The following is a 464,787-nucleotide window of genomic DNA, read 5'->3' on the forward strand; positions in this document are numbered from 1 at the left end:
GCAGTAAATCCTGCAGCAAAGTAGTCTAAAGTACATCAGTGATTAATTTGAAAATTAATTTCGTTTGAAAATTAATCCCTTGGAAGTTTAATCGTGCTGGGATAATCAGTTTTTTAGTTAGACATGAACCCTGTAGTGACGTATAATAGCATGTTTGATCCCCATAAGCTAAACCAATCGACAATTATTTCTGCCTAATCTGAAAATATTTCATAATGATTAACTGGAAATCAGAATTATGAGTTACTTCACTAACTGAACAAAGATAAGTACCCTCACCAAAACGACCTCCCTCTCTCTAATTTCTCAATTCTTTGACTGCCTCTTATTCAATTGATTCTTGAATTCAACGTTGCCTTCTTCAAACATGTTGAAGGTGGCCTTTTTATACGCGATAACTGTCCTGTCATACGCCCGGAGTGCGATAAATATTCGTGTATACGCAATTCCGTAAACAAGGGTGTTTTCAGGGTTACCTACGTAATCCATAAATGTCAGTAACATGCGTAAGTGGCAAGTTTACGAAACCTCAAAAAAAATTTATATTAAACATATATTTTTTAGTAAAAAAAAGACGCCTAAGAACAAGTTTTCCACCAACTTCATTTAATGGATTTTGACATTTTGTTTTTCAAATGTTTTGTCCATGTTGCGTGATCCGATTTTGTTCATTCCCAGCATCATGACATCCCCCAACCTCTCTACGTCATCTCGTGACCAACAATCAGATTATCTCCGTCATGACGGCATCAGTGGGTGAGGGGAATAAGAGGATCTTTCATTCTATGATGGGATATCCTTAAGTTTTTTGTTTCGGAGGCGCATCATTGAACTCCCTTATTGCAACCCTTGAAGCACTGAGAATATCTACATATTACTATATCATATTACCATGGCATAGTCAATAACAAATTAGCCTGAATTAATTGTCGTAGGGGAAGTAAGTTTTGCGATACGAATAGGATGGTTTGCTAAATTTATGAAGTAATAATTTAACTGCTAGGTGTTTTTACTGTTGATCAACGCACTATAACCATTGAAACAAGAAATAATTTTTGTTCTCTTTGTTGTGTTAAGAACAAATCCAGTATATGCTCTTTTATATAGTGTTAAAACCTCGTGTTAATGTGGTCTGAAAATACAGACAAGGGAACGAGCACATGCATCATGGAGGCTGGGGAGAATCAAGTAAACAGTGAGTAATTTACGATGCAATCTTTTCCGGTTTGGATTATCCTAGAGCATGACAGGATATTCGCGAACCCGGAGCCACGAACCCGGAGCTGAATATCCTGTTATATCCCGGAGCCTTTGTTTCGCCAGAGGAGTCGCGGGCTCGGGGAACGAGATTGTCTACGATGCATTTTAGTCTTGTCCCCAGGGCCACGTTGCGAGCGTCTGCGATCAGCTAACCGTAATAATTCTGGTATCGAATGGTATTGATTACTTCAATTAATAGCCTGGTATCGAATGGTATCGATTACTCAGTAAAGACAGTAATCGGTAATCGCCCATCAATAGTTTGAATTGTTCTTGTCTTTCTTTATCAAGACCATAAAAAGTCAGGCAAAAATAATCTTATTAATTTATTTATGAACTTCAAGCGAGAAGAATACAATAACTACAAGTAATTACTTAGTAACTACAGCAATATTTTTTCTACATCAAGGTAATATCTATAAGTGAATACAGTAAATAGTTGTAAAGCAAATAAATACAGCGAAATGCTCTGTAAAACGTATAGTTCATTGATGCTATACGCGAGTCCCGAAGTCTGGTTCCATTCGTGGTATTTTTCAACAACTCTAGAAAAAAATAAACCAGAAAACAAGTTCAGTTGGGTATTTAAATGCTAGGGATTTATGTATGTATTTAAATGTCCAGGATATCTCATTTTTCAATCTTTAAGGTCAGGAGCAAAACGGTTTGAAAACTTTGAAGTGACAAAGAGTTGACTTTGAGTGGAAGTTAGTATAGATGTCGAGACCTTAAAAAACTGGTCCTTTAAACCGGGAAGACATTTTTGTGGCGGAATATCCATGCATTTCCTCGAAACTCTTGGGTACGAGGTTGGCGTTTCCTCAGCTCTTAGAGTTACACATATTTTTATCATCTTCACTTACTAATTCGTCGATAACCGCCTGAACTTCGGCCACAGAGAGGTTGAGAAAAAATGCAATTTTAGCAGCTGAAAGTCCGAAGTCGCAGACAAACGTTTTAATTTTCCCCCTCGTTATCTCGTCAATCCCTGGGCATTTTGGTAGAATGGTGTTGCAATTAGAGATGACGTCATTGACTGCTTGCACTGGAAACGAGATGCCAGCGGCAATGGTGCTCGCTGCTATATTTTTGCATTTATTGTCCTCACAAATCTTCTTTTTCACACCCTGGTCCTCGATGATGCATTTTGACGAGCAACTGTTTGCAATTACGTAGCGTACAGTCTTCAGTGGCTTTTCAACATCGTCCATGATATCCTGGATTTTCGCTGATTTACAATAATGCAGGTGACAAATCTTCTTCACATTTTTGCTGGAAACTTCGCAAATCCCACATTCTGCCACTGTTTCTGCCACCTGAAAAAGATGTTATGAGGGTTATGAAAAAAGTGTTCTACGCCTATTTTGACGACTGGTTTGCATCCTGAAAGCAAACCTAGCAATAACACATGCCTCGCTTAACTCGCTTTTATGACAACTTTTCAATCAATGTCTCTCTCAGTGCCTCTCGAGTCACAATGCCATGATTTCACAGAATTCCTCGAAATACAACGCTTAAAATGATACTCAAATATAGGCCTGAATAATAATGATTTCAGCAGAATTTCTGGAAAGTACAGTTTTCAAAACCGTACTCAAATAGGCCTGCAGGGGTAACCAAGATTCCTCGGAGATACAACGCTCAAAACAGTACTCAAATAGGCCTGAATAAATGAAGGTAATTTCAACATGATTCCTCGGAAATACCGTGCTGAAAAAGTGTCAAATATTCAAATGATAAGTTAATTACTCGACTTTCTTTCAAGGTAACCCTCTCTGCGATTTTAGCGTTCGTGTTGTAGACGCAGTGAAGGAAACAAATGAGGTTTTTCGTCTTAGGACTGAGAGGGGGACAGGTGGGGAGAATGGTGCGGCAATTCGGTATTACGTCATCAACAGCTTGTTTTGGGTACTTCACTTTCTCAGCGATGGCACTCGAAGTTAATCCTTTGCATTCACTCTCTTCACAAATCTTCTCTTTCACGTCCACGTCGTAAATGATGCATTTTGACGAACAGTTGTTCGCAATGACAAACTGCACCGTAGGTAGTGGTATCTCAACATCGTTTACTATTTTTGTTATGTTCGTAGATTTACAGTAGTGTTGATGACAAATCTTTCTCACGTCTTTGGCCCTGACATCGCATATCGGACAATGAGCCTGGATTACCATTTCTACCTGAAGAAATATAATAAATCAACGATTATTGCTTTACAGTTTACTGACCCATGTTTAATACTTTTAACTGAGCAAATGAGAAATGGATTTTTGCTCATAGCCCATGCGGACAACCCAAGAATGATTGTTTTCTAGTCATGTTTTCTAAAGGTGGACAAATCAAGAATTATTGTTTTCTAATCATGTTTCCTAAAGGTGGGCAAATCAAGTATGATTGTTTTCTAGTCATGTTTCCTGAAGGGGGACAAACCAGGAAACATTGTTTCCTAGTTAAGCATGTACATCAATGTATTTAGTTACCTGGCTTTCCTTCAAGATGGCATGTGGGGCAATTTCTGGAATAGTTTCAAAGGAACAGTACAGAGTACACGACGTTCTTATGGACTTGGGAGTGATCTTTGGATCAGGACATCTTGTCAGGAAGTCGGCGACCATAGCAGTTGTAAGTTCCTGTGTATAATTTAGGAGTTGCGAAACGATGGTATTATGGTCCGTGTAACCTTGATAAAACTCATTACAAACACGATACAAAAGGTCAGGACTGTTTAAGAGACAGTTTTCGTTCCATCCCTCGTGTTCTGCAAACTTTGTGAGGATTTTCCTGAATTCTTTCATGGACGTGTAGGGTACTTGTTGATCGTTCACACAATCCCTTCGGTTCAGCTCGTTCTTCTTCACCGCCACCTCGTAGAACAAGCGTTCAAACTTGTCTCTACCCGTTTGGCAGTCTTTTAATACAATGTTTATAGCGTGGAGTTTGTCTCCCAGACAGTCATATTTATATCCAACACTTTTCAAAGCGTATACGAGCGATTTTTCAAGCTGCAATGTCTTTTTCACGCCAGCCGCGGCAATGTTGTCGATGAAATGCTGGATAGTATTCGCCGTCGCGGTGTTCGCATTTTCAGCATTAAGAGTGAGATTCTTGATTTCTTTCAACCAATCTGTAGTATTTTCACTCGCGAGAATCTCTTTTACTTTATCCCAAACCTATGGTGAATATTAGTATTAGCATTCACCATGCAGATTTACTGAAGCTACTATAGCTCAGACATAAATTTAAAACCGAACTAATACAGTATATTTAAAGAGATATTGAATTATACCTCCTTAGAATGAAACCACATAACTAATGATAGATTAATCATTGTCTTTAGCCTGAAGCCTTAAATCTTTAATGGTATAGGTTTATCAATTACCTCAACTTTAACTTGTCTTGCAATTGGTACAATTTCAGTAACTCTTGTTTTCTCGATTTTGTCACTCTGTAGCGCTAGTTTGTACGCTTTATCCTGCATTCCGTTTGCTAGTGATTTACAGGCGTCTATTTGCTTCCATGAACTGTATATGCTCAGTGCTACATAAGATAAGTCATAAGGAAGTAACGGGTAAGATTTGGAGGACATTTTTAAAGATTGATCATGTGGAAGCATTGTCATGAATAGTTGTCATTATGGTAACGATGGTGATTGAGCCTGACCACGTGGTGATGAACCTGGTGATGAGCCTGACCAGATGGTGAATGGTGATGAACCTGGGGATGAATAGGTGATGAACCTGGTGCCGAATAGGTGATGAACCTTGCGATGTTAACGATGATAGTAACCATAGCAAGGTTAATGTGGTGGAGGACTGGGGGTGATTAATAAAGTGAGGATATGCATGTTGACAGCGATATTGAGCAATTCCACATTTGCACACTTATAAATTCCGCTAAGCATCACTAACCTGTTATCGCACCGTTAACAATTCCGTTTATGGCAACTCCCCATTTGCTAGGTTTCTTTTGTGCAAGCTGAGCCTTGTACTCCATCTTTGCGCTTTGTCGAATTTGTTTATCGACCAGTGGGTTTTGAATACTGCTCACAAACGCGTCCAGTTTCATAGCTCTCGTGTTAGTACTGCCCTTAAAAGACTGTTTTGCTTTATTTATGACATCAGCCCGCATGTGCTTGTACATCTAAAAGTTGATAACACATTGCAATAATCAAACTTTCATCAAGATTTCATTGTGCATAATAGCTAATATAATTATGTCCAAGCTCAAAGCAACCCAGGCAGCTTTAAAGGCAGGAAAGAGGGTCAATTTCTGGCTAATATAATTATGTCCAAACTCAAAGCAACCCTGAATAAAGGCAGGGAAGAGGGTGAATTTTTAGATTTGTCCAGTCTTTCAACGCAGACTCAATATGAAGAACACTCATAAGTATTCTATCATGCAGAAAGATTATTTGCATTCTTCAGTGAAGCTAACTTTTGCACCGTAAGATCTTTTTGTAACTCACCTTGTTGATAGCGATTCGTTCCTTCATCATTTTTATCATTTGTGTTCCCAATGGCAATGCAATGCTCAACGCTAGCAGACCATCGTCTTCCCATGTCCATTTATCGAACATGCCTTCCACTGCCCCTCTTCCAATTACATCATTAAGAGTGAATCGATAATTTCGCAAGAGAGACTGCAATAAAAAAAGAACACCGATAATTTTGCTGATTTTAAAACCTGCTTTTCAAACTAATTTTTATTCTAATCTTTCTTTTATTGTTTATCAGATCTGATAATGATAAAATGATAAAAAACTCATTACCCAGCAAGGGACGCACATATTATGATTAGACCTATGATTAGATGTTTGTTAACGCAGAAATTAAGGCCACACCACATATTTACCTGGATTTCATTAGTTTTGCTTAAGAATTTATTGGTAAGGTTTCTATCCCTCTCAATCATTTGAAACATAAAACGCTCAACCTTCCCATTGATATTTTCAATAGCTGTAAATATTCTCTTGAGATCAATATTTGCGCTGATTCCATCTGTCGCCAGTTGGTACGCTAAAAAACGACAAACACTTTTCATTTTTGTATCATGAAACTTTACTTTTTCATTTTTGTGTCATTAATAAACTTTCACTTTTTCATTTTTGTGTCAAAGCCCCCCTGGGCTTCACTCAGTATGTGAGACGTTTATCCCACCACGAACCCCTTTATCCTGAACCTTCCACCCTCATCCCCCTTTAACCCACTGTAACAATGGCTTCGTTTACGTACTATCAGATGCTAATTGATCCATGGTATCCAACTTTGCCCTCATATTTTCTTTCTCTGTTTGCATATAGTTATCATTTACATCGGGTGTGGTACAGACATTTGGGCAGGTCACATAGCGGCAATGTAGTGTTTTGCAACTACTTGGTTCATAAGTGTTGCATTTTGTGATTTCTGTATGGATGGTGACGCCTGTGCTTCCTAGGAAGGATCCCACCGCTGCATATTTTAGGGCGTTACCCCAGGCACCTGCGAAAAAGAAAACAATATTCATTAAGGTAACTTGCTCTTGGTTTTATAACTTTCACGAGTGGTGATTGGATTTTTTTAGTCCCATTCCTTTCCCCCCATTTTAGATCACCTGAATTGCATAAATGATAAAAGTATTACGCCACTGACTTACGCTTTTCTCTGGAATGAGCCTCTACTGATTTGGGGATTTCGGGAGCTAAATCAGGTGAAAAAAGATTGTGTCACAAGATGCTTGCAACCTGTGGACATCAGTTTGAGAAATATGAAGGTTTGTAGTGGGGAGAAGGGAGGCACATCCATAAATGCAATTATTTAACTTTTACCAAACTGATTTCGTTTGGAAGCGATTGTTTTGTCAATATGTGAAGCCAAATAATGAATAAACATTCCCCCAATAAGTATCTAGGTAATTGGCCTGGCCCAATGGATGAATCTCAAATTATGATAGTCACTGCACTCAACTGGGATTGGCAGAAACAAATTTCACAGTTTCATGCCTACCTTCACGTTTCTCCCTCTCTTTCTCTTCGTCTCTCACTTCGACACTTCGAGTTTCCGAAAAGTTGAATTTATTCAGCACTAGGAATATTGCTAACAACGTCAGCGCGATTCGAGCCATCTCAGTTTTGTAAATGAAACTTTTCTCGATTTTCTCTCTTATCCTATATCAAAAGATCAAAAGAAGTCAGACAACTGAGCGATCCACTAATATTGGTAACCCACCCGCGCGCGCTGGTAACTGACCTCTCTTCAAGCCAACAACTAACTAGCAAACTCCCAGTCGTAATGGACAATTAGGTTTAATATCGTAAGTATATGTCAAGTGATGGGAACTAACTGTCAAGACATATTATATTGTGTTCGAATCAAATCGCATTTCCCTTGGGCTTGGGTTTAGTAAATTATTATGGGTTGTTTTAAACTTCGCCTCCTCGAGGATAGAAAATGATGCCGTCCTGCAGCAAGGTAGTCTAAAGTTGATCAGTGATTAATTTGAAAATTAATTTCGTTTGAAAATTAATCCCTTTAGGGAGTTCTAATCGTGCGGGGATAATCACTTTTTTAGCTAGACATGCACCCTGTAGTGACGTATAATAGCATGTTTGATCCCCATAAGCTAAACCAATCGACAATTATTTCTGCCTAATCTGAATACATTTCATAATGATTAACTGGAAATCAGAATTATGAGTTACTTCACTAACTGAACAAAGATATCTGCCCTTACCAGAACCACCTTCCTCTCTCTTAATTTCTCAATCCTTTGACTGCCTCTTGATTCTTGAATTCAACGTTGCTTTCTTCAAACATGTTGAAGGTGGCCTTTTTATACGCGATAACTGTCCTGTCATACTCCCGGAGTGCGATAAATATTCTTGTATCCGTAAACAAGGGTGTTTTTAGGGTTACCTACGTAATTCATAAATGTTGTTAACATCATTACCGTCACGGCAACCATTTCCGTGGCAGTTCACGAAGCCTAAAAAATTTTATGCATTCAGTTTAAAACATTTTTAGTTAAAAAAGACGCCTAAGAACAAGTTTTCCACCAGCTTCATTTGATGGATTTTGACATTTTGTTTTTCAAATGTTTTGTCCATGTTGCGTGATCCGATTTTGTTCATTCCCAGCATGACATCCCCCATACAACCTCTCTACGTCATCTCATGACCAACCATCAGATTATTTTCGTCATGACGGCAGTCCAGTGGGCGAGGGGAATAAGGGGACCTTTGATTCTCTGATGGGATATCCTTAAGTTGTTTGTTTCGGAGGCGCTTCATTGAACTCCCTTATTGCAGCTCTTGAAACACTGAGAATATCTACATATTACTATATCATATTACCATTGCAGGGTCAATATCAAATTAGCCTGAATTAATTGTCGTAGGGGAAGTAAGTTTTGCGATGCGAATAGGATGGTTTGCTAAATTTATGAACTAATAATTTAACTGCTAGGTGTTTTTACTGACTAAACTAGGCTAAATTAAGTCAAACTTCTTTCCATAGGAAACAGATTTACCTTAACTTAACTAATTAATTTCAAAAAACTGAGAGAACTTCATGTAGTCCGTGTTTCTTCATTTTACGTGTAGTACATGTTTGCAATAGATGCTTGAGGTTTTCAGAGAGTAATTTATATTTCTTTTTGAAACGAAAACCATACGCATTCCTCTTTTGAACACTCTTGCACGTGGCATTGATTTCATGGTACAAAACACGCTGAACGTATACATAACAATATTTAGGAATGAGGTTCCTCTCCCTCGCATTGCGTGACTAATTTCCCCTAGTCTAATATAACATTTTAATCAATTGCTCCTTCAGGCTCACTCACACAAATAATTTAGGCATATTTTAGGTGTATTTCCTTCCTGGGAGGAAAACAGCTCAAGTGATCATCGTATATTTGCTGTCAAAACATACACCGCTTTATAGATAAAAATTACCAATATATAGCTTTATATACATCACCATTACGTGGTTGCAAATTTCCATCTCCCTGATGTTCATTTTTCCCTCTTCGAACTAGCTAGGGGCGTGTTCTCATAGTGTAAAGACACTCTTATTTGACAAATTTTAGACCTGGCGCTTCATTTTTGTCAACTCACTATAACCATTGAAACAAGAAAGAATTTTTGTTCTCTTTGTTGTGTTAAGAACAAATGCAGTATATGCTCTTTATAACGCTTATAACAATAAACACTGCGCGTAATTGATTGAAATGGGCAACAAAACCTCTTTTTTACGTGCCACTTACGAGGGGAAATCTCTACTTATATGAAGTATCCTCGCTGGAAAAATTTCAGTATGACCGAACTAACCAAAGTTACAAAACTAACTAACCATTAACTAACTAACCAACCGAACTAACCATTTTAACTTAAAATTAACTTTAAAATTAACCTTGACTCAACCACAAAATGCTAAGCCTAAATGGGGAATATTGTGGGGCAGATTTGACCGGTGATAAGTCTATTAGTGAACCAATACATTGTAATAAAATTATAGAAACAACCCATTTTAACTTTGTCCACGCAAATTTCACACGTAAAAGCTAAAATCTAATTTGTTGTACAATCGCATGCTACAGATTGAACAACGTTATGCTTGAAGCAATTTTTATCTATCTTGCAAAATATAGTGTTGAAACTTGAAACCTCGTGTTAATGTGGTCTGAAAATACAGACAAGAGAACGAGCACATGCATCATGGAGGTTGGGGAGAATCAAGTAAACAGTGAGTAATTTACGATGCATTTTAGTCTTGTCCCCAGGGCCACGCTGCATGCGAGCGTCTGCGATCAGCTAATCCGTAATTATTCCTTGTTTAGTAAATCCTAAACATGAACTTCCTAATCCTAATCTAATCTCAAAGATTTGGTGTATTTAGGATTAACTGAGCATGGTGTTTTTAAGACGTCTTTAGCATTCCTGCTTTCTACGGCGAAGAATTGACAGAAGGCATTCGTAATATGAATTTAAAATATCACAATGACTTTTAATCAGGGTTTTTTCATAAATTTATTAACAAACAATTACGCTAACAAAATTACTTCATTCATGCAATGGGCATGTGCAAGCAAGACTTGAAAACTAAAAAACTACTACAGACTAAACCGGCTGTCCTACACAACTATGTTCGTGTAGATAATTTGTACAATCAGACCAGTCAGTAAAGACGCATACACGCAGATGACGATTCATCGTAGTTAACAGTTCTGAAAAATAGAAAACACAATTCGGTTAGTTAGGTGAATGTGAACATGAAAATACTCGCTTATTTATTTGCTTAAGGCCCTGTTACACGGTGCAATTTTTCTTGCAACTTGGAATGCAATTCTACTTTTGAGACTGATGTAAATTTAGCAACTACCAAACGTTTGTCTTTATACACTCCATGGCGTTTCTTACACTTACATTTTGAAGTCTCTTCACTCATTTACAACTCTCAAAAGTAGAATTGCATTGCAAGTTGCAAGAAAAATTGCACCATGTAACATGGCCTTTATGCGTTAACATACTCACCTCGTCGAGAATGGCTTGTACTTCCTCCACTGTAAGACTAAACGATGCTGCAATCGCACTTGCTGGAACACCAAAAGAACAACCTAACTGTATGATGCTAGCTTTCGTTGCATCGTCGATCCCAGGACAATCCGGAAGAATCGTGTCGCAATTAGGAATGACGTCATTCACGGCTTGCTCTGGATAGCTGATGTCAGCGGCTATGGTAGCAGCGGATTTATCGTTGCACTTGTATTCCTCGCAGATTTGCTTTTTCAAGTCATCGTCATCAATGACGCATTTTCCCCCGCATTCGTTGGCGATCACGTACTCCACCGTTGGAAGCGGCAGTTCAACATCGCTCACAATGCTCGTGGTGTTTGCCGATTCACAATAATACTTGTGACAGATTTCTTCTGCTTCGCTCCCGGAGTAATGGCATATGGGACAATCCTCTATCACCTCTTCAACCTGAAGAAATATTGGGAGGAAAGCTTTATTACACTTGGGAAAATATTTCCATTCAGCCTCAGTTTTCAACATTGCTTATTCGGGTCCAAATCGGGTTACCCCACCTATTCAAATCCCCTTGAGCCTGAACTATATTTCTATCTTCCTCCACCGACCTTTTTCCCTATATTGCTATATATTTTTTAAATTATATTCCAATAGATAATATGGAAACTTACTCGAGTGTCTTTCACGGTGACAGTCTCTGCAATAGTTTGGGTAGGAACTAGGAGACAATATAAGAGGCAAATTTGGCCTTTTGTAGTATCGTCAATCGGGGGACAGGTCGGCAAGATGGTATCACAATTGGATATGACGTCATTGACTGCCGTCTCTGGATAGCTGACGTCATCAGCAATGGTACTCGAAGTTATTCCTTTGCATTCGCTGTCTTCACAAATTTCCTCTTGCACGTCTTCGTCATAGATGATGCATTTTGAAGAGCAATTGTTTGCGATAACGTATTCCACAGTTGGACGCGGTAGTTCAACCTCGTCCATGATGACGGTGGTATTCACAGAATCGCAGTAGTGCTGTTTGCAAATCTCCGTCACATCTTTATATTCAAAGTCACAAATTGGACAATCCTCGATCACACTTTCTACCTAAAAGAAAAAAAAGTTGCGGTCACGCTTTTTTGCCATCATCATGCATCATGGAAATTCAGGTCGATTCGGATTTAATGAATATAACGAAAAGCTGGTTTTCTTGGCCATGTTTTCCAGGCCGTTCTTCGTGAAGATATAAAAATACCTCATTGAACGTTCGTCTTTACTATCTTACCTGGTACTCTTTCAATAGTGCTTGAGGTGCGATTTCTGCGACAGTGCTGTACAAGCAGTACAGAGTGCATGTCGTCGAAATGGAAGTGGGGGTGATATCAGGGTCGGGACATTGTGTTAGGATCGTTTCCACTACTTCAAGTGTGACATCCGTGTTATTCACATTCTCGACGATGGCATTGTTGTCGAAACCTTGCAGATTTTCATTGCAAACCTGGTAACTAAGACTAGGACTGTTCAATAAACAAGTGCTGGACCAGTCCCCCTCGTGCTCTGCAAATGCATCAACTATCGTTCGAAACTGTTCAATGGACGTGTACGGCACCATATCATCGTCCACACAGTCATCTCTGTTCAGCTCGTTTCTGATAACAGCCACTTCATTGTAAAGGTTTTCAAGGGTGTCGTCGCCAGCTTTGCAGTCGATTATAACAGTATTTATAGCGTGGATTTTATCTCCTAAGCAATCGTACTTGTAACCGATGCTATCCAAGGCTTCAATGAGGTTGTTTTGCATTGTCATTGTTTCATCAACACCAGCCGCTTCAATGTTTTCAATAAAACGATCGATTGTGTCCGCTGTCGTGATGTTCGGATCTGCAGCATTAAGTGTGAGATTCTTTATTTCTTCCAACCATACTGTCATGTTTTCACCCGCGAGCATCTCCTTAACTCCTCCCCAGGACTAGAATGAGAGGATAAAAATTAATTTCGCTCAAGATGCAGAGCTTCATATGCGGCTGATTCATGCCAATTTCATTCTACATGAAAAGGCTGTTAATACTTCACACACGATTAAATTGCCCGATCCAGTTGACTTCTGACCATTGAAAAATATATGTGGAGTATATACCATACTTATCAATTACCTCAGTTTGAACATCTTCCCAAAGCGGAAGAAGCTCGTTCTGATTGATTCCCTCGATTTCGTCCCGTTGTTCAGCTATTTTAAGGGCCTCATCTCGCAGGTTGTTTGCAACATCAATACAACTCCATACTGCTTCCCATATGCTCCAAATACTTAATGCTGTGGTACATAGAAGAAAGAAAAGTATTAGCTTTTGTTAACTCTATCAGATAGTAATCAAGATTCTGACAACAATAATTAAAATCATGATAATGAAAATTATGTCGGTGATGATGATGACAATGATCATAATCAATATGATGATGATATTATAAGAATAATGATAATTATATTTGTGATGATGATAATTATATTGGTGATTATGATAATCATTATATTGGTGATGATGGTAATCATAGTAATGACGATGTTGATGATGATGAAGATTTACCTGCAACTGCTGCGTTCATTGCTAAATTTAATCGTGTTGCCCATTTGTTTGGTGTTTGACGCGCTACCTGGGCCTTGTATTCTAGTTTGGCACATTGTTTAAGGTGAGCTTTAACATGGGGGTTTCGAAGACTTTTCACCCACATATCATGTCGGAATGACTTATAAAGACTGCCTCCTTTTTGCGCGTCAACTTTTGCTATAAAATCAGCTTTCATCGTTGAATACATCTGAAAATGGTTAAATAAAATATTGTTTGAATCGAATGGTGAAGGTATATAAGGTTACAAGATAGTATTTTCATAGTTCAAGCCAAGTTTTATGCTCTCATGCTGTTATCCCGCTAACTATCAAACTATATTGCCACACTTCCTGTGTGTCAATGATCTGTCAATCCAGCGTATGTTAAACAGTGATTAAGGTTAGATTTAGGATTAAGGTTAACGTTAGTCAACCATAAGCTTAATCTAAGACCTAATCCTAACCCTAAGTTAATCTCAAGGATTAAATTCGTGTATTTAGGATTTATTTACAAAACATAGTAGCATTATTATCATCAATTCATCAAAGACCTCAGCCTGCAGAAGAATTGTTTAAGAATGATACGTTTCTCGGTTACCTTATTGACGGCGTATCTTTGTCTAACCATTTCTGTCATTTTGGCTCCAATCGGCAAAGCTAAAGACAGCGTTAACAGCCCATCTCCCTCCCAAGTCCATCGATCAAACATTCCTTCAACTTCACCTCTTCCAACTATTTCGTCAATGCTGAATCGCGCATCTCTTAATAAAGCCTGAGTTAAGGAGAAGCATTTATTTAGTGGACTTTTGATACTAAAAACATTAGTGACCCCCCCCCCCCTACCCGGAGTATACTGCAGTGGAGTTAGGTTATGTGGGGTATATAGGGTTACTACGTTATCACATTGTAATTGTAGAGGGAAGCTTGCTTAATTTTTTACCAGGGCTCCCTCAGATTCCGTTTTCTCACTGTCTTTATTCTCAAAGTTTGAATGCAAGGGTAACTCATGGATGGCTATAGCTACGGATAGTAAAGAACCAAACCAAAACAGAATTTCGTGTTTTAAAGGAACGCTCCCTGTATGGCATTTTGAAACTTTAAAATCAAGCTTATACCTGGATTTCTACTGATCTCGCTGCATATTCTGCGCTGACGTTACGATCGGCTTGTGCTAAGGCGTACATGAATCGATCAACCTTGCCATTAATGTTATCTATTTTATTATAAATCTGTTCCGTTGCAAGACTCACACTTTGCGAATCTAATGCCAGTTGCTGGGCTAGAATATAAAAAAACAGCCGTTTACTTTCGTTAAGCGTCGATTTCCTGTTTGGCGGTCAAATAAGGACAGAACAGATAAAGCATAAACACTACTAATATTCATATCACAATATCTAAACTACAACTATCCACTCCGCCCCTCCCAACGAAACGGTATTCCGAACGAAAATGTTTTGAAACTCAAACTGAGTGGTTGAAATTGTATAACAGTTTATGTGACAGTGTAGTAACACATATACCTGTCCTTCAAAATGGCGATTTTCGAGGACCCAGAGGAATTTAAATTTTCTCACTTGGCGCCTCGTGGGCGGCCCCCTCCCCCCTCCCCGCCCCCAATTCCCCCCCATTCCTCAACATCATTCTACGCCCCTGCTTTCCACAACCCACCCCTGCTGTATATGATGTGCATCGTGTTCATACCATTCAATGTTGTAATGTCCATTGCATCAAGCAATTCATTAATTTCGACTTTCTGTTCTCGCAAGTATTCATCATTGTCATCAGGTGTTTTACAAACATCTGGACAATCGTAAGTTTCACATGATGGCTGCCTCTCGCATGGCACCGGATAGAAGTCGTTGCACTTTGTTATCTGTGTGTATATGGTGACACCAGTGCTGGCTGCAAAGCTTCCTTCCGCGGCAATTTTAAAAGCAGCCCCCCATCCTCCTTTAATGGTAAAAAGGTGAATATTAGTTAATGGATCAACCTGCCTCTTATAGCCAACCATGCAGTACAAATAACATTTTATTAAGCGTGCAGTTCGACTTTTCAAAATGACGTTTTGGATGAGTTTTCGAGCGTTTTAATCCTCTTTGATTATACGTGCTTGTTTGTATATATGCAAGAAGATCATGGCATATGAGTAAAATTTGGTTCAGTCGACCGCCATGAAAAGACTTGGTGGTCTCGGTGGTGATATTGTTAGGAGTTTTCTTTATACGGTTATTACGGTATATTGAGACGGCAAACAGTTCACGCTTTTGTATAAACACTTACGTTTTTGTCGGGAGTGTGCCACTGATGAACCTGTCTGGTTTCTTGCAGCTGCAGCTGTCTCTAAAACGTAAGAAAGATCAAAACGGCAATTATAGAGGCATCGTGTGGTGCAGAATACCAGCGGCCTGAACTGAATACCAAAGCGTACCATGCATAGCGGCCTATATGTCCTCATGCTTTGCATGGTTGCTATCGCTCGCATTACCTTCATGATCGCGTTTTTCTTCTTTCACTTGCTTTTTGGCCCCTTCAATGCTCCGAGATGCTGCAGGATTGTTATGATTTAACAGCAGAAATATTGTTATCAATGCTCGCGTAAAACAAAACATCTTTCACGCGAAGTAAAACTTCAGTCTTGCGATTTCTTTATCACCCTAGAAAACACAAGCGTTAATGATTCGTCTCTTCTAGATGAAAAAGATTTTTACTAAATTTTAGCCACATATCACATGCACATACCTAATCAGGCGCGACTTTCAAATTAGGAAGCACAGACGGCTGGTCTCCCTCTTTGTGTAAGTGAATATTGTTGTGACCATCTGAATGATGGACGTGTATTTATTGAGTAAGGCAGGGGAAATGACTGTCAGCAGAATGTTGTGTCATGCATTGCCATTTTTATCCCAAGTGCAGAGGAAATGGCGCTGAATTGTTATTTCCAATAAAGCGCGCTCACCGGCGTTAATTAAACCCTTTCCTTAAATTGACCAATATTCCTCATTCATTCCCTCAATCCCTCTTCTTGTTTAATTTCTATTAAAATTTTTTAACATGAGACACCTAACAGCGACAATATTTTTAAAGGAGAAAATATTCTCAAATTAATTATATTTTGCAAATACGGAAAGTGGGTTTTGGAATTCGTCTTTTCACATTGTTTCGTTTGTTTGAATCCATGTGTGGGATAATTGAAAGTACGCAAAAATGGCGGAAGTTCGTCATTGCGAGAAAGGCGAGTCGCGGGCTCGCGGCGCATTTGCGTGTTGTTGGTAATAAAGGCGTTTGTACGTCCACGAGATTTCAAATTAAAAACTGTATATTAAATAACTCTAAATGGTTCAATTTTTCTTCTGAATACGCATTCTGCGATCTTTTAACAGCTCATCATACACGTCTGACAGCTGCCTAGAGCTGTTTGCGATAAAGATTATTTCAATCGCCCAACTGATGGTTGGATTTCAGTGAACCTCCTTAGATATTACCATTGAAGGCCGTCACTGAGGCCACACTTAGCTTACGCCAAATGCGAACGAGATTTTAGAAATAGCGCATAAGACTCAGGTGCATGTATATATGATATGAATATTGTTATGAGATTTTAGAAATTAGCCTGCGAGCATGCTTATGCATAAATATACCACACACGGGGGGGAACTAAAGCAAATGCAGTACTGTTTTATCAATTACACAGTGCGTATCATACGTCAAAAGTGAATTAGATTTAACAAAATTGGATCTTGCATGTTAGCTGGATCACATGCACGCATGTTTAACTTTAGTTCTATCATGCATGCTTCATTCGACATATTAAGAGATTTTGTACCAAATAGTGTCAATCCATCTTTTCAATTCAGTTGAGACGTCACAGGATTAGCACGGCTCAAGATTAGATCTCACTCAAGTCCCAAGAGAAGAGTCCTCGAGTTTTAGTTGTCATAACGCTAAACTATGAACCAATGAAGTGAAGATTCACATGCATGCAGCGATCAGAACTCGATCAAAAATCATATTCACTTATCAAAATTCATCCCATTTTTAAAAAATAACTCATCCTTTTTAAATTGAACAACATTTTCTTTCAAAAAACCTGGTATTATATCTCAAGGCCTCGTTCTCGAAATCCTACTCTGCAAAATCCACTCAATTCATCTACATCATAGCGACATGCAGGGGAGGAAATTTGATAGGCCAGGAAATCAAAGTAGTTATTTGTTTTGCATCATAACTATTGCTGGGCAGTGCATAACTAACATCTTTGTCTTACGTAGACATGCATTCTAAATTAATTTTGTTCGCCTTCAAGCCCACCCACGCGAATAATTTATGGCATATTTTTCCCGTACGTTTCCCCTGTTTCAAAGAGGAATTGCTGCTTGCAGATGGCTGCCAAATTGTTATCGCATAGCTTAGTATATTTGTTCTCGAAAACAATGATTTTGTGAAACTCATATAGCAACATAGCAAGGCAAAATCACGTTGACTGACGAAATATTTTCAAAAACGTTGCATACTCCAGTAAACATTCATCCTCCTCCTCTTTTAATTATATTTCATTACAACATCAACGGAAGGATGCTGAATCTCAATAATGATGTGTAATTCTTCGAGTGTTTTCGTGACAAGAAAATAAAATTAATTTTTACTTGTCTTCAAGATCAATCAAGATGGATGCTTTTATAGTCCATTGACATGCATGTAATGTGTGCATCACTCAAGGCACATACAGCACTGTTTTTATCAATACACTGCCTACACATTTTATACGGTCAGAAGTGAATTGGGTATATATACTACAAAACTACGGCGTGCATTTGAACAGATCATTAGCCTACACGCCTTAATTAACAGATCATTAGCCTGGTTTTTACAACGTACTTTTCATCAGCCCAACCTACATGGCCTGCTTTCAACCGTCGCGTTTTTTGTGCGTACATTAACACACGTAAAAGTTTAAATCATTTAAATGATACGCAGTATGAAATCAACGATTGAATAGATGCATAGGGATGGATTCTGTTGGTGATTTGGTGTATTTTCTCTGGCATAAAAATATTTATACAACAACTTAGAGGGTTGTAAGCTTTTCCGTGCATGTACGTACAAAAAACGCGACAGTGGAAGCAGCCCCAACAGAACTGGCTAATAAAGTGGGCCTAACTCTCCTGGCAAAAAAGAATTCGTCACCGTTTAAGCGGTGTGTGAGGGCATTCAGTTTCATATTTTGTAATATTTCAATATGACCAAACTCTTAACCAAACTAGTTAACCAACTAACTGACCGAACTTACCATTTTAACTTAGAATTAACTTTAAAATTAACCTTGATTCAACCGCAAAATGCTAAGCCTATAAGGGGAATATTGTGGGGCAGATTTGGCCGGTGATAAGTCCATTAATGAACCAATACATTGTAATAAAATTATAGAAACAACCCATTTTAACTTTGTCCACGCAAATTTCACACGTAAAAGCTAAAATCTAATTTGTTGTACAATCGCATGCTACAGATTGAACAACGTTATGCTTTAAGCAATTTTTATTTATCTTGCAAAATATAGTGTTAAAACCTCGTGTTAATGTGGCCTGAAAATACAGACAAGGGAACGAGCACATGCATCATGGAGGCTGGGGAGAATCAAGTAAACAGTGAGTAATTTACGATGCATTTTAGTCTTGTCCCCAGGGCCACGCTGCATGCGAGCCTCTGCGATCAGCTAATCCGTAATTATTCCTTGTTTAGTAAATCCTAAACACGAATTTAATCCTTAAAATTTGATTTAGAATTAAGGTTAACCATGGATAGTTAAAAGACAAGCTTTCAGCTATTTTAAAAACATGAAAAACGCGTTTCGACCAATCAAAATGTCCCTAAGCACCCCACGTGACTATAGTTTCCTATCCAGTGATTTTATTATCCCCTGGGTTAACCATAGTCAACCATAACCCGAATCTATGACATAATCCTAATCTAATCTCAAAGATTTTTGTGTATTTAGGATTAACTGAGCATGGAATTTTTAAGACCTCTTTACCGCATTACTGCTTTCTACGGTGAAGAATTGACAGAAGACATTCGTAATATGAATAAAATATTACAATGATTTCCAAACAGGGTTTTTTTCATAAATTTATTAAAAGACAATTACGCTGACAAAATTACTTCATTCATGCAATGGGCATGTGCAAGCAAGACTAAAAAACTACTACAGACCGACTAAGCCGGCAATACTACACACAACTATGTTCGCGTAGATAATTTGTACAATCAGACCAGTCAGTAAAGACGCAGGTGACGTTTCATCGTAGTTAACAGTTCTGAAAAATAGAAAACACAATTCGGTTAGTTAGATGAATGTGAACATGAAAATACTAGCTTATTTATTTGCTTAAGGCCAAGTTACATGGTGCAATTTTTCTTGTAACTTGCAATGCAATTCTACCTTTGGGACTGATGTAAATTTAGCAACTACCAAACTTTTGTCTTTATACACTCCATTGCATTTCCACTTACATTTTGAGAACTCTTCACTCATTTGCAACTCTCAAAAGTAGAATTGCATTGCAAGTTGCAAGAAAAATTGCACCATGTAACATGGCCTTTATGAGTTAACATACTCACCTCGTCGAGAATGGCTTGTACTTCTGCCACTGTAAGACTAAACGATGCTGCAATCACACTTGCTGGAATACCAAAAGAACAACCTAACTGTATGATGCTAGCTTTCGTTGCATCGTCGATCCCAGGACAATCCGGAAGAATGGTGTCGCAATTAGGAATGACGTCATTCACGGCTTGCTCTGGATAGCTGATGTCAGCGGCTATGGTAGCAGCTGATTTATCGTTGCACTTGTATTCCTCGCAGATTTGCTTTTTCAAGTCATCGTCATCAATGACGCATTTTCCCCCGCATTCGTTGGCGATCACGTACTCCACCGTTGGAAGCGGCAGTTCAACATCGCTCACAATGCTCGTGGTGTTTACCGATTCACAATAATACTTGTGACAGATTTCTTCCGCTTCGCTCCCGGAGTAATGGCATATGGGACAATCCTCTATCACCTCTTCAACCTGAAGAAAATATTGGAAGGAAAGCTTTATTGCACTTGCGAAAATATTTCCATTCAGCCTCAGTTTTCAACATTGCTTATTCGGGTCCAAATCGGGTTACCCTACCTATTCAAATCCCCTTTGAGCCTGAACTATATTTCTATCTTCCTCCACCGACCTTTTTCTCTATATTGCTATATATTTTTTAAACTATATTCCTATAGATGATATGGGACTTACCCGGGTGTCTTTCACGGTGACAGTTTCTGCAATAGTTTGGGTAGGAACTAGGAGACAATATAAGAGGCAAATTTGGCCTATTGTAGTGCTGTCAATCGGGGGACAGGTCGGCAAGATGGTATCACAATTGGATATGACGTCATTGACTGCCGTCTCTGGATAGCTGACGTCATCAGCAATGGTACTCGAAGTTATTCCTTTGCATTCGCTGTCTTCACAAATTTCCTCTTTCACGTCTTCGTCATAGATGATGCATTTTGAAGAGCAGTTGTTTGCGATAACGTATTCCACAGTTGGACGCGGTAGTTCAACCTCGTCCATGATGACGGTGGTATTCACAGAGTCGCAGTAGTGCTGTTTGCAAATCTCCGTCACATCTTTATATTCAAAGCTACAAATTGGACAATCCTCGATCACACTTTCTACCTAAGAGAAAAGGAAGTTGTGGTCACGCTTTTTTGCCATCATCATTCATCATGGAAATTCAGGTCGATTCGCATTTAATGAATATCACAATATTTCATTTCTTGGCCATGTTTTCCAGGCCGTTCTTCGTAAAGATATAAAAATACCTCATTGAACGTTCGTCTTTATCATCTTACCTGGTACTCTTTCAATAGTGCTTGAGGTGCGATTTCTGCGACAGTGCTGTATAAGCAGTACAGAGTGCATGTCGTCGAAATGGAAGTGGGGGTGATATCAGGGTCGGGACATTGTGCTAGGATCGTTTCCACTACTTCAAGTGTGACATCCGTGATATTCACATTCTCGACGATGGCATTGTTGTCGAAACCTTGCAGATTTTCATTGCAAATCTGGTAGCTAAGACTAGGACTGTTCAATAAACAAGTGCTGGACCAGTCCCCCTCGTGCTCTGCAAATGCATCAACTATCGTTCGAAACTGTTCAAGAGACGTGTACGGCACCATATCATCGTCCACACAGTCATCTCTGTTCAGCTCGTTTTTGACAACAGCCACTTCATTGTAAAGGTTTTCAAGGGTGTTGTCGCCAGCTTTGCAATCGGTTATGACAGTATTTATAGCGTGGATTTTATCTCCTAAGCAATCGTACTTGTAACCGATGCTATCCAAGGCTTCAATGAGGTCGTTTTGCATTGTCATTGTTTCATCAACACCAGCCGCTTCAATGTTATCAATAAAACGATCGATTGTGTCTGCTGTCGTGATGTTCGGATCTGCAGCATTAAGAGTGAGATTCTTTATTTCGTCCAACCATACTGTCATGTTTTCACCCGCGAGCATCTCCTTAACTCCTCCCCAGGACTAGAATGGAGGATAAAAATTAGATGCAGAGCTTCATATGCGGCTGATTCATGCCAATTTCATTCTACATGAAAAGGCTGTTAATACTGCACACACGATTAAACTTGCCCGATCCAGTTGACTTCTGACCATTGAAAAATATATGTGGAGTATATACCATACTTATCAATTACCTCAGTTTGAACTTCTTCCCAAAGTGGAAGAAGCTCGTTCTGATTGATTCCCTCGATTTCGTCCCGTTGTTCAGCTATTTTAAGGGCATCATCTCGCAGGTTGTTTGCAACATCAATACAACTCCATACTGCTTCCCATATGCTCCAAATACTTAATGCTGTGGTACATAGAAGAAAGAAAAGTATTAGCTTTTGTTAACTCTATCAGATAGTAATCAAGATCCTGACAACAATAATTAAAATCATGATGATGATTAAAATTATATTGGTGATGATGATGATAATGATCGTAATCAATATGATGATGATATTATAACAATAATGATGATTATATTGTTGATGATGATATTGGTGATTATGATAATCATTATATTGGTGATGATGGTAATCATAGTAATGACGATGTTGATGATAATGAAGATTACCTGTAACTATTGCGTTTACTGCTAAATTTACTCTTGTTGCCCATTTGTTTGGTGTTTGTTGTGCTACCTGGGCCTTGTATTCTAGTTTGGCACATTGTTTAAGGTGAGCTTTAACATGGGGGTTTCGAAGACTTTTCACCCACATATCATGTCGGAATGACTTATAAAGACTGCCTCCTTTTTTTTTTTGTTTTGCGCGTCAACTTTTGCTATAAAATCAGCTTTCATCGTTGAATACATCTGAAAATGGTTAAATAAAATATTGTTTGAATCGAATTAGAATTGAATCGAATCTCAAAGATTAAATTGTGTGTTTAGGATTTATTTACAAAACATAGCATTATTATCATCAATTCATGAAAGACCTGAGGCCTGCAGAAGAATTGTTTAAGAATGATACGTTTCTCGGTTACCTTATTGACGGCGTATCTTTGTCTAACCATTTGTGTCATTTTGGCTCCAATCGGCAAAGCTAAAGACAGCGTTAACAGCCCATCTCCCTCCCAAGTCCATCGATCAAACATTCCTTCAACCTCACCTCTACCAACTATATCGTCAATGCTGAATCGCGCATCTCTTAATAAAGCCTGAGTTAAGGAGAAGCATTAGTGGACTTTTGATACCGAAAACATTAGTTCCCCCCTCCCCCTAGAGTATACTGCAATGGAGTTAGGTTATGTGGGGTATATAGGGTTACTACGTTATCACATTGTAATTGAAGAGGGAAGCTTGCTTAATTTTTTACCAGGGCTCCGTCAGATTCCGTTTTCTTACTGTTTTTATTCCCCTGAGTTTGAATGTAAGAGTAACTCATGGATGGCTATAGCTACGGATAGTAAGGAACCGAACCGAAACAGAATTTCGTGTTTTTTGAAACTTTAAAATCAATCTTATACCTGGATTTCTACTGATCTCGCTGCATATTCTGCGCTCACGTTACGATCTGCTTGTGCTAAGGCGTACATGAATCGATCAACCTTGCCATTAATGTTGTCTATTTTATTATAAATCTGTTCCGTGGCAAGACTCACACTTTGCGAATCTAATGCCAGTTGCTGGGCTAAATATAAAAAAAACAGCAATTTACTTTCGTTAAGCGTCGATTTCCTGTTTGGTCAAATAACGACAGAACAAATAAACCATAAACACTACTAATAATCATACCACAATAAACTAGCACTATCCACCCTAAACTACAACTATCCATCCTAAACTACAACTATCCATCCTAAACTACAACTATCCATCCTAAACTACAACTATCCATCCTAAACTACAACTATGTCAGTATCACAGTTCTACCATAATCACAATTATTGATGATGTCATTGTCATGATTGTCATTATCATTGTCATCATTTTGCATCATGATCACTCCGTACCAATATTGTCATTATAATCATGATGACATGCATGATCAGTGTCATCGCCAGTATTATTATAACCACCAGCAACCACAAAGGGACCCTTGTCCTCTTCACCAAACTTTCTTTCTCCTTCCACTCAAGTACATCATTGGCGTTGGAAGTATGTGGGGGGCGAATAAATATATATGGAGGAGGCCGAATATCCCCCCCCCTCCCAATGACACAGTTTTCCGAACGAAAGTGCCTTGCAACTCAAACTGAGTAGCCGAAATTGTATAACAGTTTATGTGTAGTGACACACACGTGTCCTTCGAAGTGGCTATTTTCGAGGACCCGGATCAATTAAATTTTCTCGCTTGGCGGTTCATGAGCACCCCCCCCCCACATTTCTGTCCCCATTCCTCAACATCATTCTACGCCCCTGTTTCCACAACCCACCCCTGCTGTATATGATGTGTATCGTGTTCATACCATTCAATGTTGTAACATCCATTTCATCAAGTAATTCATTAATTTCGACTTTCTGATCTCGCAAGTATTGATCATTGACATCTGGTGTTTTACAAACATCTGGACAATCGTAAATTTCACATGATGGCTGCTTATCGCATGGCACCGGATAGAAGTCGTTGCACTTTGTTATCTGTGTGTATATGGTGACACCAGTGCTGGCTGCAAAGCTTCCTGCCGCGGCAATTTTAAAAGCAGTCCCCCATCCTCCTTTAATGGTACAAAGGTGAATATTAGTTGATGGATCAACCTGCCTCTTGTAGCCAACCATGCAGTACAAATAACATTTTAATAAGCATGCAGTTCGACTTTTCAAAATGACGTTTTGGATGAGTTTTCGAGCGTTTTAATCCTCTTTGATTATACGTGCTTGTTTGTGTGCACGCACGAAGATCATGGCATATGAGTAAAATTTGATTCAGTTGACCGCCAGGAAAAGACTTGAACACTCAGTCTCGGTGGTGATATTGTTAGGAGTTTTCTTTATACGCGGTTATTACGGTATAACACTTCACGCTTTTGTATAAACACTTACGTTTTTGGCGGGAGTGTGCCACTGATGAACCTGTCTGGTTTCTTGCAGCTGTAGCTGTCTCTAAAACGTAAGAAAGATCAAAACGGCAATTATAGAGGCATTGTGTGGTGCAGAATACCAGCGGCCTGAACTGAATACCAAAGCGTACCATAGCGGCCTATATGTACTCATGCTTTGCATGGTTGCTATCGCTCGCGTTACCTTCATGATCGCGTTTTTCTTCCTTCACTTGCTTTTTGGCCCCTTCGATGCTCCGAGATGCTGCAGGATTGTTATGATTTAACAGCAGAAATATTGTTATCAATGTTCGCGTAAAACAAAACATCTTTCACGCGAAGTAAATTTTCAGTCTTGCGATTTCTTTATCACCCTAGAAAACACAAGCGTTAATGATTCGTCTCTTCTAGATGAAAAGGATTTTTACTAAATTTTAGCCACATATCACATGCACATACCTAATCAGGCGCGACTTTCAAATTAGGCAGCGCAGACGACTAGCCTCTTTGTGTAAGTGAATATTGTTGTGACCATCTGAATGATGGACGTGTATTTATTGAGTAAGTCAGGGGAAATGACTGTCAGCAGAATAATGTGTCATGCATTGCCATTTTTATTCCAAGTTCAGAGGAAATAGCGCTGATATTGTTTTTCCAATAAAGCATGCTCACCGCGCGCGCTGATCATACCCTTTCCTATTATGACCAATATTCCCTCATTTTATTTTTGTTTAATTTTCACTAAAATTTCTTAGCATGAGACACCTAACAGCGACAATAATTTTTAAGGAGAAAATTTATATTCTGCAAATACGGAAAGTGGGTTTGAGTCTTTTCACATTGTTTCGTTTGTTTGAATGCATGTGTGGGATAATTGAAAGTACGCAAAAATGGCGGAAGTTCGTCATTGCGAGAAAGGCGAGTCGCGGCGCATTTGCGTCTTGTTGGTAATAAAGGCGTTTGTAACGTCCACGACATTTCAAAGAGAAAACTGCATATCTTTATCATGCATCTTTTAACAGCTCATCATACACATCTGACAGCTGAGAAAAATCCTGCCTAGAGCTGTTTGCGATAAAGATTATTTCAATCGCCAAACTGAGTCAACTGACGGTTGGATTTCAGTGAACCATATCTCCTTAGATATTACCATTGAAGACCGTCACTGAGGCCACACTTATGCCAAATGCGAACCAGATTTTAGAAATAGTGCATAAGACTCAAGTGCATGTATATATGAAACGAATATTGCGATGAGATTTTAGAAATTAGCCTGCGAGCATGCTCATAAATATACCACTCACATTCAGGCGTATAGGTTGTTGTTTTGAATCGATATTGAAGGGGGAACTAAAGCAAATGCACGCAGTACTGTTTTATCAATTACACAGTACATTTCATACGTCAAAAGGGAATTAGATTTAACAAAATTGGATCCTGCATGTTACGATGACATGCATGTTTAACTTTAGTTCTGTCATGCGTGCTTTATTCGACATATTTAAGAGATTTTGTACCAAATAGTGTCAATCCATCTTTTCAATTCAGTTGAGACGTCACAGGATTAGCACGGCTCAAGATTAGATCTCACTCAAGTCCCAAGAGAAGAGTCCTCGAGTTTTAGTTGTCATAACGCTAAACTATGAACCAATGAAGTGAAGATTCACATGCATGCAGCGATCAGAACTCGATCAAAAATCATATTCACTTATCAAAATTCATCCCATTTTTAAAAAATAACTCATCCTTTTTAAATTGAACAACATTTTCTTTCAAAAAACCTGGTATTATATCTCAAGGCCTCGTTCTCGAAATCCTACTCTGCAAAATCCACTCAATTCATCTACATCATAGCGACATGCAGGGGAGGAAATTTGATAGGCCAGGAAATCAAAGTAGTTATTTGTTTTGCATCATAACTATTGCTGGGCAGTGCATAACTAACATCTTTGTCTTACGTAGACATGCATTCTAAATTAATTTTGTTCGCCTTCAAGCCCACCCACGCGAATAATTTATGGCATATTTTTCCCGTACGTTTCCCCTGCTTCAAAGAGGAACTGCTCCTTGCAGATGGCTGCCAAATTGTTAGCGCATAGCTTGGTATATTTGATTATTTGTTGTCGAAAACAACGATTTTGTGAAACTCATATAGCAACATAGCAGGGCAAAATCACGTTGACTGACGAAATATTTTCAAAAACGTTGCATACTCCAGTAAACATTCATCCTCCTCCTCTTTTAATTATATTTCATTACAGTCAACGGAAGGATGCTGAATCTCAATAATGATGTGTAATTCTTCGAGTGTTTTCGTGACAATAAAACAAAATTAATTTTTACTTGTCTTCAAGATCAATCAAGATGAATGCTTTATAGTCCATTGACATGCATGTCCAGTGACATCACTCAAGGCACATACAGCACTGTTTTTATCAATACACTGCCTACATTCTATACGTCAGAAGTGAATTGAGTATATATAATACAAAACTACGGCGTGCATTTGAACAGATCATTAGCCTACACGCCTTAATTAACAGATCATTAGCCTGGTTTTTACACCGTACTCTTTTTATGAGCCCAACCTAAGGGCTGTTCTCCAATGTCGCGTTTTTTGTGCGTACGTAAAAGTTTTAAATCATTTAAATGATACGCAGTATGAAATCAACGATCGAATAGATGCATGGGGTTGGATCAACAACTTGGAAGGTTCTAACCTTGCTCATCTTACATCAAGGTTACAATTTGAATATCATAAATTAGAGGGCTAAGCACATTTTCCTTGGAAGCGACGCCCAAAACAAAACTCGGCAACGCAATTGGTTGGCGAGAAAAATCGTCGCATAAAGAATAGCCAATCACATTGCCGAATTTCTTATTCGCGCGAACAAATTTCCTTAGTAGGGGAAACAGCAGAATTGCAAAAAGCTCTTTTTATTTTAAGCTCATCAGCATTCGGCAAAACATATTTCTTTGTTTCCTGTGTAATCAGATATAACTAATGACTTTAAAACAAAGGGAAATTGTGTGTTTAGCTGATTGATTACTTGACGGCCCTGTTATAAATCGCGCTGGCAGAGTTAACTTTCACATTTGGGATCAGCTTTGGGAAAGAGGTTTTTAAAAAGAAGACCTAGGAAGGAAAGTGAAATTTGGGTAAGTGTTTTATTAACTGTGATTAGCTGTAATGTACGTCGCCGTTCATTTATACACTAGTAAGATCAGTTTAGAAAAATGTTTTATAAAAGTTTAAAAAGTTTGTTTAAAAAGTTTGGGTGACTTGCTGATGTTACACGGTGCAATTTTTCTTGCAACTTGCAATGCAATTCTACTTTTAAGAGGCGTAAATTAGTGAAGAGTCTTCAAAATGTAAGTGCAAGAAACGCCATGGAGTGTAATAAAGACAAAAGTTCGGTAGTTGCCAAATTTACATCTCTCAAAAGAAGAATTGCATTGCAAGTTGAAAGAGAAATTGCACCAGTGTAACAGGGCCTTTATTTATCGTAGAGAAAATCTACCAAACATTTCACATTTTGACCAAAGTTCAATAAGATTTAAGTAAATATATTTACAGCGAAGTATAAATCCTGGCATAGCGATCGAACCATCCGTAGAGTTGATTGAAAATCAAAGCCATCGTGTCTATATAAGTATACAATCTACTGTAGGGGAAATAACTTAATTTTAGAATATTCAAAATAACATGCAGAAGAGGAAATGCATGTATAATAATAACAGGAAATAACCCTAAGAGTACACAAAGTCAAATATACATGCAGAGAGGAAACTAACGCACCATGAAATGTTAAATAAATATATCAATATCAACTGATTGACTAATTCAGACTGTCCTTAGCTACATAGTACATCCATGAGTAGTGAAAGGCTCTCGCCGTCATACTCCATGCCTTACCCACAGAATAACATATATATAAATAATATATATATATATACATATATATATATAAAATATATATATAATATATATATATATATAATATATATATATATAATTATATACAATCACTAATAAAACCGAAAATATGCTCCTAACTGCACATAAATGTTCTTTAATTAAAGTCTTTACTTTTTTTTTATTAAAATTGTGACTGCATAAATTTGACTATATTGGCATAGCTTTTAGCTGGTGTGCGTGGTTTTAGTATAGTATTTTATCTGCAGTGTCAAACGTTTATTTCCTGTTATTCACATTTCAAAGATCGCGATGTTTCGCCATACCGTGACATTCGTGTTGATTTTTTTGGTTGTAAATCACGACTTCGCTGCTGCTCGAAGCGCTGCATTTGTTCCGCAAACACCTTTGAAAACGGTGCAGAAGAGATGGATTAAAGTCGACGAAAATACAGAAGGTAGCCTATATTGTCTATATAGGTCGGCATTTGCCGTTTTTTTTACTGCATAAAGGCAAAATTGAAGCCTGAAATTCTCGCTCAGATTTGGTTTGCTTTGCCGAGATTGCATAAAGTATCACTTGTCTCAGCATTCTTTGCATGCTTTTAGCTACTGAAGGAACAGGTTCCTTGAAGGAAACTGGTGTTGTTGAGGGACATTCCAGGGTGAAACGCGGTTAGTTGGTAATTTTATACTATTTGAAATTTTTGAAACTTTAGGAGCCGGTTGTTCGAAAGGCGTTTAGCTCACACGATGGATAAGTTCAAAATGAAAAAATTACCTATTTATTGTACAACTGCATGAGCTGACATATTTCGATGTAAATAGTTCAGTTTTTAATGGAAGAACATATTTAATGCATAAGATGTATGAGAGTCATTTTTAAACTTTGGCCTTATCCACCGTTTAAGATAAACGCCTTTCGAACAACCGACTTCTGTAATCTGTATAATGGTTGAAATCTAGCTATATCCTAATATATTCTAAATTTATCATCCATTTTCAGGACGAATTGGAAGCGCTATTAAAGCGGGTTTATCTCTTGGTGCTGGAGGCTCGTTTCTTTTCAGTACCGTTTCTACGGTGAGCAAAATGCTGCGTTTCTACCTATTATATATACCGCGGAGCATATTATGCGCCCTATGAACTATCAGTCTATCTTTATCCATCAGTCTATCTTGTTATGGCAGTTGAAACGATGGGTTACACCGCTATATTGATATACAATGAAGGATTTATCGGTTTCAGTAGGAAAAGAGTATTTGGCTAATATACTTTAATATACTGTCGAGATCAAATTTTGGCAACCCAGTTACAAAACGCTTCTCCCGGCAATTTTTAGGTATACCACGCCATACGCAAGTGCAAAGATTACCAACCGCGAAAATGTGTAACTGCCACATGTCGTTATCTTACTGATTGTCCTACCAGTTGTCATGGTCCAGAAACTAACAGATTGTATGTAAAATATGAAAAGGAGGAGGTGAAAAGGAAATTAGACAAAATGGATGCAATTCAACGCGATGGTAAAGCTGTAATAAAACAATTTGTTATCCACTGGCATCATTGCTATCCATTGGCATAATTTGTGATCCATTGACATCATTTGTGATCCATTGACATTATTTGTTATCCACAGGCATCATTGTTATCCATTGGCATCATTTGTTATCCATTGGCATAATTTGTTATTCACAGGCATCATTTGTTATCCACAGGCACCATTTGTTATCCACTGGCATCATTTGTTATCCACAGGCATAATTTGTTATCCATTGGCATCATTTGTTGTCCACAGGCATAATTTGTTATCCATAGGCATAATTTGTTATCCATTGGCATAATTTGTTATCCACTGACATCATTCGTTAACCACTCGTGCCATTGGCATCATTGTTATCTACTGACATATAATTATTAAACTTATAATTATATATACTTCGTGTTTAGCCTTCAATCTGGCGACACAGGCAATCTCTGCAGGTTTGAACAACCAACGCATCTTTGCGGAGGTTGACAGAATCAATCAGAAAGTTGACGAATTAATCTTCAGTATCGCACGAATGGATGTTAGACTTGCGTCGAAATTCAGAAACAGCAGCGTGGCCATTTCGGTAATATATACACTGCGTCATCAGAATGGCAGCTCTTAAATTTAGCAGATAAACAAATAATATTGGGAATTCGTATTTTTTCAGGGGTTGATTAGAAATCAACGTCTCTCGTTGGATGAAATCGTCTCAAGCACCGAAGTCGCGGGAATCTTTGATAAGTGGACTTGGGATGGAACAGGCGTTTTTGTACTTTCTGCTGCACTGCCACTCGGTCTACACGCATTCACTTATTTCAAAGAACGACACGCAATCAACCAGGTATGTTTCCATGGTAATCTCGTTCCCAGGTTCATCAGTTTTCTGTGTGCTGTGCGCCCGAGAAGTCCGGCCAGAGCTCGACAAGAACATTAGTGCCTGTATTCAAAATAGTGATAGTGCATGATAGAGATGGAAATTTTGTTATTACTGATCAACGAGAAAGTTCTTTCTTGATCAATGGAAAGATATTTAAAATAAAACGCTGAAAATCAAGCTCTTATGTGCGACTAAAAATACATGTCATGGAAACCGTTATGAGAAGAAAAGGTCATGGAGACAGTTATGAAAAGCTTGAAATCTCCCACTTAATGAGTTTGAGTGAGCTTTTAGAATACAGAGGCCGGTTGTTCGAAAGGCGTTTAGCTTAAACGGTGGATAAGACAAAGTTTAAAAATATTCCTATACATCTTGTAAATGACTACTGAACCTGCATCTTATGCATCAAATGTTTTCTTCCAGTGAAAATTGAACTATTTACATCGAAATAGATCATCGTATATTCTCAGGTTTATTCTTGTTGGCTATGGTGGTAGATCTACTAAATGAGGTATTTTTTTTATTCGATAGATCGCCAAAAATCTTAAATCAGATTTCGAAGCTCGTTTTGTGAACCAGAGAACGAGCAGACTCAACCCGAACGCCAAACTTCATAACAAATTTGCAAATGTGCAAGGCTACACAACGAAAGATATCAACAGACAGCTCAAACAAACAGCCAAGGCCATTCATTTATCTGACAAGGCGAACAGACGGGTCTCTAAAGTCGAGAAGATCACCAATAATGTTATAACACCACTTGTCAATGCCATCGTCATAGGTGAGTATGTGATCGCTCATGCCCACACTAGCACAGTCTGAATTTTGGCCATTACCGTGAATGAAACTGATGCTGCATCTTTTACTGGTAAATATATTTTTCTTATATTTGTAGCACTTTCCGTGTGGTCAGCCTACACTCAGATTAATAACTGTTATGCGATTGCTGACGATATGCAGGATACTGCCAAAAAAATGGCAGAGAAAGCCGATGAAATCGAGGGCTTAAAACAGACACAAGTAGACCCATTGTTGAAAAATGTTACGACACAGGTAAAATAATCTTTAATTACATTTAAATATCAAGTTTTCGTTCTACACCACTCAGTAATACATACAGAGTGTCCCAAAAACCCCGAAAACTATTGAAATCACCTATAAAAATGTGGGCCCAAGAGTGTATAAATGTTTGACATAAGCATTTTTGTGCATGATGACAGTAGAATTTTTTGTACTTACAAATGAATTTTATCAATAATATTATAAATGGCGATATTTGAATTTACAACTCAAGCACCATGACTTTCGACACGACCCTCTCTTCTAGAAAAGTCGTGTTAATCCACACCGGCAAAAATTCGCTGATCAATTCAATCTATGTCTATGATAATGTTTTAGGCGTGGCCCAAGGTTCGAGCTATGATGAAAAGCAAGCAAAGTACTCAGTGGTTCGAAGAAATTCGAAACCTTACGATCAATGCCAACACAAAAAACGCTACCGTCGCAGCTGTCATAGTAGATTTCATTAACAGGGTCCCAACTGCTGGCTATAACTTGCTTCTTAATTTACAAAGAGAACTCATCATCGCTTTGAAGTCCATTGACTACGAGTATTCTTGTCTGGCAGACAAGCAACACGCCATATCGACGGTTCTAACCGACTGTAGAATTGGTCGTCGACCCTTCCCGGCGCTCTACCAGTATGCTACTGGCAAACACAAGTTGAACCGGGATGGTTGTATTGCTAGAGGTATATTCCCATATACCAGTCAAGATCAATTCTTTACGATTTTGAATGCCACAGCGACTCATCAAGGCTGGTACAGCAACTGTCTCTTAAACAGTGAAGATTTACTTTATCGTGTTTGCGCTGAGAAAATTAAAGGTAATGTCTTCGGCAACCCATATGGATATTTCTAGGAGAAGTGACGGTGATAAATGTTAAAACATGCACTATTATTCTATGTCTGTATGTAGTATGAAAAGTTAGATCAAATTTGGAAATTTTTTAGTATTTTCTTGCAGGATATACAACGCCGAAAGAAATCGTAAAGCAAGCGAACAAAACTGGTTTAACGGAAGATATGGTCCCACACTTCCTGGGGAGATGCCCACCCCCAAGAATCACACCAAAAAGCATAAAGGACACCTGCACCCTGTATTGCGCATACCAACCAGTTGCTAGCATTGCCAAAACAGCTGTCTTACTTGAAAGCCAAGTTCTTGAGATCATGAAAACGTGTCCTCTGTGCGAGGTTTCGGGCAGAGATTTGAAGAAAATCTGTACTTTGTTCAAATGCACTGGAGAAAACGCGACGACCATTGAAAAGGACGTCGAAATGCCTCTTCCAACCGTGAAATTTGTAATGGCAAACAATTGTACAAAATGTAACCTGGACGACCCCATAACACAGAAAAGGATTTGCGTAAACTACAAATGTAGAGGGTACTCCTCGGCAGCAAATGCAAAAGATGTTGGATTGATTGAGTCGGCTGTAAATGATATCCTCCCGAAGTGTGATTCTGTTGTACCTGATTGTATCAATGAAGTCAGCGAAAAAGACAAGGGAAATATGCAATTTCTACATTGCTCGTATGGTATTTCTGCTGCACGTTTGGTCGGTTTTTTCAACTACAAGGAGGAGCTCATCGCGCGAATACTCGCTTTGAAGGTAGGTTGTTAAACGTTTTTAACTGCATCTACAGCCGGTAAACATTTTCAATCATTTTGTTTTACTTCGTTGTTTATGTAATATCTGCGAGAAATGTCACACTCCATGTTGCAAAATGCAAAGGATCTTCCTAGCAATTGGCTATAAATGTTTGAACAAATCTCCACACAGAGAGCTCAATATGCTGAACAATAACTGTACATATTCAGCGATGAATCGTGACAATTGACCAACAAATTCATCATTAACAGTGTATATACGATCATTTTCCCACTGATTTTAATATTCCAGCTATTTATTTATCACTAAAATAACACCACAAGTTCAGACAACTGAGCGTTAAATATATTATGTTAATCTGTTTCAGCCATGCCCGACCTCAAATGGATTTGGTGGATTCAACTTCGGAAGATAATTTCATTAAAAGAAGCCTGACTTCATTATCTTTTTTTCTGTTTATTAATTTCCTAGCTAATGTAGTCTTTTTGGGTCAGCCTCAGCCCGCCATCTGCGACTATGGTCGGGGAAAAGAAAAGTTATAGCTGCTTGACCTGCATTATCAATTCTTATAAAATAACATGTATATATGTTATTGTCAAAAAATTTACAGTTGTTTTTGTTTGTCATTTTGTATAATTTTTTTCAGTAAAATTTGTTAGAATTATCAGAGAGAGTCCATTTGTTGTTTTTGTCCCAAAAATCTTCATTGCCAGCTCAGAACCTCAGAATATCATCGCGTAGAATACACGCAAATAGGCATTTCATATATCTGGTCGTTTCCCGCGTGGGCTTGCGTGTTGGTTATGTTACAGGTTTCCATAGAAACTATCCGTATTCGTTATATCCCGCGAGGAACCGTCCATATTCGTTATATCCCACGCGGGCTTGCGTGTTGGTTATCACGCCCTTATGTTATTGGTTTCCATAGGAACCATACGTATTCGTGTGGTGTTTACTGTAGTGATTGCCCGTAAATTTGTTAGGAAAAGCTTTACGGCTAATAATGGATTTAGCGATTAAAACGGTACAAACACAAGCGTTTTTACTCTGAAAACAAAATTTGGATGACCTTTTTACTTGGAAAATGACAAAGAACAAGAGTTTTGAAGCATCGAACTGGTTCTTAATTGATTGACGCACGCATTAGAACACCAGTAATTGCAACTAGTTATAACACCAACAATGGACGATTTTGACAACGAAGGTTGGTCTCATGTTCATCATGCCGCGTTTAGTGGCTATCAAAAAAGCATAACACGCTTTGTCAGATCAAATCGTGACCAACTTGATCTTTTGACCAAGGACGGGGAACGTAAAACCCCGCTGTTGCTAGCTTGCAGCAATGGACAGGTAGAGGTTGTTCGTTTTCTTGTGGAATTGGGTGCAAATATTGTCGCTTTTAATGCCTCTGGCTTTGGGGTAATCGAATTAAGCGCCTGTTCGGGCCATCTTCATGTGTTAGAGTATTTCTTAGAGCTTAATTCACCAGAGATCAACGTTTATATGTCTTTGGTTCGCGCTCTTGATAATGTCAAGGGAACACCTTTGCAAATCTCTGCATTGCGGTCTCTCACTGAACTCTCAACACCAGAACGTTTGGAAAGTGTTTTGAATTCAGGATCCATCGACGCTGTTGTTAAAATCCTGGCCATGCCGGCTAGCGAAGATGATGTAGTTATCAACAGTTTGCTTTTTTTTGACAAAATTATAAATGTCAATGTTGAAGTGTATGATTGTTTGAGACAAGAACATGCTGTTAAAGCCCTTGTTGGTCAACTTAATTCAGAGAACAAACAAATTTATTCATTGGGAGTGAAAATACTTGCACAACTAGCACTGGGTCATGCCCTGACTGTGGAAAAGGTAACAAACAATAATGGCATTGATGCTCTTGTTAAAATCCTTGAGAAGAATATGTCTGACAGTTCTGTTCTACTCGATGTTCTCAAAACTTTGTCATCCTTTTGCGAAGCCAGACCCAAAACGCAAGATGTTTTTGCTGCAGTGGAGAACAGTTTTGGTGTATTAGTCTGTTTGTTGAGAGAGTGTAAGAGAAGAAAAGTTCTATCATGTGTTGCAAGAACCATAGCATTGTTGGTGAAAGGGAACGAACGTAACCAGGACTTGTTTGTTGACCAGGATGGTATACCTAGCCTGAGGCAAATTTTGGTGAAAACAAGATCCCATGATGCCAAAATGGCTGCTGTTTTGGCAATTAAGGCAATTGCGAATAATGGGACCATTGCAAACCAAGAGTTGCTACGACGCCATGGTTGCGTCAAGGTTTTGATAACAATGTTACGTGAAGGCCCACGACATGATGAGGTCCGACAACTGCTTGGTGAAGCATTGTGGGCCATTGCTGGGATCGAAATATCCCAAAAGTACTACATTGCCAAGAATATTGGAATAAACATTCTTATAGAATTTCTAAAAACTTCAAACCATTCCTTGAATTTCATTGGCTCGGCAGCTTTGGTCGTCCTTGCTGAGGATATACACACAAAACAGGATGAAATTGTTGCTGCATCTGCCACTCAATTCATGATTCGTTTGATTGCCAAAGATAAAACCCCAGAACAAACTGTTTTGAGCATCTTTAGAACTTTACGTGCAATCTGTATTCAGACAGGATTTCGTCCACATGTCAAGGGACAAGGGGTGATTGTTGCGGATGGTGGGATTAAGTTTCTTGTCCGATTTCTGGTGCATTCTAGGAAACCCGTTGCCCAAGCAGAAGCAGCATACACCCTGGCATGTATTGCCCTTGGCAACCATGATACAAATGCTGCAGTTGTGGACATGCTGGATTTTTCACGCTTGACTGATTTGATGTTGCATGGGAATAACGACACACAGTTGATTGTCGCACATGCACTAGCTCTGTTTGCCTTTAACAACACACACAATCAAAAGTGCATAGCTTCATCAGGTGAAATTTTGTTCTCAATGTTCAAACAACCCTTGGACTCAGGTGACTCTAAGACTCAGGCGAAGACAGCATTTCAAGTGGTGGTCTTGTCGAGAATTTTCCCAGACGAAGATCAAGCTACCACATCAGCTGCTGGCATTCATAAGCTGGTCACTTTGCTCCAACAAGATGATGAGGACCTCCAAGATATGTGCAGCAATTTCATTGCAGGGTTATCCCACACACGCCCAGGTATCCCAGCAGCCTTTGTGTCCATTAATGCTGTTCAAATTCTGGCAGGACTTTTACCTTCGCAATCAGAGAGGGTCAGATGTTGTTCAGCAATTGCACTGGGTTACTTGAGGCTAGACAAAAGTGGCCAAAGACAGTTGCTGAATGTCTGCAGAAGCCAACCACATTTGTACAAAATTCTGTGCAGTTATGCAAAGAATGTGAAGCTTTCGCAAGAGTTCATTGAAAGATGGAAGCACTACTACAGGCTGTCTTGTTTGCCACCAATGTGAGTCTAAATATTTCAGAATTCAGGATTTTTTTATGGGATTGCAATTCCTAGAAGGCTTGGACAAGGCAGTGTATATGCGATTATTTATTATAATAAGTGATAATTTTTTTTATTTCAGCAAAAACTCTGTTTTTTTGGTCAATCAATCAGACAAGGATGAAAGGAACACAGTTCAAAGTTATTCTAATGAAGTATTCAGTGAGGCAAGTGAGGACAGTTTGTCTGAAGCATCTGAAGGGAATATGCCATTTTCATTGTTGTCGTGAGAGTTAGGGGCCCCAGTCATCAGTAGCAATTTTAAGATATATTATGAATACAAATTATTTATCCAGTGTTGACACATCAGCAAGTGAAATCGGAAATATCTATCAGAACAAAAAAAAAGAAATATTTCATAGTTTCAACACTTCATTGCACCAAAAACTGGGAAAGAAAATCTACGTTCATATTGTTTGATCAGACTTTGCTAGTTGGTTACAGTGCATGTAGTATATTATTTTTATCTACCATTATAGTCAGACTGACTTGGTCATTGCATTATAACACTAAATTCTCAATAAATAGTCAATGCTATTTTGTTAAATTTCTTTGTAACTCTCTTCTACATCATTTTGTGGTGTTTTTTCGCTTCCTTCATTTTCTTGCCCAATTCCAACCTCATCTTGCACTGGATCATTTTGTAGAAAATCATTGAGTTGTTGCTCAAGGTCAGTGTCTTCATCTAGTGTTATATCCTCCAAGGATTGTGACGGTGGAGTGCCAGCAATTGGCTCTATAAGAGAACAAACATTAAACTCAAAATTTTCTGTAGATTTGCTGATTGCAAGCAATATAGATCAAGGAATCAGTTCTCTCAAAAACAACAGTTTATATTCTCACTTTCTGTAGCACCGTATTGTATATAATGTTGCATTTCTTCCAGGAATACATCTTCGTAAACTTTTTGTCTTTCGGCAGAAGCTTGACGCTCAAGTTTTTTGGTTTGGGCATCTTCAATTGACTTCTTCATTTTGAATTCCTCTATGTGACAAGAAGACAGGTTTATGACACAATATTTTAGGATAATTTATTTTAGAGGACCACTTACCTTCTAACGTATTGTATTCGTACCTAGAAAGTAACAAAAACATTAATAGTTGATAAGTCCATTGAAAGAATAATTGCATTATTACTGTTGCCTGCACTTCGTTTCATTTGTTTCAACATGAAAAACACATTTAGTTTAGACTCAGAAAACATTGAACCTGCTTAATAGACACAAAACCATCAGAAACTCATATCTAATAACAACTTCCAAGTTGAGCAAGTAAAACTTACTCCAAATGTTCCACATATCGATCTAGAATCTTTGTTTCTTTCGCCTTCCTTCGTTCCAAGATATTTCTAACCGATGCTTCTTCAAATTCTTCAACAAGTTGTTCAAACACGTCAATTTGGCTGTGAATGTTTTCTATATTGTATAGATCAACAAACATGAATCAGTAAGTACAAATAGATTTGAAGATCTCTAAAACTTTGATTGTATTTTCCTTGATAACCAAATTGTACTGACAAGTAGAACCTTTTCAGCATGTTGAGAATCCAAAATAAGACAGGCTTCATAACGCACCTATTTGTTCAGTTGCAGCATCAATTTTTTCTAGAACTTCTGGCAAAAAGGAGAGCTCCTGATGAAAGGACGTTATTGCCCTGTCCAAGGCTGCACATCTTTTCAAACTATCTAAAATAACCTTGTCTGTTTCCTGTGGAAGGAAAGAAGATGTCCTTTCAAAGGTAATGTATGAGCATGTCCAAATCCCTCAAAAACAGGCATGCATATGCATACATGTATGGGAAAGTAAGTGCAAGTGAAAACAGTTATTACTTCTGCTTTTTCAGCAATATCTTTTCCTTTCCAATGTATTTCAGCCCAATTCTTATAAAACCTTCAAAAACGTACAAAAATGTAATATTAAAAATCAGATGTAATTGTAATACAATATTTTTTCCACTAATTATGACATACCTGGCAATTATTTCTGAGCCTGCTTCCAGGTTGCAATCAAAGCACTGATCATTGCTAAATAAGAAGCACATCGATTACAACAAGAAAATATCAAGTGAAAGCGTGATCTAAAATTTAATCACCTGTTTACATTTACATCCTCTGCAATTGTAAACGCCGCCTTTCTAGAAATATACACGGATTTAATGTGAGAATCATCAAAGAACTTATCAAATATATAGCAATCAATTTATGCTGCAATAGTGCAAACCTCACGAGGCGCTGATTCGCTGTCTTTGCCTTTGTGGAAATCGATCGTAAACTAGTAAAATATTGGAGCAAAAATGAAATAGTGAACTATATGAACAGTCAAATAGTGAGTACAATGGCAAAACAATGAAAACATTATATGTTACAGGGTGGAATATGTTAATACGAAAACTGACCCTTGGGTAAGATCATGCTGTACATCATAGAGCCTATCTTTCAGATTTCCAAACATTTCATTTCACATAAATTGACATAATACGAAAGTGAAGTTTGTTTACAAACAAATCTACCTTTAATTTTGAAATGACATTCGAACCGTGTTTCCAATTTTCGTTTCCAATGAAAATATTTTGATAGTTGTGGAAACATGCAAAATTTCCTATGCTTTAAAGATACACTGATCTATAAATATAAAACTGTGACACTTCTGACTTCTTTCAATATGGGTTCCCAAACAGAAGCCCAAGTTCAACAAGGGAAAAACTCGTTTTCGACTGGATTAATGCATGTTCTTCAGCCATCTATCGAAGCTCTTGATAATAAAGTGAATTGTGTGAGGTAGGAAATCTGTCGTAGTATTTTTACTTGTATTTTATATGTGGTACAACATATAGCTCTGTATATAAAATATAGCTAATAGCTAGTTAACAGACTACATTATTAAAGTAAGGTAGCTGTTTTTAGTGTCTTACAAAAAAACATCTTAGAGAACCTTAGCTATGACCACAGTTAATGGCCTCTGACTATGCCAGTATGTGATATTTCGTTGAGAGGTGTTGCCAATGGGCTTGGGGTTGGACCACCATTTGACCATCCTGCAGCTTATAAACTGGTAATTCTTTTGTTTTTAGGCAAAGCCAAGTTGCTCTAAGAGAACAAATTGATCACCTAAGTGAAGGTTTATGGAAGATACTTCATATTTTTTTAGCTGGTGGTTGATACCAGAGGTGTTTCTTTTAAGAGATGTCCTTTCATATCATATATCTGTTGTTTCCTTTAGATCTTCTACAACTAAGTGATTGCCAAGACTTACCAATTGATCTTGAACCATATGTGAAAAAACTTATTGGTTCAAGGCGAAGAATTATGCTTGTAAATAGCATACTGCAGAATGCACAGGTAAACCTTTTGTGTAAACCTCCCAACCCAGGCAAACTTGTTGGATAGAACTGAGATTTTCATCTTCGTATTTCCAACAGGAAAGGCTGAAAAGACTTAATCAAAATATTACAAAAGAAACAACCAAGAAAAAGGCAGAATTTAGTCCACCACCTCAAACTTAAAAAGTGAATGTGTATATAAATAGCATAGTTTACAGGGCCATCTCTTTTCAGGGAAGGAATAGAGCCTGCATAATGGACTAACTACAGGTTTTCTTCCACTGAGTTTTGCCCCTTGCTTACAAATAGATTAAATTGAAAATTTGGGGATGTCAACCCCTCCCCTCCCCCCCCACACACACACCTGCCCCCTTTGTTCTTGATCTTGTTGTAAAAAACAGATAGAAACACTATATTTCTAGCCAGCCACAGTCACAGACGCACAGTATTAAATTAAAAATATTCGTTAGCCTCCCAAGCAGGTGGAAAAAATTAATTGTTGTAATAATAAATATTTTTGAGGATAGTATTAAATTAAAAATATTCCTTTTCCTCCTTTTCTGTCATCATTGGATGAGTCAATCAACAACTGGTTGAAACCATATCCAGGCTTAATACTCCTTGACCTTGATCTTCCGACTTTCCTGAGGCAAACAGTGAATCTCTCTGTTAGCCAAGGAACTAACAACGCGCGCGCATTCCGTAAAGTTTTACTTCATAGAAAGCTCAGTAATGCGCCAGAGTACTAACGCGCGATATTTACTGGTATGCGCGCTGATACATGCCGCGCAAATTATGCAAATATTGAGCGACAGGGATGCCAACATGATGAAGAATTACGAGATTTTACCAATTGATAAATATACTTCGGTGGCAAAGAAACGACAATTTCCAAACGGAAAAGGTGAGTGGAATGTGTCTGGAAGTAATCTCACAACAGTAGTGATAATTGTTCAGTATTGTATGCAATATACGCCACATAATATAAGTCAAACTATTTGAACGTTTCGCAGCTGGTCACAGATACCGGTTGTAATTAGAGTTGATAACTTGTAGCTCGCTTTTTATAACGTTAAGCATACGGCAGAAATCGTAATGCAAATTGCAAAAGATGATTGTTGTGAATTGCGAACTAGTTCGAAATATTTACATGATATAACCAAACAAATATCGCTTTGTTGTGGTCTGATTTTATATCTGCCTTCGTGTCAATTCATATCTCTTTAATTCCGTCTGTGTCAAGGTAATTCATTCAACAAGGCCACCTTGAGATGTTCTAGCACTTAGAGATACAGATTACGATCTATCAAGACTTATCAAAGCCAAGACAAAACTGGGACGACCTACAGCCATATTGTACGGTCAAAAATCAACACATGTCACCCTTGATAATATATTTCAAGTTCCTTGAAGTTTCTATGCGATTTCGCTCTGTGCTAGCATTGTGCTTCAAATCAAAGGCTTTTTGTTCTTGTTTTTTTTTTACTGCTACAGTCGACGTAAACCTCGAAAGATTAAAAGGAAAACTATTTCGCCATTGAGGATCACTCATTACTCTCTTCAGCCGGCGTCTTGTATTTGACGCAAATCATGCAAAGGAGATAATATCACGTCTGTTGGAAAGCGTCCAAAAAGATACTGCGAAATTAAACCCTATTATTGGTCCAAAAATTTCTTGAATTAATATAATCGGATAATCTTCAAATAGCAAATGTTCTTCGGAGAACACGGGTAGCTTTTTGAAATAGCTAAATAGTCGAGTTGTTTTCACGAGCTTGATAAAAAGAAAACCTCTTCTTCAATCATATAAATTCAGGAAAGTTACAATCTTCCTGAATGAAAACAAGCCTTGGATATTATTTAAATATTTTGATATATTTGTTTTAGTCGTAGTTAACTGTGACTTTGAGACTGATTGGTGTGGTTTTCGAAACCAAAAACATTACGATCAGTTTGACTGGACAAAAACAAGCAGAAATACGCCAAGTTCAGGGACTGGCCCAGAACATGATTTGTCTGGAAAAGGTGTGTAGCAATTTATGGAATTATGCATTTCAGTTCAAACAAAAAGCCAATTTTCTTTGCCCAGAACAGGCCTATTTCACCACAGTATTCGTCTCTTCTATCGACGCTTGAGCCATTCAATAATCATTTTTAGGCTCGTTTATTTACATCGAGACTTCATCGCCACGACGCATTAACGACACTGCAAGATTACTCAGCCCAAATATTCCACCCATGATATATTGTTTACGTTTTGGATTCCACGCAAGAGGAGAGACTATTGGTGCGCTTGTGGTATCTAAAAGAGATCTCGATGGCAGCCAAATAAGGATACTGACAATTAATCGACAATATGGAGAAAGTTGGCAGTTCGTTACCGCACAAGTTTTGCATCATTCTCGTTTTAAGGTAAGCTCCAATGATCGCCGTCATTCAAATGATTTCTGCGTCATTCTCTGTATATGTTTTTAGTTATCGTTTGAAGGAATTCGTGGAACATCATACAGCGGAGATATCGGTCTGGATAACATCACATTGACCGAGGGAAGATGTGAAAATATCAGCCGAAACAATGAAGGTATACGCTCTTTAATGTCCTTTATTTCATCTTTAATTTATATAACTTACAAGTTAACTAAATCCATAACATTTCATCACCTCAACTTTCGTCTTTCTTCCATTAATTTATTGATTCGTCTTCCTCAGATGAATGTGGTATTGGCTATCCAGGATTAGGTGAAAATGCAAATCCTGTGCATACCTGGCCTTGGCTAGTGTGGTTGTCCCACAGCAGCGAGTTACAACCATCGTGTCCCGGCGTTCAACTCGGCCGTCACTGGATACTCACAACTCGGGAATGTGAGAGAATTTACAATGGCCATAAAGGTATTTCAACGCTGTGTATGTTACTACGACCTGCAAGGTTCCAGTTCAGATTCAAAAACATCGCAAATTCAAATTATCCACCAACTATTTCTTAACACAGTTAACAAGAGTAAAAGGAGACGTTTTGCCGAAACATTACAGACTGCTGGTAAGATTTTCTGCCTAAAATTTTAGGTGAACTATTATTTTGGAGAATTCATGCAAGATTCGGCTTGATTTGGCCGACTGAGTTGTCTCTAAATTCGCTTTTTAGTTCTTTTAAACATAAGCACTTCAGCCTCATCAAGAGTGAAAGACAACGTCTGCCTTCCTGCATCAATTCCGTTGCAAAATCGTGTAACAAGCTGCTACCTATTGGGTAAGCGAACTTAGGTGACTTCATTCCGAGCGTATTGGTATAGATAACCACGCATGTGGGTTCTATACTCACTTGGTTACTGCTGTTCCACGTTAACAGGGATCCCAAGCATTAGCTATGAAAAACGTTTGGTGGAATTCCCTGCAATTATTCTGTCTACAAGAAAGTGCCAATATAGAACAGCCTCTGCAACAAACAATGATCTTACACGGTCGGTTAGTACCCAAATCGAAATTATTCGTAAATGCATGTGTTTATCTTGATTCTTGACTTGCATTACTTTTCATTCATTTCACCCTGCACTTTCACAACAAACTACAAGAATAGATGGAAGGATTAAAATTCTCACCGATCTATTTATATTTTCGTAGCTTTGTATTAACTCAACCGTTCCGGCTCCAGTTTTAACGACAGTCAACCGCACTACGGGTATCTCGTATGCAAAAACAAGATCATAAATCGTTGGGTACTGCAAGCCATGGGCCCGTTTTCCAAGTCGGATTTCACCGAAGATGTATTAGTTTTAGAAAGAGCTTCGTTCCACGTTGATTGGATTGAAAATACGACAAAGCCCTTCATCAGAGCTCCCATGAATATTACACGCCGTACTGTTCCCGCTCCACCAAAAGGTATACACTAACGTTTACAATTGTAAATGCTGAGTGATTTATCAGAGGAGTGACTGCATTTTTATTAAGTAAAAAGTGAAAGTATACCCCCAGTATACCTATACAATCCGTAATGTACATCGAGACACTGATTTGCATTGTTACTGGATGTACTTACAGACGTTGCTTAAACCAGCAATAGCTATTCTTTGTGTATATATCCTTTCTTAAGGTAATGTACCACATTATTTTCATTTCATTTGCCATCCAGAGCCATTAACTGAAGGTTTCCAGATCATGGACAAAGCAAGCGAGGAATGCCTCACATTCTTACCAGATCATCGAAGATTAACCTATACACCTTGCAATGATTTGAACATCTCTCAGCGCTTTAGATGGACGCGAGAATATCAGTTGGCCTCGATCCACGCAGACTTCTGCGTGGAAAGTGTTGGAAATCGTGCGCATTTCCTGCGCGGTTTTCGTTGCTTGAGTACAGCGGTCAGACGACGCCAAAAATGGGTTTGCAAAGGCAACGATATATACAATGCTTACTATAGAGGTTATATCACCACGAAATCTAGCGAGAATTCTGGGCTTGTGCGCTTAAGTCGAAAACACGAAGAGATCGCCCATTTTGTGATTGCTGGAACAAACGATAATTTGTGCTCTCTCCGGCCAGTTGGTGAGTGAATTGACTGTAATACGACAGTATTAAACCCTTGGGCTACACTTGAAGAAGAGGTTGTTTTAAGTCACAGTGTCTGTTGATGGTAGAGATCACATTTCTAAGTACCAATCTGATTTATCCTTTCGTTTCTAGTGAATGGTGTCTTCGAATGTGATTTCGACCGCCATCGTATGTGTGGTTTTGAAGGCATGGATAGTACGGCCCAGTTCATGTGGCGAGTTCCTAGAAGAGGCTCTAACGATTACAAACAATTTCCATCGCTAACCTCCAAAGGTAGCATTGCTTATTTCCCTCATCAATATTTAGCATTAGGTTGCTTGCAGTCTGAAAACTAGCTAAGAATATTCAGTAACAGCTCATAAACGACCATAATTCTTCTTCATAGACGAATATTTTAGAGTGGTTCGACGCACCAATGTAGGCACTCCGACGGCAGATTTACGGAGTCCATCATTCCGTGGACAACACTGTGTGCGGTTTCAGTCATTCGTACATGGCTCCGATTCCAATAAGCTGAACGTTCTCGTCGATGGAGGCGGAAAAAGAAAACAAATTTTCCAAAGAAGCGCCAACAGTGATACAATTTGGCGAACTTACAGCGTCACCATTGCACCTGAGGCCTGTGAAGTTTTCCAGGTAAGTTCCCTGCGTGAAGGCTGACTGACTTTGCTCAAGGTTTTCCAGACAATCAGACCAAAGGAATCTTAGTCTTTTAGTCTTTGTGATTTGATTAAATGCCAGCTATCTCTAAATGTTCCTATTGATCCTCACTTCTCGCCCACTCCCCCCTCAATTCAACAATTTATCCCACGATTCCTGTAGGTAACTATTGTTGTTTCAGATTGTTTTTGAAGCTGTGTTCTCGGAATACAGAAACTCAAAAGTTGCCATACGTGATATTGTCATTTCTCCTGGTGTGTGTCGCTCGCGATGGCAAAGTGAAGGCAAGTACTCGTACACTATCGGAAACTCTCGTAACATCCCCGTGCGGGTTCGTGGCTACTTTTCCACCGTTGTGAATTTCAGACTTCACTCTTACTAACACTACCATTCATGTTACTGCTAGTATCACATCTAATTGTACTTTTCTTAGACAGCGATTGTCCCAATGGTTGGTCGTTCATCGACGGGAAATGCTGGTATTTTCACGACACCAAACTCACGTGGCACGATGCATCCGCTGTCTGCAACATCGTGGACGCAGAATTAGCTACACCCTCCGGCGTAGCAAACCAGGTCGTCCCACGCGGAAGGCTCTTGTGGTTCGGAGCAAGAAGTTGCCCTACAGGTAGAATATACACAGTCAAGGGAGCGCCATATAATAACACATTCATGTACACTACCCCCGTTTGTCTTATGTACAATATTCCTCGTAATGGTGCAGAGCTGTTTCAACATGGCCCATGTGATCTAAAACTACCATTCGCTTGTCAGAAAGGTAACGATATTTTTATTTGGAACTTGTCCTGTTCTTTAAGACCTGCATTATCTAATAGTAGACTGACGGCGAAGTATTTCTATTTCAATGTATTGGTTTGTATTTAATAAGGACTTGAACAAGACATCTTCTAATGGCCTCGTTTTTAGATCCAATTAGGAAAACAGAGGTTACTTGTGGTTGGAGGAATACTTCAGCTGTTACTGATCGTCAATGGCCGTGGCATGTTATGATAGTTGAGTATAATGGTTGTGCATGCGGAGGGACAGTGATAGCTCCTGGATTTGTCGTTACCAGTTCTTTATGCTTACCGCGCGCCTGGCTACGGAATGTGCAGGTAGGTCGATGGGATGAATACTTGATGGTGTTGTGTGGTTGGATGTGATGTGGTATAATGTGGTGTGGTATGGTTTGGTGTGGTTTGCATGTGGTATGGTGTGGTGTAGTGTTGTATGGTGTGGTGTGGTATAGTTTGGTGTGGTATGCATATGGTGTGGCGTGGTGTAGTGCTGTATGGTGTGGTGTGGTATGGTGTAGTGTGGTAAGCATATGGTGTGGTGTGGTTAGTATGGTGTGGTGTGGCATGGCATCGCATAGCATTGTATGGTGGTATTAAATGGTGTCATATGACATGATATATAGCAAGGTATGCTTTTGTAAAGAATGGTATGGCCTAATGTGGTACGTATGGCATAGCAAGGTGTAATAAGATATGATATGATGTAGTATCTTTCATTTCTTAGTTATTTTGGCCAAGTTCTCGCAAACTCATACGTAAAGTCAAGAAGATTGTAAACCATCCTCTCTCCGGAGTCAAGTCGGGCGACAACGACATCTCAATCGTAGTTTTTGAAGATGATGGTTTTCTACTCGGACCTTCAGTTAACTTCGCTTGTGTCAGCCGAATCCCAACCGCGCGTTGGACTGGTGGCGATTATAACTTCTTGAAAGGTTTGTTTGAGGATTCAGCCCACCTGCTGGGGCTTCGCATGCCAGCATTGGTCATACATTGGCATTGGCTATCCAGGATTAGGCGAACCTAACACAACGAACTAACCTGCCATACAACTCAGCCATTTCTTGTGTTTTTTCCAGAAAGGAAATGTGCTGTGCTTGGATGGGGAACTTTCAAAGCACCGTATAATTCATGCAATTCAGAGAAATACAAAGTACATGAAGTAGAGGTGGTCAGTCGAGAGGAATGTGGCGCATATTATGGGCACCATATGATTACAAAAAGAATTATTTGTGCCAAGGCAAAGGACGACACGTCTTGGGAATGTCTGGGAGATACTGGAGGTAATGCTTGCGGCATTCATGGCAAAAAGATTGTCTTTCTATAATCAGTTTAAAACAAGCACACATTGGATAGTTGAGCAACGTTTTAACCATGGATGAACTAGGCTAGTCTATCTGCTTTCAATCCAGAGTCTATGGCATGCAGCGAAGAGAATACTTCTTCCTCTGACCAATGACCTTACCAAGATAGATAAAATTGTTCTCAGAGATCTGAAACAAACATTGTACATCTTTCCTAGGTCCACTCGTCTGTGAAATCTCGGGGAGCTGGACTTTAGTTGGTATAACCAGTTGGGGCGTTGGTTGCACCCCAACTAGAAAATATGGCATCTACACAGACGTAGCGGCAATGAAACCATGGATAGATATCGTAACGAGAGAAAATCAATAATTTTTAAACAAAAATGCCGTGCGAAAACTTAATGTTTAACATTCACCCTAAAATCATGCCCAATGTGCCAAAAACAAGGTGCAAAAATTCTGGATTTAGTGCTCAGGGGCAGAGGGGGGTGTTAGCACATAATATATAGGAGGTCTAGATAAGTTTAAGAATGCTTAAAAAGGTCTAAGAAAACCTACCGCTGGTTGAGAAGGATCAGAGATATCCACCTGAAAGTACGTATCTGCCCGGCCCTCAATCCAGTCAACGTATTTTTATATATATAGTCAACATGAAATAGGGGCTCCGTAAGGATTTCGCGTAATAACAGGGGACCGGTGTGATCATCTAGGGATTTTATCGCAATATAAACATGTTAACATAACCGAAGGGCCGAAGCATTCTTCATGGACAAAACAAAAGTTCAGAAGTTAGAAAAATGTTAAAGATATACCCGAGTTTTCCAAAAATATCCGTTTATTTTACCTAGAAATTATCTTTATCATATCTAACATATAATGTGCTCATGCTGGGTTAATCCTCATTTGCTCTGTGTTATTTTTTCAAAGTAATTTGCGTTAATGTGATATTTGCAAATATGGTTGACACTTCAAGTTTATATTTTCAAACCGTTCCTGGTTGAAACCTTTGAAAGGAAAAGCAAGCTCATTTTTTGACGATGATGGACAGCTTTAATCCTGTGCTTGCTTTGGAAAACGCTCGTAGTGCTGAGAACGAAGTTAAAATACTCGAAAAATGGTGTCGATTTCTAAGTCCCAACAACGAACAAGTTGTAAATTCGGACGATGGTGATGCTGATGCAGACTCAGATTGGTTAAGGAATTCTAATGATGGAGACGTTATAAACCCTTTTCCTGATAAAACACCTCAAGATGTACTCAAAGAACAAGAGTGTTTAAACAAATTCACTTTTTATTTATTCGAAAGACGATACGGCTGGTCTGAACATTTAATTCATCTAGACTCGGCCATAGCAAAAGAAGGATCTGGCCATTCTTGTTCGGGACGTTCATCCTCTTTGGGGATTGAAAGCAAATCCAAAGGACGGATTAATGAATTATTAGATGATCTTTTAAAATGGCAAGTATTTCGTGGTTTTGTAGGTGAAACAGATCTTTTTCAAATAAGGAGTTATGTTTATATTTTATTGAAATCCATATTTGTTTGCTTGTCCATCACGCAGCTAGACTAAGACAATGTTTTCATATTAACACCTCATAATGTATGCACAAGTTGCAGATTAAGCGATGTAAAAATTTTGGCTGGCAATTGAATCTTTAGAGGTTTCCAACGAACTGAAATTGTCTTGGAAATGTATGAGCACTCAAGATTGCTAATGGCCCATAGTGCTATCAAGCACTCTTGCTAGTGGCCCCATAGTGCTATCAAGCATCCAATAATAGGCCCCCTGTAGTGACCCAAGACCCTATTTATTTCCACCGGTTTGTGGGTCCACTTCTCTTTGGAGTGGTTTGGTCATTAGAGGAATATGTTTTGCAGTTTCCATAGTCCAATACATAGATTTTAACAGAACTAATTTATAGGGGCTTGTGAATTGCTGTGATCAACAAATGCAATGGTTATTGCACCAACATATTAATTTTAATTCACTATTATTTGTTTACATTTAGGTATATCTGTCAAAAAGGTCTTTCAGTAAATTTACTTAAAAGCTTAACACACACTCTCTCAAAAGGTGGGCTGAGATATTTCACCATCAATTTCATAAAGATTAATAATGCATTTTGAATTGCTACAATTACATATAAAATTTTTTATTTTTCCATTTTAACACACAGCATCCAACTTTCCGGTTGTCCGAAATCAAACTCTCATTCATATTCTTGACTGGTTAAAAGTTGCTGCGAAAGAAGGCTTTGAGCCAACAACATTTTCACTTGTTAAGGTATGGTAAAACACTGATATAAAAACCAGATATTACCATCACAATTTTAACTATTATGCATGACCTGTCACTGCATGCATATCATACTAATGTAGCAACATTTATTATTATATAGGATCTCATAGTGACCGGTTTGACGGATGTTTGGTCAGCAATACGAAATGCATGTGCAGCCAGATTGTCACGAATCATCGATAGTTTCACAATCCCACAATTAGAGCATTTGTTTCTTGAATTAGAACAGGTTGGTGATGCTGAATATTCTCACCATTACTTGACTATACATATGGCAGCCTGAGCCAGTCAGTGCTGTATGTATATTCAAGCATAATCATTTTGTATTTGCAGATTTGTAAATGCAAGACTTCCTCTTGGCAAGCTAAGGAAGGGGCAGTTATGGGTGAGTTGTTGAGATGCCTACAGGGGCTAAATCAGTCCAACATGAAAATCCATCATAAACTTTCTTACAGGTATGACAACCATCATAAGAAGTTTTCATGCTAGTAATCTGCCAGCAACGAAGTCTGATTCATCATCTTCGCCAAAGTTTCAAATGACGGTTAAGGTAAGATTGCAGAGAATGGTTAATTAAATAAGGCCACTGATCTATATATACTAGTTGGAATATATAGATCAGTGGGCAAGATCATTACATCAGTCATTACATATAATGAAAGGTATACCCACTGAGCTCTATAGTTCAGTGGTCTGTACCAGCATAGTTTATAAGATTGCATTTCAATCATTTCTGGGGTTTTTTAGTTTGGTAAAGAGCATTTAATGAAGCTACCAGAATTCATCACAGATTCACTTTACACTGTTGTATTTTCACTGCTTGCTCATCCCCAAGTGAGCATAAGAGAGCATGCTTCTAAAGCGTTCACCTCAATTTTGTCACGATCAGAATCTCAGGTAATATTTCAGGACAGTCTAGGAATTTAAGTAAATTGTATGCATGTCTAAATATTGCAAAACTTTCAATCACATCCTTCCTCTGTCTAGTACATTGAAAAGTCATTTCGACAAGTCATCATCCATCTCTGTAAAGGAACTGGTATTGACATAAGCAGTCAAAAATACGAAGTAAATCTCAATCTTTTTAGCTTTATAATTCTTAGTTCTGTCTTATCCTACAACTAGATATTTTTGGTCAGATTACAGTCCTTCTGTTCTGCTATCTTGAAAAGCTCATGAATTTAAATTTGCTGCTGAAGAGTTGTTTAAATCTATTTGCAGTTTTATTCTGTTAATGTTTCTTCTATTCCGCATTTTCTCCGTTCTTGTTATAGAAATTACCGCATCACGCTGTTCTCCGTGAAGACTTCACATTTCTTGACGCATACGAGGCCCAGGGTCTTCTGGAAGTCAGCATTTTTCTCATCAAGGTAGACAACACAACAAAACGCAACACAACACAATACAACGTTATTCTGCATTATTTATTTTACAATCTATTTTACTTCCAGCGCATTCCCGTCAATCTTCTAATGGACCGTTGGCCATTGTATTTCTCTACATACAATTTATACCTGATGCATCCTGCGTCGACGGTGAGACAAGCCAGTAGTGTCGTCTTCAAATATCTCGGTAAATATCTTAACCTCATGCATCTTTGTTGATTTTCCAGCGCAAACTTTCTGTTTGCTTAAAATGTATGCTCTACAAACAAACTGCCTCCGTTTTTCTAAAACAATTCCTCTTTAATAATTGTTGGATATCCTTATCCTTTAGTGACCAAGGATTATAGTTCACCAAAAATCTTGAAACTTGTTCTACAGTGTCTTTGTGATCATTGGAAGGTTTCCACAGCATCAGATCAAGTGGCTGGGATAAACAAGGTTTTGTACAGCGAAACATATTGAACTGTAAAAAGTTGAACCGATTTTTGTGACGTTTTATTTGGGTGGATATTCGTAACACCATGCCACGAGATGATTTACGTTAGTTTTTGTGTTTCAAATAGAGTGCTCGTTGTAAACAAAAGATGCCAGCTCATGGTGGTAGCTCGTGTTGCGATTGCCAAGAATATTGTTCGGAGACGTGCCAAGCCACTTGGAAATGTAAACGACCAAGCATTAAAACCATAAACAAAATAATAAGAGGTTAGTGTCCAATATTCTTAAAGGATGAAACGTGTAAATAAGTTTGATGAACTGAAATATGACGTTCTTGACCTCCTTTCATAGGTCTCGATGAAGAATCACTGGAGAGTTCACTATCGTCGACTTGGGAATGGAGAGAGGGGCGTTTATTCGCATACGAACTTATATTAAAGTATCTTATCACTAACCACATACACTACGTCTTTCCTTCGTACGCATTTTCGTATTCACCTCGGAACGCTTCGTGTTCCGTCGACGAGGCCCTCCTGAAAAGGTGAGAACAGCTTAAAAACCGATTGACGCGCTACGTACATTTCGTCCTAACTGGACTGTTCTTATTGAGGATTATAAAAGTTTTCCCGCCAAAAAATTGGTTGATTCCCCGGTCATTCTCATGGCTTCGTTGCTTTTTCAGAAATCGGTGTTTGTACAGCCAGCATTCCGTCCCGACATATACCGGGAGAGACTCGACCTGTTCCCTTCCGGCTTCGATGGAAGTACCGGTAAAGACTCTTTATAATCTCTCATGGTAGCGAGGCTTTATGGATGCAATGATATTAATTGTGAAGTGTTTACTATTACAGGAGGAAGGCTCAAACATTCCTGGACGATGTAGCGCTCCTGGCACCAGAAAGGAAGAGGTTTAGTTCATGATAACCAGAATATCTTTGCCATGCATAATATAAAAGCGCATTTTTACACATAAAACGTCTAATACTTCAACAATTTTCTTAAGGTCGAAACTTTAACTTCAAACAACCTCGACTTGGATAAGTATGTTATACAGACATTCTGTATTGTAGAATTATTATATATCTTAGTAGTTTGATATTTTACCTTTCAAAATCTTACCATAGGTGCATACAGCACACACACATACACGTCAGGGGCTTGCCTATTTCAAACTTCATGTCTGAATTTCAAAATAAATATCTCTTTTCAGGCCACGCAAGCGAACCTCTTCGTTCAGCAAACCCGAGATTTCACCGCCTCGTCTTGTTCGACAAACTACGGTTGCTGTTTTACCTCCAAGACCAATCCACACCCCCTCTTACAGAAAACAAAACGACCTATACTTCGTACGTCTACTGTCTTATTCATCTTATTCGATTTGAAGCATTTCAGGTAAAAATGACACCGGTTAAACTCGTAAAATTGATTTTTCTAGGCTGACTCGATGATAAACAAAGCAAAACTATCGGATCAAACAGAGGTAATCTGACTTTATCGGTTGTGTTTCCTCTATGAACATACAGTAGACATATTTCCAAAATAATTTGGTGGGTTTTACCTCAAGAAAGGAGAATACAAACATATAGCGGAAAACGACATAAAAATTAAAGGCTATATATAGTTGCAAAAGGGATAAACAATATTTGTTAATTCATGCTTCGTTTTCATTTTTTTCTTTCGATTTTTTGTTTAGACAAAAAGAACAAAAAAGAAAAGTCTAGCTTCCACTCATGAGAAGTGAGTTTTCCTTGGTTACGTCACGAAAATGTTTTTGGTTTGGGAGGCTGGTTTCCATGCTCTCAATAGTCAAAGGCGATTGGCTCAGGAGAATGAGGCTACCCCGCCAAATGACGTAATTATCATCAGGATGTGTTAAAACGCTCTCCACCAACAACCTATTTTAACTTTTGATTCAGGTCAAAAACTGAAAAAGATGGGAAACGGATCTCATGCAAACGTTTTGATTCGTTTTATAACATTTTAACCCAGGTTTGATATCTAAATCTAATAATGTGTATTGTACCTTGTCTGTCTTGTCTGTCTTGTCTGTGAGTTCCCAATCTTTACAATCTATCGCTTTGCGCTGATTCTTGCAGATTCTTTTTCAAACAATTGAATGTTTGGAGGACAGCAGATGGGAGTTACGAAGAATGAGTCAACAGGTGCAGTCATAATGCTTTGTATTTCCCTGTTTCGCAGCTGAAATTTTTGTACGAACGCTACCGTAACCTTCATTTTGATTTTCTTAGATTTTGCCATTAATAACGGAAACTTTGCGCTGGTTCGATATCTCCATTCTTGAAGACTTTTGGTCCAAATACTTGTCACGTGATAATGCATTGCTCTGCTATTCTGCTTGTATCGCTCTACAATATTCCATTTCACACGCGGGAAAACTGCGTCAGTTCATCGATCAACCTCCTGCGACGTGGAAGGTTAGGATCCACTGACCGCCATAATTATTATATACTGTGTCTGTATATAATAGCCTGCGAGCAGGCTCCCTTCTCCCGCCCCGAAAGCCTGTTCGTAGGTGAATGAGACTATGGAATACAGTATGTCGTTATCTCGTATCGTTTGCAAAGAGAACTGTCATATTTTACAATGTTTTTCTTTTACGTACATCTTGTTATAATTTCGTTATGATCGTTATATTTTTAGGACATCGAAAGTTGTTGCAGTTCAGCAATGAGTGTGTTCTGTTCCGTCAACAATGGACTTCAAGCTTGGCTGCCCAAGGTTGCTATGATAAGTTGATATAATTGAAAATATTTCTGCTGTGGACCTATTTATTGAAAATCCCCCCCTTATGTATTCCCATTCTGCTCCCCCCCCCCTTACAATGAAATATAATCTGTGATAATGGCATATATAATTCAGTCTGTTTCTCAATTCTTCAGGTCACCAGTTTGCTGCAAGATGTTTCAACTTACGATAGAATTACAGTTAGCGCGATGGAGGTCGTTCTAACAAGACAGGCGTTTCTACCTTTAGATTCGCATTCTAAAGAGGTTTGTTGTACCCGAGGCCTGGAGCAGAGCTAGGACCTCGTATACGTCACGCCATTTTTATGGCTCCTGGGGCCAGTTGTATCAAGCCCGTTTAGCTTAAACGGTGGATAAGTCAAAATGAAATAACACTCTTTCATCTCTCTTGAATTCTTTCATCTCTCTTGCTTTCTATTTTGAACTTAACCACCGTTTAAGCTAAACGGGCTTGATACAACCGGCCCCTGCAGTTTATTCAATTTTACTGTTGCATTCAGCTTTGCTTGTGATATTTGCAAGGCATATAGGAGTAGGCGAGGAGTTGTCTTCTGAAAAGTTTATTTTTTGTATAGAAAAATTTTACAGACTCTACGGTGTGTGACGTTATTACTTCACTCTTCCTCAAAGCTCATCCCGACAGTCCTTGTGGTGAGTTTAAGTGTGGCGAATTTTAGGTTTTTCTGACACTGATTAGTTCAGTTTTCAACTGTTCTTCATCCAATACTGATCCAGGATAGTGCTCGTTTAGGCCTAAACGATTTGCACTTGTCACTCCATAAGTTTCAAACCGCATTTCCTAGAGGTCCTGGAAAGATCCAGATTATTCTCACTACAGGAGGAAAACTCAACTCAACAAACTTTGTTTGCACTTAATAGTGTCAAGCTCTCTCAGTTCTAAACTTTCACTTTTGATGTCCAACATGATTTATCCCATGTTACTACAGGAGAGGGAATGTGGGGTCAAGATAGTCAATTGTACCCAAGATACACAATAAATCTTTCTATCTCTGACACCAAACCTTATTTTCACAATCATTTCTATTTTAGCGCCGTCCATGAAGAATTCCCTGTCACTCCAATCGAAATGGGATAGAAAACTTCATTTCCCAGCTGACGAATTTTCATGGTACTGTTACAAAACAAATGTTCACAAATTACTTTGTAAGATCACTGATGTAATTCCTGATGATGCTTCGTTTTTTTATAGCCTCTCTTCCAAAGGACTCTCATTACCTGAACAGGCAAGACAGGTATACATGAATTAGTGACGATAAAAATAATCATAGTATTTACGTTGCAAAACTCTATTTCCTGCGGAAAGTATAAACATTGTTCTTTGTATAGACTGAACGTTTCCTGTTCCTTGAACTGCATAGCTTGTTTGGTCAGTTTCTTGGAAGTTGTAGACTAGACGTACAGGTAATGAAAACGAGAAAAAGGTCCCTTTTCTGGGAATTACTAAAATGACCGTTGTCATGTATCTAAATGTATGGAATTTTGGGAAGGAATCTAAACTTGTGTTCATGCATTTCATAGGTTGTTATGTTGCCAATTTTGGTGCATTCTGTTCACTCATTTTGTGATGACACTGCAATATCACATTCTCTTGTTCTCAGGTGTGTTGATATAGTCCCAGTACTTTGCCGAACGACTTGTATCCCCATTTATCACCAATCCTCTTTGTCCCCCCTAAGAATCCCTGAAAGACAAGAACTACACCGTATTCATAACTACTCATTCTCAAGAAGCCATATCTCCGTTTTAAAATTTTTATTTTGTATTTTTCCAAGTATCACCAAAGTCACAGACAGCCTTCGGGATAAACCAAGTGCCAAACACAACAAACATACGTTAGTAATGCTCCGTATTTCTGTTGTCCATCTTAGGAATAGCCATGACTAGTATTGATTAATGTTTTTATAAACCAGGAATACAAACAATCTTCTTCTTTTTCTGGATTTGGCGATATGGGAGTTTAGTTTTCTCATAACGCAAAGGGTAAGTCTATGATTGTTATACTTCGTGAGATATGGCCAGATGTGGGACTCGCCAGTTTTAATACATATGATTATTTCTTTCAGAGCATTGATCTAGCCGTGTTGAGGCAGTTACAGGAATTATTTTTGACTGTTTTTGAACACATCGATCAACCAAGTCATCTGAAAGATCTCTTCCATGCTGTCAGTACAAGACTGAATTATGTAGGTGTTTATGTTTATCAGGTGTAAAAACTGTTTTCCTCTAGAGATTTTTGAAGGCTATCCCCATTTTGTCATGTAATATATAGTTAACTAGTCATCCCAGATAAGAAAGAAATGATACAGTATGCTCACTCCAGTGGATCAGCTGTATGTTCCGTATACTGAGCTCAGTCTGCTCAGAGCATTATCCTTGGAAGTGATTTTATTGCAAATGATTTTGAACATAGGAACCCGACATGGTGCGTTTAATGAACTCGGATGAGGATGAGGATGATGATGTACCTTGGTCGGAACTACAACTGTTATCCAATGATATCCCAACAAGTCCCGTTACTGAATCCCCATTGCTTCAGAATGATAGTGACGACGATGATTTGCAAGGTAATGATTCGATGATCTTCATATTTGACCATGGTAAAAGCGTTTTTGACAAGAACTGTTCCTCCTCCTCCCCCCGTATAGACGAGTCCGTGGATCGCGTCATTCAAGAATCTGTTGCCTTAAATCGTTCCAATGATTCATTGGTGAACGGAGGGACGGATGGTTATGGCCGTGAGGAGAGTGGTGCGGAGTCCGATGAGGCATTCTCTGACTGGGACAGCTGCGAAGAATTGATCCTGGTAGGCGCTATTCTTCACTTCAAACGTATCGTAACTCCCCGTTACGATACGGCACGATACGATGATCAAGCGATGTTCTGACATTAAGATTTGATTTCGCGGGCACTGTTAAATAGTAATATAGTTAGTTTTGATCTAGTGTCCTTTTGCTGCGATTTTCTTCTTTTGAAATATGTGAACGAGTAATTAGTTACGAACTCCCTGATGTATAAGAGCTCTTAATTGAACATCAGTAACTGATTCATTCGTTCACATCTATCAAACTGCATGAGAAGAAAATCGGGCCTTAAAATGCTATTTTCATCAGCCGCCTCGCTATTTACAAAAATTTAATTTTCGTACCGTTGTTGTGTTAGGACAACGCTAGAGAAGCTATTGGTGATTTTATCAATCATCTCTGGATGGTGTTCAAGAAAAAAGAATACGGTATGGAAATATTTGCTTGTTTCGTTGCATCAGTTCGCCGGTAAATCGTGCATTTTCTTTTAAACCAGGAACTGCATACTTCATGCAAGAATTAAAAAAATGCGGAGAGGCTGTAGAAATGGTCATACGAAGGTATGTAAAGTGCGCATAAATCGGGTTATTTTTACTGAAATCATTTGCCTGTCTCCCTGGCTACCCTTGAAATTTCTAGTCCCGTGAACTTAATCTATGACCTATTCCTTAACCTATTTTAACCGTCAAAAGTTGCTGCTAGATTAAAATTAACTAGCAAAAAGTGGTACCATGGTGTAGTGTTTAATTTAACTCTCCTGCGGTTATTTTTCTCTAGTATATTGGATCCTGATTCCCTCAAGAATGTTGGGTGTTGAGTGTACTGTTGACAACTCTTTGTGAGGTTATACCAGTACAACATTATTAGTTAGGCATGGCAATGTTTTCCGATAAATGAATGAATTTAATATTGTTTTTAAATATATAGAAAACATGAAATATTTATGAAATTAATATATATATATATTTCATTTGTACAGCTATTTACAAAAAAATAATAAATGTCGCAAATTAATGTCGAAGACCGTACGTAGCCACCTTAAATTAAATTCACAGGTATCGGCCGGGGCTTCCCAGTTCATCCCCCCCGGAAATATCACATTCATTTAAACCCGAGAACTACTTGAGAAGAAGCATTTACACCGGAGCTAAGAGAATATGGATGTCTAGTATTGTGCAATATATATTGAAATGAATGCCACTTCTTGGTCAGCAATTGTGGTTACCTGCCAGTCGATAAATCACTCTCATGCCGTCCAAAGTGGTAGGTTGTGGAAGTATTTTTTCGTCTTTATGTAATATAAACATGTGCAGGCTTATATTTTGTTTATAAACTTTGGGGACACCGTAGGTCCGTAGCTGCATTGAATGCCTCAAGCTTTCAAGTGTTAGTACTAGAATCGACACGAGTTTACAACCTCCCATATTTTTATTCATATGCACTCTATTTTTAGTAATTCAAATTGAGGGCTACTTTATATCTTTCACGATTGCTAATTGATCTGCCAATGCTTCAACTTAGCCTGAAACATCTCTTTGTAAACATTTCTGATCCGAATCCATAGGTAATGCTGTTCACTTTTTATGCACTCATACGGCGGTAGTAAAATAAAGAATCGAGCAGTCAAGCCGACGGTTATTTTAAGTTTTTAACTTTTATATGTTGCCACGTCGCGGACATTGTCAAAAAATTTTACAAGCTTGAATAGCGAATCTTAAACAATACTAGCTGTCAATACTTATATATTCAAATTATTGTGCATTCATCAACAATGCATTTGATGCATCGATTAATAATATTTTTAACATAATAACGGTGTTCTTGTGCGACCAGTTAAGACAGTTCAAAACATTCAGCCTTTTGCAATGAAATACAACAAAATTAGGGAAAAGATTTTTAAATCCATGTTTGCCAGGTGGTCCTATGTAGTCATGTACATGTATTCATGCCAACAAAAGTTACAAAAGTAATCTGCAAAATGTAGCAGAGAAATACTATACGTATGTTTCCTCCAATTTGGATCAATATGATTTATTTAAAAGTTACCTATATTCATTACATACATATATAGTTTTGAACTTAAGCTATTACAAATGCATTTTATCTCGTTGTTGCAACCTGTCAAAATATAAGTTGGGCTCAATCATGCTGTTCAAAAAGATAAGTTAACATTCATATAAACATATATCCTGAAAATTCCTTAAAATGTGCCATTTTTAATTCATAAACAAATTATCTGCCTTGTGAGAGTGTTTTATTATTAGTGTTATAAAGTTTCCTCAGTATACTGGGCGTTTCCGTACTGGGTGGACAGATGTTGATCAGCCAAGTAGTCAATGTTTTTTTTTATGAATTTTCATTACTAGAGCTTGATCTTTATCTGGCCAAAGGAAGAATACCAAAAGATGTTTTAGTTCTTGCAATTGATGACCCCAAACCACGAATTGGTAGCGGCAGTGCCACGCTGAATGCATTGCTTGTTGTTACAGAGCATTTAAGTGCCAGAGCTGGTTACACAGTATGTGTTTAAGATCATGGATATTGTTTAACCTCCACCTGTCTCAGTAAACTTTCACATATATTTTGTGTAGTTTTTAATAGATTACTTCAAATGTGTCATTAGCATGAATCTATGGTATTCTATAGGTTGTAGAAGCACAAGTCTTAAAAAATGCAAGAATTCTTATACTACACATGGTAAGCATTGTTGTTATTAAACAAATTCCAGTAAGATTCTCCACAAGGCTCAGTTTCCTACATTTGAATTTATCATCATATCTTACAGGGCAGGTATTTCCCTTTTTCATCAGTTGGACGAGCATTCACAGCGCTACCTTGCATGCGTTTTGATCCAAGTTACTCTGCTGTACCAGAGGATTTTGCCTCAAACTTTGAGAGCCTTTTAGTCACCTTAAGCTCAATTGTAAGTATTTGTAAGCATGTATTGTAAGTATATATATGCTAGCAATTCAATCAATTCTCTATACATTCTTGAGCAGCCTTAAAAATTCCATCAAGATTTTTGCCCATTATTCCTTCTTATTTCAGCTTGCGGTCGACTCCCCGCCTGGTGTTTGGGTCTGCAGTACCGACATGATGTTGGGCATACCTCCAGAGATTGGTAATGTGATTAAAACTAGGGGCACAGTTAAGGGGAGTGGGGGTTGCACCCACACCAGTTATATATTCAATGCTTTTGGTAAAAAGAGATAGGGTAAACTCCTGAAGCTGATAATTGACAATGACCAATATATATAGAATAAAGCACACCCATTTAGTCAGCTACCCTAAAGGCCTAAACCAGCGCCCCCCCCCCAGTATGATGTGCTTTCTACGGCTCTGGCTAAAACGGTTCAGAATTAATAGCTTCCCAATCATGTACATTTTTTAATTCAGTGTTAATTTTTTAATTTGCCATTTTAGTCATTGACTGGTCGGATGCGAAAGGTGTGCGTATTTTTTCAATACCATCAGAAGTTGATTATGCACGTGACCACGGTGTGATCCAAATGGGAGAAAATGTATGTGGCTTTGTCTTGTGAAATAGTCTAGAGCTTCAAGTATGACTGAGATCTTGGAGTTATCATGCAGTATCTCTGAACTGCAGTACCTCTGAACAAATAATTAATATCAAATATGGTGTTTATTATGCCATTATGTGACTTTATTTGATTTCAGAATGATGTTGAAAATATATTTTACTTGGCGTCAGATGAAGAAATGAAAAAATGTAAACTCAGCACTGGCTGTGTACCAATTGTATGTTATCTTTCTAAATATTTGTATTTTTACTGGTGGCTATATTGTCTTTAGACCTCATGCAAGTTTTTTATCTCTTTTAGCCAGATGATCTAAGTTGTATTACCCAGGGGCTGGTTGTATCAAGCCCGTTTAGCTTAAACGGTAGATAAGTCAAAATTAAATAACACGCTTACATCTCTCTTAGCTAAATGAGTCAACTTGAATATCATATTGCATTGAATATGTAGTTGTAAACAGTATCTTTGTATTAAGGTTAAAAACATTTAGTTTGCTTCTTGAATAAAACGATAGACGTGCTTTCTATTTTGAACTTAACCACCGTTTAAGCTAAACGGGCTTGATACAAACAGCCCCAGAATGCTCCCAGTATAATAAATATTCTGATCCTTCTTGCCCTTCTAACCTCCCTTCCTAGGCGCCAGTCTTGGTGTACGTTAGTACGGAAACAGCTATGAAGTTCTTGCTTATCATAAATATTTCACCGTTGGACAGCTGTACCTATCTTGGCTTGGACCAGGGCGGACAGCCATGTCAGGTACATGTAATTCCCTTGTGAGTTCACAAGACTAAGCACTTATGGTCAGTTTATCATTCACCCACCAAACAGTGGCAAATCCCATCTGGCAGCCACGTGGTCACCACCACTAATCAAGGGCCTGGTTTGTTAAACTTCTAACTACATTTTGCATCGTAAAATCGTGGTTAACTCCAATATACAGGAATCTGTTTGGCCAATCCTGGGGCGGTGGGGCTAGTTGTATACTACATTTTGCATAACTATAGCATCAAATGTGGTATAACAACTGCCTAAATGAGACAAAACACTTCTCGACGTTTCGACCTGAGGGCCTTCGTCAGGAGGGTTAGTACATTTTGCAACCGTACAGAAATACACGACTCTGATTGGCCAATTCTGTCCTTAACTGCAGTAAAAAGTTAACTAGTCTTATAAAACTGCCCCCTGTCCACTTACTATAGATGCGTTTTTTTTAAGCTTGCATTCGTATGGGATATTTTACTACTCATGGCAAAGAATGTGAGCGAATCAGATTTCGTCAGCGGCGATCGGAGCATGTCGTATGGTCGGAAGACTCTCGCGGATGGCTCGATTGCGGAAACGCGCCGGAACATGAGCACTAAAGATACGTCTCAAGAGTCCAGATTCTTCATGAAACAAGCAAGGAAAATTTTATGGCGGGAACTTCGCGGGACCCCACTTAAGACAGGTGAACTTTTGAGTAAACATTCTCGTTCTATCTGCTTATCATTGTTAGACGCATGTCATTATTTCCCTCGCTATTTATAAAGGTCACAAGGTCTCTCTAACCAAGGACACGCGGCCAGATACGTAATGAAAAACACTTTTTTAATATTTCTTTCGTAGTATTGCTTGATGGAGCTTGTTTTGACTATATGTCGGCATTCGGAGCTAACCACAGACGACAGATTTTGGACTGTCCTTTACAGCATGTTGATATGAACAACAACTTGCCGTTTCAATACAACAGGACGGTCCATAGCTACTTTGAGGTGAGCTAAAAGTTAGCCATCAAGTAGGGCTGGCCTGTAAGGGCCTGTTCATCGGACTGACTCGCTTTTGCTGGCTCGGAGATCTCGCTTTGTTCAGACGGGATCTCGCCAGAGCCGAGCTGGCCCGGTTCCATATGAATGCAATTTTACAAACATTGTGGAATAATTAATACAATGTGAAGCGAGATCCTGGCATTGCCGAGTTAGCCCGGCTAAAACGGCTGTCCCATCCCATATGAACAGGTCGGTTATTTGACTTGTTAACTGCTATAAACAGGCCCTAAGTTGGAAAAAAGGTTCGAATATATTAAAAAGTTAATCATAGTGTTGTTTGTTTTGTTTTCCATTGAGTTTTTTTTAAAGAATTGGCCTAGTATTCCAGCTTCTTCACATCGTATATAGGCTTCCTCTGATATCAAAATCGCGCTGTTTTTATAGACAAATTGCAAACCAGACGAGAACTGTGTTATCATAAACAGTTTATTGGCGGACCAGGTTGAAATAAAAAAAGATTGCGTTTTATCGCATTGTCGTATCGACGTAAGTTGTATGTTTTGCTGTTTTTCAAATTTAGTATTTGATTCTAAAACGTCGACTTGACAATGTTCAAAAACTTAGGTGATAAAAGGTATTGACATTTTTTAGGGGCCTATAACTGTTCATGAAGGATGCATTTTGGCAGCTATTTCATCCGATGTGATCACAGTGAGTATGTGAACTTATCGAGGTGTTTCGTTATAGACCAATCAACAAATTTCTTTACATCCACTAACCTAATTAGAATGCATAAATTTGTACTGCTTGCCGATATAAAAAGGCACATTATTTACCATTTTATATATGAACGATTTAAAATTTGGGCATTCTGGTTAACTCTGCCTGAAAAATGTGAACAAATTTGCCGATTAAAGTGAAGTGATTCCCTCTTGTTATGTGGATGAAAAATCGCAGAGTCGAAAGATAAGAGTTTCTGCTTGTGTCAACGAGAGTTGAGCTTTATTATCATAAAGCGCATGTTTAAAATCCATATTCTAGGCCACTCTGACGCGTCATTTTTCCTATAGGAGTCTTCAGTACAGTACGAAATACCAGAAGATACAGTTCTACAAACATTCCAGCTCTCCATGGCCAAAATAATCCCACAAAACTTGCAGAAATCACATGCCATTCGCATCATGGTCGTGTTTGGTGTCCACGACTTCTTAAAAGTACGGTTGATAATTTACCATTTAATTTATCATCAATTTTCAATGCAATTACCACAAACTCCCATTGTCTTAAAATTTCCTCTCATTTAACCAATGCCCAACTAGTATGGAAGTGCGAAACTAAACATTTTATAATTTGTTTCAAGGTTCCCGTATCGGATTCTCGTAGCACTTACTGCAATAAATCCTGGAACGAATTTTTCGCCAGAACCGGAATCCGAGCTAATGAGCTGTGGGGACCGGATCTAGTGAGTCTTTGAAACCTTACATCTTTTCTCGTGCAAAGAAACTGCATGTCCTAAAAATATCTACACTTTTCCATGACATCATTCAACGTCTTTATTTTTCTTTCACGCCTGTAGTTAGTCAAATCTAATACATTCGTTAACAACAAGACTACTGTATTGAGAAAGAAATAATTTCCTTGCTCTTGCTTAGAGACTTTCATCTCAAAAAGCCTTTTTTATTGTTTAGTCTGAGCATGAACAGTCGTTCTTTAACGCCAAGTTATTTCCCTTATTTTACCCTGGAACTAATATTGGTTTACGTGATATGTTGTGGCTGAGAGGAGCGCCATGTGCCCATTCGACTGATGCTGTGAAGAAGTAAGCGATATACTTCGTTTTGAGCGCAACTTTTTTGCCTTTGAGGGCGATTTTTTTTTTGGCTCTTACGGCACGTCACCCCCACGACTTTCCAAGTTTTTCGTGGCTTAAACCTACCCCCCTTCCCCCCACCCGTTATTTGCCAAATTCTCTTTTTCTATGAGAGGATTTTCGTATCAATGAATATGAGTTATCTATTATAGTTGGCGTTCATCTTGGCGACTGTCTCTCAAAGAAATTCTTGATGCGATCGACATTTCAGCCGAATTTGAATGGCAACGGTAAAGCTGCATTTTGTCGCTTTGATGTTTGCTTTTGACGTGTTTTCGTTTTCTTCCTAAGCGCATGAAAGCAACGTGTATTTTTCCGTTCAAGGCGTTTGTATTACGAAGTCGGGCGAAGGAGGATGAAAGAGACGCTGGAGGGAGCCAAAAACAATTGTCTTCTGCCATTTTTCAAGAATTCTGTCGTGGAAAACTATGGTCTAGAACTTCTAAAGGAATTAGACAATGGTGAGACTTCAACTTTCTAGTTCAACTCTTCTGCAAATCATGTCAGTTTCCAGAACTCGCCTTTAACCAGGCGATCTAAAATGGCGAGAAAGCGCAATACTAGTTTTGAATTACTCTCGGTTGAGACAACTTAATATCTTTTGAAATGTTCTTTATTTCGGCTTTAAATTTATATCAGAGCTATAGTTCGTATAACTGAACATAATCACAAAATTTTGACTGGTTTCAAAAAGAATAACAAAAGATATAATCGATTAAATACTGCAGAATGAATTTCTATTTCGACAACTCTCCTTCAACAAGGAGTCTGCACCGAATTTGATTGGTCATACTCGGCTACCTTTTAGTTGCCTGCAATTCTGGTTCAGCGGACTGTGTTGCGAGAACGCTCTCGTGTATTGCTGACGTGCTAAGTGAAATGGCCGGCGATAAATCGCGGAGTGGCCCTGCCGCAAACGAAAGTTGGATGTATGCGTACCGTTTACTGGAGGTAAGGTCTTGAAACGAGAAAACATCGACGGGGTTTTGAATATGCACGGTACTCGTAATTTACCCTCCTGTAAATTGACTCAAATTTGTTTTAGAAAAGGGATATAAATGCTGGTATAACGGAACTGGCCAATCAGAGGGACAAATGGTTAGGAAGGTGGGTCATACTATGAAATATTTCTCCTTTTATAAATGACTCTAATCCATCCGTGTGGCTGACTGTAATCTCACATGATCGTTCTTCATCCCTCATTTTTTGCTCATAGATCTGACCTGCTCATTCGTGCAGCCCGCCACTATGAAGGAGCTATGCAAATATTGATACGACACGCTGTAATGACAGCAAGACAGGTATACGAAACCTTATTTTCACTGTGTACCATCGATTTAAACATTTTTCAATTAAATTCTACAGTTTCACTCATGTTGATGCACGAGATGCTCTTTCAAGCTGTGGTGTTAGGTTTAATTTAATGCAACTCAATTCAATTGAGTCTATAGTTTCAATTTTCAACTTTCTAGTTTGTCCAATTTTCGCCAAAATCCCAGCCGCCCATTGGTCAGTGGTTCATCGCTGAAACCCCAGCACGCATCGACCTCTCAGGAGCCTGGAGCGACACCCCACCTGTGACGTATGAACACGGGGGAGCGGTGACTAACATCGCTATTAAAATCAGAGGAAAGGTGAAATACAATTCTGTTCATAATATTAATTGGCACCTTAAGATATATATATATATATATATATATATATATATATATATATATATATATATATATATATATATATATGACGAAAAATGCTGAAATTGCAGCTAGGATTCATATTTAATTGTTAACTGACGAAGATCGGAGGTTTCTGATCGAAACGTCTTTTAGAACTTTTTATAAACGTGATTACGTTTTCATATAGCTAGTGACAAGAATTTTTAATCATATATATATATGTATATATATATATATATATATATATATATATATATATGTATATATATATATATATATATATATATATATATATATATATAGACTTCAATTATAAACGAGTAATTAATTTTTTTTATTTCTCCTTTGTAGAAACCTATCGGTGCCAAAGTTAGAAAAATCCACGAGTAAGTCAAATATAAATTTCTAGCAAACCGCGTAGTATGCTTGAGAAACGTTTGCAAAACTGATCAGTCTTCCATTCCAGGTTACAACTACTGCTAGTGATTGGCAATGGTAAAGACGCAATCAGGCTAACAGTTAACAAAATATCGGATCTTCAAAATTATTCAAAACCTAATGCTCCAGGTTAGTACGAAGATCTGTTTCGCCATGGTTGTTTGAGATTGAATCCTGATTGAATTGAGAACCCGATGACTCCATATCTCGCCTGAATCGCACACTGGACTTGATCTATTTTAGTGATCTTCACTTTCCTAAAAATTACAAAGAATCACGCCATCAAAATCATAACACTGGGTTCTATATGATTATTGATCACTGGACCACTAGGGAAAAGTGTAGAACTACACAGAGTAGATATATAGATCCGTTTTAGCGTCCTATGTCATATCCACTTTTCTGTATTGTAGGTGCTCTACTTAAGGCGGCTGTGTGCTGTGCAAACATCATCGATCTTACCTCGTCCAAGACTTTACAACAGCAACTTAAAGAAAAATATGGCGCTGGATTTGAAGTCCAGTCTTGGTCAAACCTTCCACAAGGATCGGGTCTTGGTGCAAGTAGTATCCTCTCTGGTGCCTTGATGGCTGCATTGCTAAGCGCCGCTGGAATCAACTATGATACGGACTCCCTAATTCACGCGGTCTTACATCTAGAGCAAATGCTAACGACGGGGGGTGGGTGGCAGGATCAGGTCGGGGGGTTGTTGCCCGGAATCAAGCTCGGACAGTCTGAAGGAAAACTCCCGTTGAAAGTGGAGTCAGAAGTGTTGAAAATCGATGATCAGAAAATGAAACGTATTGTGGATCATTCCTTGCTCGTTTTCACTGGAAAACCAAGGCTGGCGAAGAATATGCTGCAGGTGAGTTTCCTTCTCTTAAACCTTCAAGAATTGCGCTCAGCGTTGCTTACAATCGCCTTATTAAAGTGTATTTTTCATACGCCATGTTTGTTTAGGGTGTTATCAGAAATTGGTACACGCGCAAACCTGAAGTGATAAAGACTGCTGACTGGATTGAAAGCAATGCCAGGGATTGCGCTCAGGCTTGTGTCGAAGGTAACGGAAATAAGTTTTTCTACCTTGAAAACCTTTTATCACAAAACTTGTGTGACATTGTGTTCGACCACTTCTGGGTATCCCACTCCTAATTCTATGTTGTTTTTGTTATTTTTATAGGTGACGTCAAGAAAATTGGAAAATGTCTAAGTAACTCTTGGGAACAGAAAAAAATCATCGCTCCCGGTACTTCATGTTATCTCAGTGAAATAGGTTGAAGAGTGAGCTCAGCTATTGTGCTTATTTAAATATTTCTGTGTCGTTAGGCTGTGAACCTCCCCAAGTAAAAGAGCTGATCGACGTTTTGAAGCCTCATATACACGGTACGTGATTGGCTAATAGTGCCACTGCTTCCTTGTTGTAGAGTAATAATTGTTTTAATTCTTTTTATTGCTTATTTTGTTTCTTCGTCTACAGGATTCTTGCTGACGGGTGCTGGGGGCGGTGGATTTCTATACGCCATCACTAAGGAAGCGAAATTTAGCGAAAAGGTTCCGGAACTTATAAAAGGACTGGGGGTAAGTTATCCCAATCTCCCATCGCCGTTACAAACTCCGATACACAGAGCTTCATACCCGCAATACAATGCTCTTATAGCCACAATTCACTGCTCTTATACCCACAATTCAGTGCACCCCATACCCACAATCCAGTGCTCCTCATATTTTAGACCTAGCGTAAGCCAGGCCCCGTAGGATGAGCCACTGGATTGAATATTTGAAATGACTAGCTCGGGAGCCCAACAAGAAGTTACATTTCATTGCAGTAATATAATAATCGATTCCGTTTTCCACCAGGGTCAAAGAAGTGAAGAACATTACAAACTAGAGTTAGACGAGGAAGGATTAACAGTTCGGACCGAATAATACATCTGGAGTGATTGAAACTTATTAGGAATTTGCGTGTATTGATTTTAGAATTATATGTTTTTATCCGTTATCCACCCATACATACTTGGATTGGGCCAAGAAGGGATATTTATGAATCAAATTCATCATACACAATAAGAGTCTAGTTAGGGAAACTAGAGATTTACTGTATTCAGGAAGATAACATTAGATACATACGTATAGTGTATCATTATCTAAAACCTTCTCAGTAATTCCTAAAACTCATAGAAATGATGAGATACGTGTTCTTCTCATTGTTCTTGACAACACGTGCGTCTTCAACCTTAGAGTTGCTTTCTACTGTCGCGTTTCTCATACGCACATAAACCTTATACCATAGGCGGCCCAAAATTGCGCGATATTTTTTCGCGCGAGAAATTTTTCAGGTATTTGTCAATATAATGTAGTAATAATTATTATACCTTATTACATCATATTGACAAATTACCGAAAAATTTCTCGCGCAATTTTGGGCCGCCTATAAGCGCTTATACATGTCATATTTGAAAAAGCTAGGCGAATAAATCGAAAAAACTATATACGCATTTGTGGCTGATCAATTTAATTTAACATATGAACTAGTTCAAAGACGTTATCTGGTTGAAGTTATGAATTATTCTGCTCAGCATTTCACGACATTTGTCTTCATTTGCTCGGTACTACATTTATGCTGACAACACCGTCAAACGAAGCATCGATCACTAATAATCTTATCTTTAATCAACTTCTCACTTTCTGTCAAATCTTATCTTGATTTGATCACGTGTGTATTAAAAATCAATAAGACTAGCAAATACGGATGCGTCATTTTGAAACGAAATCAACGGCTGTAACTTATTATTATGCAACCAGTACCGAGGAACGACATGTTTTTAACTGTTAATTTCTATATTTTCTTTTAATGATTTCATTCATTTTGTTGTAAATTTAATTGTTCTGTTATCCATTGTAATTGTTACATTCCACGAACAGAACGGTTTCAAAATGGTCCGTGTTTCGATTTCACTGATGAAGGTAAGAATTTGGTAGCTAAACTTCCGTTCCTAGATTCTGAATTGTTTTTATTAAACATTGTTTTCAACTAACGCGTACACCACACAATCGTTTGTTTGGTTCTTCCTCCTGTATATTCGAGTTACATAAAAATTAGTGTTGGTGAGAAATACCTTCCTATACGTCTATGCCTTCTTTTCAATCTATGTTTGGTCATATTTTTTTATCTTCCTTCTATAGGTCCTTATTTTCTCGAATTTTGTGATCCTTTGTTGTAGTGGTAAGTTGGAAGGACATATACTTATGTCTGCCACCAAGAACTGCAAGGTTTAGAAACCGTAACTACATCTGCATGACTACACGTAACTACAATTTTTTGAAACCATTGAATCTTAATGTACGTGATGTGAGATAAATTTGGACATGCCAACAGAATTTCATCACTTTTAAACACTTGACATATCGATCAACACTTTCGAAAAAGCTACGTCGAATTGTGTAGCTTATGAGTTCGTTTGCATCGTCAAACGTTTTCTCTGCTGGGAGCGGGTGCATGCATGCGGCGGGCTTTCCTAACAGCAAACACCAGGGGAACGATAACATGCAATGGCGTTTAAAGGCTCTTACAACGAGAAACAAACGTATTCTGCCAAGTGCGTTATACAGTGGCTATGTCTAAGTAAACAAGGAAGAACGAAGGTCTGTTGTGTTCAAGTGCAAAAAAACAGCCCGACACAACAAAGCCTAAAGCTAAAATTTATAAAAATTACAGTTTTAGGTTGATTAAACTGTTGCAAAAGCGAGGTAGTTAGCTTTGCCTTTGGTTTTAGCACTGCCTTTCATAAATTATACATGCGGTACAATAACGCTTTATAACTTTTAGGCGATTGTTTGTTTTTCCATTGTGTGTATAAGAGTTTGAAAGCAGCAGTTGATATTTTATCTGTTTATTTTGGGCAAAGACGTTTACACAATTTTCGTGCGTACATCCTTATTTCCGAGTTTCAACTTTCATCTTTCTCAACTATAATCTCTGCACGGTTGTGTCATCCAAATAAACACGGGTGTGATTTAATAAAATACAATTAGAAATCTAAACGAAAGTCTTTTCAACATTAAGAATACAATTTCTGCGATCTTAGCATATGCACGGCAGGTGAAAAATGCCTGTTCAAAAATATTAAACATTGTCAGCTAATTGAGTCCTGAATACATGATTAAACCTTTATTAATATAAAATATGCATGTTTTTTACACGAGATACGGTCGAAGTTGTCAATCTTGCTGATTTTCAACTAAATTAAAATAAAATGAGCCCCTGCAATCTGTGTTTGTTTATCAAACACCCCAGCGTCAAACGCTGGGTTTATCCAATTCTAGAAATAAAAAATAAAAAATTTACCATTGATCTTTTCTGCTTCGATAGAGGTTTTAGATAAAAAATCCCAACACTTGATATACCTGCTTGCTCAAGCAGAGCTGCGTATTTCTGACTGAGTCAACTATAAGATTTAACTATGCAAAATGTAGTTAAAACGTTTTATACAACCGGCCCCTGAATCTACAAAGAGGACTTAAAAGTCAAAACAAACGTGCTATCATGTGTGCATCACCAGAGTACCTGACGAAAACATTTAATACTTGACCTTACTGGAGCTGAGCTGCAGTTGTAAATCTTAGACCCAGGACCCTCGCCTGTACTATGACATATATGCATTTTATCTGTAGCTAAAAATGACACAATAAAGAAGGTAAAACACCGGATCAACACCACTGAATGTTCGTGGAAAATTCGTGGTCAACGTTATTTCTATGGCAACGTAACCATGCACGAGTTTCCAGATTCTTCGTACAACAATGGTCCTCACAAGTATGGGGTTTGTACGTTCAAACTTGGTGAAGTTCTCAACGTCACTGCACAAGTTGATATTTGCGGAAGACATTCCTTAGCCATCGAAAGCAACTCAAGTATCTTCATTTCTGCCGCGTTGATTCTCGATTGGTCGCCAGAGCGAAATCGAAGTGACACGTGGCTTGGTGGTTTCTGTTCACGTGATTATGACTTAAACGAAACATACGGTATGGTCATTGTATAATGTTGGTACATGGTACTAAGTGGCTGCTTTCCCTTCTGGGCAGTTTATTGCATATTTCTGCATAAAGAAACAGCACACTTTGGTGTCCCTTTTAGTTTTCTCATCATTCTATTCAAACGCACGTTTGTAAACAGTAAAGAGTGCAGTAAAGTCAGTGAAAGTGCTTCGTTACTTTAATGTATTCTTTCGTTTGTGATTTGGTCATAGGCAATGGTCCTGGTGGGGGAAGTTGTTATGGAAGCGCAGGGCATGGTGGGATGGGATTTGATTTTAAAAGAGGAGTTAATGATATGAAACACGGCTGGCGTTACGCTTTTAATAATTCAAACATGCTGTTGATTGGTGGAAGTTCAGGTCAGTCATGTTTTAGAGAAAGTTGTGCAGAAATTATATATACTTGATGTGTGGAGTGTCCCACACCAGAATTAACGAGGTGAATTCGGTATTGAACATGTTGGTATTAATAATAGGTGGAGTCGAGAAGAAGGGGTCAGGTTTTTCCTGTGGTGGAGGAGCTATTATGATCTCCAGTGCGGAGTCCGTTACTATAGGTAAGTTATGTGACTGTGGAGTATTATCTATCACCTGAATGGTTGCGATTTCTTCCCTGTTTAGTAGAAAGAATAAACTGTCTTCTTGAATTTCAGATTCCAATATCTCTACAAGCGCTTTCAATTTAAACACGAATGATAGTTGTATCTATGGCGGAAGTGGTGGAACTATTATAATCAAGGCTAAAACTGTATGTTAGACTGTTTTTTTTTGCATACTCATATACTCATGTTAACAGACCTGTAAAGACAATGGATTTGAAAAGAAATTAATCTTGCACAACATGAATATATGAATATGTGCCCCCCCCCATGGTACATGATCGTCTCTCGGACGCCACTGGTTTTGCAATGACTATTGTAAAATGTATTTTCAATGTATTTTCAAATTGATTGCTCTTTAACTTCGTTGCCCCCTGAAGGATTTCCAATAAGATTGTAGCTAATAAGATAGTGTTATCGGACGAATTGGGAGTCCTGAGTACGAGCAAAGTGTTGTAAAGAAATGTAGTTTAATTTAACGAAATACAATTACGCTTATACAGTCTCTTACCAGATTCATCTCCTACCAGATTCTTCTCACCCCTAACGCCAAACTAGTAGCGAGAGGATCCGAAGCTCGATCAGCAGGGAACCTTTCCTGCTTTACCGAAAGTGGATCAGGAGGGGTAATCGTGATCAATGGGACATTCATTGACGGTACCACTCCTGTTCCTAGTGAACACACCAATCCTCTTCCAAGAGGTCGTAGAATTAGTTACGGAGTTGTCATAGTTAATGGTAAGCCTGCTAGATTATCTCGTTTTCGATTAATTCTCTAAGCAGAAACTGAACTTGTTGTTATAATTGAATATAATGTACAGAGGAATTTGCACATCGATTCTGCTCAGAACAACACGGGGCCCGCGAATAGAAAAACTGCCTAAATTTTGAATGTTTTGTATTTTTCTGGACACAGACTTGCAGACAGCTCGTCGTATTTCAAAAAATATAACAAAATGTAAACAAAGTGTTACATTGCGACTGGACATAACCTTAGGGGCCGTTCACATGAGCCTCGTTACCGAAATTTAACGAAGCATAAAATGAACTTAGAAGTATTGAAATAAGTCTTTTTGAAACATAACAATCACATGATATTGTTAGGATGATCACACGACCACCATAATCGTGTTATTTACTCATTTCAATACCTCAAAGTCCATTTTACACTTTGTTAAATCTCGGTAAACGGGCTCATGTGAACAGCCCCTTAAACGACTCGTTATTATCAGTACTGCATGGTTCCTATCAGTCATTCTGATGATTTTCTAAATTATCTCTGCACAGTGAACAACGTTTGGCAATAACATTCGCCAAATAACCTTTGATGTTCGACTAGTTTATTTGAATATTTAAGCCTTATTTGACACTTTTCTTTTTTTCCATAGGAACAAGTAAAAACAGACTACCTCTACCATATAAGAAAAATCGAGGTTTGTGACCATTCTATGTACAACATATCTCCTAGAAATTACAAAACCAAATAGTAGTCAAATACAAATTACAAATACATTACCAGTTCTGTCGAATTGTTGATAATTCTAAAGTGTTGACGATTTCTGGAACAATATTTTGTTTTGTTTTCAGTAATAGATTGGGAATGTTACAGGGGAGAAAAAGTATTCAACTACAGCGTTCTACCCGATTACAGCGTACAACAAACTACGTGCAATAGTAGATGCAAGGATTGTGGTTACCGTTATGCCGTGCTTCACGTGAAACTTTGCGCATGCGTAAACGACCTGGGTGATATGATTAAAGTTAATCGATCAAATTGCTCGCTTAGGTGTTTTGGACGCGAGCAGATGATATGTGGAGGTGGCACCAGATATTATGTAGTACGTAGTACTAGTAAGTATATGTTTAGTTGTGAATTGTTTAGGTATGTCCCAGTATAGGCATTACATTACATAAACATTTATAAACGCCTTTATAAACGTAGGGCGTACACAGAGGACTGGGTATTAGTCCAAGCTGATCCTGGTCATCTTCAGTAAAAACCTAATTTGGTAAAAATTTCATGTTCAGAATCTACGAATATAATCCTTGATTCTAATATTTTAGTATAAGTAGGAATAGGGTCAGGTTTAGGATTAAAAGTTAGGATTCTGAAACTTTGATATTTGATTCAAGGTTCCAAATAGGACACTGAAAACAAGACATGTATAATAATGAATGATTCGTTTATTGAATTTGATAAATGCGTCCTTTCCCTGTCTTTTAGATATCTATCCGAATGCGACCTTAAATTCGTCGAATATCTCCACCCCAGATTCTTGTCCACGAAAAACGCCTGCTACAAACTGCAAGTACCAAAACATGATTACTTTGCTACCCTCTGTCGCCTCTGCGGGACTAGCAACATCCACGAATCCTGGAAATTCTCGTTCGTCTTCAAAACCAACAACATCCACGAATCCTGGCAATCATCATTCGTCTTCAAAACCAGCAACATTCCCAAGTGCTAATACTTCTCCTTCACCTTCAAAATCGTCAACAGCTTCGATCAACAACGTCAATCAATCGTCAACAACTTCGTCATTTACTAAACCGTCTGCTTCTGCCACAACTAAAAAGGTGAGAAAATGTTTATCAGAAAAGGTAAAAGAAAGAGAAAGCTTCACTACTGTTCTTCGCATCTGGGAAGAGTACTTCCATTTGTACTCAACTATACTACTAAAGAGACACATATTCCTGCTTTGTTTCATATGCTGCATGCTAACGTTTAATCTAATCTAATTTTTCACACAGCTTCAAGATTTATCACAAGTCAAAGTGACTGCAAATAATTCAATGAAAGTCCTTAAAGAACTTTTAAACTTAACGGCAGAAATCTTTGCCCCCGACGAGCTCAATATATCGCTGACAATTTTTGAGGAAGTTGTGAAAAATGATGCCATTTCTCCTGGAAGTAAAGCGGAAAGCAAACGTATTGGGAAGGTAAGGGCTTCGTTTTTAGATAGATTGTTTTTCTATAAAGTGAATTGGGAGAAAATAGTAAAGCATAGCAACAGAGAAATAAACTCGTAGAAATAACAGCGACCGAAAAGGCAAAAAAAAGACTGTTGATAACAACAGAAGTCAGCTGTGTCAGGACAAGTGAACAAATTTGAAGCAACTACAAGTAGTGATTCAATCGATATTTAAATCTTCTGTTGTTATCTAGATTATTCTTAACATCGCTGAAAATCTTCTAAACAATTCCATCTCATCATGGGGTGCTTTGAAAGCGGTAAGAAGACATGCATTCTATATTGTGTTCATATCGGCATGTATATTTCTCTCATGCAACTTTTCTTTTCATCCCAGAGAGGAAAAACAAGTTCCGAAATAGTGCTGAAAGTTGTGGAAGAAGCTGCTGGGAGTCTAGGGAAGAGCCTGGCTGTAAACGATACGATTAGTTTTAATACTTCTCATTTTGGTGAGTCGTATCACTCGCATGTTTATTGCATTGTCGTCTAGCTTGGTCGACGGACTGCAATTTTCTTCATTTCAAATCTTCATTTAGGATTACGAATAGACAATGTGGATCCTGTTCATTTTATCAACCAAACTATTGTTTTCGTTGGTCTTAAAATCGAGGATAAAAAAAGTGATCAATATTTTGGAAATGACGAGGAAGCTTTCATACCCGCCGTTTTACCAGAGGCAATTCAAGGTGAATGCAGTCATTCTTGATTTGAGAATTTTACCAAAAGACATTTTAACAAAGTACGTTTTTGTTAAGGTGCTGGCCCATTCACACTTCACTTTTTAAAGTATCGCCCCCACTCCGTATTGATGAACGCTAGTTTAAAAAACAGGTAAAACCGATGATAATTTGTAATTCTCGTAGAAAACTTACAATTACCTGCTGAAAATGAATGCCCTGTCCATGTCTTTGTGCTGTTTTAAAGCATAATCTTTTCGGTGATCAAATTACAACAGTTAGTCGGTGCTATCCACTATAAATAATATTATATTGCAGTTCCACAGAGTCAGTCTTACTTTCCAACATCATCTCACTATCCATCAGTCGTCCTTTAAAGAAAAGGTTGAATGACAACGTTGTAATCAACTTTCCCATTAACAAGGTTGGGTTCATCGTACAATTTTATATGTCCAAAAGAAGTGGTTTTGTTACTTTTGTACAATGAATTGTTCCTGTATTTTTCCGTTACTTTTAGATTCCCACAAGCAACGCAAAAGCTTCGTGTCGTTTCTTGGATTTTGGGAAAGAGTACGGACTCCATTTGTATTAGTGAGATTTTCATAGAAATCTCGTTATATTTCCATGAATTTCTTACTCTACTTTTAGATCTGATATATCTTGGTCGTCTGAAGGCTGTGTCGTTGGCGAGGAAAAAGATGGGAGAACAGCATGTTTATGCAATCATTTCACAAATTTCGCTGTTCTTACGAACATTGAAGAAGTTCCTGTGAGTGAAATCAACTTCACAGTCTTCACTCCTATTGTCACGATTATTTCTTTCCTGTTTGCGAAACAGCATTTTGATATTTATACGATCAATTTTTCAAACATCTTTCAGCTTGATGAAGGTCATCGAGAAGCTCTGAGTTGGTTGACATACGTTGGCTGTGCTATTTCTTTAATCTGTTTACTTGCAACGTTATTTATATTTGCTGTGATAAAGTAAGTACACGCTTTATACAGGTTCATCTTTCAAGTCTCATGCTGAAATGAAGCTGATTCTTACACAAATACGAACCGTTGTTAATCGAACAACCACACAAGCGTTGCTGTCATCAATCCTGGGACAATATCGGACAGTACATACGGTTGTTTAATTTTCCTTTGTTGCAGGACGCTAGTGGTTTCTGATCATATCTGGATTCATTGCAACTTAATCGCGAGCCTAGTTTTGGCGCAAATTGTCTTTGTGTTTGGTATCAAGGCTACTGAAATCAAGGTAACAGTTAACTGGTCATATCACCCAACTGGCTGACCTGCTTCAGGTGACCTACTTTTGGAAGAAATATTACTTGAAAATTGAAATCGAGATCTCTGCCATAGTCAAATACAATGATGTCAGTGAGCTTAGATCGAAGTAACGATAGGTTCGGATTATTGTGTAGTTCATAAAGGGAGCCATATTTAACTGATTTCCTCAGGTTGTATGCAAAGGTGTCGCAATCGCTCTTCAGTACTTATACACGACTGCAATATTTTGGATGTTCGTTGAAGGAATTCATTTATATCGCAAAGTTGTCAAAGTTTTCGTGAAGTCAAGCGTCAAGAAATATTATTATATTTTCGGATGGGGTTAGTATATAAATTCAACTATCAAACCAAACCGTCCCTTTACATATTTTAGGTGCCCTTTTTACTAAGCCAAAGTGCCCCTGGAAGCTGGTGCCCCTCCCAATCTCTGGTGCCCCCCAATCTCCGGTGCCCCCCTCCCCAATCTCTGGTGCCCCCCCCAATCTCCGGTGCCCCTCTCCCCAATCTTTGGTGCCCCCCCCCCCAATCTCCGGTGCCCCTCCAATCTCTGGTGCCTCCCCAAACTCTGGTGCCCCCCCAATCTCTGGATGCTTCCTACGCCTCTGTTGCGCGAGATTAATTCGTCATTTATTTGAAGCTATCATTGTTCATTGGCAGGTGGTCCAGTTATCATTGTTTTCATTTCCGCTCTTTCGAGATTTGATGGCTTCGGGAACGAAAAGACGTAAGCTTTGCATTGCTAAAAATAAATTGTTTTAACTTGATTCCGTTGAGAACTACGTTTACGAATGGTCTGCGTGTATGCACTATGCCATTACAGTTTTATCATAGAGTGTTTTATATTACTTTCAGATGTTGGCTATCAATAGAAAAAGGATTGATCTGGGCTTTTGTTGTACCTGTTCTTCTTGTTGTTCTGGTGTGTATACACAGGGGGGGTGGGACTGTGAGGCTGTGATGACGGATTAGGGGGAGGTCTTTTAAAGGTGTACCTCCCGGGCCCTCAAAACTGTCCAGAAGGTTTCTCAACTTGCTTGGTTTTACCCTAACGTGTACCCATAAAAAAAACTGATGTTCTTTCACAATTCCGATCTACGTACTCCAAAATACTCGAATGGAGTGTGTCACAATCTTTATGAATTTTAACTTTTGTAAACAATTTTATTTTTGTTAAGTTGAATGTAATAATTATTGTGGCTGTTATTCGTATCATGCTTGTTGCAGTGGACACAATGCCACAGTCAAACGGTCAGAATTCAAGTATCAGGTAGCGACATAGAAAACTATACTCTTATTGCATACGAACCGCAGTTCAACTCAATCTTTGCCATAAACTGCCATTCAAACCTGACCCTAAGCCCTAATGTATCAATCTCTCTTTTGTTCTTGTCCTATTTTGCATGGTCTATAGTTTGTTTTCTCTTTGTTTGAAGAAATGGAGTGAAGGGTGTCATCTTTCTCTTGCCAATCCTCGGTTTAACTTGGATATTTGGTGTCGCGGCGGTAAATGATGCTGCGATTGTGTTTCAATATATTTTTACAGCACTCAATTCCTTTCAGGTCAGCTATTTTACAGCAAGGATGATTCCCAAGAAATGTCTAAAGTATATACGTTTAAACCTTTATATTTTTTTCAGGGTTTCTTCATATTCTTGTTTCATTGTGTTCTAAACAAAGACGTAAGTACGGATATGCGGCTGTTGCCTGTCGGCTCTATGAAAAATACAGCCACATGACCATATGCCGGGTTATTTCTCGGAAATTCATCTTAACAAAGTTATTCCAACTTGTCTGTCCAGGTCAGAGCTGCGATTAAAAAACGTCGACTGAAGAAAACGACTGTCCAACGATGGTCATACGAGTCTAGTTGGAAATCAAAGGTTTGTTTTTGCACTCGAACTTTCCATGTGCCGAATTGAATGCAAATGAACTTAGACAAACACTTTAGCTCATTAACCGTTAGGTTGGACACATGAGAAGTTCGACGTCTGAAACAGACCTAAAGCCTGTTTTCCACTAGCGATATTTTTCGCGCGAATCGACATTTTACTTTTGTTCCAGAGCTCTCAACTGCAACCATCCGGAACAAATTGCTCAAATACAAAGGAATAAAGTCGCTTCGCGCGAAAAATATCGCTAGTGGAAAACCGGCTTTAATAGCATGCATATATCAGCTATCATTCAGTAGAGGGGCCGATCTGCATTCATAGATTCGGTATCGTTTTAACATTTTTGTTTTTCTTTAAGGAGCAAAAATACAGCACACAAATGAGCAGAAGTTCTAATCCTTGTGTCAGGAAAATTAAAGTAAAGGCTTCACCAATGACATCCGGGTAAAACGAAAAGTCTTGTGTTCCTAATTGGCTTTCTGTTTCAGTTTACTGATTTTTTCAACATTTTTTGATATTTTGTTTTAGACGCACCACCTCCTCTGAGAAGTAAGAAGGGAAATACAGGTTTAATTATTATATGTTGTAGATAAAACTCTCATTGGATATTATTCGTAATTTATACGCCTGTGTAGGGCAAGGTAAAAATGTCACTGACATGGGGATCTGAACATATTTAAGACTTTAGTATATTATAACATATTACATATACCATATCGAGTAAATAGGAAATCGATGATGCGATACATCCTAATTTATCCTAACGTGAATTTTTTAAATTCGCGCAAATTGAAAAGCGAATTTGCAGTAGAGGGCTGGGAATCAAGAATAGATGGGAATAGGAAGCTTTGCAGTGCATCATGGGTCTCTTTTAGGTAAGAGCTTTTTGCAGTGACCTTTGACTCTAGTTCACGTCCTTAAAACAGGCCCATAATGCACCAACCATTTGCCATCATTCAATTCAGACTTGCAAAATAAAGGTCGCGTCTTGTAGAAGTGCTTAAACGAGTGTTTTTGCGTCTATTTTTTCTCCCGTATAAATGGCACTTATGTGATCTCAAAAGTTACCTGATCCCCTGGAGTTCCCCCTGGATCCCACACAAACCCACCTTATTTGGTAGTCGGTAAGTGCCGGTGGGCGTTCGGACGAAGCTCGGACAAAGGTTTCGATTGCAGTTGAAATGAAAAAGTTGACTTGGCAAGAAGGTTTGTAGTCGATGGCGAATTCAGAAGCAAATTTATCAAGTGACTTTGATATAGATGAGGTCATAAATTGGGATGAACAAAATTATTCATCCAAGGTTATTATTCATGTATTATTTGATGAGGAAAACACAAAATATGTACTGGGATACAAGCAACGTAGGGACTAACCCGACTCGATAAGTAGAAACGGACGCCAAGGGTCTTCTTAAAACATTCTAACACGGATCTTTTCTCGTTTTAAATTCACTAGCAAATAGGCTAAAAGCCGAGGTTATGGTCCGATAAATTCTTCGGAATGATAAGGACCTACTATTTTGGAAAATTGATAGCCAAAATGCTAAACACATAAAGGCGTTTTGCCAACATGAGTTGTGCACGCTATCAACAATGGTGCATCGATTTTAAAGGTAGATTTTTGTCTTTAGTCCCAAACGTTTTTCGTCATTAGTTGATGCTAATTTGAAGATTTGAATACTATTTAACAGGACTTAACTTGGCTCGAGACAGTTTGAAAGCATTAGGCTTATGGGGTTGAAGAAGGAGGTTGCTTTAGTATAGAATCAGCACCGGAAAGGTAGCCATATTTTTGAACACAATTTTTTAAAATTACAAATCTTCGATGTCACGCAGATCCGATAGAAAATGTTTTTCAATCCTTCGACTAAACGTAAAAAGAAAGCAACACCATTCGGCTTTTCCGATAAAAAGGTTAGTATTTTAAAGGATTAGGGCAAAAGAAACGGCAATGTTCAAATGTCTTCAAGCACGAGGGGCGACTTTCATCTTCATGTGTTCAATAATTCACAAGCAACAATTCGACAAACATCGCTAATTCGTACAGCAATATAATTTCTTAAAGGCTGATATGTGCGTATTTTTGAAGGCAGCGTTTAGGGTTTATTTATGGGCTTAGAAAGCATTTTGAAAACAACCGAATACGGAGTACATTATTCTATTCCATTGCTAGGACACGTCTAAGAAGCGCTTGGCGTCCACGTAATTTTTTGTATTTTAACATGTATTTTAGATTTTTAGTCATAACCTGTTCAATATATTGTACTTTAGATAATGAGCAACTAATCTTTTGGTTTATCGCTGTTTTTCAGCTATAATTGAGGCAGAAATGAGCAAATTCCAGAAAGAAATTTGGGTCGTAAAAATTTCGCAAAAAATTCTTTGTTGTCGACCATAATTCCTGTGTCCCACCCTTGATTTCCATATTTGGGCATCTTCCTGTTGAATGAATATTTTATATTGCGTGGGATATAACAACCGGGCGTGAGCCAATCAGATTGTAGCGTGGTAACACAGTGTTTACTAACAATATACCCACCTGTCGGAGGAATTTAACAGTATATTAGAATATTGAATTTTAACATTGACTTTGTCAAGCAATTTTCTGCCCAAATTACTTGAATTCAATCAAAAGTTTGGTTTTATGAATGGTGTGCTACTAATAGGTTTTTATTTGATAAAAAGTATTTCCCTGCAAGTCTTTCTCTTTTAGCCATTGATAGTAATTTGCAAAAAACTTTCACTTTTGTTTGTTCCTATGTTCTGGCTGATAGCAGTAGATTTCTCTTAAAGCATTGTGTACAATTTAGATATTTTCTTATTTTAGAGCATTGAGTATCAACTGCCCCAACTGGGCTTGCCTAATGATGCCAAAACATCACAAAATACAACCCTAACCAACCTGGCAACTAGCCAAAAGGCTGCACTTCAAGGGGCACAGGTATACTGAATTTACATATTTAAATTATTATTCCATCCATCCTGGTCCAAACCAAAACACATTTTAACCACAACAATGTTTATTTAGAACACTGGTTCATTTTATTCATCATTCTTTGCGGCTGGAAACAACCCTTCTGTTGTCCAAAACTCAAAGAACCATGGATTTTCATCACGTCAACCAATGGTGTCCCCAAACGCGCTCTCGTTTCCCTCAGAGAACATTAACATCCCCTCCCTTGCTACATCAAATGCATCATTGTTACAGTTCACGCCGAACATGGTTGGACAGAACACATCCTTAACCAATCAGTTGTGTGTACCATCAATGCAAAACTCCAGTAACATAATAAATGATGATGTTTCACCATTTGATGATAGCGCTGATCTGATCGAAGGTCCATTAGATAAAATTGTTGATCAGATCATGGACCGTCAGATTAGCGAACGAGAGTCAAGTTCATTTGATGATGACACTCCAGTCATAACATACAGTAATCGGCAAGCAAAAGCACCACAGCTTGCCAGTACCATGTCATCATCAAATGTACCATCAAGAAGTGTTCTGTCACCAAATGCACCATCAAGGAATGTCACTTCACCTAATGTCCCATCCCCGAACATCCCCATGCATAGTATCCCATCACCTAATGCTCCCACTCATCAAGTGCCATCCCCTAGTAATCATGCGCAAAACATTTTATCACCGAACCCACAATCAAGGAATATACTGGTACAGAACATTACCACCACCAAAATTATACCCCCCAGTATCTCACCACCAAATATACCATCCCAGAATACAGTATCACAAAGTGGCCTACAGCCTAATACTGCCCATGTCTTCTCAACCATCCAAGGCTTGAGCTCTCAGGCATCTGAAAAAAACATCTCATCCCAGTCGCATCCTAAGTTCAGACAATCATCTGTGGCTGTACCATCAAGTATGGTCAATACTTTAGGACACAATACCACGAAAGATCCTTCACCATCTGGTTTGAGTTTTGGACAGGGTGATTTAACCACAAATAATTTATTCCAATCAAGTCCTGGTCAAAGAAATAGCCAGTCGTATCCAAACTTTTTATTGCAAAATTCCAACCAAACTTTAATCCAGCAACCTTCTGTAACCTTCTCACAAAGTAACCAACAGTCAAAACCTTACTGGCCGCAAAACGGCAACAATCTTGATGATTTACTACGAATGCAGGAGTCAATACGAACATCGTCGCCAAATGTGGAACAAGCGGAGTTTGGGAACCAACTTGCGAGATCTTCACCTAACTTCACGTCTGTTTTAACCAATAAAATCGTCACTGAACAATCACAGAATAATGTGCCATCGTTTATCACCACAAATATTCCAACTGTGAGACCAGCAACCCTCTTTCAAGACGTGAATGACATAACAAATGACTCACACCTAAAAATAAGTGCTGTGTCGTCTACTGCTAACTCTACTAACTTGAACGTTGCAGGTGCACAAAATATGAGCCAAGACATTTTGCAATTTTCCAACCGAACGACGGAATCCAATCCCAAAAGCGTTTCAAATCAAGTGCAAACAACTTATCCCGTTCATAATTTCCCGTCAAATATTGTTTTATCTTCGTTACCCGGTAGTCAAAATGAAAATCCATCACTTAGGCAGCGGGAAGTGCTTGTGGCAACACAACCATTAACCAGCCCACGGCAACAGACGTCCACAAACGGGAACCAATTCTTCGTTCAAAATTCTTCAGACTTAAACCAGGCTTCGGAATTGAACAGGGGCGATGGTTTGTTTTCCAGTGTTTCACAGCCGCTAAATGTCGTGTCTAACAGTTCGAGCACGCAAGGAAAGCTGGGTGTAACGGTGGAAACACCATCGCAATCTGAACAAAACAAACCTGTCTTCACTTTGGTTTCGTCTGCAAATACATCTCAAGTCATCTCAACGCCGCAGGCAACGTTTTTTCAAAGTCAAGCAAACTCCATTTCAAAACCGGCTGGAATAACCACAATTAAGATCACATCTCCCGGAACCAATACGGCCGGTTTCAAATACCCCACAATCGGGTTTAGTCCCAACCCTGCACAACCCAAGGCTGTCTCAATGCAGCCGCCTCGGGCGTTAGCAGTCCGACTCAGAAATATCGCAAACCCCACGACTTCGGCCTTTCCAACTTTCCGATTGAGGCAAGCTAATATGGCTACCAGTACGAACTCTCCAAACACGAAACCTGTGGTGTTCACGCTTGCCCCAGGCTCCCAGTCTGCTCTGAAAGCACTCCCAAATAACCTCAAGGATAAACTAGCTGGAAGGCAGGTTATATTCTTGCAACAACCGAGCGGGCAGCCCATCAATACGCCTAAACCGCAGCCGATGAAGATTGTGTTTGTGAACGATGGATCTATTGGTCAGTTGGTCTCTGGTCCTGTGAAATCCAAAGCACCAATCTCCAGTGTGCCAACAGTAGTCAGTGCTTCTCAAACACCAGGGTTGACTGTTTCTTCAAATATGATACAATCGCCGACAGACGGTGAGTGAATGGTAAAGTTGTCATAAAAGGCCGCAAGTAGTATAAATTTCAGTGTAATCTCAACAGGGAAAGAATTTTTTAGCCCTGAAGGGCCTGGGTTAACCCGGAAAAACTGTTGTAGAAACGTCATCACCGAGTAACTGTGTAAACTTATTCTTTCCACCTTAGGCAAACGCTCTCCACCTACTTTGGCTGATCATGTCCAAGATGCGGGTTCTCCATCAAGCGTAAACAGTGCCGATAGCGATGTAATCCCGATTGCATCTCTCAAACACGACGAATCGTTCAACAAACAACTGAATGAAACAAACGATGTAGCCGAACACAGGCGTCGAGGGAAAAAACGCAGAAAAGACCCAAACAGACCAGTCAAGTATGTAACTTATTTAGATCAAGAAATCTCCTCCTGTCCTCCGAAATTATAGCTCAACGGTTTCTATTTCTTCTAGACCATTGTCATCTTTCCAAAGGTTTTTTCAAGCTACACAACCGACACTTCGTCAACAAAACCCTCAAGTACGCAAGCATTCCTACGATAATAAATTGACTTTATTGACCTTTAGTTTGATAAAAACATTTTAATAAAATACACAGCAATACTAACTCTGAACATAAACGTTTTCATAATACTTGTCAATTTCAAGAAATTAACATGAAAATGTTTACGTTGGGGGCTATTTTATTTAAATACTCAAAGATCTCGCGATTTTTAACAACGTTTTGAATTGCCCCTTCAGGCAACGTTTGCAGAAGTTTCAAAAAGTATTAAAGCAATGTGGGAAAATTTATCTTCGAAGGACAAAAAGGTGGGTTTTTTAATCTTCTAAACTTCACTTAAAACATTTCGAGTTTTTTCAAAAAGTTTCGTGTATTTTAATTTTAGGTTTATCAAGATGCGTGGAGGCTGGAGAGGGTACAGTATAAGAAGGCAATGGAGGAATATAACGCCAGTTTCAATGAAATTGACTTAGTAGACGCTCCTTCACCGAAGTTGATGAAAAGTGAAACAAAAGATGATCTTGCAACAGGTACGTGAAATGATAAAAAGTGATTGGCGCGAAAGTTCCCGCCTGTTTTTGAAGCGGCATTTAACCTGATTGGCTAATTGATCTCACGTCAACCAACAAAGATTACGAATTTCAATTTGCTTCGATTTTTATTGGCTTTGCATCTTAAATAACAGTCTGTTTTGCAGTTCCGCCAGTTGATATACATCTAAAAACAGAAAATATCTCGATAAAAAAGGAAAATATATCAAGTCCCACCCTGAGCAGCTCTACGACGTCGTCGGCGACGAGCGGTACGATGCCTGCTCCCAGGAGCACTGGAAAACCGTTAGCGATGATGGCAGAGATGGCAAACAAAACGAAAATGGCGTCAGCACAAGCGGCTGCTGCTACAAAGGCAATGGGAATGACAAAATCACTTCACTCTGGAAAGAATAAACCCAGTAACGGTGTTGACGACAGCTTAGTTCACGTGGCCAAGGTGAGCCGAGGTTCTGCCGGTGGGGTTTTATTGAAAGCGGTGGGTTGTGCCCGGGAGTGGGTGGGAGTGAACACACACTGGTTCGTGGGTTATATCTAGCTTGTTCTTTGATAACACTCTATGACAAATTTCCAGTAAACGACTACATCAATAATAGTTTTTTTAGTTAATACTAGCAGTAACTGTGGATGGATACATATCGGCGTCAATCGAACGTTAATTGAGGGGGACCATATTCATGTACTCTGCTATGCCTGGCTAATTTCTTTTGAGAACAATTTCACTTTCAATGGAAATAAGCCTGGTATAACAGAATATATGATTACATTCGATTGACGCCCATGGTGGATGTGAATGGTATGATTGAACACTATGTTCTCTCTCTCTCTCTCAACGCATACCAACTTTGTTTTTGTGTAGAAAAAGGCAAAAATTAATCCCATACCAAAGAAATTGTGCATAAGATCGCACTGTAGCAAACCAGCTAAAACAACGAAGGAACGAGGAACGATGTTTTGCAGTGATGATTGTATCATGAAGTATTGTAGGTGAGTAAAACAATAGTTATTCACGACGCCGGGGAAAAAACCTAGGACAAGAAAACCCGGGACAAAAACCCACGCATTTCAATACCCAAATGCCAAAGAATACGTATTATAATTACGTATTATTAATACATATCCATCTTTTATTTATGCCCTATAGCTTGCTTTTTGCTGTGGTCTTCACAAAATTCTACAAAACACTTACAAAACTGTAATTCCCTTCAATTCTTGATTTCAGGGGTGTATTCAAATCTTGGGTGGAAACCAGGCGACAGACGTTAAAAGGAGCCACGTGAAAGTTTTCCGTGTTCCATAGCATAGCTTCAAATTTTTCCCAGTAAATATATATATTTCTATTTTGTTGTGCACGAGAGAGTTTGTTAAAAAGTATTTGTGTATTTATTTTCCCGTATTGAGAATCAGATTCCGCCCCTTGAATTTTGTATAAAAAATATTAAATTATCATAAAATATCTGTCGTAAAATATGTTATGCATGGTTTTGACATGGAGATTTAGGGAAAAAATCTTAAACGCGATTGTATTTGAAATGTTAACGAAAACTACAAGAATTGTAAAAAAGTTTATAGAACGAAATGGTTGAAACTTGTTAAACAAGATCTAAACAAGTCAATATCAAGAAATAAAGAACAATTCGAGACATAATTTAAAAAAATATTTAGCTAGTTTATATCAATTGGGAAGACCAAAGAAACGGTGCTTTTTCGGAGCATATCGTCCTAAGTCGTCGTTATAGTTCGTCGTGGCTTTTCGCCTGCTGGGGAAAGGAAAAAATGCGATCAATGAGAGCAAAAATGCGAGAAGGCCAAATCAGAAAATATTTGTCGTTTTAAATTATTTTTACCTTTTTCTTTTTCCTTTTACATTCACAACTACTTTTATCGTCGGTTGGTTGGGCAATGAACTCCATATCGTCATATTCCTTCGGTTTCGTTTTCTGAAGTTTGGCAAATTTCTATAAAAAAACAATCCAGTATATGGATGAGAAACTACCAGAGCGCATTCGCTGAAGACACCGCACGACACCGCACATCAATCCTTATCCACGATCAACCCTAATGATCCACCTTCATACATAATCATCCTCCTTGTCATCGCTAGTCATCACCCTCACACAACCACTATCACCAATGCTTGGTCTTCGTAACCATCCCAATTTACGAACCTTTAGTAGCACATAGTAATAGCAATATATATGTTCTGGAGTGAGCCTCTCGCGGACGTATTCCCGTGCTTGCAAAGCGATTTTCTCTGCCTGAAAAGAGGTAAATAATCCAGAATAACTGCGGGGAAACCTTACCATTACCACAGTCATCTTCACGAATGGTGAAGTAAGTAAATACCGCACCTTTTTATCATTGGCCATTGCCCAGTTCAGATTCGGCTCAAGATCGCTCAAATCTCTTTTGAAAGGAATGTAATGTACCCAAGGTTCGAGTTCTTTGTAAAAATGTTCATAATACTCCGAATCCTGTTTGAAAACTACCGAGTCTCCTGCCAACAGATACGGGAGCCTGTACGCAGCCACTGTCCCATCGATGGTTATCTGGTACTTGTACTATGAAGGAAGATTTTTCAAGAAATTGAAACCTAATGGCAGTACGGTAAAGAAGATACCCCCCGTATCCTATCTTTGGGATAGTTTGAAATAAGCTTGCGGAAAATTTTTACGAGCAAGATAAACTGCAATCACTTAGATATTGCATAAGTAACATTTTTTGTTCAAAGTGTTCCGTTCAGAAAATGTTATCACACTGGAGTAAGGCGCTCCCTAAAACAGTCTAGATTTGCCCCGAAATCATCCGTGTACCTTGAAGAAATCATAGAAAGAGACATGCTGTCCTTTAGGGCCATATTTCGCCTCATCGTAAGGGAAAAAGAAGAAGTTTGTCAAGGCTGCATCGTAAAGTTCAGGCTTTTTTCTGGCCATGACAACGAAATCTAATCGTTCCTGTCGACTGTCTCGCCCGCGCCAAAATGCTTTGGGTATCTTGTCCTGCCATTTTGGGCCAGTGTTAGCTTGCACGGATTGCATACTCAACGAGATTCTGAAACAGAAAACGAAGGAAAGGGTTCCATGGATCATCTCTAATATGATCTTGCTTGGATGCAATCTTTGATGTCCAAGAAAAAACCACCTAAAATTGTCTAGGTGATGTGTATGTTTAAACTATTTTTTACAGTTTTACCTTCCCAAAGTTTCAGTAACAGATTGTGTTATATCATAGGTTGGCATGACAATATCTTCTGAATCTTCGGATCCACACCAGGAGAAAATGGGCAGCGGACTAGAGCGTCTTTTCTCTAAGGGCCAGTCACCAAGGTTGACAAAAAATTCAACATTTGGTAGTTTTACCTATAATACGATTGTCAGAATTTGTTTGAATGACAACTGCATGACAACATACAATGGATAATGATTTAAAATTCATTTTCACCTTGCGCATTAAAGAATACAACCAGGAATCCATGAATTGAGCAAACCCAACATGTTTTCCAAATGTTTTGCGATATATCTTAAAAATGAAACAATTTTAAATCAATTCAGGTGACAAATTTTTGTACAGGTTCCTCTAGGAGGTCACCTATAGCGCCTGGTAAAGGTAAGTTTTACATACGAAAGATATTATTACATCAGCATACTTTATTTTTAATAATTCGATAGTGAACAAGAGCATGATGCTGTCCAAATCTCTCTATGGCTTCTTTAGCCACTTTTCCACGATCAATTTTTTTGAACTTGGCAAGATCCTTGTCAATCTGTTTGTACGTTGCTGGACATCCCATAGCTTCGCTCCAAACGCTGCTGTTTTTTTGAGGGCAATCACAGTTCTCATGGTAAAATTCTAGGACAGAAATCATCTGGATGAGAAGGAATCACCTCCTTTATTACCATGCAACAAATTGCTGTATTCAGCCTTATTTTAACTGCTAGACTTCCTTGAAGTCCTTGAAGGGTTACCTTGCAATACATAAGGTGACTCTGCTACATCCTTTCCATTGTATTTAACATTAATGAAGAGCTCGTCAACACTCTCGTATGCTCGGTACAAAACAAGAAATGAGCCATCGTGACGATCAAGCACTTGCCTCCAGGCTCTTACTCTATCTCCACCTCTCCTACTTAATTCAACCTGGAACGTGTTATCTCCTGGGGACTCTTTTAAACTTTAAAAAGATGAGAAAAGTTAGAATATTGTTCAATACAATGAACATTTTAATTAACATAATTCTCAGAACCTTTAGGTTGAAGGATTTAGAGCTGATATTTATATACCTATTTTTTACATACTACTATAATATATTATCAATTAATGATTTGATCAGATAATTGACCTTCACCCCAACTTAGTAACAAATTAACAACAAGTCCAATTATCATAAATATAAATGAAGCTTTAAAGAAAACAAACCAATCAACACCTTCCATGTGTGAAGAGATCATTACGCCAAAATATAACATACAAAAATATAATATTTCAAAGATATTTTCGTTCCACCACAACTTACAGCAACCGTTTTCACAACGTACAGCATACGGTTTGCATTTTGAGGCATTGCAAAGGAAAGATTAAACAACTAAATGCCACTTACAGCTTTCCGTTTTTATCGGCAGCATGAATAAAGAAGTATCTTGCAGGTAGTACGATATCTGTCCTTAAACCTGGACCCCAAACTTTGGTCTTTTTTGCATTAGGTATGCTGGCAGACAAAGCGCAGGACGCGACAAGGTAACATGATATCACCACAACAGCCCGTATATTCCTATAAAATACGATCATAGTTTCAATTCTTTGCTTACGTTGAAACTCAGTGAACGACTACATGCCTGGCGCATACATTTGAATATATTGCACAGCAGGTCCGTAGCTGAAAGTGAGTTAATATCCCATTGGTTAATATCATTGGTTAATATCAAGTAGGCATATAGACATCAAAGGTACCGACAGACAACACCTGCACGGTATTAGGATAGTATTGGATAAAAAAGGACATCATCCTTGAATACATGATTGTGAGGGAAGGGAATGGATAATTTTGGGCCTCTGACCGAATGACGAAATTCAGCAATGGAGGATACAGCAGAGGAAGGTTTGAAAAATCGCTTTTATTTTACGTTTCTTTTCCGTTTTCTTTTGTACTTTACTCTTTTATGTACACTAAGCATCGTATTATCACGGTTTTTTTTTTTTTTTTATTTCTCGCTCGTAAAACTCTGCATTTTGAAACCTAATTAGTATGCGATGTTTCTTTATTAAATGATAAAAAGACTGTTGTTTATGTTCAAATGATGGATTTCGTTCTTTATTTATTAACTCTGTAGACATTTGTCGTGTTTGTCGAGCTGAAGGAACGAAGGAGAAGCCGCTGTATCATCCGTGCATCTGTACTGGAAGCATAAAATACATACACCAAGAATGGTTTGTTAATATTCAATGCTTTTAATACAATTGACTTAATATTTACGAGAAGTTTCTTTCATATATTTATCTTAGTCGGTTAGATTTGATATCATACATCAAATTAGCCTGCAACACAGACTATATATTGGGGAAGAAAATTTAAAATGGACTGAGATTTAGTTTCAATTTGGTCTTTAACTTTTAATATTCTGTTTTAATCATATGAAGTTTTAGTATAATGCAGCCATCTGTTTCATCCATTGTCATGTTTTTTTCACAGACAAGCAGCTTGCTTTTTAAAATCACTTTAAAATATGTAAGCACAGGGTGTATGTACCTCATGTAAACTCTACCCTGGGGATATGTCAATGTTTACAAACTATATAGTCCAATATTTAAAGATCTTCCCAGCCGGTAGCACAGGAAGTTCCTTTCAGAGTACAAAGAGTGAATGCTGGAGGCTAAGGTTTTCTAATTTAAGAGCTTCACTGATATGGCCTAAAAGGAAATCCTATATCACTTTGCTAAGAGGAATCTAACTTTCCCCTGAAGTTTTAAGGTTTAGGGAGTTTCACCCTGATTGTTAGCAATTGTATACATTAGTTATTTTTCATTATTTTTAATTTCCAGCTTGGTCCAATGGTTAAAACATAGCAAAAAAGAGTAAGATTTCTTGTATTGTATTGTATTGTATTGTATTGTATCATCAGGGCCGTAGCTAGAAGCTTAATTGGGGGGGGGGGTGTATATTCATATATTCATCTCATGCCCAACTGATTTCTTTTGTACGTTATTGTTCCTACAGTATATAAACATGAATATATGAATATACTCCCCCCCAATTAAGCGGTCTAGCTTCAGCCCTGATTATTATCAACGTATTATTGTATTGTATTATTATTATCAAATTCATGTCGTTTTATAAAGAGGGTATAACTCAATATTCTGTTATGTATTCCAGATATTGTGAACTATGTACTCATCGGTTTACATTCAAACCAAGTATGTGCAATTGTTTGTTTTGTGTGTTTTTACTATATCTGTATCTTAATTAACAGTTATACTCTAACCCACATAAATGAATGTTACCTCCATTTCATTAAATGTAACTTTAACCATTAGCCAGAGCATACACCTGTCATGTAGCCCCTACACATTCACATATGTTCTTTATACATCCACATATACCTCCTATACATCCACATATACCCCTATATATCCCTATATACCCACACATGCCCCCTATACATCAACATATTCACCAATGTACCCCCTGCCTGGTGCTGGACATATATGTAATCATCATATCACACAGTGCTGGAAAGAGTATCTTATTTTTGTTCTTCAAACATTTTTATTCATCAATCATGCTGTGTTTTTGTAGTTTATTCCCCGGACATGCCAACCAGACTCCCTGTCACAGACTTTGTGAGTGGTTTGATACGAACCATACTTCGGGCGATACGTTTTTGGTTTCATTATATCCTAGTGGCTTTTGCATGGCTTGGTATTGTGCCACTCACAGCTTGTAAGTGCAAGATACCCAGGCACGGATCTAGAAGCTTAACTGGCGGGGTGCATATTCATATTTTCAAGTTTAAATAAGGGTAACAACAATCGCTATCAAAAGAAATCAATCGGGCATAAGAAGAATATATGAATATGCACCCCCCCCCCAATTAAGCTTCTAGATCCGGCCCTGAAGATACCATTAGTAGTATCATAGCAATTGAGTCAATGAAAGTGTGTTTATGAAATGTTTGTCTGTTTCAGATCGAATCTACAGATGCTTGTTTGCCGGCACTCTGAGCTCTTTACTGACGTTGCCACTGGACATGCTATCAACGTATGTGTAAACAATCTTCAATCTTAGTCATTCAAAGTATCCCTAAGTGGTACTAACAAAGACTTTTCAGAGAGATTGCTTGCATATGGAGGCTTCTTAATGAAAATGAATTATCATGCATACTACATTTAATGTTTTATTTAGTGAAAATTTAATACCAGACTGTATCAAAGGAAGTTTCGTCGTCGCATGTACACTGTGTGCTTTCATAAGTCTTGTCTGGCTGCGCGAGCAGATTGTTATGAATGGTGGACCAGCTTGGCTTGAGCCAAGAGAAGATAACGCTGCTGCGGCTGCTCATGAACATGGTGTGGAAAATCCACCCAATGAGGGTGATAACCAGGTAAGAAGGACTCATTGATGTAGCTATCTCTCCCTGGAGCAGCCTTCATGCCCTCTTCTCTACTGGAAATTGCATTGTCACACCCCAAAGTCAGATCCCAGATAATGAAGTTCGCCCAAAATGGACCCAGATTCACTCCTAGTTGAAGGATATGTTGTTGTATTCTAGGATGCAGGCGAACATGGGCCTGCAGATGGTGGAGAAGATGGACCAGCAGGCAATGATGGAGCTGCTCCAGTCAATGCACCAGAAGGTAAGATCAGAGTTACTGTAGGTAGATGATAAATTCAGGCGATTCCTTCAATGTTTCCTGGTTGGACCTTTGGTCCAAGAATATTCCATTACTACCATTTTCTTAACGAACTATCCACCTTTGAAGCATGAAATGCTACATGATAGTGAGATCTAAAGGTAATGTAATGTAATATGCATTTTCTCAAGATGAGAACAACTGGAATCCTGTGGAATGGGACAGAGCTGCAGAGGAGTTGACCTGGGAGAGGGTGAGAAATGAAATGGAATACTTGACTTCTTGTGTCTTCTTGTATAAGGAGGAATTACGTTTTGAAATAAGCTGAAAATTTGTTTACAATTTTCAAACTAAGCTAATGGGAAGGCATGAAAATGTAAACAAATTTGCTGATTGGTCTGAAATGAAATTCCTGCAGCTTGTTGAAACTTCGAAAACCATTGATACCTATAACTTATGATCATGTTATTCTTTCAGATGCTTGGGTTAGATGGATCCTTACTTTTTCTGGTAAGATATGAAGTTTAGAATATAAACTATATCCTATAAATTACATCACACATGAACCATGCTATATTTTGTCAGCCTGAAGAATGTCTTACGCTGTGTGATTTTTTCAGGAACACGTGTTCTGGGTCGTGTCTTTGAATACATCTTTCATATTAGTTTTTGGTAAGCATCATGTAGCGAAGAAACTAACTATTTAGAATACCTGCTCAAATTACCTTCATTTGATTGGCCTTCGTATACGATGAGTATCTCAGCCAATCAGATTGCCTAACAGCTCGTATACGATGAGTATTTTAGCCAATCAGATTGCCTAACAGCTCGTATACGATGAGTATCTCAGCCAATCAGATTGCCTATTATAACATACATTATGCATGTGGTGGTAAATGAGAAGTAATCGCACTCGTCAGCTTCACAAAGTTATACATAATTTCTTCAACAGCGTTTTGTCCCTTCCACGTTGGCCGTTTTGCCACCGTCTTATTGTCTCTGGAAGATATGGTAAAGACAGTGAATTGCTAGCTATCGCCTGGGGCATCTATAAGATCTTCTCTTCGAGCAAATCTGCCTTGCGAATTAACCTATTGAAAATCTATTTTAGGTGAAGTCATCTCACCTGGACAAGCTCCTAACTACAGTTCTAGGATATATAATACTCGCAGCAACCTTAGTTTGGTGTCATGTATCCTTTTACTTTAAAAAAGTCTTTATAAACAAGTCTCCATATTTTGTTCAAATTGTTTTCTGAAGGCGAAATCTTTGATAACTCGCAGTGTGTGTAGTCTGTATTTATTTTGTTTTCTTCTTAACGGTTCTCAGAGCATGGCCTCTCTTTTTAAAATGAGAAAGTAAGACCTTGTGTTCTGCTCTTTCAAATTTGTTATATAGGTGATATTAACGCTTTTCTTGGTATTTTCACAGAGCAAAGCGAATCCTGGGTTTGTGTTACATCATCGTAAAGGTGCGTTGTAAAACTTCCCAAACTTTTTACCCAGGGTCTTTATCTTTACATTAACCCTCGCATCCTGGGCCGTAGAGACGAGGTCGACCCTGAGCACAAGGTTGAACCTTCTTCAGGATAGGGTCGCAGCTCCTTGCAAAAATGATTTTCATTGGCTGAACTTTACAATACATTTCTGTTTCAACCAATAGCATAGCATAGAAAAGCATTATCCAATTTGACAAAAGCTTCCGAGCACTGCGACATGTCCCCTTCTTCAGGTGTAAACGCGAAATATTTAATTCTGTTATCGGCGTCATTTAGGTTTCTCTTCTAATGGTCGTTGAAATTGGTGTCTTTCCTTTGGTTTGTGGCTGGTGGCTTGACATATGTTCTTTGGTACGGTCGAATAAGTCTTTATAGTTTATAAAACAGTGCATGATGCAAACAAATTTTATCAATACTGTAGACGTAAGGCATTATAATTCGAATTTTGGCAGTGTGTTTAACTCTACGGCTTGATTTATTTGTCTATCGTGTTTTATTCTAGCCATTGTTTGGATCAACGTTGAAGAGCCGTCAGGAAGGATTCCATTCGGCACCTGGTAGGTCAAATACAACTGGCTTTACCTCTCCATAGGCCTCTGCTCATATCGGTTTAGAGATCAAGATATTTTGACCAATATCTCACGATCAGGGGCCGGTTGTATCAAGCTGATTTAGCTTAAACGGTGGATAAGTTCAAAATAGAAAGCGAACTAAATAATTTTTACCTTAATACAAAGATACAGTTTACAACTACATATTCAGTACATAATATTCAAGTTGACTCATTCAAGAGAGATGTAAGAGTGTTATTTAATTTTGACTTATCCACCGTTTAAGCTAAACAGGTTTAATACAACCGGCCCCAGGTTAATAAAAACCTTGATATTCTATAGGAACCTCGCTGTTTCTTCATTGGCTGGTCGGAATGGTATTTGTTTTCTATTTCGCCTCATTCGTGCTTTTGCTACGAGAGGTAAGGCAAAATCCTCCTGTCCAAAAATCTGGGAACTCCTCAAGTTTCAAGATATCAAAAAATTACATTCAACATTCAGGTGATCCGACCAGGCGTGTTATGGTTTCTGAGAAATCTAAATGATCCAGATTTTCATCCAGTTCAAGAGGTCAGTTCGATGCATTTTATTTGCTCGAGCGAAATTTTGTGTTTGTGAGTGAAACCAATTCTTTTCTAACCAATAATTTTAGATGGTTCATTTGCCGTTGTACAGACATGCTCGACGCTTTCTCCTATCAATGGTGAGTAGCACCTAGATTACCTACCATTTACCATGAGGTAAATGAAAAATCGTGAAACTGTGTTCACACTAAACCATGCTATTCTCCCTAGGTGGTGTTTGGCACGACAGTGATGCTCATGGTTTATCTTCCAGTTCAGTCCATCAAGCAAGTGATGCCCGTGTTTCTTCCGTACAACATTCGCCTCTCCAGGTACGAGATTGAAAGATTCGATGGACCAAAAGGAACGTTAAACAGCAATTTTAGATTGATTTAGGCTCCTGCAACCACTTAGTTGGGAATTGAAAAAAAGCTATAAAGAATTTTGTGCATGCAGATTTTACAAATGTAGAGTTTCCAACGCAGGTAGATTTATCAAAATAGTAGTTTGTTTATCAAAATAGCATTTTGAGAGGGAGTATTTAATAGTGGCTTCTCTCAAAATATCCTCCAACAAGCTCTGGTTAGAACATTCAGGTAGTGTGTCTTACCACGCTGCACTGTTCTTCAAATGGTTCGCTTCATCATGTATTTATTTCATATCAACAGCGAGGTGCCAATGAGCGAGTTATCTCTTGAACTACTCCTGCTTCAAGTAATCTTACCGGCGTTACTAGAGCAGGGTCATACGCGGCAATGGTTGAAAGGCCTGGTGCGAGGATGGGTTGTAGCCACGGCCTATTTATTGTAAGTCATGTATTCGGTAATCGATTACCCTGCTCATATTCCAATACTGATAAATCAGATGCTATTATTAGTTTTTGATGCTTAAACATGGGTAAAACTACATTTTCCCTTCAGAGATCTTCGTTCCTATCTTCTTGGTGACGTGTCTTTGGATGGCGTGGAAAATGTCGTAAGTAGAGTGAACGAGCTTTTGAATTGAACCAGGATTTCACATCCAGTGAAGCGCGATATTAGAAGCAATACAAGTAATGGCAGATATTAATGTTTTTGTACACGCCAACTGCCAGGGCAACCTCGTACCCAGGGTCTTTCTTTCTCGTGGGGAGAAAAGACTCTGGGTACGAGGTTGCTGCCAGAGCCGGTTGTATGAAATCTGGATGGCGCTATCCAAAGGATAGTGATTATTTTCCGTCGTAGCAAATGATAAGGATGAATCAATTTTGTTTTGTCTTAGGTGCATTTCAACAATGACTATCGGATTGTAGCAAATCCGCCCGCATTGCCCGGTAATGCTCCTGCACAACCAAACGCAAATCAGGCTCCACCACCTCCCGCGCCTGGGGAATTCCGTGAAGGTGGACGGGTGGTCATTCAACCTTATATCCGACCCGACCGTTTCACCATCAGGGTAGGTTTACCCGGTATACCCGTTCGTTGTTTGTTTGTTTACTTGTTTGTTTATTTGCTGCAGATTATATAATGTTTTTATTTTGATTGTTTTAGATAACTTTTCTTATTGTGTTTATGTGCCTATCTCTGGCTGTGTCAAGTTTTCTTTTCATGACTCTCCCAGGTCTGTTTATGGTGCATTACTAACAAATATTATTAATAATATTATAGAGCTATCCATAATAAATAAAGATAGTTTAGCTTAGGTTTCCAGTCCTGTAGTAACACTGGATCAATAAGAGTTGGTCCTTACTTGACCTCTAGGAAGAACAGTTTAGGACTGATAGAGCTACCCAGTGAAAATTAAATTTGTTTAGTTTAGGTTTTCTCCTGTAGAAACACTGGATCAATAACGGGACCTCTATAGGAAGAACAGTTTAGGACTTATCTCTATCAGTTATAAGAGCTATCCAGTATAAGTAAAGTTAGTTTAGTTTAGGTTTCATTCCGTAGTGCCACTGGATCAACCTCAGTAGAGCTATCCAGTGTCAATGAAGCCGGTTTAGATCAACTTTAGTCTCTCTCATAATCGTAGTTGCTGTTGGTCGTTTCGTAATGCACCTGGTAGTTTCTGGCATCACAGTTCATGAGCTGTATACAGCTGCATTTGGTCTGTACATTATTTGGCTGCTGTGTCGAACTGCTAGTATTCTCATATCCTGGTTACCACTGGGGGTGAACGGCATCGTTGATAAGATGAAGAACTGGACACTACTGGTATGTAGACAACGAGGGTGCTTCTTTTTAATGTGTTTGAACATTACCTGAGGAGCTTCATGCTAATCCTAATGAAATGATTATACTACAATACCAGGACCCGAATTTTATCTTAGTTTTTAATCCAAGATCTTACACTTAATCCTAATCCTAACACTTTGTCCTAATCCCACTTAATCCAATCCTAACACCTAATCTTAACACCTAATCCTAACCCTTAATCGCACCACTTATTCTTAATCCATGATCATCGTCTCCGGGAAATTGATGTGACGTATCAAACGATGTATTGTGTATTTTTTCATTCCAGTTCTTGAAATGTGCCGTGATTGCTGTGTTCGTAATCGGAGTCATTCCATTCTTGCTTGGTCTTATTTTTGAACTGGTTGTTGTCTCGCCTCTACGAGTAGGCATGGACCAATCTCCGCTCTATTTTCCAGCCCAGGTAAGGGCTACAACTGGAAATGGTGGGGGCCGGAGGGCTTGGAGAAGGGGCAAGGGGGAGCTTGGGAGGAGAGGAAGGGGGGGCACTTGGGAGGAGGGGCAAGGGAAGGGGACTAGGGAGGAGGGGGCGTGGAGGAGGGCTTGAGAGGAGGGGGTGTGAGGGAGGACTTGGGAGGAGGGGCAAGGGGAGGGGACTAGGGAGGAGGGGGCGTGGAGGAGGGCTTGAGAGGAGGGGGTGTGAGAGAGGAGGGAGTGAAGGGGTTAGGAACAGAAAGGGTGGAGGGGCGGCGAAGGTCTCACTAGCCTATTGGCATAGAAAACGCTCGGCACCACACACATTTCATTGTGTACTTCTACCATTCGTTTTTCTCTGAATGCAGGACTGGGCGCTAGGTGTTCTTCACACGAAGATCATATGTGCCATGGCCATGATGGGTCCTGAATGGTGGCTTAAAAGAGTCTTAGATCAGGTCGGTATTGCCTTCACATTACTTCATTGACGCGCTTGTAAGATCTTTATAACATCGTTTACATCTCTGTGCTGCTTTCCAGATTTACCAGAACGGTCTTCGTGAATTGGACATGACGTTTATCCTCCGAAAACTCATCTTCCCTGTGACGATATGCCTCATGTTGATGATAACAGCGCCGTATGTTGCTGCAAATCTATTCATACCACTGCTAGGTATGTGGAAACATAGAATACTCGGGATCTGTAGGAACCAGGTCAACCAACTACCTGAAAAACAAATTTCCCAAGTTTCCAAAATATCCCTCCCCTTTCAACTCCCAGACGCCATGCAGAAAACATGTTTTGTTAACTGGATGTAGCGTTTTTTCTATGAGCGAATCGCTATCCAGTTAATAGTATATATATCAGTGGGTGTAAGTCTCAGCTAGTCTATAGCTCCATCCAGACGATTTCATTCCTCCTGCTAACTCTTTTCAATCAATCAAATGTCTCTTCATTACAGTTCCATCTCGCGAGATCCAGCTTCTCTTCATACGTCAAGTGTATCCATTTCTTCTTGCTGTTGTCTTGCTTCTTGGAGGTCTGGTCTTTCAAGGAAAGCAATTTCAAAGATTATATGAACACATCAAAAATGACAAGTAAGTCTCGGGGAATAATTCTTGGAAATCAAGAGTGTTTCTGTCTTTCCACTTGAAATTTTTATTTTCAGACCTAAGGCCAGTTTATACGCTTGAATTTTACTGCGATTTTGGGTGTGAATTATTCCTTTTGACCGATGGAAATAAGTGAATAGTTATGCATGCTTTGATGTATAGGCGCCTTTATTTGAACATCCTTAACTTATTCACTCGATCACATCTATCAAAAGAACAAAATTTGCATTCAGGGTGATTAGAATAGAACAAGAATCCGTTGTAGCCTAAAGACCCGTTTACACTTGCAATTTTTCATGCGATTTTCGTCTTTTGATAGATGTGAACGAGTGAATTAGTTACGAATGTTCAAATAAGAGTTCTTATACATCAGAGCATTCGTAACTAATTACTCTTTCACATCTATCAAAAGAAGAAAATCGCATATAAAATTGCAGCAAAAATCATAAGTGTAAACGAGCCCTAATTAAAACAGGTTCTCCTAAAAAGGGGGCAGAATTAGCCTGCGTGGAAGGCTCATTTCCCCGCAAACAAGGTCAAAATAATAAAGGTTTTGCAATAGCTTATGCAGGCGAAAAACAAAACTACTGCCAAGAGGATATTACGCAAACGCTTAAAGCTTCTCAACGGTTCACCCAAAGTCTTCCCAGAGTATTTTTATCTTCATCCTATTTTGAAACGGGTCTAAATTTGTTACACCACGTGTTATAGCACGTTGCAACATGTTACAGACTTACAGCCACGCCAACTTGAGCAAGTAATTGACCAGGCTCATGTTTTACGTCAATAACCTTGGCCCTGTCAGCGATAGTAAACAGGAAAGGGTTGTCCCTCAAAATAACATCCCATTTTCTTTTTTAAAATTTTCGTCGGTCTTATCCGAGAAATTGCATGCACGCCTTCTCGAAAGGTTTTGTTGGAATTATATATGTGTTTTGTTTTGAAAACATTTTATATGTTTTCGTCAGTGTTGAAAGGAGAAGTTGTGTAACCGCTTCTATGATATTCTTAATAGGCAAAAGTAAACAGACACACCCAGTGCGCTGGGTGTAGTATTAGATAATGCAAGTTAATCTAATTAGAAATGCTTAGCTTTTACTAAAAGGTGGTTCTCGTCGATTATCTTTACTATAAAAATACAAGATGAGGGACAGACGAAATCCAGTGATTCACTTTTCACGCGAATTAATCGGTGACCGCCATCACACGCGCGTACCCTTTCTCTTTCCCAGCCTGGCTAAATATCTTGCATAACACTCGTAAAAAAAAACTAAACTAATTGCCAAATTTTCACTATTGATAAAATATGTATATTTTGGGGGGATAATTTTAACTATACGGCAAGGTCATGTGCTTCTTCCGGTTTGACCTTCAAATGCTTACTGAGGTCTTTGTGTGATTTCGTATAGCGATAAACGAATAATTATTTTCAATATCGATAAAGAGCAACGAATATCAACTCTACCTAAAGATACCCCGTTCCTTTAGCCTCCACGTGTTACCTACACACAGACTGACACAGTCAATGGATTATGGGTCGTATATGAAAAAGGGGTGAAATCTAATGCAGATGTGCACTGTATATGGTATTTTCGAAATGGTTTTTTTAATAACGATTCGATACGCATAAAGAGGGATATGTGAAGCCATTTTGCGAAATAGATCGCTACATATTAGCGGTGAAGCTGATTTTCAAATATGTAGATATGGCGCGTTTGAGGAAAATTTTCGAAATATATCTGTATATACGCGTACGGTTTTAAGCCTTTGGCGAAATATATAGGTTTTCGTATGGGTGTTTTAAATGCGATTTTCGAAAACTCCGTCAGTTCCTTGGCGGGTTATAATTTGTTAAAATGTCGATTTTACAGTATTTTTCTTCGTTTACTTCGATCGCATGGAAACAATTGCAAATATTTTGAAGAATTTTGAAAATTTGGATAAAAAGATAATCTATTTTCAATTTCGCACAACACTATAAATAGAGGACAATCAAAACATTTTAGGATTAATCACTTTCCAATTATCTATTAATTACTTGACAATTCCGCGCCGTTCACAATGAGACAGACGTACCAATTTCGTACAATTCCCTCGGGGGATGATCGTCTTTGTATATGATGCTGACTAAGGCCTCCCGCATGCAAGGTTCGCGTCATCAATAAATAAGCGAGGTATTGCATTCACGGTTGTACAAGTAGAACCAGTCGTCGCCTTACTTCATGTAGTCAAGAAGTATAAGATAAGATTCATTGACTCAAAACTCATATCGCTTTGAATGGATAAGATTTTTACATATAGAGATATATCTCCATGGTTATAATGCCCCAAAGAATTTTTTTCGCCAATTGTCATGCTAATTTTCCAAAAATGTTTTATTAAATGAGATGCTTTTAATAACTTTTTTTGGGCTCCCACACGCTATATGTATATAGACGCTCGTGAATAGTTATGAAGTGCGCAAATGTTTGTTTTTAAGCAATATATATAAAATATAAATATATATATAGTATTTTATTTGAGATTTCATTATTTCATGATATCTGCATTATGTATTTCAAGTGTTGTCTCGATAACAACATTTTAATTAGATGACGAATATCCGCCATTTTTGGGGTACTTTCAATTTTCTTAAATGCGTTTAAACAATAACAGCAATGTAAGAAGCATTTTTCAAGAGTCCATAGACCATTTGAACAATAAATTAAGCCTAAAATTAAAGACAGCCGGGTCTTGCGCTCTGACAACTTAAAAAAAAAGTACCCCAATAATGGCGGCACATTCGGCATCGTGAGAAAGGATAATTACCCCCGGTAATCATATAAAAAACTCTGAAATTATTAACATGCGTGAAAAGGTGCCGTTTGTCGCGGTTTTCGAACGACTGGCAAACGGTCAAGGTTAGCACGATATTGGAACCTCAGGGATATTATATGTATATCTCTGTCGTAGACGATCCCGCGTGAAACGTTTTTTCTTTATATTATGAAAAAAACCTGATTAGTCGTTAATCTTTGGTACACTACATGAGTTGTTTATTCCGGCCTTTTGCTAAATACTGACCAAAAATATATTGATAGATATTTTTTTTAATATATTGGGATATCTCTTACTGCATATATTATATATTCGCACGATATATTCGCTCAGTAATGATATATGTGCATTTTCATTTAGTAATAGTACCAATCTTCGTAATTCAGTCGTCTATATAAGATGACCATGCATGCATACATTTTACTGGTAGAAATCCCCTCAAATTTTTCTCAATAATTATAACATGTTTCTCTTAGTACCAATATGCATTTTTATTGAAGGATCCTCGGTGCATGATGCAGTCGTCGAAATGACCACAAATTTTCAGACCAATATCATACTGACCATGCAACATTGCTTGTGGTTTCCGTGCTCGCTGCAAACATGCGAAAATCGTACATTCTTTTGAGGTCTCCTTTCATTTCGTGACGATGCGACTGAAAATACCAGCCAAAATACTAAAATAACAAGTACCAATTAGTGGGCGTGAGAGACCATTATTTTGCTGGCTTTTAATCTGGATGTGCCGAAGTCAGAACGCATGACTTGGTTCGTGCACGCGTCCTCCCTATAAAGCATGTGATTTGTATTGACGTTTCGTAGCGTGTCTCCGGTAAAGACGATAAAAAAAAATACCAGCACAAAAGATTGCAAAACACAACGACCAAGGTCACTTGTACATAAATAATTCAGTCGAAAATTGTTTGGAATGTGTACAACAGCCATTGTTATTCTTTCGATAGAGGAATGAAAAAAGTGCTAGGATTGGGATTCTGATTCACAACATCCTCTGGAAGCTTCCCTGCGATCACAGTCTTAATATGCATGCATTAATTTCCCAAAAGCGCAATTCCTGGAGAAATTTTGCATGGTCATGCATGGATGTCATTATGGTGCGAGCGATATGCCTGATATTAGTTAGTGTTTGTTTTCTAAGTCCCATGCATGCAACTTCAGTCTTCACTTTATCAAATAACCTCACGCAGATAGAAGACTGAAACGGAAATAGTTGTAGGTTTGCTAACGAGGTTACCGGCTCTTAAAAATGGTGTATACTTAAATGCTATTTGGCTAAATACATAAACATCGTGATTTCAATGAACTTTGCCATTTTACAATTAACCTCACGAAATCTGATCAAACCTGGCTCAAAGGACAAACAAAGCACTTCTTCGTCACATTTCCCCAGTTAATTTTAGCTGTCAGTTTATCGTATAGGGGGCCGGTCGGAAGCTCAAGTGCTTCTCGCATTTAGATATAATGTTCACTGCGAACAAACACTAAAGTAGAAATTTCCGGAAACATACTTTGTTTTTGTGACCATGATTTGTAATGCGTGCGCGAAAGTTCTCGCACGCCATTCCTTCGACGTCATCCATCATTCCTGAGCGCTTTCCAGAAGTTGGGTGTTACAGTAAGAACCAGCATGATGTATATATCGTCACGTGAATGACGCGACAGCTGCTTGTGCAAACTTGCTTGATAAAGGGCAGTTTATTACAAAGTCTGAAGTACACCCAACTCGCATATTTTTTTCGAAAGAAAATATATAATCATTTGTGTCAATTATCGAGTAATTGGGGTACTATAATATGGTCACTGAACAGTCAGTAGAACGAGAAACGAGGATTTTAGGACTATCATTCCGCTGTCTTCATTCTGAGTCTTTGTCGCTTTTTTTTGCCTGGCTTATCCTTGTATGTGCATGTGCTTCATTTCTGAAATTTCTAAAGATAGCTTGATATTCATTCGCCATCACATGATATTTGCATGCGATGACTATATATACAGATTTAACGATGACTTTGAATTTAGCCTTCAAAATATATCAAGTAAAAGTATATTGAATCAGATCCATGCTATAGTATATACAATGAGTCTACTACCTAAGCTATACACTATCATAGGTCTGAACTCTATCTTATATTACACGATAGGTTAATCCTTAGACTCTGATTATGTTATATATTGGGAGGAAACTCCCAATATAAATTTTATATACTCATGCAAAGCTTCTCGCGTGTCCTGAAAACGATTAAGGCTGTGATATGTTTAATTGTTTCTTTAATCTTAATTAAACAAATAAGAAGATTACGGTTATAGATTTGCACCATGCAGCAAAGCTGTTTTAAAGACTTATTCACAGCGACATAAGGGGCTAAGCAAATGTTCCCATGGCTAAATCCTGTCTTAACTATAAACCACAAAGTCTTTCCCCTCGAAATATCCCAACAAACGCGTGCAACTATGATTAAGAACCTCCAAAACCAAATGTAAACTAAAACAACACATTCATTTTGCAGGTATTTAATTGGAAGACGTTTGGTAAATTACGAACATCATTCTGTGAATACACAGACACAGTCAACGAACAACACTTAGAGCCGAGTCAGTCTTACAGAGTCAATGAACATAAAGACTTTAAATATATAAATATATAGTGAAAACGAGAGAAGAACAATAAGGCGGTCCTTTGTGGATAACAGCTAGTGTATAGCTCAAATTTTACATGTTCTCTTTTGAAGAAAGGTTGTAAATATCTAGCATGCAGACCGCAGACGCGATGTCTCGATGCTATTCCACTTGGCTGGCATGCGAATCCCAACTCTCTTCGACTTCATTCAGCGTGAACTGATTACGTTGTCGTTGGGATATCAGGATTACCAACGTGCCTATAAAATTGTAAAGTTAAAAAAAACTTGTGTGAGAAAGAACAGCACATTCTGATTCTATACGATGTAATATAAATGAAATATCCTTGCATGCAAATTTGTGAAAATTGTAACTTGAAACGGATGCATGAATTGAATGTGAATACTGCGAAATGGTTGCAAAACCATCGCAGGGTAAACAAATTGGTTTATTTTATACATTATATAATTATTTCGTGAATTAAAGAGACCGATAGTAAGACGCTAAACGGGCAGTTCCCACAGAAGATTTTCACATTCGGATGTGAAGCTTGTTACTATAAACATGCAAGCATGCTTGTTGGTCGCAAGATATTTCTGTTAAATCTATAGGATTTGCCATTCGTGCACCAAGACGAAAAAATGTCATTTTGATGTTAAACAGGCATCGTCTTGTTGTGAAACAATATGTTTATGATTTCAAGTCAAGTCCCCTTTTCCCATGACTATTTCAGTGTTGCGAATAAGAATAGAATATGATTATGAATTTGAAAACTGATAATTGACTATCATTAAATACCAATGTATGTATTGCAATCAGTTGAAACGTATATAATGAAATGTTTCTGTATATAGGTCACAAGTAATTGTACATTTCATTTGTATACACATAAGTATAGACTTGTGTCAATGTCATGTGCTTGTAGTTCTCTTGTGCACTTCTTCGTGAGATTAACCATTCATTAACAGTCATCAACCAAGCCCTCCACTATAGTTCCGTCTATCCTCCCCTTATTTGTCTTAGTACCCTAAGAGCAAACGCCTCTACAAACTCTCAAAGAAATTTCTATACCATGACAAAGCTATATACCATATTTGTCCTCCTCTTATCCAACACATTTAACAATGCATGCAAGTAAAACCTTCGTAATACAAATATATACTTTATTAGTTCATATATAAATCATATATGTTTATATAGCCATAAAAGTACTGGTCTATATTGTTTTGTTGCTTTTCATGAAAGTTTTCTTTCTGTCCTAATATTTATTGTACATTTGTAAATCTTGATTCATGCAGGAAGGGTTCTATATTTCCTCGACATATTTAGCTTTCGGAGTCAGTTTTATCTTCGTAATCTATTTATCAAGCCGTCTGAAGCGTTCAGTATTTCGAAATTTAATCGGAAAGTGCACTCAAGATTTCTTAATTTTTAAGTTGGAAAATCCTCGATTTCATCCATGTGAATATAAGCCTCGCTGTAATGAATTTAACTTGAACAACGTACTAAGGCGTGTCGTTTGTCTGTCGATGGCTATATTAATAGGAATTGTTGAAAAGCTGTGCATATCTTAAAAACCGCAGAAATTCACATGTAATTTTTGCTGAAAAGAAAAACACCCTCACACGATTCATGAACACAAAAATATAAATTCAGTTGTATATATTATAGTTATGAGATTTCGAAGAAAATTGAAAAATATAAATTGTCCCATGTGTATCTTGAAAAGCTGTTTGTTCAAAAATATATTTATGTCCATACAAATGTTATATATTATAGCAGAATTATATAGCAGTATACCCTGTGTGTGTTTACCCGCGCAGGCTTTTTAAATTTCGAAGAACTTTCGATTGCCTCCTTAATCTTCTCTATATATTAAGATCTATTTTCGTTCTCTAAATAATCGATGTATATGTATTCTCTCTCATGGAACCATAAGGGTTTCTGACCAGAGCCCGAAGGGCAATCGATTAAAAAAGAAGAAATAAATGCCATTGGTGTTGCCAGCAATGCATGGCAATACAATTAAGTAATAACTTATTTCGCCTAAAACCCATCGTGTGTACAAGGAAAAAAGGTAGTTCATACATTAATGTGGGCAATTCAATGCAAGGTCTAAAGTATATAGGTTCAACCCCAAGTTTTCGATAAATTCTCATCTCCTAAAGTTTTATACCTGCATGATATTCTGTGTCATATAATCTGAGTTTATAACGATTTGTGGCCCAGCACCGTTAACCTTAATTCAACAATTATAAAATGTGTTGTGCTCGAGATGGAATAGTCAAGCAATAGATCTTGTATTTAACTGCAGACTGCACACGAAAGAACAACTATATCCCATCTTAAAGTTAACAGGAAGCGAAGATTATTGGGCACTCAAGACCTAAAAGACACAAGTCATACAAAATCCTGACATAATCTAGATATATTTTATAGTTTTATACTTGGCATGTTCTGTATAAACTTTTCTACTTCGTCTTCGGTTTGGAGCTCAACTTTCATGGGTATACACACAGGGTGAACAAGGACACTTGCACTGCTTCAAACCATGAACGATGTGATGTAGAGTATTCTAATACGTCAATCGTCATGCCGGAATACGGCACAAGTGTCCTTTTCAAAGTAGTTCAACTTCGAGATGTATAGCAGACATGAGACATAAAGACAGCAATACATATCAATGGTAAATGTTATATTTTAAACTGATTCAAACTCCTGAATAGTTTGCACAATTGAAAAGTTATCTCAATTCCTATCGCGAAGAATTGTAAATGAAAAACATATACGATTCAGTGCTGCTATCCAAACAAATCACATTGATAGTTTTGTTGCGGCTTACAAGAAGGCAACGAAATCACTCACATCAAGGAATTCATGTTGTGGCTATACTGATATAATGAAAACTAAGGAATGTACAATCGATGATTACAGGCAACAAAGTAATGTGTAATCCAAGTCGAAACAAGTCCTGATGCAATGATGAGTGTTGTACTGCATTGAGCCATGAAAAAACTAAGTGATTCCCTTGTAACAGAGGAAATATCTCCATGCGTTTTATGTCGTAAATCTAAACGTTCAACGACACATTTGAAATGCATTCTTGCAAGTATTTAGAAAAGCTGGTATACAAAGATGTACTTATCTTCTTTTAAAATCAAGTCTACAGGGCATGCAGTCTATATGTGAGTTTATACCAGATGATTTTGCGAATTGTTTATCATGCAGAGATGTAGAAACGATAAGATATAATATATATATTTCAAGAATGTATACAATAATGAAAAAGAAAAAAGAAAAGTATAAACTTGCTGTCATGGCATGCATGATTGTAAGTGTAACCCAATCATGAAAGTATATATTTCATATAATATGTATATATAAAGTTTTGATAGTGCATGCTTTCAATGATTGTAATGAATAGATTTTTGCACAAATTGTTCGTCTATGAAGGCTCAGACATATAACTTTTGCTTTGAAAAAAAATCGTAAATTTATATTCTTGTCCCTACAGTCAAACCCCATGCATATGGACTCCACACGATAACGAAACGAGTGGCCATAAATTTTAATATATACTGAGAGTTTCTCATGAAGTGAAACGTTTTAAAGTTTGAAGAGGAATTAGGTCCAGAGAGTGTGGAAAATGGAGGAAACTTTGTATTCATGAATCGATAAGAAGAAGAATTTAAGTTCCATGCCTTGAAGGTCGAGTGTGAGTGAAAATATTATGAAATTTGAAGCTTGTTGATTGGAAGACAATCGAACGTTGTTTTCATGGAAATTTTAACCGAATAAACAACAAAATGAGTACTGTACCTCTTTCCATCTACCTCTCTCCATCCTGAACCGGGCTGGTAATGATAGTAATTCGAAGCAAGCATGACACAATCTAGACCTCCACTTCAATGATAAGCTGAGAATGTGCATGTGTCTATTGTGTGACTTAAGTACGTTACAATGTTCGGGAAGTGCTTGAAATGTGCAAATATGACAAGAAAATATGATATGCAAAGAACGACAGTAGAAAGTAGGGTGGGTTTAAACGATTCTCAAAAATGAAGCTTCGAGAAAGTCTATCTTGGGAGGTTCTCACTAGATAAAGAGCTTTCGATCATTCTGGCGTGCCGGCGAATATTCTAGTTCGCCAATTGGCATCCGGAAATACGCACAGTCTTAATGGAATATTCTCGAAGCCACTCTCATAATTTATTCATGACGTATTTTGTCCGGAAAAATGATCGCGAAAAGTCGTCCGGTCTCGTAATTCTTCCAGACCATTCGTTTGTTACTTTCGATCACAAATATGTACATTAGTTGCCATGGGTTTCACTTCTAAAGCATTTCACAATCAACAAAAAAAAACAGTTTTAGAACTTCATTGAGTCGCTCCCTAAAATAAACTGCAAGACAAAAGCCTGTATACTTTATTCACACACACAATCAGCTGTAATTTCGTGAGATAAATAACTTAGTGGTGACTAAAAAACTCCTTAGTGGTGACTGTCTTTATATATGAATATACAGTAGTTCGTCAGTACTGTTTGCTCAAAGGAGAACCCGTCGTTGGGTTGTCTCAAGTTGCCCTTTCTAATTTTGCAATAGTCTATTTAGTAGAACATGGTTCAGTCGATTTTCTTGGGATCTGGTTTTTATAAAGTGTTTGACCCTATTCTCAAGTTCTGGGGCAAGTTAGTAGGGAAACCCAGTATATTACTGAATACCGCAAATTGATGTTTCAAGGACAGCATTTTTTTTTTTTTTACTTTCTGACGAAATCGATTGGGGTTTCAAGGTGTTGAGCGACGCGCTATTTCGGCAGACGTTCGTGGCATGTTCGAGGCGCTTCGGTGGCGAGATAAAAATGGCTTCTAATCAAAACACTTGTAAATATAGTTAACTACCCTTTGCATGCATGATCAGCTGCCATTGCCTATTTTTAGAAGGCCATTATTCGGATATAATCTAGGCTTTGTGATGATGGCAACTTCTTTGCTTATTAATGCCTGCGCGATGCATGCTGGGAATTTGCGGTTAGTCACGACCCCGACGCATCGCGGGATACTTGGTATATAAACTGATAGAAAAATGGATGAGGATATTTGTGATATGAGTGTGTTGCGAGGCGTTTATACAGACATGGACAATCGTACTTTAACGATCTCATCTGGTGTCCCCGCGTTCCTTGCGAAGCTGTGGAAGCTCGTCGAGGACCAGCAGTCGAACCATTTGATATCATGGAGTCCCGTAAGTGTGCGATTTCGGGCGATGCATTTGGGAACAACATGGCTTCCGAAATTTGTGTCCTTGTAACTTCGCGTCACGCACCGCAAATCTGTGGCTAATCCTGTGCGTTTTCCGCGTTTATTTGTAGGACGAAACGAGCTTCATTGTCCACGACCAAGTCACTTTCTCACGCGACATATTACCCAAGTATTTCAAGCACAACAACTTTGCCAGCTTCGTACGACAACTGAATATGTGTAAGTTTACATCAGCATGATATCTAGTACGCTTTATTTTGAAATATCGAGTGTTGATATGTCGAGTTTTTTTTCCTGAACGATAGAAATATATTATTTCAATGATCGACTATATTTAATAAACTCAATCCTTCACCTAGTGGGTAGTCTTTAAAACCAAATGATTAATGGAGGCCCTGCAGTTAAACACTTTCGGAGTGGGTGCGTTCTACATGAATTGCTCTCAATGTCGTTTATGAATGCTTACGGTCTTAACAATGAAGAACGCGTTGCGAAACATTGCAAAGTGTATTTATTAAAAGTGCTGCTCTTCGGTTGCATTCTTTAAATTGATTTGCTATTCAAGTACAATTGTACTTCTGTTAAATTATTTTACAAATTATGGTGTTCGTGCGAACTGTGATATTGATTTAATGTTCAGCGTAAATCCTGTGTCACTGTTTCGATATTTTGTTTTGGGTAATTGAATAGTTCATGTTTTAATATTGCTCAATAATCGTTTCGATCGGCTTCACTAGCTTGCTGTTTAACACAATGAGCTATTATAAAGTTAATATTGTAAATTTCTGTGTATATATTTTTGCTACTTGAAAGGAAGTGTAAAAATGGAAACTTCTGTGGACAGTTTTCACAGAGGAAATGGTGTTTCTAAAAATATTCGATACCAAAGACCAAGATGAATTATTCCATGGTTCATTTTGTATAAATGCATTATATTAACAATAGTGAATCATTACTTTCGTCACAAATTTTTTACCTTACCGCAACTGGCGGTCATCCTGAAATTGCAACTTGCCGTAACTCTGGGCAACAAAGTTTTATATTGTGCTGTTTACTGCCCTCATGGTAGGTTAATCTAACCTTCGCAAGAAATTTTGTTCATCTTTTGAAATTTGGCTGATTCTCGCAAATGAGTTTGTGGACATTTCCTTCAACTGAAAGTGATCGATAGTTTGAAAATCAATATCGAACATTGTAATTCATAAAACAATTGCAAATTATATTGAAATTAAAAAAAACTTCTATAATGAAATATCTTATATAGATCTTAAGAGTTGCTGTGTTTTTCATGCATGCACATTTGCCATTGTCAAAAGTGCATAAAATTTGAAGTGGACACTAATTGAAGCTAAGATAATCATTCATAGCTGTACACACCTTGCTACCTTATATAGACCAACTATATTGGGTCTATATTCTGTCATTGTCATGGCAAATTAAACTAATTTATTTATTAGGACTAGTTTTATGAATAATTGTATTCAACAGTTTGTATTTGTAACTACACTATATGTGCATAATATAAATGGCAATTTACATCCATGTAATTGATGTAGTGGGATGCTGTTTTCTCTTAATTGTTGCATCAGAATGGCAATAGGCAAGAGTATTTCACTGCTCTTTTATACCGATCAAATTAGTTTTTATTTATTTCTTATTTTCCTAAGAGTGTAATGTTAATGTAACATTATTCTGCCACACATTTTGTCAATTTCAAGTCCAATCACTTATATTAACATTCCTTGTCTGCATTGAATTATTAAATTATTGCTTTGTAATGAGATCAAAGTGCTTGCATCACATGTTTTCCCTGCATGTTTTTTCCCAAATACTTCCACTTTCTGTTTTAAATTGATCGTTCCCTTTCCTCCAGATGGCTTTCGCAAAGTGGTTGGTGCCGAACAGGGTGGTTTAAAAGCTGAGAAAGATGACTGGCAATTTCAGAATGCCAACTTCATCAGAAGCCAGCCACGACTGCTTGAACATGTGAAACGAAAGGTACTGTACCCCTGGAGATGCAAATTGTTTGTTATCTTGTACACGTGACAAGTCTGTTAATAGTATCATATATTTAAATCATTAATTTCATTTCAGTCAACACCTGACGACAAGAAAGTCAAGGGCGAGGAATACAATCGTGTTCTGACAGACATTCATCACATCAAAGGAAAACAAGTGGATATGTCTTCGAAATTGGACCAAGTAAAAATGTAGGATGATATTTTGACTCATGAGAGGGGAAAGATGGGAACATTGGTGATTTAAGGTAGTCCTATTTGATAACAAATGTTTTATTATTTAACAGGGAAAATCAAACATTGTACCAGGAATTAGTTGACTTGAGACAAAAGCACGAAGAACAGGAACAAGTTGTCAACAAGGTAGGTTTTTAGTTCATTTAAAACAACTTGGTTGAAAGTAAGCTCAGGGTTAAATGTCATTTTTTTTCTTTATTGCACAACAGCTGATTCGATTCCTGATGAAACTCTTGTACTCAAATAATGGACTCACCAACAAAAGGTAATGTTACATTTGATCATCTGGGTTTAGTTAAATCCTAGTCCACTCAGTGATTGGCCAATTCTGTCCTTATTAACTACAGTTAAAAGTTAACTATTCTTTTGTATAACTGGCCCCTGTAATATTACAATATCTTCCTATAACCTCTCATTTTGTTCCAATAGACCATTGATGTTGCAAGGACCAGAACATATCAACCCTAAAAGGCCATGTCCTTCAGGGGTGAATATGGACAATGCTGGGACGTCACAGCAACAACAACAGCAGCAGCAACAACAACAACCACAAGATTCTTACAACATGAGGGTAAATGTTAGTTCTTTTGTTTCAAAAAGCATGAAAAGAAATGAAAGATCAAATTTATAGTTCCCATATAATTTGTAATCAACAGTTTGTTGCTTTTTTTATTAGTCGCCACCCAGACCAAGTGCTATGCCTATACCAGCTAATAATTACCCAGGTGAGTAAAATACTCAGAGTTGAGGGATCCATTGCTATTTGACTTGCTCCATTCTTTGGCTAGACAACTTGATAAACATGTTTCTCTTTGCAATTGGCATGGAATGTGTCGTCGCCCTAACATAATACTTAGCAAAATACCTCACATTTTTACCATTTTTACCAGAAACATCAGGCCCGGTAATCACTGCAGTGGACGACCCAGAGGAGTATGTTGGCATCTCAATATCTGCTGTTCGGCCGATTGTAAACGAGCCAGAAAATCCAACCAGCAGCAGCACCGAAGAACCATATCAACCCCTACGCCATCTGCCAATCCAGAACCAAAACACAAGTCATTACCCAGAAGACTACAATAACATACCATCACAGCCAAGAATAGTGCAACCCTCAGTGCAAACATACAACCCTAACCCGGCTTCAACAATGTGTATCATGCCAAGCCGGAATACACCAACCACTGTGACATCCTCCCAAGCCTCCAGTATCAACAAGTATGTGACTCTATCTGACATCAAAATTAATCTAGATAATGCCCCCTCCCCCTTAGATGGTACCTTCAAATGGTACCCAAAAAATGCCTGGCATCAAATGGTACCCAAAAAATGCACCCGTTTGAACTGAGGGTTATCCATCCACTTACCCACCCACCCAAGCTTCCCTTGTAAACCTGTCCCTGGTCTAATTTGCGCGTTTGTTTTAGGGAGCAATTACAAAATCATGTCCAGTACATCGAAGACAATCTGTACTCGTTTCAAAACATCCTTGCTGGTGGAAATTACAGTGATACGGGCATGCTTGATGTAAGTCCGCACGCATGCAAAGCCTCTTCAAGCACTCAAAATCAGCTCAAATCTCGCATTTCGCATGTGCTAAATGCATTAAAAACATTAGATGGAAAGGCATATCGGTCGTCGTTTATGAACACACTTTCAAATGCATTTGTATTGTATTTCGAAATTTTCACAGAGGACTAAACATTTCAGTAATTTACTGTTATCAATATGTTTGAAAGTGTCCATAAACGACAACTGATATGCCTTGCCATCTTCTGTTTTTAATGCATTTAGCACATGCAATATGACATCACTTTGTCACGTTAACTACGCACGTGCATTTCCCGGATTGGACAGTTGTACAAATTAGTTAGTTCCTGTTATGCTAATTGCCCTCACGTCTGACTACATTTAGGACCTGTTAGATTCCATCGTGGACGGACGTAATTCCCCGCCAAGCCATCCCGACAGAGGTACGTTTGTTTTGTTTAGCAAACATAAAATTAACATGATATTATTGCTGCGTAAAGTAGTGAATTTTCTTCTTTATTTCCCGGGTTTGTGCCATGTTCAATCGATATTATTGCCGTTGTTTTATGTCATATACAATCGATATTATTGCCGTTGTTTTATGTCATATACAATCGATATTATTGCCGTTGTTTTATGTCATATGCAATCAATATTATTGCCGTTGTTTTATGTCATATACAATCGATATTATTGCCGTTGTTTTATGTCATATACAATCGATATTATTGCCATTGCTTAGGTCGTGATCCGTACCAGGCCTCCCAACAAGCAAGCGAGGTATCATCACCACCATCGTCCTCGGCACAAGGGGGGCCCCGTTTCAACCAGCAGCAGATTCCTGGAAAACACATCAACTGGTCAGTCACGTCTATGTTGCCAGATCAAGACAGATCTTCTTCAAGAAGATATTGATGTCCCGTCAGTCCAAAATTGTGTAGAATAAATTTTATATATGAGTGTATATATGAAAATATATACAGGATGGCCCCATTTTTACCAAAGATGGTTTTGAATTCCCACGAATTTGGTTGATTTTTCCAAACCATGTGCTCAGATAACATTTTTCAACTTCTTCTGTATTTTCGTACCCATAAAAAAGACGATATGAATGATAACCAGTCGCCAAGAAAACAAAGGAAAGTAAACTCAGTTTGTTTACTTGGAAAGCATATTGTAAACTAGTACAATCAACAAAAATGGCGACTGGTTACAGATTATGCCGTATGCCTTTTAAGACAGATAAATACATGTGCATTCAGGCATATTTTTCACCTTATTTCCATTTCGTTTGTGAGCACGTCGTGCAAAGACCTATGTCTATGTTAATCATCTGTCTCTGGTATAAATCGGGCCGACTTTGTATATATTGTATATATAGAGAAAGATTAATTCATATATAAAACTATCCGCGCTCTTAGCAAGAGTATAGAATATTAAGAACGTCGTGATTCATCGCCGATGAACACCCCTGGGTTTGCTGACGAACACACCGGGGCAGCATTAAATCGAGGCGGACGATGGTAAGGAGGTGTTGTAGATCATCAGACTGGCGTGGAATGATAGTCCAGGGAATTACTCAGGGGCCGTAGAAGCGATGTGTGGATGTCTTAGATGTGTCAAGTTGATCCCAAACTCGATTTCTCGTTTCTGTAGTGGTTGTGCTCGAAAGTGATATAGTTTTTCTTCGTTTTTTAATGGGCTTAAAACGAAGCTTGTATCGAGGCTTGTATTTTACAAGGAATCAATATGCAGTCACAGGTGCAGGCTACTTGTGAATTATTATTATAGAACACACATTCTTCAAACAATTGTAGCTCGTAGATCAGTTAGATAAAGACTATATAAAGATCATTGGAAAATAAAATGAATGTAAAATACAATATTCGTGACGTTTTATTCATGACGGTACCATTAACTGTTTTCACGGGTATTGATAATATCGATTGACCGGTCGGGTAAACGGACTCTAGTATATTTGACCACGGTTCACCCGAGGTTTGACCCCGACAAATTTTTGCTGGCGTTCTTTAAAATGTCGCGTTTACAGAACCGTCCTGGTCACAGATGGTATGGCTATGACAGGCAAGGAGATAGGTATTCTCGACACACAAATGTTCGTCCGCACGGCACTGACTACAGCTACGAGAAACCGCGGAGAATGCTAGTTGCTGTTAAAGAAGGAATGCTGCATCCTAAACCACCATCATATCGTAGACTAGATATGGATGAATCGTTGCACAAGCTCCCCATAGAACACTGTAGGACGTCCACGTCGAGATCAGTCGGTAATATTGAGAAAGAGAATCTTATATTTATAGTTTTTCGATACTTTACAGGAGAGGTTGTTGGGAAACTGTCAATGATTACCATCAGTGTTCAGACTTCAGTCTTCTTCATTTTCAATTCAGCCTAAACTACATGCCTTACGAATTATTAAGCCACAACCACAAGCGTTCACAAATCAATTCTATGCATCAAAACGTTTTTATCTAAATATATTTCATAATTCATAAAATATAACTGCTGGTAAAACTCACGGTTGCTTTGACAACCGTGAAGTAACAACATCGAAGCCAGCAGGTCATAGACATAGTGGTTTAGTCCTCCTGACTTATTAAATTAAAACATTTGTAGGTTCAGCAACGGGAACACTTGAGCATTTTTCAAAACTCTGTTCCCTTCAGAATATTTGTATAATCATGCAGAAATGTTGAACTGCGACTTGAAGTATCGTCGTAAAATATGTATACAAAACATTTCAATCATCTTGCGTCAATAATTGCCTTTATCTCCATTGAAACGCGCGCGCTAATTGGTCCAAAACCTCGTTCAGTGGATTATTTTACACGGTCATATTTGTTTTGGAAATAGCGGAGTCTTGAGGCCAAACATTGCGAGAGCTTGAACCAGCTGATAAAATCAGTTTTTGTCGAGCGATAAAATGTATTACAGTTCGCAAACACAGTTCCCTTCGTTGGAAGGACCTAAATTTAATCGTGGAACGGTAATGCTCGCCTCTGCAAAAGAGGGACTTTATCATCCACACTTGCCGACCTTTCGACGTATGGACATGGACACTGTCTCTGAGAAACTACCTTATGAACATTGTAGAACGACTACAAACCTTACCAGAGGTATCCTATTTTAATTATCCCAACTGTTCATCGATTAAAATCAGCCTTGGAACATGAGTAGTTAAATGATAATTTAACTGTATCTAACTTATTTTATCGTAGGTTTTATCATGTCCTGTTTGTTTATAATTTTTGGGGTTTTTTCTGTCTACAAACAGACGATTTTCGACATGCTGCTGTGACTTTATTCAGGAAGACGAAAGAGCCTCTTCGAGAGGAGGTGAGAAAACTATTTTTGTAAATACATTATGCCTAAAGATGCTATAATTGCAAGCGGATAACTTGTGAGAATCGGGACTGGTTCATTCTACAATGAGTGTTGCTAAGGAAGCATTCTCGTTACTAACGTCTGGAAATTAAGCTGGAAAGAGCATCGACGTTTTTAATATTCTTTCGTTGCAAATTTCTTTTTAGTTTAACGTAGAAAACGAGAGCAAACAACGTCCAGCTACGGATTATGGTCGACCTGAAACAAGGTCTTTGCATGAAGCGTCTCGCACCAGGTAAATATTAAGATGTATACGAAAAAGGTCTTCAGATAGCGATATGAATAATCAGTTTGATGATATTGTTTCTTGATGCAGTCAAAGTCAAAGACCATACACTAACTCTGGTTTTGGAAGTGATCTGCGAAGGATGCATCCTGATAAGTTAGGAGAACTCTTCCCGGCTTTTCGCAGAGGTATCAAATTACTCCTTTCTACGATTTTCCGTTCTCCAAAGAATCGTTTATCTTTCCAAAACATTTCGAAGGAATAATAAAGCTCTTGTTCCTTCATAATCGGCAGCATCTTATTTTCTTTTTCCCCGGTGTTTAGAACCAGATGAAAGCTCTTTTTCCAAGAGATACAAGTTTCAATACATTCCACCTCACGTGCGTCCGGAGCAGGTGAATATATATTACGTTAAAAAAGTCGAGCTTCATCAACCTCGCAAGCCAGATTCTTTTACCTACGCTCCACGGCCCACGCTAGAGCCTGGCTTGCGAGGATGGAGCTTCATTTAAACAAGGTAAATTGTGAATTTCCTCAAGTCATGAGTGTTGACATTTCGTCTCCTCACCTCCTTATAGTATTCGAGATTTCATTTTGTTGACTGGACTGGAATCAGACCGATTCCTGCCAATACATAGTAAGCTGATATTTCATTTCAATCTTCTGACGAGATTCAATAATATTTTTAACAATACTAACTTCTTATTTTCACTTCTAAAGCTCTCGATACAGGGACGCCCACCCAATGTACAGGTATATTGCCTCATCCGTTTTCATATACAATAAAAAAGTTTCGCTTTCATATGCTGAATTTTCACATTTTGCCTTTGTTTCTTTTTGCAGTGAAAATATCGCTTCCAGATCGTGGAAACCTTAATATATCAATCTGAATCCAAAGGAAGACTTTTGAAAATAAACATTTAATTCGTTTGCTGTTTTTGTAATATAGATTAATCATTAATCTTTATCACGTTCACTTTTGAACCTAAATAACTTCGTGTTTGTTTTGGGTCTTCAATTTATCTGGGGATCAGTCTACAATCCTAAACAATACTATTCAGTCAAACTACTGCTTTCCAATAAAGCGCCTGGGTACGAGGCTGGTAACACCATATAATCCAGTTCAAGACTGGTTTACGGATGTTGTAACCGGGATAAATTAGCATAAATAGCAAACCTAAGGTTGAAGGTCAGGTTGTGGTTGAACATTGAAGAATCATTATTCGAAACCATCGACCGTTGTACATTTGAACATGCAGAATGCAAGCAAATTTCTTACAAATTTCACGAGTAAATACTCGTATTTGGGACGATGGAAGCTCCAGCCAAGAACATATCGCTTCGACAAACTTTTAGCAAGGTAAACTTTAAGTATTTTGCATAATTTTCCGAGGCATTTTATAAGAGTGCACTCGAGATAATGTACTATTAAATTACAGTGATAAAATGCTCTTCTACAAATGTTTCTACTATACAAATCTTCTATTCAAGACCCTTTAAACTAATAAAAGTATCATAGTCATGAGATAATGTTGGTGGTCTTGTTACTAATCTTGTGCTTTGGTGGGCTACATCCAGCAGGATGACCAGATTTTGTCATTTTTATGCCAGATTCGGTCGGATGCACGTAAACAGCCCCACCTGATTTTATTAATTACAAAATTTATTCCAGGAGGGGGAAATCTAACAAGATTTCAGCGGCTTAGCGAATATTGACCAGCGTCTCACCACCACCACCCCTGTCTTTGTACATCAGTGCATAGCCACAATCAATACTTAAGGAAATTTAATGTTGTTTATTTAAGGAAAATATCAAATGAAACCCCAGTTGTGGAAAAGGAGGCAGACCTTCCTTCATCCAGTCAAATTGTTGTCTGTGGTGGAGGGATTGTTGGCTGTGCTGTGGCATATCATTTGGCAAAACTTGGTTTGACCAATGTTGTCCTTTTGGAACAAGGAAGGTAAGCAATTGAGAAGAGAGTTCTTTCTTAGTATGAAAGGAAATGGGAGGGGGGGCTTCTTGTTTCAATGTTTTGTAGAATCTGTATACATAATTTAGTAATGCCATTGGTAGTTTAAATTCACTATATTAAAATACCTACAAAATGGAGAATTATATCAGTACTCTTTGAGACAAAAATTCATTTTCAATCAAGATTCAAGAACATGCATATCTTTAAGAGTTGGGCTCCCTGATTTGGGAGCACCATAAACTTAGGCCCTGATAAGTGTAGATTAGGTTGTAAAACAAGGTTTTAGCAATTCATTGCTGGTTAAAAAATAACTTCCTCTTGATTAGTTTAGCATGTGGGACAACATGGCATGCTGCATCACTTCTTGGTATAATGAAAAACACCTCAGTTGAGACTCTTTTGGCAAATTATGGTGTTGAATTATACAGGGATTTGGAGAAGGAAACTGGACTGGGAACAAGTATGTAATACTTGGGTTAGCCAAATAAACCAAGGACAGCGGAAGATTGTTAAGTGGGAGGGGGCAGAGCTAATTTTACATGTATTCATGTTAGCAGACCGTAAAGGTAATGTTACACGAAATATATATGTATATATAATTTCAACTTTCAAGGCTGGAAACAATGTGGAAGTCTTTCATTGGCTCGAACACAGGATAGATTGACTTTCTTAAAACGTCAACATGGAAAGGCTAGGTATGCTCAAATGCATTGTTTTCAGGTGTTAGAATGAGCATTATTGTCTTACTATCTTACTATTGTTGTATCATAAATTCTAAATATCACCATAGGGCCTTTGGTGTTAGAAGTGAATTTATTTCCCCAACAGAGGCTGGGAAGAAATGGCCTAACATGAGGACTGATGATCTTACGGTTAGACATTCTGCATTCAAACTTTGTGCCTCTGAAATGTTAATAATAGCTAGCAGAATCAGGTAATTTCTATTAATTGCAGGGTGTTTTGTGGTTTCCTGATGATGGTGTTGGGATGGGAATGGACATAACTCAATCATTAGCAAAGGGTGCTAAGATGCTTGGTAATTAAAATATAAATTAATCTTGAATTAAACAGTTATTATAGTAATTATTGTTTACTATGAGTCCAATTGGTAAGGAGGGGGGGGGTTGGTGGGAGTGCAATTGGTAAGGAGGGGGGGGTTAGTGGGGGTTGTTAAGTGATTAACCTCCACAAACTGTTGATCCACAAATTGTTACTCTTTCCTGACAAATGGGGGGACTATAAAGATTTTTTTATGATAATTTTTAAAGTAATTTTTTGTGTGTTATGCTTAGGTGTTGAGATTCGTGAAGGTGTTACAGTAGAAAGTATTCAGACTAAAAACAATACCATCTCAAGCATCACCACAAATAAAGGCAAAATAGACTGTGAAATCTTTGTCAACTGTGCAGGGCAGGTACTTCATATAATATCAACCCCAAGTTTTTAATAATAAGTATGTTGATAATGTACTAAAATTGGCTTCATTTTTATCTATGTACAGTGGGCCAGAGAACTTGGTTTGGTAAGTTGGCAGTTGCACATATTTTATTCAAAGGCTTTCATCCAAGAAAATTGATGATTATAAAATTTTTCGCAGAAAAGTGAGCCCGTTGTACACGTGCCACTTCATTCGGCGGAACATTTCTACATAGTAACAAAACCATTACCGGAAATTGATCCTATGTTGCCAGTACTACGAGATGCTGATGGCTGGACGTACTTCCGAGAATGGAACGGAGGCATTCTTGCCGGGGGCTTTGAGCCGAAAGCTAAACCCATCTTTTATGATGATAAGATTCCAGAAAAATTTGAGTTTCAACTGTTTTCCGAAGACTGGGACCACTTTGGTGAGTTAAATCATTGCACTGTGTCTGACGCTGGACGATTTTGCTTTCCAGTGGATAACAAACAGCCAGGGATGACTTCGCACTGTAACGTCTTGTGGTCTTCTTGAGGGAAATCATTTCTTATCAGCATGAACTGTATCGTTTAGAGGTTCTCTTGAAAGAAATCATACATCGCTTTCCGCCGATTGAGAATGCAGAAATACGTCAGATGGTGAATGGACCTGAGAGTTTCACCCCTGACGGTAAAATTCTTATCGGTGAAGTTCCAGAGGTATGCAAAAATAATGGGGGGGGGTGTGTCTTGGAGGCAGGATGTCTTGGGGGTAGGGTGTCTTGGGGAGAGGGTGTCTTGGGGGTGTCTTGTGTTTTAGGACCGACTTTTGTAAAGGGTGTATCAAAAAAATTCGAATCGAAATTTTTCGTGTAATAATGCAAAATATATTTGACAAATTTGGTTGATTTTTATACCATTGTGAAGTTCATTTATTTCTCTTTCAAATGACACGTTGTACGTGTAATTTAGTTGAAAAGTGAAGGAGTACTGGTTCGACAAAAAAAGTTCATAAAAATCACAATTTTCCGCAGATGGGAATTGGACGTTTGTTTTCTTGATAGTTAGTCCCAAAGGGCTTTAAAATCTAATTATTACTGAAAACGAAAATGCAAATTTATCGCAAAAATTCTGCTTATTCAATGTTCAACGACAGCTTTGAGGAAGACAATGCCTCAATTAAGCACGGAACAACGAACATTTATTGTTTAAATTTGCATTTTCTTTTGTCTGGAGGTCTCACTTCGAATTCCCAATTGGAACAATTTTTAAAAGACGATAACTCGGCCAATTTTGGTCGTGTCGATATAAGAACGGTATAATCGCAAACTAAATAAGCTAATCTTTGTCGCCATATAAAAATTATATCGTTTACTTTAGAATTTATTACACAGCAGCCTGTCAAAGTTGGATTCGAATTTTTTTGATACACACTGTATAGCGTCCGTGCTCGATCAAATTTATAGTTCCAGAGTAGGGTCAGAGTCATACTAACTCTCCTGACGAAGGCCCTCAGGTCGAAACGTCGCGAAGTGTTTTGTCTATTTTAGGCAGTTGTAATAATATACCACATTTGATGCTAAGTTGTTTGAAGACGCTGCCACGCTGCTCCCTGGTTATATTGAGACTTATGATTTTGCCTTTTTTTCATTACAGATTGATAATTACTATATTGCTTGCGCAATGAACTCGCGTGGTGTGGTCAGTGCTGCAGGGATTGGCCGCGCTCTAGCGGAGTGGATTAAGAACAAGAGTTCGACCATGGACCTCTCGTCCATCGACATCAAACGATTTTCTCCTTACCATAACAACAAGACGTACCTCCGAGACTCAGTCTCGAAAACTGTTGGGTACCAATATGCTCTCCCGTATCCAGCCAGTGTGCCTCCTGCCCCACGCAACATGAAGTCTTCACCACTTTACGATGCACTGCAGACTCAAGGTGCTTCGTGGACTTGCGTCATGGGATGGGAATGTCCCGCGTGGTTCTCACGCGATGGCATCGGTGAGTGTTTAGAGAGCAATCTCTTGTACCGCCAGTTCCGCCAGGAATTCGTATAGTTTCCAGGGGCGTATATAGACTGCATATCACATTCACATATTCATGTTTGCATACCGTATAGGAATAATATTTCGCATTTCTAGACCCACAGGGCAACTTTGCAACATTCGGCAAGCCAAAATGGTTTAATAATGTGAAAACTGAAGTGGAAGCATGTACCTCTGGCGTCGGAGTTGCTGATATCTCTGCTACGCTGAAAATTGAAATAACCGTAAGTTTGACTTCACTTCCACTTTAAAGTTTTTTGTTTTCATCGTGCCCATTCTAGTTTCCCATTCCCATTTTCACCTCATCTATTTTATCTCACAGGGCAGTTCAGCGGTAAACTTGCTCCAGTTTTTATGTTCCAACAATGTCGACGTCCCACCCGGCATGGTGGTTCAAACTTTGCTTCTAAACCCCAAGGGGGGGATTGAAGGTTTTTCTACGTTGTACAGACTGACGAATGACAGGTAGGTTTGATCTGTCATGCGAAAGATACTCAAAATTCAATGGCTGAAATGCCTCAATAAGAGGCTGCACATCAACTTTTAATTTAATTTATTTTAGATTTTATTTGATCGATTCCATAAAACAGGCAACGAGACTCCTTTCTTGGATTTCTGACTATTCTAAGAATTATGACGATATAACAGTGGCTGATGTGACGTCACATTATTCAGGCTTGTTTCTGATTGGTCCAGCATCCACGGAACTTCTACAATCGCTTACACAAACGTCATTGGACTCTGAAGATTTCCCGCTTAATTCCATAAAGGTACAAATGAGAACATGACTAACTTCACTAATGTTTCCCCTAAACTGTTGCTCCTATAGATCCACCGATACCCAGAGATAACCTTCTACATACAGCACAATATATCTATGAAAATAACGAATCTTTTTTTCTTCCTTGTCAGAGAATCGACGTAGGTTATGCTTCTGATGTTCTTGTTGCTCGGGGTAGCGACGAGTGGAAATTGTTCCTGTCTCCTGAGGTATGTAAATATAATGTTACCAATCATTGCTCTCGAAAAGCTAATGTATTTTCAATACTAACTCTTCTCAATAGTTAACAAGCTTGTTTTTCAACTGTTGCATAGTTTCTGCGAAATCTGTACAACCAGTTTGCAGAGTCAGGCAGGAAACACAATATTACCAACGTTGGACTTTATGCTTTGAATTCTATCCACATTGAAGATGGTATTCCGGCCGTTGGTGCTGAACTAACCCAATTTGTTTTACCTCAAAATGCTGGTTTGAATTCACTGGTTGATCTTTCAAAGGTATGTTTATTATTCTTTAAAAATTAAAAGAAACCAAACCAGGAAACATTTTTACTAAGCCATGTTTTCTGAAGGTGGAAAAAGTAGGGAATAATGCTTACCCATGTTTCCTGAATATGGTCAAACCAGGAAACATAGTTTCCCAGCCATGTTTCCTTACGGTTGACAAACAGGAAACATTGTTTCCAACATATTTACTCTACCAACGTTCCAACGATGATTTCGGATTTGTCAATTTAGAAAACGGAGTTTATTTCCGACCTGGACATTTTATCACATGCTTCCTCAAACAAACGTCTCGTACACGTCAGCATGCGTTGTCATGACGATGATAATTTTCCCTGGGGAGGCGAACCATTGCTGCATGACGACGCGATTGTTGGTATGACAACTTCAGCCGCCTGTGGTTTTAAAGGTAACAACCCTGTTGCCATGGCTACGATCGAGCTTCCCGAAGGTCGTGATGACGTTGCGGGCATGGAGTTCGAGATAGAAATAGCCAATCAGCGTTACCCAGTCGATGTTCGCGTTCTGAGAAGCGAGTGACTGAGGGCGATTGGCTTTTGTGGATGTGGGAATTAGGAGTTAGGCTGTCTAATTTTTTAATTATGACTGAATACATTAGGGAAATGCGATTTATTGGAAACAAACGAAGCTTGGATAGCGTCAGGAATTTGAATGATCTCAAAACTAAATCAAGATTACGGGAGGGGTCAAGATTAGCGGGGGGAGGGGGGTTAGTGATTGGTCAAGTTTCTTCTAATGTTAAGTCATATATTAGCGTTGAGGAAACAGTTCTTTTTAACTAAATTATTAAAATGATCTCAATTATTCTTTATCTTGCCCATCGTGTTAACATTACCAGTTCATCTTCTTCAATCGTTTGACCGGCATTTTCATTAAAACGGTGAACTGATCAAAACTTTAATTCTTTTCTTTTTCTTTTCCTCGTATTTTTTTCGCATTTCAATTGTCTTTAATTTCGCTTCTTCCAGCATTTCTCGCTCTTTTTCTAAATCCAGTGTCTCCTTTTCCATCAACCACTTTTCGTATCGTCTTTTAGCAATCAACTGCCTTTCTTCTTTGCTCATTCCCTCGTTTTTAAAACTCGAACCGGCGTCTTTCACGACCGCCATGTTGTTTTTATCATCAAGCCATTCCTCATACGTCTTCCCTTTTCGTTGTTCCTTCCTCTTGGCTTCTTCCTCGGTCGCTCGCTGCTTCTCCAGCGTCAACATTTGAAGTTTTCTGATGGTTTCTTGTTCCTTGCCTGTCAGCCAAACTTCGAACGACTTTCGCCTGTCTTTTCGAGGAGGGTTCTGTGGTCGTTCTATTAAGTTTTGCAAAACATTCTTTCTCGCTTGTGTGCAAGAATCATCCAATGACCGGCTACGCAAGCGGGGACGAAAGTCTTGAAACTCTTCTTCAGAGTCTGTTTTCATTTCTCTCGGTTCGCTGTCAAAACCATGGTTATCTGTTGAAATTTGAAAAACAATGACTTCATTTATAATATATTTATAATTACCAGCTGTTAAAAGGCCGAGCGGTTGCCCAAATGGTTTGTCTTTATGTACAATAATTCTTAACAACATACCTTCACTTTGTGTCGTGTTTCCAACCTGCAAGTCCAATCGTTCATCGCACGAGTTGTCTAGTTCTTCCGCTGACTTACTCAAGTTCATCGAAACTTTGGGTGTTGTTAACTCTGATACATCAGGGGATACCAGTGGTTTCCTTCTGAGGAAACACGGGCTACTCTCGCCAGGCACGTGAGGCAGAGGAAGCACAAGAGATCTTCGCCTCGTTGATGATGGACTACGTGGGCTGAACTCCGTTTTGTTCGGATCCCGATACATTCTTAGGCTCCATGCAGGCGTCCTGAGTACGCCAAGGGATCTACGCCGATTGTTGGGGGACACAGGAGGTGTTGTGGAGCACGAGGGGATACGGAGTGATTTAGATCCCTCACCCATCCATCCATTGGTCAGGACTTTTTGTTGCCGTGACTCGATGACCTAAAATATAATAGGATTTTCAGTTTAATAAACGAGGCGATTAATAGAGAAAAATTTCATGACGAATTACCTCTGATTGGTCGATAGAAACTGTATGCATATCGTCTGGTAGTTCATTCTGAGCTATTGCAGGAAAGCTTGTCAATTCTGGTAAAACTGTTACACGTTCCCTAACGAATTGCTGCCTTCCCGTTTCGATGCAAATTTCTTCAACTTCAATTATATCATCTTTCTCATCACTTGGTCGAACATCAAACATGGATATTGGTCTCTTTCTTTGTCGAAGCTTTGGCGATGTTAAAGGTTTATAAATGCACGAGTTCCCTTTGTTTAGGAAAGCGCTTTGCTCAAAAACTGATGCTTTCGGACGCGATATTTCCTCTAGTGCAGGAGAGCTGTCTTCAGTCGCTGTCGGGTTCTGTTCGTTCTTGATAGTGACATGCTCCATATTCCTAAATGGAAGATGTTTTAGCGAGTTTTGATCGTGCTGCCAAAAGTCTCCGTCGTCTTGTGTGTTTCTTGTCATTTGTTACAAGGTTGTCAACCTTACCTTGACGTGTCAGTTGAGACCATTTTAAATATCAACTTTACAGATTTGTATCGTCGCTTGTTTCCTGTGTTTATTAGCAGAAATTAGACTTTTTGAGCTGGTATCTTCCTTAATTTTCTATTAATCACCGACGATGAAGATTGTAGCAATATTGGAGTGGCTGAATGAACTTAAAAGGCTTTAGTCTCCTGTTCAAGCGAGCGAGTGTTGCAAGCCGAACTATTTAAGTGTTTACACAACGAAATATATAATTCGTTTTGTATAACCGGTTTAATCGATTCCGGTGAGGTTCAGTATTGAGTTAGCATGTCGTAATGACGTTTACTAATCACCTGGACAATTGGTCACTAATAGGTCGGCGCCATTAAAGATTAAGTTAGCTTTAAGTAAATTGTTAAGAGTCGTGAAGATTTGACAAATTAAGGCAATAAATAATCCTGAGGTTTGTTGAACTTCGCACGAAAACTAGTGTTGTATGTTTTTGAAAAAGATTTTGTACATTTTTGTCAAAAGAATACACTGGCGAAGAAACCTTTGGACTCTGATGTCTTGTTTGTAATGTTTTTCTGATTATGAAATTGATCTTTGGTAAATATTGACAGAGGCACTGCTTGATATTACCGAGAAATATTCGTAATTTGTTTAAGGCCTTGTAAATTAACCGTTAAAAGAAATCGGGATTAAATTTGGCTTCCGAGCAGGCGTCCTAATGACAGCCAAAACGGTCGTTGCTGGAATGATTGGTGACTCCAGGAAGGAAAAGGCTGTCTAATGATGCTGAAGGTGTTGGAAGGAAGGATTTGAAAGGTGAACGGGAAGAAAAAACTGAGGTAGTAGTCCCAAAGGTAAAAAACTGTCCAGTATATAGCTGGCCTTGAGACTTCAATGACAGTGAATGGTAGTTCATTCACGTCAAGTTTCTGTGACTGCCAATGTTAGGGTTGTGAATCAAGGAAGTAAAGTAAGTATACCCAAGGACGATCCAGTCAGATTGGCAAGAAAAAGAACATCCACTAAAAGGTAGTTCTAGGTATTTGCGTGTTGAATAAAATCTGGTCAAAGTGTGAATAGATGCCGGTCTTCATCTGTGACTAAGACAGGGGGAAAAGCACCTGTTCTTGATATGCTTCAGTAAACCTCTTCACAACAGACTTTTGTTGGTAAATATCAAGCTTGTGTCACAAGACGACTGAAATACAGAAATGTAACGACACATATTAAACGTCGAAGCAGGATTGCATAACTTATAAGAATTTGTTTTATATACAAGAAGTGATAAAATGATTCAAAGAACAAGTTGCTCATTTTCCATGAAGTATGTACGAATATTTGAACTGACATGAATACAGTTTGTATTTCGTATCGTGCATAGCTATATTCAGTAGTTATTTGCGTCAGTTTGTGGCATTTTTACTATATTTTAACTTTGTAGAACGTACTTATACATATTACATAGAAATATATTATTTATCGTTTTTGTAAGATGTGTGATACAATTTTTTCTTTCGTCTTTGTAGATTTTTAAACCGAGGGAAGCGCTACACATTTCTTGTTTTTTTGGCGACAAGTTTTCTTAGTGTTAAAATAACGGTAAGCTGTCAACTTGTGTTTCATGGATAAGGTCGTATTCGCTAATTTAAAAAAGGAAACCAGAAAACATTGAAACCAGACTCTTGATGCAATCAAAAGTCATTACAAGTATTTGAAAGCTGTTGTTAAACTTACGACAGCATTATAATATTACCACCTGTTGAACCGATGAAAAAATGCAGGTTAATTAAATGCCATTGGCATTGCTAAGATGGCAGTAAAAATACATCTGTGTGTAACTTCACGTGGTTGTGATAAAATACTGTAATTTCTTATGTTATTTTTACAGGACAAACAATATACTTGGCATAACTTATACTTCTTAATTAATGAGTATAAATGCAATTGTACCCATTTCATATTTAGCCTACGTTTGGGTCTTCAACTTTTGACACACTTCGCCTGGGCGACCAAATAACCAGTGACGTGCTGGAGGAACTCAGAGCGTTTCAAGCAATCCTCACGCAACCCATCGCCATCGGCCTGCTTGTCCGAGGAGGGGTGGGTCCCCCTGGACCGCCCGGTGCCTCGGGTGACAGGGGTGAGAAAGGTACAGTTGGGGACAAAGGCTCGGAGAGTCTAGAGCCGGGAACTCCGGGCTATGAAAAAATTTATGATAGCGACGTTAAATATGCTAATGAAGAGAAAACTGATCGCAGATATAATGGTAATGTGGAGGCAGATGACCAAAGGGGCGTACAGCGGAAATACGTATCAGATCACGCTTCACCTGAGGTAAGATCTTTCAGGAAAAATCTTTAGGAAAATCTAAGAGTTTAGGCGTTGTTTAACTTGTTTTGGATATATTTTGTCTTTAGAAAACAAAAATATTTTGCGAAGGCGAAGAATCATGGTTAGGTTGTGATCATGACGAGAGAATAAACATTACGAATGCATTCTGGGGCCGAGACGATTTCATCACGTGTTCCCAGAATGTCCCTAGCAACCACAGTACACGTCAATATAGCCTTGACTACGATCGCGTTTTAATGAAAGTGCGGGAAACATGCAACTGGCGATCACGTTGTGAATTTTTTGCCACCCGATTATTCCTCAATGATGTCACTAAACCCCAGGTGTACAAATACTTGCGGGTTGTATACGAGTGCGTTCCGGAGACTTACGATGACTTCGGTGCTCAACGGGGGAGAATGTCGAGTAGAGACCGCGTTGTAGGACTGTGGGGTCGAGACAAAAGCAACTAGCAAAACGTTTAATCCATTTCCATTTTTTTCGTTTTTAGAAAACGTGCATTTTAACGGTTTTAAGTCTGGTAACTGAGATAAGTTTAGTCCCAAAAATACACTTAGTTATACCGTTGTTGGCGGCGATTATGGTGCATGTATACTAAATACTGACTTTAAACCATGTCTTCCAAGTAAACTTGTGCACGTGACAATTACTGAGTATAATACAGTTACATTACAACAATTCATTTTATCAATTGTCATAACTATGAACAAAATAAACGTACACCTATTTTTCTCTGAAGGTAAAATGACCAGTTATAGAGACTTTATTGTGGGAGAAACGTGAATATCGTAGTTTGCATTCTCCAAACGAAACACAACAAGATGAACCGTAAGCAAATCTTCAAAACTTAACAGGAGTGCTGTATGTGTTGTCGGACGACGGTTTGTAAATTTTTAAATTTTAGTGTAAGTTTAGAACTAAGAACGATCTTAGGTACAAATATTTTGAATGATTACAGAAGGTTATGGCCGATTCAACTCCGCCTCTAACATGGCAGCCATATCGTTTCCCTCATCATCCCCGCTATTTGATCCACTGCTATCCCCATCTGAACTAAACTCTCCCATACTACCCTCCTCGTCTCCATTATCTTCCACGAAATCCAGCTTGCGACGTTTCGACGGGCTTCCTTCATCCTCGTTACGATTCTGTTTGATTGTCGAGAAATTTCCTGCGTTGTCGGTCGTGCAATCCCCTTGAAAACTTCCATCAGTAAGATCCTCGCCCAAAGAATGCTCACTCTTCAACATATCATTGCCATTCTCTGTAGAATTACTAGAACTGGAGACACTTCCTAGAATTTGTTTATTACTGTCTTCTTTATCATCTTCATCCTCTTCGTCGCTGGATCTCATCAAATCTTCCACTTCTTTGTCCATCGCTTCCATTTCGCCTCTTGAGAAACCCAAAAACGGATTCAAGACAATTTTCAAATTATCATCAGAGATGTGATCGACTGTTTCATCCGATTCATCTTCCTCTGTTATCTTACTGTTTTTAGAACCCGTCTCATCACCAAGCTGGCGTCTTGGTGTACTTCGCCTGGACGATGTCGGAGTGTCGTTCCTTTGAGCTTTGTATTCGTGATAGTCCTCAACCGGGAACAACCGTTCGTCCACCCAATCCCACCGCTCTGCGCATGTCCACAGCCAGTTCGGATTGACCAATCGAACCGCGGGAGATCTTAACGCCTGACAAGCTTTCTCGGTGCCTGGTCTAGCAGCGATAACATGTGTCGTGCGTTTACTTCGTTCAGAGGTGTTTTTTTGAGTCAACAAATCCTTGCTGACATTTGCTCCAAATTGCTGTGCAATTTTCCACGCCTGGCTTTCCTCGTGGGCCGTGTTCGTCGGTATAACGCCGGTGAAAACGATGTTCGTTCCTCTTAAAACATTTCGTCGCAACTCGGGTACGATACACCTCAGATCTGGTGCAACAGAAGCCGCGGCATCACCTTTCTCCTCTGCTTGCTTATTCCAAGCAACCACTTCGTAGAAACTGTTGTGAATTCTACGAAGTATATCTTCCAAGTACAAGAGGTAATCGTCGTGATCCTCGATATGGTTCCCATCTATAGTATCCCCCACGTGAGATTTATCGGAAACCTGTGTGCTAACATTGTCGTTCTCTTTCTCGGAATTATGACCATCGTCTGTTTCTTCAACATCCTCACCATTTGACTTAGATTGTTTATTCTCTCCAGCGACAACTTCACCATCCTTATTTTCTTTCTCTTCGATAGGGTTTGACTCCAGTTGGTTCACTTCATCAACTACATTCCTTTCACTTCCACCACCTTCCAACTTATCTTCCTCTGTTGAGGTATTCTCAGAAACATCAGATACATTTTTCTCAGAATTATCCATCGAAGTTTCTGTGCTTTTCCCGATAACCTCTTCACTCTCCTTATCCATCTCATCAGCATCCTTTCCATCTTTGGAATCTTCGACGCCAACCTCAGTGGCATTCTCGTGCAATGGTATTGCAGAGGGGTGTGTGAATGCTTGTTCCGATCCAGGAGGGGCATTGATATCCCCAGTTCCTGTGAAATATCGATATGGCTTGACCGTGACTAGGTTTGGAGCACAATCCCAGATATCTTCACGATCATCTATGATACATACCATTGAATCATCACAGGGAAACAGAGCTCTGAAGAAAATATTTCAAAACATCAGAAATCTTTGCAAATCCTCGATTTTATCTACCGCACATATCATAAGATTAGTTTTATTAAGCTGGTATACCAACCATTTCACCCTCTAACAAACCTGAGATCCCGATATTTTGAAAACATATCAAAACTTTCATCGCGTGAACGGATTCTCTCAGAGAACAAGACACCGGATGGGTCCAGCATGCGTGCTATTGTGTGGGCGTACATCCTTGAACCCATTGTAAATATGTGCAACTCATAGCACTTCGACATATTCTCTAAGAATTTTTTCCAACCAGGTCTGAACTTTGTGTGGTACCAATTGCTTTGGCCATACAGTTGAAAATGATAAACATCCTATAAAGAGAAATTCTAATGATGGTCACAACCTCTGCAAATCTGGGAAACTAGAATAAGTTTGTTTGTACACGAAAATGGGTTTCAATGACCCATGCCCTTGTACATTATGTTATCAAAGTCATTCAGATTTTTAGACTTTATTATAATCCTCCAAATTCTATCCATTCCAACCTTCATATCTGGGTGAACATTTTCAGTTGTTGTGTGAATCAATGTTTGATCCAAATCTACAAGAAGCACTAGTTTGCCATTTTTCAACAAAATCTCCTTGTCCTTTCTTGCCAAGATCTCTGCTTCCTGAAAGTGGAGACAAAATGTCAGTTGTACAATCTCACATTGGTGTGGGTGAAATAGAAAGAAATCTGACCTTTTGGCTAACTCTGAGCTCGGGAATATTATGTACCAAAGCAACTGATGCACTGACCGGCTCCTTCAGCTGCCCTGGGATTCCAGGTTCCCTGAAAATACCAATATTTAATTGTGAAATCAATCACATGCTGTGAAGACGTAAAATCCATAACACCTACTGTCGCAAATCTTGACCACATTCCGCACACATTTCTTTCATAACAATTTTGTGTTCACAAACATCAAGCAATATCACAGGTTGTCTGAAATGCATAAACGATACAGTTTAGGGGGAATTGAACCTATTGCTAACTGGAAACAACCCCAGTATTGAACCTATTGCTAACTGGAAACAACCCCAGTATTTTAATTTTACTTTAGTTGAAGGTGCATTTACACATAGCAATCTGTTTTGGTGCTGGCCTGACATATCACTTGGTGTAAACATACCTCTGTTGCTAATGATTTAGCAAACTGTGCTGATTCGTTTTGGGACACCTGTATTTCCCGCCCAAACTCGCCCAGCTCAGTGTGATAAATACGAGATAAATACGCAAAATATTTTATATCATTTTCGCTATCAAACCTGCTGCAAGTGCGCAAAAGCATATACAAACATACAAAATCCTCTAAATGAAATCATGAGACTACAAGCTGGGAACAAAACATTGCGTCGATATATTTACAGACCCCGGTTTAACACGCTCTCCTTCGTTGACCAGCAAGCGTTTCACCGAACCGCCAAATTCAGACTTCAATTTTGGAAGTACAACTATCTGCGATTCTTTGGGATTTTCTACAGCTATTTTCTTGTACACGGCAAGAATTGAACCTTTCGAGATCTTCTGGTTTGCAGATATTTTCCATTTCAAAAGCTGGCAAGGAGAGGAACGAGAGAGTACAAGTTCGTTTTGCGCATAGTCTTGAAAGTTTTCCGCCATTTTGAGAACGGATGTCATGCAGTGACTAGTGAGTTGACCCGGGTGTATTTGACCAACGGGCCCGTTTCCCCGGGGTGGTACTTCAAAAAAAGTCTTTTTTCTAAACTTTTGCTCTTAGTTTCTATTTTTTTTCTCTCAAGATATATCTTCTTATATGTTCTGAGAAGAATTGCTATCATTTAAACTCGGGGTATATAAAACAAAGGACTTTTCCATCCAACACGGATAAAAAGTCCAACCCAGGAAGTATGCCCTGTCGCATTTTGACGTATGTTTTTATAATTTCTTCCAAGAAGCGCATGGTTCTTCCCCAAGTCGTTTTCCCAATAAATGGCATAGTTTTCCAACTTTTGCCGACTTTCTGATTAATAACGTTTACGTATGGGGCGGAAATAGTCGCGATCTGTTTAGACGATAAAATGGACTCTGCAAATGAAGACGCCGCAAGGGTTTTAAAAGGAATACTAAACATCGGTGGAATGCTTGGCTCAGGTAATGTATTTATTCAATATTTCAATTACTTTCACTTTAAAATATTATGATTAGAACTAATGGATAGTGTGATGTGTTAAGTTCAGGACATGCGAATTGTGTATAAGTGTTATATTAAATGTTTTAGTATTAATAATGGAGCTGCGTTTAATAATACTGATGACACATTCCAATGCGTTCTTTTGTTTTATTAAATTATATGTAGCTAGTTTAATAGATAGCCACCCTGGCTGGATTATTGGCAAGGTCCTTCTTGCAATGTTAACTCCATTGAGTATTAATATGATTGTCCCCTCTGCCATCTTTTCATCCAGGAGCTTGCCAAAGTTAGATAAAAATGACCTTGTTGAAACCCTCCATCCTGCCTTGTCAGTTGTCAGAATAAAGACATTTCAAACAATTCATCCCAGCCAACTAACCTTGTGCTATTGTACAATGTTCTAACATCTTAAAATTTCAGATAATGGACAAGCTTCATCAACACATGATATTGAGAGTGACAGCAATAGGTACGTAAGTTAGGTCTTTTGTTTTGGCCTAATAGTGCAATGGTTGTTTGTAACACAACTTGTTGTTTTGCAAATTATATTTTCTTCATATTTTTTGATAGGAAAAATGGACATAAATTTGTTGTAAGTTATAAGATAGTTTCTTTGTGCACAATACTTTCCTATTTTATTCTTGCACTTCTCAATGACCTTGCAGTGTTTTTTTGGCATTGTATTCTAATATTTATAATGTTCATTAAATTTCAGGAAGAAAATATAACAGAATCAATTGATTCCTACAGTGACAGAGAATCTGATACATTTCCTTTGGACCCTGTCCGTCAATTTGTGTAAGTTCAGAAAATTATGTTGTTAATAATAATATAAAAATATAGCATTTTTGTACAGTATATACATAATGAAACATGATGTTTAATACAATTAATCCTTTTCATTCAAGTCAATCTGTTAATTTTGCAATGTTAACTTAACTGATAAAAATGTCAACTTTGATTTCAATTAGAAATTTTTCTGGGGATGAGCAACAAGGCAGTGTTGCAATATACGGCAATGAAGTGCATGTCACAGCCGATGAGGTTGATGCTAATGTTACTGGAAGCAGCAGGGTATGTATTTTTTATTACATCCTGTTTGACTCACTGATCTATAAGTACACTGGATGTAGCAACTCTTTCAGAGAACCAGAATATGGAGAAATATTACCTTGATATCAGACATTGATATCAGCTCATCGCTCTTAATGGCCATTGTTGCTGTGTCAAATCTATTGTGAGATCAGGAGTTGTCTGGTGTAGGCTCTACACCTACCGAGTGTAAGTCTTTTTCAAAAGTTGTGTCTATCTGTAAATTGTAGATAAGGATCAACCCAGTTGTGAATTTTGACTGGGAATCAAAATACTACAATGGGAACTTACTTGGTGTTTCATCAAAATATATGGCCTATGTTATAAGAGGTATGTTCTGTCATTCAATGCTACCGATGTATGTAAAAGATCTCTTAATTTCATTAATGAACCCTTTTTTAGCAAAGTCAGGTTACGTATTGCGAATCCTGAATCGTAAAACTGTTGTGAAAGCCCTTATCAAAGGATTCACAGGCAGCATTGAAGATGTGTCATTTTCTCATGATAATTCTGACCAGCTTGCTTGCATTGATGCTGCTGGTGATGTGTTTGTGTGGACAATATCAGAAGATGACAATCAAATAGAGTATCCTTTTGGTAACTGATGAATACGAGGCAGTTGATTTGGGCATTTGAAAGTCCTAAAATTTCAATAAACAAATTATTTTCCCTGAGCCTGTCCAGCTATGATTTGAAACTGCATGTAAAGAGGGAAAACAACAAACTGCCTGAGCCCTCGTCAGGAAACCGTATTGTGTGGTGTCCGTATATTGTTGATGAGGAGGAAAACGTCTCAGAAAAAGTGCTGTCAGTAATTGTTGGACAGGTTGCGGAGGTGTTGCATGTGGATATGATTACCAAGAAATATGGGAATGTAGTTGATGTGGAGGACATTAAAAGTGGAATCTTAAGGATACAGAATGGTCATACTAAGGTAAGATACCCCTATCCATCCACCTTATCTATCCTAATCCATCCTTATTCATCCACCCTTAGAACATTGTAGTTTAACTGACAGCTTCTATCTCTGGCTTTACCAGCTCTACAACAAGCTGAGGCTGGGAATTTTCAATACATTCAAATGTTCTACTTTGTGTATATTTCATGAACATCACCGACATCACCCTCGAATTTTTTGAATAGTTTATCACGGACATTTCCCTCGCCCCAGACGGGAGTGTTTTGGCCACAGCTAGTGATGATGGTGGAGTGAAATTTTGGCAGTTAAATTTTGAATCGGCTGACGCACCATTGTGTCTACATGAATGGCAGCCTCACGAAGGACAATCCGTGTCAAGATTGATGTTCTGCGATAATCATTTAGCAGAAGATAACAAGTATGTAACATGATGAGTCATGTTTAGGCCCATCTACAACTTGCAATTTTTGCTGCAATTTTAAATGCGGTTTTCTTTCTTTGGTAGATGCGAATGAGTGGGTAAGTTAGAAATGTTCAAATTAGGGCACCAATAAATTAGAGCATTCGTAACTACCAGCTCGTTTGCATCCATCAAAAGGCAGCGTCTATCTGAGTTGCGGGGATCCACGTTTTCCATCCAAGGTTTTGTTGTTTTTTATCATAGAAGTCCTTTTTGGAGGTTTTTGATCACTGGGGCAAAACGCAACAGCGAACTGAAAATATGGTGTACTGTCACGTGGTCCTGTTTACAGACGATAAAGTAGGAGACATTAAGAGATATATCATTATTAAAATCGCCAAATTTCTAACAAATTCTTAGGCTAATCTTACATGACTTTACATATTTTAACACTGTTCATCATCTCTTGATTTCAGATTTAAACCACCAGCATCAAGCCTTCCGTGAGTTGTTAAATCTTCAATCGATTGAATCTAAGTCACATTTAATAAACCTGCTGAATTTGTTGTCCAAATTGGCAGTGTTCAAATTCTGCTGTTATTAGAGAAAAATGTCTTGTCAATTTGTCTTGTCAATTTGTCTTGTTAATCCATCAACTCGCAGTGTGCTTGAACACTTCATGAATTTATATGTTCCTTCGTCTTATACTAGACAATTTTACTGCTCATGGTCATCGATGTACATCCGCATAGCTAATCATTTGCATTCTCCCTCCTCTAGTTCTGTTAACCCCCCTCCTCTGAAACTCAAAGCAAGTTTGGATTTGTCATCGCAGTTCCTCGTGTTGTCTGATATTGACCGAAAGGTATTACTTCTTTCTGAGTGAACTGTTATTATTTCTCAGTATCGCAGTCGCTCACCTCTGACGTCACTCGTTCCCAGGTTTTGTTCGTGTTTCTCCTGCACCAAAATCTCGACGAGGGCAAAGCTCACGTGACCTCTGTAGCGCATTTTATTCTAACTCAACCGCTGCTTAGTTTTGTCATATCTGAGGCAAAGACGTTCAAGGCGTCGATGAGGGATAGCATGGATCAGAATGGTGATAGAGAGGATCATGAGCAGGATGAAGAGGGACAGGAAGACAGTGAAGAGAAACCCATTCCCACAATTAGGATCAAGCTTCATTGTATCAACCCAAAGTAAGACTAAGTGTTTGGTCCAGTGTAGGTATTTATGTACAATGTTCCCTCTTATGTCGTTTTTGTCAGAAAAAAACAGCATCTTAAAGTTAAACATGTCGGTCCAGTTGTAGGTTTAATATTCAACTAAATCTAACTGTAACCTAAACACAGTCAATAGATCTTTCTCATACTGACGTCAAGCGCGGAAAGCCTGATGTTACACGAAGTTTGATTAGCTCGTTAGTTTTGTCATTTTGTGGAGCCAATCAAACCTCGTGTTACATCTGGCTCTCCGCGTTTGACGTCATTATGAGAAAGATATAATAAGAATTCCTTATATTCTGTTCTCAGAGCGATGCAGGAGATGATCGTCCAGTATTATCCGTACACTTCAATACGTCCCGTAACACCAACCAGTCTTGCTGCCTCTTCAATAACAAATACTGAAACAGGTGAGTGGAATTTCCTTAATTCAAGAACTGCACCCCGAGTTCAACACAATACTTCTATGAATTTTGCACTGTACTGTATTTTCCAGGTATTCAAGATGGCTTATCTGATGTGAGTGGACTGGACACCAGCCTGACCGAGCTGGAAGACACGGGGACTAGGTCTGACAATTCAACTCCCAGACTCATCGCTCCAGATGCGTTTGTGACCATGGTTCCTAAACCTGTTAAACCGATTTCCAAAGGTGCAAAAGATATCGCAGTGACTCAAGCGGCCCCTGCTAGTGTGACGAGCAGCATAACATCAGTAACTTCCATGAGTAACTCGTTGCTATCCGAGGATGTTAATCAACCTCGGGGGGAAAAATCACAAATCGCGGAGAGCGAGTGTAGTTTTAAGACATGTGATGATGTCACCCTTCAGGATCACTCCAGTGGTGCGAATTCGTGGCTACTAGGGGAAACGTCCCCCCTCGGACCTCCCCTCCCGGTATCTCCTGATCCTGCAAAAGTACCTTTTCCCGCTTTTAATACCGAGATACGGGGGGTGAATGAAGCTCCCAAAGATGATATATCCGCTATTGCTCACAGCACACCGATGAGGCCACTTCGTACTCTTGATGGTGATGAAGACAACGATAAAACACCGACAGGTGATGACGAGATTACCGTCAAAAAAGACGACATTTTGTCCAGTTCTCCACGAGACTCGCCGTTGTTACCTCAAGGCCACAGCCCCCCGGGTGAAAAAGGTGAGGACGAGAAATTAATGTTCGCTGAAGGTCACGGTCAAGCGGGCTTTGATTCAATCGGAAGCGAACGGTTTTTCACGAAGATGAAAGATTTCACGAAGGTGAGCTCTTTGCAAACACCTGTAACTGGACAGCGAAATGAGACCGATGAAGGCTTGAGCAGATCACGTAAGCGAAATACAAAGTAAGTAATGTGGGCTGCTTGTTTCACCATAATATATCACGGAAAATATAGTGTCAAAATATTTTGCCGTCTGTCAGCGGCAAGCTGGAGAGGTGGACTATATTGGGTGTCTTTGAGGTACAATAGGGGACCTTAGTTGTGTTTTTAGTCTTACAGTTACTCCTCGCAAGCAAATCGACATCCCGCCGGACGCCAGAGAGCAGGTGAGTTATCTGGAATGATTTTAACTCTCCACTTGTCTCGACGATTACTTTAACCAACTATCTTTCCCTGCCAGGCGCCACCAACGAACAGCGCTGCGCTAGATGATATTCGAGATGACATCAGACAGCTGAGAGAATTACTGCAGGCTCAGCAACGGGAACAAAATGTAAAAATATCGGACGTTCTGAGGGAAGAAGTAGCGTCGTTGGAAGGCGCCGTGTCCTCGAGCCTTGGTAGCATCCTTGCCGAACATAACGCTGAACAGGGTGAGTGTGGGCTCGGAATTCGAAGAATCCACTAATAATGGCTATTTGTTACTCAGATTAGGTAAGGCATAGCCGGTGTTCCACTCGGCGAGGCTTGCTGACAAAACCATTACTTTACTAGATCAAATGTTTGAGAAATTCACCCGCGACAAGAATGTCAACGAGAAACAACGTTATGAGAAGATGACAACTTCCATAACCACCGCTGTGTTGAACAAGGTTGAAAAAATTGTCAAAAATGAAATCAGAAATTCCGTTGGCTCAGGTGAGGTCTACAAGATCATAAATACTGTGTTTCCCCAGTGAATCAATCCATCCACTCGACTCACCAAGTACTTAATATGCCATGCAAGTGCTAAGAATCTTCACTTCATTCTTACATGACTTTTTACAAGGTTTTCAAAAAATTGCGCCCTCGCTCCAGGATGAGCTTAACACTGTGATGACACAGGTATGATTAGTTATGTATTATAGCAATTGCAATCTGGCGTGATTGCATACTCCAATTTTTTTTCTTACAGTCCAGGATTTTTCCTTGTAGAAACTTAGGGTTGCGGACGAAGTTATGAGGGAAAGCATAGCAAGAATGGTCAAGGAAAAGGTATACAATTCAATAAAATGAAAACATGAATTGATCGTATCCTAAATAACAATGTTTTTATCTGGTTATGACGGCCAATAGTGGAAGAATTGGTTTTCCTACGAAGCCGAGTTCCCGCTAAAAACATTGTAGTTTTAGCAGATGAATAAATTGTGAAGTTACTTTATTTTGTAGAGTGTACTTGATGCGATAGGTAAAGCGGTCGGTGAAGCAATTCAAGTGTCATTTTCGGCAACTATGAATGATTTCCTGAACAAATCCATGCTGCCTGGTTTCGAGAAAGCGTGTAGAGCTATGTACGCGCAGATTAACACCGCATTTGAGAATGGAACTAAGCAATGTAAGAGCAAAGTTTGTTTCTCGTTTGTGACAGGAAATTCGTAAATGAAGTCTCTGAATTTGATCGGTATTTCCTGCAGACATTCAGAACTTCGAGAGCTACGCTGAAAGTCGTAAGGAGATCGAGAAACAACAGAAGGACACCATCGTCGATCAACTTCAGATTCTTGTACAAAACTTTCAAGTTGCTTCCGAGAAACTCTCGACCAGCATGTCGGGAAGTTTATTGGAAATGATGCAAACACAGTTAACGACATCGATGAAAAAGTAAAATAATTTTTTCTACGTTTTTCGCAAGAGCAAGTGTAATCTAAGAGTGGATGTATAAAATCAAGAACTAAAATCTACTGTTCTCAACTCTAGGCTGCAAAGTTCATTGCTCGAGCAACTGCAAGAAGATTTGAACAAAAGTCTTCAAGAAACAATACAGAAGGAGGTCACGAATGTTTTGATAGAGCAAAGTGCTTTTAGTGGTGAATCTAAGGATCAAACAAAACATAGGAATACACAGGTAAGTTGTGGCTTCTATACCTCCCTTTACCCCTCTCTATCCTTTCCTCTCTCTGCCTGCACTTCTCTCTCCCCCATTTACCCAATCATTTTCTTTTTAGCTTCGTATTAAGCAACTTATTGACGAGAGAAACTTTAGCGGAGCATTCTTAGAAGCATTAACAGCAGGAGACTTGGAACTTGTTACTTTGGTTTGCCAAGCATGCGATCCGTCAGAACTGTTTGGCCAAGATCCATGTCCTTTCAATCAGCCTACATTGCTCTCGTTAATACAGCAATTGTCAGTTGAATTGTCTTCGAATACTGAACTAAAATACAGGTATAGGCCGTCAATTACATGCAGTTGTAACTGAAGCTGGTTGTATAGAATGGTAGTTAACGTTTAACTAGAGTTAGTGAAAGATTTGGTATGTTAACTGCGATTTCACCACGCAAAATGGAAATAACAGGTTTATTCAACTGTGCCTTGGAGCAAATGTTTGCCCTAGTAAGGCAAGGATTGCGGTTTTATATCAGCCATTGCAGCTATTGACGTCATTACCTGATTTGACATTCGAGGCTAAGTGACTGTTACGAAAACTTTCCTTGACTTCTTATAATTCCTGAAATATTTTCCCTCTAATGGTAACTATATCTCTTTTGAATCGATTCATAGATATATAGAAGAAGCAATCCTGGCACTGGACACTGAAGATCCAGTCACAAAAGAACACGTTGATGCTATCCTTCGAGGACTTTGCGAGCAAATTAAGGCTACAAATCATTTGCTAGCTCAAGATGACTCGACTAAGCCGCTGCAACGTTCTCTAAAACGACTCTACATGGCTGCCATGTCGTTGATCAAATAGAACTAACTTTAAAATATTTCATTTTTTGCTTTTCGTGACAATTGTAAGAGTTGTTTACGTTGAACATATTAATGGCCTTTACGGTTTGTAAGTAACCCGGATACAGATAACAGCCCTGCACTCAGGCATGGAGACAGAATTGTAATATTGATTGATTAATTACAAGTCCTGCTACACACACCTCCACATCTTCAAGAGACTCGCCTACTAGTTTAGTGTTTTTTTTGAGTGCAGTTTTCAAACTTATATGAATAAAAGTGTAAAGTTTAAAGTGTAAAGAACATTCTTCTGAGAGATTTCATAAGCAACCAGAACCAAGTTTTTTATAAATCTGTACCAATTACAAATACTGTTGTTCAACATACTAGTTTATAAGCGGTGCGCAAAACTCGTTAAATTAAATTATTGTTCACGTGAACCACCGCGTGTGCTGCAACGCGAGACACGTGATAGGCACATGGATAGACCACCCAAACAGCGAAAGATCAAAACAATATACCATTAACTTTCGCAAAAAGAATGGCATATATATACGACATGTATATGTTCATAGACAGGTAAATGGCGTCATTCGACCATCAAAAGTTTCTCGGAATTAACTGTCTTGTTTTGGTTTTTAAAGCGAGCGCCGTCTCTGATTGGTCAGTTTGATCACAACAAACCGCATCGGGAAATTATAATCACTCATTCGCAAATCAGTCATTCAAAGTACTCGAGTATTTTGTACAACTGTGGACGGTGAATCGGCACTTTTTCTTTTGCATTGATTTTTTAAATCTTCTCAAATCATGGCTTGTATACAATGGGCACAGCCCGAACAAGACAGTCAATCGCATCGGACGTGGAGTAATGTAGTCGAAAACCCAACAAAACAGCATTGTAGTGACAATAAAGTTGTGTTCAATAACTTCAATTCGCGAGCCGCCGAAGAATTCATTCCTTTAGAAACGGGTGGAAACGCAGCTGATGTATTAAACCAAAGTACTGGGAAAGATAACAAACTGCTTAAAAGAAAGCTATCAAATTCACAACAGAATAACAACAGTCATGTCTCATCTACAGAGTCCGCATACTGCACGCCTTGGAAGTCTAAAAATTACGTTCAAGATCCAACCGGGTTTGTATATTATTCCCTAGATTCCTCCGTCATTTTAGCTTCTTTCAATGCTAAATCAACCCATTTGCCTTTCAGTTTAAACGAAGAGATACACGATTTTCTAAATTACATAAAACCACGGCCAGAAGAGGACGCAATTAGGCGAGATGTAGTCGAAAGAGTCAAAGCAGTTATAAAACAGCTATGGTCACAAGCGAAGGTATGCAATACAAAATTTGTGCACTGATTTGTACTCTGATAAAATTGAAGTTTTTAAAACGTTGTTTATTGTAGAATTTGTCTTGAATCAAAAGCAATTGTGTTTATCCCGCAATGACTCAAAAATATTTTTAGGTGGAACTCTTCGGAAGTTGCCAGACAGGGCTTTATTTACCAACGAGGTAAAATTTTTCAGGAAATTGATCTTTGTCCTAATTCTACTTTAATATACCTTAATAAAGTATACCCGACACTTCAGAAAAACGCGAGCTTTTAAAGGTTTTACTTGGCTATAATGAATACTTTGATGCCATTTGTACTGTAATTGTTTTCTTCAAAATATTTTGATAGCATCAAAGAGATTTTGTTATTAATGAAAATGACCTTTTGATCCCCGATATTTTGCAAAATGATGTTGAAAATTGTCTGTTTATAAATGTTCGTTTTCAATGCAGTTCAACAGCGTGTTGTTTTGGTTGATATGTAACTAATTTCTAATGGCATTTGCTCTGAATATATTTAGTGATATTGATCTCGTTGTTCATGGTAAATGGGAAAGCCTACCATTACGTACCCTTGAAAATGAGCTTATTGCAGAGGAGATTGCAGATCCAAATTCTATCCGTGTATTGGACAAGGCTGCTGTATGTAGTTACTATCAGAAATTCCAATCTTATTGCCTTTTACAAGTGAAATACAGTGATCTGGGAGTGTGTATTAATTGTTAACAATTAACTTCACTGGCATTGTTCCAATTTGCAGCAGTTTTATGGCAACCTAGTGTTCACTCAGGAATTTTTTGTTTTTTACATTATTTCATTTACTCAGCTGAGTAATGTGGTTCTCAGTTAAGGAGGCTTGGATCAAATTGCATCTTAAAAATTAAAAGCCCTTTCTTACAACTCTGACCCATGTATACTTGAAGTGACTGCATGGCATGCCCTTCAAATGCAAGCTGCCGTGGAAGTGCTTTATTTCCCCTAACCAATATTTGAATGAGTGTTTGTCACAGTTGGTTGCATGCTGTATTCAAATCAGGTTACTTCAAACCCTTAATGAAGGCTTTCTATGCAACATCTACAGGTTCCAATTATCAAAGTTACAGACAAAAAAACGCAAGTTAAAATCGACATCAGTTTCAACATGGACACCGGAGTTCAGAGTGCTGAAATGATTAAGGTAAATTGCAGATTTTTAGGCCATGGTGATTGATGTTTATGCATGAAAAATCACTGTATTATTCATGCTGTACATACAGTGTTTACAATGTCAGGAATCAGTTACCGGGTACTAGAGAGTTACTGACAGTTGATGTGTCAGTATAAGAGAACAACTCCATTTTATCTTTCCCAATCTAGAGTTACATGGATAAATATCCTGCGTTGCCTTATCTAACGTTTGTCCTGAAGCAGTTTCTGGTGAACCGAGATCTTAATGAGGTTTTCAGTGGTGGCATTAGTTCATATACGGTTGTGTTGATGATTGTCAGTTTCTTTCAGGTATGTCATCCATTCAGGATGTTCGTGTCATAATGCAATGACATATCACATTCTCTTTACTTAACTAATGAGGTCTTTGCAATATTCAAAATCTCTGGTCTAATAATATCTGGTTCCAAGGGAAGGGGGTTAGCAGCAAGGGGGTGGGATGCAGGCCAGTTGCCTGGCCTTTGTTGGCATACAACCAGGAATGTTGGAATGTATGCATGTTTGAAAACTTTTGAAAAATGAGAGGATAAGGTGTTACCTAGATAGTAAGGACCTCTCAGTAAAGAAACTTCCATATAAACCAAACATGATTTAAGCACTGCTTTTTCATTTTTGTACATAATTCCCTCAAAAAAATCCATCCCTGTTCTGATAAGAATGTGGTACTACTTCCAGTTTGAACAACCTGAAATGTCCTCCAAATCTTTATCTACCTGGCATATAAATAACACTACTGTTCACTTTCTTGAAAAATCAGCATTCAGGACATTTTCGAAGCACCAACAAGGACGTGAACCTGGGTGTCCTCCTCATCGAATTTTTTGAACTCTATGGCAAGAAATTTAACTACAATAATGTTGGCATACGAGTAGTTGGGAATGGATCGTATTTCAACAAGGAATTGGTAAGTAAAATTCAATCATAGCAGTTCAGAAACCATTTCTTATATTTCATTAAGCATGCATGACTTCTGAGTGGTATATTTTTACAATAGGTGTTGGGAAAATCGCTTGCAAACACAACTCATTTGTGCATTGAGGATCCCTTAACAAAAGGTATCATCTCGAGATCATTTGAATGTCTTGAATCCGTATATGTACTGCAGTATACCTCATTATCAACCCTTGTACCACACAGGAAACTACATTGGTAAAGGATCTTTTCGTATCAACGAAGTTATGAGGGCATTTGAATGGGCCTCAAGCATACTGACCCATGGCGTTCTACACAGTATGTCAGGATATGAATCCTGGTAAGTTTCTGTAAATGACTTTATTAATTGCATTGCACCATGCATATTTTGTGTCTGAGATCTCAACTATTTCTCTCCCCAAACTTTGGTAATGCAACTCACTTTGACTGAGATTGTATTTTATGTTAACTCTCATGTGCAAATAACAAAAGCATATCCTTCCATCAAATGCATTTCATTGGCAGCGATCGAATTTTACGTATAAAATGAAATGCTCGTTACTTCAAGTTTGGCCAACTCTCACAGGGTGGGCACTTCAGATCTTTAAAATCATTTAAAACCAGGGCCGGTTGTATGAAAGCTGGATAGCGCTATCCACCGAATAGTCTTTTCAATCGCTTTAAAATAACCTGTTGTTCGGTATAACTTTGATTAAACCTTTTATACTCCTGAATTTGGGACTCTTTAATCGTCGTTAGGTTTAAAAGCTGTTTTTTTAATGCTTTTCCAACATATTTACAACGGATATTTACACTGCAATATGGCAAAGAAACTGCCATTTACATTACAACAAAAAGACTGCGTGATATCTTGTCTGCAATTGATGCTTTTTGAGAGCTTTTTATGGTTAATAATTGCATTCGTTTTTTTTTGTGTACGGTGGTACATTTTTTCCTCGTGTACATGAAGTCTTAAAGTCGCGTAAACTCCAAAGTCTCCATGTTGAAATTAGGTGGGAAAACGCCTGTACTCAACGACGTCATTTTGTACCGTTTTACAGTAGTATCTTAGGCCGGATAACACGGGTTAGAAGAGAAGCGGTGGAACAGCGAGAGAGAATGCTTCATCTCTCCCCGTGCATTTCTCCAAACATACCAAGTTACGCGAGCGTCGCCACACGAAACACGACGCGAACCACGACGATACGATCGATACAGCACGACGCGAAAACGACGGACTCGCCGTCGAAGTCCGACGGCGCGTGTGGAAATTCTCAGTTCCTAAAAGCACGGCAAAACGCCACGCGAGATGGCGACGAACATAGAAACGGTGCAACGGCGAATCGCCGGATTCACAGAAACTTTAGGAGTATTGTGAGCCGCGTGAGTGACTCGCAAAACGGCGAATGGCGGAAATCCAGGCCGACAAGGGATTCAGAAAATGACAGAGGGAAAGAACAGCACTTCTCCAGAGAGACGCCGCCTCGAAACAGAAATATGAACAGCTCGAGCTCTATTGAGAAAGGACGGATACTCCAGGCTGCAAATTCTAAGCAATCGTCCCCAAAACGAAGCGCTTCGACAGAATCCTGTGGTATGAGAAGTAGCAAGGGAGTCAAGTCGATAAAGTATGTGTATATATTCTGCAATTTTATTTGCGATTTTCTTCTTTTGATTGATGTGAACGAGTAATTAGTTACGAATGCTTTGATATAAAAAAGGTATTACTTAGGCATCAGTAACTAAATTACTCGTTTACATCTATCAAAAGCAGAAAATCTGACATAAAAAAATCGCAGCAAAATTGCAAGTGCATCGTAAACGGGCCAAGGAATAAGAATTGCTTAGCAAGCGTGACTGTTAAACGCTTGAAAGATTTTTGGCCTTCGTTGTGTGTTTATGAGCTAATGTGTTGTGTGTCTTAATTAATCACTTCCATTGTCAGACATAAAAATTCGTTCGTTCACACCAGTCTTTCAAGGATTACACCTATTTGATTACTATACGAATAACATTGTTGAAGCAACCAAAACATAGCAAAAAATGGCCGTTGACTACTGATAAAGGCTATTTTCAGCGCTGAAGCACTCCAGACGGCGGGTGATAGAACCTCATTAGTTGTATCCAATCCTTTATATAACTTGTGCAGTGAAAATATATATATTTTGAAAACAAATCCTGCCGTTCGTACCGAGTTAATGATACCTATTCTTCGATCAGTTACTTCGTGAAGTTGATCAGCTTCGATGTTGCTAACTCGTTAAAAACGGTTTGGGTTATCCCGGGGTAAAAAATTGAATGAGTGTTTAATGATGTTCCCTCACGTTGACCAATGTTATTTACGATTATTTCTGTTTTATTTTAGGGAAAGTCATCCACAACGTGAAAGGTTACTCTGCTAACACACAGTAATCGTGTTCGTTACTTGATCAAGGGGGATAACTAGACAAAAATTATTTTTAGCCAAAACTTTTTAAACAATTATGCCACGTTCATATCGCACCATTGCAATTTTATCCAAGTGATCAAAGTGAATGATGACAGTGTTGGTACGTGACTCAAAAAGTGCCACGGAGGATGGTTCGGGTTTAATGGTGTGATCGAGGACTCATTCCTACATATAGGGTAAACTAGAAAGACGTGAAGGGTACGCAGTGGTATGCAAAAAGTAAATTCTTTATGAAAAGGGGGAAGTAAAAAGATGGTTCAAATTATGTAGATATCTTGGGCGGTTTGTATGGATTCATTGGATTCTCTTGTTGAGTTTTATTTTTTATTAGAAAGCCGCTTTCCACTTCATTCGTGGTGAAGTTCAACACATTTCTTTGTTTCTTGATTGAGCAGACAAGGTAGTAGAAGGGGTGACTTTGAAACAAAGGAATACTCAAGTGGAAACAAAGGAATGCCCAACGGTTCTTTTCCGTAGGCTTGAATTGGAAACCAGGCTTAGGCATGCGTCGGTTTGTGTGTGAACTGCCTGATAAAAGGGTTATATCGTTACATTTCGGGAATGCGGGCTAGGGAAGGGTGGTTGGATTTGGGACATCTTGAACAGTTCACATGCAAAACGGAAATGCAGCTTTGTATAAATGATTAGTTTTGTCGTTCGAAATCAACAATAGATAAAAAATGGGAGTATTTATTTTTAATGTATCATAGTATATATACCTGTAATAACAATATAATGGCAATATAGCTTTTAATATGCAAATAAACATCTTAATAAAACTGTAAAAAGAAACTGTCCATTTGTGTAATTTTGCTCGAAAGGAAAGCAGGTGTAATAAAAAACCACTTAGCTCTTTCTCTTACACCTTTCTTGGAATGCGAAGAATCCTGGGAACTAGTTTAGACATTTGCTCGTCGGGGGAAAAGCCTGGGTCGGTTGGACAAGACGTAAAATAGCGTTCAGCGGTTTATTTTTTAGTCGTATATAATACAAGGCTATAATCATATATATGTAACACAATCCAGTCTGGAAAAACCTCACCTGCTGAAGACGCAAATATAAAAGGATGTCCTAGCCACCATCTTTCAATCATTGTCTTTAAAATTATTGATACAACCTTTTTATAATATACTACAATTAATCTTACGATTTACAAATAACGCCAGCGTTTTAAGTCTAATATTCTTCTATATACACTGTTATAAACTAACCGTAGTTGGATATATCCGGAGAACTCTATATATAGACTGGAACCATAACTCTGGGAGAGAATTGGAGCCACCATTTAGAATTTAGTTCTGACGCGAAATATTTCATATATAACCCAAACTTTGGGCTATATATAAAACTGAAGCGGTTGAAAACGGCTGTGGTGAGGTGTAAACATTTAGAACAACTAGCCTATTCTCTGCAGTTATCGCTCCAGTCTTCGTAGAGCTCAATGGATTTACCATGTTGATTTATACAAATTTGCTACAAAAAAGCTTTGTTGTAGGGTGAAATTTGGCAGGTGCAATTTGCAGTAAATAATATCCTTAATTTTCATGCCATAAATGTTGCTTTAAATATCAAATTCATTATGAATTGACTGTTAATTTTTCGCTCTCAATCTCAATTCATTGTGAACTGGTCACTATTATAATAATGGTATTGTTCTACTTTTGCCATCCCTCAGGATTTCTCCATAATGGTATTGTTCTACTTTTGCCATCCCTCAGGATTTCTCCTCGGCAAAGCACGTCGCTTCGACGTGTTTCGTAAGATACGACTTGAGCGCGAACGACCGATGACATCTCTCGCACTGATACTGCTTCAGAGGAGAGTGCGTTTGTTCATGAGCCCGCAGATTAGAGCGGTCAGCGAACGACTTATCACACTGCTGACATCGGAAGGGTCGTTCTCCAGTGTGCGATCGGATGTGACCTTGAAGTAGCCAAGGTCGACTGAAACGTTTTCCGCACACATTGCATTCGTGAGAACGTTTATGCGTTAGCACGTGCATAGATAACGCGGGCATCGACACGTAACGCTTGCCGCAATACGGACACGCTTTTGCTTGCTTGCTGTCCAAACTTCGATGGGTTTGTTTATGGCGGGAAAGATTTGAAGAAGTCGCGTAGCATCTTCCACACAGGGAACAGCTAAATGCATTGCTTCCTGTTTCATTTTCATTGGAAAATTCATCCGATCTTTCATCTTCAATCCTATTTGTATCTTGCGTTGTGTTATCAAATTGTAATTCCGACTTGATCGTTGTTGACGATTGATTTCGACTTGATTTCGACTCATCGTTTGAATTATTTTCCCCGCTGTTGCTTTTTTTATGGTGCGATTTGTTTCGAAGAATTTTCAACGAGCTCCGATTTCTCGGATTTTTACCAGTCTTCGATCTGAGCGTTCGTCTCTCGAAGGTCTGGCTCTCCACTGGACTCCTCTTGTGGTTTTTGCGGCCTTGTCGACGCTTTGTTTTTCCTGAGGCGGGGTCTGGTCGGCTTTCGGAACAATTGACACTATTAGAGCTTTCTCCGGCGTGGATAATAACATCAGAAGATGACTCTGTAGAAGGAACCAAACATGTTTTGGAAGCATCCACAGACTTGTTTTCATCGACGCCACTGAAAAATGCTGATCGTTCAGAGGTTGACACCGCCACATCATTGTAGCTAGCAACGGCATCACTCTCTGCACCTAGTTTCAAGTGTTCTTCTTTGTTGTGCTTGGATCCATTGGCTAGGAATGAAGCAAAAATGGTTGTTGATCAAAATTCACTATACAGTAAAACTTATCAGGACATTCTGCAAACCTTCCTATAGCTTTGGGGTCAGTGTTTGGTCTACTCAGTGCCTTAAAAGCTCATGCATAAAATTAAACAGGTGTCGGTTGATGTGGAAAATTATTAACAAATGGTCTGGCCTGTTTGCAACTCAGTTCAATGAACCCTCTTGGCCTTTGTAGATGAAGGCCTGATGAAGAAATTGACGGAATACGTCCTAAAATGAGAAATATTGCGCTAACGGGCATGACTGGCTAAAACTCTGACAGTTTATGTCGAAAATGTTTAACTCTGTTATAGATGTGATATATATTGATGTACCTTGTTGCCTTTTCTTGCTCTGAACTGAAGACGAGTTTGGAGTTTTGCCGTTAGTTTTCTTTATCAAAAACGACTTGGGCATAGCGTTCGGTTAACCGTTCATGATTCTGGTCAGTTTCTTCCCGAGAATACTTCCCGCGTCGCTGTGAACGTCTGCAGCGCGTATGCCTTATCTTCAATGGATATTGTAGTTATCGTATCCTAGAGCGGTTGTATAAGAGTCTGTTCTCCCTTCATTTAAACCCGAGTTTGCGACCGAACGATCTATATATTTCTGTCAGCGCGGCAAATATAAAGTTCCCTGTATGTTGAACAGTCCTATCCTGTAAACAATTCAGACCCGGCGATTACTTATCCAAACCAAACTGCCTTCTAAATACTGCATTTAAGGAACTGCCAACATCAACTTCACGGCACAATTTGAAGTTCTTCCATCACGCTTAAAGCTCTCTTCTCTGCCATAATTCCGTGTTGTTTTTATTCCGTTGTGTGTTTTTTTGGTTTTCAATATCCAAGGCAAAGCAGTAACTATTTTGCTGTGTGTGTTGTGGGCATAGTTGTTATTAGTTATGCAGGCCTGTGATACGCTGCCTTCTGATCTACGGAAATCCATTAGCAGAATGCTATTTCAAACTATTTATACATTCGACACGATAACGGATGTTTTTTTGCCTAGCAGGGGTGGGGATGGGGCGTAGCGACGCTGGACAATATCACACAGTTACCATGGTTTAGTTAAAGTATGTTTACCGTCTCTCGGCTCGTCCTGCGTGTGATGTGAGTTTTTGTTTTTTTAATCAACTGAAGAATATTCGATAGAACAGGATATAACACCGGTCATTCTCTCGATGTTAAAATTTACTCGCGGTAGAATTGTAGGCATTTGTTATCAAAGTTTGTGCACCTAGGCTCAAATGCAAAAAGAAAACGTGGACATTTTGGGCCGAATCGCTTTGAGTAGAAATGCTGTCCGTTTGGCGTTTCATCAAAAATGAAAATTAATTAATACACGCACCGTGGTCGACTGTATTCCATGGACAAACATGTCCGCTTTAATGCAATGTTATTTTTGCGTGAAAAAAAACTCTAACATCGTCATAAAGGCATCTTGAATTTTTCATAACTCGTTATTTGCTCATAGGCAATGATGAGGGCATTCAGTATCATGCATTCACTCATTCGCACTGATCACGGTTATGCGTGAACAATATATATACTACTTTTCACTACAACAAGCTGTACACTTAATTCTGAGTAGTGCAGACGCACAGCTAAAAAAATGCCGTCTGTCTTTACAAGCCTTTTTACACAGATGCGATTTAAGTGCTTTCCTGAACACATTTCTGTTATTTGAGTTGAAATATTGCTCTGAATAAATCCAATAAATCGTTCGAATGCCCCTGGGGCGAAGCGCCCTAATCTCAAACCTTAAAGCTTGTAGAGTTTTATTTTGAATACATCATGCAACATGTGGTCTCCGGGAAACGACCGCAGTGAAGAACTTCGCTAACACGACGTTCTATATTTTCGCATTTTTGAAAGCCGCATCAAGAAGAATGAATTTACGAGTCAGGATGGCGAACATCCTTGTTGCATGGGTTTCAAACCAATTCAAGAAAAAGCGCTAACAAAAAAAGTCACGGACCTGTCTACTTAAACGCGAAATTCCTGCCAAAATTCAGCGCGTCCCTTCAGTATGAATTAATAATGAGAAACTTAAATTAAAATTACATATCCTCTCGAAACGGTGCGACTAAAGTGTACAGAAAATATTGAATACATATAGTGTTGTTTTTTGACACCAAAGATGTATAAGACGCCAAAATGATTCGCTATACCAGATCATTTTGCCTTTACATATTTTTTGGCATTAAGAGGATGTCCAAGTGACAAACAATGACTTTGGGACCCCTCCCTGGCGCAGCTTGTGGCTCATATTGGCACAGACACCTGTTGGTAACATACGCAACGCGATTTTTGGTTATAATTTATTCAAAAAAAAATTTTCATGTTTTTAAAAGATTTCGGAGCTATGAGAGTTCGTACGCTTTCCTCTGCGCTATGAAATTCGCAAAGACTTAGAAATTCTCTGTATACATGACCGCGAAATAAACATCGGGTAGATTGTACAAAAGCATCCGAGATATGATTTAAAATTTAATGAAAAAACAACAAACTAAAGCACGTCTACACCCACGTTCTGTAGTCTGGAAGACGAAACCGTCTCATTATCTGTATGCGGTACGAAATGGGTACAAATCCAATCGTGCTGGATAAATTGTTGTCATGTATGCAAACCACAAATGGCACTTGCCAAAACGCTGAGTTTAAGGAGGTTAACGATCTACGAAATATAAATATGTTGCCTTTGATTGTTATTGCAATCTGATAATCGTGAGCAATTCTTCCTAAACGAGGTGAATTTGCGTCAGTTTTTCGCAAGAGTCGTACTCCACTGTACAAGGAATGACTGATTTTTGTAACAGACCTCAAAACAAGCGGCAGGCAATATTGATTCAGTGAACATGCACTTAATACTAAGTAGCGTTTTTCTCCAAAATGAAACAGTAGAAACTCAAAAGACATTAAGCTTTAGAAATGACTAGTACAAATCTTCCGGCTGGTCTGAGCCCTTACAAAAATCGCCTCCATGCAATCCAACGAATACTGTTGTTTGAGAAACGGTGCTTTTTCGAAAGAACCCAGCATAATCGTTGAATAAAATCATTACAGTCGACTATTGTCTCCACGGCAACATAGTTAACGCGGTATTTCGTATAAAAAAACGTGTCAAAATGCATCCTATTCACGGTCTAATTTTGCTTTGTGATTGTATCCATGCAACAGTCTTGATTGGCCGAGAGGTTCTCTCTGTCGTTCTGACGTCTTGATAGTTGGATAAGGGTCACGTTTAGGATGAAAAATAAGATTATATTCGTGCATTATGGACATGATATGGGTACCCAGCTGCGCATGTAGTTTGATCTGTTATATCCCAACAAACGTTGATGATCCTCGCTTATTACACGTGACTCACACTCGGGCTCCGAGGATTCAGTGATCATTACAATGCACGCGGTAATGCTTCTTCAATTCATCGTTGGTAATTTGACGTAATTAGTAATGATATTGCATGAAATATATCAGGGACTATTAGGTATAGTTTTTCATCCCAGATGTTTACTGTCCCAGGAGTTAATAAACAGTGTCAGGGGATGAAAATATTTAATTGAATTTTAATTGTACAAAGAAACGGAATGACAGCGCATCAAGAAGAAGAGGAAATACAGCTTCTTGTATGACTCGATTTTGACTTATTATATTTACAGAACATAAAGTTTTTCACAATCGTAAGCGATAGTCCTAGCTTAAATTTAGCTTTCACGAAGCCAGTCACGAAGCTCTTGTTTCTGAATTTTCATCAAATTCTTTCTGGCAATCTCGACTCTTGAGGTAGACACATATTTGTTGAGTCGCAAACACGATCTACAGTGTCTTTGCAGAATGTTCAAAATCAAAATCGATCCACCAACGACAGAATCCTTCTTTTTTCTAATTCTTCGCGATCTTTGCCTTTCTCGTCGCCAAAACTCGCCGCATATTCTGGCGAGAAAATAAAAACGTGGAAAAATAGCTCAGTTCCAAGCGTCACAAACAAAGTAACTATAGTCTAACCGTTGTAATACCTCGTAAAACGGAACGAATGTCCTTCACACTTCCACCTTGTTGGTTCAGAAGAGTTTGAACACGGGTTTTAATCTGAAAGAAAATACAAAAATCTTCAAAAGAATTCGTTCATTTTGGCGGCAAATTTGAGATGAGCTGATTCGATGATTACCGAAGCAGTTCCCGAGCTGCAACACTCGACCACAGCACAATCGATTAGTTGAAGAGAGAAAAGGCCTGCGTCCAATCTTCGTAGGTAAAAATCTTCCTCCGTTGCTTCGTCTAACTCTTCACCCTCCCTGATCATCGCCTAGAAACCCGAGACGATAATCACAGACAAGTTACGAAGGCACTAAATCACAGGTTTCTCAAGGTATAAATGGGTTATGGTTTACGAGTGTGAGATACTGTATAAGACTCTTACATTCTTTTGTTTCTCGATCTGATTATCGCATTCCTGAACTCTCTCGAAATATTTAAAATGCAACTCGATGAGACGGTCCACCTTAAAATGATAAAAAACCTGTATGCACCACTGCACTTACAAAATAACCTGGATGGCGTGATATGTCTATATACTAAACTAATATACAGAGGTTAATGAGGACTGACAAAACATTCACATTTTCCTCACTTTAATATGATCGTTTTCAACGAATTTTTGAACCAATCTTGATCGTTGGTTTCCAGTCAAGTTTCGAAACAGCGACGCCAAAATGGAGAGCACGTGTTCTGCCGAAACAAAAAGACGGTTAAGAGCGTCCCACCAAAATCTAAGTCTGGCAATTTTAAGCGGGAAATCTTTCGACGCTTTCAAAAACGAAAGATATAAAACACACCTTCGTATTCGCCCTCTTTTGAGCTGATTTTTTTGTTGCTTTTTGGCGGCTATGGTGAACACAGAGAAGATACGGATAAGCAAGGTTGTTGATAAGAAAAAAAACAGGATAACTTTTGTGATTCTTCAAATAACCTTCATAAATAAAGAGAACAAGCTTCTCAGACCGAGGACATCGATAAATTTCGTGCAGTTGTCTGCTCCTTCAACGCCCTGCATCGCATAGTCCAGAACCTTCAGCGCACTGCGGCGAGATAATTTCTTCTCTCTATAAGATTAGAAATGGAAATACGTTTTATGTTTTAACCATTCATTTGTAAACACGAAGTTTCAGCCGCTTATGAAAATAGATTTCGTCACTGGTGTTTGAAAGCCTTTATAATGAGTATAAACCCGTGTTTGGGGACTCGAAAAACTTGTGGTATTCAGAAAGATGGAATTAAATTGAATCAAGAAATGTCAGTCAATCTGTTTTCCGCGAGAAAATTTTCCGGTAACTTCCAAAGCCAAGTCAACCGAAATGACTTCATTTCTGAGAAAAACACATTTTCCTGGCGCCAACCTCAACATCAGTATCATAAGTTGCAATCCTTGTCCTTTCAAGAATCGTTCTCGGTTGGGAACGGCCATCAATGAACTACACAAGCAGTTGAACAAGTTCTCCATATATTCAATTTCATTGGCCGTTTCCGGATCACGTGGCTTGTATGCCTGGGAAGACAAAAGTCAGGTTAACATCCTGGAAGATGGAAAAGAGGAGTTGTTCTTATATTGGTCCAATGTATTGGTCAGACTACCCACCGAGAGACATTGTAATAGTACGTCAATCCCATTCACAGCACCAAGAAGCTGACGGTTTTCTAAAAGAAACCACGAGTTTTAACACATCGCAAAGCTATGTCTATCAAAGAGGCGGATTTGTTCATGAAAATTTATGTTTATCGGACATATGTACCTTGTGTATTTTGCAATAATATCGACAAAATCTCACTGCAATATAACTTGTTTGCATCATACACTGGTGTTTTCTGCAATTATATCAGGAAATATACAAAATTATAAGACTCGTTTTCAGTCGATTTCGATTTCATATTTTCAGCTGTACCCTGAGTCTTTTCAGTAACCATGCGATGAGGCCCTGCTCCCCAGCAGCGATACAGATCTCCGGTTTCAGCTCGGTAATATTTTCCACGGTTCCTAAAGTAGGAAAATTCAACTTTGTTTAAAAACGCAATTGCAGTGTACTCGAGGAACCAGAATCTATGAAGGATTCTCGTGTGTTTTGTGGAAACAGTGTACTCAGGAAAACAGAGTCTATGAGGATTCTCGTGTGTCGTGTGGAAACAGTGTACTCAGGAAAACAGAATCTATAACGAATCCTCGTGTGTCGAGGGAACTCAAATCAAACAGTAGTTTGCAGTGAAGTATTTTCGTATTTCTACCTAGCGTATTGTGAACGCCATCTGCTTCTTCTTTGACGTTTTCATCCAAGCGTTCCAAGTTTTGGACTAACTGAGCCATAATCTGACACTCAAGCTGTAAATAAAACAACAACAATTTCACTTCGTCTGGCAAGCTGGGAGGCAAAAGCCACGAGATTTTCAAACATACCAACGCATCCAGTAGAACCTCAGTTCCATCTTCACTCTCGTTGAGGATATCTACATCTGTTAGTTCCATTAACAACTCCACTATGCTGATTGAAATATCTGACATTTGGTCAAGTTTTTATGTTTCCTCCATCTGGTTTCAAAACACATTTCTGCCTATCTTAAACTTTTCTTAATCGAAGTTTACTTGGCTATCTCAAGGAATATATTTTACGAAGATAAATGTTTGCAAGGATACCAGAGTTTTCATGACTTAAAAGCCCAACTATTGTCGGTATTGCATTTTGCTGAACAAGTATGCTGTAGAGCTCAGGGGCTGTTGCAATGACATGAAGTTTTTGAATTTCATCATGGACATCCAACTCGGATTCTAGGAACCTGAGACAAGGCAATTGTACAGACAAAGGTATACATATCAAACATGACTGTACATATATATAAGGGTACAGATCTCTGATTTTAAAAAAAAATTCTAAATTCAAAGAAAGCTTGATGGATGGATCATGCATACTTCTCAGGATTATCTGAATATTTGATTCTCATTTCCTGATTCTTCTTCACTTTTTTATCAAAAGAGACCAACATCTTTTTCAAAGTGCTGGAGTCTAAAGCTTCAACCTAAGTATCATACAGGGACAAATATCTTATTAAATAAAATGTTGAGCATCACACATACAGTGGGTGGAAAATTTAGACTTATTTTCCCAACGATAACTGTACCTCGGGTTCAGTTTCAGCTACCATCTTTAAAATCTGTTCCCGCTCTTCTTCGGTGATTTCAGGAGCTTCTTTTAGAGACACGGCAGGCCTTTTCACTGCTGAGCTTTCTCCAGGAATGCTCATCACATCCCTCTGTCGCTTACGACTTCTACCGCCACTCTGTTCATGCAGCAAATTAAATTTTCTAGCAAAGACTCATGGAAGCAAAGACTCATGGAAATGTCTCATAGAAAGGTTGTATTGTATCCAATTTCATGTGGTTTATAATTTCATAGTATAATACTAAAGTCTAAATGTTGAAAATATCATGAAGGTAGGTCAAAAGTAGTGAGTCTGAGTATTTGTAATCACTTAGACACTTAGTCCGTGCTTTAACTACTCACAAACAATGACGATTTCAATGTAATATAGTTGATCGCAAATTACATGTTGTGTTTATAAATAACTATACTGTTCAGTATACATTTGACGGGAAATTCACCTCGTATCCAGGACGGTTGTCTCTTTCTCTCCTATATTCCATCATTTGTGATCAATATCCTTAAAATATCGTTTATATAACCGATCTCTATTCACGAAAAACCTTTATTTTACTTCCAAAAATCCGTCCACTCCTTGGCAAAGATTGATTTCAAAGATTCGCGAAGTCAAAATACCGTGGAATACTTCAAATAACACAAAACATAAAGGTTCGTAGTGCCCACGCTCCGCCGTCAACGATGTAAACAATATTTTCAAACAAAAATATTTTTGAAAGATGTAGTCAAAAGTTCCGTTTGTTTTTGTTGTTTTTAAATTGATCTCATTAAAATATGTCTCATTTTGGCAAGCCAGCTTCCTTTGAGAATCATAGGAGAAGTAAGTGATGTTTTTGTGATTTTATTTGGTTGAAAATAGCTGAGAGAAAGTCGTTTCGAGTAACTAAAGCGTCTGTTGCTTTGCAACAAAGTGGTTTAGTACTTGAGAACTCACACATGTGTGTCTGTGTTTTTGTCCTCTTTTAGCTGCGGCGTTTACGTTTAAAAAGAGATCTGAAAGGGTGGATTGGCGAAAGCTAGGTAGGAAAAGTACGAATTCATTGTACATTCGTACGACACTCGAATGTGACTGATTTTAAGAGCTGAATTCCTTTAGAGAGAGACTCCCCTCTAATCTTACTAAGGAATGCTTGAAATTCGTGGCCGTGAAAGTGCTTAAATTCCAACTCTCTGAGATCTACGAACCCTGTTAATACCAATTTGATCTGATATATGAATTTCGTGCTGAACGTTCAATTATTGACCCTCTTTGTCTTCAACTCAATATTACACGTAACCAGTTGACAAAGTTCTAATAAGTTTTAAATGCACAGGGTAGTTCACGTCACGTTAAGTGATTATTTATCGTAGTATAATTTTGAGAATGAAATGCGAGACCTAGCTATGAAACATAGATCTTGCTGGTCTTTTAGCTGCAGTTGATGTTAACAGAATCGCAAGGGAACTTGATTTCAAAAGTTTGCAGGAGAACATCATGAATATTACTTTTTGCAACATTGAGGCTGAAATGGTAATTGCAATTGCAATAAATGTACACATATATACAATTATTTATGTGGGTATAACTGATTTGTTCACCATATTTATGAAGTATTTATTAACATGTGGTTTCATATCATTTCCAACAGGACTCGCACCTTGTTGATCCAAATTTTGTAAAGTTATTTCAACTGTCACAGCTCATTATAGAGTATTTGATGGTGAGAAACAATTAAATAAATCAACAGAGGAATTCTTCCTTCAAAAGCTAGTCTATGCGGCCATGTATGAACTTCTCTTTTTCTACCACAGCATTCACAGCAGTTTCTTCAGTTCAAGATCAATGAGATGGAAGCCACTTTGAAGGATAATGAACAGGTCTGCTAGGATAGATTCTTCCGAGCTGTTTCACACTAAGAATTAAAACAAATTTCAAATTTGCATTTCTAAGGGTCTTGAGAAGAAATCAAAAGAGTTGGAAGAGAAACAAAACTCTGTGAATCATCTGAAGAAGGAAAATCGTAAGGCTCGTAAAATGCTTGCAGAATATCAGCTGATGATGAGAACAGGAGCTAGTGGGATGCACAAGGTTTGCATGGGATGTTGAAGGATCATTGGTGATTCAACCTAATTAACCCTAAGAAGTCTCTCTTAGCATTCTTCAATGGATAGCTAGGCCAACTGCAGTCTTCTCTTTAGGTCTGCTCGTACAATCCAATTTTCTCAACTAAAATTCACTTCTGATGTATGAATTAATGTAGTCTGTTATTAATAAAACAGTACTGCATTGGCTGAAGTTGATTTGCTGCCCATATACATTGCAAGTCAACAGACTATAACGCATCCATCAGAAGTGAATTGTATCTGACAAAATTGGATCATGTGAACAGACCTTTAGGATCACTTTGTAAAGTATTTCATCAGAGATCTTGTATGAAAACTGTTGTCTATTTTTCCTAGTGTCCTTTTTGTCCAAAAGTGTTTGTGAGCAACGATTATTTACTGGCTCATCTCCAACGTCGTCATCCTGAACAGAACTCTCAAATGACGAATGGTTTTGCAAGACAAACCACGAAGGAATCACGTCCTTTACAAGACAGCAACACGGCTATCAATGGAGAGTTATTACAAGAGTTGAGCGAGATAAAGGAGAGATTAGCTTCGACTGAACGACAGCTCAAACAAGAGAGAAATGAACAACAACGCATCGAGGTTCACCTTTTTGTATTATCTCTCTTGCGTGTGATGAAAATCAATCTATTTCTTAAGAAATCACGATTCTCACGCGAGTATTACTTCATCGCAGTTATTTTTGTTGTATCTAGAAAGAGGACAAAGAAATGCACAAAATAAAAGAACTTGAAGACAGATACACGCAGTGGAAGGAAGATGAACAACAGCGACAAACGGTAGAGGAATTTTGCCCAATTTTCGCCTCAGGTCTTTCAGTATTTTGGCGCAATTAAATGCCTGAATGTGCTCCTAAAATAATCAAATCCCACCTCTGTTGTTTTTAGCATGAAATGAGAGAGTTCAAAGATTCCGTTATGCTCGAATTGAGACAAGTTCATGATGAAAAAAACGCTTTGGAACAGGTTTGAAAACTCTAAGTTTCACCCATGTTAATTGCACTTCAAAAGCCCGATGTAAGTGGTAGAGTGTTTGATAGATTATACAAGTTGTGTCGAGTAATTGATCAAAGTGTATCCTTGTTTCAGAAAATTGTTGATCTTCAGCAAAGATCAGGTATAGTAGCTTTCTGTTTGAACACCTCATCGACCATTTTATTGATAAGTTTTAACCAACGATCGCTATTTCTTTAGAGAGGAAATCTTTAATACGTGGAATTCAGGTTCGTCCTTCATCATGACTTTATGGCGCCCTATTACTGTTGTGTATAGCTCATGTCTTGAGTTTACAGGATGTCATTTTTCGGAGTATGCTTTTTCTTGTATTTCATCATTCTTTCTTCTTTGTACTTTCAGGACGAAGACGAGACCGATGCTCCTTCAAGCAAACAACAAAGGCAGGATATGGAAGTCATTCGAAGGGAACTTCATCAAGAGGTACAGTACTCGCTGGCATATAAGGCTAGAAATAAATATATATTTAATAGAATTCAATAATTTTAAGAGAACTGTAACTGATGAGTTTCATCTTGGCACATTCGAAATTGCCTTTTTACATCTGATTACTGCAAAATCAATCAAACTTTGATCAAAGTATTTTGCTTCGTTGATTGTTCTAAGATATTTCGATTGTTATTTGATATCGGTCCAATGAAGGACCAAAAAAAATTGCACAGCCGGCCATATTTCAGGCCGTCTGGCGGGGTATTGGTATAAGTTTTCAATCAGCAATAATCGCGCCTCAGATGAACTTCATCAGCTACGATAATGCCACTGCGCAAAGCTAACAAAACTAACGTGAAATCGGTACTTAAACGACAAGCGTCATCGCAACGCGTGTGGGACACACGTGGGCGCTAATTACCATGCATGCGCGCGCATGCATATCAAATTTCGAATCCATTTATCGTCAATGAAGGCCAATCCTGGTGATTTGTCGTGATTTTTCGATTGTACGCTTCAGGTAAACAGCATCCAAACGCACGCTGAGGAAGAAATGAAAAAAATGTCGGAGAAATGGAGAAAAAAAGAAAATAAGATGAAGAAGGAAAACGATGCGGAAAAGCAAAAAGTAAAACCCGGTTTTCACCTTTTTGAAGTCTCTCAGATCACAGTTGAAATTTACCGCTGGTTATTGCTAGATACTAAAGAATATTTTAACAAATACTAAGAGGGATAACTCTGCGTTAATCTCTGTTCTATTTCCCTCAAATAGCCCCAGTGATTTCTGCAAAACATACCAGTTAAAACAAGCGAAAATTTCAGCACAAATGCAGAGATTTTTACAGCGTAATAGGGCTGGTTTTCAGTTAGCCGTAATTGTCGTGAACACTTGCCATCTTCACCGATGTGAAATAGTCCGATGGCAAATTTGTCTTTATGTTCTCTGTATGTTAATTGCCATCGTTGACTGCATACACATAGCTATATTCTAATACATCAACCACCTTCACATGCATGGTGTGAGACAATCACGACTAAATGAGAACCAGGCTGAAATCAGATCTACGAATAGCTTAAAATTATCGAGCCGTGCGGTCGCCGTGCGGTCGCCGTGCGGTCGCCGTGCGGTCGCCGTGCAATCGCCGTGCAGTCGCCGTGCGATCGCCGTGCGGTCGCCGTGCGATCGCCGTGAGGCCGCCGTGCGGTGTGTGCAAAACTTGTTCACCTCTCAACGAGAACTTTGCTGTTCTTTAACAGTACGAGTCTATGTACCGACAGTTTAACGAGGCTCTTGAAGCAGAGAGGATTGAAAAACAGAAAATGATCGTTGGTTTTGAGGAACAAATGAATGAAATGAACAAGGTGCAGTATTGACTGCATGATGTCAAAAATACTGCCATTATTCTACGGTTTTAACACATTGTTCTCGTATTGTAGAAAATTGCCGAGCGTGAAAGATTGTCCGAAGTACCGAAAGTAAGTGTCTTTGAAACCTTTTCAAATACTCAGATTGTATGACTTATGTCAATTTCTTGTGTGTATTTTAAGGGCAGACCGCCACTGGCTCCAAATACCGCAGATCAAGTTGGTAAGTGAACTGTCGTATGTCTTGGAATATCTATAAGAAAATCTATACGAACCAAGTAACGGTGCACCCAAATAACATAAGTGGAATGTTTCAACAACGGAATTATGATACTTTTTTAGGTACAATCAATCGAGAGTCTCAGAGACCAACGTCGCGTCAAGAGGAACCTCAAGAAAGTTAGTTTTGTTCTATGATGTGATATGGCGGTGTTTTAATAAGGAGGGTGGATGATTAGTCGACGGGGGGGGGGGACAAAATCTAGCAATGGAAAGCATAGAAATCCTTCATATTTTGAACATTTTGTGCTGCGTTTTAGAATTAAGAGTATGAATCATTATTCATCCGCTATATTTCTTTCTAGATGACACCATTACACTGTATGTTGCTTTCAATGGCACCAACTATCAGCTTCGTAGAAATTCGTCATCTTCGTCTCGCGATTGGTCAGATCAGTTTTCATTCGACGCCTATTTGCAGGCAAACGAATCCTTCGAGTATCCCATCTACGTCTTCTCGGCAGGCGGGTCGCCGTATTGGCGGCAGTACATTTCGACCAACCCCTCCCCTCCTAGTTCCGAGTATCGTACCGACTACATGTTCTATGTCTCGTCCGCACCGCTGGCAAGAACGATTGCGTGCTACGTCCAGGAGAGCGGCAGCATTCCAGTCATCAAGTCGTGCATATCTAAGAGCGCAAAGCTAACTGGATGGAGGAGCACAGGAATCATTTTTTATGCTTGGAAATCTACAAGACCTGGCAGCCCAACAAAACGTGAGCAAAATCCTTTGAATCACGTGTATGTTCAACCGGATTTTCACTGGCGCATAAACAGTTTATCTTAAATCAAGTTCATCTCTTGTATTTTAGCTCTAAACAGATCAGGAACATTCATGTCTGACACAGGAACCGAAGGAGATGATGGCTCAGAATCAGGTGACTCTTAGAGGCTGTTTTGATTCATCGTATCCTTCTTTTGATGTATGTGGTTTACTGGATTTGTAAGCACAAATACTGTAATCGGCCCACGACATGTATAGTCGTTGCCGTACTGTGTGACATCACATACATCAAAAGGAGAATCGGTGATGTCGATCGATGACTCATGAACGAACTTTTTCTCGCGATATATTTCAGACGATGTTTCTGTGTCCAGTTTAAACACTGCAACAGAGAGCGCAAAGAAGAATTTGGCGGAGGCGATACAAATGTAAGAATCTAATCGTTTTGTCTTGCTCTTTTGTTGAAAATGACCTTTTTATTGACGAAACATCTTTCAATGTAGAAATCGTTCAAAAGTCGAGGAACTCCAGCAGCAGCGAGCACTTCCTCCGCCACCAGCTCCGGCGGAAGATTCGCGAGATTCTGAGTACGTGATTCTGGTTTGAGTGTCTCCGCAAAACAAACATGGAGGGAGGAGAGGGAGAGGCGGATTGAGGGAGGGTGGGATGGGGATTTTGAAGGAATGGAATGAACGGGGATGGAGTTAGAAAGATAGGGACTTATTTTCTTGTGTCGGAAGTAGGGAAGGTATGATGAAGGAAGGTCAAGGAGAGAATTGGGATCAAAGGAAGTAATGATGGGGGAAAAGGAGGTAGAAAAGGAATGAATAGGGATCAGGATGAAGTGAATCCTGAAGAAAGGATGAAGTAAATCCTTTTGTGATCAATTTTTCTTCTTTACCCAACATTTTATATTTGTTTCCATAGGAGCGAGGAAAACGAATCAGAAGAAGATTTGGTAAGCACGAGCATCCATGATACCAGAATATGCAACTAGACATCTGCATAATTATCCTACCTTGTCATGTTACTATAGGGAACAACACTAGAAACTGGCACCTTTAGGCCGTTTGAGAAATTCCCTGAAGTTACAAGTGAGTAGTTTGTGGTTCATTCACTGCTTGAAAAGATTCACCATCAGTTACGATATTCGAGTTTGATGCAAGGCCAAACTGAGTGATAATTTGTATTTTGGAACTTCATCTATTTCTGTGGTAGCGCGATACAACCACAGACAAGACACGTTAGAAGAATGCAAAGAAGAAGTGCGAGAAATTTTTGAACAAAGCTTGGCTAAGCGAGGAATTCAGCCGGTAATACATCCATAAGACGATTGAAATTCTTCTTTGCTCGTCCCAAGAAATTGAAGAATGTATACATTCAGATACAATAATTCAATTTCGTGTGCTTTCAAGGAAAGTAAACGTCTTTCAAGCAAACAGCTGGAGTCGAGGATGGAGTCGTTGAGATCTGAACAAGAAGGACGAGCTAAGGTATCTTCGCCAGCGTTTAACGAATCTCTTCTGTACCCGAGAAGATATGAAATAAGGAGAGCGTATTTTGTTTGAATATGGTTTATTTTGGTGAATTTGAACGAGTTGTGATTTATTTTTTGTGCAAGATTTGGTTCTTATGATTTTGTGCTCATCTACAAAAATTCATTAGAATTTCTGTGCGAGGACAAGGTCATAAGAGCCAATTTTTTGTGAGTATGGATAAATGACATGTCAAGTTGCCCTGTTCCCGCTTCGATTGACATCGTTTGAGATCACCTTTCTTGAAAAGAAAGTCCACATCAGAGGCCAGAAACATCATCTGTTTTCTTTCAGAAATTCAAGAATTTCAAGGAAATAAGAAAACGAAAAGCGGAAGAGGTCGACGTCATGGCAAGAGGAATGTTAAATTCAAAGAGACCGGCGAGGCTTGGGGACGAGCCGCGAGGTATTACTAGGTCCTGGGACTGGCAGTCACGTGAGCATATTTTAAAATGATCAACTGTTCGTTATAGTGAGTTCTTCTCAGCGTACAATCCCGTTAAAGCCGTCATTGAAGTCAGCGGCAAGTGCGATCACCGCAGCCAGAGGCTTTGCATCACGGGATGCAAGTTCAAGGAGTAGGCCTGCAGAGCCTGCCTCAGCGAGGTATTTCATTCCTTAATATCTAACGGTGGGACTTTGGATGACTTTTGCAATAAAGCCTGATGATCTTTTTGAATAGTCAGACAACATGCAGATCTCAAAATGACCCATTTCTCCCTTTATGTGCTAGTGACTGTGTGTTGTATGAAATAAATCGAGCCACTCTTCTTTTCTTGAAAATATCCCGTCATATAATTTATATTTAGGCCACCAAGTGATGGCAACCGCAGTCCAGTGAAACCCGGAGGCTCGTTCAGTGCAACGTCAGAGAGTTTCTCAGAGGAAAGCAAACTGGGAGCTAGTAATGAGAGGAGAGAACTGACTGATGAAGGTTCAGATGAGGATACTGATTGGGATTCAGCGTTGAGGTGAGATGTTCATCCACAAAATAGATTTACTCGGGCATATTTTAAGGTTATATTAAACCATGTCTTGAGAGCTTCGAGTTGTTTTTTTTGGGGGGGGGGGTTAGAATTGATCTATACAAATCATCCAAACATAGCTCTTCTTGCACTAACCAAACAGCTTGAACTTTACAATATGTTGTTGCGTTTATCGAGAATGAGTTACAATGCAAAGAGTTCCAGCGCCGCCTGCTTAATCAAATACTTTTCTTTTTAATATTTCTAGTGGAGATGAATCTCCAAGCAGACAAATGGTTCCTAAAGTTTCTGTCCATGTTCCTACGCAAAGATCCCAGGTTTCCCGGGTAAGCTTGGTGAAGCCCCCTGAAACGTGCCACGTCGTCTGAATGTTTGTTTGTGAATGAAAGATGCTGAAATTTTATGTTCTATAACAAACAGGTGCAAGAGCTCGCGTCTAGTTTGGAGGAAAGTTTAGAAAGAACAGCAGAGAACAAGAAACCAGCTGGTGCTGTGGCTTTGATTCACTCAACTCCGAATACTGGAGCTAAAACACAATCGAAAATTGAAGTATGTTTTTAACATCGTAAATACACCTCCTGTGTATGTTTCAGGAATTGAAGCTCAGCTGTGATATTCGCCCGTCACATCCTTGCACCGTTGAACCGTTTATGTTTTGTTCTTCATCACAGGACTTTGATGACGACAGTGATTTCCTGTCCAGCTCCCCTGAACCAGACAGCAACATTCAAAAACAAACGCAAGGGTATGAATGATGATGATGTTTTCATGATGACCAATTTTGTTTATACCAGATAGTTTTCGTGAACTTTGTGCCTTTGTGAAACATAAAGCAGTATCTGAGATCAAGTACGCCAATTGCTTTGTAAATCAGAAGCTAAAATGTTCTCGTTCTTGTAGAAACTTAAAGAAACAATCACATTTGCCAGGTTAGTGGATATTATGACTCGAATATGTAACCACGAATAACTCTTAAGATGAGCTTGACCCTGAGCTTTAAACGTAGAAAGTATTAAAATTGTATTTTGCACTTATATTCCTCCACAGACAATATTAACCTGATTGCAGTTCACCATTAGGCGCTCAGTTTGACCTGCCATTTAAAGGCAATCTTGCCGTTCTTATTTTCTAAAACTTGAGTGTCTTCTTTCCAGGAACTGGCACTAGTGCGGGCAAACCTGCTGTTGAGCCGTCACCCAAGAAAGGCGTCAAGTTCAAAATGGACAACTTCAGTGACTTCGACGAGAGTGACTTGGACATTGAAAATTTATCGTAGAGAACAGGGATCGTATGTTTTTAGCAATGTACATACTGTGTTATATGTTGTAGGTAATGTGAGAAATTCGTTCTGGATCTGTTCGTAAATGTGTAAATTCCTAAGCTTACGGCTTTAAAACAGGTTAGCTAACTTCATGCGGGCAAGTGTAACATGTTTTTGCCTAATGCCACACAAAAATGGCGGAAAAATACCGCGAGAAAATAATTTTATTTTGCGGATCATTACAACTGACCAGTCCATCCATAGTTGTCGACTCACAACCGAAATTACATGACGTTGTAAGCAAGTGTGATGACGCAATGCGATAGGCGCGCGATATGTTAATGAGATGACGTAACAGTGGAAAGACGACCGTTGCAATTAGCACAATGGCAGCCGAGAAAGGCATGAATAGATCTTGTTATGGCGTACAAGAATATAGTCCTGAAGCGATTAAGGAACAATGGCGAGAGTTTATGAGGGTACTGTACACTTTTACAACATACTTTCAATGATTCAAGTAGAAATATAAGCAGCAGATTGTGGTCTGTCATTGTAGTTTGTGGTCCTTCATCAATCGTAAATTATGGTGATTGATCGATGATGGTAATTCTGACTAATTCATTATTGATCATGGTGCATGGTGATTGTTATTGGTCATTGATTGTAACCAAAATCAAGAATGCTGAAAGTGATTTTATAGCCAAGATCTCTCAAAAAACTCATTACATTTATGACTTTTCAACAGAGAGAATGTGTTAAGAAGTGTAATCTTGCGTATTACAAACTGGACGTTCAAAAGAAACGCACCAATGCCGAGGACTCCTCAAAAAGCTTAACTTATTTCAACAACAACAAAAAGGTCAGTTCCTTGTTTCCTGTCATAGTGAGTTAAGATTCACCAAATCTACGACGCGGGCGTGACATGAAAACAGCCGCAGTGTTAGAAAACCAGTATTAATTTGTTTTACACACGGCTCTGACTTTGTCTAAAAAGGAGTGTTTATAATTTCTATCCCTGTTGGGAAACTGTGAAAATTAGAGCAGTATTACCTCATCACGTCCGCGTCGTAGATTTAGTGCATCTTAAACTCGCTAATATCCTCATTGAACGACTTTCCAACTGAGGTTCGTTTATTTTCGGTCTCTTTAGAACGACACAAAGTCAACATACGACAGAACGTTTCACATCCAGCATGGGTACTGTAGCAGGATACACAGGGATGACAGGGAACACACGCAGGGCCTTGACGTACACGCCGAGGAACAAAGTAAGGCAGTCCCAATTCTTTCATCCTCCGTTTACGGCCATCGACCTCCCCTGGAAGTTCCATCACGTCAGCATGTTCGAGTAGGACAGGTGAAGAGAGATTTCTACCGACATTGTGGAGCGACGATCCCGAACGAAGAATCGGTACTTAAAGTACAAGCCAGAAAATAAGTTGCTTCAATAAATTTTTCAGCAAATTGAATACCATAGTTTTTATTGGCGAAATCTTCTAGTTTTAGTCGGATTTAGTGCAGTTAAATCCAATCCAACTATAAACTATGAAATATAGGGCGATTTCGGTTTAACAGATGGTTTGCAAATATGTGTAACTTGTCCTTTTGCGTCTGGTTTCATTGCAGTAATCATATCCAACGATCTTCATTGTCAGTGGTCCTTGAAGCATAAAATGCTTTGTCTTCATTGTCCTTTTAGACAATAGATTACAGAGCATCGGAATTATGATGCTGCAAACTACGTTCAAATTAAGCCAGTTTGTCGGTTCAACTGTTTGGGTAAAGATTTAGTTTGATCGCGAAACGAAAGAGCAGCGATTTTCTGCCGGTTAATTCACACTTTGTTTGGAAGAAACGTTTTCAAAAGTGGAGTATATTTGTTGGAAACCGTTTTGGAGGAATAACAGGGATGTTTTAGTAGAGAATTTGCCGAGTGTAATGGTGGACATGAGGACACATGTTGGTAAGACAAACTTATTCATTTCATGTATCTTGCTTTTGATCTATGACTCACGGCTGTCTAAATTGTACATTCTGTCAAAAAACTTGTTCCAGTGTCAGTAAGATGTGATATACCATGTTTGAGTCTAAAATTATACCAAGATTTCAAAATATAAGATTTTGAAATAGTGCATGAAGGCTTGCCCCACTGAGCTATATATATAGCGAAGTTGTGTCTAACCAGGCCAGGGAACTGTGATGAGCCCGCTAGTGGAAATGACCGGAGGCCGGCGGTGGTACCTGGTGGATAATTTTATCCATCATTCGAACAACCTGTCTAGTTCATGATATACAAACATAGGCACGTCATAAAGAGAATAATTCGATAATTTATTACGTTATTAAATAATTACATTTTTGTGTATTAGTATATATTTTTTACCAAAAATTATACTTGAATCTTATGATTTCCTTTCATTCATAATTTAACAAAACACACTCCTCGGATTTCGGCGTAAAGCGTCGTGAAAAATGCACCCGAAGTCCGTAAATCACTATTCTTGTTCTTCGGCTACTTTCTTCCTTCGTTGACACTTTGGACAGTCGTCTGGTTTGAAACAAACCCTGGATAGAAAATATATTGAAATACAAACTTTGAACCATATCACAGTTTGAAAATGTACCTGTTAATAACATACGTTGAAGCCTGACTATTCGTGCTGACATTCCTGGAGGGTTGTGGGGGGGAGGCTGGGGGCTGGTTCATGCTATGTTATACTTACTTGTGAAACACCGCTGAACAATTGGTGCACTTGACTGCGTGTGGATCAAAAGCGAAAATGATATCGCTAGAGTCTTGACACATTTCACAAATAAATCCTCTAGCACGACACAACTATAGGTGGGAAAATAGACATCATTATAGACATTTCTCCGAGATGATATATTTAGAAATGGATCTCTCATTCCGCAATTATGTCGGTTATTCGACTTACCTCGCAGTCCGCTTTTATATGAGCCAGAAACAGCGAATGCACCTTGCTGACCTCTGGTAACAGTACGTCGTTATTGAGGTCGAGTAGATCTTGAAATGAATACGTATGTGCGCTGTCCACGAAATGCTGTCGTTTTTGAAGCTGCAAGGAATAAAGGGAATGTACGTTTGTCGCATCTTCTTAAGTACAGATCTTTCTCACAAATGAGTCATAATGACATCAAAGGCGGAAAGCCTGACGTCACACGAAGTGTGATTGGCTCCACAGAACTAACGAGCCAATCAAACTTGGTGTAACCCAGGCTTTCCGCGTTGGATCTCATCATCTACTGAAGGTGATTTTGTGTTTCTTCAAGACATTCTCGTATATTTTTAGGAAGATGAAGAGGTTACACTAGAATGAAGAAGAGCAGAGCGGAACACGAAAAGGTCAACAGTGTTTCTCTATAAAAGGTAAGCAAGAAATCAACACTACACCTGTATTAATAGTTTACTCTCAAGAGCTTCGCGACATGTCAGGAAATATTTCTTCATAATAAGAATGTCTTCTCGAAGTTTCTAAAAAGCAGTGATCATTTTCTTTCATTAAACGGCGTGCAGAGTGGCACGCTTGAGAGCAGTAATGAAAACCTGTTAACAGGCTATACACTGGTAGATATCTCCAGATATCCCCAGATATCTCCAGATATCCCTTACCCCAACTTCTCGTAACTCCTCCACATATCTGTACAACATTGGATTGATTTCCTGTATGTTTAATATCGGCCTGGCTTTCATCAATTCCAGTAACTGTTTAGTTTTCCGACACACCTGTGTATCATCAGAATAAAGCAATCCATAATTTAATTTATAACGCCTCACGTCTGCTGCTTGTGATGTAGCCTAGCAGCCGAGCTGGTGACCTCCGACAGCACTTACCTTGCGTTGTGAAAAGTCCCAGTTGCGTAAGACGCGAGCCGGGATCGTAACTTGGTCATTCCAATGACAGTTATCACAAAAATACTGGCCAGTATAATCGCATATTCTTCCCTCGGCTACCAATTTTTCTAAGCGCAAAATCCGAAATCAACATAGCTTCGCAATAATGGCTTAAAATCATGCCCCCTAAAGGATCGATTTCCAGGACTTACTTGAAAACGCAATCTCCTTCCTGCACTCGGCACAGCGGTACTGCTGGGCATCTAAACCAGTATCCGGACATATCTCCATGATATACGACACCGTTGATAACTAAAAATTCAAAATACTTTACAGCCTGTACGCTTCTTTGATAAGTGCAAGACAAGACAATGAACAACGATAAACTTAAAATTTGTCAAATCAAGATTGAATATTTCTATAGACTCGTAGTCCATGCTTTTTTATATAGTCTTGAACTGGTGAGATTTTTCATGCGAATATACAATTAATCCAAAAAGCGATTCTTACGTTCCTTTTGGGACAAGGTCTTTGAATATGTTCTAGACATTTTCTGTGGGAATAATAACCACAATCTGCATGGGGAATAAAAAATTAAAAAATAATAAAAATACTCATATAACGTGTCATTTATCTTTATATTAGACCATCCACATGAGAGCAAAAGGTTTCTTTGTTGAAGTATTATAATACCAACCATTACAAGTGTATAATGTTTGCCAAATGGTCCAGATGTTTTTCCCGCATTGGTCACAGAAGTACTTGGTACCTTCTTTCTTGCCTTCCTTCTTGCTAAACTGATGACTCAAGATCTTACGACACTGTGGATTCTCTTCTGGTGGACCTTCCTAAGGTAATTTATAGTGAAAAACCTATCAATTAGACTTGCTTCGCTAGAATTAAGCCACCCTCTCCATTTCAAAGTGTGCAGCGCAAAAGAAACGCGCTTTCCGTGACTGTGGTCTTTGCTAAACCTTAGTTAAAACTGCGAAACAAGGAATTTGTAGATTGGTCGAAATTTTTGGGATTACTAATGCCAACACACGTACGTTTTCTTGCTGTAGTCGTAAACGAAGTTTGACAAGTTTTTTAACCAAATCGTCGCGCTGCTGAGATTTATTTCTCCTCGTTTTAATCAACTTCTTGTAATGTTCGATGGCAATTTCTAGTTCTTCAGTCGTTGTTAAACCAGCAAAATTCTACAAGATAGTTTAGTAATCACATTTAAAATTTAGCCAACAAGTACATATTCTATCTACCTAATACACATACTTCTGGGCCACCTAGGATTTGGCTGATATTATACACGTTAACATATAAGCAGGGAGCAACGTGGCAGCGTCTTCAAATAGTTAGTACTAACTCTCCTGACGAAGGCCCTCAGGTCGAAACGTCGGGAAGTGTTTTAGACAGTTGTTATACCACATTTGACGCTAAGTCACACCTTAACATCGTTTCTAAATTCTTGAAGGAGGGACCTTAACTTACATCAGGCTTTGAGAAGTGTTCCTCTTCCACATTCAACAAATCTTCAAAGAGGTCCCATTCGTTGGAGAGATCGCTGAAAGATCTGCTGTTATCATCCGTGCTTGAATGCTGTGATGTCAGCGAGTCAGTGTAGTGAGATGATTCAAACAATGGGAAACCATTCTCGTCGAACGAGACGGAGCTGTCTGCTGCGCTCTTCTTCTCGAAAGATGAGGTGAACGATTTCGAAGACATTCTATGAATTCCCGGAATGAAATTGAGGTCCCTGTCGTCGTCTGTGAGATCGCTGAGAGCTGAAGATGATCCGTAAGAGGAAGAAACGAAATCAACATTTTCGATCCTTCTTACGCGATAGTCATAAGAATAGCTCCGGCTCAGAACTTCCGAGAATTCATCGTTTGATACATTCTCCTCTTTCGTACTTCCTATGCTCTCCTGTGATTTAAATCTCTGAGAATTTGATGAACGTTCCGTCTTGGTCAGAGCTTCAGATAATCTCTCACCATCTTTATTATTAATAGAACTTTCTGATGGAGAACCTGAGTGTTTGTTCTCAGAAATCGAAGAAATGTTTGTGAATTTTTTGTTTGTAACTGTAAGTTCCGCTTCAATCTCTAAGCTCTCAGATAAATTCTCAGATTTTTTTCGATTTGCACCTGAATCCCCTTTCGTGGCATTTTCAGGCTCGTTTGAACAATCAGTGGTATTCGAGGCACCCCCTAATAATACCTCTTTATTGTCATTTAAAGTGCTTTGTGGTTCAGTTTCATCCAAGAGGAAATCGTTTGCACTAAACTCTTGTATCGGACTGGCTCTTTCTATTTGTCTTCCTAAAGTGTCTCGTTCCTTATTCTTCCTTCGATCATCATCACGATTTTCCCGACTGTTGAAAGTTAAATACTGATCAAGCTGGGCGCTAACAAAATCTGTTCTTTCACTTGTTGAATCTTGCAATCCGTCATCCGCGTCACGAACCACGCTATCACTAGCTGCTTCAATCACATGACCGTTAACCGAACAAGTGAGCCTGTTAGTTCTTACGTCACTAGTTTCACTGTTGTCTGATTGGTCAGTTGTAGTCGATGACGTTTCCGTCGAAAACTGCATATCATTCCCCCCATTTTTAAAAGTTATTTTATCTTTCCTCCCATCAACCTTACTCTCTTCCAAATTTTCCTCCTCAACTTCCACTTTTTCTTTTGTCTCTTCAAAATCATCACGATCGTCCTGGTCTTCAATAACAACAGTCTTAACCTTCTTCTTTCGTCTCCTCTTCGACAATGTGTCGGCCGTTGTCGCTATCTCAGTTTCAATGTTTGACGGCTCGAGCCCATTCTCCTTTGGCGCTGTTTGTTCAACAGCGTCGTAGTCGCAAGGCTGGTCTAGACGACACGAACAAAGATGTGTCAGTCAATTGTGAAATACATTTGAATATGGCTTGAGCATTTTTACTTGTGGCTATCCAAGAATACGTGTATGTTTTAGGACCAGTGTATATTCTACAAAATTCATTCTTACCTTGCTTTGACCTGGCATCAAATTTACTGGATGGTTGATTGTAACTGATTGAACTAAGAAAATATGTGACAGATGCAACTATCAATGAAATTTGCTCTTGATATATTATTAATGCATGTTGAAACATTTCTAAAGCAATTTATGATAGATAGAATGGGATATGATATAATGGTTCTGATACATACATCTCAAAATCAAAATTTGCTATTCCATAGTTGAGAATTGACTTCACAGTGTCGGTCATGACTGGATCACGCAGGAATGCATATTCATAATAGTGATGGCTAATAATTGAATGCATAAGTTTCCATTTTAATAATGATTCCTGTTTCCCTGTGAATTACTGTACCAGTATCATAAAAATAAGAACTGTTGAGTCAGAACTGTTGACCTACATTAACAACGAATGATCCTGATTTATTGCAGCAATATAACTACCAAGAAGGTTCTCATTCACAGCCATTTTGATCCATGCTTGACATTTGTCTCGGGTGGTTTTTAGGCGCAACCTATTAAAAGTTAAGTTTCCCTTTAGAAGCAGATTAGCAGCTTCAAATTATATACATCATATATATTAATAGAAGGCTTGATAGTACATTTTAATTTCTTCAATATCTTCACTGCAAGTGATTTTCTCTAACAGTGGCCAAACTGTTGACTCCATTGCCCAGGATATAAGCCTATAAAATCAATCTCAGATAAACACTCTAATAATCATTAGGTGAAAATGGAATATCTGCTCATCAAAAGGTAAAAACAACAAGATACATCACCCTTCTTTAAGCCCATGATGTAAAATATTATCCACACATTGACAGAGGAAAAATGTTTCCTGACAATCTTTAATAACATTGCCTCCTTGTACAAATTGCTTTTGTATCTAGTGAAAGTAATATATCAGCAATTCAGGTGATGGACCTCGAAATATTTGCATAGAATTGTTGGGTGCACTTGGAATGTGACATCAGATCACCCCTGATGAAGACACTAGACTGGAGTGTCGAAACATTGGGTTGTGAATGGTAATCTTTGGGGAATCGATAGTCGTGATAGATAGTAATTATACTAGATATCCAAATTATACCTGTTCTACTGCCAAAGAAATTTGCTCCAGTAGCTCGTCTTTGGTTTGCACCTCCATGGAAATGCTCAATCTGCCATGTCTGTATACCTAGACTAGAGGGATTTCAATTGTAGAGGGGAATACATCAAATATGATATAAGCATATACAGCCAATATATGGTTCGGCATGCGTGTAAATGGGATCATTGCTCATTTATTCACCTTATGAATGTGGACTACTATGATACTATCAGAATGAGCTTCAGTTAGCTATGACCATAGTATAATGTTGTGGTTATAATACACCTCATAATACATCCAGTATACACCCCTAATACATCCAGTATAATACACCTCACATAACACTCATAATTAATGTATATTGCTTATGTGAATTAATGTGATGTATTCAAATCCAACCATAGTTTTTTGCTATCCATGCATGGCAAACAAAACAAATGTAAAATGCCTTGTCGGTTTGAATGCGATCATAAATCATCGAATGTTTACATGCATCATTTATCAATAATATCTTGACGAAGATATACAGTATTATTACATTTCCAACCCTATATAAACACTGGATTGGTAAGTGTTTGGATCTGTATCAACCTTAAATGAGCTTTAAATTAGCTTTAATATAAGCTAAATTTTCGTGTACAGCTCAAATTATATTGTGATACTGCCTCTGGCGAGTAAAATATTTTATATACTAAAGACCAATTTTATAGGTGTTTATAAATCAAAATTATCGCAGCACGATAAAGTAATTTAAATACCTTGGTGAAAGAACAGCGTACCTCTTTTTGTGGTGATGCTATTTGCTAGAACCAAACGTATTTCAATCCGCTTGAATAAAGGTTTTAAAATTATAATATTTGCATGCTTCGAGGCTAAAACTCGTCATTCCAATGTTTTGACTTTTTGTTGTCAAATTTTTTTGACGAGAACGTGTGAAGGGCCTGGGTCGGAGGCTCTCACTTCCCACTGCCTGGAATTCCTTGAAATGTAGGTCTAAAATTCCTTAGAATTCATTACGAGGATGGTATATTCGCCGAAAATACACTTATTTTTTACTATTAAGGTAGAGTATAGCATATTTTGGTATAATCAACTTCACCAACTTTTTATTACTAAGGTCGAGTGTGCCATTATATTCAGTATATTCGACCCTCACTATTTTTTTCACTAACAAGGTAGAGTATACCATATTTCGGTATATTCGACCCTCACTATTTTCTGCACTAACAAGGTAGAGTATACCATATTTCGGTATATTCGACCCTCCCTATTTTTTTATTACGGAATTTTTATTTGTTATTTTTTTTTTAAATTACAAAATTATTGACTCGTTTCTATGCCTCCAGCGCACGACCTCGGTCAAATTCAAGATGGCGGACAAATTGCAATTTCAGATCCAGGATTCAGCTTTTAGTTTGGAATTTCTAAAGGAGACGTTTGAGTTTTCAAACAATACTGCACAGGTTATAAAGGATTCTTTCGGTCCAAATGGATTAGACATTTTATTATCCACATCTTCAGGTACGCTACTCCTGACAAACGATGGATTTCAAGTAATAAAATCGTTGTCTGCAAGTAGACCTGTTGGAAAATTGATTTTCCAAGGATTAACTTTGTTTTATAAAAACGCTGGGGACTTTTCAAAGAAGTTTATCTTGCTCCTCAGAGAGTTTCTTTGGGAAGTTTTAGATATTGTGTCTTCAGTAGATAAAAGTTCATCCAGTGAGCAAATTTTGTGTATTTCACAAGGTTTGGATGAATTATTGCATAAATATATACTTCAAGAAGTTTTTAATCAACTACAAGCTATGGGAGTAATTCACGAATTCACTGAAAAAATTGAAGATCTGCCAAATTTTTTTACTTCGGTCATGAAGAGCAGTGTGATTGGGAAATTTAGTCCAAAAACATGCGAGATTTTTATCAGTCTTTTACAACAACTTTTTGACGTGGAAGAGACCTCAAATGATGTTGAACATTTAAAACAGAGGACAGAAAAACTATTGGATGACTTTTCTAATACAGTATGGGAAGTTCCGGGAAAGGCACTGGCCTTCTCAACTGTTATACCAGGAATTATAATTCCCCGAGAGTTTTCAACCATAATAAAAAAACTGCCAAAATCTTTCGAAAGCAATTCCTTCAAGTTTGTTATCCTGGCTTCCTGTCATGGCTACGATCTTCCACGAAGTGCCGCAGTCCTGTCTCTAAAACATTCACAGCATGTCGACCATGTGCTCAGGTGGAGAAAACAGCATATTGAAAATCTAGTGAAAACATTGGCTCAGAATAAAGTGGAGTTGATAATTACATCAACGAAATTGCATGAAACCTTTGTTCATATTTGCAACCAGTACCACATGGCTGCAATACATCTAGTATCCCATGAAGATATTCTGAGAATTTCTGATGCAGTTGGTATACACCCTTTAACTGAGTTGAGCTGCAATCTCACTCAGTTTATTGGTGTGGCTACTTCATGTAAACCAATCCAAGTTGGACAACATGTGTATACACATTTACAACTTACTAAGATGTTCGTGAAGAGCATGGTCCTTTATGCACCAACAGGTGAACTTTGCCACCAATATTCAGTTGGTTTGCAAAACATGTTAAAAATACTTAGAAGTTCTTTCAAACAATGCCCAGACAAGTCATGGGTTGTGTCCTATGTCCCTGGTGGTGGGACATTTGAGCTTGCTCTTGCAAATAAACTTGAGGAATACAGGAATCTTTGTAAGCTCAACCCAAACACGATGCTTGCTTGCGAGATATTAGAAAAAGCTTTGCTCAGCGTGCCTAGAAAATTAGCGGAGAATTCAAACAGTAATTTATCCACCTTTGATTTGAGAGCCAAAACGAGGCATGCATTAGCTGCTGGAGAACCTGTGTGTGGCTTAGAAAGAAATGGAAAGTTGGGTTTTCTGATAAACAAAGGTGTCATAGAACCAACAATGGCAAACTACCATCTGGTTTCATCTGTAATACAACTAGTTATTCAAATACTTAGAACTGATAAAGTTATCCATGTCAAAACTCTGCCAAAAAAGAGTGTTGAAGTTGATAGTGAAGGGTCTGATACTGATGAAAATATGTAAAACTTGCATCAGACGTAACGTTACTATAATATTTTCAAGATGAGAAATTTAGATTTTTGTTATGATTTTAATAACTAAAGATGTTCACAGTGACTTTATCTCTACTTTTTAGTAATGATGATAGCATTTTTCGAATTTTAAACGTGGTTTTTTTACTCATCCATATATTCAACTTTCTGATTTTGAAAAGCGCATATAACCCAGGTGGATGGCTTCCGTGGTTGGCAGGTATGCTTGCATTCCAACTGGTAACGCTATAATCAAAACATTCATAAAACATCCCGTAGAAACACACAAGTTCCGCTTGTGAATGAAATTATGAAAACCCGCAGTCCATGCACGCGTTGTTGCTAGGATTAAGTAAATTTTTTGAAGTTGCGAATCAGCTTCACTGTGTCACTTTTGCTCCATTCGGATCTCTTCCTGTCAACCGCCCAAGACCGGTATTTTCTGAAGAGTTAACGAAACGTTTTTTGTTTACAAGTTGGTGAAATTCGAGTGTGCCGAATTTATGCAAACGAAAACAATTTCTTGCGCTCGAAGACAATACATAAACGTTCATGAATATATCTTTTGCAAGTTGCAACATGAATCATACGTCGTACAATAAAGATTTCGAAAAGGCCAAAAAGGATTTGGACCAACGACTGGCAAGCAAGCATATCAACACTTTGAATTGTCTACAACAGAAAAGCTTTGAAAACGATAAATTAAGACACCGTGTCTCCGAATTGGACGGATATAAAATGAAAGCCGATTATTACGCTGCATTGGAACAGCAAGTTCAGTCACTTCAGGTAAGCAGAAAAGAAACGACTGTCGTTTTTTTTAAACGATTTTATTTTGTTGAGATTTGAGAAGACATCTGTGTAAATTGACTTTGGCAAGTAGTCAACTAGTCTTTCACATTTGACACATAATTTTTAGAATATTTTTGTAAACATCTGATAAACATCTATGATGTTTATCTCTCATCTAGGATGAGCTATCAAAATGCGAAAGGCTCCATGCGTTCGGAAGAGATACGGAAGAGAAAATAAACGATGTTAAAGAGGAATATAGAGCGATGTTTTACGAGTATCAACAAGTTATGGAGAAAAAATACAGTCAAGAGGTATACAGTGCGAGACCACTTTCAATTTTCTTTTCTGGATGTCATTTGGACCGCTCACGGAAGTTTCGGTGTTTCAGGTTAAGAAGTTTGTCGAAGAACGAGAGCAACTGAAGGAACTTTGGGAGCGGGAGCGAGTTAAAATGAAAGAGACTGAAGAGGAACTTCAAACAAGCAATGAAACTCTTCAAAAGAAACTCGAGGCTTCTGTTCTAATGGAGAAAGACATGAATGTAAGCTTTGTGAATTCAAGTAGTTGTGATATACGTTTCTAGAACATTTTGTTTTGATTTCTTTTTCCGACAAGAACTTGGTTGACGAGTTAGACAGGACGGTGGCGTCGTTTGATGAAATAAAAGCAAGAAATGAAGAGCTAAAAGAATCCGAAGACAGTTTGAAAGAACTTTGTAAGAATTTTGAAGAAGAAAATATCAATCTTCAAGAAGAACTAGACGAAAGTTCATACAGGTGAGCAAGATATGGAGCGCTGTCTGTAGTGTCCCAGAAAATCTTGTCGTCTTTTTGAATCGCCTAAAATTCTTACTAGACGATTGTTGGAAAAGTTGCATGTTTCAAAATTGATCTGATCCTTTCAGGAAAAAAAAGCTTAAGAAAGATATGAACAAAATGATTATGAAGATCACAAAATACGTGAAACAGATAAAGGAACTTGAGAAAGTCAAAAACTCCGCATCAAAACTCGAGTTTGAGAACGGTTGGCTAAAGCATCTTCATGCAAAAGTCACAGCGGAACAAAAGAGTTTAAAAATGAAACATAAGGACGCTTTAAACGAACTACAAGTCATAACACAGGAAAGAAACTTTTTAAAAAACGAGCTCTCTTCCGCTCAACATGAAATCTCAAATCTTAAAGAGGAATTGGAAGGTTCAAAGTGTTCTTTCGCGGATTTTTTGGAATTGAAAAGGCAGGTTGGACGTTTGGAAGAAGAAAACAAGAGCTTGGTGAAGAAGTCGAAAACGTACAAGATGAAAATGCTGAAATCTGCAGAAGAGGACCCTGCAACTAACCAGAAACAGTTGGTACCGATTAAGTTGAAATAGCCATCCGCGGTCGTTTTCTATGGTGTTAGTAACTTGCCCGTGGGTAAGAAGAGTGCTTCCATTACAACTTCTCAAGCTTCTCTCCTTTTCCCACTCAAGTAGTGCTGTATGCACAGATAACAATTGCTATAGTCCTAGAGGACCTCCAGAGTACACTAATAAACATGTCAGGATATGAAAAAATTACCACCAAAATTTGATATAATTCTAACTCTAAAATTACAATACTATTTCTCCATATTTGACATATCTACAGCCTTGGTCGTAATACAAATACCACATCACTTAGGACATAAAAATCTCTATACATATCTCCTTCGCATAAGTAAGGAAGTTTTGAGAAAGATTCCACAAGGAATCCAGCTGGAATGAAAACATCTTTTATAAAACTCTCTGCTTGTTCTTCCCAATGCTTGCCTCTCAATGGAATTTTTTCAGTAGGCTTCAGAATTCTTGATCCTAGGGTATAAAAAGTAAACATATTTATAACCAAAATTACAAGGTATTCATAGTTTATTTCTCCGGCATTTTTCCCCAACATACATCGAAACATATTGACAACAACTACCTGATTCTACACAAGGACTGAAGGGCAACACAACAGCCACAATCAATCTTCCTCCATTAGGGTTCAAGGATTTGCGAATGTTTTGTAGTAAACTCAAAGGTTTGTCGCATCTGTCTAACAAGTTTAAACAACTGATGACATCATAACTTCTTGCTGTCCAATCACCGATCTCCAAAACTTCATAATTCATTTGCTGTAATCTCCACCTCATGCTAGGCGATTGTTCAGTAACATATATTTTGTTAAAGTGGCTTTCCATCATCTTTGTGACCTTACCATCACCTGCTCCCAAGTCAAGCAGGGAGTCTACCTTCCAAGTCTCATCAATGTTCATTAATTGTTGGAACTGAGATTGTGAGAACACAAACATTGAACCCCTGTTTAAAATCCTAAAAAAAGTTGGTTTTTTAGTTCTCAATTGATTTCCTTTTTGACTTCCAAAACTCTAGATTTGTCACCAAACTAAAATGACATTACTTTCACTTTCACCGAATAGTCTCACTAGCTGACTAGCTCTGAAACTGGAGGAAAACAAGAACCTCTGGTTGGTCAAATCATAATCAAACCTCACCCATTAACTGTTGTCAAGGACATGAAATATCCCAGGAAACCTTTCATGAAGGTTTGCAGCATTTGTGTGAAAACATAATTTGATTTCTCATCACAGTTTTTCAGGAATTTTTGAGTCTCTTCATCAAGATCAAATTGTATGAATTTTCTGGCCATTTCTTCATCAAACTTTGACACATCACACAGGTACCACTGGAAGTAGTATGATCAGAAAACAAATAGATGTCATATTGTTTCCTTGGTGGTTTCCTAAATAGTCTTAATTAACTCACCTGAGTGAGGTCAATGGGTTGGTCTTTTGCCTCCAACTGTTCCAGTAGCATTTTCCCCATCATTGTCCGACTGTACCTGGTTGCAAGCATATCAGCTGAACGGATTGCACCTTAGTATGAAGAGTGTAGAATTATAGGTGTACAAATGAGATATATGAATGGATAAGTAAATGAAAAAAATGGATTACATGTTCTGTCTAATAAATGGCTCACAAATGCGCTCATTTCAGCCCTGATGCGGTAAAACAAGTATCAGAAGGGCAGAAGCTTTGAGGTTTGTCACATGACAGTGATGACACAAGTTTATATACAATATTTTTGCGTGGCACTGTAGTCATTTAATACTGGGAGAAAGAGGTGTTGTAAAAGGAATCTAGTGTGTATGCGTTTGTACTTTGTAAGTGAAATACATATTCCCTAGCACACAAACGTAGAACAGGACATATTGGCAAAGCATTTTAGATATTTACCATCGATAGAAACTACAAAAAGAGACCAAATCAAATGGTGTACATTCATTCCAACATTGCATTCATGTAAACAAAGATCGAAAAATGTCTAGTAAAAAATGTCTGGAAATTTCTACCGCCTTTTGTTTTTACTCGCTTTTTTATTCACGAATAATCTTTTGGACACTACAGGGGCCTTTTTTCATTAAAATGCTTTGAATTTGAATAAGGAAATGTTTGTACTTATATATATTGTATTTGCGGTATTTCGTATAGCAATATTTAAAAATCTGATTCAATATCGAGGCGTGTTCGTGAAAAAACGCGAAGAATTTAATATATTTTCGAAAACCGATATTCACCCTCCGGAAACTTAACAAATCTGTGGAGTACTTTTGCATTTTCCAGGGGGAGAAAGAGAAATCTTCGTGATTTCCGACTACGTAAATATACACAAGGGATTGTCAAAGTCCAACAACCTACAAGACCTCTGGCGGGCAACGAGAAATCGCACATTTCTCGGCATTTTAAACATTTATTTGTTTTTGTTTTAACCTATTATATAATGCAATATTTTCCGCGGTGTGTTTGTTTTTGAGAAGGAGGCGTTGTTTGGCGTAAAGACACACAAAATGCCGATGAAACTCGGGTCGAAATGTACCGAGCACATTCAGTCCCAAGCGAAGAAGTGTTTGGGAGAAACTACAAAATTTGACCAAGTTATCGGCGGTGTGAAGCGATGTGCTTGTCTCCAAGAACACAAGTGTATGCACGTCTCGGGATCAGTACTGCTTCTTTTGGTTTTGACAGCAGTTCTAGTTATATTTTTCCGAGATCATTTAAAAGACATCATTGAATGGGTGCAGAACTTACAGGAGTGGCAAGGCGCTCTGCTATTTATTGTTATGTTCACTTTAGTATCATTCCCAATGGCCTGGGGTTATATAATTCTCAATGTTGCTGCTGGTTACCTTTATGGCTTCTGCATTGGCCTACTTGTCGTCGTTATTTCAGTGTTTATAGGGATTTTTGTGTCGTTTGAAATATGTCGTCTTTGTTTGAGAGACTTTGTACAGAAAAGATTAGAGTCTGAAAATTTGTTAGCTGTAGTACGAGTTGTGGAGGGAAGAAAAGGATTCCGAGTGATCGCTTTGTCAAGACTAACTCCTTTACCTTTTGGCTTGCAAAATGGACTTTTTGCAGTAAGTATAAGTTAGGATTTTACAATATCTTACGATAAAACAATTGTGATTTTAATAGTTCGCAGATGTTATTGCATTGTGTTGCTTCAATAAAACATTTAATATTAATAACACGATAGTTGAGTTGGCAAGAATTGCCAAATAGTGTGGATTTGTCAAGCACTCGCAGGTTATATGTTCAATTGATGCACTTAGACAATACTACAGATTATTATGCAGTTTTTATGTGGACTACTTGAAAATATTTGCACAACAATTTGAGAAATATTTGGGTCAAGTATGCAAGTCTTGGGTAACTTATGAAGGTGCCTCAACTTGTCCGATGAACAATATTACTCAAATTATATTGTTATCATGGCTAATGTTAAAGTGAAGTGTGATATTCTCATCACAGCATGTGCCAACAGTAATGACCTCTTATTATCCAAGCAGAAACAATCATTGTGCAATACAAAAAGTGGCAAATTTATTGTATCAGTTTACAGCTTAACTAATTTGTAATCAAAAGGCAATACAAGTACCACTGTATTCTAATTTCTAACCATCAGTTGTTAGTACACTTCAAATGGTTGTGAGTTGATCTGTTTTAAAAAAGACCTTCATTGACCAACTAACCAAGGTCACTGATAAAAGGTTATCCTATTTCAATTCTTTGCTAAACAGCATTTTCTAATTAATAGCATGAAGTATAAGGTTTCATTCAAGTCCTATGGTGATAGAGGAATACAAACAAGGATTGTTTGCCAATTAAACAAACCTTGCAAAGACAGCTAACAAGGAAACTTGCAATGTAGAACTTTTTTAAATTTCTCAGTGCAAACCAGCCTTTTTATTGCTATTTAATAGGCTCTTGTAGTGTAGATGTATGTAAATGTATCACAAATCTAGCCTGCCATCCTGAGTGGCATGAATTCTCAATAAACCTCTGTGTTTAATCTAATTTCATTGGCATTTTATGTTTGTTTCTTACAGTCGGTTTCAGCAGTTTAGAAGCTTTGTTCATGAATTGGATTGAAATGCAATTAAGAATATTTAAACGCAACATACTTCCAAATTGTAGGAAAGGAGTTGTGCAAGACATTTGCTGAAAGCCTGACACCAGCGGTGACTAACAATATTTTAATTGGCTACCCAAAATGGTGGAAGGCAAAATCAATAAACCATGACATCACTAGCAGCAGCTTCATACCGTAGATACTAAATTAAAAAGTTACATTGTGTGTTTCAACTTGTACTTAATCATGTATCTCATCTATTTTCAGATAACAAACATAAGTGTCACAAAGTGTTTAGCAGCATCTGTAATAGGCCTGCTTCCAACACAGGCAATGAACACTTACATGGGAACAACATTGCGGTCGGTTGAAGATGTGATAAGTGAACACTCTGGAAACTACGTCATACTGGTGATACAAGTAGTGATAACCATAGGATTATCTGTTTACGTGATTAGAAAGGCTAGGAAAGAACTGAACAAAGCTGTCCGGGAAAGCGAAGTGGAAATGATGTTGGATCGACGGGAAATTGTTACGAGTATTCCAAAGTACTTAGACTTGCCTTTACAGACAGATTTTAAAGCAAACGGCATTGCAAATGGACATGTGGCAAAGCCTGGCCACAGACGTGCGCAGTCTGCATCTGCTATCATAGCAATCAGGGAACTTAAAGAAAGCGAGGAAATAGATATAGCTTGAAAAAATCAGCATTGGTAAAAAAAAAATATGCCACATTCACTGAAAGCAACTTTGGAACTTTTGAAGAAATGGTATGTGAAGGCAGCACCTGTGATGTTTTTTACAGTGGGCAAAACACCAGCCTACTAGTCCACACTTACTACCAGCTCTTGGCCACTAAACTCTGACCTAAGAACAACTCATTCACAATCAACCATTAATCCAACCACACACAATCCACAACGGGAACAAATTGATTAGGGTCTCTATAAATATTCTAAGGGATAACATACATATTTATGAAACTGATCTAAAAGAAAATATCATTTCTAAGAAAAAATTATATTACACAATACACATTATGGAGAAAACTTTTCAAGTTTTTGTTTTGGGAGAATGTGCTCACCTTTGTCTTTGGTGTTCAAACACAGTTGCATAGCCAGCCTGACAATTTGTCTCACTAAGCTAATATTTTGGTGTTCATTGACTGTGAGGACAATAAATTTCAAAAGACATTGATAATTATAATAACTAGAAATTTACATAGGGGGACAAAATCTTCAGGCTGGCTACGCCACTGTTCAAACATGCATTGTGTAGATAGCGGTGCATCTGGAGACACTCTGTTTAGTGGCTCTCATAACAGAGTATGCTTGAAAGTTGAAGCAGTGCCTCACCTGTGGTTATCAAGTTAACGATGCAGCGGGTGGGGTGTAGACTACCTAAGAAACTTCAGCAAGTTGATTGGCAGGTGTGTAACACGTGACCAAACCAATAATACCTTATTAGGAGCCAGTAATTTATTAAGAGCCAACACAGATTTTTTTTTGTCAAATTTTGCCAGTGTGCTTACCATCAGACCCTATACACAGAGTATTTTTAAAGTTTCACCATAATGAAACAGCGGTGCACGTAAATGTTCAAAACTATTCGCGACGTTCATCGTTAAAAATCGACGTTTGATTGTCGTCTAACGCTGCCAGATCTCCGCCGATCTTTGCTGCTTGACGGAGTTGAATGCGTCCGGCGATGATGATGATGACCACTCCCTCTTCCGTAAGATCTTCCGTCTTCAAAGTCGTACAAATCCCCCCTATGGGTCGTTCGTCCCCTCGCCTCGAATGTGCTAAACCGTTTCGCCTTCAAGTGCTCCATTTTGCTTCTCTCTCTTTCGTATTCGTTCTGTTTTTCGCTTATGTCGTTCACGAGTTCGATCAGTTTCTTCGTTTGGTTTTCGTGTCTGATAAGGACGTCCTTGTGGTTGACTCGAGAGTTTTGAAGGTTTTGCAAATGAACACGTATCTCGCCAACCAGTTTCTTTTGGTCTTTCATGTTTTCCTCGATTTCCGCGAGTCTTCTTTCCTGTAGTGTGACGATGTTTTCCGAGAATTCTTGAACCTCTTCCAGTCTCGTTTTACCTGACGGAAGAAAACCGTAGATGCTGAACGACACAGTATTTGTTTATTTACAGTGTTTCACATTGGGTAAACTATACGGAAGTTTGGAAACAATCGAGCTTTAAAAACTCCGCGGAGAGTCGCAGATGTTTCACACGATGCCTGCATGACCAGGAAAAAATCCGAAAAAAACAGACCAGAAAAACTAAAGTTTTTTGCGTTTTTCTACATGTTGTCTTCAGGGACGTATCTCCGAAAGCGACTGTTTCTCCGAGGAGCAAAAAAGAGAAAACTCTTAAAGAAACCGATCACACTACTAAACAAGATCTTTTAGAACTTAATAATCATAGTTTCCGAGTAATCTCACCTTGTTCATGAGAGCTGCTCAGTTTCGTGACTTTAGCTTCAAGTGAAGTGAGTCGTTCGTTAATACTGGAGACAAGCTCACTGAGATCGCCCTCGACGACTGCGGGCGGCGAGTTTTCCATTCCTAAACACGTCGTATTATCTCATTTTCTACACCTCGTTCGACAAACTGTTCGCACGCACGCGCGTCACACAAACAGCCGAAGAACACTTGTGACGTCATAATATTTGTGATACTACGTCACGACGTCGTAATTGAAAATTGAAGATTGCGGCTGGAAGTACGCGCACACGAATTGTGTATATTTATTTTCACAAATGTTTAATTTGGTTAAAATGTACAAGTCAATACTCAGACGGTATGAATACGTTTCCTTAACACCCTTTAAAACTTTGACAAGAAATTCACTTGTACACTTTTGTGACCATTTGAACTTCTATATGTAGGTAAACATCTGAGGAAATGTTCGACAGGGACATCAGCTTATTCCCAGCATGGCTTCCAGTCTTCTCTCTACGGAGATCACCTGTATTCTTCATTTTCAATCTTCCTTGGGCTTCCTAAATCGTGCTTTTTGTTTTTTTGAAGGTCTGGCATTATGAAAGTCTAAACTCTCTACATCGGCGTGATGACGACGTTTGCGTTTTTTAGCAAATTTCTTGTCAACTGTGTCGATCAGCGAATCATATCTAAAAATAACAGAAAATTCTCGCACAAATTATCTTGAGTAGATATTTATTTGGAGCTGTTTTGCTGTAGACAAACCTTTCTGCCATTTGTTCAGCTGTGACTGTGTCCTCTCTTTCCCTTGCTTCACATTCCGCTAATTCTTTCTGAGAAGTCAGTTCTTGAAATAGTTTCTATGGATTAAAGCACTTGCATAAATATTTGACTCTTTTCATATGTAAAATTTGAAGCATTTTAGCATCACTGGCACTTGTGCTGTAGCCAAACTCACTTCTATGGCAGGGTTGAACCTTTTGAAAGACATTCTTCCTGTGGGAACCAGATCTTCGCAAACAACATAGCTTGGTTCATATTCAATTACATTTCTACGAAAAGAAAAACTGCTGTTTATTGTTAAACAAAGACGGGGAGAGTGTTTCTCAACAGCAGGGGGGGTTCATTGGAAACCTAACTAGACTCCCCCCCTAAATATTTACAGGCAACCTATTCTTGAAAGCAGCTTCCTCGAAGGTATACGACCACACATACTCGTCTTTAGCACCTTCAACGTTGTCTAGGACCCAGTGTGCTTCATCTATTTCGCGTTTCTCTTCATCTTCTAACTGCTGACGTAATTTCGCTTCCTCCGTTCTTTGCATAAACTAAAATAGACACGAAATAACTAAGGGAAAGAAGAAGACTATCTTCTTGAATCGGTAACGCAATCACCTTCATTTTCAAAAGGTTTTTTGAAAGACTTCTTCGCTCCCTGCTTTCGTCCATCTTGGAAAATTTCTCGTTTACGAGCCCGCAAACTGACCACTATATTTGGAATTACATGAATTTCCCAACTGGCATTCAAGAATCAAGATGGTGCCAGATATTTTACCTTCAAGACTTTCGGATTTTAGAAAGTCATGCTTTGTTGCTCTAGTTTTGAGACTATTATTTCTGATTTATGGCCAATGGCAGGACTCAACGATGGTGGTGAAATACACAGACATTGACTACGAGGTTTTCACAGACGCTGCAAGGCATGTTTCGAAAGGTGGGTCACCATACGATCGTGCAACCTACCGCTACACACCTCTCCTAGCGTGGATCATCGTCCCAAACGTGACACTCCACAAAGCCTTCGGAAAGCTCCTTTTTGTGTTTTGTGATATCGTCGCAGGATATTTAATTCATTTAATATTAAAAGCTCGGGGAATACCAGAATTCACGGCTGTCAAATACTCTTGGTTCTGGCTGCTGAATCCCATGATCATCACTGTGTCCACTCGTGGGAATGCTGAATCTATTCTAGCAGTCCTTGTCCTGTCTTCAATTTATTTCATGCTCAAGAGACGCTTCACCCTTTCCGCAGTCATGTTGGCGTTGTCTGTTCATTTTAAAATTTACCCAATAATCTATGCATTACCATTGTTCCTAAATGTTGGTTTACTGGTGAAAAGACAAGAGAGAACAAGTGAAATAGGAAAGCATGAGGGAATGCTGTGGGCAATATTTTCCAATATAAATCATCCAAATCAGTTCCTGTATGCTTTCATAGCTTCATCAATATTTCTCGGGATCAATGCTACAATGTATTACATGTAAGTTGTGAAATATTGGACTAAAATGGACCATATTGGACTGACTCTTTTTTGGCAAAGAAAATCCTTGTGTGGCGGCCACCAGCTGTGCTCCATTGAAAATGAATTGTACATTCATTCTTTGTTTTCTAGATATGGACTTGAGTTTCTTGAACACACATATTTCTACCATGTGACAAGAAAAGATGTCAAGCATAACTTTTCTGTATATTTCTACTTGTTGTACCTCACAATGGACACTTCATTTTCTTGGGTGATAAGTCTGCTTGCATTTCTACCGCAACTTGTTCTTGTCTTAGTGTTTGCAGTGAAATACTACAAAGATTTGCCATTTTGCTGTTTTGTTCAAACATTTGCATTTGTCATTTTTAACAAAGTCTGCACCTCACAGGTAATACAACGTTTTTTCTTTTTTTTTTCATCGAAAAGAATGTGCATGGGATTTACTGAAAATTATTTACTGAAACATTTCATTCAACTTTCAGTATTTTCTTTGGTACTTATCTCTATTGCCACTTATCCTGCCCCAAGTCCAGATTGACTTAACAAAAGGTTTTAAAATGCTTTTTGCGTGGTTTGCAAGCCAGGTATGTCTGAATTGAACATAATTCAATGTGTATGAATCAATATGACAGTAGTGATGGTAGTTATGTGAATATCTCCTTCTATTTAGGCATTATGGTTATTTTCAGCCTATCTGTTAGAATTCAAAGGCTACAATACAATGCTTCTTGTCTGGACTGCAAGCATCTTATTCTTTATTGTCAACATCTGGATTTTATACTCTATCATTGTAAATTGCACTTCTGTACAGAGCAAGAAAGCTGATTGAAATCTTTTTGAATCCAGACATCTGCACTGTATATAAAACGCGTTACAAAACCTCTTTACATCGTAAAAAAATAAGAAAATCTTTTCTAACGTACATATAAAAAGTGGTTATGACACTTTGTTTAGTTTAACCGTTTGGCAATGACGCAAAAAACTTCTCTAAAAGTTTTGGATATTTTTGTGGTTGTTCACTAGAGTCAGGAAGTTTGTTTCTAGGCGGGAGAAATCTTTTGTACTTTTGCTTCGGTGTAGCTGTTCGTAGTTCCAGCTTCAATCTGTCTTCTTTTGCAGTTACTAGGAGGAAACCAGGAAGATTGCCGACAAAATATCTAAAACAAAAAGAATTTCCTCTAGTAAGCATGAAAACTAAGCTTTTTCTTAACAAGTTAAAACTTTCTCTTTGGTAAGGATGAAACTAAGCGATAATTCTAGACTACTCTCCCTTCCTTACCAATGCGCTTTCACTAATGCACTTATGCTAGAAAGACAAACTCTAGAAAAAACTCTTGAATTTCTATAGTTCAACTACATAAAGGTCTCAGACTCAGTCATGGCTGTTGACGTACTTTAAACTATTAGGTTCTAGGCCAGGTTTTGACTTAATCCAATTAAAGAAGTTGGCTGCTCCACATATAAAATATTCCAGCGATGAGTTCGGTGGCACGATATGCTAGGAATTCGGAAAGTACAACACATAAATGCAGAGTCCACATGCATGTGGTTGCGAAGTTGAGGGCAGCAACTCTCATTCAACGTTTAAGGCTTGCAGATAACCGACCTGTAGATTGTGGTCATGACCGCTGATATAAGCGTTAACTTTGTGTTGTTTGAACAAATCCAGCAGCTTATCCTGAAGGCACTTGCTACTGCCATGCCTCCCTGATGAATAAATGGGATGATGTCCAATAACAATCAAGAAATGGGCTCTAAAAAAAGCAATAACAAAACAAAACAAAGCTAAAATATTCTATCTGTATCAAGCTGGTTTACCAGCCCAGAGATTTACAATAAGTCTTGCAGAAAAAGTAGTAGAGAGAGCTTCATTTCAACTTCATCAAAACAAAGTCGTAAGAAATATTCTATCTGTATCAAGCTGGTTTCAAATCACTCATAATAATGAATCAAGCATTTACTCACTTCGACTCATTTAGAGTATTTCTGATCCATGTCATTTGCTCTTCGACAGAAGGTGTATTTTTGTACTTCTTTTTTCCACTATGAGAAACATGACGAATGAAGATTTGGTGACATACTACTGATGTGAAATTTCTATTTACAACATATTTCATAAAACATCCGTTGTACCTTCTGAAACATAATATCGTTGTGTCGATCATAACTATCTGTAAACTTTTATTCGTTTCGGGTATAAAAAACTCTAAAAGTATTATGAACTTTTATGAAGAATTGCTGTAATAAACGGCCAATGTTTCTGCAAAATACCTGCAGCTTTATTGCAACTCTTGGTGATCTTACTTTTAGTGTGATAAAAATGTGGAAACATCCACCGTTTCGACTTCTGCGTGTACAATATTTGCGCAGAGACGTTGCCATCGTAGTCGTGATTGCCCGCAATCACGTACCAATTCTTCTGAAACGATGGTTCGTTGTAGACTCGCTCGTAGGTCGCATAAAATCTAAAATCGTTCACATCTTTCACCCCGTTGTAGTAGAAGTTGTCTCCAGCACTGACGAAAAAGTCCAGATTTGGAATCTACGAAAAAGAATGTTGTGACTTGTGTGCAGAGAGAGTGAGTGACTGGTTTATAAGAACCAGAAGTCGGTTGTTCAAAAGCCGGTTAACTTAGGTTCGCAATTCTGTATTAAAGAAAATCTTAACATTACTGTTTAATCGCACTTTTTTAATCGCATAAATATTTTCTGGACCGATATAGAAGTCATACTGATTTTCCAGAAAATTCAGGTCCAGAAAATATCTACGAAAAGGTGTATTCAACTTTGTAATAAAGAAAAATAAAAAGATTATTAAATGTAAAGATTTGCTTTAACCCAGGGTTAAGCTAACCGGCTTTTGAACAACAACCGGCCTCAGTTAGGCGTGTTTGTTGCTGTTCATTTTGGCAAACATATTTACGATCTGTCAGACCACAGTTGTCAGACTGTCTGTATACGTGCAACATTCATTGAAAAAATGACAATACACACCTTGGCAACATGCTTTGCTATTCGCCACTGTGCCGACGTATAATAGGGTCTCGTTGGCATACCTCCAAAATCACCGAGAACTACGAATCTCAGCTGACCTTTTTTTGTTTGAACACTCCCGAGGAAAATTAGGGCCAATAGTGTCGCAATAAAAAAATACCCCACCGACATCGTTAATCGTTCATACTTCTCGCTTGTGTAGAAAAGCCAGAAGTTTAAGACAAATAAGGACAAATCGGACATTGAAAGTTAAAAGTCAAACTAGACAAGTCGATATAAGTTAATATTGCCACTTATACGACATTCGTTTAGTTTCCATTTTGTCGTATAAAGGTATCGTATTGTTCAAAATAATTACCTGTGCTAATTCGTGGACGAAATCACGAAGACAATATAACACCGGCATGATAGCATACAAATGAAAACTTTTCATGTACCGAATCGAATGCAAATAAACTTTAACAGACTTTAGCTTATTAACATTAGGTTCGATACATGAAAAGTTTGACGTCTGAAACAGTCTGAAGACTTGTTTCATCATGGCAGACATTAATTCTACCGTTTCTACACGAATTCTGTAGTATGCGGGTGGCATCACAGTATCGCAAGAGACGAATATCCTTTTTACGGCATTTCATTGCAAATTTACTTTTATTTTAAGACGTCCTCTTGTAAAAATGTTTATAAGATAAAATTTATAAGTTATAACAAACAACTTTGACCTTTTACAACTTTTTACGAGTTCAGTGAGTTCACTGAGTGAGTTTACTTGTCTCCAGTCCTCTCGCGGCTCCCCACGTGTTTGTTGTTTATTTTTAAATTTTAGTAATATTTTATATTTTACCATAAGCAATATCTTTTCAGCTTGTGACCAACGTTATTTTATTTCTTCTGTCCAATTATGGCTCGTGCTAAAAGGTAAGCTTTTGCTTCAATCTGTAGCAGGTCTAAAAGTTCGTGAAACTCATTTCGTATTTTATGCCAGTGTGTGCCAAATTATGATGGTTCACTGTGGAGTGTGGAGAAACGGGGGTTATTTTTGTGACTTGTGTTTCCCAGCATGTTCAGTCAAAGCCAAAGAGGTCTGTAAAGTTTTCATAGAGCAGTGATGTTGTAAAATGTCATTCTCAACTGGTCGTCTCCATGAGCCCCTCATAGTTATTGTACTCTCTAATGTGCCCATGCACCCACAACTGATTACCCTTTTCATTTAGGTTCTTTGGTAGGGATGGTCCTAGCCCCCTTGGTTATAATCTCCTTCATTATTTGTTAGATGTTTTAATATGGATGTCTCTATATAATAAAATGGATGTCTCTAATATACCTAATATAGCTAGATCAAGCTAGATATGTCTCTAGTATAGCTAAATGTGTCTAATATAGAGACATCTTGTCATAATAACCTTTAAGTTGTATATCAAACTCACAACCTTTTTGTCACATTGATAGCATAGTTTAGACATAGTAGAAATGGCTTTCATAAAGAAATTTCTTTCAATCTTCATTTTAGAAAACCAAAGAAGAAAACCAAGCTTGTCCAGAAGGATGACATTGAGGGCGATAGTCCAGATCCGGTTTGTGACCATATACTGTTAAGATATTTGCATTGTTTTTCAAATGAAGTCAATTTCTGATAACCTTTACTAGTGAATGAAAGTAATCACCATTGTTGCTTATAGGAGTCTGAAGAATTCTTCAATGATGATGTAGATAAATTTCACAGCAATCGAGAAAAGGTTTGATTGGGAATTGGAATATTTTGTGTTACAGGTGCTTATGAAAGCATGCAGTATGAAATATTATTGTATGCTTATTCCAGGTATTGTTAGATAAATCATCTCAGTCATCAGATGAGGAAATGGAAGGATTTGAGCAACTAGAGGAAGTTCTTGGATTAGATCTTGAGTCTGACAATGAAGATGAAGATGACATAGAAAACCTTGAGGTTATTGTAAAATCTGTAAAAATTAAGCAATTGAAGCTGTGGATTTTCCAGTTTCCAGTAAAATTTTCAGATACCAATATGTGGAGTGGTCTGGAACCTAAACTTCATTTGAAACTTATCTTTCTAAATGTGTGTTTAATACATAATCAAATTGACTTAATTATAGGGTGGTTCCAGTAGTGATGAAGACATTGAAAAAGGTACAATATTACATCCAATCATGATATAAAGTCTTTCTCTGGCAACATGGCCATGACCTCACAGCAAGACCTCACTATGTTTTCAGGTATTCCCAGTGAGAAAGCTTGGGGTAAAAAGAAAAAGGTTTATTATGATGCTGATCAATCCAGGGAAAAAGATCTTGGTATGTGGTAATGAGTACAGAACGATTGGTGTACTTTATATATTTTTACTTATTCAAGGATTACCATTTACTATAACTTATATTGGATGTTAGACAGTTTGTAAAAGAGTCAAAATTAAATTGAAATATTATATGTGGATAATTTTCATTCAGATTCTGAAGAAGAGGAAGCTTTGGATAAAGAGGAGGAAGAAGAAGCGCTGATGTTGCAACAAAATATGGCAGCACGTTTGGATGAAAATGACTTTGATATTGATTCATTTGAGGTGCGTTGACTTCTGATAACATTTTGCAAGAACCATTCATGTGCATTTTATTTTAATCCTTTTTTCATTCACACACAGTTACTAACTGGTGACGTGGGAGAAACAGCAAAATCTAAAGAAGTTGAAAAGGTCAAAATCATTGTTAACGTCTCTTATTAACTTACAGTAAAATACACCCTTAAAGCTGCTAAATCGACTAGTAATCTATTATAAAATATTTCTTTTATTAACAGGCAAAACAAGAGAAAATAATCATGGACCTATCGAAATTATCCAAAGAAGAAAAAATAAAGGTTTGTTTCTTATCATCTCACAGATACTCAAAGGTATATTTAAATGTTAACATTTTTTCAAAATTCTTTTCCATTCTACTTCACCTACAGCTGTTAGCTAAAGACTCTCCTGAACTTTTTGAGCTTCTGGAAGATCTAAAAGAAAAGGTATCTTATCTACTATCTAAACTTCTCAATATTATTCCAATGGTACACAAATTAATTTCAATTACAAAACCATTTTCAGCTTGCTGATGTAACCGGTTGTTTGTTTCCACTTGTTCAAATGGCAAGGTCTGGAAAAATCACAAACCCACAGGTAGGATGCTTTTTTCTTAAACTGGATAGGTACGTGCAGTCTATATTGGACTCTGTACTGAACTACTACTACAGCATCCATCCAGAATTGTACTATCATATCTTGAATCTTGATTTAGGGAGTGGAATATCTGGAGATGAAGCACCAGTTAATCATGAAGTAGGTTGAGAAATCATAAAATCTTCATTGAAGACATTTTTCTTAATTTTGTGTTTTACATACAATTTTGTGATTATTGCTCAATTTTTGAACCAATTTTCCTCTGTCCAGTTATCTAGTCAATGTTTCCTTCTATCTGCTCTTAAGAGCACATCAAACTCCAGTGAAGAACCATCCAGTTATAGAACGACTTGTACAGTACAGAGAGGTACATAATATGATAGCAATAGCTCATGGTTCATCTTTAACAGAGTTGATAAACTTCTTCAGAGTTCATTTCTTCATTTTTCTATTAAAAACCCATTAAATTCCTTTTTTACAATTCTTTAGCTTATAAAACAGCTAGAACCACTTGATGATAAGCTTCGCAGTGATATGGAATATTTTCTTTCCAGATATAAGAATAGCCTTCAAGGTATGTTTCAACTGTAGAAGGATTACCCGTGTAGAACTCTTACCATTTCAATTAAGTGTTAAAATGTTTTCGGAGTTAAAACTATTCGCATAGATTTGTTGATACACTGAAAGATTCACATTGAAAACTTTCATTATTCACAGAAGAGCGCCAAAACGATAGCTCAGAACCAAAGGAAAACGAAAGTAATAACGTGGATAAGGTCCGTTCTATGCTACTTGTGCATTTAGATTACAACAGATTCTGGTTAAATGTGATCTTCCATTTGACAAATGACTTTAAATTTGCAGAAGAAGATTTCCAAAAAGAGAGTGAAGTTTGAGAAAGCTGAGACTGCATCCGAAGTACTGAACGATGCTGTTGTCTTGAACGTAAGGGTTTGGGCTAATGACTCTCATTCAATTAACCCAATCAATCGAGTCTTTATAATTGTATTGAGGTAGGAATAATTTGATTATTTTTAAAGGGTTTGGTCAGCAAGAAACGAAAGAAACTTGAGGATCTTGATCCACTGAGTTATTACGAGGCCATTCGTGATATGAAAAGGAAAAGAAAGGAGGAACGTCGTAAAGCGCACGAGTGAGTTTTCTTGAGTTAAGTTGAAGACCATTTCATCAAAAAGAAAATCAAAATCACCCTGAATCCTAGCAAACCTTTTCGTTTAAGTGATGAGTTAGTAGCCTATAGTCGTGTAGAGTCAATCATGATCTATTGGCTTTATACCAAAGTTGCGTTTAAAGACAGTTGCAGTGAAAAAATTGCCCCGTCAACTTGTCCTTTCAGAATGTCAATGAGAGAAGACGTGGACAATATTGATATCGAGGACGAAGGGGATGCTGAGGGAAAGCGGGGTATAACATACCAGGTAACGTCTTGATGACGTCATACTCGTGATGATGCAATGGTTTGTATACATGTCGGATACTTCATGACTCTGGCATATTTTGTAGATCTCAAAGAATAAGGGCCTCACTCCCAAACGCAAGAAAGAAGTCCGCAATCCTCGACTTAAACACAGAAAGAAATTTGTCAAGGCTAAAATCAAACGAAAGAGCAAGGTGAGACAAACAATGCGAAGGTTTTTTTATGCAAGGAGTATTTAGTTTGTTTTCCAGGGACTATAATCAATGTTATTCTGTGAATCATTTCATTTTGTGATAAACTTTATTCTAGGTCAATCCTGTGGTTAAAGAGATCACTCGGTATGGAGGAGAGAGCACTGGAATCAAGACTCATCTCACACGCGGCATTAAGATTAAATAAGGTGTTCCAGGTACCCGTGAATAGCCTGCGCACAGGCGAGCTAGCAGGAAGATTAGAGATATGGATCAAGGCCACTGATAGTGATCAAGGCTATATAGATAACCCACATTATTTATATAGAAACTCTTTGGGCAAAGCTTAGCTAATTTCTTAGGAAAAGTTTGCGGCCTTTCGTTGGCTGAAACCTGGGCTTAATATAGCTACCCTTTACTTTATTAATTATGCCAAAAATAGTGCTATTAGTGGAAAGAATTTCACCATGGAAACGGTAAATGTGGATAAAATATTTCAGGAATTAAACATTTTAAGTATCATGCATCCTGTTGAGTGGTTTTGCATGATTATGTTGACCCGTTATAGCCCAGTAAACTGACACGGGCGCGTTCAAATTAGACTAGACATTCAGTAATTTAACGATATTTACTAGAATTGGGGAAATGTTTAAAAAGCCTAATATATTTGCTATTTTATATACTCGAAGTTCATCGTTGCGTTGTATTAATACTTGCTGGTGTATATCACAACAAATTGCCAACAATAATATCTACTTCAGCCGCCGAAATAATTAAAATCTTTGTCGCGCCAATAAATCTTGCTATTTTACCAGCTGTTTAACAGTATTGGCTTTCTATTAGTTTTTGGTCGTGATAATGACCTGAAGTCGCAAAGAGCTTTGTATTCAGCCTCTTCCGCCTTCCGCAATTGAGCTCATTGTATATACATAAAGATTTGCAGCAGAGCATGTCAGCGATATAAACATCCTCCTGCTGATACGAAACATGGCCGACAAAGAAACGAACATCAAATTGGCAACAGAAGCATTCAAACGCTTACAAAAGCGGGCGAAGCAACTCGAAATAGATAGGAAGAATTTGAGGAAGATCAAATCGCTGAACGCACTCAAAACTTCAAGTTACCGACGGCTAATTGCTGCATTGATATGCGTGGTTACACTGGTGTTATTACCTCCTCTGACATACAAAGGTTTTACTTCCCTTCACGAAGAAACCCAGAAGAATTTCATGCAATTCATAGCCGACAATGTTTTGTATTTTGACTTGGAGAAAGATGTGTGTTTATTACAAGCTGTTGAGCCCTATCTGGATCTATTTAGGCCACCTGTGAACTGCTCAATATGTGAGAATGTCGACACTGTTGATGTCGTCACTGATTTGAGCAAAGATGAATTCTTGCAGAAATATGCTTACACCGGGCGTCCCGTGTTGATAAGGAACGGCAGCAAGGGTTGGAGTGCATTATCCCATTTTAACTTCGAGTTTTTTAAGAATATCTACCCGAAAGGTAGTCCAGTACTGCAATCTGAAGATAAGGATTGTCAGTTCTTCCCATATCGTACGAGTTTCGAAAGTCTAGGAGAGGTTTTTAATATGTCCAAGAGCATGGCAAGAATGGAAGGAAAGCCTTGGTACATTGGCTGGTGAGTGGGTGAGATTTGGGCAATAAACTTTTGTTTACATTTGATTTGTACTTGTTTACAATGGCACTGCATTATTATGATAGCCGCAGGTGTTGCACGTATTGCGTGTCGTCATTTTAATTCATTGTAATAATATACCCTCGTATAACAACACTACGGATCTAACGATACAGATCTAATCATAATAGTAATCTTGTAATCCTTGTAATCTAGTTAACCCCAGTAAATTTGTAATCCAGTAAAACCGCTTTGTGTGTGGCGTCAGCATTTCCTCGTCAATTCTCACATTTTGCGGTTAGATCACAGTGCATGGTTAGATCAAAATGCCCATTTCTGAACAGGATATGACTCGGGTACTTATGAAAATCTCCCTTAGCCTTTGACCATAAAGGTTTTTATTCCGAATTCCTGCTACTTCAAACTCATACGGTCTGTTCAAGCCACGTAGCTTGTGTGTGCATACATTAGTGATACATAAATGAAGTTTGCTCGCTTTCATTTTGAAATCTTTAGCCCCGTAATATTTTTTTTGTCGTTTCTTGAATATAGGAGTAACTGCGACTCCAATGCAGCCAATGTCCTGCGGAAATACTACGAAAAGCCTTATTTTCTACCAGAGGAATCCGAGTCTAGCAGAACGGATTGGATATTCATGGGATGTCCAGGATACGGCGCTCATCTTCACGTGAGTTTTTCATCACATTTCAGCTGCTCCGAGGTCTTCATTTACAAAGCTCAGTCCTTCTTCGATGCCGGAAACATGCACTGCGGCATGTGCAAAGACTAAGTGTCTCATCCCATTCTGTATCGCAGGGACTGCACATTATCCCTTCCTATGCCTATGGGACGTATTTTGGTAATATTCCACTTATCAGAAAAACCATGCAAGATTTGAAGTTTAAAACAAGACAACATATATTCACTGATATATCGACTCTAATCTTTTTCAAACATTTCTTGTTTGACAATGACTTCGAAATAGAGTTGAAATATGACCATGCTGGTTGTACAATATGATGCTCTTCGGAGTATGTTTTTTCAGTCTTTCATGAGTAACCAATCTTGAAATTACCGTAATTCTAGATCGACGCGGTTGGCAAGCCATCGTGGCAAGCCCAAATCAAAGGAACGAAGCAATGGATATTGGAACCGCCTCCAGAGTGCTACTTCAAGTGTCAAACTTCTAAGCATGTTGTCGTCGTGCAACCTGGTGATATTAGTAAGGGCCTTTTTTCATGAAGCGAGTTATCCCAGCTAGGCGAGGTGAACTGAAACTGCATATAATGAAAGACTAATCAGGTTAAGCCTTTGATGTGATGCGCTTTTTACCTCGCCTAGCCCCGGGATAACTCGCTCCATGTAAACTGTCCTATTATTGAAGTTCTCTTTCGCAAACTTTCCGTGCAATCTGGTAACCATCGTCTCACATTTAACCCTATTTGGGCCGCACATTTGACGTGATACTAATAGTCTTTATAGTGCTTTTCCGCAAGTTGTATATACGTTTGATCTGTTGAGATCCACCCAAAAGCTCTAAACTTTCTTCTTTGATTTTTAGTTGTTTTGGACACAAATAGATGGTTTCATCAAACTGACATTATCGGTAGTGACATGAGCATTACTATCGGCTCGGAGTACGATTGAGGCTGAGAGATGTTATCAGAAAGAGTAAAAAGTAGTATTTGACTATGAATAGAAAACAGCCTGTTGAAATCCACGTATATTTGGCCTGCCGTCCAACCATACGATATGTGAGTCTGACTACACTTTCGATGGCAGCAAGTATTTTAGATCCTTCAAAGAACTTTTGTTATTTCCAGTAAGAATTAGACAAAACTGAGAAGATTTTAGAAGTTTTTAGAGGCATCCTGTTTTGTGCCTGAATGCCAATGCCTAAGAATCGAATCGTGAAACATACTTCAAAGTTTTGAGCCCAGTTTGTACCAGTATTGTATAATTCAAGCGAAACACACACATAATCATTATTTATAGAGTTAAATAAAGTATATTTCTTGATGATAGAAGAATACACGGTTTTTAATTTGTCGACGTTTCGCGTTATTGAGGGGCAAAAAAAGTCTCATCCCTTCTTATCCGAAATAGAGGTATTTACTACTAAAAAGTTTTATAGATTTCCTGCAAACTGCAATATCTATCAATAGACCTTTTCAGCTTCAAATCACATGGTCTGAAATGGTAAAGTTTTATTGGCTATTTGATGGTCACAACATGTAAGCTGAAAAGTTTACATGTGATCATTTGCATGCAAGCTGAAACGGTCAATTGTAGGCGCACGTTTCAAATGAACATTTTATTGTTGATAGAGTTTGTCTACATCTAGAGTTTGTCTATCTGTAGATGGATGTTCATAAACTATTTTTCTGTCTATAGTTCTAAGGTATTTCTTCAACATCTCCTCTACTTTGGTCTTGCTGTATTCCTGTCTCGTCTTGTTGCGTTATCCAGCCTGGTCATCACCAGACCCTGCTGTAGTGGTGCGATGCTCCATAAAATAGAATGCTGCATCGGTAATAAATAGAGCAGCTGCTAAGAAACCAAATACCTTGAAGAGGAAAAATTTAGTTAAAATAGAATGAATACAAAACATCTTAATCTTGTCCATAGGTAGACTTATATCACAATCTTGTGTACATACCACTGCAGCTTCAACATTCCTACAAGGGACACCTTTCTTGTCATATACATCGCAGGTATCCACAAATATACTATCAACTTTTCTTACACTGCGGCGAAACTTTCGAGCTTTTTCCGCTACAAGCGAGGTTGATATTACCAGCAGAAACACCACAGTGGCAGAATATATGGTCATCTAAAATGGTCACAAGATGCAGTTGGAAATAATTCCTGAATATCACATACTTTGTTCATTTTAGGGAATTGCTCAAACTATTTGACAAGGTGATTTAGAAATGATACAGTTGTGGATGCTGTGAACCATAAGTTATGTTATAGAATCAGCACATCCACAATGAACCTTGAGGTAATTTCTAACGCTATATGCATATGGGTAATTACAGCAGGATGTGAAAAGAATATTACGTAACTGCAAAGGTCCAGTTAATTGATACTCTGTCTTGAACACCAGATGCAAATATGCAAAACAAAAACATGGTGATCAACCATGCTGTTATTGTGACAAAAAGAAAAAACTTAAATGAACCATTGTTTTCCGACTTGTTGCTAAAATCCGCCAAACACGAGAATGCGATCAAGAGAGTGAACTAAAAAATAGACCAAGGAAAATTGTAACAATGGAGGTTTAAATCAGCTTAAATTTGCAATGAGACTATGCAGCACCATTCATACTTACAAACTCAGCAATTTTCAGTAAACCAGCCCAACTCTTTACATAATCAAATCCAGACACTTGAGGCATTTTTTTATCTTAGAAAAATACTGCAAGAGAAAGTCAATTACTCAATTTATCATGAATCGAAACTGCATTGAAAAAATCAAAAGTGGATATGTGCTGAACTATCCTTGCCAGGTTAAGACCTGTTGCATTAAGAGATAATCTAAGGAAATGCCTAAAAGTCTGTATAATAGGCGCCTTATCAGTTTATATTATAAATAAACAAGTTGCTGCCTTGCTGGTAGAAATATCTTTGTAATGGAAACAGTTGCAGACTGCATTACCTTACATTTTGAGTATTGGGCATTTAAATACACAATATCTATCAGTGACACGATACTGCACGTTAGTACCTTCTCAAAAAATATTTGTTGCCGAACGTTTATACATTGATATATTATGTATATTTTTATATATAATTGTGCCCAAAGAATTGTACAAATGCAAAATGTACAAGATAACTTACCCCGAACTGGTTAAAAAACGTGTTACTACTGCAAGAGGAGGAAGTTATGAATACAAACTTATAAGAGTTGTAAAGAAAAACAAAGAAGAACTATATAATTACAGAAATTTCCGAAATGCCAACAAGGCATTTGTTGTTTAGTTTTGCACATTTGTCTTCTTCTCTTGTATCCTCGTAAGACCCACATCATCCCATCTTACTCCCTACGTCTTATCCATAGATTATACCTTTTTTCCCATTGCGTTCGTTATTACTCCTCATTTGATCCTTCCTAATCCGTTCCTATCCCTTAAATTCTTTCGACCAATCAGAAAGTCGCACTTTCGAAACAAATTGACGGGAAATTAATTTTAAATATGGCGGCAAAACATGAGCGAAGGAAAATAGCAGAAAACTTTATCAATGAGCAATGAGCGACCTAACCAGCGAAAAAAGTAACTTTTCTATGTTCTCATTTATTTAATATTTGTAGGACTAGCTCATAAACTGGTCTGTTAGCTGTAAGCTGTTTTTTAATGTATTTTAAGGTATTGATCTACCGGTTCTTGTGAGGGACTCCGACTTGGAAAAGTATCCGGAATTTAAAAAGCTGTTGAAAACTTTGACGAGATACGTCGCAGAGGACGGTACCACAAAAGAAATAAAGCAAGATTACACCAAGGTATGAATAAACAAAAGTTCGATTATGTATTTTATATTTGTGTTGTAAATGAAGATATTTTCATTCAGTTCATAGCGTGACTTTTCAGTTATTATATTCGTCAACACACTCTATTCACTTTCTATCATAATTCACCCCTTTCAGACAGCACAATCTATGTTCAATCTTCGGTATGCCCTAGCCTATCATTGCTATTAAAGCTAGATCTATACAACCAATATTCTCAAGGTGAAAGATGCTTTACGACAAGAAAAACTGCAATATTTCCAAGCTAAAGTTGTTTATGAAGAACTAAAGGAAATCGTGTTTGATTATGAAACAAATAAACTTGCCCAAGAATCTGAATTTTCCACTCAGGTAAATTTGCTGAATGATCCCACAATGGGGTATAAAATCCTGTTGATTTTGATAATTTTATCTTAAAGCATTGTGTGTTGTTGTTTCAAGACTTATAAGGCAATGAAAGAAGCTTTAATATCAGCTGAAGCTGTGGACTACCTGGATTTTAATCCGGAAATCAGTGGCACGGATGTGACGCTTCTTGGTTTGAAAGCTGACAGACTGCATCAGAGTGATCCAAACAAAATGGTAAACATCTTTATGGATTCTACCATGTTTGCTCAGTCGTTAGAAAAGGTTTGAACAAGTAATTTGTTTCTTTCTCAAAGTTGCTTCAGCAGGGGATTATACCTGAGCTGGAAAATCGTCTTAAATCAAAATGTGAAGAAATTGCCCAGTACCACGAACCATCAAAATCTAAAGGTACATTGATATTTAATTAAACCAAAATCGTGAGGCCAGATTTCTGCTGTAGTGGCATGTGGGTTTATCGCAATTTCAACCACTGGGTATGACTCAATTTTCCTTGCATAGAAACAGACTCAAAGTTTGCTTTTGCCAAGGCAACACAATTTCCTGCCTTGCTCGCGGAGGAAAAGTCTCATTTGCAGGAGGACAAAAAACAGAGACAAGCTGACAGAATGTTGATGAGTGCACAACACGTCCAGTATTATCAGGTCAGAAGGGATTGGTCCAACTAGATTTGAATAGTTTGGGATGTTTAGGCCAGATAAGTCATTGAAATAAGGAGGATATATGTGACTAATGTGAGGTTCAAGTTTTCATTTTGTTTTTCATAACCAAGACATTGGTGCGTTCTTTGGAGGTGACAGAGAAACTCATCACCCAATACAAGCTTGAGTGGCAGACGAAATATGATGAGATAACCAGTGATTGGTTGGCTGCAAAATGTCAGGCAATGTGCCTCAAGATAAGGTAGCAAACCCTAATCCAAACCCTAATCCTTAGCCCTAATGTTAATTCAGTAGTAGCTCAGCCCTATAATGCTAATCCTCAAACAGTAATCCTAACTCTGAAACTAATCCTATAAATCTTGTTTAGGTGTTAATAAATTCTGCTAGGAATTTAAATCAGGCGTAAATCCTGACATATTATTTCATCATTTCAGGGTCTTGCAAAACCAGTTGCTTTGTGACACATACTCGCCAGAATCAGTCACAGCCTTGAAACAAATCAGGTAAGTGAATAGAACCCTTTGGTCTGCTAGCCTGCATGGCAGGCGGTCTCTGCCATGCAGGCTATTGGTCTGCTGGAATGACCCTTGGTCTGCTAGACTAGCAAATCAGAGGTCATGGGCTCTCACTATGATCAAGCTAATTTTTTCAGTCTGCCCTATCAGTAACTCCAAGTAGCACCACCCCAGTACTTCATGTTGCCTTTTCTTTTCAAATTGCAAACAGGCAAAGTCTTCAAGCCAAGGAAAATGAGACAAAGAAAGAACTACATCATGTAATGAAGACATTGAAGGCATACAAATCCATTGGGATGGGATTCGATGACCTGGTTGAACTGTATGGTGATATCATAGCAGAGATCGACAACAAGAAATGGGCTCTGACTGAACTACGCCATGGCGAGAACAATGAGTTGAATGACTTATGGAAATAATACAGTCGAATGGAAGAATCATTTAAATAGAAAAATAGTATACTTGGAAAGTGCACCAAACTTAAAACTATGCTTAGGACTGCTGCTTCTTACCCAGGCCTTTCGTTGGACACAGTTCAGTGTCATTATATAGATCAGTATCCTTGATAAATCGTTAGGCAAAGGTCTGTTAACACCTGCAATTTTTGCTCCTGATAGATGTGAGCGAGTGGGACGGATCACGGATGTTCAAACGAGGGCGCCAACCTCGTACCCAGGGTCTTTACGAGTTTGCTTGGGCACTTGTACTCTTGTACATCCGAGAATTGATATACTATTCGCTCGTTTGCATCCTTCAAAGGATGAAAATTTGTAGTGACATTAAAGTTATGCTCCTTGAATTCAATTGGGAGTCATAATTTCAAGGAAACTAAACTCTTGGCTTTGAGAGGAAATTGGGTTACATGGAAAGTATACACCCTGCATAGCAAGAGGCTATTTTGCCTGCAAGCCTCTCAATTCGAAAAAATTACAACTGCATTTTAAGATTAATGCCTGTTTACATGGAGCGAACCCGGGCTAGGCGAGGTGAAATGACTGAAATCGCATCACATCAATGTCTTAACCAGATAAGTCTTTCATTATATGCAGTTTTCACCCAACCTCGTACCGTTTTTACCTCGCCTAGCCTGGATAACTCGCTTCATGTAAACAGGCCCCTTAGATAACCAGGATGAACTAAATAAACAATGCTCTAACGCATTAATTGCATGACTGATTTCCCTCAAAGCTCAAAGCACGCTTTGTAACCTTGTATGTTAATTCAGGCAAATGACCGTGTTTTGAAGTTTATCAGAATCATGGTCTATCTCTACCAGGGTTGTTTTGTGTTTAGGACTACATGTAAATCGTTATCTTAGAAATCCTGTGTGCTACTCGATTGTATTTATAAAGCGGGAATAAAGTTTTATCGCACCAAATGTGGCACTTTAAGGTACTTTTATTTGTGGTCTTGGCATCACCGAGCGAGGTTGGTTATGCATTCGATGGATTTATGCCGGAAAAAAATCTGTATTTTTCAAACCCCGAGTCCTTATCAAATTTGCTGTTCCACGGAGTTAATCAAAAGTGCAACGAGACTTTGAGAGGATTAGACACGGACACAAGATGGCGATGTAAGGAATGAGTTGCTTCTATAGTTCTACGGCCATGATTTATAATACTATGGGGTTGAGTCAAGGAAATACTTCCTGGTATACCAAGGGAATTTTTGTAGCTACTGATCTGGTTTGCTAATCAGACTATGTGCACACGGTAACGTTTCACTTTCACACGAAAACGGTTTCAAACACGATCAATTTTAATACAATAGAAGTTGAAGCTAATTTAACATATTGAGCATATTTTCCCTTGGATTGTGTAGACAAATGCGATAAACTAGACAAAGAAGGTATTTAAAACGCTCGTAGACGATGCTCGTGTGCACATAGCTTCAGAGGCAGAGCCTGTTTATTTAAACCTTGTTTATTTAACTAGTCAAGACACAAAGTCATTCAACCGGGCTAATATATTGTTATGTTTGATTAAATTTTGAATATGCAAAGTTAATTAAGTTCAGCCCCTCACTGAATGTGTGGAATTGTCACTGACATTTCTTTGACTCAGTCTAGATTTAGAACAGCCTGTCGGTACGTCTTCCAGCGTAAGGAATAGTTTAGAATTGGTACATCTTAAGCTGTCAAGCTGTCACCAAGAACGCCCCCGTATATTAAAATGTACATACACCAGACACAATTTCCCTGTTTCATTCGCCTTTGGGTGGTTTCCATCGTCTCCCAAGACAGATCGCCTTCCCGCCCAAGACAGCCCCACCACCGAGCGTCAGGCAAAACAAAAGTCGTAGAGACATGAAATATGTTTAGGACGACATAAATATGTTTACCAAATTTCATCCGTATCAATTTTCCGTACCAAACCGCAGCTCGTAATTGCATTTATCTTCGCGTAATCCTTATTTTCATTTGTAGATTTTGACAGTTGGGGTAAACCAGGCAGTGGAATCTTGAGCGGAAATGTCAAATGGTTTGGTGCATTCGACCAGTGCATTGAAATTCCTGATGCTAAATATTGCCTTGTTACCGTGCTGGGAAAATTCCATACCAATAAGGTAAAGTCTGGTTTTAATAAAAGGGACATTCTTTGCTTTAGTAAAAGAAGAGAAAATAAAGAAAAGGATGGTAATTTGAAAAATAGACTTTGAATGGGTCTGTGGGGGAATTTTAAACTACAGCTTTTATCTATGTACTAATAGCTTTTATCCATGTGAGAGGGCAAGTGTTGAACTTTATTTTGCGACCTAAACTTAGGTGTGTTGTAGTAGTAGACGGCCAACTTAATCCTATACATTTTAGACTCTTCCAATCTGGTACGGTATTTGTGTTCCAAATGCCTGTGACGACGCAGATATTTCTATTGGCATTGAAAATTTTTTCCACAACGGTTGGTGACTTCATAAGAATTACCTTCAACTTTTCATTCGAATATTTTTCGTTATTATATATCTTAGAGATACATTAAATATATTAGATATTATCATTGTCTCTCGATCTCTATAGTGAGCAATCGTTTCTTCCCAAGTATTCGCAAGCTTGCTCTCAGCTGTTACAAAGAGCAATCGTATACGACCGCCGTAGTTTTCACTATGTAAGTATTCGCGTCGCTTCACAACTGCCATGATGAGCCACTAGCAGGTTTGCCAATTTTCCTTAACACTTGACGAGCAGATTCGTCTGTTTTTTATTCATTCTGTTCACACGATCCAGTTTTGTCGCACCCAATTCACTTCTGATGTATGGGATATAGTGCATGCATGTATTATCGATAAAGCAATACTGAATTGGCTTCAGCGTATTTGCTGCCCATGCATATTCATTGCAAGTCAACAGACTATTAGACATCTATCAGAGGTGAATTGGATCCAATAAAATTGGATCATGCATGAACTGACCTTAATACTAGAAGATTTTTCTCATTTTGGATCGAGGCTGAAGGTCTGTGCATCTTCCTTTTTTAGAATACTTTGCGCTGTTGTTTTGTTGTTCTGTGTTATTGGTACTGCCATCGAAATTTCGTTGGAATCGTTCGTAGATAATGGCAACGAACTGGATTATTACGTTAAACAGAATGATATCCTGAATCGGGACAACAAACCAGAGGAGTGTTCACTTGGGCCTAAATTGATCGATGTTAACGAAACGACGCCATTGATCCGACCGAACAAGAAGCAAAATGGTTAGAAAATTTGCATTTGCCAGTTCTGCTAGTTGACGGGGGGCGTATCTTTAAGGGTTAACGATAGTGACGGTCTGACGGATTGGTTATTTTAGAATGGATAGGAAGGCTAATTTTATAGTTCTTAATCCATATACGTATATCAAACATATGTTTTTTCAGGTTTTATCGACAGTGTAAAACTTAAAACCCCGCTCGAAAATGACACAGCGTCGTTCAAGGAAGACACAGTTGATAGTCGACATAAAACAAAACCTAATGGTAGGTACACCTGTTAAAATCTTACGAATCGAGCATTTCATTTTCGGTGCTTACACAATACATCTGCATGGTTGCCATTTGTGCTGGTTAGCGATGTTTTTCGCCTTATTTATATTTGACTCTGTGCATCTGATATCAATTCATTTCAGGTATCTTCGTCCAAGTCTTTCTGTGTTTTTCCCTGCTCCGCAATACTCGGGCCGTTTTAAAGACCGATGTTACACCTGGTACAATGACCTCGTTGAACGGACTACGAGTAATCTCTATGTTCTGGATCATACTATGTCACCTGTATGTTTTCGCCAAGCCCATAGACGGAATCGTTGGTGAGTATGTAATCGCATTATTCGCATATGCATATGCCATCAACGATGGCTGTCTGTCTAGACCAAACCTGTCCGTCCAGACCAAACACAGCTGTCTGTTTGTCAACAGTTCGCCAAACTTCATACAAAAGGTAAATTTTACCCGATTCAACTTACGAAGTATTTCCATGCACCATGAAATTCTGTATAGATTTTAGGATCGCTAGGGAGTGCAGCTCTTGATATTAACTAATACTGCAAAGCAGGGGACAACGTGATTTGAAATCCTGTTGATTTTGGGTGGCTGTGAATCAAGCTAACGTAACATATTTTGTTCGTTAGAAAATTATCAAGAGCTCAATAAACAAGTGGAGAACTTTTCTATGATGGTTATAGCAAACGGCTATCCTGCTGTAGACACATTCTTCTTTCTGGGGTAAGGGCCATTAGATGGCAGGCAAATGAATATTCCTTACTGCGAGACAGGGCCACTATAACGTCAGATTATTTTTATCTTTAGTGGTTTGCTTTTGATGTATACCGTCATGAAGAGTTTGAAAAACAACGACGGTGCGATACATTGGGGAAAATTTTATTTACATCGTTTCCTAAGGTAATCCAAATGAATTCTTTTTAATGCAAACATTAGCGGGAGCTTTAGCAGTGACTACGAGTACGAGATTCGTCATTCTCGTGCGCGGTTAGCTTACGCCATCAACCAAAACTCGTAGTCGCCGAGCTTTTAGCCCCGTTTACACTACACTCGATTTATTGGCACGGCACGGCTAAAATGGGTACCCGTGCCCATTTCATCCGTGCTCGGCCTTTGTTTTGGTAGCCTGAACACTAATAAAATTGGGTACGGGTACCAATTTTAGCCGTGCCGTGCCAATGAATTGGCTGTAGTGTAAACGGGGCTTTTGAGTCACAGCTAATTTAAAAATTTTTTATCACTGCACATATGATTACAATAGTATAGTACCGGGTATAGTAGATTATACAATTGGTACTAATTGGAAATTGGTAATTTAAAGATGGATGCATGAGATGTAGGGGGTCTGCAGTACCTGCCACAGAAAATTTTCTGTATTTTGAAGTCCCTATGACTTGATTTCCAGCATTTTGGGGGACAATTACTGACGAATCCGTGAGTGAGGTCTGTTGAAAAAATACCATTTGACCATATGACCATGGTCGTATATTTGCCATTTTAGTCCGGCGAATATATGACCATGGTCGTATATTTGCAATTTTCCGGCGAATATATGACCATGGTCGTATATTTGCAATTTTCCGGCGAATATATGACCATGGTCGTAAATTTGCAATTTTCCGGCCAATATATGACCATGGTCGTATATATTTGCCATTTTCTGGCGGGCCAATATCCATGGTCGTATATTTGCAATTTTCCGGCCAATATATGACCATGGTCGTATATTTGCCATTTTCCAATATATGACCATATCCGGCGAATATATGACCATGGTCGTATATTTGCCATTTTCCGGCGAATATATGACCATGGTCGTGTATTTGCCATTTTCCGGCATTTTCCGAGTGCAAGTTTGTGGTGGGATGGGGCAGGGAAAGTGGTCATTCTACCTACCCCAAAGTTTTTTGATAGCAACCCTGGTAACTGATTTCACAAAATGTAATTTCAGGCTCACGCCAGCGATGATGTTCGTGATCTTGTTCGTCGTTCAGTTGGAGCCATTTGTTGACAAAGGTCCCCTATGGCAGCAACATCTCAACAAGCAGACGTGTGACGAATATTGGTGGACAAACCTGCTGTACATTAATAATTTTTATCCGACAAATCCTGCGACAGATTCGGTGAGAAAGCATCTGACTCTAAGCTAGTTTCCACATTCCACTTGGGCTGTATTTCACCTCAATCGTGTCGTAGCGTACAATAGCGTACCTCCTTGTTAGCCGTATCTCCTTGTTCAACTAGTCGCTTTAAAAGAATGAGATACGCTGCGTTTCGCTACGATATAGTTGAAGTTGAAAACAGCATTAAGACGTACGACTGTGTGTTAAATATTCTCAAATCTTAATTTAGTGCCTGAGCTGGTTATGGTATCTTGCGGTGGACATGCAATTCTTCATTCTCACCCCTATCATAATTTATATTTTTTACAGGTATGTATGTGACGCATGACGTAAAATACAGCTATATGTCTATGGTCATACCAGTTGTACGGCGGCCATGATTTCGTTTCCATTAATACAATTTTCGTTGTAGATATGAGTATCGTGGTGTGATTGGTTCATCGCTGTTTTTTGTCATTTCATCGATCATTTGCATTGCTGTCATTACAAAGAACTGCGACATACATCCTATGTCAGCCTCAATGGAAAAAGCTTCAGGGTAAGTATGAACATAGGCGGGGCCTTGCACGGAGGAGGAGACTGGGAGCAACAGGGTACTTTCACTGCCATAAATAAGGTTATTGATGTCAAAAGGTTACTGACTGTGGCCTCATCTACGTCGGTGATACCGGAATATGGTATATTCCAGCTTGGTAATGAAAAAAACCTTGGTAATGTATCCGGGTTATAACTTATAAAGAAATAGTTAATTGAACAAATATTTTTTTATATAGAACTTCCGCAGCGGATATGTTTAACTATCTCTACACCAAACCCTACTGTCGAGTTCATCCCTACATAATAGGCCTTGCATTTGGATACCTCGTGCATAGGGGAGTATTCCGAGCCAAGCAGTTGAACTGGGTATCTATCACCTATGCATTCTATACCATTCAGTGTGTAAAGCGTGTCTTACAATAAACCCCATATATCCCCCATGGACACACCTTACCACTCCTTCAGGAGGAACCACACAGCACTAGCAGAACATGCTACTCTTGGACAATTTTGAGCCTCAGAAAAAAATCATGTTACTTAACAAATATGGCAGAGTGCCATAAATCTAGTGTAGTGTAGTTTTGGTTCTTGAGGGTTAGAGTGTGTTCCTTACGGGGCTCTTACGCAACACGGAATAGAACCCTGTAATATTTTTTCAAGTGAAATTGATTTCTTTCCATTTCTTAGCTTTTTGTTGTTGTTTTGTGGTTCATTGCGGTTGCTGCAGGATTGTCTATCATCTACGGACCGTTCACTGCATTACGCGAAGATCCAAGACCTTGGACAATGACTGAAAAGATATTCTATAATTCCACACAACATCTTGTCTGGGGGCTTCTTCTCGCCTGGGTTACCTACGCTTGTGAATTCGGCTATGGAGGTGGGTGTGGTCAATTAGAGAATAATATAAGTTCGACATCGCAAAGAATTCAGCCGCCTCATGTGCAACGAGATTATGGTGGCCAGAATACCCCAGTTAGGGGGTTGTGGGGCAACTTTCCCCCTTGCCCCCACCTTGCCCCGCCTTGCCCCCGCCTACTATTTTCGACACAATGTTTACCCCGTCACTTTTTATTGTAGGCTATGTTCATGAATTTCTCTCCTCGAAATTTTGGATACCGTTAGGTCGACTTACATACTGTACTTACTTGGTACATTGCGAGCTGATAAAGGTCATGTACGCTGGATACAGATCCGGATTGTTTTTCTCCACGCACTGGTGGGTAAGTTCACACGGAGACCCATTTTGCTATATCTCGCTAAGTATACGCGGATATACCCACATGCAGGCCAAAACATGGCCGTCAACAAATTTGTCACGACCTGTTGACTGTTGTGACAGCTGGTGCAGTGCCGTGCAATGACGCTAGTTCATCTAACACCACCAGTGAATAATAATATAAATAATATAAAGAGGCAGTTGGTGTTGCTTGTAAAAACATTAATTTGCGCTTACACGCCACCACTTTAGCTGGCCTATTTTGATTTTAGACGAAAATATCTGTGGGTATCTTACTATAGTATCCCTCCGTCCCGTGACGTAAATATAACTTCTAATTTTTCTAAGAGCTTCAATCGCTTTACTTTAACTCCTTTTCCCGAATCATTCTAGGCATATCTCTACTGTGCAGTGTTGTTGATGTCTCACGGAATCGCGTTCATCCTTGTGATAACGATCGAATATCCCTGCGCAAATCTGGAAAAACTTCTGCTCGGAAAGAAACGAAGAAAAGATCAGAAATAGATGAGATCCATTCTTGAACTTATCAAGTGCATTTAATTTTGGTAGGCGATAGCAATATAGGTAGGCATATTTGTAGTTGGATATTCTACGAAAATAATGGAACGAAAGTCCGCTTAAAACGTCTATAGAATTTACCAATTGAGTGAAATGGTATAAAAAATTTAGCTTAATTCCTGTATCATTGAATGCTTAGCATTCATTTAATTTATATTGTATCTGATTGTGGTAGTAAAACGTTAACAAACTATATATTTTTTCGTACATTTCTGGTAGTCTTTGACTAGTAATAGTGACATGGGCAGTGTATTGTTAGGCTTTTAGCTCACGGCCACCAGCCCTAAACCGACTCAGAGCGATCAGTTGGCAATAACCATCATTTATAACCACTGAGCTATATACTAACTCCTGGAGGACTTGCGAAAGCATTAGCGAATAGCGAAACCAAAATTGCGAAGCCGAAGATGAAGTTTGAAATCATATTTCATGAAAACGGACAATTGTTTAGGATCGGGTATGCTTTGTTGCTTTAAATAGTATTACAGTCACTCTTTGACTATGAGTAAAATCTAAGTTGGAGTTGGTCACACGGCTCTTTGTGACTGTAGTGTAGCCCTTTGTGACTTTGTCTTTGACAATGATTAAAATCCATGCTATATCTGTACAAAAATGACAGCATGAGTGCCATTCAATAAAAAGGCAGCTGATTCTGAATAATCTATTCTCATTTCTCATTTGAAGAAATAACACAAATGTGAACTTAAGATTGCCTGGTTGAAAAACACGAGTATGTAGCACCGTGATTGTCGTTTTTATCTATTTTGGCCTTTTGCCAGTGCTAGACCATCGCATCATTTGTCGAAAGCTTTTGTTCTTTATTTGAACTAATCCTTTTCGAAGAATTTTAAATTAAATAGTAAATTCGTTGGGAAAAATAGCACCGTGCGCTTACAACTTTTATTGAGCACCATTGCGCAATATCAATATTTGATAATGACGTCACTTCCTCCCAGGAGTCAGACGAATGTCAAAATTTGTCATCAATGTAAACCTTTGTAACCTTTACGAAATATTTTTACACAATTTTGCAATGACGTTTTTAAAATATCTTTTTTTTACTTGCACGTCGTTCGTTTTGTGTATTGGCTATGGGAATGGACAAAGATACAGCTATGAGGCGCCAAATATAGCAAGCAATACTCGGAAGGAGCTGGAAGTGGCTGGACCTATCATTGAAAACGCCGTTCACCTTGCCTTAAATCACGTCCATAGTTCGTATAAGAATACTTCAGGACATCATGGCATATTGAAAAACTTGACGAGGTTTTTCGAAATTATATATCCTTGTAAGTATTCGTTAATCGTTTTGTATCAAAATAAATAATTGCTTGTCAATTCGACGAGATATATTGGTGAGATACTTGAGATGCTTGTGGAGGATTTTAAGGGCACGTATGACGTATCGATAGAAAGTTAGCAGAAATTTCAAATGTTTCAGGCTGAGAAGGCTCAGCCCCTGTTTAGTCAGGAAAACTTGGTGTACTTAGGTATAGAAAGTAGTTGAAGCTCCACCAAAGAGTGTGTGCTTCTTCCTCAAAGTTTGTTCCACTGTAATGCAATGTTCAGAAAAGTCTAGCTTATTCAGGTTAAGTAAACAGTGCAGCATTTTCCAAGAAATTCCTCCATTTTAAGTATGGGCCCTGAAATAGGTGTATCTGTTTACACTTGGTAAACATTACAATGAATATCTGAGACAGGTTTTTGTTTGCTTTCCTTAAACAACTCGTTTTATTTCCAGATTTTGATGCATCTGGAAAGCTTCCAGCTGGTCTCTCTCGTGGCAATGTGAATTGGCTGGGTTCGTTTGACATCTGCGAGGATATACCAGCTCGTTACTGTTTGTTCAGTTTTAACATTTCATCACAAAATCAGGTAAACTTATATGCCTAATGATGGATCATGCTTTGAAGCTCTCCCTGATGACTTACTAGAATCATCACAAAATTTCTAATCTTTTCTCATAGACACTTACGATAAGGTTGGCTGCATGCTTACCACCTTCATCACCTCACAATGGAACCAATAAAACAGTTGATCTCCATGAAGTGTTTGGAAATATGATAGCAGAAAGTGAGTTGATGTATTGTATGTTATTAGCTGTTGAAGGACAATATGGTAATTTCTGTTGACTTTCACAAAGAGTCTACTGTATGGCATAGCATCCAAATAATGCTTCTCATCCCAACCAGGAACTGACTTTTCTACAAAAGTTATTTAATAGAGCATTGAACCCAGGTGCTTTCCTGGAAGGGTAGGGTCACAGCTCCTTGCAAGAATAATTTTCATTGGCTGAACTTTACAATACATTTCTGTTTTCTGTTTGAAATTGAAATTGAAAATTGAAAAATTGAAATAGTTTCAACCAGTAGCATAGCTTCGTTCTTTAGAAAGCATAGAAAAGCATTATCCAATTTGATGAAAGCTTCTGAGCACTGTGACATGTCCCTACTGGAAAACAAAAGGTTGACATTTTGTGACTATATAGAGATCAGAAGCTAAGTAGAGCTCGCCCCAGTGTCCCTGAATTATAGTATACCTCAGTGGCTGCGCTCGTTCCAGTTAACATCTGATCTCTATATAGTATCTGAATGTTGTGCCTTATATCTTCCAATAACGGACGGACAGTCTACTACGCCACATTTTAAGGATTATATATACAGTGTTCCCGAGACAATTTCCTGCACGTTATAAATGAAAGTTCTTTGTTATCAAAACATCGGAAAGCCAATAAGAGGCGATGATCTAATTTGATAAACATCTATGATCATCTGGTAATAAGACAAACCTCTAGATATTTCAATTTTGAAGTGATATTTGGGCAAATAGATTTTTGTATCGATTTATTAACAAATAATATCAGAAGACGAGGGAAAATGTAGACCAAACCTTGGCTATCATATTTACCTTGGCCCAAGCGACTACGAAGAGGCACAGACCACTAGCTTAAAAAATGCTATGCCATCACTTTTTTGGAATAAAATTATGGGCTTTTCTAGTACGAACTCGTGCAACGTAGCTATAGGGCATTGAAGAGTTTATCATCCTAGGTGAAATGGTTTAAGAATCGTAAAGAACCTCTCCTATATTCAAAACATCTTCCTTTATAACATCTTTGCAATCTTATCGCTTTCATATCGATTTACCACAAAGCACCACCAGCCTACCATCAGTTGTTCATCTCGGCTCCAGGCAGATAACGCTCGCTTCTTTCAACAAAGAATCATTGCTCGTTAGTAAATGTCTTTCCAGATTTAGTGTGCCCCTCAGATTTAAACTTTAAGTAAAGGAATAGGATTTAAAAAACGAGATAAAATGATCCTGGTAGAAGAGAAGAAGAAGAAAAAGTGATCCTTCCGACAAAATGTACAATCTTGATTTGCATTGCTTGTGCAGGTTGAAAAATGTTTCTCAATGTTCCACCGGTGTATGTATGGTCTGATAACATCTGTATTGGCATAACAAGAAAAAGATAACAATCTGAGCCAGAATTCATCTTCACAAAATTTACAATCCTATCTGGTCGTTTTTCAACCATCAATGCGCCACGCGCAGATGAGATCACAAAATGCTGTACTTAAGACTAAAGATCTGCGGAATAACAAACCATTGTATTCAGGCCAAGGTTTCTTCAACAACGTCTGGCCGAGTCGTATTCTTGAATGAGCGATTAATCAATCTGCAGTTTCAGCTTTAAAATATTCAAATTCACCAGTCGTTTCCACAGCCAGGATTGTTCAGTCAATATGAGAATCACGCTGTTGTCAATCCTGGTGTGTTTATTCGTTCTTTTCATGATTGGAATAGATTCTATGACACCAAGGAACATTGTTCCAAACGGCTACAGGCTTATGAAGGCATCCACGAACGAACGTGTCCAAGAACCTGATCCAGGCATCATTTCAGTGTCTCGAAGACATCAGTTTCCAATAGAATATTGGCGCGTACGTGGATCGACTAGAACCCAAGGGAAAGAACGTGATCTGGCTGTCAGTCACACACAACGAAGACATCAATTAACACGCCACCACGAGCATCTCAAGACATCATCGAAACATCCACATGAGCTGAAGACATTTTCCTCATCGCGAAGGCATCAATTCCCACAACACCACAAACATCTCAAGATGTCCACAGATATCCAATATCATGTCCCAGGGCACGAACCGGGAACGAGTTCCTCATCTCGGAGGCATCATTTCCCACATGACCACAAACATCACAAGATATCCACATATACCCTAGCCCCAGAGGAGGAACGTGGCACGATTTCCACATCCAGAAGACATCAATTCCTACGACAACACAAGCGCCACAAGTCATCCGCTTACACTCGTGAGTACGAACTAAGAACAATTTCCACATCTCGAAAGCACCAATTTCCACGAGACCACGAACCTTCCACGAATACTCGAGAGCTCGACCCGGAAACCAACTCAACACCCCGTAGAGACCATTTTCCCGCGCGGGTAAACTCCTCCACCGGAACATCTGTTCAACGGCCTGTTCCCGGAACGAATTCAACAACTCAAAACAACACGTTTCCACTCCATCACGGACAACTTAACGCGTCCATTGCGGCACCAGGAAGAGACCCCAGGCTGGGATCAAATTCGACAGTTCCGGCGCACGCACCTTCAAGATACATTGTACATATTAACTCAACCACAAAAGGACTGAGAGGGAGCGCTGGAAACGGATCTAATTCCACTATCCCAGTGCACAAACTTTCCAGATACCTTGCACGTACGAATTCATCCACAAAGGCGCTAGGAGACAACTCAAATTCGACTATTCCGATGCGCGCGTTTTCGAGGTACCGTGGTCGGGCGAATTCCAGCACAAAGGAAGTAGAGCAAGGTATTGGTCAAGAATCCAACTCAAGCGTTTCAGTTCACACTCTTTCGAAATACCGAGGACGCGGGAGTTCAACTATGAAGGTACTGACCGGTGAAGCGGCACTGGATGGCAAATCCGCTGATGCGAAGCGATACCACAGACATGTGAACACGTCGACAGTTTTTCAAGAGCCCTACCAGCAGACAAACTTCTCAGCCGGAAACTACACGTATGCAAGAGCTCGCAGAGATCTTGGCTACTCCAATGAGACAGCAACTGAAGATCAGCGCACGAATACCACAATATCTCGAAGGCAACAATTTCCCGCGGAATACAAGCCGTTGAACATGTCAAACGAGGCAGTTGTTCTTGCTCCTAATCTTGAAACAAACTTCACAACTCGGAGGAGCCAAGTTTCAAGTCTCGGAGCATCAAATACCTCGCTTGTCGGAATGTCATAACTCTATGCAATAGACTCATTGCACTGACATCATAATATACTTATGATCTGTTCGCCAGATTCTTCTTTGCATTACTAAAAAGCATAGTTCAGCGAGTGATAAAGGCTCATATGACTGACAGATAACGAACCAAGTGCATTCGGGCTTCGTTAGTTTATGTTTAGGTACTTCATGAAAAATCTACATTATATGTGCAACATTTATGCAACGTCAAATGACATTTTGTGCAAACGGTCTATTAGGTGTGTTCATAATATTGTAAACATTACTAATCTAAATATATGTATTAAAAAAGTATTAAAAAATAAAACTAGTGTATTCACCATTCTATATCGTTTGTATAAAATTTATATTTGCACGTTTGTAAAATGCTCACTTTATCGAGGAATTGACCATGTATTAGATCTTTCGACCCGGTCGTAAACCTGGAAAGATGGCTCAATTCAAAGGCTGTGAAAGTTTAGTAAATTCAAGAGCTGATATATCCCTCGACTTTCTCTCTGCAGATGCAAACAGGAATCAGAGAGGAGTCAATATTACCTTCACCGGTTCTGCATGCCCCGTAAGACCAAAATACACTACAGACGTTATCGTTACGATGTAAGTAAAGTCTATCAGCAGATAAAGTTATTCAATACCTGTGCGAGGCTTATCATGTGTACGTATATGGCACGCAGAAGACAACAGGTCTGGAAATCACTCTCTCCAATCCCTTCGCATCATTTCACTTGGCTATTAGCCAATCAACGGCTATAAAACCTTTTAAGCCCAGTTTACACATGCTGCGATTTTATGTGCAATTTCTTCTTTTGATAGATGTAAACAAGTGAATTAGTTACTGATGTTCAAATAAAAGCTTTTATACATCAGAGCATTCGTAACTAACTACTCTTTCACATCTATCAGAAGAAGAAAATCGCAAGTGTAAATGAGTCTTAGACATGATTATCATTTTCGTAGAGCTTTTTGCGGTTTTCTGTTATTTCTCTGCGTCCTTGGCACGATCGTAGATGTGTTTGAATGGAATTCATTCGGTACTAGTCCAAAATCAGAGCATTACATCAGAGCATTCGTAACTAACTACTCTTTCACATCTATCAGAAGAAGAAAATCGCAAGTGTAAATGAGTCTTAGACATGATTATCATTTTCGCAGAGCTTTTTGCGGTTTTCTGTTATTTCTCTGCGTCCTTGGCACGATCGTAGATGTGTTTGAATGGAATTCATTCGGTCCTAGTCCAAAATCCTTGGATGAGTCAAATTCCATCAACAACCATCAGAAGGTAAACAGTGTTCAGGACGAGGAGATACCATTTCAAGCGTCGCTTCAGCCTTACCAGAAGAGTACGGAGGATATGAACACACCGCTTGTATCAGGACGCACGATTATTCATGATACCACGGCAAGCAAAGGTCGCGGAGGTAAGAGCCATTGACAGTTGATTTATAGTTTGGTGTTGAGCTCAGTGCAGACAGAGGGCAAGGGCCGGTTGTATTAAAGCTGGATAGCGCTATCCACCGGATAATGGTTTTTTCAATCGTTCTAAAACCACCCGTTGTTTGCTATAACTTTGATTAAACTTTAGTATTCCTAAATTGAGGATCCTCCTTTATAATTGTCAGCTTCAAAGCTGCAATTTTATTGCTTTTCCAACATTTTTCCAACGGTTGGAAAACCACTCACTATCTAGCAGATAGCGCCATCCAGCCTCTGCCTTCGTACAACCGACCCCCAAACCATAACCACACTTAACTAGCCAGATAGAGCAAGCCATATTCAAGCAGAATATTTTACCAATATTTTAACCATGATGGTAATTTTACCAATATTTTATGTTTTAGGAGTATTTTTGGATTTCCTTCGCTGTTTCTCTCTGGTTCGTAATACGACAAAAATCTTCAGCACCAACGTACCACCAAAGGTGATCACATCAATCAATGGTCTGCGTGTCATCAGCATGTTCTGGGTCATCCTGGGTCACACGTTTTTATTCATGTTGACCAGCTATATAATGGGTGAGTCGGCCACATTTTCAGGAAAGCTATGAAAATCATCTTTGTTTTCGAACCATTTCTGTTTAATAATTTCAGCAAATCCAGTCGATTTGGTAGAAGATACGAGCAAATTTTCCATGATGGTTATAATGAATGGCTATTTTTGTGTTGATACCTTTTTCTTTCTGAGGTAAGAACCAATCATCATCAATAAATAATCATCAAATAATTATCATCACAGATAATTGTGATGAAGAATCAACATAATTGATAAGAAATAATCATCATCAATAAATAATCATCAAATAATTATCATCACAGATAACTGTGATGAAGCATCAACATAATTGATACAGCGTCTGATTTAATAAAAGTGTGGTTTCCCTGAATTTTCGGTTTCTGTTTCATAGTGGTCTGCTTGTGTCCTACACGTGCTTTAGAAAATTAGAGAAGTCCGAAGGAAAGTTCAACTGGTTTCTTTTCTATTTTCATCGTTATGTAAGGTAAGGTTTTGTGTATTGAACTGTAAAATACACATGGTTGTACATGGTTGTACATGGTTATACATGGTTGTACATGGTTGTATATGGTTGTAGATAATTGTACATGGTTGTACGCATACTTTGTCACAGTTCCAAGGGTATAAAGGCTCGTTTACACATGCAATTTTTGGTGCGATTTCTTCTTTTGATAGATGTGTACGAGTATTTAGTTACGAATGCTCGGATGTATATAAGAACTCTCATCGGAACATCAGTAGCTAATTCACTCGTTCACATCTATCAAAAGAAGAACATTGCAGCTAAACTTGCAAATGTAAACGGGTCTTAATACTTCATTGCCAAATGGTGACCTCAGGTAATGTCCGTTATCCTGAGAAAGTAAAATTTTTCTGTTTCATTTTTCCTCAAGATTGACACCTTCGATGATGTTCGTAATCTTGTTTTATGTGAAGCTCACCCCATTTCTCGCGTACTCGCCAACATGGACGTTGCGTAAGAACGAACACTGTCAAAAATACTGGTGGACCAACTTGATCTACATCAATAATTTTTACCCGACCAAGTTTGATGATGAGGTAATGGACTGTCATTCAACAAACTTGCGCAAGAAAACAGGGAAAGATTTGTTGCAAGCTTAGATACTTGTACTAATGTACCCTGTCTAAAAAAGCGATGTTTGGAATGCCTACAGGGATGTCAGAAAACAACGTTCTCAGAAATCATTAAGCAATTGTTTGTTTCTTTCCTAGTGTGTTGGCTGGACTTGGTATTTAGCAAATGATATGCAGTTTTATATCATCTCGCCGTTTGTGCTGATATTGGCTCACAGGTTTGTAAACTTGTTTTTAAAAGAGGATAACTTTTCGTAGAGAAGCATCACAATTCATCGTCTTTGCTTTTAGCGATTGAAGTGAATTGGCAAAGTAGAAATCCCGTTTTTTTAATTCTCTTTCAGATTTGGTCGGGTTGGCTTGTTAGCATCCGCAGGCTCACTTTTCATGGTCAGCACCATTGCTCTCGCATCCATCTATGGTCATTATAATATTGATCCTTTGGCTCTGTCCAAATGGGGCCAGTCGGATCTTTTCAAGTATGGACGCATTACATTGTTTTTCTTAAACTCGTATACGATGGTAGATTTTCCTATATGCAGGTAGACTTGTAGTCCGATCAGGGCATTCTGATCCGGCTAGATGATTGGTGATCCAGCTATGTCATTCCTGATCCAGCTAGGTCCTTGTTGATCCAGCTAGGTCATTGTTCATCCAGCTAGCTAGGTCATTCCTGATCCAGCTAGGTCCTTGTTGATCCAGCTAGGTCATTGCTCATCCAGCTAGCTAGGACATTGATGATCCAGCTAGGTCATTCATGATCCAGCATGGTCATTACCAAGGTTACATCAACTCTCTCTTGCTCTTCTAGTCCGGCGAAAGCTGACTTTACTAAAATGGTATATGACAAGCCATACTGCAGGATACAGCCTTATTTAATCGGGATGATGCTTGGATACTTCATACACAAAAGTTATAGTGGAACAAGAAAACCAAACTGGGTGAGTTTTTGTCAGTGATGTGAACAAGTCATTTTCACCTATGAAAAAATCTCTCATCTCTCATCAGTCTCTCATTACTGAAAATGCCGTGTTCACGTTAATTACGACTAAATGGCAACCAGGCATAATATTGCTGTATTTCACTTTCTCTATAGTTTTTTGCGTTGATTGCCTGGTTGGCAGCCATTGCCATTGGCATCACCTTGGTATACGCACCCCATGACGCCACTCTGAAAGATGGCCGAGCTTGGAAGACAGCAGAGAACGTGATTTACGGGATGTTCTCGAAAGCTGCTTGGGGCGTGGCACTTGCGTGGGTCGTGTACGCTTGTCACTACGGCTTCGGTGGTATGTCTAGATCTAGTGCCCGCTGTATGTCTGACCAGAGAGTTGTCGACCCCGAGTTTCATTGCATTACTTCATTTTAGGTTTGATTCAAAGGTTCCTGTCAGCGCGGTTCTGGATACCGCTCAGCCGTTTGACTTATTCAACATACTTGGTACATCCTATTGTATTGACGTACATATATTCTAGTTCAAAGACAACCCTATACTATGACACGACAACCGTGGTAAGTAGACTCTCTTGAATGTATAACTACCGACATGCATATTTCATGGCAATTCACTTTAACATCACTTCATAACACTTCAAACTTTCTCTTGCGTTTTTCTAGACGTTTTACTTCATAACAGCCGTGGTATTATCGTACGCGTGTGCCTTCATCCTGTCCGTTGTAACCGAATTTCCTTGCGACAACCTGGAGAATTTTGCCGTCAAATTATTTGGGAGAAAGAAACGATTAAACTAAGTCTTAATTTACTCAGTTCCTTTTTAATATAGTTTCAGGCGTAATTTTATCCAAATTAATCATTGCCGATTTGATCGACAGCCGCGACAATTGCTCGAACTTTTCATTTTATGTCGGGTTCCAGTCCCTGGAATACGCACGCGGAACACTAGGTGTGGGTAACAATTATACCCCTGGGGGACCCGGTACGTCCATGCTATTGTTCTCATTGTCTTTGGTGATAATTCGAAGCCTAAATTACTGAATATCAATTTCCTTAAAATAGATTATTTATAAATAATAGAAATTCATTTTGTATTTTCGTTTGTTGTGGGTATTGTTTTGCATGTAAACACAGCAAGGAATGAACACATTTGAAGCTGTCATCAGTTAATTTAATCTTTCATTGAATAAGCGTTGATTTGTGTAGAAGAATAGGAAAAACAGAGATGATTTTGTGTAGCAGAATAGGGAAAACAGAAATGATAAACTCAAGTAGAAAGTTCCGTTCCTGTCGATATATTGGCCTTGTAAACTGTGACGTTTGTGCTTTTCCTTGATATTAACTAAATATATAGGTCTCACCACTGTTGGGTCTCACGCATTGAGATGTGAAATCTGCATAAATTTAGCTGGCCGCATGCATGGGCTGCCCCTTGTGTATCATATTACAGCCAGTATTTGCCCTTTGTTTTGTTGGTATTTTGTCAATTTAAAAAATGGCTTTCTGTGCAAAATTGGTACTCCTTTTCGCTGCAAGCTTTTGTATTCTAGTCACCCCGGGCGAATCCCAGCTACCAACATGGCTTGCTTTGCTGGGAAATATGAACAGGACCGCAATGGCTGGTCTGCTCAAGCAGTTGAACGTCAACTCTACGCTGTCTGATATGCTGGAGCGGCTTAATTCAACCGACGGGCAAAAATTGCTGCAAGGCATCACCAAAGCCGTCAGTGGAATGGATGTTCTATCGCTGTTCGGAAGTCAGATTATGAACACTTTGCGACAGATGCCACTTGGAGAATGTGGTCGCGATTTGGAAAGAATAAGTCAAAATACAGAGGAAATGATCGCCTGTAAGTGATTCGGGATATGCATGTTGTCGACTAGTATGTTAGCAGGAGGATTTGCGTTAACCAAGCCCTGTCATTCAACTATGATCATTCCGTTTCAACAACAACAAAACAACAGGTTGCCGGTTGTATCAAACCCGTTCACTACGCCTGCGGTTGTTAAGTTCAAAATAGAAAGGTCTATCGTTTTATTCAACAACCGAGCTAAATGTTTTTAACCTGAATGCAAAGATACTGTTTACAACTACATATTCAGTGCATAATATTCAAGTTGACTCATTCAAGAGAGATGTAAGAGTGTTATTTAATTTTGACTTATCCACCGTTTAAGCTAAACGGGCTTGATACAACCGGCCCAGTAATTCATCATTTGCTCTGCGCGACGCCAAAGGAATTTGCTTATTAACCAATGCCAGTTTCTAGTGTTTGTTTAAAACTTTAATTAACATCGATGCATGACCTCGAAAAGTCCAAAACTTGCAAATTGTTTCAAATCATGTAATCGTTTCAAATCATTTCCCTGTTTCAGAAACGTCTCTGACTCTGTGTACCAACTTCAATTTATGCGTCCTGTGCCGGTCTGTGGGCTGTGGTGAAAATGCGTGACCATGATTAGGTACACGGCAGCGATATTGCTTTGTCATTTCTTGTTTGCTTATACTCTAGCCGTGTTTGGATTACGACCAATAAAAACATATTGGCTATACCTAAACTTAGCTTTGAACTTGATTTCCGGGTGTAAAAGCACTCGTATATAACGTAAACACGGCTCCTTTAAATTTCAAATCAAGGGTCAGATAAAATTTTTTTATTCGGGCTTTTCACCGTGAGAACACGACGGTTCGACGTCATGGTCAAATTGGCAAGGCACGGCTGCAAATATTCCGTGGAATTCTCGTGTAGTTATTTCTATCCTTATTTGCAAACTGGCATTGAAACAAGCCCGTGTTTTTTTCAGATTTCGATGCTGCAGGCAAGCCGCCCAGCAGCATCACTCGTGGTAACCTGTACTGGCCCGTCTCCGTGGAACAATGTCGGGCAATCTCGAACACTCATATATGTGGATCCTCCATGGGCATTTGGAAACCTTTGGTATGAAGTTTTGATCTCTATATGAACTGTAACCACTGTAACGCTATCTTGGTCGTCATGACGTCATTGAAGGACGAAGGACGACCTTTATGTAATTTGAAAATAACTTCAAAGATGTTGACCAAATAACCGTCAGTTAACATTCCAATTCAAATAGACTTCAGTGGTTTTTAACAAGGCAAAATGAGCGATCATGCATTTGAATCCGTTTTCCACAGTCTTGACCATGCATCCAACTTTACGCATGCATGCATCTAAAAAAGATTTACGTTGATCTTTTTTTGAACCAACGACGTTTTTCGTTCATAGTCTTCTGAGATAGTATTATATCATTCCTGAATAGGTCATTCAGGGGTTCACGTGGACAGGATGTTTTCCGAGCAGTTGTAACCAGCAGAATGTCTCCGCTATTATGACAGCGGTTACGACACAAGGTACTGTATACGTTTTGATAAAACTAACTACATCACTTACTTGGTACATAGAGTAAACAAACCTACATTTCCCTAAAGCCCAATTTAAAAACAGTTGTGTTTACGTCGCGAAGAGGTAACATGTATCTATCTTCAAATTTTTGTTAGCAAGTATAGCTCTGCATCCAGGGACTGGTTGTGTTTGAAGGAGTGAATAGCGCTATCCACCGGATAGTGATTTTTTCAACCTTTCTAAAAATGCTTATAAAGCAATAAAATTTTAGCTTTGGAAGCAAAAATTATTAAAGAGGATCTTCAATTCATAAATACTAAGATTTAATCAAAGTTTCAGCCAACAGCGGGCGATTTTAGAGCGATTAAAAAATTCAGTATCCGGTGGATAGTTCTATCCGGCTCTCATATACAATCTCGGCCCCAATTGAATTCAATGTTTCGGCGTATTATTTGTTTTAGTGACGCAATTGACCAACCAGGGTCTGACGCTGGTACATTACGTCTCCTTTTGTCCCTCTGGAGAACCTTCCTACGACACTGGCGCTATATGTACACTGTATGTATATATATACTGCATGAATGGTGAGATCTATTAATTCACGCGTGCTTCGACGCTAACTTGCATTATAGAATTAAAAGTGAGAGATTCGTGTAGAAATATCTAGAGTATATTAGGCAGAAACAAGGGTTCTGACGTTGGAAGCAAATTGAGCCACTGCATGGGCGTTGAGTTTTAAAATGAAATCCATCATACCTGAAGTGTGCAAAACACTTTCGCGACAGGCCGGCAGCTTAAGTGTTTGACTTTTAGTTTTGCAGACAAGACGATATTCAGTGTTAATTCGCGAATTTTGTCGTCGCTTGCTGCTGTTTCCTCGAGTTGAGAGTAATCCACATTCCTCCACCGTTTCAATTATGTTTAGTTGACTAAATAGTAAAAGTGAAGACTGAGGAAGATGAAGGTGCTTCAGAAACATGCACCAATATTGAACCATAATTACGCCTACATGCAGTCAGCATACTAATCGTATATCGAGCGGAGAAGCCGAGCAATAACCAGATATTTTCTTGTATTTTATAGTGTTTTGTGCGCGTTATTGTTACTGCTATGTCTTATTGGAACGATACTCGACATGATCATACAAGCGTTCGATGATATCTCAAAACAGAATACCCCGTCGCCCGAGCAGACCAACAACTTTGCATTACAACCGGAGACACCATTTGAGGGACCACAAACACAAAAAGATGTCGAAAAAATTACCGAAGAACCGCCAACAGAGGTTAAAACTACCTCCGAACCGCCCAGATTTCTCAAATGTAAGTAATGATTTTCAGTGTATATCATCTCTGAACAGCCAGTCATACAATGAAAATTTATAACGTGAGTATTATATAAGTAAATTTTGAAAAAATTGGACATTTTTCTTCTTAAAAAGTTCCATAGCTATAGTATAAACAATTACGCCATTTGCTGTAGTCGTATATATATGGATAGCATGCAGATAATCAGCTTGGCATCATCTCGTTAGCTATCAGCCCTTATATACATCAAACTCGTATGTGGTATAATTCTTATATAATATATGTGTTATAAGCAGATTTATAGATCTAAGACCTAAGGCAATCCCTTGGCCTTGTAGTCAGGAAGATTTAGAGAGCTTTAGATTTAACTATACGGCTCCCGACGTATGAATGAACAAAGATGACGCGAAAATGGCGAATAAAAGGCGAATAAAAGGCGAATAAAAGGCGTGAAATAGGTTGACGTCCTCATACTTAATCTGCCTATTATAATTCCAGCGAGTGTCTGCGAGGTGTTCTTATGTTTTTCTCTCATTCGTAACACCAAGAAGATATTCAATACAGATGTTCCACCATCGGCTATTACATCAATCAATGGCATACGAGTTATCAGCATCTGGTGGGTCATTCTCGGACCCGTTTTCTTGTATTTTGTCCTCAGTCCAATTGTGCGTAAGTACAGTCGATCATTATTCGGTCATTGCATGTGTTAAAGCTCGTTTATACACTTGCGAATTATGCTTGCTGATTTTACGTGCGATTTTCTTCTTTTGATAGATGTGAATGAGTAATAAGTTACGAATGCTCTGGTGTATAAGAACTCTTATTTCAACACCAGTAACTAATTCACTCGTTCACATCTATCAAGAGAAGAACATCGCAAGTGTAAACGAGCCTTTTTGCACCTCGTTTTGTTCAGTTAGATTTAGAGCTCTAAGAGTACATCTCGGTTAACTCAGTGCAGATATGTGGATTACAAACTCTGGTCAGACTCACTGTATCATCACGATTCATTCATTTATGTGTTTATAGAAAATAAAATACAATATGTCGAAGATGCTAAGAAGCTCTCCGTAATGCCTGTGATCAACGCTTATTACGCTGTCGACAGCTTCTTCTTTTTGAGGTACAATATTTATAAGTCTTTTGCCTATTTGTCATAATCATATTACGTTTTGGTGATGGTGCCTGCTGTTGGAGATCGTTACAAAATAGAATTGTGATGGTACTTACCGTCATATAGTACTATGGTGTTATTATGGTGGTACGATGATAGTAAAATTGTTTTATGAATATTTTGAGCAGATAGTCTATTGTATTCTTTTGCAGTGGTCTCCTAGTGGCCTACACGTGTTTAAGGAAGATTGCAAAAAATGATGGGAAATTTAACTGGGTCCTGTTCTATGTTCACAGATTTTGGAGGTAGGTTTTGGATAGATCGGACATGGTTGCCCGTGTAGTCATTCCTTGGGATCTCACCTATCCAGGTAGTACACTTTGCCCAACGCTTCTATCTTCTAGTAGTCAAACCAGAACAGGGATGGGCACTCCTATCAGTCCTCCGAAGGGCACACTTGGGGCTGACCCCCTTATTTTCACTCGTTTCTTAACGCAGGCTCACCCCTTCGTACATGTTCGTTATTTTGTTCACCGTCCACGTGAAAGGATTAATATCAGATTCTCCCTACTGGAACGTGTATTACAAGGATCCGTTCTGCGAAGATAAATGGTGGACCAACCTATTGTACATCAATAACTTTTACCCTGAGGAGTTTAACGAGCAGGTACATGCCCTAGTCACCTTACTTATATAGCTTACCTTTAATCAAATGGATTCCCGTACTTGCTCGTAAGGAGCAGAACATCCTTCTGTACATAACAAGGCGGAATTTCGGCAAATTTGTTTACATTTTTCAGGCTAATCCAATCAGATTGCTTAAAATTTCAATACTTCATGTAAAATGGTGAATAACCTTTACCTTTTTATTTACCGGGAATAGTCAAAATTTGAGCATTCTTATTGGGTTTATAAAGTGAACAAATTTGTTGATTGGTCTACAGCGAAATTACTCTTAGTTTCTTTACAAAAACGTTGAAACCGTGTTATAATTTTAGTGTATCGGGTGGACATGGTATCTGGCCAATGATATGCAGTTCTTTGTTATATCTCCTGTTCTGTTGGTTTTGGCATACAGGTGAGAGTGTTCGGCATTCCCAGGAAACAACTTCGTTGGGACATTTTGCTTTTTTGATAAATAGATTCTGAGAAACAGAAATAGGGGGGAATGAATGGAAAAACTAGTTTTTAGAATACAGGCTTAGGTATTAACACTTATAGCTGTGTATATCACGGTCATACCAACAATTCACATCATTCACTCTTCGCGTAGACTTACTCCAAGTCTCTCTTTGTGGTAAAATTTTACGATTGTACATCCTGTACTTTTCTTTCATCCTGTAGGAAAAAATGGCGTGGGTTACTCATTAGTTCGGGAGCATTGCTGTGCATAAGTTCTATCACAATTGCCGCACTTATTGGAGATTATGACCTTGATCCTGTGGTTAACCTCAAGTCCATTGTCCGTGGCTCACCAGAACTGTGAGTGTCAAATTTTTCTGCATGCTATTTTTTTCGTATATGTGATCGAGTGAATGTGTTATACGGATGTTCAAAAAAGGCGCTTCGGCTATGTCCACACGAGCGTCGTTTTCGAGCGTTTTCAAATTTGTTTTTCGGTCTATTTTATTGTTTAGACTCCCTGTCCACACGATCCAATAAGAAATATGCTTAATTTGTTAAATTAACTTTAGCCTCTCTTGAAAATTCACGATGTTTTCGTATGAAAACGAATGTGATAACGCTCGTTACCGTGTGTACATAGTCTGATACACATAGCATTTACAGCTAGTTTTACTCGTTTATACTTCTGCCAAAAAAAAAAATTGCACCTAAAATCGCCTGTCTGGCTTTGAACATAAATACCATCAGAGATTAAGCTGATGTTTTTGCCAGGGAGAGAGAAAAAGTACTTAAAGGTGACGCCCCCGTCCCCTGTTATGTCAATCTGTACTTCAGGGGGGTGTTTGCGCCAAGATAAGTCATCCAGTGGCGAATATCGTCCATTTTTATATTTAGTCATAAAAAGGCAGCGGAATTTGATAAGTATGTCTACAACAAACCTTACTGTCGTATTCAACCTTATCTCATTGGATTTGTCCTTGGTTATGCCATTTACGCAAAGTACCGCGTGCCCATCAGAAGACGCGGTTGGGTGAGTCAATTTTGTGCTTCGAAAGACGAACGCAAAATACTTCGCTTTCTCTTGTGGTTGTAGCCATCTTTAAACAAAAAAATCTAGAGCCGATAGTGTCATTTATAGTGTATAAAATGTTGAATTTCAAATATAAATTTTCTTTTGCACATTAGAGTAAGTTCCAAAGTTCATAAAGAATATCGTCATGTTCATGATGCTGATCTAATTTTGGACAATTTGTTTAGTTGAGTGAAACTAGTTCTGGACCAAAGTGCATGATCCAGTTATTTCACTTTGAGATAGACGGACATCATGCACTCACTACAAAGTTAACTTTTTTATTCGTGTCAGAAAGTAGATCTCCTGTATATTCCATATACAGTTTCACATCCAGAGAGATCATGTATTTCAGTATCAAAAAGATAAGTTTCGCTTGAGATATTTTTTCTCTTTATTCTCTGCTACAGTTGCTTGCCGTTATTGGTTGGTCTATAGCATTTGCCATCGCTATGACAGTCGTGTATGCTCCTTACCAGTCAACTCTCCCGGGCAATCGTGAGTGGAATAAAACAGAAAACATCTTCTTTGGGACATTCCAACGTCTTCTTTGGGGCCTGGTACTGGCTTGGGTCACGTATGCTTGTCACTATGGATACGGAAGTACGTATAAAATAATATGAATTGTTGTCTGAATTGTTCTCCTATACAGGGTATCCCAAAAAAGTCCCCTCTATTGAAATCAAGCTTGTTAGAATCTGATGGCCAGTAATATTATGATGAACCCAAATGAAAGGAAGACTATTTTTTTGAATGCCTCAACGTAATAACTATGCTGTTTACAAACTACTGCATTGATCATGCATTCAAATTCCAGCAAAAGCTTCATTTCAATAGGGGGGACTTTTTCGGGGGATACCCTGTACATACGATAATTAGGAGTCATCATTTATGTATTATTTGTCCTCTGAGCCTGTTTTGTTCCCAACCAGTACGGCTTTAAATGAGGACCTTCTTTAAATTGTTAATCATTGTTATATAAGTCTTGGCTCTATGTCTTATATCTTTCTCAATGTCAGGTTACATTCAGCAGTTTCTGTCAGCGAGATTTTGGATTCCCCTCAGCCGCCTGACCTATTCCGTGTATCTCATTCACATGGTTGTGATAAGTTTCATGTTTTTTGCGACGACTCACCAGGTCCACTACGACTTATTAACCGCCGTAAGTATGGTGAATACGCCACAGTTTGAAACACAAAGAGAACACAATCCAACACATTTAGTATTGAAAAAGTTAAGCTAAAGTTCTCTATTATCTAATGCAAACTTGCGAACCAACATTTTGCACTAATTTTCCATATTTTACCATTGAGCAACATTTAATAAAGAATCTAACTAAATTCAATTCGTTTTTTATTTATTTTCTCTTAGTCCTACTTCTTCATCACAGCGACAGTTCTTTCTTATGCGGTTGGTTTTATCCTGGCTGTAGTCATCGAGTTTCCATCGGAAAATCTGGAAAACCTCGCTCTGAAATTGCTGCGTGGTGAACGAAAAAGCTATGGCGTTAAGGCTTAGCCAAACTGCAAGAACACGTATTTTCTCTTTTGCTTTTTATTAACGCTTTTTTTATACGCGAATATATAGTAAGTATTTGTAAAATTTCTAAAAATTTCTGTAAAAACGTAATGTTACGTAATGTGCTAAAAATAGATTAGCAAGACGCTGAAGAGTCGCTGATATTTGTCGCTGACTAGTTGAGTGGACACAACCATATTTGTACCGTTTTGTGGCGATTTTTGAACCTGAAGCTTTTGATTTTTCGACTGATTGGAGCTGAAATGAAACAAGGATGTTTTGTCTTTATCTTCCCTATAATAACGCTTTTGTGCGCTCCGTTTGGGAGTTCTGCAATGCAAGAATCTGACAGGAATGCCAACGACACTGATCACATTATTAAGCAGAATTTTAAAGACCTCGCAGCCCAGGAAATTGGTTATAACTTTTTGCACGCGTACAGGACAGCTCTGAGAAATGGTTGGCGTGAAAGTAAAGCGTCGACAGGACAGAACGAAGTTGTAGAATGCGATGAAGATATTTCAAAAAATTTGATGCAATGTAAATATTCCATTTCGTTTGCCATGCCATTTTTCAGAGTGAAAATAGTACATTAGGGCCTGATTCCACGGGCACTTTTTTTCGGCGAAATGCGAAGTATTTCGCTTGTTTCTTTCGAATTTCGTCCACTTGAATGAATGAATTCTGCTTGATTGCTCACAATTCAAAAGAAGAGGGCGAAATATGTCGCATTTCGCTTGAAAAATAATTTTTGCCTGTTGAATCAGGGCTTTAAAACGAATCTTCCATCTCACCCAAAGGCGAAGTTGTGCTCATAGGAATTATGTGATTAGTTATTGTCCTCTGATTTTGTGCCTGTGTTAATTTAGTGAAAGGTGTCTGAACCAAGTCCAGTGTTTTTGTATTGACAGTATTTGCCATGCTGCCAGTAATAATGAATCAGTGGTATACACCAGAAAATACTCTGTAGTATTGAGGTCACCACGTCCACATGATTTTACTTCTCAGCACTGAATACTATTGACACTATTGTTGATCATAACATTCACTTTAGATATTGACGCTGTTGGTAAGCCAATGAGTGGCATTCTACGTGGAAATAACTTTTGGCTTGGCTCATACGGTGAATGTCGAGATATATCCAATGCACATTATTGTACAACAAATTTGGCAATAGCTGTTGCTAAATTAGGGACGGTAAGCTGTTTGTTAATTTGATATAGTTTAATTTCTTATGTAGAAATACTGTACATGATGTGCATTCACGAAACACATGCATATTTATAGAAATTGAAGAACCTTAAAGTCATCTGGGGTTTATGTTTCCCAAAGAGTTGTACTGGTCAGGATATTGCAAAAATTATGAAACCAATCTTAAAAGAAGGTAGATTACAATACTCTTGAGTTCTGGAAATCACTGAATAATGTGTTGATAAAATGGCCTCAACAAGATAAATATAGTCCCAAAGTTTATGCATTTCTGAGTGTCAGAACAGGATGGTCCAACATGAAGTGTTTTTGCCATTGACAAAGAATGGTGGTTTTCTGTCTGTTAGCCACAACCTGTACAACCTTGCATCAATGTTTCTAAATCATTCAAATCCTTTTTAGTGGAAGGGCTTACCAAAGGCCTAATAAGTGCTCAAATAACTGGTAATGTAGATTGTCCTGCTGTGAAACCAACATATACCTCTGGTGTTAAGGGCACCTTGTAAGTAAAATCTTTATTCTTAACTTTGAATATCAGCAAGATTGTTAATATAGAATTGTATTCTAATTGTACTGTATACCCATCACCATCTTTTCTTGGAAGTTATTCCATATTTTTTTCTTTTACAGCGTTCTCTGTGGTATCCTGATATTCCTTTGTTTCATTGGCACCGTGGTCGACTTAATGGCTGAGACATTTGACATCTCAATTCCTGCGGATAAAGTAAGAGGTCAAAATTACATGTCATTAAGCAACAAAACAACTCGAGAACCGGTATTCAATACTTCAATTGAGGTGAATGGTGGCGACTCTGCTACCAATGATGTGATTGCAGATGATGTAGTTTTGCTTAATTTCTCAAGATTTTCAGTCAAATGTCATTATATTCTCACTGCTTTCAAAGGTATTTCATCAATTCAAAATAATACTTGTTAGATATTCGTATCAAATCATCATGTACTCATACTCACATTTTCTATACCATTTTTTCGCTATTTAGCAAGTTTTGTTGGCCAATTTTTTCAATGTTTTTCACTCCTTCAAAACACCACAAAGATTATGAAGACAGACGTTCCACCAGCAGCTATCAAGACAATCAATGGTATTCGGGTGCTGAGCATCACATGGGTCATTCTTGGGCATACATTTTCCTCTTTTGGTACTGATCGCGTAGGTAGGCATCTACAGAAGCTGTTATATCATCTTGCTGGTACAGCAATTTTGTTTTTCTGTATGATTAAATATAAGAACTACATCAACAACTAAGCTGTCTTTAGACTTAGTTTGTAGTGTTGCATAAAAAAGAGATTGATTTAAGTTTTTTGGTTACTTGTCTTTGTCAATTATATAGTGAACAGATTGGAAATTAACAAAGATGGCCAGTTGCTTTCAGTGATGGCAATAATAAGTGGAACATATTCAGTTGACTCTTTCTTTTTCCTAAGGTGTGTATCAGAGTGTCTGATGTGAACCAGGCTGGTGATTCATCTGTTAAAAATACTCATTTGTACTCATTTGTTTTGCTTAGTGGCCTTCTTGTTGCATACACCTGCTTCAGAAAACTTAAAGATAAAGACAAGAACTTCAACTGGGTTCTCTTTTATGTCCATCGTTTTTGGAGGTGACCTGAAGAGAGTGAAATATTCACAAAAGATAGAGAAAATAAACTTTTTATTCTAACTATTTCATTTTTTCCTCCCAAATTCAGGCTGACGCCATCCTATATGTTTGTTGTTCTCTTCTCAATTCATCTCAAGGGTTTTCTGACTGAGGCTCCAAACTGGAACACACAGTTCACAGATCAGTATTGTAACAAATACTGGTGGACAAACTTGCTTTACATCAACAACTTCTATCCAGTTGACTCTAGCAAGGGCAGTGTAAGTTAAAATAGAAGAAGAATCTTATTGATGAGGGGAATTGTAAAATATCAAAGAAATAGTTTTAAAAATGTTCTTAATTCTGCCCTCATGCAGACTGCAGAGATATGAATTAACCGGACCAATCAAATTTAGTCACCAGAAATTACTGAAACACATTGGTTTTGATAGATAAATTTGCACTGCCATTTTCAGTTAACCTTTGTTATCTTTTTCAGTGCATTGGATGGTCTTGGTACTTGGCAAATGACATGCAGTTTTTTGTCATAACTCCGTTTTTAATAATTCCTCTGTTTAAGTAAGTATAAATGACATGCAAGAGGAGTCTCTTTAGGGGGGTGGGGGTGGAGTGGTTGTGAGTTTTGAGAGGTAGTGTACCTGGTTTCCTAGTGTAGGTGAGGATCTTGGAGTGTAACCACCAGGGTGATGAACTTGGAGGGGAACGGAACAGAATATGAAATCTGAACTAGTTAAACTGGAGCTCAGAACAAGAAAGTGACGTCAGCAAGGTGACGTCATAGAAAGTGAAACTCGTGCGCAAAAGACTGGGGAAAGAGCTATCTTGTTAAAAATAGAGTTTTGTCAATCAGAATTGTTTTACTGTATAATATGTTACTTCGTATCGTTTCAGGGTTGGTTGGCGGGGTGTAGTTCTAACTCTTGGTCTGCTTCTTGAGTGTACAGTGATAACAGCTTTCATTCACGCGTATTGGGACATTGATCCACTGGCTATTTTTAAATTATTGACTAATCCTCTTGCGTAAGTATGATGTCAGTCAATAAAGACGTGACCTGAGAATTAGACGGGGACCAAGATAGTTTTTAAGACAGTTTTTTAAAACTGTTGCATCAAACCTCGTACTATAAAAGCCCGCAGCGGAAGATATCCGTGATGAATAAAATCTTGTAGTGCTACTAAATTTCCTATTCATAGCGAATCTAAAGTTCATGCGATTGTTATCAGAGTGAATGTTTAAATTTTACGAATATGGAAAGGCCGTGTAATTAGTTTATTTTGACCTTATACCTCCCTGTAGAGTGGCGGAATTTGGGAAAAGCGCAAATGAATACATGAGATACGTCTACATCAAACCATATTGTCGTATTCAAGTATACTTGGTGGGGTTCCTCGTGGGTTATTTCATGCACAGATATAGCAACACAAAGGCTAGAACACCTGGCTGGGTATGTACAAAGGACAAAGGACAAAGTTTGTACCGAATGACGGGGGCGGGGGTGGGGCTGCTTCATATCCCTAGGGCGCCGGGGTAACTCCCCCTCTCCCCCTTGCAATTCTTTATTCTACCAAAATGTGCTCTCAAAGAGGCAGTTAAAGCTTTTAGACTGACTATTCTTGCTGTTATCACTCAAGTAGGGCATGACGAATTATTGATAGAGGCCATCATTAGGCTCGTTTACACTTGCAATTTTTGCTGCGATTTTCTTCTTTTCGGATAGAGAAAAGAAGAATGCCCTGATGTATAAGAGGTCTTATTTGAACATCGGCATGCAACTAATTTACTCGTTCACATCTATTAAAAGAAGAATATCGCACATAAAGTTGAAAGTGTAAACGGGGGCTTAAATTTAAGACCGACTTAAATGAATTATTATTGATTATTTTTTCTGAAACTTTTTTTCTTCGTCTTGCTGAAGATCACTACTCTTCTTGGGTGGTCTGTGGCCGCGGTCGTAGCCATGCTTCTAGTGTATGGACCACACAAGAGTATCTTACCGGGCGCTGAGGAGTGGAACGACGCAGAGAATGTATTGTTTGGAACATTTCAAAGATTTTTGTGGGGTCTGGTACTAGCCTGGGTTACTTATGCTTGTCATTATGGCGCTGGAGGTTTGTGTAGAGCTCCTTTTGAAGATTGAATACTTTTACAGAATAGAAAAGCTCGTTCCTTGGGTACGATTTGACCGAACAAGATGAACTCAGACAGTAATTCACTTTTACGCCTACTTTTACGCCTTTTAAGACTGTTTGACAGAATTTCGTTTCCATAGTTTCTTGTTCAAACATCACGCTTCTGCAAATAAAATACAATAATTTCATTTGTTCCAGGTGTAGTTCAAAGGTTCCTGTCCGCACGATTTTGGATTCCGCTCAGTCGGCTAACCTATAACGTCTACCTCATACATATTATCATCTTGACTTTGATGATCTATGGTGCTCAAGGAAACATACATTACGATCTCTACACAGGTGTAAGTATTACTGAGATATGTGATGATTGTGTACCGGCGCAGTTTATAATTTGCGGGTTCAACCCAGTCAACTCTGAGTTGTATTAGATAGAGTTCACTGGTTCAACCTCAAATGTCTGAGCGCCTATCATGCACTGGAGTGAGCAAATGATACGACTCTTAAGACGAAAATGTCAACTGATATTTCACGTTTCTATAGACCTATTATTTCCTGGCGTGCGTGGTTCTGTCCTATGGTGCTGCGTATATTTTGTCGGTTGTCATCGAGTTCCCGTGCGCGAACCTTGAAGAGCTGATTATAAAGTACATCAGGAAAGCTCGTAAGAGAGGAGAATAGGAACTAGACCTCGCAAAGATGTGTGACGTTTATATAGGGAAGAAAGTAAATTGAAGTTAAGGCTGTCTCCTTGGCTTATGTGAAGTTTTCAAACCCCTATGTGAAGTTTTATTCCGTTACGATATTGCAGACTTTTTAGTCAAATTTTAGGATGACTTAGCTAATGAGAGGATTGTTTTACTTTAAAATTTTTCAATTTATGACGCGACGGCTGGGGAATTTTTAGCTTTGGCAGAAATTAAAAAACTGAATTAAATGATTAGGAAAATAATTATATAAAGTATAGAGTAAAAATTAACTTTAATTATTATGATCTATTTACTATAATGAGATTTGTTCAGTAATAATATACAAGTATAGGTATTTTTGTAGGCCGGACTCATACGAGTTTACAATAAAACGCAGAAATATACTACAGGAATATGATAAAATCAAAATCAGGATTTTAGGTAATCTGGTCAAACAGTGGCTGGCATGATCGAGAATACAATTGATATCGCTTAGTGCGTGATTCTTGATCGGGCTGATCAATAGCACAGCTGGAGATTATATTGAACCCTGAGTAATCCATCTTATTAATACGTTTTTTTACCCCCTACAAGAGGTCTCCCAAGGAGAGAATAAGGTGTGCGCGCCTTGGATTTTTTTAGGCAAAAACCGTGCTTAATATGTACAGTATCTTTTGAAATCGATTACAGATATGTAGAACTTTATGTTGCAACAAGAAAAAGAGGAACTTAAACAATTTATCGACAGAAATGGACGCAACAATTGGATGAAATCATATGTCAAAATCGAGCGCTTTTTTCTGACTCTGGCGTCCAACTGTGTTGTCACCTGGGATACTTTTTGACCTCATTCAATATGGCCGCCAGTTGCACGTTTTTCGAGGCGATCACAATCAACCTGTGATCTCTCGCAAATTTGAAGCCATGGCTGAAAAGGACATGTTTCCTTTGAACCCGATACTTATGCGAGGTTTAAACGATAAAATGTATGAAAAAAGAAAAGTTGCAGCCTTGGAAATTGAACGGTGAGTGGACCCAATATAATTTGCAACTTTCGCAGAAACTTGTGCAAAGTTTAAGACGAAGAATAGAGAGGTCATGAACGTTTTTCTGTTTGGTATCAAAGTATGTTTGATTGCAATGTTGTTTTATTATTTACTAAGTACTTAAATAGAGTAAGCAAGTCTTTATAAAAATGCAATGAATATTATAATAAAGATTTGTTTACATATATGACAGACTGTTTAAATGAATATAATTGCTACATGTCAATACGAACGCACATCCTTTTTTGATTTAGCTTCAAAAAAATACAAAATTTGCAATAGATTTATCTGGAAGTATTGAGCCACTTGTAAGATTCTTTAGATCTCATTTGAGTTTTTTTTATTAGCCTGATCTGTTTCACCCTGTTTAGGATGGTTAAGGAATTCATAGCCAACAATGATGTTGCATTGATAAAGAGGCTCACATCTGTGTTAACAACAGAATTCTCTGTGTCGCATAATCCTCATAGTCGTAAAGGCGGGCTTATTGGACTGGCTGCTACTGCAATTGCTTTGGGAAAGGTATTTTAACATATTAATATGAAGTTTTGTGACTGGGTAACTCGTTCGAACTATCCTTAAGCCCCAGCCAAATGAGAGTCATGAGAGTTGCAACTATCGCTAACATTTGACCCATAAACTCTGGCACACTCTCATCAACTCTCATTGACTTTGAACTGGTTCAAATTTTGATGAGAGTCGATTAGAGTTTGCATTTCTTTGGTCAGTCATGAGAAATGATGCATGTTGCAAAACAGCTAACAGACATTTTGTAGTAGCATGCTCAGAAAAATAATACAAAATAAATACAAAATAGTCCCTGCTACACACATAGTAACATCCAGTCAACTCTCGCTTCTCAACTCTCATTAATTAACTCTCATTTTCGTTTGACCAGGGCTTTAGGTTGAAATGTCCAGAGACATTTTTGTACTACTCCTGTTGCAAATTGATGTAATGAAAACTAATGTAATTGAATTGTGATATTTTCAGGAATCTGTGGCTTATCTTCAAGACCTGATTCCACCTGTTCTCTCCTGTTTTTATGACCAAGATAGCCGTGTTCGCTATTATGCATGCGAGGCGTTGTATAACATTTCAAAGGTTGCCAAAGAAGCTGTCCTACCATTTTTTAATTCAATATTTGATGGACTGAGCAAGGTGGATATTTGATTAATACATAAAAAATTTTACTCAGCAGGAGATAATATTTACTGTGCTTTTTAGCATGTGAAGAAAAGTTAAATTACTTTTCTATTTTGTGCTATAGTTGGCATCTGACACAGACCCCAATGTGAAGAGTGGAGCTGATTTACTAGACAGATTAGTTAAGGTAAAGGACGTGTATATTAGGCCTATATGGCACAATACCACTGGATTGGGTGCCTTTGCCTGGGAACTGGGGAGTTATTCTTTTCTGACAGTGGAGTGGGTTTGCTTGGGTAGTGATCCCTTTTGACATTGGAATGGGTGTCTTTGCCTGGTCTTTTCTGACAGTGGAGTGGGTGCCTTTGCCTGGGTAGGAGGTCCCTTGTGACAGTGACGTGGGTGCCTTTGCCTAGGTAGTGGGTCCCTTCAGTTCTGATGGTGGAGTTGTTCCCCTTGTCATGCAGTGAAGTGGGTTCCCATTGCTGGTAGAGTAGGTTTATATGGCATTGAGGTCTTCCTCCCTTGCACATTGATTTTTTTCCTCTGATAGTAATCATATTTTGCTCCCCTCATATCTGTTTGTAGGATATTGTCACCGAAAGTGCTTCATTTGATATTGTATCATTCATTCCCTTACTGAGAGAAAGAATGTTGACGACCAATGCTTTTGCTAAACAATTCATTGTTTCATGGGTAAGATCATGTTCGGTTAAGATTGCTTGGAAAATTTTGTGTTTTTTCTGGTTTAACTAACAACCAAATCTAACGTTTCCCGTTTCTAGATTATTGTTCTTGATTCAGTTCCGGACCTGAACATGATTGATCACCTCCCTGAGATACTGGATGGTATTTTTATGATATTTCAAGACCAGTCGGCTCACTCTGCTGAAATAAGAAAGATGTAAGTTTACTCTCGTTGACCTAGGGGCAGGAGTGGACCGGCACACCAGGGCCTCAGGCAAAGTCCAAGCAGGGGCCCGTTAAACTACGATACACAAGGGATAGTGGCCACTGCCAACGAGAATCTAAAATTGCAGTTGGTTTTCAAAGCGTGAGCTTACAGACGGCCGAGCCATAATTTCGCATCATTTTTACAGGTGTGAAACAGCTCTTGGAGAATTTTTACGCGAGATTAAGAAATTTCCGGAAAACGTGAACTTTGCTGATATGGTGAACATCATTGTTGTTCATTCAACTTCCAGTGGTAAAAACATGTTGATTTCACAAGAATCCGTAGCTTTGCGATATTTTTTGATCGATCTTAACCAGCATGCGTTTTCTCTGCAGATCAATTGATTCAATTTACGGCCGTGTTGTGGTTGCGAGAATTTCTGACCCTTTCTGGTCGGACAATGATCCCATTCTGTGCTAACATCCTTTCCGCTGTTCTGCCGTGTGTCTCTTTGGAAACTTGCAAGTTTAGTATCCTTTTGTTAAAACGCGAGTGAAACTGATGCTGTTTTGTGTGAGGGGATGGATCACTACCTAGTTTGGTGAAAGTTTATAATGGTCATTATACATATACCTAGCGATTTAAATATTTTTGGCCTACGTGATCAGATGAATTGGCAATACATGTTGTTTTTAAGGGGGGAGGGGGGGGGGAGCAGCTTGTCGCTTGCCATGACATTTTTCCAACTTCTGGTTTCAAAGTTTAAGTATCTCAAACTGGCCCATTTGCACCCCAAAATTTGGCCTAATATTGTTTAGCTTTAGAGGGCTTTTGTAAAGATGAGCGGTAGTTGAATTTTCAACTATCTTAGGCCTGCTGTATTCAACATGACAAACCCACTCAAAATAGCCGATTTAAACCGCTATCGCCGAACTCTTCTTAACGCTATTCGAAGACACCAAAGAAGTGGCAACCAATGTGAACCAGCGCGTCCGAGATCTTATCACGACAGATGACGACAACGAGGCGACGAGTCCCGAGCGATCGATGAAGAACGAGCGAATGGAATGCGACGTGGAGTCTGTTGAGCATAACCTGGACCTTGGTTCCGTTCTTACCGTGCTCACCGCGCAACTAACCAGCGAGTATGTGCTAACACGTCTGGCTGTATTGAAATGGGTCATGCTGTTCCTGGAGAAAACACCCAACAAGGTGAGAGCTCGTATTCTCTTACCTCACTCATCATTTTGCCCCCACCCCTCATTCTCTTAATTACCCCAATGCCCCATCTCTTACTGCCACCATCATTGTCTCCCACACCCCTCATTTTCTCCCCCACCTTTCATTCTCTTACCCTCATGTCCCTTCTTTTACTGCCACCATCGTCTCCCACTCCCCTCATTCTCTACCCCACCCCTCATTCTCTTACCCCCACTTCCCTTCTCTTACTCCATCCCCATTATCCTCCCCACCCCTCATTCTCTTTCCCCCATTCCTATTCGCATGCCCACAGCCCATTCCCTTAGACCATGCGATATTGAAACCGAAATTTCAGTTAGGAAGCAATACAATATCTCAATAAAACAATTGTAGCTTTTCAAGCACATGGAGAAGATATTTCCTGTCTTATTAGACAGAGTGTCGGACACATCTGATGAGGTAAGTGGTCAATGGAAACAAGTGGACAGGTGAAGTAGTGTTGTATCCTGTTGATGCTCCACAGGCCTAGATTTGTGTTTGTGTCTGATTAAAATTTCATTTTTTTACTTGTGAGAAGAACCCCTTCAGTTTCTTTCACCTCAGCAAGTCCACAATTGGCAATATTTCCAGGCCACCTAACATCTGTTTATTTTCCGTACAGGTTGTCATCGCAGATTTAGAAGTACTTTCAGTTATTTCGGCTTCTCAAGCTGGACTTCCCATGTCGTCTGAGTTGGCCTCGCCAGACAGAAGCGCCAATGAATATTCTTCAGCTAAGAATATCAATGAATATTTTTATAAATTTCTTTTAAATTTGGTAGCGAAGTTTCGAGTCGACGGAAAATTGCTAGAGGAAAAAGGACATTTTATTATCAGGTAGGTTTAGATATACATTCAGTTTTGTTGAATTCAGTTTCTTTCAGTTCAATTCCTGTTCCATTCAGAACACTGTAGTTCTTCTCATTTCAATAAATTCATTACGTCTTTTAGAAATCTGTGTCTGTTACTAAGTTCTGAGGATATCTATCGTACGTTAGCCGAAATTCTCTTCCAAGAAAACGATCTAAAGTTTGCGGCGTTGATGGTTAAAACCTTGAACATAATTCTACTTACCTCAAGCGAACTGTTTGAACTTAGGCACAAGTTAAAAGAACTGAAAACTAAGGTAACATATTTTCTTTGCTTGTTTCTGTTCTGTTGAGCCGAAATTTGATATTGATTAAATGTTAGAGCGGGTATTAGATTTTGAGGTTTTTTTTTAAAAATACAGTATACCTACAAAATTTCCAGGCCTTCTTTCAGGTAGTCTATCACTTGACCTTGATGAAATTGAAAACATGCATGCATTGATAAAAGAAAGAGTTATATTTGGTGAAGAAATCTCCACCACCATTTTCTTCTTTTGATAGATGTGAACGAGTGAATTAGTTACTGATATTCAAATAAGAGTTCTAATACATCAGAGCTTTCGTAACTAATTACTCATTCACATCTATCAAAAGAAGAAAATCGCACATAATTTGCAGCAAAAATTGCAAGTGTAAACGGGCCTTTACCTTGCAATTGTGGTGTTTTTTCTAACAAAATTCATCTGGATCATTGCAGGAGAGTTGTGAATTATTTAGTGCGTTGTACAAGTCTTGGTGCCACAATGCTGTCGCAACTTTCTCGCTGTGTCTTCTAACACAGACGTATCAACATGGCTGTGATCTTCTTATGATGTTGTATCCTTCACGCGAGATTGCCATCTCCCACTTTTATCCTCAGAGCTAGTGTAATGTCCCTGTTATCTCTTTGAGATCACCCAGATATACATTTTTGCTGGTTATAATTTTATCATGAAGTTTAATCAATCCAACACCAGGGGCCGGTTGTATAAAAACGTAGTTGACTTTTAACTATAGTTAGTGATAGAATTGACCAATCAGAGTTATGTATCTCTGAGCCGTGACAGAATTGACCAATCAGAGTTACGTATTTCTGAGTTAACTGCGATTTAACTACGCAAAATGTAGTTAAGAGTTTTACACAACCGGCCCCAGGTGCACCCTTCTCTTGCAGGGCGTGGTTATTCTTAGCTCACTCACGTAATATATAGTATGTAATGCCAAGAGTTGACCTTGACACTAGTTGATATAGCGGTGATCTAGAAGTTCACGTAGATTTTTTGGTGCAAATAGATAAATTGGTCCAGCTGATAGAATCGCCTATATTCACTTGTGAGTATAAAATAAAATACTTTTATGATAACCTTTGAAAACTTGCATGCCTGAGCATTTTTATTCATGTTTCTGAGACAATCAAAAAATCACGCGTAGTCACTTGTTGCTGTCAGTTTAATATTTTGATTTCTCTATCTAGACTTGAGATTGCAACTCCTGGACACGCAAAACAATTTTTATCTTTTAAAATCGTTATACGGACTATTAATGCTGCTTCCACAAAGTGATGCATTCACCACCTTACGTCATCGTCTCGACTGTGTTCCCAATGGTCACCTCTTGCAGACACCCCAGACGAAGTAGGTTGACATTTTCAACATAGTTTAAGAAAAATATTTTATTGACCAAGGGCAGAAAATATGAGCCGCCCATTTCCCCCACTCCATGTTTACACACCTGCATTCCCGCTGAAACCTCTCCCCTCCCACCATCGAGAAATTCCTAGAAGAACATTTTACCAGAATGCACATGCGACTGAAAAAAATTACAAGAAAAGCACCAAATGAAGTGATCAATATCAACACAATAAAACGAAAGCCCTTTTTATGGCTAACTTTTCAAATTACGTCCATTCAGTTGTTTGGTTGGTTGGTGAATCCATCAATAACAGGGGATTTTATTCATCACTCTAAGTCGTTGCGCAAAAGTTTCCCTTTTAACTGTTTCAACTTCCTTTTTTTGCAGAGGAAAAGACATCGAAAAACGGGAGTGTGTGAAGAAAATCGACTTCACAGCTCTACTCCAACACTTCAAAGTCGTACAGGAAAAACACGTTATTCAAAGACATAAAAAAGAACCAAAAACAAACGGGTTAGAAGCAACATGATAATAGCGTGGTTTCCCGTGTACAATATTTAAGTATTTTATGTAAGAGAACTTATTTTGGTAGCTGTCTTGGAATTTGCTTGATCTCAGTCATAGGCTCTTCAAAATGAGCATACTTTTTTATTAAATGTAAGAATGTAGTGATAATGCTATGAAAATTTTAGGACATTTGATATGAGAAGCTTCAGGCAAAAGAATCTTCAGGAAAATCACTGTTAATTTGACTTAGTGTGACTATATTCTTCTCTAATTACACAGCTAAGTTTTGAAATCACTGAATTGACTTTCTGCAAAGGTATGTATTTATTCATTATTCAAATGGCACCATCAATTTTTTTATCAGTTACAAAAGATGTTAGCTTTTCTTGGACATGACAATTCTGGAAGAACAGGTTATATATAGGTAGCAGTTTAAAATCTTTAATTTGTGATTGATCCAAAATTGTCTCACAAGCAAGACTACATCTCAACATGAATTCCATTTTATTTAAACAAATATTTTTTTTCATATATACAACATTTTTTTTGAGTTAGCTAAAGTAATCCTATATCAATGTTTCATCACATATCGCAAGCCACAGTACCCACAAGCATGTGGTCCTTCTTGATCCTAGGAAAAAAATGAATATATATTGAATAATATATATAATGAATAATATATATATTTTTTAGAAGTCCTTTTGAGGTGGTTATAATAAGATTAAGCAATAATATGGCCAACTAACCAAGTTGATATAAACTTTTGGATGGCCAAGTGCAGCATGACCTGAAAGAAATATATTTCAATGCTATTTGGTAAAAACTTGTTGCATGGTTTAAGTGGTAAATGTGTAAATGCAAAAATTTAATATGCATACCACCATCACACCAAACCACCCTGGAGTCAACCTCAATAGGTGGTTCCTCATCAATGAGATCAATAGCAAACTGTTCATTTACCTAAATATGTAGAATAAAAGTCAAATTGAACATGAATATGGCGTTTTCCATGCTTTTTGGTATGGATGCAAAGTTTTGCAAACTGTTGTGAAGTCAAATTTGTAATCCAGTATAGCGTACTGTTTTTTCTCTGTTCGTAAAACGGACTCTCTTGTAATCATCTTTCTCAAACACCTAAAATTTTAAGGCAAAAGACCACATTTAAAAGGATTTTATACAGTACTCAGTACTGACTGTTCTAAACACTACACTGACTACAGTCTACACGTATTGTTTTCTACCACAAAACCCAGTACTAAGCTTTCTATGTACATACTTGACCAGTGTGCGTAACGGTGTCTGCATTGACAAGACTTCTAGCTGTTGTAGATATGAAAACACGGCTGGTATTTGTTAAAAATCTGCGAGAAAATATTCTTGATATGGCGGCCATCTTGTAATATTGCCGACAACCATAAAGTGACTATACATGAAGTATTGGCTGTGCAAAGATTGGTGAAGGTCAAGGCAATATGGCGGACAAAAAACACAAGAAAAAGCAAAAAGAAAAGCGAAAAGGCAAGAGTAAAGATGACATAGAGCTGTACAAGCACTATGAAACATTGTAAGTACTAGGTAACGTCTTAGATTGTGGGCTATCTTCATGGTGAAATTAATTAATACAAGTTTGCCAGTATGGTGTACTGTGCAGTGTGCATAATAGACTAAATAGTGATATACTGTACCAGTGTACCTATTTTTATTAACCTATAAAAATTTTTATTTCAATATTTTTATAGTTATGAAGCAGCTCCTCCTGGATATGTTCGAGTAAGTGCTGAAAGTGTGGATTGTGCATGCCTAAATCGATACACAGTACACTATAAACATTTTCAGAAACTGATCTTGTGGGAAATAAGTGGTGCTAGACTGCTAGTCAATTGTACAAATTATCTCTGTTCGGCAAACTGTTTTATAGTCTAGTTACTGTGCTAACAATGGCCACATTTGAAAGAAATAAGATTATCAAAGACTATGAAACCAATGGGCCCAAAAGGGAGGGACGGGGCAAGTACCCAGTCTCGTTCTTCACAAATGTTATGGATGTTTCTTGCATTAATCAGGTTGAAGAAGAGAAACCTGAAGATTGCATTCCAAATCTGCCTGAGAATGAACAAGCTCGAGAATTTTTATCAAAAGCGCCATCCAAAGGATTGTGGATGCCTCTCGGAAAGGAGGTGAAGGTTATGAAATGTACGACCAGATTTTTTCTTTAAAGTTGACAACTTCGAATAAAGTTACCCAGAGTACTTTACCTATTTAGTACGACCACTGCTCGGGTACTCAAGCCTATTCCTACCTTAGGCTGGAGATGCAAGTCATATGGTCACAGAACTGGAGACAGAGAATGTCCAATGTTTGTTTCAGGCAATCAAACAAGTGAAAGATTTAGAATGGTATTGCATGGAACAAAATTTCTCGTTCATTTAGCATTTGCTTTTTCAGGTGCTATAAAAAACAATCAGATAATGGTGTAGGTATCAGGCTAAACACACAATTTTTGGATAACTGCATCTGTTAGGCGCACGAAGATCCCATGCATGACTTTATTGTTGAGAAAAAAAAGACTGAAAAGGAACAAAGGTAAACTTCAAGTTGGCCGAAAATTTTATTTAATTTCGAGTATATATTGCACAATCTTTAAAATCCAATTTGTTTTTTGCACAGAATTGAGCAGTTGAAGGCACTCCTGGAGGAACCTACAACATCTGAAAGTGACGATTCTTCTGACGAGAGCAGTAATTCTGAAATGCATCATAAACACAAAAATAACAAGAAAGGGAGAAAGAGGAAGCATAAAGGAAAAAGATCTGATTCTAGCAGTGACACTACTACTGAAGAGGAAGCACAAAAAGAAAAAACTTACTACACACACTAACTCTAGCTCCACTGAGAAAAGACATAAAAAGCATGCCAAGCTTAAATCTCGACACGCTAAAAACTCAGACAGTGATTCAAGTGACAGTTCTGCTTATTCAAATGGCAAAAGCATAAAAAGAGACATAACAAGAAAATAAGGCATAAATCCAGTAAAGATTAGTAAAGATTAAAATTTAAGTCATTATAATCCATGATAAGTCTTGCCACTGAATTAACGGGTTAATGTACTATTCTCCAGATAGTAGAATGCATTGGGTTTTTTTTACATTTCACTATTCTGCCATTCAAATTTCTACGATTTCAATGAGACTTTCCCACACAAGTCATACAAATTCCTAGAATTTGACGCAGGAAGTGCCCAGATTGGTCATCTCGATTCAAAATGGCGGCCAAGCCGAGGTTTTCAAAAACTCCGGCTTCCCTCATTTATGCCCAAAGTTGGCCAGTTCCCTCCTCAAATTCGTGTTTTCAACATTCGCCCGTAAAATCTAGCAGGTGAGAAATTGTATTAAGTTTACATTTGCTGTTCAAACAAGACCAGGTGCAATTTTTATTAAAATAATTTAACGGCTATCCAGCCAGGATAATTGACAAAACAAGCGCTTAGACGCTGGCTTTAATATTGATATTCATCCATAGCAACAGCGTCAATAATTCTCCGTGGATTTGCAAGCCAAAGCAAAACATAACGAGGCCTAAAAAATTCGCAGTCAAGGTGAGCAGTTATCAGAGTAAATTGTACATTTCAAAATAATTGTGGCACATTTTGTACCACCATCTTATTCATATGTTTTTCATTTACGATGCTTTCTAAATATTCATTGCATATAAGCATATTTTTCCTTTCTCTTAGGCTCATTCCTGGGCAAGTTGTATGTTGAGCAATAACTATCCTGGATGGACTGAAAATGATGAATATTTTACACTTGGTATGATGCCCTAAACATATTCAACTACAGACAAGTTTTTCTTTAAAATAAACAAAATAACATACACATTGCCCTCTGGGAACATAATTGAAAATGCCAGATGTTGACATAATCATGCATCAAATTTCAATTTTCCTGCAAAACTCTATATTCTAAGCGACATAAAAATCTGTTCAAAACATCCTACAGTATGCAGCTAGACCCCAGGTACTGTACGCTTGTATAACCAGGTCTAAAGCTTGTTTCTTCCAATTCTCCATAGATATGGCCAAGGAATTTAAATTAACATTGGTAAGGAAGGCCTTTGTGCTGTCATATAGATTAATTGCTTCAAATGATGCCTTAGATTGATTGTAAAATACATAAATCAGTAAAGGGAAACTTTCCTGTCATTTCCTAATATTTTAGCAAATGTTTAAAGAGCTCACAAAGCAGGTAGAAGAGGTGGATGAACAGCTCAATTCTGGTAAAAAAGCTTACTCATTCAAGGTATAGACACACATTTCTGAATACAAATAACTTTTTGAGCTTTTAGATTAAAGCACTCCAGCCCATTGAAGAAGAAAATTTTTTTCAAGGAAGCTAACTTTATAGTTGGTTTTATCTTTACCTCATTTTTTCTTAACCAGCATTACTATAGGAATAGGGACAAAGGAAGATTAAGAACTTACACACCTGAGATTCCAATGACAAATGAAGACTATCAACCATGTAATAATCTTGGCATTAAGAGCGAGCAATGGCAACCAGGAATTAGAAAATCCAGGTGTATATTGAAACTCGTACAGTTCATGAAACAGATCAAACCTTACAAATATGAACATTGAAAAATGCAGATCATTTCACGTATAGCTAGTGAAACAATGTTATAGAGCTACAGTTATATTATTTATATATTTATATGTTTTTTCCTAGAAAAACAGAAAAACCTTCTAAATCAAAGTTAGAAAATCGGCCTCGTACATCATCAAGTAACCTTAAAAAAACAAACCACAACAGTTGGAAAGTGCAATCATCATTTCATGATGAAAATGAAGGCACCAATCAGATTCTGGAATCTAGAAGTGAAGATCTCCAAACAAACTTGCCAGTCCCATGTGGTTTGAATTTGCATTATAGTGATGATGACAATTTTTGGTCTGGTTGTCTTGGGTTCAGTGATGAAGATAACCACATTGGCTTGGGATATATCGATCCAGTTCCTGGTGCCTGGGAAGAGATGAAATTGGAAGAGCTGGAAACAGAATATTGCTCTGAAGAGGAAGAAAGTGATCCTTTCATGTTACGGCTCTTGCGAATCCGTCGTTCAGAAGTGGAAACTGTCGAGCAGGAAAAAAGAAGTGATGGTACCAGTAATCCTAACTTGGTTCCATGTGTAGAAAGTGGAATAAATAAGATTGTCATCTACCAACAAAGGCAAGAAGTCAACCACTGCTAAAAGAACAAATTCAAAAACCAATGGGGCTGTTGAAAATTTGGAGAAAAACTCACAAAGGGTCTTGAAAAAATCTGACAATCATGACAAGAAGAAGGATATGAAAATTTTAGGTACAGATAAAATAGATTTTTGTAAAGACATTGAAAAGGATAGAAAGCAACCACAGAAACAACATGGTGAAAGAAAAAAGGAATGCAAGTCAGCCAGAGGAAAAAGACGTGTTCAAAGTTGCAAGGCAAGACCCATGAGCTATTCATCGTCAATTACTTATGATATTCTAGAGCTCGCCACAACCTTTGACCCACCATGCAAAGAACGCATAAAGTTGAACCACAGGCCAGTTACAGCAAAGTCAGCAAGGTCTAAGGGCATGATACCTGGTAAAACCTGGACTTCCCAGAGAAAATTCTCTCTAACTGCTGGTCAGAGTCTACAGAGTTTGCCATCTGATGGTGGTGATACAGTTATAAATAAATCCAGAAACTCCAGTGCTAAGGGATCTAGTAAGACTAAGAGAAAAAGTAAACGATGTAGCAGTTCAAAAGTTTAAATTTTTATATTTGTTATATGATTACAAAAATTTTGGGATTTTCTAACAAAATTAAGTTATCAGTTGTTTGGTATTTTGACTGGCATTTTTTTGACTCCATTCATAAAAGCCCCTTGACATGTTGACCAAAAAGCCTTAAGGGTCAAAATGAATGTTTTTTTAATAGTTCTGGGATGATTTAGTTCATTTAGGAAATCTGTTGTCCACCATACAAGTTTCTTGCAAGATGTCAAATCATTGGGTAAATTTAAGAATAAAATAGGCATCATTATGGGGTAGGAAAAGTGTGCCTGGTTTGAAAAATTCGCACAAGAACTTCTGTGGTAGCTGAAAGTGATTGGTAACATATTGAAGTTGAAAATGAAAATATTAACCTTTCTTTAATACACGTGAATTAATTAATAACATGATAATTACATTGTTTGCGACAAAGTAATTGTTTTACAAAATATATTGTTCTTCAGCAAATATAATCTACAAAACTGCGTCTGCATCGAAAAATTTCGGTCATGTTCACAAAATTTAGAAGTTTTTCAAAAATTCCTCGGCACATATACGCGCCCTTGAGTTCACTGCAAGTTTCATTTCGCTAATTTCCTTGTCGATGTCTTCCATGAATTGGATAACGAAGTCGACGAGCTTGTGCTTGTACATTTGCTCCGTGTGGAAATTGGTTATAAGAAAGCTAATGTCGTAACCCTCAACTGGCTTCCGTCGCAAAATGAAGAAATGCTCTGCACGTTGCATCATGAATCGCATGAATTTCTTGCATAAGATCTTCTCAATTTCATCAGCTTGCTTCACGGCAATGCTTACACGAATCGAGTTAATCGATCCCTCGATAAGGACCTTTTCTTTCTCGTTTCGGCTCACAACCAACGGTGTCGTTAACAACTCTTTACTGCTTCGCACTTCGACTTCGGGTTTGTTGTGCCTCTCTACGACTTGCGAATTGAAACTTTGCAAACACATGGCGGCCGTTAGGGTCGACCTAACGGCATTTAGGTATGGCTTTAGTGTCGCGGACATCAGGAAGAGAATTAGTCAAACGTTTATCTATATTTTGGTAATATCTCCTGACTTTCCACTCTTGCTTCTCTTCCGGCTGTGCAACTCCCTACAATTCGGGTGCGTGCTCGTAATTTTCTGCGGATGTCCGCTGAACTGATATGGCAAAGAAAGCCATTTTTAAGGCTACTTTTTCAATATAATTATTGTAATTTTATGTATTTAAAACTAAAAGAAACAATTAATTACGTGCTCGAATCAACTCTGAACACTAAATACTTGTACTATTTTCCCCAATTCTTTTCCTAATTCTTTAAATTTACGCTTTTGATTTGTCCACTTGCTGCCAAAATGCAAAACGCAGGCTCGTAGGACACGAACGCGTATCATATAAGCACGCACACCATAAAATATAGCACGAAGAATGCACACTTCTCCTTTTTTGGTCATTCAATTTCCTTCTATTTTGGGCAATAACTAGAGTACAAAGACAGTTAACTAAACAAGGGCAGAACAAACAAGTGCAAGTCATCAGTCTATCGATGGATTTGCTTCAAATCCCTGCCCCAAATCCCTATTAATAGAACACAATGACCAAAATAGACAAGTAAATTGCCATCACAATCCCAAAAAGTCTCTTTATGTCGTTGGAAATATTGAATTTTAATCACTGAGCTCTATCATTAAAATTTTAATTGAAGAAAGAAAAGTTGAAACTTGAAAGTTCTATAGAATTCTATAAGTTTTTCATTTCACTTACATTTATATATATAATATCAAAATATCCATACAACATGGAAATTTCCATCAAAGTGGAAACTCGCCGGAACAGTCATTAGAACCCAGTTCTTCCCAAATTTTATCTCCTAATATACAATGTGCTGAGGTAATTATAGAGTTTGTAAACTTTTCATTGTAAAAATTGCCATTTCCAACGGTTTTTGACTTCAAATACGCAAAGTAACCGCGATCAAGCCTTATTGGTTTAGTCAATGTACGGGAAAGGCAGAGTTGAGTGTCTGTGGCGTCCGAGACAGCACAAAAAATGGCGATAAGATTTGTGGATGCAACCTATTTGGCATTGTCCCAGATCAGCTTTCTTGTGACAGATCTTTCCAAAAAGAATTACAAATCAAGCATGGCAGAAATACAGAATGTAAGTTGCTTGGTATTATGGTGATTGGTGAACACTGTAGGTGAAGAGATATTGGTTAGAAATTGGTATAATATAATTTATATTAAAGTGTGTTCTTTTGATGTACATATAAACATTCAAGGGTATTAAATTGGTTGGATTTGAGTGTTATAACTGACTGGAAAGTTTGCCAAGCGTGGGACTTGCCTGTGCACATGAGAAATCTGTAATGCACCGACTGGCCACTTGCTTTCAGATTAGACTGAGTGGTGAATTGTGGGTGACACTACAGGTATATGTTGTGGCTGGGGTCTTTTCGAGATGCTAGCCCTAATACTCATCCTAACACTAACCAGTGTAAGATGGCCCTATTTAATCCTGTTGTCACAAAGAATTCCTATGTGTCTTTAAAAACTACAACCCATCTTCCCTACCATAATAGCATGTACCAAATGGTAGTTTTATTAACTTTGTGTGATTATAGTTAGTCGAACAGCATGGTGCAGAGGCTGAACGACATTACTTTCGTTCCTTGTTTTCATCAATTGATTTCTCTGCTGAAGGAAAAGGGGCTGGAAAAGATTTTCACCAGGTGATATTTTCTTTTCATAACAAACTAGTGTTCTTCTGGTTGAACGAACTACAGCGCGTAGTAGCCCAGAAGTATTTGTAGTTTTTTTATGCACCCTGTAGACTACAGGTTTTAGTTAAAAGTACAGTTTATCTGGCAAACTATATTCACAACTATACAGATCATATCTGGCATCATTCTCATAGGGCTATATACAAACTGTAAAGAGTTTTGTATTTTTTTCAGGTACAATTGCTAAGTCAGGAATGTCAGTCATTGATATGCAAAACAAATTTTGTTTCAATTGTGTGTTATGCAATTGAGAACCAGGAACAACATCAAAAGGTCAGTATTTCTTGAAGAAAAGTCAGCATTATATATACAAATATACACCAGTGTTTTTGTGAACTGTAAATTTTATCTATTTTCTAGTCATTGAAGCCATCTAGCCATCTTTTGCCACAAATAAGCAAAGTTTTGAAGTTCAGTCGGGTTCAAGAGGTAAATAATTGGAACTAAGTGAATTGTCTATGTGCAATGTCTTTTCATCAGTAAGAAAAGTGAAATAAAAGTGTGGAAGTAGTTCTCCCAGCCCAAATGATGTGTAACCCAGCTTAAACCTGGGTTATAATACAGCGAAACTTTACATCAATACTTTTAATTGCTTTTTTTAAGTATCTTTTTTCAAGTATCTTTTTTCATGAATATTTTCTGGAGCAACAAAAGCCATAATTTTTGAAGGTTTTAAAATGAACAGTGGTTCAGAAGCACTTAAATCAAAACAGTGGATTAAAATTTAACCCAAGGTTAGCCCTAACCTAGCTTTGATAATTTCCCACTGCAGGTTGTGTTTGGACTGGGATTGATGAAATCATCAAACGAAGAGCTGAGAAACTTCGGTAGGTGTCATATGGAGTTTGTTGGTTTTCACATTATTGATGATTTGATGAAGGACAATCTTGAAGCTGTTTTATAATAACATATATGCATTAATCTTTGCAATATTTCAGCTGGTACATTTGTGAAACAAAAACTCCCAGATCTACTGCGTTCATACATTGACTCTGGTAAGTTAGTCCAATGAGTTAAATGCAACTGTGAAGACGTCTCGTACTTGTGGCAACCTCATTGCCCCTTTCCTCCCCCCATTCCTCCCCTCATTCATACCCTCACCCTTGCACATAGTGAAGATGTACAGTATACTAAATTTGGAAGTAACAATTGGTGGTAAATTCAGACAAAAATGTGTTTTAATTTAGATGTTGGAGGTGGATATGAAGGTGGTCTGACTGATGTTGCAATAGAAGTTCTTCATCTCCTATTGACCTACCTGTTGTACACCCCTCAGAAAGATGTTGGTATTGGAGAGGACCAAAAACAAGCATTTTTGAATACACTGAGAAAAGGTTAGAGAAATTGATGTTTTCTTTTCATGGTATACCAAATGACCATTTCCAAGAAAGTTGGGGTCATCCTCCTCCCTATTTCCACCCCATCTTCCCTCCTCGCTATCTCCACCCCATCCCCCCTCCTCCCATCTACCTCCTCCCATCTACCTCCTCCCATCTCCACCCCATCTCCCTCCCCCCCTCCCCCTCCTCCTCCCTTCCTCCCCCTCCCCCCCTTCTCCTTCCTCCCTATTCCTCCTCCCTGCCTCCTCATCCTGTACATCCTCCCCCCTCATCATTGCCGTCTTACACGAGGCCTGTTTAGCTTAAACACTGGTCATTTAACAATAAAAAGCTAAACAGAATTAATAATCTTTGGGCAATTAATAATCTTCAGTGCGTGATATTAATGTGAATCTATTTAAACGAAACTAACTAACTTCGTGAATTTAAACAGCATTCGCTTTCGTCTCAAACGAGACGAGTGACGGGTGTCTTTGAGCTGCTTCCATTTGTTGTTTTTTTCATCTTTTTAAGATTTTCCCAGTGAGCGGGTACCAGTCGTCCTGGCTCCATTGCTTTATCAGGGAGTGCATGACATGCCGTTGAGTAGGTTCGTGAATGACACATATCTATGTATAGCCTAGATATAAATTTATAAACGAATAGTGATAATGGCGAAAGATAAACTGAAAAAACAAATGGCGGCTGTTGTCCACGATGTTTCATATATAGTCTGTCAAGACTCTTGGATTGTTTTTTGAAGCAAATTCCCCCGAGTATTTATATCAGAGTCAGTGAGTATTGTTATTATGGATTAAATGAAATGAAAGTGTTCGCAGATGTGCGGCCAATATTCCATTGTGTTCTTGTGTCCGAATTTTGTAACCTCGATAAGTATAGAACCAACACACGGTTCGAAGTCCAAATTTGTAGTGTATGTTCTTTGTTCAAGTAGTATCTAAAACGAAAGCAAACAGCCTTGTCCGTATTGTTGTTGACACTGTAGCTTCCCCCCACCAGTAGCTAACATGTTATCGTATTAAGTAAGACTTGGAATTTGAATTTTTTTAACCCAGCCGTATATATGTATGTTTCTACAGATTAGTATCACCTTTTCTAAACAGGAATTTTGTTTATTTTATCTGAAACTCTAGGTTTAATGTGGAGAGCTCTCCCGTCCCTAAATTAATGGTAAGCAGTTAAATTGTATTTCACTCCCCCCCCCTGGCCGTTCCCGTGGAACTGTGAAGTCCAGATGCAAGTCAGCACAGCATGGTCTGACTTTCTCGATGTGTTTTTAGATGGAAGATGATTTGAGTAAATTGATGCACGAGATTGGTTATTCGTGCTGTGCAAGGTCAGTAAGATCTTGGTCAGTAATCCCGCGCTCATATTTCAGCCAATCAGCGCTCAGAAGGGTTGTCGATAATAGAAATCTATTCTGCAGTATTTAATCGATTATATCTTTTGTTATTCTTTATTAAACCAGTCGAAATGTTGTGATTATGTTAAGTTATAAGAACTATTGCTCTGACATAAATTTGAAGCCGAAAAGAGTATTTCAAGGGACAATAAAGTTGTTTCAAACGAGAAATGGATTTTTGACAACTAGTCTCAGTCCTTTCCCGCCATTTCACATCACCCGTTCGTGTTTAAACGTTCGTGTGTTTCACATTCCCTTTCTTTTCATTAGCCTTCAAGAATGCAAGGAGGTTTTGGGGCAGTTTAGCAAGGCTAATATCACGCCGATGTGTGTTGCAAGAGTGCTAGGTATGCCTTCTCTTCTCGCGATGATTTTCCAAGTGAAATTGTGAACTTTAATCTGTCGTCAGAATTGACCAGATTTTGGCTATCAGTTGTACCAGGTACCCAATGTTTTTTCTCGTATTTCCAGGAATGATGGCCCGGACAGTCTCTGGTCTTGGCGAGTCCTCTCCACTACAGGTAGTGTATCCCCTGCTTAGTACGTCTAACATACCGTCAAGTGTAGCCCCAGCAAGTTCCAGAAACATGTCCGCGTACAATGTTTCCAAATTTCTTTCCTAGACATCGGTCAACATCGTCACTCCAGTTGAACTGGGTAAACCTGAAGAGCAATCAACAGGACCAAACACTTGGAATGTCGAGATATTTATTCAAACTATAAAGGAAGTGGTACGTATTGGACACGGCAAACTCTTGATTTGTTAACTGCATCATCATCAATGATCTGTCATTTTCCTTTCGACATTCTCGGAATTATTCGACTGCTTTTATAGGCGTCTTCTCATGCATTGCCACCGTGGAGCGCTACAAAGTCCTAACTGTTTTCATATATTGTATATTTTGTCCTCTTCAGGTGCCAGAGCTAAGCTGGACTGAGGTTATATCATGTTTGGATCACCCGGGATTCTTGATCAGCACGGTGGAAGCACTGAGACTTATTGTGACCGCTTGTAGCAAGGGTTTGCAGGACGTATTTCCAATCGAGATACTCTACCGAGCTTGGACTAACACAGAAGGCCAGGTTAGCTAAGATAAGAATATTTAGGTTTCATCCATCCCATTCAGACGAAAAAGATCCGCTCGCTGAGTTTGTTTGCTTTAAAACAGTCTTTATGTTATAATATTCTTGTATTGCACTGATGAAGGCCCGGCTTAACGGGCCGAAAGCTTTGCTTTGCAGTATTAAATACTTACGTGGTGTACCTACAAGCTAATTTACTTAGTCTTTATGTTGTTGTTTACTAGTTATCTTGGATACAACAAGCTCTGATCAATCCCGATGTATTCTGCTTTGCGGACTACCCATGTCATACTGTTGTGATCGATATACTCAAATCACCTCCGGAGGACAATAATCGTGAAATATTAACATGGTAGGCAAACCCAGTCGATATAATGTGGTATACTATATGAAGAGCTTTGAATATAGATGAATATTTCTTGATAACATCAGTGTACATGTTATTTTCTGAACTTTCAGGCAATCCCTGAGTCTTGTGGAGACATTGCTTCGCTTGGCTGAGTCTGGTCATTACGAGACCGTGAAAGCCTTGTTTGATTTTCCAATAAAACATTGTCCTGATGTTCTCCTGCTGGCTTTGTTGCAGACCAACGTGAGTCTAACCTAAAATGATTGACAGTGCATGTTTTCTGAGTTCGTTTGACGAAACAAGATATACGTTACGATAATAAGGGATTCTCGACACTGGACCCAGAACTCCCTAGTCTAAATCTACTTACGCTCACATTTAAAGAACTGGTTTATAAGTAATATAATTAATAAGTAATATAAATATAATACAAATATTTAAAATTTTATTCTTTCCTACAGCCAACGTGGCAGACACTGAAGTACGACCTTGCATCAATATTGATTCCATTGTTCCTCGCAAACCACCCGAATTCCCTTTGTGTACTGCATCATGTTTGGCACGGTCAGGTATGAGCCCGAACATTCGTATGGATTCCTTGAATTTTCATTAGATATCGAATTGACGCTCCAGTTCATTCTACACTCTTCAGGGTCAGTCGTCGCCATCCATTCGTCATCTCGTCATTCAAGCGATGGCTGACTGGTATGTCAGCGGTGATTTATCTCGAATACTGGATGTTGCTCAGGACCTAAAGGTTAGGCGATTCTCGAGTTAAGATTTTGATTTACTAAACGCCGTATTTATTCAACCAAAAATGATATTCTAAAACTTCAGGCTCTTTCCATATTATTAAACGGTTCGTCGTTTGCATTCGTCATCGACCTGGCGGCGTTGGCATCGCGACGTGAGTATCTGAAACTGGACAAATGGCTGAACGATAAACTCCGTGAACATCAAGAAGAATTCGCAGTTGCCGTTGTCGACTTTCTCAAACGTCGCTGTCCCCACTTGGCAGGTGTTATACCAGAAAAGGAGCTGCCAAAGAGTGCACAGTTGCCACCAGAGACCGTGAACACGATGCTCTCCTGTCTACAGGCTTATTCAGGGTACGTAAAAGGCTAAAGGTAGCTTGGAACCCGGTCAAAATTGTATGCCAGATTTGGTGACCGATAAGGCGAAAATTTTTGCTTTAGTTTGGGTGAAGTGTGGATTTTAATGCCAAAATATGTCAAAATAAGCGCGTTTTTAAAGGCAACGATTTTGCTCATACGAGTTTGTTTATATTTTTTCAGTCATGTGTCGCTTGAACTTGGTGAAGAGATAAAGCAGATGATTTCACGTCATGGACCAATTCTCAAGTCCAGACAACCATCGGTCAGCGTCGCGATGCCCTCGTTGTCACGACAGACGAGCAGAGACCCTGGCCTGCCTGGAGCGGTAATATTTATATACTGACACCATCTTTGTGACCTATATATGACTATTTTTAACCTTGTATACTTTTAATCACACGATTCTGTTTTTCTCTCCAGATGGATTCACTGGCAGGCCTCAATTTATCATCTGGCACCATTCCCCCAACACCGACCACGCCCTCCCAACTTCCAACCTTCCCACCCCACCCGCTGTCAACTGGTGGAGGACTGGGCGCGCTCGGTCTAGGCTCGGCGATTGGACAGCCACCCTCAAAACCGATATCCCAACTTGGTACAGGTATAACAAGTGCCTCCAACGACTTGCAATAACAATATTATTATTATTATATTTAACCAGGATACCCACATCACCTTATAGTGTTTTTCAGTGGGGTCCTGCAGCTGAATTAAGCCTTGTTGCTGTTTTATTCGGTTTCCAAAACTTCGAATATCAGAACAAATGTAGCGAATTTTCGTGCTGTAAAGGCCAGTTTACACTTGCGATTTTTGCTGCGACCTTTTGAGCGATTTTCTTCTTTTGATAGATGTGAACAAGTAATACGTTACGAGTGCTCCGATGTGTTCGAGCTCCTATTTGAACATCCGTAGTTAATTCACTCGTTCACATCTTTCAAAAGAAGAAAATTGCACAAAAAATCGCAGCAAAAAATGCAAGTGTAAACGATCCTAACCTTAACCTTTTATAGGTCTAACGTCTTCCAGCTTGTCGAACACTGGAGGAAACCCTTTGCTTCAGCAGTTGCAAGTCGAATTCTCCAACGACAATTTCCATTCACTTGGCGTGACAAGTGCTGCAGGAAATTTCACCTCCACAAAACCGCTCGGATCGTTGCCCACATTCCCTGCTCAGCCTGCACAGCCCGCAGGACAGCAACAGCTTGCAGGCAATCAGAGGTTACAAGCTGAAAAACTCCGTCAAAGTACGTCATGTCATAGGAAACAACATTCACCCGATTAATGAGCGTACATCTAATGTATCCTCGATTTTAAGCGTGCATCTAATGTATCCTCGTCTAATTCTAGCGACAACTGGCAGCGATATCACGGCGGTATTGCCTGGGGTTAACCAATCCTTTCCAAGCGATGTCGAGGCAGAAGCGAACTCGTATTTCCAGAAAATATACAACCAACCGCCTAATCCGACAATGACAATCGATGAAGTCCTTGAAATGTTGAGAAAGTTCAAAGATTCGGCATCGAAAAAAGAGAAGGTGCACTTTTGAATAAACTTACTTTTCACCTTTTCCCATCAGATTTCTAACGTTCTGAGGGAACACGAAGGCTATGTGCACACCAGCGTCGTTTTCGAGCGTTTTCAAAATCGTCTTGTTTATTATTTATTGTTTAGACGCCCTGTTCACACGTCCCAAGGAAAAATATGCCTAATGTGTTAAATTAGTTTCAACTTCTATTGTAAATTGACGGTGTTTGAAACCGTTTTGGGATGAAAACTAATGTTAGAACGTTGGAAAACGTTACCGTGTGTACATAACATAAGCCACAATGTTGACGTTGAAGCTCTTAAATAAAACGATGGTACTTTACAGATGCGAACCTTTTAATGTCTGTAAAGGTTCAAAATTTCCAGTGGTAGTATGGCCGCTGTTTTCATTCTTAGTTTAAACATATTTACTTTGCTTTAGGACGTGTTCTTGTGTATGCTACGAAATCTCTTTGAGGAGTACGGTCATTTTCACAACTATCCTAACAGAGAGTTGCATACAACGGCTTGTCTCTTCGGTGGGATTATTGATCAAGGACTTGTTACGTGAGTAAGATTTGTTGACGCAAATGATCGAGACAATTAACATTGGCCGGGATTAGTTTAATCCTGTAGGAAGGTTGTAAAGGGAAATGACAGAATTAACGTGTGATTTGACTGAGATGAACGCAGTGCAATTCAGGGGCCGGTTGTATCAATCCCATAAGTCAAAATTAAATAAAACTCTTACAACTCTCTTGAATGAGTCAACTTGAATATTATGGACTGAATACGTAGTTTTAAACAGTATCTTTGCATTAAGATTAAAAACATATAGTTCTCTTGATGAATAAAACGGCAGGCTTGCTTTCTATTTTGAACTTGTCCACCGTTTAAGCTAAACGGGCTTGATACAACCAGCCCCTGATCAATTACTCAGCGGTGTTTATATTGTTGTTTAGGTACATGGCGTTGGGCATTGCTCTGCGATACGTACTCGACGCACTTCGTAAACCATTTCAAAGCAAGATGTATTTATTTGGAATCACAGCTTTGGATCGCTTTAGATTAAGGTAAACAGATATACGTCTGGGAGCAGTTGTATAAAACGTTTTAACTACACTTTGCATAGTTAAATCCTGGTTATTAACTCAGAAATACACCACTCTGATTGGCCAATTCTGTCCATAACTACAGTTAAAAGTTAACTAGTCTTTTATACAACTGGCCCCAGTATTGTGAAAGCTTACCTACACTCTCATTTATTGATTGTGACAAATTTTGTCTTTCTGATCAATGGGAATATCAAACTCGTGTCAGTGTGGGGGGAAATACCGTTAGGATTGTGCCAATGTCATATCTCCATCCTCAAATGCAGCTCTTGCATTTCCTTAACACCCATGCGTATATTATAATCTCTGCTCTTCAGGTTGAAAGATTACCAACATTACTGTCGACATCTGGCATCAATACCTCACTTCAACGAGTTTCCTCCGCATCTTATCGAGTTTATTGAATACGGGAAGCAATCGATCCAGCCTCCTCTTAGCAGCAGGAGTGTGCAGGTAAGCCTGTATTTGCACGCTCTCACTGAACTCTACGTAAACTGGAATGCAGTATGGCATTAAAGACCGTTCACACGATCCAACTTTGTCGGGTCCAGTTCACTTCTGACGTATGGAATATAGTTTGTTATTGATAGTTCAGTACTGCATTGGCTTTAGTTGATATGCTGCGTATATACATTGCAAGTCAACAGACTGAATTGGATCCGACAATACAAACTAACAAATGATAACATTTTGTAACAGGATACATCGACAACGAACTATTTCGGCAAGGTTACCTCGACTGTATCGGACACTTTGCCATCAGCAGTTGGAACAACCGTAACGACTACAGCACCGTCAACTGGGGCCGATGCTGCAAAACAGTTTTCACTTTCGTCTGGAGGTATGTGGCATTGATATATACACCTTACTAAAAGCGATTGATCGACAATCATGCAGGCCAGAATTCGCCTTAATCAAAGGGAATGATTAATTTATTGATTGATTAATTGATTGATTTATTTGAGTATACCATTTTCCGGCATATTCGATCATGGTCGAATACGCCATTTTCCGGCAGACTCGACCATGGTCGAATTGATTGATTGATTGATTTAGATCGTACAAAGTAAAATACAAAACAACTTCTCTCTCTTTTCTAGTGCCCGCAAACGGTTCAACAACGCGAAAAGAGGTATTCAGAAATTGTCTTGAAAAGAGGCTGTTTTCAAAACAATGCACTTCGATTCATCATAGTTTTATTTTTCATTTTAGCCCTCAATAGCAAACGCCAGCAATATCGATACTCTTCTTGGAGCTACCGAGAAGTCAGAGCTGGCTCAGCCGTCGGAATCGATTCAGGATAAAATCCATTTCATCTTTAATAATATCTCAACAAATAATCTCACACAAAAGGTGAATATTTGGTGGCTTGAAGGATATGATCCGTTTCATCTCACAAGAGGAGACGTTTTGAAAAGTACTTCAAAAGTCCTTTTTTAAAAAAGACTTTTGCAGCTATCTATCCTGAATATTGGCTTTGATCTCTATAAGTTTACTTTAGCTGGATTATTACATTTCAGGGCGAGGAATTGAAAGAAGCTGTGAAGACCGAATTCTTCCCATGGCTGGCTCAATATTTAGTCATGAAGAGAGTCAGTATTGAGCCAAACTTCCACGATCTTTACATCAAGTTCATGGAGACCCTGAAGTGGAAAGAACTCTTTCAATTGGTGCTTCAGGAAACCTATCGAAACATAAAGGTATGCATATAGCAAGCTTGCACCCCCCTGTGGTAATGTTAGAGCATGTGTACACCCCCCTGGAAAAGTTGTCGAGGTTGGTAAACCAACTAAAGAACAACTCAACACAACTCGCTTCATCTTTATTTTCAGGTTTTACTTCAATCCGACAAAGTACCCGCAAACTTCTCAGACAGGTCTTTGTTGAAAAATCTTGGCCATTGGCTTGGTCTGATGACTTTGGCTCAAAATAAGCCCGTGTTGATGAGAGTAAGTTCCGTGAACATGCAGGAGTATTTATCAAATACAATATTGTTAGGTTTTTACATTAGATTATATTCCGAGATACACATTTAACATGATTCGATAATGTCTGTTTTAGAATCTGGATGTAAAGTCGCTTATTATTGAAGCGTATTTCAAAGGACAACAGGTGAAATATTGGCGTAGTTATAGTTATTTTTACTAGCTTGTTACCAACTCTCAGAGAAAGAGAAAGAAAGGGTTTTTCCCTTAAGGTCTGTTTACACGATCCTAGTTTTTCGGATCCAATTCACTTCTGATGGATGTTTTATAGTCTGTCGACTTGTAATGTATGTGGACAGCAAATCAACTAAAACCAATGCAGTACTGTTTTATCAATAACAAACTACTTTCCATACGTCAGAAGTGAATTGGATCCGACAACGTGTGTGCGCTTTGTATCACAACGTCTCGATGCTTCAATTTTATTTTGTGAATTTTTTCACAGGAAATGTTGTATGTTGTGCCATTTGTTGCAAAAATAATGGAAGGTTGTGCCAAGAGCAGAGTATGTATCGCTTATTATTCCAAATACGTTTTAATCCAATCGTAGTTTGTTCAGAGAAAAATTGAAATTTGGAATACAGCATCATTTTGTGTAAACATTGTGTAGATATTCAAGCCTCCAAATCCCTGGGTCATGGCAGTCATGGGTGTTTTAGTCGAATTACACCAAGTACCTGATCTCAAGGTATGCATTGGGCATATTTATCCTGGGCAAGCTACACTGCCTTTCTTGTACAGTTTCATTTCCTGCCTATAAACATTCGTATATATCTATTTGTTTACATTTCAGCTTAATCTTAAGTTTGAAGTTGAAGTTCTATGCCATGCCTTGGGAATTGACATGAAGGTACGCACACGTTGTTTGTACCTGAACGCTACTGCGGAGTGATGATGGATCATTAGATACGAGAATTTTAACCTTTTTTCTGCAGGAAGAAATCACTCCGACAACGTTATTGAAAGATCCTGAGAAATTGAACCAAATCATACATCAGTTGTCGTCGCCGGACAAGGACAGGCCGACAGGACCGTCTGTTCTTTCCCAGGCTCCTCCAACAACTCCTCCTCCTCCCCAGTACTCTTACCAAGAAATCAATGTCACGTCTTTGGCCGGACTTGCCAGCCTCATCAAGATAAACCCACAGGTAAATTGAGGATAAATTTCAAGTTTCAGGTTTTTCAAGGGCATTAACATGACGTATTATTGAAGACCAAACGCTGTAACATATACTTCATGTAACATAATTCAAGTACATATACTTCATGTAAGAATGTACATATACTACCCTCACAGGCTAAAATGTACATAATTTTTTCCCAAACAGATAGCGTTGTTCCAACAACAGCCTCAACTCCGTCAGTACGTACGACCAGCGATTGATCGCGCTGTGCAGGAACTCATTCATCCAGTTGTTGAGAGATCCATCAAAATTTGCTTGACCACTGCAGAAATGATCGTCAAAAAGGTTTGTGTTTAGAAAACCTTGAACGACTGTAAACGACCAAGTATTGTTATGATCAATTTAGCCCCTTTTGTGGCATATGAATTCAAAATTGAAGGCCGTGGGAAGACTCCTAGAACTTCTTGTTCAACGGTTTTGCTGATCAAAAAAAATCTTGCTTTCCCCAGGACTTCGCTTTGGACCCGGATGAGTCGCGAATGAGGACAGCCGCGTATAGTATGGTGCGCTTTATGACTGCTGGGATGGCCTTGATCACGTGTCGTGAACCGTTGAACCTTAGTATTAATAATAATTTGAGGTCAACTTTGATGGCTGCTTTGAGGGTAAGTACTCTTCGTTCGTACGAGAAAGGTCGATAAAGGTATTGTTCTACACGAAACTTTGCGTGTGTGTTGTGTTGTTTTTGAACTACGGGAATAAGAAAAAAAACAAAACAAAAAACTCATTTTGGTGAATAGGCATTTACTTGGGGTGGGAAATTTTAACGACAATTTGCTATCCATTACATTCTCATACGAAGTACCTGACCATGTATTGAATGTTGTTAGGGCGCCACTCCTCAGCAAAAAGAAGCAGTCGAAAGCGCCGCTCAGATTGTCAGCGAGGAGAACACCGAGCTTGCTTGTACGTTTATACAAAAGACAGCGGTGGAGAAAGCTTTGCCTGAAATGGACAAACGTCTTGCTTCCGTAAGTAGAAATAGGCAGAAGCATTTCTCGTGCAAAATTGTCATCATACTTGACTTGCAATGTCGTTGAGAGCTTTTGTTTTGTTAGGAATTTGAATTACGGCGTCATGCTCGCAGCGAAGGAAGACGCTATTGTGATCCTGTCGTCCTAACCTACCAGGCTGAACGAATGCCTGAACAAATACGGTTGAAGGTGAGTACAGAAACCTGGGCTAGAAAACACAAAGCACTGTGAATAAATCAACTTCGAGCAATAACATACCAAGTCAGTCACTCAAAAATTTGTCAACAAATACTTACCTTTCTAGGTCGGCGGTGTGACGCCGAACCAAACAGCAGTATTTGAAGAGTTCGGGAAAACAATTCCTGGTTTTACAACACCTACTCCTGGTGAGAATCTGACGACACCGGCAGCGTTTGCCAACAACAGATCTATTTTTGAACAAAATCTTCATGCAACTGAGGTAAGGACGTAATCTTTGCTACGAAAGCTCGGATTGGTCGAGCACATTGCTCGCGAATGCTGATTGGTTTGTCTCATTCGTGGAGAAATTTTTCCCGCCAAAACGATTTCCAAGCTTCAGTGGTGTTCATAAGAGCAATTTGGCTGGGAAAACGCGCTGTATTGAATCGTATTTTTGTGTTAACTTTGACGCTGGATTACTTTCTTCTTATTTAACGCCATAGCCAACGATATTACCGGAAGAAGTGGCCCAAATTCTTGGTAAATGCACTGCCGACATTGAACAGCATCTACATGCAATGAATTTATCTCAGACGAGTCCTCATGGCTTGGCAATTGTTGGTTTACTCGACGTCCTGGTCACTGCAAGAGCATCTAGGGATAGTGTCGCTCTCACCCGAGTTGTCCATAAGGTAACCCAGTGTTCATGTTTATTTCCAACTGTCCTAAAATCCAACCTTTTACCACCATAGCCTGTGGCTGTCGTAATTGGTTTATCTAAAGTGATTTGTCTGTCAGAAATTATTCGCGATGTGTCGTGTCGCTTGTAACCCAACATTGAGAAGTCTGTTCAAACACCAGAACTTGGTCTTTTGTTTTTGATTAGGCGGTAAAAGGCTTACTGGAAGGTTTAAATCCAATCCCCAGCGATACTGAACTGGCTCTGAGATACAGAGATTGCCACATGGTTGTTTTGCGAAGTCTGCAAGATGTTCGCGCTTGTGGTCCTCATTGGACTGGAAAACATGTTACAAAGTATGCCTTGGATATTTCTTTCTTCTTTTTAAAGATTTTCATATCGTCTCATATCATATCTCACATCCCCTTTAATCCTAGATTTGTATGCGAATGTCCACCGGATGTAAAGTTTAACGTTGACATCATCGATATTCTCATTCGAAATCGCCTGATCAATATGAGAGAATTTGATGTACATTTAGCACAAGTAAGATTTCCTTTTGTTCTCGATTACCATCGCATTGTTCAGCAGAGCGTGGATCAAATTTGATCTGGGAAAGGGGGTGGATTTTAACATCGACAAGGCTCGCAAGAGCTTTAGGGTCAAGTGAAGATTCACCATCACATGTAACAAGGGAGTGCGTTGATCATGATAAGTATATGCTATACTTTTAGTGTATTGAAAACGACCTGAACGTGTCGGCCATCCATTTTGCGGTACAGTTGACGAAACTTTATCTGATTGACGAACACAGTAATCACGTTTCCCAAGTACGTATTTTAAACTCTTCAACGTTTGTGGTGTTCACGGGTTTAAAACTTTACATGGTTCAAACTTCATGTAGGGCGACTTGTATCAGACGTTGGAGGCTCTATCACGAATAGCAAATTCGAGAAGTGGCATTGGCGATGCGTGAGTAATTTTCACATCAATATTGACATTGCATGAAAGATTTTTTGTTCGATATCTACAGGGAGATATTTCTACTCGCTGTTTAGGCTTCCCTCGATCCTCGAGGTTATACGTAGCGGAGGTATGAGCAGTGGCATCGATTTCCCTCCAAGATTAAACGATTTAGACAAAGGATCAAGCGGTCAAGCTGGATTATCCTTAGGATTAAGCGGATTAAGAGTATTCGAAGATCCTCCTGGTCTTCATGACAAGGTGTGTGGATTGCTAAAGCATTCATCGTTAAACAGTGTACAAAACATCCTCCTTATTTTTTGCCTTCTTTTCAGGTGGAATACCTCCTTCATGAATGGGTTCGTCTGTATCACCAACCAGCCGCGGGAAAAGAAAGCGAAAAAGCGTTCTCAACTTTCGTAGCAATGGTAAGGAATCTATTTCAAAGAAACTTACAGCTTTGGTCCATTGTTATGGCGGACTTTCCTTTCCACACAAAGCTTCAATTTGGCTCGTGTGATTCAGCTTGGGCGCTTTTCATTAAGCGCGGCCAAAATTATCAGAGCGGTCATACTTTGAATTGAAATGAAACACTTCTTTTAAAATATAGCGGTGAAACTGCATTTTCTATGCTAGGCGGATGTAAATATCGATCAACGTGAATGCAGAGTTCTTGAAACATTCTAAAAAACCAGTAATCTTTCTGTACCGAAATACAACAGAACCGGTCTGACTGTTTTCACCGTATAAGGAAAGCGCCCCTTGTGTATTTAATGCATTTGTTTCTCTGTCATTTCAGCTTCACCAACATGGCATATTGAAAACAGATGATCTTATAACCCGATTCTTTCGCATCAGCACAGAACTTTGTGTGGAAAATACTTATCGTGCACTCATTGAACACGTAGGTACCGCTGTTATCCCTATCTATACACAGATATCCTTTACTTACACGTCTTTGTTTTCATCATCATTGCAGGCCTCCAACAGGAGCCATGCCCGCGCGAAATGTTTCAGTACTTTGGATGCGTACTGTCGTTTGATAGCTCTGCTTGTTCGACACTCCGGTGACGCCAGTAACAGTGTGACCAAGATTAATCTACTTACTAGGGTAAGTATAGTTAGGGCCTAGGGAGGGGTGGGTGGTTTTATCAAAATCAAAATGAAATCGATTATACTGTTAGGTTTCCCTGAGTTTGGGGACTAAATTGAGAATGCATTTCTTCTTGTGGCGTATGTGATCTCCCACAATAGAGCAACAACTTCACCTTATGCCAGGTGTGGGCCAATAGCATTAAACTTTCCAGCAGGGGCAGTAAATCACATACGCCATGAGGTCCTAAATCCTAAATTGACTGCTTTCTTCTCAGGATTAATCTCTGTTGTTGGCGAATGTTTATTTCAGGTGCTTGGAACTGTCGTCCAGGTCCTACTTCAAGATCACGAAATGCGAAAGACAGATTTTCATCAACTCGCTTATCATAGGATCTTTATAATCCTGTTGTTGGAATTGAACCAACCAGAACAAGTTCTTGAAGCTATCAACTATCAGGTCTTGCAAACATTTAGGTACGTCCCAAGTCTAGTTTGTGAAGATTGGAATCACAGAAATAAAGTGTCTCCAGCTTTCTACAGCTTGCAATATTGGTGACATTGAGCTAGGTTTAGTTTTCAGAAATAACTCTTTTGGAAAACAAATTACGTTGAGCTAGCCTGCATTTTCAGAAAAAACATGATCAGAAATATAACGCTGTGGAAAACAAAACCAAATCAAAACATCCCAGTATTACTGAAATGATCGACTAACCCAACAAGTTCTTCAGAAATGGCTCTCAATCCTTTTAAATTAAGTTTAGATTTCAAAGTACAGTGTTCATCATTAAGTGCAAGTTTATTTGTTGTATTTTCACATCTCATTTTATATTTTCATCATTGATTTTTCATCATTTTTTCCCAGTACAATATTCCATGCTCTTCGTCCGTCACGTGCGCCGGGATTCGCGTATGCTTGGCTTGAATTGATCTCGCATCGAATGTTTATGTCCAAGTTGTTGTTGAACACACCGCAACAGAAGGTTCGAAGAATGATTCATTTTACAGAAGATACACGATTTTAAATGCAACGACTTAACGTGCGTTTTTATTTCACGTTTTTGTAGGGCTGGGTGTTGTTTCAGCAATTGTTGATAGATTTGTTCAAATTTCTCGCTCCGTTCTTGAGAAATGCGGAGTTGAACAAACCCACGCATCTTCTTTACAAGGTGAGCTTTTGCAATGATTTTGTATGTAATTCCTGACAATAGACCTTTGAGGTGCTTACGTCATGTCGGTCTCGAACAATGAATCGCAATGCAATCTGGGAAACAAGTGGGACAAAATTGTATAGATAGAAAACTGTGTGACCTAAGCACTTCAGAAGGCTATTGCCAGTCTTTTTAGATTGCTTTCCTCGTCAGGGTGATTTTAGGTAGTGCAAGCTAATGAAATTTCATAATATTTTCTGTTTCAGGGAACTCTCAGAGTGTTACTGGTCCTCCTTCACGATTTCCCAGAATTTCTGTGCGACTATCATTTCAGCTTCTGTGACGTCATCCCACCTAATTGCATTCAAATGAGAAACCTCATACTTAGCGCATTTCCTAGAAATATGAGATTACCCGATCCCTTCACGCCAAATCTCAAGGTATTGGAAACTTGACAAGTTTCGACATCGCCAAGTGCATGCGGCATACAGATTTGCCATCTGAAGATGTAAATGAATGCGCAATGACATGAACCAATCTCATTTTAAACTAATCAGCATATGTGTCCACTTTTTCAGGCTAAGCCAATCAGAATGCTTAAATTTTTATTACTTCATATAAAATGGTATATATCGTATCTTTTTACCGGACGTAGTCAATATTTGTGCATTCTGATTGGGTAACCGGAAATGTAAACAAAATTTCTGATTGGTCTGAAACAAAAATTCCTCCTTACACACAATTGTTTCGTTCATCAAGGTTGACCTGCTCACTGATATTGCTCACTCTCCACGGATTTTAACGAATTTTTCAACGGCAATTCAACCCTCAACTTTTAAAAAGGTAAGCATGATGTACCACTCCAGTCTAATCTGCTGTATCACTTCTTATCATTCACATGTGAACGCTATGTGGTAATGCTGTAACCTTAGCAAGATTCCCCCCATATGGGCTATACGATTTTTGTGTTCATCTGAGCTGTCATAACTCGTAAATATTTTGAACTGATGTAATTTCAGGAATTAGATTCTTATCTGAAAACGAGAGCTCCAGTGACATTCCTGACCGAACTGAGATCACACCTACAAGTAAGCATATCAAGTGACATACTCCTCCCCGTACTTTACCCTGTTTCTATATCCTAATGCAAATCCTTGCCTATAATCCTTAATCCTACCCTTAATCCAAATTCTATCACCCTAAGGATTCGTTTTACTCTGAAAGTTCCAAGTTTTTTTTCTATTTGATTCAACTTCTATTTTATTCAACTTCTCTTTCAGGTTGCCACAGAGCCTGGTACCCGATACAATGTTCCCTTAATGAACGCTCTAGTTCTTTACGTTGGCACTCAGGCTATTGCTTATATTCACAGTAAGAGTGGAACACCTTCCATGTCGACTATCACGCATTCATCTCACATGGACATCTTCCAAAACCTTGCTGTCGATTTAGATACTGAAGGTAGGCTTCATGCAGATTCCTGAACGCGTAAAACACGAATCTTTCAAGTCAAGGTGAATTTTATAATAATTTTCTTTGTTTTAGGTCGTTATCTATTTTTGAACGCAGTCGCCAACCAATTGCGATATCCCAACAGCCACACTCACTATTTTAGTTGTGTTTTACTTTATCTTTTTGCTGAGGCGAATACGGAAGCCATCCAGGAACAAATCACGAGGTCAGTTGCACTTTCTTTCATTGAAAAAATATCATCTTTTGACTACCAAAGCCTGGTCTATACTTGTTACTAATATCACATCTTTTAAGAGCAAATGTGCTCGTAGGTTGAAGAATTGATTTCGCCGTCTTGATGATTTATTTTTTCCTTATCTTTCATATCAGGGTGCTGCTGGAAAGACTTATTGTAAACAGACCTCATCCTTGGGGATTGCTGATTACATTCATTGAGCTCATCAAAAATCATCAATACAAGTTCTGGACGCACGATTTTGTCCACTGTGCACCAGAGATAGAAAAGTATATAAACGCTATATTTCTGTTATATTTTCTCTTTTTCATAACGTTACCCTATTACACTCTTCACGAAGTGGGATCCCCCTTTCATAAACCCCTACTACACTCTTTACGAGGTAGGGATCCCCCTACTACACCCTTTATTACCCGTTTTCTCAAACAGATGGCATAGTTGTGTTTCGAGTTCTACCGTCGTTTTGAGTCGTATGTTGTCTTCTACGCCCCAATCGTGATCTAAAAATGGGTATTATTACTTTTCCAGATTGTTTGAGTCAGTTGCACGAAGCTGTATGCAACAGAAACAGCCACAAACACGGGAAGGCGGAGCTCCTGAAAGCGCTTAAAATGATTATCTTTCAAGTTATAATCAGGGCGTTCATATTTTGTTTAAGGGTGATAGCGTATGTGGTTAATTTTTGAATTTAATAAAGTTAAAAGTCTAAATCTGTCAGCGAATGTGTGGTTTTTGACCATAGTTTTTGAAGAATGTAACCGAAATATACTCGACCACGGTCGAATAGACCGAAAAATGGTATACTCGACCTTGCCCGAATATAACCGAAATATGGTATACTCAACTATGGTCGAATATACCGAAAAATGGTATACCGACCATGGTCGAATATACCGAAATATGGTATACTCGACCATGGTCGAATATAACCAAAATATGGTATACTCAACATTGGTTGAATATACCAAAGTATGGTATGCTCGACCATGGTCCAATATACCCGAATATAGCATACTCAACCATGGTCGAATATACCGAAATATGGTATACCCGACCATGGTTGAATATCCTGAAATATGGTGCACTCAAACATGATGAGTATAGTTTGTGCCAAGATGATCAGGTAGCATTCAAAGACTTTATTCCAGCATTTTAACCTGCTTTGTTTAATAAAATCTGAATTGAAAGCATAACCAGGGATACAATAGACCTTTTATTATTGAATGATTTTCACATAATATTTGAAATTGAACTTCCAAAACTTTCTACTCTTACACAGAGTTTCTAAAAGTTTTATCATTAATCAAATAATTTGCTATTTACACTTCAATAAGATATAACTAATATATTTTTTTCAATTATTGACTTAGAAGTTTTTCAATGTCGTTCGCTAAATCAATTGTGGGGAATGTTTTTCCATAACGACGATAGGGCACACCATTTTTGTCCACCAAGAACTTCTCAAAATTCCATCTTACATCACTTCTTAATAAAGGTTTCCATTGAATGCCAGCAGGATTGGCACTGAACAAGCCATCTGGCTCTTCATCAAAAGGCATTGGCAGGTTAGACTTTAAAAACTGGAACACTGGATGGCTGTCTTCACCATTGACGTTGATTTTAGAGAACATTTCAATTGTTGGTTCAAAGCCATTACCAGGTCGGACATGTTTTAGCAGATCAAGAATTTCCCCATTCTTGCAATTCTCTTGATGCCCAAACTGGTTGCAGGGAAATCCCAGAACACAGAGGCCTTTGGAATGGTATTTTTCCAGAAGCTGGTTCATCTGAAAAAACACACAAAGGTTGTTTATTTCCTTTAATATACTCCATCAGAAGGATACTGGCACTTACTTCCAGGGGCAGGAAAAAGAGAAACTTCACTTTTAAACAATTGGTTGATCTCAATCCAGTTTCAGTAATGAGATCAGTTTTGAAGGACATTCTGGTTCTCAAGGACACTTAGGACAGGGCTTAAATCAATATTGGATAACCCTCTCCAATCGGACCTCAAATGATATCGTCTTACTATTTCTGACTCGAATCTGATGCTTCGAGCATTATTGAATGAGCGTGTATACCTGGGTGTAATCCCTGATGGTTGTACCTCATAAAGATGCAGTATTTTCGATCAAAACTACTTTATCTTTGTACTTCGAGAAATCTACTTCTTTGCCGTTCAAAGCGAGTGCACTTAGTTTATAAAAATCCTCAGCAACAGAACTAAAAAGCCGCTTCGTACTGCGCGATAAAAGTATTGCCATACTTCTAGTTGGCCCAACTGCACGAGTACTCACAGTTCGCCCACTTTGCTCTTTATACTTTAACTGTGATGTTATATAGCTCAGTGAACCGAGCCTATAAGAGAAGACTGGAACGGAATCCAACATGGCGGCCTTATAATAGCAAATCGTATTCTTTTTTTGCAGAAAATGGCGTTGAACACTTGGGTTTCTGACAGACTTCACGATATTCTTGGTTTCTCCGATAAACATACTGTCGAGTACCTTGTCAGTTTGAGCAGAAGCACTAAATCTTCAGAATCATTTCGCGATAAACTCGAAAGCTTTCTTGGTGCCTTGGACGGTCAAATCTCAAACTTTGCAAATGATTTGTGGCAGCGTGTGCCCCATCAAGAGGTATTTTGCGTACATATATACATGCCCGCCTATTTTGTTTAGTTGATCAGGTTTTCCAATAGCTCAGTAATGTGGTTTCTCACTATACACAACGGCCAATAAATATTCATTTATAATTTATTTATATGTAATTTGTTAGTACGTAGTAACCATGAATAGTAGGGGTTGCAGAAACTACAAATTCTAAAGTCACTAAGGACTATTGTTTTGAAAGACTTTACTAAGGCTTCAGTCAGAACTTGTATGAAAAGCTTTTACCCTCAGCTCGGTGTCTGGGCGAAAATATTTGTGCAAACTCAGGTTATGAAAGTGAATTGTGAGGTGGTCAGGTAGTTGCGAGTTTTATTTTAAAAATAAGACTTCCGTAAAGTTATCTTCATGTAAAAAGTTGCAGAATTCTTCATATAGCTTGCCTTCAGCAAGTATTTCTAAATAAAAATTTTCTGTTTCATACAAGGCGGGAGAGAACCCCAATCGTGCTCGCGAGAGAGAAATCGTTGCAGAACAGAAGCGAAATATGGCATATCGCATGTTATCCGATGATGATGACGAAGATGATGAAGAAATGGCGGCAAAAACGAAGTCGGCCGAACGAAGGACGGCGAAGCGACGAAAGCATTTACGAAAGAAAGCGGAAATGTCCGAGTCCAGCGAGGAAGACGCCGCTGAAGTGAAGGAAACTGCTGCAGATTCGGAAGACGAATGGGAGAGGAGCGAAAAGGAGAGAATGAAAGATCAGGAAGAAAGAGACGCATTCTCAGCACGGTTGAAAGAAAAGGATAAAGAGAAACAAAGGAATGTGATGGAACGATCAGAGAAGAAGGTGAGGGGTCAAGTCATCAAGACAGATTGCTTTGGATGAGTAATTGTTTACCTGACTGCCCAAGTCAACAACATCGGTAGTATCATTGTGTCAAATGAGTTGCAACGTTTTCCATGCCATGTGTTTTAAATGGGTTATGAAATGTTTAACTTGTTCACGTAAGTTATAAATCGTTCATATGATATAATGGGTGTCTGGCGTGCTTGTAGGCATATGAGGAAGCCAAGAAAAGACTAAATTTGGACGAAGAAGATCGTAAAAAAATGGTAAATATCTTTCAACGGCCAGAGTATACTCTTTCCGTGAAATTCCGTGATATATTTGCGAGATACCTAGAGTCTGCAATTTAGAGTTTACCATTCTCTTTTCCACTCAGCTTCCAAAGCTTCGTGAGAAATCGAGGCGAGATTATGTGAAAAAACGTCAGGTGGATCAGATTGATATGCTTCAAGGAGACATTCAAGATGACGAGTATCTCTTTGGCGACTTCAATTTGAGCAAACGAGAGAAGAAGGAAATTGAATACAAGAAAACCGTGCTTAACTTAGCCAAGGATTACAAGAAGGCCGGTGAACTAGAGAAGGTTGATCGATACTCCATGCCGAAGGAGGGAACGAAGCCATCAAAATACGACGACGAAGTCATCATGGAAGAACTCGGTCCCAATTATGAGCAGAAGCAATGGGAGGAAGACAAGCTTGTGCAGGCTAAGATGAAATTTGGTGCCAAAGATGCTAAATCTAAGAATAAGGTAAACGTTTCAACTCGCAGAAACGGGTAGGATTGTAGTAGATCTATATGGGCATTTTGAATGCGTTGTTAGAGTCAAGAATTAACGGCAGAAATCATTTGAGGATTTCAGGTGTGGTTAGTGTTGGTACATCAGGATACACGCTGGTCCAACTTAGCTAAGTTTCTCCCACTCGTGCAGGCTCATATTGTCAGCGGACAACTTACAAAATTGAGAGCAAGACGTAAAACGAAAAGCTTTTAATTTTTTATGCGAAGACCGCTGAAAAACTGAGCCCTCTTTACCGGGAGAAAATTTGCCGAATATGACCAACGTGATAGCCAACAAGCAATCTATATTCTTGTTGATAAAATAACCATGATGGACAATAGGGAACCGTAATGGTCAATATATATAGAACTGTAATAGCTAATAGAGAACCGTAAGGGTCAATAAAAAACCGTAATGGTCATTAGGGGACCGTTATGGTCGATAGGGAACCGTAATTGTGAATAGGGAATCGTAATGGCCCATAGGGAACCGTAATGGTTAATAGGAAACCGTATGGGTCAATAGGGAACCGTAATATAGACAGTAGGGTACCGTAATGGTCAATAGGGAACCGTAATCGTGGTCGACAGTATTGAAACAAAAAACCACTAACTCCCGTGAAATAACAACCAGATAATAACCGAACTGATTGACCCTGCATCATAGGTGAAAGATTATGATTTGATGGTGGAGGAAGAAGAACAAATCGCGTTTGTTTTGGCAGAAAATGTTCCTGGCACTGTTATTAATAATAAGGTTGGTATGGTCTTGATGGGAGATTATAAGAAACCACAAAAATTCTTCGTCTACGTGTCATGAGACTAAACTGTCACGAAAGTGCCTGTTTTGAGTACAGGAACAATGAAAAAAAATTTTTTGTGTATGTTTTGGAAACCAACTAAAAGGTTGCAATTTTTAATCGCATTTATGTTAATTATTTTGTTCTGTGAAAACAGTTGTATTTTTATGCCAACAGGAACCTGAGTTATCGGAGCATCAGAAGAAACGAATGACGATAGAGGAGGTGAGTTGAAAAGTCATGAAAACATTAATTATTTGCAAGCATTTGCTATAGCAGCAAGAACTTTCTCATAATGAAGTCTATTTGACTCTGAAAACGATTACTGCTAAGAGTTTGAAACATCAACCGTCCTTCTCAGAACCACAGAAATCAGGACGAACAACATCAAACTATCTATAATATCTTCTTTGTTAGACAAGAAAAAGTTTGCCAATATTTGCATACCGGCAAAGCTTATTGGACGCCATAAGAGACCATCAGGTATGGATTAAGTCTGATTTATACTCTCATCTATCAGGAGTACCCCAGGATTTGAATGGTCTGCTAAATTGTTGCTTACAAATCCATCGGCAATGATAATTTAAGTTAAAGCTATACAAGACTTTGTTCTCTGTCAACAGGTTTTGATTATCGAAGGTGAAACCGGATCAGGAAAGACCACTCAGATCCCTCAGTATCTTTATGAGGATGGTTATACCGCAAAGAAACTCAAGATTGGTTGTACCCAACCAAGACGAGTTGCTGCCATGAGCGTTGCTGCGAGAGTCTCTGAGGAGATTGGAACCAAGTTAGGGAACGAGGTAGAAAGAAGTTTGCTCAGAGATCTGCAGTTGCAGGTGGTCAGACGAGGTTGTCAGAAGTTGCAATGAGTAGCTTTGAGTCAACGATATGGTCATTTTTGTTTCAGGTTGGCTACAGCATTAGATTTGAAGATTGCTGTTCTGAGCGAACAATTATCAAGGTATATATTGAGCCCTGGTCAAAAATCTCACTTGCAACTCTCCCCCTTGGGATTTTAAAGCAAATTTCTATGCCATTCAGTAAGAGCAACATCACATCATGTCACATAAACGTCGATCATAATTATACCAATTTGGTCTTTGATTTTATTATTTTTCACGAACAGTATATGACCGACGGAATGTTACTAAGGGAATTCCTTGGGGAACCTGATCTTGCAAGCTACAGGTAAAACTGGTTGGATATTTTTTGGTCAGAGTGGTCGTTGAACTCGAATACAACTGGCTAAGTCTCAAGACTGACCGCGAGTCTTGGGCAAGTTGAATACCTGCATGCTGTTCTACAATGCTTTGGTTATTTCTTTAGCGTGATGATTATCGACGAAGCTCATGAAAGGACACTTCACACGGATGTTTTATTCGGTCTGGTCAAAGACATCGCTCGTTTCAGACCAACGCTGAAATTGCTCATCTCCAGCGCGACTTTGGACGCGGATAAATTCTCCAGCGTATGTGTAAACAAAATGAATCCCTTGATAGTATTATGGCGCTTCTGAAACACCGGACGCAGCAGGGTCATTATTAAGTCGACAACTTTTTATTTCACTTCTAGTTTTTCGACGATGCTCCGATATTTCGTATTCCAGGTCGACGTTTTCCTGTTGATATTTACTACACTAAGGTATTTGTAAATCTCAGTTGTTCACCAATTTTATCTCAAGGTGACGACGTCAAGACAATTGGTACCTCAACTGCCTGCGAAACATCTTGATGTTTCCACCTAATGGCCGTCCAGATACATACTGATTGTGTATGAAGATGTAGATGTTTTCTCATATATAGTTCAGGGGCCGGTTATATCAAGCCCGTTTAGCTTAAACGGTGGTTAAGTTTAAAATAGAAACCCAGTCTATCGTTTTATTAAACAAGCAAACTAAATGTTTTTAACCTAATACAAATATACTGTTTACAACTACATATTCAGTGCACGTTGACTCATTCCAGAGAGATGTAAGAGTGGTATTTAATTTTGACTTATCGACCGTTTAAGCTAAACGGGTTTGATACAACCGGCCCCAGGGATTTCGTGAATCGATTGTCTAGTCTTGTCAAATGCAGCCCAAAAGATAGATTTTGCTAGCATTGTGTCGTCCTCATATTCATGTACACACTTCCTGTTTCCAGGCCCCAGAAGCTGATTACCTGGACGCGGTTGTGGTGAGCGTTCTGCAAATTCATCTCACTCAGCCAGACGGCGATATTTTGGTGTTTCTCACTGGACAAGAAGAGATCGAAGCGTCGTTTGAAATTCTGACCGAGCGGACGAGGAAACTAGGCTCTAAGATAAAGGAGTTACTTATTCTTCCAATCTATGCAAATCTACCTTCAGATATGCAAGCGAAGATATTTGAACCCACCCCACCCGGGGCTAGGAAGGTATGGCTTTGAAAACACGTGAATGGTCGCCCACTCGCGTATCTGTACATCACTCCAATAGGATTTGTTTGCTTGCATCAGGTTGTCTTGGCAACGAATATAGCGGAGACCTCGCTAACCATCGACGGAATTATTTATGTGATTGACCCTGGATTTTGCAAGCAAAAGAGTTACAACCCCAGGACAGGCATGGAGTCTTTGGTGGTCACGCCCATCTCGAAGGTATATTGTCACAATAGTAGCTACTTAGGAATCTATAATAGAGAACATACATTTCTACGCTTGACCAAACGATAGTCATTATAGTACAGCATTATCAGTGTTTCTAAGACCTTGTAGTAACCTCGTCGACAATGTGCATTTCGAAAAATACTAACAATTATGAATATTGTTGCAATTACTAGGCTTCAGCTAATCAGCGCGCTGGCCGTGCAGGCCGCGTTGCAGCTGGGAAATGTTTTCGTCTCTACACAGCCTGGGCATACAAGAATGAACTGGAAGAAAATACGATCCCTGAGGTATAGATATATATCCAGAGATGTCCATAATAAAACATGATATCCATTGATATCCATATTGTAACAAGATATCCATAGATATCCACTTTGGAACAAGATATCCATTGATATCCATTTCGGAACGAGATATCCATAGATATCCATTTTGGAACAAGATATGTGCAAAAATGTGAGGTCGAGTCCTATTTTTTAAATTAGATTCAGAGAACAAATCTCGGAAATGTCGTGTTGTTGTTGAAAAGTCTTGGAATTAATGATCTGATTCATTTTGATTTCATGGATCCTCCACCAGCGGAAACGTTGATTTTAGCTCTGGAGCAGTTGTACGCTTTAGGAGCGTTGAATCATCACGGAGAACTGACTAAGGTAATAATGCCTTCCTCGGTGAAATTTAGCCCAGGATAGTTAGCGTAACGTAAATGTTTAAAGCCATGCTACATATATTCCGTTTTCCATAGCTTGGCCGCAGAATGGCTGAGTTTCCAGTGGACCCAATGATGTCAAAAGCACTTATCGCATCAGAAAAGTAACCATTTGCTTCGATTTTGAATATAACGATGAACTCTAGGCACGAGTTTTTACCAAGTTATTTTCAATGATTTATTCACAGATATTCCTGTACTGATCAGATTCTGACAATCGCCGCAATGCTGTCTGTAAACAACGCGATATTTTACCGCCCCAAAGACAAGGCAGTTCATGCTGACAATGCAAGAAAGAACTTCTTCCGTCCAGGGGGTGACCACCTCACTTTACTGAACGTGTACGAGCAGTGGGCTGAGACCAACTATTCGACACAATGGTGCTATGAGAACTTCATACAACACAGGTCGATGAAACGTGCCAGGGATGTTAGAGATCAGTTGGAAGGGTTGATGGAAAGAGTTGAAATTGAAATCACTTCAAATCCTCACGATTCCATTGCCGTGCGGAAGGTGTGTGTACACGGAAGGTGGGGGAGGGGAAGGGAAGATGTAGAGGGGGGAGGTAGCGGAGGATAGGATGGTTAGGGGGAGTGGGGTGGTGGGAAGGGGGGGGAGGGGGTGGGTACTGAGAAGATGAGGAGAGAACAGGGAGATAATTAAAGCGGTGGAAGGGGAGGGGGAAGGGGGAAGGGGGAGGTGAGGATCAAGATCGTCTACCTTTAAATAATGAAGCTATCTGAACTTTGGCTGTCCTTACTCACAGTGTCTGTTATTTTCGCAGGCGTTTACTGCAGGATTTTTCTACCACACCGCCCACCTGGGGAAGGGCGGTCAATACAAAACTGTGAAACATCAACAGGTATTCATTAATCGTGACTTCTGCTTTATCTTGTAATATTTATCCCAGGAAATCACAATTCTAGTCAACTTGTGAAACACGACTAATAAAGCAATCTCCTCTTTTTAGACCGTGAGATGATTCATCTAAGCAGTCTATTTGAAGACAAGCCTCGCTGGTTAATTTATCACGAACTCGTTTTCACAACCAAGGAATTTATGAGACAGGTATCTTGTCATTTTGTTTATAAGTTTTCGGACATATTCAATGGAGATTGAGCGAAAACCAGAAACATGGTGTAATGAAAGAAATGTAAAAATGTAATATTTACAAATGCAGCAGTGTCTCGTGACTCATCGTTTTCACGCTCGGACATTTTAAGCTCTATAAATCCATTTCGCAATGTTTTATAAATTTGAACAATTTTTAATCCAGAATTTCCCGCCAAAACCCGAGTGGTCCGTTCTGTAGGTGACAGGCTGCTCGGGGACCAATCAAAATACTCCATTTTGTGTGTTTTAGCACTGGGACCAACCTTTCAAATGTTAAATGTTGTCTTCTTTACTTTACTTTGGTACTTACATCAGTGTTTCATCAGTGTTTTCTTACTCTTTCACTTTCCGAGGTATTTGAAATTGAGAACACGTGGCTACTGGAAGTGGCTCCACATTATTACAAAGCGAAAGAAATAGAGGACAGCACAAGTCACAAGATGCCTAAGAAGATCGGGGCAACAAAAGAACAACTACAAACGTGATTACGGAAAGTTTCTCATTTAAAGTCAGTATCACACTTGCTTTGTCTATGAAAATATCTTGCTTATGGCGTTGCTGGACTGCAGTAAGCCTCGGTTTGAGAGTGTTGGCTGCGTGTGAATAGCTCTATCTGAGATTGCAAGTATACTTAGTGGTAAAAATGAACAAATACTAAATGCTAAATGCACTTTCGTGCATTTATCAAATGAACAAATGATAAATGCATTATCATGCATTTTAAAGGAAGATCGGCCGGGTCGAAATTCTTGTTAGATATGGCTTCCACCACAGTATACTTCATTTAACTTTTATGCACAATATCATTTTTTTAAATCTGAGATATTTTAAAATGACTCAGAATTTGAAAATTAAACCGCAGCGCAGTTATCAAGGAAGGTGCTCTCTGTATCTACATATATCATGACAGGGAATCATATATCCAGTAATGCATTTAATGAAAAATTGGCGTACGCATGTTATTTTAGAAAGGATATTGCTTTTGCTTCCGTCCATGAGGCAAGGTCCATTTGGCGAAAAACAAACGAGACCTTCAGCATTTGTTTTGTTCTTGTATTGTTACAAGGTGAATTTAAAATTCCGTTTGACTTTTGCGAAACGTTTCAGTAAAATACTTCGATTTCTGTTGGTGTGAAGTACTGGCTGCCAGCAAACAACGACTTGGTTTGTAGAGTGTTGTATTGATATTCTTCTGGTGGTTGGTATGTGTGACCAAGGTTGCTGTAAGAGCTTTCATTGCTGTTGGCATTGTCGGCGATGTGGAGATCAAATTGAGAGCCTCCACCAAAGGTTGCTCCATAAGAAGAATCACAGAAGATCGCTTTTTGACTTCCGAAAATCGTTTTGGGGCATTTAAATGGTTGCAGGTTGTGTGGGTTCCGCAATGAAAATAGAAATGATTTGTTGGAGCTTCCATATCGACCTGAACTAGAACTTGCTGTTGAGAAAGAATAGTGACAACAATCATCAACATGATACTCATCACGGAAAACTGAAATCAAGGAGTACTTGTTTTGTGAAGGTTACTGAAAAAAATGCACAGTGGACAATTTAACCTAATATAATGTTAAAAACCCTCTTAAAAATCCCTTAAAATGAGGAAATCTAGTCTACGCGGTTTTGGTAGTTATTGTTAACGGTTTGGTAAAAATTTACGTCAAATTGTGGCCAAACACCTTTATTTCGAATGCAGATCACCCTATAATATATGTCCAAACAGTGCTTTCGACCAAATGTTCGTTTAATGTTCTTTTAATTACTTACACTTACCTTTCCAACTCTGATCAGTGTATCCACCAAAGATCCATTTTCCAACCTGGACCAAAACTACTGTTGGTTTTTTGCTATCACATAAACGATGAAACGTCTGGCTCTCCCAACCATGGAGTGATGCTCTGTAGCAAAGCCTCAATGGCACGGTTCTCTCAAAAAAACGTAACAATTGATCAAAAAGCTTCTCATTATATTTCAGGATTGACGTGTCAGGCATAGCATCTATATTAAAAAACCACACGCAGAATTTGTACGCCGTTAAAATTCACCGAACCCCCCCTTAATATTCTTTTTTTTATAAAATTAGGTACTCAAAAGCCCTAATAACATACCTATTCACTTTCCTGAAAGTCAAAGGAGCACTTTGCTTTCTGTCGTGTTATGTTATGTTTTGTTCTGGTAAAGTTTTGTTTGTATTTTTGGTTGGTAAGTACTTATGTCCTTTTCACGTGAACAAGCTAGGCTCAATGTATGAGCATTCTACGTAACTACGTAATTCGTTAAATAAAAGGAAAAGGAACGCAATTAACCTGTACAAGTGTCTGCCAATTGCTTGATCGCCTTATAAAAATGTGGTTTTGTCATGCAGGACTGTTCGTCAACCAATTGGATCTGGAACGATGATAAATATTGCAGCATTTGAATATTATCATCGATAACTTTCTGGGTTGCTAACAATTCTTCAAGCTTCGAATTTTCCAACGCATCGTTTGTACCCGGAAGCGACTTTTCAACTTTTTCCAGGTAATTCGACATTAACTCGATTTGAGCCGAGAGCTTCTGACAAGAAGAATCGTAGACGTTGTCAACTTCTCGAATTTTTTCCTCCAAAATCTTGTCAATGCGACTTGCAAAAGCTTTCATGATCTCATCTTTTTGAACGGTATGTTTCAACTTGATGTCTTTCGCAGCTTTCTCGTACGTTGTCTTGCTGTTTCTGAATCTTTCCAATGCCTAATGAGTTCAAAAAAATCAACTAACCTCATAACGTACAGTTCCTTATTCACTCACTAGAAGCCAAGGAAAACTTACTACGATTTTGAAGAAACTTTTCCTGCGCCAGGTTATTGGATATCACAATATTGATATCACAACGGGAAAAACATCGAATCAATGTGGTATGACAACAAATGCCTAAAATAAATACTTTTGACCTTTCGACTTAAAGCCTTCGTCATGAGAGCCATGATGTACTAATAACTTCTAGAACTCTAAAAGCTAAGTGTTTTCCATAAACTCGGCCATTTCATGCGCTTCTTATACCACATTTGACACGAAATAAAAAATGAGGTATGAAGTTGTCAAAACTCAATCAATGTTATTCTTGTATGTTTGCATGGTGACAATTGATAAGTAATTAAGCTTGTAGGTACACCACGTAAGTATATTTAATACTGCAAAGCTTTCAGTCCGTTAACCCGGGCCTTCATTGCACTGATGAAGGCGCGGGTTAACGGACCGAAAGCTTTGCATGCAGTAACATATACTTACGTGGTGTACCAACAAGCTTAACTACTTATCAATCAATGTTGATGTGAGCACCAACCTCATTTCCCTCTTTTAACATTTCGCTGATGGTTGCGTATTTGGACTTCACGGCGTCTTGCTGTTTTAGATACATCTGATGAATCGCAATGCAGGTGTGTCCTGGTTTCGTGTGCACGGATGCAACACATTTTATGCAAATCAATTCCTTGCACGTTTCGCAATAAAATTCCGGAATTGCAGTCTCGTGACCAGTGGCGGTGCAGCGTAACGTGTCCGCCACAATCTGCTTTTTCTCGTCACGATTTGCTATTTCGCTCACAGATATCAAAGCATGGCTTCTATTCCTTGGCCATATATTGTGCGAAGCGTTACATGAGTGACACAGGAGCATTTCACACTCCATACATAGTGTAAGAACGGACTCTTTGTGGCATACAGAGCAAAGCGATGCTTCCTGTTCTGAGTGCTCTCGATTTGGATCAACGACCGTCAGCAACTTAACGACAAATTCATTGTCAGGCAATTCAGCGACGGTTCCGCCAGTTTTTATGGTAGTTATGGACTTGCAAGTTGGGCATTTCAACTTGTCAGTCTTGTCTTCGCTCTCGACATCTTCTTCTTGTATCGCCAAGTTCTCGACACAGGTCTTGCAGAATGAATGAGAGCAAGACAAAGTCTTCGGCTCGCTGATGGTCTTCTTACAAATATCACACACGAGAAGATTGTGAATCTCGACAATCGAGCGAGAGCTGGTTAAAGAATCAGCCATAAGATTGTAGAACAATTCACAATCTATATCAAATTATTGTGGCCCTAAACATTGGTACTACTTCCAGTCAAGAAACCCGATACTGCAGAAACTTCCCTAAACTGGTCTGACCACATTCCAAAGTTTTAAGCTTAATATTTACATTTTCAAGTAATAATAATATACTGCCGGGTTGACGTGTGTTGCAGTTTGCAGTTCTTTTCGTACAGGGTTCGATGATTTCCGAGTATTATTGCACCCAACTGTGTGGGGGGGGGGGTATGTCGTTTTGTTTCACCTGTCCATTTTCAGATATTCGTAGTTCGCACGACTTACAAAATGGTGATTTTATTTGTCTATCTCTGCCTCTTTCAGATAAGAATTACTGCACGTTAAATAAAATATACGGCATTTTAAAACATGGCTGTCGATTTAGGCTCTGAGCTCGAAATTTCTCCACAGCATCTTTTCCTTTTTAACATCATGCACTGCTTTGCAAGTTTGCAAGTATGAAGTATGAAGTGTGGGAAGAATTATATATAGATAGAAAACAATAAGAAATATTGTGTTACGGCATAACAAAAGCGACTTTATGTTTGTAATAATGATTTCACCACGTTGTGGAGGTTGTCTAGAATAACTCTTGCTCATAGGGGTCAGACTACTTTTTTTCACATTATATGACGATATTCTATATACTTAACTAAAAATACCAGGATGCTTTGCAAGTAATATCTTGTAATTAACTGCAAATCTGGCAAAGCATTGTGGGCTTATAGTAATCGGATTATGCCGCGAAATGTCGTACTACATATAGGTAAGGTCTGTTGATGATTTAGGCGTGTATACTGATAGTTATACGGGATCGATTTTAACATTTGTGTTTCAGTAAAATACTTCGATTTCTGTGGGTTTGAAGTTGTAACTACCAGCAAACAACGACTGGGTTTGTGGAGTGTTGTTTTGATATCCTGCTGGTGGTTGGTATGTGTTACCAAGGTTGCTGCGGGAGCTTTGATTGCTGTTGGCATTGTTGGCGATGTGGAGATCATTGCCTCCACCAAAGGTTGCTCCATAAGAAGGAGCACAGTAGATCGCGTTTCCATTTCTTCCGTTAATTAACGAGCATTTAAATGGCTGCAGGTTGTTTGGGTTTCGTAATGAAAATAAAAACGATGCGTTGGAAGTTTTCCAGTGTGCTGAACCTATGTTTAGGAGAAAAAAGGTCACTATAGCAAATTATATAATAACGTAAAGAATTCAAGCAATTTCATTGGTCGAGAGCCATGATCTATAAGAGGACAGACGCACGGAATGACGTCACAGCAATTTTCTTGTTTTTAAATTGCAAACAAATAATTCAATTAATTTTGGATTTTTTTCAGTTTACGGTTCATTGTAATCTATTTGTTAAGCACATTTTCCAATGTAGGAAATAGACTAGGGTTTAATATCTCTCAATATCCTCATTGATATACCACATTGTTCATCACTTATTATTTAATTCTTATATTGCATACTGACCATTCCAAGTTTGATCAGTGTATCCACCAAAGATCCAGGTTCCAACTTTGACCAAAACTACTGTTCCTGTTTTACCATCACACAACTGATGAAACTTCTGGCTCTGCCAACCATGGAGTGACGCTCTGTAGCAAAGCTTCAATGGCGACTTCTTTTCGTGAAGAAAACTTAACAACTGTTCGAAAAGTTTCTTTTCTTTCTTCAGGATCACTGTGTCTGGCATAGCATCTATATTAATTGACGAATTTTTTCATACATTCCCACATACGGATATTTCAAATAAAGCAATATATGCTTTCTGACGATTCCTGACCATTGTAAATTTGTAATTCGCGGGCAAACGGAAAAGAACGGTCAAGAGCAATGAAGTTGAACTAAATTTATATGCAGTCAAAATCTAAAACAGACCTTCAAAATTTCCGCCCCTATCTATGGTGCCGCACATGCAACGCCAGGCTTACGTCATCGTGAGGCGGTTGTCTCACCAACCTCTAGCCGGTTCACTCTCGGATTCAGATAGTTTTTTTTAGTTAAGGCAAGTTTCCTTCGTGTGTGGATAATTAACGACTTCCTTTGGCGTCTTTAACTTAGCCAAGAGTTATTGCGTGTGTCAAGCTTAAGACATGTACTAAGCCTGAAACATGCCAGAAGCGATGGTTCCTTGTTTTTTAACAAACTTTTTGTTCTGTTTTGAACGACCAGAAGTCTCTCGTGTTCGATATTTTAAGTCAAGACACTCTCATACATGCAACATGCTTGTTATTTGAAGGCCTAGGTTAAACACGCTGAAAGCTTTGCCAAGGAGGCCGAAAGTAGTTCAGGGCGGCGAGGCACATTCATTTTACGAAGTAAAACCTTCCTAGATCCGAAGTACTTCAATAATAATATCAGTCAACTTAAAGCAAAGAGCGCTCATCATAATTACATGTCATAGCGTTATAGCCCCTGAACTTTGAACTATAAAATATACGCAGTGTATACCTTGAAACTAATTAGACATATATATACAAGTAAATACGTCCAGGGAGCAGCGTGGCAGCGGCCCTCAGGTCGAAACGTCGAGAAATGTTTTCTCTTTTAGCCAGTTGTTATACCACATTTGATGCTAAGTCATATACAAGTAAACTCTATTCCTGCGATGACAATTATGTCGTATTTTTCTGTTAAAAAAATTCGGACCAATGAATGAATGAATCGCATAGAAAATCAAATTTCACCGTGCACTATCGGTTAATTGAGTATCATTCTAACCTGCATAAGTCACTGCTAATTCCTTGATTGTTTCATAAAAACGAGGCATTTCCATACAGGACTCCGTGTCAGCTTGCTGGACCTGGAACGATGATAAATATCGCAGCATTCGAATATCATCATCGATAATTTTCTGCGCTGACAACAATTCTTCAAGCTTCGAATTTTCCAACACATCATTTGTACGCTGAAGTGACTTTTCAACTTTTTCCACGTAATTTGATATCATTTCAATTTGGGAAGAAAGCTTTTCACAAGCGGGATTGAAGACTTGATCGACTTCTTCTAATTTTTTTTCCAAAACTTTGTCAAAGCCTTCTTCAATAATTTTCATCATTTCATCTTTCTGAGCGGCGTGTTTAACTTTGATATCTTTCGCGTTTTTCTCATAAGTTACCTTGGTTTCTTTGAACGTTTCTAACGCCTTAACGATGGAAAACAATTATTAGTATAAGAAAAAATTGAATTACCTCCATCGGAAGCCTTCACATCTGGGGCCGGTTGTATCAAGCCCGTTTAGCTTAAACGGTGGTTAAATAGAGAGCAAGTCTATCGTCTTATTCAAGAAGCAAACTAAATGTTTTTCAACTTAATACAAAGATACTGTTTACAACTACATATTCAGTGCATAAAATTCAAGTTGACTCATTCAAGAGAGATGTAAGAGTGTTATTTAATTTTGACTTATCCCTTGATACAAGCGGGCCCAGGTCGACACGGATTATAGTTGCATACGTTTTTTGTCAAGCCTATATATTTCAAGCTTATTTTTTCGTGTGTAGGAGAAACAATTTTTCCTGGTCGGGCGCACACAAACAGAGTGGTATAGTTTAAAAGCTGGCGTGACCAACGTTTTAACAAGGCTTCTTGTCAATGAAAACTTGTCAGATTTTTGCATGCCGTCACCTTAGCAAATAAAATGAAAAATTGAAAAAAAGAGAAGAAAAATCATAAAAATCCACCATGGACAAATTCGTTTAGTTCAACAAAGCCTTCAGTTATATACAGCACTGAATTTCAAGGATCACTAACCTTGTTTTCTTCTGCTAACATTTCGCTAATAGTGGCGCATTTTTTCCTAAGAGCCTCTTGTTGCTTTACATAAATCTCGTGAGTCGCAATGCAGGTGTGTCCTGGTTTCGTGTGCACGGATGCAACACATTTTATGCAAATCAGTTCCTTGCATGTTTCACAATAAAATTCCGGAATTGCAGTCTCGTGACCAGTGGCAGTGCAGCGTAACGTGTCTGCCACAATCTGCTTTTGCTCGTCACGATTTATAATTTCGCTTAGAGACAGCAGATTATGGCTTTTATTAGCCGGCCACGTATCATGAAATCCGTGACACGTATGGCAGAATATCATTCCACAATCCATGCACGTTGCAATGGAGGTTTCTTTGTGACAGTAAGAACATAATGAAGTCTCTTCGTTTCGATCTGGTCCAACAGCAGTTAGCAGCTCAGCGATAAATTTACTGTCTGGCAATGAAGAGACTGTTTCGTCTGGTTTCAATGTGGTTGTGGTTTTGCAGGTCGGGCAGACTAACTTCTTGCATTCGTCATCGACATCTTCGTCTTGTGTCGACAGGTTCTCGACACAGGTCTTGCAGAATGAATGAGAGCAAGACAAAGTCTTCGGCTCGCTGATGGTCTTCTTACAAATATCACACACCAAAAGATTGTGAATCTCGATAATCGAACGAGAGCTGGTTAAAGAAACAGCCATAACGCCCGTAAGATTGTAGAACAATTCACAATCAATATCAATATGACAATATCCAAATTATTGTGGCCCTAAACAATTACTACTTCCAGTCAAGAAACCCGATACTGGGACTTGCTTAACCCTGTTTGACCACATTCCAAATGTTATGCATGCTTATTTACATTGTTTACATACAGGGTTCGTCCGGTTCGATGATTTCCGAGTGTTGCACCCAACTGTGTTATGTCGTTTTGTTTCGCCTGTCCATCTTCGGATATTCGCAGTTATTTGTCTCTGCCTCTTTCAGATGGGAATTACTGCACGTTAAATAAAATATACCGCATTTTAAAACATGGCTGTCGATTTAGGCTCTGAGCTCGAAATTTCTCCACAGCATCTTTTCCTTTTTAACATCATGCACTGCTTTGCAAGTTTGCGAAGTATGAAGTATGAAGAACAAGGAAGAATTAGATATAGATAGAAAACAATAAGAAATATTGTGTTTTGTCATAACAAAAGCGACTTTATGTTTGTACCGGGTGTCCCAAAAAAAACTTTACCTCTTTGTCTTAATATAACTCAAAAACGAATAAAAGTCATTAAATTGAAATAAACTCCACTGCATGCAAGCAGGGCTAACTTAGATTTTGATTTATAACACTAAATTATTGATGCGATATTTACGGAGATACAAGCATTTGATGTCGCAAGGTACTTTCAAAATCTGTGGAAAATTGACAAAAATCGGTTATTAAATTTTTTCGAAACTAATACTTTAACTTTTACGTTTTTAACTTTAGTGATTTTAACTTTAAATGTACGCTTTTCCATTGCAAACTTACTCTTATATAAGAGCGAACAATTAAAGTTAAAATCGCTGAAGTTAAAAACTTACCACGGGAAGTGGCATGCAAGTATTTTCGAATTAATTTAATAGCCGATTTTTTTCAATTTTTCACGGATTTTGAAAGTACCTTGCGACATCAAATGCTTGTATCTCCGTAAATATCACATCAATAATTTAATGTTATATATCAAAATCTAAGTTAGCCCTGCTTGTATACAGTGGAGTTTATTTCAACTCAATAGCTTTTATCGTTTTTGAGTTATATTAAGACAAACAGGTAAAGTTTTTTTTGGGACACCCGGTATTCTGTTTTCTGAGTAAAAAGAAAGTCAAATTGCGTCAATTCCAAGTCAACAGCAGGGTGCAATACCTAGAAACGATGCTGGCATGATAGGCTTGAATTTCAGGATGTGGCCAGACAGGTTTTTGTGCTGGATCAAAACGTCGTCACAGTTTTGCTTCTACTTCCTTGATGTTGTAACGCCGTTTAGGAGGAAAGTTGAAACATTAAAAGTTGTTTTACAACCTCATATCACGGTCATATGGCCGCTTGTTTAACGAGCGTTCGCTCAGTTAAAGAGATTCACAATCTTCTCGAGTGTGGTATTTGTAAGAAGACCATCAACGAGCCGAAGACGTCGTCGGCTTGCTCTCATTCATTCTGCAAGGCCTGTATCGAGAATCTGGCGATACAATGCAAAGAGACGGAGCTGGTTTGTCCAATCTGGCACTGCAAGGCCTCAATCACATTGGAAAGCGTCGCTGCATTGCCAGATAATGCGTTTATTAGTAAACTGCTGACTGCTGTTGGTCCAAATGGAAAACAAGAAAGCGTCATTTGCAGTTTCTGTGACAAAGAGACTTCGCTTGCAGTATGTTTGGAATGTGAAATGCTCTTGTGTCATTCCTGTTGTGGTTGGCATGATAAGTGGCCCAGAAACAGAAGCCATGTTTTGCTAACTCTAAGTGAAGTGTTCCATCACAAAGAGCGACAGAAAATCGGAGCGGAAGTGTTGCGCTGCAATGGCCACAAAGATTCCGTTCCAAAATTTTATTGCGACACATGCAAGGAACTGATTTGTATAAAATGTGTGGCGACCGTGCACACAAAACCAGAGCATGCGTTTGTCCCGATTTACGAAATCTTTTGCAAACAACAGGCCACTGTGAAGTCAAATGTTACAAAAAGGAAATCAGGTGCGTATTTTGAGCTTGTTAAAAGTTTGAAGTCAATTTCAGTTTCACGCTCCTCGCGCGATTAACACGACGATCTAAAGACGAAATGACGTGAATAATTAGCAAAGCTTTAAAGACTTGCATTATATAATTAAAGTCTCATTACACTACACCTAATTTATTGGAACGGCACGGCTAAAATTGGTACCCGTACCCATCTTTATTAATGTTCAGGCTACCAATACAAAGACCGAACACGGACGAAATTGGTACGGGTACACATTTTAGCCGTGCCGATAGATTGGGTGTAGTGTAAACGGAGCTTAAATGACCAATATGGTAATGATTTTGCTAGCACTTTACCGAAGACACTTTTGTTCACATAATCGGGGCATTTACTCTCATTTCTCCTCACTTGCCAGGCATTACAAACTGTCAATGAGAGCAAGATAACTTGCGAGAGAACGGCGAAATCTGCGAAAGCAAAACACGTCGCTCAGAAAGATGAAATGATAAAAACTGTTATTGATGCCGTTAATAAGTTTTCGGAGAAGAAAATTCAAGAAGTTGACAAAGTCTACGATCCCGCTTGTCAAAGCCTTTCCACTCAAAGTGAAAAGATATCAAATTACCTGGAAAAAGTTGAAAAGTCGCTTCAGCGTACAAATGATGTGTTGCAAAATTCAAAGCTTGAGGAATTGTTGACAGCCCAGAAAGTTATCGAGGAAGATATTCAAATGCTGCAAAATGAAAAGCCGTCATTTCAAGTTCAAGTCACAAATCCACAATCCTGTATGGAAAGAATTCGTTTTTATAAGATATTGGAAAAATTGGCGGCAGATGATTGTAAGTATATGTATATGTTTATTTTTCTTGAAATTCCTTCTGCAAACTGTTTTTTCATTGGAAATAGGTTTCCATCCATTGATGCGAGATACGGTTATTTTGAAAGACGAAAAGGAGCTTGTTAAACATTTGCTAAGATTCCTTGACAACAGAGAATCGCCATTGAAGCTTTGCTACAGAGCATCACTCCATGGTTGGCAGAGCCAGAAGTTTCATCAGTTGTGTGATGGTAAAACAGGAACAGTATTTTTGGTCAAAGTTGGAAACTGGATCTTTGGTGGATACACTGATGAAACTTGGCAAAGCAGTAAGATTTTTTTCACTTTATCTTTCGATATCAAATCTATAGTCGGCGGATGAATTCTTTTCACTTTCTTATGTCGGACAATTTTATCACTGAGACATATTGAAGTAATAACTAAATACAATCTTCTAAACAAATTAAACAATACGGAATTATACGCCATAAATTGTATAAAACTCAGTAACTGAACACAGTTCGAGTAAAGATTCGGTGCACGTATGATAACCGCGTGTTTCAAATCAAAGCGTCGCGATCAAGGAATACTCAAGCGTTTTTTTTGTTGTTTAATCAATTTAAAATGTGCTGGTGCAATGATAAAATATGTGAAAAAATATTGTTCAAGTTTGTTTGATCTCAGTATAATATTTTTGCTGTCCCTGTTTTAAATGTGACATTATTAAGTTGGTTAATAACTATATCCATCTTTAAGTGAAATGATTACAATAAGAGTTACAATATTACAATATTCCTTGCTATGCATGATAAAATAAAAATATATACTACATGATTAATATATGAATGTTTTTTAGAATATATCGCTCGAACCATAAAAAATTTTTCATACTGTTCTCTTTTCAGTTCGAGATAAGATGTTTTTCTTATAGTTTAGTCTTAAATGATGAATTATTTTATTTTTATTATAAATAGTGACAGTGATAAGTATAGGTTCGCTCGATTTAATTCTTCTCACTTTAATTCTAACCTTTTGTATTGCGCGTTTTCACAAATAATTCCGGCAAAAAGTCGAAATAAGAAATCTTACTCAATCTCTGGAAACCTCTCCTGAATACTCTGAGCTGCTGATCGCGAGACAAGAGCTGGATTGATCGTTAATTTGTTTTGTTTCTTCTCCTAGGCTCATGGAAATATAAAACTTCCAACGCATCGTTTTTATTTTCATTACGAAACCCAAACAACCTGCAGCCATTTAAATGCTCATTAATTAAGGGAAAAATGGAAACGCGATCTTCTGTGATCCTTCTTATGGAGCAACCTTTGGTGGAGGTCATGATCTCCACATCGCCAACAATGCCAACAACAATCAAAACTCTTACAGCAACCTTGGTTACACATACCAACCACCCGCAGGATATGAATACAACACTCCACAAACCAAGTCGTTGTTTGCTGGTAGTCACAACTTCACACCCTCAGAAATCGAAGTATTTTACTGAAACACCAGGTTAATTAAATCAGAATAATACTTTTAAAATGGACAATGAAAAAGATTATTATAGCAGAAGGAATTTTTTATATTTCCTGTCGCACGACAACCATTTCACTTTTTTATTTGTTATCTTATTTTCGTCTTTACGTCAATACACATTATATATATTATAGTATTTTACTGAAACACAAATCACAACATTTAACAAAAACCACAACTCAAATTCTAAATACGCCGGCTCACAAAAATCACTGTTATCAGCTGATAACAAGTTTTAATGACAAAATATAGAAGTATTGAATCAATTGAATGTCACAGCTAGGTTTTGTGTATCAGATTCTGACGTTTTTCTGTATAATCTCTAATATTCGTGATTATCGTGCTAGCGATCTTTGTCTGTTAAACAGCTAGTTGCTGATCGATATACGTCATACGATAACTGTACTATATTGTGATCTGTCTGCCGCATTTTAATAAAACGACCGGACAAATGTGTCATTTGGGACAGTTTTTGCTGATATTTGCAAAGGAATTTCAGAGATGGTTGAAAATTTAAAATACTTGACTATATATGCATGTACATACAGAAGAAACTATGAACATTTTCACCCGGTCACTCTACTGATAATATACTTATTATTTACTTTATGCATATTTTGTCTTCTGGGAAAATTCAACTACTTCAACACACGATTAATATCTTGAAGAGAAACGAAATTCATGTTGATATGCAGTATACGATACAGCACTCCTTTTCTAAGGACCGAAGTCTTTAAGTAAGTTCTTAATTAATACACTTATCGCCCAAAGATTTTAGAAAGTTGCAGTGGTTGATTCAGTCATATGATTTAATGAAAATAATACCACGCGTCTCGATTAACCATGAAAATTCGTAGCTATCATAATTTCGGCCGTTATTTCTTGAAACTGGACAAGCATTTGATTCGGACATGTTAACTAGTTCTAAATTTCACGTCCACATCAGGTTTTAACAAAGATAAAGACTCTATGTTTTACAATCGAAAGTATTTAGCACGTATCGGCGTAGATTCCAAGTAAACAGCAGGGTACAATACCTGGAAATGGGTAAGAATTTTGCTCAATAGGATACAATTTCAGAATGTGCTCAGACAGAACCCGGAACAAAGAAAGAAACCTTCGCTGGCAGCGAAAGGCCGAGAGCAGCCTTCGCTTGGCAAAATAAACTATAAAGTTATCCTTCGCTATTGGTATAACCGTCTAACTCCTGTTAGACGATTGTAAATTGTATTGCAATCTAATGGCTGCTTCTTTAACCGCCTCTCGTTCGATTAAAGAGATCCGCAATCTTCTCGTGTGTGATATTTGTAAGAAGACCATCAGCGAGCCGAAGAAGTTGTCTTGCTCTCATTCATTCTGCAAGGCCTGTGTCGAGAACCTGACGACAAAAGATGAAGAAAAAAATGTCGACAGCGACGGCAAACTGAAATTGAAATTGAAATGCCCAACGGCAATTTGTGGCAAGGAAACTACCCTGAAACCAGACGAAACTGTCGCTGCTTTAGAAGATGATAAATATATCATTAATTTGTTAGCCGCTGTCGGTCCAAATCGACACCAGCAACCGGTTCCAGTTTGTGGTAAATGCAAAAAGAAGCCTTCGATTTTGATTTGTCCGGAATGCTCTGAAAACCTATTGTGTCACGAGTGTTACATGTTTCATGAGAGTTGGGAAGAGCTGAAAAAACATTTAGTGCTACCCATAGATCAAATCTTAAATTGGGATGAGCAAAATAGAATCGGAGCGGAAGAGTTAAAATGCACTCGCCATGCAGAAACGGCCGCAACATTTTATTGCGAAACATGTAATGAATTGATTTGCGGCAAATCATGTCTAGGCTTCGCGCACACGAAACCTGGCCACGCGTGTATCGGGACCCACGAGATCTTCCTCAAACAACAAGCTGTTGTGAAGTCAAAATGCGCGACGATTGACGCCATGTTACAACAAGGAAATAAGGTTAGCAGTTTAAGTCTTTTTTACCGCATTTTGTGTAAATTTTAATGTGGAGGTCGAGACCACTTGTATGTAAACAAATGAACAGGTTTGTTCACATTTTGAACTTTTGTACGTTTTAAAATACACGAAAAATTCAAAATATGCAAAAAATTCAGAAATATGCGTACCTCATCACATTGTCCATATTAGCAGAGGCAGAACTAATGCGCAATATGGTGACTTTAATGTCGGTTTTGTCCAAATACTCAAAAGACAGTGTCCGGCATCATCTTCAAATGCATAAAATATACTGTTGACGACAATGTAATGAATGATAACTTTATAATGATTTTTTTCTGTTAACTTCAGGGACCGTTTAGGGTGCAATTTTATGTGCAATTTTCTTCTTTTGATAGATGTGAACGAGTTAATTAGTTACGGATGTTCAAATAAGAGTTCGTACACATCAGAGCATCCGTAACTAATTACTCGTTCACATCTATCAAAAGAAGAAAATCGCACATAATGTCGGAGCAAAAATCGCAAGTGTCGAATATGCCCTAGCATGCGCCCAATAACTTATTGTAATGGAAGAATTCGGTTCACGTTTCATCGAAGTAAGAGAGATGCATGATCACTGATCAACTCCCACGTTAAATTCACGCGAGGCTCAACGTACCGCGATTGCATGTTCAGCTTTTTTCGAACTCAGTTTTTTCCTCATCTTTTATTATCATTCCCCATCACTTTTCGTCATCCCTTACAATTAAGCTTTTTTCACTTAAATTAAATGTAAATGATAGCCATTAACGGGGTTTTTGCAGTGAAAAAATACACACCACTATTGGTAAACGATCTCAGACTTAGTTCCTGTTGTTTCGAATACAAGATTTGGTCTAAATATTTTAAAGATCTGCTCAAAACCGACCTGCTTGTAATTTTCATTTTCTGCCCACATCATTTCTAAATCTGAATCCCAAACATCTCGTGTTTTACAATTCTGCAAGTCGAGAAGAACTGTCAAAATATTTTGCGATTAGTTTAAATTTTTTCATGGCTTTCCAGGCATTAGAAAGTGTGAAAAACGACAAGCAAAAATACGAGAAAACCGCAAAAGATATCAAATTAAAACACATCGCTCGGAAAGATGAAATAATGAAAGATGTTGAAGATCGTATCAACAAGATTTTGGAGGTGAAAATTCAAGAAGTTGACAAAGTTTACGATCCTGCTTGTCAAAGCCTTTCCACTCAGAGTGAAAAGATATCAACTTACCTGGAAAAAGTTGAAAAGTCGCTTCAGCGTACAAACGATGTGTTGGAAAATTCGAAGCTTAAAGAGTTGTTGACAGTCAAGAAAGTTATCGATGTTGATATTCAAAAGCTGCGAAACGAAATGCCGCCAAATTTAACAACGTTTCGAGTTCAACTCGCAAATCCAGAATCCTGTACGGAAAAACTTTGTTTTTATAATATGTTCAAGAAATTGGCAGAGGAGAATTGTAAGTAGCGATGTAGCCTAGATATATTTCTCTTCGCCTTGAAAATGCTTTTGTTGACTATTATTTTATTGGAAACAGGTCCTCCACCACCTCCTCCTGATCCATTGACATTGATACCAGACACCGTGATTTTGAAAGGTGAAAAGGAGCTCGCTAAACATTTGCTAAGATTCCTTGACAACAGAGAATCGCTATTGAGGCTTTGTTACAGAGCATCACTCCATGGTTGGCGGAGCCATAATTTTCATGAGCTGTGTGATGGTAAAGCAGGAACAGTAGTTTTGGTCAAAGTTGGAAACTGGATCTTTGGTGGATACACTGATCAAACTTGGAATGGTAAGTAAGATTTCGTTCTGAATCACTTTATCTTTCGATATCCAATCTACAGTCAGATGAGTTTTTTTTCACTTTCTTGTGTCGGACAATTTTGTAACTGAGACATATTGAAGTAATAACTAAATACAATCTTCTAAACAAATGAAACAATACGGAATTATACGCCATAAATTGTATAAGCTCAGTAACTGAACATAATTTGTCTGAAAGATGTACAAATAATTTCAAGTATAAAGATGAGGCGCACAATGATAACTGCGTGTTTCAAATCAAAGCTTCGCAGTCAAGTAAGGAAATAATACTCGCGCGTTTTTATTGTTGTTTAATCAATTTAAAATGTGCTGGTGCAATGATGAAATATGTGAAAAAATATTCTTAAGTTTGTTTAATACCAGTGTAATATTTTTGCTGTCCCTGTTTTAAACGTGACTTTAAGTTGGAATCCAGTTAATAATAAACGTAATAATAACTATCCATCTTTAAGTGAAATGATTACAATAGAGTTACAATATTACATTATATACCTTGCTATGCATGATGAAATAAAAATCTATACTACATGATTAATATATGAATGTTTTTTAGAATATATCGCTCAAACCATAAAAAGTTTTCATATCGTTCTCTTTTCAGTTCCGGATATAAGATGCTTTTCTTATAGTTTAGTCTTAAATGATGAATCATTTATTTTTTATTCTAAATAGTGATAGTGATAAGTATCGGTCCACTCGATATAATTCTTCACACTCTAATTCAAATTTTTTGTATTGCGCGTTTTCACAAATAATTCCGGAAAAAAGTCGAAATAAGAAATCTTACTCAATCTCTGGAAACCTCTCCTGAATACTCTGAGCTGCTGATCGCGAAACAGGAACTGGATTGATCATTAATTTGTTTTGTTTCTTCTCCTAGGTTCAGGTCAATATAAAACTTCCAACGCATCGTTTTTATTTTCATTACGAAAACAACCTGCAGCCATTTAAATGCTCATTAATTAACGGAAGAAATGAAAACGCGATCTACTGTCATCCTTCTTGTGGAGCAATCTTTAGTGGAGGTAATGATCTCCACATCACCGACAATGCCAACAGCAATCAATATTCTTACAGCAACCTTGGTTGCACATACCAACCACCAGCAGGATATCAATACAACACTCCACAAACCCAGTCGTTGTTTGCTGGTAGTTACAAATTCACACCCTCAGAAATCGAAGTGTTTTACTGAAACACCAGGTTGATTAAATCAGAATAATACTTTTAAAATGGACAATGAAAAGGATTATTATAGCGAGAGGAATTTTTTATATTTCCTTTCGGTCGACAACCATTTCACTTTCTTATTTGTTATCTTATTTTCGTCTTTATACGTCAATATACATTATATATATTATATCAGCTACATATAATTTGAAATTTTTTTTACGTTCGAAGAATTATGTTTGAAATGTTATGAAAATTTTATGTAAAACAGCGCGGTGCATTACCACTTGGAAATGAGAAGCGCATGAGTTAAGTAAATACGCTTATATTTTAGAATGTTCCAGAGCAGCGTTGCCAATTCCGGGATCCCATCCCGAGACGAGGCAGTTCTGATTTTTTTGGAATTTATTTTAAAATGTAAAGCTTTAGATTTTTTTATTTCTTTTATTTTTCTTTTTTATTTCTAAGAAGGACGTTCGGAATTTAGAAGTCGTGCAATATTTAATTGATTAAAAACAATTATACTAAAAATCCAGTTTTCTTCAGAGCATTCTGAATTAAAAATATTTTAAATATCTACTGAATAATTATGTTGTCAAATTTCGTTTGTACAACAAAAGTCAGATCTAGTGTGCCTGGGAACTATTAACTGGGAATATCGGAATTTTTAAACGAAATCTCGGGGGAAATTTGGTTTGGCGTCCGTGCACACGAAACCTGGCCACGCGTGTGTCGCGGTTTACGAAATCTTTTGCAAACAACAGGACGCTGTGAAGTCGAAATGTGCGACCATCAAAGCAATGTTACAGGAAGGAAATCAGGTAAGCAGTTTGTGCCTTATCACCAAGTTTGAGCTGCTTCGAGTTTTGATCAGCTTCGTACCGAGGCGCTTTATTGGAAAACATAAAGGCTGCATTCAGCACAGATCTATACATTACGCTGAATGCAGTTTTTATGTTTTCCAATAAAGCGCCTGGGTACGAGGCTGAATTTTGATAGTAATTGATTGATGTTTGATTATGAATGCGCAGTCATTTCCAACCAATTTACATTCAAAAAATGATTCAATGTTTTACACATTATCAAGTGTACACACAGAAAATCCGGTTGATGATTGTTTTCCTGTTTTCCTGTTTTTATACAAAGCGCTTTCCCAAGAGCCACGGAGGCTCATCACTGAATACCACTGAATTCAAATTTTCCGCCTACTTAAATAGCAGTGTCTTTGAAGCCTTTGAGCTAGAGGAGTAGAGGGAAATTTTAGTGTGAATAGTTTTACCATGACGGCATGAGAGATGAAGACATGCAAACAATGTTTCGCAAATAGTAATCTTTTAAAAAGGACTTTCTTTTAAATTTATAACCTACAAATTCCTAAACCCAAACCCTATAAAAGGCTAAACATGAGTGTGTTTTGTTTTACATTTGTGCAAGTCTGATCGGGCAGAACTGTGATTGAATATTCATTATTCAGCGATTAACTTAAAAGTTCTCATCTTTCCAGGCTTTAGAAAGTGTGAAAAACAGCAAGGTAACTTACGAGAAAACCGCGAAAGATATCAAATTAAAACACATCGCTCCGAAAGATGAAATGATGAAAGATGTTGAAGATCGCATCAACAATATTTTGGAAGACAAAATGTTTGTGTTTGATATATTTATTATATAGGTAGAACACAGGTTGACGAATTAGGTTTTTGAATAACAAAGACTTTATGTGAAAGGGAAAGTTAGATATTGCGTTAATTGATCGCGTCGCGTAGCGACAGCGATCTATAGTTTCGGCTTGGTTTTTTTTTTTTATTTTCCTCTCGGGTCGACCCCCAGCGTCGCTAGCTGCAGGCCGTATCACCCTAATCGGGAACCTGCGCACAGGTAGGTTGATAGTTATATCACGTGTTGTATTCACTTTGGGCATATTTCGTTTCACCTTCGAAGCCGTAAAGTAGAATCAATAAAGCGATCAAAATGCTAGCAAGTGCTAACCTTATCTTTAAGGCTGCTTTCCACTTACGCGTTTTTTATACGCACGTACACGTACGGAAAATTTTAAACGCTTTTAAATTTTTATTATTTAACATCTAGGTCAACTAATGCATACTAAAATATGCAGAAAACTAAGTTCCTTCGATTTATTCACTTAGTTTTTTCAAAGGTAACATGTATAAGGATTCAGACTTTTACGTGCGTGTACGTGCGTATGAAAAACGCGTAAGTGGAATGCAGCCTTTACGCTCATTACACATACAACTGCACACGCCGAGCAGAGTAAGCCTGCCTATAGTTCGGTATATTGTTCATTTTTATTATTAAGAACATTTATGACACAAAATTTGCATAGCTGGGCTGGCTACGCCGCTGTGAACGACGCGATCATAACGCCTAGTAGGCGTCTTGTTCCAAGTAAAACAGCGGGGTTCAATACTTGGAAACATGAATATAATAACAGATTATTTGAATAGAATTTTAAATTGTGCTCAAACAGCTGCGACGAAGTCGACAGTCTACATACTAAGGGCAAAAAAATAGTCACACAGGATTATTAGTCGGTTCTAACTGCTGTTTGAAAATGTAAAGATTATAAATTGTTTCACAATTACAATCTCACATCAATATATGGCCGCTTCTTTAACCAGCTCTCGCTCGATTGTCGAGATTCGCAATCTTCTCGTGTGTGATATTTGTAAGAAGACCATCAGCGAGCCGAAGACTTTGTCTTGCTCTCATTCATTCTGCAAGGCCTGTGTCGAGAACCTGACGACCCAAAACAAAGAGACGAAGCTGGTTTGTCCAATCTGCAAGACCTCAATCACATTGGAAAGCGTCGCTGCACTGCCAGATAATGCGTTTATCAGAAAACTGCTGACTGCTGTTGGTCCAAATAGAAAAAAAAAGGGTGCCATTTGCAGTTTCTGTGACAACGAGACTTCGCTTGCAGTATGTTTGGAATGTGAAATGCTCTTGTGTCATTCCTGTTGCGCTTATCATGACAAGTGGCCCAGAAACAGAAGCCATGTTTTGCTAACCCTAAGTGAAGTGTTTCATCACGAAGAGCAGCAGAAAATCGGAGCGGAAGCGTTGCGCTGCAATGGCCACAAAGATTCCGTTTCAAAATTTTATTGCGACACATGCAAGGAACTGATTTGCATAAAGTGTGTGATGACCGTGCACACAAAACCTGGCCACGCGTTTGTCCCGATTTACGAAATCTTTTGCAAACAACAGGACGCTGTGAAGTCGAAATGTGCGACCATCAATGCAATGTTAGAAGAAGGAAATCAGGTTCGTATTATTCGTATTTTTAGCTGGTTAAAACCTCGACATAAATTTCATTTTTATGATCCTCGCGCGATCAACACGAAGCTCCAATTCATTCAAAGACGCAATGACAAGAATAATTCTACTTTTTGTAAGAGATGTAAATTAGGGAAGAGGCTTCAAAATGGAAGTGTAAGAAATGTCATGTGTCACAGTCGGAAGTTGCCGATTGCCTCCTGAGGGATGGGACTTGGGAGATATAGGTTATTAGTTTAGGCAATGATTATTAAATATAGCTTTTCATGTTGTTGGAATTATTTACTCGCCTAACATGGTGTCAGGTGTGGAATCAATTGAAACTAATAACCTACATCTCCCAAGTCCCATCCGTCACGAGGCAATCGGCAACTTCCGACTGTGACGCATGACAGAAACGCCATGGAATGTAATTAAGACAAAAGTTGGCAGTTGACAAATTTACATCTCTCAAAAGTAGAATTGCATTGCAAGTTGCATGAAAAATTGCACCGTGTAACAGGGCCTTAAGATTTCTCCTCACTTGCCAGGCTTTGGGAACTGTCAATAAGAGCAAGAAAACTTGCCAGGGAACAGCAAAATCTACGAAGGAAAAACACACCGCTCAGAAAGTTAAAATGATAAAAACTGTTATTGATGCCATTAATAAGATTTCGGAGGAGAAAATTCAAGAAGTTGACAAAGTCTACGATCCCGCTTGTCGTAGCCTTTCCACTCAGAGTAAAAAGATATCAAATTACGTGGAAAAAGTTGAAAAGTCGCTTCAGCGTACAAATGATGTGTTGGAAAATTCGAAGCTAGAGGAATTGTTGACAGCCCAGAAAGTTATCGATGATGATATTCAAATGCTGCTAAGTGAAAAGCCGTCATTTCAAGTTCAAGTCACAAATCCACAATCCTGTAAGGAAAGAATTCGTTTTTATAAGATATTCGAAAAATTGGCGGAGGATGATAGTAAGTATATGTATAATTATGTTCAACTTTCTTAAAATTTTTTCTGCAAACTGTTTTTTATTGGAAACAGGGCTTCAATCATTGACGTCAGATACGGTAATTCTGAAAGGTGAAAAGGAGCTTGTTAAACATTTGCTAAGATTCCTTGACAACAGAGAATCGCCATTGAAGCTTTGCTACAGAGCATCGCTCCATGGTTGGCAGAGCCAGAAGTTTCACCAGTTGTGTGATGGTAAAACAGGAACCGTAGTTTTGGTGAAAGTTGGAAACTGGATCTTTGGTGGATACACTGATCAAACTTGGCAAAGCTGTAAGATTTCATTCACTTTATCTTTCGATATCCAATCTACAGTCGAATGAGTTCTTTTCACTTTCTTGTGTCGGATAATTTTGTAACTGAGACATATTGAAGTAATAACTAAATACAATCTTATAAACAAATTAAACAATACGGAATTATACGCCATAAATTGTATAAAGATAAAACTGAACACACATTGTCTGAAAAATGTACAATAATTTCGAGTAAAGATTCGGTGGGCGTATGATAACCACATGCATTTGTCAGATCAAAGGCAAAGCTTCTCCATCAAGTAAGGAATACTCAGGCGTTTCTGTTGTTCATCATATGTGGAAAATTATTTTCAAGTTTGTTGATTTTTGTTTCAGTTTGTTTCAGTGTAATATTTTTACTGTCCCTGTTTTAAATGTGATGACATTAAGTTGGAATTTAATTATAATAAACGAAATAATAACTATCTATCTTTAAGTCAAAGATTACGATAAAGTTACAATATTACAATAATCACCTTGCTACGATAGTTGTAAAATAAAAATAAAAAATATACTTATAGGTAAATAATACATATATGGATATTTTTAAGACTTTATCGCTTAAACCATGCCTAAAGGAGTTTGATATCGTTCGAGATAAAAGAGTTTTATACATTTTCCGTTTGAGATAAGATGCTTGGGTTTTATTCTACCGTTCTCTTTTCAGTTCGAGATAAGATGCTTTTCTTATAGTTTAGTCTTAAATAATGAATTGTTATATTTGTTATTATAAATAGAGACAGCAATTAATATAGGCTCGCTCGATATAATTCTTCCCTCTTTAATTCTAACCTTTTGTATTGCGCGTCAGTTTTACACAATTCAAAAACTCGAAATAAGAAATCTTACTCAATCTCTGGAAACCTCCCCTGAATACTCTGGGCTGCTGATCGCGAAACAGGAACTGGATTGATCATTAATTTGTTTTGTTTCCTAGGTTCAGGACAATATAAAACTTCCAACGCATCCTTTTTATTTTCATTACGAAACCCAAACAACCTGCAGCCATTTAAATGCTCATTAATTAACGGAAAAAATGAAAACGCGATTTGCTGTCATCCTTCTTATGGAGCAACCTTTGGTGGAGGTCATGATCTCAACATCGCCGACAATGCCAACAGCAATCAAATCTCTTACAGCAACCTTGGTTACACATACCAACCACCAGCAGGATATCAATACAACACTCCACAAACCCAGTCGTTGTTTGCTGGTAGTCACAACTTCAAACCCACAGAAATCGAAGTATTTTACTAAAACACCAGGTTGATCGAATGAAAATAATACTTTTGAAATGGGCAATGAAAAGGATTATTATAAAAAGAGGAATTTTTTATATTTCCTGTCGGACGACAACCATTTAATTTTTTATTTGTTATCTTATTTTCGTCTTTACGTCAATACACATTATTCACGCGTTCGAAGAATTATGTTTGAAATGTTATGAAAATTTATGTAAAACAGCGCGGTGCATTATTACTTGGAAATGAGATTATGAGAAGCACATGAGTTAAGTATATACGCTTATATTTCAGAATGTCCCCGAGACGAAGCAGTTGTGATTTTTTTAAAATTTATTTTAAAATGTAAAGCTCTGTTTTTTTTAAGATTTCTAAGAATAACGTTCGGAATTTAGAAGTCGTGCAATATTTAATTAATACTAATAGCAATATTTAATTGACTAAAAATCAATTATACTAAAAATCCAGTTTTCTTCAGAGCATTCTGAATTAAAAATATTTTAAATGTCTACTGAATATTATGTTGTCAAATTTTGTTTGTACAACAAAAGTCAGATCTAGTATGACTGGTAACTATTAACTGGGAATATCGGAATATTTAAACGAAATCTCAGGGAAAAATTTGGGGGGCTTTACTTAGACTGTAAATAATCAATGCTCGGTATTGAATTAGTATGAATCGAGGTGTATTTGTCTGATGATTTATAGCTATCAACCTGCTGCGTATGTGGGTGAGCAGACTGTAGTTGTTTTGCAATCTTATAATGGCTACTTGATCTTATGTAACAGCGATCTCTCCAGACTCTTCTGTCATAATAGCCGCTCGATACACGCTGGATAGCCGTACCTTATCATTTTGTCGTATTCAATTCATTCAAATAAAAAGGAAATTTCTCATGCACTAAAGACGGTTTATAATATTCAGATAGAGATATTTGTATTATCTGGTAATTCTTAGAAGTAGTCACTGATATAGTAGTATTTGACTCTGTCTCTGATATTTTAACTTGTTCTGTTATTTATATCTGCAATATGCTTTGTGAAAGACAAAAGTTGAAAAATGTACAATATAGGCAGCAGGCGTAAAATTTGACAAGTTAGATTTTAAAGATGATATTGTTTTCAACCGAACGGAAAGCACTTTTGCGTGAATTCCAAGTAACACAGTGGGGCGTGCAATACCTGCATGGAAAATATTTCTTGATAGGTTCGAATTTCAGAATGGGCTCAGACAGAACCCAGACCAAAGATACAAACAACATAAACTTCTGCTTGGCTAGAAATTACTTGAATGTTTGACTAAACTTTCAAACTATTCTTCGCTAACATTATAACGTCTGTTTATCGAAGTTAAACGATTGTGAATTTGTTTCTACAATCTTAATATGGCTGCCTCTTTAACCGCCTCTCGCTCGATTGTCGAGATTCACAATCTTCTCGTGTGTGATATTTGTAAGAAGACCATCATCGAGCCGAAGACTTTGTCTTGCTCTCACTCATTCTGCAAGGCCTGTGTCGAGAACTTGACGACACAAGACAAAGGAATTGTCGATGGCGAATGCAAGAAGTTAGTCTGCCCGACCTGCAAGACCACAACCACATTGAAACAAGACGAAACAGTCGCTTCATTGCCTGACAGTAAATTCATCGTAAAACTCCTGAAGGCCGTCGGCCCCAATCGAAATAAAGAAGATTCTCTTTGTTCCCACTGCAGCGAGGAACCATCGCATGCAATATGTATGCAATGCGAAATCCTTTTGGGTCATAAATGTCATGAACGGCACGACGGCTGGCCAACAATGCAGAGCCATACGATTCTTTCCCTGAGTGAAATAATATATCAGGGGGAGCAAAAAAAGGTCGGAACGGAAAAATTGAGATGCACTGGTCACAAAGATGCAGCCCCGAAATTCTATTGCGAAACTTGTAGGAAGCTGATTTGCATGAAATGTGTGGCGTCCGTGCACACGAAACCTGGCCACGCGTGTGTCGCGGTTTACGAAATCTTTTGCAAACAACAGGACGCTGTGAAGTCGAAATGTGCGACCATCAAAGCAATGTTACAGGAAGGAAATCAGGTAAACAGCTGTTTGTGTCTTATCTCGCTTATCACCAAGTTTAAGCTGGTTCGAATTTTGATTGTAGTTGATGGGATGTTTGATTATCCATGCGCAGTCATTTCCAACCAATTCACATTCAAAAAATGAATCAATGTTTTATACATTATCAAGTGTACACACAGAAAATCCATTTGATGATTGTTTTCCTGTTTTATATACAAAGCGCTTTCCCAAGAGCCACGGAGGCCCAACACTGAATACCACTGAATTCAAATTTTCCAGAATCCTTTACCAGCTGATAGTTTTAGGCTTTTAGCACATACAGGATTAAAGTAATTCCGAAAAATGAAAGCATAATACAAAATTTATTCTGTATATTTCGAATCAATACACAAAGGCAAAGCGTGTACGCGCTTTATAGTTATAGTTATGCAAATCTTGTAAACGAAAACCATTCTGCTGAAGATGAATCGATCTTGATTCGAAATATACAGAATAAAAATTGTATTATGCTTTCATTTTTCGGAATTACTTTAATTCAAATTTTCCGCCTACTTAAATGGCAGTGTCTTTGAAGCCTTTGAGCTAAAGGGAAATTTTAGTGTGAATAGTTGTACCCAATCCATTGCCTACCCATGACGGCATGAGAGATGAAGACATGCAAACAATGTTTCGCAAATAGTAATCTGTTTAAAAAGGCCTTTCTTTTAAATTTATGACCTACAAATTCCCAATCCCTATAAAAGGCTAAGCATGAGTGTGTTTTGTTTTACAACTGTGCAAGTGTGATCAGGAAGAGCTGTGATTGAATATTCAGCGATTAACTTAAATGTTCTCATCTTTCCAGGCATTAGAAAGTGTGAAAAACAACAAGGCAAATTACGAGAAAACAGCGAAAGATATTAAATTAAAACACACCGCTCGGAAAGATGAAGTAATGAAAGATGTTGAAGATCGTATCAATAAGATTTCGGAGGAGAAAATTCAAGAAGTTGACAAAGTCTGCGATCCCGTTTGTCAAAGCCTTTCCACTCAAAGTGAAAAGATATCAAATTACCTGGAAAAAGTTGAAAAGTCGCTTCAGCGTACAAACGATGTGTTGGTAACATCGAAGCTTGAGGAATTGTTGACAGCCCAGACATTTATCGATGATGATATTCGAATGCTACAAAATGAGAAGCCGCCTAATTTGACAACGTTTCAAGTTCAACTCGCAAATCCAGAATCTTGTATGGAAAAACTTTGTTTTTATAATATGTTCAAGAAATTGGCAGAGGAGAATTGTAAGTAGCGATGTAGCCTAGATATATTTCTCTTCGCCTTGAAAATGCTTTTGTTGACTATTATTTTATTGGAAACAGGTCCACCTGATCCATTGACATTGATGCCAGACACCCTGATTTTGAAAGGTGAAAAGGAGCTTATTAAACATTTGCTAAGATTCCTTGACAACAGAGAATCTCCATTGAAGCTTTGTTACAGAGCATCACGCGATGGTTGGCAGAGCCACAAGTTTCACCAAGTTTCACAATGATAAACTTTTTGTATTGCGCGTTTTCCCAACATTCCCCATCGTGCATTATTACACCATAAAGGCACGCGACTCGTTTTTTAATTCTTAAGTAAAACAGCGGGATTCAATACTTGGAAACATGAATATTTAATATAATAGATTATTTGAATAGAATTTTAAATTGTGCTCAAACAGCTGCGACGAAGTCGACAGTCAACATACTAAGGGCAAAAAAATAGTCACACAGGATTATTAGTCGGTTCTAACTGCTGTTTGAAAATGTAAAGATTATAAATTGTTTCACAATTACAATCTCACATCAATATATGGCCGCTTCTTTAACCAGCTCTCGCTCGATTGTCGAGATTCACAACCTTCTCGTTTGTGGTATTTGTAAGAAGACTATCAGCGAGCCGAAGACTTTGTCTTGCTCTCATTCATTCTGCAAGGCCTGTGTCGAGAACCTGACGACACAAAACAAAGAGACGAAGCTGGTTTGTCCAATCTGCAAGACCTCAATCACATTGGAAAGCGTCGCTGCACTGGCAGATAATGCGTTTATCAGAAAACTGCTGACTGCTGTTGGTCAAAATAGAAAAAAAAAGGGTGCCATTTGCAGTTTCTGTGACAAAGAGACTTCGCTTGCTGTATGTTTGGAATGTGAAATGCTCTTGTGTCATTCCTGTTGCGCTTATCATGACAAGTGGCCCAGAAACAGAAGCCATGTTTTGTTAACCCTAAGCGAAGTGTTTCATCACAAAGAGCAGCAGAAAATCGGTGCGGAAGCGTTGCGCTGCAATGGCCACAAAGATTCCGTTTCAAAATTTTATTGCGACACATGCAAGGAACTGATTTGCATAAAGTGTGTGGCGACCGTGCACACAAAACCTGGCCATGCGTTTGTCCCGATTTACGAAATCTTTCGCAAACAACAGGACGCTGTGAAGTCGAAACGTGCGACCATCAAAGCAATGTTACAAAAAGGAAATCAGGTTCGTATTTTGAGCTTGTTAAGATTTTGAAGTCACTTTCAGTTTCACGATCCTCGCGCGACTAACACGACGATCTAAAGACGAAATGGCGTGAATAATTAACAAAGCTTTAAAGACTTGCATTATAAAATTAAAGTCTCATTACACTACACCCAATTTATTGGAACGACACGGCTAAAATTGGTACCCGTACCCATCTTTATTAGTGTTCAGGCTACCAATACAAACACCGAACACGGACGAAATTGGTACGGGTGGGCATTTTAGCCGTGCCGATAGATTGGGCGTAGTGTAAACGTTACATGACCAATATAGTAATGATTTTGCTAACACTTTACTAAAGACACTTTTATTCACATAATCGGGACATTTACTCTCATTTCTTTTCACTTGCCAGGCATTACAAACTGTCAATGAGAGCAAGATAACTTGCGAGAGAACGGCGAAATCTGCGAAGGAAGAACACGTCGCTCGGAAAAATGAAATAATGAAAGATGTTGAAGATCGCATCAACAAGATTTTGGAGGCGAAAATTCAAGAAGTTGACAAAGTCTACAATCCCGCTTGTCAAAGCCTTTCCACTCAGAGTGAAAAGATATCAACTTACCTGGAAAAAGTTGAAAAGTCGCTTCAGCGTACAAGGGATGTGTTGGAAAATTCGAAGCTTGAGGAATTGTTGACGGCCCAGAAAGTTATCGATGAAGATATTCAAATGCTGCAAAATGAAAAGCCGTCATTTCAAGTTCAAGTCACAAATCCACAATCCTGTAAGGAAAGAATTCGTTTTTATAAGATATTCGAAAATTGGCGGAGGATGATAGTAAGTATATGTTTATGTTCAATTTTCTTGAAATTTCTTCTGCATAACGGTTTTTTATTGGAAATAGGTCCTTTTCATCCATTGATGCCAGATACGGTAATTTTAAAAGACGAAAAGGAGCTTGTTAAACATTTGCTAAGATTCCTTGACAACAGAAATTCGCCACTGAAGCTTTGTTACAGAGCATCACTCCATGGTTGGCAGAATCAGAAGTTTCACCAATTGTGTGATGGTAAAACAGGAACAGTAGTTTTGGTGAAAGTTGGAAACTGGATCTTTGGTGGATACACTGATCAAACTTGGGATGGTAAGATTTCATTCATCAGTTTATCTTTTTCAAATCTACTCCACAATCGCGGGTTGAGTTGAGTTCAGTAATTCTTTTCACTTTCATGTGTCGGGCATTTTAGTCAGAGTTGAAGGCTGGAGGGGCTTAATTGTGTTAAATGATCAAACTTGGAATGGTAAGTAAGATTTCATTCACTTTATCTTTCGATATCCAATCTACAATCGAATGAGTTCTTTTCACTTTCTTGTGTCGGACAATTTTGTAACTGAGACATATTGAAGTAAAAACTAAATACAATCTTCTAAAGAAATTAAACAATACGGAATTATACGCCATAAATTGTATAAAACTCAGTAACTGAACATACTTTGTCTGAAAAATGTACAAATAATTTCGAGTAAAGATTCGGTGCGCGTATGATAACCACGTGTTTCAAATCAAAGCTCCGCGATCAAATAAGGAATACTCAGGCGTTTTTATTGTTGTTTAATCAATTTAAAATGTGCTGGTGCAATGATGAAATATGTTAAAAAAGTGTGAAGAATTATATCGAGTGAACCTATACTTATCACTGTCACTATTTATAATAAAAAATAAATAATTCATCATTTAAGACTAAACTATAAGAAAAGCACCTCATCTCGAACTGAAAAGAGAATGATATGAAAACTTTTTTATGGTTTGAGCGATATATTCTAAAAAACATTCATATATTAATCATGTAATATAGATTTTTATTTCATCATGCATAGCAAGGCATATTGTAATATTGTAATTTCACTTAAAGATTGATAGTTATTATTACGTTTATTATTAACTGGATTCCAACTTAATGTCACATTTAAAACAGGGACAACAAAAATATTACACTAACCTTTTGTATTGCGCGTTTTCACAAATAATTCCGGCAAAAAGTCGAAATAAGAAATCTTACTCAATCTCTGGAAACCTCTCCTGAATACTCTGAGCTGCTGATCGCGAAACAGGAACTGGATTGATCATTAATTTGTTTTGTTTCTTCTCCTAGGTGCAGGACAATATAAAGCTTCCAACGCATCGTTTTTGTTTTCATTACGAAACCCAAACAACCTGCAGCCATTTAAATGCTCGTTAATTAACGGAAGAAATGCATACGCGATCTGCTGTCATCCTTCTTATGGAGCAACCTTTGGTGGAGGTTTTGATCTCAACATCGCCAACAATGCCAACAGCAATTATAACTCTTACAGCAACCTTGGTTACACATACCAATCACCAGCAGGATATCAACACAACACTCCACAAACTCAGTCGTTGTTTGCTGGTAGTCGCAAATTCAAACCCTCAGAAATCGAAGTATTTTACTGAATCACCAGGTTGATTAAATGAAAATAATGCCTTTGAAATGGCCAATGAAAAGGATTATCATAGCGAGAGGAATTTCCGACATTTCCTGTCGGACGACAACCATTTGACTTTTTTATTTGTTATCTTATTTTCGTCTTTACATCAATACACATTAATTATATTATATATATTTACTGAAACACAAATCACAACATTTAACAAAAACCACAACTCAAATTCTAAATACGCCGGTTCACAAAAATCACTGTTATCGGCTGATAACAAGTTTTAATGGCCAAATATAGAAGTATTGAATGTCACAGCTAGGCTTTGTGCATCAGATTCTGATGTTTTTCTGTATAATCTCTAATATTCGTGATTATCGTGCTACGATCTTTGTCTGTTATACAGCTAGTTGCTGATCGATATACGTCATACGATAACTGTACTATATTGTGATCTGTCTGGCATTTTAATAAAACGACCGGACAAATGTGTCATTTGGGACAGTTTTTGCTGATATTTGCCAAGGAATTTCAGAGATGGTTGAAAATTTAAAATACTTGACTATGCATGCATGTACATACAGAAGAAACTATGAACATTTTCACCCGGTCACTCTACTGATAATATACTTATTATTTACTTTATGCATTTTTTGTCTTCTGAGAAAATTCAACTACTTCAACACACGATTAATATCTTGAAAGAGAAACGAAATTCATGTTGATATGCAGTATACGATACAGCACTCCTTTTCTAAGGACCGAAGTCTTAGTAAGTTCTTAATTAATACGCTTATCGCCCAAAAATTTTAGAAAGTTTCAGTGGTTGATTCAGTCATATGATTTAATGAAAATAATACCGCGCGTCTCGATTAACCATGAAAATTCGTAGCTATCATAATTTCGGTTATTTCTTGGAACTGGACAAGTATTTGATTCGGACATGTTAACTAGTTCTAAATTGACGTCACACACAGGTTTTAACAAAGATAAAGATTCTATGTTTTACAATCGAAAGTATTTAGCACGTATCCGCGTAGATTCCAAGTAAACAGCAGGGTACAATACCTGGAAATGGGTAAGAATTTTGCTCAATAGGATAGAATTTCAGAATGTGCTCAGACAGAACCCGGAACAAAGAAAGAAACCTTCGCTGGCAGTGAAAGGCCGAAAGCAGCCTTCGCTTGGCAAAATAAACTAGATAAAGCTATTCTTCGCTATTGGTATAACTGCTGACTTCTGTCCAGGAGTTTGACGATTGTAAATTGTATTGCAATCTAATGGCTGCTTCTTTAACCGCCTCTCGTTCGATTAAAGAGATCCGCAATCTTCTCGTGTGTGATATTTGTAAGAAGACCATCAGCGAGCCGAAGAAGTTGTCTTGCTTTCATTCATTCTGCAAGGCCTGTGTCGAGAACCTGACGACACAAGATGAAGAAAAAAATGTCGATAGCGACGGCAAACTGAAATTGAAATTGAAATGTCCAAATTGTGCCAAGGAAACTACCCTGAAACCAGACGAAACTGTCGCTGCTTTGAAAGATGATAAATATATCATTAATTTGTTAGCCGCTGTCGGTCCAAATCGACACCAGCAACCGGTTCCAGTTTGTGGTAAATGCAAGAAGAAGCCTTCGATTTTGATTTGTCCGGAATGCCCTGAAAACCTATTGTGTCACGAGTGTTACATGTTTCATGAGAGTTGGGAAGAGCTGAAAAAACATTTAGCGCTACCCATAGATCAAATCTTAAATTGGGATGAGCAAAATAGAATCGGAGCGGAAGAGTTAAAATGCACTCGCCATGCAGAAACGGCCGCAACATTTTATTGCGAAACATGTAATGAATTGATTTGCGGCAAACCATGTCTGGGCTTCGCGCACACGAAACCTGGCCACGCGTGTATCGGGACCCACGAGATCTTCCTCAAACAACAAGCTGTTGTGAAGTCAAAATGCGCGACGATTGACGCCATGTTGCAACAAGGAAATAAGGTTAGCAGTTCAAGTGTTTTTTACCGAATTTTGTGTAAATTTTAAAGTGGAGGTCGAGGCCACTTGTATGTAAACAAATGAACAGGTTTGTTCACATTTTAAACTTTTGTACGTTTTAAAATACACGAAAAATTCAAAACATGCGAAAAATTCAGAAATATGCGTATACCTCATCACATTGTCCATATTAGCAGAGGCAGAACCAATGCCTAATATGGTGACTTTAATGTCGGTTTTGTCCAAGTACTCAAAAGACAGTGTCCGGCATCATCTTCAAATGCATAAAATATACTGTTGACGACAATGCGATAATGATAACTTTATGATGATTTTTTTCTTAACTTCAGGGCCCGTTTAGGGTGCAACTTTATGTGCGATTTTCTTCTTTTAATAGATGTGAACGAGTGAATTAGTTACGGTGTTCAAATAGGAGCTCGTACACATCAGAGCACTCGTAACTAATTATTCGTTCACATCTATCAAAAGAAGAAAATCGCGGCAAAAATTGCAAGTGTCGAATATGCCATAGCATGCGCCCAGTAACTTATTGTAATAGAAGAATTGTTCACGTTTCATCGAAGTAAGAGAGATGCGTGATCACTGATCAGTTCCCACGTGAAACTCACGCGAGGCTCAGCGTACCACGATTGCATGTTTAGCTTTTTTCGAACTCAGTTTTTTCGTCATCTTTTATTATCATTCGCCATCACTTTTCGTCATCCTTTGCAATTAAGCTTTTTTCAATGAAATTAAATGTAGCTAAATGATGGCCATTAACGGGGTTTTTGCAATGAAAAAATACACACCATTATTGGTAAACGATCTCAGACTTTATTCATTTTCTGCCCGCATCATTTCTAAATCTAAATCCCAAACATCTCGTGTTTTACAATTCTGCAAGTCGAGAAGAACTGTCAAAATATTCTGCGATTAGTTTAAATTCAGTTTTTCATCTTTCCAGGCTTTAGAAAGTGTGAAAAACAACAAGGCAACTTACGAAGGAACCGCGAAAGATATCAAATTAAAACACATCGCTCAGAAAGATGAAATAAAGAAAGATGTTGAAGATCGCATCAACAAGATTTTGGAGGAGAAAATTCAAGAAGTTGACAAAGTTTACGATCCCGCTTGTCAAAGCCTTTCCACTCAGAGTGAAAAGATATCAAATTACCTGGAAAAAGTTGAAAAGTCACTTCAGCGTACAAATGATGTGTTGGAAAATTCGAAGCTTAAAGAGTTGTTGACAGCCCAGAAAGTTATCGATGTTGATATTCAAAAGCTGCGAAACGAAATGCCGCCAAATTTGACAACATTCCAAGTACAAATTGCAAATCCAAAACCCTGTATGGAAAAACTTTGTTTTTATAATATGTTCAAGAAATTGGCCGAGGAGAATTGTAAGTAGCGATGTAGCCTAGATATATTTCTCTTCGCCTTGAAAATGCTTTTGTTGACTATTACTTTATTGGAAACAGGTCCTCCTCCTGATCCATTGACATTGATGCCAGACACCGTGATTTTGAAAGGTGAAAAGGAGCTTATTAAACATTTGCTAAGATTCCTTGACAACAGAGAATCGCCATTGAGGCTTTGTTACAGAGCATCACGCGATGGTTGGCAGAGCCAGAAGTTTCACCAATTCTGTGATGGTAAAACAGGAACAGTAGTTTTGGTCAAAGTTGGAAACTGGATCTTTGGTGGATACACTGATCAAACTTGGAATGGTAAGTAAGATTTCATTCACTTTATCTTTCGATATCCAATCTACAGTCGAATGAGTTCTTTTCACTTTCTTGTGTCGGACAATTTTGTAACTGAGACATATTGAAGTAATAACTAAATACAATGTTCTAAAGAAATTAAACAATACGGAATTATACGCCATAAATTGTATAAAACTCAGTAACGTACTGAACATACTTTGTCTGAAAAATGTACAAATAACCTCGAGTATAAAGATTCGGTGCACGTATGATAACCGCGTGTTTCAAATCAAAGCTTCGTGATCAAATAAGGAATAGTTTATACTCAGGCATTTTTATTGTTGTTTTAATCAATTTAAAATGTGCTGGTGCAATGATGAAATTGTGAAAAAATATTCTTCAAGTTTGTTTGATCTCAGTGTAATATTTTTGCTGTCCCTGTTTTAAATGTGATATTAAGTTGGAACCCAGTTAATAATAAACGTAATAATAACTATCCATCTTTAAGTGAAATGATTACAATAGAGTTACAATATTACAATATACCTTGCTATGATAAAATAAAAAAATATACTACATGATTAATAATACATATATGAATGTTTTTTAGGATATATCGCTCAAACCATAAAATAGTTTTCATACCGTTCTCTTTTCAGTTCGAGATAAGATGTTTTTCTTATAGTTTAGTCTTAAATGATGAATGATTTTATTTTTTATTATAAATAGTGACAGTGATAAGTTTAGGTTCGCTCGATATAATTCTTCACACTTTAATTCTAACCTTTTGTATTGCGCGTTTTTACAAATAATTCCGGCAAATGTCTAAATAAGAAATCTTACTCAATCTCTGGAAACCTCTCCTGAATACTCTGAGCTGCTGATCGCGAAACAGGAGCTGGATTGATCATTAATTTGTTTGGTTTCTTCTCCTAGGTTCAGGTCAAAATAAAACTTCCAACGCATCGTTTTTATTTTCATTACGAAACCCAAACAACCTGCAGCCATTTAAATGCTCATTAATTAACGGAAAAAATGCAAACGCAATCTACTGTCATCCTTCTTATGGAGCAATCTTTGGTGGAGGCAATGATCTCCACATCGCCAACAATGCCAACAGCAATCAAAACTCTCACAGCATCAACCTTGGTAACACATACCAACCACCAGCAGGATATCAATACAACACTCCACAAACCCAGTCGTTGTTTGCTGGTAGTCGCAACTTCACACCCTCAGAAATCGAAGTATTTTACTGAAACATGCACCAGGTTGATTAAATCAGAATAATACTTTTAAAAAGGGCAATGAAAAGGATTTTTATAGCAGAAGAAATTTTTGATATTTTTTGTCGGACGACAACCATTTCACTTTTTTATTTGTTATCTTATTTTCGTCTTTACGTCAATACACATTATATATATCGGCTACATATAATTTGAAATATTGTTTTTTTACGTTCGAAGAATTATGTTTGAAATGTTATGAAAATTTTATGTAAAACAGCGCGGTACTATTATTACTTGGAAATGAGATTATGAGAAGCACATGAGTTAAGTACAATATACGCTTATATTTTAGAATGTTCCAGAGCAGCGTTCCCAAGTCCGGGATCCCATCCCGAGACGAAGCAGTTGTGATTTTTTTAAAATTTATTTTAAAATGTAAAACTCTGGATTTTCTTTTCATTTCTAAGAAAGACGTTTGGAATTTAGAAGATTTATACTGAAAATCTAGTTTTCTTCAGAGCATTTTGAATTAAAAATATTTTAAATATCTACAGAATAATTATGTTGTCAAATTCCGTTTGTAAAACAAAAGTCAGATCTAGTGTGACTGGGAACTATTAACTGGGAATATCGGAATTTTTAAACGAAATCTCGGGGGAAATTTGGGAGGCTTTACTTAGAATGTAAATAATAATAATCAATCCTCGTTATGAATTAGTATGAATCCAGGTCTACTTGTCTGATGATTTATAGCTATCAAACTGTGCGTATGTGGGTTAGAAGACTTTAGTTGTTTTGCAATCTTTTAGTGGCTACTTGATCTTATCATCAGCGATCTCTCCAGATCGACCCTCCTGTCATAATAGCCGCTCGATACACGCTGGATAGCCGTACCATATTATTTTGTCGTATTCAATTCATTCAAATAAAAAGGAAATTTCTCATGCAGTAAAGACGGTTTATAATATTTAATATAGAGATATTTGTATTATCTGGTATTTCTTAGAAGTGGACTAGTCACTTGTTTCAGTTGACTCTGTCTCTGATATTTTAACTTGTTCTGTTATTTATATCTGCAATATGCTTTGTGAAAGACGAAAATTGAGAAATGTACAATATAGGCAGCAGATGTACAATTTGACAAATTAGATTTTTAAGATGATGTTGTTTTCAACCGAACGGAAAGGGCACTTTTGAGTGAATTCCAAGTAACACAGTGGGGCGTGCAATACCTGGAAAATATTTCTTGATAGGTTCGAATTTCAGAATGGGCTCAGACAGAATCCACATGCAGACCAAAGATACAAACAGTCAACATAAACTTCTGCTTGGCTAGAAATTACTTGAATGTTTGACTAAACTTTCAAACAACTCTTCGCTAACATTATAACTTCTGTTTATCGAAGTTAAACGATTGTGAATTTGTTTCTACAATCTTAATATGGCTGCCTCTTTAACTGCCTCTCGCTCGATTGTTGAGATTCACAATCTTCTCGTGTGTGATATTTGTAAGAAGATTATCAGCGAGCCGAAGACTTTGTCTTGCTCTCACTCATTCTGCAAAGCCTGTGTCGTGAACTTGACGACACAAGACGAAGGAATTGTTGATGGCGAATGCAAGAAGTTAGTCTGCCCGACCTGCAAGACTACAACCACATTGAAACCAGACGAAACAGTCGCTTCATTGCCTGACAGTAAATTTATCGTAAAGCTCCTAAAGGCCGTCGGCCCCAATCGAAATAAAGAAGATTCTCTTTGTTCCCACTGCAGCGAGGAACCATCGCATGCAATATGTATGCAATGTGAAATGCTTTTGGGTCATAAATGTCACGAATGGCACGACAATTGGCCAACAATGCAAAGCCATACGATTCTTTCCCTGAGTGAAATAATATATCAGGGGGAGCAAAAAAAGGTCGGAACGGAAAAATTGAGATGCACTGGCCACAAAGATGCAGCCCCGAAATTCTATTGCGAAACTTGTAAGAAGCTGATTTGCATGAAATGTGTGGCGTCCGTGCACACGAAACCTGGCCACGCGTGTGTCGCGGTTTACGAAATCTTTTGCAAACAACAGGACGCTGTGAAGTCGAAATGTGCGACCATTAAAGCAATGTTACAGGAAGGAAATCAGGTAAACAGTTTGTGTCTTATCTCGCTTATCACCAAGTGAAAGCTGCTTCGAATTTTAATAGTAGTTGATGGGATGTTTGATTATCCATGCGCATTGATGATTGTTTTCCTGTTTTATATACAAAGCGCTTTTCCAAGAGTCATGGAGGCTCAACACTGAATACCACTGAATTCAAATTTTCCGCCTCCTTTTAAAAATGGCAGTGTCTTTGAGGCCTTAGAGCTAGAGGGAAATTTAGTGTGAATAGTTGTACCCAATCCATTGCCTACCCATGACGGCATGAGTGATGAAGACATGCAAACAATGTTTCGCAAATAGGACCTTTTAAATTTATGACCTACAAATTCCCAATCTCTATAAAAGGCTAAACATGAGTGTGTTTTGTTTTACAACTGTGCAAGTCTGATCGGGCAGAACTGTGATTGAATATTCAGCGATTAGCTTAAATGTTCTCATCTTTCCAGGCATTAGAAAGTGTGAAAAACAACAAGGGAACTTACCAGAAAACCGCGAAAGATATCAAATCAAAACACATCGCTCGGAAAGATGAAATAATGAAAGATGTTGAAGATCGCATCAACAAGATTTTGGAGGAGAAAATTCAAGAAGTTGACAAAGTTTACGATCCCGCTTGTCAAAGCCTTTCCACTCAGAGTGAAAAGATATCAAATTACCTGGAAAAAGTTGAAAAGTCACTTCAGCGTACAAGGGATGTGTTGGAAAATTCGAAGCTTGAGGAATTGTTGACAGCCCAGAAAGTTATCGATGAAGATATTCAAATGCTGCAAAATGAGAAGCCGCCAAATTTGACAACGTTTCAAGTTCAACTTGCAAATCCGGAATCCTGTATGGAAAAACATTACTTTTATAAGATATTCAAGAAATTGGTAGAGGAGAATTGTAAGTATAGCGATGTAGCCTAGATATATTTCTCTTCGTCTTGAAAATGCTTTTGTTGACTATTATCTTATTGGAAACAGGTCCTCCACCTGATCCATTGCCATTGATGCCAAACACCATGATTTTGAAAGGTGAAAAGGAGCTTGCTAAACATTTGCTAAGGTTCCTTAACAACAGAGAATCGCCATTGAAGCTTTGTTACAGAGCATCACTCCATGGTTGGCAGAGCCAGAAGTTTCATCAGTTGTGTGATGGTAAAACAGGAACAGTAGTTTTGGTCAAAGTTGGAAACTGGATCTTTGGTGGATACACTGATCAAACTTGGGATGGTAAGATTTCATTCACTTTATCTTTCGATATCCAATCTACAGTCGAATGATTTTTTTTCACTTTCTTGTGACCAACAATTTTGTAACTGAGACATATTGAAGTAATAACTAAATACAATCTTCTAAAAAAATTAAGCAATACGGAATTATACACCATAAATTGTATAAAATTCGTGTAACTGAATACAGTTCGAGTAAAGATTCAGTGCACATATGATAACCGCCTGTTTCAAATCAAAGCTTCGTGATCAAATAAGGAATACTCAGGCGTTTTTATTGTTGTTTAATCAATTTAAAATGTGCTGGTGCAATGATGAAATATTGTTTGTTCAAGTTCGTTTGATCTCAGTGTAATATTTTTGCTGTCCTTGTTTTAAATGTCACATTAATTTGGAACTCAGTCAGCGGCGAAGCCAGCCTGACGATTTTGTCCCGCTATGTAAATTTCGAGTTATTATAATTTTATTCATGCCTTTAAAAATCTATTGTTTTCACAGTCAGTGAACACTAAGATATTAGCATAGCGGGACAAATCGACAGGCTGGCTACGCTATTGAACTCAGTTAGTAATAAACGTAATAATAACTATCAATCTTTAAGTGAAATGATTACAATAGAGTTACAATATTACAATATATCTTGCTATCCATCATAAAGGTACCCATACCTTGCTATGATGAAATAGAAATATATGCTACATGAATAATGATACATATTATATGAATGTTTTTAAAATATGTCGCTCAAACCATAAAAAAGTTTTCATATCGTTCTCTTTTCAGTTCGAGAAGAGATGCTTTCTTTTAGTTTAGTCTTAAATGATGAATTATTTCATTTTTTATTATAAATAGTGACAGTGATAAGTAGAGGTTCACTCGATATAATTCTTCACACTTTAATTCTAACCTTTTGTATTGCGCGTTTCCACAAATAATTCCGGCAAAAAGTCGAAATAAGAAATCTTACTCAATCTCTGGAAACCTCTCCTGAATACTCTAGGCTGCTGATCGCGAGACAAGAGCTGGATTGATCATTAATTTGTTTTGTTTCTTCTCCCAGGTTCAGGTCAATATAAAACTTCCAACGCATCGTTTTTATTTTCATTACGAAACCCAAACAACCTGCAGCCATTTAAATGCTCATTAATTAACGGAAAAAATGGAAACGCGATCTACTGTCATCCTTCTTATGGAGCAACCTTTGGTGGAGGTCATGATTTCTACATCGCCAACAATGCCAACAGCAATCAAAGCTCTTACAGCAACCTTGGTTACACATACCAACCACCAGCAGGATATCAATACAACACTCCACAAACCAAGTCGTTGTTTGCTGGCAGTCGCAGCTTCACACCCACAGAAATCGAAGTATTTTACTGAAACACCAGGTTGATTAAATGAAAATAATGCTTTTGAAATGGCCAATGAAAAGGATTATTATAGCGAGAGGAATTTCCAACATTTCCTGTCGGTCGACAACCATTTCACATTTTTATTTGTTATCTCATTTTCGTCTTTACGTCAATACACATTATATATATTATAGTATTTTACTGTATAGTATAGTATCACAACATTTAACAAAAACCACAACCCAAATTCTAAATACGCCGGCTCACAAAAATCACTGTTATCGGCTGATAACAAGTTTTAATCACAAAATATAGAAGTTTCGAATGTTACAGCTAGGCTTTGTGCATCAGATTCTGACATTTTTCTGTATAATCTCTAATATTCGTGATTATTGTGCCAGCGATCTTCGTCTGTTATATAGCTAGTTGCTGGTCGATATACGTCATACGATAACTGTACTATATTGTAATCTGTCTGGCATTTTAATAAGACGTCGGGACAAATGTGTCATTTCGGACAGTTTTTGCTGATATTTGCAAAGGAATTTCAGACATGGTTAAAAATTTAAAATACCTGACTATGCATGCATGTACATACAGAAGAAACTATGAACATTTTCACCCGGTCACTCTACTGATAATATACTTATTATTTACTTTATGCATTTTTTGTCTTCTGGGAGAATTCAACTACTTCAACACACAATAAAAGTCTTGAAAGAGAAACGAAATTCATGTTGATATGCAGTATACGATACAGCACTCCTTTTCTAAGGACCGAAGTCTTAGTCTTAATTAATACGCTTATCGCCGAAAGATTTTAGAAAGTTGCAGTGGTTGATTCAGTCATATGATTTAATGAAAATAATACCATGATTTCGGTTATTTTTTGAAACTGGACAAGTATTTGATTCGGACATGTTAACTAGTTCTAAATTTCACGTCCACATCAGGTTTTAACAAAGATAAAGACTCTATGTTTTACAATCGAAAGTATTTAGCACGTATCCGCGTAGATTCCAAGTAAACAGCAGGGTACAATACCTGGAAATGGGTAAGAATTTTGCTCAATAGGATAGAATTTCAGAATGTGCTCAGACAGAACCCGGAACAAAGAAAGAAACCTTCGCTGGCAGCGAAAGGCCGAATGCAGCCTTCGCTTGGCAAAATAAACTATAAAGTTATCCTTCGCTATTGGTATAACCGTCTAACTCCTGTTAGACGATTGTAAATTGTATTGCAATCTAATGGCTGCTTCTTTAACCGCCTCTCGTTCGATTAAAGAGATCCGCAATCTTCTCGTGTGTGATATTTGTAAGAAGACCATCAGCGAGCCGAAGAAGTTGTCTTGCTCTCATTCATTCTGCAAGGCCTGTGTCGAGAACCTGACGACAAAAGATGAAGAAAAAAATGTCGACAGCGACGGCAAACTGAAACTGAAATTGAAATTGAAATGCCCAATGGCAATTTGTGGCAAGGAAACTACCCTGAAACCAGACGAAACTGTCGCTGCTTTAGAAGATGATAAATATATCATTAATTTGTTAGCCGCTGTCGGTCCAAATCGACACCAGCAACCGGTTCCAGTTTGTGGTAAATGCAAGAAGAAGCCTTCGATTTTGATTTGTCCGGAATGCTCTGAAAACCTATTGTGTCACGAGTGTTACATGTTTCATGAGAGTTGGGAAGAGCTGAAAAAACATTTAGTGCTACCCATAGATCAAATCTTAAATTGGGATGAGCAAAATAGAATCGGGGCGGAAGAGTTAAAATGCACTCGCCATGCAGAAACGGCCGCAACATTTTATTGCGAAACTTGTAATGAATTGATTTGCGACAAACCATGTCTGGGCTTCGCGCACACGAAACCTGGCCACGCGTGTATCGGGACCCACGAGATCTTCCTCAAACAACAAGCTGTTGTGAAGTCAAAATGCACGACGATTGACGCCATGTTACAACAAGGAAATAAGGTTAGCAGTTCAAGTCTTTTTTACCGAATTTGTGTAAATTTTAAAGTGGAGGTCGAGGCTACTTGTATGTAAACAAATGAACAGGTTTGTTCACATTTTGAACTTTTGTACATTTTAAAATACACGAAAAATTCAAAACATGCAAAAAATTCAGAAACATGAGTACCTCATCATCATTGTCCATATTAGCAGAGGCAGAACTAATGCACAATATGGTGACTTTAATGTCGGTTTTGTCCAAATACTCAAAAGACAGTGTCCGGCATCATCTTCAAATGCATAAAATATACTGTTGACGACAATGTAATGAATGATAACTTTATAATGATTTTTTGTTAACTTTAAGGCCCGTTTAGGGTGCAATTTTATGTGCGATTTTCTTCTTTTGATAGATGTGAACGATTGAATTAGTTACGGATGTTCAAATAGGAACTCGTACACATCAGAGCATCCGTAACTAATTACTCGTTCACATCTATCAAAAGAAGAAAATCGAACATAAAATCGCAGCATAATCGCAAGTGTAAACGAGCCTTTACGAATATGCCATAGCATGCGCCCAATAACTTATTGCAATAGAAGAATTGTTGACGTTTCATCGAGGTAAGAGAAATGCGTGATCACTGATCAGTTCCCACGTGAAATTCACGCGAGGCTCAGCGTACCGCGATTGCATGTTTAGCTTTTTTCGAACTCAGTTTTTTCGTCATCTTTTATTATCATTCGCCATCACTTTTCGTCATGCTTTGCAATTAAGCTTTTTTCAATAAAATTAAATGTAAATGATAGCCATTAACAGGGTTTTTGCAGTGAAAAAATACACACCATTATTGGTAAACGATCTCAGACTTAGTTCCTGCTGTTTCGAATGCAAGATTTGGTGAAAATATTTTAAAAATCTGCTCAAAACCGACCTGCTTTTAATTTTCATTTTCTGCCCACATCATTTCTAAATCTAAATCCCAAACATCTCGTGTTTTACAATTCTGCAAGTCGAGAAGAACTGTTAAAATATTCTGCGATTAGTTTAAATTCAGTTTTTTATCTTTCCAGGCATTAGAAAGTGTGAAAAACGACAAGGAAACTTACGAGGAGAAAGCGAAAGATATCAAATTAAAACACATCGCTCGGAAAGATGAAGTAATGAAAGATGTTGAAGATCGCATCAACAAGATTTTGGAGGAGAAAATTCAAGAAGTTGACAAAGTCTACGATCCCGCGTGTCAAAGCCTTTCCACTCAAAGTGAAAAGATATCAAATTACCTGGAAAAAGTTGAAAAGTCGCTTCAGCGTACAAATGATGTGTTGGAAAATTCGAAGCTTAAAGAATTGTTGACAGCCCAGAAAGTTATCGATGTTGATATTCAAAAGCTGCGAAACGAAATGCCGCCAAATTTGACAACATTCCAAGTACAAATCGCAAATCCAAAACCCTGTATGGAAAAACTTTGTTTTTGTAATATGTTCAAGAAATTGGCCGAGGAGAATTGTAAGTAGCGATGTAGCCTAGATATATTTCTCTTCGCCTTGAAAATGCTTTTGTTGACTATTATCTTATTGGAAACAGGTCCTCCACCACCTCCTCCACCTGATCCATTGCCATTGATGCCAAACACCATGATTTTGAAAGGTGAAAAGGAGCTTGCTAAACATTTGCTAAGATTCCTTAACTACAGAGAATGGCCATTGAGGCTTTGTTACAGAGCATCACTCCATGGTTGGCAGAGCCAGAAGTTTCACCAATTCTGTGATGGTAAAGCAGGAACAGTAGTTTTGGTCAAAGTTGGAAACTGGATCTTTGGTGGATACACTGATCAAATTTGGAATGGTCAGTGAAATTTCATTCATATCCAATCTTTCTTGTGTCGGACAATTTTGTAACTGAGTTATACGCCATAAATTGTATAAAACTCATTAACTGAATGCAGTTCGAGTAAAGATTCGGTGCGCGTATGATAACCGCGTGTTTCAAATCAAAGCTTCGCGATCAAGTATAAGGAATACTCAGGCGTTTTTATTGTTGTTTAATCAATTTAAAATGTGCTGGTGCAATGATGAAATATTGTTTGTTCAAGTTTGTTTGATCTCAGTGTAAGTTTTCATATCGTTCTCTTTTCAGTTCGAGATGAGATGCTTTCTTATAGTTTAGTCTTAAATGATGAATTATTTTATTTTTTATTATAAATAGTGACAGTGATAAGTATAGGTTCACTCGATATGATTCTTCACACTTTAATTCTAACCTTTTGTATTGCGTGTTTTCACAAATAATTCCGGTAAAAAGTCGAAATAAGAAATCTTACTCAATCTCTGGAAACCTCTCCTGAATACTCTGGGCTGACCGCGAGACAAGAGCTGGATTGATCATTAATTTGTTTTGTTTCTTCTTCTAGGTTCAGGTGAATATAAAACTTCCAACGCATCGTTTTTATTTTCATTACGAAACCCAAACAACCTGCAGCCATTTAAATGCTCGTTAATTAACGGGAAAAAATGGAAACGCGATCTACTGTAATCCTTCTTATGGAGCAAACTTTGGTGGTGGTTATGATCTCTACATCGCCGACAATGCCAACAGCAATCAAAACTCTGGCAGCAACCTTGGTCACGCATACCAACCACCAGCAGGATATCAATACAACACTCCACAAACCCAGTCGTTGTTTGCTGGTAGTCGCAACTTCACACCCACAGAAATCGAAGTATTTTACTGAAACACCAGGTTGATTAAATCAGAATAATACTTTTAACATGGACAATGAAAAGGATTATTATAGCAGGAGGAATTTTTTATATTTCTTGTCGCACGACAACCATTTCACTTTTTTATTTGTTATCTTATTTTCGTGTTTACGTCAATACCATAGGCGGCCCAGAACTGATCTCGCTGACCTCGCGCGACGCTCATGTTGTCTGAACAGTCTTATAATATGACATATAATATGTCATAATATAAGACTGTTCAGACAACATGAGCGTCGCGCGAGGTCAGCGGACAGCGAGATCAGTTCTGGGCCGCCTATGTCAATACACATTATATATATTATATCGGCTACATATAATATGAAATATTTTTTTTTTACGTTCGAAGAATTATGTTTGAAATGTTATGTCTTATGAAAATTTTATGTAAAACAGCGCGATTTAGAAGTCATTGATGTTGCAATTAATATTTGATTGACTAAAAAACAATTATACTAAAAATCATGCAGTTTTCGTCGGAGCATTCTGAATAAAATATATTTTGAATATCTAAATTACTTAAATTTCGTTTGTACAAAAGGGCCAGTTGTTCAAAGCTAGGTTAGCGCTAACTCTGGGTTAAACTTTAATCTAGTGTTTTAGTTTATGTGCTTCTGAACCACTGTTTTAAAACTTTAGAAAATATGGCTTCAATCGGTCCAGAAAATATTAATTTTATGAGAAAAGATATTCAACTTTATAAGCAAGCGATTAAAAAAATTGGTATTAAAGATTTGCTTTAATCCAGGGTTAAACTAAACGGCTTTCTAACCGGTCCTAGAAGTCAGTTTAGTCCGTTGTAAAAGGACACCAAACTGTTGACTGGAAATATCGGGATTTTTTTAGGAAATCCGGTATATTTGAGACGGGGGGGAGGGCTTACTTGGAATGTAACAGAATTACAATTAGCAACGCTGTTCTATAGACAGCCAACACAGATTTTGCCAAACAATTCTCGATATTGGTATGAATCGAAGTGTATTTGTTTGATGTTTTTTGCTATCAAACTGCTGCGCATATATGTGGGTTAGAAGTCACTGTATATAGTTGTTCTACAATCTTATGGCCGCTTCTTTAACCAGCTCTCGTTCGATCGTCGGGATTCACAATCTTCTCGTGTGTGATATTTGTAAAAAGACTATCAGCGAGCCGAAAAAGTTGTCTTGCTCTCATTCATTCTGCAAGGCCTGTGTCGAGAACCTGACGACACAAGACGAGGGAATTGTCGATGGCGAATGCAAGAAGTTAGTCTGCCCGACCTGCAAGACCACAACCACATTGAAACCAAACGAAACAGTCTCCGTATTGCCAGATAATGAATGTATTGCTAAGCTGTTAACAGCTGTCGATTCTAATAGTAGTGAAGAGGCTTTTCCTTTGGTTTGCTCTTTTTGCGGTAAGGGATTCGTTCTAACAATTTGTGTTGAATGCAGCATGCTTTTCTGCCATGAATGTCATATGACACACGAACGATGGCCGGCTAACAAAGGCCATAATTTGCTGTCTCTGAGTAACATCATAAACCGTGACGATCAAAAGCAAATAGTCGTCGACACGTTACGCTGCACCCCCCACGAGACCGCAATTCCGGAATTTTATTGCGAAACGTGCAAGGAACTGATTTGCATAAAATGCTTAGCGTCCATTCACACGAAACCAGGTCATAACTGCATCGCGATTCATGAAATCCATCGCAAACAAAGGGACGCTGTGGAGTTAAAATACGCCAATATTAACGCAATGTTTCAAGAAGGAAATGAGGTAAACAGTTGACTCATCAGTATTCAGTTTGATTCATCATGAAACTATGCGCAGTTATTTCCAATTCTAATGCGATTTCACGTTTGTCTTTTGTTATACTAGATTTGCAGGCAGAAAGACCGGTTGATGCGACGCTCTCAATTTCAAAAATGATATTTTAAAATACGATTAATAATAGATTATGCGTTACAGATATTAACAGGTTGCAACTTGCAACTTGTTCACAAGCGTTGCCTTATTTAAATCAGGATTTTGTTTTTATCATTGATCTGCAGGGGGGACTAAACTAGTTTTGTTTTGCACTTGAGTAAAAGGGGAAATAATATTTTAAAACGGGTTGAATAAAAGTAAAAAGTGCTTGAGGCTGAGGAAAACGTACGTCGAGTAAAAAGTAGTCACATCACGATAATAGCTACTTAAGATTATTAATATAAAAAGTAAAATATACTTCGTTATCATCATACCATGCCAGACAACTTAATTTAGGTAGAGGGGAGTGTATATTTATATGCTCGTCTTATGGCCACTGATTTATTTTGAACGCGATTATTCTGCGATACGTTTAGGAAAAATTGCGTTCAAAAGACATCAGTCGGGCACAAGACGAATGTATGAACGTGTAATGCGCCAATGAGCTTTTTCGTTCAACATTCCAGGCATTAGAAAGTGTGAAAAACAACAAGGCAAATTACGAAAAAACCGCGGAAGATATCAAATTAAAACACATCGCTCAGAAAGATAAAGTAATGAAAGATGTTGAAGATCGTATGAACAAAATTTTGGAGGAGAAAATTCAAGAAGTTGACAAAGTCTACGATCCCGCGTGTCAAAGCCTTTTCACTCAGAGTGAAAAGATATCAAATTACCTGGAAAAAGTTGAAAAATCGCTTCAGCGTACAAGGGATGTGTTGGAAAATTCGAAGCTTGAGGAATTGTTGACAGCCCACAAAGTTATCGATGAAGATATTCAAATGCTGCAAAATGAGAAGCCATCAAATTTAAAAACGTTTGCAAATCCAGAATCCTGTATGGAAAAACTTTGTTTTTATAATATGTTCAAGAAATTGGCAGAGGATAATTGTAAGCTACGATAACTATTATATTAAGTATGTAGGTATATCTCTCCTGCTTTTGTTCACAATTATTTTATTTGAAATAGGTCCTCCTCCGCCTGATCCAGTGACATTGATACCAGATAGCGTGATTTTGAAAGGTGAAGACAAGCTTATAAAAGATTTGATTAGCTTCCTTAACAATAGAGAATCAAAATTGAAGCTTTGCTACAGAGCATCGCTCCATGGTTGGCAGAGCCAGAAGTTTCATCAGTTGTGTGATGGTAAAAGAGGAACAGTAGTTTTGGTGAAAGTTGGAAACTGGATCTTTGGAGGATACACTGATCAAACTTGGGAAGGTAAGATTTCATTCATGAGTTTATCTTTTTAAAATCTAATCCACAATCGCGGTTGAGTTGAGTTCTTTTTGCTTTCTTGTGTCGGGCAATTAAATATCTGAGACATATTGAAGTAAAACGAAATACAATATTCAAATTAACTGACTTTGTCTGACTAGCAAACAGCTGCTACAACTCCAAAGAATGAACAAATAATTTAGAGCAAGGACTAAGGATTTAGCCGTAACCGTGCGTTACTGCAGCCTGCATGTATCAAATCAATCAAAGGATCAATTGATGTGTTGATATAGTGATGCATGTTATATGCGGAAAATATTTCTCAATGTCCCTGTTTTCATTCACATTGATTTAACGTCTGACCAAAATCAATAGATTAACAATAATAACTAGGTGTTTTATAGTGTAAATGCAGCAGTTTTGGTCGGTTAATTTGCCGGGTTTTGTTTTTTTCCAAGGTCGACGTCAATATAGATCTTCCTATAGATCCTTTTTATTTTCATTACGAAACCCACGCAACCTGCAACCGTTTAAATGCTCAATCATTAGTGGAAGAAATGGAGACGCGATCTACTGTAATCCTTCTGGTGGAGCAATCTTTGGTAGAGGCTCTCAATTTGATCTCCACATCGCCAACAATGCCAACAGCAATCGCAACTCTTACAGCTACCTTGGTTACACCTACCAACCACCAGCAGGATATCAGCCCGGGACTTCTCAAACCCGAAAGTTGTTTGCTGATAGTGACAACTTCACACCCACGGAAATCGAAGTGTTTTACTGAAAACCGCGCGCCTGCTAGGAGAGTCCGGAAAAATTTTGAAATATACATAGGCCTCTGAAATGGCCGTAATTGCCTATTAGGATTATTGAGAAATAATAGATACTTTGTAAAGTTTCCAGCATGTTTGACGCTCATATACTAACATTAAACAAAATAACCATGCTTTGGTTATGATGTCAAATATTTTGATATGGATAACCACGCTGTTTTAATGGTCAAATGCTTGTCCAATGTAAAGTTTCCAGCATGTTTGGCGCTCATATACAAACATTAAACAATATAACCATGCTTTGGTTATGATGTCAAATATTTTGAAATGGATAACCACGCTGTTTTAATGGTCAAATGCTTGTCCAATGTAAAGTTTTCAGCATGTTTGGCGCTCATATACAAACATTAAACAATATAACCATGCTTTGGTTATGATGTCAAATTTTTTGAAATGGATAACCACGCTGTTTTAATGGTCAAATGCTTGTCCAATGTAAAGTTTCTAGCATGTTTGGTTGGTGCTCATATACAAACATTAAACAATATAACCATGCTTTGGTTATGATGTCAAATATTTTGACATGGATAAGCACTCGACCATGGTCGAACTTACGGTAAAACGGCACATTCGACCGTGGTCGAATGTACCGGAGAATGGTATGAATGATATATTCGACCATGGTCGAATATAGCTATTAGAAAATATAACCGTGCTTTGGTTATTATGTCAAATATTTTGACATGAATAACCACGCTGTTTTAATGCTTGTCCTTTTTGTCTCTGTTTTTTTATTTTGGCCAAACATATGTACTGAACATAACTAATTTCAATCCATTTGTAAACATGGCGGATTTATTACGACAGATATCGTTGGAAATTAGAATACTCATTTCTTTGAATTGGTTATTAAAATATACGTTGAAGAAGTAAAAGTTACGATAGTATTCGAGATAAGATACACTGCATATACTTGTAAGCAAAAATACAAAGTGCTAAAAATATTGCTTGTAAATTTGAGCGAACTAAAGATATTCGAAATTAAAGACTAATTACGGAAAAATTATTGGTGGGGCTAAAACCCAGCGAGCCACCCTGCTCCGCAGTCCCTGACTCTCTCTCAAATATACAAACACACGTAAGATAGACGACTTTGAAACGTCCTTCTCTAGTTCAATTTTAATATTGTAGCTGTCATACTTCAATATAAGATTACGACAGGGTTTCGCAAGGGTCTGGCTGTTTTTAATTAAAGACAATTTCACAAAGAATAAACCTGTACCACTTGTACCATTTATAGTCTCAAAAACCAAGTTAACTTTGCTTGGGTTGGCTGTGCCCATGCGAAGGTGCTAAAATTCAAAATGGCCAGTGTTGTCTTGTCGAAAGATGAAAAATTGTTCATAAAGAACGGGGTTTTTGACGACTTTCGCTTGGATGGCAGAGCAAGAAGAGATTACAGATATTTTGAAATAGAAACGGGGATTGTGTCTAATACAAGTGGATCGGCAAGGCTGAGACTAGTACGTCGTTTGCACTTACTGAGAATGTGCCTAACAATTAAATTTTTAATGTGGTAATTTGTATTGTACCAAACTTTGAATCGGGAATATGAATAAGTCTGGTTTTTCATTGATCATTATTTTTAGTCCAAAACAGACATTCTTGTTGGTGTGAAAGCTGAAATTGGAGAACCTGCCTTTGGACATCCTGATTGTGGAAGAATTGAATTTTTTGTTAACTGGTAGTGGTAATAAAGTGTGAAATCTGTATCCGTAAACATGCAGCAACCTTTTTGTTGTATAATTAAATGAAATTAGCATTTCCATTGAATGGAATGCATAGATGCATGGCTTTGGCTGTTTTTACACTATACACAATTTGCATGGTCACATGTTTGAAATTAGCCTTGTCAAAGCAAGTTTTACAAGTTCTTGATGATTTAGCAATTTGTTGGTGCATCAAAGTACCACCATTGCACCCAGAACAATGCTGACTACATGCACCTAATATGTACTTCTAGTTCTGCCCACGCTTCACCGAAATTTGAAGGTCGAGGTGGCGAGGAGTTGTCATCAGAACTGAGCAGAATATTAGACAGAGCTTGCAGCAATAAATCAGCGTTAGACCTCAAATCATTGTCAATAACATCAGGACAGCAATGCTGGGTTTTATATGTTGATGCTTTGGTAAGACAAAGAAAGTTAATTATTACTCGACTCATGATAAGTATTTGTGTTATTAATGTTATTACATAATTACGTAATGTTATTACAAGTTCTGAAACCTATTCCTATTAGGTGTTGGAATGTGGTGGTAACCTTTATGATGCTTTGTCAATAGCTGTCAAGGCTGCACTACATGACACAAGGTAAGTTAACACTTTCACCACCAGAGGTCTAGACAGATCGATTATAAGTGATAATCAATCAAAAAACGAAAATCTCCATCTGTGGCAATCAAAGCGTTAATAAGATCAATGTCGGCAAATCATTACAATTGGGGATAGGGCTTAGAACTAAGGGGATTAGGGTGGGGGTTAAGGTTATGGTGGAGGGAGGGAGCTAGGGTGATATGGTTTTGGGTTATGGATGCTACTTGCTTTGGCCATCTAATTTTTCACTTTCCATCATTCATATTTTCCATCTTTCAGAATCCCCAATGTGACCGTCAATATTGAGGATGGTGAGGTTGAACTTGAGTTCTCGGATGATCCGTTTGATTGCAGTCGACTTGATATAAAAAATATTCCATTATATGTCACTTTGAATAAGGTAAGTAGGGTTAAAAGATTGTTGATCAATTTTCAACTGGACTGATAAAGTTCCCTGGTTCTAATGAATTTATTGCATGTTTAGATCGAGAGTGTTTTTGTGGTTGACGCTAGTATGGAGGAGGAATTCTGCTGTGATGGTCAGCTGTTGGTGGCAGTGAATGGTGATAGAAATATCTGTGGTATTCAAAGGCTTGGTTATAGTGCAGTTGAACCTGAGTTGATGGCAGAAATGTTAGAGGTATATAATCAATTCATCTATCCACACAGTCAACTCTTCTGAAAGTTGCTCTGTGGCTGTTTTTAACACTCGGAAAGTAGGGAATGCCCTAACATGAAACCACTTTCCAACCATTCAAGATCGTTTGATCACATTCAGGTAGCTGTAGACATTGGCAGTTCATTGAACAAGCGACTTTTGCAAGCTCTCGAGATCGAGGAGAAGAATTCTTCGACGGAGAAAGTTGGATTTGTCCCTACGGTGGAGTACACCAGCGAGATCGTAGGGGAATGAAAAAATGGCAGAGAGTGGAATATGGATCGTGAATGACTGGAAAGAAATCTCAGTTACTTGTCACTTGCTCTCATACCCCACAAAGGAAGTAGTTGATCACCAATAACTGCGTGGGCAGGTATTCTTCACGAGACTTCAGCAACGCCTGTCGATAGTTGGCCATAAATTGATCTTGCTGAAGCTGTTGCATAACAACTAATGTCGTCAAAACTGAAAATTTTTTGACTAAAAAGCTTTGCTATGTCAAATCATCAATCTATAGACTATATACTTGTTTCTTTTTTGACAAGCCCGTTTCCTTCTGGCTGAATAGTACTAAAAAATTTCAAAAAACTGTGTTTTTTGCTTTCAAGTTTAAGTGTTTCGCTCTGAGTGGAAGAACCTCGTCCATTCCAAAACACTTTAATCTCACTTGGATTAACCGAACTGAGATAGCAAAATGTTCAAAAGGGAGGTAGTTTTAAAATCTGTTTTTCGCATGACAGCCTTGTGTGAACTATGTAAATTAAAGTATACTGATCCACTTCGGTTACTCAAGGGTTACCAATGGGTTACCATTGGGTTATGACTGGGTTACCATTGGGTTACCAAGAAACCTAAATTTGTCCGTTATGTTTGGCGAATCTTGTAAAACTAAATTTGTCCGTTATGTTTGGCGAATCTTGTAAAATAAAAAATAAAAAAATAAACCAAAAGCTGAAAGATTCCGAAAGATCCAGTGAGTCCCAGGCCCTCTTCTGTTCGCGTAAAAGAACATGGCGGACAAGAAATCAGGGGATTCACATGTTATGCTCAAATTTACGTATTTGATGGATAATTCATTCCACATAAAGCTTTTGCAAGGTTAACTGTATTATAATAATCATTATGGCTTCTGTAAAATTGTTGCTGTATTTCGTTATTATATTGGAGTCGTTTGGAAATCCAATGAGAACCGATGAGATTTTGGTCCTTAGGTAAGTAACAGGCTTTCTTGCTTTATATTTTGATTATTATAATAGCAACGGAGTAGCAAATGTTTTTTCTACCCATCCGCCTGGGTATGTAAGAAAACACATTCACAAATGGATTAATTGGGTACTTGGAATAGGCCGAATGGCCAAAAATGAACAGTTTGTCACAGTGCTATATTTATGTGAGCTCACATACCACCCTAAAAATTTGTAATTGGACTGACAGGTGGGGTTTGTCATTGCAGAGAGAAAGTTCGATCAATGTTTTATCATGGTTATGACAGCTACATGAAGTATGGTTACCCATATGATGAGCTTAAACCTGTGTCATGCGCAGGACATGACACCTGGGGAAGGTAATTGAATTGAGTTTGTGTCTATATTTCTTGCATGCTTTGCAATGACATTGGTACAATATGATATTTTGACAATGTGATGTTTTTGGTATGCCCCAAATGCCTCCTATATGAGACTGAATCATACCATGATACATATAGTGTAGTTCAGGCTAATGCTTAAATTGTGGGTGAGCTTTATTGGAATAAAATACTCTTATTTTGCATTTAGCTATTCATTGACTTTGATTGATGCTCTTGACACACTTTTGGTAAGAAAGACTCTTTTTATTTTTTCCATGAGCAATAAGAGATAAGACAAGCTTTAGTACTACACAATACACCTTTTCTTAGTGGATTTATTTCCAGGAAATCTTCTCTCTCCACAGGTGATGGGAAATGAAACTGAATTTGTCAGAGTTGCAGGCCTTCTCGTTGATACACTGGACTTTGATCGAGATATAAATGTCTCTGTTTTTGAAACTAACATACGAGGTAGAGAATTAGTTTATAAAATTCCGGTAAAGCTGTTATGCCATTGGTACTTGTATAACTGCTCCAATCCAGTTGCAAGGTCTGAACTTTATTTAATTTTCTTTGGAATAGTTGTAGGTGGACTGTTATCAGCGCACCTTTTGTCAGTCCGGGCTGGTTTTCAACTGGATGCAAGATGGCCATGTGAAGGGCCTCTGTTACAGCTGGCTGTCGATGTTGCTGAGAGATTGCTACCAGGTTCGTAAAACAGGTTATGGTTCCAAATACCATCAATAACCTTTTGCATGTTTTTGTCATTATGTGCATTATGTAAACATACCTCAAATACATTCCTGCCATAGCTCGGTCATTTTAAAGAGAAATCTTCTGCACCCAAATGTAGCATTTGATACAGCAACTGGCATGCCTTATGGTACTGTGAATCTTATATATGGTGTTCCTGAAGGAGAGACTCCTGTCACCTGCACGGCTGGTGTCGGAACATTCATCTTGGAATTTGGAACCCTTACTAAACTCACAGGTTGATATCTTAAAATATCTTGCTATTTATTGACCTGCCCTCAGAGAAGTTTGGCATGCCAGGAACATTGAGTTAATGAAGTTCACATTTGCATGTCATAACTTTTAATACACCTTATATACCTTAAGTTTGAGTTAAGGTACCTTTTAAGGCTTCATTCACATATATCATTTATTAGTTTGCATGATATCTAACAGTGAGATTGGTGCCATTAGATGATATGAAATTTTTTTCTGTTTCAATATTTTTGTTTATTTTTTACAGTTTTGGACTTCACTGAATACTGCAGTGACAACTACTGAACATATCTCATACATAAAGTATAATATTTTAATATTTTTATTGAAGGTGATCAGAGATTTGAAGATGCAGCTTTGAAAGCTTTGAATGGACTTTGGAAGGCAAAGTCAGACCTAGGTTTGGTAGGCAACAGACATACATAGAATGGCTTGCCTGAGTTTCCAACAAGTGAATTGAATAATACTCCCTTTGCATCACAATAACTTTGAGGAGACTTGAAAGTTGAAACAAACCTGCCTTATTTAACAGCTTTTTCATTCAGGTTGGAAATCATGTGGATGTACAAACTTCCAAATGGACGGCGGAGGACAGCGGGATTGGCCCAGGGGTTGACTCGTACTATGAATACTTGCTTAAAGGAGCTATACTGTTCGATTCTCCAGGATTGCATGGAATGTTTGAAGGTATATTTTATCAACTGCTCTTAATAGCTTTGATGCAAATTATAGCTGGAAAATCCCACCTGAATATTTTTCAGAGCTGTATGGGAAAATTGTGAAATACAACAAAATTGATGACTGGTACATCTGGGCGAACATGTTTAAGGGGAAATATTCCATGGCGACGTTCCATTCCCTTGATGCTTACTGGCCAGGGTTACAGGTGATATATATGGATATTGTGATGTTAAGTGCATCTTTTTGTCCTTACCTGTGGAAATTATGACATAGTCTAGGCTGTACAATATCTTGTACATTAGGGATAGAGGGGTGGGGATGATATGTGCGGGAGAGGAGTGTGGACCAAGTTTTCACTTCTGCTTACCAGAGTTGTGTTTTTTCCAACTGCATCTGGTTAGGTTCTTGCATGTTCTACAGTACTGAAGAACGTTTTACAAATAATATTTAATCCCTTCGTCTCACAGACACTTCGGGGAGATATCGGCAATGCTTCCAAGACATTGAAACGGTATCACAGTGTTTGGAAGAAATTTGGCTTCACTCCAGAGTTTTATCAAATCACAGCTGGGCTGCCCATTAAAGATAGAGAGTCCTATCCTCTCCGACCAGGTATATTACAGACCTTTGCCAGGGGCTTCATGTGAAAATGCTTGCATATTTCTTATCAGAAATCAATGCAACCAGGTCTGTACTGAACATATATTACATATTAAGCCTGTCTCTTGTGTGTACTTTTAGAACTCATTGAAAGCACAATGTATTTATACCAAGCCACTAAGGATCCCTACTTCTTGGAGGTTGGAAGAGATATTCTACACTCTATAGAAACAAGTTGCAGGACTGAGTGTGGTTATGCCACTGTAAGTTGATCTTTGTCTGTTGTGCCCTACTGAAGACACTATTTCAGTAATTTCTTTCTGTTCTAAACTGCTCATTTTGCATGCTTGGGAACTGGGAAAATGCTACTTCAAATTCATTCAATAATTTGGTACTGTACAACTGTATGGTACTGGGTGGATAGTAGGTCCTAGATTTTTTACCAGCTAACCTGATAAAGTCCTCAACATTTTTCTCTCCTTTGCAGGTGAAGAATATTATAACACATGAACTTCAAGACAGGATGGAATCATTTTTCCTGGCAGAAACAACCAAGTACCTATTCTTGCTTTTTGATACAGACAATTTTCTTCATGGCAATGCAAGGACTTTAGATCACAGCCTGAACTGCAGGACTCATTCCCATGGGTATGTTTTCAACACGGAGGCACACCCCATTGACATTGGTGCTTCAAAATGTTGCCATAGTCAAAACAAGGTTCACCTGATGGAAGAAATCACATTGAAACCTCTCACATGCCAGGCACGTGGTTTCAATGCAAGGTTTTCTTTTGAAGGTGCATTCATAGAAGACTAGTAGTTCATAGAAGACAGTGTGAGTATAAAATGTCCAGACTTTTTTTAAAACAATCTTTTCATAAAATATTAAGAAGTTTTAGAGGTTGTCTATAAGATTTCATTAATTTATTTCCAAGTTTCGTATTATCTCATTCAAAGTAGAATCAAATGCCCCCTTCTTTTTGTCATCTTTTGGTCCACTTATTTGCATTTGGATAGTATATAGGTATCAATTTACAGAAAGATAGCACATATAGGTATTCATTTATGAAAGCTTCAATCTCTGATGTGGGGTACTCTTGTTATTGCGTTACAGATCTTCTTGCACAAAACCTCGCTGCCAGCACAAACAATTTCTCTAGCCATTATGTCGACAGGCTCTCCTAGAAGAAGACCAAGTGGCATTACATTGCTGCATTACTTTGGTACCATATTGCAACCTTAGGAACTGACCTGTAGCCCCGAAGGACATCCCACCAGCTTCCTTTAATATAACAATACCAGCTGCAATATCCCAACAGTGGATTCCAAACTCATAATATGCATCAGCTCTTCCAGCTGCGACGTAACACATGTTCAATGCGGCCGAACCCAGTGAGCGAATGCTAAATATTAGGAACAAGACTTGACATTTAGCCCTGAAATCAGTCATAGGAACAAGATTCGGCATTTATCCCTGAAATCAGCCATTCATGCATTTTGTATACATTTAATCACTTTGTACAATTGCAGTGTTCATTTAGAATGAAAACTATTGCATATATCAAGGTGTAACTCACCCTCTGGCCATGTATGGCTCTGTAATTATTTTTTGTAAGTTTTTCATAATTCCATTTATCCTATTCTGCTCTCTGCTTGCTCCTATTTCTGTTATCAGCAAAGCTTGGTTGATTTCTAAAAACCATGCAAAGGCTATTGAATATCTGTTAATATGAATCAGCAATCACTCAAAGATGGCCGGTGATGACATACATATGAACAGAATATACAAGACCACAGTGACTTCTAAGAACATTTCTAGTTTGCTAATGTATGGTTCATATTGATCATGGACAACTCTGTATGTGACCTCGTGATCACCAATATACCTGTTACATTTGACGGCTTAATAGGTTTGCCATTACATGTAGCACCATGTCCAGTGATTGCTGAGAACATCTCATCCAGAATTGGGTTGTAAATGACACCAACTACAAGCTATATTTAAACAAGCAGATGAGTCTGTTCAACATTGAGCTTCCAGCTTCAACTATGACTTCCATGCAGCTACGTTCTACAGTTGTTATACCTCTTTGTTAATGGCAAGTGCAATTGATATGGCACTGAATGGAAACCTGAAAAAAATTCATATTTAAGGACTGGCTGTAAAATTAATTATTTATATAAAATACATGGGCAAATCCAGCTTACTTATGAACAAAATTTGTTGTTCCATCAATAGGATCAATTATCCATGTTGGGTTGTCAGTTAAGTTGCATTTCTCTCCTCCAGCAACTGATTCCTCGCCTATAAAGCTTAAAAAATATTGTGTGAATTAGACCTTGATTTTCAACTTCAACAAACAGCAGATAGTTTTACACTTCAGTTATATTTTGTGGAATTGCCATGACTCGTGAGATACCTGTGTGATGGAAATTTCTCTTTGAAGTGTTTTTTAATGATCCTCTCTGATTCTTGGTCAGTTTCAGTTACCAGGTCGGTTTTGTGATCCTTTGTATCAATTCTTTTCTCAGAGTAAAATGCTTCACGGACAAGCTTTAAAATGTTTAATATTTGTTGCTTTTAAAATCAAATGGGTCTCAAAAGAATGAATGATTCGGGTGGCTATGCACTAACGCATCTTCGTTGCAGCCACACTGCGACCAAGATGAACAAAGGAGTTGATTATTTGCAAAAGATTCATTTGCAATTTTTTATTTTTTGCAAAAGATTTATTAGAGAGAGTCTAATGGAAATGGTATATTTAATATAATAGATAGGTCATCAATTTTTGTTATATGTGCATGACTAGACAAAAAACTACAAACCTTTCCTGCTATTTTGGCAATATTCACCGCCTCTTGGTAGTACAAGTCCAAATTATGTTTTTCATTTGGGTTAGTTTTCGATGCCATTTTGTTACATAATTTGTATACTAAAGACTTTTAATATACAATGGAGTTTCTTATACTTAAAGCGAGATATATTTATGCTCAAAGTGGGCAATGTCTTTCAATTTTTGCCACTTTCCCTTTTTACTTCAAAATGAGTAATATTTTTTTAGTTATTTTACGATCTGATTCTGTCAAAATGATTAAATGAATGCAAATAATTTTCTCTTGAAATTATAATTTTTTAAGTTTCTTTATTTTCCGCATTTCCGCAGATTTCGCGCCAAAATCGAATCAAGATGGCCGCCGGCGAGGAGCAGTGAACATTGAAAAAAAATTATTAGAGTTCGTTGACGAGGAGTGAGGATTTCGTTGGACTCAAATTTCTGCATTTTCTCTTTGTTTTATTAATATGGTGCAAATTTTCGTAAACTAGTAAGTCTTTCTGTTGTAGAAGATGAGAAAATAACGAATTTGATTGCTGGTACCGAATACCATTATACCAATACTCGTTATTAAATTGATAAATTCTACATTATATCGACTTCATAACAGGAAATTCAATATTTCAAACACTTAATTATTATACCATTATACCAATACTCATTATTAAATTGATAAATTCTACATTATATCGACTTCATAACAGGAAATTCAATATTTCAAACACTTAATTATTTCTTTAGTCATCCTGCCGAGAAGGATTGGATGATAATCGAGTTGCAAGGTATACTTGAGAGTAATCAAACTGGGGGATATAATGGACTACCTATTGGAGATTTACATTTTGATGGAAAGGTTTGTGGAAATACGTACAAAATGTACACTTTTACACGTCTATTTCAAAGATCTTTCCTTTGGGGATTCTTTCAAAAAATGATAGCCTTTATATTTGTATCCTAATTTCAAGGGTCAGCCATTATTAATTATTGGCCATCACCTTCTAAGTGGCAAGATTGTGTCACTTGAAAAACCATTTGCTGTGCTAAAGAAGTCTTATATTGAAAAGGAGCTGGAGTCGACCTCAACGGAGTACACTGTTCAGGCTTTAATTCGTAAGAAGATTATATTCAAGACTCGCCCTAAACCAATAATTATGAAAAACAAGATTGAAAAATGATAAAGGTACTCATTGTTAACATTTGTAATTTTGTATAGATATATCACTGTGTGATGTCGCTCAAAGTGCTCACCCTTGATAGACAAACCTATCCATATGATCCTGTGATTATTTTCGTTAGTTTAGTTGATTACTCCGAATGTGGTTAGAAAGACTTAAGTTTTTTTCTTTACTTTACTTTTTTCGAGTCGGACTTTTTAGATTTTTTTCGTTACTTAAGTCTGCATGTTAGGAACATGATCCTGAACTCCCTCGCCAGTTTTCTTTGTATGCCTAGAAGACTTGTGCTATTTTATTCATACAAAAAAAGCTTTCAATTTCAATTGTAATGCTTCACCTTTTATATTTCATCAATTCTCTCAAACATTACATTAAACAACTATACTAAAGTACTTTGACAGTCGAGCTTGTACACAGGATTTCTCACACCAACTGGGTGATGGATTTTCATAGTGATCATGTGCAAAATTATCAACAGCATCAAAGTAAACATCTGCAGCAGCCTTGAGAAACAATTAAGAAACATTATATTTAATCACAAGATCTTGTATGACCTGGAGATATCTGGGGTCCTTAGCGACTCTTTGGGATAACATGACATTATGACAACAGCTGTCCCATATATATTGGGTACCAACAACAAACTGGACAAAATTATTCATTTTGGCAGTCAGTTGGACTGGTTCAGAAGTTAATATAAACTCGGGAAAATCACGTTTTTGAGATACTGGTAGTAAAAGATTCTATGCCTATGGTTTCTTTCATAACTTTCTTAACCTTTAAAGTCGCCACTCTTCGTCTCAGTGCTATCCCACATGCTGGCCCCAGAGTTGCACCATGGTTTATGACCACCCCACTGTCTTCTCTCTCTTCTTCCCTCCCCCCACCTGCTGCATCCCCACGCAGAGTCTAACCCTAACCTAACATATACTACCTTGCAAACGTTTCCGGTCAAAAGGTTTCCAAGTGCGCTCCAGAGAAATCTTTTGCGTTTATTTCCATCGCAAATCTCGTACATTTTTCTACGAAACTCGGCGTCACATTGATTCCTTGTGATGCTATATCTTGTCTCCTGAATGAGAAACGATTTAAACGGTACCGTAAATCAACGTTGAACAATTATAGCAAAGGCCATTTCATTCATTTCGCAAATATGACTGTTTACATTGGAAATCTCAATAAAGGTAATGCTAAGGGCCTGTCTACACTAGTGCGTTTTCGTTTGTATGCGGTTTTGCAAGACCGAAAACGCATCGATCGATTCGCGTTCACACTACCGTTTTCGTAGCGTATTCGACTATTCACACTAAAACGCTTGAATCTTTGAGAAGTAGACTCAACTGGTAGCATAGCAAAAGAGGCTTGTAGAAGGTGGCTGAATTCTCATTTCAGAAGCAGAAAATATAACAAGCTTCAAATGAAAATAGTTATAACTTTCTTAGCGCTTGGGAAACACGAAATATTTCTGTGTTTGGTCTTTGCACACAAAATAAACAAGTTCTGTTCCCAAGCAAGTCTTGTTAATTCCAAGATTACTTTCAAAAGGTTCGTTCAGGGAATTAGTATCTACAAATAAATCACTTTTGACCTGACTTTTGCATTTCCAGTTTTGTTTGAGCGCAAATAAACCCACTTTATCTCCAGTACTGGAACTAAGCTATCAGGTCGAACTTTAGATTTCTCGCGATTTCCGGAATTAAAACTCAAAAGTTGTGACTTTTCATTTGGATTTCGAATATTGAATCCGCTTGCTTGGCTTCAGACGGAAGATTGTTCGAAAGGCTGACGGCACTATACTTATAAAACTTCAAATATAGTGCTAAATAACTGAAGAATTCTTTCGGCCAATAAAAATGAGGTCAGAAATTGCGTCGCAGTAGCACTTTAAGGGCCTCCCGTCTCGAGACGGGACGTTTTCATCCCGCGTTCCCCTAAGTGATTTAAAAGAGTGATTGACAACTACTTCCTTTTATAAAACAGACTCTCGTCCGTACGGCAGTCTTGTAGAACATGCAGTAATATGTGTTTATTTTAAATCGTTAAGTGTACATAGTGTAACTCATCCATGTATATCTGTATTTATATAGTAATGTATATAGTTTGTATAGTTTTGCTATAACTAGTGTGTAAACGCCGGGTTCAAATCAACTTCTGCTATGGTTACACATTTTTTTTATTTTCAATTAATCCGCAATCATAAAATCAACCGTCACCATCAGTTCATTATATTCCTTTTCAACCATAAAACGCCAGTTTTCAACCAGAGGTAAACGGCAGTTGTGATGCAGCGATGGTACTCGGTATCCAGTGGGATATCCGTACATACAAGAGACTCGAACCGTTCGTGGAAAATTTTAATATCGCGAGGACTCATCGTATGTCCAAGCGCACTCCAGCTTAAAATTTCGCAGTTTCTCAAAGTCCTAAGACGAGCACGCCATGGTTCTCTTTGAACCAAGTGAAACGACTCGATCTTTGATGGTTTGATATTAAAGTCTCTCATGGCCACACCAACGTATGCGTCGTCGACGTGAAACGGTTTTCTTTTGTACACATAGTTGGTCAATTTACCGAGAAGGTCGCTCGATAAAATAAAGAATCCACCATAGTTCATGCGTGGGAAATATGCTTCGTCGAAATACTTATGACTTATTGCCCATTTCCCATCGATTTTGCGGTCTACCTTACTAGGGGGGTTTATCCGACCCCCATAGAATGGTCTTGGAAACTTCGCATTCACAAGATACTCCAACACGCGTGGTATACGCACGTAAACATCGTCGTCTGTTTTCATCGTGTATTTTACATCAAATCTACTCGCCCAAACCTGACCCATGTAAAACTTGATAATATTGTTAATGTAGTTGTCTGTGATATTTCCAATCAACATATCGTTGTATTGTCGAGCTTCAGCCATATTCAATTCATCGTCGTTCGTTCCAGTTCCTGCTTTTCCAACAACAAATACGAGCAGCCATCTTAAGTGTTTTAATCTTTCATCTTGCGAAGCTTTACGTTGTTCGCAGTTTTCCCGATTTCCCCAGGTTTGTCGGATGGCCTCGCGACGTTTTCTGAACTCATCTCCTTTGGCACCAGAATTGACTAACACCATCATGAATATATTCGACGTCTCATCAAACTTTGGAGAAATTTCCGGTATCACAAATTTGAAATCAACAAACGGGTGATACTCGTTGACCATTTTAAACGGCTCATTTGCGGTCGAGTTGAAATGCATTCGTTTAATAAAAGTCGACAATATGCAATAAACTGAGCATATAGAAAAAAACAATGCAGTGAATTGTCTTTTATGCCGTCTCAAGGCTAACATCACGAAAAAGCTTGCTAGAAATTATATGCTATGGAAAAGAATGAACTGAGTTATGTCATCGCAATTACAATACCTGTCAAAAATGAAGGGTGTGTCTTCTATATCCACTTTGTTTTCACGTTTTAAAGCAATACCTGAGACGTAGTATCTACAAATAAACACTTTTGACCTGACTTTTGCATTTCCAGTTTTGTTTGAGCGCAAATAAACCCACTTTATCTCCAGTACTGGAACTAAGCTATAAGGTCTAACTTTAGATTTCTCGCGATTTCCGGAATTAAAACTCAAAAGTTGTGACTTTTCATTTGGATTTCGAATATTGAATCAGCTTGCTTGGCTTCAGACGGAAGATTGTTCGAAAGGCTGACGGCACTATACTTATAAAACTTCAAATATAGTGCTAAAAAATATAGTGCTAAATAACTGAAGAATTCTTTAGGCCAATAAAAATGAGGTGAGAAATTGCGTCGCAGTAGCACTTTAAGGGCCTAAGTCCCACTTGGCCCTAAGTGATTTAAAAGAGTGATTCACAACTTCTTCCGTTTATAAAACAGACTCCCGTCCGTACGGCAGTCTTGTAGAACATGCAGTAATATGTGTTTATTTTAAATCGTTAAGTGTAGTGTAACTCATCCATGTATATCTGTATTTATATAGTAATGTATATAACCACCTTTATTACAGTAGATTTTTTTGTATAGCTACATCATCAAAGGTTTATGTAATGTTTTATTCGTTAAAACGTCCTCATGTCATGTAAATCGATGTTCAGTGTGCATGAAAATTAGTTTCCCGCGCTAGCTAAATCTTTTACTTCGACATTCTACCATCCAACAGATAGTCAGTAATTTCGACCTGCCATCTCAATGTCGGTTTTTGCTATAACTAGTGTGTAAACGCCGGGTTCAAATCAACTTCTGCTATGGTTACACATTTTTTTATTTTCAAATAATCCCCAATCATATAAAATCAACTATCACTATCAGTTCATTATATTCCTTTTCAACCATAAAACGCCAGTTTTCAACCAGAGGTAAACACCAGTTGTGAATGCAGCGATGGTACTCGGTATCCAGTGGGATATCCGTGCACACAAGAGACTCGAACCGTTTGTGGAAACCTTTGATATCGCGAGGACTCATCGTATGTCCAAGCGCACTCCAACTTAAAATTTCGCAGTTTCTCAAAGTCCTAAGACGAGCACGCCATGGTTCTCTTTGAACCAAGTGAAATGACTCGATCTTTGATGGTTTGATATTAAAGTCTCTCATGGCCACACCAACGTATGCGTCGTCGACGTGAAACTGTTTTCTTTTGTACACATAGTTGGTCAATTTACCGAGAAGGTCGCTCGATAAAATAAAGGGAATGAACGGAAAGACCGTCAGGGGAGATTCGATTGGCCGTAACACAAGTTTGCATACGTTGTTCACATGCTAAGATGCCAGAGTTCGTTCAGATTTTGGACTTTATAATTATTAACATGGCTGGTAAAGGCTGCCTTGTTCTATTGGGGCCTTGACCTTCCCGGGCTAAAATTAGTGCATGCGATAACTATGACAGCTAGACCAGAGATGGTCCATATGTAGGATGAAATATAGGACCTTCTAGAACATATTACTCTATTAACCGCAAATTTATAACTTGCGTATAAATTTTAAGAAAATGAATTTCTACTTTCACATAATTTCTGGGCGCTGATTGGCTGAAACATGAGCGCGAGATCACCTGGTGAGAAGTAGTAGCTACAAATAAATCACTTTTGAACTGACTTTTGCATTTCCAGTTTGGTTTGAGCGCAAATAAACCCACTTTATCTCCAGTACTGGAACTAGGCTATTAGGTCGAACTTTAGATTTCTCGCGATTTCCGGAATTAAAACTCAAAAGTTGTGACTTTTCATTTTGATTTCGAATATTGAATCAGCTTGCTTGGCTTCAGACGGAAGATTGTTCGAAAGGCTAGCGGCACTATACTTATAAAACTTCAAATATAGTGCTAAATAACTGAAGAATTTTTTAGGCCAATAAAAACGAGGTCAGAATTCGCGTCGCAGTAGCACTTTAAGGGCCTAAGTCCTACTTGGCCCTAAGTGATTTAAAAGAGTGATTCACAACTTCTTCTTTTTATAAAACAGACTCCCGTCCGTACGGCAGTCTTGTAGAACATGCAGTAATATGTGTTTATTTTAAATCGTTAAGTGTAGTGTAACTCATCCATGTTTATATCCGTATTTATATAGTAATGTATATAACCACCTTTATTACAGTAGATTTTTTTTGCATAGCTAAATCATCAAAGGTATATGTAACAGTATACACGTGAACTGATTCGTTAAAACGTCCTCATGTCATGTAAATCGATGTTCAGTGTGCATAAAATTAATTTCCCGGGCTAGCTAAATCTTTTACTTCGACATTCTACCATCCAACAGATAGTCAGTAATTTCGACATGCCACCTCAATGTCGGGTTTTGCTATAACTAGTGTGTAAACAGCATACGCCGGGTTCAAATCAACTTCTGCTGTATGGTTATACATTTTTTTTTATTTTCAATTAATCCCCAATCATAAAATCAACTATCACTATCAGTTATCATTATATTGCTTTTCAACCATAAAACGCCAGTTTTCAACCAGAACTAAACACTAGTTGTGAATGCAGCGATGGTACTCGGTATCCAGTGGGATATCCGTACACACAAGAGACTCGAACCGTTCGTGGAAACCTTTGATATCGCGAGGACTCATCGTATGTCCAAGTGCACTCCAACTTAAAATTTCGCAGTTTCTCAAAGTCCTAAGACGAGCACGCCATGGTTCTCTTTGAACCAAGTGAAACGACTCGATCTTTGATGGTTTGATATTAAAGTCTCTCATGGCCACACCAACGTATGCGTCGTCGACGTGAAACGGTTTTCTTTTGTAGACATAGTTGGTCAATTTACCGAGAAGGTCGCTCGATAAAATAAAGAATCCACCATAGTTCATGCGTGGGAAATATGCTTCGTCGAAATACTTATGACTTATTGCCCATTTCCCATCGATTTTGCGGTCTACCTTACTAGGGGGGTTTATCCGACCCCCATAGAATGGTCTTGGAAAATTCGCATTCACAAGATACTCCAACACGCGTGGTATACGCACGTAAACATCGTCGTCTGTTTTCATCGTGTATTTTACATCAAATCTACTCGCCCAAACCTGTCCCATGTAAAACTTGATAATATTGTTAATGTAGTTGTCTGTGATATTTCCAATCAACATATCGTTGTGTTGTCGAGCTTCAGCCATATTCAATTCATCGTCGTTCGTTCCAGTTCCTGCTTTTCCAACAACAAATACGAGCTGCCATCTTAAGTGTTTTAATCTTTCATCTTGCGAAGCTTTACGTTGTTCGCAGTTTTCCCGATTTCCCCAGGTTTGTCGGATGGCCTCGCGACGTTTTCTGAACTCATCTCCTTTGGCACCAGAATTGACCAACACCATCATGAATATATTCGACGTCTCATCAAACTTTGGAGAAATTTCCGGTATCACAAATTTGAAATCAACAAACGGGTGATACTCGTTGACCATTTTAAACGGCTCATTTGCGGTCGAGTTGAAATGCATTCGTTTAATAAAAGCCGACAATATGCAATAAACTGAGAATATAGAAAAAAACAATGCAGTGAATTGTCTTTTATTACGTGCGAAGGCTAACATCACGAGAAAGCTTCAAAAAAATGAACTGAGTTATGTTATCCCAAATACAATACTTGTCAAAAATGAAAGGTGTGTGTTCTATATCCACTTGGTTTTCGCGTTTTAAAGCAACACCTGAGAAGTAGTATCTACAAATAAATCACTTTGACCTGACTTTTGCATTTCCAGTTTTGTTTGAGCGCAAATAAACCCACTTTATCTCCAGTACTGGAACTAAGCTATTAGGTCGAACTCAGTAGCGCTTTAAGGGCCTAAGTCCCACTTGCCCCTAAGTGATTTAAAAGAGTGATTGACAACTACTTCCTTTTATAAAACAGACTCCCGTCCGTACGGCAGTCTTGTAGAACATGCAGTAATATGTGTTTATTTTAAATCGTTAAGTGTAGTGTAACTCATCCATGTATATCCGTATTTATATAGTCAGTAATTTCGACATGCCACCGCAATGTCGGGTTTTGCTATAACTAGTGTGTGAACAGCATACGCCGGGTTCAAATCAACTTCTGTTATGGTTACACATTTTTTTATTTTCAATTAAACACACTTTTTTATTTTCAATTAATCCGCAATCATAAAATCAACCGTCACCATCAGTTCATTATATTGCTTTTCAACCATAAAACGCCAGTTTTCAACCAGAGGTAAACGGCAGTTGTGATGCAGCGATGGTACTCGGTATCCAGTGGGATATCCGTACATACAAGAGACTCGAACCGTTCGTGGAAACCTTTGATATCGCGAGGACTCATCGTATGTCCAAGTGCACTCCAACTTAAAATTTCGCAGTTTCTCAAAGTCCTAAGACGAGCACGCCATGGTTCTCTTTGAACCAAGTGAAACGACTCGATCTTTGATGGTTTGATATTAAAGTCTCTCATGGCCACACCAACGTATGCGTCGTCGACGTGAAACGGTTTTCTTTTGTACACATAGTTGGTCAATTTACCGAGAAGGTCGCTCGATAAAATAAAGAATCCACCATAGTTCATGCGTGGGAAATATGCTTCGTCGAAATACTTATGACTTATTGCCCATTTCCCATCGATTTTGCGGTCTACCTTACTAGGGGGGTTTATCCGACCCCCATAGAATGGTCTTGGAAAATTCGCATTCACAAGATACTCCAACACGCGTGGTATACGCACGTAAACATCGTCGTCTGTTTTCATCGTGTATTTTACATCAAATCTACTCGCCCAAACCTGACCCATGTAAAACTTGATAATATTGTTAATATAGTTGTCTGTGATATTTCCAATCAACATATCGTTGTGTTGTCGAGCTTCAGCCATATTCAATTCATCGTCGTTCGTTCCAGTTCCTGCTTTTCCAACAACAAATACGAGCAGCCATCTTAAGTGTTTTAATCTTTCATCTTGCGAAGCTTTACGTTGTTCGCAGTTACTTTGATTTCCCCAGGTTTGTCGGATGGCCTCGCGACGTTTTCTGAACTCATCTCCTCTGGCACCAGAATTGACTAACACCATCATGAATATATTCGACGTCTCATCAAACTTTGGAGAAATTTCTGGTATCACAAATTTGAAATCAACAAACGGGTGATATTCGTTGACCATTTTAAACGGCTCATTTGCGGTCGAGTTGAAATTCATTCGTTTAATAAAAGTTGACAATATGCAATAAACTGAGAATATAGAAAAAAACAATGCAGTGAATTGTCTTTTATGCCGTCTGAAGGCTAACATCACGAGAAAGCTTCAAGAAAATGAACTGAGTATGTTAATCCCAATTAAAACACTTGTCAAAAATGAAAGGTGTGTCTTTTATATCCACTTTGTTTTCACGTTTACGTTTTCGTAGTCAGAATGGATTATGGCAACGTCTTTTGATTACGACTCTTTATTTATTTTCTTTTCATATTTCCGCAGAAATTCTTTTTGAGGTGATCTCTAATTGCATTTTGAAGTACATGGTCTCATTAAGTTCGTTAAGAACAGACCGTACGACTCGGCCGAGACTTCGCATTTTCTACCATCTCTTCCAAGGTTCATGCACGTATATGTATTGACTCTTTGATATGCTGTTTCACCTGTGGTCAACTCCACGGGTGCAGCACGTCCTGAGTATGATTATAATTTATATGCCGATTTGAAACCGTTGCTATTGTACCGTGCTCTTCTGATGGAAATTCTCTATGCTATTTATTCAAAAATTAGTGACATTTGTAATTATTAGCTGTGGATGCAAATCAAGTACGCAACTTCATATGAAATTGTAAGAATGAAACTAGCGCGCACGCCGTAATATAGCACCGTTGCATGTGGAGGGCAAATATCATCGGAAATAAAGCTAAAATTAGCATTCAATTTTTCTGAATAAATTTACTTACCCTAACATAATTAATGCAAATTATTTGTTTACGTGATCTAACTGTCATTGGGAGTATAATTTATTGGCCACGAAATTGAAAAGAAGTCTTACTAGTAGTAGTAGTGAACATGCACAATTCAACGAGAACGAACGACTATGCAGTTATGTTAATAAGTGTTTAATATGTTAATATATCATAACAAAACACATTTGTACCAAACTGCTTGTGCACATTTATAAATACATAGTTACAAAGATCTTGGATAATGAAAATAATGTCGAAATGATTATGCTGTGTTTTCTTTGGGGATTCATCCCTTTATACACATTCATACGGTTAAAGTGCTTTCAAAGCAACGCAATTTTTTTCAAAGATGGATGACTTAGAAGCAACCGCGACTGCTTTGCACTTGATGACTTGTTCACAGTTTTTATTCAGTTTTTATTTTCTGTATACTTACCTGCGATTAGAGCAAGTATTGAAATATCGGAAGAAAACTACATAGTATTAAACGATGAGATAAACCCTTTGTTGCAATCATCCGCCTTGTTAATTGAGAGTTTCAACAAATTGGTAGCCCTTGCGGCCTTAAAATTATACTCCTTTCTTCGTTTCCTAACCTTACAACTTGACAAGGAGGCATTGTCCGTAGCAAAGTCAAAGCTGTTTGCTGAATATTTTAAAAGCATTTAATTACATAGCAAGCAAAAGGCTATACACAACTCTCAAGAGTGCATGCTTAAAATATACTGCAATACAGGGTGAGTAAAAAAAACTGACACCTTTGAAATTCAAATTAGCCGCATAGCGGCTGTAATGTGACAGAAGTTGCCTAAAATATTTCATGGGTATACTAAGCATGCATATTATATTAATTAACCTGAAACATAAAGTTTGTTCCCATTGGGAGTTAAAATGAACAGTTTTATCAAATCGTTTTTGTTGATGTACATGGGAATTGTCATATTCCAGCAATAAGTTCGCAGCTAATTTGAATTTCAAAGGTGTCAGGTTTTTTTTACTCACCCTGTATATAGTAGATATGACGGTAATTGACACGCTAATTGTTCAACTTCTCCGTTAACAAGTCGTCTGGGTTTGAAGTTTTATTTGTTCCTTGTCAGTGAATTGTTTATGCTAATCGGCTTGGAACGGAATAAAATTATCACATTCGTCTAAATGCTTGTCGAAAATTCATATTTAAGGTCTCATCCAGTAGCCACGCGAGTTTAAACGAGTGCACACAACTGAGTCACTCCGTTAATGAGGCTACTCGTTCGTTCTCGTTGAATTGTGCATGTTCACTACTAGAACCTCAACATCATACTTGTGGTGGGACTGATTGATTTAGGGCGGAAAATGTTGAGCAAGGAGTGAAGTGTTTGGGGTGAAGGGGGGGGGGGGTGGGTGATGTTTATTTTAAATTGCCTTACACGCTGTCGAATGAAAACAGATTGGGATGAAATGCGGATGCGGGTTGAGGCAGCAGGTGGGTGAGATATAAATTGTGAATCATGGCAATGCCGTTTGGATGATAGGAAACGGACGAGCCGGGGACAAAATGCGGAGTGGAAACGCGGATAATAGTGGTGAAGTGCGGATGAGAGGGAAAGCGCGGATGAAAGGTTGAAATGCGGGCGAGGGGTAAACGGTGGGTGAAGGGGTGAAGTGTGAGAGGGAAAATGCAAATGAGGGAAAATGTAAATGAAAGAATAAAGTGTGGATGACGGGGGAAATGTGAATGAAAGGGGAAAATGGGTAAGGTGTGAATGGGAGGGGAAAATGAGGTCTGAGTCCCAAAAGAAAGATTTATGCCCGGGACCATTAACTATTGTTATAATAGTCTAAACTCTATAAGTTACTTACACAGAAATAGCAAACATCGTGTTCATCACAAGCTGTAGCAAATGTATCACGGTACGGTACATAGTCTGTTGGGGTACTGCATTGATTTACGTGTTGTTCGTAAACACATGAATCCCGTTTTCGCTGACGCATTTTCTTCGCGATGCTCACGTGAACACATGAGGCAAACAATGTTACCAGTAAGAATATAAGGCTCCAACATCGAGTGACAATCATCTGTATTGTCGATATAGTGGGTAGAGAAAAATGATCCAAGTTTAGCATGCTATAGCTAGGGTTTTATTAGTTAGAACTTCCAATTTTGGGAGGACTAGTTGTATGTTTGGTCAGCTCTGCCAGGACTGGTGCGGACGGAACTAAAATGAATGTGAATCTGAACTGAATCTGAACTAAACTGAATCTCAACTAGGCTGAACTGAATCTGAACTGAATCTGAAAGGAACTGAATCTGAACTGAATTTGAGCTGAAATTGAACTGAATCTGAATTAAAATGAACTGAATCTGAACTTAACTGAACTGAACTAAATCTGAACTAAACTGAACTGAATTGAACTGAACTGAACTGAACTGAATCAGAAGTGAACTGAACTGAACTGAATCAGAACTGAACTGAACTGAATCAGAACTGTCAAGTGTTAACTGAGTTAAAGTCTAATATGAGTTTGAAATTAATTCAACTCAGAGTCACGTTCGCACCTAAGTGAGCTGTAAATACGATAAGAATTCATACCTTTCGCTCGAATATATCAGCAAGTTGTATGAACTGGACGTCTTCGCAATAAGGTATAAATGATTATATTCTCCTACAATCTTAATTTATATTACAAATCAATTTCCATGCAATATAACTAAACGATTTATGGCCATTTTAATATCCGCATTTTCTTTTGTGTGAAATGTAATATTCGCACCCATTGTTTTTTTTATCAATTGGTGTTTGTTTTATGCATATCGGAAAACTTTGTGTTATTACGTCCTAAATATCCAAACATTATAAAAATATGTGTATTTTGTTGCCCAGGATTTTACACAGCTTTCCAAGGCCAACCAATAATTCCATCCCATCTTCGACCAAAGTCTGTCAGTGAGCAAAAACCACGGAACATTGGGCAAACTTTTTCGGCTAACTATGCTGGACTCTGCTCTTGCAATATAAACTCAATTTTAAAGCTTACTCTCCATGCAAACTGAGTCTATGCATGGAGTTGCTATCTCAACACTATGTTTGCTAAGCACTATACCTTTGTCCAATAACTATGACACCCATGCATGATTTATAAATCATAAAATCTTATCTAATAGATTTACGTTTAAACAGGTTGGTAAACAGAGAACTGTTTTTTCAAACTATCTTATTTCATATTTACACAACTGTTTTTTTCTCAACTGCCAATCGATATTCTGATCAATCAACTGCCAAGGTGAACTTCAAACCCGATACATATGTAAGAATATCATCTCTGGAATAAAGTAATCAAACTCTCCAGTTGACAATCATTCGTTAAGGTCTTCTTTTTATACTCGTCAAAATGAAAAATATTCAGTTAGCCTGCATGTGTTGTCAAAATTTGCGTGGTCAATGGTCACCCCCGGTTTTCCATTTCCCTTGACATTTCACCGACAAATGGAGGAAAGTGGAGAAAATTTTTGTTAGTTCGTGTGGTTGACCGGCATTAGGATATAAAGACTAAGAAAGAATTGCCAAAACTCTTGCAAGGGTGGACATGCAGGAACGAGCCAAAAGAAGAAGGAATGTAGGGTGCGTTCCAATTTTTTTTAACAAAGCAAGTGAACTTGTCTTTTGTTTAGCCTCGTGTTTATAGCAACCGAGAAGATTGTTTCAACAAGAATTTGCAACTCTACGTCATTACGTTTTTCCCAGCTGAACACTCCTTTGCTGTTAGCGGTCACGAACCTCTTGTATCAAGTTTACTCAGCTTTGGAGTGCAATCATGTCAAAAACAACACGAGATATTAAAAAAGTAAAATAAATCATTAAACAGTTTTACACTGAATGCTTTAATTTACAAAGACATACTTCTTATGTCTTTAAACCATAATAGCACCGTTAAATATATAAACTTTGAACTCATTTTTTTACAAACTATTGTACACTACACCTATTGATAATCCCTTTGGTTCGTACAATCTCCTGACAGAGTTTCAACAACAATAACACAGTGAACGAGGCGAAGAGTATCGCAAAAATACTCGTGGTCCACATGTTTCGCCACATCCGATGATATTGAGCTGGAAGGAAGATCAAGGACAAAATCATGACTTTAAGGCCCGTTTACACTTGCGATTTTTGCTGAGATTTTATCGGTGCGATTTTCTTCTTTTGATGGATGTGAACGAGTAGTTAGTTACGAATGCTCTGATGTATGTATATAGCAATATAGCTATCATGTACAGTGGCGTACATATTCATATATTTATGCAAATATTCATGTTGTGCAAGATTAATTTCTTTCAAATCTACTGTCTTCACAGGTCTGTTAACATGAATATATGAATATGTGCCCCCCCCCAATTATCGTCTCCCGTACGCCACTGATCATGTACATTGACCTCAATGATCATGTATAAGAGCTCTTATTTCAACATCACTAACTAATTCACTCGTTTACATCTATGAAAGGAAGAAAATCGCAGGAAAAATTGCAAGTGTAAACAGGCCTTAAGTGGGGTGAAGTTTGAATGAAAAAATCACTGAAAAAATACATTGTGTCTGCGAAATATATTGAAAATGGCTTTATACCAAAGTGCAATTTTCACTCTTGTTTATCTAGATGCACAGCTTGGGCACCTTGGCTTTGTATCCCATAGTTCAAACCGCTTAATCTGCTATATGGTATTACTGGTAACGAATACAGTTTACCATAGATTCTAGGTACAAGACATGTCTCTGTATCAACGTTCGTTGACATTACACACGGCAATATTCACATACTACAAGTCAAATGGCAAACCTTTTGAAATATGAGTGTAATTTCTGTGACCATGTCTATGCTCGACAATCTTATGGCCTGCAAAGGGACAAAAATGTACACTATAGCAATAGTGCACTATAGCCTTAGGATTTAGGCTGACATATAATTTATTACTAAATTACATTACTTTTAATATTCGGTATCTGCCTGAATAAACCTGTACTTGATAGTATTAGTCTAACCTTGTCCACAAATTATTCCCGACAACAAAATTGCACTTAGGAACACGAAACATATGGATGTTTTCATTGTAGAACCTAACACTAGCACTCAACTCGGCTTTCGTGCCAACGATCATCAAAAGACAAAATGGCCGGTGAAATAAACGAAATTAAACTCGTTAACGTGTACCATTGCTGAACTGTATCAAGTTATTATGATGATGCCATGCAAATGATTATTCAACATGAATGAATATTAATTTTTTTCTTTCATTTGAATATACGATACTTCATTTCAGTAGGTAATCATGCGTACAATTCCTGACTGATAGTACGAGTGGTGTTTTGAAAATCTTTCCAAAATTGGACGAACCACCTCCATCAGGACGGGTCAAATTTGGCAAAATTTTCAATCATCACGAATAATAGTTTGCACTCATGGTTGCCATCCTCCCACTTAGGAATAGCTTTTTTAATGTACTTTTGAGCAACTTTTTAGTAGATTTTAAAGCAATCTTTTAGATATTTACTAGCACAATCTGTAAGGTCTACGAAAAAGAGAAGCTTTCTTAGAGAACAGTTACTCAGAAGTTACTTAGAGAACTTAGCTGTAGTACCCATTCTCCCAGTGTAGAGCCCTGCCGCGCGGTTTTTTAAAACAACATTTATAAATGAAATATTTGGTTTGTTTAGTTGTAAAATACGCTTGAAAATTTTAAGGTAGGGGTTATTTTGTAGCTGTAAACACGTTAAATATGTTTTTTTGGTGAGATTTATTTTCTCATCCAGTTGAGGTTAATTGCAATGTTTGAACATTTGTTGAATGTACTTACCACGACTTTTAACCTCTCCTATATAAAGTCTCTATGATTTTGATTAAACCCTGAAACTGAATCACCTAGAAATAGTTAAAAGCAGTTTTCCAGCAGTTTTGTTCAGGTATAAACTGGTGGCAGAATGTTCATGTGCAAATAGGCAACGTATGTGTGCTATCCCTATCCAATTGTTTTATCACATGAGCCACCAAATGAAGCTGCTCTTAGCTATTTAAACTGAGTCTAGTTTTCAGCCAGATTTTGTAGTAAGTTGTAATTTTGTGATGGTAGATACTTTGAGCAAACTTCATTTTGTATCTACTACAGTGGTGTAACGCAACCAATAGGGTCCCTCTGTCAACGAACCATTTGAGGCCTCCCTCTCCTCCACTAGAAATAGGCTGGATGATGGTATTTATATATCCAATGGGCCCTAAAGTTTGGGGTCCCTTGTCACTTGACACCCTGATACCCCCAAGTTACGCCAGTGCTGATTATCTACATGTATATGATCACCATTGAATAATGCAAATTCTTAGATGAAATGATTGTAGCTGATCATTTTACTTTCCAATGAAAAACCACTAGCTGCCAGGTATACTGTAAGGTAGAATAAGAACCAGCTGTGAAGAGGGGGTTGACTCCAAGTAAATCCACCTTGTAATTTCAGTATTCCTGGCATTTGTCATGGTACGGTTGTGTGAGATTGGCAAAGCATATATAATGAATTATACTTTGTAGGTTTTATCCATGGCATCTGAAGGAAAAGAGGAGCCCAGTGAAGAGCGTAGGGGAAGTGGCACCCCTGATTTCTCGGATCAAGAGCAAGATTTTGCTCAAAAAGCTCTGCAGCAATTTGAAGCAGCTAATTACGATGCTTGCCTTAGCAGTCTGTCCAAACTGGAGGAGCTCCGACCAAAAGATACAAAAGTTTTGCATAACAAGGCTGTGGCAGAGTTTTACAAATCAGGGTGTGAAAGAACTGATGACTTATTGAAAGCTTTAAATGGCCTTAAAAAGAAGGTATCTATACCTGGACGTATATCTCAAACAGGTTTTGCTGAAAGTGCTTTTATATACTAGTTGTTGTTCCACGGGTCTGTATATATCATAATCAGTGTTTTTGGTAATGTTTTTTACAGATGAACCACAAAAATTCAAGCGACCAAGAGGCCAACTCTGAAGCCTTGGATGTGGAAAAAGCAGTTTTGCTTTACAACAGAGCTGTTTACTGTTTTTATGTATGTGTCCAATATTTTCTATCAGCTTTTGTTTCAGAAATATCATTACCTGTCATTAACAGCAGTTTGTGATATTATTTGTTTTGTATTTTTGTGATATTATTTGTTTTGTATTTAGGTGAAGAAGTATGTTGATTCTTTGCGAAACTTAGAAAGACTTTTCAAAATAGTTGAATCTCTAGGTAGGTTGATGCACACATATGTTTGTCCAGCTACACTAGCTCATCAACCTATATTTTTGGGATGTGTTTAGTGACTGTGAAGTAGCTAACCCAGCACTGTCTCATCTATGAATTTTCTACTGCAAGCATTCCTATGTACTTACAACACTTTGTTTCTTCAGATAAAAACCTTGCCCAGAATGTGTGTTTTCTTCTTGTTGAAGTTTACCTTATCACATACCAGGTATTCATATATTTTCAGTTGTGATATTTTATATAAATTTTCACGAAACTTCACAAGCTGTTGAAGCATGTAAAAAATTCAACTCATGTCGATCTCTTGCTTTTATATAGACAGAAAAAGCTACCGCAGTTTTAAATTCACTGGAAAAACTTCTGTATGACCCGACAAAACAAGCTTCAGAGGTATCTTGTTTGGCACACTGATAATGAAATAATTTTTAAATATGTTTGAAGTGTAAAACCAACTATTTGATTCATCATTAATTAACTATTATTCCCATGGCCAGTTTTCAAACACAAATTAATTTGTGGTTGTTCTTGAACCTGCTTCAAGGATTTCTAGGGGATTGTATCACCCTTGACTATATTTACAAATTCTAAGATTTCTAAGAGATGGTTTCTCCTTGCTAATTTTATATACATATTTTTCTAAGAATGGCAATGAAGATGGGATAAAGAAACCAGAGACTGACATCCCTCAACCAGATGATGAACAGAAACTAAGATTACACAAGGTAGGTTGGTTTTCCTGATAGTGCAGTTTGTAAGTCAAACTACACACTGGTAAGTGGGGGGGGGGAGGTGTTTTGTTTGGTTTCCTAAGATTGCCCATTGCCTGGAGTATATACGTGACCCAGGGTGTCAGGCTAGGCTAACTGTATGATGGTTTGTTGTATTTAGTACAAGGCAAGAGTGCACTTGCTTCAGAAATCTATAAAAGCTTGTAAGAAAGAGATCAAAACCATCATGAATGTCAACAACATGGTACGTACAAGTGTGTAACAACTTTTACTTTATCAAATTTAGGATTTCCCCACTTCACCCCCTTTTCCCAACTTTTCACCCATGCTAGTAGCTAAATCAAACAGTGCTGTGCTCCTTCTGCAATGTACCCCCAGCCCTATTAGTCCTTCACCAAATAGCCTACTGAACATTCATATGGTATTTTCCTACAGGACACTGAAGGGCTTTTCATCAAAAGCAATTTTGAATATGTTCGTCATAATGAAAGGAAAGCAGTGAAAATCCTGAACAGTGCTTCTAAAGACAATCAAGTTTTAAAAACTGGGGAATCAATCTCCGCAATGTACTTCAATAATCTGGGCTGTCTTCATTTTCAAATGCAAAAGTACAACCTGGCATCCTTCTATTTCTGTCGTGCCATTGCAGAGAACGAGAAAGCTCTTGCTTTAATTTCAGCTGATAAAAGTAAGTGCCTAAGCCTTCAACAGCCTTCACAGGGTTTAATGTTAAGAAGTCCTTGATTTTTGTTTTTCATATTTTCAAATACCCGAAGAAAAGCATCCAAAAACTCCCAACAGATCCATCACATTTTTACATGATTTGCAGTGCTGGTGGCAATGCACCCCCGGGTGAATCTGCACACACACAAACCCCCTGGGAATTCCACACCCCATGGAAATCTTTACTGCCCTCTGTACAATCTGCACACCCCTTAGTACACTTCCACTAAATCTTGCCAGATGGTACCAAAAGAATCCCAAACATCTCTTTTGTCCTTCCTTTTCAAGGCAACCCGCTGAACGGCAGGCCGCTATGTACATTATCGCTCAACTGTCGTTACCATTTGCTGTACAATCTTGGCGTTCAAATGTTGCATGATGGCCGGCCTCTGCTTGCTTTTGATTGTCTTATTGAGTCTGTGCAAGTCTATCAATCCAATCCAAGACTATGGCTGCGTCTGGCTGAGTGTTGCATCATGGCTTACCACATGGTAATAAAAATAAGCAGTTTTTCAGTTAGATGTGGGTGTTAGTTGTTTAAAAATAAATATATATTAATAAAACGTTATTTTACTTTATTTAAGATTATCAGTTTACAGATTTAGTTGCATTGGGATTGCTGTGCATCTTCCCCCAATCGTTTCTCCCAACTGTCCTCCGCCTGCCACCTCCCTATCTGTCCATATCTATCCCAAGTCATCTCTTGTCTTTCTCCCCATTAGTCCCCCTTCTTATATTATCAGTACAGCTATTATGTCTTATCTCTCAATTCCTGACAAAACGGTCAATTCCTCCGGACCTCCTATATCACCTCCGCCCTCCCTCTCTTCGTTAGCATCCCTATTCCACCTTTGGCCCCCTCCTCTCTCCGTTATTAGCGTCCCTAAACCCCATCTCTGCCTCGGGGTTGTAAAATAGTAAAATAGTATTTTGTGTGATATAATATAGTCAATTATTGAAGAGAAAACAGTCGATGATTCCAGAAAAAGCAATCTCGTACATTCAGTCGTGGGTAGCGGACTCTTCCGAAAAGTGGTCCTGGAAACGCCCAAGGAGCATTGCAACAAGAATACGTGAGTACATTGATAAGAAAGGTTTTACTTTACTGTTTTGAGGAATCGTACGCAAAATTTTGGCCTGAGGGAGAGAGATGAGGGGAGAGGGGGAGAGGGGAGGGGGTGGTCGTGTTGATAGAAAGGCCTGTTCAGAAAAGTCTGAACGAGTGCGCTGTACGATAGTTCTGACGTACTGTGCAATAAATAGTTCCATAATTCTAACTTATCTACTGATATCTCTGAGTAAGTAAGAAATATAGTAGCAAGGGTAAAGAGTTGAGTTTTTCCTTCGCGGCCTATCTGTTGAAATGGTTACTTTCGTGACCATCCTCGCGAATTCCGCGATACATTAGCCTATCCTACGAAATATTAACTCCGCAAGACTAGCGAGCCAATAAAACTTTAGGCTATCTCAAGAAACTAGCATCATTTCGTGTTTACGTGTGGATGGACAAAAACGGAGGTTTTCGAATTCGATAACGTTTATAATCGGATCCAGTCTATAACGGGCCAGTAACAGCGCGTGTTTTGTATCTCTTCAAGATGGTGAACTAAAATTGCTTGGCTGTTTTACTTTGGCCTATTTCATAATTTCAAGTCTAATAGCATGCATTCAGCTTCATGTTACTAGCTAAACCTGCACAGAGTTGCAGTATGATGAAGTTGCTTCCCGAAGCAATATAATAAAGGTACGTCTCACCAGCTAGACCACGAAGATTTTGTTGATTTAGTCATTTTAATTCAAGAAAGAGCGAGCATAAAGCGAACCCAAAGCAAATACGCGGAATTGTTTTTAAATTCTGCCAAATTAACATAGTTGTTATCTAGGCGCGTGTAAATTATCGGCATTCGAGCCCTGCGATCGTTTGGAAGCGCTCATATTACTTGGAAATGCGCATGCTCCACGCCAAGCGCTATTAAATTTCCTTCGTTTTAGCGTTTACGTGTGGACGGGCAAAAACGATTCGAATACGCTTCGTGTGGACGCGAATTTTTTTAAAAACGGAGAAAAATTCCTCATCTTCCTTACGCACCCTCCATAGCATGCTCCTCAATAGAAAGAGGAATAACATCTGGGGTCGGTTGTATCAAGTCCGTTTAGCTTAAACGATGGATAAGTCAGAATTGAATAACACTCTTACATCTCTCTTGAATGAGTCAACTTGAATATCATGCACTGAATATGTAGTTGTAAACAGTATCGTCGTATTTAGGTTAAAAGCATTTAGTTTGCTTGTTGAATAAAACGATAGACATGCTTTCTGTTTGAACTTAACCGCCGTTGAAGCTAAACGGGCTTGATACAACCGACCCCTGCAGATTTAATTGTCTCCGGGCTGAGTATCATGCAGCGTTGAAAAGAATGTTTGAAAAGAAATTAATCTTGCACAACATGAATACAGGGTGTCTCAAAAAAAAATGCAACTATTTAAATATGCAAGAACATTAATCACTGGTGGCAATCGATGCGGGCTATCTTTAAAACCAGGAACGGGGAATCAAGGAACGGGGAACCAGGAACGGGGAACGGGGAACGGAATCTTTAAAACCCGGAACGAGAATCTCCGGAATCTTTAAAACCCGGAACGAGAATCTCCGGAATCTTTAAAACCCGGAATGAGAATCTCCGGAATCTTTAAAACCCGGAACGAGAATCTCCGGAATCTTTAAAACCCGGAACGAGAATCTCCGGAATCTTTAAAACCCGGAACGAGAATCTCCGGAATCTTTAAAACCCGGAATGGAAATCTCCGGAATCTTTAAAACCCGGAACGAGAATCTCCGGAATCTTTAAAACCCGGAATTAGAATCTCCGGAATCTTTAAAACCCGGAACGAGAATCTCCGGAATCTTTAAAACCCGGAACGAGAATCTCCGGAATCTTTAAAACCCGGAATGAGAATCTCCGGAATCTTTAAAACCCGGAACGAGAATCTCCGGAATCTTTAAAACCCGGAACGAGAATCTCCGGAATCTTTAAAACCCGGAACGAGAATCTCCGGAATCTTTAAAACCCGGAACGAGAATCTCCGGAATCTTTAAAACCCGGAACGAGAATCTCCGGAATCTTTAAAACCCTGAATGGAAATCTCCGGAATCTTTAAAACCCGGAACGAGAATCTCCGGAATCTTTAAAACCCGGAATTAGAATCTCCGGAATCTTTAAAACCCGGAACGAGAATCTCCGGAATCTTTAAAACCCGGAACGAGAATCTCCGGAATCTTTAAAACCCTGAATGGAAATCTCCGGAATCTTTAAAACCCGGAACGAGAATCTCCGGAATCTTTAAAAACCCGGAATTAGAATCTCCGGAATCTTTAAAACCCGGAACGAGAATCTCCGGAATCTTTAAAACCCGGAACGAGAATCTCCGGAATCTTTAAAACCCGGAACGAGAATCTCCGGAATCTTTAAAACCCGGAATGAGAATCTCCGGAATCTTTAAAACCCGGAACGAGAATCTCCGGAATCTTTAAAACCCGGAACGAGAATCTCCGGAATCTTTAAAACCCGGAACGAGAATCTCCGGAATCTTTAAAACCCGGAATGGAAATCTCCGGAATCTTTAAAACCCGGAACGAGAATCTCCGGAATCTTTAAAACCCGGAATTAGAATCTCCGGAATCTTTAAAACCCGGAACGAGAATCTCCGGAATCTTTAAAACCCGGAACGAGAATCTCCGGAATCTTTAAAACCCGGAATGAGAATCTCCGGAATCTTTAAAACCCGGAACGAGAATCTCCGGAATCTTTAAAACCCGGAACGAGAATCTCCGGAATCTTTAAAACCCGGAACGAGAATCTCCGGAATCTTTAAAACCCGGAACGAGAATCTCCGGAATCTTTAAAACCCGGAACGAGAATCTCCGGAATCTTTAAAACCCTGAATGGAAATCTCCGGAATCTTTAAAACCCGGAACGAGAATCTCCGGAATCTTTAAAACCCGGAATTAGAATCTCCGGAATCTTTAAAACCCGGAACGAGAATCTCCGGAATCTTTAAAACCCGGAACGAGAATCTCCGGAATCTTTAAAACCCGGAATTAGAATCTCCGGAATCTTTAAAACCTGGAATGAGAATCTTCGGAATTTTTACATCAACATTAACTTGAATTGTGCATTTTTGATAAACACGTTCATATAAAACCACTTTATATGTAATTGTATATATATTTCCATTCAGCAATAAAATCGCATTCTATAGCTTATAAAAGGTAATACAAGGTTGTTTTAGCACATTAAAGGTAATACAAGGTTTTTAAATATAAAATTTCCCCAATTTCAAAAATTAACATCAATAATAGTATCCAAATGGAACGAACTAAAAACGGAATAAAATTTGAAACAGTCCCATCATCAGCTCGGTGTTTTCACTCACGGTAAAATTCAATTAAGCTTCTAGCGACAGCCCTGCATGCACGTGCAAATAAAAAATGCGGAATAAGTGGAAAAACCCTTTCTAACTAGTTTCAGTCTGAGAATGTGTCAGTCTGAAAAAGTGTTTCACTAATCTTTGCATCAGAGCCACTTTATGTTATTTAGATCGTTGAAATAAACGAATTCATGCGTGTAGAAACGTTAACGGTAGAGATTCCAACCAAAATTGGTAGCTAAACGCTGGAGGTGTCTGGTTGCAGGTGATTAATTTGAAAGCCATCAATCTTCAGGAGACCTACGTGAAAGTTTGGATATCTTCTTATCACGCATTCTTGTACAGGTGGAAATGCACGTTCTGAACAGTGTTACTCTTTTGTCGTTGTCCAGTTAACCTGTCTCTGTACTCTCGCATATCGCGGCAAACAATGATCAAATCATCCGGGCGATGAGTCGGGGGGTTTTGAATAACCCATCACATCCATAGCATTTGGACACTCTGGTTCCTTCGACCCATTCAAATAAAAATAGCTTTCTGGTAATCCTACTGACCTTGGGCATTCATGTGTGATTGATCACTTAAAGTGACCGACGACACTGGAGAAAACTGGAAATTTTCCGAAAGGTGCTGGTTTGTGCATTGTTGCGGAATACTGTAACTGCCAGGAATAGGAAAACCTGTAGCCATCGAGGGATAATCAGTTTGGAAGGTACTTGTATCGGGGGCCGTTGGCATTACTTGTGTCATTCTTTCAACAGAGGAGAATGTTGGAGGTTGGGTATAAATATTGGTTGAAGGAATGCTTGCGTGTTGAATTGTGGACGGCACATCGGGTAACATTTGCGATGTTGGAGGACGTAACAGGTCGACGGTATTCGTTGACTGTAGGCCGTTTAACATTGGTCCGCTTTCTTTGTGACGGCTTCCTTCCTGCAGTTTTGGGGCCACTCTGTTCGACCATCTCCATCATTGCAGGCCGCTTCTTTCTTCTCTTGAACCACGTCAGCAGCTCGCTCAATGTGCCTCTCACCTGTGCGACAGCTAGTGTATGTTCACAAATTTTGGTCGCATAATTTATGCAGCTGCGATCGCAGGAGAGAGAACCACCTTTGCCAGGATTTACACAATGTATGTTGTTGGATAATCCTGCCACTACGAATGATCCATCGTCAGCACCAGGCTTTGGAATAACTTTTCCCGGCACCGCTAACAAGTTAGAGGCCCTTTCGAACATCGCTTCAAGTATCGGTTGAGGTACTGTTGTTATCCCGCTTTCATTAGCTGTGACACTTAAACGCGACGTGGGTTCGTCCTAGATTATTAGATAGATAAATAAATGGATGGATATGGATGGATGGATATAGATGGATGGGGATGGATGGATGGATGGATGGATGGATGGATGGATGGATGGATGGATGGATGGATGGATGGATGGATGGATGGATGGATGGATGGATGGATGGATGGATGGATGGATGGATGGATGGATGGATGGATGGATGGATGGATGGATGGTTAAAATATTATATTGCAGCTGCAAGCTTAATTGCGTAATTATATTTACAAAAAAAAGTTAATAGGAAACAAATAAATTTACCTCTTGGTCTTGAGGGGTTGGACTGACGACGTCAACCCTGCTGTCCATTTTTGCTTTGTTGAAATCAGCCAATCTTTTTTCCATTTGAGCGTGACTTAAACTGCTTCTTTCTACGTCATCAACGGACAAATGGGTGAAACCTTCTCGTACTCGATACGGACCTTTTCCAAATACCGCACGATCTTCATTTCTTTGTTGTGTTAAGATAATTTCTTTGACATTTTCAATAAACTCGTGGGGTTTGTTTGGGTTGAAGTGCAGCCCATGCTTTATGATGAAGTTTGCAGCTTCAGGGTCGTTGTTCGTGTATTCGGATGGTGGGTTACCAAGCCCTGCTTCTGTTCTGATCGGTCTCAGCATCGAGTCCTTGATATCCTGTGCCTAAAAAGCGTCCGCTGTATTTGGTTACTGTATGCATTTAATATATACGCGGACCATTTAAAATGAATGAACAATTAATATCCAAGCAGGTCGAGAAAGGAAATTAAGAAAGGAAAATCTATGCAAATGTGCATGGGAACTCTAGGAACTAATAACTCATTCCACAACAATTCCACAATTGGTAACGAACATTAGAGAGCTGTCTATATTAGAGTAGTGTTCATATTAGAAAGGTGACAAAAATTACAAGGGTAACAATTACTTGGATATATTGCGCTGCCTACGCTATTGGCGTAATGTAACGGTTGTTTCGTAAGAATTGGTCTCTTACCTTTTCGCGTTTAAACCACTCGAACATTGTTTGCTTCCTCTCTTTGTTTTCAGTTACAATCTCCCTTTCTTCCCAAATCGGTTGAAGCTGTTGCAGTTTTTCGTCGAATTCTTCTTCTGATTCACAATCAACAAGTCCGAAATATTTAATGTCTCCTTCTTGTTTTCCAAATATTTCGCACACGAATTCTTTCTTAGCATTCCCTGTAATTCCTCTCGAAATTAGCTCTCTCTCAATATTAGCTTTAAAATGTAGAAAGCATCGTAGAAATACCGCAAAACGCATATTTCGTTTGAAACCATTGACGAGCGCTCTTTCACCATCCGTACCGCATGCAAGGACTGCATCTAACTCTGGTTTAAGAGTAACCAATGAGTGTGCAAATTTGGAAAAGGTTTTCCAGTCCTTTTTCTGATGCATGAGCAACGGTCCAACAAACACTGGTTGTTTACCGGTTTTGGGGTTGACCAATTTCAGATTTCTGTATGTAGTAACCGTAAGGCTAATATTTCGGTCAAATATATTAAAAGTTGGATCAATTCCGAAAACACTGTGTTCACTTGGGTGCGTACAGAAGTTTGCAACCTCATCAAGTTGTCGATCGTTTGCAAGAACTACAAACAGGTTAGGGTGAATTGAGCATTCGCGTATGAACACATCTTCTTTTGACTGTTCTTCCCTCTTTGCACGTTCCAGAAGCGTCCACATACTATCTATACTTGCAGGTTGACTAGTTTCCTTGGCTTCGCTTTTCTTGCTTTGATCAAGCAACGGACTAGAATTGGGCATCTTCTTTGCAGAGTGTCTTGCATAATATAAATCGCTGGGCCCTCTTGGTAGTTGGCCAATCGATCTTGCCTTTATAACGTCTCCAGATGTACAGTACACTTCATCAAGGGTTTGTTTGGCTGTCTTTCCCCTGTCAAGTATGGACTGTTTCATTCGCTTTCTGGTGCTTGATAGTACCCGCCGGTACGAAGACTTGGTTTTTGAGTTTCCGTGGGGCATAACGTGTTTTATTTCGTGTTCTTTATCATCGAACAAATACTGAATAAGCACATTTGGAAGTTGTGCACCACAGTTATCTACAAAAAGAGAATAACAATTCATATACCAAGCGAATATATTGCATATCTAACCCATCTAGAGGCGATCTTTCGTAGGTCCATTACTCTTTTAGCGCAAACGTAAATTGTTGGGTGCTGAGCTTTGCAAGTTACAAGAATACTCGGGACGCTAATATATAGGATGTTTATACTTCATAATATAAGCGTAGGTCTGGAAAACTCATCAAATTATTTGTTTGGGTTGAAATGACGAGGGGTTGTGCATGCATGTATTTCTAGTGTGATGAAGTAAATATGGGGGTGGATGTATGGTTCAGTATATCACTTTTTCAGAGGGTGTATTTGGACAACGCAACAAAGATGTAATGTTTTGCAAAATGGCGAAAACATTAATTAGGTGTGAGTTTACATAAAAAATACGTTAACATTCCTTTCCGGTTCTAGGGAAATATTTCTGAAATTTCTGTGATTAAGAATACAATTGTATATTATTCATAAAGCCGGATGGCCGGTAGTCCTAGTACGTACCATATAATTTAGATACTATCTTCCGGACAGTCTTGTCCGAACAGTTTCTGTAATAGGCCCTTCTCAATTCGTAAATGTTATCTTTTAGTGCGGCATGTTTAGGCACCGTTACATCTAAGCGTTGTATTTCTGTTAACACACCGTTTGGATCTCTCTTCACATGGAAAAGACGCTTTGGAGAGCCGTTGTGCTTCCAAGAACCCATGTCGTCACACTTTATGTCATCAGGGTGTTCCAAATAATTTGTGCCGACCAGGAAAGAGGCATTGTGAGAGACGTTAATTGGCTGCGATGCGCAAGTTTCCTCAATTGGATAATCATTTATTAGTATACAAACTAGTTCCTGACTTGTATAGGCGGATTTACTCCAAGAGAAAACTGGAGTCATTGCATCGTTCTTGTAACATTCGCCGGATGCATCGATTCTTTCAATGGCTTTCTCGTCACTAAAAAATATAAATAGACAAGGATAGATACAACATGCAAGACAGCTACTGCTGCCTCGAAGCTACGTGAGAAAATATAGCGTAAACAAATACCTAGAAAATTCATTATCCGCCTGGCTTTCACTTTGGTCGATGGTAGCCTCCTGTTGAAGAAGAAATTAAATGATCAGAATTAAGTAGAACCTACTTTTACTGGTGAAGAGAGGAAAGCAAATATTGAAATGATACACGGCTTACTTCGCCTCCTGATTTCGTCATTGCTTCATCGGTAATATTATCCACTGCGGAATTTTGCCTTTCCTCCTCATTGTGTTTCTCCGAAGATTCCGTTATTGTTATTACGACTGGAACATCCAAAATCGTTACTAAGCAACTGGAAATAGACATTACAGATATTCAAAATCAAAAAGAAGATACTTCGGCGGAGTTAACATGACGCTATATGGAAAAATCTTTGTACAAAATAGTACCTGGAAGATTCATCATTTATCTGACTTTCATTTGGGTCCCTGGTTTCCTCCTTTAGAAGAAATGTTATGAAAAATAAGTGGAATTTACTTAAGAAGAAAGAAGAAACGATACACTTACTGCGCCTCCTGATTTTGTTATTTCGACGCTTCCCTCCTTGGTAGAATTAGCCACTGCCGAATTTCGCCTTTCTTCGTCGTCTTTGCTGTTCGGTGAAGATTCCGTTACGGATATGGTTGTTATTTTCGGAGCGCTTTTCTCAGCACTAAAAAACGGAAATAGCTACATGCATACATACAATATCAAATGTAAACCAAACATTTTTACAACCTCGTACCCAGGGTCTTTATTCTAAATTTTTAACGGTTTTTAACATGCACTTTATCAGTTTATAAATGAAAAAATAAAAGCAAATACCCAGTCGAAGAAGCGTCGTCTGCCGGACGTTTCCTTTCCTTTTCCTTTGGGTACATAGTCACATTCTGCTGAAGAAATAAAATCATGAAGATAAAATTACCCTAGGAAATAGAAGAAAGAAAAAATATAAATTTAGCCTTACGTTGTCTCTTCCTTTCGACATTGTGCTGTTCTCCTCATGCGCTATCGACTTTTGAATTTCTTCTTCGTTGTTGCACATCTCCGATGATTCTGTGAGCAGATAAATGTTAAATTAAACTTTAATGAAAGGTAGAAGTCGGTAAGCTTTTTGAAATCAAATAGTAAACCTCTTTTTTACCACGCTTTCAGCTTTCTTGATGCCCCGATGTTAAACATGCCTCTTTGTTGTACAGATTACAGAAGTATACAATGACTATAACCTGTATACATTCATACCTCATAAATACTTTACACACTTTGTTAGAGTTCATAGTTAACGTCCAAATTTTGAATATATGGCAATCAAATCTGTCCGGTATTTTGAATTTTAAGTCATTATTTACGCTGCTTTCTTATCGCAGATTTTCCAAAAAATGAAAGTGCTTGAGCTTCCTTGAGCGTTTATAGATGTTTATAACTTTATATGAAAAATGGTACAGCTTTTTTAGGTGTTAATCTACAATTAAAAATGATGAAAATTTTAAATAATGATATACCTCGTGTAATCCATGCAAAGCTGTGATGTTTTTTTCCCTTTATGCCACTATGCAACAACCTCTCGTATATCCATTGGGCAATCATCTTACACGATTTGAGCGTTTTGTCAGGAGAGAACACGAGGATCCCGTTTCCATTGCCACCTAGCGCCTGACTTATTGGATGGGTGTCCAAGATAAACAACGCATTGCAATTTACTCCAACCATCAAGGTATATGGTTCGCAGGTGTACAGTCCAACCGTCTTTGACTCTCCAGCTCTTGAAAATAGTACGTTGACTAAGTTAGTTTTACTAGCAACTCTGAACACTTCAGATGAATCAATAAATTCCTCGGAAAGGTTGCAGGCGTCTACAATTCCATTTTCCCGTAACAAAGAATACGCGGTGATGGGCTCGTATAATTTTTCACAATCTCGTATTGTGTTTAACAATGCTGGTAACTCACTAATAACACTTTCAGTCATATGTTTAAGTACGTTCCAATCAATTTCATCGTTAGGCAAGGCAAGGAATTTATCGCATAGGGCTACACACAGGAATGCACACGCATTGGTACCATCGGCATCGTTATCGTACGATTCGCCAAGTTCTTCGCCAAATTTTGATGGTGTGGATAAGATTGACAGACTCTCGGCCATTTGTCGATCAGACGTCTCAAGTGCAGTAGATTGACTGACAGTTAGTGGAATAAAATTAAGATATGTCTCCAAGTAGTTTTTCGATAAAACTGCAGAGACATCGCGAACCTCAGGTCTCTTGTGAGGATCAAATTGCGAGCAAGCTTCAAAAACGTACACGACTTTCCACCATTCCCCGACTTGTAAATGCTCGTACTTTCCGTTTGGCTCAAGCTTTGGCAATTGTTTTTGATTTAGCAGCAACTTTAACGATTCCACCGATGGTTCTAATCTAGCTTTAACGAAAGCATTCTCATACGGGTTGTCAAGATCAGGATTTAGAAGGCAATACATTGTCATACCGAGAGCCCAGATATCGGATTTCTTCAGATCATCAATCGTTACGTTCTTTGCTAATCGCAGTTGAGCCTCAGGTGCCAAAAAGACTTCGGTTCCGCGGTCCAACCGGTTAGTTTTGCTCACTATTAAAGTCCTCGTTTGAAGAAAAGAAGCCCGACTTTCGCCAAAATCCGTAAGCTTGCACTGAATAGGATTATCAACGAACATTTGGTTGCGGAGGCTGTCTGTCTTTTCACTTGCATAATACTGATTAGAAACAAGGACATTGGCAGGTTTTAGGTCTCTGTGGGCAATGTTATTTTCATGAAGGTGGGATAGTCCACTTGCAATATCTTGGGCAATTTTCGTTTGAAACTGCTTTAGCGCACTGAAATCTAAGTGTTCATCTACAAAACTTAGTAGTTCATCAAGAGAAGTAATAACTTTATCCATACCAAATGGTTTGAAGTCAAAAAAAAATGCTCCATCATGATAGCCAAGGGTTCGTTACATATGGCGACAAAACGTGCGATGTGCTCATGACCTCTCAACTTGTTGAGTAGCTGCGCTTCTTTTATAAACAGGCGCTTACATTCTCGACTACGAATGCGCATGGATTTGACGACGACATTCTGTTCATTAAATTTACCTGTGTATATTAAGCCGTACGAACCTGAGCCCAATTCAGTCGCACTTGCAAATTGACTCCATTCAAAAGTTGCCAAACCTGTATTAAAACTCTCTGGCCGCATTGAAAGTTTCGGGATACCCGTAAATCCCTCCATTAAATGCCGTGTATTAAGCGCAAATATAATATAATTTTACATCTTTAATAGGCAAGAAAAAAAAGGTGATATAAAGCAACAATTTATTCTCGATTTCTACGATTTTGCACAACCAAAACAGTTAAAAAATCGCGGGAATTACAATGAGCCAGCAAGCAGAAAATGCTTTCATACTTCATGGAAGAAAAATCATTGTCTTTCATTCAAAGATTCTCATTCCGGGTTTTAAAGATTCCGGAAATTCTCATTCCGGGTTTTAAAGATTCCGGAAATTCACATTCCGGGTTTTAAAGATTCCGGAAATTCACATTCCGGGTTTTAAAGATTCCGGAGATTCTCGTTCCGGGTTTTAAAGATTCCGGAGATTCTCGTTCCGGGTTTTAAAGATTCCGGAGATTCTCATTCCGGGTTTTAAAGATTCCAGATTCATGTTCCGGGTTTTAAAGATTCCGGAGATTCTCGTTCCGGGTTTTAAAGATTCCGGAGATTCTCATTCCGGGTTTTAAAGATTCCGGAGATTCTCGTTCCGGGTTTTAAAGATTCCGGAGATTCTCATTCCGGGTTTTAAAGATTCCGGAGATTCTCATTCCGGGTTTTAAAGATTCCGGAAATTCTCGTTCCGGGTTTTAAAGATTCCGGAGATTCTCATTCCCCGTTCCCCGTTCCTGGTTCCCCGTTCCTTGATTCCCCGTTCCTGGTTTTAAAGATAGCCAATCGATGCGTGTGACCTAATCGTTTTCAAAAGTATCGTCTTCAAGTGTTCACACTAATACGATATGTATGCGTTTTCATTTGTATTCACTTTCAACAGCGTATTCAAATCGATGCGTTTTCGGTGAATACGCTGAGCGTATTCGAGCGTATTAGTGTGAACGGAAGGCCTAAACGCATCGAAATGTATGCGTTTTCAGACGAAAACGCATTAGTGTAGACAGGGCCTTAATCCTTCATTTTCAATGCTAAAAGTCATTTTAGCTGAACTACGGTGCAATTGCATATTTAAGTGGTTGCGTTTTTTTTTGAGACACCCTGTATATGAATATGTGCCCCCCCGATTATCGCCACTGCATGTATATATACACGGCCAAAAATCGATCTGGTTGTCCCATCAGGGGTGAACAATGCTGTGCTGCTCCTTGGGTACAGTATTGTTAATAATGTTGTTGAACCTTGTCAGGGAATCAATGTTGACGAAATCACGATGCAATGTTGTTGTAACAAGCTGCAACAACATTGATGACTCAACAATTTACATATTTGTTGCCTGCGCAGAAGTTGCCTGCCCGTGCAGGTCGAATTTGCGAAAAGTGAACGCGCGATGTTTTCTTCCAGACGATTTAAAGGACTATTCGTACTTCTTGTCGCGTTCTTTCTGGTCTGTTTTTTATATTCCTTTTTCGTAAGCGATAAACGCTTATGTACTTCACCGACAGCGAGCGATTCTTTCGTAGCATCAGGGAAAACGGCAGCAAATATTGACATTATAGCATTGACGCTCAAAGATTTGAATCAAACTTTGTCGAAATTTGTGAGCAGATTTCATCATGAAGCGAATACGAAGAGTGCGACGACAAAACCAACTGCAAAATCAACTTTAAAATCAACTTCGAAACCAACTTCAAAATCAACTTCGAAACCTTCCATTGATATCGTCAACGACTATTATCCCTTTGTGGATTTCAAGTTTGTCTTTCCGGAAATAATCCCAAAGGTTGAAACGACGCCGAATATATTTATGATTGTTTTGGTCAATTCTGGCGCTAAAGGAGATGAGTTCAGAAAACGTCGCGAGGCCATCCGACAAACCTGGGGAAATCGGGAAAACTGCGAACATCGTCAAGCCTCGCAAGATGAAAGATTAAAACACTTAAGATGGCTGCTCGTATTTGTTGTTGGAAAAGCAGGAACTGGAACGAACGACGATGAATTGAATATGGCTGAAGCTCGACAACACAACGATATGTTGATTGGAAATATCACTGACAACTATATTAACAATATTATCAAGTTTTACATGGGACAGATTTGGGCGAGTAGATTTGATGTAAAATACACAATGAAAACAGACGACGATGTTTACGTGCGTATACCACGCGTGTTGGAGTATCTTGTGCATGCGAAGTTTCCAAGGCTGTTTTACGGTGGTATGACATACTTGCCGATCCCGGTTAATCGAGCTATTGGAGGGAAGTGGACAGTGAGTTGGAAATACTTTGGTGAAGTGAATTTTCCAATGTTCAACGCCGGTGTGTTTATTATCCTCTCGTCAGACCTGCTGTACAGATTGTTTAATTATGCACATGTAAGAAAACCTTTTCATACGGACGACGCGTATGTGGGGGTCGCGATGCGGGATTTCGGAGTGAAAGTTACAACGATATTTTCGCTTGGTTTAAGACCTGATATGAACGAATTTGTGCGAAAAGAAAAAGACTGTAAAATACTAGGAATTGATGGCTTTGCGCATAACATGGACCCACAGTCGACGAGATTTCTTTTTGAACGTCTTGAGAAATTAGTTTGTCGTAGTAATCTAGTTAAATGTTAAACTCCGGTAATAAGCAGGAATGACAAAATGTTAAATATGAAGCTTGGGATAATTGGACAATGTTTAAAGAAAGAATTCGTACTCATACAAATTAAACACTTCTAGGTATAAATTTTTAACTTCCTTATTCTTCTTTATAACTCTCCATATTCCATACTTTTATTAATACATGTAAGTTGTTTACGTAGTGTATTGTAGCGTGGTGTGTTGTATGTAGTTGTAATTTGTCTTGTATAATAGTATTTAGTTAATTGTGTATATGTTTTCAAATGTAAATCACCCGCTCCTCGTGGAAATCAGCTTAAAGTTGACGGGCTAGCGTGTGACTTTTAAATAAAGTTTTACTACTACTTTTTTACTACTACACCTGTTCCCCAGCCTCGTACCCAGGCGTTTTAATGTCGCACCACCCCAAGCACTCCCGCGCGCTCGCGTTTTTTTTCAGCTGACCTCTATACAAGACCTGAATGCAACGGTTATATATTTTACGATTAAAGCGCCCGAGTACAAGGCTGCCTGTTCCTAGTTTGCGGTGGAAATTTGAGATATTAGGAGTGGACCAATACACCTCGCCTGGCCGAGATAACTCGCTCCATGTAAACAGACCCTAGGAATATATGCAGATGAAAATTGTCAGGGTAAACGGCAGGGGTAGATCCGGTACCAGTGCACTAATTTGCATGACACAAGAAAAAAGGGTTCTTTATGTCAGAGAGAAAGTGCTAGTGAAGTACTATTGAGTCGAGATGCCATGAACAATATATAAATAAGGAGTGGACCAATATTCATATTATATATTGATTCTATCGGTAACTACGAGACAGCCGACTTAAAGCTTTCTTTTAATTTGCGGCCAAGTATAGACGTAAGGAACGACCAAAAGAGAAAAGCACTTAAAAGTAATGAACGTGCGAGGCAAGCAGAACTAACAAGCATAATTACGAGAATTTGAGCAAAAGAAGCCAAGACAAATTCCGTAGCATTATCAAAAACCGCAGCAATCAGAGGCAACTTCAAAATCAACTTCAAAATCAACATGAAAGGTTTAAAAAGCAGAATTTTCTGTTGTTACATATATATGGTTTGGGTATTTGTATATCAGTTTCGTTGTGATGATACGCGGGCATGCTCAAAGACAAAGGTAAGGCCCGCCTTTACACTTGAAAATTTTGCTGCAATATTGGCGGCACACAGTTGGAAAAGCTTCGATGTGTAAGTGCCAGTGAACTCTAAAAAATAACTGGAACGATATGATGAATTTAGTGGATTCACATTATTGCGAGGAATATGAATATATTTATTAGGTAAAATATCGTGACAAAATCACTGAATCGACGACAGAACAAGAACATGAACACGAGGTACTAAAATACATACATCAAACGTTCGAACAAGAGTGACTTCATAAACTATTTTAACACGATACCTCCTAGTTGTTTTTGTACAGCTAAAATTTTTAAACAAGTGTAAACTTTGTGTACACTTGTTTGACGGCGTTGTTTCCGTAGCAGATTACGAATAGAAGCATATTACAACAAATTTCTCGCCTGAGGCAGACGAATCGCGGGCTCGGGGAACGAGATGATGTCAGTGAGTTGGCGACGCCGAGTGGTGCAACCTGCAACGAGTCGTTGGCAACCGTATAATCTCAGCTCGCCATGTTCCCAAGACGAGTTAAAGGACAATTGATAGCATTTGCGTTCATCTTCCTGACATATGTATTATGTTCCTCCTTGATATATATTAAACATGCACCTACTTTACAAAGTCTACCTACGGCTACGGCAAGCGACGCTTCCGTAACAATATCAAAAAACTCAGCAGTTGAAAATATTAACATAGCATTGATGCTCAGAGGTTTGAATCAAACTTTGTCCAAATTCATGAGCAGATTTCATCATGAAGTGAATACGAAGCGTGCGACGACAAAACCAACTTCAAGACCAACTTCAAGACCAACTTCAAGACCAACTTCAAATTCGACGTCAAAACCCTCGATTGATATTGTCAACGACTACTATCCCTTTGTGGATTTTAAGTTCGTCTTTCCGGAGATTAACCCAAAAGTTGAAGCGACGCCGAATATATTTATGATTGTTTTGGTCAATTCTGGCGCTAAAGGAGATGAGTTTAGAAAACGTCGCGAGGCCATCCGACAAACCTGGGGAAATCAAAGTAACTGCGAACAACGTAAAGCCTCGCAAGATGGAAGACTGAAAGACTTAAGATGGCTGCTTGTATTTGTTCTTGGAAAAGCAGGAAGTGGAACGAACGACGATGAACTGAATATGGCTGAAGCTCGACAACACAACGATATGTTGATTGGAAATATCACAGACAACTACATTAACAATGTTATCAAGTTTTACATGGGTCAGGTTTGGGCGAGTAGATTTGATATAAAATACACGATGAAAACAGACGACGATGTTTACGTGCGTATACCACGCGTGTTGGAGTATCTTGTGAATGCGAAGTTTCCAAGACCATTCTATGGGGGCTGGACGTACGCGGGAACTGCGGTGAATCGAGCTATCGGTGGAAAATGGACAGTGAGCTGGAAATATTTCGGAGAAAAGGATTGGCCCCGATTTAACCCCGGTGGGTTTTTCATCTTGTCTGCTGACCTTCTCTACAGACTATTCAATTACGCGTATGTAAGAAAACCGTTTCATACGGACGATGCATATGTTGGGGTGGCCATGAGAGATTTTGGAGTGAAAATTACCACAATTTTGTCATTTCGAATTTCACCAGACATGTTGCAGGAAGCTTCTCACTATTCTGACTGCAGTTTATTAGGTAAAATTGCATTGGGCCATAGTATTGACAATAAGGGTTCGAAGATGCTCTTCGATCGTTACGAGAGACTGCTGTGTGGAAAAGATAAAAACAAATGTTGAGGATTTTTTTATCGTTGATATTAAAAGGGTGCTCCATACTATACATTATACTATGGGCGCTTTCCTTAATTTATACAGTAAAAACGGTCCGACCGGTCCTGTTGTATTCTTATTATTTTATTTTATTTTATTTGGTGTCTAATGACACATTATCGCATAAAAAATGCATTGCAAGGTGTTTACTAGGTAGTACAAATTAGTTATTTACATGGACGTTGTTAAACTATCAGACATATAGTATATATAGATAGATAGATGGATAGATAGATAGATATATACACCACATTTAGATGCAGCATAAGGTAAAAATAATATATATGGATAAGATTTAAGAGATTAAGAACTATCTATTAAATTGAATGTGAATTGCTCAAAATTTACATTAAACTTTTTTAATGCTATGTTTATTTCTTATTCAGTTCCGCGATTCTTGGAAAGAAGCTATTCTTAAAACGTTCGGTTCTGCACTTATACAGTGGCAGATTATTTAGGTATCTAATATTATAATGTTGAGCACTTGCTCTTTTCTCCGTCACATACTAAGCGAGAGGACCTGATCGTTTAATAATCTTGTGTCAGGTTTTTCTACATATATCGTTTCGTCTATCGCTCAGCTTGGTGCAGTTGGCTAATTGAAGAGCTTCAACATATGAATGGCCAGGGAATATGATGCGCATGGCACGCTTTTGCACTCTTTCCAGTTCATCAGAAAGGTATCCGCTTTGCCTTTGGGATCATATTATCTTAGCGACCCCCTTTGCCATTGGGGTCGTGTACTTCATCATGACAGTGCTCTCACTTAAATATGCATACTTTTTACTGTGGGGCCGGGAAGGTTGTTTTGAATAACCTGAGATAAAGAACATTTGAAAAGAATATATTAATTATTCTCCCTCCCGTCGATACAGTCAAACTTTTGTAAGGAAATTACCGTAGAAGTGAGAACGCTACTCATCGGCAAATTTTTGAGATGCAGAAATACGACTCCCCCGTGTTTGTGTCAATTTCATATGCGTTCGATTGTGATGTTTTGTGAAAGGAAATAGCGCATCTGTTTCGTGTGTTTCCGGCCCTCTCATTCAGTCTGCGAGCAGGCTACGTTGAAGTCATACAATCGTATCACACAATTACACAATATGAATACACGAGAACTATCAATATGCTACCTCCTCCGCAGGCCCTTTTCGGGCAAATATGGCGGGCGGTGATATTTTGCGGGTAGAAATTTAAAATTTGAAATCGAGAGACGAAGGTAACAGATACACGAGAACTATTATTAAATTCCTAAGTGCTTCCGCCATCGTCATGATTGTAGCATATTATATATTTTATGCATGATAAAATTGTAAAATTTTTATAGCTTTATCGACATCTTTTGGGACATAATTTTCAACGCCAGCGCTGATACTTTTTTCGAAAATATTTTTTCTATCGACTTTTATTTAATATTCCGTACTTTTACCAGTATTTTTGCGTGTTTTCTAGTTCCTCCAGCCTCCAGGGCTGTCTAGTATGCAAATAACTTTCCGTCGTTTTGACTCAATATTATGATTTCGAAGTATGTAGCGCATTCTTGTTAACGAATAATTTTTGCTTAGCATCATATTAATCAAGTTAGCCTTCTTTAGTTTCAAGCAATCACATCAACTTTCACAAATACAGCGAAAACAGGATGGAAAAAAAAATATTAAAACTTCAAGGCCTAAAACACCCGCAGCGTGGCAGCGTCGGTCTGCTGGTGGCAGTTTTTTTCACACACTAATCTCAAAAGCCAACTCTACAGCGAGTTTTCGAGTTGATTTTGCGATGAGTGAAAAAGATTACCAACAATGTTATAAACGTTAACGCCTTTGGCATTATCAGGATTGAAGCTTCGTTTCAAATGTCAGTTTCGTCCCGGTGTACCCTAGTGTACCCTGGTGTACTCCGAGGTACATACACACCAGGGGCCGGTTGTTCGAAAGGCGTCTAGCTCAAACGGTGGATAAGTTCAAAATGGAAAACAAAATTAACTATTTATCGAAGAACTGAGCTGAACTATTTCGATGTAAATAGTTTAATTTTCAATTTTTAAACATATTTAATCCATAAGATGCGGCTTCAATCATTCACAAGATGTATGAGAGCAGTCGAACAACGGGCCGGTTGTATGAAAGGCGAATAGCGCGATTTTTTTCAACCGTTCCAAAAATTCTCAAAGAGCAATAAAATTTCAGCTTTGGAACCAACAATGCAATTATTATTTAATTTCAGTGTTAAAGAGGATCCCTAATTAATTTACAAATACTAAGATTTAATCAAAAGTTTAATCTATATTTTACCCCATACATGGACAGATTTAATTATCATTATGTAAATACCTTGGATAAAAACGGCAAAATGATTTATGCCACTATCGAGATAGATGCCGACTGTACAGATATTAAAAAAAAGCTATTCAAAAATACAAGTTTATCTATATCGCATATTATTGGAAGTGAAGACATACTAAGACACGTTGTTTGCTCTATATACTTTCATTAAATCTTAGTATTGCTAAATCAGGATCGTCTTTAATAATTGTTCATCCCAAAGATAAAATTTGATCGCTTTTCGAGAATTTTTAGAACGGTTGAAAAAATCACTATCCGCGCGGTAGATAGCGCTATCCAGCTTTCATACAATTCTCAAGCACTTTCCCATTCGTTGGACAAGGGCCTCAATATTGAAAAATAATATTCTTAAAATGAAGATAAGAAGATTGAAATATGCGGATACTACTTATTATCATTTTTTTTTCTAAGGCTAAGCTGTCATACAAAAATTCCTCATGACTAAATTTGGAACCCGTGAATATTTTCACTTGTGACTCCCACGTGCACCTCAGCCACAGAATACCTATCAGAAGTAGAACTCCTGTACTTTTTTCGTAAGTGTGATTCGTCATGATTCGTCACTTAGCAAGTGCATTTTTTGAGGCAGTCACCCCCCTGCCAAAGTTTAGCAATATGGCGCGGGGTATATTGCTAAATTTTGGCAGGGGGGTGACTACCTCAATTTAATGCACTTGCTAAGTGACGAATCATGACGAATCACACTTACGAAAAAATAATATAGAGTTATTCTTCTGATAGGTATTTTGTGGCTCTGTGCAGCGTTAGGAAATAGTAGAGCCATTTAAACAAGAGAAAATAAGTCGTCAACATTTCATAGTGATATTTGAACAAGAATGTGACTGAAGACGACGGTGAAGTTGCCTGGCCGACTGCGGGTCTACGGCGTCCCCAAATGCAGTGCAATTCATCATTTCACAGTCTTTGACAGAGCGTATGAACTGCGGCATTCTGGGTATTGCTCTGAATGAATGCATTTTAGTTATATTGACCTTGAAATCCTGCATGGCGACCCCCACGTACGCATCGTCTGTGTGAAATGGTTTTCTCACACAAGTATAGTTCCATAGTCTGTTGAGAAGATCGCTGGATAAAATAAAGAATGCCCCAGGATTAAACCTCGGGAAATGAGTCTTGTTATAGTATTTCCAACTAACTGCCCACTTTCCACCGATAGATCGATCCACCCTGATAGAGGGGTAAGTTGCACCACCGTAAAACGGTCTTGGAAACTTCGCATGCACAAGATACTCCAACACGCGTGGTATGCGCACGTAAACATCATCGTCTGTTTTCATCGTGTATTTTACATCAAATCTACTCGCCCAAACCTGACCCATGTAAAACTTGATAACATTGTTAATATAGTTGTCTGTGATATTTCCAATCAACATATCGTTGTGTTGTCGAGCTTCAGCGATATTCAATTCATCGTCGTTCGTTCGACTTCCTGCTTTTCCAACAACAAATACGAGCAGCCATCTTAAGTGTTTTAATCTTTCATCTTGCGAAGCTTTACGTTGTTCGCAGTTACTTTGGTTTCCCCAGGTTTGTCGGATGGCCTCGCGACGTTTTCTGAACTTATTTCCTTTAGCGCCAGAATTCACCAAAACAATCATAGCATAACTTTGCGATATGTTGATTGTGGGCGCAACGTCTGGCAAGACGAACTTAAAATCAACAAAGGGATAATAATCGTTTTTAATATCGACATTTTTTGCTCCTGAAACCTTGTCCGAAGCAGAATAACTGAATGCTCTTTTATAATTCGCATTCATTCTGTGAATAAATTCTGAAAAATCTTTGCCCATGTATATAGGAGGTCCAGTTTCATTCAACTTGTATATCTCTATGTCCACGACTGTCCTTTCCTTCAAATGGATTTCTCCTTCTTTTAATAATACCTGTTTATGAGCAGCGTGAAATCCCATATACCATATTACGAGGATGTTACATAAAATCAATACACTGAGCGCTTTTAAAACCGTCTTTGTCTTCCGAGACAGAAGTCGTTTATTGATAAATGCCATGAAATCCTTTAGCGCATGACCCTGACGGCTAGGATATCAACCAAAATTCTCTGAAGTCACGTCTCGTATTTCTGTTACATGTAAAATATAGATCATAATATGTAGACTCAAATGACGTGTAACAAGTAACATGATACATACATAATGTCTGTGAATGAATCAAATTGATATCATGTAACCGACGAACAGCGAATTGCCGTCGCAAGTTCTTTTTGAAGTGACGTTGTTGCCATGTGAAAGAAATTTGCATCAAGGAGCAATTGTTTTGACTTTTGCATCATTAGTCAAACGTGGCGTGAAATGTTATAATTATTTACGACGTAGGCTAGGTAGAGACTGTTGTGAGTGTTTTGGTGGAGCTAAATTGTAGAATACCCCTCCACTAATGATATCATATCATCTACTAAGTAGCTACTGTTTCACTGGATACGCTGTGAGATGTGATATAAGGGTAGCTATATATTTTAGTGGATACACGGATACGTGGTTCGCAGTCTCAATTGAGAGTAAAATGTCGAGAGTCGAGAGTAAGATGTCGAGAGTCGAGAGTAAAATGTCGCCGGAGAGTCGTTTTGCGCGCAAAAAGATGTTTTCATTTATGTATTAAGTTTAAGTTCAAGTTTACTTTTACTTATATTTCATTGCACGTTACCTATGCTAAGAGACTGCGGTAATACTGTTATTATCAATTGACGCTTTTTTTATGTTTCAACTTCCGACATTGATGCTTTGAAAAATATGTTCGAATGTTTTGAAAAATATGTTCGCAACTGAGTGCTTGAATACGCCACAATTGCAAACAGCGATGCAAGGTGTACGTCGAATTCTGTCACTTGATGCATCAATGTCGGAAGTTGAAACATAAAGCGTCAATTGATAAAAATAACGATATTACCGTAGTCTCTTAGCATAGGTAACGTGCAGTGAATATGAGTAAAAGTAAACTTGAACTTAAACTCGACTCTCGACATTTTACTCTCGACTCTCGACAGTTACCAAGATCCCCACACGTTATGTTTGTTTCAAAAAAATTGAAAACTATTTAAACAAGACGCCTGTTCTGGCGTTAACTCCGGCGCACGTGCCAGTCTTCAATATAGAGCTTCTGAACATAAACAATGCAGTTCATATTCGCATTTAGACGCCTTGCGAACCTAAATGTTCCATCGCGAAATTCAGAAGCACATCGTACTTTAAAAAGTATAGAAGTTCAATTGTTCAAAAATGTAAATAAACCGCATAATACATTCGCTTTGTCTTACACTTTGCCTTTGGAATTCGCGCTTATATAGTTATATTAAATCTTCAATCCTGTGCAAACTACGACGAGTCAAAGCGCCCATACACGACCACATCATCTTGTTAAACGGCGAAATAGCAGCGATATTACTAAAATAGGACCAGAATCTACACGTATTAAATATATTCTTACCCCAATTCAGTCTAAACTTAATCGAAAAGCATGAAAAGAACGGTTTATTTGTTCCTCTTGGAGGAATTGCCGTATCATGCGAGCGAAATCGAATCGCGCATCGGAAAATTAGCCAAAGCTGTGCACCACAACTCTTGGGAGACAAGACTGGGACATAGATAAATCCAATCACATACACATTTTAAATACTAGAATGTTTCGCGCCATTACAGACTTGCGACGACGAAAAATAATAAAAAAAAAAAAAAAAAAAAAAAAAAAAACAAAAACAAAACAAAACCGAGGCGAATTTTCAACTCCGTCGCTGACGCCGGAGTAATTACTCATTGTTAAGATTTGAATGCCGTAGCGTGTTCACCAATTTTAATCAATCTTAACCAGACATCTGTTCTGGCGTTAACTCCGGCGCACGTGCCAGTCTTTAATATAGAGCTTCTAAACATAAACAATACAGTTCATATTCGCATTTAGATGCCTTGCGAGCCTAAATGTTCGATCGCGAAATTCAGAAGCACATCGTACTTTAAAAAGTATAGAAGTTCAAATGTTGAAAAATGTTAATAAACCGCATGATACATTCGCTTTGTCTTACACTTTGCCTTTGGAATTCGTGCTTATATCGTTATATTAAATCTTAAATCCTGTGCAAACTACGACGTGTCAACGCGCCCAGACACGACCACATCTTGTTAAAGGCGAAATAGAAGCGATATTATTAAAATAGGACTAGAATCTACATGTATTAAATTATATTCTTACCCCAATTTAATCGAACAGCATGAAAAATACGGTTGATTTGTTCTTCTTGGAGGAATTGCCGTATCATGCGAGCGAAATCCACTACTCTTGGGAGATAAGACTGGGACGTAGATAAATACGGTCACATACACATTTCAAATACTAGTATATTTCGCTCCATTTCACACTTGCGACGACGAAAAGTAAAAAAAACAACAATAAACAACAAAACAAAACCGGCGTCACAGGAAATTTGGCCCCCCGAAAATTTGGTCCTCCCGGGCCAAATCTCCTAGGAAATATGTCCCCCCCCCGGGCCAAATGCCCTAGGAAATTTAGCCCCCACTTCGGAAATTTGGCCCCCTCTTTACCTTACCATTTTAGAGCTAGAGAACCGTTAGATGTGTGAAAAGTTTTAAGTGCATAAAAGTCTATCTAGCTGTACTCTTGTTTGAGTTAACTTACAAACAACACTGACGGATTTTATATGGTGCATGTAACCTTGTTTTCCTGTTTGCCGATGTTTTTAAACGTTTTTATGCAAATTTGTATTAATTACTCCCTAAATGTTAGCCGCACGCACAATAAGACCCCGTTTACACTAGAGCGAAAGTTTCCGGATTCATTACGAAAGCGGAATGTTTTAGTACCGGATTCATGTTGCTGTTTACACACGCAGCAACGAATCCGATAGAAAATGTACTCGGCTTTCAGCCGTATCCGGAAACTTTGAATCCGTAAAAGTTTGTGGAAACTTCGTATCCAGAAACATTTGAATCCGGAAAATTTTCTTGTGTAAACGCTTTGCACGACGAATCCGAAGAAATTCAATATGACGACCAAACAATTCTCCAAGAACAAGTAATGTGAGTGTAAACGGGTAAATCTGCATACAGAGACAACTAAAGTGTAGTGTAAACACCTGACGAATCCGATACATGTGTGTAACAATGAATCCGGGAAATTTTACAAATCCGGAAACATTCGTTCCAGTGTAAACGGGGTCTAACACTTTCGCCAACGCATGTTGTCATCGCTTGCTAAAGTGTGGTTGTTATTCTGACGAATTTTATACTAGGTTCAGAAACTTGTTGAATATTGAGTCAATACAAACAAACATTTACGATCTTGCTTTCAGAAGAAGCTTCGCGATTCTCGAACTCATGGCAATAAACTATGAAGTATATGTTTTCGAGGGGGCCAAGCGGGGACAGTGGGGCGAATTTTCAACTCCGTCGCTGGCGCCGGAATAATCGTAATATAATCTCAAGGCTTAAATCCTTGTATTTAGGGTTTACTGAGCATGGAATCTTTACTGATTTTCGATTTAGCTTTCAACTATAAACCTAATTCAAGACTTTATCTTAATCCTAATCGTAATCGTAACATAATTTCAAGAATAAACTTCTTGTATTTAGGATTTACTGCACATGGAATTTTTACTGATTTTTGAAATTATTTTCAGTGCAAGCTCCGGAAGTCACTCGGCCGCAATGCCAGCTTGTAATTTGCACTTTGGGTTGTTGTGTCTACGAAATGGACTGGTCCTTATCCCAGAGAACTGGACAGCATCAGTCGATGAGAAGGAAGGTTCAGAAGTTGATACAAGCCATCCAGAGTAAGTACTATATGGAGGAGGAGGGATGAGGTGTCACTTGGGTGTAATGATGATGTATGTGGGGTATTAGTGAATGTTTGAGGGCCCGATAAATTGTCCCCCTTTACCAAATTAAAAAGAAATCTGTTGATTGTGGACATACAAGTTATATTTTTGTCTTTTTCTGTAGCGAAACAGCGTCTCATTCAACGTCTATCCCAGCCGCACCTTCGCCCCCGGTGAAAGGTCAGGAGATCCAAAAATTAAGGCAAGTTTTGAACATTTTTTTGTCACCCGGTTTCCAAATCTTCCAAATCCCATGGAAAACTTACATCCAATGAAACAGTCACTGCAAGGTTTTAACTTCACTTTTCACTAATGAAGCAGTTCTGTTTCAACCTCAATGAGTTAGATCTAACCCCTTAAATAGGGCCGAAAGATTTGAAACCAGGCCCTCCAAACAAATTTCCCCAAATTCACGTGAGAATGCTTTATTTCCATCTAAACATGCAGTGATTCTAAGGGATGGGTAATTAAAAAGCGCATTTTGAAATTTTTCTTATAGAAATTTCATACTAACTGGTATATCGTATGTTTCGTTAATACTGGGGGATTATGTTCAATCCTTGGAGCATGCGCAGTCGTTACTTTCTCAACCGCAGCTTTGTGGCTCGCTAAGGTATGTTAACCACAACTGAGAAGGTTTGTCGAAAAAAGTGTGCGGCTCCGGTCCACATTCTGTGATTATGTTTAGTTAAAGCCTCTGACATAAATTTAAAAACGATTCAATCAAGGTATATTTCAAGAGATATTCAACTGAGGCATTTTTGACAACTTGTCGTTCAGTCAAATCACCTGGAATAAACAAAGGGAATTTCGTTTTAAACTAATCGGCATATTTGTTTACAATTTTTGGGCAAAGCCAATCAGAATGCTTAAATTTTTAATACTTCATGTAAAATAGTAAATCATGTACCTTTTTACTTGGAAGTAGTAAAAATTTATGCATTCTGATTGGGTTACTGAAAATGTAAACAAACTTCCTGATTGGTCTAAAACGAAATCCCGCATTGTTCCTGGAGTATATTGATGATTTTAAGGTCTGTTCACACGATCCAATTTTGTTGGATCCAATTCACTTCTGATGTATGGAATGAAGTCATTTATTAATAAAGCAGTACTGCATTGGTTTAGGTTGATTTGCTGCCCACATACATAGCGAGTCAACAGACTATAAAACATCCATCAGAAGTGAATTGGATCCAACAAAATTGGATCGTGTGAACAGACCTTTAACCCATGGCGTCAACTGATATCACTAGTTTAGTATGATTTCTGAAAAGAGAACGTGAAAACTCGTCTTTATTCACAGTTTTCTAGGACATATGTATGCAGCCGAAGCGATGATACACCTTGGGCGGATACCAGAGGCAATCAGTCATTTATCTCCAGACCACATCAGCAATTTTTCAAATCATGGATCAAATGATCATGTCCCAGGTTAGTGTTATCCTTACCAGTACCATATTACCATCACCATTACCAGTACCAGTGCCATTACCATCACCATTACCAGTACCATTACCATCACCATTACCATTACCATTACCAGTACCAGTACCATTACCATTACCATTACCATCACCATTACCAGTACCATTACCATTACCATTACCATTTCTCATTAAGTGTCACCATTCTAATTTTAGTCAGAGCAATGAACAAAATATATCATTAGAAAGAATATGATTTTAAAAAGTCGGATTTGTATATAGTTTAATAGTTTAATAGTTTGATTGAAAAGACTTGAATGGCAGTCTGTCGAGACAGGCCCATTTTATAGCCGGTGCTTGTACCACCAAAAAAGGCCTGGTTAACTTTTCGTCCTCGTACATAACTTAAATCCACTGAACAATCTCTGTCATAATTCATATACAGGCTCTACAATCAGTCAGTTTCCTCAAAACATGACCGAGGGGAAGACGATGTTCTTAGTAAATCTTGCTGTTGCTCATTGCTTGCGCGAAGAGTTTGATAAAGCAAAGAAGTGTCTTTATCAGGTACGTTATCCTTAAGTTATCTATTCACAGCAGATTGCTTAACAGCAGACGATTAATTTGATAAAATACAAGAAAAACATACTTCGAAAAATAACATGGTAAATGGTCTTTATTACACAAATTAATAGCAGTTACGCTAAATTGTTGATCAACTGTATTATTGAGCTATACTTTAATTATTGAAATATACACGACAAGACAAGAATTTTTCAAAATATCATCTTAAATTTTGTCTTGTTGTCTATATAGCTCATATCTCGAGTTTACACGATGTCATTTTCGGAGTATGTTTTTTCTTGCACAGCCCATATTCTTCCAACAATAGAAATTTCACATAGAGGTTTAAACCCTACCAACAGACGACACTATAGCATACGTTTGGGGTTAAAATTAGAATTAAATAAGGTGTCTTTAGTCGTTGTAATTAGGGCCATATATAAATAGCCCGAAATAAGAATTGCATGCACTTTGAAAATTATTGGCGGTGGGTCCGGGGGGAGTGAAAAATGGGGCCTGAAAAATATCATTGAATAAAAACCTGGGCATCGATTGCTACAACTGCTACAGTTTCTATTCCGCGATATTCGACATTTTAATTCCTTTTCACTGTTTCTAGGCTACGTCAATGATCCCACTGAAAGATCTGCCAAATGAAGCGATCGCCCTGGCTATATACATTGAACTTCAACTTGGTATGTTTTGTGTAATTGCTGTTCCAAAACTCTCCTCGCTTCTATCCACTGATATTATACTGTATAGTAACGATGAATGTTTATAAGTGCAATATTAAGTACAATGGTAAGAATATTTTCATGATGTGAAAGATGGGGGAAAGCCGAGTTAAGTGGAACATCGCTGATGAGGTCCTGATGTTAGCCGAAGTTTGATTGGCTCGTTAATTTTTCGGAATGAGGTCCTGATGTTTGCCGAAGTTTGATTGGCTCGTTAATTTTTCGGAATGAGCGGCGGTCCTGATGTTAGCCGAAGTTTGATTGGCTCGTTAATTTTTCGGAATGAGCGGCGGTCCTGATGTTAGCCGAAGTTTGATTGGCTTGTTAATTTTTCGGAATGAGCGGCGGTCCTGATGTTAGCCGAAGTTTGATTGGCTCGTTAATTTTTCGGAACCAATCAAACTTCGTGTAACATCAGCGTATTCCGGCTTGACATCATTCTGAGAAAGGTCTATAGCGAGTGTGAACAAGCCTTTTTGGGATGTTGTATGAACTGCTATGGAAATTATATTCGATAAAATAGATTCCCTATACTTATTTTTTAACGGTACAGGGAACCCAAGAGGAGCATTACAAATCATCAAGCGACATCAACTCTTACTTCCTGGAAAAGTGAACGATAAACAACGCAGATTAAGGAAATCTTTCATATGAGAATGAATCATTTGGTGTTTACCGATTCAATGAATCCGGAATAAGGTCAGAAATTACGAATGTAACTTTATCTAACACAAATTTTGTTAACAATATCTGTAGTGTTGTGTTGTGTTTCATTCCTGGATCAATATATTTCTATTAAGACGTAGGTCTTTTAAACCCAGGAAAAACGTTTCAAGTCCTGGAAAAACCAAAAGAAATTAGCCTGAAAAATTTCTTTTAAAGATATTTCCTAGAAAAAAATTATTTTAAGTTTAAAATAAAAGCCTCTCCGGCCTTAAGTAAGACTGTAAACTACTGTCAAAAAATGTCGGCCAAAATTGACGATTTTCGAAAATTTTCCAAAAATTCGTAATATGCTAAAAATGGCTTCAAATATTTACTAAGACGAATTTCTTTCGTTTTTTGGTTGTTTTTTGGAAAATGTTTGAAATTCGTCAACTTCGGCATGGTAAAGGGGTACCCCTTACTATTTTGGCCAAAATTGACAACCTTTGAAAATTTTCAAAAAATGTGCTAATATGCTGAAAATGGCTTCAAACATTTACTAAGAAAAATTTCTTTCGTTTCTGAGCATATTTGGTTTGTTTTAGAAAAATTGAAAAAAAATCGTCTCAAAATGTGCTAATAACATGCTCTTTGGTTTCTGAGCATATTTGGTTGAATTGTTTCTTTTTTAGCCTGCGCACAGACGTATTGCGGATTACTATTAACGAGAAATTACGTCTGTGAATACTTTTAACTTATCATGCTCAGTGACGTCAATGTTATTCTAATTAAGAATTAAAAAACGAGTCGCGTGCCTTTATGGTGTAATAATGCACGATGGGGGAATGTTGGGAGAATACGAGAGAAGCTTGTAAAACACGAGGCGTAGCCGAGTGTTTTACAAGCTTCTCGAGTATTCTTCCAACATTTCCCCGAGTGCATTATTACACCATAAAGGCACGCGACGAGCTTTTTTAATTCTTTTATAATATAAGAAGAAATTATAGGGCAACAACAAAATTTATTTATTTGATCAATAATGAAATTCTCCTTACATGTTATTTAAGATGTTGCTTAGCAACAAAAATTTCAAAAGCCAGAAGCGTGCATTATGGCCTCACAATGCACGCGCGGTAGCCAATCAAATTGCTCGTTATATCATACTTATATTATAATTTCCTATAACGAACTTTCATTAGCTATTACTACATAGCCAGGGTTTCCACTTTGATGGAAATTTTATGGAAATTTTGATATAAAGGAAGTGAAATGGATTTTTTATGGAAATGAAAACTTATGGAATTCTATAGCATGCTTGTCCTATGTATAGATAGTGCTCTAAGGCACAGGCATGCTTTAAGGTTGTGCGCGTTTTAGACGAGAAAATCAATCATTAACATTAAATTGAACCTATTTAAATTGTTATTTCGTTTGAGAGTCTACCAAAAAGGTATTAAATAATATAAAAAAGTGTAGCCTTTCACCGCAGGTTCGTGTGGTCTACTGGTTAAAGCAGTTTATTAAACTTTTTTGAAAAGGGTTAGGTCAAATAAAGAACAATTGGCTTTCGACAAATGACGCGGTTGTCTAGTGGTTAAGACCTTGGTCTCCCAATCCTAGGACATACGTTCGAGTCCTGCCAATGCAAAAAAAAATTAGCCTTAAAAATTTCGGTGGATTTGTAAGCTTAAAAAAGTTAGGACTCTCGGTCTTCAGGAAGACTGTAAATTTGAAAGAAATTGGAAGTAGAAAAAATTGAGAAACATTTGAACCATTTTCGCTTCAAAAGTTACTTGAAAATTGACAAAAATTGCAAGTCAAAAAAACTTACAAACATGTGTCTCCTCAAAAGACTGAAAATTAAAATATGTCCCACAAAAACTTTAAAGAAATTAAAAAATTTCCCGCTTCAAAATTGACCAAAATGGTAGTAAGGGGTAAGCCTTACCATTTTGGTCAATTTTGACGATTTTTCAATGTTCCAAAAGCCAACGAAATATGCTCTAAAATGAAAGATAGTAATCATACGAAACCATTTTTAGCATTTTAAGACAGTTTTTGAACTGTTGAAAACGTCGTCAAAATTGACCAAATTTGTAAGGGGTAAGCTTTACCATTTTGGTCAATTTTGACGATTTTTCAATGTTCCAAAATCCAACGAAATATGCTCTAAAATGAACGATATTAGTCTTAGGAAGCCATTTTTAGCATTTTAAGACACTTTTTGAACAGCTGAAAAAGTCGTCAAAATTGACCAAATTTGTAAGGGGTAAACGTTACCATTTTGGTCAATTTTGACGATTTTTCAATGTTCCAAAAGCTAATGAAATATGCTCTAAAATGAACGATATTAGTCTTAGGAAGCCATTTTTAGCATTTTAAGACACTTTTTGAACAGTTGAAAAAGTCGTCAAAATTGACCAAATTTGTAAGGGGTAAACGTTACCATTTTGGTCAATTTTGACGATTTTTCAATGTTCCAAAAACCAACCAAATACGCTCTAAAATGAAAGATATTAGTCTTAGGAAGCCATTTTTAGCATTTTAAGACAGTTTTTAAACAGTTCAAAAAGTTGTCAAAATTGACCAAAATGGTAAGGCTTACCCCTTACCATTTTATTCAATTTTGACGACTTTTTCAACCGTTCAACACTGTCTTAAAATGCTAAATATGGCTTCCTAAAACTACTATCTTTCATTTTAGAGCATATTTGGTTGGTTTTTGGAACATTGAAAAATCGTCATAATTGACCAAAATGGTAAGGCTTACCCCTTACCATTTTTGTCAATTTTGACAACTTTTTCAACGGTTCAAAAACTGTCTTAAAATGCTAAAAATGGCTTACTAAGACTAATATCTTTCATTTTAGAGCATATTTGGTTGGTTTTTAGAACATTGAAAAATCGCCAAAATTCACCAAAATGGTAAGGCTTACCCCTTACCATTTTGCTCGATTTTGACGACTTTTTCAATTGTTCAAAAACTGTCTTTAAATACTATAAATGGCTTACTAAGACTAATATCTTTCATTTTAGAGCATATTTGGTTGCTTTTCGGAACATTGAAAAATCGTCCAAATTGAGCAAAATAGTAAGGCTTACCCCTTGCCATTTTGGTCAATTTTGACGACTTTTTCAACTGTTCAAAAGGTGTCTTAAAATACAAAAAATAGCTTACTAAGTCTAATATCTTTAATTTTAGAGCATATTTGGTTGGTTTTGGCGATTGAAAAATCGTCAAAATTGAGCAAAATAGTAAGGCTTACCCATTGCCATTTTGGTCAATTTTGACGACTTTTTCAACTGTTCAAAAACTGTCTTAAAATGTTAAAAATGGCTTCCTAAGACTAATATCTTTCATTTTAGAGCATTTTGAGACAGTTTTGAACAGTTGAAAAAGTCGTCAAAATTGAGCAAAATGGTAAGGCTTACCCCTTACCATTTTGGTCAATTTTGACAACTTTTTCAACGGTTCAAAAACTGTCTTAAAATGCTAAAAATAGCTTCCTAAGACAACTATCTTTCATTTTAGAGCATATTTCGTTGGGTTTTGGAACATTGAAAAATCGTCAAAACTGACCAAAATGGTAAGGCTTACCCCTTACCATTTTGGTCAATTTTGACGACTTTTTGAACTTTTCAAAAACTGTCTTAAAATGCTAAAAATGGCTTCCTAAGACTAATATCTTTCATTTTAGAGCATTTTGAGACAGTTTTTGAACAGTTGAAAAAGTCGTCAAAATTGAGCAAAATGGTAAGGCTTACCCCTTACCATTTTGGTCAATTTTGACAACTTTTTCAACGGTTCAAAAACTGTCTTAAAATGCTAAAAATGGCTTCCTAAGACTACTATCTTTCATTTTAGAGCATATTTCGTTGGGTTTTGGAACATTGAAAAATCGTCAAAACTGACCAAAATGGTAAGGCTTACCCCTTACCATTTTGGTCAATTTTGACGACTTTTTGAACTTTTCAAAAACTGTCTTAAAATGCTAAAAATGGCTTCCTAAGACTAATATCTTTCATTTTAGAGCATTTTGAGACAGTTTTTGAACAGTTGAAAAAGTCGTCAAAATTGACTAAAATGGTAAGGCTTACCCCTTACCATTTTGGTTAATTTTGACGATTTTTTCAACTGTTGAAAAAGTGCCTTAAAATGCTAAAAATGGCTTCCTAAAACTAATATCTTTCATTTTTGAGCATATTTGGTTGCTTTATGGAACATTGAAAAAGTCGTCAATTTTGTCTTCAAGTATTGAAATATATTATTTTATAGGAAGTATCAACACAGGATGCGGTGGCCTAGTGGTTAAGGCTACCGCCCTACCAGGTTGTGAGCGTAGGTTCGAGTCCTGCAAGGGAGAAGTGCAATTTTTACCACCTAAGTTGTTATTACTCCGGCGTCAGCGACGGAGTTGAAAATTCGCCTCGGTTTTGTTTTGTTATTGGTTTTTTTTTATTATTTTTCGTCGTCGCAAGTCTGAAATGGCGCGAACCATTCTAGTATTTGAAATGTGTATGTAACCGTATTTATCTACGTCCCAGTCTTATCTTCTAAGAGTTGTGGTGTACAGCTTTGGCTAATTTTCCGATGCGCGATTCGATTTCGCTCGCATGATACGGCAATTCCTCCAAGAGGAACAAATAAACCGTTGTTTTCATGCTGTTCGATTAAGTTTAGATTGAATTGGGGTAAGAATATATTTAATACATGTAGATTCTGTTCCTATTTTAATAATATCGCTGCTATTTCGCCGTTTAATAAGATGATGTAGTCGTGTATGGGCGCGTTGACACGTCGTAGTTTGCACAGGATTGAAGATTTAATATAACTGTATAAGCGCCTATTCCAAAAGCAAAGTGTAAGACAAAGCGAATGTATCATGCGGTTTATTTACATTTTTGAACAATTGAACTTCTACACTTTTTAAAGTACGATGTGCTTCTAAATTTCGCAATCGAACATTTATAGGTTCGCAACTCGCAAGGCATCTAAATGCGAATATGAACTGTATTGTTTATGTTCAGGAGCTCTATATTAAAGACTGGCACGTGCGCCGGAGTTAACGCCAGATCAGGCGTCTTGTTAATTTAAAATTCTGCGAATAGTATTAAGTCGAATCTTTAACAAGAGCTTTTAATAAACGATGCTGTGGCCCAGTGGTTTAGGCTCCGGCCTACCAGGTTGTAAGTTTAGGTTCGAATCCTGCATTGGAAAGGTTCGATTTTTCCCACCGAAATTATTCTTTAATTTAAACTTCATCGAAAAGGATTAGGTCAAATAGAGAACAATAGCTTTCGACAAATGATGCGGTGGTCTAGTGGTTAAGACGTTCGTCTCTCAATCCGAGGACAAACGTTTCAACTCCCGGCAATGAAACAAAATTAGCCTGAATAATTTCGGTGTGATTTGGAATGTTTAAAACAGTTAAAAGACTTCTCGGCCTTTCCAAAAGACTGTAAATTGAAAAAAATTTGAAATAAAAAAACACAAAAAGAATTATTGCGTTCAAAAGTACCTGAAAATTGAAAGAAACGCACAAGTAAAATAAGTTTTAAAAACACATGTCTTGTAAAAAGCCTGAAAATCCGACGGAAAAAAATTAACAATTTCCCGCTTTTAAAAAACTCATGTTTACTTAACTTAATTTTTTTTCACGAAAATTTGACAGGGTGATTTTCTCGAGACTGAAAAAATTTAATTTTTTTCACTTTTTTGAAATTCTCTTAGATTTTTTTTGATGCGAAAGTATTTTGTCTTGGGCTACCTGTGTCTGTCTTGGGCTACCTGTGTCTGGCTTGACACAGGTAGCCCAAGACAAAATACTTTCGCGTCGAAAAAAAAATCTAAGAGAATTTCAAAAAAGTGAAAAAAATTAAATTTTTTCAGTCTCGAGAAAATCACCCTGTCAAATTTTCGTGAAAAAAAAATGAAGGTAAGTAAACATGAGTTTTTTAAAAGCGGGAAATTTTTAATTTTTTTCCGTCTGACTTTCTTCATTTTCAGGCTTTTTAGAAGACATGTGTTTTTAAAACTTATTTTACTTGTGCGTTTCTTTCAATTTTCAGGTACTTTTGAACGCAATAATTCTTTTTGTGTTTTTTTATTTCAAATTTTTTTCAATTTACAGTCTTTCGGAAAGGCCGAGAAGTCTTTTAACTGTTTTAAACATTCCAAATCACATCGAAATTTTTCAGGCTAATTTTGTTGCATTGCCAGGAGTTGAACGTTTGTCCTCGGATTGAGAGACGAACGTCTTCACCACTAGACCACAAAGTCATTTGTCGAAAGCTATTGTTCTCTATTTGACCTAATCATTTTCGATGAATTTTAAATTAAATAGTAATTTCGGTGAGAAAAATCGAACCTTTCCCATGCAGGATTCGAACCTACCCTTACAACCTGGTAGGCCGTAGCCTTAACCACTGGGCTACCGGGATGACGTATATATTAAGGCTGTTGTTGACATACAATCCGATGGCCCAGTGGTTAAGGCTACGGCCTACCAGGTTGTAAGGGTAGGTTCGAATCCTGCATGGGAAAGGTTCGATTTTTCTCACCGAAATTACTATTTAATTTAAAATTCATCGAAAATGATTAGGTCAAATAGAGAACAATAGCTTTCGACAAATGACTTTGTGGTCTAGTGGTGAAGACGTTCGTCTCTCAATCCGAGGACAAACGTTCAACTCCTAGCAATGCAACAAAATTAGCCTGAAAAATTTCGATGTGATTTGGAATGTTTAAAACAGTTAAAAGACTTCTCGGCCTTTCCGAAAGACTGTAAATTGAAAAAAATTTGAAATAAAAAAACACAAAAAGAATTATTGCGTTCAAAAGTACCTGAAAATTGAAAGAAACGCACAAGTAAAATAAGTTTTAAAAACACATGTCTTCTAAAAAGCCTGAAAATGAAGAAAGTCAGACGGAAAAAAATCTAAAAATTTCCCGCTTTTAAAAAACTCATGTTTACTTACCTTCATTTTTTTTCACGAAAATTTGACAGGGTGATTTTCTCGAGACTGAAAAAATTTAATTTTTTTCACTTTTTTGAAATTCTCTTAGATTTTTTTTTCGACGCGAAAGTATTTTGTCTTGGGCTACCTGTGTCAAGCCAGACACAGGTAGCCCAAGACAGACACAGGTAGCCCAAGACAAAATACTTTCGCATCAAAAAAAATCTAAGAGAATTTCAAAAAAGTGAAAAAAATTAAATTTTTTCAGTCTCGAGAAAATCACCCTGTCAAATTTTCGTGAAAAAAAATTAAGTTAAGTAAACATGAGTTTTTTAAAAGCGGGAAATTGTTAATTTTTTTCCGTCGGATTTTCAGGCTTTTTACAAGACATGTGTTTTTAAAACTTATTTTACTTGTGCGTTTCTTTCAATTTTCAGGTACTTTTGAACGCAATAATTCTTTTTGTGTTTTTTTATTTCAAATTTTTTTCAATTTACAGTCTTTTGGAAAGGCCGAGAAGTCTTTTAACTGTTTTAAACATTCCAAATCACACCGAAATTATTCAGGCTAATTTTGTTTCATTGCCGGGAGTTGAAACGTTTGTCCTCGGATTGAGAGACGAACGTCTTAACCACTAGACCACCGCATCATTTGTCGAAAGCTATTGTTCTCTATTTGACCTAATCCTTTTCGATGAAGTTTAAATTAAAGAATAATTTCGGTGGGAAAAATCGAACCTTTCCAATGCAGGATTCGAACCTAAACTTACAACCTGGTAGGCCGGAGCCTAAACCACTGGGCCACAGCATCGTTTATTAAAAGCTCTTGTTAAAGATTCGACTTAATACTATTCGCAGAATTTTAAATTAACAAGACGCCTGATCTGGCGTTAACTCCGGCGCACGTGCCAGTCTTTAATATAGAGCTCCTGAACATAAACAATACAGTTCATATTCGCATTTAGATGCCTTGCGAGTTGCGAACCTATAAATGTTCGATTGCGAAATTTAGAAGCACATCGTACTTTAAAAAGTGTAGAAGTTCAATTGTTCAAAAATGTAAATAAACCGCATGATACATTCGCTTTGTCTTACACTTTGCTTTTGGAATAGGCGCTTATACAGTTATATTAAATCTTCAATCCTGTGCAAACTACGACGTGTCAACGCGCCCATACACGACTACATCATCTTATTAAACGGCGAAATAGCAGCGATATTATTAAAATAGGAACAGAATCTACATGTATTAAATATATTCTTACCCCAATTCAATCTAAACTTAATCGAACAGCATGAAAACAACGGTTTATTTGTTCCTCTTGGAGGAATTGCCGTATCATGCGAGCGAAATCGAATCGCGCATCGGAAAATTAGCCAAAGCTGTACACCACAACTCTTAGAAGATAAGACTGGGACGTAGATAAATACGGTTACATACACATTTCAAATACTAGAATGGTTCGCGCCATTTCAGACTTGCGACGACGAAAAATAATAAAAAAAAAAACAAAAACAAAACAAAACCGAGGCGAATTTTCAACTCCGTCGCTGACGCCGGAGTAATAACAACTTAGGTGGTAAAAATTGCACTTCTCCCTTGCAGGACTCGAACCTACGCTCACAACCTGGTAGGGCGGTAGCCTTAACCACTAGGCCACCGCATCCTGTGTTGATACTTCCTATAAAATAATATATTTCAATACTTGAAGACAAAATTGACGACTTTTTCAATGTTCCATAAAGCAACCAAATATGCTCAAAAATGAAAGATATTAGTTTTAGGAAGCCATTTTTAGCATTTTAAGGCACTTTTTCAACAGTTGAAAAAATCGTCAAAATTAACCAAAATGGTAAGGGGTAAGCCTTACCATTTTAGTCAATTTTGACGACTTTTTCAACTGTTCAAAAACTGTCTCAAAATGCTCTAAAATGAAAGATATTAGTCTTAGGAAGCCATTTTTAGCATTTTAAGACAGTTTTTGAAAAGTTCAAAAAGTCGTCAAAATTGACCAAAATGGTAAGGGGTAAGCCTTACCATTTTGGTCAATTTTGACGATTTTTCAATGTTCCAAAAACCACCCAAATGTACTCTAAAATGAAAGATAGTAGTTTTAGGAAGCGATTTTTAGCATTTTAAGACACTTTTTAAACAGTTGAAAAAGTCGTCAAAATTGACCAAAATAGTAAGGGGTAAGCCTTACCATTTTGATCAATTTTGACGACTTTTTCAACTGTTCAAAAACTGTCTCAAAATGCTCTAAAATGAAAGATATTAGTCTTAGGAAGCCATTTTTAGCATTTTAAGACAGTTTTTGAAAAGTTCAAAAAGTCGTCAAAATTGACCAAAATGGTAAGGGGTAAGCCTTACCATTTTGGTCAGTTTTGACGATTTTTCAATGTTCCAAAACCCAACGAAATATGCTCTAAAATGAAAGATAGTTGTCTTAGGAAGCTATTTTTAGCATTTTAAGACAGGTTTTGAACCGTTGAAAAAGTTGTCAAAATTGACCAAAATGGTAAGGGGTAAGCCTTACCATTTTGCTCAATTTTGACGACTTTTTCAACTGTTCAAAACTGTCTCAAAATGCTCTAAAATGAAAGATATTAGTCTTAGGAAGCCATTTTTAACATTTTAAGACAGTTTTTGAACAGTTGAAAAAGTCGTCAAAATTGACCAAAATGGCAATGGGTAAGCCTTACTATTTTGCTCAATTTTGACGATTTTTCAATCGCCAAAACCAACCAAATATGCTCTAAAATTAAAGATATTAGACTTAGTAAGCTATTTTTTGTATTTTAAGACACCTTTTGAACAGTTGAAAAAGTCGTCAAAATTGACCAAAATGGCAAGGGGTAAGCCTTACTATTTTGCTCAATTTGGACGATTTTTCAATGTTCCGAAAAGCAACCAAATATGCTCTAAAATGAAAGATATTAGTCTTAGTAAGCAATTTTTAGCATTTTAAGGCACTTTTTGAACAGTTGAAACAGTCGTCAAAATTGAGCAAATTGGTAAGGGGTAAGCCTTACCATTTTGGTGAATTTTGACGACTTTTTCAACTGTTCATAAACTGTCTCAAAATGCTCTAAAATGAAAGATACTATTCTTAGGAAGCCATTTTTAGCATTTTAAGACAGTTTTTGAAAAGTTCATAACGTCGTCAAAATTGACTAAAATGGTAAGGGGTAAGCCTTACCATTTTGGTCAGTTTTGACGATTTTTCAATGTTCCAAAAACCAACCAAATATGCTCTAAAATGAAAGATATTAGTCTTAGTAAGCAATTTTTAGCATTTTAAGGCACTTTTTGAACAGTTGAAACAGTCGTCAAAATTGAGCAAATTGGTAAGGGGTAAGCCTTACCATTTTGGTGAATTTTGACGACTTTTTCAACTGTTCATAAACGGTCTCAAAATGCTCTAAAATGAAAGATACTAGTCTTAGGAAGCCATTTTTAGCATTTTAAGACAGTTTTTGAAAAGTTCATAACGTCGTCAAAATTGACTAAAATGGTAAGGGGTAAGCCTTACAATTTTGGTCAATTTTGACGATTTTTCAATGTTCCAAAAACCAACCAAAAATATTCTAAAATGAAAGATCTCAGTCTTAGTAAGCCATTTTTAGTATCTTAAAACACTTTTTGAACAATTGAAAAAGTTGTTAAAATTGACCAAATTGGTAAAGGGTAAGCCCTACCATTTTGGTCAATTTTGACGATTTTTCAATGTTCTAAAAACCAACCAAATATGCTCTAAAATGAAAGATAGTAGTCTTAGGAAGCAATTTTCAGCATTTTAAGGCACTTTTTGAACAATTGAAAAAGTCGTCAAAATTGAGCAAAATGGTAAGGCTTATCCCTTAGGTAAGGAATATTGAAAAATCGTAAAAAGTGACCAAAATGGTAAAACTTACCCTTTACTATTTTGGTTAATTTTGACGGCTTTTTGAACTATTCAAAAACTGTCTTAAAATGCTATAAATGGCTTACTAAGACTAATATCTTTCATTTTAGAGCATATTTGGTTGGTTTTCGGAACATTGAAAAATCGTCAAAATTGAGCAAAATAGTAAGGCTTTCCCCTGGCCATTTTGGTCAATTTAGACGACTTTTGTCAACTGTTTAAAAACTGTCTTAAAATGCTAAAAATGGCTTACTAAGACTAATATCTTTCATTTTAGAGCATATTTGGTTGGTTTTTGGAACATTGAAAAATTGTGAAAATTGACTAAAATGGTAAGGCTTACCCATTACCAATTTGGTCAATTTTGACGACTTTTTCAACAGTTCAAAAACTGTCTTAAAATGCTAAAAATTGCTTCCTAAGACTTATATATTTTATTTTAGAGCATATTTCGTTGGCTTTTGGAATATTGAAAAAGTCGTCAAAATTGAGGAAAATGGTAAGGGTTACCCCTTACCATTTTGGTCAATTTTGACGACTTTTTGAACTATTCAAAAACTGTCTTAAAATGTTAAAAATGGATTCCTAGGACTACTATCTTTCATTTTAAAGCATATTTGGTTGGTTTTTGGAATATTGAAAAATCGTTAAAGGCTTACCTCTTACCATTTTGATCAATTTTGACGAGTTTTTAAATTTTTTTTACTTCCAATTTCTTTCAATTTACGGTCTTTTTTTTTTGAAAGCCTTAGAGTTTTAACTTTTTTAAGCTTGTAAATCATACCGAAATTTTTCATGCTAAGTTTTTTGCATTGCCGGGGCTTGGAAACATTTGTGCCAGGATTGAGAGACAAACGTCTTAACCACTAGACCACTGCAGCAATCATGGAAAGCTATTGTTCTTTATTTGAACTAATCCTTTTCGAAGAATTTTAAAATAGTAAATTCGTTGGGAAAAATAGCACCTTTGCCATGCAGGATTCGAAGGTACGCTTACAACCTTTATTGAGCGCCATTGCGCAATATCAATATTTAATATTTGAAGCCCAGTTTCCAGTTTCCAATTTCCAGTATATAAAGACATATTCAAAAAATCGTCAATTTCGGCCAAAATGGTAAGGGTACCTCTTTATATTATTTTTCCACACTTATTCACTGCCCACAACTTTATATTTTTCAAAACGTCTTGAAAAATAATAATTATAATATATAAATAAAATACTCTTTGACCTTATATTTCAAAAATACCTTGTATTAACTTACTACAAATATTGCTTGGCCAGGATTTGAAGAAAACTAGTGTTTCGTTTTCTCTTGGCATTTTGAAGGATTTCAGGCGGATTGCAACTGTTTAATTCCGATTGGCTGATAGCTTGTACCTAAAAATGTAAATATCAAACATCTATTTCTACATAAATAAACAAGAAGGAATTTCGTTTAAGCCCATACAATCAGTGAGTTTGTTTACGTTTTCAGTGATGCAATCACAATGCATAAATTTTTACTACTTCAGGTAAAAAGGACATTATGTACCATTTTACATGAAGTATTAAAAATTGGGCATTGTGATTGGCTTTGCCTTACATATACATATACATATTATAATATAACATTTATAGTACGCGCGTGCTGATTGGTCGAGCAGCGTGTTCCTATAACTGTATAGAAACACGGGAATTTTCCCGCCGTACTTGACAAGCGAAGCGATGTAATGAGAATTTGTAATTGAATCGAATCATAATATTTGTACAAAATCTTTTTATTGAGTTATATTATAAAAGAAATAGAAAACATTTTTTCCTGTGTTTCTATACAGTTATAGAAACACTTGTGGCAGTTTGGGAGAACTCGAAATAACGTGGAGAAACTCGCCCTACGGGCTCGTTTTCCCAATGATTATTTCTCGTTCTCCCAAACTCCCACGGGTGTTTCTATAACTGTATAGAAACACGGAAAATGTTCTCTATTTCTTAAATAAACCACTATAACTTAATGGTTTCCGCGTTTGATTGATTTGGATGAGGCCATCCAAACACGGGAAACGATTAAGTAATTGTTTTTTTAAAAACAACAAGAGTTCTGTCATAATATTCTTGTATGTTTGCATGGTGACAATCGATAAGTAATTTAGCTGGTAAGTACACCACGTAAGTATTTAACACTGCTCTTTGAAGTATTACATACTTACGTGGTGTACCTACAAGCTAAATTACGTAAAAACAACAAGGTTGTGTTCCAAGTTTGATTTCAATGCGAATTTCGAGTTTGGTTTCCGGCAAATGAAATTTCCGGGTGTTTGATGGCGTGATCCAAACTTAGCCGGACCAATCAGAACACACGTTATAAACATGTTATCTTATAATTATATTTACCAAACAATCAAATAATCGGATCAATCAACAACAAATCAGACAAAAAAAGGTTTATATACTTACCGCAATCTGCTTTTTGTCATTTTCGCCCTGTTTACTGTGAATATCTTGGGAAGTCAAAGAGTTAAACTTTTGATTTAGGCGACGGGGAGGAAATTGAATTGAATTGAAGGGATTTTCCGAGAAAGGGCATACCAAACGGCCAAGACTACATGTGTAATACTGGAAAAGCACTAGTTTAACATATATAGGTCTTATTTATAGAAAACACGTATAAGCTGGAGGCCTGGTAACGAGGTGCTCTAGCATAAATGACTTTACTATATATATAATAAAATAAGTTGCGAGGAAAAATTACAAGATTATCAAGAAGCATGTTTCAAAAACAAAAGATACGAATCACAAACTCCAGCAAAGTTACATCCCAAATGCAGTTGTAGTAGAACTCCGAAGCGTCGTTCCTGTTTTTTTTTAGACAAGGAGAAAAGTTGAACACTGATAACTTCTGATGAAAATTGAAAAACAGTTTAAAGGACTATTGAGACTACACGATAAGTTGTATCCAATTATCATTCTGATGAATGCAAAAGAGTGCATATGCCACAATCTTATTCAATTTTGTTCAGGTTAGAATGTGAAGTGTCACATTTGTATGTGTGTTCATACGTTCACATACGCCAGGGTACGAATCGTATACGACAAATCGCATAGGGTAGATGGACTTTAAGGATACATAAGCCCCATTTACAATACACTTTTTTTTTTTGGCACGGCATGGCTATAATGGGTACCCGTGCCCATTTCATCCGTTTTCGCGGCCTTTGTTTTGGTGGCCTGAACCCTAATGAAATTGAGCACGGGTACCCATTTTAGCCGTGCCGTACCAAAAAATTGAATGTAGTGTAAAGTGTAAACAGGGCTATAATTATTTCGTACAAATCCAACGACTACGAGTTTCGTCAAATGGCGTAGGAAAACAGCACCGAATTTGGCGCGAAAAAGACGAATCTTGTACTCGTAGTCACTACTTCCCTACTAGCATTATACACGTTTACCGAGTCGTTTGTTTCATCGCGTTAAAAGCCAACGAGTAATCCAAAGGCTCCAAAAATTGACACAGCAGGGCGACCTAGGAAAACATACTCAGTTATACGAAATTTCACGTCTGTATGATAATTGCTCGGGTTGTTTTTAAAGATAGACAAACCATGGTCTAAACCAAGTTCATCTATTTATTCATCTTTCTCTATTAGGGCCATTTAAATTAGGGAGAAAAAAATACATTCAAATTCAGTTGTCAAACAGAACAAACAGTATTACAAAGGAACAAAAAGCACCATGGAAGACATAAAGCGATTAATCGCGATTGACCAAGTGCAAGCCATTTCCACGTCGTATGAGTTTAGGTTTTGAGTTTGCATATACAATATACACAAGAACATAAAGACAAAAGTAACTTTGTTAAATCATTACCTGTGTATGAGCGTTGAAGAAAGTGCAACACCCTATCATTTTTCGATATATCTACAAAGGTAAAGAAGTATAATTTTAAAATGGATTTGGGAGCGATTGGTTTGGGATAAAATAATTTGATAAAATAATTTTTTGGAATAACATGATTTTTTGGAAATATATACAGTTCGAAGTGTTTTGCATTTATGAAGAGTGTACATTCGGGAGGTTGGATTTTTTAATTTTGGAGTACTAAAGGATTTATGATAAGGCAAAACTTGGTCCTGTGTGTAGGGCAACATGTATTTCTTTTGGGCAAAAAAAATACACGATTCGCAAGTGGTAAAAATTACGGAGAAATATGTTTCTGTGACTTTTAAATAATAAAAAGCACTGACAGCTAACTTCAATGATAATTTTAACTTCAATGTCGAGGCTTACCGAGTTATCCCAGATCGCCTTTGGAACGGGTAATGCGAAGAAGTCCGAGGAAGCTGCACCCGCTTGTAAATAACAACGAAGAGCTTTTAAGTGATTCTCTTTTTCTGAAAGAAAAGGTTTGACAGTCTTAATATTCGCATACCACACTCCACCCTCTTTTCCATATTATACCCCACCCTCTTACCCATATCACACTCCACCCTCTTACCCATATCACACTCCACCCTCTTACCCATATCACACTCCAACCTCTTACTCATATCACACTCCACCCTCTTACCCATATTATACCCCACCCTCTTACCCATATCACACTCCACCCTCTTACCCATATCACACTCCACCCTCTTACCCATATCACACTCCAACCTCTTACTCATATCACACTCCACCCTCTTACCCATATTATACCCCACCCTCTTACCCATATCACACTCCACCCTCTTACCCATATGAAACTCTATCCTCTTACCCGTATCACACTCCACCCTCTTACCCATATGAAACTCCACCCTCTTACCCATATCACACTCCACCCTCTTACCCATATCACACTCCAGCCTCTTACCCATATCACACTCCAGCCTCTTACCCATAACACACTCCACCCTCTTACCCATATCACACTCCAGCCTCTTACCCATAACACACTCCACCCTCTTACCCATATCACACTCCACCCTCTTACCCATATCACACTCCACCACACCCAATACAAGGTGATACCCTTTCTATATCTATACAAGAAATATTTTGAAAAGTTTGATGCACCTTACCATAAAACGTGTCTCCTTGTGTCTTCAGGAACGTAGGGTTGAAGGGATGGACAGCGACACTGTGATCAATGACTTCGAGAAGTGCCTGTCTTATCTGAGGAAATTCTATGGAGGAAGATCTGGCAAGAAAAACAAAAAGAATGGTAACGATTAGGCAAACGAAACTTACTGCTTCCCAGGTAATCTTGCGCTGATATTTTAACCAATCAATGCTCAAAAAGGATGTCAAAAGAGAAAACTATTTTACAGTATTTTAATCGATTTTATCTTTGTTATTCTTCATGAAACTTGTCGAATATTTGTGATTATGTTTAATAACAAAATATGTTTAATTGACAATCAGTAGTCTCAGTCCCTTCCCGCTATTTCAGATGATCTGGTTGTGAGGTAAGGAATATGACCACAGTTATATGACAAGTCAATCTTACGATGGTATTGATGTTGGCCAGAGATGACTGTGCATCATGACGTTCTTCTGTTCTTTCTCGTCCTTGTCAGTTGGGGATTCTAAACTCCGCATACGCTCCAAACACGACATGATTAAACTTAAACATGTCTCATCCTGAAAAAATGAAGACAACCTTTTTGATAATGCGTCTATATAAAAACTATATTCTGAAATGCATTTGCTCCAATTTAGCCAAGGACATTAATCAGAGTCCCTTATTTCAGTGCATTGCCGGCATTGCTCGTCTAGTTCAACTAGACACAGTCCAGTTGAGCTGAATCCGACTCGGTCCAGTTCAGCCTAATGCAATTCATTGCGTGCAGTCTAATTTAGCAGGGACTGCCTGGATGAACTGCTTGCCATTCAGTCCAGTTGCACACAGTATATTTTAGGATGAATATACGAGTTGTTTCAAGGATGGCATACCTTAACTTTTTTAATAAACTTCACAAAATGTGGCCTAAAATGAGGATTGGAAATCGTATTTAAGTGTGTAAACTTGATAGTCCACTACAAGTAAGATTCAACGGAAAAGATTATAGTTCAGAATATGCCGGATATGTGTACGGTGGTCGTAAAGATACTCACAGATGTTCTGGTTCACGTTTGATGTCAATAAGAGTACCATCCGCCAACATACGCTTATGCTGAACAGTCGATGTAAAAATCTTCAAAACTACAATAAGCGAAATACAAGTTTTATGCAAACATTGTTGAGAACTGATTTCACAAACTTTGGTCTAGTATCACCTCTGCTCTGACATGGATATAGTAGCTGGCTCGATCAAGTTTTACCATCAGACCAGTGAACTAAATAGTCAAGTTGGCTGCACTACTATCAGTCATTCCATGCTTACCAGCGTCCCACATGTTTTTCGCCGTTTTTCGCCATACGAGAGGTTTTGTCAGACTAGTACAAACCCCAGCAATACTCCGAGCAAGCTTTGAAAAAGAAAGATAAAAAAGCTTAGTTCTTTAGATATCTTCAATATGAATTGGCCTCTTCCCTTACACTACCTCCTTATAATCCATGGCTTCTTTAGCACATCGAATGTCAAGATCAGACAGAAAGGACCATTCTTGCACGTTTAAAAGGTACACAACCATGGTCTCGATCGCATGAGATTTGGGCGCATAATCTGCAATGGTAATTTGGAACTAAATTGGCCATTTTCAATTTCAACTTTCGCTCCAGCGAAACACAGATAGCTAGTTGCATCTTTTCATGGAATACCTGACGCTCCTATGGTGAGGTTCGACATGATCCTTCGTAGAATATCGGGGGAGCTGGAATGGAATAATTGAAATGAAAAACAATGGACGAATGACACTTTTCTCTGTCACGAAACTAGAGTTGTCGGTCAACTGAAGGCATTCCCGACCTTGACTAGCATCAATCTTTAAGAAAATTTTTCATATCAAGAGGTAGTCTTACGCGTGATCCAACGTCTAGAGAGTATAACTTATTTCTTTGCAAGGTGATAGTGCATACGACTTATAGGTGAATTAATATAATATCATGGCGCTTCTCTGAGTTACCAACTGGAAAGCTGAAGAGTTTGAGCAAGCTCGTATTTGACCGAGTTTCGTCTTGTAGCTTAACTGGAAGAGCGTTGGATTGGCAAACCAAAGGTAGCGGGTTTGTTTTCCACTCTGGTCGAGCTAATGTATTATCTTGCACGGTTTGTAGCTGAGAGTATAGACCTATCACATTGATGTATTTACTATTTCAGTATCTCGGAGTGATTTTACAAACGACCTCTAAATTATAGATGTTGTTTTTTAAAAAGTATATGACAGATGTTTTGCATACATACAGTTTTTCACGATTTTCCTCAGCAATCAAAATGTTCGTGACAAGAATCTCCTGCGACAAGAAATTGCTTAGTTTATCAAACGTCGAGGTGTTGCCATATCTTTTCCGTTGATCTTGGATCGTCTGAAATCCAAAATCCAAGAAGCTTTTTGCACCAACAAAATCCTGAAAGTTCATGGAAGAAAATAAGTTAAAGAGAACATTGTGAGCTTTGGCGGAGAAGCATAATCGACTTTGCTTGTATTGAGTGAGTTGTATAGAAGGTGTTCCTACGGAAACATACCTTTCTCTGAGCGCAGAGGCTAGCCTTGCTGAACAGGACATGCAAGAGATCTTGTTGTATGTCATCTTTAACGTCTTTGATGTAGGCTCCGTAGAGGGCGCTTTCGTATCCCTGGAGAGACGAAGGATTCTCAGATTTTAAACAGGGCGCACGGGTGGACAAGTGAAACACATGCAGATAAATCGGCGAAGGAATTTGAAAGACAGAAGACCAACCAACCTTAGCATGGTTTTTGTGAGGATCGGAATCTCGGCTGTGAAGTCGCATGAGCAAGACGGGGATCTGGGACGGGCATGACGTAACCTGTAAGTCGTGTTCCAGTTGGCTGACCTGAACTTGATTATCAACCCGAGTATCTTCATACACAAAAAAAGACAAAATAAATCATGATTTAAAACTGGCAATCTTATTAAAATGCTGCATTTGAATGGGGCGGGAGAACTCTAAAACAACTGGAGCCATAACCCAGGGGGGAAAGGTGAAGCTGGTGCCTCAATACTTAAAACGTTTGTCTTTACTTCGACACACATGTTCATAACCAGTCATCGTTCCTGTTGTAAAAGGCTAAACATGAGATAAACCGGCCATTCCACAGTATTAAAAAGCAAAAGTTTTACGGCTCATTTTCCACAAGGACAAACTTGTTTGCAGCAAAAACAACTTTTCCGCGAACCAATCGCATTGCGGTAATCAAATTTACTTCATTGGTTGCTTAGCGTGAATAAATTGGGCTGAAACAAAGTTTCAAAGGTTTACGGAAAATCAGATATGCCCTATTTCCTGCGGGGAGGGAGGTCAAGCATCGTAGAAGAAACTAAAAGGCCATTCCAAGAAAGATTGAATTATGAATTTGTAAAATACCAGTAGAGTCTTGCGAATTAGCGCAATTCATGGGCAATATACTATCATCGTTTCACAACAAAGCAGGAGTACATATTTTCAAAACAATTTCATTAAACAATTTATACATTCTTTTAAACATTTTAATATACTTTTATACACCTAAGACTATTGAGAAAACCCGAATCCAAATATATACTTTAATAGTTTTTAATATTTCCAGCCAAACCTTATCAAAGCATGCGGTCAGTCAAGTCATGATTGTCATTCCTTAGAAACTCGAGCTTGATTATTTTGCCATGTGTTTGTGCACTTTCGAGCTAACAAAGTTACCTGTGTTAATAATATAGCTCCTCTGAATAGATTATGATTTTTGGCACTTCACTCGATGCAGGAAATTCTAGAGGTTTTCAAAGGGTTTTAATTTCGAGTGGAATTATACACACTTCAAATTCAAGCCAGGAAAAGTTGATGGAAAATGAGTCAACTATTGGTCCTCCGGCAGGAATCGAACCTACGCTTTTCCAAGAGCATTGCACTGGCATCGCAAAAGCGTAGGTTCGATTCCTGTCGGAGGACCGATAGTTGACTCATTTTTCCATCAACTGTTCCTGGTTTGAATTTGAAGTGTGTTTAATTCCACTCGAAATTAAGACCTTTAAAAACCTCTAGAATTTATCTTTCTGAATAGACCCAATCCGTATTAAACAATATTTTAATCTTGGCAAATCTTGAACATTACCTTGATCTAGTCGAAATTTGATTACATCGCGGTATTGTTCAGCGTGCAATAGGCCATTCACAGAGATGGCAGATGTACATTTTACCAGAATGTATGCTGTTTGGAAATTGTAGAAAAAAGCGAATAGATCTTTCTTATAATGACGTCAAACGCGGAAAGTCTGATGTTACACGAAATTTGATTGGCTCCACAAAACTTTCCGCGTTTGACGTCATTATGAATAAGGTCTATTGACGTTCTTTGAACGACAGACATGACAAACAGAAAATTTGCGGTGTTATAATTTCGCGTCATTAATGACATTACAGGTGGCATTTTTTTCTCTTTTTTTTCGCCCACTGATTCAGGTAAAATGTACAATTGCCGCCATTTTCGTCAAGTGATTACATCGCATGCCAAGCTTTCTTACAAATAGCTCGAATTTCAAAGACCAGACCGATTTAGACAATTGCATCTGCCGAAGACATCCAGGGACCCCAAATACCACCGTTGTATATCGGAGAACCCCTGATATCAAGACGTTTTGAAGATCTTGCAACAGAACGTTTCCTATGACCTTCAAGCTTCCTCATCAACCAGGCGACTTTCTCGGGATATCTTTCCGCAAGGTCCGTACTCTCGCTCGGATCCCTCCTGATGTTAAACAGCTGCAAATGTTTGCTGCTCTCGCGTTCGCTCGAACACACCGCCTTCTGACCGGACCCGCGAGGTGGGATCCAATTCCCCGGCTTTTGCACCCCGACGAGCAGTTTCCATTTCCCTCGTCGTATAGCCGCGCGGTTGCACCATTTGAAGCCGTTGTATGTAAAGCATAGTTTTTTCGTAAGCTTTCTCGGAGAACATTTTTTCGAGATTCTCTGCCAGAATTTGTTTCGCTTGCATTGCAACAACTTTCTTGGGATGTTCTTTCGACATTCTCTGCTCACCCGGCCTTTTTGCACGGTGTGATCAGCGAGACCAGGCCACAGTCCTAGCAAGATTTCTTTCCGAGGTGAAGCAGCGTCTGCACTGATCGTATCCCACTGGTTTTCCCCATCCAGAGGCTTGGTGCCGTTCAGATCACCTCGACTGAGGTGAACAAAAGTTGGAAACCAGTCGCTGATATGGATAAGTTTTCGACTCTTCCGCCCGGGTCGTTTTATAAGGGGGCTATTCACGAACCCCACTCCCCTAACACCCCCTTCCCAAAACGAGCCCTTCCCGCCCCTCAACGGCCAGTTACTGCCCCCGTTCGTGATTTGACCCCCGTTGTCGGTGGTGAAAACCAGCACGCTGTTTTCCCACAAACCACGTGACTTTAGGCCATTCACCAGTTCCCCGACAGCCGAATCCAGCGCGGTCACCATACCCGCGATATAGCGTCGCGTCAAGTCACGAATGCCACCGTTCTGTTTCAGCCAATCGCGAGTCACCTGCAGGGGACCATGTGGAGCTTGGAAGGATAGGTACATGAATAAAGGATGTTTAGGATCGTGCCGCGAGATTATCCTCAATGCCTCATTTCCGTACATCGTCGTCGAGTATATCCTCGACAGTCCCTCGTTCCAAGACACACTGTTATTGTGCCAGAAGTCGTAACCATGGTGAATTTTCCCCCGTACCTTTTTTCTTTTATAATACCGGAAGTGATCCCCGGAGCCGAGTAAAATGCCGTAGAAGGAATCAAAACCCCGTTGAGTCGGCGCGCACTCTTTCTTGTAATGCCCCAGATGCCATTTTCCAACCAAATGCGTCTTGTAGTCTCTGGCCTTTAACTTTTCCGCAATCGTTACTTCATCTAAGCGCAAACAAGACGGCTCCATCGGCTGAATGTTGCGAACTTGTCCGGTGTGTATTCCGTAACGTCCCGTCAGAAGTTGGCTTCGGGAAGGCGAACAAGATGGGGATACGTAGTAATTCTCGAGCATAACACCGCTGTTCGCAAGCTTGTCCAAATTTGGAGTCAAAATCTCCGAGCCGTGGAAGCCAACGTCATTGTAGCCCAAATCATCGGCGACAACGAGAATTATATTCGGGCTTTTTGCCGGCATGCTTGACCCGGCCAGCGACGAATGCGACAGGATGAAACACAAGCCCAGCAGAAGACAACGTAGAGCAGCGCGCGCCATTGATCGAAGTGGGTTTGTAATCAAATTCTGAAAGATCAAATTCGAGTAGTGCGATTTCGAACAAAAGCGCACTGTATGCTGATCAGCCACGCTATTTATAGAGCGCGCGCGCGGGGCGATCTACTGATTGACCAATCATGAAAAGTGTTCAAAATTCGGACATGATGTGGTCGTTTATAGGGGCACATTTTAAAGCGCGGTTAATGCCAATTACCTGTAAAAACTTTTTGTTGCCAGATGTTCAGGGAAAGGTCACGTTTGCGCTAACCTGGAGGACAAAGCTATCCCAAATGACACGTACACTTGGACGACGCAAGCTCGGAGCCAACAACAAAATTTACAATCGCGTGCGCTGCGGAGACGCATTTGAACGCTTTGACAATTCAGGCTATTACCAAAATTGACGTTGAATGGCCAACAATTTGTACCAGTATTCATTAAATATCCATGTCTACGGTCTGGTGTTCCGCAATCAATTTATTGCGCGACGCGAATCGCTCTGAGCAAAAAAATACAGAATGTTTTGAACGGAGCAAAACCCTGCTGATATCAAATCGTGGGATGAAATTGAAGTGATCATCATTTTTCTGATGACTTGTTAGACAATGAGATAACCTTTTGTCTCGCCTTTTGTGAGGTATCTTTTGCACAATTGTACCAAAATATTCGCATGAATTCACTTAATTGGTAGACTTTTAACGCGAGACTTCAAACACGGATGAATTTTAATAAAGCAGCGATAATAAAAGAGGAATTGTATAGTTTTACAAAAATATTTTACTGCAAATCAAATGACCTATATAAGTGGCTCATCGTGCTTTGTGTAAAAAAATCATGATTTACTTCACGCTGTCAAATTTGGTGCGAAGTGTGTTCCAGATTGGGTCAATATCAGTCATGTCAAATATCGCCTTATCTCGGCCGTTTGACAAACACAAACAAGTTCGTAAACACTCGACACTCACACCGCCATATATTTTCTACATATTGAAGCTTCTCAATAAACCTGTCAAACTAAAATCTCGTTCATCGCGTAATGATGCGCCATCCGGCGTCATCATATCGCAACCATAAAAGTGTATTTGAACGCTCGAATTGTGAAGATGTTCATAACTTGATCCGAGTGTTATTATTGTGCTTTCTCGAATATCATTCTGTTGGTTTATCACAGTTGGTTTGCGGTTTGAACTCACAGCGGCAGGCGCACTTGCCTCTTACTAGCTTTCAGGAATCAGGTTGACTCAAATAAGAGGGTTAATAAATTTTGGCTGGAACGCAACGCCGAGAAAGAGTCAGCTCTTGTAGCCTAGAAGTTAAGGACAGCTGCGATTAAATTTCGCGTTCTGTGTTTTATTAACAATTTCGAAAGCGTGAACGTTAATTTCCGACGAGAACGTTCAGATTAACGCAGTAATCCTATTAAAAAGCTCCTGATGAAGACACTTAATTTGACAAGTTTTTTTTCATATCTTTTTCTGCGGATAACATTCATATTATCACAAGCAACCACGCGCGCTAGATTCAACCTGTTGAGCTGTTGTGTGTAATTTACCCAATCTGCAAATTGAGGCATATTGTCGAAATCTTATGCCCTAACTAAACACTGCACTTCAGATAAAACTATAAATCGCAAGAAAAACAAGAGGATAAAGACGCTACTCAGAAGCGCTTGTTGTTTTATACTCATTTTTTTTTCATCGCTGTTTTGATGTACAGATTTGATCTAAATATTTTGAAAATCTGTCTGAAAAGATCCTACTCAGCAGCTCAGATTATCCCTAAATCCTAATCCTCTATCATAGCAATTTGAAATCCTAAATGTCTAGGGTTCCGTTTTGAAATTTAGCCAAATTGCGCGTGAAACGGGACAAAGCAATTAAAGACATCATATTTTGAAAGGAAATTGCAAGTTTTAAAAAACACTTAAAGAAATCCCAGAGCATATTGTTTCAATGATATATAGCCTTAATCATCGGCTGACATCGACTGAAATCGGAAGACAGTCGGAAGGCCACGGAAATGCGTTGGGGAACACGCAGCCTCATTGTAACCATATTAACCTGTGCAAAACAACAAAATCTCGCTATCAAAACAAGCTTAAAATCTTTCGCAAGGATTCCTAACGAGATGCCTAATGCATGAAATTGCTTTGCAAGACATGGCCAAGTCTGATTTGAATAGAATCCATTCAGTAGTTCCCAATGCATGTCAGCGACAATAGACCTTACCTGTTTTAAAAGCTATACAATGGAATCAAGAAAGACTATTATTCACATTTCCTCAACTTGGTAACCGAAAACGTATTACTTGAAAAATGCAATTTTCTGTTGAAAACTGTGATTTTAACACCGACCATTCATGCCGCAATAATGTTATTATGAAGTTTAAAGCATCATAATTGTCGCACTTGGGAAAAGTCTAGATACCTTTTGACGTATTTCGTCAGAAAATAAACATATATACAAACATCTACATCACTTGGGTAAAATGCAAGGCCACACGCACGCCAAATCAACGTTGTGAAACGTGAGAACACACGAAACAAGATTATACATTTTTTCATCGTTCTACTTGAGCCATTTTCTTCCTAAATCCTACTACGAGTGGTGTGGAATAGGCCATTGGCAGCTTTGAATATAGTCGTAATGAGAGATGAAAAATAGCCAATTGCCCTGGCGCCAGACTGTAAATTGCAATAGTTAAAAAGCCTTCCCAAAATAGCCGTCCTAGCCACTAGCCAGGGTCAAATTTTTGACTTTACGAATTTACGTAGGGCAGGTTTTAATATAATAATTAAAAAAGACGAAGTAATGTCTGCGGCCATAGATCTTGTGAATGACTGAACCTGCATCTTATGCATTTAATATGTACTTTCATTGACAATTAAACTATTTACATCGAAATATTTCAGCTCAGTTGTTCAATAAATAGATGATTTTGTTTTCCATTTTGAACTTATCCACCGTTTAAGCTAAACGCCTTTCGAACAACTATTTAAAAATAACCTTCTCGAAAATTGTTTGCACTAAATTGATTAAAAAACTATCTGAAACGATTGAAAATGGTTGTTTATCATTGCGTCTCTTTTTTTTTAAGTAGGTACACGCACGTAAAGGTTTAAATATCCTTTTCAAATGATTGATGGAAATTACAAAATGAAATCATGGAACTGCATGGATTTGATGTAACGTGTTTTGCCATATATCTAGACTGAGAAGTTTTTGAACTTTCATACGTGCGTTTAAATGCGTGAAAGACCGTGTCACAGTAGAAAAACAGCACTTGAGATTAGAAAATAAGCCTTGATTTGGGGGTCAAAAAGTATAAATTGGCAGGATTAAAGAACCTTCGGCAGTTTAATTGCGACAAAATAACGCGCTCGTGATTGGCATGGTAACCACGCGTGGATTGACGTGTTGATTCGACGGTGATTGAGGGTTGGCTCAATAGCGCGAGATTATTCACACATCTTTTTTTAAGAATTGCGCATTAGCACAGCAAGGCCCACGCGAAGGCCGCCTATTGTGGGAAAAATATATTGGCCTTTTTAAAGCAGATAAATCGAGTCGGCGGAATTAAACGTCAACGATTAAAACCAATTTCTCGCTTCGCATGTGGGTCGAATTCAAGTTTGCTTCGATTCCTAAGCGATTCGGAATGACAATTTAGCGTAGCAGATCCTCAGGAGAAATCGAGGCCCTTTTCGTTAGGCGGTAAAGATGATCTGACTTGTGAATTCATTATAGGAGTATTTTGTTAAGCACTGCTGCGTGCAGGAGATCGCCATAGGTTAGGACCGGATAGAAGTCATATAACTAATATCATTATATATCATTATATCAAAGCTAATTCACACGTTCGACCTTGTGATGGATGTTTTGTAGTCTGTTGACTTGTTTGGTATATGCGATGAAAACATCTGAACCAAATTTGCGCTGTTTTCAACTTTCCAACAAGAAGTAGACGCTATTTTCCATACGTCTGAGGTGAATTGGATGCGACAAAAACTGGATGGTATTAATAAACGAACAAATGCTTCTAATTTTGATAGATGTGAAAGAGGAGAACGTCGCTCAAGGAAGAGCATCCACAATTGTCATCTATCAAAAAAAGAAAATTACACCGAGAATCCCCGAGAGATTTGCATGTGTAAAGACCACTGATAAACACTCCAATGAAATTGGGTGAGTTATGTTTACATAAAAGTGCGACGGCAAAGCCATGTGTTATGCATTCTCCGAACACGCACGCAGCATGCGTTGTGAGAAAGGTGAAGACAGGGCGGTATGACGATGTCTATTGACCGCTCTCTGATCAGTCTGATGTCTGTCGCGATTTGTGGGTTGAATTCGGCCTACCATTTTGAAGCGAAATGGAGCTATTATTGCTTCGAGAAATCAAATCTGCCAAGGATGGTTTTACTTAAAATGCTAATCTACTAAGACGTAGGGAATGACAGATTGGGCAACCAGAAACGTGAAAACGTTGAACTTGGCTACGCTTCAACTACTTAAAACTTAGTTTAAAAAGTTTTAAACTGACCAATTTGGGATCGACAAAAAATGACCAAAACTAATCCGGCCACCCTAGCATATGAAAGGTATTAGAACAAGCAATGATTTATGAGCAAAAGCTGTCCTATATATACCCAGTGGTTTTAACGACCGTGGTCTCCAACGGTGGGGGAAAAATTAAAGCAATCCAGCCGGGCTGCACACAGTGGAAGCTTTGATTCGTGTTTGGCAACACTCCAGGTGACGCGTTCTTGTACATAAACTCCAACCGCAAAATTAGCTAAACGGTAACGGATATGGCGAATTTGGAATTTATCAAAAAAACACAACAATTGAGTTAACTGATAAGCAATGTTTTCCAGCGACATATGTTCTGTTTTTTTCCAGAATGTCAATAAAAATTACAAGGGAAGTAAATCAACGCCAGGCCCACGCCATAGATCGCGTTATTGATACAATTCATCGTTTGCTAAAATCATTTGAAGAATGTTCGCGTTTATGCCTCACGTTGCGCACGAAGGGATCACGCAAGGCGCGCGGATTCTGTAAGGAAGAATCGACGTGTTTGAAGATGCCAGAATGCGAAGGACACCATAACGCGGCGTCGCTTGGATGGAAGGACGGTTTTTCGAATTTACATTGCGATGGTTTAGATATTCTTTAGAAAAACGCACGACAAATCGAAATCTTATAAACTGTTGATATGTAATCTCGAACATCTGGCCACAAAATTATCATAATGTGCGCTTGATCTAGTTACTAAAAGCCCGCGTGCATGTACAGTGTAGTGATTGTGTCTTAGTCAGCTGTCTGGCGCGACTAAACAGTATTTACACCTCATCAATCCTTATTTACAAAAAAAAGCTTCAATAATATGGTACATTATGGTTTGTTTACATTCCCCCGTCTTAATAGCGCGAGCTTCAGAGCAAGGGAAGATTAGGTAAATAACTGCCACATGCAAAATACAGTATGTTCAATAATGGACCTAAACAACGAACTAGAATATATTTCCTAATTTCCTGTCGTTCTAATAGCCGGGATTTGAAGCAGATATAATTAATTTCTGTGTGTACCGTGCGACATGCAACGCCGAATAACGCCAAATATTGGTTTTTAATGTTTATGAATGGACCTAATTAGTTGTTAACCGTTGATGATTACTTATTATTACGGAAATTTGTCCAATTCCCGCAAGCAACTGGGAACCTTTTGCACGAGACACTCTGCACAACAGGGGCCGGTTGTAGTAATGTAGTTGTATCAAGCGCGTTTGGCCCAAACTGACGGTGGTTAAGTTGAAAATAGAAAGCAAGTCTATAGTTTTATTCAACAAGCAAACAAAATGTTTTTTAACCTCAATACAAAGATACTGTTTACAACTACATATTCAGTGCATAATATTCAAGTTGACTCATTCTAGAGATGTAAGAGTGTTATTTAATTTTGACTTATCCACCGTTTAAGCTAAACGGGCTTGATACAATATACAACCGACCCCACCAAATTTGTATTATCATTGTCGTGATGCCGTCATAGGCTCAAATATTTATGCGTGATCCAGTACATATATATATATCAGTGCATGACAGAATCACGTATAATCAATGCCAGCCGACAACTTATGTTAATAATATCAAACATAATCCAAAGATTATCGGATATTTTGAGTTTATGTAAACAGCCGCTAATTTCCGGGCAAATTTATAACGTCAAAGCTTTATACATTCGCAACAAACAGTCTGTTTTCCAAAAAAACATTGCGCTCAAAATTGAATTACATATCACCAACGTAAATAGAAATATTGAACGGAAAGGAAGGCAATTTCTAAAATCAGAATAAATGGGCGGGATTATGTACGCGTCCGGAACGTGTCCTACGATCAATGTGACAAATATTTTTAACACTTTTTTTTCGCGCATCAAAACATTCCTCGGGGTAAAACTAATCGCACAGAAGAGGATTTATAACACAAGCGTGCAGAGAAAAGCTTCAAAACGTAAACCTACAACGTACAACGTTTGCTTCGTCCTACCTTGGTGAGGCTGGATGCTGATTGGTGAAAACTTGCAGTTTCCATTTTTTAAATCTTCCTCCTGATTTTTCAGCGCTTTCTTCATCTGGAAATTGAAGGGAGTTGTAAAAACTTGTGTTACACAGCCGGATGCCTCAAAAAAGAGGACCTAAAAAGTTGGGCTATTAATCTATATAATTATGGCTATATTGTGCGTAATTTAACTGTCCTGGTATTATTTGTTTAGGATTTCCACCGCTTCTGATTGTTAATGCACGAAATGCTTTCTCTCACAATGCCAATGGGTATGTATCGGGATTTCCAAATTAGATTTCCTAACCTAAACAAGCCTATGGGATTACCAGGCTCTATATAGACCAACTGGAGTGTAATCAAAGTTTCAGCAAACAACCGGCGATTTTAAAGCGATTGAAAAATCTACTATCCGGCTATCATACAATTATTTCCAATTTTCCATCGCTTTATCCTAGAATAAAGCTATGGAAATGATTGTACAGATAGCACTTTTTTGCTGTGTATATATTACACAAGGACAGCTAGGCTTGCTGGAAAAAAAACGCATCCTCGAAACTTCAAATAGCTTCTACATAGCTAATGGTTATCCAGTGGCAAACTTTATGCCTTCATAAAATTCTTTGTGCTTCAGTTAAGGACAAAGCGGATTTCTGGGGGGGGGGAGGGGTCCGTTAAACCTGTGGTTAAACTACAAAAAACATGTTTTCTTACCATATTCATGTCGAGATATCTTCCAATATTTGACCTCAACAAAATATCATATCTTTCTTGGGCGAATTGCCCAACCAGCAGAGATCTAAAAATCGGTAAAAAAACCCCATGAAGAAGCCTGAACGCCAATACACGCGCGGTAATTCGCAATCTTTATGATACAACGAATCTATACTCACGCTATGGAGGATTCCAGTTGTGATAGAATTAATCCGTTATTCTCTGATTTCTGTTTCTCGCTCAAAAGTGCCACGGATTCCACGAAAAGCTATAAATTGTAGATACAAAAGTGTATGAGTTTTTACACGAATTAAACCAATAGTTCAATAATGAATGGCCAGAATGGGTGGTTGGTTGGTAGTGGAGATGGTTTGATTGTTCGTATATATGACAGAGGATTAAAGCTACAGTGGCGCTATAGTGGAGTTGGTTTGTTAGGCCTGTTTTCAACTTCAAAGTATCGTAGCAAAACGTAACGTATCTCGTTGTTTTAAAGTCATTAGTTGGATAGTGGAGTTGGTTTGGTATAGGAAGCAGGTTGATAGCGAAGGTGGGTTGATAGAGAAGACGAATTGAGGAAAAAACAGAGACAAAAGCCATAAGAACTAAAAAATATACCTCAATGAAACACTTGAACTGTTCACCAGTGGAATTCTCCAACATTTTCCAGAACTCCGGATCAACACAGCGACCAGCCAAGAGATTCCCAGTGGTATTACAACAACACACTTTCCACGGAAGAGTTTTGTCCGCGCGAAAATTTTGCTGAATATATCGAACAACGTCTGCTTCGAGATACCGTTTAAACGTATAGGGCACCTGCTGTTTTGCATTGTCTTGGATTAGTAGAAACACAAGATTCTGTGAAAAAATATAGAATTAACATGCATGCATGTATCCTAATGGAATGCCAAGTTGATAATATACTTTATATAGCAAGTGTATTACGCAAAAAAGGAAGAAAAAATTTATGAAATTCCAGCAACCAAAAACTGAAAAATCTAGTGTACAAATACTGTACACACTACAGCTTCATGTTCAGTAAATTCTAAATACACAAATTCAATCCATGAGATCAGGTTAGGATTAAGGTTATAGATTTGGATCAGAGTTAACTATGATCAACTACAGTACAAACCTAATCTAAGATCTAACCCTAACCCTAACCCTAACCTAGTTGTGAGGATTAAATTTGTGTGAATAGTACCATTATCTTTAAGGATTAAGAGATCAGTGCATACCTTGTAACCATCGTATTTGGATTGTTCCATTTGACTCATTAAAGACTGGGAGCTAACAAGATCCTCACGGACAGGACAATGCAAGAGAGAACAGCAGGCTGTGTAATAACCGGAGAGTTTCTTTTTGTCCACTGTGTAAAATGAGTCATTGCCACACTGAAATGTAAAGGGGTACCAGCTTTAATCCAATATCCCTAGCTTAACTTCCCCTCGGCCCAGACACCAGAGTACATGGTTGGCACACAAGAACAAATTAACCCTCACTGGCACACATGAACAAATATGGACATCACTTGCTAAATCCTCACTGGCACACATGAACAAATATGGACATCACTGGCTAAACCCTCACTGGTACACATGAACAAATATGGACATCACTTGCTAAATCCTCACTGGCACACATGAACAAATATGGACATCACTTGCTAAATCCTCACTGGCACACATGAACAAATATGGACATCACTGGCTAAACCCTCACCTGCACACCAGAACAAATTTCAAAGAGACCCTTGGCTTTCTCAATGTTTCCTTTGTAAAAATACAGCGTACCAAGATCAAAACATATCTGACCAACAATAGACTGACTTGAAACAGTCTTTGGATGTGATGTGTCCATAGCTTCATCAGAGGGTGGCAATTCTTTATCATCTCCTTCTTCTTTCTCATCCTTTTCATCTTTTTCACTGAAATAAAAAGACAGGGTTTGGTCAGCTTTGAGGTCACTTTCTCATTATCACGGCTTTTTAAATTTAGTAAGACAAATAAATATATCTACTGTATGTACCTGTTGTCCAAGCCAGTTTCTGTCAGTGTTTTTAAAAGTGGTAGTTTTGGCAACACCAAATCATCTTTCCAGCTAGTCGCCTGTTGTAACACCTCTATTGCTATCGCCTCTTCACTTTCAATCTGGAAAGAGTATGGTCGGGTGTTGGTTTGTGCAATAAACAGAACGAAAGACATGGACTTCTTGGCCCCTCTCAACCTCGCAAGCCAGGCTTTTCTACCTACACTCCACAGAGCATTCCAAGCCCAGAAATCTCGCGTACCCTCTGCCCCTTCTTGATGACTTTGCATATTGAAACAATAAAGTACCGGTACATGTGTTTTTTTCTATTGGTAGTCTAATTGCACCAAGTTTTTTAAAGCCAATAGAAGGGACAAAAAACATGAAAATGTTATGACTTATATAATTACATAATGGTTAAATTTTATTTGGTATGTATTTGAGACCTATTTTATTTTATTATATACCTTATCAACAAGTTTTTCTATTTCACTTTTCTCACATTTAGCCTCCCCTGTTGGTGATCTTAAAATGATCACAAAAATATTTTGATGACATATTCAATATTAAGACCAAGGTTTTGTCATGACATAACAGATGAGACAAAACTATATAGTACAATACAATACAATACAATTAGTATAGCATATAGTACATAATGGATTGATTATCTTACTCATTTGTTTTGTTTTCTGTGAGTTTGGATGAACTCTGATCAACAATTGATCTCACAATCCTAGATGACAAAAAAATTACAATCAGGTACTTAAGATGTGTCCTTTTTGAAAAAAACAGGTATTAATAGACATACAGGTATGACAGTGATTAAAGGTTTAGACAGGGCTGCCAGCAGCGCATCACATCACATATGTCAGCAAAAAAATCCAGTACATGCAATGTTGTATTCAAACTTAACGATGTCAAACTAAGTCTGATATTCAGGCTGCTTTCGGCATTTGACATCATTACAAAAAAGTCATATACTACATACATACATACCATCTATAATACAACAGTAGAGGAAAAATAGCTTCTTTCTCAACTTTATTCAATTCAGGTGCTGGTTTAATTTCCTGAAACATCAAACTCTGTGAGTACGTTTTGCTTCAGCACTAGTCATTTAAAAAGTCGACCTACTCAAGTTAGACTACAAATGTTACCTCTGTTTCTTTATAATACATTTTGACAAGTTCCTTTAAAAGCACATATTGCACATAGAGCTGAAGGCTAAAAATATAAATATAGTGAAATTATATACCACTAACTTTGAATTCTTTAAACTATATATGCTCCATAAAACAGGGACCTAGGATCGAGTGTTGGTTATAATTCCTAATATTGTTTCTATGTTTAATTTATACATTTTACATCAAATTTTAAAAACCTTTTTGAATTAGTGAACGTGATTGTCTCAGCAAGTGGCACACTCTAGATTCCTAGATTTCCATTAGGGTTCCCCACAGGAGGCTCCACCATTGGCCTCTTCTACCCAAAAATTGTGAATGGTCTATCTGTGAATGATATAATATATCACTGCATGTTTTTACTAACCCTGATTCCAGGCAACCTAAATTCCACTCCAAATGGGAGGCCACATGAAACGCAAGCAATAGCAATGGTTCCTTTCGTTTACTATTTGTCTCGCTAACTTCATGCCCATTCTGGTTTGTCTTCGGAGCACTTTGATTCTTTGTCTGAAGTTCCAAGAAAAGATAATAACAATAGTAATTTTGTATGAAGGAACTGCGTTGTGGCTTTTGGGAACAATATTCTTCTCAATTGCATACATACCCAAGGAGAAATACATCCTGATTTTTCAAGAAATTGATGGATAAGCTGCTCTGCTGATGGGGCTAGAAATTAAAAAGTTGTTTTAAATATAATACATCAATCAATTGAACATCAGTCAAGAGTGACCACTGATTGATTCGATTATTACTTAGTTCTACAAATGTACCATCAGTACGTACCAAATGTACCACACATAGCAACACTACTGGAATTGACTCATGCATAAATACAAAATAATTGTTTTGCTCAAGCAAGCTGCCAGTTTATAAGGTCACTATGGTGTTCTTCAAAGGGTCTCAAAAGGATAAAATTCAGTACGTTTTAACACGCATAGCGTATCATTCATGCAAATCCATACCTGCATTTGGTGTCGACAAATGTGTTGTCAAGAGTGTCCCTGTTTTGTCGAACAGAAATTCGAACCAAATAAGAGGCTTTTTTGATTCCATGCGAAATATGTGAGCATTTATACTAAATCAATGGCATCTAACAAAAAAAATCTCACAAAAATCAATCTTCACTCCTTTGTTTCCGCCATGTTTGTTCGCCACCATATATCCGACGACAGTTTCCGGGATATCACGACACAAAGCAAATCATTCCCGCCAAAAATACAAAATCTGATTTTCTTTGTTTACTGTCTGTATTTTTTTAAAAATATTTTTAATTTTTCATCTTAAATTACTAAATATTAAAATTTTGAATAAAATAGCAGTGCTGCAGGTTTTCAACATAGTTCGTATACAAACTCACAACAAAAGTCAATGTTAATACAATAGACTAAAAAGCACTGAAAATAGTTCTTTTTAATCTTTTAATCCCCGAGAAAAAATGAAATTTAATTGAAAGGAGTTTGTTCTGTACTAGTTGATATATTAGAGCTCTTTTCGACTTGAAAAAAGAAATGTAATTTCATTTTTAAAATGTACGAAACCCGCAACACCTACAATTCTCAGCCCGCCAAATGAACAAGACAAGATCATGCACATTTATAAAAGACAATGAAGAAGACATGGCTGACTGAACAAGGAGAAGAGCAATTTCTTTCTAAATAATGAGTGCGCGGTTTGTCGTCTCGAAAACAGACTCTGGAGTACCAGAAGCGATTCAGGAGTCTGCGGAGGATACGAAAAATGTGGAGATCATTGTCGAGGGCGATAAAGAATTGGGTATGATATCAACTTGTTCGACGCTTCGACCTGCGGCATTCACTTGGCTATCGGCATGGGGGAATTTAATACAAAGCGAAATTTGATCGCTTCATTTTGAAACAAATTCACGACGGGGAAATTCAGGAAGCTACTTAGCATAAGTACCGTGTTTATAAAGAGTATTAGCGTTTCTTTCAAACAATATACAGGTCATCGCGAAACTGTTAAATTGAATTTATTTCATATATTAAGCTACGTATAAACGCTATTATGAGAATTTGATTGCTGAAATTTCAATGAAGCGGAAATGCATTGACGCTTAATAGCTTAATTAAAAATTTGAGCCAAAAGATTCAATTTGTATTTTGTTTTTCTTGAAAGAAGTTGAAAAGAACATAATAATATCTGAATAATTATGTCAAAACTGGAATGTAAACTCCCATTTGATTGGCTATATTTCCTTTATGACATTTTTGCCCACCTGACATTAAACTTTATAGTTTCAAATTATCCATGCATCATCTTATTTGAGACGGACCAACTTTGCAATAAGCTTGAAAAACATTTCATTCAAGTGCCAAATTATAATTACAGTACCCCGACTAAAGTTTTAACATAAATTTAATAAATAAATCATGATACAGTGTGACATAGACATTATCACATGTAGTCTTCAGATCAAAATTAGCTTCATATGTTCATGCTCTACCTTTCTATCTAAGATGGCAACACCAACATAAGAAACAATATATTTGCTGACGTCGTCAACGAAGATGAAAGCCATCTCCCACTATATAATCGTCAAGAGGCTGAGACAGCTGCTGGGACATTGCCTTTATATGAGGTTAGGAAATGATTATGGGAGTTGATTTATCAGTTACTGTTCACATATAAAAAAATTTGTCCCGAAAATATACTACATGTTATATGTAAAGAGATATTATATAGACAACTACGATATGCAAACTTCTATATGCAAAATCTTTGTCAATTGCTGATCTCTGGAACTAAAACTCAGTCTAATACATCATAACTCCATCTGCAGGCTGACATGCTTAAACGCCCCAAGATCTCAATTCTCTTGTCACAACTGGCCAGTTATGAAGCCGTGCAGGCCGCACCAATGCAAGTTGACCAAGAAGGCAAAACAGCTCTGAAACGAAAAGAAGTAAAAAAGCCTTGAGTTCTTACTGATCACCTATTTCTTTAGTTCCGAATAATTTGCTAACAAAACTTTATTGTTTTAGGGAGCAAAAATGGGCACGCTCATGGGCGTGTACTTCCCAACAATTCAAAATATTTTTGGTGTTATTCTGTTCATCCGTCTCTCCTGGATTGTGGGAATAGCTGGTGCACCAGAAGCATTTCTTATTGTTTTAACTTGTTGCTGTTGTGTAAGTCTATGCACTTCAATGAGCAGCTACATCCATCTGTGAGCGCTTTATCCTGTGTTGGTCTGTTGAATAAGGTTGAAAGGAAAGACCTTGAAGGATCCGGCTCATTATGCATGGTGCCTCCCCATTAGTTCAAGGAACCAGACTTGTTAAATTATATTTCTGAATCAGGAATTTACAATATCTCTTAAGCATGTGTAGTTTTGGTCCAAATACATATAATCATGGTAATTTGTACTTCAAGAAATCATACAATTGCTTTTCATTTAGACTTTGCTGACTTCAATTTCAATGAGTGCAATTGCCACCAATGGTGTTGTCCCAGGTTTAGTAAAATCTCTTAATCTGTAATATTTCAATTTTTCACATTTGAAAAATGCAGTTTAACACTGTATATAAACACCTAAGAAAAACCATTATGACTTTCCACTTTTTCCTCTTGTTTAAGCTGGTGGTTCATATTTCATGATATCTCGAGCATTGGGTCCTGAGTTTGGTGGTGCTGTTGGTATACTGTTTTACTTAGGAACAACGTTTGCATCCTCGATGTACACGCTTGGTGCAATAGAAATACTGCTGGTAGGTTAACTTGTGCGAAGAAGGTAAGGCAAAACAACGTATGCGCAAATCGTTAGGAATCTAGCTCTGGTTAGCAGGAAAATGCCGGCGAGTTCAGCTCCATTTCTCCCACAGCATCTTATATACGCGAAAAACGTGAAGACAAAAAGACAAAACAATTCATCAGAAAGATGCACTGATCTGAAAAGATGTCACCACCGGAATACCTGAAACTGTAGCAGCAAACGATGCAACTTAGGGCTCGCTTACTTTAGGAAAAATACGCAAATACCAGAGAAACCTAATCATCAACCATTCAAATTTTAGACCTACATCGCTCCGGGCATGTCGTTGTTTGGTGACGTTCGTTCGAGCGGAGGAGCGACATCGTCGGTGATGTTGAACAACATGAGGGTGTATGGAACCATTTTACTGTTTCTGCTGGCTGTTGTCGTGTTTATCGGTGTTAAAGTTGTCAACAAATGCGCCTCGCTGTTCCTCGCGTGCGTTTTGCTCTCCATCTTTGCAACCTACATCGGGTTCTTCACGGTCCACACCCGTTCGGATACAAGGTTAGTAAATCATTAGGTAGAAACAATGGTAGAAACAATGGTAGAAACAATGGTAGAAACAATGTAGAAACAATGGTAGAAACAATGTAGAAACAATGGTAGAAACAATGGTAGAAACAATGGTAGAAACAATGGTAGAAACAATGGTAGAAACAATGTAGAAACAATGGTAGAAACAATGGTAGAAACAATGGTAGAAACAATGGTAAAAACAATGGTAGAAACAATGGTAGAAACAATGATAGAAACAATGGTAGAAACAATGGTAGAAACAACGGTAGAAACAATGGTAGAAACAATGGTAGAAACAATGGTAGAAACAATGGTAGAAACAATGGTAGAAACAATGTAGAAACAATGGTAGAAACAACGGTAGAAACAATGGTAGAAACAATGGTAGAAACAATTGTTATTCGCTGGTGATCATTGCCTACGAGTGCATACCATTGATTTTGTCTGAATGGATATTTCCATACAACAGGATATGTATGCTTGGTGATCGTCTTCTTGCGAGCAAAGCATTCAGTCAATGCTCCAAGAACGACACAGACATTAAGAAGTTGTTCCAGGATTCTTCATTCTGGAATGCGAGCCGTATCAAGGATATTGATGGCGCTCCGGGTCTTTCGAGCGGAGTCTTCGATGGTATGCTTATCAATGTTTTGATTTACGTGTTTCATCTCCCAAGGAGCTGTTTTCCTTGCATACAATACAGCAATAGGTGTTGACGATGCTGTTTATCCCCAAATCATTTCCTACATCTTATAGACAACGTGGATAGTCAATATTTAGACAAGAGTGAGGTTCACGTTGGACAGAAAGCTGACAACGATGAAGAAGTTCAATCCGACAGCAAAACATCCTTTTTCATCCTCCTTGCGATCTTTTTTCCTTCCGTCACAGGTAAAGAAAATCTCGCATTTGAAGATTGCTTTTCTCAGCCAATTCCCCTACCGTTTACGGGTATATTCGCAGAGTATTTGCAGCTCTGCGCATGTCTATACCACTCGCCATTTCCTCGTCCACCTCTGTAGGTATCATGGCAGGCTCTAACAGATCAGGTGATCTAAAAGATGCACAGCGATCCATACCAAAAGGAACGATTGCCGCCATTTTGACAACATCGACAGTTTGCATCCTTTTAAAACATATAAAACTCTAATTCTAATATAAACTTGCACTAAAATCTAAGCGTATTGAACTGTAATGAACAAAAGGAAACTATGTTCATCCACTTCACCATATCCCAGTGTATGAACTACATGCAAGAAAAATCCGCTTGTGAAATGAGAAATTAACAAGCAGCCAAAAGCACCTTCAGACTTTCAAAGCATTCTGCATTCAAGTTCTGTATGAGCCATGCATCCACACACAAAACCCCATTTCAAAAAACTTTTTATTTAAGCTTAACTTTTAGCCGAAGATCTCACGTCAGTACTTTTCTTTGCCGGCACGATAAAGGGGGCGCTTTTACGAGACAAGTAAGAATTTAACTTGCCCTTTTTAATTGAATGGAAATCCGAACCAAGGCTCAGCCAACTTTATGCAAATTTTCCGTGCAGGTTTGGTCAAAGCATCGGCAGTGTACTGCTTGTAGCGGAGATAGCGTGGCCAAGCAAATGGGTCATACTCATTGGCGCATTACTTTCTACCATCGGGGCTGGGATGCAAAGTTTAACTGGGTAAGTAAGATGCAGTACACTGGATTGTTCCAGTATGGGAGATCTTTTTTCAGGGGTGAAGGGTGAAAGGTACCGGGGGGTGTACTAAATACATGGTTTTCTCTCTGCAGTGCTCCAAGATTGCTTCAAGCCATATCACGGGACAATCTCATACCGTTTCTCAACCTGTTTTCCTATGCGTCCAAGAATGGCGAGCCAACTCGTGCTCTGTTTCTAACCGTTGCTATAGCTGAGATTGGAATTCTTGTTGCAAACCTTGACGCTGTGGCTCCTATTATCACAATGTTAGTATAATGATAGTGAAAAATGCTTCATCTATGGCGGAACAAAGATTCCAAAAAACCCTAAGCTAGTGGGCGATATTATCAAACTGAAGTAACTGTAGATGGTAGGTTAGAAAACCCAAAAAAGTGTATATGGTCTATGGAGGAACTACTCGCACCATTTTAGACATACAGTATTTCTCACACTTCATGGTAATCACAATCTAGGTTTTTCTTGATGTGCTATGGTTTTGTGAACCTCGCTTGTGTTCTGCAGTCTTTACTACAAACACCAAACTGGAGACCTCGTTTTAAATTCTACCATTGGTACGTATTCATCCACCTTAAGTGATGTTGTAAGATTATATGGTAACATGGGATCACAGGTGATGTTGGATTTTGTATTTGGTGATATTTTTGTTTAGGTTTGCTTCGCTGATTGGTCTCTGCTTGTGCCTCACTCTCATGTTTGTCTCCAGTTGGTATTATGCCTTGGTTGCTCTCATCGTGGCTGCTGGCATATACAAGTACATCGAATTTCAGGGGTAAGGTGGGCGCTGCGTACATGGATAAGGATTTGGTGCCATATATGTATGTCTGGATAAAAACTGCATGGATGATTTGGTGGCAAATACGTGGATAAATGCATGGGAGGACTTGGTGGAAAATACATGGATGAAGATATTTTTATTCTTCTCTAGTGCAAAGAAAGAATGGGGTGATGGTATTCGTGGTCTGGCTTTAAGTGCAGCCCGATACGGTTTGCTAAGATTGGAGGAGGGTGCCGTTCATACCAAAAACTGGAGGTATAGTATAAATCTCAAGGAAGATCGGGTAATAAAAACGAGTCAGAAACGCGACTTCCAAGTTCTAACAACCCAATGACGTTCCACCCTAGACCTCAGCTTCTTGTCCTTTGCAAATTGAACGATGATTTGAAACCGAAAACTGACAACATCTTTGCCTTTGTGGGGCAATTAAAAGCAGGTAACAGCAGCGTTTTAGACCTTTTATTCATCATAGAAAGAATTCTCTGGAATAACGAAATTTGAAGATTTCATTTGAAGATTTAGTTCAGGGACTTTGGAACAACCGGGCCTTCGTGAAAAGCTGGCTTCAGTTTCTTATATTGTTTTACAGGTCGTGGACTGACTATCTCTGCATCCGTTCTCAAAGGCGACATACTTGAGAGAAGCGAGGAAGTCGAAGTTGCCAAAGCTGTAAGACGCATGGATTAGGCAAAACTAAACATTTTCACTCCGAAACTTGCTTTTTTCTATTCGCAATGCAAATCACTTTTCTTTCCCGCCAGTGTTTGGATGAGCTAATGAAAAACAACAAAGTCCAAGGCTTCTCAAAAGTTATCGTCTCTAATGAAATAAACAGTGGTCTGTCGTTCTTGTAAGTGAAGACATATGTGTTGTTGTACATCGCCAAAATGATAAAACATTTTCACATCAAATGAATCTTGCTTTCGCTGCAGAATCCAAAACAACGGCTTGGGTGGTCTGACTGCAAATTCCGTTCTCATGGCATGGCCTGAAAACTGGAAAGAAAAAGACACTTGGAAGAAATTTGTCTGTATGAAAGAAAGACTCCTTTGCTAACTACCAGAAGCAGCTGCTAATTCTTTTAATATAAAGCCTTATATTGCATGCGAATATTCACCAAGCTGTATTGATTCAGTTTGCCAATCAGTGTAGAGCGATCAGTGTAGAGCGATCCAGGCACTATTAGCTCAGTGTGTTCAGGGTGCATTGCAAGCCAATGAGATAGACCACTTAGCTATATTTAAAGCATGCGACATTTCTTGAATCATATAGATACGTTACGCGTCATATCAAAGCGTCACGAGGCTCTTTTGGTGGCGAAGAATCTCGTTAGTTACCCAGGCAACGGGGAGCGCCTCGAAGGTACCATTGATATATGGTGGGTGGTGCATGATGGAGGAATGATGATCTTGTTGGTGTTTTTATTAACACAACATAAAGTGTGGAGACAGTGTAAACTGAGGATCTTCACCGTCGCTCGTATCCTTGATAGCATTTGAGTTGGTTCTAAAACCGACGAAGAGAAAAACAGAATCTACATTTGCCAATGTTTTCAAATCCAGGTAAAGTATTTGTGGTCTTGTTTTCATTAAAATCCCTGCAGATTTCGGCTGGATATGCAGGTTTTCCAGTGGGTAGGTTCCCCTGCATGAGATATCAAGATGGGGAACTTTCCGTAACAAACTGACAGAAATGCAAGACAACAGCGTTCAAATGGCAAAAGATCTGAAAACATTTATTTATCAACTCAGGATTAAAGCTGATGTGGAGGTTATCGAGATGGTAGGTCAGCTGTGTTGTGTCTTCCTAACCATTTCACGAAACCTTTTTAGAAACCGTTTCCTGCGCAAAGGAGTCTTTGTTTTTCGTGTTATCGATTTCTCAGTTACAGCTGCAATTTTTTTCAATGCTTTCTTCAGGTGGACACAGATATAGAGGCGTACACATATGAAAGAACGCTGGTGATGGAACAAAGAAGTAAAATGTTGAAAAAAATGAGACTGACGAGGAAGGAGAGTAGAAAAGAGGTATGAATGCAAACGAGGTTTTTGACCAAAGTCTCGAAATGGACCTCAGAGAATTTTCTCTCCTCTACCATTTTTCCTCCTAAACCCACTCCCCACTTTCCCGCCCACTGTACCCATTCCAGTTAAGATCAACTCCTTCACCTTATCCTCGTAGGTTCAAGCCATCGTTGAGACACACCATAAAACAAAACCCAGCAACACACCTCGTCCACCAGACACACCCGTCCCCAGCATCCAAGTACACACCTCCTCCTCAACCGACACTAGTGAGAAAGATGGGGAAAAACGCAAAAAAGAACACCCGTAAGTGTTAACGCCATAGTCTCCAGAACTGTTTCGTCAGGATGTTATAAATTTCTGACTAGATTTCTCCTTCTCAGGAGCAAGATGAATTTACAACGGATGGACAATGCGGTCAAGTTGAACAAGCTTATCCAAGAAAAGTCATCTGAAGCTCAATTACTTCTGCTGAATTTACCACCTCCAGCAAAAAACGAGTCTGGCGATTATCATTGTATCCTTTGTTTGGCAATGTTTTCAGTTGCTTTTCCAGGCTTAAGGGGAATCTGAACGCGTAGTTCTAAAAGTCCACAAACACCTCGTTTATACCTACATGGCTCGAATATTTTAATCCAATGTTTTAACAATCGACGATAGGTAATCTTTTCTAACAACACCACACTTGAAATTGTAAACCTTCTTTACCTTAATGCTGTCTTCAGACATGGAATTTGTCGAGGTTATGACAGAAGGATTAAAACGAGTTCTTTTAGTGAAAGGAAGCGGCCACGAAGTCATCACAATCTATTCATGATTTGCAAACTCATGAACACTATAGATCATATGAAATAAACCAACCGTCGTCATAGTGCCATATACATACGTGAATCAGAACAAACAAAAGATGCATAATTTATAGATTCGTTTTTCAATTGTTGTATACATTGTTCGTTCAACGAAACGTCATAAAGAAAGGTTTTATTTTAGTTACAAAAATATAGTTTAAAAATCTGCACAGCATTCTAGTATGCTATATTTGGACTAGCAGAATATTTTCAAATGTAGATGTGAGATGTTTTGGTTATGAAACTGCTAATTGAAATGCTTGGCTTAACGGCTAACGCTCTTTTGGCGTCGAGGTCTGGTTACCCTGGTAAGCTGATGCACCAAAATTATTTTCTCTTCTAATTAACCTTTGTTATGCACTAGTGATTCGCCATGTTAATTTCCCTCCATGTTTCCTTGAAACAACGTCAGCAGGAAACAAGATTTATTTCCCAGGAAGCAAAATTGTTTCCAATATCAGAATCAGACTCTTATCTTAAGCGTGATTCATGTAGTGGAAACATTGTTCGCTGCTCCTTTTTCCTGTAGGCAACTCTGTTGTTGTGCCACAGATATTGTTTATACAGATATTACTACAGATATGTACTAGTATGCTGACTATAGTGTACAAGAGTCTTACCTTTGAAACAGCTGAAACAATGTGCAGGTATGTTAGTCTACATCCGCATTTTGCAGTGAAGATGAAGTCTCGGTGTCCTCATATGAAAGTCTGGATGGTTTTGTCAGCCTTTCAGCTAACTTTCGACGCAGTTCTCTGACATCAGCCATGAGTTCAATCTCTCTCTTTTCAAACGTTGCTCTCTGTCTTTCTAACGAGGGACCTGCAATAACAAGAACTCACGTTACTTATTTTGTGACAGAAAATCCGGCCGTTTCTTCGCTTTAGTCATTGGCCGCAGGCTTCTACTCCAGATATAATATATGGATCTCGCTGGCTTCGACCAACAAAATAAGATGATCTCAATTCTACGTACCTGACACTTCCCCCGTGTCCCTAGACGGTGTACTATAATCAGACTGCGTATTAAGATGTCTTAATCGGCGTTCCTCGTCCATCCTCGCAAGGTATTGCTGTCTGCCCAGTTCGGCAGCCTTGCTACGACGTATACCATCCTAAGACAGTTGAAAATAACAAGGAATATGAACTTATGATGTGAAAGAAAGACATATGACAAACATAGTGTATCTTGCAGGCAAAACTTGTGGGACAAAACAATCTTGTATGTTATAGTGAAAACTGTGTGACGTAGGGACATTGAAGGACGTGTATCATTTACCCCGAACTACCCCAAATTACTTCAAATTCAGATGATAACATCGTTGGAGCATTTCGTAGGTTGAGGCATACCTCTTTCTCCTTTGAGTCTTCAATCAATTTCGCTATTTCCCCTTCTCTACTTTTGTTTTCAAGAATACGTTTGGTCAACTAAAATGGACAAGATAAAATTACGGTCGCTTTAGCTACAAATTCAAGGAGATTGGGCCAAAATGTTGGGGGTTGAGACAGACACACTTCTTGTAATTTATACATTGTATATCTCAGAGGAGGTTATCTTTATTGTAATACCTGTGTTTGTTGCAACTCCGTTTCCATGTCGTCCAGTCTTTTACGAAGCTCCAGATCAGTTTGCGTTTCCAAATCCAGGTTTCTCTGTTGCGAATTTCCCAAGCGGGCGTGTTTCACCTGAACGCATTAAAGTGAAATTGTCGATGCTAGTCATCCAATGCTCAAAAATATAGTAAATAAAGTTTCTCGAAACCCAGAGGCCTTCGCTAGTAAAACTTCCTTTTAATTTTTCCAACTAGTAATCTCTAATTGTGTCGAAATATCGTGAAAAGTTCTATATTTTAGTCCTTTGAAGAAGCGAATTTGGTTGGACGATATTTTGGAGAAAAGATTCCTGTTTCTATTGAAGAGTATTTGAGCATCCCAAACTAGTATGTATTCGTAAAACGTTAAAAAGTTATCATACCATATTGTTATTCAAATCTGTTTCCTCTCTCATTTCTGTTGCACGACGAAATAGCTCGTCCTCAAGCTCTTTCTGACGTTGGTGTGATTCAAAACCGGCTCTCAACTCAAAGGTTGCTTTCACGTCCTTCTTTGCCAACTCCTGTTGTGCGGACAAAACACCAGCTCAAACAACGTGACATCGTAGTCAACAGAGTTGAATATAAGTAATTATACTTGTTGGTACACCACGTAAGTATTTAATACTGCAAGCATCATCCTTGTGTACCTACAAGCATAATTACTTATCGATTGTCACCATGCAAACATACAAGAATAGAGTTGAATATGATCCTTTCTTTCGACGTTTTCCAAATGGGGATGGGAACCCAATAAATTGCTATACCACTAAACTAGACTCCCCATTAGACTATATTTATTTAGGTAATAATCGAGCATATTTTCTTCCAAATTTGCTGCGATTGTAACGCAGGCGAAATTTGGGTACGATTTTGACCTTCCCTCTCACCCCACCCTATTTTCTTGCCCCTTTTCCGAAACTGGGAAGTGGGTTCACGCATGAGACTGCATGGGCAGATATTAATGTTCAGGGGCCGGTTGTATAAAGCCCGTTTAGCTTAATCGGTGGATAAGTCAAAATCAAATAACACTCTTACAACTCTTTTGAATGAGTCAATGTGAATATTATGCACTGAATATGTAGTTTTAAACAGTATCTTTGTATTAAGGTTAAAAACATTTAGTTTGCCTGTTAAATAAAACCACAGACTTGCTTTCTGTTTTGAACTTATCAACCGTTTAAGCTAAACGGGCTTTATACAACCGACCCCAGGAACATATACATCCAGTTAACAGTACATACGTGTTGAAGCGCCTCTTTCTGGGCTTGCAGTTCCAAATTCTTTATTTCAATGTCATCCAGAGCTGCTTGGGTTTCCTGCTCTCGTTGCATTGCCTGGAAATAAGTGTGATTGATCAATTGAATGTATATTCTATGTTTTTACATGATTGGGCTAAAATCATTTGATTGAGACAAAAGAAAGTGAGGCGGTATTGCCTTGTCTTTTTACAATATCCATGAGGGGTGTAAACCAGGGGGGTGTAAACCAGGGGGGTGTAAACCAGGTATAACAGGACACGAAGTCTCTTACAAGATAGTACGCCTTTATTAGTTCAATCCAAATGAAAATTATATTTGTAATCAAAATAAACTGCTTTAGAATCATTTATATTAAATAAACTCTATTAGAATAAATTGTTCAACACAAAACTACACTTTCCAAAAGCTAAATAATTTATTCAATTAAATTGAACGAAATGAACTACTTTTAGGCATAGTTCATACGCCGCATTTTAGTCGCGTCGAATGCAATTCAAACAATAAATAATAAGATGATAATGATGATAATGAGATGATAATGAGGCTGAATGAAGTTTACCATCTCATTGTCTATTGTTTGAATTGCATTCAACTAGGCCTTAATAAACTATCCTCGATACTTAAAGATAATCTACTTTGTTCCAATCTAGCGTTTGTTCTCCCTCCTAGAGTCTCTCAAATGAAATCGCCTAAATCAATTGTATATTACGCTGCTGATGAAATGTCATGTTATTGTTTTCAAGAATCTTGCGTGAGCAATATCTCCTCTTCATCAAAACGCGACTGTTCATTTTCATCAAAAAGATCTTCTCTTAAAGAACCCAAACTTTCCCCATCATCTCCGTTGACGAAACAGCATTGAGGTAGCCTATCGTACTTGTACAAGCAGTTGGCGATACTGCAAAAAAACATCACGATGGACAGCCACCCGAATAAGTGCCACATCACGGCTGTTGTAACCACTTCGGTGTCAGAGGCGAGTTGCTTCTCCGTCAAATCCCTGGTCGCGTTTCCAAACCATTTGTTCGCACCAAACTTGGTATAAGCAATCTCCCAAAACCACGTTCCTTGCGTGAGCACGAGAACGGTTCGGGCGACGAAGAGCTCGCGTCGAAACCTCGGTAAACACGCTTCGAGAAGAACGACCAGAGCGGCCAAATATATGATGATGTATAATAGCGTGTGAATACGCACGTCAAATATATCACGTCCGTGTAAATGGAATGCAAACAAAGTGCCTTCCACGGCAAATGCTAACGCTAGGAGCGTATACTCTGCTTCTTTTGAAAACTTTACAACTTTGTACACGTTGAATATTTCGACCAAGCCAGAGAATGCAAAGAATGCGTACATTGTGGCATGCGAGAACCTATTTGGCCGCGTGAATTCATCCTTTGCGTTGACCAGTTGAAAACGTAAAGTGCCAACTTCAGCAATGATGCCAGCCAAACAACCAAGTAGTTTAAACCCTGGTTCAAACGGAATGCTTCGAAAACGCTTCCACGGTAGGCGTCTCCATGAACCAATAACTATGTCAGAGTCGTCCATTCTATTCTTCCTCTTTTCTTTAAAGCCAGCTGCGTAATCCAACACGACATGGAACAACCACCATAAACCGATAACGATAAATATACTTCCAGGCAGAGCATGACCTGCGTACGAACCCATTTCGTGTCTTTAAAATATCCAACGTGTATTCACTAGTATTTGATGTTTACAAAGAAGAAAGTATAATTGCTAATAATAGCCCAATTTAGTGACTTATGCAAATCGGACCAAGGCCGACCAACTATCGGCCTTTACGTTTGAAATATGTTTTGGAACTTTGTAAGTGGGATTCCCCTTGTAATGTAATACCTTTTAAAAGAGAAAAAAACTTTGAATTCTGTGTAAAGATTTAGCTACGATTATTCCTGATTGTGGATGAACTTATTTTATTACACGTAAAATGATATCATCAATCCTGACTATATATATACGTCATCGGCTCGATATACGCACGCTATACCGACGAAGCAACTGTTCGGGCGAATTTTTATCGAAACATATAGTGTTTTTTTTTTAAATAAAGTAGATTTATTCGCAGATAGTTCGTCTGTTCGGCTGGCTTTCAGACACTGACAGGGATTATCAGACAAACCAAACACAGTATTTTTTCCCCTAGCTGACAAACGTATCGATGCTTGTCGTACAAATCAAGTAGCTTACTAAAATTAGCACAAAATATTCAAAACGGGCACACGCGTGCATATGCATAGGAACACTTTCTCAATATTGGCCCGGGCTTGTTGACAAAAAAAGGCAGTCAAATTTCAACTACAGTTGAAAATGACGTCTTGGTATACGTCACTAGACTACTACCTTGATATTAGTGCCGAACGAATGACCACGGGGGGAGGGGAAAGGGGAGCAGTGATGTCAGTTTAGTTTTAGCATACAAATTCAAGACTGATAACATATTTAAAACAGGTATTTGTCACCAGAATACCTCGATATTGGTAAAGAAACATAGAAGAAAGAATAGACAACAGTAGTAGACAATAGTAACATCCAATCAACAGGAGTTTGACAGAAAAAGCATTTTATTTTTATCCAAAAGTATTTCATCATACTGCGTTCAAAAATGCCTGGTTTCCATTTGTCGTGAGTGTCGTGAACATGTCAAGGTGGCTGATGTGATGGAGTATTTATATGAGTGCGCAGTCAACAATGACCGATTTAAATACAGAAATAAAGACAAATTTACATCCGGACTATTTCTCATCTGTGAAAACGACTTCTTCGTGACTCAACCAGGCATAAGCAAACATTGATTTCAACTATTTTCTCCCGTAGCGGCATGTGTTATTGAAATCGTTATCGAAATTTTCCTCATCGAAGACTGTAAAAAAATTGATGCCTATTCAAATGCAAATTTACTGTAAAGCTGCAAGTGACAGAACTGAAGAGAATCATTAAATAATTTAGAACATAAATCTTGTTCCTTTCAGGAGTCCAAATATTCATTTGATGTTAGGGAGATTTAGCATAGAGGACGTGAAAATGGTGAGTAAATGGCGTGGCATGTCCATATTTGGGCGCATCACGCCATTTATTCGCCATTTTCACGTCGTCTTTGACGTTCACGTCCTCATGCTAGATTTCCCTAATGAAACTGCCGTCAACTACACGACCAGTTAGCCACTTTGTATAAGTTCGCGAGAGGAATTTACAAAGCGATGCTGAGCATTGACCCATGCAATGTGACGTGTTAAATGGGCAAATTTACATATAACCCCATACCACAGGCAGGATTTCGATTTATGATATTTTATGTAAATAATCGTGCGAACGAGTTCTCAAGTTCTGCTATAGAGTTGCTATATTGTTTGAATCGTTAGTTCGAAGTTGAGATTCATTATTTCATTTCAGCGCATGTTGGCATTGACAACAGCCGTTCAACACTATAAATTGTAAGTGATATTATCCCATAAGCGAGAGAATTCCTATGTACTTTTAGAGTTTGTTATAATCCAAACAATTTATAGTTTGTTATAAATTAAGGGATGTAAATCGCCTACGGCCGCTGAAAGGTATACGCTGAAGTTAATTAAGACGATTTGAGATCATCCACATCGGTGAAACGGTAAACGAGTTGCGAAGAAACGAGATGGGGTCGTTTGAGGGACATGCTTTGCCAGGGAGTCTGTTCATTGCCTTCGGTTTATGGTGGCTGGTTCATGTTATTCTGGACTATGCAAAATATTTGAAAAGACAGAATAATCGGGGTCAAAGCTCAAACATCGGATCATGGAGACGATTTCCAACCAGACGATTGAGAAATGTTCCGTTGGAACCAGGATTGAAGCTTGCTGGTACCTTCGCAGGAATCATCGCTGAGCTCTTTGCGATTCACTTTCGACTGGTCGACGAAAACAACGATTTCGTAAAGCCCGATAAATTTGCTCACTCTACGATGTACGCTTTCTTCGGATTTTCCGGCCTGATAGAGATTTTCAATCACTACAGAATTACACATTTCTCAAAAGAAGCAGAGTACATCATCCTTGGGTTAGCCTTTGCCGTGGAAGGCACTTTGTTTGCATTCCACCTACACGGACGTGATATATTTGACGTGCGTATTCACACGCTATTATACATCATCATATATTTGGCCGCTCTGGTCGTTCTTCTCGAAGCGTGTTTACCAAGGTTTCGACGCGAGCTCTTCGTGGCCCGAACCGTTCTCGTGCTCACGCAAGGAACGTGGTTTTGGGAGATTGCTTACACCATTTACGGCGCGAATAAATGGTTTGTATACGCAGACAAGGATTTGACGGAAATGCAACTTATGCTCGACACTGAAGTGATGACGATTTCCATAATGTGGCACTTATTTGGATGGCTGACCGTTGTTCTGTTTTGTTGCATTTCAACGAATTGCTTGCACAAATACAAAAGGATTCCTAGTTGTTGTTTCGACAACGGAAATACGGAGAGAGGTTTGGGTTTGCTGAACGAGAAGCTTTTGAAAGAAAGTGAAATTGAGTTATCGGATGAAGAGGAAATATTAATCAAGCGTAGCCAGGAAGAGACCATGAACTTGACATCTGAATTTCTGAATAACAATAGCGTGGAGGAAGACTTATTTTGAATAGCTTTGATGAGAAAAAACGTTAGAGAAATGTATTTTTGTATTACAGCTGAAACTTAGCTTCTACGCGATATGCATATTTCAAATGTGATTTGTTCAATTAATTAAATTCCCTAGAAAATTCTATATAAAATCTCGTCGACATGACTGTTATTGTATGTCTGTATCTAATACAAAACCTTGCGCAGAAATATAAAATTCATACGAGTTGCTTTTCATGCACCGCCAATCCATACACTTTCTTACACTTACATTTTGAGAACTCTTCACTCATTTACATCGCTTTAAAATAGAATAGCATTGCAAGTTGCACGAAAAATTGCACCGTGTAACACAGCCTTAAGTGCTTCATTTAAATTTTTGTGTACTTTTAATAAAGTTCGATCTATGTATTTATTTTTGACGTTCTGGCATTTGTGAACGTCTTTCAAGTGCAGGTTGGATCTTAAAACCGGCTCCCGCTGTTTTTGTTGATGTGTTTTGGCATACGGCTGCGTTTGTTGCAAAAAATGTCACAAACTCTTATACCTTATTACCTTTCTACACAATTTTAAGTCGAAGAGTAGAACCTTTTATAGCGGACAGATGACGTAATACCAAGGTTTCCAAAACGTTTTTATTAACTATTTGTAAACACGTAATAATTTAGGTTATTAATTGTACGTAATTTGCTATCGTACGTGTAATGTGAAACCCACGCTTAACTTAAAAAACATTAGAACAAAATTATATTAAGCTGCTCCATGCATGGACGAATATAATCCTGGAAAAAGATCTTTTCAGCAGGACGAAAAAAAAACTAGTCGCTACAGAGAAAAGTGCTAGGGCAATTCAAACGATTTATGAGGTTTATTATTAAGCTCATTATTTGTTTGAATTGCATTCGACGCGACTAAAATGAGACGTATACGTAACCCAGGCCTAAAAAACTATAGTGTATAACGGAAAACGTTTTATAACCCCATATATATACATTATACATCGTTGAACTAAAGGGTATCGTTTCTGTGTCTGATATCAGTATCAATACGTCTTTGAACAGAGTCCAGAAATTGATTTAGGTTGCGTTTCAAGTTTCTTGCCGTCATAAAGTACAGGAAAGGATTGCAACAAGAGTTGAGAAAGCTGAAAGCCATTATCCATCGCCAGGTCTCCTGTCTCTGAGGAACCGTCAAGGATTTATCTGCGGTTGATACGACACGATACACTGTGTACGGTAGAAAGGTGGCGTAGCAAAATAAAACAATCGCAAATGTCGTCCAGGAAATCTTGAGCGAGCGCTCTTTGAAAAGGCTTTCAGCTTGCTTCACCGACCTTAGTATCATTACATAGACGATCAGAATTGATAGAAGTTGACAAAAGGATAAAAACGACAGGAAAAGCTCGTAGCTCGAGTGAAAATCACCCATATCCCCCCAACTGAATCGATGCCCAACTCCTAAAACCAAAGCGATTATCCACGATAAAGCAATCACGTAGTTCACGAGCTTGTTCGTGACGAGTACTCGGTGTCTGAACGGTAGAAGAATGGCGAACAACCTCGACAGAGTCATCACCAATACAGCGTTTCCCGTGCAAAATAAGCAGAAGACATAAAGCGATGTGTAGTAAGGAGAATGCTTGGTCACTCGTCTCAAGTACAAGAGGTATGCTCGCCATGGAACGTAGGTAGTCAACGCCACGAAATCTGCTACGGCCAAGTTTAAAATCAGCTTGTCGAACGGCTTGAAAGGCTGTTTTCGCCTCAGCACAAAAAAGACGATGACAACGGCGTTTGCGATCGAGCCAACCGCGCACTGAATTGACGTAAAGCTCACGAGAAATATGGATTCCGCAGAACTCTGCAGAAACAACGCTTCCTGAGCTGTGCTGTTCGACATTACGCTGGAACAGCTGAAGCTCAATTAGGACAGAGCGTTTTTTGCACATGCAGTAGTTGATAAAAAGTACCTGCTATAATCTATTATTCATTTGGAGGAGAGACTTTAACGCCTATTTCGTGTCACAAGGTTGTAAATCTTCCCATAAAAAAAATTACAATGATTATTTTCGCAAGAGTGCAAGCAGCCGATTGGGAAGTTCTGTGACAAAAATACGCTCATTAATCACGCAAGACTTATCGCTGTCAAAACTCATATAGACGCAGGGGGCTTAGAATTAAAAATATAAAAGAAATTGTCAATGTGCCATGTCTGACACACTGCTGTGTTTGGAAGATTAATAAAACGCCAAAGAAAATGTTCTAAACACCAAAAATAAGAGCATGAAAAAATAACGATGGAAGGCAGTGAAAAGACCTAAAATTTTCCATGGTCTTAATTTACCAATTTTTTTAAAATTTACAACAGACAATGATGAAAAAATGATGATGTTTAAAGTTAGATTTTGCGTCGATATTATGATGCCTCTAAAATATTAATGTCCATGGATACAAAATTGAGATTGCAATCAGCAGAGGTGAAGATTGTTAATTACTATCATTCATGCACTTATTCAAGCTTGTAATTCTCGTTCACGCTTAAATTGGGAATAGATGAGATGAATTTTGTCGATTAATGATTAGTTTCACACGATTAGCTGTGTTCCTATGATGCGACGTGATCGACGATGTGATATTTCAAATGTCATTTATTTAATTAAATAAATTCTTAGAAAATTCTTTAAAAAAAAACTTGACATGACTGTTACTGTAGCTACGTCTATAATTCAAAACCATGCTCAGAAATATGAAATTTATACAAGTTGCTTTTCACTGCCATACATGCACCTAATTACTAAACTCTGTGAACCGAAACGATAAATTGGTCACTATCTTTGATGCAATTTGAATTGGCACCAGTGCCAGTCCATTTCTATTGTTTTTGTCTTCACGGTAGACAATCGCGCGGAAAAAATTGATAAAAAGGGACTGGTACTGAATTCGACTTCAAATTGGCTTCCAAGATGGCGGCCGGATAACTCATTGAGATAACGGATAGCGTTTTTTTAGATTTCGTCAGGCCTTGGCTATTACAAGCATATACAAGAGCCGAAAGGAAAAAACCCTTTGGACAGGTTTACTTGAATACAAAAAAACTTTAACTGAGTAATATATACCTCTACAAAAAGTCCGACGTAGCGGTTTGAAATCGAAGCATGTTTCTGATTGGTCAATGCCAATTGCTTTGACCAATCAGGAACAGGCTTAATTCGCAGACTACGTCACAGCGCATGCAGACTTCTTGCTGCGGAGCGAGCGAGCCTGAAGCGAGCGAGCGTAGCAGCAGTCTAATTGGCGCAGTAGGCAGTGAAAAGCAAATTTTTAGGGTTGCGTTGCATTGTGGTTGTGCGCAGTGACGCAGTTGTATCAGGCCTGCTTGTATGCGCAGTTGTGCACAAATTAATCTCACGTTTCAGTGATATGGATTAAATACCAATATGGATTAAAAGTCAAACGTCCAAGTCTGGAAGAGGACCAGATTTAACATACATTCTGTTCTTCATTCACTTTTGTTTTCATTTATTATAAAATTGACAGTTGCTTGTCGTTTTGCCTGTTTTCTACTGTAATTTGTTTTGATTCACAATATAAATATTCGTGCATTGATGTCTTGATTTTTCGTTTAGCATATACAGCATTGACTATCAAATCGTATTTTAAGTATATTGTCGATTGTTTTGCCTGTTTGGACTTATATTTTGACTCAGTGTTGATAATCCAAGTTTATTTCTTCATCTTTGTCATTGCGCCTCGTGTTTCATCGTCATAGTGTGCCTGGGCAGTCTCGGCCGTATTCGAATTTAATTTCTTTGAACTATTAAACTGTTCGTTTCTCGGTTTCATTTGCACTACGGTACTGCGCTTAACTCAGTGTGAGCCCTGTGAGGTTTACTAGGGGTAAAAAGCTCAGTAAAACCTGCAATTTAGTGTTTAAAATTAAAAATCCAAGTGTTATGTTTTACATATTTGTCATTGCGGCTCGTGTTTCGTTGTCGCTTGCCGCATGTAAATACAGTAGATGAGTAGCAATTCTTTGAAGGAACTGATTATATCTTCGATTTCATTTGCACCTCTGCGCTTGATAGTATTTCCTATTTTATCTTATTGTTAGACCACAATTTAGTTTAATACTCCAAGTTTATTTTTATATCTTTGTCATTGAGCCTCGTGTTTCATCGTCATAGTGGGTCTGGGCAATCTGCCATATACGAAAATACAGCAAACGAGTATAGCAATTCTTTGAACTATTTAAGGCAAGACGACGATGCCGAAGGGTCGCCGAATACATCAAAGGTGGATTACATTCTTATTTTGTTGACTTTAGAGTTTAGTTCAGGCCCTGTTACACGATGCAATTTTTTTGCAACTTGCAATACAACCCTACTCTTGAGAAATGTAAAATGCCAAAGTACGTGTTTTGCGTTGATATTTTTCCAATCCATATGGCATATCTTCATTGACTTCACTGATTTCAAGCAGAATTCCAAGTTGCAAGAAAAATTTCACCTTAACACACCCTTTGTTAAATTAGTTGCGACGTGATCGTGTGACACATATTTCACAAATTTCAAAGCTTTTGTAATAAAATTTAACAATTGTACAGTTTTGCCAATCCTGTTCTTATATGATATTTGGTTCAATTTGTTTTTAATGCCCGCAGCTATCCCTACCTTGCAGGTAACCCAGTTATATATAGGATATTATTATATGCATGGGGCCTGATGGGTATTTTACTGAGAACTAAAACACTTGTAGGAAATACGCCACGACACTTGGGGTACAGAGCGGATATTTTCTGTATGTCACGTTCACTGGTCACGTTTAGGGGCGACATATTAAGTGCTTCATTTCAATCCTGTGTACTTTTAACGGCATATGGCTGCGTTTGTTACGAAAAAAGTCTTATCCCTTTCTACACGATTTTAAGTCAAAGACTATAACCTTTTATAGCAGACAAATGACGTTAATATATCAATGTTCCCAAAACTTTCGTAACTATTTGTATAATAATTTAGGTTATTAATTGTACGTAAATTGCTATTGCACGTGTAATATGAAACCCATGCTTAAATTAAAAGGGAAATTTCTAACATTGGCGCAGTGATGGTATGCGTCGTTCACAAGGTAACTAACTACCCCGTGTCCCTAACCACCCCAGATTAGTTAAGCTGCTCCATGCATGCATGGACAAATATAATCTTGGAAAAAGATATTTTTCAGCAGGACGAAAAAAACTAGTCGCTACAGAGAAAATTGCTGGGCGGTATTTCATTAGCCAAGGGTAATAAAAGACTTTATACATTAACTGGCTTTTCAACAACAACATCTGGTGCCTTTTCTAAAAACATTTAGTTTATTGTATAACAGAATATACATTCATATCATATACATTAACCTCACACTCTCACACATATACATTATACATCGTTGAACTAAAGGCTATAATTTCTGTGTCTCATATATCAATGTCAATACGTCTTTGAACAGAGACCAGAAATTGATTTAGGTTGAGTTTCAAGTTTCTTGCCGTTATAAAGTACAGGAAAGGATTGCAACAAGAGCTGAGAAAGCTAAAAGCCATTATCCATCGCCAGGTCTCCCGTTTTTGATGATCCGTCAAGGATTTATCTGCGGTTGATACGACACGATACACTGTGTACGGTAGAAAGGTGGCGTAGCAAAATAAAACAATCGCAAATGTCGTCCTGGAAATCTTGAGCGAGCGCTCTTTGAAAAGGCTTTCAGCTTGTTTCACCGACCTTAGTATCATTACATAGACGATCAGAATTGATAGAAGTTGACAAAAGGATAAAAACGACAGAAATAGCTCGTATTTCAAGTGAAAATTACCCATGTCTTTAAAGCTGAATCGATGCCCAACTCCTAAAACCAAAGCGATTATCCACGATGAGGCAATTACGTAGTTCACAAGCTTGTTCGTGACGAGTACTCGGTGTCTGAACGGTAGAAGAATGGCGAACAACCTCGACAGAGCGATCATCAATACAGCGTTCCCCGTGCAAAATAAACAGAAGACATACAGCGATGTGTAGTAAGGAGAATGCTTGGTCACTCGTCTCAAGTACAAGAGGTGTGCTCGCCATGGAACGTAGGTGGTCAACGCCACGAAATCTGCTACGGCCAAGTTTAAAATCAGCTTGTCGAACGGCTTGTACGGCTGTTTTCGCCTCAGCACAAAAAAGAAGATGACAACGGCGTTTGCGATCGAGCCAACCGCGCACTGAATTGACGTAAAGCTCACGAGAAATATGGATTCCGCAGAACTCTGCAGAAACGACGCTTCCTGAGCCGTGCTGTTCGACATTACGCTGGAACAGCTGATGCTCAATTAGGACAGAGCGTTTTTTGCACATGCAGTAGTTGATAAAAAGATGCAGTAGTTGACATGACTGTTACTGTAATGTCTCTAATTCAAAACCATGCTCAGAAATATGAAATTTATACGAGTTGCTTTTCACTGCCATACATGCACCCAATTACTGAACTCTATGTGAACTGAAACGATAATTTGTCACCATCTTCGACGCAATTTGAATTGGCACCAGTGCCAGTCCATTTCTCTTGTTTTTGTCTTCACGGTCGACGATCGCACGGAAAAAATTGATAGAAAGGAACTGGTACTGAATTCGACTTCAAATTGGCTTCCAAGATGGCGGTCAGATAACTCATTGAGATAACGGATAGCGTTTTTTTAGATTTCGTCAGGCCTTGGCTATTACAAGCATATACAAGAGCCGAAAGGAAAAAACCCTTTGGACAGGTTTACTTGAATACAAAAAAACTTTAACTGAGTAATATATACCTGTATAAAAAGTCTGACGTAGCGGTTTGAAATCGAAGCATGTTTCTGATTGGTCAATGCCAATTGCGTTGACCAATCAGGAACATGCCTAATTCGCAGACTACGTCACAGCGCATGTGCAGACTTGTTATATAGAATATTATTATATGCATGGGGCCTTATGGGTATTTTTTACTGAGAACTAAAACACTTGTAGGAAATACGCCACGACACCTGGGGTACAGAGCAGATATTTTCTGTATGTCACGTTTAGGGGCAACATATTAAGTGCTTCATTTCAATTTTGTGTACTTTAAATGGCATTGTTACGAAAAAAACATGTCTTATGGCATTGTTACGAAAAAACGGCTTTGTCACGAAAAAACATGTCTTGTCTTATACCTTTCTACACAATTTTAAGTCAGAGACTAGAACCTTTTATAGCAGACAGATTACGTTAACATATCAATGTTCACAAAACTTTTGAAACTATTTGTAATAATTTAGGTTATTGTACGTAAATTGCTATGGTACGTTTAATATGAAACCCAGGCTTAACTTAAAGGCAAGCGCACACCAGAGCTATGTGCTTAGCAAAAAGTCATTCGTGGCCATTGGCGTAAGCTATTTGCTCTCGTGTGCGGCCGACTTTTCGGGCAACTTTGGTCATTCGTGCCAAAGTCGTCGGAAAAGTCGCCGCACACGAGAGCAACTGGCTTACGCCAATGGCCACTTATGACGTTTTGCTAAGCACATAGCTCTAGTGTGCGCCGGCCTTAAGAAACATTAGAACGGAATTATATTAAGCTGCTGCATGCATGGACGAATATAATCCTGGAAAAAGATATTTTTCAGCAGGACGAAAAAAACTAGTCACTACAGAGAAAATTCAGTGCTAGGCGGTCTTTCATTAGCCAAGGGTAATAAAAGACTTTATACGTTAATTAACACGCTTTTCAACAACAACATCTGGCGCCTTTTCTAAGAAAAACATTTAGTTCATTGTATCACAGAATATACATTCATATAATATAAATTCACCTCACACATATACATTATACATCGTTGAACTAAAGGCTATAATTTCTGTGTCTCATATCAATGTCAATACGTCTTTGAACAGTGCTCAGGAATTGATTTAGGTTGCGTTTCAAGTTTCTTGCCGTTATAAAGTACAGGAAAGGATTGCAACAAGAGTTGAGAAAGCTGAAAGCAATTATCCATCGCCAGGTCTCCTGTCTCTGAGGAACCGTCAAGGATTTATCTGCGGTTGATACGACACGATACACTGTGTACGGTAGAAAGGTGGCGTAGCAGAATAAAACAATCGCAAATGTCGTCCTGGAAATCTTGAGCGAGCGCTCTTTGAAAAGGCTTTCAGCTTGCTTCACCGACCTTAGTATCATTACATAGACGATCAGAATTGATAGAAGTTGACAAAAGGATAAAAACGACAGAAATAGCTCGTATCCCAAGTGAAAATTACCCATGTCTTTAAAGCTGAATCGATGCCCAACTCCTAAAACCAAAGCGATTATCCACGATGAGGCAATTACGTAGTTCACGAGCTTGTTCGTGACGAGTACTCGGTGTCTGAACGGTAAAAGAATGGCGAACAACCTCGACAGAGCGATCATCAATACAGCGTTCCCCGTGCAAAATAAACAGAAGACATAAAGCGATGTGTAGTAACGAGAATGCTTGGTCGTTTGTCTTAGGTACAGGAGGTGTGCTCGCCATGGAACGTAGGTAGTCAACGCCACGAAATCTGCTACGGCCAAGTTTAAAATCAGCTTGTCGAACGGCTTGTAAGGCTGTTTTCGCCTCAGCACAAAAAAGACGATGACAACGGCGTTTGCGATCGAGCCAACCGCGCACTGAATTGACATAAAGCTCACGAGAAATATGGATTCCGCAGAACTCTGCAGAAACGACGCTTCCTGAGCCGTGCTGTTCGACATTACGCTGGAACAGCTGAATGAGCTGATGCTCAATTAGGACAGAACTTTTTGTGACAGTGACAACCACTGATCTATATATATGTAGTTCCTAACAAAGGTTCTGAGGCACGTTTCAGACGTCGAACTTTGCATGCAAATTAATGAACTTAAACAAAGACTTTAGTTCATTAAGTTTAGGTTGAATAGGTTCGGCACATGAAAATTTCGACGTCGATCTGAAGCAGGCCTAATTCTTCTCATAAAAAAATACAATGATTATTTTCGTAAGAGTACAAGCAAGGTTCCGCTTGGGAAGTTCTGGGACAAAAATTCGCTCGTTAATCACGAGCAAAAGACTTGTCGCTGTCAAAATTCATAGACGCAGGGGGCTTAGAATTAAAAATATAAAGCGATTGTCAATGACAATGTGCTACATGTCTGCCACACTGCTGTGTTTGAAAGATTACTACAAAGGAAACGTTCAGAACACCAAAAATAAGGGAAAGAAAAAGTATATGGAAGACAATAAAAAGACAATTTTCTATAGCCTAAATTTACCAATTTTTCTTAAAATTTAAAGAAGAGAAATAATGCTGTTTAAAGTTAGATTTTGCGTCGGTGTTAGCACATTATTCATTAATAACGCTAAAATATTAATGTCTATATATGGATACAAAATTGAGATTGTGATCAGCAGAGGTGAAGATTGTTAATTACTATCATTCATGCACTTATAATCAAGCTTGTAATTCTCGTTCACGCTTAAATTGGGAATAGATGAGATGAATTTTGTCGAGTAATGATCAGTTTCATGCGATTAGCTGTGTTCCTATGATGCGACGTGGTCGGAGTGTGTTCACGAATCAGTGATACGTATGACGTTGGCCGGCGATAATTTATCAACAAATTGATTTGTCGCAAAATTCAACCAATCAATCGCACATTATCATTTCCTAAACCTTGTAACGCCTGTACTCTAAACTTTTGAGCAAAATTTTCATTTTTTTATATAACAAACATATTGTCCTCTCCCGGTTAATTGTAAATTGTAAATTGAATTTTTCGTCCCCATTATACAATTATTAGAAAGAACACTGACATTTGCCTTATGGCAAAAGATAACTCTTATGATAAAATCACAATAAGCCTTATTGTCAACATAAAAAAATTAGTGAGGGTCGAATATACCAAAATATAGTATACTCGACCATGGTAATAAAAAATTTAGTGAAGGTTGAATATATACTTGAATATGGTATATTCGACCTTGGTAATAAAAGTCAGTAAAGGTATATAGAATATACCGGAATATGGTATACTCGACCTTGGTAGTAAAAAAACCAGTGACCCCAGAGGCATGGCTATTTTGAAATACGAACATACACCTCGGTAAATACAGTAACGCTCCAAGTTTTGGTGATTGGCTGCGAAGGGGGGGGGGGCGGATAATGAAATAAAAAAGTATAGAAATTAAGCTCTAACCTTGCGTTGTATTTCATCATCCATCCTCTTTAGTTCAACCTCCTTGATCTTGCTCTGATTTTCCATGTATTTCCGTCTCACAGCGTCCATCAACTGCAGCTCTCGCGTGTGAACTTCGCGTTTCATTGCTTGTAACCTGGAAAAGTTATTACAGCTAGATTTACTAACTATAAATGTCGGGTGCAGCCACAGAGTAAAGTGTATAAGGATTTTGACAAACGCTTCGTTAATTTACACTTTGAATCGCTATATCTCTTAAAATATGAAGAACTGTTAAAATATTTAACACTATTTTCGTTTGCTACTATTTCTTTTGAATACGAGGCAGGGTTTATGTTCAGATATAAACAAAACATGCATGCAAAATATGATCACACATCGTTATGAACAAAACCGATGTACAGTAGACACTTCAACCACCCTTTGACCAAATACCTTTAAGTAAAACCGTTCGAGAAGGTGTGTAAATGGTGAGGAAAGGGAGAGGACGCTAAGCTTTCTTTATTCACACACCTGACTCTCTGATCAGCTAGTTTTTGTTCCTCCAGTAAGATAAGATCGCGTCTTTGTTTCTCAGCCTCCATCATCAACTCCTGCTTGCGATAAAATGCCTCTTCTGATTCTTTCCTCTGTTCCGCTTGTTTTTTTAATTCTACAGCCAGTTGCCTGGTGAAAGTACAGGAGATATAATTATTTAGACGAGGGCGATGCATGGCGAGGAGGAAGGCAGGGAGGCGGGTGCAACGGAGGGGAAGAAAGGGCTGGTAACTGGATAGAGGTTGATTGGAGTATTAAAGGAAGGATAGAGCGTGCATTGATGATATCGGAGGAAGGATGAGGGTAATGGAGGGGTACATTAGAGGAACTATGAGCAATGCGGGGAAGAGGGGTAAAAAAAGGAGGGAGAGGATGTGGAAAGTTTGGAGAAGAGAGGGTAAGAAGAGAGAGAGAGGGCGATGAAAAGTGAAGGCAATTCAAGAGGAAGGTGGAGGGAGGTAAGGCGTGATGGGAAAAGGTCGAAGGTAGAGATGGGGATGGGGAGAGAGGGAAAATGAGGGGTGGTTAAACCTTGTCATAGATAGCGTACAACAGTACCTTTGTTGAAGATATTCCAATTCCTCTTGTCGTATTCGCTCCCTTTCTTGAACCTGTGAAGAAAAAGCATCAACTTGAATTGGAAACTATGTTTCATGGCTAGCTCTCATACAAGTAAGAGCAAACGTACCTGATAATCAACGATAAACTTGGGATATTTATTGAAGACCGGATACTGTCCTTTGGTAAGCGGTTTGAAGTCTTCCAACATTTTCCCAGGATCAATGTCAGATGGGGAGGTGTTTTGAAGATGGTAAGCTTCTTGAATGACTGCTGAGATATCGCAGGCGTTGCGGTGATGAACAAAGTACTAGAGAGGGAAAATATTGATTGAAACGAAACTATTGAAATTCATAATATATTTCAGCTCGATGAATTTCTGTATCTTACACCACAAATTAGGCGGATAAGTTTACGACTGATAAAGAAATCATATTTTTAGGCTTACCTCAAAGTCTTCCTTAGCAGTACATTGCAAGAGAACCTTTCTCGAGCATATGAGATACGAAGTGACGAGGAACAACAGAAACGATGGATGATTGCTGAAGATATGATCCCATATTCGCAGCCATTCCTCCTTCGTGAGAACTTCAGAAAATAATGTTTCGATAATCGGCCAACAATATATCTGAAAATTGAAGTGTTTACATGATTGGCAAATGAAATAAGTCAATGAAAATTCGCGAGTCAAGGCATGCATCATGAACGCCATAATGGTTTGGTCAAAGAACTAACCTGAGATTTGATGTCGGCCTGAACGAGATGGTGTAAGAGGTTTTTGTCATGATAAACAAGAAGATTTTCGACCATGCCCAATAAGTTGATTGGCGGATTTGGAAAGAACTCGAACCAATTTTGACACCAGTTGACTGCAAGGTACATAGGAAAGACATAGAAGCTTTCACAATGAGTAACACGGCTGAATATTTTTCCAAGATAAGAAGGGATTATTTGCAATTCTCAAGCCCGCTAAAATGTGCAAAACTGGGAGATAATCACCACCATAATGAACTCAACGAGACGTTACTATCCATCTCTCATTCGAATTTCAGAAACGATTTTAATTTTAAAAAACACTCAAAAGTTGTTTTACTCTTCTAACTGTGCTAACCAGGCTAAATTTATTGAAAATATGTACCATACTATATTATAATATAACATTTATAGTACGCGCGTGCTGATTGGTCGGGAAGCGTGTTTCTATAACTGTATAGAAACACGGGAATTTTCCCGCCGAACTTGACAAGCGAAGCGATGTAATGAGAATTTCTAATTCAATCGAATTATAATATTTGTACAAAATCTTTTTATTGAGTTATATTATAAAAGAAATAGAAAACATTTTTTCCTGTGTTTCTATACAGTTATAGAAATTAACACTTGTGGGAGTTTGGGAGAACTCGAAATAACGTGGAAAAACTCGCCCTACGGGCTCGTTTTCCCACTGATTATTTCTCGTTCTCCCAAACTTCCACGCGTGTTTCTATAACTGTATAGAAACACGGAAAATGTTTTCTATTTCTTAATGGTCAAGTTTTCCTTCTCGCGTCAGATATAGTAATAGACAAAGCTATTCCTAGTTTGATTCCTACCTAGAACTGTTGCGACTACTTCGAAACATATCAACTGGTTGTTCTGGAACAACTTCACAAAAGGAAACACGAGAAGTGGAAGGTATTCTGTCTCGCCGAATACCGCTGACCAGTGAGCCAGGGCGGACAAAATCCTGCGGAAAAAGAACAGAGGTAAATTGATTTGCCACAGATATGCTGTGGTTAGAAGAGGCCCAAAAGCGTTGACCTGTTGTGAGATTGAGGTATATTGCACAAGATTTGAAATATTTCTGTATGCTAACCTTTGCAAGATTCGCAACAGCTTTCTGCTCTTGATGGGATAGTTTTCGTGCAGTCTCACAAACGCTGAATGAGTTCCTTTGTCAACCAGACTACAGAATGCAGCATGATTCTCTGGGAGTTCAAGAAGACTTCGCCATATGAACATTCTATAAAAATGCAGGTGCATAAAAAATTGTTATTAGTTCCACATATTGCTTGCCATAAAGACGACGCAAAATACAAATTGTAGCTAAGAGAATGTTGTAAAGTTTAACTGACCTATATTTTGCAGGATATTCCCCATAACCTTTAAGGATAGCCTTCAGTCGGCTGTGACTGAGACCATCACTGACCGTGCTCTATAGAATCAGAGACAACAGAATTAGGGATATATAACAAGCGAAACTGATCGCTAGTGGTGACTGGATGCCCCACTATGTTTCAGCTTTGATTAATAAATCAGGTCCGGAACATGAACTATTGTTTTCATTGAGTTCGGCGTCTAGCGAAGTTTGATCATATTAACTAATGGTTTATACGAAAGTTCTTTACCTGTTCATCTTCCGTTGTTGTCTCGGAAGGCTTCAACCAGGATGGCTTCACGACAGTCCTTCGTTTCGAGAATGAACTCGTTTCCACTCTCTTCCTGGGATCCTCCATGGAGGTCGATTCGACCGTGGAGTCGCCACCAGTCTTCTTGCGCAAGCGATCATCGACCAGTGTTTTAAACACCGGAGCTGGTGCCTAGCATTTGAAAAATAAAATGAGGTTTCCGTTCAAGATATCTGATTTTGATTTTCAATCCAATTTAACCTAGGCTAAAAAGTGTTGTTTTTTATGACGAAACAGTCAGGTTTATACAAAATATATGAAATTTGCCCGGCTGATTTTAGGATTTTCGTCAGAATAGACAATTCCAGCGATTTATTTCCAACCTTGGAAGCATTGCATACCTAAGACGCGTGATAAAGAGAGTATCAATCTGCCTACCTGTTTCAAATGGCTTGTCAGAGCCGGTATGCTGTAAATATTTATAGAACCGCTGTCCATAATACACGCCATGTCCGAACCGTTTGGACTTAGATTGAAGGAACTGATGCGCTAAAAAACATAAATTAAAACTTGTTACTTATTTTTCTCGTAGTTAGGAACGCACCATACCTTGGCTGCACCTACAGTGTGTATAAATCACCTTTTCATGGGATCCAACTTCGAACACCAGTTTGCAAGTATGAATGTTGACAAACCGGATAATGCCATCTTGGGAGAGAATGCCAAGCGTTTGACTTGAGCCACCATCAAAACTGTCTGCAATGAAATTCAGTTGTTTCACCAACCGCACTTTAGTTGGTAAATCAATTATTCGTAATAATTTCTTCGACTCCAAAGTCCAGATGTGAAGAAAATGAGATCTGAAGTAAGAAATAAACGAAGAATTTAAGCTGTTAACTTTTGGGGCAGACTTTTGTACAGTTATATCAAAGTCATAATCTCTCATGCAACTAGTTTTTACTTCTCACCTTCCTCCAGCAGCAAGCAGTCTTCCATCTTTGGGTGTGGCAAAGGCACGATAATGTGGCGGTTGCCCTTCTGGTATTGGCAACTGATATTTGCATACCAAGCTCTCAAAATCCCATGCAAAAATGCTGTCATCTTTGAAGCTCGAAATCATTGTGTTACTCAAAGGAAGGAAAAACACCTAAAATGATAATGAATCACGTTAGGTCAGTTCTTCTCTTGAATGTCATTGTAAATAGAGTACTTCATGTATGATATTTTTTCAGCTAACCGTACCTGCTGGATTCCAACAGTCTGTGCACCATTTAAAGTCTTCTTCTTTGTGAATGTATCAAGATCCCAGATTTGAGCAATCTCGTTGGCAGTTGTTAGAGCATGCCGTCCGGACGCATGGATTGATATGGAAGATATTGAAGACTCATGATCCTTCATCAAGCTCACCAATTCCTTCCTTTCTGCAAGTGTGAATTATCAGTGAACTACTGTAGATTACTTAAACTCAACAAAGACAATTCAAACAACACCATAAGGGTACATTATGAATACCTGTATCATAACATCTTAGAGAACAATCTCCGGATGCAACTAAAACCTCATTTTTTCTGCACAAATTGAATGCTAGAGCTGTGCAAGGGGTGCCAGTCTTTACCAATAAAGTAAATCTAAAACACACAGAACCAATATCTTAACTTTGGCAATCTTCATGCATCATAGTGATATGATATTGCCTTCAGTATTTTTTATCTATCTAGGAATTGTAGGTTCTAGTACACTAGAAGAATATTGCCTATTTGCCTTCAGTATTTTTATCTATCTAGGCATTGTAGGTGCTACTAGAAGAATACTGCCATCGTTTGACAAAACTACCTGTCAGAAACGGTCGGTCAAAACCGCTTTACTCTCAGTCTCAGCCATTAAAAGGTCTTAAAAGTTAAATCTTATTATCTTACGTGTTTCTGCTGAGGTAGAAAGAGGAAGATGTTTCCCTGCTGGTCACCAGCTACAAAGGAATCTCCTGCACCACTGAATGCAAGCTGCGTGAACCTAACACAGTGCTTGATCGAGGCCAGGGCGCTCGACATTGATTGTGAGATGGAAAGTAGTAATCTACACAAAAATACAATAAAATAGAGCAATCAAATTCAAATTTCGCGCCGTGAAAAATGCCTTCACCCTGACAAAAAATAAGCGTACCCATCTTCGCCGGGTGTTAATTTTCGAAACCACAGTCTACCGCACTCCTTCTTGAACACATTTAACTCTTGCATGGAGAACAACGACGTTATCTACACAATTTTTTTGAAAAAAAAATAAGTATTTATTCCGCCATATTGCATTCCTCCACTGAGATGTATACATACACTGGAGTATGGTGGATGTTACAAACACGTTCGAGAATAAAATGAATGTAACAAAAGCAACGTGGAAACACCATTCTTGCAACATTCAAAAGTTACAATCCACGTTGAACGGGGATTTTTTGTGCAAATCAACTGATCTTTTGCTTTCTGCATTGCGTAAATATTTGCAGGTACAATATGTACAGATCACTACAGCTGTTGAAGAACTCGCGCGCTGGAATACAGCAGGCGAAAAAGCTATTTTCCACAGGTAAGGACAAGCTTTGTGGAACGGACCACGCGTCGTTTCCCTTGGGGCCAATTTGGGGCTAATTTGTCAATAATTGTCAACATTTCTTTATTCCGCGCGTTCTAATTTGTACTGAATTTGGGAAAGTTCTTGTTTATGTCACGCGAGGTGCATTTGTACTTTTGCGTATGTAAAATTGAGGTGTTATAACGCACAAAATATATTTCAATTTGTGTGGTGTAATGATTTGTAATTTTGTATAGTATAGACCAGAGTTTACTGCCTACGCCGTGTTGAATCCGCTTGGTACCACAGCATGTACTTAGAGTCTAAAACTGCCCTGACTAAGTAGAATTTATATAAAACACGTCGTAAAACACTGCTTCTATAAGACAATACTTATCATTGTGATGAATGAATGCACACAGGCCTGGGGCTCATCGATAGACCGTAGACATATTAAACGAATTAGCCATTTCACAGTTACTCGTGATTTAAGCGCTGTAATTTCTTTCTTTCACAATTTTTTTGAGCCATTTCAATCTTTCCCAAACGAAACACTTCAGTCTTTACCCGCTTCCTGGCCAATATGCTACACTTATAACTAAGCTCATAAACACTTCCCACTAATCCTAATTTTACACTTATATTTATGCTAAGTTATCTGGTGTGAAATGATTTGAAACTCAGTTTTTGACCAAACCATTTTCTTGCCACAATGTGTTTTATCTAATACCAGATCATTTTAATATTGTCGTGGGACATTGACAATACCAAATTACTATGTAAGTCTCCATATATACCAAATGAAGTTTCCAACCATTGGTAATTCAAAAGTCAAACATCAGTGAAGACCACCACCATTACTTCTCTCTTTCTTGTGGTAGCTTGGCTGAGTTGTGTTTGTCACTAGCGTGCGAAGGTTTGAAAAGCTATGCTTGAAATGTTTGATATACAGAAAGTGAAGTAAAAAGTCTCACTCCTAAAGTCACTCACTCACTCACCCTAGCTCTAAGCAAGTTAAGGTGCCCACAAGTTCAAGGATCATTGGCAAAACCAATTGCCATGTGAAGAAATCTGGATCTTGTTGCCAATAATGTGCATTCGTTTAGGTGCTGCATGTCAGAAGCTGTTGGAGATGCCACCATGCAACTACGAACCTCAACCATACACTGTAAGACCTAAAGCAGGAACAATTTTTTGTTACATGTTCATAACTTCTTCTTGTATATATTTGAAAAACATGTGACATATTTGCAATACCGCAGGGCAAGACACCAGAAGAAACGATGAATGTTAGAAAAGAAAAGTTATCTCCAACATATTACATTTATCATCCAACATCTCCCCCTGTTATACATGAGGTAAACATATAAACGCTGTGGACACAAATACTTTTAGAAAAACTTTATCCCCTACCTAAAATCACAACTAGACAAACAGAACAGTTCTGGGCTAAACCTTGCCCGTTACATTTCCACTAAACTGGACTGCCAAACGTTTGTTTTAGGGTAAAATGCAATGGTTATGGGACAGTAACAACAAGCGATATCTGGATCTGTTCGGTGGCATTGTAACCGTTGGCGTGGGTCATTGTCATCCGTAAGTATTCTTGAGAATGACAGAAGCAAAATCCGTCTAAGTATTTATCATATCAAAATTTAGATTGGAATCTACAAAAAGTACGAAAGAAGAACGAGAATTTCGACTTTGCCTTTATTTATAATCTTCATGAAGAAGACAACTTGAAATGCCTCTTATTTTCAACACAGGAAAGTGAACGAAGCTGTGAAAGCGCAAATGGACAAACTCTGGCATACAACACAGATTTACATGCACCCAAATATTCATGAATACGCGGAAAGGTTGACAGAAAAGTTTCCTGGAGATCTGAAGGTGATCCAACTGTTAAAAGGAGCCTTTAAAATATGACCCTATTGCTAAACTGTGTACTCTTTTTCTTGGCGCGAATACAAGATATGCAATGGGAAGACTTCTGATTTCTGCTTTTTTACTTTTCGTTTTCGTTCGTAGGTTTGTTTCTTCGTAAACAGTGGCTCAGAGGCAAACGATTTGGCGATGTTCATGGCGAGACAGTACACCAAAAGTTTCGATTTCATTTCCTTGAGGTAGTGGTCAGTGATGATCTAGTTATAGACAAAATTTTGATCTAGCCTCTAGGCAAAAACGGAATCCAGAGAGAGCAACTTTGGTTTAAATATGTTGTAAAATGTGGTTGCCTATGTGGTTGAGACAAATTTTGTACACAATCATGCGATATATATGACAGTTTTTTCGTCTTTTTTAAAGAAATGCATATCACGGAGCCAGCCCATACATGATGGGTGTAACTGCTGTTGGTACCTGGAAGTACGACCATCCAGTTGGCTTTGGAGTTCATCAGGTCCGGGACTCAATGTGACGTCACTGACGTGGTGTATCGGTGGAGATATTTTATGGTCACGTTGAGTTGAGTTCGATATTTTCTTTTTCTAGACAATGAATGCTGACGTGTACAGAGGATTGTGGGGTGGTTCAAATTGCCGCGACTCTATTGCACAGGTCTACCGCTGATATGCAGTTCTTTGCTTACTTGCTCTAGATGTTCTTACAACAGGCATTGACTTCATTCACCCGTTCTAAAATGTCTTTCTTCGTGTTTTAGACAACACGAACATGCAACTGTGCTCAAGGTATCTACGAAACAAATTCAATTTCAAAGTGCGCGTGATTCCAGGCGGACCTTGGAAGAACATACAATTATTTCCGTTTTCATATTTTACCAGGCCAGTGCGAAGCGACTGACAATTACATCGCTCAGTTTGAGGACATGTTGAAACACTCGTGCGGCCAAAGGGTTGCTGGATTCATCGCTGAGTACATTCAGGTGGAATCACGTTAAATTGATTAGGCTTTAAAACTGAACCATCGCCCACGGGACGCGTGCTGTGTATGTATGTAGTTTCTACAAGCGACATATTCCTATGTCATTTATCGACTTTTGTTCTATAGGGCGTTGGTGGTTCAGTTCACCTGCCAAAAGGTTTCCTTCCGAAGGCTTACGAACTCATCCGAGCTCGAGGCGGAGTTTGTATTTCCGACGAGGTTTGTCAGATTATTAAATGTTAAAAACTTTGTTTCATATGCTACTGATATTGTGCGAGTTCTCTCCCTCTCTACTGAACTCCACATGCCTCTGTGACATCCTTCCCAAACTTGTGTGTATCGACCTCTCAGCCAGGACTTTAGCCATTCTATTCCACGACAATATCGGTTGGTTTTAGGTCCAAACGGGATTCGGTCGCCTGGGCTCGTCGTTCTGGGCGTTTGAAGATGCAGGAGTGGTGCCCGACATCGGTAAGGGGGGGAGGAGTGGGGGAATTAATGCGGGGCGAACCAGCCTAGAAAGCTAATTCAATATATTGATAATATTTTCAATAGATTCGTAAATTAAAGAGGTGGTCAAAAGAGACCATCACGTTTGAATCTATCTTTCTTTCAGTGACGATGGCAAAGAGCATTGGGAATGGCTACCCACTCGCTGCAGTTGTGACTACGCCAGGTAAAGAATCACTCACCGGAACTACCAGTTTAAGAATGAATCATTTGTGTAGTTCTCCACGGGGCACTTCACGGTGATTCACCGGAACTATACCAGTGCTAGCATTACTAAAGGTGTAGGTTTCCACAACTTTTTTCATCGCCTTGAAACGTTTTCATCTTATCTGATAGAGATCGCTAAAGTAATGGGAGAAGCCATTCATTTCAATACTTTTGGCGGTAACGCTCTCGGCAGTGCCGTAGGAATGGCGGTGCTGGACGTAAGTGGATCCTTTGCTTGAACATATTTTCTCTCATAGATCATTCTGTTCTACCATGCTTAATAATCCACTCTGCTGCGATTAGATCAGATTAGATTAGCTTTGAGTGGATTTGATCGGACTAGATGCGTCTAGGATTACTTGTGTAGTGTATCGATGTAAATTTTGGAGACAGGTTACCCAGGACCACTGAACCATAGCCAGGTCTGTTTACACCAACCTCTCGTACCCAGGGTCTTTCGTAACGCTCCCATCTTTAGGCAATCGAAGAAGACGGTACCCAGAAAAACTCCGAAGTAGTCGGCACACATCTTCTATCAGAATTACTGAAACTACGAGACGAGTTCGAAGTTGTCGGCGACGTTCGTGGCAAAGGATTTATGCTTGGCATGGAATTGGTCGCAGACAAGGTTCGTCACTTGCTTTCTTCGGCCAGTCGTTCGAGCCACAGCCTGAAATCAACTTTCGATGTTTTTCCTTTTAGGAATCCAAGAACCCGCTCCCGGCTGCTGACATTATAGAAATATGGGATGACATGAAGAATATGGGAATATTGGTTGGTCGAGGAGGCGTGTATGGAAATGTGAGTATAATGAAATGTTTTCTATACTTTCAAATCTTCACATGCAACCAGACTCTTTGCAAATGATTTGTACACACTACACTATAAGCAATAATGCTGATTAAGTTTAAGTGCTGTTTCACGTGATATAAGCATGGAAGTTAGTAAGTAAAAGTAAGTAAACTAACAAACCCAAGAATGAATGGTAAAATTGTATCCAGCTTCAAAACATTCCGACCAATGAACTGTTCGGTTGATTTCAAAGAGATTTCAAAGAAACTACAATTCAGTGAAACACAGGAGAAAAGCAAGAAGAATATTTGTTTAAAATTATACAAACTTGACATCTTTCAGGCTTTACGGATCAAGCCCCCGATGTGTATCACCAAAGAAGACGCTGATTTTGCTGTTTCCGTGATGAGAACCGCGTTCCAGAACTACACGCAGAAAAGAAGCTAGATCGTGTGAATGCAATCTGGATTAAATGTATGTGATGCGTTGTTCGGAATGAGTTAACATGAAATATATAAAACATGGACGCACGTCATAATTGTAATTTTCTTACAGATCTCGCATGGAAGCATCAAGTACTTAGAATCAATAAAAATTTATAAGATGTGTCCAGAATTATTGGAATATATTATTTCATCTCTCTTGCAAGCACTTCAGGGATGGTAGGGGTGAAGGTGTGTTAAATGGAGGACATGGGGTGAAAGTAGGGGAATTGTAGGGGTTTACTGGTGCCAGGGAAGGCGGGGGTTATCACGTGAACGGCAGCTGCGTTTAAAGCGGTTGAAGACCTCAACAATTCGTCTTCTTTACTTCGTTTAACTCGATCGAAATCAACTGTCTCACAAACTGCATTTAACAATTTTTTGGTGCAATGGCAGGAAACATTAGTGAATCTGGGATAAACTTTAAATTAACCTACGGCAATTCTCCAGCTGTCGTGATCTCTATATTTGGAGTAATTTCAAACATGCTACTTCTTGTTGCTTTCATAAAAGATCCTTTAAAATGCTTCAGGAACTCAGCGACATATCTCGTGATGAACCTCGCAGTTTCTGATTGTCTATCGTGCCTGCTCGCTCCATTATATCATGCCAGCGTTTTAACCGATTATTCGACTGGCTGGCGCTTGATCTACATCTACGTTGTGTATTGGTTCGCGACAGTATCTATCGTAACGTTATCATCAATATCAATCGACCGTTTCCTAATGATAGCGTATCCGTTAAAACATCGCATTTTGCTCGAAGGAAAAGCCATGATCGTATGGCTCGCGACCATTTGGATTGTAAGTTCATCCTTTTTTGTCGTAAACATGCTTTCGAGTAATTTGAAAAGCCAGGAGGCTATCGCCGAGATAATTTTTGCCACCATTATCTTCCTTTCCTCGGTCTTGTACATTTCTACTTATCACAAGTTAAAGAAACAGTCGAGGAACATCGCTCTACAAAATTCAACCGAAAGCCGCGCACAAGAGAAAAGAATCCTTAAAGAAAAGCGTTTTTTGAAAACAATTATTTCTATAGCGTGTATTGCTTTTGTCGCTATCGTTCCGGGTTTGGTATTCTTTCAGTTTCGTCACTTTCGCGAGGTCAAAAACGATTTTCTTGTATCAATATTTTTGGGTATTGTTTACATCAATTTTGCCGTAAATCCTTTGATTTATATCGCACGCTTTCCAAACTATCGGAAAACATTTTATTTGCTTTATCGCCCCAGAGGTTATCGGGTTTGAAAGGTTGGATAAGCGACGTTTCGCAAAGTTTCCCCTAATCCAGCCAGAGGACAGAAGTCTCTATAATGAAATGGTTTTTATCTCATATACCGTTTAATTAAGCTGGTGAAGATTTCGAGTAGGTCTTACTATCTTATAGGGGAGAATGGGAAAACATTGGACAAGTAACATTATTGCACTGATGCGGACAAAATATCGACGTGCGCCGGATTTTTCAAGTTTTGCTTCTTCAAGTTTTAATTAATGCCTCTTCAAGTTTTAATTGACGCTTCTTCAAGTTTTAATGGACGCTTCTTCAAGTTTTAATGGACGCTTCTTCAAGTTTTAATGGAAAGTGGGCAGTTTATCCGCAGTTAGGCCAAAAAAATGTACAAAATGAAAAACCAGGTGAACTATATAGGGATAATCAAGTCTACTTAAATTCTTCGTCCTGGGCAAGGAAATTGTCAAGCTAGAAATACGACATTAGATTGCTTTCATGAACTAAATGTGCATTCACGAATCTTTAATTGCGTGTGCATGTATAAAAAATTGCTGTGTTTAATGAACGGCTGTAATAAAAAGTCATCAAATATAATCAATGAGATGAATTAAAGAAACCATGTGGAATGTGAGTAATGAAATGACAGAGCGACATTTCATTTCGTGTATTATCAAAAAAGCACTTTTTATTTAGTGTCTTCAGACGCTGTCATGGTTGTATATATTTTGATCGAAGTATAACGTGCAGTCGGAAGCAAGCCGCCGAGTTAAAGGATTAAAGCTTTTGGCTGTTGTCATTATATACTTAAGGCATTTTTTTCATTTCATATCAAAAAAGTATTGTGTTAAAGGCAGCTGTAGATTAACAGGGACGGCGGAGCGATATATCAACTGCGGGTGCTGCATCTTTAATCCTGCTTATAATGTTATAAAAACGATTCCAAATACTAAGCACTGTTCAGTAAATAAGAAGTGTAAACAGTCTTTTGGTTTTACTGTAAATACAAAGTGCCGTCATCCCTGAGATATTAACCTTTGCTCTGTCAAAATTTTCTTGCTTCAGTTGCTTGCATGGATTCGATCAACTGATATAGAAACTGTGAATTATATTTTTGATAAAATGTCAGCTGGAAACATCAGTAGTTCTAGGATAAACTTCGAATTAAGCTACGGCAATTCTCCAGTAGTCATAATCTCCGTTTTTGCTCATGGAGTAATTTCAAACATGTTACTTCTTGTTGCTTTCATAAAAGATCCTTTAAAATGCTTCAGGAACTCAGCGACGTATCTCGTGATGAATCTCACAATTTCCGATTGTCTATCGTGCCTGCTCGGTCCAGTATTACATGTCAGCGTTGCAAAAAGTGATTATTCCACTGGTTGGACAATGATCTACACACAATTTGTCTTTTTGTTCGGGGCGGCATCAACGTTCTCCATAACATCGATATCAATCGATCGTTTTCTAATGATAGCTTATCCGATGAAACATCGCATTTTGGTCAGAGGAAAAGCCATGATCGTATGGCTGGTGGTCATTTGGATTTCAAGTTCATCCTTTTTTGCCGTTAAAATGTTCTACGGGTCTCTTCAAAAAAGCCAGGAAGCTTTCATTCAGGGTGTTGGTGTCGCCATTGTCGTACTTTCCTCAGTCATGTACGCTTTAACTTATCACAAGTTAAAGCAACAGTCGAGGAGACATTGCTCTACAAAATTCAACCGAAAGCCGCGCACAAGAGAAAAGAATCCTTAAAGAAAAGCATTTTTTGAACACAATTATTCTCATAGCATGTATTGCTTTTGCTAGTATCGTACCGCCATTAATCTTTTTTCGGTTTTCTGGTATAAACGACGATATTCTGGCGCACATTGCTTTCAGTATTATTTACATCAATTTTGCTGTAAATCCTTTGATTTATATCGCACGTTTTCCAAACTATCGAAAAACATTTCATCTGCTTTATTGTTGCAGAGAATCTCAAGTTTGAAAACACTGCAAGCGTAAAATTTTACGCTAGGAGGAGAACAATGGTAAAGTACCTCAACTGAGTTTTGTGTTCAATCAACGACGGTAATACAAGTTTATTAAAAAAACGACAGACTAAACAATCAATTAAAATATAATCGCTAAATATTACTGAGCGATATTTCATGCAGTGCCGCAGGTATTGTCAATGACCTTTTTATGTATTTATCTTAAACCGCCATATTTTGTACATATTTTGATGCGTCGTAAGTCCTGCATGAAAACAAAGGCCAGCGCCCATGCATCCTTTTATTTTGTATTGGCAGCGAAAAATATTAACCTTATATACCTTTGTTTAGATTTTTCGACACATTCCTATCAACTGATACAGACAGAATTATAAAGATCTTTCGTATTAAAAATGGCAGCTGAATTGAATAGTAACGCTGCCTGTGGAACAAACTTCGATTTAGCGTACGGGAATTTTCCAGTTGTCACAATTTGCATCCTTGGAGTAATTTTAAACATGTTACTTCTTGTTGCCTTCATAAAAGATCCTTTAAAATGCTTCAGGAACTCAGCGACATATCTTGTGGTAAACCTTGCAGTTTGTGATTGTCTAACGTGCCTGCTTGGCCCATTGTATTACCTTGACGTTCGAGGAACGAAATATTTGACCACTTGGCGTTTGGTTTACACGTTTTGTGTTTTTTGGTTCGGAATGGCATCAACGTTATCGATAACATCAATATCAATCGATCGTTTCTTAATGATAGCTTATCCGTTCAAACATCGCGTTTTAGTCCAGGGGAAATCCATGATCATCTGGTTCGCAATCATTTGGATTGTAAGTGCAATACCCGGGGCAATGGAACTAAATTTCGATATCCTCAATATCTATATATCTGTCACAACTTTCAGCATAGTTTCCTCAGTCTTGTACGTTTCCACTTATCACAAGTTGAAGCAACAGGCAAGGAACATTGCTCTACAAAATTCAACCGAAAGCCGCGCACAGAGATAAAAATCCTTAAAGAAAAGCATTTTTTAAACACAGTTATTCTCATAGCGTGTATTTAATTCTTTTGCGTCGTGCCATCAATGATCATTTTTCATTTTTGCGAGTCGACGAACGATATCATGGATTAATTTTTGCTGCGATATTTTACATCAACTTTGCCGTAAATCCTTTGATTTATATCGCACGTTTTCCAAACTATCGAAAAACATTTCTTCTGCTTTATTTCCGCAGAGGATGACACGCATCAAGAGGTATAAATAATAGTTATAGCGTAAAAACAGGCTGCTCGCGGGCACGCAGAAAAATGAAAATAAACAGCTTGGCTTCATTCTAAGAATTAAGTTCATAACTGACCACAATAACGCGGTAAAAGATATCTTTAGTTCTTGATAATAATCAATTCAATATATTGTATGTATATACCAGTGTATTAAACGTATGATTGTGGGTTATAACAACATTGCAATAAATAAGCAGTGTAGAAATTATTTTGGATAGGCAAAGACATATACAAATTTTGCAAATTTTACAATATCGTTTAATCATCATACACCGACATCACGTGTGATTGGAAAGTTCTATAAATAATCAATGATGTAAAAGATGAATAAAACGTTTCTCAAAACAACAGCGTTTCGAAACGGTTCATTACTATATTGTGCGAGCATTCATCATGAGTTGGTACTTAAAATGATAGTAGACTTACAGTTATCGCGTACACAAAGAAACGTTCAAAGTTTCAAGAATTTTGAAGTAATGCATGGGGTCAAAATTGACCGTGTGTTAAATAAAGTAATATCAATTTTCTCTCAGTCCAAATTTTCTCGACACAGCCGGATCAACTGCTATATGAAGACTGTTTAAGGGATTTTCAGTAAAATGTCAGC

At 38.2% G+C, this 464,787-nt stretch overlaps 75 protein-coding genes, 3 long non-coding RNA genes, 1 other non-coding gene and 1 pseudogene across 105 annotated transcripts; 49 read left to right on the plus strand and 31 right to left on the minus strand.

Moving 5' to 3' along the window:
* Positions 1–1,679: 1,679 nt before the first annotated feature.
* LOC114517257 lies at positions 1,680–7,513 on the minus strand. Its single transcript, XM_028536924.1, has 12 exons — positions 7,483–7,513; positions 7,240–7,400; positions 6,890–6,934; positions 6,490–6,735; positions 6,110–6,273; positions 5,724–5,897; positions 5,167–5,398; positions 4,638–4,795; positions 3,739–4,428; positions 3,010–3,438; positions 2,124–2,576; positions 1,680–1,805 (listed from the first exon to the last, which is right to left on the minus strand). Exons 2-12 carry the CDS (start codon positions 7,355–7,357, stop codon positions 1,797–1,799), a joined length of 2,718 nt encoding a protein of 905 aa, XP_028392725.1. The 5' UTR covers positions 7,358–7,400; positions 7,483–7,513; the 3' UTR covers positions 1,680–1,796.
* Positions 7,514–9,908: 2,395 nt separating this feature from the next.
* Positions 9,909–34,536, plus strand: LOC114517259. Of its 2 annotated transcripts, XM_028536926.1 has the most exons (14): positions 9,909–9,978; positions 18,913–19,000; positions 27,973–28,093; positions 29,157–29,307; positions 29,459–29,524; positions 29,856–29,932; positions 30,192–30,375; positions 30,800–30,963; positions 31,048–31,221; positions 31,789–32,038; positions 32,153–32,310; positions 32,656–33,142; positions 33,283–33,929; positions 34,297–34,536. In XM_028536926.1, the coding sequence occupies exons 4-14, from the start codon at positions 29,163–29,165 to the stop codon at positions 34,342–34,344; spliced, it is 2,400 nt and encodes a 799-aa protein (XP_028392727.1). In that variant the 5' UTR covers positions 9,909–9,978; positions 18,913–19,000; positions 27,973–28,093; positions 29,157–29,162; the 3' UTR covers positions 34,345–34,536. The 2 variants fall into 2 exon arrangements, with proteins under 2 accessions (XP_028392727.1, XP_028392728.1); XM_028536927.1 differs by lacking the exons at positions 9,909–9,978; positions 18,913–19,000 and having other exon boundaries at positions 27,004–28,093.
* LOC114517255 lies at positions 10,251–25,850 on the minus strand. Of its 2 annotated transcripts, none has more exons than XM_028536922.1 (12): positions 25,394–25,850; positions 15,841–16,009; positions 15,636–15,695; positions 15,057–15,305; positions 14,471–14,634; positions 13,954–14,127; positions 13,336–13,564; positions 12,907–13,064; positions 12,039–12,722; positions 11,435–11,860; positions 10,767–11,216; positions 10,251–10,459 (listed from the first exon to the last, which is right to left on the minus strand). In XM_028536922.1, exons 2-12 carry the CDS (start codon positions 15,962–15,964, stop codon positions 10,451–10,453), a joined length of 2,727 nt encoding a protein of 908 aa, XP_028392723.1. In that variant the 5' UTR covers positions 15,965–16,009; positions 25,394–25,850; the 3' UTR covers positions 10,251–10,450. The 2 variants fall into 2 exon arrangements, with proteins under 2 accessions (XP_028392723.1, XP_028392722.1); XM_028536921.1 differs by lacking the exon at positions 25,394–25,850 and adding an exon at positions 16,095–16,155.
* On the minus strand, positions 19,204–22,700 carry LOC114517260. The gene is made up of 6 exons (XM_028536928.1): positions 22,527–22,700; positions 22,102–22,259; positions 21,245–21,928; positions 20,643–21,068; positions 19,974–20,423; positions 19,204–19,669 (listed from the first exon to the last, which is right to left on the minus strand). The coding sequence occupies exons 1-6, from the start codon at positions 22,669–22,671 to the stop codon at positions 19,661–19,663; spliced, it is 1,872 nt and encodes a 623-aa protein (XP_028392729.1). The 5' UTR covers positions 22,672–22,700; the 3' UTR covers positions 19,204–19,660.
* Positions 34,537–34,867: 331 nt separating the features above from the next.
* LOC114517243 (ankyrin and armadillo repeat-containing protein-like) lies at positions 34,868–37,655 on the plus strand. Its single transcript, XM_028536901.1, has 2 exons — positions 34,868–37,360; positions 37,482–37,655. Exons 1-2 carry the CDS (start codon positions 35,112–35,114, stop codon positions 37,627–37,629), a joined length of 2,397 nt encoding a protein of 798 aa, XP_028392702.1. The 5' UTR covers positions 34,868–35,111; the 3' UTR covers positions 37,630–37,655.
* A 269-nt stretch (positions 37,656–37,924) lies between these two features.
* LOC114517244 lies at positions 37,925–39,944 on the minus strand. Its single transcript, XM_028536902.1, has 10 exons — positions 39,794–39,944; positions 39,619–39,669; positions 39,491–39,532; positions 39,369–39,422; positions 39,228–39,288; positions 38,973–39,105; positions 38,681–38,813; positions 38,451–38,473; positions 38,243–38,383; positions 37,925–38,135 (listed from the first exon to the last, which is right to left on the minus strand). The coding sequence occupies exons 1-10, from the start codon at positions 39,847–39,849 to the stop codon at positions 37,942–37,944; spliced, it is 888 nt and encodes a 295-aa protein (XP_028392703.1). The 5' UTR covers positions 39,850–39,944; the 3' UTR covers positions 37,925–37,941.
* A 103-nt stretch (positions 39,945–40,047) lies between these two features.
* Positions 40,048–41,224, plus strand: LOC114517272 (SNARE-associated protein Snapin-like). Its single transcript, XM_028536946.1, has 4 exons — positions 40,048–40,175; positions 40,469–40,515; positions 40,618–40,736; positions 40,817–41,224. Exons 1-4 carry the CDS (start codon positions 40,060–40,062, stop codon positions 40,898–40,900), a joined length of 366 nt encoding a protein of 121 aa, XP_028392747.1. The 5' UTR covers positions 40,048–40,059; the 3' UTR covers positions 40,901–41,224.
* A 119-nt stretch (positions 41,225–41,343) lies between these two features.
* LOC114517138 lies at positions 41,344–44,227 on the plus strand. The gene is made up of 8 exons (XM_028536797.1): positions 41,344–41,621; positions 42,605–42,742; positions 42,876–43,129; positions 43,193–43,298; positions 43,427–43,606; positions 43,707–43,754; positions 43,860–43,964; positions 44,064–44,227. The coding sequence occupies exons 1-8, from the start codon at positions 41,450–41,452 to the stop codon at positions 44,225–44,227; spliced, it is 1,167 nt and encodes a 388-aa protein (XP_028392598.1). The 5' UTR covers positions 41,344–41,449.
* Positions 44,228–44,340: 113 nt separating this feature from the next.
* On the plus strand, positions 44,341–48,601 carry LOC114517021. Its single transcript, XM_028536663.1, has 10 exons — positions 44,341–44,593; positions 44,844–45,257; positions 45,396–45,536; positions 45,649–45,899; positions 46,105–46,207; positions 46,357–46,701; positions 46,851–47,038; positions 47,445–47,652; positions 47,797–48,000; positions 48,240–48,601. Exons 1-10 carry the CDS (start codon positions 44,443–44,445, stop codon positions 48,389–48,391), a joined length of 2,157 nt encoding a protein of 718 aa, XP_028392464.1. The 5' UTR covers positions 44,341–44,442; the 3' UTR covers positions 48,392–48,601.
* A 141-nt stretch (positions 48,602–48,742) lies between these two features.
* On the plus strand, positions 48,743–58,649 carry LOC114517020. Its single transcript, XM_028536662.1, has 37 exons — positions 48,743–49,480; positions 50,032–50,096; positions 50,200–50,306; positions 50,422–50,550; positions 50,655–50,706; positions 50,777–50,871; positions 51,069–51,218; positions 51,309–51,389; positions 51,596–51,691; positions 51,773–51,893; positions 52,038–52,144; positions 52,270–52,408; positions 52,493–52,682; positions 52,824–52,911; positions 52,993–53,049; positions 53,145–53,182; positions 53,352–53,487; positions 53,577–53,621; positions 53,835–53,878; positions 54,058–54,130; positions 54,238–54,303; positions 54,391–54,576; positions 54,803–54,880; positions 55,042–55,152; positions 55,482–55,557; positions 55,957–56,035; positions 56,117–56,159; positions 56,254–56,328; positions 56,446–56,525; positions 56,700–56,759; positions 56,838–56,907; positions 56,991–57,110; positions 57,338–57,491; positions 57,573–57,730; positions 58,087–58,156; positions 58,225–58,288; positions 58,506–58,649. Exons 1-37 carry the CDS (start codon positions 49,059–49,061, stop codon positions 58,543–58,545), a joined length of 3,765 nt encoding a protein of 1,254 aa, XP_028392463.1. The 5' UTR covers positions 48,743–49,058; the 3' UTR covers positions 58,546–58,649.
* Positions 58,650–58,821: 172 nt separating this feature from the next.
* LOC114517288 (L-fucose kinase-like) lies at positions 58,822–69,460 on the plus strand. The gene is made up of 29 exons (XM_028536964.1): positions 58,822–58,991; positions 60,095–60,246; positions 60,375–60,425; positions 60,514–60,651; positions 60,777–60,849; positions 61,152–61,249; positions 61,407–61,487; positions 61,906–62,025; positions 62,485–62,716; positions 62,875–63,020; positions 63,459–63,560; positions 63,666–63,725; positions 64,085–64,228; positions 64,375–64,476; positions 64,703–64,833; positions 65,037–65,114; positions 65,209–65,345; positions 65,693–65,835; positions 65,930–65,991; positions 66,101–66,185; positions 66,357–66,518; positions 66,912–66,946; positions 67,027–67,127; positions 67,412–67,863; positions 67,959–68,058; positions 68,179–68,244; positions 68,325–68,381; positions 68,476–68,576; positions 68,856–69,460. Exons 1-29 carry the CDS (start codon positions 58,919–58,921, stop codon positions 68,922–68,924), a joined length of 3,351 nt encoding a protein of 1,116 aa, XP_028392765.1. The 5' UTR covers positions 58,822–58,918; the 3' UTR covers positions 68,925–69,460.
* A 472-nt stretch (positions 69,461–69,932) lies between these two features.
* On the plus strand, positions 69,933–72,788 carry LOC114517139. The gene is made up of 6 exons (XM_028536798.1): positions 69,933–69,962; positions 70,182–70,221; positions 71,670–72,020; positions 72,245–72,391; positions 72,508–72,588; positions 72,685–72,788. Exons 1-6 carry the CDS (start codon positions 69,933–69,935, stop codon positions 72,786–72,788), a joined length of 753 nt encoding a protein of 250 aa, XP_028392599.1.
* Positions 72,789–73,243: 455 nt separating this feature from the next.
* Positions 73,244–74,467, plus strand: LOC114517396. The gene is made up of 3 exons (XR_003686379.1): positions 73,244–73,368; positions 74,019–74,063; positions 74,218–74,467. It is a non-coding gene; the product is annotated as an uncharacterized LOC114517396 (long non-coding RNA).
* Positions 74,468–74,949: 482 nt separating this feature from the next.
* On the plus strand, positions 74,950–76,308 carry LOC114517140. Its single transcript, XM_028536799.1, has 5 exons — positions 74,950–75,207; positions 75,382–75,570; positions 75,797–75,862; positions 75,940–76,051; positions 76,139–76,308. Exons 1-5 carry the CDS (start codon positions 74,950–74,952, stop codon positions 76,306–76,308), a joined length of 795 nt encoding a protein of 264 aa, XP_028392600.1.
* On the plus strand, positions 75,970–87,385 carry LOC114517238 (adhesion G-protein coupled receptor D1-like). Of its 3 annotated transcripts, XM_028536894.1 has the most exons (18): positions 75,970–76,051; positions 76,139–76,288; positions 76,358–76,433; positions 76,598–76,703; positions 76,797–76,849; positions 76,928–77,048; positions 77,160–77,263; positions 77,435–77,540; positions 77,743–77,893; positions 78,230–78,296; positions 78,425–78,491; positions 78,748–78,839; positions 79,006–79,132; positions 79,210–79,251; positions 79,372–79,452; positions 79,820–79,905; positions 79,990–80,667; positions 82,289–82,366. In XM_028536894.1, exons 3-17 carry the CDS (start codon positions 76,411–76,413, stop codon positions 80,012–80,014), a joined length of 1,251 nt encoding a protein of 416 aa, XP_028392695.1. In that variant the 5' UTR covers positions 75,970–76,051; positions 76,139–76,288; positions 76,358–76,410; the 3' UTR covers positions 80,015–80,667; positions 82,289–82,366. The 3 variants fall into 3 exon arrangements, with proteins under 3 accessions (XP_028392695.1, XP_028392693.1, XP_028392694.1); XM_028536893.1 differs by lacking the exons at positions 75,970–76,051; positions 76,139–76,288; positions 76,358–76,433; ... (12 more) ...; positions 79,820–79,905; positions 79,990–80,667 and adding exons at positions 80,952–81,074; positions 81,153–81,375; positions 82,490–84,923; ... (5 more) ...; positions 86,832–86,959; positions 87,195–87,385 and having other exon boundaries at positions 82,289–82,402; XM_028536892.1 differs by lacking the exons at positions 75,970–76,051; positions 76,139–76,288; positions 76,358–76,433; ... (11 more) ...; positions 79,372–79,452; positions 79,820–79,905 and adding exons at positions 82,490–84,923; positions 85,092–85,296; positions 85,373–85,439; ... (3 more) ...; positions 86,832–86,959; positions 87,195–87,385 and having other exon boundaries at positions 80,027–80,762; positions 82,289–82,402.
* Positions 87,380–90,894, minus strand: LOC114517240 (protein O-glucosyltransferase 2-like). 2 transcript variants are annotated; one of them, XM_028536898.1, is made up of 10 exons: positions 90,570–90,894; positions 89,938–90,143; positions 89,619–89,821; positions 89,414–89,491; positions 89,165–89,331; positions 88,786–89,023; positions 88,324–88,533; positions 88,141–88,230; positions 87,820–87,930; positions 87,380–87,729 (listed from the first exon to the last, which is right to left on the minus strand). In XM_028536898.1, exons 1-10 carry the CDS (start codon positions 90,755–90,757, stop codon positions 87,706–87,708), a joined length of 1,515 nt encoding a protein of 504 aa, XP_028392699.1. In that variant the 5' UTR covers positions 90,758–90,894; the 3' UTR covers positions 87,380–87,705. The 2 variants fall into 2 exon arrangements, with proteins under 2 accessions (XP_028392699.1, XP_028392698.1); XM_028536897.1 differs by having other exon boundaries at positions 87,380–87,732.
* A 74-nt stretch (positions 90,895–90,968) lies between these two features.
* LOC114517239 (E3 ubiquitin-protein ligase MARCH6-like) lies at positions 90,969–105,632 on the plus strand. The gene is made up of 31 exons (XM_028536895.1): positions 90,969–91,067; positions 91,300–91,396; positions 92,009–92,041; positions 92,340–92,380; positions 92,763–92,906; positions 93,152–93,224; positions 93,369–93,567; positions 93,736–93,820; positions 94,009–94,070; positions 94,295–94,327; positions 94,438–94,489; positions 94,770–94,828; positions 94,929–95,009; positions 95,147–95,175; positions 95,249–95,288; positions 95,592–95,666; positions 95,818–95,872; positions 96,209–96,288; positions 96,368–96,436; positions 96,519–96,569; positions 96,661–96,761; positions 97,098–97,235; positions 97,350–97,404; positions 97,690–97,863; positions 97,959–98,028; positions 98,440–98,621; positions 98,932–99,066; positions 99,446–99,535; positions 99,618–99,750; positions 100,040–100,175; positions 105,530–105,632. The coding sequence occupies exons 1-31, from the start codon at positions 91,046–91,048 to the stop codon at positions 105,606–105,608; spliced, it is 2,673 nt and encodes an 890-aa protein (XP_028392696.1). The 5' UTR covers positions 90,969–91,045; the 3' UTR covers positions 105,609–105,632.
* On the minus strand, positions 105,518–109,726 carry LOC114517241. The gene is made up of 2 exons (XR_003686366.1): positions 109,458–109,726; positions 105,518–105,898 (listed from the first exon to the last, which is right to left on the minus strand). It is a non-coding gene; the product is annotated as an uncharacterized LOC114517241 (long non-coding RNA).
* Positions 109,727–110,711: 985 nt separating this feature from the next.
* Positions 110,712–116,567, plus strand: LOC114516995 (heat shock factor protein-like). Its single transcript, XM_028536627.1, has 12 exons — positions 110,712–110,885; positions 111,013–111,121; positions 112,776–112,900; positions 112,997–113,112; positions 113,208–113,283; positions 113,367–113,422; positions 113,587–113,728; positions 113,834–113,882; positions 114,048–114,375; positions 114,585–114,684; positions 115,073–115,130; positions 115,430–116,567. The coding sequence occupies exons 1-12, from the start codon at positions 110,727–110,729 to the stop codon at positions 115,600–115,602; spliced, it is 1,491 nt and encodes a 496-aa protein (XP_028392428.1). The 5' UTR covers positions 110,712–110,726; the 3' UTR covers positions 115,603–116,567.
* A 70-nt stretch (positions 116,568–116,637) lies between these two features.
* On the plus strand, positions 116,638–119,300 carry LOC114516996. Of its 2 annotated transcripts, none has more exons than XM_028536628.1 (8): positions 116,638–116,975; positions 117,983–118,044; positions 118,239–118,327; positions 118,409–118,506; positions 118,643–118,713; positions 118,897–118,955; positions 119,039–119,071; positions 119,162–119,300. In XM_028536628.1, exons 1-8 carry the CDS (start codon positions 116,723–116,725, stop codon positions 119,193–119,195), a joined length of 699 nt encoding a protein of 232 aa, XP_028392429.1. In that variant the 5' UTR covers positions 116,638–116,722; the 3' UTR covers positions 119,196–119,300. The 2 variants fall into 2 exon arrangements, with proteins under 2 accessions (XP_028392429.1, XP_028392430.1); XM_028536629.1 differs by lacking the exon at positions 116,638–116,975 and adding an exon at positions 117,013–117,824.
* Positions 119,301–119,488: 188 nt separating this feature from the next.
* On the plus strand, positions 119,489–125,743 carry LOC114517370 (pyruvate dehydrogenase phosphatase regulatory subunit, mitochondrial-like). Of its 2 annotated transcripts, XM_028537064.1 has the most exons (17): positions 119,489–119,678; positions 120,124–120,279; positions 120,618–120,751; positions 120,905–120,986; positions 121,082–121,163; positions 121,246–121,327; positions 121,584–121,705; positions 121,793–121,813; positions 121,889–122,138; positions 122,285–122,409; positions 123,346–123,694; positions 123,835–123,962; positions 124,061–124,203; positions 124,301–124,508; positions 124,651–124,728; positions 124,834–125,016; positions 125,257–125,743. In XM_028537064.1, the coding sequence occupies exons 1-17, from the start codon at positions 119,572–119,574 to the stop codon at positions 125,560–125,562; spliced, it is 2,556 nt and encodes an 851-aa protein (XP_028392865.1). In that variant the 5' UTR covers positions 119,489–119,571; the 3' UTR covers positions 125,563–125,743. The 2 variants fall into 2 exon arrangements, with proteins under 2 accessions (XP_028392865.1, XP_028392867.1); XM_028537066.1 differs by lacking the exon at positions 119,489–119,678 and having other exon boundaries at positions 120,166–120,279; positions 120,623–120,751; positions 125,257–125,742.
* A 35-nt stretch (positions 125,744–125,778) lies between these two features.
* On the minus strand, positions 125,779–127,250 carry LOC114517372. The gene is made up of 3 exons (XM_028537068.1): positions 127,102–127,250; positions 126,611–127,031; positions 125,779–126,490 (listed from the first exon to the last, which is right to left on the minus strand). The coding sequence occupies exons 1-3, from the start codon at positions 127,129–127,131 to the stop codon at positions 125,916–125,918; spliced, it is 1,026 nt and encodes a 341-aa protein (XP_028392869.1). The 5' UTR covers positions 127,132–127,250; the 3' UTR covers positions 125,779–125,915.
* A 531-nt stretch (positions 127,251–127,781) lies between these two features.
* On the plus strand, positions 127,782–130,389 carry LOC114517373. The gene is made up of 4 exons (XM_028537069.1): positions 127,782–128,896; positions 129,099–129,171; positions 129,538–129,906; positions 129,990–130,389. The coding sequence occupies exons 1-4, from the start codon at positions 128,862–128,864 to the stop codon at positions 130,374–130,376; spliced, it is 864 nt and encodes a 287-aa protein (XP_028392870.1). The 5' UTR covers positions 127,782–128,861; the 3' UTR covers positions 130,377–130,389.
* A 13-nt stretch (positions 130,390–130,402) lies between these two features.
* LOC114517371 (RNA polymerase II subunit A C-terminal domain phosphatase-like) lies at positions 130,403–134,266 on the minus strand. Its single transcript, XM_028537067.1, has 6 exons — positions 133,979–134,266; positions 133,468–133,551; positions 133,308–133,398; positions 133,112–133,237; positions 132,696–132,937; positions 130,403–132,576 (listed from the first exon to the last, which is right to left on the minus strand). The coding sequence occupies exons 1-6, from the start codon at positions 134,245–134,247 to the stop codon at positions 130,887–130,889; spliced, it is 2,502 nt and encodes an 833-aa protein (XP_028392868.1). The 5' UTR covers positions 134,248–134,266; the 3' UTR covers positions 130,403–130,886.
* Positions 134,267–134,508: 242 nt separating this feature from the next.
* LOC114517369 (enhancer of mRNA-decapping protein 4-like) lies at positions 134,509–142,819 on the plus strand. Its single transcript, XM_028537063.1, has 25 exons — positions 134,509–134,721; positions 135,182–135,230; positions 135,332–135,353; positions 135,477–135,559; positions 135,733–135,835; positions 136,084–136,183; positions 136,256–136,439; positions 136,538–136,787; positions 136,997–137,190; positions 137,437–137,532; positions 137,649–137,675; positions 137,953–138,037; positions 138,115–138,371; positions 138,705–138,805; positions 138,892–139,738; positions 139,887–139,941; positions 140,016–140,208; positions 140,330–140,473; positions 140,604–140,659; positions 140,750–140,809; positions 140,984–141,149; positions 141,229–141,415; positions 141,512–141,659; positions 141,760–141,977; positions 142,314–142,819. Exons 1-25 carry the CDS (start codon positions 134,649–134,651, stop codon positions 142,504–142,506), a joined length of 3,891 nt encoding a protein of 1,296 aa, XP_028392864.1. The 5' UTR covers positions 134,509–134,648; the 3' UTR covers positions 142,507–142,819.
* Positions 142,820–143,195: 376 nt separating this feature from the next.
* On the plus strand, positions 143,196–149,124 carry LOC114517263 (terminal nucleotidyltransferase 4A-like). Its single transcript, XM_028536935.1, has 11 exons — positions 143,196–143,623; positions 143,699–143,822; positions 143,957–144,003; positions 144,345–144,465; positions 144,905–145,000; positions 145,180–145,320; positions 145,787–145,933; positions 146,024–146,084; positions 146,167–146,281; positions 147,003–147,569; positions 148,307–149,124. Exons 1-11 carry the CDS (start codon positions 143,295–143,297, stop codon positions 148,341–148,343), a joined length of 1,785 nt encoding a protein of 594 aa, XP_028392736.1. The 5' UTR covers positions 143,196–143,294; the 3' UTR covers positions 148,344–149,124.
* A 233-nt stretch (positions 149,125–149,357) lies between these two features.
* On the minus strand, positions 149,358–152,075 carry LOC114517356 (protein snail homolog Sna-like). The gene is made up of 2 exons (XM_028537051.1): positions 151,485–152,075; positions 149,358–151,120 (listed from the first exon to the last, which is right to left on the minus strand). The coding sequence occupies exons 1-2, from the start codon at positions 151,564–151,566 to the stop codon at positions 150,105–150,107; spliced, it is 1,098 nt and encodes a 365-aa protein (XP_028392852.1). The 5' UTR covers positions 151,567–152,075; the 3' UTR covers positions 149,358–150,104.
* Positions 152,076–154,699: 2,624 nt separating this feature from the next.
* On the minus strand, positions 154,700–158,949 carry LOC114517035 (beta-catenin-like protein 1). The gene is made up of 17 exons (XM_028536676.1): positions 158,800–158,949; positions 158,319–158,477; positions 158,110–158,216; positions 157,837–157,976; positions 157,600–157,697; positions 157,431–157,524; positions 157,094–157,185; positions 156,944–157,016; positions 156,790–156,848; positions 156,551–156,699; positions 156,124–156,256; positions 155,990–156,038; positions 155,785–155,882; positions 155,575–155,655; positions 155,323–155,460; positions 155,171–155,243; positions 154,700–155,087 (listed from the first exon to the last, which is right to left on the minus strand). The coding sequence occupies exons 1-17, from the start codon at positions 158,842–158,844 to the stop codon at positions 154,999–155,001; spliced, it is 1,677 nt and encodes a 558-aa protein (XP_028392477.1). The 5' UTR covers positions 158,845–158,949; the 3' UTR covers positions 154,700–154,998.
* A 98-nt stretch (positions 158,950–159,047) lies between these two features.
* LOC114517034 lies at positions 159,048–168,223 on the plus strand. Its single transcript, XM_028536675.1, has 33 exons — positions 159,048–159,176; positions 159,323–159,376; positions 159,769–159,866; positions 159,985–160,056; positions 160,148–160,213; positions 160,287–160,424; positions 160,796–161,047; positions 161,161–161,244; positions 161,353–161,430; positions 161,554–161,581; positions 161,659–161,687; positions 161,821–161,901; positions 162,428–162,535; positions 163,165–163,269; positions 163,345–163,383; positions 163,456–163,495; positions 163,615–163,671; positions 163,857–164,267; positions 164,364–164,429; positions 164,631–164,703; positions 164,779–164,862; positions 165,203–165,233; positions 165,312–165,369; positions 165,494–165,588; positions 165,691–165,768; positions 166,105–166,216; positions 166,284–166,416; positions 166,620–166,781; positions 167,044–167,122; positions 167,217–167,345; positions 167,468–167,541; positions 167,697–167,725; positions 167,951–168,223. Exons 1-33 carry the CDS (start codon positions 159,131–159,133, stop codon positions 168,070–168,072), a joined length of 3,111 nt encoding a protein of 1,036 aa, XP_028392476.1. The 5' UTR covers positions 159,048–159,130; the 3' UTR covers positions 168,073–168,223.
* LOC114517399 lies at positions 162,111–162,249 on the minus strand. The gene has a single exon (XR_003686380.1). It is a non-coding gene; the product is annotated as a U4 spliceosomal RNA (small nuclear RNA).
* Positions 168,224–168,367: 144 nt separating the features above from the next.
* LOC114517141 (uncharacterized protein C5orf49 homolog) lies at positions 168,368–169,495 on the plus strand. The gene is made up of 3 exons (XM_028536800.1): positions 168,368–168,563; positions 168,803–168,916; positions 169,208–169,495. The coding sequence occupies exons 1-3, from the start codon at positions 168,444–168,446 to the stop codon at positions 169,493–169,495; spliced, it is 522 nt and encodes a 173-aa protein (XP_028392601.1). The 5' UTR covers positions 168,368–168,443.
* Positions 169,496–170,367: 872 nt separating this feature from the next.
* On the minus strand, positions 170,368–176,914 carry LOC114517247 (uncharacterized protein DDB_G0283697-like). 4 transcript variants are annotated; one of them, XM_028536907.1, is made up of 18 exons: positions 176,780–176,914; positions 176,001–176,087; positions 175,690–175,796; positions 175,513–175,596; positions 175,312–175,425; positions 175,102–175,200; positions 174,917–174,969; positions 173,399–174,780; positions 172,960–173,109; positions 172,608–172,758; positions 172,421–172,485; positions 172,123–172,222; positions 171,911–172,038; positions 171,689–171,802; positions 171,470–171,550; positions 170,994–171,134; positions 170,781–170,893; positions 170,368–170,622 (listed from the first exon to the last, which is right to left on the minus strand). In XM_028536907.1, exons 2-18 carry the CDS (start codon positions 176,055–176,057, stop codon positions 170,553–170,555), a joined length of 3,009 nt encoding a protein of 1,002 aa, XP_028392708.1. In that variant the 5' UTR covers positions 176,058–176,087; positions 176,780–176,914; the 3' UTR covers positions 170,368–170,552. The 4 variants fall into 4 exon arrangements, with proteins under 4 accessions (XP_028392708.1, XP_028392706.1, XP_028392707.1 ...); XM_028536905.1 differs by having other exon boundaries at positions 176,001–176,092; XM_028536906.1 differs by having other exon boundaries at positions 176,759–176,914.
* Positions 176,915–177,369: 455 nt separating this feature from the next.
* LOC114517103 (T-complex protein 1 subunit alpha-like) lies at positions 177,370–179,184 on the plus strand. The gene has a single exon (XM_028536749.1). The coding sequence runs from the start codon at positions 177,371–177,373 to the stop codon at positions 179,096–179,098; it is 1,728 nt and encodes a 575-aa protein (XP_028392550.1). The 5' UTR covers position 177,370; the 3' UTR covers positions 179,099–179,184.
* A 269-nt stretch (positions 179,185–179,453) lies between these two features.
* LOC114517072 (tropomyosin-like) lies at positions 179,454–181,467 on the plus strand. Its single transcript, XM_028536715.1, has 5 exons — positions 179,454–179,895; positions 180,078–180,212; positions 180,290–180,442; positions 180,517–180,677; positions 180,806–181,467. The coding sequence occupies exons 1-5, from the start codon at positions 179,659–179,661 to the stop codon at positions 181,269–181,271; spliced, it is 1,152 nt and encodes a 383-aa protein (XP_028392516.1). The 5' UTR covers positions 179,454–179,658; the 3' UTR covers positions 181,272–181,467.
* A 42-nt stretch (positions 181,468–181,509) lies between these two features.
* LOC114517073 (methyltransferase-like protein 9) lies at positions 181,510–183,228 on the minus strand. The gene is made up of 5 exons (XM_028536717.1): positions 183,152–183,228; positions 182,682–182,791; positions 182,411–182,601; positions 181,840–182,228; positions 181,510–181,730 (listed from the first exon to the last, which is right to left on the minus strand). The coding sequence occupies exons 1-5, from the start codon at positions 183,198–183,200 to the stop codon at positions 181,522–181,524; spliced, it is 948 nt and encodes a 315-aa protein (XP_028392518.1). The 5' UTR covers positions 183,201–183,228; the 3' UTR covers positions 181,510–181,521.
* Positions 183,229–183,593: 365 nt separating this feature from the next.
* LOC114517031 (transmembrane protein 64-like) lies at positions 183,594–186,368 on the plus strand. The gene is made up of 2 exons (XM_028536674.1): positions 183,594–184,332; positions 185,595–186,368. Exons 1-2 carry the CDS (start codon positions 183,763–183,765, stop codon positions 186,024–186,026), a joined length of 1,002 nt encoding a protein of 333 aa, XP_028392475.1. The 5' UTR covers positions 183,594–183,762; the 3' UTR covers positions 186,027–186,368.
* A 1,710-nt stretch (positions 186,369–188,078) lies between these two features.
* Positions 188,079–189,228, minus strand: LOC114517270 (M-phase phosphoprotein 6-like). 2 transcript variants are annotated; one of them, XM_028536943.1, is made up of 5 exons: positions 189,165–189,228; positions 188,985–189,097; positions 188,728–188,821; positions 188,535–188,629; positions 188,079–188,458 (listed from the first exon to the last, which is right to left on the minus strand). In XM_028536943.1, exons 1-5 carry the CDS (start codon positions 189,216–189,218, stop codon positions 188,311–188,313), a joined length of 504 nt encoding a protein of 167 aa, XP_028392744.1. In that variant the 5' UTR covers positions 189,219–189,228; the 3' UTR covers positions 188,079–188,310. The 2 variants fall into 2 exon arrangements, with proteins under 2 accessions (XP_028392744.1, XP_028392742.1); XM_028536941.1 differs by having other exon boundaries at positions 188,940–189,097.
* A 105-nt stretch (positions 189,229–189,333) lies between these two features.
* LOC114517010 (GPI mannosyltransferase 1-like) lies at positions 189,334–192,600 on the plus strand. 2 transcript variants are annotated; one of them, XM_028536649.1, is made up of 5 exons: positions 189,334–190,030; positions 190,163–190,421; positions 190,516–190,617; positions 191,153–191,214; positions 192,532–192,600. In XM_028536649.1, the coding sequence occupies exons 1-4, from the start codon at positions 189,417–189,419 to the stop codon at positions 191,192–191,194; spliced, it is 1,017 nt and encodes a 338-aa protein (XP_028392450.1). In that variant the 5' UTR covers positions 189,334–189,416; the 3' UTR covers positions 191,195–191,214; positions 192,532–192,600. The 2 variants fall into 2 exon arrangements, with proteins under 2 accessions (XP_028392450.1, XP_028392451.1); XM_028536650.1 differs by lacking the exon at positions 191,153–191,214 and having other exon boundaries at positions 192,532–192,565.
* LOC114517008 (tartrate-resistant acid phosphatase type 5-like) lies at positions 190,895–193,430 on the minus strand. Its single transcript, XM_028536647.1, has 7 exons — positions 193,028–193,430; positions 192,338–192,575; positions 192,167–192,239; positions 191,999–192,076; positions 191,640–191,787; positions 191,428–191,531; positions 190,895–191,190 (listed from the first exon to the last, which is right to left on the minus strand). The coding sequence occupies exons 1-7, from the start codon at positions 193,268–193,270 to the stop codon at positions 190,989–190,991; spliced, it is 1,086 nt and encodes a 361-aa protein (XP_028392448.1). The 5' UTR covers positions 193,271–193,430; the 3' UTR covers positions 190,895–190,988.
* Positions 192,533–198,512, plus strand: LOC114517007 (something about silencing protein 10-like). Its single transcript, XM_028536646.1, has 21 exons — positions 192,533–192,612; positions 193,892–193,945; positions 194,538–194,601; positions 194,707–194,763; positions 194,847–194,972; positions 195,139–195,172; positions 195,259–195,336; positions 195,490–195,602; positions 195,681–195,731; positions 195,836–195,895; positions 195,986–196,042; positions 196,122–196,193; positions 196,312–196,352; positions 196,464–196,560; positions 196,683–196,767; positions 196,911–196,969; positions 197,058–197,138; positions 197,234–197,346; positions 197,551–197,632; positions 197,718–197,825; positions 197,941–198,512. The coding sequence occupies exons 2-21, from the start codon at positions 193,929–193,931 to the stop codon at positions 198,028–198,030; spliced, it is 1,485 nt and encodes a 494-aa protein (XP_028392447.1). The 5' UTR covers positions 192,533–192,612; positions 193,892–193,928; the 3' UTR covers positions 198,031–198,512.
* A 201-nt stretch (positions 198,513–198,713) lies between these two features.
* Positions 198,714–201,504, plus strand: LOC114517009. The gene is made up of 4 exons (XM_028536648.1): positions 198,714–199,468; positions 200,018–200,153; positions 200,552–200,687; positions 201,027–201,504. Exons 1-4 carry the CDS (start codon positions 198,810–198,812, stop codon positions 201,110–201,112), a joined length of 1,017 nt encoding a protein of 338 aa, XP_028392449.1. The 5' UTR covers positions 198,714–198,809; the 3' UTR covers positions 201,113–201,504.
* LOC114517011 lies at positions 201,468–203,444 on the minus strand. Its single transcript, XM_028536651.1, has 5 exons — positions 203,308–203,444; positions 202,800–202,885; positions 202,534–202,710; positions 202,125–202,298; positions 201,468–202,031 (listed from the first exon to the last, which is right to left on the minus strand). The coding sequence occupies exons 2-5, from the start codon at positions 202,863–202,865 to the stop codon at positions 201,927–201,929; spliced, it is 522 nt and encodes a 173-aa protein (XP_028392452.1). The 5' UTR covers positions 202,866–202,885; positions 203,308–203,444; the 3' UTR covers positions 201,468–201,926.
* Positions 203,445–203,667: 223 nt separating this feature from the next.
* On the plus strand, positions 203,668–206,488 carry LOC114517182 (HAUS augmin-like complex subunit 4). Its single transcript, XM_028536841.1, has 9 exons — positions 203,668–203,741; positions 203,835–203,968; positions 204,197–204,325; positions 204,416–204,556; positions 204,637–204,730; positions 204,842–204,984; positions 205,113–205,243; positions 205,437–205,505; positions 205,729–206,488. The coding sequence occupies exons 1-9, from the start codon at positions 203,717–203,719 to the stop codon at positions 205,934–205,936; spliced, it is 1,074 nt and encodes a 357-aa protein (XP_028392642.1). The 5' UTR covers positions 203,668–203,716; the 3' UTR covers positions 205,937–206,488.
* Positions 206,489–206,592: 104 nt separating this feature from the next.
* Positions 206,593–214,136, plus strand: LOC114517327 (nose resistant to fluoxetine protein 6-like). The gene is made up of 16 exons (XM_028537019.1): positions 206,593–207,090; positions 207,943–208,082; positions 208,327–208,414; positions 208,531–208,618; positions 208,989–209,206; positions 209,369–209,467; positions 209,617–209,793; positions 210,115–210,208; positions 210,293–210,385; positions 211,437–211,608; positions 211,838–211,917; positions 212,021–212,146; positions 212,382–212,511; positions 212,833–213,025; positions 213,226–213,368; positions 213,758–214,136. The coding sequence occupies exons 1-16, from the start codon at positions 206,895–206,897 to the stop codon at positions 213,887–213,889; spliced, it is 2,169 nt and encodes a 722-aa protein (XP_028392820.1). The 5' UTR covers positions 206,593–206,894; the 3' UTR covers positions 213,890–214,136.
* Positions 214,137–214,574: 438 nt separating this feature from the next.
* Positions 214,575–220,458, plus strand: LOC114517142. The gene is made up of 6 exons (XM_028536801.1): positions 214,575–215,232; positions 215,685–215,818; positions 215,911–216,016; positions 219,750–219,843; positions 220,204–220,315; positions 220,399–220,458. Exons 1-6 carry the CDS (start codon positions 214,911–214,913, stop codon positions 220,456–220,458), a joined length of 828 nt encoding a protein of 275 aa, XP_028392602.1. The 5' UTR covers positions 214,575–214,910.
* On the plus strand, positions 220,405–224,381 carry LOC114517329 (nose resistant to fluoxetine protein 6-like). Its single transcript, XM_028537021.1, has 11 exons — positions 220,405–220,664; positions 221,085–221,258; positions 221,334–221,427; positions 221,648–221,740; positions 222,150–222,315; positions 222,490–222,569; positions 222,696–222,830; positions 223,163–223,292; positions 223,448–223,640; positions 223,721–223,863; positions 223,969–224,381. The coding sequence occupies exons 1-11, from the start codon at positions 220,598–220,600 to the stop codon at positions 224,101–224,103; spliced, it is 1,410 nt and encodes a 469-aa protein (XP_028392822.1). The 5' UTR covers positions 220,405–220,597; the 3' UTR covers positions 224,104–224,381.
* A 348-nt stretch (positions 224,382–224,729) lies between these two features.
* LOC114517325 (nose resistant to fluoxetine protein 6-like) lies at positions 224,730–233,000 on the plus strand. 3 transcript variants are annotated; one of them, XM_028537014.1, is made up of 16 exons: positions 224,730–225,156; positions 226,112–226,245; positions 226,589–226,679; positions 227,133–227,229; positions 227,755–227,993; positions 228,477–228,650; positions 229,011–229,104; positions 229,308–229,400; positions 229,594–229,762; positions 230,094–230,173; positions 230,440–230,577; positions 231,115–231,250; positions 231,700–231,892; positions 232,309–232,451; positions 232,661–232,824; positions 232,943–233,000. In XM_028537014.1, exons 1-15 carry the CDS (start codon positions 224,802–224,804, stop codon positions 232,805–232,807), a joined length of 2,283 nt encoding a protein of 760 aa, XP_028392815.1. In that variant the 5' UTR covers positions 224,730–224,801; the 3' UTR covers positions 232,808–232,824; positions 232,943–233,000. The 3 variants fall into 3 exon arrangements, with proteins under 3 accessions (XP_028392815.1, XP_028392814.1, XP_028392817.1); XM_028537013.1 differs by lacking the exon at positions 232,943–233,000 and having other exon boundaries at positions 232,661–232,921; XM_028537016.1 differs by lacking the exons at positions 224,730–225,156; positions 232,943–233,000 and adding an exon at positions 225,479–225,769 and having other exon boundaries at positions 232,661–232,921.
* Positions 232,961–238,913, plus strand: LOC114517326 (nose resistant to fluoxetine protein 6-like). 2 transcript variants are annotated; one of them, XM_028537018.1, is made up of 16 exons: positions 232,961–233,347; positions 233,862–234,004; positions 234,095–234,191; positions 234,419–234,518; positions 234,647–234,740; positions 234,813–234,921; positions 235,018–235,191; positions 235,369–235,462; positions 235,546–235,638; positions 235,726–235,897; positions 236,116–236,195; positions 236,529–236,657; positions 236,935–237,082; positions 237,554–237,746; positions 237,966–238,108; positions 238,308–238,913. In XM_028537018.1, exons 1-16 carry the CDS (start codon positions 233,071–233,073, stop codon positions 238,443–238,445), a joined length of 2,184 nt encoding a protein of 727 aa, XP_028392819.1. In that variant the 5' UTR covers positions 232,961–233,070; the 3' UTR covers positions 238,446–238,913. The 2 variants fall into 2 exon arrangements, with proteins under 2 accessions (XP_028392819.1, XP_028392818.1); XM_028537017.1 differs by having other exon boundaries at positions 234,647–234,921; positions 238,308–238,911.
* A 179-nt stretch (positions 238,914–239,092) lies between these two features.
* Positions 239,093–246,008, plus strand: LOC114517328 (protein VAC14 homolog). Its single transcript, XM_028537020.1, has 16 exons — positions 239,093–239,478; positions 239,871–240,021; positions 240,493–240,660; positions 240,770–240,832; positions 241,234–241,341; positions 241,431–241,549; positions 241,746–241,852; positions 241,936–242,070; positions 242,496–242,752; positions 243,134–243,199; positions 243,402–243,616; positions 243,731–243,905; positions 244,346–244,464; positions 244,880–244,959; positions 245,102–245,261; positions 245,647–246,008. The coding sequence occupies exons 1-16, from the start codon at positions 239,378–239,380 to the stop codon at positions 245,786–245,788; spliced, it is 2,166 nt and encodes a 721-aa protein (XP_028392821.1). The 5' UTR covers positions 239,093–239,377; the 3' UTR covers positions 245,789–246,008.
* A 161-nt stretch (positions 246,009–246,169) lies between these two features.
* LOC114517331 (NADH dehydrogenase [ubiquinone] iron-sulfur protein 6, mitochondrial-like) lies at positions 246,170–247,168 on the minus strand. Its single transcript, XM_028537023.1, has 5 exons — positions 247,043–247,168; positions 246,847–246,900; positions 246,645–246,726; positions 246,513–246,553; positions 246,170–246,397 (listed from the first exon to the last, which is right to left on the minus strand). Exons 1-5 carry the CDS (start codon positions 247,157–247,159, stop codon positions 246,338–246,340), a joined length of 354 nt encoding a protein of 117 aa, XP_028392824.1. The 5' UTR covers positions 247,160–247,168; the 3' UTR covers positions 246,170–246,337.
* Positions 247,169–247,198: 30 nt separating this feature from the next.
* Positions 247,199–248,813, plus strand: LOC114517330 (retinitis pigmentosa 9 protein-like). Its single transcript, XM_028537022.1, has 6 exons — positions 247,199–247,330; positions 247,506–247,536; positions 247,830–247,959; positions 248,071–248,162; positions 248,288–248,349; positions 248,434–248,813. Exons 1-6 carry the CDS (start codon positions 247,239–247,241, stop codon positions 248,642–248,644), a joined length of 618 nt encoding a protein of 205 aa, XP_028392823.1. The 5' UTR covers positions 247,199–247,238; the 3' UTR covers positions 248,645–248,813.
* Positions 248,814–249,032: 219 nt separating this feature from the next.
* Positions 249,033–251,786, plus strand: LOC114517298. Its single transcript, XM_028536974.1, has 7 exons — positions 249,033–249,141; positions 249,286–249,361; positions 249,500–249,575; positions 249,838–249,866; positions 249,984–250,064; positions 250,205–250,341; positions 250,491–251,786. The coding sequence occupies exons 3-7, from the start codon at positions 249,521–249,523 to the stop codon at positions 251,011–251,013; spliced, it is 825 nt and encodes a 274-aa protein (XP_028392775.1). The 5' UTR covers positions 249,033–249,141; positions 249,286–249,361; positions 249,500–249,520; the 3' UTR covers positions 251,014–251,786.
* A 125-nt stretch (positions 251,787–251,911) lies between these two features.
* Positions 251,912–252,689, minus strand: LOC114517299 (actin-related protein 2/3 complex subunit 4). Its single transcript, XM_028536975.1, has one exon. The coding sequence runs from the start codon at positions 252,590–252,592 to the stop codon at positions 252,086–252,088; it is 507 nt and encodes a 168-aa protein (XP_028392776.1). The 5' UTR covers positions 252,593–252,689; the 3' UTR covers positions 251,912–252,085.
* Positions 252,690–253,443: 754 nt separating this feature from the next.
* On the plus strand, positions 253,444–272,908 carry LOC114516932 (CCR4-NOT transcription complex subunit 1-like). 2 transcript variants are annotated; one of them, XM_028536549.1, is made up of 60 exons: positions 253,444–253,727; positions 254,191–254,298; positions 254,524–254,622; positions 254,710–254,778; positions 255,122–255,176; positions 255,288–255,344; positions 255,537–255,683; positions 256,203–256,278; positions 256,823–256,859; positions 256,970–257,025; positions 257,362–257,438; positions 257,563–257,612; positions 257,715–257,822; positions 258,007–258,174; positions 258,399–258,526; positions 258,634–258,766; positions 258,985–259,092; positions 259,176–259,280; positions 259,361–259,632; positions 259,819–259,963; positions 260,059–260,239; positions 260,649–260,882; positions 260,986–261,173; positions 261,606–261,730; positions 262,126–262,236; positions 262,593–262,728; positions 262,975–263,116; positions 263,376–263,407; positions 263,488–263,628; positions 263,796–263,975; positions 264,108–264,224; positions 264,337–264,387; positions 264,706–264,765; positions 264,871–264,948; positions 265,054–265,110; positions 265,196–265,408; positions 265,589–265,729; positions 265,894–266,049; positions 266,275–266,415; positions 266,503–266,607; positions 266,723–266,878; positions 267,102–267,290; positions 267,485–267,633; positions 267,715–267,823; positions 268,012–268,107; positions 268,182–268,249; positions 268,336–268,501; positions 268,576–268,668; positions 269,040–269,144; positions 269,220–269,351; positions 269,646–269,809; positions 270,198–270,315; positions 270,400–270,501; positions 270,750–270,923; positions 271,243–271,326; positions 271,503–271,571; positions 271,764–271,944; positions 272,029–272,161; positions 272,326–272,460; positions 272,720–272,908. In XM_028536549.1, exons 1-60 carry the CDS (start codon positions 253,617–253,619, stop codon positions 272,799–272,801), a joined length of 7,203 nt encoding a protein of 2,400 aa, XP_028392350.1. In that variant the 5' UTR covers positions 253,444–253,616; the 3' UTR covers positions 272,802–272,908. The 2 variants fall into 2 exon arrangements, with proteins under 2 accessions (XP_028392350.1, XP_028392351.1); XM_028536550.1 differs by lacking the exons at positions 253,444–253,727; positions 254,191–254,298; positions 254,524–254,622; ... (3 more) ...; positions 255,537–255,683; positions 256,203–256,278 and adding an exon at positions 256,326–256,462.
* A 496-nt stretch (positions 272,909–273,404) lies between these two features.
* LOC114517119 (glutathione peroxidase 2-like) lies at positions 273,405–274,477 on the minus strand. Its single transcript, XM_028536768.1, has 2 exons — positions 274,273–274,477; positions 273,405–273,978 (listed from the first exon to the last, which is right to left on the minus strand). Exons 1-2 carry the CDS (start codon positions 274,453–274,455, stop codon positions 273,550–273,552), a joined length of 612 nt encoding a protein of 203 aa, XP_028392569.1. The 5' UTR covers positions 274,456–274,477; the 3' UTR covers positions 273,405–273,549.
* A 141-nt stretch (positions 274,478–274,618) lies between these two features.
* On the plus strand, positions 274,619–282,541 carry LOC114517124 (pre-mRNA-splicing factor ATP-dependent RNA helicase DHX16-like). The gene is made up of 21 exons (XM_028536775.1): positions 274,619–274,830; positions 275,288–275,653; positions 275,863–275,919; positions 276,030–276,404; positions 277,101–277,190; positions 277,411–277,458; positions 277,651–277,716; positions 277,857–278,036; positions 278,144–278,197; positions 278,363–278,424; positions 278,563–278,704; positions 278,809–278,877; positions 279,381–279,632; positions 279,714–279,854; positions 280,037–280,150; positions 280,349–280,516; positions 280,609–280,676; positions 280,761–281,085; positions 281,357–281,434; positions 281,551–281,640; positions 282,039–282,541. The coding sequence occupies exons 1-21, from the start codon at positions 274,624–274,626 to the stop codon at positions 282,168–282,170; spliced, it is 3,084 nt and encodes a 1,027-aa protein (XP_028392576.1). The 5' UTR covers positions 274,619–274,623; the 3' UTR covers positions 282,171–282,541.
* A 626-nt stretch (positions 282,542–283,167) lies between these two features.
* Positions 283,168–285,785, minus strand: LOC114517144 (tripartite motif-containing protein 45-like). Its single transcript, XM_028536802.1, has 4 exons — positions 285,005–285,785; positions 283,989–284,412; positions 283,456–283,680; positions 283,168–283,211 (listed from the first exon to the last, which is right to left on the minus strand). Exons 1-4 carry the CDS (start codon positions 285,713–285,715, stop codon positions 283,168–283,170), a joined length of 1,404 nt encoding a protein of 467 aa, XP_028392603.1. The 5' UTR covers positions 285,716–285,785.
* Positions 285,786–287,201: 1,416 nt separating this feature from the next.
* Positions 287,202–290,197, minus strand: LOC114517145 (E3 ubiquitin-protein ligase TRIM33-like). Its single transcript, XM_028536803.1, has 3 exons — positions 289,502–290,197; positions 288,470–288,893; positions 287,202–287,446 (listed from the first exon to the last, which is right to left on the minus strand). The coding sequence occupies exons 1-3, from the start codon at positions 290,195–290,197 to the stop codon at positions 287,202–287,204; spliced, it is 1,365 nt and encodes a 454-aa protein (XP_028392604.1).
* Positions 290,198–302,015: 11,818 nt separating this feature from the next.
* Positions 302,016–305,726, plus strand: LOC114517297 (E3 ubiquitin-protein ligase TRIM33-like). Its single transcript, XM_028536973.1, has 4 exons — positions 302,016–302,816; positions 303,359–303,782; positions 303,853–304,092; positions 305,053–305,726. Exons 1-4 carry the CDS (start codon positions 302,151–302,153, stop codon positions 305,370–305,372), a joined length of 1,650 nt encoding a protein of 549 aa, XP_028392774.1. The 5' UTR covers positions 302,016–302,150; the 3' UTR covers positions 305,373–305,726.
* A 19,703-nt stretch (positions 305,727–325,429) lies between these two features.
* LOC114517348 lies at positions 325,430–326,769 on the plus strand. The gene is made up of 3 exons (XM_028537043.1): positions 325,430–325,463; positions 325,542–325,802; positions 326,368–326,769. Exons 1-3 carry the CDS (start codon positions 325,436–325,438, stop codon positions 326,487–326,489), a joined length of 411 nt encoding a protein of 136 aa, XP_028392844.1. The 5' UTR covers positions 325,430–325,435; the 3' UTR covers positions 326,490–326,769.
* Positions 326,770–327,616: 847 nt separating this feature from the next.
* Positions 327,617–334,265, plus strand: LOC114517318 (exosome complex component RRP42-like). 4 transcript variants are annotated; one of them, XM_028537003.1, is made up of 10 exons: positions 327,617–328,477; positions 329,134–329,557; positions 329,637–329,888; positions 331,959–332,181; positions 332,308–332,402; positions 332,682–332,847; positions 332,959–333,029; positions 333,312–333,432; positions 333,517–333,672; positions 333,811–334,265. In XM_028537003.1, the coding sequence occupies exons 4-10, from the start codon at positions 332,023–332,025 to the stop codon at positions 333,943–333,945; spliced, it is 903 nt and encodes a 300-aa protein (XP_028392804.1). In that variant the 5' UTR covers positions 327,617–328,477; positions 329,134–329,557; positions 329,637–329,888; positions 331,959–332,022; the 3' UTR covers positions 333,946–334,265. The 4 variants fall into 4 exon arrangements, 2 of the variants coding, with proteins under 2 accessions (XP_028392804.1, XP_028392803.1); XR_003686372.1 differs by lacking the exons at positions 332,308–332,402; positions 332,682–332,847; positions 332,959–333,029; ... (1 more) ...; positions 333,517–333,672; positions 333,811–334,265 and having other exon boundaries at positions 329,637–329,690; positions 329,764–329,888; positions 331,959–332,031; XR_003686371.1 differs by lacking the exons at positions 331,959–332,181; positions 332,308–332,402; positions 332,682–332,847; ... (2 more) ...; positions 333,517–333,672; positions 333,811–334,265 and adding an exon at positions 330,344–330,665 and having other exon boundaries at positions 329,637–329,690; positions 329,764–329,888.
* A 430-nt stretch (positions 334,266–334,695) lies between these two features.
* Positions 334,696–338,803, plus strand: LOC114516941 (ER degradation-enhancing alpha-mannosidase-like protein 2). Its single transcript, XM_028536563.1, has 13 exons — positions 334,696–334,901; positions 335,144–335,254; positions 335,466–335,505; positions 335,623–335,728; positions 335,840–335,965; positions 336,111–336,248; positions 336,597–336,670; positions 336,811–336,952; positions 337,027–337,151; positions 337,414–337,558; positions 337,688–337,809; positions 338,034–338,381; positions 338,661–338,803. The coding sequence occupies exons 1-12, from the start codon at positions 334,813–334,815 to the stop codon at positions 338,361–338,363; spliced, it is 1,548 nt and encodes a 515-aa protein (XP_028392364.1). The 5' UTR covers positions 334,696–334,812; the 3' UTR covers positions 338,364–338,381; positions 338,661–338,803.
* On the minus strand, positions 338,389–340,694 carry LOC114516945 (inositol monophosphatase 1-like). Its single transcript, XM_028536568.1, has 8 exons — positions 340,373–340,694; positions 339,967–340,100; positions 339,755–339,859; positions 339,633–339,678; positions 339,433–339,541; positions 339,124–339,238; positions 338,798–338,949; positions 338,389–338,727 (listed from the first exon to the last, which is right to left on the minus strand). The coding sequence occupies exons 1-8, from the start codon at positions 340,457–340,459 to the stop codon at positions 338,621–338,623; spliced, it is 855 nt and encodes a 284-aa protein (XP_028392369.1). The 5' UTR covers positions 340,460–340,694; the 3' UTR covers positions 338,389–338,620.
* A 19-nt stretch (positions 340,695–340,713) lies between these two features.
* LOC114516944 (chromosome transmission fidelity protein 8 homolog) lies at positions 340,714–341,819 on the plus strand. The gene is made up of 3 exons (XM_028536567.1): positions 340,714–340,870; positions 341,122–341,233; positions 341,346–341,819. The coding sequence occupies exons 1-3, from the start codon at positions 340,848–340,850 to the stop codon at positions 341,553–341,555; spliced, it is 345 nt and encodes a 114-aa protein (XP_028392368.1). The 5' UTR covers positions 340,714–340,847; the 3' UTR covers positions 341,556–341,819.
* Positions 341,820–341,857: 38 nt separating this feature from the next.
* Positions 341,858–353,595, minus strand: LOC114516943. The gene is made up of 4 exons (XM_028536565.1): positions 353,523–353,595; positions 352,792–353,007; positions 342,490–342,627; positions 341,858–342,058 (listed from the first exon to the last, which is right to left on the minus strand). Exons 2-4 carry the CDS (start codon positions 353,005–353,007, stop codon positions 341,927–341,929), a joined length of 486 nt encoding a protein of 161 aa, XP_028392366.1. The 5' UTR covers positions 353,523–353,595; the 3' UTR covers positions 341,858–341,926.
* On the minus strand, positions 343,145–344,960 carry LOC114516942 (beta-1,3-galactosyltransferase 1-like). Its single transcript, XM_028536564.1, has one exon. The coding sequence runs from the start codon at positions 344,884–344,886 to the stop codon at positions 343,771–343,773; it is 1,116 nt and encodes a 371-aa protein (XP_028392365.1). The 5' UTR covers positions 344,887–344,960; the 3' UTR covers positions 343,145–343,770.
* Positions 353,596–354,892: 1,297 nt separating the features above from the next.
* LOC114517277 lies at positions 354,893–356,164 on the minus strand. The gene is made up of 3 exons (XR_003686367.1): positions 355,968–356,164; positions 355,765–355,821; positions 354,893–355,042 (listed from the first exon to the last, which is right to left on the minus strand). It is a non-coding gene; the product is annotated as an uncharacterized LOC114517277 (long non-coding RNA).
* Positions 356,165–356,585: 421 nt separating this feature from the next.
* Positions 356,586–360,768, plus strand: LOC114517308 (CCR4-NOT transcription complex subunit 10-like). The gene is made up of 11 exons (XM_028536988.1): positions 356,586–356,666; positions 357,503–357,784; positions 357,904–358,002; positions 358,121–358,184; positions 358,346–358,407; positions 358,518–358,589; positions 358,841–358,921; positions 359,088–359,171; positions 359,363–359,615; positions 359,939–360,141; positions 360,599–360,768. Exons 2-11 carry the CDS (start codon positions 357,512–357,514, stop codon positions 360,725–360,727), a joined length of 1,320 nt encoding a protein of 439 aa, XP_028392789.1. The 5' UTR covers positions 356,586–356,666; positions 357,503–357,511; the 3' UTR covers positions 360,728–360,768.
* Positions 360,769–364,833: 4,065 nt separating this feature from the next.
* LOC114517146 lies at positions 364,834–371,896 on the minus strand. The gene is given in 12 exon segments (XM_028536804.1): positions 364,834–365,394; positions 365,683–366,063; positions 366,395–367,479; positions 367,990–368,435; positions 368,529–368,578; positions 368,673–368,808; positions 368,906–368,955; positions 369,024–369,168; positions 369,321–369,388; positions 369,463–369,551; positions 369,998–371,434; positions 371,437–371,896. Coding segments are annotated over 12 exon segments (4,752 nt in total). The 5' UTR covers positions 371,741–371,896.
* A 929-nt stretch (positions 371,897–372,825) lies between these two features.
* Positions 372,826–374,298, plus strand: LOC114517310 (UDP-GlcNAc:betaGal beta-1,3-N-acetylglucosaminyltransferase 7-like). The gene has a single exon (XM_028536990.1). It carries the CDS (start codon positions 373,059–373,061, stop codon positions 374,286–374,288), a length of 1,230 nt encoding a protein of 409 aa, XP_028392791.1. The 5' UTR covers positions 372,826–373,058; the 3' UTR covers positions 374,289–374,298.
* A 1,415-nt stretch (positions 374,299–375,713) lies between these two features.
* On the plus strand, positions 375,714–377,397 carry LOC114517309 (beta-1,3-galactosyltransferase 1-like). Its single transcript, XM_028536989.1, has one exon. The coding sequence runs from the start codon at positions 375,947–375,949 to the stop codon at positions 377,189–377,191; it is 1,245 nt and encodes a 414-aa protein (XP_028392790.1). The 5' UTR covers positions 375,714–375,946; the 3' UTR covers positions 377,192–377,397.
* Positions 377,398–379,367: 1,970 nt separating this feature from the next.
* LOC114517311 (beta-1,3-galactosyltransferase brn-like) lies at positions 379,368–383,825 on the minus strand. Of its 2 annotated transcripts, none has more exons than XM_028536991.1 (2): positions 383,785–383,825; positions 379,368–381,664 (listed from the first exon to the last, which is right to left on the minus strand). In XM_028536991.1, the coding sequence occupies exon 2, from the start codon at positions 381,591–381,593 to the stop codon at positions 380,370–380,372; it is 1,224 nt and encodes a 407-aa protein (XP_028392792.1). In that variant the 5' UTR covers positions 381,594–381,664; positions 383,785–383,825; the 3' UTR covers positions 379,368–380,369. The 2 variants fall into 2 exon arrangements, with proteins under 2 accessions (XP_028392792.1, XP_028392793.1); XM_028536992.1 differs by lacking the exon at positions 383,785–383,825 and adding an exon at positions 381,735–381,800.
* Positions 383,826–384,482: 657 nt separating this feature from the next.
* LOC114517312 (CCR4-NOT transcription complex subunit 10-B-like) lies at positions 384,483–388,859 on the plus strand. Its single transcript, XM_028536993.1, has 8 exons — positions 384,483–384,629; positions 385,229–385,381; positions 385,551–385,628; positions 385,926–386,039; positions 386,733–386,860; positions 387,299–387,420; positions 388,037–388,112; positions 388,705–388,859. The coding sequence occupies exons 2-8, from the start codon at positions 385,257–385,259 to the stop codon at positions 388,803–388,805; spliced, it is 744 nt and encodes a 247-aa protein (XP_028392794.1). The 5' UTR covers positions 384,483–384,629; positions 385,229–385,256; the 3' UTR covers positions 388,806–388,859.
* Positions 388,860–388,900: 41 nt separating this feature from the next.
* LOC114517305 (integrator complex subunit 8-like) lies at positions 388,901–422,571 on the minus strand. 6 transcript variants are annotated; one of them, XM_028536981.1, is made up of 31 exons: positions 422,392–422,571; positions 422,034–422,095; positions 421,794–421,936; positions 421,403–421,469; positions 421,242–421,315; positions 420,919–420,978; positions 420,710–420,767; positions 420,238–420,364; positions 419,937–420,145; positions 419,453–419,608; positions 418,830–419,072; positions 418,391–418,479; positions 418,212–418,296; positions 417,486–417,570; positions 407,465–407,601; positions 407,246–407,356; positions 406,964–407,127; positions 406,381–406,433; positions 406,164–406,285; positions 406,004–406,088; positions 405,735–405,822; positions 405,573–405,606; positions 405,127–405,260; positions 404,699–404,817; positions 403,923–404,026; positions 403,503–403,553; positions 403,085–403,158; positions 402,426–402,490; positions 402,093–402,136; positions 400,921–401,036; positions 388,901–388,989 (listed from the first exon to the last, which is right to left on the minus strand). In XM_028536981.1, coding segments are annotated over exons 1-31 (3,051 nt in total). In that variant the 5' UTR covers positions 422,483–422,571; the 3' UTR covers positions 388,901–388,988. The 6 variants fall into 6 exon arrangements, with proteins under 6 accessions (XP_028392782.1, XP_028392784.1, XP_028392785.1 ...); XM_028536983.1 differs by lacking the exon at positions 388,901–388,989 and adding an exon at positions 389,907–390,432; XM_028536984.1 differs by lacking the exon at positions 388,901–388,989 and adding an exon at positions 397,358–397,434.
* LOC114517307 lies at positions 409,170–410,985 on the minus strand (annotated as a pseudogene).
* Positions 422,572–423,042: 471 nt separating the features above from the next.
* LOC114517363 (solute carrier family 12 member 6-like) lies at positions 423,043–431,247 on the plus strand. Its single transcript, XM_028537057.1, has 26 exons — positions 423,043–423,202; positions 423,907–424,028; positions 424,230–424,352; positions 424,432–424,578; positions 424,849–424,903; positions 425,027–425,157; positions 425,464–425,708; positions 426,190–426,353; positions 426,477–426,611; positions 426,743–426,841; positions 427,132–427,189; positions 427,271–427,390; positions 427,501–427,674; positions 427,882–427,980; positions 428,079–428,198; positions 428,355–428,459; positions 428,552–428,640; positions 428,794–428,873; positions 428,966–429,054; positions 429,137–429,234; positions 429,477–429,683; positions 429,895–429,986; positions 430,124–430,231; positions 430,386–430,534; positions 430,612–430,745; positions 430,954–431,247. The coding sequence occupies exons 1-26, from the start codon at positions 423,088–423,090 to the stop codon at positions 431,043–431,045; spliced, it is 3,150 nt and encodes a 1,049-aa protein (XP_028392858.1). The 5' UTR covers positions 423,043–423,087; the 3' UTR covers positions 431,046–431,247.
* Positions 424,051–455,905, minus strand: LOC114517364 (TBC1 domain family member 31-like). Its single transcript, XM_028537058.1, has 25 exons — positions 455,809–455,905; positions 454,409–454,500; positions 454,165–454,321; positions 453,761–453,876; positions 453,491–453,669; positions 453,217–453,395; positions 452,889–453,108; positions 452,687–452,797; positions 452,249–452,440; positions 451,976–452,055; positions 451,717–451,863; positions 451,454–451,587; positions 450,597–450,730; positions 450,310–450,489; positions 449,992–450,171; positions 449,862–449,914; positions 449,280–449,432; positions 448,767–448,902; positions 433,912–434,004; positions 433,051–433,191; positions 432,645–432,761; positions 432,426–432,503; positions 432,052–432,190; positions 431,697–431,898; positions 424,051–424,337 (listed from the first exon to the last, which is right to left on the minus strand). The coding sequence occupies exons 5-24, from the start codon at positions 453,644–453,646 to the stop codon at positions 431,729–431,731; spliced, it is 2,793 nt and encodes a 930-aa protein (XP_028392859.1). The 5' UTR covers positions 453,647–453,669; positions 453,761–453,876; positions 454,165–454,321; positions 454,409–454,500; positions 455,809–455,905; the 3' UTR covers positions 424,051–424,337; positions 431,697–431,728.
* LOC114517366 (transmembrane protein 45B-like) lies at positions 434,391–435,814 on the minus strand. Its single transcript, XM_028537061.1, has one exon. It carries the CDS (start codon positions 435,595–435,597, stop codon positions 434,668–434,670), a length of 930 nt encoding a protein of 309 aa, XP_028392862.1. The 5' UTR covers positions 435,598–435,814; the 3' UTR covers positions 434,391–434,667.
* Positions 435,292–438,633, plus strand: LOC114517365 (transmembrane protein 45B-like). 2 transcript variants are annotated; one of them, XM_028537059.1, is made up of 3 exons: positions 435,292–435,434; positions 437,341–437,381; positions 437,473–438,633. In XM_028537059.1, exon 3 carries the CDS (start codon positions 437,579–437,581, stop codon positions 438,560–438,562), a length of 984 nt encoding a protein of 327 aa, XP_028392860.1. In that variant the 5' UTR covers positions 435,292–435,434; positions 437,341–437,381; positions 437,473–437,578; the 3' UTR covers positions 438,563–438,633. The 2 variants fall into 2 exon arrangements, with proteins under 2 accessions (XP_028392860.1, XP_028392861.1); XM_028537060.1 differs by lacking the exon at positions 437,341–437,381.
* A 173-nt stretch (positions 455,906–456,078) lies between the features above and the next one.
* On the plus strand, positions 456,079–459,805 carry LOC114517030 (alanine--glyoxylate aminotransferase 2, mitochondrial-like). The gene is made up of 15 exons (XM_028536673.1): positions 456,079–456,168; positions 456,315–456,406; positions 456,577–456,700; positions 456,839–456,933; positions 457,115–457,208; positions 457,301–457,366; positions 457,470–457,497; positions 457,591–457,691; positions 457,817–457,909; positions 458,089–458,161; positions 458,307–458,366; positions 458,537–458,625; positions 458,886–459,035; positions 459,110–459,208; positions 459,542–459,805. Exons 1-15 carry the CDS (start codon positions 456,094–456,096, stop codon positions 459,644–459,646), a joined length of 1,344 nt encoding a protein of 447 aa, XP_028392474.1. The 5' UTR covers positions 456,079–456,093; the 3' UTR covers positions 459,647–459,805.
* The last annotated feature ends 4,982 nt before the right edge of the window (positions 459,806–464,787 follow it).

Source organism: Dendronephthya gigantea, unplaced genomic scaffold (genome assembly GCF_004324835.1).
Source record: "Dendronephthya gigantea isolate DGI-Jeju-01 unplaced genomic scaffold, DenGig_1.0 000007F, whole genome shotgun sequence".
Classification (NCBI taxonomy): Eukaryota; Metazoa; Cnidaria; class Anthozoa; order Malacalcyonacea; family Nephtheidae; genus Dendronephthya; species Dendronephthya gigantea.

Excerpts from the sequence above, each read along its gene's own strand:
- LOC114517257 (XM_028536924.1), bottom strand. The coding sequence starts at position 7,357 with ATGGCTCGAATCGCGCTGACGTTGTTAGCAATATTCCTAGTGCTGAAT. Across the intron at positions 6,274-6,489 it reads GGATCAATTAGCATCTGATA|CGTACCAACTGGCGACAGAT; the intron begins GTACGTAAACGA and ends GTCGTTTTTTAG. Across the intron at positions 2,577-3,009 it reads TTACCTTGAAAGAAAGTCGA|GTGGCAGAAACAGTGGCAGA; the intron begins GTAATTAACTTA and ends CATCTTTTTCAG.
- LOC114517255 (XM_028536922.1), bottom strand. The coding sequence starts at position 15,964 with ATGTTTTGTTTTACGCGAGCATTGATAACAATATTTCTGCTGTTAAAT. Across the intron at positions 15,696-15,840 it reads AGAAAAACGCGATCATGAAG|AGACAGCTGCAGCTGCAAGA; the intron begins GTAATGCGAGCG and ends CTTACGTTTTAG. Across the intron at positions 11,861-12,038 it reads CACTATTGAAAGAGTACCAG|GTAGAAAGTGTGATCGAGGA; the intron begins GTAAGATAGTAA and ends TTTTTCTTTTAG.
- LOC114517260 (XM_028536928.1), bottom strand. The coding sequence starts at position 22,671 with ATGTGGGTGAAAAGTCTTCGAAACCCCCATGTTAAAGCTCACCTTAAA. Across the intron at positions 22,260-22,526 it reads AGTAAACGCAATAGTTACAG|CATTAAGTATTTGGAGCATA; the intron begins GTAATCTTCATT and ends TATGTACCACAG. Across the intron at positions 21,929-22,101 it reads GGGAAGAAGTTCAAACTGAG|TCCTGGGGAGGAGTTAAGGA; the intron begins GTAATTGATAAG and ends CCTCCATTCTAG.
- LOC114517259 (XM_028536926.1), top strand. The coding sequence starts at position 29,163 with ATGTTTCGCCATACCGTGACATTCGTGTTGATTTTTTTGGTTGTAAAT. Across the intron at positions 29,525-29,855 it reads ACATTCCAGGGTGAAACGCG|GACGAATTGGAAGCGCTATT; the intron begins GTTAGTTGGTAA and ends ATCCATTTTCAG. Across the intron at positions 29,933-30,191 it reads TTTTCAGTACCGTTTCTACG|GTATACCACGCCATACGCAA; the intron begins GTGAGCAAAATG and ends GGCAATTTTTAG.
- LOC114517243 (XM_028536901.1), top strand. The coding sequence starts at position 35,112 with ATGGACGATTTTGACAACGAAGGTTGGTCTCATGTTCATCATGCCGCG. Across the intron at positions 37,361-37,481 it reads CTGTCTTGTTTGCCACCAAT|CAAAAACTCTGTTTTTTTGG; the intron begins GTGAGTCTAAAT and ends TTTTTATTTCAG.
- LOC114517244 (XM_028536902.1), bottom strand. The coding sequence starts at position 39,849 with ATGTTTGGAAATCTGAAAGATAGGCTCTATGATGTACAGCATGATCTT. Across the intron at positions 38,814-38,972 it reads TGCTGCAACTGAACAAATAG|AAAACATTCACAGCCAAATT; the intron begins GTGCGTTATGAA and ends TATACAATATAG. Across the intron at positions 38,474-38,680 it reads CGATATGTGGAACATTTGGA|GTACGAATACAATACGTTAG; the intron begins GTAAGTTTTACT and ends GTTACTTTCTAG.
- LOC114517272 (XM_028536946.1), top strand. The coding sequence starts at position 40,060 with ATGGGTTCCCAAACAGAAGCCCAAGTTCAACAAGGGAAAAACTCGTTT. Across the intron at positions 40,516-40,617 it reads AATTGATCACCTAAGTGAAG|ATCTTCTACAACTAAGTGAT; the intron begins GTTTATGGAAGA and ends TGTTTCCTTTAG. Across the intron at positions 40,737-40,816 it reads GCATACTGCAGAATGCACAG|GAAAGGCTGAAAAGACTTAA; the intron begins GTAAACCTTTTG and ends TATTTCCAACAG.
- LOC114517138 (XM_028536797.1), top strand. The coding sequence starts at position 41,450 with ATGCGCCAGAGTACTAACGCGCGATATTTACTGGTATGCGCGCTGATA. Across the intron at positions 42,743-42,875 it reads ACATGATTTGTCTGGAAAAG|GCTCGTTTATTTACATCGAG; the intron begins GTGTGTAGCAAT and ends AATCATTTTTAG. Across the intron at positions 43,299-43,426 it reads TATCAGCCGAAACAATGAAG|ATGAATGTGGTATTGGCTAT; the intron begins GTATACGCTCTT and ends CGTCTTCCTCAG.
- LOC114517021 (XM_028536663.1), top strand. The coding sequence starts at position 44,443 with ATGGGCCCGTTTTCCAAGTCGGATTTCACCGAAGATGTATTAGTTTTA. Across the intron at positions 45,537-45,648 it reads TCCATCGCTAACCTCCAAAG|ACGAATATTTTAGAGTGGTT; the intron begins GTAGCATTGCTT and ends TCTTCTTCATAG. Across the intron at positions 47,653-47,796 it reads CGATTATAACTTCTTGAAAG|AAAGGAAATGTGCTGTGCTT; the intron begins GTTTGTTTGAGG and ends TGTTTTTTCCAG.
- LOC114517020 (XM_028536662.1), top strand. The coding sequence starts at position 49,059 with ATGATGGACAGCTTTAATCCTGTGCTTGCTTTGGAAAACGCTCGTAGT. Across the intron at positions 52,409-52,492 it reads CATAAACAAAATAATAAGAG|GTCTCGATGAAGAATCACTG; the intron begins GTTAGTGTCCAA and ends CTCCTTTCATAG. Across the intron at positions 55,558-55,956 it reads TCATCCCGACAGTCCTTGTG|CGCCGTCCATGAAGAATTCC; the intron begins GTGAGTTTAAGT and ends TTTCTATTTTAG.
- LOC114517288 (XM_028536964.1), top strand. The coding sequence starts at position 58,919 with ATGAATGCCACTTCTTGGTCAGCAATTGTGGTTACCTGCCAGTCGATA. Across the intron at positions 60,247-60,374 it reads GTGCCAGAGCTGGTTACACA|GTTGTAGAAGCACAAGTCTT; the intron begins GTATGTGTTTAA and ends GGTATTCTATAG. Across the intron at positions 68,577-68,855 it reads AACTTATAAAAGGACTGGGG|GGTCAAAGAAGTGAAGAACA; the intron begins GTAAGTTATCCC and ends GTTTTCCACCAG.
- LOC114517139 (XM_028536798.1), top strand. The coding sequence starts at position 69,933 with ATGGTCCGTGTTTCGATTTCACTGATGAAG. Across the intron at positions 69,963-70,181 it reads TTTCGATTTCACTGATGAAG|GTCCTTATTTTCTCGAATTT; the intron begins GTAAGAATTTGG and ends TTCCTTCTATAG. Across the intron at positions 70,222-71,669 it reads TGTGATCCTTTGTTGTAGTG|CTAAAAATGACACAATAAAG; the intron begins GTAAGTTGGAAG and ends TTTTATCTGTAG.
- LOC114517140 (XM_028536799.1), top strand. The coding sequence starts at position 74,950 with ATGATTACTTTGCTACCCTCTGTCGCCTCTGCGGGACTAGCAACATCC. Across the intron at positions 75,571-75,796 it reads AAAGCAAACGTATTGGGAAG|ATTATTCTTAACATCGCTGA; the intron begins GTAAGGGCTTCG and ends GTTGTTATCTAG. Across the intron at positions 75,863-75,939 it reads CATGGGGTGCTTTGAAAGCG|AGAGGAAAAACAAGTTCCGA; the intron begins GTAAGAAGACAT and ends TTTTCATCCCAG.
- LOC114517238 (XM_028536892.1), top strand. The coding sequence starts at position 80,679 with ATGGCGAATTCAGAAGCAAATTTATCAAGTGACTTTGATATAGATGAG. Across the intron at positions 80,763-82,288 it reads AACAAAATTATTCATCCAAG|AGCATTGAGTATCAACTGCC; the intron begins GTTATTATTCAT and ends TTCTTATTTTAG. Across the intron at positions 85,440-85,660 it reads TTCGTCAACAAAACCCTCAA|GCAACGTTTGCAGAAGTTTC; the intron begins GTACGCAAGCAT and ends TTGCCCCTTCAG.
- LOC114517240 (XM_028536897.1), bottom strand. The coding sequence starts at position 90,757 with ATGATCGTATTTTATAGGAATATACGGGCTGTTGTGGTGATATCATGT. Across the intron at positions 89,822-89,937 it reads GTCACCTTATGTATTGCAAG|AATTTTACCATGAGAACTGT; the intron begins GTAACCCTTCAA and ends TTTCTGTCCTAG. Across the intron at positions 89,492-89,618 it reads ATCGAATTATTAAAAATAAA|ATATATCGCAAAACATTTGG; the intron begins GTATGCTGATGT and ends TTCATTTTTAAG.
- LOC114517239 (XM_028536895.1), top strand. The coding sequence starts at position 91,046 with ATGGAGGATACAGCAGAGGAAG. Across the intron at positions 95,873-96,208 it reads AGGATTCCATTCGGCACCTG|GAACCTCGCTGTTTCTTCAT; the intron begins GTAGGTCAAATA and ends GATATTCTATAG. Across the intron at positions 96,570-96,660 it reads GACGCTTTCTCCTATCAATG|GTGGTGTTTGGCACGACAGT; the intron begins GTGAGTAGCACC and ends TATTCTCCCTAG.
- LOC114516995 (XM_028536627.1), top strand. The coding sequence starts at position 110,727 with ATGGATGAGGATATTTGTGATATGAGTGTGTTGCGAGGCGTTTATACA. Across the intron at positions 111,122-112,775 it reads CGTACGACAACTGAATATGT|ATGGCTTTCGCAAAGTGGTT; the intron begins GTAAGTTTACAT and ends CCTTTCCTCCAG. Across the intron at positions 113,423-113,586 it reads AATGGACTCACCAACAAAAG|ACCATTGATGTTGCAAGGAC; the intron begins GTAATGTTACAT and ends TTGTTCCAATAG.
- LOC114516996 (XM_028536628.1), top strand. The coding sequence starts at position 116,723 with ATGTCGCGTTTACAGAACCGTCCTGGTCACAGATGGTATGGCTATGAC. Across the intron at positions 118,328-118,408 it reads CATGAAGCGTCTCGCACCAG|TCAAAGTCAAAGACCATACA; the intron begins GTAAATATTAAG and ends TTCTTGATGCAG. Across the intron at positions 118,507-118,642 it reads CTTCCCGGCTTTTCGCAGAG|AACCAGATGAAAGCTCTTTT; the intron begins GTATCAAATTAC and ends CCCGGTGTTTAG.
- LOC114517370 (XM_028537064.1), top strand. The coding sequence starts at position 119,572 with ATGCAGAATGCAAGCAAATTTCTTACAAATTTCACGAGTAAATACTCG. Across the intron at positions 120,987-121,081 it reads CGTCAACATGGAAAGGCTAG|GGCCTTTGGTGTTAGAAGTG; the intron begins GTATGCTCAAAT and ends ATATCACCATAG. Across the intron at positions 124,729-124,833 it reads AATTGTTCCTGTCTCCTGAG|TTTCTGCGAAATCTGTACAA; the intron begins GTATGTAAATAT and ends ACTGTTGCATAG.
- LOC114517372 (XM_028537068.1), bottom strand. The coding sequence starts at position 127,131 with ATGCATACAGTTTCTATCGACCAATCAGAG. Across the intron at positions 127,032-127,101 it reads TTTCTATCGACCAATCAGAG|GTCATCGAGTCACGGCAACA; the intron begins GTAATTCGTCAT and ends ATTATATTTTAG. Across the intron at positions 126,491-126,610 it reads AAACACGACACAAAGTGAAG|ATAACCATGGTTTTGACAGC; the intron begins GTATGTTGTTAA and ends AAATTTCAACAG.
- LOC114517373 (XM_028537069.1), top strand. The coding sequence starts at position 128,862 with ATGATTCAAAGAACAAGTTGCTCATTTTCCATGAA. Across the intron at positions 129,172-129,537 it reads TTCTTAGTGTTAAAATAACG|CCTACGTTTGGGTCTTCAAC; the intron begins GTAAGCTGTCAA and ends TTTCATATTTAG. Across the intron at positions 129,907-129,989 it reads CAGATCACGCTTCACCTGAG|AAAACAAAAATATTTTGCGA; the intron begins GTAAGATCTTTC and ends TTTTGTCTTTAG.
- LOC114517371 (XM_028537067.1), bottom strand. The coding sequence starts at position 134,247 with ATGACATCCGTTCTCAAAATGGCGGAAAACTTTCAAGACTATGCGCAA. Across the intron at positions 132,938-133,111 it reads ATGTTCACCCAGATATGAAG|GATGTTTATCATTTTCAACT; the intron begins GTTGGAATGGAT and ends TTCTCTTTATAG. Across the intron at positions 132,577-132,695 it reads TCAAAATATCGGGATCTCAG|AGCTCTGTTTCCCTGTGATG; the intron begins GTTTGTTAGAGG and ends TATTTTCTTCAG.
- LOC114517369 (XM_028537063.1), top strand. The coding sequence starts at position 134,649 with ATGGACTCTGCAAATGAAGACGCCGCAAGGGTTTTAAAAGGAATACTA. Across the intron at positions 135,354-135,476 it reads AAAATGGACATAAATTTGTT|GAAGAAAATATAACAGAATC; the intron begins GTAAGTTATAAG and ends ATTAAATTTCAG. Across the intron at positions 139,942-140,015 it reads CGCCGGACGCCAGAGAGCAG|GCGCCACCAACGAACAGCGC; the intron begins GTGAGTTATCTG and ends TTTCCCTGCCAG.
- LOC114517263 (XM_028536935.1), top strand. The coding sequence starts at position 143,295 with ATGGCTTGTATACAATGGGCACAGCCCGAACAAGACAGTCAATCGCAT. Across the intron at positions 145,001-145,179 it reads AGAGTGCTGAAATGATTAAG|AGTTACATGGATAAATATCC; the intron begins GTAAATTGCAGA and ends TTCCCAATCTAG. Across the intron at positions 146,282-147,002 it reads ATGTCAGGATATGAATCCTG|TAGTATCTTAGGCCGGATAA; the intron begins GTAAGTTTCTGT and ends ACCGTTTTACAG.
- LOC114517356 (XM_028537051.1), bottom strand. The coding sequence starts at position 151,566 with ATGCCCAAGTCGTTTTTGATAAAGAAAACTAACGGCAAAACTCCAAAC. Across the intron at positions 151,121-151,484 it reads GAGCAAGAAAAGGCAACAAG|CCAATGGATCCAAGCACAAC; the intron begins GTACATCAATAT and ends CTTCATTCCTAG.
- LOC114517035 (XM_028536676.1), bottom strand. The coding sequence starts at position 158,844 with ATGATGGAATATAGGAGAGAAAGAGACAACCGTCCTGGATACGAG. Across the intron at positions 156,849-156,943 it reads ATTATTGCAAAATACACAAG|AAAACCGTCAGCTTCTTGGT; the intron begins GTACATATGTCC and ends GGTTTCTTTTAG. Across the intron at positions 156,039-156,123 it reads TGTTCTCTTTATTTATGAAG|CCGCCAAAAAGCAACAAAAA; the intron begins GTTATTTGAAGA and ends TGTTCACCATAG.
- LOC114517034 (XM_028536675.1), top strand. The coding sequence starts at position 159,131 with ATGTCTCATTTTGGCAAGCCAGCTTCCTTTGAGAATCATAGGAGAA. Across the intron at positions 160,057-160,147 it reads TCATTATAGAGTATTTGATG|CATTCACAGCAGTTTCTTCA; the intron begins GTGAGAAACAAT and ends TTTCTACCACAG. Across the intron at positions 164,863-165,202 it reads GAAGATTCGCGAGATTCTGA|GAGCGAGGAAAACGAATCAG; the intron begins GTACGTGATTCT and ends TTGTTTCCATAG.
- LOC114517141 (XM_028536800.1), top strand. The coding sequence starts at position 168,444 with ATGGCAGCCGAGAAAGGCATGAATAGATCTTGTTATGGCGTACAAGAA. Across the intron at positions 168,564-168,802 it reads ACACTTTTACAACATACTTT|AGAGAATGTGTTAAGAAGTG; the intron begins CAATGATTCAAG and ends ACTTTTCAACAG. Across the intron at positions 168,917-169,207 it reads ATTTCAACAACAACAAAAAG|AACGACACAAAGTCAACATA; the intron begins GTCAGTTCCTTG and ends CGGTCTCTTTAG.
- LOC114517247 (XM_028536907.1), bottom strand. The coding sequence starts at position 176,057 with ATGGAGGTGCAAACCAAAGACGAGCTACTGGAGCAAATTTCTTTGGCA. Across the intron at positions 171,803-171,910 it reads GGGACTTTTCACAACGCAAG|GTGTGTCGGAAAACTAAACA; the intron begins GTAAGTGCTGTC and ends GATGATACACAG. Across the intron at positions 170,623-170,780 it reads TGTTCAGCGGTGTTTCACAA|GGTTTGTTTCAAACCAGACG; the intron begins GTAAGTATAACA and ends TTTTCTATCCAG.
- LOC114517103 (XM_028536749.1), top strand. The coding sequence starts at position 177,371 with ATGGCGGACAAATTGCAATTTCAGATCCAGGATTCAGCTTTTAGTTTG.
- LOC114517072 (XM_028536715.1), top strand. The coding sequence starts at position 179,659 with ATGAATATATCTTTTGCAAGTTGCAACATGAATCATACGTCGTACAAT. Across the intron at positions 179,896-180,077 it reads AGCAAGTTCAGTCACTTCAG|GATGAGCTATCAAAATGCGA; the intron begins GTAAGCAGAAAA and ends TCTCTCATCTAG. Across the intron at positions 180,213-180,289 it reads AGAAAAAATACAGTCAAGAG|GTTAAGAAGTTTGTCGAAGA; the intron begins GTATACAGTGCG and ends TCGGTGTTTCAG.
- LOC114517073 (XM_028536717.1), bottom strand. The coding sequence starts at position 183,200 with ATGAATGTACACCATTTGATTTGGTCTCTTTTTGTAGTTTCTATCGAT. Across the intron at positions 182,792-183,151 it reads TTTTGTAGTTTCTATCGATG|GTGCAATCCGTTCAGCTGAT; the intron begins GTAAATATCTAA and ends CTTCATACTAAG. Across the intron at positions 182,229-182,410 it reads TCCTTGACAACAGTTAATGG|GATTTTAAACAGGGGTTCAA; the intron begins GTGAGGTTTGAT and ends AACTTTTTTTAG.
- LOC114517031 (XM_028536674.1), top strand. The coding sequence starts at position 183,763 with ATGCCGATGAAACTCGGGTCGAAATGTACCGAGCACATTCAGTCCCAA. Across the intron at positions 184,333-185,594 it reads TGCAAAATGGACTTTTTGCA|ATAACAAACATAAGTGTCAC; the intron begins GTAAGTATAAGT and ends ATCTATTTTCAG.
- LOC114517270 (XM_028536941.1), bottom strand. The coding sequence starts at position 189,218 with ATGGACGAAAGCAGGGAGCGAAGAAGTCTTTCAAAAAACCTTTTGAAA. Across the intron at positions 188,822-188,939 it reads GAAGCTGCTTTCAAGAATAG|AAATGTAATTGAATATGAAC; the intron begins GTTGCCTGTAAA and ends TTCTTTTCGTAG. Across the intron at positions 188,459-188,534 it reads GCTGAACAAATGGCAGAAAG|ATATGATTCGCTGATCGACA; the intron begins GTTTGTCTACAG and ends TGTTATTTTTAG.
- LOC114517010 (XM_028536649.1), top strand. The coding sequence starts at position 189,417 with ATGGTGGTGAAATACACAGACATTGACTACGAGGTTTTCACAGACGCT. Across the intron at positions 190,422-190,515 it reads ACAAAGTCTGCACCTCACAG|TATTTTCTTTGGTACTTATC; the intron begins GTAATACAACGT and ends TTCAACTTTCAG. Across the intron at positions 190,618-191,152 it reads TTGCGTGGTTTGCAAGCCAG|TTACTAGGAGGAAACCAGGA; the intron begins GTATGTCTGAAT and ends CTTCTTTTGCAG.
- LOC114517008 (XM_028536647.1), bottom strand. The coding sequence starts at position 193,270 with ATGTCCGATTTGTCCTTATTTGTCTTAAACTTCTGGCTTTTCTACACA. Across the intron at positions 192,240-192,337 it reads ACATTTTTATCACACTAAAA|AGTTTTTTATACCCGAAACG; the intron begins GTAAGATCACCA and ends TAATACTTTTAG. Across the intron at positions 191,788-191,998 it reads AATACTCTAAATGAGTCGAA|AGCCCATTTCTTGATTGTTA; the intron begins GTGAGTAAATGC and ends TGCTTTTTTTAG.
- LOC114517007 (XM_028536646.1), top strand. Across the intron at positions 194,764-194,846 it reads TTCACAGCAATCGAGAAAAG|GTATTGTTAGATAAATCATC; the intron begins GTTTGATTGGGA and ends TGCTTATTCCAG. Across the intron at positions 196,043-196,121 it reads TGGAAGATCTAAAAGAAAAG|CTTGCTGATGTAACCGGTTG; the intron begins GTATCTTATCTA and ends AACCATTTTCAG.
- LOC114517009 (XM_028536648.1), top strand. The coding sequence starts at position 198,810 with ATGGCCGACAAAGAAACGAACATCAAATTGGCAACAGAAGCATTCAAA. Across the intron at positions 199,469-200,017 it reads AAGCCTTGGTACATTGGCTG|GAGTAACTGCGACTCCAATG; the intron begins GTGAGTGGGTGA and ends TCTTGAATATAG. Across the intron at positions 200,688-201,026 it reads CGTGCAACCTGGTGATATTA|TTGTTTTGGACACAAATAGA; the intron begins GTAAGGGCCTTT and ends TTTGATTTTTAG.
- LOC114517011 (XM_028536651.1), bottom strand. The coding sequence starts at position 202,865 with ATGCCTCAAGTGTCTGGATTTGATTATGTAAAGAGTTGGGCTGGTTTA. Across the intron at positions 202,711-202,799 it reads TACTGAAAATTGCTGAGTTT|TTCACTCTCTTGATCGCATT; the intron begins GTAAGTATGAAT and ends TCTATTTTTTAG. Across the intron at positions 202,032-202,124 it reads GGAATGTTGAAGCTGCAGTG|GTATTTGGTTTCTTAGCAGC; the intron begins GTATGTACACAA and ends TTCCTCTTCAAG.
- LOC114517182 (XM_028536841.1), top strand. The coding sequence starts at position 203,717 with ATGAGCGACCTAACCAGCGAAAAAA. Across the intron at positions 203,742-203,834 it reads CGACCTAACCAGCGAAAAAA|GTATTGATCTACCGGTTCTT; the intron begins GTAACTTTTCTA and ends ATGTATTTTAAG. Across the intron at positions 205,244-205,436 it reads GCAATGTGCCTCAAGATAAG|GGTCTTGCAAAACCAGTTGC; the intron begins GTAGCAAACCCT and ends TCATCATTTCAG.
- LOC114517327 (XM_028537019.1), top strand. The coding sequence starts at position 206,895 with ATGTGGCACTTTAAGGTACTTTTATTTGTGGTCTTGGCATCACCGAGC. Across the intron at positions 210,386-211,436 it reads TATTTACATCGTTTCCTAAG|GCTCACGCCAGCGATGATGT; the intron begins GTAATCCAAATG and ends ATGTAATTTCAG. Across the intron at positions 212,147-212,381 it reads TCAATGGAAAAAGCTTCAGG|AACTTCCGCAGCGGATATGT; the intron begins GTAAGTATGAAC and ends TTTTTTATATAG.
- LOC114517142 (XM_028536801.1), top strand. The coding sequence starts at position 214,911 with ATGTCAAAATTTGTCATCAATGTAAACCTTTGTAACCTTTACGAAATA. Across the intron at positions 215,819-215,910 it reads ACATTTCATCACAAAATCAG|ACACTTACGATAAGGTTGGC; the intron begins GTAAACTTATAT and ends CTTTTCTCATAG. Across the intron at positions 220,316-220,398 it reads AGCATTACATCAGAGCATTC|AGCTTTTTGCGGTTTTCTGT; the intron begins GTAACTAACTAC and ends TCATTTTCGCAG.
- LOC114517329 (XM_028537021.1), top strand. The coding sequence starts at position 220,598 with ATGAACACACCGCTTGTATCAGGACGCACGATTATTCATGATACCACG. Across the intron at positions 222,831-223,162 it reads GGCCAGTCGGATCTTTTCAA|TCCGGCGAAAGCTGACTTTA; the intron begins GTATGGACGCAT and ends TTGCTCTTCTAG. Across the intron at positions 223,864-223,968 it reads ACTATGACACGACAACCGTG|ACGTTTTACTTCATAACAGC; the intron begins GTAAGTAGACTC and ends GCGTTTTTCTAG.
- LOC114517325 (XM_028537014.1), top strand. The coding sequence starts at position 224,802 with ATGGCTTTCTGTGCAAAATTGGTACTCCTTTTCGCTGCAAGCTTTTGT. Across the intron at positions 229,105-229,307 it reads GACAGCTTCTTCTTTTTGAG|TGGTCTCCTAGTGGCCTACA; the intron begins GTACAATATTTA and ends ATTCTTTTGCAG. Across the intron at positions 230,578-231,114 it reads GTCCGTGGCTCACCAGAACT|TCATAAAAAGGCAGCGGAAT; the intron begins GTGAGTGTCAAA and ends TTTTATATTTAG.
- LOC114517326 (XM_028537017.1), top strand. The coding sequence starts at position 233,071 with ATGAAACAAGGATGTTTTGTCTTTATCTTCCCTATAATAACGCTTTTG. Across the intron at positions 235,639-235,725 it reads TATGTCCATCGTTTTTGGAG|GCTGACGCCATCCTATATGT; the intron begins GTGACCTGAAGA and ends TCCCAAATTCAG. Across the intron at positions 236,658-236,934 it reads TTATTGACTAATCCTCTTGC|AGTGGCGGAATTTGGGAAAA; the intron begins GTAAGTATGATG and ends ACCTCCCTGTAG.
- LOC114517328 (XM_028537020.1), top strand. The coding sequence starts at position 239,378 with ATGGCTGAAAAGGACATGTTTCCTTTGAACCCGATACTTATGCGAGGT. Across the intron at positions 240,022-240,492 it reads CTGCAATTGCTTTGGGAAAG|GAATCTGTGGCTTATCTTCA; the intron begins GTATTTTAACAT and ends TGATATTTTCAG. Across the intron at positions 241,550-241,745 it reads TCTGCTGAAATAAGAAAGAT|GTGTGAAACAGCTCTTGGAG; the intron begins GTAAGTTTACTC and ends TCATTTTTACAG.
- LOC114517331 (XM_028537023.1), bottom strand. The coding sequence starts at position 247,159 with ATGGCCGCCATATCAAGAATATTTTCTCGCAGATTTTTAACAAATACC. Across the intron at positions 246,901-247,042 it reads CCGTTACGCACACTGGTCAA|GTGTTTGAGAAAGATGATTA; the intron begins GTATGTACATAG and ends TTAAAATTTTAG. Across the intron at positions 246,398-246,512 it reads CAAAAGTTTATATCAACTTG|GATCAAGAAGGACCACATGC; the intron begins GTTAGTTGGCCA and ends TTTTTTTCCTAG.
- LOC114517330 (XM_028537022.1), top strand. The coding sequence starts at position 247,239 with ATGGCGGACAAAAAACACAAGAAAAAGCAAAAAGAAAAGCGAAAAGGC. Across the intron at positions 248,163-248,287 it reads CAAGTGAAAGATTTAGAATG|GCGCACGAAGATCCCATGCA; the intron begins GTATTGCATGGA and ends TGCATCTGTTAG. Across the intron at positions 248,350-248,433 it reads AAGACTGAAAAGGAACAAAG|AATTGAGCAGTTGAAGGCAC; the intron begins GTAAACTTCAAG and ends TTTTTTGCACAG.
- LOC114517298 (XM_028536974.1), top strand. The coding sequence starts at position 249,521 with ATGTTGAGCAATAACTATCCTGGATGGACTGAAAATGATGAATATTTT. Across the intron at positions 250,065-250,204 it reads AAAAAGCTTACTCATTCAAG|CATTACTATAGGAATAGGGA; the intron begins GTATAGACACAC and ends TTTCTTAACCAG. Across the intron at positions 250,342-250,490 it reads CCAGGAATTAGAAAATCCAG|AAAAACAGAAAAACCTTCTA; the intron begins GTGTATATTGAA and ends GTTTTTTCCTAG.
- LOC114517299 (XM_028536975.1), bottom strand. The coding sequence starts at position 252,592 with ATGTCCGCGACACTAAAGCCATACCTAAATGCCGTTAGGTCGACCCTA.
- LOC114516932 (XM_028536549.1), top strand. The coding sequence starts at position 253,617 with ATGGCGATAAGATTTGTGGATGCAACCTATTTGGCATTGTCCCAGATC. Across the intron at positions 263,976-264,107 it reads AAACCTATCGAAACATAAAG|GTTTTACTTCAATCCGACAA; the intron begins GTATGCATATAG and ends CTTTATTTTCAG. Across the intron at positions 266,416-266,502 it reads TGGACAAACGTCTTGCTTCC|GAATTTGAATTACGGCGTCA; the intron begins GTAAGTAGAAAT and ends TTGTTTTGTTAG.
- LOC114517124 (XM_028536775.1), top strand. The coding sequence starts at position 274,624 with ATGGCGTTGAACACTTGGGTTTCTGACAGACTTCACGATATTCTTGGT. Across the intron at positions 280,517-280,608 it reads ATCACGGAGAACTGACTAAG|CTTGGCCGCAGAATGGCTGA; the intron begins GTAATAATGCCT and ends CGTTTTCCATAG. Across the intron at positions 280,677-280,760 it reads GCACTTATCGCATCAGAAAA|ATATTCCTGTACTGATCAGA; the intron begins GTAACCATTTGC and ends ATTTATTCACAG.
- LOC114517144 (XM_028536802.1), bottom strand. The coding sequence starts at position 285,715 with ATGGCTGATTCTTTAACCAGCTCTCGCTCGATTGTCGAGATTCACAAT. Across the intron at positions 283,681-283,988 it reads ATTGGCAGACACTTGTACAG|ATGCTATGCCTGACACGTCA; the intron begins GTTAATTGCGTT and ends TTTTTAATATAG. Across the intron at positions 283,212-283,455 it reads CACTGATCAGAGTTGGAAAG|TAACCTTCACAAAACAAGTA; the intron begins GTAAGTGTAAGT and ends CATTTTTTTCAG.
- LOC114517145 (XM_028536803.1), bottom strand. The coding sequence starts at position 290,197 with ATGGCTGTTTCTTTAACCAGCTCTCGTTCGATTATCGAGATTCACAAT. Across the intron at positions 288,894-289,501 it reads TGTTAGCAGAAGAAAACAAG|GCGTTAGAAACGTTCAAAGA; the intron begins GTTAGTGATCCT and ends TCCATCGTTAAG. Across the intron at positions 287,447-288,469 it reads ATTAGCAGTGACTTATGCAG|ATGCTATGCCAGACACAGTG; the intron begins GTTAGAATGATA and ends CAATTAATATAG.
- LOC114517297 (XM_028536973.1), top strand. The coding sequence starts at position 302,151 with ATGGCCGCTTCTTTAACCAGCTCTCGCTCGATTGTCGAGATTCGCAAT. Across the intron at positions 302,817-303,358 it reads TGTTAGAAGAAGGAAATCAG|GCTTTGGGAACTGTCAATAA; the intron begins GTTCGTATTATT and ends CTCACTTGCCAG. Across the intron at positions 304,093-305,052 it reads TGATCAAACTTGGCAAAGCT|GTTCAGGACAATATAAAACT; the intron begins GTAAGATTTCAT and ends TTTGTTTCCTAG.
- LOC114517348 (XM_028537043.1), top strand. The coding sequence starts at position 325,436 with ATGTTCAAGAAATTGGCCGAGGAGAATT. Across the intron at positions 325,464-325,541 it reads GAAATTGGCCGAGGAGAATT|GTCCTCCACCACCTCCTCCA; the intron begins GTAAGTAGCGAT and ends TATTGGAAACAG. Across the intron at positions 325,803-326,367 it reads CACTGATCAAATTTGGAATG|GTTCAGGTGAATATAAAACT; the intron begins GTCAGTGAAATT and ends TTCTTCTTCTAG.
- LOC114517318 (XM_028537002.1), top strand. The coding sequence starts at position 327,779 with ATGGCCGCTTCTTTAACCAGCTCTCGTTCGATCGTCGGGATTCACAAT. Across the intron at positions 329,558-329,636 it reads GAAATTGGCAGAGGATAATT|GTCCTCCTCCGCCTGATCCA; the intron begins GTAAGCTACGAT and ends TATTTGAAATAG. Across the intron at positions 329,889-331,958 it reads CACTGATCAAACTTGGGAAG|TCTCAAAAACCAAGTTAACT; the intron begins GTAAGATTTCAT and ends TACCATTTATAG.
- LOC114516941 (XM_028536563.1), top strand. The coding sequence starts at position 334,813 with ATGGCTTCTGTAAAATTGTTGCTGTATTTCGTTATTATATTGGAGTCG. Across the intron at positions 335,729-335,839 it reads TTTTGAAACTAACATACGAG|TTGTAGGTGGACTGTTATCA; the intron begins GTAGAGAATTAG and ends TCTTTGGAATAG. Across the intron at positions 336,671-336,810 it reads CAAAGTCAGACCTAGGTTTG|GTTGGAAATCATGTGGATGT; the intron begins GTAGGCAACAGA and ends TTTTTCATTCAG.
- LOC114516945 (XM_028536568.1), bottom strand. The coding sequence starts at position 340,459 with ATGGCATCGAAAACTAACCCAAATGAAAAACATAATTTGGACTTGTAC. Across the intron at positions 339,679-339,754 it reads ACAACAAATTTTGTTCATAA|GTTTCCATTCAGTGCCATAT; the intron begins GTAAGCTGGATT and ends AATTTTTTTCAG. Across the intron at positions 338,728-338,797 it reads GATGTCCTTCGGGGCTACAG|GAGAGCCTGTCGACATAATG; the intron begins GTCAGTTCCTAA and ends GTCTTCTTCTAG.
- LOC114516944 (XM_028536567.1), top strand. The coding sequence starts at position 340,848 with ATGGTGCAAATTTTCGTAAACTA. Across the intron at positions 340,871-341,121 it reads GTGCAAATTTTCGTAAACTA|TCATCCTGCCGAGAAGGATT; the intron begins GTAAGTCTTTCT and ends TTATTTCTTTAG. Across the intron at positions 341,234-341,345 it reads ATTTACATTTTGATGGAAAG|GGTCAGCCATTATTAATTAT; the intron begins GTTTGTGGAAAT and ends CCTAATTTCAAG.
- LOC114516942 (XM_028536564.1), bottom strand. The coding sequence starts at position 344,886 with ATGTTAGCCTTGAGACGGCATAAAAGACAATTCACTGCATTGTTTTTT.
- LOC114516943 (XM_028536565.1), bottom strand. The coding sequence starts at position 353,007 with ATGATTGTCACTCGATGTTGGAGCCTTATATTCTTACTGGTAACATTG. Across the intron at positions 342,628-352,791 it reads ACGATGTTTGCTATTTCTGT|GAGACAAGATATAGCATCAC; the intron begins GTAAGTAACTTA and ends TTTCTCATTCAG. Across the intron at positions 342,059-342,489 it reads TGACCGGAAACGTTTGCAAG|GCTGCTGCAGATGTTTACTT; the intron begins GTAGTATATGTT and ends TTGTTTCTCAAG.
- LOC114517308 (XM_028536988.1), top strand. The coding sequence starts at position 357,512 with ATGGCATCTGAAGGAAAAGAGGAGCCCAGTGAAGAGCGTAGGGGAAGT. Across the intron at positions 357,785-357,903 it reads TAAATGGCCTTAAAAAGAAG|ATGAACCACAAAAATTCAAG; the intron begins GTATCTATACCT and ends TGTTTTTTACAG. Across the intron at positions 359,172-359,362 it reads TCATGAATGTCAACAACATG|GACACTGAAGGGCTTTTCAT; the intron begins GTACGTACAAGT and ends ATTTTCCTACAG.
- LOC114517310 (XM_028536990.1), top strand. The coding sequence starts at position 373,059 with ATGTTTTCTTCCAGACGATTTAAAGGACTATTCGTACTTCTTGTCGCG.
- LOC114517309 (XM_028536989.1), top strand. The coding sequence starts at position 375,947 with ATGTTCCCAAGACGAGTTAAAGGACAATTGATAGCATTTGCGTTCATC.
- LOC114517311 (XM_028536991.1), bottom strand. The coding sequence starts at position 381,593 with ATGGCATTTATCAATAAACGACTTCTGTCTCGGAAGACAAAGACGGTT.
- LOC114517312 (XM_028536993.1), top strand. The coding sequence starts at position 385,257 with ATGCCAGCTTGTAATTTGCACTTTGGGTTGTTGTGTCTACGAAATGGA. Across the intron at positions 385,382-385,550 it reads GTTGATACAAGCCATCCAGA|CGAAACAGCGTCTCATTCAA; the intron begins GTAAGTACTATA and ends CTTTTTCTGTAG. Across the intron at positions 387,421-388,036 it reads CAAAGAAGTGTCTTTATCAG|GCTACGTCAATGATCCCACT; the intron begins GTACGTTATCCT and ends CACTGTTTCTAG.
- LOC114517305 (XM_028536981.1), bottom strand. The coding sequence starts at position 422,482 with ATGGAATCAAAAAAGCCTCTTATTTGGTTCGAATTTCTGTTCGACAAA. Across the intron at positions 420,979-421,241 it reads CTACTGTTGTATTATAGATG|GATTGTGAGATCAATTGTTG; the intron begins GTATGTATGTAT and ends TTTGTCATCTAG. Across the intron at positions 405,607-405,734 it reads AAACGTGAACCAGAACATCT|GCCACATTTTGTGAAGTTTA; the intron begins GTGAGTATCTTT and ends TCCTCATTTTAG.
- LOC114517363 (XM_028537057.1), top strand. The coding sequence starts at position 423,088 with ATGAGTGCGCGGTTTGTCGTCTCGAAAACAGACTCTGGAGTACCAGAA. Across the intron at positions 427,391-427,500 it reads GGGATGCAAAGTTTAACTGG|TGCTCCAAGATTGCTTCAAG; the intron begins GTAAGTAAGATG and ends TTCTCTCTGCAG. Across the intron at positions 428,199-428,354 it reads AAGTACATCGAATTTCAGGG|TGCAAAGAAAGAATGGGGTG; the intron begins GTAAGGTGGGCG and ends ATTCTTCTCTAG.
- LOC114517366 (XM_028537061.1), bottom strand. The coding sequence starts at position 435,597 with ATGGGTTCGTACGCAGGTCATGCTCTGCCTGGAAGTATATTTATCGTT.
- LOC114517365 (XM_028537059.1), top strand. The coding sequence starts at position 437,579 with ATGGGGTCGTTTGAGGGACATGCTTTGCCAGGGAGTCTGTTCATTGCC.
- LOC114517364 (XM_028537058.1), bottom strand. The coding sequence starts at position 453,646 with ATGAAGGATCATGAGTCTTCAATATCTTCCATATCAATCCATGCGTCC. Across the intron at positions 451,864-451,975 it reads GAATATCCTGCAAAATATAG|AATGTTCATATGGCGAAGTC; the intron begins GTCAGTTAAACT and ends GCATTTTTATAG. Across the intron at positions 431,899-432,051 it reads GGACACGGGGGAAGTGTCAG|GTCCCTCGTTAGAAAGACAG; the intron begins GTACGTAGAATT and ends TTGTTATTGCAG.
- LOC114517030 (XM_028536673.1), top strand. The coding sequence starts at position 456,094 with ATGAATGTTAGAAAAGAAAAGTTATCTCCAACATATTACATTTATCAT. Across the intron at positions 457,367-457,469 it reads GCCGCGACTCTATTGCACAG|ACAACACGAACATGCAACTG; the intron begins GTCTACCGCTGA and ends TTCGTGTTTTAG. Across the intron at positions 457,498-457,590 it reads AACATGCAACTGTGCTCAAG|GCCAGTGCGAAGCGACTGAC; the intron begins GTATCTACGAAA and ends ATATTTTACCAG.